Below are 559,897 nucleotides of genomic sequence, written 5' to 3'. Positions count from 1 at the left end.
TATATTGCTTGTTCATGGTTGATTGAGATATAAGACCAATTAATCTGCCGTTCTATAGAGGTAGATTTTAAGGTTAATTGCAAAATTTTATTGTATTTAGACTCTTAAGATTTCAAGTGGTTGATGTCCTAAATTTAAACTGTTTCCTTTCACATAAAAAGTATGTGCTCTCTTCAGAATTGGTGGTTCAAGGTAAAAACCACGTGAAAGTTTTATCAGAGATTAATTTTCTCTGTCTTTCAAGTGGTGCATATTCATGCTTGCAATATAGAAGACTTTAAATTCAAGAACTTAGAAGCTGAAGTCATGTTTCCTAAATAATCTCGTGTGACTGATTTGTGTCTTTAGGTGTTGTATAATTCAATGACTGCACACACACTTTTCAAGTCAAAACATTTCTTAGTGATTTTTAAAGCCTTCTTTTAGAAGATGCGTTCTGGGAAATTTCAAGTTCCACATTGTAAAATGTTTACAGATCATAAACTATCACTAAGTCTGGGATACATGTAGTTCTTCTAGGATTTATAGAACACATGCAGGAGACTTTGCCTCCTCTGCTAAGTTTCTTTAAAAGCAAAGGTTCTAAAATACCAGATACCACTACTATTGTTCTGCAACTTCTTGTGAGTTGCTTCCCTGTTTTCTCTTCCCATTGCCCACTTTGACTCTGGATTGATGCAGTCATACAGGAAATTTTAATAGCCCACCACAGTTAGTGTGTAGTTGCACCTCAGAAGTCAAGTCACTTCCAATATTTCCATTATTCTTTTATATTTTTTTGTAGAGTTTAATAGCTGGAAGAATATTACTTCTCTTTCATTCTGACACTGATGGACACACAACCTGGTGCCCCCAGAAGTGACTGCAAAGCCACCCATGGGTACTCTAAACATTAAATAATGTTAATTCTATCCCAAAATGATGGGATACCAAATCATCTCTCTCTGGATTCAAGCAGATCAATGTCTGCCTCATCTTTCCCAGCTGTGTTCTAGACAGTACCTGCTCCTGTAAAAACCCTGCAGTGCCTCTTTAATAATGGCAAAACTGACCCAGGGCTTGTCAGCACTGCAATACAGCCAAGAATCACCGGCATCTGCGGGGAGAGCGAGCAGGGCACACCTCTCCCGGGAAGGGGAAGAAAAGAGACAAAAACTGGCCAGAGGTCTGGAAAAGGAACAAAACCTCGGCTGCTTCTGACACTGTTCAGAGGATGAGAGGATGTAACATGGGGCGAGAGGCTTTTCCAAGGGGTTTCCTGCTCTCCCACCTGCAGTGACCGTGTTGAACGCACCGGCTGCTCCCCAGGAAGCAGCAAGAGCCCCCCTGCCAGTGCTCCGGCAGCAGCTCGGGGCTGTTGTTTGCTGCCCCTCATTATCTCAGGTGACCACTGCTCTGCCTGCTGTGGGCCCTGAAGAAAGGCACGGAAAAGGCAGTTTCACCACAATTATAATGAGAAAAGTCTCAGCAATTCATTATGTGAGCCGCTTATTTACCATTAGAGGTCACTGTCCTGCCTAGGACACAGCCCTCAGCTACAGTTCATTTAGACACAAATGGGGAGGCATTTGAAAGACTAATAAACAGTAAAGATACAAGCTACTATTTAAATCAACATTAAAATAATCTTGTCGATATACAAGCCCTGTAGAAAATCGAAAAACACTCAAGGGAAATAAAAAGTATCTATGAGAACCTGACAATTATTTGTTCTTTCAGGTCCAATAAGGTACTGAGTAGATGGTCTTATTATAACAATTAAGAAAACTACTTAGCCAGAGAAATACCGTCTTTAAGATGCTTCTCTTTTTAACATTGAGTTTTAATTCTTGAATAATTATTATTATACGCTTTCAGCAAGGGATTTGAATCTGAATGCCATGCCTTAGATGAGTACAGGGGATACAACAAAAATGAAGATGATGACTTTTAAGTTTTGTGTCCCAATCCAATAAGATCTGACGCGAAATTGGAAATCTGAAAGCCAATTTCAAACCAAACAGAACAGCAACGACTACTGCGTTCAGTCATCTGCACTGAAGGCAGAGGGACAAGGACATTTCCCTTCTTGAAATTCTTTTTATTTCACTCTAATGCCTTGAGAAAAGGATGTTCTAGTTCCTGTGTTTTGTATGGCAGTACCTCACATGTACAACAACATGAAGAAAACTCAACATTTGTTTGTATAAAGAACCATTTAGTGCTTTATGATACTCTTTGGATTAAACCCAAAGTTACTGAAAGGAGTTTTCTGAAATTCATTGTAACTGCTGTAAAATATTGTCATGGGTTTATAATCCAATGATTACGATTTCTGCCATTTATCTTTGAGTTATGTGGTTCTTAATGAACTTTATTGAAGCACAAATGCATGTCCTATAGGTTAAGAGCATGAGAACACGAAGATGACAAATATGGCATTGACTTGCTTCTCAGTTTTAATTAGGCCAACTGGGAGTATTTTAGCATAACATATTTCAGCTGTAAAAAATACCACCTTTAGAGATGAACATCCCCAGCTAGGCATTTGCAATATTTTATCATCATGCTCAGGGTTGTTTCTCAGCAGTGAATTCTCCGTCACTAGAAAGAGACTCAGTAACAGTTTTTAAAGCAAAGGTCACGAGTGCTGTGCACTAAGTCCTTACCACAGGCTGATGATCTTTGTAAAACTAAGTCCCTCTTATTCCAGTAGGGAGTAAAATCTCAAGGAACCAGAGCCATCTCTGGCTGTACCAGTCTCCTCCTTGATTAATATTCTGATGCCTCATCACATTCTGTATAATTCACTGCTTCAAGTGCACTCGCATCACATCTGCACAGATGTTGGGATGGGCACGAGAAAGGACAGTCATGTTACCTAATGACACACCTTCTTCCATAACTTTTCAAAAATTGATGTCAGCTTGTGGTACCTCCCTTGGGAAAAGAGTATGGGGAGCTGCCATAATGGTCCTGATTAAGTGTTCTTGGAATATGGAAATGGCAATTCTAGGAAGATTTTAAAAAGTTAATGTTTTCATTAGTCTTCGAGTCCTACTGCTGAATTCATCCTCACATACTTATTAAATAATACTTATCTTTTATTACAATAATGAAAATAAAGAAGTGTAACTCTCACTCCTTAAACCCCTGCTCTCCCCCTGCAATGGAGACTGAGTTATAGATAGGTTGGCAAACTTGGCTATAGAACTTATTGAGATAATTTAATCACAGTTACAGACAATAGATTTTTTTTTTCCCCAGGGCATTTTGGGTGGACTTGGGTGTTAATCACACTTTTCCATTAAACATCTATATTTTGAACATCTCTTCAAAAGACTATTTCATAAATGAACACAAAGGTGACTCTGCAGAAAATTCAAGAAGCCAAAAATAAATATCACTGTCACATTAACAAGGTCCTAAAAGTGAGGAGAGATGATAGATTTACCATTTTGTTGGGATTTTTTTATGTTCTCCCTTGTATTAATTACAGAAACTTTCAGGAAAAAAGAGGAAAAAAGAACTTGGGAATTTTCTTTTTTTTTTTTTTTTTTTGCAGTGTAACAAATACTTACCAGGCTTTGGCCCAATTAGTCGTATTAGGAGGAATTCAAAATGTCACTCCAGTTTAAACCAACTTTGAAAAATGAGGAACTTTTTAGGATAGGCCAAATATATTTATATATTATCTATAAAGAATATAATAAAAATTATTATTTAAGCATAATAAGGGACTAGAAAATCTGAGGCTCAGGGATTTTTGCCACTGATGATGGTGTGTAAACAGGCAGGTCCAGGAAAAGTATCTCCTCCATGTAATGTTGATCCTCTGCATGTTAAAAATCATGCTCATCAGTGTGCCCAGAACTTTGGTTTGCACTTACTCCACTGTGAGTAAAGGCCATGAAGTAACCAAACAGACAGTGTTACATTTTTCACGCAATCTAAACTCCTTTCTACTTTACCAGGGGAATATGATGAACAGAAACACTTTAAATGGCAATTGGAAGGTCTCAAACCAACAAAGGTCTCCCCGTTTCTAAAGATAAGCAGCAGCCAACTGTGAGTATAGGTTTACTACTAAAGAGTCACTGGCACATGTGGGCAAACACACACGTGCCCAGCAGGGCAAGGATGTTGTTGTGGAAGTAACTTGACTGACAAATTTCAACCCGCCTTTCTGTGACCTAGTGCTCTTTTGAATTATATAAACCCCCAAAACACTCCACATTAAGATGAAGGAGCAGCTTTATACTTTGAAGCCTTTGTTACTGTTTCTCATGCTCCCTTCCAGTTACTAATAATGTGTTCTTTTGTTACAGTTAGGTAATACTTACACCTGAAAAAGGAGACCAAGCAAGGTGTTGGAGTCCTTGGCAGATCATTAAGGCAAAAGGAGAAGGGGAGGCAGAATACATTGGTCCTCACAGATTTGTCTATAAGAATTGTACAGCTTGTTTTAAAAAATTCCTTGTTCAGTGTTAGCAAAACGTCTGAATGTGCTTCATTATTCTGAAGGGAAATGTAGAAGAAGTACCTGAGCTTAATGAGATTTTGGAAAATAAATATACATCTTGAGTTGCCTGTGTGGTGGTGCTTTTTAATGAGTTTAACTTTTGGTGTATAAATAAATATTCTGTTAGATGCCATCTGAATAATGTGCAAATTAAAAGAGGCATAGGGTAAGCTCTTCAGTGCAAAATTTCATTCTTTTTACAGTACAGTATTTGTTGTTTGTTATCTTCTGTAGGCGGCAACTGATCATTATTTCCAGGATGTGCTTAGGGAAATCATGAAGTGTTTGTTTTAGATAATGATGTGCAGCATTCACAGCTACTTGTGACTTTCAAACACTGAAATTAAAGATCCTGAAATATCAAGCATATCATTAAAAAATCCTTCACCGCTCAAGACTTTTGCTTCATTTTCATGTAATTGGGAAAAAAAATGTTTTCTGGAATGCTTTGCAATGTGATTTAAGTTGAGCATAAGTTCACGTAGCTGAGTGGATGTAATTTGATTTCATAAGAGCTGAAGTAGACTAGACCAAACTAGTGAGCTGCTCTTCTGACCTGCTGAAGGCTGTGCATCATGATGCCAGAAGCTTCAAATCCCCTTAACTACTGAGTGAAGAAAAACAGCCCCATTTATCAAAAACACTTTTTCTCCATCCTCAGTTAACTCTTCCAGTTAATTAACTAGCCATGGTCTTTCTTCAAGACTTTGTATGCTGGTAATGTGAAAACGTAAACCAACAACACTGAGAAAATTGTCGGCTTTTGAAAGGTGCCGACTGAGATTTTGGCCATATGCAGGCACCTTCAAGGCTCTACTAAGAAGGAAACTAAATAGAAGTTGACTTGTAAACACTTTTTTAGAACCCAGAGGCCATACTAAACTTTGTCTTTCATCCTGAGGAACATGGCTAACGTCACTTCTCAGGTCCACTGCATGGATTTGTGTCTTTTTTTAACTATTTTCCTTTCGTGCTGCTATGACTCAGCAAAGCACGTAACATTTGCTTATGTTTAATACCTTGTAAGGACATTAACTTAAAAAAATCATAGGCTTTTTGTTTGTTGGTGTTTTTTGAGTAAGAAACATTGAGTTATTTTCTTTGCTTTAATGCTTTTTGAGCCTGTATGGTTCACTTTTTACTCTGCTTCTCTTCTCCAACTACCTGTTTAACTTAATGGAATTACTGTCACTCTGTTTGATAAATTGGGTCAGTGAGGGTCAGGAGTCCAAAGCAGCCAAACTTACTCCAGAAATGGCAGCAGAAATTCACTGTAATGGGCACAGGTTAGAGGCCAGAAGACTGTGATGCGTGGCAAAGTTTAGTGGTATTTGAATGGCATTATCCTTCTTGTGACACTAAATGGGATTCTTAGCCAAGGGCTGGGACCCAGACCCTGACCCAGACATGTGTAGCAACACAGAATTAAAAATTATCTCTGCCCAGAGAGAGCTTATGATCCATGCAAAGAGACAGAAGACAGCTGAGGAACCACAAGCAGATCACAGTGAAGGAGGCACATGGAGATATTGCCTGTTAGTGTCATAAACTGGGGTGTAAGTACATCAACAACCTAATTGCAGCCAATTTTTTTTTTACAAACATTGCTGGAAATGAGATTCTTAAAGAGAAATACAGAGTTATATTTGAGGACATCCTTCTGAGAGCTGATTAGTAAAAAGACTTCTAGCTATGTTAGAATTACAGAATTTAAAAATGCTTTTTGTTTTTTTCTCCTTGGAGAGCTTTAAAGTAGTATTCAAAAGCAGGCTCATTTCCCATAAATTCATGAAGGAACATCTGGACTTAAAATATCCTTTCATCCTTTGCACATCATTTTAACACTTTCCCCGATACTATTTTTGTCTTCCTTCTTGGATTTATTAGCTCCTAAGTAATTACCTTTTGTTTCTCTTAGGTGTAATCACTGCTTGGGTCAACATTTTCAAGGAGCTCTCACAGCTTTAAAAACGTGCTAATCAACATTTTCTGATCATTATTTGCTGTGCTTTTCTTCCTTGCCTCCTCTGCAATGGCTGCCAAAGGATTTGTTCTGTCTGTCTGTGTTCTGCATGTGCATTCAAGCTCTTCTTTCTTTTCATCTTCTGGGGGTTAAATATTCTCTCCTGTTATTTAAAACTGATCTCTAATCATTATATTGACTTGAGCACAGAAGAAGAGAGTCAATAAGAAGGAAGATGTGAGGGAGAATAGGCCAGATTCTTTCACTTAGATATTCAGCTGATGGCAACACTGTTGGTTTATGCAAAGATGTCTTCCCAGAACTCCCTCTTCTTTTATCATACAAACAATGAAGAAGTCCCATAAACCTCCCTGGGTTCACTCACGAGGTTCTTGCAGAACTATTCCTTTGCAAAGCAGGTATTTACAAGCTTAACAGAAAAGAGAGCACCTGTAAAACCCTGTACTAGCCTATGAGATCTGTGGCCATGGTTACACAGCTGCTTTAATCCAGCATAAACCCAGTCTGCCAGTGAAGTAGGGGACTTTGAAATTCCCCTTTCTATGAAACTGCTCCTTCTCATTGCCTCTCTAATGCTGGCTTGAGCTCTCCCACGATTGCACAGCAGGTCTGATAACAGAACTGATGCAACTGCAACTTAACCCACCAAGACCCACCCCCCAAATATTCATTATTAGTCAAATTAACTCCCTGATCTAACTCATTGCAAAGCCCTACAAGCACTAACACTGGAGAACAGTAGACATATGCAGCTGAGGATGAAGTGCAAGGGCTGAAGGTATTGCTCTGGTTAGTAGCAGTGAGCTGAAAGTCAACTGAAAACAAATACAAAGCTTCAGCTCAGTCTCTTCCTTTCTGTGCCTGAAAGTGCAGCTCCATTTCCAAACTTATTGCCACTGGTTTGTTCTCTCAATGCCTTGTTCTAACAGTTTGAACTCATGCTAACACTGCTTTTTGCTGAACACAGGGAAGAACACGCTTCAAACAGACTCAGCTCCTGCTAAACAGCTCAGACTGCTCAAGGCTCCTCTCTCCCAAAGCATTCCCATGTGTTCAGTCACGGCACGGGAGGAGGAAGGCACTCACAGTCCTCTGCTGTAGCTGAGATTTTCAATTTTCTCTAGGGTTCTTAAGAGCCTGAGCTTTCCCCAGGTAAGCAGGACTTCAGCCTCTCTCCTGCTTTGCAACCCCACTAATCAGATACAAGCCCTGAGTCAGGCCCAGCAGATCCCATCTGCCACACAGAGCCAGGAACAGGCACCAGTGTTGGCTGAGAATCAAAACTAGATGCAAGATGGTACAAGGAGAGAGTCAAAGCACGTGCCTCGTGGTGCACGAGGTTTGGCAGGTTTGGCACAGTCTCAACAGTTGGCTGGTTAAGGTTTTTGCTTTAAATTATCTCCCTGTTTTCTTCAGTGTGATGATTCTTTGCTACTTCCTTAACAAAATGAAGACATTAATTAACCACATGGCACAAGCAAGTGACAAAAAGTTGAACCATAAGAAAAAATACTGACAATGTAATTCAATTTTAATGACATTAGAACACATACTTTGTTATCTTGATGTCCTAGAACAGCAACAGCACACAAACCACAGACTTTGGTTGTGATATTTACACCTCTTTCCCAGCTACGTAGGTGAGAAAATGCACGTGATCAAGTGGATTTAACCCATCATCCAAAATCTACTGCAAACAGTAGAAAACAGTAGAACAGTAGAAAAATCTTTCTAACAGCAAGAGAGCCCTTGCTTGCTCCCATAAAAATCAACAGGATCCTGCTTTCAACAGAATCAAAGGATTCAAGAACAAAGGATAATCCATGGCCTCATATTTATTAAAAAATCAACAGCAATCCTTTGTTCAATCAAGATTAGCAAATATCACCAGGAAAATTACTTTGATCTTGCTCCTATTACAGTCAAAGGAAACACTTCCTTTAACTCTCTCTGCCACTGGGCTGCAACATCAAGTCTGCAATGCTGATTCCTACAGGAGCTTAGGTCCAGTTAAGATGATTTTCCTTTTTGTGTATGCTTCAATCTATAGAAATGTTCAAGTCCAGGAAAGTTAAAGATACCTCTGCATTGTGAGCTTAGACTCTCAAAGTTCAGATTTACCTTTACTGAATTAAAGTGTCAGTGAAGTCCCTTTGGCCACATGTGCAAATATTACACACACATTTTATCATCTTGCTAGTAAAGGTGATAAAACCTTCACAGGACCAGTTCAACAAAATAAGTATTGAAAGGGCAACTTTTTGCTCTTGTCATTAAAAATTGACACTGAAGAATAAACATTTGGGATTTATGTGGTCCTGTGGTCAGGGTCCATGTTGAAATAGTTGATATCACTTAACCTACAGGAAAATAATTCCTACAACACTCAGTTATGAGGTCAAAAGAAACAGTTTGCCAGCTTCATGATGTAGACAGGTAAGGGTTATCAGGGTTAAGGAGAAGGGTGAATCATCTCAAAACTCCAACTATAAAGAATCCACACTTCTACACCATTCAGAAAGTAGAAATACATATGCTTTGAGGGGGGAAATCAACTAATAATCTCTCCAACAGGAACATCTCTAAGTACATGTATGTCTTTATTTTTCTCTCTTCTCGCACCTGTGTATAAGGAGTTAACATGTTATACAAGTACAGTTACATAATTACAAAAATCTCCATAGCAGAATTAAAAAATTATCTGAAACTGTATTATTTTTAAATGTATAGCCACATACCCATGTGTGATGGCCCAAACACAAGAAAGGTTAATAAAGAGTTTGAACAGAAAATATGTATATTTTTAAAGCATTTAGGCATATTACTGCTTCCCTGCTGCACCAACTCACAAAGCTGGCTAAAGAAACCTGGATAATTTTAAAGAGCAAATCTGGTGTTGCTCAGCAACAGCACACCCTGATAGAAAGGATGCAGGATGTTGGAAGATTTAATATTAGGGAAACTGTGCTTGCAAGGGGAAGAAGAAGAAGAAATGCAATTTATTCATACAACGTCCATAAAATTGGGACAGCTTAAAAGTAATAATCAGATGAAGTGATCATGCTAATGATTTGTATAACGGAGCTAAATAAAAAGTTATTGCCTGGAACCAATGAGGTGGCATCACAGTTCATTAAATGGTATTGATGTTTGCACTGTCTTGATATGATGAGGGATAAAAAGCTCTCAAATTTTATGAGAATTTGAGAGCAATCTCATGGCTGAAGATTTCAGCTCTGGCACTGGCTTGGATGAGTATTTGTCAAAGTGAGGACTGAGTAAGAACCCAGAACTCCACACTTTCTCCTCTTCAGAGGAAATTCAATGCTCTCAAAGGAAAAAACATCTTAGACAATACAGGCCTAACCTCTGATTTGGTCCCACATAATCATCTCCCTGATTTATCTGTTCCTGATCAGACTGGAAAGCCCTGATTTGGTTAAAGTACCACGTCAAGTACCAGGTTAAGTACTATGATTTTTCCATTTTGAAGTCACACTGGCTAAATGTTCCACAGTGTTCTTTCATACTGAACATAAAAAATCCCACAGGAAATTAATTTTCTGTCCCTCTTTACTCACCCTCTTTACACCCCTTCTACTACTGTTGGGCACTATTGAGAAGAACCTGCAAGAGAGACTGAGGCTGTTTAGATGACAGAAGTCATGACAGAGCCTAAGAGTCAGCAGATATATGACAGAATTAGAGTTAGTGCTTTGGAAACTGAGCAGCTAGACCTGTCTGAAGGAGAGCCACTCACTAGAACTCGCTTGTAAGGCTGCTTATAAAAAACATATTTTGGAAACAATGTCATTTTGTGTCAGCAGCTCTGAGGGTATGTTACTACAAACACATGCTGCAGTCCCCACGTATGACATACTAGGGCATCTCCATGAATTACACCAACCCAAAACATACCACTTGTAATCCAATACAATGTGCACAGAAATTCTCTGCCTTGGTCAATTTTAACACTAATTTTTTATTTATTTTTTTAATAGTAAAATAAGTACAAACAGTGTTAAAGTCCTTCTGCTCACAAACCACGAGGATGGAACTCAGGATGTTGAACTGGAAAGAAGACCTCAGTATTCCCATCAGCTGGCCTGAAAGAGACTCTGTGTAACCATTTGTCTCATTGCATTGTACATTAAAACCCTCTCGCTCCTCCTAGACATATAAGTGGATACTTAAAATGGGCTATAAAGTCTTAACTGCCTGAAATTTTATCAGCCTGCTCAGAAAACAGAGACTTTCTCAAAAATGAGCCCTGTAGGACTAAAAAGTACACCTGAACAGAAGGACATTTGCTTCTGCTCTTCTCATCAATTGATCCTGTTGAAAAAGGATCATTAGGACTGAGTAAAAAACCTGTTGCTACAATGTTTGATTCTTAGACACCTGGTGATAACACAGTCATTAGGCAACTGCATCACTCATCTCTCTGTCCTAACAGTAAATGTCAAACACTGCAAGATTCTTTGTTGCTTCTCAAGTGTAAAACTCATTTTATTAAACAGGAGTGATACCATCTTGCCTGTTAAACGATTGGCTGCATAGGAAACGGGTCTGTCAGCACACCTCAGTGAATCTGTCCTCTGGGTGAATACTTTTGCTATGACCCAGCTTGTCAGGAGCTATTTACATCAAATAACATCAAACTTTCATTGAAAATACAAAACAAAAGCCCTTCAAGCACCTGCTGGCCCAAAATGACAATGAAAAATGTTGCTTAGAGTGAAAAAGTATAAATATTTAATAAAAATAAGCATTTCATTAAAATTTCATACTTATAATTTCCCTTCCATTTCAGGAAAGAGGTTTTAATTAAAATCTACAAGGCACAAGTGCAAGGTAAAAGGCAGAACTAACAACCTCAGGAGAAGAAAAAAAACATAGAAGGAAGAAATAATTTCCAAGGAAAAACCTATGATCGAAGTAATATCACACTGAAAATTTGATCCCTCAGATTTCCCTGTTGATGACATTCCCACTCTCAAAGGCACAAAGGTCTCAGCACACTCCTCTAAGTGATATTAGAATTTTGTTGAATCTTTATTTTCAAGATGTTGGGATATGTTTGCTGCAATCTTCAAAGCAGTTTGAAGCCAGTTTCGTATCAGAGTAACGGCAGGCCCGTGATTGAGCCCTGTGGTACTTATGTCAAGGAGAAATCACACTTATCTGAATGGTACTTACAATTATGGTATTTACAAAAGGAATTGTGAGGATAAGGAGTTATGTTGTAACTCAGAAGAAAAATGTTGAGATGAAGTGGAAGAACTACAAAATAACAATGCTGGAAATAAAGTCAGCTGCTCTCGGTAGAGCTCTTTGTTCCACCCTTTTGTTAGCCCTGACTTTGCAGTGTATTTTTATTTAGTAGAAATGTCATAAAAAAGAAAATTTGTTCTGCAAATTCTTGTTATGCTTCTCAGCTATGCAGTTCTGGGAAGGTCATGGTGTGGTGCCTTTATAACCATGTTTTCCTGACCTGTGTTTCCCCAGGTTCAGAGAAATGGTACCAGTAGAGGCAAATACACTGAGGAGGACGTGTGGTTGTTCCACAGATGCTACCTTGTTAATTTGCAGTGGTTCAGAGTCTAGAGCTGCCTCTTAAGCAAAACAGTTTCTTTTTGGAAGAGAAAAAACTTCTCTGAAAATGTAGAACAGAGTTGGTGCAGATTACAGAAACCACAAGATAAACAAATGGCCTGAGCCTATTCCATACGTGTATTTTGGGGTTGGGGTTTTTTTTGTTGTTTTTGGTTTTGGTTTTTTTTTGCTAGAAAGCTTTTGAACAGTTGTAATGGCTTTGAAAATATCACTAAACCAAAGACTTGGAAGTGCATCCATGACAAAGTATTTTAACTGGTAGCACATGAATTATAGTTTAGAAATTAATCTAAAAAATAATCCAAATTCATTTTAGGTGCAAAGGTAGAGCATATCTTCTCTTTTGTAAACAAAAAAAAGAAAGGGGAAAAATTAGATGTGTTCTATACAGACTCATCAGAAAAGTAGAAATAGTAAATCTATGATCACTGCCTTGAAGAGAGAAAAGGCTTGGGAGAGAAATGGACTAAAAAGTGTATCTGTAAAACAGATGGGGCAGATTTCCATGACAAGAAGTCATGGAGCACCAGGAAGTTCTGTTTCAAGGTAGTTACTACAGAATGTATCAAACCTGTAGGTATTTCATTGTGCAGCATCCTTAAAACAGCTACATTGCACACTGGATTCCACAAATTTTTCCTTGCACCTTGGACACAGATGTATAAAAAGCTATGGAGTCAACTAGAACTTGTCAATGCTTCCTTCAAATTTTACACTGGCAATACTTCCACAGCCCATCCTGAGATAAGAAATTTGACTCTGTTCTTCACAGGACATACTAATTGTAAATTAATTAATATGTGTTAATATCCTTCAACTATGCAATGGATTAACATATTAGAACATGAGACCTGCTTTCATCAGGTGTCATATAATCGACATTACTGCAGAAAGTTACTGATATCAAGTATCTGCTCTAAGAGCACATAATTGCAAAACTGTATCCAGGAAGATCTTTCAAGACATCAGCCAAAATGTATCCTAAAAAGTCAGCAAGTATTCCCCTAACAGGGTAACTTGCATTCTTCAAATCACTCAGCAGTTTTACCTTCAATTCTGAACACATTCTAAATTATAATCTGTTTGGAGAGATCTGCGTGTGATGAAGAAGGAGCTTGTTGCCCTTTTCAGTTTATAATGTCACCAGAAATTAGGTCTATTTAGCAGATGTGGAATTCATCATTCCAGCCTTTAACTTGCATTAGAAAGTCACCTTTTTGATAACTGATCCCACTGTGTGTTGTTTACATTGCAAGTATCAAAGTAATTTGCAGTAAAACAAGTTTTCTTCCACCAAAAAAAGAACCACTTTCCCCACATTATAACTAAAGAACCAAGTCTCATAACACCACGTTTCTAGGCAGTTTAGCAAAGTAAAATCCTTCCAAACAAAATAAAGTGAAATGAAGAGTAGTTGCACTTTAAAACCCAGATCTTCAGCTGTCACAGTCTCTATTTTATCCAACCCATCATAGTTCATTAGAGTTAACAATAATCAGCCACCTCTCATAACCCAACATCCTTTCAAGAGTCCATCTAGACATTTTATAGGAGAGATGCCTAATAAATATTTACATCTTTTTCTCAGTATTCAAATTATTTTTACTCTGAGAAACGGCACACTAGGTGACTTAGCAAAAGATTATGTAAAGAGTGCCCTCAAATATTCAGGACCTTCATGCATGTATACATAATTTTTTCATTAAAAATGTATTTAATATGTTTTTATTACATAGAGCTGCTCTCTATGAAGAGCAGCAATCTTACTCAAACCTGCTATCAATGATACTGAATTTGATGTTATTGCATGAAGCTTCCATCTTTAAAATTGCCACAAATCCAAGTCAGCATTGCCTCATGAATATCCTCTCTTCCCCATTTCTTGCTACTTATCCCAGCCCAATGGAAGAACTGTTGAAATTTTTTTAAGAAGGACTATATGTTTCTCTACAAACAAAGAAAGGTCTAGACTAGGCAATAACCCAAATTTTGTTGCAGTAGAAAGTCAAAACACTCAGTCATCACACATTGACAACAAGGACAATTGTTTCCCTAGGTTCCTTAAAAATAAGGTGGACTGTACTTCTTGTAACTGAAAATATTCCAGTAACATATAAGGTGACTGTGACTAAACTAATGTTGGTGTTCCAAATCAATTTCCCTTACACAAATTTACAATACAAGAATTCATTAGGACAGGGAAGAAGTAGATTTGATATATGAAATAATATTTACCTAGAAGCTTTGACCAAGATAACTTATTCTCAAATTCCAACAGCAAATTAGTTCCTTTCCCCTACTTCTCTGAATTTCATTTACATATATACCAGGCCCTTTCATAATAATCATAACAATTCCCTCAGCTTACTGAAATAAACATTAATTCAAAATAAATACATCAACAATGCAAGTCTCAAACTGAACGGGGGAAAGAATAAAAATTACTGCACGTAAATTCCCCCACACTTACAAATTTCCATATTTGTGAAACTGTGATTAGTCACAAAACCAAACTAAAAATAAACATTTTAGAGTTTCATAACAAACCAGAAGGCAATTCCAAAAAAGTACCTGTGCCTTTTCCACACAAATGAGAACAATCTTTACCTGCTTTTTTCAACATTCTCTTTTTTTTTAAGCTTTTTCTAATGAAACATAAACATAAAAATATTTGATCCTACTTTCATTTACATTATTTTTAGAGAACTGTGTCAGCTGGTTTCAGTGGAGGGACTTTAACAGCATCACAGTCCTATGGCACACGTCTAAAAGCTTCAGTCAGATTGTTTATTTAATTCAAGTTTTGGGACAAACTGAAGAGCTGAGGATCTACAGTAGGGAGAGCAAGACTCAGTTCCACACTTAAAGATTGTCCATCTCAAGGAAACTCCATGACAGGCATCGACATGTCAAGCTCATTTTTTTTTGTCTTGTGATCAATTTATTTTTTAAAAAAATTTGAAAGAATAGGGGGAGGATCTTGGCAGCTCTCCATCTGGAGTCAGCTGGACAGCTCCCCAGGAATCAGTGGATTAAACCTTCCAGCTAACATAAATCTCTCTGGGACCACTAATCATGAGCCCACCTAAAATCAACAGTGTTACTTTGATTTACAGTCACTGAAGAAGTGGTGCCATGTTATATACCAAATAAATCAGAAAAATTTGATACATTTGCAGGAAATTGCTGCAAAGAGAGCTATAGGACTTTATTGTTTTAACATGGAGAGTCTGAAACTGTTGTAGCTGTTTGAAATACAGGGTGGGCTTGATTTTGACTCTGTCCTTTTTGCAGGCTCAAGGATCATTGAAGTGATGGGGCTTTTTGCCCAAGACTGTCTCAAAAGTCAGCGTATCACATGAAGATATCATAGGTATTCATATCCCCTCTATACTAGGATAGGAGGTCAGTGTCTACAGGACACCTGTGCAGTTATGAGGGAGAGAGCACAGGATCCTGAGGCAGTTCAGAGTGAGATTCTGGTGCTAAATCAGCCTTAACCCTCTGGAGGAGGAAAAGCCCCACTCTTGCCCTACTCCATTGTCCTGTATGATGGCGAGATTGTAAAAAGCTGTGAAAGCTCCCCTAAGCTTTTGGGTGTACAATTCTGTGCCCTTTCTAGTTACTCAGAGTTCCTGTAAGGAGTTAAATAAGATGTTAGTGGCAGGTACTCCGTCACACCAGTTTGAAGCACACATTAAAGAGTTTATGAACTCTCATTCATAGCCCAGAAATTTAGTATTGGCAGGAAACTGTGTGTTGCAGCTGTACACAAAAGAAAACACAAAGATGATACCTCCTCAGGCACTCTCATTACTTGTCCCACTTTTTCCCAGCTTAGTCAAGACCACACCATTCTTCCCATTCCCTACCTGTTGTAACCACCTCTGCCTCACCCCTTTACTTTCCTCAAAGTAGCCAAAGGACAAAAGATAAAGCCACTTTTAGCAGTCAGGTACTTGCTGCCATGTCTGTTGTGCTGACTCCTTTGTGCCTAGCACAGAAATTTTGTTGTAATCTTATAAGATGTGCCTTTCCTCAAGGTTTTTCATTTTGTGGTTTACAGGAGTATTTTCAGACTCCCAGAAAATGTTATGATGTTTGCAATCCCTGGCAAAATTCCAGTATTTCCTCAACAGTTTATCTTTGATATCCTTTGCTCTTTACTTTTCTGGAAAGAGAAGAAAGCATGATTGGTGCTCAGGCTATCAATTAGTTAATAATTGTCAGTTTTCTCCTCAGATAAGTTAAGTGTGGAAACATCTCATCTTACAAAAATCAGTCTCTACTTGAATCATTTTTCCACAATAACAGCAAGCTTTCTGTATACACATTACTGTAATAATGTCAAAGTTCAGTCATACTCAGGGTTTATTAGATTTTGTTTCATTCTTTCCCTTGAATTATTCATTGAATATCTATAATTTCCCAAAGAATAATTTCATAAAGTGCTGCAGCAATAAAACTCTCCATGTATAGCACACCAGTGTGAATGGTATTTATGATGTACTCAAAGAAAGATCAGCCTGTTACATTAATCATGTAAAACTATTGAAAAATTATGTTTAATCATCTCCATTTCAAAATAAAACCTGCTCAGAGCTTTAAACACTCTGCAAAACCTGGAATTAAATTTCATACAACATATCCTGCAACTATAAATAATTATTCAATACTTTGAGGTTTGTCTGGTGTTCAGTAACCTCTCATCTCATTTTCTCTGAATTGTGAGTTGTATTTAATATTTTTTATTTAGTAGGTTTTGCTTAGAATGTTCCAGATTTAATAAGGAGAAACAATAAGATATATAAAGGCCTGTCCTTTGGTGAAGACAAGCTCAATAGAAAGCTGTCTCCTTCCTCAAACCCAGCTCTGACTGAGGAACATCAAGGCACTGGCAGAGCTTCAGGCACCTTCTGTGCTTATCTCAGTCTCTGCAACAGGAAGAAGTGCCCTTGCAGCATTTGTGCTGGGATGGCAGGGTAGGGACACAGGGGGTTCTTACAGAGTGTCACAAACTTCCTACAGGATGATTGTCCATTCAGCAACTGGATGAAGGAAGCAAAGATGTGGCCTACTGGAGTTTATCACAAATGTAGTGATGCTGGGATGGTCAGCAGCATTAGTAAGATCAGTAAATTCTGTTGAATGCCACCTACTTAGAAGATTAATTTTTCCCTATATCTGACTTCTGAGAGCACTGAACCACACTGTAATTCAACTTGATCTGTCTGACAATTAAACTTTCCAGGCTTTGCTATACACTGCCTGTACAAAGTCAAGAGAAAGTCAAGTATGAGGACAAAACCTGCTCTTCATTAGGCCGGAAGGCAGAGGTTCTGCCCAGTGCTCCTGGCAGGCTCATGTGCTCTGTAAGCCAAAATCATGCTGACACCTTTCAGATGTCTGAAAAGCTAAATAGGGTACACCAAGACACCGAGTGTGTGGCATATGAAATCAAATAAAAAACGAGTGCTCATGATTCCTAATGAATCAGAATATATTGTCACAGAGCTTTAACTTTGTCAGGACTGCAGGAACGTGCCATAGAGCCAATTCTTGAAAAACTGGAATCTGCAAATAAACCACCATGTACTTAATTGGAAAATAAATCTGTGAAAACATGATAAAGCCTTTATGAACTCTAACAAGCAAAGTGTGTGTGTATATAGAATATATAAACCTATATATATAACTGAAAGCTTTTTTTTTTCAGAATTTTATGATCCTTACAAAGGAAGCAAAGAATAAACAATTGGTATAATATTAACAACCTAGGCTTTTAGCTTTTAACATTAATAACTTATTTGAAATAGCTCAGCCTCCTGTATATGAGCCACCCTGTAGTGTTTCGGCTGATTCTGATTCTCTTTGTGCAGAAACCTTTTAGCTAATCATTTTCATCTCTGTGTGTCAATAAATCTTGCATCTCTAGGGCAATGACTTTTACTCAGCAAATGTTAAGCAGAAATAAAACCGCCCAGAACAGTCTAAGCATGAGAATTTCAATAAGAATTTAGCAATATATTGATCCACTTCTCCCCCTTCTGACTTTTCATTACTATGTCACTTTCAACTCCCAAATTCAATAAGATAAAAAGCCAAAATAGCATGTGACTTACGGGCTTCAGCCAACACTACTAAAATTATTTTTGAATGGCTTATTCACCAACAGTAAACTCATAAAATGGTCAATATTCTGTACTTGAACAGTTGACAGTCACACACTACAAGTGAATGACCTCTTCTATAGACAGAATAAAAAGGAGAAATTATAAGATAAAAAATTAATATATGCAATAGTAGGAAGACAAAGCCTGTAATGAAAAGCCATGTTTCTATGAATTTCTAAATTTAACATTTATTACATGCCCTACATTTCCTTTCCTTGTGAGTCAGCTGACAAAGTATTTACATTCAATATTGTTTCTTGAATAAAGCAAAATTAAGTCCAAGCAACTCTTGTGTAATTATTTATAAGGATCTACCACCCAAAAGCCACTTGGATGTGTCAAATCACACTTTCTGCACACCAGATGAACAACTACTATTTCCATTCCCCTAATATCTATCAACAAGAATCAGAAAATAATCAACAGACACAAAGGAATTTGGCCACTAAATGCAGTCTACACTCCAAAATGTAGAAAGTGATAAATAATCCAAGGTAAAAGCACTATTTGTAACCTTGTTGCTAAATCTGAGAAGCAAAACTAACAGTATTCTCATGTCCTGTATGTTTTATGACAATGGTATCACTTTGTTTCCCAGAGGACAGAGGACACATGGTTACATATCTGAAGGTTCCCAGAATACACCAGAATGAAGTTTAACAGCCAAGCAGCCATGGGAGAAATTATGTTGCACTCTGACAGACAATTTTTGTCAGCAAGGTGTCAGTTGAAACAAAGCTGCATTAAGAATTTGCTTGGGAAAGTACATTGCTTCCTAGCCTGAGATGAAAACAAACTGTGGAATTCAGAACTTTCTACAAACTGAAATTACAATTTTGTATCGACTCCATTCTGCACCAAAACAATGCCAGTTGAGCACTGACTGAAACCTCCCACAACTGTTCCTGCATCATGATCAACATGAGCTTCAGTAACACAAAGCAATCAGGTTTTGTGTGCTACAGCCAACCCAAAGGTTACCTGACTGACCTCAGAATGATGAGTTGATCTCAACCTCTCCAAGCATCACTTGCAGCACCCAAGTGTTGATCCCATTTGTCCTAGCAGAACATTTCCACAGGGGCTTTAGACAAATATTCACAAAGGTTCCCTGGGGCATTTTTTTTTTTTTTTGCAGCACTTCATGTAAACCTGTGTACTAGTTCATTGATTTTGGTAGGTATCTTGCCTAGAAAATACCAGTAATGTTTTCTTACTTACCCAAGAAATGAGAAAATGGGCTTTGCTTGTGTTCAAATATGAACACAAGTGTATTTTCCAACTTCTTTGATGTGAGATTTCAACTTTGGTTTTCATAACAATGGAAACGTCAGGAAGAAAGAAATAGATTCTGATACCCCAATAATTTTTTTATAACACAGGTGATGTGATGCCAATAAAATTACAACAGAAGTATGAGATAACATTTAATGTGGTCATCTCAAATAAAAGCTAAACTCACCTCAGGCTTCTGAGCATCTAAAGTATTTTTCAAGATCACATCGTAAATTCATAAACTTTACCATAATAAGAGTCCAAATAATCTGAAGTTTGAGGCAGTCTTGCACAGGTTGTTCCCATAATGTTCTCATTTAAAAAAGTGAAATTATGTAATTAGTCATGACAACAGACTTCTTAAAAATGCAAATTTAGCTGCAATTTCAGCAAGAGAGTCTGCATTTTATTAGCTGCAGTTCAGATGCATGAGCTACAAAGTCTGCTTGTTCACTCACTGCATGTGTCCCTTCTGAGATTAGGAAAAAGAACAATTTAATAAGAAATAATCCTGCCAAGAACAAATATCCAAGAAGAAAACCTAAAAGAAAAAACTGGGTTTTTTTCTAGTTGTCAGATGAGTCCATTAACTTTGATGTGAACTGTGGTCCTAACTCAGGCAAAGAATAATGCATTAGGCCATTTCACAACTATTTGTTTATTATATCTTTTAAAAATATTGTGATATTTTCTCAACATAATGGGACCAACAAAAAACCCTATGATTGTTAAAAAAAAAAAAACAAAACAGGACACAGTGTCAATGCACAGAATATATTAAATACTAAGTAAACTGAGCTGCAGAGAAGAAACAAGCTTTGCTTTATGTAATGGTGTTGCCTAAACTCTAACTCTCATAATGGGAAATAAAGCACTTTTTATGAGGTTCCAGTCCCTCCAGTTATATGGTAATAATGTCTTCACAGCAAAGTTTGAAAGTAAACCCAATTTTTAAGCAAGCCAGAATCCTGAGTCTTTGGAGATTATCACTGGAGATCAAAGTCAGTAACAAATATCCAGAGCTGAGCAGAGAATGTCAGGGTTGTTTTCTTAGTTCATAGAAGCTTCTGAGTTTGATATGGTCTCCCTGCTAATTAAGATTCAATATACCAGTTAGCTGTGATCTTTGGTGTCTTCCACACCTGAATAATATTTTCTGACATTTAAGTCAAGCTAAATCTGAGTGTCTTAGTGACAGTAATGAACTGTATACTCAGAACTATATTAAAATAAGGTTTCCCAGGCTGGGTTTTCTAAGTTTCTTTGCAAATATGGAGGTAGCAGCAGACTAAGCTCTTTTTAAGATAATCCCATGCCTTGTTACAATATTTCAAGATTAAGATAAAAATTTAGTGTATCTGGGTAAAGAAAAATGTAAAACCTTGTGAAATCTTTATTTTATTTCCTATTGTACAGTGCAGTGTTTCTACTGATAGTAAAAAAAAGGTCTCAGACTGAAAGGTCTGAGAATTCTGAGACAGAAATTCAGTCCAGCAAAAATTGCTACTTCTACAAAGGCATAGCTCCTCATTCATAATATTTTCTATTATAATCATTTTAAAAAATAACATCAGGTTCTTTCTTTTGTCCTTTATAATTCAATGTATTAGTTAGAAATACCTCAAAGAAACAGATGTATGAGAGATTCTCAGATGTTGAAAAAGAGACCACTGCTTTAAAGTCTTATTTTAGTCTGGTACAAAACCAGGAAAAAAAAAACGATAGGTAGGAGAAATGTGAGAGTTATTGTGACTTCTCTTTACTTGCCACACCATGGTATAAATTTTTCTAGCAAAATATAAGCCATTAAATTGCAAACTCAGGAATAACAGCTTACTCAGCAAAAGCATAGGGCCATCTGCCAGCTGTTGAGTCATCACAGACTGTTGATGCCACATGTTCCTCACAGCAGCTGAATTTTCATCAAACTCTGCAGAACAGCAGGTAGGAAACTATCACAGTCAAAGGAAAAAGACTGTGTGGACAGTGCAATGGAAATGAAAGTGTTAATTAACAGGGCTAACCAACTAATCAAAAAACGGGGAACATGGAACTTCCTGAGATGCCTAATTTCTTGTCTTGTCAAGGGTCAAATCCTGCCTGTTTAATTCCTAAGCAAGGTCACTCAAATCAGCAAAATTAAGCACATGCTAAAGTGAAGTAGATTGTTAAGTGCCACCTATAGAACAGACCTGTTTCTCAGACTGAAGCTGATACAGACGTCCTTGCCAGCTTGCATGATTCACAAAGATTAGATTTCTGTATTGATATTCTTCTTAAAAAAAAGAAGAAAAATATAAAATTCCAACTAATTCATATTTGACATGTTTTAAAAATAATGCATATTGTAACATTGAAAACGTTTTTAAATTGTGAGAGGAAGAGACTTGCTAAAAAATCAAAAGCATTGCACTTAGATTTTCAATTTAATAACAAAAGTTCCTGCCCTGAAGTAGCTGAAGTGATACGTCATTTCCCACAGAGAGGAAAGGTTCCTTTCCCAATTACACGTTTTCATCCTTGCACTGTCTCTGTGACTCCTTTGACTCTTAGTGAGTTCATTCAACTCTCCAAATTAGCAGAAAAAATACTGACGGATATGTTTTGTTTTGTTTTGTTTTGTGGTGGTTTTTTTTTTGGGGGGGGGGGGTAGTTTTCTGCTCATTTAGTCAGCTGAATCAGCTCATGGTCAGTGTCACATGAGTCCCTGAGCCAACAAAGGAAGATGAAGGGAGGAACATGCTGATGACAAACAAGCAGAAAAAAAAGAAGTAAGAGGTGACATTGTCCTCTTGGAGGTTGTGAGCTCCTGCACTGGCTCAGACATAATGCAAGATTTAATACCAAAGATGAACTCCTACTGACCTGGGCAGGAAAACACCTGAGCATTTGGGGTTTTGCTACAATTAGTTATCAGTCCCAATTCTATCTCTTCTTCCTATGATCCCTAAGGACAATGCATGTTGTATTTGAACACATCCCACTTTTCCACTACTAGTGTCTATGGGCTCCACATCTGGCCTGGAAAATAAAGTTTTTCAGGAATTTTACATAAAAGTAACGATAAGCCTCACAACTATGATCATGAAGTTCCCTATACTGAGGAACCTTCCCAGTGAAAGTTCTTACCAACTTTCAGTGGCTCCTCTTCTGCTCATAAGTATAAAGTTACTTCACAGAGGTTCAGATCTCCTATTAATTATTCACTGCAGAGATTGAAATTTTGATTAGCAAGGACTAAAATCACTTTTTTGTTTCCTTCTCTTTAATTAATGCCAGTAAAGCTCCTCTTGATAAAGCAATATAAATATTATTTAAGAAAGTAATGTGATCATGACACCATCAACTGTGCTCACTTAGGGAACATAAAGAAGGAAGACAAATATAAAAAGCAGAATTGAGAATGGAGCATTTTAAGGCCCGAAGTTCAGATATGCATTACCTGCAGTCTATCACAAAACTGGTTTTAATAAATTTCAGAGCTATTTTAGCCACAAAGCAAGTATTTTCCTCTGGACTCTGTGCTCAGTGCATCTCAGAGCTGCTCTAGAAGTAAAACTTCACATAATGAGTTGTCACAGTCTAACCCCAGCTGGCAACTAAGCACCAGGCAGCTGCTCACTAACTCCCCCACCAGCAGGAAATCAAACAACTGACTGCTCTGATTCTCATCTAAAATTGAATTTAAAAAGAAGCTGGCTAATTAGGAATCTCTATAGAGTGTCACAGTCAAATGAAAAGAGATCTGTATCAGAAATTATTTTGAAAAACAGTTAACTTGCATCTAGATCCATAGTTCCATTATTTTTTTGTATCTGCACTAAGAGACTAGCTTGAAAAAAAGGTGGGTTTATGTTAAAATAATGGCAATGCCTATATTAGGAATCAAACTGATTTTTCTTTCATTGGATTTTATAAAATACGGGCACAATGGTGAGAAAACATAAGTCAGTCATATAAAGAAAAATATTAGAACTTTCCTCTGCTATCATACAGTCCCAGTCCTCTACAACTGCACTACCAAAAAGTTGAAATACGTTCAAAATCCTCTAACATCCAGTCTGTTCAGGACAAAATTTTGCTGTCTTTCCTTCATCTTTCTGATTCTGGGATTCATCATACCTACGTAATTTCTCAAGCACATATGGATTATGCAGCTCAGCCTCTACAAATAACTAAGATACTTTACTTTCAAAGACATGTAATGAGCTGATGTTAGAAGCCTGGGGCAAATCTGGTTGATTTTGTTAATGAAAATTTATAGCTTTCACTGTGAAACATTTTCTCTACAACCAGACATAAAAGTAACCTTACCTGGAAGTACTCCAATTCAACAGCAGCATTTTGCAATATTTTTTTTTAAATAGTAGCATTAAACATATATATAATAATATCAAATATATACTCAAACCACATTAGTTCTGATTGTGCCAAGCATGATACATGCATTTAGTAATACAATAAGAAGTCCCTGTTCCAAACAGTCTGCAGTCTATGTGGACAAAATTAAGGAAGATAGTGACAATCTTGTAGAAAGAAAACTAAGGCAAAGATCAGAATCATAAACCATGTAAGCATTAGGACATAAATAATCTACCACAGATATGGGAATAGAACAAAGATCTAAGTCTCCCTGCAGTGTCTCAGCCATAAGGCTTCTCCTTCTGAGTAAAATGCAGTATCACTTAGTATTGAACTGTGCAGGTTTTTTAATCAAGCAATATTTCCCTTACATATAAACATAACATTTTCTCCAGAAAGCAAAACCAACTATTTTTCTGTCACCATGCAACTCCCAATGACTTTTCAATTTACAACTAATATACAACCAGCTGTACCTGCCTTTACATTCCATTTACTCATCTTTTTCAGCAGCATCTCCAGATTCCTCCTTTACCTGAAACTACTTGTAGATTTTTCAGAAACCAAACATTAATAGTAAAACTGAGATCTGCTCATCCTGGGAGTGGATGCCTGACTGGCAAAACCATTCTAATTGGAACATTTGGAGATGTACCTGGAATAACAACCTGTTTTGAGAGTTTCAAGACAGCAGTGGTGACACATCAACACAACACAGTGGAAAAAAAAAAGATCTTTTCCTTCTGTATTTACAGACTGCACATGGCAACCCTGAAACAGTTAAAGACCAAAGTAGGGCCTCAGGATTATGTGACAGTGCCTTGGGTGGCCTCATGCCCTCAACTATTATAAAGCATTGACTCAGGGAAGATCAATACCAACATATCCTGGCAGCACTGGAGTTGGGAGCTTATGAATTCTGACAAGATCATAGCCTGAAATGGTAATTGGCAGAGAATGACAGGATTTTTTATTGCTCTTATTGTAGTTGAAAACCAAACATGTGTGGTTTATGTTGATTAGAAAAACAACAAACTCCTTAACTCTTAAACTTCAGCCTTTATTACTATATTTGGGTCTCACATTTTTCTTCCTCATTTCAGTCAATAGGGCCACTTTCAGTTGAGGGTTTGGGGGGTTTGTTTTGCTTTTGAAAAGAGAACAATTATTCAAATTTGAGGTCTAGAAAATTTTGCTACAGTTACTAATATCATATTTCCAACAGCAGTCAGGGCAATGTGTAAAATCTTCTGGAATTAATAGACCAAAGAGGAAAAGGAAAGATGGCAACACACTGTATCTTAACAGTTGGATGCCAATTACCACTCTCTGTTAACAAACCACAGCCATTTACCAGAGGTGTCTTTGCCTCCCCACTTGCACAAAGTGGCAATTCAATTAGACATCTCCTTCTTCCACACAGCTCGAAATTTTAAACAAGTTTCACCTAAAAAGATTATTGACCTCCACTTCATTTCACTGAAGCCATCATTACACTTCTTTATTGGCATCCAAGTTATTATAAATTATGGCTCTTTCACAATTCTGTAACTTTCATCTTTGCATGCTTTTAAGGTTGATCCCTAAGAAGATCTGCTGTAGAAAAAGGAATTCTCTTGATCATGTGAGATAGTTTAAAGAGATCTGTATTACATCAGGTGAGGTGTCAACAGAAATTTGCCATGGTGTGCACTTCTAGTAATGCCACCTGTAGCACACTAAATGCATTTGACATTATTAGACCCTTCTAATTTCTTTTTCCTTGCTGAAAAATTTGTCATGGTTCCTTGATTGCTCTGTTTCTCAGTATCTGAGGAAGGAAATTACATACGCCCATATGACAATATCATCAGCATTCAAGATTAAATCAGGAATAGGGTAAACTGAGGATTTAAACAGAACAAATCTGAAAGAATAATCATTTGGAGGCTTCTGGGGAGTTTCTGCTATTGGGTGTCCAAGCCTTCAGTCTATACCCACATCTTGTTTTCTCTGTATTCTCTTTATCTAAAGATGGCTACTTCAGATGCAACTCCTAATCACAAATTCCCTAATCCATTGGTTACTAGAAGCTTTTGGAATTTAGCAGGGCAATGATTTCTCTTTCTAATTCTGGTCCTTTTTTTCCCCTATGCATTTACTGCTAGGATGATGTCAGGAGTCCCTATGACTGACAAAAGTTGGAAAGAAGGATGTTTAAGATAAAATACTCCAGTGGTAACACTGTCATCTGTTTTGCTAATCTGCCATGTGGAGTCTCCGTGAAGAACCCAGGGCAGGCAGAAAACTGGGGGTTGAACAGGACACCCATATAGTGAGCAATCCTTCCAACACACAATTTGGAAAATACGAACTGTTTCAGTGCATTAAATCAGCAGAAAAACTATTCACTTTTGTGGTATTAATTTTCTGCCAACTCAGTGCATTGAAATGGCTCAGCAACCCAATGACCAAGGGACCTGAGGAAAGGGCTTGCCCAGAGGCAAGAGATGGAACAAGGCAGCCAGCAGTTCAATTGCCTTAGGGTGCTAGAGAGCTACAGCCTGCATTTCCAGCCAGTTTTACCTGTGACTGCCTTGTCGAGAGGTCAGATGGGGAGCTGTGCTGTTGTAAGGAAATGGGAACGCACAGCTGGAGGAAAAGGAGAACAGCAGCACTCCAGTGGCCCTTTAAACTAGTTTAAGCCACTAGAGTGACTGGTGCCCTACGTTTCTCAGTTCTGTTTCCAAAGGTCACATGGTTACATACGATTAACTCCCTCAAATGGATTGGTGAAGATATTTCTAAAGGATTGTTGGTGAGAGATCACTCAGCAACCTCACTGTTAACATCTAACCTGCCTGCTCCAGCTTCTCTCTTACTCTGAAAGACCTGAAGACAACTTAGCCTAACTTGTAAAGTGGGGAACTGGTAACAGAGACACAGAAAAGCTGACTGAGCTGCACACCTGCATTATCCAAAAGATTAGGTTTCCCTTTGATCCTGTCAATAACAAAGGTGCTTTTGCACATCTGTAAAACACCTAGTTCATTTTTTCCCTTTTTCCCCCCATAAAAATTCCTATTGAATCAAAGTGTCTGGGAGCTATCCCTAAGTGGGGCAAACCAGGTATTGGTTACAGCTCTGCAAGGAAAAATGCTCTGAGGAAAGAAAGGAGGGAGAGAAGATATTGTTCCTATTTAAAACAAAGAAAAAATCTAGCTAAAGATTTATTGACTTCACTTTTGGTTTAAGCTCTCTAGATATCTTCCTAATTAATATGCAGTGTCACTCACAGAGCAATCAGAAAATGAGAAAATCAAAGGCAAGAGAAAAGCTGGGAACTGCACTTCTCACACTACTTGTTGCAACCTTTTCCAACTCTTGGTTTATTGCACCTCACAGAGGGGACTGAGTTATGAGACCTGAATTCTTTGTGGAGAGACCTGAGCCAGTCTGTGCTACATTGTGCCCTCAGGTGCACAACTGCAATGTCACCAGACTTGCATACAAGCACCTAAATATTCTCTAGTATCTTAAACAGAAAGATTTGTTTAGTATTCCTATTGAAGAAGAAACTTACCATTGAAATATGTTTTAGGAAACCAAATATCTTCTGCATAATTGTGTAGCATAAGGTCTTTTTCTAAACTTGTCTAGGGAGTATATAATGTATTGCACTGGCTTATATAATATCTGACAACGTTTATTTCTGCAATTTGAAAAATTTCTGTTACACTAATAGCAAAATATGAGCCCATTTCTTCAGCTAATTAAGTCACATATAAGTATTCTCATGTGTGTTAGTTGAAAACTGCTTTAAGTACCAGAAATGTCAGCACATTTCAAAGATACCATGTTCCTATCCTGCTAGGATTCAGTCTGTAATAACATTTGTAATTCCTTTTACCCTATGCCCCTCAATTTACATCACTTTTATAAAACCTTCAAAAATATACTTGATACTAAACTGTGTGCATGCAATAATGGGGGGGGGAGAAGCCAAGCTAGTAAGAACCAAGGGAAAAAAAGCCCAAACAAAACAGATAAGCCATGAAAAATGTAACCCAAAACCACACAGGTCACAACTTCTATAAATCACATTATTCAAATAGATGTGCTCTGATTTCTGATTTGGTCTGTAGACTGGACCAAATTATACCATTTATCCAAACTTCCCTACATATAAAGTGCTTGGAACATTATGTAACAACTTTTAACAGAGAAAAAAAAAACTGTTGTAAAATACTAATAATTTCATAATCCCACATGAAATTCTAGAACTGGTAAAGGACCCTGGCTGATTAACATCTAGGATTCCATTAGGGAATAATCCTGGACGCTTATTTAACAGTCACAAGTTGAAGCTCCTATAAAAGTGAGCCAAGAAACTACTTCCTTTTCCCTACATGGTCTCTGTGAGCACAGGTTATGTCACAGAGCAGCTTCAGGGGTTGCTCAGGAGAGCAGCTCAGCTTGTTTCTTTTCTTTTTCTTGGGGGCTCTCTGGTATTTTCTCAGGTAGCTGCACAAGGTGGTATTTGTTCTGGGGCTGTCCTTGCTGGATGTTAGAGGCTGTTCTGCAAATAAAGTAGTGCCACAGTGTCACCTACTGGGAAGTTCTGCCTCTGCCTTTCTTCTTACAGTGCCAAAAACGATAAAGAACAAAAAGGAAAATCCGTGTGTTGGTTTTACCTGGTTTCTGATACTTCACATTCCAGGCCATTATACTCCTATTAAAAGCTTTGTTTTCCTTTTTCTTTTTCTAAAAAACAGGAAACAGTTCAGAGCAGAACAATAAATATACTGGACTTTTCCTAAGACTGTCATTCAACATATACCTGGTGAGTATTTGGTCTTAACTGGCTGATTTAAATCTATATTGAGTGAGTTGCTGTTCTTTTGATTCCATGCCAGTATCTTAGTGCAAGTTTCTCCTCCACATTTTACTCTATCTTTTCCTTTATTTACTATAATGACACACATTTCCACATGACATTCCACTGACATTTATGTAGTGTGGCAGACCTAGAGTAGCCACAAAACGGGTTTTCAAAAGAAAATATTGTTCATCTTCACATGAGTAGCAAGAGCTGGACCAGTGGTCTGTAAAGTGACAACAGTGGTGAAATATCATCTGCAGAAGACAAATAAAAGTAAGCCCACTTTCAAAGCTAAAAGTGAGTAGTGTTATTCATGCATAGTGCCCTCCTTGATAAATCTGTGAACCAAAACCAAATTAACATCACTTATGTTTTTCCCCTTTTAAAATTTATTTTTATTTAAAAAATAATTTTATAGCTTTTTTTATTACTATTTTATACGCTTAAAGCTTTATTCTGTATAAATTACACCCTCCTTGATTGTCCCAAATGACTACTTAGGAAATTGTAATCTGTAAACAAAACAAATCTCTATTTTAGGACTCACAACGTCACAAGACTTCTTGCCTGCTTTAAAATAAGAAGTGTGAAGACAGAGGGCATTTAAAGCAATCAGTGACTGACTTCATAACATTTAAGTCATTTTGACCAACTAGTTACAAGGGAAGCACAATTAAATTTTATGTACAGTATGAAGTTTCCTCAACAGACACTTGAAATAAAATGATCAAATGTGTCTTTAACAGTAACAAAGGTGATCACAGACTATGTGATAGTTTCACTTAATATTTTTACAAAGTAGATAATTGTGAGGCTATAAAGGGGAGTCTGGGTCATTGTTACCTTAAGAGAGCAACATAATGAGGTAAATAGGAGTCTTGGCTTTGCTCTTATTTTCTCAGTCACAAAACTTTTATGTCTTTTTCTTCAGATGCACTGGAAAAGAAACATTAATTTAATGCTTAGAATCCTGCTTCTAGCTAAGACTAACCTCTCCACCCCAACTCTAACAAAAAATCAATGTCAACTTCTACTCAAGAGGTATATTCATATAGTCAACTGCAAGATAGCAACTTACAGAGCTATGAGACATTATTTCCTTATAAACACAGCCCAATACTGCTGCAGTCCACAAGATGGAGTAAAACTTACCTCTATCACCCTTTAGCAAAAGTAGATTAAAGCCTATACTTAGCTCATATGAATCATGGGTGAATAAGAGGCTGCTGATCTCTGAATTCTCAACAAAAATATAAGCATTTCCCAGTGTTTTGAGGAATAAAAGTTGTTAAATTTTCAGTGTCTGAGACGCCAAGATGACAGAATCAATCTTAAAGTAGCTTATAGTAGAATAAACAAGGTATAGGCCTGAAGATTTATATTGCTGCAAGACTACTGAAATTGATTTTCAACTCTCCTATTCTCCTTCCAGAAGACTTCCATCTATGTAGCAAAAAAGCTGATATACAGCATCTACTATCACGTGGCTAAATAAGTGGCGTATCTCAAGCACAGGCAGTTGCTGCATGGAAAAACAGAAAACAAGCCACACATCAGTGGGCTACACCAATAGTTGAGGCACCCAGTAAAATCAAATTTTCATGCTAGGATAATTTCAGTTCCCCTTCATGGTAGAACTTTTCTACCAAACACAGCTCAAATAAATTAGTGAGGTGGCCTTACTGGCTAGTTGGGTTTTCATGTGAATGATGCAGGCAAGCCCTCATCACAGCAGTGCCTCTGTCACACCAAGCCTCCATTTTAACCACAGGCAGAGTCATAAAGGTCTCTTTCATCTGTCACAGCTTAAGCGTGTAAATCTGAGATGCCAAAAGGCATTAATTTTCTAATTGAAAATGATGTCTGGGGATACGGATAGCAATAAAAACCTGTACTTCTGTTAAACTTTCCTAACTTGTTTAAAGGCAAACCCTTTCTTCATCTTCCACGCCCCTACGAGTCTATAACTCAGAACACCAAGGGAAGTGCTCAGTCCTGGCCAGGCCTGTCTCGCAGCCCTGCCAATGCAGACAGATGCTTCACCTTGGCTCCACTACCTGCCCGGGCACTGGTACCTGTCGGGATTCCCGGTACCCACCCGGGCTCCATGACCTGCCCCAGCACCGGTACCTGCCCAGGCTCTATGATCTGCCTGAGCTCCATGACCTGCCCAGGCTTCCACAGTACCCACCCGGGCTCTGTAACCTGATCGGGCTCTGGTCCCTGCGAGGGCTCCGGTGCCTACCCGGGCTCCCGGTACCTTCACGGATTCCCGGTTCCTATCCGGGCTTCAGTACCTGCCTGGATTCCCAGTACCTGCCTGGATTCCCCGGACCTGCCCGGGATCCATGACCTGCCCGGGCTCCCGGTACCTGCCCGCATTCCCAGTCCCTGCCCCAATTCCTTTGTTCCTGCCGGAATTCCCAGTCTCTGCCGGAATTCCCGGTCCCTGCCCGCATTCCCGGTTCCCGCCCCGCGCCGGGGGCTTGGGCGGCCCCGCCGCCGCTGTCCGCGGTCATGTGACCCGTCCAAGATGGCTGCCGGCGAGCGCCGCGCCGCGCCCGCCGCGGGCAGGGAGGAGGATTTTGAGATTATTGACAAAAAACAGCTCCCTGATGCGGCCGAGCTGAGAAACGAGGAGAAGGCGAAGCCGGAGGAAGGGAGGTGGTCCGCTCCGATCTTGTCGCTGGCCAAGAAAGCCTCGGAAAACTTGGCACTGAGCTATGGCAGCGCCCTGAAGTCCGCGTCCCTGGTGGGGTTCGTGTCCAAGCCCGGCAGCAGTGACAGCCCGGCAAAGACAAGTACGGCTCCGCTTCTTTAGTAAACTCGCTTTTGTGGTGCGCAAATCAGTTCGCTCCCGTAAGTGCTGCTGGTTCGCGTCAGTGGTGCATGGGTGTTACTTTGAATTTTCTTTTTTAAGATGCTGCGGTTTTGTATTGGAGCAAAATTAAACGATCGACACAGATGTAGAACTTAAGAAGTGTATTATAACCAAAAGAAAACTAATATATTTGGGAAAGTTGACTTTAGTTTTATGCAGTAAGCTTTTATTTGCTGGCTCTTCTCCCTTTTTTTAAAGCTCCCCTCGGCTGCACTGAGGGATCTCCCAATTCCATGTCCTCTCTAATGCGCTGGTTCAGGGCAGGAATTCGCTGTATCTGTCATGTCAGAGAGTGGACAAGCAAACTAAGATACAGATTTGTTACAAGTTACTTTTTAACTACTCTAAAAGTTTAACCACAACTTGCTTTGTTGAACATCTGCATTCAAGGATCTAGCAACCATACAGTTTTATGGAACAGGTCTCTTAGAACTGAATGAAAAGGACTTTAGTTGAATCATATGGAAAATAAATCTCAGTGATACTCATAGTGTGGAAAAAAACCCATTCAAATGCAGCAGAAATTGGGACTGGAGCCTTGTACTCCAGTGTCTCATAGTGGTGCTTAAGTCTGGAGCAGTGGAGATCAGATTTGCTCCCTTGTGCTACCTTTTTGTTTTTAATGGTACTGAGTGTTCAAGGCAGCGTTCTGTGGGGCTGAGCAGAGACAGGATGGGAAAGCCAATTACCACTAATGGACTTTTTCATTTTTTGTGAAAATTCCTCAATGTTGGATAGTCAGAGTTTAATTGTCCTGAAAAAAATAGACTCTTGTCTTTCCCTGCATCTCAAAGTCTCACACCAAACTTCTAATGGATTTGTTTCCTGGGTGCCCCTCTTGAGCACCTGGGATTTAACCTGACAAAGGGCAGAATATCCCATTTTCTTCATTTGCATTTGGAATAATGCTGTGAATACAGGTAATTCACAAGAACATACAGCTTTTGGCAAGGGACAGGGAATGTGATGTCCTCTTGTCCTCTTAAGAGCTCCCACACTTAATGGAACTTTTACCATAGTCTTTCAGCTTCTTCTTTGTAAAGTAAAGGAATACAACACCACGTCCCCAGATTGTTCAACAGATTTGGATATGTTGATGAGTTTTATGGAAAATTCCATATGAAAAATCTGATCATAATTTAAATATAAAATGTGAACAGGCACTAAGTCACCTGTTCTACCTGTTCAGTATTACCTTTGACCGAGCCCTATAAATTTAATTTAAAGCAGTTATTTTTAAGAAATAAGCTAAGACCTGCAAGACCACTTGTGGAAAATTCGGAGCTTGTTCCCTGTATCCTCTTTTTCCTGAGATTTTATAACCTCTACCTGCTGCTTCACATCTGTTGATCACATGTTTTAAACACACAAACCCCATCCTAAACTAGGGTGTGCCACTGAAGAAACTATGTCCTGCCTTGCAGAGAGGCCGGGAGCTACAAATCTAAAGAAAACAAATCAAGAAAGACTTGCAGTCCCAAAAACCAAGAGATGGAGAACTGTGAGCTTTCCTTTGTGCTTCAGTGTTTTCTGACTTCAAAGTGTGCTGAATAATTACAGTAAACAAGGCATGTGGCTTCAAAAAGATGTTGGAACAAATCTCTTGAATTAGATGAGAGACAAAACTGTGTGACTGCATTCTTAAAGATTGCAGCATCATGTCTGTGATCTTTTGCACTTGGGTAACCTGATTCCTAATCTTTGAGGCTTGGCTTTGGTAATGTGTCTAATACCTGTTTATTTTGCATGTACCAACTTGCACAGTTTTGCAAAAGATGTACTTGACTATGTAAACTTGTAACTAAAAAGTCTAAAAAGGAATGTTCAAGTAATTATTTAACTTAATGCAAGCCATTATTAAGACACTTTAAGTTTGTGTTCATAAAGAACATTTCATTCACATTATTTTATTTTTTTTTAAATCTTGTGGGTAATACACGTATATTGAGCCAGGCTTACAAGAAAAGTATGCCTGATATGTAAAAATTTTAATTCAGAAAACCATCCAAATGGTTAATATTGAAAACATCCCAAAAAAATCACTGATTTTCTGTTTCTAGTGTATAACCTGACAATATTGACATTCAAAATATTACAGCCCTTTTAATCCTCAGTCTCATATCTCATTATATGCAGTTTTGAGGCATCCATTGGCTATAGTCAATATGCAGTATACTCTACATATAGTATATTGCATATTAACTATATATATTATAGTGTAATACAATATACTGTACAGTAACCTGCTGAGATGACAAAATTTTGTCTGCTTTGTGGTTATTAAGATCAATTTGATTAGAATGACTCCCTGTTTTCCCTCTTCTGAGACAAGGAAGCGTTTTGCTCATTTTTAATCCTAAATTAACACTGTGCACAAAAAAGGAAGGTAAAATTAGTACTGAAGAGACTTTTGCACAGTCTTAGGAATAGTGTTGACAATCTTGAGTGTGACTGACACAGGGGAGTGTGACCGTGTCTGACCCACAGGTGACAGCAGGACTGTCCTACTGCAACAGCCATGGCTTAAAAGAGGATTTCAATGACCACTGGCCTATGGTTGGCAGCACCTGTTGGAGACTGTGGATGCCTGAAGAAGCAGAGGGGCTGAAGCCAATCCCTGTCCCGCTCCCCCTTTTGTCCCAAAATAGGTTTTTTCCCTGGGTATGCGAGAAGCTGATACACACACAGAGTGCAGGTATTAGATTTATTTACAGTTCTGCAATGAAAGGGGCACTGGGTGGCAAATCCACAAAACCAGCATGATGACCACCAAAACTTTTCAATATTTTAGCAAACAAAGGCATTAATGTTCATTGGCTACAAGTTACCTAGTTCTATTATTAATTAGTATTCTTCTATTGGTTAATGATTCTCTCGCTTCTCATGCTAATTAGTCCACATGCTCGGTCTTTCACTTCTTTTGCATCAGTGGGTTTATTGGGTCAGTGGTCACAATCAGTCCCTGCCGCAATTACCTTTTACCCAGTTGGAGCTGATTCAGCACAGTTGCTGAGTTGGCTTTATTAGTTTTTTCCTTGTCTTGGAGGTTCTGCCGAATGTCATAGAATCATAGCATATGCTGAGTTGGAAGGGACCCACGAGGATCATCGAGTCCAGCTCCTGGCCCTGCACAGAACACCCCAAAACTGCCACCATGTGCCTCAGAGCATTGTCCAAACGCTCCTTGAGCTCTGGTGCTGTGACCCCTGCCCTGGGGAGCCTTTTCAGTGCCCGACCACCCTCTGGGGGAAGAAGCTTTCCTAATATCCAGCCTAAACCTCCCCTGACTCAGCTTCATGCCATCCTTGCGGTCCATAAATTCTGCATTCTCTGTGTCCACTCTCAGCGGTACATCCTTCTCCCCAAGCCTTGTTAACCTCCCCCTAAGTCTGAGGTTATTGAAACATGTCGAGCCCTAAACTTTAACAGGGCAATTCTACAGACAAGTAATTTGTCTTTCTAGCGCCTGGGCATCACTTAGAGCCGCTATCTGTTTCACGGGTTAAATCTCCCTTCCTGTTGGTTAGGCTTGAAAAAATACAAAGACCAAATATCAAACAACATCCTTTATTGGGAAAATTTGTACATATCCCACATTTTGCAACACACACACCCTCCCCGTCTCCGGCTGCGACGAGCCCGCCCCGCGCCCCTCACACCGCTCTAAGATGGCGCCCGCCCCGCCCCGCGCGCTGTCGCCGTGGTAACGCGGCGGGCCGGGGTCCCTCAGCCCCGGCGGGTCCCCCCGGCCCGGCCCCGCCGCTCAGGTAGGGACCCCCCGGGCCGGGGGGCTGGGGCCGTGTCCCACCCGGGTGCCGGGGGCGGTGGCCCCGCTCCCCGCGGTGTCGGCGCGGGGGGCTCCCCCGGGGCTGCACCCCCAGCCCGCCCCCTGCGCGGGATGGGTGGGGGGCACCGCGGGGAGGGGGCTCCGAAAGCTGGGCAGCGTCTCCGCGCGGATTCTCCCCCTGTATTCGGCGCTGGTGAGGCACCCCAAGTGCTGTGTCCAGGTCAGGGCCCCTCAATTCAGGAACGTCATTGAGGGGCTGGAGTGGGTCCAGAGAAGGGAATGGAGCTGGGGAAGGGTCTGCAGCACAGATCTGATGAGGAGAGGCTGAGGGAGCTGGGGGGGCTCAGGCTGGAGAAAAGGAGGCTCAGGGGTGACCTTATTGCTCTCTACAGCTCCCTGACAGGAGGTTGTAGCCAGGTTGGCCTCTTCTCTCAGGCAGCCAGTGACAGGACAAGAGGACGTAGTCTTAAGCTGTGCCAGGGAAGGTTCATGTTGGACATTAGGAAGAATTTCTTCACAGGATGGGTGATTAGACATTGGAGTGGAGGTGATGGAGTCACTATCCCTGGATGTGTTTAAGGAGAGATTGAATGTGGCACTCAGTGCCATGGTCTAGTTGACCTGATGCTGATTGGACATGATGATCTCAGAGGTCTTTTCTAAAGCAGCTTTTGTTTCCCCGCCTATGTGCCCGCAGGTGCGCGGGGCCACACCATGGAGGAACGTGCCAACCTCATGAACATGATGAAGCTCAGCATCAAAATCCTGATCCAGTCAGCCCTGAGCCTGGGCCGGACCCTGGACTCCGACTTCCCCCCGCTGCAGCAGTTCTTCGTGGTGCTGGAGCACTGCCTCAAGCACGGGCTGAAAGGTGGGCTCTGGATACCGGGCAGAGAAGAGGCAGGTCAATGAGTCGCTGTTGAGTCCTGCTGTGTCTCCAGTTTGACCTCTGAATGACATTGTTAATTGCATAAATGTACAGTGCTAATCGGCATTACAGATATAACTGTGTGGTTACCCCTGTACACCCTGTATTTTGTGCCTCCTATACTGTCAAGGTATTTTTAATGCCCCCTTTTCATTGACATGTTAGAAGCTGGTAAGACAAAGTAACACATAGACTAAAATTTTTAATTCTGGAGTTGGTAGCCTGTTACTTTTCCTCACAAACTTCTCTGTGTGCTCCCTTTAGTGAAGAAGACTTTTATTGGACAGAACAAATCGTTTTTTGGTCCTTTGGAGCTAGTGGAAAAACTATGTCCTGAAGCATCAGATATAGCAACTAGTGTTAAAAATCTGCCAGAGTTGAAGTAAGTTGGTTGTTGGAGGTGATGCATTTCACTCATACTGCTGGGAAAAGGAATCCTTTGTATAGTCTCTCAGCTTCCTTAATGAAATCTTATTCCCAAAGGCAAAAATACAGCCTGTAGGAGGCATTGACTTCTCCAAGAGATAAGGAGAATACCTCAAAATATTCAGAGTTTCCGATTGAAACAATACTGTCAGATTAAAAACAGTATTTGGAAACTTTTTAACCTTGCTAAAAATAACCAAAGCCTTCACAGTTATTATCTCTCCTCTTCTTTTCCCCACTTTTATAACTTTGTGTCATTTTGTGAGTGCACTAGTAGTGTTTAATTTGGGTAATTCAGAATGATGGAAAGAAACTGTTTTCAGTGCTAGGGTGCATCAGTGGTTGGGTTATGATGGTAGCTGACAATATGTGTCTTTTCAAGTTAGGAAAACTTTACAAAATACTTTTCCTTCACCAAAGAATGGGATATACTTAAATGCTTTTGTGTTCTGGAGACAGCAGTTCATTCCCCCAGGGATATTTTTTTTTTCAGTTGTTGGGGTTTTGGAGCGGGGGGGGGGGGGGGGGGGGCTTTTTTTTTTTTAACAAATAATATCCTTCATCTCACTTTTTAAACTGAGAATTTTGAGTTGCACAAATCTACTTAAAAAGAAGCTTTGTTTTTACCAAAACATGACACTTTTCATTTTAGGACTGCTGTGGGCAGAGGAAGGGCTTGGCTTTATTTGGCACTCATGCAGAAGAAACTGGCAGATTATCTCAAGGTACTCTTGGATCATAAGCATCTGTTAAGGTAAGAGCATATGGTGTAGGTTGTGTTTCCCAAATCACTGACACGTGTTGCTCCAGAGAGAGTAATTCCTTGACCACTTCAAGCTTGTTCTTGCAGCCTGCAGAGGAGGAAGTGGTTAATTGTTTCTCAGTGAAGCTACAGAGGAACTTAGTCAAGTGTTTTCTGAGAGTTCTGAATCCTCAGCCTTGTGCAATAAATTGGTGGGAAGGGGCTGCTCAGCTGAGCTTTATAAAGGCTGTGTTACTGTTTATATGATTTCAGTGATGGAAGTGCCACTATAATTGTTTGATGTGCAGTGATGCCTGATAATATTTCTTCCAGTGAATTTTATGAACCTGATGCACTGATGATGGAGGAGGAAGGAGCAGTTATTGTGGGTCTGCTGGTTGGACTGAATGTTATTGATGCAAACCTTTGCTTGAAAGGAGAAGACTTGGATTCCCAGGTGAAGATTAAACTTAAGTAGGATCAGTTGGTATAAGATTCTCGTAGAATTAAGTACATCTATAAATACTTTACTGAGATGGGTCCAGAGTTCTTTCCAGCATGTCCTGAGTTCACGCTTATCATGTTTCCCACAGCAAATAAAAAGAAAGTACATAAGTAGTAGTTTATGGAAATACTCTCACAACTAATAACTCCTAGGAAACTGTTCACACTAAAATATGCTTTTATGACAAACACTAACTTCCATGTTTGCATCAGCTAGGAATAATATAGGTATTATTTGTCTCTGTAAACTTAAACTTCATGTTTTTATCATTTTCCAAATACACATTTTATCATTTTCCAATTCTGCTCCTATGCAGAATTGCACCATGAAGGTGTCTTAATATCTTAAATGTATTTTTCAGGTTGGAGTGATTGATTTTTCCTTGTACCTTAAGGAAACACAGGACAGTGATGACAAACAGTACGTATGGTGAATTAATAATTCTAAACTGTTACGGGTTTTGTAGAACAAAACTGTTAGACAGTCTGTGGGAGGACATGAGTGCTGGAGACCTCAAACTATTAATCATCCTAAAAGGAGAATCCAAAACAGATTTTGTTAGCTAATACTGACTTTCAAAGATTGAGCCTGTGGTGGTTTGAACAAGAATACAATGTGGAGAGTTTGTGTCTTGAGCTGGGACCAAATTAAAAGCACCCAAAATATTAGATTGGGCTTTGTTTTGATTTTAGAAGAGATGATCTGCCAGGACACCCACTGCTAAATCACTGCTTTGTTTCTAAGCACTGTTTCAGAAACACTCTCAGTTAAGTAGCTCTCTCTGTGGAAGAGATCAGTTATGGAGGAAAAAATGTAATTTGAAGTGAAATGTTGGGTGAATTGAGATCACAGCTGTTGACAGCACTGAATCTAGAATACCTGTAGCAAATGAAGGGGATTTCATATTTTATGTGCTTCTGTCACTTCAGAGCTCTTCACTGTGGAGCTGCTGAAAAGCAGCCAGACAGCTGCTTCACCTCCCTGGTGCTTCTCATCTAGCTCAGGCACAAGTATTTTATAAGGAGACAATAAAAGGTTTCAACTCAGTTTGCAAGTCTGTGCTGAAAGCCCTAGTACAAACTAACACTTTAGAATGAAGGAGTTTCTTCTCAGTCAGTAAATTTTCACTTTTACAACTAGAGATGGAGGGATTACAGCTGTCCTTGACCAGAAGCATTATGTGGAAGAACTGAACCGACACCTAAGGTGGGATTTTCATCTATTCTCATATACAAACACTTGTCCTGTTTAGCTTTTCCAGTATGGCTTTGAATGTCTCTGCCATCAGTCTTAGAGATTTTTGTCTGATATTGAAATGCCTTTCCTGATTATTTTCCAAAAATCTTAGTTTCATTTTATAGTCTTGCTCTTCTGCAGGCACATGCAATGCAGAAAACAAGTCATGTAATAGTAGTTTACTTTTTTAAGACTGATTAACATAACACTGTGGAGGTATGTTTTCAAGAGAAACTATTACAAGTGCATCTGGAAGTTCATTCCTCAGAGGAGGAGTCTCTGCTCTTCCCCCCATAGGTTGTTCAGTGGGAAGAAAGGACCTCACTTCCCTTCTTGAGCAGGAGAGGTGTTAGCACTGCAACAGCTGAGCCAGAACAGGGCTGCCAGTTGTATGGAAGGGCATGGTCCTCTTAGGGCTTAACAGGGACAGTTGTCCTTCCTCGGGGGTATTTTTCAGTTCACCAAAGTATTTAGTTATTAAGAAATGCAAGATGGTTAAAAAAAATACTGTTGAGGACAGGAATAAATGCTAAATGTTGGCACTTTTTTTACCATTGTTATGTGTCTCTCTTCCTTGCTGCAGTTGCACGGTTGCAGATCTTCAGAACAAAATAGACTGTTTGGAAAAGACCAATTCAAAACTCCAGGAAGAGGTTTGTGTCTGGTCTGTTAAATATTTCTCACAGCTCTTTTCCATCAGAGGCAAAAATCCCCAAGAATGTACCTTAGACCTAAAACATTTGAGTAGGTACTGGTGAGATGTGGGGGACTGGGCAGACTGGCATGGGTTGGCACATGGAGAAAGCTTTCTGGGAAGCTTCTGCATTAAATTAGTGGTTAAAATGCTTTTGGGCACCTATTTGGTGGATGGATTTCCTTAATCAAGTTTTTTGTCTTGCAATGGTGTCTCTACCCAAAAGTAATCAAACCACTGACACAGACATGACTTGTCCCTCTTCCTTCTGCACATACACGTGTGTATTTGTCATGTGAGTGATCCTGGAAAAACAGAAGTTAAAAAATCTTTCCCAGCTGGGAAGTAAAATAGAATCCAGCAGCATACTTTATGTGTATATATATAAATATATATATATATATATATATATATATAAACCCACCACCACACAAAAAATATATCTGTCTTTCAGAGTGGATCTGTGTAGTCCAATTTCCAGTGTATTTTTGGTATCCCCACTCGAAAATGCTGCACAATTCTACCAGTGAATGCCAGCCCTGACCTGCTGTGTGACTTCTAGTTAATACCACAGATCCAGGGTGGATTTTAGCCTTTTACACTTGGATGCATTTCTTTGGGCAGTTTAATAATAATTGATGAGGGTGTGAAGCAGAAGGCAGTGAACAAACGTGTGTGGGGTTATTAATTTTGGCTGTACAGTGGGTTCGGCCACAGGAGGGTCAGGCAGCTCCTGAAAGGGGAAGTGAGCAGCACACCTGCTACAGAGGCTGAGCTGCTGACCTTAGAATTGCTCCAGATGTTGCCTGCTTGCACAGTGATTAAATATAGATCTGTTCTCTTTATAAACAGCTTGCAGCAGCTACCGACCGAATTGGATCACTGCAGGAAGAGCAGCAGCAGCTAAAACAACAGAATGAATTGATTCGTGAACGGAGTGAAAAGAGTGTAGAGGTGGGCCACCGATTTAAAGATGAGGAGGAGCTTTAAAATAAGAGATCTCTTTAAATCAGCTGTAGTTAGTGCTCTCAAACCCACTGGGAACTGGAATGCTCAGCCAAGTTGAGCAGGCTGCAGTGCAGATCACTGAGTTTGGGTGTTGTATGCTCAGGCATTTTAATTATTTTAGGCATACTTAGGGATACTTTAAATACTTTGTGATATTATGTGGCTTTTCTGCTGATGTTTCTTGTAGGTAACAAAAGAGGATACAAAAGTAGAATTGGATACTTACAAGCAGTCACGACAGGGTCTTGATGAAATGTACAGTGATGTTTGGAAGCAGTTGAAAGAAGAAAAAAAAATCAGGCTGGTAAGGAAACTTAACTATAGAAAGTGAAGTAAAAGACACAGGATTCAGCCTAAACTGTAACATTACAAATAAAATACATCTGCTGTGCACCTTTTGCAGCTATTCAGAATTCATGAAGGAATTGCAAGCAAGATGCCAGATGGGCATTGGTCATTAACAGTGTCTGTGAAAAAATGGGAATTGAGGCTTTTGGAATGTTGGAAATTAAAGGTGTTTCTATGTTTAAGAAACTACCAACATTACAGCAGAGACACATAGTTTTGTGTATAGGGTTATATGGGTTTTGGAAATGCTTATCCCTGATGTATGACTACGCTGCAGTAACTAGGAAATCTCTTTGTAAGGAACTAGAGAAAGAGTTGGAGCTACAAATTGGAATGAAAACAGAAATGGAAATTGCCATGAAACTTCTGGAGAAAGATACTCATGAAAAACAAGATACTTTAGTTGCACTTCGCCAACAGTTAGAAGAAGTGAAGGCCATTAACTTGCAGATGTTTCACAAATCTCAGGTATGTGCAGGGGACTGGGGATGGGTTTGTGGGGTTTCTGTTGTTTGGGTGGGTTTGTGATGTTATGTCATGTTTTTTTTCAATTGGACAAAAAATAAACTGATAAGCATTTCTACAAGGAAGCCATGGAGTAGTAGTGCTCACACAAAATACACAGAGCTTGTTGCTGTTAATGAAATAAAAGTTTAACTAACCATTAAATAAGAGTTTAGCAAGCCTTTCCCTCCCATACGTGGTGCCAGAGGGGATTCCTCTCAATTTTTATGGGCTGTTTCCTGGTGCCTGTTCAGGCTTTACCCAGGCCTTTGCCCTTTCACAGATACTTGCAAGGCACAGCCCAGTGAAGCCCCAGTGCTGAGGTGGGCCTTTGCTTTTGAAAGCAGTATTTATTTTGGGGGTTTTTGGCTTCCTGATTCCATGCCCACTGAGTGCAGTTGTTGCATTCAAATCATCATTGATGATCTTATCCTGTCCATTTAATCTGATAACTTCTTTCTTCAAGCTTTTTTCCAAAGAGAGGATTTTTGGCTTGTAGCTGATCTCATAGGTAAAAACTTAGTTAAGGGTTGGGATTTTTTTCTGAGGTCTTAACAAAACAAGTGGAGCAATGTCTGCTCTGGCATTATCAGCATTTTGTTTGTACATTCCAGTTAGACCCAGGCCTGGCCTTTAGCAAGCTGAACATTCTTGATGTGGTGGCAGACTTTAAACACTGTGTTCACTGTTTCCTATAGAATGCAGAGTGTTCATTACAACAGAAAACAGAAGCAATATCCTCTTTTGAAGGAAAAACAAATGAGATGATGTCCTCTATGAAACAAATGGAAGAGAGGTAATAATTACCAGCTCAGAAAGTTAACACTGAAGTCAGTAAAAACTTTCCAGTGTAAACCTTTACAGGATGACCTTCCATATGCCCCTATAGACATTTGGGCACACGTGCCAGCATGATCTTTTTTACTTTCTCCTCCTTATCTCTCTGTGCTTGCTGTTCTCTTATCCCAGGCAAAGGTGCCCATAATTGACCCATTGAAAAGCCATAGCTCTTTCCATAGGCAGGCCATTTAAATCAAGTTAACTTCAGCTTAAGAACTAGTATGACTCTAGCTTTTGTCGTTTGGGGTTTTTTTTCAGAAATAATTACTTTCAAAAGTCTTTTTCTTTTTTTTCTCCACTTGCATTTTCAGTTCAAGCTTTTATAAAGACCTGTTCTGGTAAATCTAAAAGAAGAGGATGAGAGGGTGTAGTTAAGGGGTGAATTGACAACAAATGCACGTGTTCCTTGCCTTGTAGGCTGCAGCAGGCAGAGAAGGCAAGGCAGGCTGCCGAGGAGCGGTGCACCAAGATGAAGCAGGAGCTTGCTGGCAAGCTGGACACGTGTCGGCAGCAGATGTCCCAGCTGGACAGCAAATGGTATTTAATCTGATGGAATTTTTTTTCCTTCCCCTTTGCCATTCCTCTCAGAAGTGCCTTCTACTCCTTTCGTGCTCGGGTCTAAGGAGGGGTAGGTTCGAATTGTCTTGGCCTGAGCATTGACAGAAGTAGGCAGGGTCCAGGGAAGCACAGCATTTCTGGGCAGTGCACAGTGAGCATGAGGATTTTCACATGTTTTTCTCCAGAATATCCAATTGAGAGCACAGAGTGCCAGCAGAAATCTGGCCATTCCAACCAGCAATGAAGCTTTCAATTGCTTTTTTAATAAATCAGGAGATAGGTATGGTCACACTTGTAGGCTGAGCAGAGAAGTGACTGTCATCCAAAGGGATTGGGGTTTTTAAAGGGGGTTTGGGGGCTTGTACTTAGGGAATGTTAATCCTCTGAAGATTTCTAATACCAACAGAAAATGTTTCTTTCACTGTTCAGACGTCAGGGTAGAGTGTCCCTTTTAAACAGTTTAAACATAGGTAGTGAAATATGTACTTGTGGGGATTGGGTTTGGGGGGGGTTGGACCTTTTAGTTGTTTGTTTTTCTTCTAGCTGTTCATTGCTGCTTGTTTCCTGTGACCTGAAGATGTTAATATAGTTTTTGATGTCTGTTGTCATTACAGTTTGATATCTGCTGCCCATTCTTTCCTTTCCCAGAACAACACTCTAGATTTACCCTCTTTTGGACAAGATTTCTTCTCCTCATACTGTTGCTATCCTATTCTATGGAATATTTTTCTGCTATAGGGTTTTTTAGAATGAATTATTTTTCAATAGCTCAACTCTGGAAAAGGAGTTAAAATCTGAAAAGGAACAGAGGCAAACTTTGCAAAAAGAACTGCACCAAGAGAAAGATGCAACCACTCTGCTTAAAACAGAATTGCAACAGATGGAAGGACTGAAAAAGGTATGTACAAGCTTCAAGTGTTCAGAACAACTGAATGTAATTTATTTTTTAAGCATGAACATTTTTGTTAACCTGAAGATTTGCTCCTGTGTATGGAGCAGTTTAGATTCTGAGGGCACAATTGCACATCTGTATCTGTCTGTGTGCTCATGGGTGGGCACAGGACTGATATGTTCTAGCTCCGCTCAACAATGTTCAAAGCCTGAAAATCTTCCTCCTTCTGGTAAATACGGTTAAATGATTTCATCATTTGTGCAGAACCAATGGGTAGCTCAGCCATGTAATTCTAAACATCAAGCCTCAGAAATAAGTTTGTAAAGAAGCTGATTCTTGTGAACTGCTTGGGTAGTTTGGGTAGACTGATCAAGGTTATTGGTCAAACAGTGAACAAAAATGTTGATTTCGTGCTTGATTTTATAGGAACTGAGAAAACTGCAAGACGAGAAGCAGCAGTTGGAGAAAGTCTGTGAGGAACAGGAACAAGCTCTTCAGGAAATGGGACTTCATCTCAGCCAGTAAGTTCTAGGAACTGAACTCCTGTAAGTGACATAACCTGGAGTATCAAACTAATACCAAGAATTTTAAACCTCATCCAGTTACAAAAACCAATTGATGTAAGAATTTTAGGAGGTAGTTACTAGGCATGGGAAACTAAAGAGCCATGAAATAAAAATAAGGGAGATCCTTGTAAGAGTGAGCTGGCTGAGAGATGAAACACTGCAGGAAATGTTTAGTTCTTACAGTGGAACTGTGCTTTTCCCACATTCTTCTGGTTATGCTGAAAAGGGGGCAAACCCCAAGGTGACAAAGTTTCCTGGTGTTAGTGAGTGGTTCAGAGGCATAATGGGGGGCTGGCTGAAGAATTGAGGTGTAGATTCAGTGGCTGGACAATGGAATGGGAGGGAAAACCAACCACAACTAAATATAAAGTCATGCAGAGGGCATAATTTTTTTTTCCAGATCAAAGTTGAAGATGGAAGACATTAAAGAAGTCAATAAAGCACTAAAGGTACTCTACATCTCATGGGTATTTTGACTGTACATACAAATTTCATTTAACACCTTCAAATTTCACCACAGTTATTCTGCTCTAAAAGGTGGCTTTTGAAAAATACCAACAGCATTGGTAAAATGCCTTTGAATTTTGTTTTGTAAGTTTATTTGTATCTCCAGTGTGGTTTTTTATTCAAATTTTCCAGGGTCATACTTGGCTGAAGGATGATGAAGCAACACACTGCAAGCAATGTGAAAAGGAATTCTCCATCTCAAGAAGGAAGGTAATGTTGCTCGGTGGATTATTTTTAAACAATCTGTGGCAAACAAAAATGGTGCTGTTGCCTAGTTTGCAAGGGAAGACTGACTCTGCTTCAATTCCAGATCTTGTTGGCATGATAGCTACACAGGGATTAATTTGGCATTTCCCATCCTAAATATAATGTTTCCTCCTGCTTTTGCGTGCTCTCCTTGGTGGGAGCTGCTGTGGGCTGTGTTCAGTCTCCCCTCCCGGCTGAGCGGGCTCCGTGCCCGGCTCCCAGGGGGTGCTGTGGGGTCCTGGGCCGTGCTTTGGGACAGCGCGGGGGCACGCGGCAGCCCAGGGGCCGGATCTCCTCCCTGTAGAGCCGGGCCGGAGAGCAAGGCCTGGCTGCGGGAGGGGTGATCTGGGGAGAGCTCCATCAGTCCAGGCCCGGGCCTGCTCCTGCTCCCGCTCCACCCTGAGCCAGGGCGAGCCCAGTTCCCGGCTGTGGAGGGCGGGCAGCTGCGCCAGGATCGTGCCCGGTGTCGGGCCCTGCGCAGGAGGAAGTGCTGCTGGGAGGGCTGGGCCTGGTGGGGAGTGAAGAGGGATGTCAGTGTCCTCAGAAACCCTTCCCGAGGTCTGACTTCTCTCTTCCTGGTGCTGCTTTCAGGCAGCTGTGCTCACTCTGACTCTGTTTGCAGCACCACTGCAGGAACTGTGGGGACATCTTCTGCAACACTTGTTCCAGTAACGAACTCGCGCTGCCGTCGTACCCTAAACCCGTCCGTGTCTGCGACACCTGTCACACGTTGCTGCTCCAGCGGTGTTCCTCCAACTCCTCCTAAGGCCCTCCCACCCTTGACAGAAGCGCTTTAACATTGGAAAGTAGCCATTATTTTTTTAATTCTGAATTGCAAGTGTCCTCTGTGCAGCAGACTGGCTGGTCTCTGATAATTTCCTCTGTGGGACAGAGCAGTGTAAAATAATTTGTAGGGACTGTGCAAGCTAATGCTTCCCCCAACTGGAATAATTAAGAAACTTATATCGACTGTAATTTCCCTTAAAGTTCTATTTGAAACTAAAATCACTTTTCTGATTTTTATAGGTATTTGTATTAAAATTTGTATATGGCATTTCTACATTTATTTCATCCCTGTAGACGTCCCTGTCTCTGCACATGAACTTCAGTTCCTCTGTACCTTCACTGTAGGTGCTCCTGTGTGTCTCCTGGCTCATGTACAGTTTTGTATTTGCTCTAAGTCAGAGAGGAAAAGGTCAGTTTATGAATTGTCTATAGAAAGAGCTTTATGGGGAGTGTCGATGAATGTGCCTTCAGTTCACTGCGGAGTCAAAACCTGCACATTGTACTTGTTCTGGAAGTCGCTGTGACCACGGTGTGGTAGTTACACAATAAAGCCTTTTGCAAAAACTGAAAGCAAGAGACGTTCTGATTTTAAACAGCTGTTGGTCACAGATGCCAGAAGAGAATGTTCTTATCCAGCCATGCACATCCAGGGCTTAAGCTAAAGACTCCAGAACGAGTCTGGGATACCTGACTGACACTGTGGTATTCTAGAAGGTAGATGAAGAGATGAAGCCCCTGCTCTGCAGCAGCTTCCACCCCCTTCCCTGGAAGAAAGGGGGCAGTGACTCCAGCTTGCTGTGCCCACCCCTGTGACACAGCAGGGCAGCTCTGCCCCAGCCCAGGGGTGTACATTCTGTCAGGCCTGGGCACAGCTGCAGCCGGGTCCCAGAGCAGTTTGTGTTATGGAGCACCAGCACACTGGGCTGTTGCCTCACCCCAGGAACTACAGGGGTGAAGGCACCACTGTCCCCAACAGCACCCTCGTGGAGATGTGCACCCTCCAACAGGAATGTCGTGAGAGCCACAAGTTCCAGAAGAGCTCCTTGAGGCTCCCTGTGGAACAGTGCAAACCCAGGTGTGATCCCCCAGCTCTGCCAGAGGCTCAGCAGAGCCCATTGAGCTGGGCTCCAGCTGCCAGTTCTGACCTCAGCCATCCCCCCTCAGGAAGCAGGGTTTTACCACAGCAGACACGGCTGTGGCTGCAGCACACAGTGCTCAGGAGTCAACCTTTACAGCTCCCCCCGGAGAAGAAGTATCTTCTTCACTGTAGAAAGGGACCTCAGGTTTGTAACCCTTTAGGACAAAGGGTTCATTACTAAGGGCAAGCACAGGTACTACAGCAAAGGCAGGGAAGCAGATGCTGTATTATTTCAGGGAAACTTGCAGTGCTCAAAAGCTGTAACTAAGTTACAAAACCACATCTTTAAGCAGGATGTTTTACAAGTTGCATTTATTGAAACATGGTTGCAGAAGCTGCTGAGTCCACTGATGCCTACAAGAAAGTACAGAATCACCTCTCACCCCACCCCCAGCAGCTTTAGGGCCCAGAGCCCCTGCTCAGGGCACAGCCGTGCAGCACTTTGACCCAACACACACTGGGTGCCCCCAGCAGCGGGGTGGCCTCCTTTGCTACCCCCAGTTGTCACTGTAACACTACAGGCCAGCGCTCAGCAAGAGGAGTGGCTGCTCAGGGCAGCTGCATGGCAAGAGCACTACAGTCACACAGGACACAGATGCAAGTGTAGTTACAAGAAGCTGGAGGTCAAAAAGGAGTGAGTTCCAGTTTTTAAAAGGAAGATTTATTTAACAAGTTTCACTTAGCGCAATACACCTAAAAAGGAAATCACAATACAATGAAAGATTAAATCAAGGCCTCAGAATTTTATACGAACACCAAGACCAAAATCCTAAAGTAGCCGTATTGCGTCTCAACATGTTTCCCCCATTAACTTAAAAAAAAAAAAAGCTTTAACATGCCTTACAGGATATTAAAAGAAATAAACTAGAACTAACATGCCAAATGTTCACTTTGATTTTCAGACACAGCTTCTATATTGGTTCTTTACAAAAAAGCATGTCTCTTTCAACATGTATTCAAAACAGTGTCGGATGTAATATGGTATAAGAGCAACATTTAACATAATTCAAACAGCTTTAACCTAAATACGCTTACTGCTTAAATACACTCCTACAACAAAACTAACTTGAGAAACGCTCCAAATCGTTTAACAGTTAAAGTCTTTACTTGGTTATTACATCCTAGATGAATGTTCATTTCTGTATGTTCAAAAATACTGAACCTGAAGGGTTTTAAAACAATCCTGAATTCACTTACAGTAAAGCATAAATCACAAGCTCGTATTGCAAAACTGTTAAACTTAGTTTTTTGTTTTTTTGTTTTTTAAAAAAGATGCGACCAAAAGTCAGCGATTGGTTACATTCCCCAGCCACCACTCATGTTGGACATGTTGGACATGCCGCCCATGCCGTTCACTCCCATGGATGCGCGGTTCCCACTGCTGTAGTAGCTGCTGTTCATGGCGCCCTGGCTCCCGGGGTCTGAGGGGGAAACCGACAGCAGGTTCACAGCTGCCTCAGGCCGACTCGAAGCATCCTTGCCCCAACGCCTGTCCTTGCTGGGCCACCTCGTAAATACCGTCTACCGTGCCCAACGCTGCAAAGTGTCAGTTTACAGCTCCGTACCCAAAGTCAGTCACCGGTTGTTCAATGACAGCATGAGCTCTGCATCACCCCCCTTCCCAATCCAGAGCTTTAGCACCGCTCTGGGGGCATGGGGAGGACCCAGCCTCCCACATCCCCTCCCCCCCGTTTGTACTGTGTTGAAACAAAGCTGGTCTCCAGCTTTTAGACTAAGAAAGGAAGTGATCAGAGCAATGCAAGTCTGGAGACTGGCATTTCCTACTCCTTTCAGAGTAAGTTTCCACATTTCTTCCCTCACCTTCCCATTTCTCTTTTGAGTAGATTCCCCCCCCAGTTATCCATTATTTTTAACATTCACAACAGCCACATCTTCCAGGGCTTGTGCTGCCCAGGCTGTAGCACAACCCTTCAACACCAGTGAAGGGCATGTTCAGCCAGCAGCACCCAGCCCACCTGAAACCAGCAAAGAAATGCTCTTACCATAGCCACTCATGCTGCTTTGACCTCCATATCCTCCTCCATAACCCCCACTCAGCTGCTGGCTGCCTGGAGCACCATAACTGGATTGGCTTCCTTCCAAGTTAAGGATAAAAACGTTAAGAACTTGGCTGTCAAAGTCTGCTCATCATCAACAAACCCATCCCTCACCCAACAGCCCCAGCATTCTGCCACAGCCTCTCTCACACCCAGGGAACTTAAGTATACAAGGTAACAAACTCAAGGAAAGTGATCCAGTTTCTAAAGACACCCCTCCAGTCAAACAGGACTTCAAAAATTGTTTTTACTTTTGAAGTTTCTCTGGACTGTACAGAACAGCGTGGTGTTCTATTGGTCTGCATTATACATAAGACACCCCAAAAGACTTAAGCTTGGCTTTAAGTGACCTCACACAGGACTGCTGCTGCCTGTCCAGAAGAGCACCAGCTCATTAACTGGAGTTTGTATATGGTCCCAACAGACTTACTCCTGCTCCACACTGGTTGTGCACCACAGCACTGCTGTGGCTCACTTAAGCTCACTAACAACTGCTCTTCACCTCATCGTTTGTAAATCACCCCTACAAAGCTCTTCTGTAGTTCAAGTATCAGTATTAGACTTTAAACATTTTGTGATCAGAGTACTACAACAGCAGCAGTGTACCCACACCCCACACCCTCGAGAAAGGAGCCCCCCCAGAAACCAACCCCACCTTCACCTCTAAGAAACCAGCCCAGTTGGGTGTCAAGAGGGTATCTGCCTTATAGACACAACAGCAGTAGACTTGTGTTGCTAACAGACATTTTAGATTTTTAAACAATTTTGGGGTTTGCTAGAGCAATTCAGACAGTTTCTCCCCAATTCCAAATACATTTTTCTCTCACCACCAAGACCAAGCTTGAGTGGTAGGTCATGTGCCACAGATACATCCTCCATCACCAGACTATGTCCCAAGAAGGGAGAGGGAAGGAGAATAAAAGGACAGGAGGAAGCTCCCACTTTTGCACCACCCACGTTCCCAGAAGCCACTCATCCCACCAGCCACACCACACCACATTTTATTTAACCTAATAATTGTCAAATATATTCCCAAAAGGTTTACATACCTGCCAGTGTGCTAGTGTTCCAATCTTGGACTACCCCTTCCGATTCCTTGACTGTGTGATAAGACAGAATGTTGAATTTCAGTTTTGATCCAGGCACAGAACAAGCAGGAGCTGCACAAAATGCGCCAGCTTCCTTCAATAGCAAGCACCTGTTTCAAAGTGCAGCGAGACTGTCACACATACCCATTGCTCCCATCATCTGACTGCCATAGGCACCACCAGTTCCTCCTGCTGTAGAATTCAGGAAGAGTTCTACATATCTGTGTTCTGAAAGAAGAAAGTTTTGCCATGAGACCATGCAGCTTGTCTCACTGCAAGTGAAGCTGCAGTAAAATCTTTGGCATTCCAGTGACAGCACATGCCCTACAGCTGCACTGCTGTCATTTCCCTAAATCCACCTATTCCGAGCAGCCAGACTTACGCATATTTGCTTTGTCTTTGGACATAGCAGCCACTGCGTCCTCGTGAGTAGCAAATTCAACGTCTGCCTCTCCAGTTACTCTGCCATCTGGTCCAATTTCAATGTGTACTCTTACAGGGTTCAGAGGTGAGAAGAACTACACACGGAACAGTCACACAGATTAAAACGCACCGATGCAACAGCTGGGGTTTACAAGCAGCCCTGTTCTCCAAAGGAACACTCTCCAGCTGCAGTGCAGCTGGCATGTCCAACGAGGACCACAGGACCCGAAGGCATGCACAAGGGAAGGGAGCAGCATTTGGGACTCACGTTGTAGATGTCGTTCTCCGTGGCTCTGTAGGGCAGACCTCGCATGTGGACGCAGTGGCCAGTGGTGCTCTGGAAGGTGGACGATCCGTCGCCGTACCTGTGGTCCGACATCCCTGCAGAGAAAAGAGTCCATTCTAGGTCTTTCAGATGTATTTTAGTTTCTTTTGACACATGTCGTAAGTTCAGTTACTGTTCCTATTAGAGATCTCTTACCTCTTCCAAATCTATCAGAACCAAACCCATAGCCATCATTATACCCATTGTAGTCATCATAACCTCCATAACCTAGAAACAGATTGGACATGTTCATTTCAACTACACAAAGATCCAAATAAACGTTCATTTCGACTACAGAAAGATCCAAATACACACGTACACACTGCAAACAACAGCTTACAAAGTTTCATTTCTTCTACAAGAACTAAAGCCAAGGACACATACAAACCAGCAGTTACAAAGCAGGGAAGACACTACCAGGTCCAAGTGTTGCTGCTTTTCATACAAGCAGCTCCCTCGGACTCTGTGCACTTACCTCCTCCGTAGGCTCCACGCCTCATTCTCTCCAAGCTACTTCCTCTACCCAGGCTGTTGTATCCGCGGGTAAGACCGGGCCTGTCGTACGGACCAGGCCTCTGCATTGCCAACAGCTTGCGAGGAGGGTCGTAGTGAGTGCGCACTTCTGCTCGGCTACTCTTGAAGATCTCAATGTACCTACAAGTGTTTCCACAGGAACAAGTCAGTCTTTGATTCCTTCCACAAACACCTCACAACTTCACATTACAACAAGCCATTTAGTCATAGCCTTGACACTGGCGGTAATTTTAAGCCAGGTTTCCTTACATTATGTAGGCAATGACATTCTATTTTATGCTACATTACAATCAAATCAGTGTATTTTCAAGAAATTAAAATTACTGAAGGGTTTATGTGCTCCTCATACTTGGCAGTATCCCAGCCTTAAGGGTGGGGGAGCAGTACTGATTCCCCACCCACCTCCCCCCAATTTAAGGTGTTAGTCAAAAAATGTAGGAGGGACTGGCGTCCACTCAACTCAGCACCATTTTGCTTGAGGCAATGGAAACAGAGGGTTAAAAACCTGGTCTCCACCAAGAGTTTAACCCATCAGGATGCCACAAAAAGCTCTGCATGTACTAGTGAACCCAGCCTATGCTTCAGTGATTCAGCGTAGGCAAAAGGTGCATGCTTCAATGAAAAATAGTCACAAGTAAAATAGAATAAAAACCCTTTGTGACAATTTCTTGAAAGCTATGCTTATTACATTGAAGATTAATACAGTAAGTAAATTTGTTACATTTCAACTTATAAAACAAGTTTAGAAAGTATCACATTTTCTTATGGTAGTAAGAGTACTGTGCATGTCTTTAGAGCTAAAGGCAGAATTGGTGCTATTTGAGAAGTTAAAGCCATAGTCTCTCAACTTTGTCACTTCCAAGCTATCAGTTTTGCACTCCTGTTATTACTCAGGTTTCAAAGCACAATTTAGTTTAGCCCAATTTTATCTTGCATGTTTTGGGTAGATCCAAACAGTCTGTGCCACAGACATAGCAATCAATGGCTTTACTCATCACTGAATTAGGGACCAAAACGCTGTTTTGATTTGGATGTTAACACTTTCAGAAGAGAGAATATGGATTTAATTGTTTACCATAAGAAAAGTGACAGAGCCAACCAACCATCCATCCCCACCTGTGCCCTATTCTTTCCTTGTGTTTCTTTAGAGCCTTTTCAGCTATTTCCTGTGAAGCAAACTGCACGAAGGCCTCCCCCGTACTCCTCCCCTGGAAGTCCACCGGCAATGTTATCCCATTTGGCACGATTTCCAACCCTTCAACCCAAGGACAAATAACCCCAGTAGGGGGGCAATATTAACATCACAAGCCCAGTCATGAGTTTTTTCTTATAGCTTTAAAAACACCAGAATTTAAACACTTTTAAGTGAATGGTATGCTGATTCTAGAACACCAGAAGAAAAAAAGGCACGTCAACAAAGAGTTCCACGATCACATACCATTCAGTTCAGGTTCTTAACCCACCCTGCAGAGCACAGAAATGCTCTGAGAGTCAGGAACAACTCCTCAGAGAAGGCATCTAATGCAGGGTGCATTAAGAACCTCACATATTATTACAAACCTCTTCAATTCTGTGAAAGTATTTAAGACGAACTTTTTAAGAGAACTTAAATTCAAACACAGCAAATTAAACAGCTTTATATAGAACAAGTAATTTTACTAGAAGTCACTCAAATAAAATAATTAGTCTTATGCAAACATCAAGTTTCAGCATTGATTTTTTTTATCTTTAGGAGTGCTTAATTAAGAAAAAAATCATGAAGTAATTTTAAAGTATTAGTTCCTGAACAGAAGAGGCACATTTTGTATATTAAGCACATTAACAGTTTTTAAAGCTTGAATTACTTCACCAAGTAAGAAAAAAACAGCTTAAAACGTACATGCTTAGAAATTGCTTGTTCATATCACCAATTCAGAAAACAAAAAACAAGTCCTGAAGTTGTAAAATTGGAAATATTTCTACTGTATTTTAAAGCAAAACAGTAAGTTCAATTATATCTTGTTATAGCAAAACATTTAGAAATCTACTATTTTGAAAATACTATCAAAATGAAATCCTAAAGAAATCAATAGCTTTTATTCTTAGGCATTTTTAATAGTTTGTAATTCCAGTTTCTAAAACATACGGTAGCTGCAAAAAAAGTAAAAAATTAGTCAAAATAAGACATTATCTCTTCATCCACAAAAACTTTGAGCTAGGCAACATCAAGGGTTTCTTTCTTTCCCCATAGAAAGAGAAGGGGGCAAATCTGTACTTGGGTAGAGTTCAATAGGTTGTTTTTCTCTGGAATTTCATTCAGTACTAAATCTATTCTTGGAAGAAGCCATGGGCTCAATGCCTGCCCTTTCTCAGATCCTGCTCCTCACACAGAGTCCGGAGGTGAGGGTGTTGTACATCCTTCACTGACAGGGTAAAGCAGCGGAGACTGGGGCTGGAAATATCCTCTCACCTGAATTGTTCACTTTAATTTGGAAGGCAAGACACTTGTTTTCTGCAATGCTTACATGGAACAATATGTCCCACTAAGTATATATTCAAGTAGCTCTTTGGCATTCCCTAAATTATGATCAGGTACTTCAGGAATTGATCCAATGGATCCCTCAAGCCAATAAAAAATTGGTTTATCTAGTTTTAATACCCATAAATACTGTTGGAAGGACTACAGGGCAATCCATGTTTCTTTGGTTTGTCGGGGTTTTTTTTTTTAGCAGAAACCAATAGTGCTATAGCTACTACTTTTATCCCACATACCTGAAAAAAACTGTACAATTTCTTCTTTACTACAGCCAAATGGGAGTCCTCTAAGACGTACAAAACCATCATTAGCTGTATCAGGGCTGTTGGGACCAGTATGCTTCAGAACCCAATCCATTTCAACGTTGTTTGACTTGAAAACTGTAAAAGGCACTTAGAATTAATGCATTCTGGAAAAAGCAACGGTTTTAAAAGTCATTTGCCTTGAAACTAGTCAACTTATGATATACAAGTCCATCTGTCCTTCCACATGCATTTTAAAGAGATAAAGAAACGATCAACCAAAAACCCATCAAGCACAAACACATGTAAGTCAGTTACTAGACCAACTGAGTCAAACCTTCGACATATCTGTGTCCCATTGTTTCTCTGTCTTTTTTCAGGGCCAATTTCACATCCTCCTCTGATTCAAGTTCAGCAAATGCTTCTCCACTTGGCCTGCCCTCTCTGGTGTAGATGAAACGGATACCCAGAGCCCCATTCAGAATTTTGCAATCTGAAAACAAAGTAGAAAGGTCAGAATTAATTTAGTTATAACAGGAACATTGTGACTTTACAAGTTTCATATATTCTAAAAAGAAAAATGTAGCAACAACTATCAAATTGTATCAAGATGACAAAACCACAAAACCAGCAGTATTCTTGTTACAACCTTACAATGACCAAAGAGACTAACTAAAATTAAGTTACTCCTCTAGTCAATCAAACCTACAGATTGGCAACTACAAATTATCTATCCATTTTCAAAGCTTCTCTGCCTCAAGTTAAATGCACTGCTTTTGATCTTAACTTTCCCATCAGCTTAAAACAAATAAGCAATAATAGCAATCAGTGCAAGTGTAATAAACTAAATCAGAACCAAGTCCAATTCATCAAATTCCTGAAGCAGCTTTAAAATCTCCAGCCACTGCAGAAAGCATGTGTTTCTCACTACAATTCATTACTGCAGAATGCTACTAATTCGGGGCAAGGACACACACAGTGAACACAAGAGAGCTTGTTAGGACAACACAGAGAATTAAACTGATTTAGTTTAATCTCAATCAAGAATTTTGAAGTTTTCTTTAAAATGGAAGCTTCTCTTTCCTGGTTGCTCAAGCAGCGAAGGCAACTGTGGCCATCCCAGCAACGTGCAGACTAAGCCCCTTTGTGTGGAGTTCCTGCTCACACAAGCACGGCTTTGCATACCGGGCCCTGCCTGAAGCACTTGTTGCATTACAAACTTCACTGGCTCCTGAATGATTCCTGCTGCTGCTCCCTGCAGCGTTCCCACCGGCACAGAGTCCCCGGGAGGGATGCAGGATCCAGACAACAGAGCCCGGCCCCTCTCTGACACCCCCATCCTCCCCGGCCCCACTTACCAGAGAAGAACCTCTGCACCTCCTCGGTGGAGCAGGACCAAGGCAGCCCCCGGACTTTCACCACGTATCCCTCGCTGCTCTCCGTGTTGAGCATCACATTGGGGGTGAGGCTCTGCTCTGTCTCGGCTTCTGTGGTTGCTGGAGAAGACCAGAACAGGCCCTTTGAGACTCGTGCTCAGCACGGCCGCCACCCGCACCCCCTCAGAGCGCCCGGCGGCCCCCCTGGCCTGTGCCCTGGCCCTCCCCGAGCCTCCTCTGCCTCGGGCGCTGCCGCCTCACTCTCACGGCGCCGCTCCCGCCCCCGGCCCGCGCCCTGCCCCTTCCCCGCACGCACACATGGTGGGGCTCCGCGCTGGTTCTAGGGCTCCGAGCCTGATCCGCTGTCCGGAGAGCGCCTAGTCCCGGTCAGGCGGCAGCGAGCGGGCGAGCCTGTGGCGAGAGCGCGCTAGGAAATGGCGGCGGGTGCTCCCGCTTCCGCTGGGCCGGGCCTTCCGCCGCACAAAGAGCGCGGGCCCGGACGCCGCCCTGGCGGGCCCGCGGGCCCCCGGCGATGGCGCAGCGCCCGCGGCGGGTTCGGGGAGAGCGACGTGTGTGCGTGGAGCGGGCACAGAGCACAGGGCACCGAGAGCCCCGCACCAGTCACGCTCACGGGAGGAGCGGCTGCAGCGTGGCCGGATCGTGCGCGTGCGCGCTGGGCCCGGCCCCGCCCCCGGGACACCCCGCGCGCGCCGCCGCCTGTCCGCGCCTGTGCGCAAGCGCCGCCCGCCCGCCCGCGCGCCGAACAAAGCCCCGGCCCCGCGTGTCCCGAGCGCCGCTCTGCGCATGCCCCGCACGCCCTCAGCCCCCCCCCCCACCCTCACACCGCCCGCCCGGGCCGGTCCCGGTGCCAACACTCGGCCCGCACCGACAGCGAGGGGCTCTGGCTGCACAGAGAGGTGTGTGGGAACTAGCACTTACCAGCTTCAAATGCTGACGCTACCCCACGTGAAACAATCTGCTCGCTTCGGTCACTGAAGCCTGGTGTGTTTGGAGGAGATGGGGAGAGAAGAGACAATGGGTCACAATTATCATAAAAGAAAGGAAAAGTTTACTCCCTCCCGTCTCCTCCAAACACACCAGACCTGGCTACATTTCACCCTGAATCTCGTAGTTAGAGGCAGGAGTTACAGGAGTAACTCACCATCTAAGAATCCTCCATGCCCTCTCCTTCCACTGGAAAGAACAAGCAGCTCACGTTTCAACTTGCCCACGCAGGGGGTAGGGGACTCGTGCCCAGAGGTGAGCAGGCTCCATAAAGCCGCTGACACGGGTTATTTGGAGCCCAGAAGCTGCTCAGAGCTGCCTCTGGATGAACATCATTCATCCATGCGTGCTTCTTCTCCAGTCAGTACCAAAAAGGTCTGCAAACCTACACGGCCTCATCTCTCATGTAAGTCCTTGAGGTATTTACTTTAAAAACACCGATCTGGACCACTAACAACTACCGAACTGCCACAGCTGGAGGATTTTTGAAAAACGAAAAAAACCAAACCAAAACAAAAAAACCCCGCATACTCAGGATACTTCTGTAAATCGAGCACACGGTGCAGTCGTTTGCACTAATGCAAATCTGCTCAGTGAGTGGAACCGCATTAGTCACTTCCCGCACAAAGCTGCCCTGCCCCATTTCAGCAGGGCTGAACGCCCATTTCGGAATCCCGCGGCGGCAGGAGCGGGGTACAAGGGGCGGCGGGAAGGGGCAGCGCCTCCGCCTCTTCCCGGGGAGCGGCCATCCCGCCCACCGGCGGGCGGGATACTTAAAACTGCGCGGGAGCTGCTGGGAACCCCCTGGGCTCCCGCTCCGAAAAGCCATGTCCACCCCCGCCAAGCGGCAATGCCGGAGCCCGGCCGGCTCCCTCGACTCCAGCTTCCAGAAGCGCCTCAGGAAAGTTTCCATCGAGGGGAACATCGGTGAGCTCGGCGGCGCGGGATAGGGCCCGGCCGGGGGGTCAGCACAGGAGCGTGCCGAGGGGCTGGGATGGCGGAGGAGGAGGGGAGAGGGCAATGCGGGGCTTGTCCGCCCGGCTCTGCGGGCAGCGAGGGGCTCTGCAGGGAGAACGGGGTCGGGACCACGTCGGGAAACCACCGCCACGGCCGGGTGCCCCCCGAGGCACAGGGAGACTGTGGAGATGAGCTCCGCCGGGATGCGCTGCCCGTTCGCTCCCGCCCGCGCCAATTCCCGGCGCCTGCGCGGCCGCTCCCGCGCTCCCCCCGCCGGCCGCGCCGAGCTCCGCCCGCCGCCAAAGCTCCTAAAATGTCGGCTCGGTGTCTTATCGCCCGCCTGGCCCGGGCGCGGCCCTTCTGGTGCCGCAGATTAGCGCTGTTTTCGCCCCGGGAGCCCCGCGCCCCGAATGCCGCACCGACTGCCCCTCACAAACCTCACCGCTGCCCCTGTACCCGTCACCTACCACCGCTCTGATCAACCCCTAGTGAACTTCCCATATCTCCTGCAGCTGCAGGGAAGTCAACGTTTGTGAGCCTGCTGGAGAAGCACAGCGATGAGTGGGAGATCATTCCCGAGCCCATCGCCAAGTGGTGCAATGTCCAGACAACCGAGGATGAGTATCAGGTAGGTGTGCGGGACGTGAGTCAGGACAACCAAACTGCAAGGAATTTTGTGATGAGGGAGCTATGCCAAAATCCAACCGTGCTTAGTCTGCAGTAGCCAGAGTCATCCCCACTGTCATACCAGGTGGTCAGGCACTCAGAAATGTTAAGGCAAGATACTACTGAATGTATATTCCAAATCATATCCCTACTCCACAGAATCACACTAAAATGTGGAACTCAACAAACAACCTACTTAAAGAAGCAGTTATGACTACTACAATCACCTGACAAAAAAGTCTCTTTGATCCTATGCCTAAGCATTTTCCTTACAAAAAAAAAAAAAAAAAAAAAAAAACCAAAAAAAACACCCTACACAGAAAAACCACAAGTGTATGAATTCTCACTTTAACAAACCAGAATTCCAGATTGAGAAAAGGGAATAAAAATCCTGCAAATATGCTGGTATTGAATTTTTTTCTCTTGCCTTCTAGGAACTTTCAACATCTCAGAAGAGCGGAGGAAATCTGCTTCAAATGCTGTACGACAAACCCACAAGATGGGCTTACACCTTTCAGACTTATGCTTGCTTGAGCCGAGTAAGAGCACAGTTAAAACCAGTCTCAGCAAAGCTACAGGAAGCAGAACATCCAGTGCAATTTTTTGAGAGATCTGTGTACAGTGACAGGTAATTATTCTCACAGCACAGCAAGAACTCACATTAATAGCTCCAGGTCTTTAAAGACATAGAGCTGGAGAACACTTGATATTAAAATAATACCTGCAGGGAGCAGGCTTGATTAAGGGCAGACATTTTTTCAGTACCATGATTTCTGTTCTAGTGACAAGTGTTTTGGTATTTCACTTTTGTCATTCCTGGCATGAGACTGATGTCTTTCATTGCAGATATGTATTCGCTTCTAACCTGTTTGAGTCTGGGAACATTAATGAAACAGAGTGGTCTATTTATCAGGACTGGCACACATGGCTCTTGAATCAGTTTCAATCAGATATAGAACTGGATGGCATGATCTACCTCAGAACCACACCCCAGGTATGCTCACTGAAGGTGAAAGTTTTTCAGTTCCAACTTCATTTTCCAAGGGCTTAAGAGGGTACAAAAAAAGTTATTACAGACTTAACTTGTTTATGTTCAGCCAAGCATTTAAAATTAATGCTCACTAATGTCCAGCATTAGTCCTCCTGAGTTAAGGACCACTTGATCCTTTGAGCTGATTTAACCTACAACACATGATTAATGACCACATTTATACTTCTTTTTCCAGAAATGCATGGAAAGGCTACAGATGAGGGGAAGAGAAGAGGAACAAGGAATTGAGCTTGAGTATTTGGAAAACCTCCACTATAAACATGAAACCTGGCTCCATGAAAGGACTATGAGGTAGGAACCATTTTCTGTAGCAAGTTTTAACTTGCAGGCAAGGTTCTTCCAGCTTTATACTAAAGTTGATAAAACCAAAGTTTAAGTCTAGCTTCACTGAGGCGCACTTGAAAGGTTTTATTTTTAGACCCACTTCTCAGTTTTCAAAGATGGAACTTCATCTAATTTGAAACCTTTGTTAAGCATTAGCTCCAACTAGGAAGCTTTATAGCTGTAACTCCAGCAAGGATATGGATTTTGCTAATTGGAAGGGCACAGGAATAGGGCAGATAAAATAGTGTTCAATGGCCAATCACAGAAGTCACTTACTAAGCAGCTTTGTGTTCCAGTGCATGGGGGGGCAAGGTCCCAACTACCTTTAAACTTGCAGGACTATATTTCAACAAAGTTTAGTTTATTTTGAAGCCAGGATTAATATTTAATCAGAAAGGCTTTTGGCAGACACTGTTACACACAAGAAATCCAATCAGCAACTGAGTGATCTCTGCACACCAACTTCCTTATTCTTACCAGCTTTCCCATCTAAGGGATCTCTAAACATGAAAGCAGACTTCAAGTTTTCCCCTAAAGGAGCCCAAAATACTCTACTGACTGAGAAGCACTACAGTTCTAGGAAAAGTACATTATCAGTCACATCTACTTTCCTAAGTTTGATGTAGGATTACCCAAATGCTTTGGAGACAGAAGGCAGCACACAGTGTGGAATTTTGGGAATGCTTATGTTGTGTACTCATTCCAAACTTGTAAGCAAGCATTTCCTGTGTTTTTCACAGAATCACTTGAAGTCTGCAAGCACAAGTTAGAATGTTGTTCAGCACACTTACTACATTTCCACACTTAAAAGAATAACTACTGCTTGAAGAGAAAAACACATCCAGTTGCACAACTACTGCTCCCATCTGTTCTTAAACTGAAGCCAAAATGGTCTTGCTTATCTCTAAGACAATTAAAGAGGCCATCCCCATGCAAGGAAGCTTTAAAAATGCATATTAGTAAATGGATTACATGGGGGAAGACTCAGGGTAAGTGATACTTTTAAAAAGTACTCACTCTTACAGAATCAATTCCTGATGATTGATTCTGTGACAAAAAGAATGGGATAAAGAAAGCTAAAGTAAAAAACAAACTATCTTTTCCTCTCACTTGTACGTAACAAATAGATACTAAGAGCCCAGATTTGTGAAATCTAGGGAAGTTGTGGTGATACCATGTTGACTGGGTTACACAAGAGCAATTAAGGACAAACTTGACTTGGGCTTTACACTTAAGTCATGGCCATCAGCATTAACATCTCAGGTGCACGTAGTAATCTGACTAATGCTGCACCCTTGGAAAGCAACTAAAGAGCTGGAGTCTTATGCACAATACTTTATGCCATGTTCTTCCATTTAACAGAGTTGATTTTGAGAACCTTAAAGAGATTCCTATTCTAGTTTTGGATGTTAATGAAGATTTTAAAAATGATGAGATTAAACAGGAGTACCTGATCGATAAGGTAAGTAGCAAATATTGTTTCTCTGTATCTGCTTTTCTTCTGTAGTTATCAATTTACATTCTTAAAATTTGTGATGAAATGCTTGTAAAATCATTCTCCTTCGAGATCTTTCTGCCCCCTCACACAACACATCTGACAAAGGTTATACACAGGGCTCAGTTTCCTGAAGAGTTCCAAATGCATGAAATAAGACTTCCAAGTAGAGTTGGGAAGAAAAGTAAACAGCCATTTGAGGAAACAAGGTGGCAGTAAAGAGGTCACTTGAGTTAAAATGGTGTTTACCAGTTCCAAGGAAAGGCAAGCCTTAGGGAGTAAATGCTGGAGCAGTGTGTTGTGTGCCCAGGCTGTGGCAAAAAAAAAAAAAAAATAACCAAAACTCCTTAAAAGCATGGGGATGTGCTCTTCTACCAAACCCTCCTCCATCTTGTTCTGGGTCATCAATTTGAGATTACTGCAGAATGACTCCTTCAAGCCAAACCTAATCCCCCCCATTAAACAGCTCAAAATAAACCAGGAAGGGGAGTGCAATGTTCAGTTGTGGAGGTATTTCTTATTATATCCTCATAGACACCAGCAATTAACAGCTTAGAGTTCTGTACAGACTACACTCAGACATGCCACCTTTAACCTTGCCCCTCTAAAAGGCCACTAGCATTTCAGGTCATGAATTAAAAATGTAGGGGCAAAACATCCTTGGAAACTGTATAGTAACAAACTATTTGTTTCCAAACAAAGGGAAAAGCCTGGTATTTCAGCTTTTAATACATCAAATATTATATATACTTTTTTGGTTTTGACAGGTCAAGTCTTTCCTGACTTCTTAAGAAGATGAAAATTAATTCAAACAAGTCCCTGAAGTTCCAGATTTAGACTTAACAATCAGTGTGTTCAAGAATTTACTTTAACCAAATGCATTACCTGTATAGCTTATTTTAAAGCAAGACCAAAACGTAAAATATCATTTTGGTTTTTTTCCCTTGTCTGACTTGTGTGAGTTTGATAGTTTTCTGTATAGCTAAAACTAACAAATATGGGGCGCTTTGATAATGTTTTTCCTGTGTATTCTCCACTGTTTAATAAAGATTTAAAAGTCCTACTGCCTATGAGCTGTTTGTCCCCGCGGGGGAGCTCAGCGGTTGTCAATGGCTGACACCCAGTAAACAGACAGCAGGCGCTGAGCTGGGTTGTTTTGCAATAACTGGCACGGGTTCACCATTTTAAGACGAGACTGTTATGGCGTCCAGAAAAACCTTTACTTTCAACTTCTGCTTAATCGCGTGACCGTTCCCACCGGCTTTAACGCTACTTAAGACTGGACGTTAGACCTGTAATAAACTGTAATTTGCGCTTATCTCGTTTACGATCTCACCTCCCCCAATCCCCCCCGCACACGAATTCCCCCAACCCAACCCCCCCCCAGCGCGGGGAGGGACCCGCGGGCGCGGCGGAGGCGGGACAGCGACCCCGGAGAGCCCCCCCCGGCCCGGCCCCGCCCGCACGACGCACGCTGGGGGTTGAGCTGCGCACGCGGCCGGGCCGAGCCCCCTCAGCGGCCCCGCCGCCATCGCGGGGCCTCCGCGGCACCTCCGGGAGAGACCGGCCTCCCCTCCCTCCCCCCTAGTCCTTCCCTCCCGGCCCCTCTTCCCCCCCCCGCCGCCGCCGGGCCTTACCCAAGCCGGGGATCTCGCCCTCGGTCTCCTCGGTGTGACAAGGGTCCATCTTGGCCGCGCCTTCCCCGCAGGGCCCGTAAGAAGAACAAAGCTGGGCGGAGGTGGGGAGAGGAAGGGGGGGCGCTCAGGCGCTGCGCGACAAACGGAAACAAAAAAAAGCTCAGCGGCAGTCGGGGAAGGTGGCTCGCGGCGGCCTGGGTGGTTTCTGGGCGCTCCCGGCGGGGATGGGGGGCGATGCGACCGCAGAGCGCTCTCGATGCCGTTCGCTCAGCTCCGAATGCGCAGCGCCCGCTCCGCGCCTATAAATGGCCGCCGGCCGCGCCGCGCCGCGCGCTGACGTCACACGCCGCCCGCCCCCGCCAGCCAATGGCCGCGTGACAAATTGAACACGGCCAGTCACGTCCGGCCCCGCGCGCGCGGCGGGGGGGGAGCGGCGGATGGGGGGGGAAGCGCGGCCGCCGCGGGGGTCCTGCGAGCCCCCCTCCCTGGGGACCCGGCTGCGAGTCCCGCCTGCCCCAGCTCGAGTCTGAACTCCCCGTCTAGCCGCCGGTTCGAGTCCCGCCCCCGCCCGTCCCGCTCCCCCGGACATGGCGGTGGCCTTGTCCCTCCCTCCCCGTCCGCCCCGTCGATCCACCCCCCCAGCCCCGCTTCGTCCCCGCTCCCCCCTGGGAGCCCCCGCTCACGGCGAGCTGCGGCCGCGGGGCTGCGGCGGCGATCGACGACTCCGCGCACTGCGGCCCCGCCCGCCGCCCGTGTCACTGGGCCGGCCCCGCCTCCCGCCGCCGCCGGGCCTGCGCGGGCCGGGCCGGGCCGGGGTGTGGGTGCCACAGGACCCCCCGGGCCGCGCTCAGGGACTGCGGGTGGCCGGACTGGGTTTGGAGCGGAGGGTTCCTGCGCTGGAGCTGCCGCTGGGAATCCCCGGGTGGCAGGTGGGAATGGCCACTGCCCACATGGCCTCTGCACCCTCAGTGCGCTCCCTCACAACCTGACTGAAACCCTCCACAGGGAATCATGAGCTGGAACGGCTTCAGGTTAAAATAACTGCAAGGGAGCGGTTGAACAGATAAGAGGTGACCTTAGGACTGTGGAGGTGTGGCGTCTGCTCACAGCTTTGTTTAGTGGTTAGTGTGAAGAAAATCCCTTTGCTAATCCCCTCTGAAGCCTCAATAGTGATAAAATGCTATTTTTTTTGGCTTCTTATAATGTATGTTAATAATCATACACTGGGGTACATTTACTATGTGTCATTTTGTTAGTTTTGACTGGACTTTTTAGTCCCCATTGCTGCATTTGGAAAAGGACAGAAAATGGGGTTTCTGTTGTTTATGCATCATGATCCAAACGGCTAAATGGCTTTAAGAGGACTGTAGTGGCTGACTTGCTATCTAATTTTCAGTGATAAATAAAGCCTGATTTGCCCAATATTTTCTTGATCTTATGTTTGTTGTAGTCAAAGAGCATTCTGATGTAAGTTTTCTCTTTAGATTTCTCTTAGGAAATTAAAGTCATCTTGTGTTGACACTGACAAGGAGTTCTGCTGCATGAATATCCTCCTAGTGTTAGAAGAAAGGTCATATGAGGGGTTTTCTTTTTTGCAAGTATGTAGCTGTTTTGAAGCTTAGGCAAAATCCAGCCAGTCTTTGACACATCCAACAGGAAGTTTGGTATAGGCACTTCCAGGGGAAGAACATGACTGTGAACAGCAGAGGCAAGCAAAGACATAAATAGTCATCAAAGAGATATAATTAGCAAATGTATATGCAGTGTTTGAAAAATGAACATAAATAACAATTCAAGTGGAGTTACTGCTAAGAGTAGCAGCCCTTTTCCTCAGAGGCCCTGAATGGTAAGTGCTTTTGCAAGTGGGGGTGGTCCCATGGCATGTGAGCACTTGTAGAGAATGGGACAGGAGATAAAAATCCTGCTGGAAACACTGACACAGGATTTTATTAGGTTTATTGCTTCCACGATTTCTTCTTGGGCATCATGTTTACCCAGCTTTTTATGGTGCCAGCCTGACACCTTCACCTTCCTCTCCAGCAAACCCAGTTGAACTCCAGTGCGTCTGTCTCAGCTCACGCCGCAGCTCTGGGGACGTGTTTTTCTCTGAGAGGGCTTTGTTCTACTTCAGAATTTCCTTGGTTCATTCCTGCAAAGGGGAAAGGCACACCTGCCATCCAGACAGCAGGGGAGGGGAGCTGCTCTCATTTTCCCATTCGCGTTCCCAAAAGATACATTTCGCCTCTTTCAACCTCCGGGGAGGGAGGGCTGTAATCCAAGCCGAGCTCAGCCTGCTGGGTGTTGTAGTCCATCTGGGAGAAAATGACCAAGACGTGGCCTCCTGATTCGAAAGTGCTGGAGAAATGATGTGCCAGGTAGTCACACAGCCCCCATGCAACATCCCCGACTTCCTTCAGGTTCATGGAGCGTGGGGCTGGAAACACTGACCCACAGCAGGAGGCCCAGTCCAACCTGCAGAGAGATGTATTCATAAAGCTCAGGGTGCATGTGAAGTGTTAAGCTGTACCAAAGTAAAGCTCTTGAAGCCTTCTACCTGCTCAGGCACCAGGCTCTCTTTGTTAGCTTGATTATGTTTCTTTCCTCAGAGAGAAAAGAGTGGAGAGAATCTGCAGCTCTGGTTCAAGGGTTCCATAGGCATCCAACCATATGGAGACACTTTGCATGTCTGGGAGTGAAGCAGATGCTCATTTCTGAGTAGGTTTTGGAGACATTATTGCAATGCAAAAATAATTACCAACGTTTCCTTTGTGAGTCAGCATTTGCCATTTCAGGGAGAAGTGATCAGAGCTTAAAGTCCTGCTCTGAAGAGATGATAGAACCCCTTATCCATCATCACTGCACGCACCTTCCCTTTCTTCCATAGCTAATGTTATCCATGTGTTCTGCATCCATCATAAACTTCATTTTTCATGTCTCAGCTACGTGTGTTGCATGTGCCTCGTGTTTGCATATAAGCACCTAGAATTCGGGATCTTACAGTTAATCTGCAGACCTGATTAACCCTCAATAAATACTGCTGCAGCTGACTTGCTTTTCATTTGAGATCTGAAAACAGGGAATACACGGAAATCTTATACCAATGCTTTGTGGGTTTCTGTGTGCATGACTTCCAGTCAAAAGCCCTACAATTCAATTATAACATTTCTGTTATTTCCCATGGCTTTAGAAACAGCCTCTAGCTGTGATGCTGTGACAAATAGAAGCTAAACAATGCTATTAAAAATGCATGATGTGTGTTCTGCCACATTAGATAACATGGCCATGTTTATCACCCACTAATGCTGCCAGTTCACAGCTTTGCCAGTGCAGCCTCCCTCCCACATTTGCTTTGGACAATTTAAGTGGATTTTTGGCTACACTTCACCTTTCTTTCTTTTCACTTCTTTTTTTTTTTTCTTTTTTTTTTACCTTTACTCACTACTCTGAAAATGGTGGTCCCAGTAGAGAGTGGACAGAGCTCTTGTTTCCCAATCTGTAGTTCACTAAGAAGCCCAGACAGCCTGGAAAACAGTTGGAGAGGCTGATAAACACTGCTTTAGTGAAAAGCAGATACCCAAGTCCCTAGTTCCCTGTGAGGCCACTGCTGCACTGTTTGAATCCATCTCCCTTCCCTTTATATCCACAGCTTGTGCTCACCATCTTTTGCCATTGCAAGAATGGAAGCTTTGCCTCTGTTCTGCTCGCTCAGTGGTCATACCTTCTCGGGGCTGGGTTGGGAGTTCATCAGGCTGGTGCTTTTCTGCTTGTTCCTGTAACTCGGGCCCCTCACCGTTTCGGTTCTGCAACATTAATTATGGCAGTTGGCAGGACACCTTTGGTTTCTCCCGATGGGGCTGCCTGGCTGTGAGCGCGGGTGCAGCAGTGCTGCGGTGACTCCTGCAGGTACCGGGGTGTTTTGCCTGCCTGGGCTGTGTGGCCGTGAGTCAGCTCTGGCCCAGGAGCCATCTGGCTGTGCAGCTCCGTGCTGAGCTCATCAGGCTGCTCCCGGGAAAGGTTTCTTCACTCAGGCAGAACATTCACAGCAGTTCAATCCGTGTGCTGCCCAGGGGAGTGGTGGGCAAGTGGCCATTTCCATTCCTCCCAACAAGCCTTGCCTGCATTTCCTCACACCCTCCCAGAAGGAGAGCGAGCTGCAAAGCTGTAAAAACTTCATATTGGGGTGACTCAGTCCGGTGTTGTGAGAGTGTGCTGTTGGAGCTGTATCAGGGCAGATAACAGTCCGGAGCTCTTGTTGTCTTGGCCACCCACATCCATGAAATACAGCCTATTTTAGCCCCTCACCAACTGCAGGCTCAGAAGCATCCTCGCTGGCATGATGATCCCTGACTTTCCACTCCTTGCAGGCAATGTTGCCTTAGTTAGGGGTCATCCAGCTTTCTCTTGTCAAACAGTGTAATGTCAAAGCAACGTGGCTGATGCACATGCTCAGGCACTGATCTTTTATTCTCTCACTCCACAAGTGCTCTGTGAGTCCTCCTGAGTGCTGCCCTTTTGCTCTCCCTACCTGACTTTTACCTTTAGTCCCTGAACACAGAGTCTGGTACAGCATCGGTGGGGGCTAGAGCTGGGCATGCTCTTCCCTAAGCTACCACAGCAGGAATGTGAGTTTTCCTTTGGAGGGAGGGCATTCTCAAAGGGGCATGTTAAGGCCTGCTCACCTTATATATACTGTGGCTCTGCCCTTACCATGGGAAAGGTGAATTCTTGGTGCTCTCCTACAAGTGGTAATTGCTGGGAAGTAGAAAACTGATGAGGATGAGGCAAATTGTATCCTCAAGGTGTGGATTTTCCTCCCAGCCTGCTAACGAAGTGGCAGATAGCTTTGGTTTTGCTTAGATTTTACCCCACTATCAAATGCAGGAATGTTTTTCACTGCACAGGGCTGTGGCCTGTGGTTAATGTGAAGGGCAAACTTGCCTGGAGGCAAGGGGCCTGCTCTCACTGGCCTGTCTGAAACACCCTGTGCTCCATCCACTGCTGTGGTTCCTCCTTGATGGTGTTTGAGCCAAACACAGCGCTCTCAAACCGCAGGTATGACACGGGTCAGCCACAGCCACCCCAGTCCCTCTCAGTCTCTCCAGCGAGGGTTGTGCTCTTGCACTTGCACCCCCCAGTTCCCCCTGAGCAAAGCACTCCTTCCTCTGATCTTGGTCTGCTACATCCCCAGCAGATCTGTGTGTCCGTATGTTTACTTGGATCAACAGGCTTCTGGATCTTACTGCCCATAATGTTCTCCCTAGTTTTGGCACTGATGGATACAGAGCTCGAAACGACTGTACTGTAAACAGGCAACCCCCAAAATGCTGGGACATTGACGGCAAGGCCTCTGCAGACTCAGCACATAAAATGGGTCACTACCGAGGGTATTTCACTTGAACAACTCCTCTGTGCCTGCCTTTCTTTTTCCGTTGAAGTCACTTGCATGTGAACAAGTAAAACTAAGACAAGGGGTAACAAAGTGAGGGTGAGGAATGGAGAGGGGAAAGGAAAGTGTCCCACAGTCCCTCTCTGGAGTCTGCATCCTCACAGTTCCAGCCGGCTGCCTCCCCAGAGCTCTGATCCTGGTGCTGCTACAGAAATAAAGGCCCATTGAGAAGCCTGGCTCCAAATTAGCATTTGAATTCCCTTGTAGTCTGTTGTCAGATGGGCAGGAGGTGGGTGCTAGTCTCGGTTGCTCAGCGCTGATACACAAAGGTGGCTTTAAAAGGTCTTTATTTTTCTGAGGAAAAGAAATGCATTGCTCAAACTGCAGATACTTTGTATTTTCCTTTTCCCCCCCCCTCCTCTTTTTCTCTTCCTTTCTTGTCCGTTTCACCCCCTTTCCTGGATCAGGCTGAGCCGCAGATAGACACGTCTGGGTATTGTTAGCCCTGTCTGACCTACTTCTCTCCCTCTCCTTGGCCCCGTGTTATGGATGCTGGTGCTATGGAAACCTGGGTGACATGCCAGTGCCACAAAGCCATGGCCACCAGCTGCACCCTCCATTCCCAGCCTCACGGGAGTTCCCCTCCCAAACACCTCCCTCCCCTAAGAAAGTTAGCAGTGCTGCTTCCCATGGAAATTCCACGGAAATTCCACCTATCCCACCACGCCGTGCTACGGAGGGACTGGGGAACTCTTCCATGGGCTCGAGTGCTTTTTTCCCCAGTCCCAGGGCACAGTATCTCTGTGCTGGTGGCCACGTGCAAACCCGCTGCTGCTCGCACCAGACCTGTCTGTGCACTTATCCGGCACCGGCCACACGTCACGGGTAGGAAAGTACACGCGGGCGCCCTTGAAGTTTTCAAGATAATAAGCTACAAAGTTCTGCACCAGGATACAAGACTTGCCGGGAGCCCGGATGGAATGCTGTGCCTTCACCGCCCCTCGCGTGGCAAGCAGCCCCACGGGGACGGAGAGTTGTTTACAAGTTCAGCCTCTGCGCTTCTCGTGATTAAAAAAACAGTTCTCGCTGGTTCTGCGGGTTTCCTTTGTTCTCCACCGGCCTCCCATCCGGCTGGTTGCTTCTCCTGGGAGCCTGTGGCACTATCAGGGTGGATTTGCTTCCAAATACCTCACGCCAAACCTTTTGCTCTCCTCTATTGCTGACAATGAACTGGCAGCTGTAAGGGAAGGAAGCAGGAAGGAGCTCGGGAATCCGCACAGCGTTTGCAGGGGCTCTTTATGCGTGTCGTAAGCGTCTCCAGGAGATTCCTGCGAGGCTCCAGGACTCCCCCAATCCAATAACCTTAATGCCAGAGCCTGGCCCAGCACGGATCAAGCTCGAAGCAGGCGGGTCATGCCAGGGTGCCAGCGGCCGTGCCGGCTGCCCGGGGAGCGCTGCCCCGGGCTTGTCTCGGGTGCGGCCGGAGGTGCCCCGGCACGGGCGGCGGGCCCGGAGCCGCCGTGGCCGGTTCTCTTGGACCCCCCGGACCTCCGGGGCACCCCCGGACCCCCCGCCCGCCGCCGCAGCCGCGGGGCACCAGCGCCCTCTCCCGGCCCCAGGAGGAAGCGGCGGGGCCGGGGCGGCAGGAGCGGGGACACAAATCCCGGAGGGAGTGGGGACACGAACCCAGGGGGGAGTGGGGACATAAACTCCACGGGGGAGCGGGGACAGGAATTCCGGAGGGAGCGGGAACACAAACACGGGGGGGAGTGGGGACACGAATCCCAGGTGGAGTGGGGACAGGAATCCCGGGGAAAGCGGGGACACAAACGGGGGGGGAGCGGGTCTGGCTGCGCGGGTCTGGCCCCCATCGCGGGGCAGCGGGGGCACCCTCACCCTTGGCGCTGGACATGGGCTGTGCAGCAGTGCCGGTGGCGGTTGGATCACCCTTAAACTGGAGCTCATGGGGTGGCCTTCACACCAGCGGGACGGTGGCCCGGGGTGGCAGGGGCAGCCCCCCAGCACAGCCCCTGCCAGCCCACTGGCCCCTCAGCGCCTCTGCAGCAGATGCAGGTGGGCAAACTGGTGCCGTAGAGCACCAGCACACCGTGCTGGGCAGCAGACTGTGAACTGGGTAAATGCCAAAACCGTGGCCTGCATGGTTGAACCATGGACTAGTGCAAAGCCGTTTTCTTTGATGAAGAAGCAGAGCAATGACAGCAGCCCTAGTGGAGGGGAGCAGCTTTCCTTCTGCTCAGGGCACCTGAAATGGCCCCTCTGACAGTGGCTTGAAGGGCCAGTGATGAGCCTGGCAGGTTTTCTATGGCAGAACTAGCGATGGCAGATACCAAGGCCAGAGCCTGACTGCGACATGACAGGATTTTTAATGGTCTTCCGTGAATCCAAGGGGAGAAGCTGGCTGCAACTCACTGCTGAATCATTAATTTCCCTCCTCTGAGTCATTCTGCAGCCCTGTCACACACAGAGTGGACACAAGCGGGGTTGAGGTGGGTAGTGGCTCCAGGTTGATACAGCAGGCTTAGAAAATTGGTTGTAGGATAAAAGACAGAGGTTGTGTTTGCAGAACCACTGAGCACCCACTTGGACTAACCCCAAACAGCGGGGTTTTGACATGGAGTCAGGACCTGCACCAGTAGCTGGTCCTTCTGTATTAACCCTCTGGGAGGTGACTCATACTGATAAAAAGGTGAAGACTGGGGATCAACTTCAGGAGATCCTTTACCTGTTAATGTAAAGGCTAAGTGAAATCTCCCTGGGGGCAGGTGGTATGTCTGTCCCTCCCTTGCTAGCCCCAGACTTTGCTAATGCACAGCCAGGGTTAAACTATGCTCAACCTTTTTGGAAGTGTGTCACCAAAGATGCCAGGAAAAAAGTTGTTGTTTATCTCACTGTGACACTCAGGGGTTCCTGTGAGGATGGGGCTGTGCTGCACCAAAAACTTTGTAGAGACAAGTGTTGTACAGTTATTTTTGTCTGGCTTTAAGCCTTTCCCTGCAGTGTTTGCCAGCCTCAGTGCAGTGGCAGGACTCCAAGGTGGGAGAGCTCAAAAGCAAAATAGACTGGGGGTTTTGCTGGGTAAGCCAATTTAAAATGCAGGGAAGGAAATGAAACAATGTGAAGAATTAATCACTTCCTCAAAAAAACCCTGCCTTTTGTTCTTACAGTATAGATATGCCTGCTGCTGGTGAAGGGAGGGGTGACCAGCGGGCTTTACAGTGTGGTTAGACTGGCAGCATGCTCATGCAGTTATTTTTGCTCTCTGGGTTTGGTGTGAATTCCCCCTGTGACGACACACAGCACTGCTGGTGTTTCCTGAGCTGTGTCACTAACAGGAGGGCACCAAATGCACCAATGGCCAAAAGCATCAGTGTTGTGAATGGTGGACTCCTGTGAAAATCCAGCCCTTCCTGATGCAGGTGGGACTTGAGCACCGTGCAAACCACCCAGTGGAAAACACTTCTTGGTGCTGAGCGGCTCAGCACCCAATCGGTGAGCTCAGCATCTCCAAAAATCAGCTTCTCCCTCCTCAGAGCTCTGCTCTTGTGGCACACAAGGTTGCAGGCTGTGTTGGACTGCACATCAGGGAAACCAAGGCAGCCACCTTGTATTCAAACACTCATGTTGCTGTTCCCTGCTAGCTGCAGACTCACAAAGAGACACCTAGAACAGCAAGTTCAGTGACTGTTTAATTGCGCACCTTGTTGCCAAGCAGTGTTGGAAGTCACACGCAGCAGTGATGAGTTTGTGCAGTCTCATAGGCAATGGCTGATGAGCAGCATGAAGGCACTAACAGACCTTTGCACAACATGTTGGTGGCTGCTCCTGTTTACCCCTCACCTCTTTTGTTATGTCGCAGCCCACACTGAATTCCAAACAAATGCCTTTAATAGGTGTGGGCCTCCGCAAACTGGCATGAATCTGTTCAGTGCCCTGGCTGCAGGCAGGGCTGTTGGATAACAGGGAACACATGGCCATTCCCTGGGGAAGCTCACTGTGAAACTCAGACTGAGAAGAGTTTGCTTTTATGTGTCCAGCTTTCCTAAAACTCTCCTTGTTTTGGATCGTTGGTGTTTCGCATGATGGAGCTGCCAGATATGGAGCACTTGGCACACAAAAGTGCCGCGGGGGAAAAATACCTCCTGAAGAGCTCAGCAGTTCGTGCTGGTGCTGGGCAGCGAGAAGGGAGGTGATAAAAGCTCAGATGAGGGTGGATTTCTTGCTGGGGGCTGTGTGAGTTGCAGCCAGTCTGTAACGGAGTGCAGGAGGGAGCAGAACTCCAAGGTGAGGACACTGATGAGGGACAGAGGACTGGGTCACGCTGTGAGAAGCTGGAGGACGTTCAGCCCCACGTAGTGAGAGAGCAAGGAATGCAGGATACCCAGGGCTGACGCTCCAACGAGAATCCAGAGAACTCCAGCGGAAAAGTATATCGGGGTGAGCCTGGTGGGAGAGAGGCAGCCTGCTGAGACCGAGTATCCTGCCCGGGAATGGTCCCTTCCTCTCTGCAGAAGTGGGGTGGGAAGGCAGCCCCTGGCTGTCCCCTGTCCCCTCTGTGGGGTGCCATGCACTGCTCCTGCCTCCAGGGAGCACACCCTGAAAGGGCTCGGTGCAGCTCCAGCCTTGCCCCGTATGTGTGTAGCTGCCTCCAGCCCTGCATCCACACCCTCATTACGCATCATAGACAAGGCTGAGCCGCACAGGAACCCCAAAACGAAGCATCTGGGAGTCCTGAGTTTCCTGAAAGCACATTATGTTCCCAAATACAACTCCCCAGGGGTTACCAGGCACTCCAGGCTCTAGCAGAGGTGTTTACCTTTCTGAAGATGATGCCCTGTATCCTGTAAAGTAGCAGTAGCGGGAGTAGAGATAGAGCAGACCCAAAGCTGCAGCCAGACCTGTGGTTAAGAGAGATCACAGTCACCAGCTCCAAAAGCTTTTTGGAGCCACTTGGATCTACAGAGGTAGCCCAAAGCAAAGGAATAGAGATTCTGTGTCCTCTGGCTTTACCCTCCCTCAGAGACAGAATTACTGCTTAACTTATTGTTCAGAAGGTGAGCAGGACCTGAGGACTGAGCCAGTACTTGGGAACAGATCCAGTGACAAACCAGGTAATAGGATATTCTCACCTTGATGGAAGAAGAGTCCAGCCTGCCACAGAAGTGCCAGGAAAATTGGAAAATACTCAGAGGAGTTCACCCTGGCAGGAAAGAGGAAGGTTGTAAACAAGGGAAAGAAAGAAGCTCTTCCTTTTTTGGTTCCCTTAGCAGTTTCCAGATGCTGGAGGCTATTGGTTTTTAGAAGAGATGTTGCCATAAGAAGCCTCCAGGCTTGCACCTTTCCCCACAGTTCCTGTCCCAGCTTTATTCACAGAAATTAGACAGTGGAAGGAACTGGGTTTCCAGGGCACAAAAAATTAAGCAAAAGATGCCCAGGTCAGACTGCGCACAGAAAGGCTTTGTGAACCACCCCCACTCCCCCTTCCCAAATGCCACAACCCAAACCCTTCTATCAATGTCCCAAAGCCCCAGGGAAGAGCTGCAGGGAAGGTCTGCCCCTCAAGCAGGTAAGGCCAGAGCAGCTTGGCTTCATGCGGGAGTGGGAGGGAGCACATGGCTGTTTGGGTTGCTCATACACCATGCCCCATCCTCCTGAAGACAAAATAGGACCAAAGGATGCTGGATGAGGCTGACTTTAGGCTGGTGAAGGAGCAGAGAACGGAATGGCTGAGGGGATCCTGCTCCTGCTGCCCAGTTGCTTGTTTTCCAGCAAAAGTGGAAGCTCCTCCCTCTCTGCCTCCCTCCCCACCGCAGCCCTAGAACAGAAGTCAGGCAGAGATGATGGATAGTGGCACCACAATCCCCACATCCCCATCCCAGACCCATTGAGATCTTTTTGGGAGCTTGTCCTTCCCAGTGAGCGGGATTCAGAGCAGGGCTGAAGCTGCCTGAGGTTTAAACACCACTTGGCTAAAACCAGCCGAAGTCTCAGGCACCAAGAGCTGACTTTAGCAGCCCTTCACTGTACAGCAGATTCCTACATGATTTCTATCAGCAATGGCTGATTCAGGACTCGAGAGCCAGCCCAGTCTTGATGTTGGCTCTTCAACCCACTAATTAACCCCAAGGGAGGTGAGTAACTGCTGAATTACAGTCCTGAGAAAGGAATGGCAAAGCAGGGGAAAAGCAGTGTCATTACACATGAGATCTGGCAAACATCAGGTAGAAGGAGGTTCTTACTGTGCTCGAAAGACCCTCTCAAATTCAGGTGGGCCTGAGGTCTTTGGAGGCGAAATGCCAAACAACCTCCTAGCATAGATCACCTGGAGGAAGAAGTAGGCTGCAGCAAAAGAGAGAAAAGTAGCCATGGTCAGTCCTGTGGCTGGGCACAGTGGGGTCAGGAGATGGTCAGACATTGGGGGAAAATATCTGCATGCTCCTCCTGACCCCACAACCCATCATAGCAGAGAAAGTTAGAGTAAAATCCCAGATGTCTTTTAGGTATGGAAAAGGAATGACCCAGTGCAACAGTGAAGAGCATGCAATCATATATCACCAGTGTTATCTGCTTTCTCTCCTGTGTAATTAAGATATCCTCAGTTCCATAGAAACTATTGCACAATTCTGATGCACTTTGTTACTCACAATTTTCTTTTCAATCTTTTAGCTTTTTCCTCTTTCCAAGTTCTGACTGAGGAGGGACAGAACTGATGTCACAGATAAGTCACCCAGGCACAGAATTAAATTGTCATGCAATGTGGACCCATGGCTGGGTGGTTTCTTGTGGCCCATCACAGCCCGTCCTTCCACATTTCCACACTGCAGAGCTCTTTGTATGCTTGTATCTACACACACTTCAGGAACTGCTGTAAACCCAATGAAAGAAATTCTACATGTCTGTAGATCAACCAAGAAATTCCCGAATGAAGGAGGCAGGCCATTTCAGAGGAAGGGCTTCCCAGGCACTCATTTGGTTGAATGCTTTCCAAAACCCAGACAAGATATCAGTTTACTGTCTGAAAAGCAGCAAAGTGCCAGTGCAATAGCAGACACTAAATACGAAACTGAAAGAAAATCAGTGGAGTTGCAGTAGATTGACCTAGCAAGTATTTGAGCATGTGCATCTGATGGTCCCTACCTTGCTCCAGGACTCCCAGGACTGTCACAGCAGCAAGCAGGTGAATCTGATCCAACATACTGACTCTTCCAAACCCTAGAAAATGTGATTTCTTGCTTAGAAGCTCCTCTGGCCGGGTTTAGTCTTTGCTGATGTGGCAGTTGGCTGTGGTAGCTGGCAGCATAGGTTTGCTCTAATTAACCAAACAAAGGGAAGATTTAGGCTGTGGTACTCACACCCAGGAGGAGTCTGACTTGCCCTGTGGAAATGGAAATCAGTGGAGACAGGTCTAAAGGAGTATTTCCGTTCCTGCCCCCCTTTTCCCAGAATGAGTTATGACGAAGTGGAAAAGCAGAGAGCAGAGATAAGGGAACTGGGAGCTGAATGGATGGACAAATTTCAAAAGGCCAGTGATCTGCTCCCCCAGGGGCATCTGCTTTAAAATTCAGGCCAAGGCACATCCCTCTCTTTGATGTTGCATGAGAAACCAACTGGGCTGTTGTGCCTCGCCAGAGCACCAGAACAGGCAGTGTTCCAAGGTACGTATCCCTGTGTACATATCCCTAGATAGACTCTGGATAGCATGTGTTGGGCACGGAGAACAACTTATGGCCACAGCGCTGAGACAGCGTCGAATTAAAACCCCTGAATGAAAAACCCTCTGCAAGGGTAAGACAGGACGTGATAAAGTATAAAAATCCCTAGATCTGTCCTGCACAGTGACGCTTTATTTGGGGATAGGTCCTGCAGAACGACTGTCAGACACCCAGAGGGCTTCAGAGCCAGCCCTTGTACTGGAAAGACTGGGAGCTGTGCATTTAAGGCTTCTGATCAATCCTCAGCCCAATGAACGCTCCATGTAAGCACCAGAGAGAGTTCTGCGTGGGGAAAAACCTGCGGAATTCATTAGGATATAGCACAAGGAAAATGATGTTTTCACATGTCAGGAGACACCTACTTAGATAATTCCCTTCTAACAGCACAAAGCTGGAACGGCCCAGAGCTGCAGGGACAGCCAGCTTTGTTTGCTTCCCCTCTCTCCCTTCGTTCGAAGAATTCTCCCATCAGACCAGGAAAAAAGGAAAGCAGGTTAAGGCAAAGTGATCATTGAACACCACTATTACAGAAAATTACATTAAAGCAGGTTACAGGAATTACATTTTATGCCTGATGTCCTTGATAGACTTTCTAAGAAGCACCACGCTGGTTCTGGTTTTCTGCCTCTCTATGTGTTATAAAGGCATCCAAAATGCCTATAACAATGTCCCAACTTAGTGTTGCTCCAAATATCAAACACAACCCACACTGTTTTTCATGTACCAGCTCTAAGATTAATTCTTTCATCTCAGAATTGAACCTTTTTCATTCCAGTAGCTGTTCAGAAATATGAGGAACATTGTTTTCTTCCATCTAGTTGTCAAAGAAATTAAGAACTCCCATGTGTTAGCTCAAAAAGGGCAAAAGGTCTCAAAGTGCTTAATAATGTTTGATTTCTCTCTGCTCCTGTCTGATCACAGCCCACTAGCAAAAGAAAATATAACAACTGAACTAAAAAGATCTGAGCTTACACCTCCATCAGATGACAGTGGAATGTAAGGGAATTTGAGCCAGGAGGAGCTGTACAGGTGACACAGAACACACCCACCCTCCAGATCATCATTAGACACAAAATACTTCTACTATCATCATCTAGCATAGTCTAAGGATAATAAAGGTCAGCAGAAATATGAATGAATAAACAAGCACAGATGTCTCTCCCCTCCTCCTCCCTCCCTTGTACGCATAATTTTTCAAGTTGGTTTTAATCTCCCGAAGGGCACATTTTTCTTGTCCCTCGTTGTCACCATCAGAACTTGCTTATTTTCCATTCTCACCTGGTGTTTGCAAGAACAGGCAAACCTCCTGCACAAGTACCCTCCTCCCAGGGCCAAATGCCCTTCGAGGGGGGGACTGTCACTGTTGGACAGTCTCAGCACCCTGCAGACAACAGCACATCGCAAAACCTCACCTACCAAGGCTGACACGGCCAAAGTTCCTCCTAAGCAAAGGCAAGTCCTGAAGTCCCAGGTGCACCTTGGGGTGGATTTTCTGAGCAAGAGCTACCGAAACATTGTCTCCCACTTCCCAGCTCTGCACTCGAAGTTACACTGTGTGAATATGGCCCTGCTACAGGGAGGCTGGACTGGCGTGGACCAAAGTCCTCGCACCTCCCACTGAGTTGTCCCTGGAGGCATTTCTCTGTGCCCATGGTTGCTTATGTCACCTCTTCCTGCAGCCAATAATCCTTTCTGCCTCCTCATTAATTACCACGGTAGGGAAACACTGTGAGCTGGACTGCAACATCAACAGGGATTAGAAAATAACCTTGGGAAGAAAAATGATCAACACAAAAGGCTTAGAGGAGTTTTAAACATCCACAGAGTTTGCAGCACCCCTTACTCTCCAGGAGCAGCAGAGCAAGGAGAAGCCAGCAGTGCTGAATCCAGCACTGTTATCTGCAGTAACATCCCCTAGAAATGTATTTTAGGAGCATAAAATGGCCCAAGAGCTTCCTGACAGTGGAAGGGGGAATATTTTGCAGATGGGCAACTTACCCTTCAGCTGCGAAGCATGAAGGCGCCTCGTCCTTCCAGTCGTATTGTACAAATATGGAAGTATTTTCTAATCTAGGTCGTACTTATGCTTCCTTTCCCTTTGAATTCTTTTGCAGCCACTGAGTACATCCAAATCTGTGACTGTGGACTTGCTTGCAAGAATAATTACTGTCCTTCTAACAGCACATTAGAAAAAAAGATGGGAGGGTTCATTCAAAAGAATTTCTTCTCACAGGAAGTGTTTTTCTAGTTTGAGAGAGATAAAGAGAGCTCAGCCCCAAGCAACTCAGTCTGTTCAAGTAACAAATCCTCAGGGTAGGGTGGTGGGGTTGGGGATGTGCTCTCCTGACCTCCCCACACCCAGGAAGGCTTCTGTTAACTCAGACCAACACGTGTTGAGATTTTCCTAGAATTCTTGGCTTTTACAGCCGTAAAAGGAAGGACAGGCTCAAAACATAGCAAGAAAAAGCCAATTCATTATTTCACCCCTTAGGAAGACACAGCTGACTGCATGTTCCCAGGAAGTGGGGACAGTTGCTGCTCTGCAGTTCCTGCCACGGCTCCCAGCAAGGTGCAGGCTGGCTCAAATCTCCTGAGAGATTTGAGATGTTTCCCATAAAAATTTGGCATGACAAGAATTACCATGCCTCCCTAAGATGTGCATCTATACGGAGGCTCCTCCTTTCACAAAGTAAAAGAGGAGGTGGTTGGTTTTGTCACCAACATCCTGGCTGGCATTATATGCAACTTATCCCTTGGAATACAAACGCAGTGTGTATCAGAGATATGCCTTAGGCTGTTTATCCAGACTGATTTCAGACAGATATTCTTGACATCTATATATCTGTGGCATATCAAAGAGGTCACACAAATGTTCTCAAATATTTAGTTATAGCAAAATTTTTGAGGGCTAAACCAATCCCAAGGCAGTTTGAATGTTACTACATGGAGCAGGACCACTGCCAAGCACCTACTTACAGAGCTTCTCATCCCAGTAAAGGTGAAAAGATTCACTTTAAACAGGAAAAACATTAAAAGTAATTTTCCAAAAAGCAAGATGAAAAGCTGAGTCTTTGGAAAACTACATAAATGAGTATATGTACTCATTAAGTTAGGGATAGTTTGGAGAAGTTTTTTTTTAAAGCTTTCTTCTAATGGAGTTTGGTGAGCTTTCTCTGTGCATATTAAATCTGACTGGAGGACACATCAGTACAAAAGCAATGCCAAAATTCTCCACTTAACCCATCATCAAAAGCACTGATACATGCAAATGAATAATACTCCTTCTTTTATGATCAACATCTGTTAAAAATATTAATTAAATCCCTCTCTTGCCCTGCCTTGTGTTATTGTCACACAACGAAAGTCTTCTTCATATGTTTTGCCAATTTTCCTACTCCCTGTTCAGCAGAATGTCAGAAATAGCAAATAAACAAAACAGAACAATGCAAGAAAGGCAACTGCACTTCTGAGTAGTTCGAAGAACAATAAATCTCTGGAGCGATAAATGCATATGGCAGGGAGGGGGAGGATTTCCCTTTGCAGAGGGACAAACAAGCCTTTCAAACATCTTTGGCAGCTCTTATGTTAACACACACTTAGTATTATCTTATAATGATGTGGGGAAAAAATTACAAGGCTACAGAGTACATCAAAATATATCAAAGTCTGAAGAGGGGTCATGGAGCACAGCTTCTCTTTTTCTAAATTATAGAGGTGAAGAAATAGAACAATTTAGCTTTTCTATCTTGTTTGTACAGAAAGCCAAATGCTGGCCAGCCCTACCTGGTTATGAGGGAGCACTGGGCAGGGCATTGGAGAGGAGCAGAGTGCAGGCAGCTCTAAGGAAACATTTTCCAGGGAGGAGACTGGAGTTCCTGGTAGGTCTCCTGTGAAGGAGAGACCCTTGGCTTGCCAGACACAGAGAAAGAGTCAGGGGAATTCACCTGAAGTGGGGAGGTATTGCTGTGTAAGGTCATATCTGTAGGGATGGGGCAATCAGGAGGGCAGTGGTCCCTCTGCCTTATGGTGACTTCTCACACCAGAGTCCTGCCCCACATGGGGTTAAGGGAAAGGAGGTGATTTGGAGGGAGGTCTGCAGTAGGTCCTCATGGACCTGCTCTTCTCTCCTTGCTTAGTGCTGCAGGACTGCACCCAGTGGAACCTGAGTCCTGCTGAGTGTCCTGCCTTGTGTCACCCTGTTCATAACCCTGGGCCATAGCTCAGCTGGACAACCACAGAGGGTGAGACCACAGAGTGTCCAGCCATCAGCTGGGATGACACCCACGGAGGAGCTCATGCAAGGGCAGAAGGTGCTGGAGGCAGTGCAGCTGGATGTGTTGGGAAACAGACGGATGTCTCTGTAGAGCTCCTCTGACGTCAGAGGTGTCAAAAAGTTTTGAAATGTATCTTTGGAATGAACCAAAGGCAAATGCTGCAGATTAGGGCAGACCATCGTTTGGACTGTTTTTCTTTTAATTCTTCCGCTGTCATGCCCCCAGAAGGTGTCCCAAGTGACGTGCTGGGCAGGGAGCAGAGCCCCAGTACTGGGGATGGTGCCGACAAGGGGCACACACACTGTGAGGCTGCAAGTGCAGCGCAAGCAGAGTGAAGAGGCTGCCCGGGTCACGTAAATCACTGAGTCCAGAGGAACACAAACAGGCTCTGTTCCTTCTCCCATCTGCAAAGGAGAAATGAAACAGAGCCAGCCCCCACATCTCCTGCTGGCACAGGACCAGGGAGACAGACCAAGGGTCTCAAGGTCAAGATATGGGTGTGGGAGCAGATGGGTTTCTGCTTACTATCATTTGTTGTAGCATTTGCACGTCAGAGCCTGGCCAAGGTCAAGCTCATCTGTGAGTACTCGACAGTAGTGGCAGCTGCAGGGAGAGCTGGGCTGGGGACAGTCCTTGGGGAGAGGTGCACAGGAGTGTGACTCCTCTGGCCTCACGGGGAGCCCAGACACTGCGTGAAGCTGCCCCAGCCGTGCTGTCCCCCAGCAAGGGCAGATAATTCCTACCCTAACTCAAGTTAGGGGGCACCATTTAAGGCACCAGAAGTGAAGACTCCTTCCGAGCCTTTCCCTTTCTGTCCCAGCTCCTGGGTTGCAAAGCCGGGCTAAGAGCAGTCCCAGAGGTGCCACTGGGACCAAGCACCCATCCTAGCACCAGTCTTCTTCCAGTACCTTCTGAGCAACTTCAGCTTCCCCAGCTATGAGGATGCTGGCCCACAGAGGCAGGCAGTGAGGAGCCTGCCCAGTGTTTTGTGGGAAGCCAGGACAGAGAGACAGACAGACAGACAGGCTGTAGGTTAGAAAATCCTTTCTTAATTCCATTAAGAAAATTCTCAATGCCCAAGTCAGTGCTCGATGCCTCCTGTATACACAGGCTCCAGCCTTCAGGACATCATCCCTGTCTCCTACCTCTGCAGGATCGGAGTGGGCTTTTATCGGGGGTCTGGTGTGGCAAAGCAAGTTGATCACAGCACACAGGAGCCTGATCTTTGGTATTTAAAAGCCCTGATACAGTGCTGGTCATCGCCCTTTTACATTGCAATTTAGTGCTTTCACTCAGCACCTGCAGAGATCCAGAATGGATCCAGTCCAGTGCTACAGGACTTATCAGGGACCAGTGTTTGGTTATTAAGCAAGCAGAAAAATCTCCACCTATAATTTTCAGAGCTACAATATTTACAATAGATTAACCTGGTCAGTTACTATCTGCAGAACACTTCTTTTTACTCCAGTGAAAATCAGTTCATTTTTTTATTATAAAGATACAGATTTTTAATATATAAATACTCACACACACATATATATCTGTGAAGAGCTGTAAAGCAGACCTTGTTCTTTAATCAGCTTAAAAAATTTAGTAAACAATTAGAAACATGTTCCATGTCAAATTTCATCTGGAGATTTTCGAGTTTGCCTCAGATTTACATCTTCATACTCATAAAGAGAGGAGGATCTCTGATTCTTTTTGCTACCTTGTAAAAAAGTACCAGGAAACATCCTCTAACAAAAATCTATCTAGAATTGCAGAAAGCTCACAGCTCATCTCACTTTTACCTTGGATGAAGGTTGTCCAGCAGAAACAAAAGGAAAGACTCTTATCACTGAATTGATGGACAGATTAAAAATGTACCTGTTCAAAGGACAAAGTCTTAGATTAAAATAATAAAGGAAGCAAATGTTGAGCAAAATAAGTCAGCGACTGATTCCAGTTCCATGTAAATGCATTTGCGAAAAGGAGAGTCTAATGGGGGAAACATTTAGAATCAATGAAAGAAATGAACTGGAAATGTAAAATCAAAATAGTGAGCTTGTTTGATACTCACTGGATAGTTTGTTTGACACTAGATAGTTGTAACACACAGTTTCTATATTCAGGCAAGCAAAGGGGCAGCTCAGCCTCTTCATCTTGGACAGTTAGCACACTCTGAAAGAATTAAAGCTCTTGCACAGCCCAGTTTCTTGATGGAAAACTAAAGCACAATATTTTTGACTCTGGAATTTGTGTTTGAGAACACCAACGTTCCCTAAGGCACAGCTGATGTTTTTATTAATCTTAATTGGATCTATCTCTTCATTCCTCCTCATTCTTTTGAGTTTTCACTGAGCTTGGTAGCAGCTTGCCTTTATAATCTGATCTATTTCTTTCAGTTATGATACTCACCACATGACTTGAGTGATAAGATCGAACACTGAGCTATATGACTTGAAAATGAAAGGAAAGGTTGTCACGTTCCACTTGTGTAACCTTAACCATTCCTTTCCCTCTCATGCCAAGCATTTCTATGACTGACTAGACTACCTTCATTTCCTTATCTGCCCATACATCAAAGGAAGCCTCTCAAACCCCAAATTCTGCTTGCTTTAATAGCCAGAGAGTTCTGAAATAAATCCCCACCTCTGCACTCCCTTGAGTTTCTACATTAGACAGCTTCAGCATCTCCTATCACTACAGAAAATACTACACCACTTACTGCACTTGCACACAGACACAGTGCTGCTCCTCAACCCCTGACTCACCATTTCCCCTGGAAACATTATTAGAATGACCATGTTTAGGGGTTTTTACAATTTCCAGCTTTCCAGTCAGCTGAACTGAAAACTGGGGTGAAGCTAAGCTCAGGACAGTAAAGAACAGCAAGAACACCACACCCTTAGGGCTATGCTGATCATTGGCATTACTCTGAACTGGAAGAAAACCCAGTGGATCCCATATTCTCACTGAAGTCCTCTTTGGTTGACATGTTCTTGCCTAGATCTGCTTCAAAAAAGGTTCTTTGATTTCTAAAATAACTCTAAGCATTGTTTCCTTTCACTCCCCCATAATCAGACAGCAGTGGCAGCAAGGCCCACACTTGGTAGGTAAGCCCAGGAAAGGCTCTGCTATTCCCTTGGAATGAATCAGGATGGGCAGAAATGCTTGGTGTTAATTACAGTCATCAGGTCCCTTGTCTCCACTTTGTCATGAACAAGTAGCTCCAAAGCAGAGCCCTTGGTCTGATGCCAAGAAGGGCTTCAGGGATCTTGTGGGCACTTGCCGGTGATGTGACAGCCTCGGCTTCCCATCCAAAGGGTTTTCAGATGTCTACAAAGATAACACGGACCTCACAGTCTGTGTCTCAGGTTCACTCTACACTTCAGGGACCTCCTGGGTCAGATACAATACAAACATAGATACTTCCACGAAAGAAACCTCCAGTACATCTCCACAGCGCACACCTTCTGCCCGTTACCAGATGCTTTCAGGCAAGGGCTCAGACTGACAACAAGTTAATGAAAGGAAATTTTCCTCTGTAACCACTCAAACGAGGGAGGGAATGCACACAGCACTGTAATGTTATTTTGGTTTTACCAGCCACAGCAACGCAAGAAAATGCAGGAGGATCACCAGGCTGGACCTGCTGAGGTCACCTTTGCTGCACACAGCTTCAGACAATGGGCTGGAAGCAGGGGCTGGCCGTGGTCCTGCTCTTCATCCTACTGCCACATCTGTGAGGACTCACTGCCATCCCTGGGCGCAGCAGGGCTTGGCAGCCGGGGCACTCCATGGTGACAAAGTACTCAGCACACCCTTTGTTCCTGCTGGGCTCCAGAGGCCAGGCAGCCGCGGGACCACCTCCAGACCCAGCACTTATACTTTCCTAGGAGATGTTTATCACAAATACAAGCAGCAGCAAATCCCATAAGTCCTTCACTCCTGGCTGCTTTGCTCCCAGCAACCGGGGATGGAAATCTCTTCATCATGTCCAACTAACACTGGGCATCCGGGGGCTCAGAAGTGCCTGCACTTCTTGGGGATGTCGGCAAAGGGCTGCCAGGAGCTGGGATCTACTGCTGAGAAGCGTTGGAGACACATCTCATTCCCGGAGGCACAGTTGGATCCTTCAAAACATAGGGTTTGCTTATCCCCTTCCTTCCTGGCAGAGAATAGAGCCTTTTTCTGCAGAAAAGAGGCGGAGTTTCAGCGCGGCTCTGCAGGGAGGGGAGGGCAGGCGAGACCAGGAAGGGTGCGAGACGGGGGCCCCAAACCACACGCCCTGTGCAAGTGCCTGGCGCCGTCTTGGGAGGAGAACCCCGGGCTGGGTGGGAGATCTGTAGTGCATTTTTGCCACCAGACGGCAGCGGGGAGCTGCGGATGGAACCGCGGGTGCTCGGCAGGACCTGCCCCTGGGAGAAACAGCAGGAGGAGATTCTCCCTCCACTGTCGGTAACCTGCCTGCTTAGAGTCCCCTCATCCAGCCCCCTTTGCTGTCCTTGGGAAAGCACAGGAGACACCAGCTTACAGGGAGAGTAATTTTCTTATCATTTTCTTTGGAAAATAAATATGCATCAGCCTTTTTTTTTTTTTTTCCCGAGCAATAACTATACAAGACAGGAAAATAAAAACATCAGAACAGGAAGGTAGGGATGGTCTCCAGGGGCTGGGATGCAGAAGCTGCCACAGGTTGGTGAAGCTTTTAGCTGTGGGCATTGCAACTCTACCAGTGCAGGAAGGGGTGTCCTGCCTGCAAAAGGAAGGATCCCAGCCTGGGATGAACATGTTGGAGATCTTCTGGCTGCTCCTTGGGGCAGAACTTATCTATGGATGCACAGGTCACCTTCCTGCCAGACAGGGTTAGGTCAGGAGACACCCCAAGTAGTTGAAGGAAACACCCCAAGTAGTGGAAGGAAACAGACCACTGTGGTTCAGGGATCCAAACCCAGTCCTGGCAAGGCAGTGGGGAGGGAGCATCTCTGACCACCTGGGGAGCTGCTGGTGATTGCAGAGAGGTGGGTTTGTGAGCTTAGTTAGAACCTGATGTCAGGAAATGTCTCTTATGTAATTTCCATTTATAGGGAAATATTTTCAACTCTTTATTAATAAATTTATGTTGGAACTGAGAGATGGACATAAACCCTCAGCACACACAGACTTACTGCTGTCATCTGCTGTAACCCTCTGGAGTGAGCACAGGCATGGATTCCCCCCTGGCATAATGTCTCGAGCAGGGACTGCAGCACTGCTGTTTTTTGAGAGGGAGGTAAATGTGCCAATCCCTCTGCCCTGCAGCTCCAGTCTGTGACCCAGTGGTTACTGGGGATACAGTGAGTGCTCCTGAAATCCTCGCTGGCTGGTTGCAGCCACTGTGGCTGCAGTGCAGCTGTGCCATGTCCCCTCCCTGTGGGCACGTGCTCCTCCTCACATCTCACACACGACTGGGAAGGAGCTGTTTCTGGGAAGAGCTCTTCCCTGGGAGGGTTGCTTCTCAGAAGCAAGTCCCTCCTGCACGTTACTGACTTTCAGAGCTCTTGATGGCAATTGAAGAGGTTGTCAAGCTCAGTTTTCTACCTGGAGAAATCATCCACCAGAAGATGATGCTCCATACCAGGGGCAACTGAATAGGACGTATGTCCTACCTGGACCATTGTGACTGATAGTAGAGTATTTTAGCACCAACCTGCCTTCATCAGCATCACTGAGTGTCAGAGGTTCAATTTCACAAGTTGTTCAAGCATATCTACATCTGTGCTGGTCCTAAAAAAAGCCAGTTCTGCGAATCCAGCAGAGAAAAACCACATGTCTTTAAGCTGATTTCCTTTCAGCTGGGACAGGTGCCCAACACCAGCCATGGCATGGCCACAGGAGCACACAGGAGGAAGCCACATGGAGGGTGACATTCTGGTATTATAAAGGAAATAGGCTCAGTGTAAAACCACATGCAAGATTTAAGTGAAAACAGCAGTGAAGTGTAAAACATAGGGATCAAAAAACAGCATGCAAAGAACTGACCACATCTGGATTTCTGTCTTCCTTCAAAGAAGAGACTGATGAGGGTTTTTTGGTCGAACACAGACAAAGACCCACTGAAATGACTGAAATGTTGGTTTTCTGTTATTCAGCCTCTTCAGCTCTAGGAGCTGATGATTGCAAATGGGAGAGTAGCCCATCTGGAGAGGTTAAGTGCTGCTAATTCCTTGTTTATTGAGTCCAGTAAATTTGGATTAGGACAGGCCAGAGGTTTGAGGTGGCCTTGTGTTGTTTACATGTCATGTCAGGAATGCAGCAGCTCTATGTGATTTTGCCTATTTTTTGGTGGGGAAGGCAGGCAGCTGCAGAGAGGGAGCACTGTGCTGAGGCCAGCTCAGTTATTCAAGGGATGCATCTGGTCCCAGATGCCTGGCTTCTCCTGCAGGGCTGGAGGAATTCCTATCCCCTGAAGCCAAGGGGTGAGTGTGTTGAGAATGTTGGGCTCTTGGAAAATTCTGGTCATGGGACCTTGACATGCCCTGGAGCAATCACATCTTGGCATGGGAGAAGAAGATGCTCCCTCTCTCCCTCCTTTGCTCCCTGTCTCCCTCCCTCCCTTCCCTCACTTTCCTTCCTTTCCTTACTTCCTCATCCTACCCCTCTCTCCCACAAATAATATACCCATTTACCTCTTTCCTTTCTCCCCAGGATAGTATATATTTGAATGGAATTTCATTTGCTATTAAGCACACCCAAACAATCTGTCAAAAGTTAAGATGTTTGGAAACTTGACTATTCAGAACTGAAAATGTTTTTTTTCCTTCAAAACAAACAAGCAAAAGCTTCCTTGGCAAAACAACTGCTTCCAAACAAACAAACAACCAACCCTGAGCCAGCAAGGCAGTACCGACTCACAAGGGAGGTTTGAGTGCTGTAGGGACACCAGTTGTAGAGGAATTGTCATGGAGCCACGAGCAGCTGGGGGAGAGCAGCTACTGTCAGTCACTATCAGCTCCAGTGGATCTGAAACGAGTGAGCTAAAGTGGAAAGACTCTATTTCAGCACCATGTCTCTCTTTTGGCCTTATCACTAATAACACTCACAGCCCCTCTCTGTGCCCTTGTTCTCAGTGACCTCTGGGAATTGAGAATCTTCTCCTTTGCAAAAAGGTTTGGGCATTGATGATGCCCTCAGGACACCAAGGTGGTGGCAGCCTGTTGCTGTTGCTGATGAGTGTTTAGCTGGTCAGAGGATGCCATGTTTAAATCTCAAGGGTAATCTGCATTTCCCTAGTTAGGTGTGTTGCAACCACGCTCAGATAAAAGTGCCTCAGGTGTGAGACCCTCAGGGAGAATACAATTCTGGGGATACTTGAAGGCTACTCTTAAGCAAACCTACATCTGGTCTGTGAAAGAACTGGTGGAAAAGGGGCACGGTGGGAACAAAGTGGTGCCCAGCAAACTGGTGCAATGCCTAAGGGAGCTGGAAAAGCTGTGTACCACTCATGGTAACCATCAGGATTTCCCTACCTTATGTCCAGACTAAACCTACACTTACTGTCTTGTCTTGGGCAACTCTGAGTCCCAGAAGTTTTCTGTAAAATTCCTCTTCACAGGGACACTTCCCAGCTTGTGCAAATGGTATCAGGTGGATGGGTTACCTTCTTCCCCCCCAGTACTGTGTCTGCCTGTCTCCTCCCATCCGTGAGTGCTCTGCTTCTGCTTCTCTCTTGGCTTTTTTTCCTACTTATCTGCCTCATCTTATTACAGTTAATTTATAACACTTCTTACATTGATGTTTATTAGCTCTGAAAATGGCAGGACTTCATTATTTCCTTTTTAGACACTTATTGTCCCCCCATTTTGATAATGTTCATGTATCTTTCCCCACTCTTTTCTCAGGCATGCTCTCCAGAGATGCCATTGTAAAGAAATATGTTTTCCATGGAAAGCATACCAGGGCGTGTGGACATTGCCCCATACAGAGACGAGAGCTTGTCTTCCCTCCTGCAGTTCAAAGTTTGAAAGAGCAAAAGTCAATGCTCTCCTGCTGGTCATCTGCCTTGCCTGCCTGCTCTCTGCCAGTGTGGTGTCCCTCATGTCCCCCCACTCTGACCTGCTGGATTTTCCGCCTACTTCTTGCCAGTTTTCCAGAGGAGAGCAGTCTGAAAAGATGTACTACTAGTGCTTGAGATGCAAGGGGAGCTGTAGCAATGTGGCGATGCCCTGCAGGAATTAAGGAAGGAAGAATTCTTTGGAGAGGGAATTAAGGAAGCACCAGTGGAAAGCCCAGGAGGTTGCTCACAGCAAGAAAAGTTACCCAAAATGCAATCATTCAAAGCTGTAGTGCACTTATAAGCTGAGGATTGCCTCTCACCTCTGGTCTGCACTTGTTCAGGCTCTGCCAGTCTTGCCACACTGACTGATTTTTGCCTTTCCAACTTTACTGCCAAAGATAGAGATCAGCACGCTCCCCAAGTGTTTGTCAGTAGACCTAGGCAAATCTGTTGCAGTAAAGCCTGAACACACCAAAGTGTTTTTGCTTGACAATGTCATGTTTGCCATGTGGTATCTGCCATGCTCTTTCTTTCATCATCCCTGCCCTGGCAGTCTAAAAATATCACCTTCTCAGCTGCCAAAGCAATCTCTGTGCGTGTTTTTTCTGTTTCCTTTATTCATCTTTTTTGTTTTTCTTCCAGATTATCTCTCTCTCTTGTGTTGGTTCTGTATTCCTTTTATCTAAGTTCAAACACCTTGAAAATCCCAGTGTAGGATATACTTTTAGCAGTTTCTTTTTTTTTTTTTTAAATTATGTTGCTCTGTTTCCTTGGATGACAAAGCAGCACAGGCAGGAGCCAGCTCCGGGACTGCCTGCCTGTGTCATGATTCAGCAGGTTGTAAAAGGAAGGAATGTCTTCTCTTTTGGGAAAGGGTGGGAGAGAAAAGGGAAGCATGCATGACAGACGTGTGTGTATATTTGACTTCCTGGTGCTTCTGTGATTGCAGCGGGAATATTACACTGTCCTGCAGTTGTGTTGGAGTTAATAAAGTGTTTCAAGAGAGGGGCTTGAAAGATATTTGGTGGAAAAATGGGTTTAGCCTAGATTAAGGAGGCAGCTTGCTAAAATATATTGCTTTGTTACTCTCAAAAGTATTCCTCTGTGGTGTTTTTAGGTTCTTATTTAAAGTATTTGGTATCTCCTCTGCTGCTATTTGTGTGGCTGTTGCTATATTGCTACAGTCTGTGGCTATTTTCCTGCCTGTCTGTCTGCACCTTCTCTTTAGCCTCTGGGTGCAGCTCAACGGGGAGGTTTAGGAGCCAGCTTGGTGGCTTTCTGGAAAAATGTGTTTGATTCCAAACTTCAGTGCAAGCAGGGATTTGCTGATTTCATTTATGCTGAGCCTTATTTCTGAACACCGGGGCCCTGCTTGCATTGTCCTAACGCGGTGGAATTTTCTCTGTGGGGAGACTTATGCTGCTGACTCATTGCATCGACTCAAAACAGATTTATGTTTACAAAGGGGAAAAACACCACCCTTTTCTTCCTTACTTTTTCCTGCCCTTCCTAGCCATATTGGATTTGGTATTCCTACAGAATACCTATCTGCTGAAACATGCTGCAGCCCGCAGCCCACACGGGCGTTTGCTTTGGACTGGGTGGTTCATGCACAGTTTTCCATTGAACTGTTCTCAGCTGGAGCAGCTCAGAGACAAGTTTAAAGATGTGTTACTGACAGGGTACCAGGAGCCTGTTTTCCTCACCGTGGGTCCACATTCCCTGCCCTCCCACATGGCTGCACGTGTGGTGGGACACAGGGATACCTCAACTTTAACCTCGTGACAGTGGTTTGATCCCATCAAACCCAGCACCTCCTTTGGCCTCTCCATCCCACTTGGCACAGCAGGGGCAGTTATTCCTGCATTCCTCTGTGTTTCTGTACTGGTTCGTTACACAAATATTGAGCGTTTAACAGTATTTCACCTCTCAGAAATATATATTTTGGAAATACAGCCCTGCTTAAAGCTTCTGGTCTGCTGACCCATTGGAGCACGTGTTCACCATTTTATTGAACTCTCAGCTTGTAATTGAGCGAAAAAAAGACTGGGCACACCGAATTTTCTGAATAGGCAGGAAAACCCAAACCCCTTTTTTTAAAGAGCTAAAGAACGAGAAGACATAAAGACAGCTTTGCAGTTTAACAGGAGGGTGTCGTGTGAGGCGGGTGAGGGCCGTGACGGCGGTGGGCGGGGCGTGAGGCGGTGCTGGCCCCGCCCCCGACCTCCCCTTACCGCCCCCTACCGCCCTCAACGTGCCGTCCGCCACCGCAGCGCCTCTGGACCCAGACTCGTTGAGACCCCGCCCACCTCTAACGGCCTCCCAGCAGCCACCCAATCGCGCGGCACTTCCTGCACCGTCGCCAGCCAATAGCAGCGCTCCACGAAGGGCAGCGCCGTTGGGGGCGTGTTTTGGGGCGGGCCGGCCGCTGAGCGGCGTTGTCGACGGCCAATCAAAGTGCGGGACCCGCGGCCAGGGGGGCGGGCGCGCGCGCCGTCCGCCAATGGGAGGGGCGGACCGCGGTGGGGCGGGGGCGGGGTCGACGCGCGGCAGAGAGGCGGGCGGCGGGCGCGCGGGCACGTGACGGAGGCGAGGGGAGCCCGGGGGCGGTGGCGGAGGCCGGGGTGGCGAGGGGTGAGTGTGTCCGTCCGTCCTCTCCCTCCGCAGCCACCGCGGCTCCGGGACATCGGGGCGGGGGAGCGGCGAACGGGCTCGCCCGCGGGGTGAGGGCGGCGGGGCAGCCAGGCCTGTCGGGGGGCGTGCGGCGGAGCGCGGCTGGGCCCCAGGGGGGGCGGCGGGCGGCCTGTGCGGGGTCGGTGGAAACCTCCGGGGGTCGGGGCGAGGCTCCTGCGGGCGGGGGCGGGCGCGGGGCTGCAGCGGGTCCCGCTCGGCATCCGCAGGGCTCGGGGCGGCCCGGGGGGAGCGGCGGCTCTTCTGGTAAGTTCTGTGAGCGCCGGGCCGGGCAGCGGTTGGAGCCCGGGGTGCTGGGGCGGGAGCGGCCTGGGGCCGAGGGTGGGAGGTGGATGTGGGCTGGATGTGGTCTGGGTTGGGTCTGGCTGCGTATTCTAATGTCAAAAATAGCCGTGAGCCGCCCGAACGTGCTCCCTGTGAAGCCCCGCAGAGAGAGGAGAGGAGGTGGGTGCGGAGCGTGTCGTGGGGCCTGGCTCGGGCTGAGCGAGGGGAAGGAGAAGCCTCTGGAAAGGGTGAGCTCGGGACGCAGAGCTGGAGGCCAACAGGTGAGGTGCAGACAAGGAAGGTTTGAGAATCTGAGGGACTTATAATGTGCAGTTTAATTTTTGCCACCCAAATATTGTTTGTGTGGAGTGTCTTCAAAATAGTGTGTAAATGACACCTCAGTTCTCATTTCTGGCTGAAGACTGTGTTGTGTGCTTTTAAAACAAAACCCCCCCAGACCTTTGAATTAAAGCATGTACAGCCCACTGCTTTCTTGCCTGTTCTGATTCTAGAGAGTGAACTTTCACATGCAGATTTGTGGTTAAGAACTTTCTAGGCTGCAGAAAGAGAAATGCTGCAGGTGATTTGGTTGTGAGGGGAAACAGACATGTATTAATGGTAATAGTAATATTAAAGATCCAGACTTTAATATGATGAGTGTTAACATAATTAATGCTACAGCGTTTCTGCAGAGCATTGTGGAAAAGTCTTTCTGAAACTTATGTAGAGTATGTTAGATGTACAAAAACTGGTCTCTAGGCATGTAATGCATTTCTAAATGCAGTGTGTTTACTTAACGTTGTCAAGCAAGCGTAGTTAGCACACAGGTTTTATGGAACAAAATTACCCATTGTGGTTTTGGTTGTTGCTAAAATACTGCAAGGAGATAGCGGAACTATAATAATGTATGAGGTAATGCAGATAAAATACTGGTTAAATATAGGTTGAAATGTGTTACTCTAGTTTCATGCTGATGCACTTGACTTAAAAGACCACCTTACTGTGGATTTGGCCATATTAGATGGGTTTGTCCAAAACACTTAATAAAACTAGGAAAAGCTTTGAATAAAACTTCGTGTTTGTATTAAGTCTTAGTATTTCTAGTTTTAAAAAAATAACATTTTGAAGAAGATATTTGTGCAATTCACAGGCAACTTCACAAGCTGTTTGTAAGGTGTAACCTGTTTCTTGGGATCAAATACCCTCCTAGGAAAGGAATCTAATTCGAAATAGTAAAGTTTCCAACTTCCATCAGATTACTCTGGCATTTGGTGTGCTGCAGCACTTCCCCCTCAGTAAATGAATAAATCCTTTACTGAGAATTCGCTGTGATTTGTACTTAGCCCTGCCCTTCACTTCCTTTTCTGGCCTTTCAATTTCTGCCTCTGGTAGTAATCATGGTGGCAGCCTGTTCTTGCTGGAATCAATTCTGTAGCAGGGCAAACTTGAATTGATTTCTAGGCTTGATGGTCTGAAAGATCTTGGGGTGCCTCCAGATCTTCCCCCACCTAATACAATTTTCCTAGCAGCCCATCTGTTTTATGGTCAAAAAGCCTCACGGCTGTGTCTTCACCCTCCAAGGACTTCCAGTTCTGCTGGAAGGATATCTCTGCTGACAAACAGTATCTGCTGTTTGCTCCTGTACTGTGCCCGCACTGTTGTACATTATTTTTAGAAACTGGCATATTTGAAATGCCTATTAAAAGCAAGCCTTGTTGTTGTCCCTTTTCACACCTAATCCCTTGCCTGGTTTGTGCTCCTTACAACCCAAACAAGAGGCAGCTTTTTCTGTGGGGCTCTCCAAGAGAGGTTTGGCTAATCCTTTCCAGAAGCCCTTTTTTCCTCATGTAGCAGTGTATCCAAGCCACCCTCTCCTTAAGAAAAAAAAAGTGGGGGAAGGGGAGCAAACCACTCCTACAGAGAGCTCTTGCCTCTAGGCCCTTGTAAGCAAGGTGGTTTTGCTTTAGTCTTGTCTGCTGTTCATTGAGTTACGATGCTAAAGGCAGAATCTTCACAATGCTGGAAATTGTCTGGCTGCAGAACTGAATATATAAGGGGGAAAAGTATTGTCTGCGTCATACGAATTGCTGCATATATATGAACCTAATTTTGTTATACCCCCCCTTAGAGGGGTGGTAGGTGCAATACTGGGAGTTAATACAGTGTTTGACCTCACAGTTGTTCAGCTTTGCTGTGTGTCCATCCCCCAAGTCTGCCCAAAGACAGGTCAGGCAGGTGCAGGTGACAGGCCTGTGCTTGAAACTGTGGCATTAAGCTGACTCTGCTGCCAACAGCTTTGTTTCCTTTATCCTTGGCTGCTTTATCTCATGCTCCTTCCACTTGTACTGCTACAGCTCTTTGCTTTTGCTGGGTTGGCCTGGGGTATTGATACAGGGTTAAAATAACAGGGCAGAAGGACTTCGAGCCATCTTAAACCAGCTGCTGGTTCATCATGAGACTGTGTAAACAGTTACCCTGGCACCGCAGAGGAGGCAGGATGTGGAAGGCAGAGAGATTGTGAGCTGTACAAGAGATTTCCTCTGCTCTTCAGTAGTTCTGACTTTAAGAAACTAGTGCACTACCAAGTAGGGTAACCAAGCCTTTACTCAGAAACCACAGAAAACTCATTTGAGAGGGAAAAAGGGTATCTGTGTCTCAGGCTTTCTGTTCTTGTCTCTTTGCATTTTTTTTTGTGTGTTGTGATGAAATTTCTTCACTTTTGTGTCTTTAAATTTTTCTTCCCTAATTCTTGCCTTGTATGAGAATGCATTGTGCTTGTTTTTACCAGTGTGCTTCTGCTGTAAATACCACACTGAAATCCAGTGTTTGGAACACAGGACTTTGCTAGCAGAATTTGCTCTTCCCATGCTTAAGTCACTCAGCTGAGACTTCAGATGCTGCTGAAATAGAAACCACTGATGCTCATCCAGTTAAATTGCAGAGGTGTAGTTCATAGTAGGTGACTTATTTTTAGTAAGACCCATTTAATGTGACTGTTAATTCTTTTAAAAAGTAAGTAAGTAGTAAACTACATAGCCAGTAGCCATTCAAATGTAGTTATATATTCTGAAATACGCTGTGTTAAGAACTGGCTTGATGAACCACTGAAATAGATTAGTAACCAAGGAGATGATTAAACTGGTTTTTCAGGCTCTGTTTGACCTGACAGGGAAGTTACTAAATAGTATGTTCTGGAAGTATGATAGCAGAGGACTTGAACATCTTTTTTGTGAGCCCTTTCACTCTCTGTCCATAGGACATGTATATGTTAGAGAGAATGGTGACAACTGTTTGCTGTAATGAGCCAAGTGTTTCCAGTGTCATGCCAATAACTGAGAAGAACTTTTCCCTTTATGCCCAGAGAAAGGGCAATTCTAAATAAAAATTAGTCTCTGAAACTGCATGACTTTCTTGAAAGCCTTGAACTCCAACGGTAGCAATCCCTTAGCCATGTGTTGAGAGTGCCACTTTTGGGGCAAGAAGCTGATTCTCTCTCTGAATCTCCAATTCGGTTTCATTTTTGACTTTGGAAAGTCTGTAGTGCAGCTCTTCCAAGTGTCTCTTTTCAGTGCTCTGCTATAGGTCCTGTAAATTCCAGGGGAAAATACCTCAGCCTTTTGACAGTCAGGTGAACAGCTTAACTATCAACTCTTAGGTTTTCTGGTTTAGAAGCTGGCTGTGGGTGGGCACAGAGGGAAGACAAGTGATCTGTAGCCCTGGCAGTCTTGAACTCTCTTCCTGATTTGTACTTTGGGATTACCCTGCGGTAGTTTTCCCTTCGGTCTCAGTGGTGTGCCAGTGTCTGTAAGTGTCTGAAGACCGGATTTAAAAAAAAGGAGATGGAGTTTTAGTCATCTCTGGCTTGAAACGTTGTTATGGTGAAAGGGAGGGTTGCACTGAAGTAGAATGGAGACGTCAGAAGCTCTCACCTATTATGAAAGTGTTCCTTTGTTAATGGCTCTCGGCAATTGCATGATCAGAAATACACCAACCTTCAGAAATACTGCACAGTTAAAGCTGAAGAAGGGGAGTGCAGGCAGACTAAAAAGATGGCTAACAATGGTACTTGCTTAGAAATTGGACACTTCTTCAAGGGAGAAGTCTGATCATAATAGAGTAGGTGGCTGGGTGTCTGAAGGTTCAGACTACATTTTAGGTGACTAATTGAACACCTGTAGTTGCCAGCAACTTAAAGCTCCACTAAAATTTGATTTATGCCTGTTTTGTATAAAACCTGAATTTCTTCTCTCTCCCACTCCCCTCCTCTTCTATTTAGGAATAACCTAATTTACTAAGGCATAATTGTGTTTATGTTGTGTCCCTAAGGGTTTTGTGAAGTGAATTTGAAATTTCCTCCTGTAGCAGTACATCCATTATGGATAGAAGTAGCTTTTTAAATATCGAAAATGTGTGCTTCTCTTAGATTGCTCTTCTGAGAACATGGTGTCTTTTATTTCTTTATAATTCAGTCAGTTTGTGTATTGTTACAGGTTAAACAGAATAAAGAGCTTGGCATGGTAACAGGCAGTTGCAGAAGAAGCTACCAGCCTGTACTCAAGGTGTATGAATGGTAGCTTATGTCGAATTTGGGACTGATTTAATGTGTAGGAAATGTCCTAAGCATCTTTCTGTAGGAATATAAATCTGTGACTACTGCTTGCCAATGATTATAAAGAGGTAAGGACATGGAACTGGATTAGCTTCTCTTTAGGCTTTTTTAGCTTTATTTTTTGGGGGGGGGTGAGAAAGAATTAAGCTTGCTTGGAAACTTGATCAGACAGTACTTCTCCCTTGAAGTGAGGGTCGGTGAGGCCTCAAATTTGGACAGAACATTAATTGATAAATGTAGACTTGCAGGGTAGATACTGTGGCTTTATCAGGGGTACAGATGTGCAGTGCCAAAGCTTCTGCCTCTGCTGTGTGGTCACTGGCAGAATTGTCTGGTTCCACTAGAATGCTTTGACAGAAGAATTTCTGGAGCAGCCTTGCAATATGAGGCCATGCAGCTTTGCCACTTGGGTGCAATCGTTTGTCAGCAGCAAATGGACTTTGGTAAATATTTACAAAGGGTTGTAGTTGGGGGGGATTGTGAGGTAGGTAATTATTAAATATGGAGTCAGTACTGGCAGGAAAGTTGTGGGTGATGATTTAATTCTTTCACCAAAACTTTATTGCTGGTTGGCTGGTGGTGAGATTGCTTAAGGGATTACTTGCATGCTAAACCATTAATACCCTTTGCACAAGGTTGGGAGGAGGGGTGCAGAAACTCCTCTCTTTTAGAAGGAGAGGAGAGAATTGGCTCACTTTTAAGTGTAACTTCCTCGTATCACTTTTCAAATCATAAAGTGCTCATTCTGTCTGCATAATATAATTTGAAAGAAGTTATAAAACTTGGGGTATAATCTTCTTGAATTTGGCTCCATTCCAAAAACACTTGGTGATGCCCTATTGGTAAGGTAAGACAAAGTAGAACCCTTTCCTTGGAAAGGTGTCCTTCCTTGTGCCATCTCATCTGTTCTTGCTTCAGTCACGCAGGGCACACCCAGAACTCTAAAGATCACTTTCTCAGATGAAATTTCAGGCTCATGTTTTCTGTATTGGTTTTGTGCTGGTGGGCATAAGTTTATTCAGAGAACATCTTATCTGTGCAAGAAGAACTTGAACCTTTGAAGGTACCAATGGTTTCTTGACTGTTTTCATGCTTTGGTTTTGTGTTGTGATTTCCACACTAGTAACAAGAGCTACAAACTGCTAAGGGGTCTGAAACTGTGTTCAGTTTTGGTTGTACACTGCACTAAAAAAAACAAGTCTTGCTGTATATAACAACCCTTGAAAGTTTTTGTCAGCTACTCCTTCTGGAACGATTGTCCTTTTGTCTCAGAGGTGTTTGGGTGCAGTTGCCTGAGCTGAGGGGGAGGTCTGTGCACATGCATTTAGACAATAATCCTCAAGGCCATCGCTATTGTTGGAAAACTGGCTGCAATTGTGTGTTGCTGTAGTGACAAACTGGACATGACCTCAGCACAAGTCTTTAAAATACAGTTTCTGTTGTACTTATGAAACATCCCCTCTGTCATTAGAAGTTAAAGAATAGTCTGAGAATGGTAGATGTGGTATGCAGTGTAATTTTGGAGTATCGGGTAGTGCTGATAAGCCTTTAAGTCTGTAGATTCTTTTAGTTGCCTAAATATGCTTCAAAAAGTTGAAAGTTTGTTTTCGAGCAGGATCTTAGGCCCCTACAGGCACTGTTAACTCTGCTTGAGTTATGTTTGTAAATCTGCAGGGCTACAGCCTGAGGCAGGAGTGTAAGGGAAGGAGGGGATGTTTGGTTTTATACTTGCTTTCAAAAAGAATTAGTGTCAGTTACAACTTTGATTTTGGAAGAAAAATTTGGAATAAGGCATAAAGGAGAAAAGGTGAGGTTGTAGTTTCTTTGGTCAAATAAAACTGAGCAGTGCTCTAGAAGTGTTGCCTTCTGTATCAACCTAAAGGTACAGTAATCTTATATTTTTTCTAGAGAGAAAGTCAAATGGAAACCTATTTTACTTACAAGGTATTTTTAGCTATGGCTTGCCAACATCTACCATGTTTTAGGTGTGACAAATGTTTTAGGAGCACCTTATGAATTAATTTAAGTGTCATATTTCAATTCTGTTAAGCCTCGGTTAAGAGCTATTCTTTGGTCATCTTGTTAAATTAGAGATTGAAAGAAGGGAATTGAATCAACCGTCTGTTTCTCCTGGGTCTGCCTCAGTAGCCTCAACTGCTTATAGACATCTGCCAGTAGTATCTGTGACTGTTGGCAATAATTCCAGAATAAAGCATGGGGAAGGGGGTTGGTGATTGAAAACACCAGAGTTCACCAATTGAAAGGACAAAAATATATATTGAACAGGAGATGAGGATTGATTACTCCATGGGTTACTCTCTGCTTGGAAGAACTAGAAAATTGAATTTCAATTTCTGAACTGAATGAAAGCTTCAGTTTCTGCATGCTGCATTTGAAGTCCTTTAAATAGGTTTTCTCCTTAGGCTTTTGGAGCCACATAAGTTGTGGTGGTGTGTACATGTCTGCTGTCCTGCTTGTGACAGCGTAAGAGCAAAATGATGACAGTTCTGCAGCATGGTTCTCCACTCAGTTAACATCTGTTTTGTATTAAATACTTAGCTTTATGTTGTATTCCTCTCCAGCTTTTAGAGCTGTCTCAGCCAGCCAGATGCAGTAAAGAACAGGGCTGAAAAGGTAAGTTTGTGCTTTTCTTCCCATGGCACGACAAGGCACTTCACCTGTTGCCTTGGATGCTTGGGTTTGTACTGAGAAGCAACACGTCGTTCTGTGTGCAGTGCTGGCTTGACCTCTCTGCTTTCTCTTCTTTATCCAGACCATGGAGCTGAAATGGCTACTGTATGTGACCCTGCTAGCTCTTGGGGTCCTTGCTGCCCAGGCACATGATATGGATGAAGACAACGATGCTGATGATGTAGTTGATATCGAGGATGACTTGGACGATGGCATTGAGGAGGTAGAAGAGTCAAAATCTGAAACAAGCAGTCCTCCTCCAGCTCCAAAGGTTTGGCATGAAACTTTTTAAAAGTTAAATTACTGCTTGCGTTGAGGTTAATGTGGGTCTGATCAGAGTCGTCTTTACTTTGCTAACCTTTAATATGTTGTGATGTTATTAAAGATGTTATCTGGGAGTAGGGCTTGGATTTAAGATTGGGTGCTTTGTTTCTATTCTCATGTCCCTCAGATTCTTCCAGGAGACTTAGATCTAACCTTGGAATGTGTGATGTGATTATCAGGAGTTAACACTAATATTCCCAGCTAGGTATATACTTGATTTTTAATTGAAGGCAAGAGCACTACAGCTTGGCACAAGCAGCAATATTTATGTAACTTCTGTATTTATGTTGCAAGGGCATCCAGGAGAGCTGTACTTGAGTGTAGAGGAGGAATGTGAGCTTTATGTGCCTGTATTTCTGAAGGGAATTTATCTTGAAAGGTGCATAAGTGCCCCTCTTTTCTAATAGGTTACCTACAGGCCCCCAGTCCCAACTGGTGAAGTGTATTTTGCGGAGTCGTTTGATAAAGGAACTCTGGATGGGTGAGTATAATCTGAAGGATGATTCAGTACAGCAAACAATTTAAAGTCTTGGTGAAAGGCAATGAAACCCTCTCTGTAGAGGTGGTGTTATTCAAAACTGAATCAAAGGGCCCTGGTTGGTGAGGATTTACAGCAGTGCCTTCTTGAGGATGGCTGTTAAAGTGCTGAACTAAACCAGTATTTCCTTAAGCTCTAATAACAAGGGGCAGGTGAGGCATACAAGTGTAATGGTTTAATCCTCATCTGACTTTTACTTTCCTCAGGTAAATGTGTGGATGGTGAGGTACTGTTTTTACTTTTTTGAACAAGAGTGGGATGCTCTCTCAGGAGGCCATGATCCTGCTTTGGGGGAGGGACGTGGCAAATGCAGAAAAGTTTGCAGGCTTGGGAGTAGAGCTCCGTGGGAGATCAAGACACTGGGGTGTAGTCATAGGACAGCAAGGGATGTCTTATCTTAAGGGCAGGATTTTTAGTGTGTGTAAGGGAGAAAGGATGGGTTTTCAACCACTGGATGTCTGTCTTCTAGATGGATCCTTTCCAGAGCCAAGAAAGATGATACGGATGATGAGATTGCAAAATATGATGGTGAGTTAAATCCAGATTTTGGATGATAAATGTTTCCGAAGTCGTTTGTCATATCTGAAGAAGAGGTGCAAGGCTTTCTTTTCTGTTTCCCAACTAAAATATTCATTGGAGAAAATGGAAGGAGTATTTATATACCTGGCTAACAATATGAAGTTCTAATTTAAACAAATGATCCACTTGGGGATTTTAGAAACCGGTAACATTGGGTTAATTTCTCCCCAGGTAAATGGGAAGTCCAAGACATGAAGGACACTAAGCTTCCAGGAGACAAAGGGCTTGTACTGGTAACCCGAGCCAAGCATCACGCGATTTCATCCAAACTTTCAAAGCCATTTGTGTTTGATACCAAACCCCTTATTATACAGTAAGTAAAGGATAACTTGGTGTTCTCTTGTTTCCAGAATGACAGGACAGCAGGCTAAGGTTAATTCCATAAATGAGCTGTTGTTGATTGTGGGTCTACATGACACAGGATGCTGTAACCTATTATAATATTTAAATAAGAGGAGAATAGTAACCCAGATTCCCAAAGCGGAAAGTTGGGAACAGCATGGTTCTTTCTGAACATGAAAAAGGAAGAAATCTGTGTACTCTAGACTTGGTAACCTGTCTTATGGCTTCAGTTCACTTGGTTTAATTGTAGTAACAAGGTCAGGCAACTGACTTTTGTACTGCTAATAGTGGAAGTCCTTGTCCTTTTGAACGAAAGCTGGTCTGTATGTAGGTCAGTGCACTTTATTATGCAGTAAACTGCCCCCTGTTTCTGAGGTGGAGTGGACATAGGGGTAAAGATGCACTTGTTTCTTCCTTCCTCTGTCTTCATTCATTTGCTGGAAAATGAACAGCTTATGTAGCTCTGTTAGGCCACAACCCATGTAGAAGAATCTACTTGGATGTGTGTTAGACCAGCAAGTCAGGGAAAAAATAATTCAGTGAGAACAGTTGAATTATGGATTATTATCGACTTTATCAGTTTTAAACAAAGAGTAAACTAATTCATATTTGCACAAGATAATGAGTTGGTCACTTTGCTTTGCATGACTGTTTAGTTTTGCCTCAAAATACAAGGATAAAAATAAATCCCAGTGGTCATCCATTCCAGCTGCTGGCATTGAGAGAGGGTCAAGCATACGTAGCCTATTCCTGACAGAGATGTTTCGCCTTTTTTCAGGCTCCTTGGCATCCCTAAATGTTCTGATGTATGCTTATAACCCTAAAGGGGCTTCTCCTAGGACCTAGTTGTTTTTCCTTTGGTAGTCTTGCAGATTGAGTTGTCTGTCTACCATGGTAGTTGTGGGCAAAATAATTGTCTCACCTCAATCTCTGTTGCAGTGTCTTATATATTGGAAAGCTTTTTCTTCCTTCTTTCTACTTATAGATCATAATCTTCTGGACCAGCACTCAATTTCTTTAATCTTTTCTGTCAGGTTAAGTCTTCTAAATCTTCAGTTTTTACTTTTTCTGAGGCCCTTATGAATATTTTCTCAGTCCTTAGAGTGTAGTGTGTATTTTTAATATTCACTGGGCAAGTGATTTAAAACAAACAAAACCAGAGCAGCCTTGCTCTTAATTTGTACCTAAAAATTGTAATTGTGTATTACAAAAGTAATTTTTCCTCCTGTATAACATGTTCTCTCCCCTTTCTATCCAAAACTAAAATTAGGTATGAGGTAAACTTCCAAAATGGAATAGAATGTGGTGGGGCCTATGTGAAATTGCTTTCAAAAACCCCGGAGCTGAACCTGGTGAGTAATGTTACTACTTTGAGTATTAGCTGTGAAAGAAACGTTTTTCATTTTGCTTCTTCCTGAAGAAACCTCTTCAGTGAAGGCAGTGGGGCCTGATTGCCAAAGTACTTTGCACTGAGCGTTTTCCCGGTGTTTCCAGTTGGAGAGGATAAATACTGAAATGTAATGGCCCCTTGAGTGGAAACTCTGGAGTTCCCTGGTAGCTGAGTAGTTGCAGACCTTTGCCAAACTCTGCAGCACTTCAGATTTCCCTGGGCTGTAGGATCAAGGAAAAAGTGCTTAGGAGAGTAGCCCGTGTATGAGGAGAAATCTCTTCAGGAAGCTCAGCACAGAAGGAAGATTCCATGTTTCATCTTCTAAAACAGACTAATGCAGATAACTAGAACTATACCTTGCATTTTTGCCTTGTCTTTGACATGTGAACCCATGTGAGTTACTGTGTCTTGAGAAGTTGGACTGGATACAATCTCACATGTTCAGCTGCACACATGACCTATATAGAACTATTTGTTTCATAAATGACCCTTGAATGCATTGTCTTAAAATTGTGGTTGATGGAAGAGACTGTGATACAACCCTAAGGCTTAAGAATTGTTTTCTGTCCTCTCAATCATACACTTCCCTTGAAGTGCCTCTTCAGACAAAGCTGAACTGCTGGGTCACCTTGCAGAGGTTTTTGTAGCCTGTGGGTTTTCTTTTGTCTTCTTCCTAGACTTTATAGGATGTACCTTTTATGGCTTGTTACCCATCCTTCTTCTTTCCTTCTGCAGTCTCATTGGAGTTGTATTATTAATAGAGATTCCAAAGTATTAAAAAAAATCCAAACCAGCCACAAACACCCAGAAGATTTCTTGGCTGCCCAATCAGTTTTGTATGTGCATTGAATTTTAAAATAACATTAGCAAGAACAAAGACTTGCAGTCAGTGTTCAATGGTGAAATGATTATATCCAGTTAGATATCAGATTGAGACAGTACCTCAGCTCATAAATTCAACTTGGCCTCACTTTTAGTGCTGCTTATCACTTTGTGTGAAAGAAACTGGCTGGACTAGCTACTCATTCTTTATTGCCAGTAACTGATACTTCTATGTTGATAGCTCTTGAAATACTTTATTGTAATATAGAGATATACTTAAACATTGTGGTTGTCACTTACACTAATCTTTCTGATAACACTTATATAGCTGGTGTTTTCCATGTGAAAAGGGCAGACCAAAGATGCAAAATGAAGTAGCTGGGATAATTCTGGTGTTTTTTCTAGAGGCTTATGTGAGGAATGCAAGCTTTAGTGTGGGGCTTGATATGCAAGTTGCAGAATAACTTCTAACGAATTAGGAGTTCTTATGCCAGGCAATGACTTAAGTTGTATTTCAAAATGATGAAGTTTTGCATTGTTTTTAAAGGACCAGTTCCATGACAAAACTCCATATACAATAATGTTTGGCCCTGACAAATGTGGAGAGGACTATAAATTGCACTTCATCTTCCGGCACAAAAACCCAAAGACTGGCAAATATGAGGAGAAACATGCAAAGCGTCCAGATGCAGACCTGAAGAGTTACTTCACTGATAAGAAGACTCATCTTTATACTCTAGGTATGGTGACTGTTAAACGTGCATGTTAATAACTCCAACGTTTCCTGAATCAAAAGCTCATAAAGTAAGCCAGATAAACAACTGAGTGTTTGTGGCAGTGCACCATACAACTAAAAACCACTTGAGAGCTTCAAATGCAAAAACTGGGCATCTCTACAAAGGCTTATTTCATACTTACAGGAGGTCTGGTTTCATATAAGAAAGGTCATGAGACCATGAACTTAATACTTAAAGGAGAACTGAATTTCAGAGCAGTTATCTGAAATAATCATCAGCATTTATGAACTACCTGAATGCTGCCCTAGAGTAACTTGGGGTACAGTGTGCTTTAGATTTAGAGGCAGAGTGTTGTTCTTTTTGCTGCTTTTGTAGTACCAGACAAACTCAGGGGTTCCTGAAATAGTGTCTGCTATATTAGCTCTGACTAAAATCTTTCAGGGAGTACGTTAACTTTTCCTGCTGAATAAAGTAGTGAGATTAAAATCTTGTTAGTCAGTAGTAGAAAGTCTTAGTCTTGAGTAGAATGTGAATATATACATTGTTACTACTAAAGCAATACTTACTGTGCCAAAGTCAACTTGTGGTAACTGCTAAAACACAGTACAAACCTCTCTGTGCTTATAGCATGTCTAAAGTAGGACTCCTGCCATGAGTCTGCTTTCTCACAAGGTGAGATGTGGTACATCACCACTAGTTATACTTTGGCATAAGGAGAAAGGTCCTTAACAGTTCTTTAAAGCAGTTGTTGGGTGGGTGGTAGCTTGGATTGTACAGTGGGGATGAGTGATGCTTTATGACTCATACTTTGTATCATATATGGAATGACTACAACAACTTTTTTCCTTATAGTCTTGAATCCTGATAATAGTTTTGAGATACTGGTTGATCAAACGGTTGTCAACAGTGGAAATTTGCTAAATGATATGTCTCCTCCTGTGAATCCACCCCGAGAGATTGAGGACCCAAATGACCAGAAGCCTGAGGACTGGGATGAGAGACCAAAAATCCCAGACCCAGATGCTGTTAAACCAGATGACTGGTAAGCTGATAGAGGGGTGGAATTGAGGGAGTCCTTAGCCTGATAATTTGGTCCTGATCAAAGTTTCTCTCAGATGTCTTACGGAAGGTTTTGAGTCTTGTCCTTGTAATCAAAATACAGTCAGTTTAGGCATCTTAGCAGTGCTTTGGTAGACAAAGGCAGACAGGTTCCACATCCTCTGGGAGTTTCTATTTAGTGCTCTTGTTATTCTGTTGGCCACAGACAAAGATTTTACAGAAACACCTATGCTAGCTGTTGCTTTCATCCGTATGAGATCCAAAGATGAGCTGCAGAAGGTGTAACTGAAAGCTGTTTGTAGTTGTTTGTGTAATGCCTTAGTTTAAAAGTGACTGAAAAATCTGATTCCCTAAATCAGAAACTGATCCTGGCTTTCTGTCTTTGAGCCAGTGCTTTGTGAATGACAGATTCAGTTTCAAGTTCCAAGTGTGTGTTTGCAGTGACTGCCAAGATATGGGATTTGCTGTAATATGCTCTTTCTAGATTGGCTTTTAAAAAATTAGTATTACCTTGCAGTGGGCACTATGATGTGCCATGAGGCACATGTATAAGCAACAGATTGCAAGGCAATTCCTTTCTGAAATCATGGTGTTACCCTGACAGAAGTGAAGGTGGCTGGCTGTCTACCTCAGTGGGCTTGTTCAGAGTCTGTAGAATCATGCCTTGGGGTTAAGAGCTCTTATGTGCTGTGTGTGTTAATACATAATGTTCTGCTCTCCAGGGATGAGGATGCTCCTGCAAAGATCGCAGATGAGAACGCTGTGAAACCAGAGGGCTGGCTGGATGATGAGCCAGAATATGTAGCAGACCCTGATGCTGAGAAGCCTGAAGATTGGTAAGTTTACTGCCTATTGCAAGCGACAGCAAATATTTCATGGCTTTGGTACTGACTTTTACGAGTATAAGAATAGCTGGTTCATTGCCACTTGCTAATGAAGTTGCCAATTCAGGCTGTTTTGCTTCAAAAGAAGAAGGCAGAGTTGGTTTGAGGAGTTTTGTCCTGCATTCACCTCTGCATTTTTCAACTCTTCTGTGATTTGAAGTAGGATGAACAGGGCAGGGATGTCCATCTTGCAGTTGTACCTACTTAGAAGGGGCAGCGGGACAGTCTGTGCTCAGGGACTGGCTTTTGTTGAACCTCTGTGCTTCAGTTAGTCATTAAAATCCTTCTTCCTTATGCAGTATATTTATCTACAGACCTGTGCTATACAAAGTTTCGGTGTCTCCATTTTATGTTAGGAGTAGTAATTTTCCCAGGACTTGCCTAAGTTTTATGCTGTATGAAGGCAAGGGGTGGACTTCAAAACTGAATTTTCCTTTGCAGGGATGAAGATATGGATGGTGAATGGGAGGCACCTCAGATTGCAAATCCTAAATGTGAGGCAGCTCCTGGCTGTGGTACCTGGCAGCGCCCAATGATTGACAATCCAAACTACAAAGGCAAATGGAAGCCTCCTATGATTGATAACGTGAACTATCAGGTTGGTGTTTTCCTTGCATAAACTGGTGGCCAATGAAGCATTTCTCTGACAAAAAGCAGCATGATTTAGATTCAGCAGGTGTAATTAAGAATTCAAATGCTGTTATAATTGCACTGTGTTTCAAGTGGACAGATTCAAAATCCTTTCTTACCAGACTTCACTTCTTTATATGGGTTTCCAAAACCTGCTAAGTTGCACCCATAGACATTGTAATTAAGTGCAAAGGATTGTTTCAGTCAATTCAAAATGGGCTGAGAACTAAAAGTTGTTTTCTGTTAGGTGAGGCAGAATGTCTTTTGTCTTTCCTAGGGTATATGGAAACCTAGGAAGATCCCAAACCCAGATTTTTTTGAAGACTTGGAACCTTTCAAGATGACTCCCTTCACTGCTGTAGGACTTGAGTTATGGTCCATGACATCTGACATCTTTTTTGACAACTTTATCATCTGTACTGAAAGAGCTGTGGCTGATGATTGGGCCAATGATGGATGGGGACTGAAAAAGGCAGCTGATGGTGCCGCAGAGGTAAGAGATGAAAGTTTAGTTGTTCTGTTGAGTGGAACAGTAGAAGCATTGCTGCTGATCTCTCCCACAGCCTGTGTCAGTGTATACCTGTATGTGCCAAGGCTGAGGGTTATGCTAAACCAGATTGGAGCCTTAATTCCTAATTATAGTATGGTAATGGTTGCTATAAGTAACTGTGAGTACTCACTGCTCTCTTTTGAGTTTTTGCTCTGACAATTGGACTGTTTAGCCTGATTCTTAATTTGTAAACCATGAAAAAAGTACTTGTGCAGGTTAGCTTTAATTTTTTTTGAGGTATGAAATACAAAGTTTAAAGTTGCAAAAAGTGTATTTGAAAATTCTGTACCTTAAACTTAAGTGCTACAACTTGCTGTGTGGGATGAAATTTGACAGTTCTTTTTGTCTTACAGCCTGGTGTTGTGGGCCAGATGATGGCAGCTGCTGAAGAGCGTCCCTGGCTTTGGGTCGTCTACATCCTCACTGTGGCTTTGCCAGTGTTCCTTGTTGTCCTTTTCTGCTGTTCTGGGAAGGTAATGCATTTCCTCTGATAATTAGTGTCATGTTTAAAAAGAGGTTCAGTAAAATGTGCCTTAATGCCCCAAATAATTGCCTGGGTTTGACATTGTCTTTTAGAAACAGCCAAGTGCTGCAGAATACAAAAAGACTGATGCTCCTCAGCCTGATGTGATGGATGATGAGAAAGAGGAAGAAAAAGACAAAGGGGAAAAAGAAGAGGAAGAGGAGGAGGAGGAAGCAAATGAGGAAAAGCTGGGTAGGTAAACTAGATAATCTTGAACAATATTCTCCCTGACAGAATAAACCAGCAGGATTGGCAGACATGGAGTAAAGGCAATGGTGAACTGAAGATAGGTCAGAAATGAGAATAATTTTTTTTTTTATTTCCCTTAGAAGAAAAGCAGAAAGGTGATGCTGATCCAGGAAATGCTAGTCAAGAGGAGGAGGAAGAGGAGGAGGATGATGACCGGAAACGTGCATCAGAGGTTAGAGTGCTTGATCTTTGAGGGAAACTTGTGCAATTTTTTCCTTAGTTTATGTAGAACAGACCTTACTACAGTGTTAAGAGTTAACTTGGCTCATATGATGCTGCCTCCCACTACCAAACTTTGGGAAACTTATATGACCCTGCAGAACAGGAATTGCTGTGGCCAACTTGAGCAGAGCTGGGCACTTTGCTAAAGGCACTGTGTAGAGCCTGCCTTGACAGAGGAGTGGGACTGCATGAACTGCATCTTCTTGAGGCAAAAGGCTTATTCAGCTCTGTGTGCAGCCAGGATGTGACCTTTTAGTGCTCCCCACTGACATAATGGCTGACTTAAAAATGGGTGGAGTGTTGAAGTTAAAGGATTCTCCCATCAGCAGAAGCTGCTGAGTGCTCCCAGCAAACAGTGTACATCCACTGTGAAAACAAGGACTTGGCTGTTTGCCACAAAGTGGTTACAGCAGTAGGTCCTTTCAAAAAGTAAATCCTAATGTAGAAGTGAAAGTAGATTATTCTTTGTAGATCTTCACAAAATGGTTATTAAAGATAATCTTAGGTTTTATTTCAATATTTACACAAATTACTTTCTTGCAGGAGGAGGAAACTGTGAATAGATCACCCAGAAACAGAAAGCCAAGGAAAGATTGAAAAAAGTCATAAGAACTTGATCTGTGATTTTTTTTGTTTTGTTTTTTTTTTTCTTTTGTTTTGAAACATGGTTCTGGGAGAGGACCTTGGACACCTTACATTGAAACTTGGACAAACCTCAAGATTTCACCATCCACAGGTTCCAGTCACACTATCCAATGTAATGGAGTGTCTAGCAGTAAAATATTTGCAATCATCTGTTTTAAAGAGCATCATTCCTGTAGAAAGAATGCATTTAATATAATGGGCTGTGGATTTTGGAATGTAACATAACTAACCTTTTCATTTTTGGTTTTAAATATTCTTTTCTGTTTTTAAGTAGATTGGTAGAATTTTTCCAGTCTCAAACCTTGGCTTAATTTAATATATTAATTAGTGAAATATAACAATGAATCTTGAAAGTGCTAGGTGATAATGCAGTTTTATAACTAGGTTTTTTTACAAATATGTAAATTCCTAAATGCACCGATGTCTTTATATCCCTTAAAATTTGGTAATTGTTTAAAGAAAAGTTATCAATGTCTTTGACAACCCCTCTGCCCTCAAAAGAAAAAACTAGGGGGGATGTATGGGGAAACAAGTAGTGAAACTGTAATTAATGAACTTCATTCTTTTGGGGGGAGGGGAAAGAGGAAGAAGGGGTGGAAGGAGAGGGTTAGACAGTCTATAGCATATGATACTGTGCATGGCTAAAGCCCTGTTAAGTGTTGACAAACGATCTGGGATTTGGAGTGGGTCATGTTAATGTGGCATTTCATCCTGCAGACCTTGCAGATAACCGATTTTGTTTGTTCTTGAGCTCTTTTTGTGAAGCTGAGGGTTTGGGGGGAGGTGTGGTTAGGCTACTTCCCCCTTTCCCCTCTGCTCGGCCACCGATTCTTTCCTCTCTGCGTGAAGATACACCTCTTCCTGAGAGCAGCTCTGCCTCAGATGCTGAAGCACTTCATGTTCAGCTCATTGTCAAGCTCGATTTCATAGCTAGGCCTACTCCTTTCCAGGGTCCAAACACTGAATAAAACAGTGTCCCATATCCTCTCACTGTTGTCACTGTATGTCTACTGTAGAAATGGGGGAGGTAGGCAGGTACACAAGTTGAACTGAGTATTTGTTAAGGAAAAAGAAAAAGAAAAAAAAACACAACCAAGATGTCAGTATTGTAGGTGGGGAAGGAGCATGTGGAATATCTTAACTGGTATGTGAAACTGTTTAAGTCCTTTATCTGCTCTTCATGTAACAAGTGCATTCTAAATTATATTGTGAATGTTAGGGAGTTCCAATTCCAGCTGAATAAATTTTTTTAAAGCGTTGAGTCTACCACATTATACTGTTTCAAACACTTTTTTTTGTGGAATGCAGGTGAGCACTACAAGAGCATTACCTCTGAAGGTGAAATGGATGTAATTCATTACACTGTACCAAATATGTTGGCGTTTGGATGTCTATATAGATAAACTTTTGCCTTTGTTTAGAGTGAAATTAAATGTCCTAAAATTACTCTTCTTGCACTGAATTTAAACACTCCAGTGTTGTTTGGTCATAGGATAGGTATAGTGTAGGGAATAATTCCCAGGGGCTGGGGAGGGAAGAGTGTTCCAATTACCTTGCAAACAGTCTAACCAATTACTAAAAGACTCTTGTTTTTGGTTTGGGTTTTTTGTTTTGTTTTTTTTTTGTTTTTTTTTTTGTAAAACACTTCTTGCTACCTGTCCTTATGTTGTATCCCTTGGTTGTTGTGTTTGAAATACTAGTGATCACAAATGCATAGCAGGATTTCTTGATCTTTCTGCAGTGTGCAAATAAACTATTGTAAGCAAGATACTGGAAGTAATTTCAGACTTCTGTTGGGAGCTGTTGCATGTTTAGAATGCCTTTGCCTGTTGAACACCTGGTAAATACTGCTCCTTATTGCAAATATAGCTTATACTCTGACATGGAAGATGTCATAACTTAAGCATTGCTACTGGCTTGTTCTCAGGACTGTATTTTTATCAAGGAGCAGCTGCTATTTATGACTCTCAGTCCTTTGAGATGAAGTATGTGTAAATGGTTTCAATTCAGCTAACATTTTGAGCACAACATAAAAATCTATTAATCTAATGTTTTTTTATCTTAATATGCAAATTGCCTTAAACTCCCAAACGACCCATGTGCATACACGTTCTTTCAAAGCATCAAAAGTGAACTTGAGATCTGCTATCAGCTTTTAAATAGTATTATATTAAATCTAATTGTAAATCTACATTTGCTTCTGCTAAATCTCCTGAAAAAGTCTCCTGTCTGCATGTTATGGCTTTTTTTGATACCTTAGTGTATGCTTTAAATAATCACTACAATAAATGAAGACTTTCCAAAATGGATAGACAACTCAAGTTACTTTTTATCTTGCTTTCTGGCTTGGGTGCCTCAGTTTGACCTCAGGATTGCTCTTATTTTTAAAGTCTTGGAGGAAAAAAAATTAGTTATCTGCTTATCCTGAGTGCTTTTAAAGCATAACTGTGTGTTCTAAAGTAGTGAAGCTCCACCTTAAACTGGGTTTGGAAGTGTTACAAACACTTGAAGGTGTATTTGGGCTTTTTATGTCTGTACACCCAAGGGTGGCAGCTCTTGAAAAGGATGCTGAGCTTAATGTGCTATGTCTGAGGATGAGGGGGGGGTGTTAGACAGAGGTGGAAAATAAAACCAAAATCCATGGGCTCTGAAGAACACGAGGCAGCAGAAGGGCTGGGAACAGTTTTTCTCCTGGAGCTGATGCTTGGTCAGGGAGTTGATATTAAGGATGCAGCTTAATATCTAACCAACTAACCCTTCCCAAAGCGTTGCTGGATGTGATCTGACCTTGCTGGGGCTGCTGAATAGTGAATTGTCACAGCTTGAGGCTGTGACCTCTCAAGTGCGTTTTGAAGGTCTGTTTATAAGATTGACTCCAGGGCCCGAGGAGGGCTTCTTGCTAGTGCTGACTGCTTGTAGTTGTACGTTTCCGTGGTTGTCTCTCCTTCCTTACTCCTTCCTCACAAGCTCAGCTCCTCCTGTGAGGCTGTGGGTATATCCCCGGGTCTGGTGCCCACTCTCTGCGTCCCAAACCGGTGGTAAATGCCACTTCTTGCCTTGTGGTTTCAAAAAGGGTTTTTTTTGGTTTACTTATTTTTTTTTTAGTGTTGCTGAACAAGGACTGTGATTTCATGTCCCTTTCAAACAGGTACTTGTAGATGGCGACTTGAAAAAAAAAAATGTAAAAACTAATCAATAAAGAAACTGAAATCCGTTTGGCTTTCTTTGTGTAATTAGCAAAGGTGCAGCGGGTGACGGTGAGGTGAGCGGTGACTCTGCTCCTCCTGCGACGGGCAAGCTCGCAGTTTGACCCGAAAGCGGAGGTTCTGCAGTGCAGAACCCTGTTTGGAGAAGGCTTTTCCCGGGACACCGGGACCCTGAACTCGCCGGGACGGGACGGGGCGGGCTCCGCTCCATGCCGCCCTCCCTGTCAATCACCGCTGGCTCCGCCCCCTGCCACCCTTGATTGGCTGCGCTGCGGCCGCCCCTCCCCTTCCCTACCTGTGCCTTTTAAAGGCGCCGGGCCCCGCCCCCTTATCGCCCCCACCACCTCCTTCGCGCCCCCGCACCTTTCTACTGGCTGGCGGGGCTGTCAATCACGGCTCGTGACGCGCCGCGCGCCGTGACGTACCCCCCACCCAGGAAGCTCCGCCCCCTTATTCTCAACTCGGCTCTGGAGGGGAAAAACAGTTCCAAGATGGCGGCGGCGCGGACAACAATGGGGGGCCGGGGGGCCGGGCCGGCCCGCGCCTCCTGAGCGCCGCGGCCGAGGCAGCGCGGCGGCCCCGCGGGGCGCGCAGGGCTGAGCGAGAGCAGCGCAGCGCAGCGGCGCCGGGCGCGGCGGAGAAGGAGGAAGTGGGGCGGGGGGGAGCGGAGCGGGCGCCGGGCCGGGGCGGCGGGGGGAGGAGGAGCCGGGGCGATCCCGGCGGGGAGCGCAGGTAAGGCCGGCGGGAGGGGCGGCGGCGGCCCCGCCATGGCGGGCGCCGGTGCGAGCAGCCGGTGAGCAGCAGCAGCAGCCGCGGCGGCGGCCGCCCCCTCGCCGTCCGGCCCATGGTGCTGCCCCCCTGCCCCATGGCGGAGTTCGTGGTGCCGCGGCACAGCGCGGTCATGGAGCGGCTCCGCCGGCGCATCGAGCTCTGCCGGCGGCACCACAGCGCCTGCGAGTCCCGCTACCAGGCCGTGTCCCCGGAGCGCCTGGAGCTGGAGCGCCAGCAAACCTTCGCCCTGCACCAGCGCTGCCTGCAGGCCAAGGCCAAGCGGGCCGGCAAGCACCGCCAGCCGCCCCCGGCGCCGCCGCCGCCCGCGCCCCCTCCGCCCGCCGCGGCCGCCGCGGGCAGCGCCGAGAGGAGCGGAGCCAACGGGCTGGACGGAGAGGCCGCCGGCGCCGAGCAGCACGGCCGCAGCAGCGCCCTGATCGCGGTAAGGCCCGCGGGGCTGCGGCTGGGGACGGGGAGGGACCGGCGGCGGTGCCCGGCTGGCACCGGGAGCGCTCCTCGGGAGCTGGATGGAGGAAGAAAAACGAGCTGTGGTGGCCCGCGGTGGGAGGGCTGGGGTCGGTGCTGCTTTGCTGTACTCTGCTGTGTTACAACTTCGCAGCTGATAAGGGGTGTTTTGTTTTCACTCGTCACCTTTGCACGCTGGAAGAGCGCATAAAAGCTGCTGCCTGATGGGGTAGGGGTAGTGGCAGCCTTTGATTGTTACAGTCATTCATAGTAGTTAGTGAGTTATGTTTCTGGCTAATTCACCTAAAATGTCCCTGCAGAAATTGTCAGAGGGGCATTAATACTGCTTTGGATTTTTTGTTTGCCTGCTTATGTCTTTAATCTGTCAGGGTTTAGTGGAATTGTTTGATCAGAACATGATTGTTACTCAGAGGGAAGTTTTAGACAAATAATGTGTCTGTTAATTCTGGTACAGATTGGAAAGAATTTCAGTGGAAAGGCAGCTGCTTGTTTGCCACTCTAGTGGGTGTGAACACTATGGGAATCCCACTCCACCCATTAAAAACTGGCTTAGCTCAAAATCTTAATGTTTCTCTGGCTTCTCTAGCATTTCTGGTTGTCAGGACATATTCACACAGGCCTGTTTGTATATCAAGATAGCTATTGCTTAACTTATTCTGGGCCCTTTAAATATACTGCTGTGTGCTAATGTGTCAGTAATGTAGGTTAGTAGGATAACCTCTTAAAGGCTGCCTGTCTTAATACCTGTCTGCCTTAAAACCAGGCATTTTTAAGTGGTGGCCTGCATGAAAATGATTGAGTACCATCCTGAGTGTCTTTAAAAGAGAATACTGTATTAATTTGAGACATTTCCAGGTTAATATATAGAATAAACCATGTTTTTAGGGTGGTCTGTGTGTTTAATTGGATTAGAAGAGAAGGAGAATGTAATTCTCTGCTGTCTTGGACTTCATTTACAGTTTTTAAAATAGTATCATGATAGAGTTTACTGTATACTTGTGTATCCTGGACATGATGTGAAATATTGAAACATGGGGTGTATCGATGTCATATTTAATGTAACCAGCACTGGGCAGCACCAGTGCAGTTTGCAGTATTTACAAGATGAGCTGAAAGTGTTACTTAGCTGAATTGTTTCTGTTCTGCCTGATACACCTCTGAGACTCTAGGACTTGCTGACTGTTTAGAAGAGTGAGGTCCTTGAGGCACAGTTAGAGCACTTCAGGGGGCTGTTACAGAAGGGTGCTTGAGGCAGAGAGGAAACCCTGTGCATTCCTGACACTGATTCTGTAAAACTTTACAGTTAGCCGTTGTTTAACAGACTGATCTTGAACATAAACTCGTGTCAGAAAAAAATGACTCAAATTGGTATTTTATTATCTGAAGACTTGGCAGTTCTGTTTATTTCCTGCTGGGCTCTAAGACTTTTTGCATATGGGGCTTTACCCATTAATAATGTGTATTTTTGTTACACACAGAGCTCTTTAGCATGTCAAATCCTGTCGTTTAAACTGCCACCACACGTCTTCATATTGACCTTCTAAAGAAAGATGTCACTAATTCATTGGTGTTGTTTCTCTTAAATCGCTGTGGATGTGGATTTGATCTAATTAGCATCCATTATAATGAGGGCTCTCAACAGCAGCAGGTTCTGAAGTGCACTGCACATCTGGGGAAGCCCTTGTACAGGAAGCTGCTGCCAGTGGCCAATTTACACAACAGAAGAGGGTTTTAGTGTATGAATGACTCTTCCCCGGGCTGGCCTGCTGTTTCCTTCCCAGGATCCATGACTGCAAGCTTAATTGCAGCTGTTGATTCATCACCTCGTTACTGGGGTATAAAGTTGGTTTGCTTAGTAATTCAAGTCTTGGGAAAAAAGCACAACAACAACAACAAACTTCTGCTGCTAGTTTAATTGCTTTGGCCCAAGAGGTGCCTCTCTAGGTTAGTATTTTACCTCTAGCCATCATGTTGCAGTTATCAAGAAAAAGCATGTGCTTTGAATGGGAAGAACATGGGTTTGGTTTACAGTGTTCCACAAAGTTTGGATGAACACTAAAATTACCTTGTTTTAAAACACCCTGGACACATTCCTTTCCAAAGAATGCTGCTAGATCAGTGAAACATGCATTATATCAGCTATTGCTGCTGTAAAGATCCAGAGTTTTCTATGAAACTGCATATGAATCTTCTTTTGGAAATTTTGACTCTGTGTTGAAAGTTAATGAATCCTTTATTTTTGGTCCTTGAATGAGAGAGCAGTCCATGTAAAGGTGAAGGGTTTGTGATGTAGCATCAGAGGGCTGGTAGCAGTAGGATGTGGAGCTGCACTGCCACGAGTGTGAGCAGTGTGGGCACTCCCAGGGGCTGCACTGCAGAGCTCCTTCTGTAAATCCAGAATAGTCACAGGGAACAGGGTGGCACCAACACATCCTCCTTAGTGTCTTGTGTGATTTGTCAAGTAAACAAAATCAGATATTTTCTCTTCCATTAGTCTTTTCTCTGGTTTAATTCCTGAAGTTGGATGGATCTTGCTTACAAGCAAAAGTAAGGGGTAGATTCTTCCTTGTTTTCTTACTTAGCAGTTCTAAAAGTTGAGCTACAGCAACTGAGAGAATACAGTATTGATACAGAAATACCTTGGATTATTTGTGCACCATGTAGGCCTGTCCTTCATTTGAGGAAATGTTGAAAAACTAATTATCTTCCTACTTTTAAAAAACATCTACTTCACATTTCTATTGTTTAAGATGGCATTAAAGCTGTGTTCAAAGTAGGTACTTGTTTGGATAATGTTTATTGTGTTAATCTTACATTTTTGAGAAACAGGGAAGTTGGGAAGAGATGGGGCTTGTCTCCTAGAACACTTTTTTTCTCTTTGCCAGGTTCTGATACATGAAAGTTCATTCTACTAATGCTGTTTAAATTCTCTGGAGGAGAAAGGTTGGGTTCCTCGTATTTCTGTAAGAAACTATAAGGCAGTTTATGGGTGAGCTGAGCAGAAGGCACTTCACTGACATGTGAATGGGGAGGATGGCAAGATCTGTATTTTCATCTCCACTCCTTGTTTTATGATGTGGTGTCTTGGAAGGAGAGCTGCTCCCTATTTCTTACTAGTTTTTTTCCCCACCTGAGAGCAGTTGTTGTGCAGAGAGCTTGCTTTGTCTAGAGCTGCCACAAAACCACAAACAGTATTTCTGGAATGAGCAGGAAAGGTCTAGTCAGTGGCCTGTCTTGGGAGTGCTCTGTGTTAAAGCTGAAGAGCAGACCAGCATTTATTTGGGAGCAATAGAAGTTTTTACATTAATAATAGATAAGTTCTGAATTAAGCAAGGGCACCAAGTAAAAAGTTAAAAAGAAAGTTTAAGGCTTAGAAGAACAATGCAGTGTTTCTTGGTTGAAAGACCTGAAGTAATGAATTAAAGGGAATAGATTGCCTGGAGTGTTCTGACAAGCATTAATGGCACTCCTCTAACGAAGCTCAGGCTTCAACCAACAGTTCAGAAGATCTCATTTTTGTGTAAGCAGTGGCATAGGGGTGTTAAATTGTGAAGTTACATTTTACCACAAAAATAGCAAATTATTTACATGTTATTTATACATAACTATAGTGCAGTGTAGTCTTGCCACCACTGTTTGTTTTTGCTGACAAGTCTGATGGTTTGTTGCCCAACAACTCAGACAGGTTTTTCTTTGTCTCCTTTTAATTCTCTGTGAGGTATTGTTGTATGTTTGAAACATTTCCCTCACTAGATTCGTTAGATATGCAGTGATGCTTCCTAAGTTGTAAGGATCTGGGAGTGACTGATCTGCTGCTGTTTAAGTTCAAGTGAGGTGGAGGATCCAGCACTGCAGCTGAAGGCACAGCAGTTTTTTTGATTCAGCAGAACAATTCCTGTAGCAGAAGCTGCCCCTTGTGACTAATGCAGGCTTGGGATATTTATAGATGTGCCTATCCACAGCCCTTCTTCACTCCAGCAGGCAGTCACCCAAATACAAAAGTCTTCTGGAATTAAAGTAAAAAATTAAAATGAGTCCAGCAGTTTGGGTCTGACAGCACAGTGGAATGCAGGAACACGTTGGGTAATAAAATGCTTTCCTTGCAAGGGGGAATGCAGCTTTGGAATCTGTGGGTAGATGCACAGTAAATGAGGAGTTCTTACTATGTTGTGTAGTCAAAATGTTATGTTTTCTATCCAAAATTCATACACTACAATTTCTGGTATTTGCATTGTTGTTCCAGTCTAAATGGTTGTCATCTTTGCATCTTTGTTGCTCCTGTCCTTGGCCAGGCAGGAGAGGAGAATCAGTGTTTGTAGAGGACCTACAAAAGTCTGGTTTGTGGGAGTTTGTATGTGCTGCAGTACTGCCACTTTCATGGCAGAAAAATGCAGGTATTCTATTTTTGTTTCCCCTTCTAGGTGAGAATGCTGGTATCTAGCTAGGAGGCATCTTGGAGCTGGTTTATTATTATATTTTTAGGGTAATAAGGCATTTCTTCTTTGAAAATACCATTATATTTCTCTTGCTGATATTTAATGATAAATCCTTGCAGACTTAGTTCTAAAACTGAGATGGTAAACTAATTCCAAAGAAAATACAGAAAATTAAAGCTCTACCGAGTCCTGTAAGAATATTTTAATCTCTGTAACAGATTCTTCAAAAAACAAAATAAGAACATTATACAGAGCCTAAAAGGCACAGTATGAGAACTAGGTTTTTTAAAACTTTCATTTCTGCCATGTTCACTAGGTGTGAGGTTTTTTGTTGTTTTGGGCTTTTTGTTTTTTGTTTAGAAGAAATAGAACTTGTATGCAGTTTCTAGTTTGTATATATATATATATATACTGTCTTCAGAGTACCGGACTCAAAGTATAGTAAATTACTGGATTTTTGCAAAAGAACTTCGGTTGACTGTCTTTAGGTATTGAGTCCACATCAAAATAGCCAACACTAAACAAAAAAACTGAACAAAACAAACAACAAAGCCAACCAGAGCAACTTTGTGCCACTGTTTTGATCAGTGATTCATGCCCCTTCCCACCAAGACAGTAAGAGAGCACTGCCCTGGACTCTGAAGTTTTGCACTCTGCCAGTCCTAACAGAAAAGCTGTAGATGAAGTTTTAAAGCTTTTCCAGTTTCTTGCTGGGCTTCAGTAGTAGTTCTGGACAGCTTTTATAAAGTCATTCAACTGCCCCTGCAGTAAGACCACAGTAGGACTGAGCATCATTGTCGTAAAAACAGAGGGTTTAAGACAGAGGTTGGACATATCAAAATTCTTCTTGTGCTGTCTGGTTTTGGATGGAAGCCTTGTCACCTGCCTGGACACACATCCACCTCTGGCATTGTGAGCCTGTGTCCTGGTCAAGTGCAGTGTGTGGGTTACATGGTCAGAGGCTGCTGTGTTGGACACCTTGTTGCCATGGATGGCACCTGGGTTCTGTCAGTTTGTGTTCTGTGCGTGAGGAATCCACAGGGAGGCACGTGTGCTCCTGCCAGCTCAGTGTGTTTATGACCACGTTGAGCACTGTCTGCTTTGCTCACACAAATAAAATGCAGCTCAGGTGATGTGACGTGGAGGAGGAGCAGCCTGTGGGGCCCCTCAGTGGCTCTTGGTCAAACTCTGTGTCCTGTCCTGGGCCGAAGGACTGAGACCTGTTCACATCCTTTGCTTTTCACTGTTCCTGTGTTGGTGTAAATGCTTCAGATAAATGCTTTTGGGGTAACACTTTCAGGCACAGCTAGATAGCAATGATCTTGGAAGTTCATCTTTAGTTGGGAAATTGAGTAGGCTGAGAAAATAGGAATACATTTCTGTATCCAGTCTTATGACAATGGAAATGATTGACTTGGTATTATAAATAAAGTTGATTGATTGTGCTAAGGAAACCATGGACAGTGTACTAGAGGACCACTGTGTCTTACAGGATGGTGATGGGCAAGAAAATGAAATCTGAAGGGATTTTCTTAGTGAGTAGCAAGCTATGCCTTACTCTGTCAGTGTGTTGGGTTTTTTGAGTTTTGGCAGAATAGAACAGGTTTTTCTTGCCTTGAGAACTCTGTTGGAGCAGCTTGATATGTAGATAGCTTGCAGTCTGGCTTGTATCTCACATGCACCTTGTTATTTCCCCCCTGTCCAAACCAGATTATTTGGATAGACACAGACAAACTGGGGAAGAACTTTATCTCCTTTTTTTTGTCGAAGTAATATATAGTTTTAGGTGAAAGGAGGATTTTGTCTCGAGCAACTAAAGTCACAATGTCTCCAGGAATTAGATATGTAAGTGTTATGACTGTTAAAACCCACAGAGATATAAAAGCTCCTACATGTTTTTAGTGACAGAAACAGCCTGTGGTGGGTATTAGGGGTCTGTATCTTTTTCTAGACTGCAGTGAGTGTACCTTACAAACATGGGTGGTTTAATGTTAGACTGGTTAGCTGCATATATTGCAAATGGTGTAGTACAGCAGCAAAGACCTTAGTACAGATTCAAGTCCTAGTTGCTTTGAGTTATCTATATGAATTGTATTTACAGCAGTGACCCAAATTGACATCTATTCTGTTTTAATACAGGAAATGTCAGAATATGTCCATTGTACAAAACAAAGTTACTGTTTTTATATAAGTTTTCAGAGAGTATTTTTCCCCCCTAATGTTTAGAATTAAGGAGGATCCATTCCCAAACTTTGAGTAATTTGATTCATCATATGACCTTGGGCAAATTATTCATGCACCTTGAGCTTCAGTTTTCCTGGTGGGGGTATTAAGTAAACAATGGGAAACTTGCTGAAAGCTATATTTATGATTGAGTTGAAGCTTACTTGCTCTCCGTTGTTTTGCCTTTTTACAAAAAAGTAAATTTCCATTATTCTTTCAAGTTGGAATTTGAAACATTCACTCAAGAGCTGCTACTCCAAGCTGGAGACCTGATGTTCAAATTAAGAGATTTCAAGTTCCAGCCTCCTCTCTAAATGTACATCTCACCTCACCTCATCCTACTCGGTCTTCTGCTGATCTTGCTACTGTGCTGCTATTTCCATGAGCCATCTAGAAGATCAGAGTCTCCAGGGAAGCTGCAGCCTGTCCCACAGATAAAAATAAGACTTTGCTGCTACCTATGCAAGCATTAAACAAATAATGGGTTTATTTGCTGTTACCTATGCAAGCATTAAACAGATGGTGTTCTTTGGTTTTTTTTCCCCAAAGATCAGCTAACTGTAGACTGTTTAAAAAAATAGCAGCAATTAACTGTGAACCAGTCCTTCTGTCCTTAAATCAAAGAATGCTGTTGCCCAGGCAAGTGTATAAAATTCTTCTGATAATTTATGCTGGCCCTACATACAACCTCTTGCTTGAGTGCTGAGACCTTGAGGTTTCCCCTGTTTTTTCTTGGATGAGACAGTTTTCCCCAGGGGTTAGTGGACTGCCTTGTGAAGACTGCAGGCAATATTCAAAGAACCATCCTTGTCTTGAGGTTTGTTTAAACGAGCTGCTTTTCTGCCATCTAAGAGCGCTGTTGTTCAGTGGCCCACGCCTCAGACGGGTGGCTCTTGGTGGGGATTCCTCTCGTGTGTCCTGCCGAGATGGTACCAAGGGTCGGGAGCTGATGGGGTTTTTCCCTCTTTAAACACTGTGCTGTTGGAGCAGCGTCTCTGCCCTACAGATTTGTCTGCGTTGGTGTAGAGCTCCAGGACCAGCAAAGCACAACTTTTTTAGCAGAATGCACTCGAGGGAAGGAAAAGTTTACAGTTACCTTTGATGTGTGCATGAATTGTGTTTTCAGATGCTTTTGAGGTCAATAGAAGGAACTTTCTCTTTGGAAGAACGCTGGCAGGAAAAGAGGAGTTGGACAAAGGCACTCAGGCTCTGGCTGTAAAACTGTTGCTGTAGCCACTGGTCGCTTCTAGGTGGCACCACGAGAAAAAGAATCTGCATTCACCAGCTGTGAAAAACCAACTGTTGAGCTGGTCGGGGCTCTGGTGGTCGGAGTGCAGAGAGGAGCAGCTGGCAAATACTTCAGGAGAAAAGAGGAAAGGAATAAACATACTCTGCCGGGATAGAACTGGCTGAACTCCGGGTTGCGTATTCCACAAATGTGAAGCAATGGTCGCTAAGTGACAAATTGGTTTTGCTTTTGTGCCAGAAGTGTGATTGTGTACAAAATTTATATACACAGTTCTTCTCTAAAAGTTATAATCACAAGAGAATCACTCTTTTTGTCTAAATATTTAAATGTGAGATTGCTTTATAAAACAGTCTCACGGAGCAATTATACTGTGTGTACATGGGTCAAATAAAATACAGGCTTTTATTCTTATTTAAAATTTGATTTTGAACATTCTTCAATATTTTTCTCGTTTCGAATAGGAAAAATCATAACACATTCCAGTTCACAGCCATTTTTCAACTCTTTTTTTCTTCTTGGAGTATATGGCAGCTTTTAGTTTTGTCTGAAGGAGGGGGTCTAGGTTTGAAGTAGTGCATGTTTCTTGAAAGTTTTCCTAAAGAGATTATAGTGAGGAAGTCATCTCATGTGCTGACTTGGAAAACAAAATGTTATCAAAGCAAAGCTGTAAACTTTTTTTTTTTCTTTTTCTGAAATGTCTTATTGAGAGCTAGACAATGTCCTGGTGAGAAATAAAAATCCAAATCTGTGAAACATTGAACGACATAATTAAAATATTCCTTTTTTTTTCCAGCAGCTCCATGAGACTGTGAAAAGAAAGCTTGACAGTGCTGCTTCCCCTCAGAACGGAGACCAGCAGAATGGCTATGGAGACGTATTTTCTGTGTCCAAGAAACTGCGTCGCGATGACGGTCTTGGAGTGAGTGGTTCTTCCAATGGAATGCCCCCTGTGTCTCCACTCCATCATCTTGACAAGAAATCTGGCAACGGAGATACCTTACAACTTAACGGGAAACATCCCATGGGACTGGATGGCATCAGCAAGAAGTGTCTTCCAGATTCCAGCCTGCAGATGAATGGAGGTGGTGATGCTGATGATTCGTTTCCTCTGAGTTTGAACAAAGAGTTGAAGCAGGAGCCCGTAGACGATCTTCCCTGTATGATTGCTGGAGCAGGGGGTTCTATATCTCAGAATAACTTGATGCCTGATCTAAATCTAAATGAGCAAGAATGGAAGGAACTTATCGAGGAGCTTAATAGATCAGTGCCTGATGAAGACATGAAGGATCTCTTTAATGATGACTTCGAAGACAAAAAAGATGCAGATTCTTCAAATTCAGCTGCACAGACTCCATTGGCACAAGATATTAACATAAAGACTGAGTTTTCCCCAGCACCCTTTGAACAAGAGCAGCTGGGATCTCCCCAGGTTAGATCCACTTCTTCAGGTTCAGCATTTATTGGTGCTGCTTCTGTACCTGTAAGTGCCGCTTCTCCAGCGGTCGGTAGTTCTCAGGCTATGTTCCAGCCTTCCACTCGGTCAATGACTGAAAATCCTAATCAGCCCATGATGCAGGCATCAAACCACTCTCAGAACGTCCAGAGGCCTCTCCCCAATGTGTTGTTACCTGGGAAGGGTCCAGGAAGTGCCAAAGAAATGTCTTCTGCTCATCAACTTCAGCAGATTGCTGCCAAGCAGAAGAGAGATCAGATGTTGCAGAACCAGCAACAAGCTTCACAAGTCCACCAAACGAATCAGATGTCTACGTGGCCACAGTCTGGGCCTTCCCATAGTCCACTGGCTGTCCCATATACCATGGAAAATCCCACTAGCCCATCAGTTTATCAGCCAGACTTCAACAATCAGAAACTCATGATGCCTAATTTGGGAAATAAAAGCTCGCCGAGAGCTGGAGGCAATTACCATGTGAACATCTTGGGTCATCAGCAAAACAGCTTGAACCAGAACCCTGTGAATAGTCAGGGCTCTATGCTGGACTATGGGAACACCAAACCTCTTTCCCATTACAAAGCAGAGTGTGAGCAGGGGGTTGCAGTCCCTGGGCAGAACAAGACCCCCATGCTGGCCTACATCCAGCAGCGCCAGCAGGCACCGCTGTCCCACGTGAGCGACGACCAAAATGGGATGATCCTGTTGAAACCCAAGCCTGGAAACATTGCCTACCGACTGCCACACAGTCAGGTGAATGTCCTGGAGTTTGTTACCTTTGTTCAGTAGCAGATTTAGGGTCATTAGATAGGTAAGGTACAAACTACTTGATATGGTTTCAGATGTTTTCATTGATTTTAAAGAGGAAAACCATAATACACGATAAGCTGAGACAAGAATCATGAAGTCTGTTTTCCATGCGGGGCAGTTTTTAATGCTGGGTTCTGGGTCATGTGGTAACGTGTGATTTCCAGCTTAATATGCTTTGTGGGCAACAAATTATGTTGTGCTTCACAGAAGCTTCTACTTACAAAGATAAATAGATGCTTTGTAAACTTTTGACTAAAATAACTCATGTAAAACTGTAGTGTTGAACAGTGTTCTCAAAGAAGCTTTGATTTCTTTACCTTGTTTTCAGTCCCTACTTGTGTCAGAGTTGGCTTGCTATAAAAAGACCTGCTTTTGAAGAGAGGTGGAAGTGGGGGCTGCGTTCCTGATTTCTTGGGTGTTCCTTGGGGCTTTTCAGTTCCAAGAATTTGTTATTGGTTAAGTCTCTGGGGATTGGGGAAGCATGGGATAGGAGAGATTATAATTAAGAATGAATAATAGTAATATTTGTCTGCTTGAAGCATATGCTTCAGGTTTTCCTGTAAATGAAAATTCCAGATGGTGCTTCTTTGCTGTGTATATAACTGATACTACAGGTATGCTGCAGGTGAAAATTTATGTAGTGAGTGGAAGTATAAATTTATTGGGATTCTGTAACGTGTTCCTGCAATGCACACACAAGGGGACTTGTTGAGGAAAAAGGTCTTTGTTACAAGGATTAAAGCTCCTCCAGCAAAAGCTGTCGAAGATGCAACTCTAGTCATATGTTCTCTCAGCAAAACAAAAAAGCTGTGAAAAAGATCTGATTAGTCTGTGATAAAGACCACACTGATGTACAAATAAAAATTTGACATCAATGTGCAGTTCATAAAGTACAAAAAAATCTCTTTAAAAGCTGGCAGAAGTAACAGTCTTACAACATTTTGATGGAAGAAGAAGGAGGGTGGAGACGATTGTGTGTCACATCTCCCCCTCACTGGAAAACATGAGGGTGACCTTGCATCTACACTGTCACACTTGCACCAAATTAACAGAAATACTGATGAAAGCTTCTGGAGAATTTCTCAAAAGCTTGCACATAGAACAACTTAGCACAGCATTACTTATATTTGGCTCATGATTTCTTATGAAACTGCAGAGTGAGAACCAACAACCAAACCCATCAGCTGAATTCTGAACTTGAACGTGGTATTTATTTGTGTAATTAGAGGTGAGGCTGAACTGTGCTTAAAAACAATGAAAACTGTCAGATTTCAAATGGATTTTCTGGTACAAAGAGGATAGTACCAGATCTTGAATGATAATCATTCCATGTTATTTTTGGTTCTCCCAAGTTCCAGCCTCAAAAAAAAAAAAAAAAAAAGCAGACTTAATGAAAAATTAATAATATCAGGCCTGTCTCTAGTAGTATTTTTGTCTGTGAAATATAGTGATGGTTTGATTGCTGGAAAAATATGTTAAGACCCATTTTGACGAGTGAAAGCCTTCTCCCCTTCACCTGAAAATAGTAAATGCTCTGATACTAAAAACCAGCAACTTTAGGAGGGGCAACAAACACTTGTTGAGTTAAATGTTGACAGAAGAGGCAGGATTTAAATAAATGCTTTATATAATGAAAGTTTAAAATTTAGTGTTTGAAAAGCTGCTGCTAAAGTAAACTGAAGCTGGCATTTTTGAAATACCTGGCTGAGCGGAAGCACACAGAGCTACACTCGCCTGTCTGAGCTGGAATTTGGGAAGTACTTTGAGATGGAAGTTAAAGCCTCTATTCCTAGATGTTATGGAGCTTCAGACTGTAACTCTGAACTCTCAGTTCTGTGTCTGGCACTGTATAGATGGGTGTTTGGCTGTCTTTAATTAGCAGAACTTCCATAACAAGCTTCACAAGTGGAGAAGCTGTTGCATTTCTGTAACTCTGCCACTTTTCCTATATTCCGCAGGATCAAAACCCTTCTCCTAACGTTCCTCGCGTTCCCGTCTCTGTCCCGGGCCCTGGTGTGGGTGCCCAGGCTCCAAACGTCTCCATGGCAGGTAACCACAGCAACTCAGCTTATCTTAGCAATCAGCAGCAAGCAGCAGTGATGAAGCAACACCAAATGCTGATGGACCAGCAGAAGCAGAGAGAGCAGCAACAAAAGCACCTGCTCATGGAGCAACAGAAGCAGCAATTCCTCATGGAACAGAGGCAGCAGCATCTGCTGGCAGAACAGGTGAGAGGGGCCAGCAGTCTGGTTTTTTAATTTGTGCTAATTTGCTTTGGTGCATGAAAGAGCATTTGATGTTTTAGAATCAGAGAATGGTTTGGGTTGGAAGGGACCTTGAAGATCATCCAGTTCCAAAGCCCCTGCCATGGGCAGAGACACCTTCCATAGACCAGGTTGCTCCAAGCCCCATTCAGCCTGGCCTTGAAACACTTCCAGGGATGGGGCAGTCCCAGCTTCTCTGGGCAACCTGTGCCAGGACTTCACCACTCTTACAGTAAATCATTTCTTCCTAATATCTAACCTAAATTTAACCTCCTTCAGCTTAAGGCCATTCTCCCTTGTCCTATCACTACATGCCCTTGTGAAAAGTCCCTCTCCAGCCTTCTTGTGAGCCCCCTTTAGGTACTGGAACGTGCTCTAAGTTCTCCCTCCATCAGCTGTCCATCAAAAGCTTTAAGAAAGAAGAAAGTGCTACAGTCTTCTCTGAACTGAAAATATGTGAAAGCCCATTTTGTGGGGAAGATAGCAATAGAATCTGCAGGATTGTGGAGCTGTGGCTGTGCCAAATCCTGCCAATGGCTTTTTTATCACCTGGAAATATCCATTAAAATAGAGGACTCAGTTGAGGTGACAGAAAAGCCCCTTCAGTTCTGGAGCCAGCATAGATAAAACATAGTAATGTGGTTGACAGTGTTTTATAGATAATTGAGTGTATGAGTGAGTATGAGTGTTGGTAAAGGTATGTTTTTGAGATCTGGGTTAAAACAATATGAACTAAGGGAATACTGTGGTGGCATTACATTATCAAAGACCAAAAGACAGAGAATGCCCAAATCATCAGTATAATAGTATTTTCTGTACAAGTGCTGTGATCTTTGAACTTAGAATACTTTTTGGTAGATCCTTCAGTCTTTGCTGACTTCTGTGTTAGTATCAAATGTCAAAGATGACTAATCATTACTCTCCAAAATGTTAACAAATGAGTATTCTTTGAGAGTAGGTAGGGAGAAAGGAAATATGGGGTGGGACCTCCTGCTTGTGCTTTTGCATCACTGGTGGATGGTGAAGAGCTCTGTTAGAACTCTTAGAGCTGTGGCCCAGTAGTTTCCCTCAGCTCAGTAATGGACCTAACAGGTGTCAGACCTCTCTGAACAGTGAGGTGGTGTAGTAACAGGGTGGTCAAGCACATCTCAAGCACAGTGATGAAATAGTTTTTTCCCTAACTTTTTGCCTCTGTTTGGCCAGCACATGCTGCTGCAGTAAATATCAGTATTATGAAAATACTTCATTCATGCCCTAGTTATGGTAGCTACAACTAACTTCTGTAACTTCCATTTTTGTATAGTGATGCTGGGACTTTGGTGCCAAATAAGGAGCAGTTTTGCTTCGGAGCATTAGATACTGCATTTGCCACGTTTATTGGCATTGTGCTGCCCAGTCAAGCTAGATCTTATTAACATTCTAATTTGATATTTCTTTCTTTGTATACACACGATACTGGATGTAATTTTACAGAAAGATTTCTGAATTTGTTGATCTCTATTTTACAGGAGAATTGTAGTTTTGGGTAGCTTCAGTGCCATTCCCTGCCACTCTAAAGCTGTCTTTGCCTTTAGTATTCTGCATTTTTTTTTCCCAAGCCAGCTTCTACAGTTCTTGGTTCCTCTCAGAGCTATGGCATCTCTTGTTGGCTTCTGTGGTCAGCCTCTTTCAGGTCTGACTGGTCCTGCAAGCAGCAGGTCCTCTCTGTCAGGCAGCCTGCCCTCTTCATTCCTCTGCATGTCTCAACAGCTTCAGAGCTGCAGACATTTCGGGAGGGTGGTAGCGATGTGTATCTTGCCCTTTGTTACATCGCACCGATCTCTTCTCTAAAGGCTTTGTGCTTGTATCCTTTACCCCGGTACTCTTGAAAGGGAATTCCTGCCCCCTTCTGTGCTCTGTGTAACATTTTGGATAAGTAGATGGTTGTGCATTGTATCACTACTTGATTACCTCAGAATTTCAGTCTGGCTGAGGGTGCCTGCAGAAGAAGAACCAGAAATACTGTGCCTGGTACCTTTTATATTGTAACAGTAGCCGGTTGTCTGTAACCCTGTCATTATCTGAGGGTACTATAGGTGTATCCACATTCCCCTGAGACTTTAAATTTCGTTTTTCCCAAAAGTTCTTAATAGAAAATTTGCTTGGTTTATTTTTCAAATGTTTTTATTATAAAATATGTATGGATTGAATGTGCTTTTAAAGAGGCACAGTTATTTTGTGACATGAGTTGGCTTTGTTTCAGTTGGTTGGTGCATTGTTAAGAAAGTGGTTGTAAACAATGATTACAAAACTTTTATGACTTCTGTTATGGACTTAGTTCTGCAGTTTTCCATAATCTTCTAGGAAAACCTGTGGTGTATCAGAATTTGGGTTTGTTTATATTTTTTCATGTTTACAAGCAAGGACTAGAAAATATTTACGTGTTCACTCTTTTCTGTGTTATACTGTTGATATTTCTGACTTGCACTTTTATTGATTTCTAAAGGGAGGTCAAAAATAAATTGATTTGGGGATGAAGAGCAAAAAAGCATGTGTGGTTTTTTTTTTTTATACACACTGGCTTTTGCTCTTTTTATGTGTGTACCTGTTTTTGTCCTTTAGAATATTTCTAAAAATTGCTGATGAAAAGACTAACATCTCAGATTTTCAATGTTTAAAGGGCTTCAGACATACACTGCAATAACTCCTGTAGTGCATGTTGCTGTCTCTGAGTTCCTGGTCTTGTCACTCATCAGATTAAACTGACTGTGTTTGAGCCTTGAGAATAAAGGTCTGAAGTGACTCTAAGGCTGCAGAGGCCCTTTTGATTACCAGCTCAGCGTAAAAGTATGCAGATCACTTGGTTTTATCCAAGATAGCCCTTGGAAAACACTTGACATGTTTTTTGATTGTCCTGCATTGGACCTTTCTTAGGAGAAACAGCGGCAGCAGCAGGAGCAGCAGCTGCAGCGGCACCTGACTCGGCCTCCTCCCCAGTACCAGGATCAACCACAGAATCCATACCAGCAACAGGTTGGACAGTTCACAGGTGAGTAAACACAGCAATTGAAATAATGGCAGAAAAAATATCAGGAGTAAAAAACAAGCTGTCTTCAAATTACCTGGATTGGATAGCTTTTAATTAATTTATTACAGTGCCTTCCCACGTCACTGTGCCTTAAAACCTTTTGGCCTGTACTGTGATTCAGTTGCAAATCAACAGCTTCTCCTGCCCCAGGTATCTGGGACATCTTAAGCTTCTGCTTCTTAAATGTTGTTTTGGAAATGAGTAAAATTCTTAAGTACCTTCATTGTTCTGAAGGCCTTTTTATACTACTGGTTCCTTTTACTGGTTGTAAATTCTTCTTAACTTTGATATATTAGGATTCAGGTTTGGTTTTTTTTGAAGCCTGACATCGCTACTGCCTGTACCTATCATAGGCCCTCATTAAAGAAAAATAAGTGGTGTATTATTTCTCTCATTTACTAGGATGAGTTTAAAATTCTCTGACATTCTTCTCCCTGCTGCCTTTAGAAGGGAATGCAGTTTGAATTCTCTTCATTACTTTTTAGTGTCCTGTGTGGGTTTTTTTTGCTCGAGAAGCAGCTTGGTAACCTCGGTATATTAATTGTTAAATAAAAAATGTTGTTAACTGTTAAGCTGGAGTAACTTCAAAAATGTGGAAGAACTAGAGAACAGTAAAAGCTCATCTCCTTACCTGAGAAATCCTTACTTGACAGGGCATCAAGAAGCCACTTGTCTTTTTTCGTAAACTTAGAGTACACAGAAGCGCTAATTCCCTCCATTTTGTTTCCTTACTCTCTGTGTTCCTGCAGAAATAAATACTGAAGGGAAAAGATGCAAATGGAAATGTGATACCTTCATCCTGACAGTGTTTGTTACTGTGCAGTGTCTGGTAGAGCTACGACTGCGTTTTGTTACTCAAGTGAAAAAACTTGATGCCAGTACAAAAGGACTGTGTGCTAACTCAGGGATCGGTAGCATCCTTCAAATATTGCACTGAAACATTTTTTTTCTCCTGTCACTTTTCTACAGAAACATAGTGTACAACTGTTAGAAATAGAGTGGGATTTGCTATAATGAACATCAGTATTACTGAAATTATTTTTTCCTTATAATGATGACTGGTTTTTGCCTCTTAAATCCCAGTATGTGACTACTTTTCACTGTAAGTATTCTTACAGTGAGACTCTTCCTCCACTCATCCACCTCCCAACACTGGTGTTTTTATGATGTGCTGTGCTGATAATTAATCCAATATAATTTGAATTATATTTGAATTTTTGATAATTCAGTTTTTATTCAAATATAATGCTTATAATAATGGAAACCCAATACTCCTCAGCTGTCTTAAAATATGCAAAAATTCTGCAGCTTACTTTTTGGTTTGAAAGTAGAGAAAGTACTAATGTAGGTAGATTTCCCTTGGTCGACTGTAAGGGGTGGGGGGGGTGTTATATGCATTACACTTCACAGTGCTGGTCTGCTTTTTTTGCTTCAAGTAGGGGGGGCTGTTTCTTCCACAGGAAGAAACTTCTAAACTCAGGATTTACGAGAACAGGGGACTTTTTTTGTTTTTCTGAGAATACATTTTTGCAAATCACCTTGCTTGGTTATCAGCACTGTGTATTAACATAGCAAATATTTCGCTGTGGAAATCCAAAAGATACCTGGCCAAAAATTTCTGAAAGCTGAATTATATAAATAGAAGAAATTCCTGGAATAGAGAAAATGGAGGACTGGCAACCCTACAGGTGTACGATAAGAGATACACAGTGTATGCATGGAATGACTGACTGTGTGTGCAGTAAGTGGTATTTTTAACAGCTTAGCAAATTGTGCATGCACTTCAAAGTATGTGTGTTTACCTTTGTTCACAAAGAAATATCAGAGTCCTCCCTTTAAAGTCATAATTTTTTTTTAAATCGATGATGCTGAGCTCTTAGAAGTGGTATTCAGATTTTTTTAGGACATTGGCATATCTGTGTTTGAGATCAAGGTGGAGGTGCTAACTGGAGCAACAGTTGACACTCTTTAATTAAACTCCTGCTGCCTGTGTGCTGGTTGCAGAGGTTGGTTTATACAAATGCAGCTGCACCTCCATTCTGGGTTATTGTCCCTACAAGCCTGGCTTGGCTCTGGTTGGACCAAGGTATTTAATGTACAAAATACTTCTTTGTATTTCAGGGTCATCTTCAACCATGCCTGGGGTCAGTAATTTAGGACAGTCCAGCTCCAGTAGCCCACGGATGTTCCCTCAGACCCAGAACATGATTCAGATGGGACCTGGACACACTCCTGTTCCTCCACTCCAGTCGGGCTCCAGTCAGCAGGACCGGGGGGTGACTCAGTATCCCAATATGCAAAACATTCAGCGCGGGGGATTGTACAACCTGGCGTCTGGAATGACACAGATGGTTCCCCAGCACACAGCTCCAAGTGCCAATGGACAGACTCCGATGCAGAGGCAGGGCAGCTTGGGCCAGGGCACTGCTGTTCCTGCTGGCTATGGGCAGAACACCTTAGCAAACTCAAGTATTTCTCAGCAGCACAATAAAGGTGCACTGAATCCAACCTTATCTAAGTCACAGATGGCAAGAGTACCAGCTGCTATGGGGGCTCAAAATCCATCTTGGCAACACCAAGGTATCCCTAATATTAACAACCAGCCACAAGCAAACAGTGGCTTAGGACCATTTACTGCCAATTCCTCTTTCCACATGCAGCAGACTCATCTAAAGATGTCCAACCAACAGTTTGCCCAGGGAATGCCTCAGGTAAGCCTAAGCACCAGCAGACCCATGACCTCGATGAACGCTGCCGTCTCTGGGCAGATGTTGTCATCATCTTTAGGTGCACAGCCCCGGACAAACCCACCTACACAGCAGCAGGTACCCTCACAGCAAGTGCTGCCTGGCATGAACCAGACTGTTCCAGACCTGAATGCTTTCAACCAGAATCCAAATCAGCAAATGCCCAACAGAGGAAACCTGCACTGTAGCCAAGGGTACCCTGTGAGGACAACCAGTCAGGAGCTGCCTTTCTCCTACAGCAGCCAGTCAGGCAATAACGGACTTCAGAACTTAACTGGTGACACAGACCTGATAGACTCTTTGCTGAAAAACAGGACTTCAGAGGAGTGGATGAACGATTTGGATGAGTTGTTAGGAACTCATTAAAATGGGGCCGGGGGTGGGGGTTCTACTTTTTTTAATTATTTCATGACATATAAACAACACTTGGACCAAAAAAAAACAAACCCTGTGGCATTGAGGAGACTTGCAGGCATTAGAGGTAAAATGGTTGGGAAAAAGACTGGAGCTGCTTCTCAATGAGTGTTGACACACGGTCACGGTGCACCAAGCGGGTCTGCGGGAGGAGTGCACGTTATCTGGGGTCTCTGAGGAGTCGCACACTTGAACAGGTCAAAAAAATACTGTGTCCTAGCCAGCCTTCCAGAAATCTCACTTGCAGTGTTCTAAGACTAAATTTTTTAATTATTTAAAAATAAAACAAAAATTCCACAGAAATAGTGCAGAAAGAAAGCAAATAGTTGCACAAATTGTGTTTAGGGCTTAGTCTGCAGCTATTACTTGCAATAATTATTTGTTTGTAGCTTGACATGTTGTTATAGTACTGTCCATCCAACTTCTGACTTTTTATTTGAGAAGAGGCTGTTATGCACCTGAGCACGCTTGCAAAATGTTTGGACTTGTTTCTTTTCCCCATTGCTGAAGCATGTGCCTGTACTCTCAGTAAGCAAGTGGTATTTCACAGTAAATATATCTAGATGCTGGTAATAGATGAGAGGAAGTATTAAAACCTGGCCAGTTAGTCTAGACAGTCATCTTCCTTCATAGATTGTAGTCTTTTAAGCTGCAGTTTGCACTCTGTTGTAGAGAGGCACAGTTCTTGGCTTGTACCTTGCTGTGTTTAAAGTGGGAATTTCTCATGGGAGAACTTTTAAACTATAGTAAGTTTAACGTGAATTGTAAAGCCATTTACTTTGCACCTGTTTCTTCATAACTTATTTCCAAAGGTAGTTGTATTTAAATGAAGGCTTTGCTTCATGACAACTCATCTAGTTTTCTTTGTTGTAAAAGGTAAAACTAACTTTTGAGATCACTTCATTCCCCGAAGTTAGCAATGAGTTAGTAATGAGCACAAGACTTTGTCACTTCAGGATAAAAATGAGGAAAAAAGAATTTGGCTGGGAGGTGGAAAGTCCTTATGAGCAATAATAGCACAGGCAGCCTGGGAGAATAGTTGTATCAGGGTTGCTCCAATATGGAAGTCTCCCCCTTTAAATACTTTGGTTTTTTAATACTGGGTTACGAGTTTGATAATCTTTCTATAGTCTGGTGGATTTACTTCTTTAATATCCCTTGAAGCAGATGCTGGTTCTTCAGCTCAGCCCAAGGGGATCTCTTATCCATATGTTGGGATTGGTCCCAGAAAGGACAAAACACAATGGGAACAGTCAGTGTTCCAAAGTCCTTACTCTCTACCAAAAAAATCCCTTATCCACCAACAAACCACCTTGCCTTAACCTTTATTTTAAAAAGAAAATAAAGTTGAAAGCTTTTGTTTGAAATGCACAAATACCTCTTCCCTTTCTAAATCTACTTTCTTGGAAAGTTCCTTTAAACTTTCTAACCAAACCCAGCGTTGTGATTTTAAAGCAATTTCCTTCAACATAGACTGGCTTCTTCAGGAGTTTTCTGCACTGCAGAATTGTGTGAGAGAGGGTTTTTCCAGAGGGTGTGAAGGGAAGTGAAAGATATCATTGGTTTCAAAGAAGGAAAATATTTTACTGTATCTGCAGCTCCTTTATGAGACAATTTGCACTTTTAAAAACTGCTTTTTTAACACTAATACTTTAACCCTTTCCAAATATGCATGGAACATGGTTTGTGCAGCACACTTACCTAGTGTGGATGGATTCTGCTCTGTTGATCAGATTTGCTGTTGTATCATGTTGAACTGTTGGTGAAAGATGTGCATTGATCAGTGGATCCCACCGTTCAATAGTGGATAAAACTTCCCTGAAGCAGGCTTAATCCCTCCTAGAGCTTTTGAAAAGGTAACAAAGATTCTCTTTGGGTGGGAAGACAGAGGTGTTGGTGACTTTGCTTGTTGACACTTCTGATATTTTCTAGAATAAGTAGTTGAGATGCAAATAACTGATGCTAACTCTTCTTATACTGGCAATCTAAGAAAAGAGCTAGTGATCTTGGTTTACTTTGAAGTTGAACCAAAACCTGGTCCAAGGTAAGTGTCATTAGAAGATTATAGATATAAACTAGCAATGACAGGGGAAGGAGTGTTTGCTGTATTTTTATTTTTAAGGGTTAACTTTGCACCAGTGTGCCTTCCCTTCCTGTCGGGGGTGCTTGGGACCTCAATTTCAAGTGACATCCTTCAGTGTCACTAGTTTTCTCTCCCCCTTACAAACACTTGACAGAAGTAACAGGGTAGTAGGATTCAGCTTTTCTTTCTTCCCTGTTTAGGTTGTGGTGAAATCTGCTGTGTTTTGTGGTAGATTTTGCACACAGGCTTTGTTCGGAATAAGTCAAAATACAATCCATCCAGTTGTGATTTCTTAATTGGAGGAAAAGAACATCTGCTGTTTGCATTGTTACTACCAAAAAGGCAATCTAGCTAAATGTCCAGGAAAATGCAGATGTGCTCTTTCCTTCACTGTTTCTGGAAGCTAAGGTGGATATTGCCCTGCTTGACCAGAGGGTTTGTTCAGGAAGGTATCTGGATTTGATGACAGGGCCTTTTCATGGTACTGTTGGAGTAAAATTAAAAGTGTGATTCAAGGAAAACTGGCTTATAATGCCCATTGGTCTCCATGTGTGAACAGGATCCAAACAGCCCTGGCTTCTGGCCTTGGTCCCTGTCCACGTAACGCAGTCGGACCGTTGGGAATACGGTGTCACTGTAACAAGGTTGGAACAGTTCAATGGAAATGAAAATACGGTTTTGATGTGCACAGGTGCATGGGAAGGGCTGGGCTCTGCCCTCATGCCCTGTAACAAGTCTGTAAATGCACTTGGGCTTTCCATTTGCTGCAGCTTCAGAGCAATAAAATGTGTCTCCCCTGAACTGAACCCAGCCGGCCGCCCATGGCTTTATTTATAAACTGCGGTTTTGGTTGGGCAGGCAAGGTGAGAGTGTCACTGTGCAACATCCACTGCCTTCCAAAAACCACCATACGATTGAAAAGGGTGCTCAAAATTTTGTTATACACATTTCCTTTGTGTAAATAAATGTTTACAATTTTATATTAAAGATTTGAATAAGAGTTAGATCTTCTGACTGTATATTTTTTACTTTTTATAGATTTTAAAACTATAATTCTTTATATATGTGTTTTGGGGGGTATTATGGTAAGTTTTATGCTTGTAAATGGAGAACAGTTGAATTTGATGCTAACCTTTATGAATTTTTTGTCATTGAAATGTATAAAGAGTCCATTAATCCCCTTATTCTTTTACTACAATTACTGGTGCACACCAAAAAGAAATCCTTCACTTCTGTTTTATCATTATAAAATAAATATTTTGCTAGTGTATTAAACATACATGGTGTGACTTTATACATTTGTGTGAGCTGAGCAGAGTTCAGCATTTTCATTCCTAGTGAGATGGTTCCTTCCCTTCATCCCAACACACGGTTTTGCTCAGCTCAAATTCTGCTGCTGTGTCTTACCAATTCTTACAGTTTCAGAAAGTCCATTTAAACAGGCCAGAACTGGATAAAGGAGCCTTAGAAAACTTTACTTTGAAAATAAGGCTTTATGCTGCACCCACTGCTTCCGGGCTTTTTTTTTTCTTGGAATGCAACTGTAGACCTTAAGCTGGGAAATTCGGCTGCAGAGGTGGTTGTTACTGGTGAAAAAGATGTTAATAACTACCGAGACCTCACATGTGCAAAATGGTAGAGTTCCAAAAATATGCCAATTCCCTCAAAATAACAGGCCTTCGAGGTTCAAACTGGTTTCCTCAAGCCTTGTTTGATCTAGGCAGATGGCACACACAGAAATCCAGCTGAGACAGGGGCTCACATTCTGCAGGCATGAGTTGATGTTTCTGAACAAGGAATGAAATACTGGTAGAAATGTGTGTGAAGATTTTGACTTGAAGCTGGAAAAGTCCCTGAGCCACTGCACGGCTTCAGAATTGAAGGATCATTCCCCAGGTGTTGAAGTTGGTGTCTTACTGTGCAGGTGTTGTGTTTGCAGCCCCAGCTCGGAGCCTTCAGGTTTCCTCACAGCACCCTGACTTACCAGAGTGTATTTTTTAATATATTCCTGCTCCACAAAGTTTTGTGTTATGTTTGGAGGGAGGAGGAGACCTATAACTTCATGAGCTTATAAAGAACCAAATGTCGTAATAAGTAACAGTACCAGGATCAGCTGATTTTAACCTCTGGGGAACTGCGAAGTTACTGCTTAATTAACTTTATTGTCCCATTAAAAATGCTGCATTTCAGTTATTGTTGAGTAAACCAGGAATGTCCCAAGCAATCCCCACTGAAGTGATGTGTGTGTTTTTCCAAAGATTTTAAGGAGTCAGTGGCAGCTTGTGACCAACTCAGAAACTGATTTGATGTTTTTTCCTTGATGCTGGTGTTTTTCCTGAGACTAATGTAATAATTCTGTAATGGAAGTGTTTTCTCAAGCCTGAATTGCTTGTTGAACTGGCATAAGCAGAAACAGAACTCCTGGTGACATTTCCCCTCTGAACTTATCCTGGACACCCCAGGTGAAATCTTCGGTCACCAGTAGGTTCAGTTAAGGTTAATTGTTCTATTTCAGTCTGAGTCTGGTAGTCTGAAGTCACATCATATGAGTGTTTTATAGAGAAAGGGAGTGGTTTTGCTTTTTTACATGTGTGGTTATTCACAAAAAGTGTAACACTGGATATTTGAATGCATTAACAAGTTTTCAACTTGATGAGCTGTCACAATGGGGTTTTGAGGTGATGAAGAGCCAAACCAGAACAAAAAACTTGCTTTGTCCCACCCAAGAGAAACTATAGGTCTGGTATGTGCATAAATTCTGCACTGAGGGTTTGTGTATGTGACTGAACAGAGAAAAATGCAGTGGCTCAGCCATGTCCTGTGCCCTCTCTTCAAAATGAACAGAAAGCCTTAGTTGATTTTACAAGTTTTAAAGTCAAAGTAGTCATCCATATGAAATTGCTGCAAAACACAAGATAATGTTTTGAACTGATACATATTTTACTTTTGTGGAGTGGGGAAAGAAGTTACTCAGTGCTAAAATATTGCTGGTTTTCAAATTTTATGTTTTACAATTCTGATGTCAGTGTAACATTTTTGAGGGTCTGTTTCTACATCCTCTGCTGCCTTCCATTTGGAACTGAGAACTTTTATTTTGTATGATAGCCAGGAAAAGATTTGTACTGCAGAATCTTAAAAACATCAGAAAACTGCAAAAGGTGAGTGAGTGCTAGAAAAGAACTTTATTCTTATATATTTGGTAACCTTAGAGCAGTAATTAGTAGCATAAAATACCTGAATGCTCTTTTCAAAGTTACAGAACCCAGTAGCAGAATTAACTTATTCCAGCTGGAGTGCAGCAAATCTTGAACGTGGTCAACTCCACTGCTTGGAATAAGAACAGAAGGTCAAGTCATTAATTTTCAAATGCTTGTTAATAATTTTTACAACCTCTCACATAATTGAGATGCTTCAGAGCTCATTAAAACCAGCAACAAAAGGGCTGGAAAGAATTCCATCATCTTTCCATTGCTGGCAACGTATAATTCAATCGTCATGTAAAATCTGTAAATGTAATTACAAGAATTTCACAGTTTGCCCATGCAAAGGTTTTTGCTGTTCCATCATTCAGCAAAAGGCACTTGGCTGGAATAGACATTTTCTGGTGGCTGCCTGCTTTGGAAAACCCTGTGGTGTGGAGAGAGTTAAGGTGAGTTGAGGTGTGGTGGAGGAAACACCTGTGTTCAGGGGAATAACTCAGTTCTGTTGAAGTGTGTGGTATTGGGAGGATGGGAGAGAGGTTTGAGGTGCAGCTGTACCCATCACACCTGGCTGAGGTTTGCTCCAGTCAGCACCATGAGGGATCAGGTAGACCAGCTGGCCACCATCACGGTTTTGGGAGTCCTGGAGCAAGGTAAATGCCCTTTATACAATGCTCGGTAGTGTTGAGCTCATTACGTTAAACTTTGTGAAACGTGGTTCCTGTATTTTTCTTGGAGTCTCTATGGAGTGAAAGCTGCTGTTTTCCAGCATGGTAAAATGATACAAATGTTTGGCCATTCGTGGCAGAAGTGTCATCCCTGAGGGTGGTCGTTATTTAATAGGGACTAGAATGATCTGCAAACCTCAAAGCCAGCAAGTAAAACTGTTAGGCTTAAAACGATTTCAGTAGAATGTTCTTAAAGTAAAATAGTTTGTGCTTGAATTTTAGCAGGCAGTATATAACTTGGAGTGGCTGGAGGTAGCCAAAATGAAGGCAGGTTTATAAGTGTGCTGATGAAGAGGTCGGTGTACAGACATGGTATGTACAGAGAAAAGAGCCTCATGCACACAGTGACCAGTATCATCATGTGTCCTTACAGCTTAACTGCACAGAGCAGACGACGAGATGAACTGACAGTACAGTAATTTGGAAACTAATGCAAGCTCTTCTGGTCAGAAATAGACACAGACATCTTCAGAGGAACTCACTGACTTCTCGTGGTATAAATAGATGCGTTTAGACCTTTTAGAAAGAGCGGTGTTGTTGCCAAGCTCTGTTTAATTGTGGGTCCTTTGGGCAAAGTCTCTCCCCCTTAGGCTTCAGGAGGTTCATGGAAGGGGACACTCCCCTGCCTGGGATGGGGACAGAGCCCCCATTATATTGAAATCTCCAGATTTCTATAAGGGAAGGTTTGTGGGTTTTATTATTACTGAATTAATTCACCATAGAGCTATCACACCTCTGCTTACAAGTGGATGTGAATCTCTGAGCAGCCTCATGTATTTTTAGCCATCAGATGATAAATCTCTTAGTATAAGTATTATTTAAAATACAAATATGCAACTTGAAGAATAGAGTTCAAGATTTCTGACATCATAATTTCCACTCAAACAATTTAAAGGGAAATATCTGCAACTACAAATGGAAGATGCTTCTATATTATGAATTTTTTTGTTATTAAACTAATTGGGGGTGAGGGAGCATTTAGTATGCAAAGAGAAGACATGAAGAAAACTTAAAATTGAGTTACAGAAATGCTGCTAAGCCCTTTTCCTTTGGGAACCCTTCAGTAGCAAATCCCTAGATAGCAGTTTTGTCTCAAATATGTCTCTTTTATGGGAACTTCAGGTACTTTTTTTAAAGGTCGGAGCCTTGTGCATTTTGCTTTCATGCTATGCAAACCATACCCAGGTGTGAAGCCAGCAGATAAACAGCAAGCATTGCCACCCTCCTATCTGTGTTAGATTGGATAAAGTAACCTGGTTTTATGGTCCCTGCATGGGAAGCCAAGGAGCAATGGCAAAATAGTATGTGTTTTCTTTCTATCTACTGGTATGAAATACATGTTGCTCGTGTCACTGTGAGCCAGAGCTGTGCAGTGGCTTTCCTTGCATGTTTTGAGGGGACATTCTGTAGGTGAGTTACAGATCTGGGGTTCATTCTGAGCAGGTGAGCACTGAAGCACAGAAATGGGCTGTACCTATGAATATTCCCTCCATCACATCCTGGTGTAGGAGATGCAGTTTCATACCTGAGCTTAGTTACAGCACTGGTTGATTGTTATTTTTTCTTTTGAATTTTCTGCCCCACAGATATGTGCCCCAGCCCTGTGGTGAACACAGTACCACACAGCAGAATTATTCTACACCAGGTTTCCCCCCCTCCTTTATTTTACTTCAAAGGAAAGGAAGCTTATGCAATGTCACTGTCTGTCAGGTCCCACAGGGCTTGTTTGCCATGTTCACTCAAATGTGGCAGATAACAGCTATGATATGGTTTGACAAGTGTGTGGACATAATCAAATAGAGAATGAAGAATATTTCCACCAAGGAGCAAAGTTCAGGGAGAGCTCAGTCCCTGCAAGCCACGTGGGAATCCACACAGGTGATTAAGCTCGAGACATGAATCACAAAAAAAATTGTTTGAAAGGATCTACAGAGTAGGTTGAATTTTTTCTCTCTGAAAGTCCGTGCTGAGAAGGCTCGTGCAGTGTGGGTTTTATGAACACATCATTCTGAGAAGTGCTTTTGGGGACTGATTCTTCCCAAAAAAGAAGAATCTCCCTTCCTTGCTCTCTCAGCACCTCTCATTTAGGGCTGGATCACTGTGGAAGACACTAGAACATGCTTAATTGTTCTAAAGTCTGTTCTTCAAGGAATGTCTGTGTATTTAAATTACTAAAATGTTGTGATACACATCGTCACATAGCGTCATATTATTTACATTTCTAATTCCCTTCTACATATGTTCTAATGCTTTTCTGCAGGCACACATCTTATCTTTAATCTTGGAACATCTGTCCCTACTTCCCCTTCTCTATCCTGCTGTTCTGCCTTTATCTTTGTTACAATAAGTCCACAAGGCAGGCCTTGCACCCTGGCTCCTTGTCTCTGTGTGATGCCCTGGAAATATTGCTGTGTGAGTTGCTATCTGCTCATCCAAGTGTCTCAGTGACACCGCCACAGCCACCAGAGTAATTGTTTTTATAATTTAGTTTTCTCCTATATGAAATTAGGAGTTTTCAATAAAATCAGCAGTGTAGTGGTGCACCTAAATAAAAACACTTGAAGCATCAGCAATCAGCTATGGGAGTAAGAACTTCCAATGAATAATGGAACAGTCCAAATCTTCATGTTTCCATTGTTTTAAAGTGACTTTCCATGTCCTTTACAAATGTACAAAGAACTGGTGTAGCAGACACCAAGTCAGTGCCTCAGCCCAAACCTGGCACAGCCTCATAGCAGGTATTGGCAGCACCACTGCTCCTTGAACTGCTGGAGCCTTGGGGCTCCCCTGCAGGAATGGAGGGGAAAAAATAATCACCCCCTTCCCCATTTCCTTTTGTTGCCATGATTATGAACATCTCTAATTGACTTAATGATATCCCAGTGCTTGACAGCTTGGATGCTGCTCTGTGATGTGGACCATCCTTGTATAAAGGCTTTGCACCCACTAGGAATGCTTTGCACCCATTAGGAATAGTGGAAAATGTTATACATCATTCCCATCAGACTGGCAGAGGGTGTATGGATACTCTAAACACAGAATGCAAGATTAAGAAATAATTCTGTGACGGGAATGGTCTTGGGAAGGTTTTGTTGTTCTTTGCAGGACCTGCTGTGTTTGTTCTGCTGGGGAGCAGCACCAAGGATAGGAGATAATGCAAAGTGCCATCCTGCTCCAGAGCTGTGCCAGGACAACCAAAGCTAAATTTAAAGTGCAAGCATGAAATAAATGCACATTTATACCAGGTCGTGTGACAGCCCTGAACGTTGGACCCAGATCGTATCGACTCTTTTATTCTAACCACTTGCTTGATTCCAAGCTAGATAAAGCTTTGCTAAACAAACACTGCTGGACTGTTACCATTCCTGTGTTGTTCTGTTTTTAGCCTATTTTGCACTGCAGGTGATCTATGCCCGTCGGAAGTACAAGATCTCCCCTCCTGAAACAACAGGTCACCCTGAGTTTGAGCGGATCTTCAGAGCTCAGTAAGATTTTGTCTTTGTTGTGATGACTTTGTCTAGATATGACTTGAGTCAACTGTCACTGTCAGGAGAGACTGGTCACCCTCAAGTCTCCTTTTCACTTGTTGCTACTGATATTAGATTTTTTTTTTTTCAATGCTCTGCGTGCAGAGGTCTGAGTTCTGATTTAGAGCCCTTTGGCTGGGGTGTTTCTGTCCATCCATGATAATCCTCCTTCTGGCACCATGAGGCAGCCAAATTACAAATTAGTGGCCATATGAAAGAGGTGTGGAGCATTAATGCTTAGAATCATTAAATTTAATACTACCATTGGCTCCAAATCGTGAGAGCAGCCGAAGATATATTAATAACCTGACATTTGCCTGTAAGTTTTTGCTGTTGAATTGAAGCAAAGGGCCTTGCTGGAAGAACCAGCTACGAGGGTGTTTTAATTTTTTCCCTCTCAGAAGCCATTGTACTGTGAGAGTCAGCCCTGGTGGGCCCATGCTGAGGGCTGTTTCTTTTTGCTCTGTTCCTATGGAGAGAGCAATGCTGGAGCTAAACTGGAAGCGTTCACAGATCCCCTCAGCTTCCAGCAAGCACCAGATTCCATCTTTCATCTCAGTCGTTCTGTTTTGTAAGCGATTGAAAGGAATTGGCCGGAGCTGGTTTGAAGGGTAGTTCCAGCACGGCACTAAATGCTGAACAAAGCAGCCTGCATTCCCTTACCAGTGTGCAGGAAACATTTGTGGAGTGACAAAAACACCCCCTTCAGTCCTTCTGTGGTGCCATGGAAGGCCAGCCTGCATGGAGGCATCAGCCTCACTCTGCTGATGTGGCTTTTAATTAAATACTTTACTATTAAATGTGTGTCAACCAAGTCGTGCCATGGGCTGTGGTGGGCTGGGAAGCCCTCTGCTATGATCTGCAGAGAAGGTGACCTCAGGAAACTCAGACTTGAAAAAAGGTATTGCCTCTTTGTGGGTTTTTTCCCCTATTTTCCCCTGTGGAAAAGCAAATGGATAATGTTATATATATATATATATATATAAAGGAAAAATGGTATTGATGTATTACTCACTTGAGGAAACCTGGCAGCCTCCCCTCACTGAGGCTCAAACTCCTATTTGCAGCATAGGGTTCTTCAGCCTTTTTCCAGCTCCCAGTTTGGCTCCATTCCCCAGAGGTTGGTAAATTCTTGGCCAAAATTAAGATTAAATTGCCTAGGGAATGGTAAAATGTAGGAGAAACTGAGAACCAAAACGAATGTCTTTAATAGCACAGCTCCTACTGTCTTTCTTGCAGAAAATCTCTATTTTTTTCACTAAGAGAAAAAGGAAGAAGAAAACCTGGCTGCAGATCTGATCACTTACTGCTGAATTTTATCTGGGAGAAAACTTTCTTGGACTGTGATTTGTGTGACATGCAAATTTGGGTGTCCAAGGGGAAGAGAAATCTCCTTCAATACTGACAAGGAGCCTACAAGCAGCTGTAGGTGCAGCAGCTCTCTGGCAGTGCTGTTTGTGGGGCCAGGATAGAGCCTGTCGAGGGGCCAGCAGAGACAAATCTCCACCTCAACCGTGGCTCGTCATTCCAGGGTTTTGGTTTGCTCTGATGTGTGTTTCCAGCTCCCTTCTCTGGCCTTGGTTAACCGGGCTCTGACATATGAGGCAGTTTTAACCCTCATCTCTTGTTCTCACCAGGGCAAACTGCTCAGAGTACTTCCCAATCTTCATTTCGCTCCTCTGGATTGCTGGAATCTTCTTCCATCAAGGTGAGAGGGATGGGGAAAAACCGCAAGCCATGTGCACAAACCAAAAAAGCCCCCCAGTTTAAATCCCACTGCAACTCAGACACTTTCTGTACCTGTGAGGCCACTATTTGGGGAAAGCAAAGTTCCCCTTTCGCCGGATGGACCAAGGAGCACCTCAACTCCAGCATCCATGAAGCTGCTGGGAGAAGCTGAGCCTCTCTCCTGCCTGGAGAAGCAGGCACTGGCAGCCCTTGCTCCTTTGGCAGAGCCTGGCTGTTCCACTGTGCTGCTTCTCTTGGATAAGGTCAGGCTGTCCCAGAGTGCCAGGGGGGGCAGCAATCTGAGGCAAAGCTGCCACATGATACCCAAATTGCTATGTCAGAATGAGAAACCACAACCCAAACAGTTACTCATCCACTGTCTATGCTGTACCAAGTGAGTTCAGGGGCTTGGTTGCTGCCAGAGGGAAGTTGCAAGGAAAGACCATGGAAGGGAGTGTTGCCAACCCAACTCCCAGGGCAACTCTGGGGGGCAGAGAAGTTCATCCCTCACAAGAAGGGAAGGAAGAAAACCCGTTTAAACTCCTGCAGTGGTTCAAAGCTTAGTCCCTCTGCATCTGGTTTTCGGGGCCATGCCCCATCTGCGGGGGGAAGCAGGGGTGTGGGTGCCTGTGCTGGAATGCAGCCCCAGCAGTGTCCAGGGACCCCTGACCCTGTCAGAACTCGACTCCCCTCTCCCCCACAGGTGTGACTGTGGCATGTGGGCTGCTGTACCTCTACACCCGCCTCAAGTACTTCCAGGGATACGCTGTGGCTGCACAGGGACGGTGAGTACCCAGCCCTGGGCGTAAGCACCCCACACCAGCCCAGGGAGGCTGGGGGCAGGATGTGGCCCCTGCAGCAGGTTTCCTTCCCACGGGTGGGACTGAAGGCAGATTTGCATCACCTCCTTCTCCTCCCCTCCTGCCCCATGTGCTCGTGGCTGTGTCACTTCTTCCCTGACTGTCTCAAAGGAGGGGGGGGATGCCAAGCCCTGTCAGCACACCTTGTGTCCCAGATGGGCTGGCAGTGTCTGACCTGAGTGTTTTCTCCTGCCCAGCTTGGGACCAATGTATGCCAGTGCCTTGCTGCTCTGTCTGCTGCTGGGGCTGGCAATGGCTGGGCTCCTGGCACACTTCCTGCAGCCCCACTCCTCCACATGAATGGCAGCACTGGCACAGCCCCTCCAGCAACACAGTGAGAGGGGCCATGGCTCTCCCAAAACCAGTCGGCTGGCACAGTCAGGGAGTGAGTACCTCCCTGGCTCTGTGGTCCCCTCTGAAGGGAGGTTGATGCTGGCACTCCTCTGCTCTTCAGAGATCATAGGAAGAAAATGCTGTCCAGCCCCTGCTTCACTGCTGGGTTTTGTAGCACTGTCTGCTCTAAAATGCCTTTGGCTCTGCCTCGTGGAGCACAGATTGACCCGCGTGCTGTCGTCTCTCCTCCTTACTGCTGTAATGATCTGTGTTGGAAGGATCACATAATGGATGCACAAAAATAAATTCCTTTTCTCAGTAGAAATCACCTGTGATTGTCAAATGTGCTTGGGAACTGGTGTGAGAACATCTGAAGGCTGGGGACTGGGTTTCATAGGAAAAGCTGCTGTGATTAACTGGAAAGGATGGGTAAACTTGTCTAAAACCATATCCAAATATTGGCAGAAAAGCCAATAGTGCTAAAGTCTGTTCTTAGCATTGACTTAATGACCTTGGCTTGGCCCTGGCTTCATTTATCACCTAACCCCAGTAGGACTTTGTCCTCTCTAGATTTCACCTTCCACTGTGAACTTGGGGTTGACAGGTGACTAAAGCAGCCCTGCTGCAAGTGACTTTCACTGCTGCACCAAAGGTTTAAATTTAGCTTTTATTACAGTGCACATTATTTTATATATTTATATAGAGAGATGTACTTGAAAAATCAAATGTATCCAATAATAAAAAATACAGCACATTAAAGTAGTATAATGCATTCCAGTGTATAGCTGAAAGGACATTGGGATTTACACTAATCCCTACTATTTTTGAACTGGGCTACTTCTGCTTTTTTTTTTTCCCCAAAAAAACCTCACATCAACAAATAACTGAAATAGTTATTTAAAAAAGACGGTTTCTGCACTCAATCTCAAGGCATGAAGACACTGGAGACTTCACCGTGAGTTAAGGGGCTGTGATCAATGCTGGCAGGCACAGTGTGGCATATTTTATTTTTTTGTTTTCCCTGCCATACTCATAGCTCCAACCCCTTCGGATTCATTCCTCCTCTGCTGAAGGAGGGTCAGTCTTTGACCTCGCTTAATCCTCAGCTGTGGCCAGGACTGTTGCCTGGGCGAGGGCAGGGCAGACCTCAGTCCCTGGCCGCCTCCATCCCAGCGCGCCGGCGGGATCAGCTGGCAGGACTCACCGTGACCAAGTCCTGCTCTGTCCCCAAATACAGCCAGAGATTGCCCTGTCCTGGGCTGAAGGTGCTTTTTGTCCCCATGCTCACTAAAGCTCATCCTGACCCCAAACTGTCCCCTGTGTCCGTGTGTCCCGAGCGGCAGCCAGCATCCCAAGGGGCCGAGGGAGCGGAGCAAAGCCAGCCCTTTGCACGGGGTGTTGGGTTTTGCTTTTTGTTCCTCTTCTGGAGAAGATGACGGGCGTCCTGGCCCCACAGCACCACTAGGGATGGTGGTGCCAGCCCAGCAGCAGCTTTGCTGCTGTCTGTCGGCGTGTGCTGCCTCCAGCAGCCGGCCCTGCACTGTCCTTGTCCGGGCAAGGCGCCGCGGGGAGGAGGGAGCAGGAGGGAGGGAGCAGGACCAGGGATCCACAAGTGTGTCCGTTCTGCCTCATGCCCGTTTCACTCTGCTTTTTTGATAAAAATCTGAAAGAAGAGAGGGATGGGATCAGGGCAACATGTGGGGCTGCAGTGGGGACCTGCTGAGGGAGCCCAGCTGACCTCGCTCAGGATGATCCACACCGGGGAGTCGCTCTGGATGGACAGCCTGATGGCCTCCAGCGGCCCGAAGGACGGGTCCACCTCGCCCTCTGCAACGCCCTTGGAGAAGGAGCCTGGTGGAGACAGCACATGGGTGATGCAGGGACAGTCCCCTGGCATCGCCCCTCCACCTTCCCCCCTCCCTGAGGGCACCACGAGCCACCATGGCAGCCCCTGCCCACAGCTCCCCAGCGTGAGATGGGCTGAAAACCAGCAGTGTGGATGGCCAAACAGTGCAAAATGCCACACTTTGGGGAACAAAAATCAGTTGAACAAAACAAAAAGGGGAGTATTTGGCTACTTATTGCTGCTGTGTAAAAGGGGACAGAGTGGCCTGACACCCTTTCACCCTTTCTGGGTGTGATTTTCTTTTTTTTTGAAAATGCAACTAGGATAAACCAGCCAGCATGCAGACAAATGCTAAAGTGGCAAAGTGCTACACATCCCAGGGAATTTTTCTTTTATTTATCAATTTGAAAAAAAAAGACATCTTAGGAGGGACACCAGGGCTGCACTCCACACCAGCAGGTCCCCATAGGCAGCAATCACTCATTCTTGTCCAAGGGCAGGACAAGCACTAAAACAAGTTTAGGTGGCAAGAGACAAAGTCTGACCTGCAAATGGTGTGAGTACTGAGACCACAAAATCACCCATGGTGGAGGATTTTAACCCCAGGTTAAGCAACTGGATAATCTGCATAATTTGGTCCCAGCTCTGAGCAGAGACAGGTAGAAATGCAAGACCAAAAACTACCTGAAGAGGACAACCTGGTCTTAGATGGAGGGCAGTGGAGCAAAGGAGACAACGATAATTAAATCCTGTTCCAACCTGGCTCCTGGCAAGCAGAAATGACTCTTTGCCAAGCAAACAGAACTAAGGGTCTTGATTCACATGCAGGTGAGGACATGTCATCAAACCCAGCAGACACTTTGCCACCCCGTGCCCCGCTGTACCTATCTGGATGTAGCCATCCAGCGTCCTGCGGTATTTGACGACTGCACCTCTTCCCTCCTGCAAAGCTTCCTTATCCGACTGCAGGCTCTGCAGAAAGAGAAGAGTGTTGTGCAAGGCCAGTGGCAAGAGCCACCCAAAAACCCCAAGGAACAGCAGCAAACCCAGAGCTGCCCATGCCAGCAGGCCCTGGCACCTCATTCCCTTCCTGGCACCCTGAGCCTCATGCCCCAAAAGAAGAGGACATTTGCTGTCCTCAGGCTGCTGCTTCCACTGCACCATCCTGGCTCCATCCCCTCCTCTGCAGCCATCCCACCCATTTGAGCATCCTCTCTGCAGGCAGGGACAGCTTCCACAGCGATGCTCAGCTGCATTCCTGAGGTGGCATCACACCGGGTGTGACCCTCTGGCTCCCAGCCAGCACCTCTCAGAGGCACCTGAGTCTTGTTAAGATTTTCCTGGTGGCTTAAAGCAGTTCCCATCTCTCAAACCCCTTTTGCTTCGCACTCAACCCTCACCTCAATTCTCAATAAAACACTTACATCAAACGGCAGAACCTCCACGGTCGTGTTGAAAAGTTTGTCTTCTGGATGCTCGATGTTCCCGCTGCGGAAGAAGAACCTGTGGCAGAGACCAAAGCCATGGAAACCCACACTGAGCGAGGGGGGACACGATGGCTTTCACCCCAGTTGAATCATCAGACAGCTCAACCTACCAGGCACCTTCCCAAAAAGCCCATGGCACATGGCTTGGAAGGAGACCTTCTGTGCCAGACTACCTAACTCACGGACTGCTCACAAGAGCAGGAAAGCAAAGGGGGCTCTGGCAAACACAGTCCCACCAGAAAAGGGTCAAATCAGCAAGGTCAAATTATCCTCCCCCTGCAGGAGCACTGCTCCCTCCTCTTGGACAGCCACAGAGGAGATGGGCAAGAAATTTAATTTAAATTGCCAGAAGAGCAAAATGCAAGTGTCTCTGCATGCTCCAGGCTGTCCCCACGCCCCCCTGCTGACCCCACCCGAGCACTGGCCTTTCGATCCGGAGCGGTTTGAAGAAGCGGAATCTGATGAAGTCTCCGGCAGTGGGAGTGAAGGCCCAGAAGAAGTCCTCCCGCTGGTAAGCCTTCTCCAAGGTGAAGTGCTGGTAGGTTTTCAGGCTGGTGCTCACCTCAGCAGGAGGGTTGACGTGCTCTTTTCGCAGCGCCTGCTTTCCAAAGTCCTTGTCCTTGGGGGGCACAAAGCAAAAGGGCAGAGAGGAGCCATGAGCTGCTCTTGCTTGTGAGGAACTGAGGTCCCAGCAACAAGGCACCGCAAATTACAAGCTCTCCATTTGCACAGCACAGAAGGATGAGGGATGGAAGCGATCTGGGGAAGGCACCAGGCAGGGGAATGCGTGGCTGGATCCCAGGACAAAGTTTCAGGAGAGACAGCACAGAGAAACACTTCTGCTCTGCACTCTGATCCAGCACCAAAGAGCCTTTCATTGCCCAAGTGTCCCTGAACGCACGTCCCTCCCCCAGGAGCTCTGGAAACAGTCCTTACACCTGAGGAGAAGGCAGCTGGGAGAGGGACAATAGCATAAAAATGACTGGATTACACAGCCTGATGGGCACTGAACTGTGATACAAACTGGATTACACCACCCATTTCCCCGGGAATCACACAGACATGGGATGAGCACAGCCCAGGGATATGTCTATGGGTCCTGCACATGTAGTTGTGGGAAGCTTGATTTTGTTGATGTTTAAACACACATCAACAATTTAAGCTCCCACACAGCGAGCTCTAGTTCACCTATCACCAAATCCCAGGAACATGGAGTAGGGTGGAAAGGAAGTCAGACCAATCCAGGAGTCATCTCTCCAGGGCTTTTCAGTAGATGCTTCGAAGTCACTTGCCCGGTTTGGCACTTAGGATGGGTGGCCAGGACCGGTACCAAGGCTTAAGAACTTGCAGTGACTCTTGGTGCATGTCACTGCCATTCTGAGGAGCAGGAGCTATCTGAGCTCACTGTAACTCAGAATAAAACACAATCACTGCACAGAAATCCAGCTGCCACCATCCCACCAGCTGCTGTCACTGATGTCCCCACCCAAAGGCAGCCAGTTCCCAGGTGCCTGCAGGACAGGCCACCTGCAGCTTGGACAGGCAGCTGGTACCCACCTTCAGCTTCTGTATCTTCCCAGCCAAGGAGGAGTGGGTTCCCACGTGCTGGAAGAGTGAGGGCTTGAAGCGGATCCTCAGGTTTGCCTTCTGCCTGTCGCAGTGTTTCTGAAATGAGACAATCCTGCTGTGCCCCGGGCTCAAACCTCTGCGGGCAACTGTGGCCCACGAGAGGGATGGACAAGGGCACAAGGAGTGACAGACAGCCCTGCCTCTCCATCTCTATGCCCTTCTGTGTTATTTAGGCTCCAATAAGGCAAGAGGGCTTTTGGCCACACTCTGGAGAAACTGAGTGACTCTCGGCCACTTGCCCACAGGGCTCTGCTGGGCAGCCAGAGTATCCAGGTCTAAGTGCCAAATTTCTCCTTGCCAAGCATAGTTTAGAATGCTGAGCAAAACCTGTCTGTGCTGTCAGCAGGGACAGCCAGAGAATTTAGTTTCTTTTGTCCTTGGCTTATTGGAAAAGCTTTTTTCCTACAACTCAGAGCTTGGGATCACCGATGTCTGAAGGTACAGTAAGTCCTGGGATGACTCAGAGCCCAGGTGAACAGGTACCAAGTGTGGGCTCTTTTTGGATGGGCAGTTTCCAGTTTGCTGGCAGGTGCTGTAAGCAGATGTTCAGCATGTGCCATTGTCAAAGCTGCTGGGCTGTTTCATGCCTATCCACCACATAAATAAACTTGGAGACGCAACTCCAATCCAGGCAGTGATTTTTCATGGTGTGGAGGGAGAGAGACGATGGAGAGGGAATAAAGGACAAAAGGGAAAAACATTGAGAGCGTGGGGAGGTGAGAACTCACATTTTAAAAATAGTTCATTTCTCTCAGTTTGGGGGAGCAGGACAAAAATACTGGTTAAAAACTGCACAGAGAGGGTATTTGTTATCCGGCTTTTGCTTTTTCCAGGAAAAGAAATGCATGCACACCCCTAACACCATCTGCTCTTGCAGCCTCTCACCCAGGAGAAACCCCGGCAGAAATCCCACCACGGGTGCTGTGTCACTGGATGCCTGTCACAGACAGGGCACCAAACCAAGCCCCCACCAAGGGCTGCCTGCACAGGCCACTGCCACAGTGCAGGGAGCTGGGAAATTCCAGGCATGACCCCTGCAAGCTGCAAAGGAGATAATCCCCTAATCCAGCTCACGTTACATTAGAAAATTAAAACCAGCCATGCTAATGGGCCAGAGCCTACTCATTGCCAGCAACACTGGATGCAACCCCACCAGGTCTATCTCACTCTGGATGAGGAGAGGAGGAGGAAGGGGAATGGAGGGAGCTACAGCATCTCCTGATTTCTCTTTCTCCCCTTTTCCCCTTCTGCTAAAGAAACATTTGCTGAAAGCAGTCTTGTCTCAGCCAAGCCAGGAGGGGGAATGGCTCAGTTGGTGGTAAGAAGGTCATCCTTTCACACAGCTCTACCACAGGTAAATCTAAAATTAGTTAAAAAAGAAAGAGCAGAATATATCCAGAGCAGGCAAAGCACTTACCAAAAGCTCAGGTCAAACAAACTTTCAATCAAAAAGACAAATCCTCCCTGCTACCAATTTGATTCTGCACAGTGGGATTTACAAGGGAAAGTCATGTTTGAAAGAGAGCTGTGCAGAGTTAATCATGCAAACAGTGGGGGAAAGGAGCCAGAAATCCACATGGAAAGTAGGTTAATTTTTAAAAAGGCAACATGTTTAAGAGGTTTGCAGTTTCCCCTGGGAAAACCTTGGTTCCGCCAGGTAGGAAAAGATGAGCGCAGATGAGTTAAGGAGAAGATGAGCCTGCACAGCAGGAGCTGCATTTAATCAGTGCTCAAGCTGAGGATTTCGAAGGTGGGGGCACAGACAGCAGCATCATTCCCAGCTCCATCCCAGCATCCCACCAACCTGGCTTTGCCCATGGCTGTGAGGACTATGGGGGCTGCTGGACAGGTCTGGGGATTGCTTTGTCACACCTGAGCACATGGTTTGAACTGCCAGGAGGACTCAATGGACATGATCTGAGACTGGTCCTGCTGCATAAGGGGGATTGGAGCTGACACCATGGTCTGCCAGGGATCAGGTCAAATTAAACCACATCCTTGCCTCAATTCTGCAGAGCCCTGAGTATGTCCCATCCTCTCAAGACATAAATACAATATTAATTCCAAGAGTGACCACTTGCTCTGGCATTTGTCACCACAATGTAGTTGTGACCATGAGGTCTCTCCTAAGTGACTGGCTCCAAGCTCTGCATGGGGACTCCACTGCTTGTTCTCCACCAGGGGAGGAGGGTGAACAAGCATTTGAGTAAACACAGTATGTTCAGAGGGGAGACAGAAGAGTATCTGGTGGTGAGCTCATCTTTCACCTGCTGCCACACACATTCCTCCTCTGTCCTTCCCACTCACTTCAGCCCCTCACTGCTGCTGCTGCTGCTGGGAGCTCAAGCACAACCTCTGCAGGGCGCGAGAGCTCATGGCTTTGTGTGGACATGGCTCTGCAAACGAGATGGCAGCATGAAAACAGAGCCCATTTCACCTCTCTGCACCCTCCTAGAAACCCTGACAAGAGCTTTGTGTGCTCTGGCTTCACTTTGGCAGACTGTGCAGGGCGGGCTTGCTCTCGGTCATCTGGGTGAGCTCTCTGGGCAGCCTCCATGTGTGCTCCGGGCGCTCCGGCACACGGGGCTGGCGTCAGAGGGTCATCCCGGGGTTACAGTCAGCGAGCAGGGAATGGCTTCAGGGAGAGAAGCACACCGGAATGAAAAACAATGCAGAAGAATGGGGAATGGCTACTGTCCTCGAGGACTGGAGGAGGAATACCCTGTTAGTGCTTAGATGCAGAAATAATGCCTTTTCTGGCAGGTGCAGAATACAAAAGCCTGAACTCCCAGGTCTCTGCTTGCACAATCCACAGGGGCACCCTGTGGCACTCTCCACAGGGATGGCACGGATCGGTGCAAAGTCAGTTAGCACCAGAGCTCACAGAGAAGGTCCTCTGGAGACACAGCCAAGCACACATTTGCCCACACACCACAGAAGGTTTCCCTTCAACTGAGGTTGTTCACGTACTGCATCTTTCTCAGGGTTGCAGACTTTCACCCAAAGGATGTGATCCAGCAGCCAGTCAATGGGTTTGTCCTTATAGAACATCAGGATGAACTCCACGATCAAGCTCAGATCCAGAGACTTGAACATTTTTCCTACAGCACAAAGAAAGAGAGAAGAGAGAGAGAGAGAGGAGCTATGGGTATGAAACGATCAAGAATCAGAGCTGGGGAGTAAAAACTTGGGAGACTGGGCTGTGAAAGTGGGATCTGTCCATCTCTCTACGTAAAGGAAATACCGTGTGGCTCTGGTTTATGTACCAGCACTGCTGGCACTGCTAATACAGTTCCGGATTTAATATTCATCGCAGAATTAGAAAGAATTAGAGTCTCACAGGTCACAGCAGTATCAAAAGGTCTAAAACTCTCCCATTCAGTAGTGAGAAATAAGGATGAAAAACATTCAGCCAGCTGCAGGACAGACCATTTCCTGCCCCAAAAACTACAAGTTTTAAGCCAATCAAACCAGTATCCAAAACAACAGATCAAACTGCTACTGCAGCCATGTACTGCTGATCCCAAAATAGTTCTGGGCTGATGTAAACTTCCTTTTGCACACTCTTAGGCAAATCCAGATCCTATCCAGTCTAAAAGCTACTGGTCACATTTAAGCTTTTGGCTGTCAGCTGGGCTACTGATCAGGTTTATTTTTACTAAAAATGAGTATCACCAGTACCAGCTGTGAGGATCTTTCTCCCCTGTGCAAAGACAAGGGTCATTGCAAAAATAGGGAGGGATCAAGTCCAAGTATTTTACCATCTCGTGGGGACAATTTGTTTGGCCAAGAGCATAAATGCTGTCACTTGTGCCTGTGCCTGAAAGGACTGGGGTGAGTGGGGGAGAACCTTACCAATGAACCCCAGCTGAGAGAACTCCAGGATCATCCACTCCTCAGAGGGCTGCTGCAAGGCAAAGTTCTTCATCGTGCTGAGATAGTTTGGTTTGGCCACAATATCATCCTCCAGCTGCAAAAGGAAAGGACACTCAGTGCCAATGACACATGCAGGTCACAGTAACAATCTCTCTATGCAGAGCAATCCCACCACAGACCAGAGGAAAGCTTTGGCACAGACCCAGTTTATTTCAGAAGATGCACCAAGCAGATTTTTCTCGTTCAATCTAAAAGCTAAAGGAAACAAGGATTCCTGCCCTCCCTAGGTGGGAGGCCTCCAAGTCTAAAAGTACTTTAGAAACTCAGCTTTTGAACCTATCTTGTTAAAACCCACTGCCACTCTGCTGCATCACACAACTGGACATGCTCTTTGCCCTCTCTCAGCTGGTAAGAGACACAGTGAACTCTCAAGTGCCCCCATCTTCCCTCTGCCCCCAGCACCACACCCACCTGCACATAATAAATGCCTTTGGACTGGGCATACATCATTAAAAAGCAGTAGTCCAGGTTCTGCTTTGTCCTCCACCTGCAAGAGACAAAGACAGTGGGAGTGCTGACCTCTCCTGGGATAGTGGGGTGCTCCAGGGAGCCTCCCAAGGCTTGGTTTAAGACAAGAAGGTGACACAGCTCCGGGAGGTGGAGGGGATGGCATTCAGCCTCTCCCTTTTGGTCTCACACCGGTCAGCTAAGAGTTACTGTAAAGCTCAGGGACTTCCAAAATGAAGATAATTTGGGTTAAAACGAGCCCCTTGTTTGGTGATGGAAACAGCACAGCAGAAGGCAAGCCTGGCAAAGCTGGTGCCAGTTCATCCCTGCCACATCACACCATATCCTTCCAGCTCTTGGATAAAGCAATTTTAAGGGCCTTGCCTGACCTTGCAGAAGAGCTTTCTCTGCTGGAGTCAGCGGGGAAGATGCTACAGTTCCTTAATTCAGGGCTTGCTTGTTTATAAGCTCATTGATTCTTACCTGACTCTTTCCTTGGGGTCCCCAAAGGATTCCCGCAGGTGGGAGAAATCAGGATAGAAATGCGGAGACGGGGAAATTACCTCCAGGAGACCTGAGTGTATTTCCTTTGGGAATCTGAGGGAGAAAAGTAGCAGTAAACAAATACCTCCATGTCTGACACACCACAGACCCATCACTGAGCCGCAGACCCAACCAAAAAATACAGCCCCTAACGTCAAACTCCCCCGGCAGCTAATGCACTTCCAGGCCTCACCAAAGGACGTCATCAGGGATTGCCATGGAGTTTTTAAGCTGTTCTCTCCCTCCCATGGTCTCTATTTGCTCCACATGCTCCTCCTCCCTCCCGTGCACACACACAGGTCAGCTTTAAGGACCAGCCGTGAGCACCACGTACTCTTTACAGGCTTAAAGGACCAGCAGATGGGTTCACCAAAGAAAGGACTTGCTGGCATTACTGGCATTTAGAGATTTCCCAAATGTATCAGTAATTAAAATTAATTTAGCTGAGATTACACTATACATTTCTGCTAAGTTGCTTAAAACACTGCTGTGCTGTAGTTCAGAGGACCAGCAGGAATTCTACCTAGTTCTCTTATGCTGAAAAAATCAGAATCTACTTTTCCTATAATGTGCGTAAGAACCCTTTAAAGAGTCAAACTCAAACAGAAAATAATGTCACCCATCTGAAAAGCAGGCAGCTACATCACCCTTGCAAGCAATACCCCAGGATTGCTCTAACTGTGAGAGATAAGCGGGAAAACCAGTTATTTTTATACTGCCTTTTCAAGAACATTTGGTACAAGGCTGATTTCCTTTGTTTGTGCAGAGTCTGCAGGACGGGAGATGGGGCAGAGGGAGACAAAGCAGCAAGACTGCCAAAAACTTCTCACTTATTTTTCCCTTCCTTATTCCTTCCTTGGGACTGGCAGGTTTTTCAGCTAACATTTTCAAATCTTCCCTTCCTCGGGCAGCAGCGAAACAGCAGCTTCTTCCTGAGCTGACAAAACCTGCACTGAGGCAGCAACAGCTTTTTCCCTCCTGCGAGAGAAGTCCAGCCTGCCCTGGCCCCACACCACCTCAATTCAATTTGGAAGAAAAATAATTTCAGTGAATCAGGGAGGGGTAGGAGGCACTGGAGAGGGGGATGACGAGAAATCAAATCATTAAGTCAATTAAAGTTTCAGGTCTTCTGCGCAGAGGCGCTCTCTGCAGCGGCGCCCGGTAATTTCATCAGGATCCATCGGACAATCAGTCCATTATCCCCCGATAAGTGTGTCCTCCTGCCAGCAGGCAGAAGGAGGGGAGCCCTGCCAGCTCCTGCACAGCAAGATGGAGGGCTCTGTTTCAGCTCTTCTGCAAGTGCCCGGGAACACAACCCTCACCACGCACTTCCCAGCCCCTCTCCCATCATTGGCTCGGGGACGGGAGGATGTGCTGCCCTTTTGCTTCTCCTTCGCAGGGCGACTGCGATCCTTTGGAAACATGCAATCGCAGGAGCTGGACCGGAGTCACTGCCCCTTCTCTCATCACCTTCTTCCTTTGCCTCAGAGCTCTGACGCCGCTAACGCCTGGACCGGCTCACGGTTAATGATCCAACACCAGCTTTGGCTTAAACAGCCACAGACGAAGCTGCAAAAGCCACTAAGGCTCCAGGACATAAATAGCAGCCAGCACAAGAGACAAATGTAACTAGAGCCTGAAACGAGGGGAAAACAAACAGGCTGGAGTGGGAAGAAAGATGGATTGTGGATTTTTAAAGCAAAATAAGGCAGGAGCATTTGGGTGTGCTTCCCACACTGCCCAGACTGCACAGAACGGGTACAGGGCTGCACTAGACACAGAAACAACTGGAAATTTAAATAATCCATCTTCTCACAATGCCCCAGGACAGAAGGAGCAAAACAGAACGACACTGTGTTAAATGCCGTGAGCACAAAGCAGACTCCTGGAAGCTGCATATGCACTTTGTAAGAAGCAGAAAGTGGAAGCAGCAATAGCAAAGGCAGCCCAGAGTTTAAAAATGGGGAAAAAAAACCCCTGAAACAACAACAAAATAAAAAAGGGAAGCAGAAAAGTGTGTGTTTTCTCCTTAATGAAGCTATTCCCTGGCCTTGCTGCAGGCATAAGCTGTATGCTGAACCCACTTGGAAATGCTTACAAGTTTTTGATATTCTCTGCCACTCCGGCTGTGTACTGTGGGTCCGTCTGAAAACAAAAGAAAAGCAGTGTTAGAGCCTTGAGCCTCAGCCTGTGTCCCCCATGGCTCAGAAATCATCTTCAACACACCCCGGGGGTACTGTCAGCACCTCTGTACCATCTTCATTCACCTTCATGTCTCCTTTTATCCAGTTTTACTCTCACGGCTCCTTTGTGGCCAATGTTAAACAAAGGCATCACACACCAAAGTCCATCCCAAAGGACTCAAGCACATCTTCCCCATGTGCTCTCGTGGCACTTCTGCCCCTGCCAGCACCAAGTGTTTGCACAAAGTGTTAACTTCTGGGCTATTTATTTTTTCTCTACACCCACTGGCTTGCTTCCAAGCAAATACCCTCGGCAGAAGAAGATCTCCACCCCTTTGGTGAAAAAGAGGGGTTTATTTATAAGTGTGCATTTTTCATTTCACATTGACACTTTCCTTCCTAAAAACCCTCAGTTTGTTCCCACAATCAACCTGGCAACCCATGTTGGGAGACAAAGGTCGGCAGCGCCGCTGTCTGTGGATGAGATAAGTGCAAACACGGGGACAGGCACGGGACAGAAAACATCTGCAGAGTGAATGGGAAAACAAAACCCCAGAACAAAGGGCAGGAGACCCCAGAGCAAAAACTGTTCCTGCTTCCTGCTGGTGGCATTGTTTTGGGCAGTCAAATGGATCACAGGACTGTGGTGGATCTGCAGACGCAGCATCGCAGAAGCCGGGACCGGCTGCTGCTGCGCTCGGCGCCGGGTGGAGGTGAGAAGTGAGACACCAGGGACATGTGTCACAAGCTGAGGACAGCATTTCCACACTGGAATGGTGACAAGGGAGGGTTTTCTCGAGAGGAAAAGGTCCCTTTCCTAAATAGGGCTCAGAGTCCCAGCGCTGGACTGATTTCTTACCTCAGTGCTGCCAAAAAAACAGCAACGGGAAAAACAAAGGCAGGAAACATGCAGCTCCACTCCAAAGTGTCTGAAACAGCAGGTTGGTGACAGCCAAGCTGGTCACCTCACCTCAGGGCTCCCATCCAGCAGCCAAGGAGCCCCCAGGTCTCTCAGGCAGCCCAGCCACTGTGGATGACACCTGCAGTGGCTCTTGAAAATGAGAGGTCCCCATCCCACAAGGGACATTCAGTTGGGGCACTTGTGCTGAGTCTCCAAACTACTCAGCATCTGCTCCAGGTTCATACTCTCTCCACTTTTTACTCTTTATCCCGTGCCCAAGGAGCCCTGACAAGTGTAGGTACATAGAGAAATGCTTTGGGAAGAGGCAGAGCAGGCACAGATGTGGGTGTAGCTCCAAGGGCAAACTTTGTGACAATGGTGGGATCTGCAACAACTTCCACCACTGTTACTGGGATATGGCCTGTGTGCTCCTGCACTTCACAGTATTAGAATTAATTTACTTAATTATTTACTTAATTAATTTACTGTTGTTCACTTCCCTTGTCACAGGTACACATGGAAGTCAGGAGCTGCCACCACAGTGTGCAACTTATTTTCAAGTCAACTAGAAATAATATTGCTGCAGTTTAAAACAGCTGGTCTGGGTCAAGTTGCTTAAAACCTCTCATGCTTCAACCTACACACTGCAAAAACAGCCACCAAACCTGCCTCCAAGGGAGGCAGATGACAGCCAGGACCAAACCTTGTCCTGGCACTTAGGGCTGCACCCATCTGTGCACACCTTCTTGTACAAAATACAAGCCAGAGCCCCTGAGGCCAAATGCTACTCAAAATGTCACATTATGGGTAAACAGGCAGCAAACCCAGACATTCATCTCTGTTCCACTCCCAGTAACAGGCTACTGAGGTTTATCTTTCTCACTGGATTTCTGGAAATTAAGACAAATGCACTTCAGGCTCAAGAAAATAATCCTGAGGGGAAAGCCATGGAGAAAAATAACCATCTAAACCCATAGATAAAAGCAGCTCTAGTGGATTAATGTATCAAGGCTTTTTAGCCCTTGGATTCAGCAACTGATTCTGGGCTCCAGGCACCAGTACAAAGAGGTATATTAGTCTCAGTCCCAAATCATCGACTCTTGGGTTTTGAGAGGGGCTTAGGGCTGTCCTACAGGTGCGTGGTGAAACAGAGCTGCTTCAGAGCTCCTCTAGACAGGGTCATGGGGCTGCTTCAGCACATTTAGGGAATAACCACTCAAGCACCCTGCAAGAAGCATCACAATTTAGATGAGATGTGCCCCACAGGCAGCTGCTAACATGACACATTTGCCTGTTCACATCCTGACCTTCTCTGGCCCAACCGGTGTTTCATTTTGGGCAAGACACACCTGATGATCCTGGGCTGGGCTTATCCTCCCAGCAAGGGACAGAGCTGGTGGCTGTGTTAGCGGTGTCCTGTTTGGCAGCAAGTGTGGCAGGCAGTGGGATGGGAGCCAGGGAAACAGGGCAAACTGGGAAAGGTGTGTCTTACCTCGGCAATGAGGACAACGATGACAGAGTCCTCCTTCTCCTGCTGAGTGAGCTCTGAGATGAGGGAGTTGAGGGTGTCGGTGAGGTAGGAATGCACCTCCCGCTTCACGCTGGGGATTCCCATCACGACGGACACTGCCCAGGGCCATGGAGAGATTTTAGAGAGGGGGTTGTGTTGGGCAAGACACTTTGCTCTGCTCCCTGACCACCTCATGGTTCACCTGCTCAGGGCCAAGCTCTGTCATTAAAACCCAGCAGTGAGCAGCAGGTTGGTGGGTTCCTGGGCTACGCAGGGTTCCCACAATCCTGTCCCCCAGCCCAGTGCCAACCAGCAGCACCCCAGTGCACCCATGGCAGTCAGATAGACCCTGCCTTTTCTTACTGAAGGAATGATGTTCTCAGGAAACACCCAAACCCACTCCTCCTCCCAGAGGCCTTTTCAGCCTGTTAACAGCAACTTCAAGACCACTCTTGTTCTCTAAACCCCTCCCATGGCCAGAAGCACTTCAGTTTAGGAGAGGCAAGTCAGTTCTTTGGTGTTGGGTTGGGATTTAGGAGCAGGGGGGAATTGTCTAGTAACCAGAGTCCTGTTCCAGATGGGATTTGTTTCCTCAGATGGATTAGAGTTTCCAAGAAGCACCTGCAAACTATGCATTATCTGACCCCCTTCCAGGCAAAGGCTAGAGCATTCTGGAGATGGAAAGCAGCAAACAACATCTGGCAGAAGCATCGAGAACATTTTAGGGCCAGTCCAGAGCACAGACAGCACTCCCCTGAAGACTCGCAGACGTGACATGGTTTACCCACCCCACATGTCACGATACCAAGGAAGCTTGCATGATGCATGCAGCCATTCCTCCAGTCCTGCTCATTCCTGCACCACAGCCAGGCCCGGAGGAAAGGGGAGGGACAGGCACCAAGGTGAGGAAGAGCACCAGAAGCAGCACTAATTCCCATTTACCTCCAGTGCGCCCCTGTCCCACATGCACGGCTGGCTGCAGACTGTTCTCCTTAGACAGCAAATGTGGCAAATGATGGAAGATGGTGGGAAGGTGCAGCACATTCTTGTTGGTGATATTCCACAGTTTTAACTTGGTTTCGTCTTAAAAAGGAAAAGGGAATCAATTGCAAGGCACAGTAGGTAGGAAGAGACTGCAAGGCAAAAAGCCTTTTTAGAGCAGCCTGGCCACCTGAGACTACTGCTGGGTTATAAAAAATCAGGCCAACCTTTAACATGCTACCACAAACCCAGTTAAAGTTCAGCAGGAGCCAGGAGGGCCTCAAAGAAGTCCCAAAATATTTGGGAAGGAGAGGGGAGAATGAAGATAAAATGAAGGTCAAATCAGATCTTTCTGTAGAGATCCAATTTTCTTCAACCGAGCAACTTAAGAAAAAAAAAACAACAAATAAATTGGCGAGGGGTGCTCAGCCAGCCTAACTCCTTCCTCCCCTCTCTTTGGATACCCATTTTCCATATGGATTCAATACAGCCATAGGAAACGGTGTGTGTGACTTTCAAGGGAGGAAAAAAAGCTTGTAAGCAAGCAAATTGGCAAATATCCTCAGCAGAGGCAAATCTCTGTTTAATGATGCATATGCACCTCTAATTAAACAGGAGTTTAAGAGCTCCCAAGTCCCTCTGAACTCCACAATTTGCTCGTGCCGGGGGAGAGAAGAGCAGGTCCTGTCCACAGCCCTGCACACACGCACACCACGCACACCTCTCTACCTCCTCGTTAGCAACAGCTTCAAAACTGCCCGAGATCCTCAACTTCTCTGTTTATTCACCAGATAAGCTGCTCCAGGTCCGGTTTATATCCCGCAGGGCCTGCTTCTCCGAGAGTGCTCTCTTGATCTCCTCCAGGACCAGGTTGAGCTCCTTCGAGCGCTTCAGGCTCTCCTGCTCGGCTGCGTGCAGGCGGTCCCGGAGGGCGAGGAACTCCCGCTGGTAGATGTCCACAACGTCACCTGTGGATGGGAAAGAGAGAGAAGTTTTGTCCTCTGTGCTCGGAAGGTTTCCAAGGCACAAAAGCAATGCCCACCACTCATACCTCTCCTGTCTCCCCAGTCCTTAAATCATGGATTTAATGGGAGCTGTGGCCCAGCAGGCACCCATTGGTGAGAGGGTCGGCGAGAGGGAAGGTTAAGTTGCAGAACAAAATAAAGTTACTCCCTTTTTTCTGTTTTAACTTGGGTTCTGGGTCATGTAGAAATAGAATCATAGAATTGTTTAAATTGGGAAAGATCTCTAAGATCATCAAGTCCAACTGATAACCCAGCACTGCCATGTTCACCACTAAACCATGTCCCCAAGTGCCACATGCATCTTTTAAATCCCTCCAGGGAAAGTAATTCCACCACTCCCCTGGGCAGCCTGTGCCAATGCTTGACAGACTTTTCCATGAAGAATTTTTTCCTAATATCCAATCTAAACCTCACCTGGCTCAACTTGAGGCTGTTTCCTCCTTGTCCTGTCACTTGTTACTCGGGAGAAGAGACCAACCCTACCTCCTGTCAGGGAGTTGTAGAGAGTGAGAAGGTCCCCCCTGAGCCTCCTTTTCTCCAGGCTGAGCCCCCCCAGCTGCTCCTCATCAGGCTCGTGCTCCAGACCCTTCCCCAGCTCCATTACCCTTCTCTGGGCACACAAATACCACCATCTCCTGGAGGACCCTGAGTGATGGAAAGCAAGATGCTGGCAAGGGGAAATGTTGCTCTGCAGTGAGATGAGGGTTTAGATTGCACCTCCTCCAGCTTCAGAAAAGAGTTCCAAATTTTAACAGTCAAAAGAGATTTTGGGAATCTAACCTCTCCAAAACATGTCAGGATAAAGAATATCACATGGCAATATCTGCCTGGATGCTTATATAAATTTAAGTGTTTGGATACACACTGTAAAGATACATCATAAACCTAATATATAAAAAAGAAACTTCTGATAAGGCAAGAAAGCCTTTTGTTTTGAAACAACATCTTCTCCCATGCCCTGCTTAGGCAATAAAACTAACAAGAGCCTTCAGCTGGAACTAACTATTCAATAGCTGGGAGTGGAATTGGTGAACCACTAACAAACCTTCCCGGGATGTTTTTTTCCCTATTATTAATGAAACTGCTCATTAAAAATACACTTTTATCTGTGGTCACTCATGTGTTTTCAGCACGACTATAACTCACGGGACTATACCCAAAACAGATTTATCCCCTGAATAGTAGACTCTTAACCCAAACACGACCAGGAGAGATAATGACCAAAAATACTGCCCTGGAACTTCCCAATGCAGGACTAAATATAAATCAAAGCAATTGAAAAAAGATACACTGACTGCATCAACAACTTCTATTTTGGGGTCCATAAAGAAAAAGAAAAATGAATTTTGAAGATCAGACATCCAGCTCCAAAGCACAGAGTTTCCAAGACAACAGTGCTTCCCAGTCCAGCTCCTGGTAATGCTTTTGCCTAGGAAAAGTTTCCCCTATTCAGTCTTTTCCCCCAGAAGAATCTTCTTAAAGACTCGCTGCTTTAGCACAAGTCCCCCTCCAAGGCAGTCTGTCTCCTATTAACCTTTTGACACTATTTTCAAAGCCATGGCACACGGGGAGGGAGCAGAGGAAGTTACACCCATTTGATTACTCTGTCCATCTGACAACACGTTATTCAGCGAAAGTCAAGGACAGACATAAACAAGACCAGTCCTTCCCTTTTCCTGTGCAGTGCCACTCTCTCTCCAGTCCCATCAAGAAAACGTTTTCAAATGTGCAGAAAAACAGGTTAACACCCAGCTCTGAGTGCTGCCATGGGAATTCACAGGAGGATGTCAGCTCCAAATTGACTCCACCATGAGTAAGACCTTTACCTGTTGGTATCTCTCAGGCACAAGAATACACCTTTCAGCTTCCCATATTCTAGATTACAGGTTTTCCTACTTGTATCTTTTACCAGCTGCATCTGTGAACACCAGCAAGGAACAAGTCTCACTTTCTGTTTTTGCACAACACGATGGCTTGTGCAAGGCTGGAAGCACTTGGCTCTCAGCATCCTGGGGGGTTACTATCCTGTGGATACTATCAAAGCCAAATCACAGCCAAAGGCTGCCATTAGAACTCGTTCTGCAATACCTGGAGCAGAGTAAAGGCAAGGCTTTGCACTTAATGGCTTTTTCCAGAGCACTGCACTTCATTTGTGTCAGATTTAGAAGGGAAATGTCACTGATTATTCAGTCACTAATGACCTGCCCGCCGAAGCCAAGAGCTGTACTTTTCCTTAGACTGCAATGGTGATGTGCAGTCAACCATTTGCTGCTTTTCTGGCTAATGGTTGGAAGTGAAATTGTATTTGTTTCCAGCACTCTTGTCCTATGATGTCTTCGTAGGCTTTCTATTCTTTAATTAAAATTTCATGAAATTTAAAAGCTGATCGATCATGACTGGTTCTGATGACAGCTTGAACAATCCTAGACAAAGCCTGAGATGGGAGTACAGTTTCCCATGAATTTCCAGTAATTTTGCACTCATCAGTCTGCAGTGACACGTGGTTGCAGATCTGTGTCCTCACAAAAACCCTCACCGCTCAGCCAGGGAGGGCTCTGAAAACCCACGAAGGGCAGCAGAGGATAAAAGGGGGGGAATTGGCTCCCATCTCTACAAGCAAGGTTGGACACAGAAGTGATTTGCTGCTAATTAGGCTGAACAAATTTTTCAGCTAGTGTCAGTTCAGCACAGAGCCTTTACTTACCTTTCAAAGCAGCAGCACTCCCTATCTACATATTTATTGTATTCCCTCACAGCACAAGATAACAGAGCTCTTAAAATATCCCCAGACTCATGCACTGCAGGACAAAACCTCGCAGCTATAACTATATCTAAACAAAAAAGATTTAGCTTACTTTTTTTTTGGAGAGATAACACATTGCTTTGGGCTTAAAATATACTGGTTTAAGAAAGAAAGAAGGTGTTAGGTGACAGGCTGCAGGACAGACCTGGGAGACCAAAAACCTCTCGAACTTGCAGCACACATCGTTCTTGGCCAGCGCCCTGCAAAGAACCCATTTCTCACGTTGCCAGGGCCCATATTTGCACTCAGTGGTTTTTCACAAGCTGTTTTTAGAAGCAGGCTGGCCGTGAAGCTCCAGGAGGGCATCAAGCATCCTCCGGTGCTCAGCAGGGCGGGGAAGCAGCGCTGGGCACAGCTGAGTGCCAGTCACCATCTGTCCATCCCATGCTCACTGGAGCAGATCTGGAGGGGGGATTCCTGGAGTAGGGAGCAGCCTGGCGCCGAGGGACAGAGGCCACAGGAAGCATCCAGTTGAGCATCACTCACTGACCAGTGTCTCCCCACACTCCCTTCTCTCCCCAGCCACAGCTGCCAGGCTTCATTTTTTTATCTGTGAACTCTGTGCTGGGTTTGCTGAGCAACAACACAAACCACTGGTGAAGCAGAGGGCAGGAATGGCTTGAACGGGCCCTTTCAGGAGTTGAAGCTACTGAAATGTTCCAACTCAGAACATTCTGTGATTCTGTGATTTTCTAGGAGCCAGGATGCAGCAGATGGGCACATGTTGGTGGGGCTTATGGGTGCCCCAGGAGTCTTATGGATGCCCCACAGAGCTGAGCTCCTGCAGCCTTTCCAAAGGATTTGTTCATGCAAGACAGCACCCGTTTAGTAAAAAGTATTTCTCCATGATGGAGAATTCTGTGGCTTCATTCTTATTCAAGTGACTATTAAATGCAAACCATGTTTGCTAGCAGAGGTGAGGGCTGAGACAACTGTGTCCACTCTGTTTATCCATTTTCAGTTTCTGAGTGAAAGCAGAATACCTAATCTGGTCCTAAACCAGCAGATGGGCAAAAAATCAGTCCATTGCCAATAAAACCCCCACCTTGAAATCTCACATAGTCATCCACATATATATATATATATATATATATATATATATATATATGTATATCTATATATACAGTCAGGAATGTTATAATTCTGTATTTTGCACTCTTCTTTCCAATCACACTCCAACCTCCCAGGGAGTCTGAGGTGCATTTTAAACATGTCCATATTTCAGGCCCAATTACTTTTGGTTTTGTTCTCCGCCGATAACCTCTCCCAGCAGAGCAGACCCATGGCCAGCACCAGAGAGTTCCCTCCAATTCAATCTTTTCAAAAGCAAACGCAAAGGCTTTGCTAGCTGGATTTGCTTCTCATTAGAAGACTTTCAAGAGACTTGGTTTAAAAACTAAAAACAACCCTCAAACCTCTGAAGTGTTTATCTCCATAAAATCTCAGCTCCAAGAGAATAACTGTACCTTTTGACCGGCTGGCGCAAGAGTTCCCAGGGTTAAAAGAGCCAAGAAAAAGTGCAGTTCCCTTAAAACATAAGTGAAGTTGGAGCAGAAAATCAAACTGGCTACAGAAAATTTCTCTGTAATAACTGTTCTCCCTCATTTTATTAAAAGCACCTATTTAATAAATAACTGCTCCCCCCTCTAGGACTTGCAGCCCCTGGGGGGACTCCAGAGCACACGAACAACCCCCTCCCCATGCTACAGCATCCGTGGTATCCAAAAATGCAAGCAGTGAAGAAGCACAGGAACCAGGCCCCAGTCATTTACAGCAGCTCCTGGAGTTAGATGATGATTAGGGAATTTTCTTTTTTTACGTTTTGATGTTTAATGATTTATATAATGCTGGCACTGCTCCACACATTACACTCTAGATTGCCCTGATTGAATCGCAACATTCATTAGGTCTTTTGCTAACAGAATTCCACTGGACCATTAAAATGGATAGAAGGAGTTACTGTGCCGTATTGCTGAATTAAATTCAGCTGCAAAAATGGAATAGTCCTGCTTCCCATGGAAATCTGATGGCTGGTGCAGCACACAGGTGTTGGGCACTTTGCACACCGGTACACAGGGATCGCAGTAACTCCACAAGAAACATTTCAAAAGCAATTAAAAGCATTAAAAGCAAAATGCTGCCCTTTGCTTATTTGGCTGTAGAAAGTAGAAACCTGTTTTACACACTCACCATTAAAAAATTCCCCAAATCATTGACCCAAAAAACACTGAGAAGAGACTCTGTCGGGGTACATGGAGCTACAGGTTAAGTTGTGACATTAAAATGTTCTTTTAAGTAGCAGAAAGAAAAAGAGATGATAGCTCAGCATCAAAAATATATCCCCCAAAGTCACTGCCCTTGCCAGGCAGGATGAAGACTGAGCAGGTCTTTTCCTTCAAATCTAAGGAAACACTAATGATGCTCCTGTGAGATGACACAGAAGAGAGACAAATCAGCAAAAAATCAAACACTGTCGAGGCCATACTTCGGGGAGTAGGTGGTATCTGGCAGGATGGACCTCCTAAAAGGCTCCAACAGTCACAACTATCCTGCTGGGGGCTGATTTTTCCCCATGGAAAGTGTGAGCAGTGTCATCACTACACAGCAGACAGGGATGCTCTCTCTATTCAGTAAACAATATGTGACATTTACATCTCTACTGTGTCCCAAACCACCTGGATACTTAGTCAAAACAGACATTTCCTAGCTGCTGCTTAAAAAAATACACCCCAGGTTTCTTTATTGTAAGGTTTTGGGTTTTTTCAAGAAAAAAGGTTTTTAAAGTAAAACAAGTTTTTAAAGAAACTTTTCCAAGGTTTCTTTAGTATATTATGCTCTGTTATAAATTGTCGTTACCACCAAGACAGAAAGTAACACAGAAAGTAGAATCTTTAGTACCCCTAGAAAGCTGATTATTATTGGGAAAATAGCTATAGGTGTGGAGAGCTTCAGGCAGGGCTGGGACCAGGGAAGCAGAGAGGTGGCACAAGGGTTTCCCAGCTCAAAGCAATCGGGCTGGGTTAGATTGTGCTGGCACTGGCCCTGACAGTCACCAGTCATAGAATGGTTTGGGTTGGAAAGGACTTTAAAGCTCATCTCATTCTACCCCCCTGCCATGGGCAGGGACACCTTCCACCAGACCAGGCTGCTCCAAGCTCCATAAAATCTGGCTTTGAACACTTCCAGGGATGGGGCATAATGGTCACTGCTGGTCAAAGCAGCCATCAAAAATAGCAGCTCTAGTTTAGTTACTTGTTCATCTTCTGCCCTTTATTTACACTTTGTTTCAGTCCAGTCACTACCTACAGTGAACCACCTATGCTGAACTGGGGCTGTTTTTTGGTGTAACTACTACCACAACACACCCCTTGATGCCACTGCCGCACTCCAACTGTGCTCAAGTGCTGTCCTGGTTGGACACAGAGCTATTCTGGAGCATCAAGAGTCTATGGCATCTTACAAAAACCAGTACCCACCCTTCTTATCCAGTAAAAGGCACTGGTTGCCCAGGTGGGCGATGGCAGGAGGAGTCACTCTTTGCAGTCAGTGCCCACCCAGCTGCTCAGGCCAGCACCACAGAGGCTCTTGTGCTGCCCCTGGGTCAGCTGCTGGGTTTGAGCATCCCACTACATCACCATCAAGCTGAGACAACACATCAGCCAGAGCAAGAGGCTTATTAAAAGTCAGCCTGTCTGAAAAAATGATCCTCAAATAAAGAAAGCTCTTTGCCCAGCTCCAATCTAGTGTGTGTGTGTGTGTGTATGTGTGTGTTCCTTTCTTTAATACAGCCATTTAATAAGAGCCTGTGCTATACTGAACAGCATTTCAACCTTCAGCAGCTCCACGTAATGAGATAGAAATGCAGTGCATCTCTCCACTGATGGTCTCTCCCGAGGGAACACGGGCACCTTTAAATCACTATTTCTTTTTGCAGCAGTAGGTGTTGATCATATTTCTGTTGCGCGTCTCCTCGCTGGAGTTTAATGTTGTCTCAGCACACACGTCATCAGAAGGAGAGAGGAAAATTCATATCCCCTGTGCCTTGTTATTCAAAAGTAGGAGTAACTGTTTGCATTTGAGATTCAGTTCAGACAACAGGCACACAGATCTTTCAAAAAATAAGCTTTTTTTTTTTTGCTTTTAAAGTCCTAAGTAGTAAGTTTTCAAGGATGGGGATGAGTAGATTTCCCATTATGGGGATGGTAAAACATAATACAGATGGTGAACATTGTAAATCCCCATTCCAAGGAGGAGAACAAGTCACAGAAGTGCCTCCACACAGACCCAAAAGCTCCGCAGGTAGCTGCAGGATGGATGCAGGTGCCAAAGCAAGGATGTAGAAACTCAAATATTAGGAAAGCAAACAGTAATGCCCATCACCTCTGCCTAAAATGTCTTGGATCAGGGCAGAAGAGGCAGCAGAAGCTGTCAGATTGCTCTTGGATACCTGCAGAGCAGGTTTGGGATCTCTTTCTGCAGCCCAGCTCCGTGGGTGAATCACACTGAAGGGTACAAAGAGCTCCGAGATCACTGCGAATCCCCCGGGTTTTACCTGCCAAACAAAAGCGCTGGCAGGAGAGGAAATCCCCGGCAGGTATAAACCACCATCAGCTTCTGACAAGGGAACTAGTGCTTCTGATTTGTCCTGGGGTTTCATCAACCCATTCAAGGGATTTATGAGACAGAGAAATCGCAGGGCAATTCATTTTGCTGCAAAACAGCTGAGGAGGAGAGGGGAAGAGGGCAAATACTGCCATTGATCTAAAGAGAAAGAAGATGGGATTAAACAGTGAATTTTCATCATAGCAAAAGGTTAACTATCTGGAGGAAGCCATAAGGGTGGGTATTAAACTCACCAGCTAATAGATTTAGTGAGGATCTGGGGAAGGAGGCAAATTTGTGAAGTAGCCAAATATGGAGCTGACAAGAAGGTAAGTTTGTCAAAGCCAGAAATGAAGCAAATAATCAGGAGAAAAGGCAACAAAACAGCAAACTGATGTCAAAGCTGATAGATGCAAAATAATTAGGTAGGAGAAGTCAAGGTATTTTTCACATGGTTCTTAATTAATAATATTAAGGAGACCACAGCCTCAGTGTCTTGATGCTGCTCTGCAGGCAGCTGCAATCCAGGGAAAAAAGGAGGATGGAGAGGAAAGCAAACAAGGTGTTAGTGTGCTTAGTGAATGGGATGAGGAATAATAGTATGAAGATTATAACATTATTAAAATTATGCTGCCTAATGTCAGAATAGTTTTCACCTCTTCTAAAATAAAGTATTAATACAGACTTAAAAGGGGCTTTAGAGAGAGTGATAAGAATGATCAAAGGCCTGAAAAAAAAAAACCTGCTCTGTGAGGAAAGAAAAAAATATATGAGATTATTCATCTTAGGATGGACATGATAATAGGGCTTATGATGAAAAACATATAAAATAGAGTGATATAATGAAAATATATCACAGACTTCCATTCTCCTTGTCTCAAAATATAGGAGTAAGAAACTATCCCATTCAAATATTAATTTGAAACTGATAAAAGGAAATGTGTTGCACAGAGAAAGTATACTATTTCTCTGAATTCACAGAGGAATTTAAACAATGTTGAAGACCTGGAAGGTGCTGAGCCTGGCCTCATCTAGGTTGGGAGCCTTCTCTTCCTTGGGAGAAAGACCCACCATTTCTATGTCTCCTTACAACTTAATTAGGAACACTGAAGCTTTCGTCTTCAAAGCAAAGCTAATTCATTAGCAATCTAATTATTTACCTGTGTAGCACAAATATGACTTTCAAAGCATTTTTCTCTCAAATGGAAAGCGAAGGCTTTGTTCTTGGTGGGCTTTTTAATACTCTTTATTTGACTGGGGAATAAAAACATGCTGAAAGTGAACAAAATAAAGCACTACAGAAATCATGGGTCATTAAACCTCGAAATAATTGCAGCTCAACAGGATTTTTAAGTGAGGACATTACACAGGCAAACCTGAGGGGTGGAAAGAAAGAAGGGAAAAAAAAGGGAATGGAAAAGGCTGAAAGCTTGTACATGTGGTCAATCCTACCAAACAAACCCGTGCATGGTTTAAAAGAAGATGTATTTGCCTAATGCACTGTTCTTCCATGGCATGGGCATGGAAAATGCTCTTAGATGCACCTCAGGGCAGCAGAAAGACTCACAGCATGTTGCTCTCTCAAACTGAAAATGCACATGCAGGAACCTGCAGCACCTTGTCCGTGCATCACTGAATTCCAGGCACATGGCTCCGGGCACCGACCATGCCATGGGCTGTTCTCCTTGTCACTTGTGACCGTCAGCTTCACGCTGGATTGCAAACCAGTCACACCCAGTAAAAAACCCAAATCGGATTTGTTGGGCTCTCACCAAACCTCTGGACTGGATTTCTTTCCCTTTCACCTTGTTCTCACAATGAGCAGCAAAGCTAGTGAGTAAAATCTCGTGAACCAAAACAACCCTAAAGGAACAGCTGATGGCTGGAGTGTGCAGGACCACGTCCCCGCGGGTGCTGGCAAGGCCCAGCTCTGGAGCTTTACAGAAGGAGAAAACCCTGAAGCAGAGCAAATGCCTTGCAGTCCAAGAGGAAAACCCTTTTTATTACAACCTAATTAAGTTAATAGTGAAACGGAGGCCTTGTTCCACCAAACCCCAAGGCCCCCACGCATCCTGCTCTGTGCTCAGTGCTAACGACTCCCAAGTCTGTCCGAAAGGAATCCCTCCAAGAAGGGAAGTCAATCCTTGCAAAGGTCACTGTGTTAATCATCACGCCCTTTCTCCAGCAGCAGCTGTCGCTAATTGCCTGTGAAGGAGTTGAAATGAAATTCTTGTTAATCCTTCTCCCAACATTATTAAAATCCAACACCATCATCATCCCCCCCCCCAAATGACCACAAGCCACCAGCACTTTGCAGCTGACGGGCGAGCTCAGCCCATCTCAGGAGAGATGCGGCACTGGCGGGTGGAAAAATCAGCTCCACTTTGCAAATTGAAGGTGAATTTATTGATCAGCAGCAATAAGTGCTGGGACCTTGTATTTCCCCACCTCCTTGTGCGATCGACCATCGCACTCATCATTCCACTAAAGTTGCCACCGGACTCGGAACAGCCGAAATCCTGGAACAGGGGGAATTTGTTTAATCGATAACATATGAAGCTTTTGGCAGGGCTGAGTGTATGAGAGAATTTTACAACAGCGAAATAAAGTATTGCTGCGTTGTAAACCAGAGAACACATATGGAAAAGTTAGAGCGATGCACTAAGAGGGATATCAAGGAAATCACAGAAGTTCTGGCTGGAGTCCCTGGCTCCGCTGATGTTAATAGCTGAGAACTTCAATGCAAGTCAGGTTTGACTTCTTTTTCCAAAAGAGTAACTCATTTGCAATGCATGTGACTGTATTGGAGTGAAAGGGTATTGAGTGTTCCCCTCGCTCCGCTGTGTATGTAAATTGTACATCTTGTCTACCTACGGATCCGCACCCACAAACAGGTCACAATTTCCCTATTGTACCAACATCTGATCGGATGCACGACTGTGCTTTGGGTAGAAGCAGATTTTAAAATCACATACTGATCACGGGGATGAGTTGATCTGAACTGCGTTTCATTTTAGCAGTCTTAAATAATTTGCAGAATGCTTGAAATAAAAGGCATGCAGAACCTTTTAAAAATTACTCAGCATTAATATTTGAAATATTTATCCCCTGGGGTGCAGGCTTGTAACACAAGCACTTAATGGGGTACATTTTCTTCTCTCTGGAGGAAAAACAAGACATTGCCATTAAATAGCACACTTAGACCAACTATAAGTGTTGATGCTATCTGAGGGCTCTTGTTTCATTTTATATGCTAGGATAATTCCTGGAAGAAAAACATACTGCTAAAAGAGTAGGAAGACCCACTTCTCCCTTTTGTCGTTCACCAGCCAAGAAAACATGAGAAAGGGTTATCAAATAATGTCAACACCCCCTCCCACAAAACAAGACCACCTGCTTTAGAGTGTGAAAAAAAGCCCTTATTTCTTCCCCTTGAAGAAAACCCACCACTGGAAGCACAAAGATGAAATTACTGAATTGCCAGCAACAGCAACCTGCAGTAATTTAACTTTTCCCTATTCCAAAACACAAGGACTAACCCAGAACCAGGCAGCCTTGGTTCCACATCCCACAGTAGCCCAGCTGCAGAGCTGCCCTGCAGCCTCATGCCAGCAGCAGCAGCAGCAGCAGCAGTGTTATTCCAGCAGACCGGCTCTGCTGAGAGGCAACACAGATGCTGGTGATGGCACAGCACAAGGTGGGGGTTGCAGGACGTTTCAAGGGTAGAAAATAAACAGCTGGAGGGGAGGAGGATGCTGACTACGCGGGTGTCCTACTGCTAAGACCTTTGGTTGCTTATTAAATGATGCCTGAAAGCTTCTCAACAAGCTGCTGCTCTGAAATGTTACTGGCATCTCCCACTCCCCCCGTGCTGAGCTCAGGGCAAGGAGTAGCTCCTGGTGATCTCCAGCTGGGTGTGTTGGAATGGGCAGGGTGCTCCCTGCACTCTGTGTCTCCTCAGAGGGCACCAACACCCAAACAGCCTCATGATCCCACGCGCTGATCCAGCTGGAAAAGAAAGCATCCTCACTGCTGGCTTAATTTTGGGTCAGATCATCCTGCTGACCGAGCCAGTGATGCAAAGGAAGCACACAGGAACTAGGATGCCCTTTTGGACAACAGCCCAAATGGAGAACAGTTTAAATGGCTCTGAAACCACATCCCTAGAGGTTTTGCTTTCTTGCAATGTCAAGTTTACGTAAAAGCTTAAAGGCAATGCCCTGAGCCTTACAGCCTGCTGCTTACCACCTCCAAAATAGAGAGAGCCTGGGACCACAAGATCATGGTATTTATGCTTAATTTCACAACTATTCTTAAAGTGCTGCTGAGTCCTGGCAGAGGACACTTCACGCTCCCTGTGAGCAGAGATATGCTGTTCACACCTCTCATTCCCTTTGAACATGTCTATTTAAAAGGATTTGGGTTTCCAGAATTTCACACACTGTTACCTTTACTGGTGCCATGTATAAGGTAACCTAATTGCTATGTGGGCTGCTGTGGATCATTTTTCCAGACCTTCTACCCAGAGGGAAGCTTTGTTACAGAAATTTGACATGTTTAGGTGCTGCCAGGAGAAGATCCCCAGTCTTCTTGCAGGAACCCACAAGCTGTGCCCAGTAAACAGTGTCAGAGCCCATGGAGAGAGTTTTCCATGATTAAACAGTTGCATCTCATGCAGCCCAGAAAGCACCAGTGCAGCCATATGTCCTCAACAGGAGCACGTGTAGGATGACATCAGATCAGGCTGTCTACTCAAGGAGGTGTGAGGGGAAGGCAAGAGTGGGCACAGAGCTCCAGAGGGGCCATGGCTGCTGGGCATAGGCACAGGAGGGAGAGAGGAGGGAGAGGGCTTTTGCAGAAGACAGACCTCAAGCACATCCGAGCAAAGACACAGCTGGTACTGAAGGAGTTAAACTGCAGAAATCACAGCAAACTACACCAGTGGGAGGGAGGGAGCACAGGGCCTGACCCTGCTCGCTCCAGTGTGGCTGTCCCAGGGGTGCCAGGAGGTCAAAACTCAGGAAAAATCCCACCACGGGGGAGTGAGGCTCAGCACAGCACAGGGAAAACAGCAGCGTGACTCACCCACAACACAACTGCCCTTAAAATTTTCAGCACGGAGTATTTAGAGTGTAATTGGAGCCCTTGTTCCCTGTGTGCAAAGGGGTTTATTGGACTTCAGTTCCCGAGGAGGTGATTTCTGTACTCAGGTGCTTTAAGCACCCCCGATCCATCCAAACATCACTTTGGAAAGGGTCTCTCACCGACCACTGAGGCTGCTCAGCACCCCTTTGAGTACTAAAAGATGTCATTGAGCAAGTGAAGAAATGCTTAGCAATCAGTTCATCCTTCGAAGTGCCTTTATGAGGCATCAATAGAGCAAAACACCCTGGGTGAGTCCCCTGTTAATAACTTACTCTCGTTCCCAGCTTCCCAAAGCTTCCTTCACACAGATCAGCTTCGTTACCCAGGATCACCACCGTGCATGGCTGAGAAAAATCTAATCCAATTTTCGTCTTCTTTAGGAATAAAACATCAAGAGCAGGCAGTCAGCCTGCCAGATACAGCAGCAATGTGGAAAAAGTGGCAGCAGAGTTGTGTCATCATTGCCAGCAAAACCATATCTGAAGGAGCAATGGAGATGGGAGAGCTCCAGTGCAGTCATGGGCTGGGAGGAGCAGTTCAAGATACACAGTCTCCTTTGGGGAACTCATTATTTAGTCTTATGACCATGGAAAAAACCCAAAATGTATAAACTATAAGATCATGACTTTGTATGTAGGTATGTAGGACTATGAAGATACTCCCATGGCCATACCCAAAGCCTAGTCAGAGCAGGGGCATCACAACAGCCTTATAATTCAGCATACTAGAAGAGATATCTGAAGTTTTCCATAACAAACCAGAGTAAGCTCTGTCAGTGCAAAGATCCTGAAGGGATCCTGGATGTTGTCATCCAGGATGTTGTCATCAGTACAGGTCAAGTGTTTATTAGCCCTACATTGGTGCAGACAGGGGCAGCCCCAGCAGAGCTGGGGTGCAGTGCCCTGCACCACCTCCTTGGCATGGAGGGTTTTGACAAGGTGCATATTCTTGGGCACTGCCCAGAAGTGTCCAAGCCACTTCAAAAGCCACACTGGGGTCAGGATACCACAGAGCACTGCTTTGGCACTGCCATGCCCCAGCAATGTCCCCTCTGCCAAACCACCCTCGGCACCCCTGCAGCTCTGGCACCACTCATTGGCAACCTGGCCAGTGCACACCGACTGTAGTTAATTCCCTGGGCATGTTTTCCTGAGGAAAAGCCCAGCAGCTGAGCATGTGTGTATGTGTGTGTGTGTGTGTGTGTGCCATATCAGATTTTGGGGGGGTGATGTTTCCACAACCCTTCCCCAGCACAGATTTGGGAGGTGACAAACAGGCAGCCATGCAAGCACCCAGGAACGGGCAGGACGTGAGTGCTAAGCCCACTCTGCACACCTGCAGTGACAAATAAATTCTTTAACATTAGACAGCAGACCATAAAACGAAGCTATAAGCACATATCACCGCATATGAAGGGAAATGCATTCTGCTGTTAATGCCCATAACTTCCCTACAGAGAGTAATGGATGCCAACAGGAGAGCAGACATCCGAGAGCGCCAAAACGTGCACTGGGTTTTTTCTAAGCTTGTGCTGGGCACACTACTTGAAATATGGAATGGCTTAGTTCTTTTTTCTCCCCGACCCTCAAGCCAACATAAAATGTCCATGTTTTAATAGTGCCATTAACCATTAGGATAAATTACCAGGGTTATAATGAATTCTCAGAAAAAATACTTGTTTGTTTCTTTGGAGCTGTGTTCCAGTTACTCACCAGGTTGTATTTCAGTTTAAATAAAAAGGAACTCCCATGATGGGTAGCAGATAAGAAGTCATTCTAAATGATGATGGAGGTCCTTCCCACCTTTGAAATAAAAATGTGTTATTTATGACCAGTGTACTACAGGGCCTGGTTGATCCTCTGGGTCTGAAAAGGAAGAGCCAGATGATCTTCCAAAGGCGACGGGGGAGGAAAAAAAGCCAGTTATGTTTCCCAGCCAGGGCAACAATTTATGGATAGGAGCATTCTCTAAAACTTCTTCATCAAGGAGACAGTACACACACATCTTGCTGTTCAAAGGACATCTTGTGCGTATGAGCAAATTTGTCCAAATCGCTTTGGCTCCGTCCGCGGCAGCATGTTTAGTGTACACTATTTCCAGATGTGCTTTCTATCCCCGTCAGTCCGGCCGCTGCCTCAAGCCAAGGGAGTTATATAAGCTGCAAAGCTTAATTGGATTATTTAGCCCAAATCGTTGGCCGAGAGGCGGCGGGGCTGGGGAGTTGGACGGGCAGCCTGGAGAGGAACTGCACCCACCCTGGCTTGGGGGGAAAGGGAGGGAGCAGAAGCCAGCAAATAAATTAAAGAGTTCATAAAGCAAGACTGGCCTCCCCATCTCCCTCGAATGTTTTCTCACACCCCCCATCCCTTTAGCAGAGGGGGTAGTAGATGGTGTTTTATTAGGGGCATGTTTTCCTATTTTAATGACAATTAAAAAAGAATGCAGCAAGCATTTAGAAGACATGAGCATTTCCTCTCTGCACTAAGAAGCATTTCCTGACTGTGCAGCTCCACGACATGGAATAACACATTTAGCAACTTAGTTTTCCCAAAATAGTATTTTTTTCCCCCAAACTTTGGCTGTTGTGGCAGCTTATTTTCCATTTAAGGGCATAATCCTGCTTGTGGGATAACCCATCCCAGCGGATCTTTGCAGATGTAATTATTAGGGCAAGGTCCTAAAAAAGAAAAGTGTTGCGAGTATTCTTGGGAAGAAATCGGGAAAGAGAAGAGTTTCCAAATGCTGTAGCTATCAAAGTGTGCCAGAATGATTTTATTCCTTTTATTTTTAATAGAACTGGACAGTTAAGTCAGAAATTAACACAAATACATAAACTCAGACTAAACTTTAAGCAGGTCGCCTACACCATTGCTTAAACAAAGGGTACATGCACGCTTGACAGCTACTCAAACCTTAGTCATGAGGCCCTGGATGGACATTGTATGGCTTCACTACAAATAATAATAATAAAAAAGCAGCCTGGCATCCTTCTCTGCCACTGCTGACAACATTCCCACCGCTCTCCACCAGGCAAAGTGCCACGGATGAATTCAACAGATTAAAACAACCAGAACAGTACAACAGGCAGGGATGTGCTCAGTTCTGCTGGAAACAGCTCCACAAACACTGCAAATCACACACAGCACTCGAGAGGGAAGACGCCTCTCACCACCCCAGCTCTGGTCCCCAAAGCATCACACACACAACCCCTGAAACCCAAGGCTGGGAAGCCCCACTGCTGGCATCCACACTGCAATTCCCGGTGAATATTCCCATGAATGACAAGCTGTGATAACACACTGTGCAGAGTCATAGTAAACAGCAGCAGTGACCAAAAAGCTCTTTACAGAAGGGCTTTCTGCTACAATCCCATGATTACCAGTTATGGAAATATTTCAAAAAAAGGCAGACAAAGAGATTTCCACAGGGCACAGTGAGCCATCCAATTTGTGCTGTGCTTGGACTTTGTAAATCAAAATCCAAGCGACATTTACAGCACTCTAGCTGTTCCTTAAACTTTATTTTTCTTTACTGCGTGCATTTTGTGCCCTCAGTGAGCTGCAGCTAAAGCTCTGTGTGACTGATGGGAAGCAGAAAGTTGGCTCAGGCTGACTGGGCAAAGCAGCCCCATCTCCCCTCCCCGTTATCTGCATTAAGAGCTTCAACAAATTTGTGTAATACCCAGCATTATAGAAATGGATTTCCAACCAGAAGAGCAGTTGGCAGGATTAAACAAGTAGAAAAGCACATGCACATAAAAAAAATCAGGAGGTCTGCACACGAGCTAATGGAGCAAGCAGAAAATCACTGGGCATGCTCCCTGGGCTCTAGGACTGCTTCCTTTACGACAGACAGTAATGTCTCATTACAGGAGAAACAAATACAATAAAGATAAATATTCCATCTTCCCCTGGCTACATTTTAAGTGTTAAGCCAATACAAATTCTCGGGTTATATTTCACAAAAATAGCTACTCAAAAAAAAAAAACCACCCTGCTGGCAGCACAGCAGAGCAAATTTCATTTGAAAGATAAATCCTACATTCTTCATAGGCAGATGCGAAAATACATCAGACTTTATCATAACAGCTCCTCCCAGGAGCCAGAGAAGCCACAGAGTAAATTTGCAACAAAAAAGTTGCTTCTTTTCCCTTCTTCCTCTATATTGCTTAACTCAACACAGACAAAATTACGAGCAAACCAACAGTTACTGCCACTGGTGAATAAAGGCCACGAACCTTCCCAGTGCCACTGGGCGCTCTGCAAAGTCACTGTGGAATCAACCCGGCACTTGGGATCATCAGTGAAACACTTGGAGGGTGAAACTGCACGGATGCTGCAATTACTGTCATCACAAAATGACCATTCAGCTCCACTCCTCCACCGAGGCAAGACCGTACCAACCCTCTGCTAACAAACACAGCCTTGTCGGGGTGTCTGGGCACGAAGGCGCCTGACACCAGCCAGCGGCTGCCAGGAGAAGGCTGCTGGCAATTTAGGGAATGCTGCCAACTGCTGAGCTGGACCAGGACATTTCAGCATCGCTATTTCTGGCCGATAAAAGGGCAAACTCAGTCTACCTCCTCCACAGTTTAGTGAAAACTCCTGCGAGCCGACACCTGAAATGATCTTAAAAGCTGCTCTTCGGTGCAGGATTATAAATCTGGATCACCACCACCTTCCCTCCTGCAGCAAGAACATTGCACTGAGGGGTGATTATCCATTTCTTATCAGGATGGGGCAGGGAGCAAAGGAAGAAGCATCTTTAATCAATTAAATCCCAGCTTGGTCCGAGTTGGCCAATCCCTGCAAAGAACACCCCATGGGTGCTCCCCCAAACCAAGTGAAATTCCCTACGTGCGCAGAAGGTGTTGGAATTGCAGTGCAGACAGACATGCACCCTACCCAGGAGTGCACTGGATGTTTAAACATTAAAACCTGTGATTCCTTACAGGTCTGCACCAGCAGTTCTCACCTACTCCAGTGGCTAGGAAGGGGATGGATTCAGGGATGGAAGCTGAAATTGCCCCAAGCAGTGGCAGCACCAGAGGCTGGCTTCCAGTCTTGTGCCTCTTGCAATCTCAAGAAGACCTTTCTGGATTAAAAATATTTTTAATTAGGACTAAATAGTGAATTATAACTAGTAATTTTAGCTCTAATGAAATTATGAAGCTGCTCAGGACTTTCCCCTCACTAACTAGGAAAAAAGAAAACAAAATATATATATCTAAAAGAAACCTGGTGAGCTTGGCAAAGTCTTCCTGCTGCCTAAACCAAGGCTCAGTGATGACCTGAAGCGCAACAGAGCTGTGCAAGGGTGGCAGCTCCTGAGATTTGTAGTTTTGGCCAAACTCTGACTATGAACTGGAAATCCTGCTGGCCTAAAGTCCCCTGGATTCAAGCACTGGAGGCAAACCTGCACCAAGAAGCAGCTGTTTCCATGGACTGTAGCTTGGAAGAAGGGCTTAGGTTTTTGAGATTGCTTGCTTTTTTTTAAAGTTGGTTTACATATATTTATTCCTTCTATAATCTGCCCTTGCCTTGCATCTCCACTTTGAATTATTTATCATCAGGTATCACATTCATTTGCATACTTTATGAGGTGCAAAACAAATGATTAGTCATTACACATTAGACTTTCCCAAACCATCTGTGCCAGGCTCCACAGCAGTTTGGTTTCGGTTTTCTCTAATACTTGGGGGAGGAAAAAAAAAATCCAAGGGGAGAATATTGGATTAACTGGAAACACAGAGTAAAATAGTCCACGTGGTTGTGGATAGCAAAGCTTTATTACTCTGCTAGGGTCGTGCCCCTCAAGAAAGGTGCAGATGATCATCTTTGGCATAATTTAACCTGTGATACAAATCGCAAACAGCATTATTTCAAAGACTTTTATTTATTGATTAGAAACAAAGTCCTTCTCCTCTTCCTGCTCCCTCCTTGAGTGGTGCTGATTGCACACAACAAAGAGCTATCACTTAAGGAGCCAATTAAGTCAACTTCTGAAAGGTAATTGAATAGCTGGAATTCTTAGTGCACTACTGTACCGCATTATCTTGATTGCAATGAAGGAAAAACAAAGCAGTCAGAGCAACAAAAATTAGAGAATGAGGCTCTGGCCATAGGTAGGATCCGAAATGGATGGTCCCATTAAAGCCCCACAGAAAAATTATTTTCTTTCTGTGGTTACTTTTAACCCCTGCTAGAGGTGTGAGAAGGAACAAAACCCCTTGGTCCTGTTTCTATTCTGTACTTGGCAGGATTTATGAGGGATGGGCTGAGCTGCTGACGGGTGCAGAGAACGGTGCTGGCCACAGCCACCCTGGCACACCCCCCCCAACACCTGGGCATCCTGTACTCGACAAAAAGCTTTGATTAAACCATTTCTTGTGGCTGGGGCTATGAAGATAATGCCTTCTGTACAGATCCACCCACGCCTGACAGAGGACTTCACGCTATCCTCTGTCAGAGCCATCAACAAATCTCTTTTCTGTTCTCCTGGCTACCTTCAAAATATCTGGAGGATTTTAGATCATCTCTGGGGTTTCCATACCATGGCCTAACTGGGCTAAAGCAAGACTAGGAGTTTGCAAGCTGTTGGGAAGAAGGACACAGCTTCAGTCCCTTAGAAAAAAACAAGCTTAAAAGAGAAGAAAAAAAAGGAAAAACAGGAGGGGAGGGGGAGGGGGAAGAGAAAGAAAGTGATTGTAAGCCTGCCAATACTCAGAATTTATAAATACTAAGAATTTATATAAAATAACTCATTTAAATGCAGTAAAAAAAACCACATCACAAATCGACAGAAGAATCCTTGGAACCTGAAGACACTGTCTGCAGACAGTAAAAATTCACCATCAATTTTTGAGCAACTACTCTAAGTACTCACAGCACCCAGGCTATAAAGCATTTACACAGGCACATAAAACAGAAGCTTTTCCCACAGTAGGAAAAGAGGCGCCACAAAACATAAAAATCCCCCTCTTTCCTCCGCGCCGGCAGCAGCCCGTGGTGTGACCTCCCACCCCTGCCCCTTCACCCGCCTGGGACCCCACAGCAGCACAATCAATCCACCCAACCTCTGAGCACACTAATGGCCAACTGCTGCTCTCCTGGAGAGGCTCTGGCACTGTCTGCCTCCCCACACATGTATTTTGTCTAGCACTGGAGCCTTGCTGAAGAACATACAGCTGAGCAGGGTGAGACGCTGCAGCTTGGATGCTCTCTCCGTCTGTGCTCCTGGCAGCTTCCACAGCTCGAGGCTCCTTCCCTGAGCCCTGCACAATTTCCCAGCCCTGAACAAGTGCAGACCTCCCAGAGAAACCCAATAAATGCCACCCCTTCAGTAACAAATATGCCAGAGGAGAAATGCAAACCCATCCTTCTGTAGACACGGCTTTTGTGTTTGAGGGGCTGAAGGAGGGATGGTCAGAGGGAGGTTCCAAAGGGATTTATGCACCCAGCAGGTTGGGAACCTCTCCTGCACCTTGATTTCCCTCCTGTGTGAATGACACCCAGCCAGCTTTATAGAGGGCTTTGCTTTTCATCAATTCACTTCCACGTCCAGGAGTCAGGTGCCACTACCCTCACCCTACTGCTCTGGGGCCTCAGGAGCCCCCAGCCTGAACAAAAACATCCATTAATCCATTGGAAATTTGGCAGTGCAATGTAATTAACCCCTGAAATACACATGGTACCAACCTTTGCCACTCTGCACCAAAAATATGGCATTAGCAAACAGGAAGTCCTGCCCAAACTTTTGCCTTACTCATTTTTGTCAGTTGCTCCTCAGTTTATTTTGTAATTATATCTGCAATTTATGCTGAAAGACAGGATGCAATTTACAGAACTTAAGCAATTTTTTCAAACTTGAATGGTCTTTACCCAAAAGAAGACAGAAGGAAGCCCAGGCACTCAAATACACCCCAAGAGTCCTGACCCTCAGACGATAATCTGTAAAATGGGAGCTTTAGTTTTTCTTCATCAGCAGACTGAAATCTCATCAAATACAGCAAAGCACCAGCCTCTCCCTGGCCAGTCTATACTTGAGACTTGTTCTATCTTTTCAAAAGCTCTTTTCAGTTACACAATCAAAAAATTCTGTAAGGACTATATCTAGAACAGCTCTAAAAATTGTTGGTACTTTCCCTGAGAGCTCACGTCAACTTATTGGATGGAGGAGCCAAGAGGAGAACAAATATTTCACGAGCAGCCACTGCATATAAATATTGCCTCTGACACAGATGTGCCATGAATAGAATTGCATCCTCACAGCAATTACTAGTACACTCCAGAAACAAGGTTTGTAGAAGTCAAATAAATAAACAAATGTAGGCTTGAAGTAAGAAATTATTTAACTTTCTAGCAAACCACTCCACCTCATAACCATGATTTCCTGCAACACGTTGTGCTGGCTCCTATTCCAGTAACACAGTCGTGTACCTGCACAGGTACAAGGGACACATACAAATTACATCTTGCAAAACAACAGTTGGCAAAGAGCAGGATTTGAGGATCCATTGTTCACTGCTCAGCAGCTACATACATTTTAATTCTGACCTCAAAACACAATTTGGACCACGGCAGATGTTTCCTATAGCACAGGCTTGCTTTGGATGAGAGTTAATTCAGTCTGAACATGGCAGCAATGAAGAAAGGGATTTAAATATTTTCTGCTCATTTTCCAAGCTTAATGCTGCAGAGGTAAAAATGAGGAAGGACAAAACTGAAGGGCTGAATTTGCCTCTCCCAGTCTTGGATTTGGATCCAGGCCAGTGGGTGAAGTTGTGCCTCCCTGTCACCCAGGGCTTCCCCTGTGACACCAGCCTGTGTTAAAAAGACGTAAGTTATTTTAACGAGGTTCTTCCAAATGCACACTGATGTAACTGAGAGGAGAATATGCCTCTAGTTTTAAGTTGCTTAATTTACACCAAAGAAAGGGGACATTCTCCTTTGCAAAACTCCTCCTTCTCTCCCCTTGTAACCCTCAGCAGCTCCCTCCTGCTACCCCACATTAATAAGTAGATCATTACTTCACCGGCCACACTCAAAATCTTCCATAAGATAAGATCCAATTGCAATTTTACATTCACATAGTTGCCTACACTGAAGAGCCCTGAAATGCTCTTAACGAGTTGTGTGCACAGGGATGGGCTCTTCACACATCAGCGGAACGGGCTTGGGAAGCGACAGCTGCTTCGACAGTGCACAGGCAGTGGAGCAGTTTAAGGGCAAAAGAAATGGTATAAATAATTGAAATCACAGCAAGAAACGTAGGCAGAGCAGAGGGAAAGAGGGCAGCTGAGGAAGCTGGCAGAAGGAGGAGGTAAGGACTTCTCCTGGAAGCCAAACTAAACAACAGAGCGTGTATAAAACCCACACCTTCTCACCCCTGTGCTATGCCACATACCAGCAGATAAAAAGTTCTTGACCTTTTCTGCACTGGTTGGCAATTTGAATTCTACCCACCTAAGAGCCCTCTCTTGCCAACATCTTTCCCTTTCATCCTCTCCACCAAATCTGATGCAAATGACCCCCCCACATGTCCCAGCACCTCAGCAATCTTGGTCACCAAATGATGCTGATGAGTAGATGTGGATTTTAAATTCTGCCACTGACAACTGCCTCACCTACATGGGCCCACTTCTCCTAGCCCAGCCTTTCACAAGAGGCTTCCCAGTGCACCCAGGGCATTCAGGGCACACAAGAGAGGATCCTGGTCTCAGGTGGGGCCTCTGAACACCATCAGGGGTAGCTGCAGAAATGGCCACCTCTGGTTTGAAGGCTTGAAGAATAATTAACCAGTGCTCTGGAACGACAGATGAGCGCTTAAAGTTTCAATCCCAGGAGTAGAACATCTCCTTTGATGATCACAGCTGCTATGAAGGGCTAAAGGTTGTAATTTTGCCTGACCTTTAACTACTACAGCAATACTCCTTGACCTGCATTTTAGAAGTTATGAACAGCCAACAAGACTCAGGCTAAGCGATCTGCCACTGTCTTGACAGATTTCCAAAGAGACATGGAGTATCTGCCTTCCTCCGTGTGTGCATCGTGCAAGTCACTCGAGAGCTGTGCAGACATCTGGAAAAAAAACACCATTTCCTCTGGGTAGTGCTCACCCAAGCAGGAGATGGCAGAAGATGGTTTATAATGCTCCATGGAGGTAACACTCGGCACAACAGCTGCAGGAACCACTCCATCTCACCACTGGGCTGAAGAAAGGAGACTTCAACTAGCAACTCAGCTAACCAGATGCCTTTAATGAGGAGCAAGTAATGAGATTTCTTAGTGAGTTGTTCATATGAAGAGTGTGCAGTGATACCAGGAACCAGGTAAAAATCCCCACCAAGATCTCTCTGCAAGTCATGAGTGTGTAGGATGAGTGTCTTGCCTTACACAGGAATCAATTGACTTTTAGGGGTCAACTGTCAGACCTCAACAGACTCCTCTTGCAGAATGTCGGTGGTTTTAGGGCAAAAGCCAGGCATCACTGTTAAAGTTAAGCCCTGCTCCTAGAGCCCCAGGGGACACAACTGTGATCAGGAGGTGAAGAAACTTTGATACTGACTCTTCTGTGTGAGCAACTCAGTTTAAGAGCTGCTTCCTAGAGGTTCATTTCTGACACCCACCTTCTTAGAAGCGTGTTTTTGTGGCCCATACCTCCAAACAGCATGGGGTCACAGAGAACAGAGTTCCTGCAATGCAAAGCTTTGAACACTTTTAACTAATCCAACCTCATCCAAATGTCACGGTCTCAGTCAACACAAAACTGTTCCTTTCTCTTCCTGCCATCCTCCACTCCATCCATGGGGTGTCCATTAGGTTCAAACACAAAGGCAGCAAAGAGCCTACAACAAGAGCCTCATTAACTGACTCTACAACTAGATTTGTTTTGGAGCATGGTGTCAACCCCCGCACTTCAAGGCAGAGCTCTTGATGAGAGAAAAAAATGGATCAAATTAAAAAATATCTTGCACACCTTAATATTGCATGCAGCTCTTCTGCCAGATTTAAAACAACAGCACTATCAGCTGTAAAAGGGAAAAAAAACCCCAGGAAGTCTCCCAAAACAGTGGACCAAATGAAAGAAGAAAAAGATGAAGGAGGTTTCAAATCCGCCCTGGAGAGAATGTGTGTCACAGCTTTAACCTGCTGTGGGAAAGGGGAAAAAAGGAACCAGGATAGCAGAGACCAGAAATCAGATTTATCAGGACCAACCAGGTAGATAAAAGATATATGATCACGAAGCAAGGATGACTGAGTTGGAATCAGCCAGCTTTGAAAATGTCTAGTCAGCTTTAGCATTTGATACACATGAAATTGGTGTCCCCACAAGAGTATTCTCCTGAAAGGATGGGATTTAATGCAGTCAAGATAATTATCTAGATCCTTCTTTATCCCATTAGTGGTTTTCATTCGCATCCTGGAACACCATAAGCGGATTGTTCAAGAATTATTTGCCATCCGCTGTTTCAATCCCGATTGGAATTATCTTTATACCTCCGTATGAAGAAAAGAGATTACATCCCTGCCAGGGCTTGCTGCAATGCCCTCTTTTCTGAGGCGTCTTTTATCATTTTTGTGCTTTAAGGTGATGAAACGAATCAGAAAACAATTGTCACAAACAGGATTTTGCCCTCTCTGTCTCTTCCTTCCCCGCACGTGTGTTTGGGAGGAGGAGGAGACGCTCTTCCCACCACATCCCCTGCAGGAGATGCATCACTGCACCTGCACGGAGATGAAGCTCAACGAGACTTAGTCATCGAATTACCCAGGACAGGATCCAAAAACGCTCCCAGCTTCCTTTTGCACCACGATCCACCAATAAAAGAATAAGGACAAAACTGTTCAAACCAATTAAACATATCACTTGATGCATGAGAAAGAAATGGGATTCACTGCACCAGAGATCCCAGGGGCGCAGGCTAAACGTCGCCTCTCGTGCTCTCTAGTAATATATGTCACTGTGCAAACTCCGATGGAGATCAAGCCAACATCATTCAAACAGCCAACACAATCGCTTGCTTTAAGGCCTAAAACAACAAGAAGACAAAATTCCCCTCCCAGCCACTCTAACTGCCTGCCAGGTTCTGTATTAATGGAAGAATTACATCTCTGTCCAGGTGTGGCAAGGGCACAGCTCATCTCCTCATGGGCACCTGTGACTCTGCCCAGCAGTGAAAAAAGATGCACCAAAACCATCCCTCCTCCTTATGGAAACTGAAGGAGGTAGGTATTCAGACTCGACATGAATAGGAATGCATGTATTTTTTAAAGAATCATGCTTTATGGCTGTGTAATGAGATCCGTAGGAGAGGTATCTCTATAAACAAGATATTAAAAGGGGGAGGAGGGACACAATAATAGCAGGTGCCAATTACTCAGCTCCCAGCAGAGACTTTCCAATTTCTCACCTTCCCCCAAAGCAAGATGTGCCACTGTATGGCAGCACATTCACTTGCAAGTGTAAGACCCTTTTGGAGTGTTGCTTCTCTCCCCCCAGGCAAAGCTCCATCGCTGCTGTGCCCTTGCCCATCGCCCACCAACCCTGCGCCAGAGCTGAGACTAACACACCATGAAATTAATTTGGAAAGTGAACACAACCATATTTTTATTTGACTTCAGAATCTGGCCACTCCTCCCATCAGGAGGAACGGCAAATTTGTGAGCTGAGTGCAACTGCCAGGTTTGCATCCCTGCAAATATCTGCTTAGTTTCAGGAACAAAACGCCAGTAATGATTTTGTTATTTTAAGATGGCGGCATAGTTTCAGACAGTTAATGTCCACCCTGCAACTGGAGCTGTCAGAGAGTTCCCATCCTTTCAGGCAAGCACACCATGGTAATGATTAATATTACAAAAGTAACCCAAGCCTCTAAAATGATTATTTCCAAAATCAGCAAATAATTACCAAGGCCTCAGCAATCAATACCCAAGATAAATAGAAGATTAAATTGCAAAAGAAACAGAAGAAAGTAGTTAATATTTGCCAAACACATGCCAAATACACTTTTTCATGGTAACCAAATACTTCCAGTAAATAGATATTTTAGCTCACTGGAGAGGCACTTTCAGAAAGTAATAAATTAATCCAATAAAACAGACAGACAGGGTGGAACCAGACATTAACGAAACACAAACTGATCTATATGGAGCCAACCCACAATCCATGTCCTAATTATGCTCATCCACCACTCTGGGTACTTACCTCCCCCACCCAGGTCAGCTCTTTAGCTCAGGGAAAATACATGTTTCATGCAGATTCACTGGCACAACAGAGTGGAGAATTTCAGCCATCTAATGATGAAGCTTGTGCTCAGCCAGAATTTGCGTTTGTATTTTTTTACCTAAGCACTTCTTGCTCGTCAAAGTCAGCAAATTAATCTCCTTTTAAACACAGTTTTTGTTTTTCCTTCAATTTATTCGAAGCTGAGGTGCAGGATGAGCTCCTGCTGCCCCATCAGCACCAGCCACCCACACAAGACGCCTGTGGAAACAACCCCCAGGGCCTATCACCACTCTGGAACCAGGAGGGTTTGTCCTGGGGGAGTTCTATCCTGCCTCACCACCACTCCTGGGACCCAGGTGGACCCAGAACAACCCCTGACACCCAGAGCAAAGACCAGCACCATCTCCTCCCCAGGCAGCCCAACCAGCTTCTACCCAAAATCATTGCTCGGACTTAATGAAGCCACACTATTAGATGAGTAACTGGTAAAGTTCTTCAAATAGTGGATAACTTGAACTGGACAAGATTAAGACAAGGAAGACATGTGGGAAGATGTCCATCCTGGTCATTTTCTGCAACATCAAAGGAAGAAGGAAGGGAGGAAACCGAGTGAAATAGAAGGCAAAGAAAAAAGATATCAAAGCCAGCTCCAGAGAGCGCAATGAGAGATGACACGAAAAAGGAATGGTTAAAACATGAAAAGCAAGATCAAATAAAAGATCACAGTCAGGGCACAGAGCATGGGGAAGGGAGACCACCACACCACTTTCACCAACATTAACTGAATAATTCATTTGACAGGTACTTGTCTGTGGCAGTGGTCGAGTCTGAGAGAGTTCAACCACCACCCAGGTCCATCCATTCACCCAGCAAAGGACTGGTCAAACACTGCTCTTGCTCTTCACATGGGGACATGGCTCGGGGACACTGCTCAGCAGCTCTGCTCCCCTGATGTCTGTCTTCTGGAGAGGGATAAAGAAATTTAGTTTTCCCTCAGAAAACTTCTCCAGTTTCTTCTGTGTGAAGTTCGTGGTACTGGCAGGGTTGGTCTCATTACCATGCTTTCAATATACTAGGCTGTAGAAGAATTTAATGTTCTTACACAGATCTTAAGCAGCTCATTTCTCAGTATTAGAAGTGTTTCTTTGATTATTTACAAGAGCTCATGAAAGCTACACAACCTTTTGGTACCACAGGCCTCCTCCCTAAGCCATGACATTCCTCAGAACAGTGACAATACACAGAGGATTTATTGCTGCCTAAGTACAAGCAGCAACTGACAAAAAAGGGTCTCCAGCTTAAACCAGGTTAAACCTTCCAGAAAGCTCTTGCCATCCCAGGGAGAGAAGAAAAACCAAAGTGCTCTAAGGCAGACTTGAAAACGTGACTAGGATGGTCTAAAAACTCATTGAGGAACAGGCATGGACCAGGCAGCAGCACTGACACAAGCCAGCACTGTGCTTTTCCCACAGTTCAAAATCCATCCCTCTACAAACAGCTCCTAAACCACCAGAGCAACAATTATAGTCACAGGTAAATGGACACTGCAACACAACAAAACTCATCATGAACATAAAAGACAAGTGGAGATTAATTTTTGCCCAGAAGCTTCTTTAAAGCCTAACAATTTACATTTTAATGCTACTGCTGTCCACTTTAATATAAGCAGAAATGAAAATACCTTGCACAAGACATTTTCGTGTGCATGTCGAGTCACTTCAAAATACAGATTAACCTTTAGGTAAGTATTTATCCTGTACATAGCACAGAAGGGATAGAATATTTAAATACTGGGAGAGGCACTCCAAGGCAGGGGCAGTCAGGAGGGAAGATGGAGTTACAGAGCTGTCTCTGTGCATCAGAGATGCATCCATGCCAGTGCACTGATCCAGGAGACTTAAATGTATCTTGACACCGGGACAAAAACAGAAGGAGAAGTGGCCAGTGACACAAGTAATGCAGAAAGAGATTATTTAAAACAGGAATCTGCCACTCCCAGATTTTCTCGCTTTGCCAGGGAAGCCTGATGTGAGCTCAAAAATAAACCCAAGAAGGCCATTGCTGAATAAAAAGCCCCCTGCACTGTACTTCAAGTGGAGAAGGCAGAAACAATGTATTTTCCTCCATCGAAGACAACAATCCTCTGCCTGCATCAGGAAGCTGTTAAGCAGATGCTTAATCAGCCCTCCCTGAAAAGCCTCTCCTCCTAACAGCACTAACCTGCCCGCCCCTGCTGAAGTCCTTTGATTATTTTAATAATTTCCACAGTCCTTTTATTTGCCCAGTGAGTTCTCCTACCGCAGCAGCCACCTTCACCCACCCAGCCCCCCGCCCTCGTGGGCTTTGTCTCATGAAAAAGAAAACTTTGATATTAAAATTAGCATGAAAATGATATGGAAAATCTTCACCTGAAATATACAAGCATCGTCTCCAAATATTTCTAGGCAGGTGGCTCGGCCTCACCTCTGCAGGGGTTTCCTGCAGAGCCCTGGTGGCTGTGGATGCCTGTGCTGAGCCAGGCACCCCAGGATGGGTATGTGTGTGGGACCAGAAAAACTGGTCCTTTGGTGACTGGTTTGGGTTTTGTGAACAGGGAGAACTGTGGATATCACAAGCCTATCTGCAGCAGCCTTGTCCATCTATTGCTAAAGCAATTTCTCTACTGCTTAGTGGCTTCAAGGCTTTCTAGAGATGACTGGCAGCTTCACTTAAACTAGCCAGCTATAGATGTGTTTTACATTAAACACTAAGTGAATAATCAATGAACATTCAGGATGTAAGTACAAATCAATTATTTGTTTTAGATGAATCAAAGGGAATTGCAAATGAGATAGAGTTTTGTTCTGCAACAGAAATAAACCAAGAGAAGTACTTGATCTAATTGGGTGGGTGTGTGTTAACTTCCTCTGACTGCTCCTCTCCTACACGCTGACACAGACCCTGCTGTCACAGAAGCCTGGCTCTGTCCTCCAAACCCCTGTGACAAGAGATGTCACTGTCCCCAGAGAGCAGATGGGAACTGAGGCATGAAACCAGCCAGCTGACTTTTCCAAGACTGGGAGAGATACAGCACAGCAAGGACACGACTCCAAGTCTCCCACTCCGAGGAACACAGGTTAGGAGAAAAGCCCCTTCCACTTCCAGTAACTTCAGCTCCATCACACAACTGCAGCTCTTACTGTGGGAGTAGCAACAGGACAAGGACAAGTGCACGTGAAATACAGGTCAAGAGCCCCATTTCAATACCTAATAAAAACTGAAAAGAAATAAAACCAGAAATAAATGTGTCTCCAGACAATGAAAAATTTATTTTCATAAAAGCATATCAACATATTGCACAGTGCCCCCTGCTCTCAAGATGAATTTGGTCAAATCATAGGCAGGATAATTTTGCAGATGCTGTTCCATTCCCAATTCCAATTCCACGCAATGTCTGCTGAGCACCACACAGGCCAAGTAAAGCTCTCAGAAATGCTCCTGCACATCTTTTTATTCACCATGCCTTTTAATGACAGATTTCTAAACTTCACAGTTCCTCAGCCAGGTCCCTGCCTGCACCTCCTCAGCCATCAGAAGCACCTGCTGGGTCTGCTGCCGGCATCTCTCCTCCTGGGAAACACTTCCAAGGGCTGCAGTGAAGTGACCCCAGCTCAAACCAGGGCTTGCACTCACATCCGTTTGGCTGCAACCAGTGCTTAAGACCTCAAAGAAACTACAAAAACCTGAAGTCAAGCTGGTGCAGGCAACATAAATGAAAAAGCAGCAGGAACCCCCATATGCCTCAAGATACGGCTCATATTTAGCGGTACCACAAGCTTTGACTCTGCTGCTTCCAGAGCGGATTAGCGTTCATGGCTTTTATGCACTGTATAAGAAGACTTTGTAAACACACCCAGAGGAACAACCCTCCGGGACAAAGTTGGCTTCCCACAAAGGACACCCCCAGCGAGCAGAGCATCCTGCCACGAGCAGAGCATCCCGCTGTGCGTGGAGCATCCTGCTGTGCGCAGCACCGAACAAGAGATATTTCTTTACAGAGGTGCTGCCTGAGCCTTCATCCCATCTGCACTTGTGACTTATCTAAAGTCACAAAGTGACTGATCTCTCAGTAAAACACCCCCTGGAATTCCCACATTGGGCATGTTAATGCCCGAGCCTGCCTGTGCCTTCCTGAGGGCTTGATCCTCCACAGTTAAACCCTACAGGTCCAATGCATGACACCAGGTTACAGAAGAGCTTCTTCCATGGCAGCTGTTGGTTTTTGAAAGTTAAACCACATTTAAACCTAGAAACAGCAAAGAGAGAATATCAGACTTTGTCCAAGACACCCACCACCATGACGCACAGCACGTGGTCCACCTCCAAACACCCCGTGATGCTGGACACCGGCCGCCTGGGTGACTGGTTGTGCTATTTGAGGCTGCCCTTCTCTTCCCACTCCAGCAGACTATTTCAAACCTCATTTATAATTGGAAAGAGGCAGCATCTCTTTTTGCAGACCATGAGGTCAAAACTTTGCTAATAACCACAGCGCGGCAGAACGCCATTAGCAGGTAAACAAGCCCTGAGCTGGTCACGGAAAAGCGGCTCTAGAGATGGTTTGTTCTGGTTTATTTTCTTTTGATTAATTGTTTTGTCCTCCCAACACAGAGTGGGAAGACAAGCAGGCTCTGCGATACTCTACACGTGTTTTAATATCATTTTATTCCCCACTAGAGGCAATGAGGACACCTTGCCAGCCTTCCCCAGAACTCAACAACATGAGCAGCTCGGGATCACTGGGAACTGTCTCCAGTCACTCACAGGGGATGGCTGATGTTACAGAGGACTGACAAACACAAAGCCTATCTTTGAAAAATACAGGAATGGGAATAAGGAGGAGGCAGGAAATTACAGAATAATCAGCTTAACTTCAGTTGAAGTGCTTAGAAGACAAGGAGAATTTGAGCAAGAGATAAACCTCTGTTTATCAAGAACAAATCACACCAAATTTCTCATATTTCTTTTTGCGATGGGGTGCTGGGGCTTGCAGGAAAAGGGGAAGAAGCAAAGATTTCAGAGAGACCTTTGATAGTGTCTAATGGGATGCACCCATAACACAGTGAGGGATGCAGGGGCTGGACCACTGCTGGGAAGACCACCAGTGAAGTGGTCACTGCTCTCTGAGCACAGACCCCACTGAAGCAGGTTCCAGTGGAACCTATTCCAGCTCCAATACCACTTGGTGTTTTCATCCACAACTTGGCTGATGGCAGAGAAAACATGCTGATTGCCTTGGAAGGCTACACCAAGCTGAGAGGGACTGCAAGCATGCAGGAGGACAAGATCAGAATTCAAAACAATCCTGACACTTCAGAAAAAGCAGTCTGAAAAAGAAAAAAAGGATGCAGTTCAACAAGGGCAAGCGTGAGGTAATGCAATTTGGTAAGAATAATTAACCAGGCAAATACAAGATAAGGAATGAAAAGCAGGAAAAGTTCTGGAAAGGAATGGCTGAAAGGTCAATGGGATAAAAAAATTAAACATGAGTCACCTGTGGCAAAAGTAAAAAGCAAACAGTGGGATGTATTGACAGGATCACTGTATGTAAAAGACATGAAGTAATCCCTTAGTCTTCGGAGCAAAAATATGGCAGCGATTTCAGTCCTTTATCACAGGCTAAGCAACATTCATCACCAGGGATGATAGTCCAGAAGAGAGTCAAAGAACAACTGCAGAACAATACATGACCTAAAATGAGTGATGAAAAGAACTAGCCTGGTTTAATCTATATTAGTACAGGGAAACACAGTAGCAACTTACAAATATCTACTGGGCTCCTGCAAAGGACAGAAGGAACTTTTCTGCCTGTGCCCAATAAATGGAAAAAAGAAGAGCAATCATAAAACTAAACTGAAGAAAAAGACATTTCTGCTCAGGTCATAAGAAAAATCCAATATCAAGGCTGCTAAATGTCAAACAGATTGTCCGGGGAGCTTAGAGCATCTCTGTCATCGGAGCTTTTTAAGAATGAATACGACAAACATCTGTCAGGAAGGGGTTGGTTATCAGTGATCGTGGGTAGGGCAGGAGATGGACTGAATGACCTCCCAAGGTCTCCTCCAGCTCTGTATTGAATAACGGTCTGATACGTAAATGACCATAACAGCCGGAAACCTGCTGTGCTGACACAGCCCGACCGGTGTTATCTGTGACCTGTTGTAGTGATCCCTGTGTGCAACTGACTGTGTTGCTGTCAGAGGGAAACACCCCAGGGAGGGTCCTCCCGAGAAGGACAGGGACAGTGGCACCCCAGGTTGCTATTTTAGCACTTGCATGAGCAGCAGGGAAAAGCTATTTGTTAAAAAATACAGGTGAGTCAAAGGAGGACAGACTGCCCAGTGGGGTTGGCCACCCTGCTTCTGAAACCTGGAGGGACTGCTCGAAGCCCACACAGCACTGCACACTGCTTTCACTTTGTTTATGGGAGGAAGGTCTGAGCAGAGCCACTGCTCAGTGATAACCACAGAGCAGCTCTCAGAGTGCTCCCCTGCCTTTGCACAACTACCATGGTCTAGCATTTCCAGCTGAAAGGGCACACACCAACACCGGGATGTGCAAACATTTTGGCCACTTAAAAATCCCACCAGCAGAAGCAAACCAATCCACCAGTACCCTGACAGCATCCCTGCATTGCCTGTCACCGAAACCTCTGTGGGAGGCAGCTCTGGTGGGATTTAAACCATGTTAGCAGCACGATAGGAGAGCCCTTCAGTGACAAACGAGGCGCAGGAGTCCAAGCTGCCGCCTGTTCGACTCCCGAAGCTGCCAGGATGAAATGGCACATCCCAAGCTCTCCTGCCTGCTGCCAGGGAAGTGGCTGGGCTGGATGGGCTCGTGTCATCCTGCCTTTCAGAGCCAAAAAGCCTTCCCCCAGAGCTGCCCCAGGCCTGATGCTGGCTTTGCACTATGCACAAGCTGCACGGTGTGCCATGGGATTGCAAAGCCACCAAGTCACAGCTTACACTCAGCAAAAGCTGCTTCTCACCTGTAGCAGAGAGAGATGTTTATATGGCAAGTGGGAAGTGAGAGTCAAGGGATGGTTGGTTAGACCATGCACTTTAATGACCTTTCAAAGTGCAGGAAATGGAAGAGCTGAGCAATTACCATGGCTGTGAGAGGTTGCACACCCATACACAGGACAGATACACAATTCAGAAGCAACTGTGAGAATTGTCCTCCAGGCCAGGATAAGTCTGGTGCACTGCTTGAGTGAGAAACTGGGTGGGGAAAAGCAACTATTATGTTGTCAGGAAAAACCAGCAGTGAGCATCTGGTGATACCTGCTTGGGATTCCTCCCAGTCTCGGTGGGACGGGGCCCTGCACTCCTGCTCTGCAGCCACCTACTCGGTGCAAAGCCAGCACCGATATTTGAGTGTTGAAGCCGCAGCCTTCACACCTGTCCCACATCCACTGAAGTTACTGGACTCGGCATCGAGCCACAGGAGCCCTGTGCAGGGAAGGCAGGGCTGCTCAGATCTCCCCTCACTTCCAGTTTGCCCAGAGAACCCCCACCATCCCAGGGTTCGCCCCTGTTGCTGGCATCACCACCTCTCCACACAGATTTAACCCCCCTGGGTTCCATCGCCCATGGAGGTTTCGGCCATAAACATGGGAGCGTGAAGAAGAGCATCGCCAAAGCCAAGCCCAGCACACTCCGACCTGGACGACAGTCCTTATCACCCCGCGGCTCCTCGACCATCCATGGGCACCCCAGGCCAGAGCGCACCGGGGGGACAAGCGAGGACCCCCGTCCAGGGCACCTCCCGCCCAGCCAGACACGGGTAGGGGCGCGGGCACGCCGCCCCGGGAGTCCCACGGGTCACGGTCCCACGGGGACCAGGGGGTACCGCGGGGCCAGAGGCGCACAGAATCCCGCCAGGTTCGCATCCCTGGGGCTCCGGCAGGATCCTGCCCGCCGGGATCCCCCAGCTCCCGCCGGATGCTCAGCGGGTCTGGATCCCACAGAACCCCCGGGCGCGGCTCGCGGAGCCCCCGCACACCCTCGCCGGCCGCGGGGCGGTGGCCGGGCCCCGGGGAGGCGGCCGAGCCCCCCTTACCTTTGTGCCCGCCGAAGGCGCCGTACCAGGAGAGCGAGAGCAGCGCGCACAGGCAGCCGAGCAGCAGCGTGAGCGCCGTGCCGCTGCGGAGCCTCATCGCCTCCTCGCCGGCGGGGGCGGCCGCATGTCCCGGGCGCGGCGCGGGCTCGGCGGCCCCGGGGGCCCTGGCGGAGCGGCGCGGGAGCGGCGCGGGAGCGGAGCGGGGCTCACCGCCCGCACCGCCCGCACCGCCCGCTCGCAGCGCCCGCGCCGGGCCCGCCGGGCGGGCGGGGCGGGGCCGAGGGGCGGGGCCGAGGGGCGGGGCTGAGGGGCGGGGCGGCAGCGGGCGGAGGGCGCCCCCGTGCGGGAGAGTGCGGGTGTGCGGCGGGGCGGGGGGAGAGGGAGAGTGAGTGTGAGATTGTGAGATTGTGAGTGTGTGTGAGTGTGAGAGTGAGAGTGAGATTGTGTGTGTGAGTGTGAGTGTGAGTGTGTATGTGAGATTGTGTGTGTGAGTGTGAGAGTGAGTGTGAGATTGTGAGATTGTGTGTGTGAGTGTGAGTGTGAGTGTGTATGTGAGATTGTGTGTGTGAGTGTGAGAGTGAGATTGTGTGTGTGAGTGTGAGAGTGAGTGTGTATGTGAGATTGTGTGTGTGAGTGTGAGAGTGAGTGTGAGATTGTGAGATTGTGTGTGTGAGTGTGAGAGTGAGTGTGAGAGTGAGATTGTGTGTGTGAGTGTGAGAGTGAGATTGTGTGTGTGAGTGTGAGAGTGAGTGTGAGATTGTGAGATTGTGTGTGTGAGTGTGAGAGTGAGTGTGAGAGTGAGATTGTGTGTGTGAGTGTGAGAGTGAGATTGTGTGTGTGAGTGTGAGACTGTGAGATTGTGTGTGTGAGTGTGAGACTGTGAGATTGTGAGTGTGAGAGTGAGTGTGTATGTGAGATTGTGTGTGTGTGTGTGAGACTGTGAGAGTGTGTATGTGAGACTGTGCGTGTGAGAGTGTGTGTGTGTGAGATTATGTGGGTGTGTGAGAGTATGTGAGTGTGTGAGATTGTCTGAGTGCGTGTGTGTGTGTGTGCGTGTGATTGTGAGTGTGAGACTGTGTGTGAATGTGTGTGAGAATGTTTGTGAGAGTGAGTGTGTGTGTGTGATTGCATGTGAGTATGAGAGTGTGAGTGTGAGTGGGTGAGTGTGAGATTGTGTATGAGAGTCTGTGTTTGAATGTGTGTGTGAGATTGTGTTGTGTGTGATTGTGATTGTGTGTGTCCTTGTGTGACTGTGAGTGTGCGTGAGTGTGTCCTTGTGTGAATGTGTGTGAGAGTGTCTGTGTCTGTGTGTGTGCGTGTGTCTGTATGTGACTGTGTGTGTACATACATATGTATGTGTGCACAAGTGCACATTCTTGTGTTACACATATAACTTACACACCTGTATCCTTGGCTCATCCCTATCGACGCATAGAGAGGTGTCCCCACGGGGTGTGCACAGCTGGGGCACTGTGGGGCTGTGCAGGACAAGGTCGGGGGGCAGCAGCAGTGTACCTTCGCTGCCATTCCGGCAGAAGAATTTCATCTTGGTTAAGGAAACAGCATCTCATGTTTACTGAGAGAAAATCAATGCCAGATTAATACCACAAATGGAAGCTGCTGCCTGGAAGGACATCATCCCTCTTCCAAAGGACCTGGCATTCAGGGGTTATGACCTCAAGCTGCTTGCCTGGGTGAAAGACAGAAGAAATCAGATTAAAATATTATTTTGCTTCTGTTTTCTTCTGTTAATGGGTCCAGCTTATTTCATTACAGACCAGGAGGAGCTGTACAGTGAGGTCAGGCTCCGCAAGCATTTACGTGCCTCCATCATCTGAACTTGTATCTTTGGTTGTGCGTGAGGTCAGGCAGCTCGTGTGCCCTGTACATGGGTACATAATTCCTCCAGTGAAAGTTGTCATCTTCGGTTCCCCAGAGCTCTGCTAGCGAGTAAATATTTCTCAGACGTGTAAATACTGTAGGACTGGCTTCCAGTGATCAAAGTCTGTTGTTTGAGATGTTTGGATCAATCAGGGTGCAATGTACAGCAAAGCTCTGCCCGTGCCAGAGGCAGGAGCAGCGATGCAGGCACTTGGCAATGCTCGGATACAGCCCAGGAGTTGTCCCAGGTGGCAGGCAGGGATGAGCTGGGAGCCAGCTGTGCTCTGTGGGCACATCTCCCAGCAACACTCCAGCAGACACGGGAATTCTTCTGAAACAGGGAAATCCTGCAAACGGGTGCTCAGGTCTCTGCTCTATTTCCTTCTGGAAAGGCAAGGGGTGAAGGGAGCTTAGCACCAGGAGGGGTGGGTGCAGGGGCTGCCTCGAGATGCTCTGGGTGACACACGTGCCTTTGAGAACTATGCAAGTGCATCAGGAAAAGCACAGGTTGCCCATTTCTGCAGGAGATGATCTTGTCTAACTGCATCCTTAGAATCTTCTCCAGTTCATAAAATAAACCACGTTTTTCAAATCTTGAAATGGCCTCTCCTGGTGGTTAGAAAATCCTGGAAGGAAATCGGCAGAGGGAGCCCTTTGGACGGCACCAAAAGTTCCTACCTCCCTCCACTGCCAGAAGCCAGTGAGGAGCTGCAGAGTCCCAGCACAGACTGCTGCTCACACCGGGCCCATCCCTGAGAAGGGAAATGCACTGAGAAACACTCTTGGGAATATTGAAAAAACCGAGGGGGGCTGGACCTGTGCTTCCTAACCTGGATTTTGCGAGGCATTGCCCAAGCGACCGTCCCCATGAGAACACGAGCCAGCAGTGGGACAGCCGAGCCCTGGGGCACTTATCCTGCTCCCTGGTGAACGCCCACGCCCCAGGCTCAGCCCCAGCCCAGCACAGCCACCACCACTCGCTCCTCGGCTGCAGCTGGAGCCTCCACCACACCAGCAACTTGCACATTGCAGCAAAGAGCAGCAGCCCAGCAGCTCTGTCCCACCCAAATCGCTGCTTTCTCGCCTTGAACCCACGCGTTAAACCCAGATTAAACCAAGAGCGGGTTCACAGGAATTAATGGCAAACCCCCACCCAGAGGTGGCAGACAAGTGAGAGCCACTGGTGGGAAAGGCATGTGAAATCCTGCTGCAGTCACAGGGTTTGTAGAAAGAACACATAACGTTATAGTGCATTAGATGTTGGCTGTTTATTTTTCAGAGGTACAAAATGCTCTTTCCACTCGGGATATGTGCTGTGCCTGCAGTGGAAGAGAACAGAGGAACATTAATAATTTCTCCAAGACAATTAATTAGACTCTTTCCCAAGGATAAAGTTTAATCTAATTTCTGCTGTAATACTTTGTCTTCATAAAAGTCTGTAGAAATTAATGAGCTTTATACCACCCTCTCATGAAAAAAAACTTGGGTTCTCTTGGACAAAATGAGGGACTAAGCAAAATTGCATCACTTGCCATTTTTTTCTCAGATTTGCAAAGGTCCCTTTTATTCTTGAAGTCCCTCTCTGTTATCCCAGTTTTGGCTTTTATTCTACTTTTAACAATTAAGTTTTGAGCTTTGGCCCTTTTGCAGAGCAAAGATTAAAATATAAACTGCAGAGACCCAAAACCCCAGCACCAAATAAAGAGAGAGAAGATGGTTTTTTTAGGTGATCTCATGATCTTTGAACTGTTGATGTTGGCAACACTGAAAGTGCTGCAGAAATTAGGGCCTTCCACTGGAAGCACTTCCATAGTAATCCACAGGTCCTGAGGCCATCACAAAGATTAGAAAGAGAAAACATTCATTAGGTCTAGGTAGAAAATGTAATCCAGATTTATATTTGATTTTATCTAGTTCTCCAAAGAGAAGAGAGTTTGGCCTATCTGTGAGTGGGTCAGCCTCGATGCTTCCCAGGCTGTTTTAAACAAGAAGCACTTTCTGTTTTTCTCATAAACCAAAATAATTTTATTTTGTGTGAGTTTTATATATGGCTGTGTTTAAACATCAGTAGGGCTTGTTTCAATGCAGTACAAATGTTTTCAAATTCTCCATAGCCGCAGGAGATGAAGATGACAACAGGGTGCTTTACTTTCAATGTGTTGACATGTTGATGCTTTAATTCAGGGCAAAAGCTACAAGTCAGGTTCTCAAAGCAACACTCACCCCAAGCAATTTGTGTGGGTTGCAAAAAGTTCTTTCTCACCTTCAGAAGCATGAAATCCTTATGGAATTCCATGACACCCGTAGTGTGCTTGTACCCCTTGTGTTTGCCCTCCACCTGTTCTCCCAATCTGCTCCTCGGTTTCTGTGAAAAAACTGTCCCAGAGTTTTCTGCCCTTAAAAGTTTCATACCACAGAAATGAGAAATGCTGCTGAGGCTGTGTAAACACCTGACGTGGCAGAGCTAACCTTCAGGAAAGATCAACCTCAAAAATGAGACAGCAAAAAACACCCTGCTCTGCCTGTGCCAGTGAGGAAGGAAGGCTTCTGCTTCCGAGGCAGAGAACAGGGAGGAGGGAAGTTGTCATGGGACGGGGCTGAGTCACCCACCTCTGACCCGACACATCCAGAGGATCCTGCACCTCTCCAGAAGCCTCTGGAAAGAGCGGGTGGGATCGTGGCACCCAGACCTGCCCACTGTGGCTCTGCACCGTCCCTCCGGCACCACACACCGTCCTGCCAAAGCCAGGGGGTGCCCGAGGGCCAAACCCGCCCCTCCTCACCGGGAGTGCCGGGACAGCGATGGGAGCCTCAGGCTGGAGCAATGATCTGAGGAAATATTTCCTCTGGAATATCGTCCTCAGCCTCTGTTGTAGTTTGCAAGCAAGGAAAAGATTGGACACCCCCCGCCCCCTCCGCCCCTTCATGCCTCTAAGTCTTTACTGTGAACATGCAAAGTCTGCACATAAGGAGTATTTCTGGTGGTGGTGCCCTCGGAGTAAAAATCTCACCAAATATTTTTAAACATTTCCCAGCAGAAAGTGGGTGTAGAGAGAAAGCTGAGCACTTCAGTGATGCTAATTGCTCCTTTTTGAGTCTTTCCTTTCTAACTCGAATTTTTGAACTCAGCTTTTTTTTTTTCCCCCCATCCTCTTTGCTGTTCCTTTGCTACATCCATCTGTGAAGCTGGTTACTCAGCAGCTAGGACAAGCTACTTTTTGGGCAGAGGTTGCTGTGCTGCTATGGGATTCCTAAGGAACCTTAAAAAATCATCCACACAGCCTGTGCTTCACGCTGAGAATCAAAAAAATCCACATCCACCAGGGAGACACTTCTCAAGAGAACCTCTGTGAGAATACAGCCCAGATCCTTATATGGCTTCTCCAGGGGGCTGAGAAACCTCCCAGAGGCACATCCCAGGGCTGGGGACAATGGGACAGAGGGAGGTCTGAGGTCTGTGCTGGAGAAGGGCTGGCTGGGAGGAAATCCCCAACCTCAAGGAGGAGGAGCAGGCACTCAGTGAGTCACCCCTGTCCCATGATCGGTGAGGTAAGCTAATGCAGGCTGGTGAAAGCCTGTTTTCCTTGTTTTGTGAAAGTGCATGATGTCACACCCAGAGAGCTGAGCGTGACTCAGCAAGTACCACCAGGAGAAGGGAAATTCCCCTTGTCATTTGGACCCTTCCATATTTGCCAGCGGGATGAAAGCTGACACAGAGGAAAACTTAGATTTCTGGTTTTACTCTGGTGAATTGCTTGGTAATTATAAATGCATTAATCAATTTACCTGGAAAGAGAACTGAGTGGAAAAGACCCAGCAACTTGAGAACAACCCTCTGTGCCTCAAACACCCAGGCAGGGATGGAGAAGGGAATAGGAATTGGTGCTGCACCAACTCAGAGCCTAAGGAATGAATGTGCTTGGGCTGGATCTGAAAATGCAGGTATCTGGCTCTGTAAATGAGAGCAAAAGTGGCCCTTGGGGTCCTCAGAAATAGAACATGAGACAGACATGCTGGAGGTGCTGCTTGGTGAGGCAGATGCAACACTGTCAGCAGCGTGTCCTGTACTGCATGTCCTTCTACCACTGGTCCTGCTTCTGATTTTATGGAGAAAAAAATATAATACAACATGTCAAGTCATCAACTTTCACCAACATTTTCAGACATAAGGATACACACAACAAATAGGCAAAAGGGAAGATGAGTGTAACACGGCTTTGCTGCCTGCCCAAACTTTTCAATATCCCGTGCTGTAAAAGCTGCTGAATCATTTCCTAAGCAGCATCATCCAGGCTTACACCTGAGTCTGCTGATGTTTAAACTTTAACTTGCTACTTCATGGTGGAATATTAGCCGTGTCATACCTAGAAATTGAAATTTCTAGAAAAATCTTCAAGTTAAAAGGGGCAACCTTTTCTACTGTAAATATTATTTTCCAGAAAGGTGTTGCAATTTCAACATTGCCACACATCTGCCCCAAATGTCTCTACATGAAAGGCCAAGTGTTTTAACATATATGCGTAAGTTCAAGAAATAAACTACCTCCCCATTGTGGAAATTAAAATGTATGCTTCTCTTGATTACAGAAGATGATAAATCATGACACAGTTTCTCCTAAATTCTTGTTATCTTAAACTAAGAAATACAACACCAAGAGTCAGAATGGTCAGGGCCTTGGGTGAGAGGAAATTAACACCAACAAGGAACCTAATAATCATTGATCCATCCTTATTTAATTATGCTTGGACAGCACAGGCGGTGTGTTCTGCCAGCTGAACTCTCCTGTGGCCGGATTAAGAGGCCTGTCAACTGTATCTGATCTGCAAAAAAATGCTGCTGCCAACCAGCTTGGAAAGGCCCCAGCACACCCTCCTTAATGTCAGTTGTGTTTACACCAGTGTCTATATTTTTAGACCTCCCTTCCGAAACACGGGGGTTCAGGGAAGAGTTATTTATTCCTGTCATGCTGGGCATGCAAACCCTCCAGCGGGTGCTGCTGCCCCGGCACGAGCAGGTCGGGCGCGTGGCTCCCCAGCGCTGTCCCGTCTGCTGTGATGGAAAGGACCAGCAGGACAGGGATGGCCAAGAGCTGTGACAGCACGTGCCCCGGTACATCGTGGTGGGTAATGTTCAAGCGGTGACTGGGACCAGTCTAGCCCAGTTCTGCCTCATGATGGGCACAGGGATGGTTGTGTTTCCCCACCAGTGGGTCTCAGAGGCCATCGGCCACCCAGAAGGTCCCCATGCCACACTCACTCCCCACTGGTGCTCTGGTTACCAAAATAACCCCGTGCCCCACAACCTGCATGGCACTGTGTCTCCGCGCCCAAACCAGGGCACAGGCGCTACTCCGGGAGGGCTGAGCAGGGCAGGGAGCAGACACAGGCATTTGCACGTATCCACAGGATTTCCCGGCTGCAGGAAACGCGCCTTGAGCTCCTTCCCCTCCCTCCTGGGGAGAACGAAGCCGGGATGGCGAGGGACGGGAAGCGGGACCGGACCGGGACCGCGGAGAGCCGGACCGGGGGGCGGAGCCTGGACCAGAAGGGGCGGAGCCTGAACACAAAAGGGCGGAGCTTGGGCTAACGTGTGCATACGCTCTAGTGGGGGCGTGGCCTCAAGGGGGCGTAACCTGCAGGCGCCGGCAGTATAAAATGGCGGCGCCCGCAGCCGCTCCTGCAGCCCGCCCTTGCCGCTCCGCCTTGGACGTCTGTCTCGGCTCCCGACGGCAATTCCTGCTGCGCCACAGCCATGGCGGCGCTGACGGTGAAAGCCTACCTGCTGGGCAAGGAGGAGGCGACCCGCGAGATCCGCCGCTTCTCCCTGCCGCCGCCCGCCCGCTACCGCGCCATCTACGACCGCGTCGCCGAGCTCTTCCAGGGGCTGCTGCGGGCCGGGCCGCCGCCCGCCTTCCGCATGCACTACAAGGGTGAGCGGGCAGGGGGGCTGCGCTGCGGGACGGGCCCCGGGAGGGTGTCCCGGGGGTGGGGGTGTCGGGGCCCTGCTGCCTCGCTGCCCCCGCGCCGTGACCCCCGACCCCGCACCTCACCCTGTGCTTCGCCCTTCCCAGATGAAGAAGGGGACCTGATCGCCTTCTCCTCCGACGAGGAGCTGGAGCTGGCGATGCCCTACGTGCGGGATGGCGTGTTCCGTGTGTACATCAAAGGTAGGGCACCGCGGGGCTCCGGCTGTGCACTGGGCTGGCAGGGCTCCCCAAGTGGGAGCAGCCAGCCCTGGCCCTTCCCCTTGTCCTCGAGGGCCTGGTGGGAGCTGCGGCCTTGCCGAGGGAGGGTAAATAAAGGGCAGAGCAGTACGACAGAACATGAATCCTCCCTGCTGGGGGTGGGGGTAAACAGATCACAAGTTTCCTCCCAGCCCTGTCAGCCGGTCCAATGCGAGCTGCTGTTGTCATCCCGGCTCCCTGGGCACACTGAGCTGGCATTGGTATCTTAAATAGTCACAACAGTGTGTTAGGAAGCCTTAATTCCAGCTTTTTCAGCGCATAATAGCTCCCTAGTCCGTTTTGTTCAGGTGGATACCTGCAAAGCTTTATCTGCAGCCTGTCTAATGAGTCACACCAGCCTGGAGCTGTTGTCCCCATTCTCATGTTGTGCCTCCTGGCATACGCCTTCCTAACTCCCTCTCCAGACACATTCTGTTCCTGCAGTGCTTGGGAAGGTAGGATGAGAAGCCAGATAAGGTTGTGCAGTACTAATCTAAAATAAACATGCCAAGAGATATTTAGGATAAGCAATGATTGGTTTTGGGGCCAGGTATCTTTTCGAAACCCCTTTGCACTTGGTTTAAGGTCTCTCTTGTGCCCTCAGCTTGTGTTTGGCAGCCAGTGTAAAAATAAACTGACCTAGTAAGCTAATACTGCTCTGACAGGGGCTGTTTGTGCTTCCTCCTCTGCCTGATTTCCAGCCTGTAAATAGCAACCTATTCTTGATGGAAAGTTCCCTTTCCCTAACAGAGAAAAAGGATTGCAAGCGGGAGCATCGCTCGCAGTGCAGCCAGGAGCCCCCCCGCAACATGGTGCACCCCAACGTCATCTGTGACGGCTGCGAGGGACCCGTGGTGGGCACCAGGTTCAAGTGCAGTGTCTGCCCAGACTATGACCTGTGCAGCACCTGTGAGGGGAAAGGCATCCACAAGGATCACAACATGGTGATGTTCCAAAGTCCGCTGCTAAATCCGTTTGAGGTGAGCAAAATCTACGGCAGGGAACTAATGAATGGGGTATTCCTCAAATTTAAGCCACGAGTTTCAGTTACTCGGGATCTGGTGGTGTGGACAGTGTGACACGAATGTTGCCCTTCACAGTGGTTTCCCCGAGGACGCTGGCTCCGTAAAATGCGGCACGGTGTTCCACCCTTCCCATGGATGCACTGCTGGGGGTATCCTGGGCCTGCGCCTCCATGCCAGAACTCCGGGCAGGCTGAAGCCACCACTGCAGCCCCCAGTGCACCTGCTGCAGAAGGTAAGAGGAGATGCCCTGGTAAGCAATGTGGTGGTGGAGCCAGGCTAGCTGAGGTTCTGCAGCTCTGGTGGGAAGATAGACATGGGAACTAACGTAATTTGCTTGAAGTAATTAGCACCTTTCAGCACAGAGTGGGAATACTTTAAGGCATGCTTGGGCCCATGCAATCGATGAGGATGCAGATAAGAGTATCTGGAACTGAACCAAACTAAGCCAAGCTGTTAGGTCAAGCATGTCACTGCCTTCCAGCATGGCTAATGAGCCTTAACAATGCTAATGTTGGCTTTCTGTTCCAGAGGTAGCTCAGAGTTAGTTTTTGTCTCTGTACTGCCTTTGTTGTGCAGTGTATGTGAGTGACAGGAAGGAGCACAAAGCTGTCATGGGGACACACACTGTAGGTGCTCTTTCCCTCTGAGCTTCTGTGTGTGCTAACAGAAATTGTTTTTCTAGAAGCTTCTACTAACAACCAGCCTCAGGACCCCAACGTCACCTTCCTAAAGAATGTTGGGGAGAGTGTTGCAGCTTTTCTGAGCCCCTTGGGTAAGTGCCTTACAGTTTGTTACCAGGTCAATCCCTGGGACTGGCTTAAATGTCTAACAGGAGCAGCAGTCAGCTGTTCTGACTAGTATTAGAACTACCTCATGCCTACTAAGCCTCAAAGGCTTAGTTTACACCTGGTACTAATAATGCCTAAGCTTAGAACAGCCACTACCTTTTCAGAGCCCTCCCTTGGTAGAAAATGAGGCAAGACTTCATTAACATGTGAGCACTGGAACACTAACACTAAGTCAGTGGTCACTCTGGATTTTGCCTGGCTTATGTGGACATAGATACAATTCTGCCCTAGCCCTTTTAAATATATGGCTTGTCTGTGTAGAGCAAGATGACTATTTGGTGCTTAACTACTCTTTATTTAGAGAAAACTATTCTTTATTTAAAGAAGGCTTTGCATTTTAATTACTACATGTTATATGGCAAACTGTAGCATTGCAGAAGCTTTAGAGTGTAGAGTGGGACTGACCCATGCTCATTTAGGACTGTGCTTTGGAAAAAGCTCTACGACTTTGCCTCTCAAATGCATTTCTAGGTATTGAAGTTGATATTGATGTGGAACACGGAGGAAAGAGAAGCAAAGTGACTCCCACTGCTCCCAATCAAGAGAACAGTGGTGAGGCAAACAGCAGTGCTCCAGCCCAGAATGGTCAGACCAAGCCAGACCGGAATAACACAGACCCTGCTACAGAAGTAAATGTTGTTGCAGAACAGATACAGGAAATGGTGATAGATCCTGTGCCCACACAAATGGAAGATGGCCCCTTCCACTCCCAGGTACAAGAACTATGACACTAATTTAATAGTGCTGGCTGAGGCTTTGCTAAAAAGGAAGATAGTCACTTGGCATGCACTGTGGGATTGAATATTAAGATGACAGAAGATTAAGTGATATACAACACCTTTACAGGTTTACAGCAAAGTTGGGGGGATGTCTTGTGCATGTAGTTCTTTATATTAAAGGCAGATAGTAGGAGCATGTATCCTGCCTGGAAAGCACTGCAGCACCTGGACCTGTCTTTTTTTGGTTTTTTTCCAGGAACACAGTGAGTCCAGCAGTTCATCAGGGGGTGAAGAAGATTGGACCCACTTATCATCCAAAGAAGTGGATCCTTCCACGGGTGAGCTGCAGTCCCTGCAAATGCCAGACACAGATGGTCCCAGCTCCCTGGATGTATCTCGGGAGCCTCCCCAGCCAGGACCTACAGGACTGCGAGAAGCTGCTCTCTACCCACACCTCCCACCAGGTAGGAGAAAGGTGCAGGTTTCATAGCTGAGAGTAACTTTCACTTGAAAACGCAGATCTGTTTTAGAGGTGGTAGGAAGCAAGGTCGTGTTAGTTACAGCTAAACCTGTCCCTGACTGTTGGCAGGTTTGGCAGCTCTTGCACCCTGTTAGAGACAGTCAGGTGGTTCTCCTCTTGAATGTGGGCAGCTAAGTCTTAACAAGACTTCTGACCTTAGGCTAATGTGCCATTTGAGCAACACGACAAAGGTGCTGTCCTGAATCGTGTCCTTGCTATGTACTGCTCAAGAGAGCCTTTTAATGCAGCATGTGGACAGGTAGTAGTCCCCGTGGCTTTAGGGCATGTTTTTCTGATGAGAGCCAGTAATACTATCCAAGGCCCCTTAACTGAGATCAAGAGCACACAGTCCTACAGCAAGGCCAGCTGAGCCTGATTCAATTGTTTTCTTAGCTCTGGTCGTCATTTATCTCAAATGTTGGTGCTCCTGAGGGACAAAGGAGAGCATTTCACTGGGGATTTGTGCCACCCACTTCCTGTGTGGTATTAGAGCCTTGGCTGCTTTACCGATTACATGAAATAGTTGAACTCTAAACCATTTTTCTCTTCACAGAAGCAGACCCTCGCCTCATTGAGTCCCTGTCCCAGATGCTCTCCATGGGCTTCTCTGATGAGGGTGGATGGCTCACTCGACTCCTGCAGACAAAGAACTGCGACATTGGGGCAGCACTAGATGCCATCCAGTACTCCAAGCAGCCACCTCACTTGTAGTAGTAACAAAAAGCACTTTTCTAACTGAAAGAAGACAATATAGCAAAAGTCATTGCAGTACATCTTTTCTTCCTGCTAAGGGTTTCTGTCTCATGTTCTTATGTGCTTGTAGAATGAAGGATAAATAAATACTACTGCATGTGATGTGTCTGAGAGTTTCAGTATCACAGCTTTATTGCTTTATGTACTGTAACTTAGTTAACAGAGTGTAGGGACTAGGCTGAAATCAGCCTAGGGCTGCCTTTTTGCACATACTTTGCACACTTAGAGCTACACTAAGGAAAGGAAGTCCAGTGCTTTGCTGGCTCTGCAGCTCTGGAAGAAAGGGTTGCTATGGGAGATCTAAACAAAGATGTAGTACAGGGGAAAAGAGCTGTGATTTTGTAAGGAGGAGTTAATCACAGTATTTAATTGTACTGGCAAGGAGTTCTTAAAGCCTGGGAGCTTTCTCCCCACAAACTGACCTACTTCCATTCCTATTTCTAGCTGCTGAGGTTGCTAGACAACACTGTAACCTGAGAGCAATGGTCCTTCCCCCCCTAACACAACCATAAAGCAAGTAAACAACTTTAATAGTGTAGTTCTAATAGTGGCTTAGAGTGAAGCCACCTTCAGTTAAAAATTGTGCCTCAGTGCTTGACATACATTATAGAGACAAGAAAGCAATGCCAAAGATGTCTGAACTTCTCAGAGATCATCATCAAACTCCTCACCTGTGCAAAAGAGTTTTTCACAAGAAATGTTGCTCAGCTTTGGCCCGGGGTTAGAGTTAACAAGGGTATTTGCCCTGCTGGTGTTATCCAAACAGCACCTTCCTGCAGTAGTTTCTATCTGACTCTGAGGTTCTTTGGACACATCCTCAGCTGAGCATCTGGTGCTGGGCAATTTCATAGCCAGACCCTCAGTGCTGGCACCACACTTTTTAAATTTAAAACCTGTACCTTGAGGCTGAGTTCCTCCAGCCTGTTCTGAGCATCTCCTGGCCCCACTAGCACCTGCTGCAGTGGTGCTGTCCAGCCCCAAACCTCCACTGCTCCCCCACAGTGACAAGGTCACCCCAGCAGTGTTTTCACTGGAGTTGTCAGAAGATGAGAGAAATTTCCCCCACTTTGATGGTCTGGCACAGGTCCTTGGGGGTTGTGTGTTGTCCTCAGGCACTGCAGCCTCACAGACAGCAGGAACCACGCTGCCTCCAGAAACACCATCTCTGCCATCCCCATCAGGCACTGCTGCAAAGCATTTCTTGTGCTGTAAGAAGGAAGAGGGCTCTGTTATAAATCCAGCACACAGGGCTAGGCTGCACAGGAGCATTAAAGGTGGCATTGGCTTTGCCTGACTGAAACCTTTCAGAGAGAAACCCCCAATTTTCTTCTCCCCAGTCATTCAAATAGAAGAGCAGAGAAAGACTCATAAAAATTCAAAATTATGATGACACAAAAGAGGTCAGGAGAACACTGTTTTGTTTTACTGGTCAGAAGCATCTTCTACAGCTAAAATACCTCAGTGGTTTTAACCTTTTTGGCTTGGTAGACAGGCTGGAAAACTCCATTTTCTTCTGCATGCTCTGGAACATCACCGGAGAGGAAGCTCTTCCGATGTTTCCTGGCCAAGAAAACCATTCACAAAGAGGACAGATTTGCTTGACTTTCACCAGATCACCAGAGAAGTTCATAAAATGCAGGGCTTTAGCAATAAGAGAAGTTTTATCCCCAAACACCAAACCTCTGCTCAGCTCAGGTCATACACTGCAAACCTCTATTTTGTTCAGCTCTCAGAGATGAGCTGCCTCCCACACCTCCAAAACAAGTGTCACCACGCAGGGGCAGGAATTGCAAAACAAAGTTCTCTCTGTACCTTTGTTCTCCCACAGTGTTCTTCCTCTGGGAACAGAACTGTTGCCTTGCTAGAGCTGCCTCCTCCTCCCCGTCTTCCTGATCCTCACTCTCCTGGTCCAGATATTTACTCCAGCGACTCCCTTCTAACGTCTGACTTCCCTCCTACAACATTGGAGAGTTACTGAAAACACCAAAACACGGGGTTCTCATTTTTGGCATTGTTACACATGCACTGAATGCCTCAAGTGAGTCAGTTCAGGACATGTCCCTGTATCGTGTTCCCAGGTACAATTCCCAGTGGAACAGAGTTTCTGTGTACATCTCATTCTCCCTCTGCAGGAGCCTCTCTGATTCTATCACCATTTCAGCTGTCTGAACCATATAGAGGGATCACTGGATTCACCTCGGACAGAATGGGTTGGTATTTACCTCAGCTTTGTAGGGATTTTACCTGCTGGACTGAACTGTCCTCACGTTGTGCTGCTCTGTTTTTGCTGTCATTTACAGAGTCTTCTACGCACCTAAAACAGAGGTTTAAACTACAGTTTCTAGAACACACTCTTGTCTGTTGATTCACAGGTTTCAAATCACCCAGTTATATCACAAGGGATTGGACAGAAAGTACGGACAGGGACACAGTATAGGAAAAACTGTGTCTGAAAACATCTGAAAACCCAGGATCTACATAAAAGCTGATGCCAAATGAAGAACTTGCAACATATACTGACAAATACTTGAAAAAATCTGGTTAGCAAGTAACTCTTTCTACACAAATACTTTGATCTAAAGCCACTAATCATGAAATGACAAATTCTAATTAAGCATAACTAGGGATATAAGAGCATTTCTTTGGGACAACAGTTTGAACTCACTAATTATATCCCAAGAAACCAAGCAAAAAGGGAAATTATTTCGCAATGTTTTGAACTTCACGATTTTTTGAGAATAAAAATAGCAACCCTCTTTGATAAAGTGAACAAACAATGAGTTTTCTTCCCCGAGCTTAACCCTGAAGCACTGTGTACACACAACTAAGTTATGTAACCACCTTTGATTGATTTCTGAAAATAACCTCAAGTAAAAAGGAAGCTGGACCAGTTCAAGACCAGTTCAAGATTAAACGATTTATAAAGAGATTAAAGAATGAACTAAACAGGAAGGTGCTATTCAGATTTTCCAGCCCAGCAGGAATTACACAGAAATCTTTGCACTAAACAAGTCTTTTATCAATAGCAGCAGTGATTACTCAACAGATTCACAGTGTGAACCCCCTAAATGCCAACAGTTAGGTAGAGTGGAGGATGTTTTCTTTCTGAGGATGTAATCTGATGAGGATTGTAATCTGTAAAATGGACATCTCCACAGTCAGGTCATCAAACTACATAAGAAAGAACAAATAAAAAAAAAAAACAAACAACCAAACAAAACTAAAAAACAGCACAACAAATCCAAACCCTATTGCATATATATTGATGGGTAAAGGCCTGACCAACACTTACTATTGATGAACCAAATTTATCTGAAAAAAAGTCCTTGTGAAAAGAAACATGCTGGGACACTTAACCCAATGAAGAGTTTGTTCCTTTGAGGTGAGGACAAACCTGGGTTAGAGTTAGGGGTCACAACAGGCCAGAAAACCCTCCCGTGAGCTCAGACTGGGTAACAGGCAGCCCGTGTGTGAGTATGTGCATCAGCTGCAGCACATTAAAAGAAATACACAGATAAAGATTAAACACTGTACCAAGATGTCCAGCCAAGCGCTTCCTCTGCCTCTCCCTGCAGCAAGTTTAACTTCTGGACGTGGTGCCTGCAGTCCGGGCCGGAGCCCTGCCCGTAAACCTGCAGGGAACGAGCGGACACGGGGCGGAGGGAGCAGGTGAGGCGAGGGAACCCCCGGGGCACCCCTGAGGTGCCAGTGAGGGTTGAGGGGCTGCCCTCACCTTCTGCACGGCCTGCGACTGCCCGCACACGCTGCAGCTCCACTTCCCGCCGCGCTTGACCTGCGAGGGCGCAGAGGGGTCAGTGAGGGGTCAGTGAGGGGTCAGTGAGGGGTCAGTGAGGGGTCAGTGAGGGGTCAGGACGCGCAGCCCCCGTCCCATCCCATCCCATCCCACCCCACCGGGTGCACTTGGAAGCGGCGGCAGCGGCAGCACCGCAGGACCCGGAACCGCTGCGCCATTGCGGGCACGTGACCGCGCGGGCCCACAGCGCCCCCCGGCGGCGGCACCGCGGGGGGACACGGGGGGACACGGGAGGGACAATCCCGAACAAACACATCCACTCACCGCCCGCAGCCGCCCCACGCAGGAAGGCTCCCCGCAGCGCCGCGCAGGGCTTAGTATAAGTCAGAGGGCAGGCTGGCTGTGAGTTAATACAAGTAAAGTTCTCCCAGGAGGGAGAACGCGTCGTGTTTGAAGCTCCACAGTCACCAGGGCTGCACCTACCTGAAACTGTGTCCGCGTGTGTTATATATAAAGTGTTCAGAATAATGATAAAAAGGAAGGAAAAGAAAAGGGGGGGAAAGAAAGGGGAGGAAAGAAAGGGAGAAATGAAAGAGGGGGGAAAAAGAAAGGGAGGGAAGAAAGGGGGAAGTGAGGAAAGAAAAAAAAAAGAATAAAGAAAAGAATAAGGAGAGAGGAAAAGAACCCGTGAAACCAAAAATGAATAAGAAGAAAGAAAATAAGAAAAAAGAAAAGAAGGAAGGAAAGAAGGAAAATAAAGGAAGAGGAAAGGAGGAAGAAAAGAAAAAAGGAAAGAAGGAAACGAAGAAGGAAAGAGGGGAAAAAAGAAAGAAAAGAAAGAAGGAGGAAAGAAAGAAAGAGAGAAAGAAAAGAAAGGAAGGTAGGTCACACTGCAGTCCCACCAAGTCTGCCCTTTTCAATAACCACCCTGAACAAAGAACCAGCAATATTCCATGAGCTCAGAGAAAAGGCAGCCAAATAGCCTGTAGGATTCTGGTTCATTTATTGAATACATGACAGATAAGACAGACAGTGTAAAATCACATGTATTATTTGTACTTTAAAAAAATTACAATAAATTACTGAATAATTAGTAAAAGCAGTTTTACTAATGGCTGCTCTCCAGTGATACAGGACAGAGGAGGCAGAGAAATAAGAAATATGTACCAGCTGTGAATACACACTGAGAATGTCACGAGGATGAATTAACACTGAGTAGCACACCGAGTAGTGTTAAATGGGAACATCCACGTACGTGTCCTTCCTACCCTTATACTGTATGTGTCCTTCCTACCCTTTTATTCCAAATGCCAGCCAAAAGCTGGATCAAACCTTGCCTTCAGTGCGGGGTCTGCTCTGGCCGAGCAGCAGCGCCTCTCCCCCTGGCCCTGCAGGGTCACTGCCTGCGTGCTGAGATGAGTTCATCTGTAGTACCAGCATTAATTCTGCTTCCTTGGAGCACACACCCTGCTACCAGAAGGGCAACTTCTAGTTTCCTCTGGTTTTAATTGATTTAAAAGAGCACTCCCTCAATCTCCCAGTTATTTTGACTCTAACTGGAACGAGATCTAGTGTGGAGGTTTCCCATAGCGGGCTGACGGCAGAGGGCCACGCTGCTCTGAATTCTTTCTCTATAGGTATAAATACCCTTGGATGTGCAGGAGTTTCTAAGAGCATGTCCACTGCTAGACTTCAGAAACGACACACTGAGCAGCAGTGCATGGCACAACACTCCTGCACACCTTCCTGCCCCAAGCATTTGTGAGGGCTGACTGATCAGAGTATTCTTAGGGGTCCATCTAAAACCTGGACCCATCACTAGCTAGTAAAAGTGGAGAATCAGCAATAAACAGTGAATGTACCGATAGGGAAAGCCCAGCAGACCAGTGTGCCACTGCCCTGGAACACTGAGGCTGATTCACTGACTTCTAATTTGGGAACTTATTCCCTCATCATAACCATCACGGGTCCACTGATTGACTCAGTATTACTTCTGCACTGAAGTCAAGGAGCTTGTGGCTTCCCAGACAAAGTAAAACCAATGGCTTTCAGATGATTAGAAAAGCAAATGCTAGAAAACTAGGTTTGTCTGAAAACTCCTGAATGCTGAAGGAGAAAGTAAGTGGTCGTACACTATGAAAATGCCAAACCACATCTGAAAGAAACCTGAAGGTCTGAGCAATGTCTGTGTTTAGATCTGAGGGTGCTGGGAGCAGTGGGGTACATTTGCTTTATAGCTGCTGAGTCACAGAACAGCTTACAAGAAGAACTTACAAGATTATTTATAGGTCAGGGTCCTATAGCACTCGACTACACTGCATTAGCTCTCGGACTGGCAGCCAGAGGTGAGCATGGTTTCAAGCCAGGCTGCATCTGCTGTGCAAGTTACCCAAGAACCTACAGCAAACAAGGGCAGGCAAGGAGCAGTTACTGTCTGAAATAAAACTTCATTAAAATAAAAGACAGCAAAAGGCAGACATGCATAATTTATGGTGGTAATTCTATATGTCAGGGGCTATTAGGTTCTAATGGCTCTCGAGAATGTAAATCTAATTCTGTCAGCCAGAGTAGCCAAAGAAGCACCTACACAAAACAGTCACTGTCAGAAGCCCCTTATGAATTGGAATCTATTGTAATTGTGTAGTTACTGGTCTCTGATTAAACAAAAAAAACCCCAAACAGAAAATACCAAACCATCCTGCCATCTGCCACTTTATCTTCCCGTTTTATCTCCAAAAGACAACTCCTGCTTTCTTGAGTTCACCCTGACACAGAGGAAAGTTCATAGTCACTGGATGAACTGAACTGCCTCTCTACCTTCTTCTGATCCTTGATCTTCTGGAGAATGTTGACCTTCTTCTCAAAGTAGTTTACAAGGGCTGTTTCTGTCAGCATGGAGGCCAAGATCTGCTCGAAGGAGATGGACCAGTCAGTGTCAATGGTGCTGCCATACCTGGCAGCTGCACTGCTGCCCTCACAGCCCACCAGGACCGTGTCGTCCGCAATGTCTTCGCACTGCAAGGAGCCTGTGCTGACCATGGAGTAGGAGGACATGGACATATCATCTTTGGTTTCATCATCTGATAGCAGCTGTAAAGGAGAGCCTTGTCCTTCCCCCGACACATCTCCTAGAGTTTGGTTTTCCTGCTGTGTTTTTTCAGGCTGAGCATCAATGCTGGCTTTCTCCTCGTGGTCAGCTTGGGGTTGCTGCTCCACTGCCGAATTCTGACTCTGTTCAGATGTTGGTGACTCCTCTTCACTCACAGGATCTTGGGTATTGTTTGCTTTGCAATCCTCAGACTTCCTTGTGGGTCTGTTGGAGAACTTTTTGCCAACCTCCCCAATTCGCAGGAGGAGACTGGCCACAGTGGCGATGGCATGGTACAGCTCCTGCTCCACGGGGTCCTCGCTGAACATGTTGTAAAGGGTCTTGCATAACTCTATGAACTGTTCCTTTAAAAGACAAAGACCAAAAAGTCACACTTCAGGCTAAAAAAAGTTTTCAGTGGCTGATGAAGCAACAGGCACCATCTCGAATGACTCATTGTTTATTTGCCTTCCCACCAAGTAAGTGGCAACTGACTGTACTGACTCAGAACAGTCTGACACAGGCAAACTCCCCTCTCTCTCCTGTAGTGGCTACACTGAGACACAGCTGGCAATTTAACAGGGGTGGGTTTTTTGCTGGCAAATGAACAGAGTAGTCACATATTCACAGCTGAGAAAATCTGAAGTTTTACTTCTATTCTACTACTCTTCTGTGGTCAGCTGCTTAAGCATTTACAAACTGGCTTAAGTAGCACCCATCAAGGAAATTAGAGACAGAAAAGATCACACCAGTCATCTGTCTCTCTTTTCTGTAACCACATTCTTCACTCTCCACCAAGCAGCTGTAACTTGAGGCAACGCAAAACCAAAAGAGTCAAACAAGTTTCTATGACCAACAGTATTATTTGAGACACCCTGCTCTGGAGGGAAAACAGAGATTGCAGTTCCTACAGGAAAAATTGGTCTGGGAGGAATCCAATACATTTGATTGGTTAAAACAAAGCAGTTTGCCCATATCCACTGTGGAATTTAACAGAAACATGTGGAATTAGAGGTTCTAAAGTTCACCAGACCAGACCAGCAGGGCAAGCTACAGGTAAGGACTGAGCATGCTGGCACAATGGCTGCACATCCTGCTGAATTCCCCACTAAACTGGAAACCTTCACGTGCACTTCTTACCTGGCTCATTTTGGGGAGGTCTTTAATGGTTTCTTTCTTGGACTCTTTTTCCTTGGCCCACATTCTTAGGTAGTATCTATAGTCCTGTGGACTGGTACCTTTCTCCTCTGCAAGGCAAGAACAAGCCACTAGTGAGGTGGTTAATGGTTTCAGACTTAAAAAGTGAATGCTGTGCTAGCAAAAATCAGGCTGGAGGCAGGTTTTATTGACAGTCCAGGAAAGCATATACCAGGAATGCTGTGTTGTTTTCTGCTGGTTTATCTGATCCAGCTCAGCAGAGCAAAAATTTTAACAGTGCTGCATCAGCTTGACTTCTCATAAATGAACTCTATGAGTTGACAACTTACCCAACATGATTTACAAACACTGTGATCTTGGTATGTACAAGAGTTGGAGCAGTAAGGCATAAGAGAATTATTTCCCAGCTCACCTCCCACTTCACCTCTGTCCACAGGGGACACTGATCCTTGATCAGCATGGGACAATGAACAGTTCATAACATGAGAGAGACAAGACTAGAGTGTGGTTTCATGGATGATGAAATTACCTTTTTCTGGACCATTCTCATTTCTCCTTCCTTTATCTTCTTGGGTTTCTAAAAAATTATGGAATTATAAAACAACAATTAGTAACTGATTTTTAGCAATAGAACACACAAAGAACTTGACAACTCAATATAAAATTATACAAGAATATATTTAATAGAAGTTAGATCTCACACTCCCACATCATGTTTAGAGGAGTGAACAGAACAGGATGGAAGCAAGAGGCTGATGGGATGAGCTGGATAAAGAGCCACACTCAAAAAGTGGGTTGAAAAGCTGAGGTAGAGGGCAGAGCTCTTAAAAGAAAGGGTTAAGCACAAATATGAAAGGCAGCTAAGCAATGTGATGGCCTAAAGACAAGGAAGTTCAGTCATCCAAAGCAAGATAATAAATGGAAAAACCCCAAACCACTACTGAGCATGTATGTGACTAATACCTACACTCACCACTATTCACTGACTGAACTGACACTTGAGGAGCAATTTGCAGTCTAACTTCACAAACTTCTCTTCTGGTTCCCTACACTGTCACTAGAGTAAATAGGAAATCTTGGTTCCAACTCTGACTGTTAATTTAGCCACCTAGCACCAAACTGCACAAATACCTCTTGTACTTATGTATTTTTTAAGCATCATTGTATTTTGGTAAACATTTAGCATGACTGACATACTTTGACCTCCTACTTGACAATCCCTAAAATTGTATTTGAAGAAATGCAGTAAACCAGTCTACTAACAGTTTTTCAATTCAATGGCATGCATCTTTATTCCTTTAAATTAGAAGACTGTGGAGTAGGCCCAGGGATACACAGGCCAGCAAGCCTACTCATCCCAGTTTATTCTGAGCATATTTTCAACCACAGGTTTCTAGGGTGAGATAAATTCCACTAAAAGAAACCAGAAAAACCTATTTTGACCAGGGTTGAAACTCAATAGGTGGAATATTCTGAAAGATATTTAATTATTGTGAGAGTGTCACAAGAGAGAAGTAGCAGCAACAACTTCAGAGTATTTACATCAGCATAATGGTGCTGGTAGGTGGTATCAGCACCATAGTCATGCTCAATGCATGCACATAACCCATGGACTGACCTTGAGACTCACAGTGCAGGCAGATATCCAGCTCTGAGACAAAAGGAGATACTTGAGCAGCAGAAAAAGGGGTTGAGGGGACAATATCCCAGATAAAACAGAAGAAAAGGCCAGACATAGACAGACACAGAGAAGGAAACAAAAACAAGAGAGACAATGAGACTTGCATGAAAAACCTAAATCATGGTGGGAGACAGGGGCTGGTGAAAGCACACTGCTCCTCCTCAGCAGTTTATGACTGTGCTTCAGAGCATGCTGTATCCTGCATGAAATGGGCACCGAGGAGTTTTAGCTCCAAACTTCTTCCCCATCATGCAAAGAAGACAGCAAGCTCAAACACACTGGCAATCTTAACACACTGCCAGCATGAGACCATGCCTTGCACAAAATCACTGTCCACAGCACATGGATCTCTGCTGCAACTCCTGCTTAAACTGAGAGGTAAAGGTAGCAGTGTTGTATTACCTTCTGTTGTCACATCCTCTGTGAAATAACTTGTGGCCTCCAAAGCAGATTCTGTTTCCTCTGAATTCAGAGCTGTATTCACAGAGAAGCAAATGTTAAGGTCTCTGAGTTAACTGAACAGCAGTATCACCCACTTCATTAGCAAAACTCATGAGGCATCCCATTTCAACTGAATGTCAGAACAGACTGTTCAGTAGCAGCAATATACAGAACTAATCACTCACCAGGAGGCAGGTGCAGTTTGTAGAGTACTTTGAGTTTTTCAGTGAGGTCACCATGGTACATCCCACCTGCAAAGAAAAAAAAAAAGGTCAAGAAAAATAGGATAAAGAATCACCCTCTACTCACAGGTTCAAACCAGAATAAGTTCCCATGCAACAAGGAAATGCTGACTGCTCAAAGTCCCGTGCAGAAGCAAATCCACTCCAAAAAGGTGTATTTTGTTTAGCTTGAGGCTTCCTGTCACCCTCCCCTCGTGACAGCGTACACACCATTCTCTCCTTTTAGTTCTCTTCTTGGAGAAGGACAGGAACGTTTTTTGCAATATCCCATCTTCTCCAAAAACACCACTTACTCATTCCTGTCACGAACTCCTTGAAGTTGATGAGAGAATCCCTGTTCTCATCCAGAAGCCGGAACATCCGCCCTGCCAGGACAGGTGTGTGTGCCCCACAGGCCCAGGGGGTGAGGCTGATGAACAGGTCTCTGAACTGCTCCATGTCTATGCGATACTGCTCCAGGTACGGCAGGCTCTGATCCCGGCGGGCGGCGGCGGCGGCGCGGTTGTTCCCCCAGTAACAGCTCATCAGGTACTTGGCCTTTGGGGGGAAAGGATCAACAGGTGGGATTATACTGCACCACAGGAGTGGAGACTTTGTTACAGCTCAAGAATAGTACTGAGTGAGCAAAGAAGAGACATTGCAGGGCACGCTTTATCTCCCCCATTATTCCTAGTGTTACTTCACTACAAAATAGTTTGAACTGAAGGAAGAGATGGGGATTTTGGGAAAAACACAAAGAACAATTTAAAGGGAAAAATACAAAACACGATTTCAGGTTTTAACAAAATGATGCTCAGGCTTTATTGCAAAGGGAACATGCAGGTTTTAGAACTAAGCCTCTTTCTGAGTCTATAATACAGTGCAACTGAGTTTGCAGTGACTTTGATAAATGCTGTTGGGTAATATCCCTCTTTTAAAAATATATACCCTGACAAATAGAGGCAAAGCCCTTAAGTAATCTTGTCACAACTACAGAACAAGTAAATGGAAAACCTGAGAATAAAAACTGAGGTACAGTCAATCCTAGCTCCCTGTTCTAAGTGTTATGTGACACTCCTTTCCATTGACTCCACAGTCTCTTTCAGAGTAAGTATCATTCAAATACTGTGAATGCGTTTTGGCCATCTTTGGGGGAAAAAAATTAAAAATAATCACTCAGATAGGGCCAGTCCTACTGGCACCATGTGTGACAGGATGTCACATTTGTTCTGATAGGTAACATTAAGAATTGAAACAAAGTCATTGCTTCCCTTTCAACTTATTTTGCTATTTGTATTCTCTGTGTCAGGACATTCTTCCTCACTCTTGCTTCTTACCTTGAACACTACATACAGCTCTTCCAGTTCTTCAATAGAGAAACTGATGTCACCAGACACAGCTCGGACCTGTGGTCAGGGATAAAATAGAGCAAACAATTTATTTTGAGGGTAGAAAAATTAAATACAACTCACTGAAAAATCTGTATAACATGGAAGAGAAGAAATCAAGTGCAAGGAAATATGACACAGGATGGGAAGGAAAACATAACCATTCTAATATCCCTTGACACAGATTGGGAAGACAGTCTGCAGTCAAGAAGAAACTGCTGATGTTTCAAGTAGTTAGAAAAAATATTACTGTGCTTATTTCCTCTTTGTGCAGACCTGACTGAGCAGACTGTGTTGCCCCTTCCTCCTTTTTTTATCTTCAGAGGTTTGACTCAGATGCATTGAAAAACAACAGTGAAATAAACAGTAGGACATGGGAGATAATGGCAACAGATACGGACACTGCCCTTTGGCCATGAACCCTTCTGTAATGCAGTTCTGTAATGCATTTGCATGCTCTCTAAATGGCAGTAGAATAATTATCTGTAGCAAGCTTTTTCTCAAAGATTCCAGGCAACCAGTAAAACAGACAGCACTAGGCAATGGAGACTATGACAAGGCCTACAAGTGTTTGTTATCTTCCTCCATGCCACAGCTACAGCGCAAAGTTTCTTGATGCTCACAGCAAAACACATCTCATGACTGTGCCATTTGGTAGCTCATTCAATCTGGGAGTCACATACCACACTCTTCTTGGCTGTATCCTCCAGAGACTGGATCACCTTCAGCCTTTGTTTAAAACGCATTTGTTCAATGTCATCTGCCTTCAGATTGCTATATTTCTACAAGAAAAGGAAGCAGACCAGGTCAACTTCATCTTCTAAAGAAAAAACAACCCATTCTTCAGTTACATGTTCTTTAACAAGTGTACTATCCCCTCAGAGATGATCTCAACCCACCAGAAGCCTTTTACCAGCAGCAAGATTAGAAAAAATTTGAGCTCTATTCCCTATTCCCCCCTGTCCTGCAAGAAAAGTAATTCAGAATTCATGAGAAATCCAACATCAGAGGTTTCTACAGAACAGCTGAAAAAGGATCTGTCAGGACTGACAGAAATATAGGTCCTGTACTGTGGCAGAGACAAGAGAGTAGACAGGTTGTCATTCATTCCAGCCCTGTTTTTTTTCCTCTAGGACCCCTATGGGATTTAGCTAGAAACACCTAAGTCCAGAGGTTTTTCTAATGACTAGGTCAGACATTTAATATGAATTTGGTGACACTCTATGATAAAAAGAAACCAGGAACAAACATAGATGGCAGACTTGAAGAAGCAAACAGAATATGCAAATGACAGCTGCCTGCCTGTAAACAGCTGGAAGGGGACAGGATGAAAAACAGGAGATAAAAAGGGAAATGATCCCACACTTTACAAAGCATAGCAGGGAATGTCAAACATCAGTTCTCTCCCGGTCTTTTTTCCATCATTCAGAATCAAATTTCTTATAAGTTTGTTTTCAGTATGAATAATGAGGTCCACCTCCACCACTGCAGAGGTATTTCAACAGCACTGGCACCATTCTGGGATCACCTTCCTATTACTACAACATAGGTCACAGCTGAGGATTCCTATGCATGTGGACTGCAATGCTTCCAATGTTTCTGCAGTTTACCTTACAATTTTTACCCTGAATTTTCCTCCTTGACTCCCTAGCACTGGCAATCCTCAAATACAAGTAAGAATGGAGACTTTTTAGGCAAAGCAGAAAGAAAACTCTAGTCTGTAACTTTTTACTTATTTGCAGTCTTCATTTTAGTCCCCACTGATGTTGGTGAGACTCTTTGTAATCCACAACAGTCAACAGTGTCAGATTCTACTCACATCAAGCAAGTGGAATAATGGTTTCAGCCTGCAAATCCTGAAGCACCTCAAGCTATGAACACTGTTCAAATTCTGGCTGCACAAAGTACAAAATGGGATGTTAGGAGAGAAAAATCTCTTGGGCAAAAACTAAGCCAGACCCTCACCTCATAGGAGGTTTTGATGAGTTCAAAGATGTCGATTTCCAGTGGTGGGTCATCTCCACTTGTCAATAAGGCGTGCAAGTGGGGAATAGGGGGAGAGACACTCTGCCTGTTAACTACATTGTCCAAGTATCTGTGGGGAAAAAAGAGAACAGATGCAAGACTCTTGAGATTAGTGTCTGAAGTAAAGTTGATTTTCACCTTATTTTTGGGGTATCTACTCTTTTCAAAGTGGGCTTCTAGTCATAAGCTGCGTACCTTGCTGCACATAGAAAAGATTACCATTTCAAACAAGAAAATCTTACATTTATGAGATTGGGAGATATCACTTGATAAAGTTTTATTTTTCTAGAAGGCAATTCCTGACAGGGTCTGTTCCTAATAGTAGAGCAGAATTATTATGTGAATTTTGAATAAACAACCTTTGAGAGTTCAAATTCAAACTGAAATACAGGAATGTATTATGCTGCAAAGCAAACAATTCCAGAAACATGGGATTACTCCATAATTGAGCTAACAATTTCAGCTGTTGTAGAAAGCAACAGCAAACCTCTCTGGAGCTCAAGTTTCATCTTAGAGTGTTATCTGTGACCTGCTGTGTAATGGAATTAGGCAGAAAAAGAGGATGACTAAAAGGGCACTGTCACTATTCAGTTATAAATAAGAACAATGAATGGTACCTGCCCAAAATAGTCATGGCTTCACCTTCATCACAGCACTTTAACAACTTCTCCATGTTGGCATCGAGTATGGCCAGTGACACCTGCAGGATAAACTTGATTCCCTCATAGAAAAAACAGTCGACAATGACCACGGCACTCTCGAAGGGCATGACACTGAGGAAGAGAGTGAGAAACCAGGAAAGGGATATGGTGGAAATCACTCCCAGGTCCTGCATCTTTTCTGACAGCTGTGGAAGATACTCTCGTGTGAGTTCTTCAAAGATCCCTTGGTCCACCAATGCACCTGAAATGGACAAAAGAAACAACAGTAGAACTAAAACTGGTGGTATCATGGTACTACACCCAAAACAGTGTGAGTTCACGTAGTTTCATATAAGTCTCTGAGAATCAGAACTAAAATTAAGACATTAATTTAATCTTCTTCCCCGTTTGCAATAAAAACAACATATTTAGGTAAAGACTTCCTACATGGCAGAGCATGCAGACACAGAACCTCTCATTGATTGATGCATTTTCACTGAATGGAGAGGTGGAGGATTACTGATATTATGGTATTTACACTAAACTATACTCTTTTATACAGACCCACTTCAAAAGCCCATGAAGCAGTACTTTCACTAACCTTTCCTAGGAGCCTATTTAAAAAATTTAATACATCATTCAGATGGGTAAGACCAAAACTCAATAATTTTCTTCTAGATAAGCCTCCTTACTACAAATGGTCCCTCCTGCTACCAATTTTTAGTTACTTCATCTTCCTTGTTACTACAAGGTAGTACTACTACCTTGGCAGCCTGTAGTATCTCTTCCTACGTCTCCATCACACACCTGCGACTTCAAATGGAACAGGGTTGTGCTTCCTCATCTTTAAAATGCTTCACATTTAATTAAGTCTGAACAACAAAATGCTTCTGGGAGATGCTGGTGCAACTGCAGCTGAAAATCCAGGCTCCAGCACGAATTTGACAAAGACTCACCCACCACTCTTGTGTTGTAGTAATCTGGCAACATCCGCTCACACAAAGCCACCAGGAGCCAGAAAGCCTCCTCCTCGTTGCAGTAGAGCAACAGCACTGATGTAACAATGTTCATGGCCTGTGAGCCACCACGGCCAAATACACAGGTACAGGAGAAAAACAAGAAGGTCTTCATGAAACCTCTGCCATTCATCATCATCTAACTTTAAAACCATGAATACAGAAAGCTGTTACTAAGAGTCACATCCCTTTCCAGCTCTTACTGGTATCTGAGTCAATGGATGCCCTTAAACCAATGTACCTTCCTGTTTTCAGTTCCTCTTTTTGTGAGGCAGCAAATAATATGGTGACCTTTTGTCAAGCACTTTCAGAAAACAATGTGACTAAGAATAATTTTCAGAGTTTTCACAAAAAGCTTGGTAACAATTTGGTCATAACAGAACATAATGAGAACCTCTAATACTGCAGCAATACACAAAATGAACCTGAATTTCCACCAAGTTGTTTCATAAACCAGCAACTGGCTTCATTTTCAATATACCATCCATGTGCAACATCACTGATTTGATTTAATTGCTCTTTTTAATGAAACCAGAAGATGTTTTTGTTGAACTGTAGAAAGCTCTGGCAGGAAAACTAGTAAAGACTCTGACATTACATCTAACAACCATATGAAAAGTCTATTTAAACGTTGTATTCAAAAGGTATTTAAGAGATATTGCAGCATAAGGACTTCTTTCCTACTGTCCCACCACCACACGGACAGCATGAAGGAAAGACTGAAACTGAACAAAAAACTGCAGAAAATGACCAGGTCAGTCACGGTCACTGTGTAAGACTAACAAGTTTAAGACTTCTTTCTTACCTGACAGTACCCAATTGTTGGATTTCTGAATGCATAAGCTGTTAAGACTCTCCGGAGGGCAGCAATTCCCAACTCATTTTGGAAGGCAGGGTGTTCTGGCATGGAGCGGTGCAGATCTCGCTCAATTTCCTCTGTAGCGAGATTGTACTTTCCCATTGACTTTTCCACAAGATCTGCATAGTAACCAGGATGAGTCACCATCTCGTTCCAAGCCCCTGAAATGGCAAATATCACTTTACCTCTGGAGCTTTGGAATACAGATTTTATGCCCACAGCTTCAGAGATGAGGGAGCCAAGAAGCACCGCATGAACTCATCAACTACAAACAGATGTGAAAGTATGGGAACAAACTCATTATTAAATCACCCTGTTAGAGTCTAGGTCCCAACACTAAAACACAAAGGAGGCCAAGCAGCTACTAGGCTCATAAAGAAAGTTATTTCATGACTGTGATCACTGCATTTTTGGCAAAAAAACCACCATGAAGTATCATTCAGGTGGAGTCAACCTGTCATTAATTTCTTCTGAAATGAGTTAAGATTCATACCTTTTCCCTTGAGATGAGCAGAAAGCTTACTCTTGCTAGCTGTCAAAATATCCAGCAGAACATCCTACCTGAGAAAAGGAGCCACAGCTCTCCACGAAGATTCTCTGGGATTCCTTTTTGCACCAGCTCCCTCGTCTTGGCAGTGCGGTACATACACATCCCTCGCCCATATTCAAAGAAATGAATGTTCCAGGACTCTTCCTTCATCTTCTCCTTTGCCTTCATAGGAACAAATATGGCTATTTTAGGAGATTAATGCATTTTTATGTTTGTAGGACAGGTGATTTCTGCATATACTCAGATCTGCCCTTCCCATGAGAAATGCCTTGTGACATTTAAATCTTCTCTTTTTTGCTGAAGGGTGTATATGCTAATTTCCCCTGTTCTGAATCATTTCTGACCTTGCTTAAAGTCAAGTCTTTACAACACTAACATGGGCTGTACAATGGCACTACACCTTGCAAATCTCCACATAAATGCAAGCAGAACCATGGACTATGATGATTAACTAACAAGCAGAGATATCAGTTCTCTGCTCTCTTGATCCGAAGAAAAGTAGTTCCTCACAGCCACAAATTCACATCCCATAACACTGGTAATACTAATTTCTCAGCCTCTAGTCAACTATCTCAGTGTGTCAGTACTGACAAAGTAAGCTGAGGGTTAGGTTCCATCTATGCAGCACTATCCCTGTGACAGACATAGAAGTGATACTGGAGGACTGACCTGGGATAAAATGCATTTTCACTCTTAGAGAAGACAAGGAAATCTGCAACCTATTGCAAACTTTTTAAAGTTAATTGTTTTACATTAAAATATTACTTACCCCTTTTGGTCCAGAGAGCTCCTCAGAGTTCCTTCTGAAGAGTTTGAGCAGTCCCTGTGAGGCTGTTGGCACTTCCCCAGCACAGAAGTTGACGGGTCGATGGCTGAGAGCAGACATGGGGCTGATGGCCAGTGGGCTGCTGGAAGGCAGCTCTGGAACCTCCTGAACAACAGAACAGAAAGTGTCTGAGCTCAGGCTGCCTCCTCCTCTGCTAATGGCCAACAGAGACAGCACTGGCTGGTAACAAGCACTGCTAACACACTGTAAGGAGCATTGCTCTGAAAAGTTCCTCCCAGCTATTTCCTCAGTACCTCGCAACTGGCATCAGCCAAATTCCACTTCCACTCCCTGTCAGTGCCACATGGTTTCTTGGACGGTGTTCTCTGCAGGAAGTCAGAGATTCTCTGCACCAAGAAATCTCGATCTTTCAGATTGGCGAAGAAGAAGGTCATTTTACTTTTAGTGCTGATGGACAGAGGGCTGGGCAAGACGCTGGAACTATCTGCTTTCTCAACTATTGTCACCTAGAACACAAAGACAAGGACCATTTGGATCTAGCACGTTCTCCATTATCTAAAAAGCACAGCACAAGAGACAGAAGCACAAAAAAGACAAGAAAGGCCTGCAGTCTTAATATATAGCTAAGAAATCCCCACCTCCCTGAGAGGAATGATGAGATGACAGGCCTCCTCTGCCCTGCTGGCAAAACAGATGTAATTGTTGGAAACAAACATCTGGCCAGGAATATGTGTCTTGTTGAATGGTGTCCACAAGGTACAGTCTGTATGTCCATCCAGGCATTCATCCTTGGGCAACCGGAAAGTGGCACGGTAGCACTCATTTTTGGCTCGAGCATCCAGGTCTCTGGGGAAAAGTAAAGGGCAGTACCCACAGGTTTTTTTCCTTACTTGAAAAACCCACTCAAACACTAATGCTAAGTTCCAATCACAACCTTCAGACTGTAGTGTGTATTCTTATATTCCCTTCTCTAATTGAGATGCCACCCCTTATCTGTTTTTTTGGACATGCCTCAGTGACAAGGTATGTCCTGCAATGCAAGACAAAATATGCAAGTACATCTGCAAAACTTAAATGCAAAACTTCTGTGCTACACTACAGAGAACAGCCCCCAATGGGAGGATTTTTTACAATACAAATCTATGTTACTTTTTATAAACCTTCAACTTCAGACAAAGGGGCTGGTGTAATTTTCTTCTTTCACTTTTTTTACATAGGATTTTCAGCAGTTTCTAGTTGAAAAATCCTTCTAACAGTGCCTAGTCAGGCATGAGAAAGTCAGGAGGGTGTGTGTGAATTCAGCTCCCATTTGGGATGGGAATAAAACACAGTAGGCAGAGGGCTAATGGCTGAAATAAGTGATGCAGCCCTGAGAGCGAGAAAACCCCAGTGGCACCTGGGAGCTACAAAGTAATGCAGACTTATTATTACAGTCCTCTATTATCTATCTTCTTTTCTCACTGCTGGAAACATATACCTTTTTAATGCAGAGATGTTCTTAAGAGGCTTCCTGGGCTTCGGGAGAGACTTGTCCTGTAGAAAGCTCTCATTATCCAGCAGCTGCCGCATGGCAATGTTGGCCAACTGCTCCATCAGCTTGAATGTCTCGTTGATGTTGAGGAACATGGAAAAATAGAGTTCACTGTCCCTTGTGTTTACTTTAATGCACTCAGGGAACAGCAGTGTAGCATTTTTTTCTAGCTGGGTTACATCCACCCACTGGATCACCAGTGTAACTGGGAAAAAAAATTAAAAAACGCCGTTATTACAATTTGAGGCAAAACAGCAATTAATCAGAAAGGAAGGTCAAGCAGCTACCAAGCTCTCAGTGTAGCAACATTTTTCCCCCTCTTACAAATGGGAAATTCTTTTCTTCATACTTTTGCTGGGTTCTCCAAAAATACTTGGAAATAATCTTTGGGATTAACTAGACTAGAAATAATGCAGTTCCAAAAGGACTATCTCTCATCCAGTAAATGCTTTCAACTACAATTACTCAAGTTTTCATTAGTTCTTTCCAGCAAATCAGCTCTGGACTCAGGAGCTCATGCTTTGTAAATACTGGGTCCTGGCAGTTGTACCAGATAAAACTCATCAAGGTAAAAATACTCCTTGGTTCTCTAATCCAGTCTGAGTAAAACTTGTAAAAAGTAATTCAATTTGAGTAAAACTTCAGCACAACTTGAGAAACGTTTTGAAAAATGACTCAAGCATTCAGTATAAACAGCACTGAAGTGCCTGTGAGAGCAATCTATGGGCTGGGCTAGAGCTCAAGGATTCCTAAAAGGGAAAAAAAATGTCAGCCTAAAAAGGAGTTCACACAAAACATCAACTGCATCAAAAAGATCACGGGAAATGACAGAAAAACAACTTGCAGGCTCATAACTCACCTTCTTTGCCCAGTAGGAAAGAGTAGAAACAGAGGTGATTGACAGTGAGGTACAGCCAACCCTGCCTGGGTACACGTCCCTTCCAATAGCTGCAGGAATAGTAATTGACCAACTTCTCCACCTCGGGCATCCCAAACTGCTTCCGCATCTTCAGCTCGGCCTCTTTGAATTTACCTGGATCCTCTTCGCTCTGGGGCTGCTCATTCTTGTTCTCTTCAGCAATAATGCCCTGAAGGGACATGGGAGGAGAGAGGGAAGAAATGGAAGAGAACCTCCCTGCTGACAGACATAACGTACAGCAAAGGGTCACAGCAGCAAAGAAGTAACACGGCACAGCAGTTTCAGTCCTGTCACGTCAGAGAAACAGCAAAGGCATGCAGAGAGGGCAGTCAGATCATGTGGGAGTCTGGGATCTGGATCTGCTCCTGAGCACATGCCACAGGCACTGATGTTTAACGTTTGACTGAGCTCCTCATGGCTGGCCTGGGAACACCTGGAACAGCCTGCAGGAGAACTGAAGTCTCTTTTCCCTTGCATACATGCTTCTTCAACGGGAAGAAGATCATCTGCCAGGAAGGGCAGAAGTCTGCAATCTGTCAGATTCTGACTGGCCAGAAGGAAAAACAAATGATCACAACCTCTCTCACGCATAGAAAACACAAAGAATCTGACAGGAGAGCTGAAAATGACTCAAATTTCTGCTGTTCAATAAAGAACTGTATTTATAAGCTTGTACACTGGGGGATTTGTGGGCTGGGAATGTGAAGTGTGTTAACTGCACAACAAGCAGTCACCTGTCTGACTCGAAAGACAGTGGAAGTTGGGGTGCAGTTCCTTCACCCAGATGCCTTTCAGACCAGTGTGGCAGGCCAAGTACTTTGCTTGCAAACTAGAATTCTCTCTCCTGCATTTGTTGCTAGGTGAACCCTTGTTAAACATTCTCCCTGCATTCAAAGGTATAATCAGCAAGATTTTAAAGAGGTAATTAGTAGGAGTATCATAAACAGGCTGTTCCTTGAGATCTGCTGCTCCCACCTCTCTCCCCCAAACACATTTGTCCGGTTCTGACTGTGACCTGATGCTGGCAATGTGTTCCATGACAATTTCATACCTATGTATGACTGAAAAGGATAAAAAAATCCTCAAAACCATCTCCCCATTCTTTCTCAGGATCCGGAAGTCCTTCAGGGAAACATCACTTACGTGTATCTTGCCCTTGACAAAGGTGGTGATATCTTCTTCATTGTCAAAGATGGACAGAGTCTGCAGTAAGTTATTCTCCAGCCACTCCCAATGCTTTGTGATCTCTTTACGAGATGAGCCTAGTTAAGGGGAGAAAGATGATGAGAAGAGCTAGGAAAAAAAAAATCAGAACAAGGTCTTTTTTCCTCCAAGTTCACAGCAGGAAACTAATAATTACTGAACAGTGATCAGGATAAATCAAACACACCAACTGTGTACATGTCAGGGATATTTTATGTACACCAACATTATGCTTCTAATAAAATGTCTCCACTGCCACCAAGGATAACGAGCACACGACCAACAGATCATCCTATTTGCCAGTGCACACCAAACACGGCTTTTTTCCCCAGACAAAAAGCATTCTAATGTTCCAGTCAAGAAGTACTCTTTTATTCCTGGTATTCTGGAACAAAAATAATGAACTATCAGAAGAACCTTGAAATTTGAGAACAACTGAACTTTTTACACCTACAAAGAGCTTCCATTTCCCAGGGGCAATGGTCAGCAGGGACCATACAATTCCAAACCAAAGAGCAACCAAAATATTTATGTCAGAAAGTTCTCTGCTTTCTTAAAAAAATACAAACAACTTCTCAGCAAACTTTATATCAAATAGTTAGCTGTTTTTAACCATGCAGTCCACAACATTTCACAAAGGATAAGCTTCAATCTGTAACAAAATTAAAGAACTTTCCTACAGAAAGTTGCCTTAGTTGGTTGCCATTAATAATTTCAAAGATTTCTGTTTACTAAAAGGTTTCTTCCCCTCTATTGACAGCTATCACTATATTGTTGGCATAGAACCTCCCTGCAGAGGGCTATGGATTTGGGTTTGTGTGTACAGCCCAATGGATTAGACAACAAATGTTTGTTCTGCTGCCTCTGTGTATAAGTTTACTTGACATCTATCCCAGCATCTGACAACGTTTCTAGAGCATAAATTATTTTGAGTAATACAAAATGGTTTATTTTAAGGGCACAGAATTAACAATCATAGAATCCTTTGTGGAAAAAACCCACAGGTTCAGCAACAACAGCAGGGGAATGCAGTCTGCATCCTGTTTTGTTTCATGAGCTGCATCTCCCACCAAGTGACAGCAGAGAAATTGCTAAAATAAGCCTGGCCTCAATAACTGACATCTTTATAAGAACGACATTAGAATGACATGCATGAAGGAGTAAAAGTCTGCAATTCCTACAAAGATGGCTATAAGAACACAGTGCTGAAAGCCTGAAACTGCATGTGTGACCATATTGCTGCCCACTAGCATGTACACACAATAAATTGCAAATAAAATATCTGCATTTTTCAACTAGAGAGCCATATATATTTATAACCTTAAGTGAATGCCAGTACTCTTACTTCCACAGCAAAATAAGAACCAGATATGATTAAAAAATACTTTGGCTGAAGACAACGTATTTATTCCAGTAGAATAATTTATTGAACTTAATTTGGGTGTTACTCAGCCCACCTCACTTTCCCAGGTTGCACTATATCTCAGTTTAAAAGAAACTGAGATATAGAGGGTATCAACTAAAACGCTCCTGAAATTGTACAAAAATAACACACTCACTGAGATACTATAAAATTACAGATCTGCACTGCATGTGGCCACTAAATATTCTGCTTTTTCCTATGCAGTTTCTGACCTGCCATTTTGTTTTCTGTCTTTCTTACTCCCTGCCTCCACCCTCCTCAAAAGGGAAACTGAATTTCTGTGAAACACAGCAACTTCTAAACACCTCATCTGCAAAACTGAAGTGGCTCTGCAAGGGACAATATTGTGTTGGTTGCCTTGGGAGAAGGTGGGAACAGGAACATCTGTGGGCTTAGGAAATGATTCTTTCATGATCAGATTTTACGCCTCAACCACAAAGTGAGAAGTGAAGATTCTTATTATAAACAAAGTTGGTCTAACAAACACGTCTGAAGATAATTTCTCTTTAGCAAGCATCAAGACCTAAAACATTAACCAAAGTTCACCACCAGATATGGGATGGTTGCACCATTATATTCCAATACAGCAGTTGCATTTCTCAAGTAAAAGAGGCCAAGTATCCTTGGTGCTAAAAAAAAATATTATTCTAAGATATTTAACAGGCCAGAAATACAGAAAAAAATTGGATTAAGACAGTAAAGAGATTCCCCAAAGAGTCCCTGGCACCTTGAACAACGTTACATGTTTCCATCTTGTGCCATGCTCCTGGTAAGCAAGTTTGGCACAACATTCACCATCCCACAGCAATCTTGGCTTTATCCTCTGAACAATCTTACTATGACATTGCAAACAGGTACCTCCTGGGAAAAAGAAAATTCCTAACATCTGCAGCAACAGAACCTTTTGCAGAGCCTTCAGTTCCTCAACTACCACTTAAACATCACTGAGAAGTTCTGTCATTTCCGGCATTTTCCACTACCCCATCAGAAACTCTAGAAAAGTTTCCTGAGCAGTCACAGGATATTCTTATGTGGCATAACTGATCATCTGAACCAAAAAGGCAATGAAATAACCCAAATCCAGTCCCCAACAAGTCACGTCAGCACATACCACAGGCCACTGCCCAGTACACTTGAGAATCCTGAGTCTGGTGCAGGATACGGTACGGGGCAACTCTGGCACTGGAATCCAAAACCACGTCTAGTGTTCCTACAAGGAGACCTAGGATGCAAAGAGAGAGAAATTAAAGCAATCCAATACCAAAATGAAGAACTGGGTTAAGTAAAAATATAGTATCATGACTACAGAAAAACGCTGATGCTCACAGTCTGCAGCTGTGATGGAAGAGCTTGGTTGAACAAACGAAGACACACATCCTGTCACTGCAGGTAAAATACCTGTAAACCAACTGCAGCCCGTCCCCCTGGTAATGGAAAAAGTTTAGATGGCAATTAAATGCCTACTAAACCTCATTATAATTCTCTCCCTTCCAAGGAGAATTTTCTAATGAAAGTGAAATGTATTTTCCTCTGTGGGGTTTCTGTTAAGAACAGTGATTTTTAAGCCTACCAAACTAAAAGATGTAAGAGTTTTCAATGCTGTATCTTTCAGCACCATCTATGCCAACAGGTAAGATAACTCATCCAAAACAGAATCAAGTAGATCTAGAAAAACTGGTGCTCACAGATTTCAGGGATGTTTCTAGAAGTACTTTAATTAAACAAAGATGTCAGTGACTCAAAATTTGGTAATAAAGAAGTTAAATTATTTTTATATAATGTTCAATAAAAAAGGAGGCACTTCCAGAGTAAATGCTGACAAGTCTCCAGACTTTCTAGAGCAAATCCATTTATTTCAATTAAGTCTATTTACTAGATAAATAAAATATCTAAGATGATGCTTTCCTTTGTTATTCTAGATAATTTACTACAAGCATCTTTAATGCAAATTATTTTTGCAACACCCTCATGATTAAAAGTTTTCTAACATCAGAACTTGGAGAGGGAGGATGGTTGGCCCCATGGCTCAGCATCTGGGAGGCTCAGTCTCAATTCCCAGCTCCCATGGTTTGGCTAAGCCTGAGCAAACTGTACTCAGCCATATCTCATTCCTTATCATGAAACATGCCACTTCTTCCCCTTATCTCCTTTAGCTATCTGTGATGCAATTAATAGATTAGGAATATATCACTGATTGCATGTCAAGAGAAACACCATCCACAGGAAGCTCATCTGGCAATCCCTAAAACAAACACGTATACATCCAGCACAGCAGGATCTCAGCTCGGGCTCTGGGTTTCTTGTGTACAGTTTTAGGCAGGATATGGATTAAAAGGTCATTCTGAATCCTTCCTGTGACTGTAGTGACTATGTCAAACATTGACTGGTAACAAAACATTTAAGAACATGAGTCTGACAGCAACTTCAACACCTTTCCAGCTTGGCTGAATATCCCACTCTAACTCTGAGATGTCACTGTACAGTTCCTCAAGGAGCACACATGGCTTTTAACCCACTGCAGCTCTGGAGAGACTCACTGAGCTAAACCAGCTCAAGAAGTAAACTGGCTCAAAGCTTCAACCATTCATTTAAACATCAGTTTAGATGTCTCCAGAATAGCACTGGATATCACTTCTTCTTGTAAAACCCTGGGAAATTGTAGAATTGACATACAGGCCTACATGCAACACTGCACAGATAAGTTATGTTACATCAAACAGAGCAGTTAAAAATAATTTTGAACACTATGAAAAGATAAAATATGCTGAGCATGTTTATCAGCTGCCTCATTTCTTAGTTTGTATGTTTGGTTAACTGGGCTAATACAAGGCGCTGGCTGTAATTCAAAAGTGTAAAATGCACACTTTTGTTATTCACATAACCGTGCAAGCATTTTGCACACAAACGGGGTGTTTTAAAGGTGAGGGGATCTTTTGTTGCTGCTAATATTGCACCTTGGTGGCATCCACGTTATTTTACCATCTGTCACAAACACGGGCTGTCCCCCCGACACACACGGAATACTTCCCACGGGGCTGCACCCACCCAGCTTCACCCCCGGCCCATGCACAGCACAGATTCCACACCGCTACTAATCACAAACCACGCCTTACTGCCGTCCTCCGAATATTGAAAAAGCACACAGAACACACACACACAAAATAAACCACCTCAATAATTCAAGGCAACGCGAGAAGGGTGAGGAGCCATTTTCCACCAGGGAAGCGCCCCGTTAGTTATTTGCGCTCCCCGGCAGCAGCACCTGAGCGCTGACAGCCCCGGCCCAGCCCCGCCGGGCCCCCCCGCGCCCTCCCCGCGCTCCCGCACCCCGGGCCGGCCCGCAGCGTCCCCGCCGCGCCTCACCCGTGAGGCCGCCCCCTTTGCCGTGTCCCCGCCGGCGCTGGAGCAGGAAGAAGGGGTTGGCGCGCTCGGTGACCCACAGCGCGCCGGCCAGCAGCACCTCCTCGGGCCCCAGCCACATCGCGGGGCAGAGCGGGGCGCCCGGAGCCGAGCGGGGCCGGCCCGGCCGGGGCGGGAGCGGCGGCGGCGGCGCGGGGGGAGCGGCCGGGCCGGGTCACGGGGCCCGCACGGCGCCCGCCGGCACCGCGCCCCCTGGCGGCCCGGCCCCCTCACCGCCGCCTCGGAGGGTCGCGGGTTCGAGCCCCGCGTCCGGAGAGCCCTCAATGCCACCTCCCCTGCCGCCCTCGGGCTGTCGGTCCCCTCCTCTGCGCTGAAAATGATTTTGCCAGGGAGGCTTGAACTTGCTGAGAATAAGGGGCTGATGTAGCAAAACATGGTCACGCAAATGAAAAATCTTCCTGCGGGCCCCACTGAAGCTGCCATTAGTTAAGGCAGGTTATTTAAATGTGCCTCCCACTCTACACGCTACAGCCTCCTCCAAACTGCTGTCCCCACCCCGTTCTATGACTGCTGCAGTCATAGAATGGTTGAATGTTAAGGGTTGGAAGGGACCTCAAAGATCATCTAGTCCCAGTCCTCCCCTGCCATGGGCAGGGACACCTCCCACTAGACCAGGTTGTGCAAGTCCTGATCCGAAGTGGCCTTGGACGCTGCCAGGGTTGGGACATCCACAACCTCCCTGGGCAACCTGTGCCAGCACCTTACCACCCTCACAATAAAGAATTTCTTCCTAATATCTAACCTAAATTTCCCTTGTTTCAATTTGCAGCTGTTACTCATTATCCTATCACACAGTTCCTGATGAAGAGTCCCTCTCCGACTTCCCTGGATATTGGAAGGTTGCTCTGAGGTCTCCACACAACTTTCTCTTCTCCAGGCTGAACAGCCCCAACTTTCTCAGCCTGTCTTTGTAGGGGAGGTCCTTTAGTCATCTTACTAACTTCATGGCCTTCTCTAAGTTCCATGTCCTTATGTTGAGGGCACCAGACTTCACAGTTCTCAATAGGTCCCTGGATCCACACACTGGGGACATGTTCAACTCTCCTGCCCACACTGGCAGTGCTTCCACCTGCCCTCTGCGGAGGCAGGAACTCATTTACCCTTTTTGCTGTGAACCACAGGTACCTCCAGCATCTCAGCCTCGCGAGCCAGCCTGTGCCCCACCACGGTGGGGGTGTCCCAGCATCCCTCACCTGGCACCCAGTTCGTTTTGGTCCTTGCTTTGCAGGTCTGGAGCCCACACAAAGCTTGTGATCAAGTCCAAGGACAATCTTTGCAGCAAACAGCAAACAGTTGTAGTTCCTTCCCATCTCTTGGCTGCAGAGCAGCTTCCCAGTAATGTAGTGAACCGCTACTCTTGTTTCAAAACCATTAGAGAGCCTCCCGGCAAACTCTGAAAGTGTTACAACAGCAGAAAACGTTGACATCTGCCATCTCTGTGCTTACTGCCCAGCTCCCAGGGAGGCGGGAATGCTGTGGTTTTTTTAGGCTATAAATCCTTTAACCCTGGGATGATCTGTCCCCTGTGTTAGTGCAGTGCCCTAATCCCAGCTGGAGCCTTTGTACACTACTGTAATATAAATATTTATTAGCTGGCTCAGCTTTCAGGGCTGTGCCTTCACCTCAATAGCATGGCTGTGTTTGGGAGCAGCATGGTCATTTCTGAAGGCTGTGTGTGCTTTGGGGAGGGCTTGAGCACTGGGAGAAGGTGCCAAAGGATCCTTCTCTGTGTTACTATTGCTGATCCTGCTCACTATGTGCCACATCATTCAGGCAGCAAAAGCTGTGGGAAGGTGGATTAGTGTCTCCAGTATATTCATAAGTCACTTTGAACCATGTGGCCTTTAGTGGCCTGAGATTTCTAGGGACTAGTACAGCAAAGTAAAAAATATTTACAGCAGAGTGGGAAAAATCCTCTCTGAAAATGGATCTTTTAACAATGTTGTTCCACACTGCCCTCTAAGATAGATATATAAGAAATACTGGAGGGATTGGAGTCACTGGGCAATGCACTCATCCTCCTGTGTTTTCAAAGACACCAAACTCACAAACTCCATATTTTTTAAATTGCTTTTTATTGAAATGTAGTACATTAGCAAACCCTAACTAGTCAGTATACACTATTAACATATCAGCATATACCACGTAACTACAATACAGTGTTATACTTACATCAAAACACGTCAACAAGTTCTGCTGCTGGCAAGCTACACTTTCAAAAGGGCTGGAGAGCTCTGACAGTCAGGAGGGCACCGCTTCACCCGCCGTGCCCGTGTCCCCACAGCACCCCCAGGCCCCTGGTAGCTGCTGGAGTGTTTAGGTTACCTGGTCACACCGGTGTGACCCACCTTGCAGCAAGCCAGTTGAAACAGACTTTTCCTTTTACACACAAATTGTTTTTTTGTTGTTGTTGTTGTTGTTTGCTGCAGTCTCCTGTACCCAAAGGCTGGGGTGTCCCTTCTCTGCTGAGATAAAACAATCCTGTTTTGATGGATTCAGTGCATAGTTAGCCATGGCCTCGAGCAAGTGATCCTGGACAGGCATGGTCATACAGAGAAGCTTTTAGTATTTAACAGCTACTTGCAAACTGCAGCAGGGCTGACGGGACAAGCAGAAGAGCGATGCTACCACTCAGTTTGCTCCAAAAGGTTATTCCCCTTTATAGGAGCAGTGCGACAGGTCTTACCAGTGCTGGGAGGTAAGCCTAGACATACAGGCTGGGAAAAGTCTACCTGCTGATGTGGTGGCAACTGAGAAGGCTTCTTGTTCATGTAGCACCTTCCAGCAAAAGCAGAAAGCAACACGCTGGGATGTCGCCTTGCTGGGACTGCACAAATGGGCAAACAGGAGCTTTGCTTTAACAGCCCCAAACACTCCATTAAACATTCTGGCTTTACAGCAGCAAAGAACAAGTTTACTTTCAAGCCCAGACTTTCCTGTGCTGGAGCATGGGAGGGTTGCTGAGCTGCTGAGCTGGTTTCTGTACCATCCTACTTCCCAGTGCAGCCCAGGTCCATGGGAAGGTTGCGGGCAGATACAGCCCTTACTGCCCAAGACAACCCGAGTGTGTTACAGACACAGGCACTGGGCAGGGGAGGGGGGAATCCAGAGCAAATCTGGTGGTCCAGGCCTTAGCACAGCCCAGCAGATCTGCTCTGCTGGGAATTAATGGCTCCTGTCCCTCCAAGGGGTTTGGGCAGCTGAAGGTCAAATCACAGCCAAGTGAAAATGAGCCCTGGAGCATGTGGGAAGCAGCAGAAAAAAAAAAGGCAAACAGCACAGCAAATGCACACAGCTGAGCTCAGGGAAAATAAAAAGCTCCTGGACCATGAGGGGCTTGTAGATGGATGTAGAGAAAGGAATAGCCCAGCAGAAGTGAGGGAGCTTTCACATGCACGTCCAGTTGATTTTTGGGCTGCAAAACCCCATTCCCAGCTGTATGACACTAGCTCATGTTACACCTCAGCCTGGCATTGAAATCGCTCTAAATAGCTTCAACTTTCAATAAAACACTATGTACTTCTTACTTTGCAGGAATATTAATACTTAATTATTAACTCTTTAGGAAAGGGCCTATTTTTGGGCAACATCTTATACCACAGGGGCCCTCAAACCCAGGGACCCTGGACATTATTGCCATAAAAAAGAATAAATATTCAGATGTTATTGCACAACCTACACATCCATCTCTGTTCATGTGGGCATCTCCATGAGGTTACTGGGTGGAGGAGTGAAAGGATGCTCCATGTAGGGATCCACAGAACGAGCATCCCACAAGGACAGCCCAAATCCCACAGAGCCTGCTTTGGCCAAGAACAGCCCACCAGGAACCTCTGTGCTCCCACAGACCGTGATGCTGGTTTGGAGCAATGAATCCCCTCTGAGGGGCTGGCTGGCATGGTGATGGCACAGTGATGGCACAGTGATGAAGAAGATGCTGGAGAACAGGTGGACGGCAGTGCCTGCACAATGGGGACATTTACCTGGCTCTCCAGAGGAGGAGGAAGCAGGTAGTAATTGATGGAGTGGGATAGCAGAGATTAATTGGGGAGAATTAAGAATGTTTGGGAATGTTGCAGGCTTCTAAAAAGAGTAGGGTAATGAAAGGCTCAAACCACTGACAGACAACAAGGTGTTGATTAGTGCTGCTTTGCAAAGGCTCATGCAAGTGGATTTATTCTCCCTAAAGCACTTTACAAGCACCAAGTAAACCTGCCAGGCCCCTGTGAGGTTGGGGCTTTGACCAACAGGTCAGGACATCACCAACTGGGGGTTACAGAGCACCACGGCTCTGCACCAGGAGCAAAATCCCATCTGCAGCCCTGCTCTTGTCACCGCATCCCACAAAGAAGGGGTAGGGAGTACTGCTTTTTCTCCTAATTATTTCAAAACCATTGAAAACAAAGCATAAATGAGCACCAATGTACAGATGTACACTCTACCTTTCCCCTGATTTCCCCCCAATCAGCTTAATTGGAGCATCTTTCCCTCCCTCACTCCCTCCCCTGATCAGCGGTTTCCACCGAGTGTGCCAGAGCTCAAGCTGCCCTGAGCAGTGCCCTGTGGTGCAGCAAGTCTAGCAGGGAAAGGAAAAAGTGAAGAAATCTTTAAATATAACAACACATATGCAAGCTGTCATGGCACATCATGCACTCTTCTGCACTGCTCAGACTGGAAAATTAGGTCAAGTATGGCTGTGTAACAAGGGGTGAAAAAGGAGCAAAAGCTTCACTTGGGAAGTTGAAGGTGTTTCCTGAGGTCCCTGCCCTGAGTCCTCCTGCCCTTCTCTCCCTACCCTGCAGGGCTGGCAGCAGCCCTGTGGCTCTTTCATTTGCCCCACTGTGCCTCAGCTTGTGAGCTATTTTCTATGCTGTAGAAAACAAACTACTATTAGCTAAGCAAAATGCCAAATATTTTTAATAATTAAGTCAACTCACTTGCCAGTAATCAGGCTGCAGAGCTGCCTGAACTTCAGCTCAACCCTGGTGCCTTCATCCTTCAGCTCATGACCTGATTGTGGCATTACCTCAAACCTAAATTGGACTGAACAAGTTCTGAAGCCTCAGTGTGACCCATGCTTCCTGAAGAATTTCCTCTGCTCTCCAGTACCTGGTAAAAAGCTCTTGGCTCTCCCAAGCCTTTGCACTATTTTACAAGAGTGTGTTTAAAGAAAACAGAAGATGTGTAAAAGTCTCATAACATAGTCCTAAACACATTTATTGAACTCTTTTTGGTCTTTCTTTGGCTAATGTAGGATACCTGGCTATTCCTATAGCATCCTATAGGTGCCAGGGCAAGCATCCTAGAGCAAGGGGACAGTGCAGATCCCAACACAGGAGCTCATTGGAGAGAGCAATTGTGAGGGTCTTTAGGTAAATTTTAACATGCTTCAAGTTTAATATTTAATGTTGTATTATAGGTAAATAGCACACTTACAGTCTGTTTTTTTTTTACTGGCAATTATCCTCTAAGAACACAAGCAAATCTTGATTTTACAAATGTCTTATGGGAACATGCAAAACTTTCATAGAACAAGAGGCCAGGAAAGAGAAGGTGAAGTGTTGGGGTTTAAATAGTTTGGGGAAACACTTGGAGATAAAAGCTTTTTTTAATATGTAGAAGTCATAAAATGAATGTTGCTGTTGAAAAGCACTTTTTTTTTTTAACCTTAAAAACGATTTTTCCAAGTTACTGGCACTTACAGTCCTTGGTAGATTGCTGTTATGTTTTATTTCTGTGAAATGACTCAAACCACACACAGCACCACTGCAGCAGAACAAGAACAACGATGCTCACCAAGCTTTTTTTATATACTGATTAATATTAAAAGGAAAACCTCAAACTTACCAGCAAAGCCCAGAAAAAAATCACCCATGTTGCTGTGGTGCCTCCTCCCCATGCTAAATATGACTAAGTGGGAGAACGTCTGCTACAGCACGTAGGGATCAATTGCTTGAACAAGCTTTTAATTTTTCCACTGTTGCAAGATTTTCCAAATCCAGGATGCCAATTATAAACATCAGCTCCCTTATCCAAGATGCTACAGCACAAATCCACTTTTACATCACTATGCCAGACCCTGATCTCCACAGAGGCAAACCTGCCCTCCCCCCGCTTAAAACCAAGATGTTCAGTTGGAAATAAGGAAATTTAACAAAATACAAATGACATTATTTATTACTTTGTCTTTGGGGGCTTTGTGCTTTCTAGCTTTTAAATTTAATTTCCATGCCTTTTCTAGCTTTTCTGTATATCCTGGCACGGATCCTGTACATCCCTGCGAACGGGCTCAGTTGGAGCTCAGAAACCATCAGTTTTGGTTTTGTGCCGAACCTGTGCCCTGGTGCTGCTCCTGGTGGCCTTGGGGGAAATCCCTGTGCCAGGCTGAGACAGCCCCTACGAGAAGGATTTGCGTGGAGGATCAGCACCCCATACAAGAGGCTGTCCTACCCAAACCCCTCTGTGCACATGCAGAGACACCCAGACATTTTTGTATTCAACCAGGAACAGCCAGGTGTCTGTGGGTTTATTGTGACCCTGACTGCCCACCACGGATAAAAACAAGCCCTATAACATCCTTGAGAGCTGGTGATTTTTCTCTCAGGCATTTGTTTTTGGAAGGTGCCCGCTCTCACGTGTTTACCTGCTGTGATCCTGCAGATGTAATTACGAAAACAGGGGTTGCTCAATCGGCCCCTCTGCCGCCCCCGAGCCCTGTACGGGCCTGAGCACAGCTCAGCCAGGCCGGGTTGGGGAGCTCTGCCTGGGCTTGTCTGTCAGGAGCTGTGTCACTGCCCCTCTTGCACATCTGCCAGCAGAGGAAGGATCCTGACCACGACCTGATGCTGCTCAAGCCACTGCTGGTACTTTCTGTGACCTTCACTTTTGCTTCGCAGGAGAAAGTGGGTGTCAAAATTGTGCTCTTAAAGAAGTCTGGGGCTTCAGCACATTTCTGGAGTGAATGACAATAAAAGTGCATTCGGTAAATATAAATGTGGGTATTATGAGAAAAACCTCCCTACACTTCACACCACCCACTCTTGAATTATCAGATTAAATAAAGCTGACGCACAGCAACAAAAGTCAAAGGAAGCTCAGCAAAGAGGATCATTTCCTCATTTTACAGAGCTGGGTTTTTCTTTTTTCTCTTAAACATCCATGTTAAAGACACAGCTGAACCACACCTCAGAAAAGGATATATGTTAAGCAGACTGCTATACAATTAAAAACATTATAAAGGAGAGGAAATTCCCCTGCTTGTATCAAAAGCAGGTGAAATTAAAGCACGGCAGAGTATGTCTTACCTTTCTTTTTGGCTTAATTATTTCTCAAGATTCCTATACAGAGGATGAAACTGTGTTTCATATTACAAGGACACAAAATGCATTTCTACACCTACAGTAACTTAGACTGCAATGGAGAAAAATCCAAACATTCATTAACAGCTATGCATTGTCTGGTAGGAAAAGGTGGAGCAGAAGCGCTCGCTCCTCCATGTCGGCTCTTTTGAGGAACGGCGTGGATGACTTAGCTCCAGAGGTTACACTCGCTCTCCATTTCTGCATTGTTCTCTCAGGAGCTTGCAAACCATATCCATTTCCCCACCACTTTTGTCACATGCTGGTAAAAATTGATTTTTCCTGCAGCGTGTCAAAGCAGTAGCTGCTTTCCTTTCTTCTCCTGCTTTCTGCATTCCCGTTATTGATGTCAGTGGGAAAAGGGCACAGCTCAGAGAACGCGTTTGTTAAATAACTGTTGCAGATCTCAACGGGAGAATGGGATAAGAAGCTTACCTCTTTTCTTCTCTGTGTAATGCCAACATGCTGGCTTTTAAAAAACCTCAGTGAAAAATTCGGTGGATTTTTTTACCCCCCACCCCCCCAAAAAAAAAGTTAAGTGAGAAAGAAAGCTAATTCGATTCCTGCATATTTCAAAAAGTCTAATGGTTATCAGGTAGATCAAGTGCTGGTTCTGTGAACGTCCTCTCTACAGAAAGAGACTCACTTGACTTGAGCACACGGAAGGACCAAAAGTATATTCTGTGTACACCATTTTTCTCCTGCTTCAATCAAACTGGAGAAAAAAAACCCAAGCACCAAGTTCCTTGAAATCTTTCTGCAAACGCAGGTCCTCTCTGCAGCTTGAACGTCAGACTGGCTCGCCACTGTCCGGGGTTAGGTGGGTTGTAGGAAACTCAATGCACTTATAAAGGTCCCTCTCAGAAGGGGCTATTTCACAGTAAGGTTATGGATTGACCAAGATATACGAGTGCTTTTACCAGTCACTGGCCATCTCCTCTACAACCAGTTCCCTTTCTGACATTGCCCAACCACGTGGACAATTAAACAACTGGAAACAGCAGACGCCTGTGTTAAGAGATGCATTTGCAGTACAACACAAACTCTTAGGACCACCGTAAAACCTCTTCTGCGTCGCCGCGGCTGGACCGACACAGCTCCCCATGCTGTTACTCAGCAACTTCCATCAGACAACCTTGCTTGCACGCAACTCTTTGTCAGCTCAGAGATGCCACCTCAGAAACCACCACAGCTGGTCTTCGTCTGTGCAATCGAGAAGGTGGGTTCATGTTCTGGAAAAAGCAGCTCTTCTTCAGACAAAGGAGATCCATGGAAAGAGTACACAACAATAGGAATGAGAAATGAAAAAAACGGAAAAAGGGCCAGGAAGGAGCATGGATTCCTTTCAGGTTTTGTTCTCGTCATACATGTCCAAGGCAGGCTCGATGGTTGAGAACTCGCTCTCGTAGACCAGGCTTCGAGGGGACAGAGAGTTACGATGGAAGAAGTGACTGCCTGCAAGAGGTAGAACAAAACCACATTAGGAACACACACAAACAACATAAGAACTGAGTAAAGCATCCTCATACCCGGGTGCTGGCTGCAAACACAGTACACAAGGAAAAAATAGCCACCCTTTAATGCAAACCAGTAACAACCATATGAAATATTTCACCTCTGTTCACCTCTGTTCATCTGATCCCCTGACATTTCAAAGCAACTGCTTTCCATATGCATGAACAGGCCCACCTCAAATGGCTCTTTCAGATAAAACAGGTCAAGTCTGAGCAAGGCTGGGGCAGGCTGGAGTTTTGCACTTGGTGCTGGTTGTTGATTTACAGCCTTGTAAAGCAGGGATGTGCTTCCTTGGGAAACCCAGAAACCTTCAGTTGACACCGAAGCGCTGTGCCGTGCACCAGCATAGAGCACTCCAGCACGGGGTTGAAAGGAATGGGCAGGCTGGGAGAGGGGCTCCCCAAGGATCATCCCATCAGTGCTGCTGAAAGCCTGACCCCCTCCAGAGCTCTGCAACCTTCATCCACCCGACTCATCTTCTAGAAAAAGGCACCTATGTATTTCCTTACACTTAAACAAAAGGATACCCAACCCTCTTCTCCAACATTGGTGATACCCAAACCAAGCACCAAGCAGCTGTTGATAAAGCGGGGAATGGAATTCCATTTTTTTCCTTGGTGGCCTGGTGTTCCCATGGCTCTCTGAACCCACAGACATGTTTTGCAAGAAGCCCAGCCCTCCTGCTACACAAACGGTTCTCTGAAAGTATCTATCAGATCAGGCCCTTGGCCAAAGCGTTTCATTACCTGGCTTCTCGATCCCAGGAGGGAATAGCTAGGAGCTGCTTAGATTACAATACACCAGGCAGCTACATGAGCCAAACTGGAGGCAACTGAAAAGCTTCCAAGTTCATCAAGGCGGCACTCAGCAAACCAAGGTGCCTCCAGTTTCAGGCATCAGTGAGGCAAGATCCTCAGGGGATTGCAGTTTTAGCCCTGGCGGATCTTAGGAGCTTAAATCCCCCTTTCTTTGCCAAATTTTGAGCCCAGCCTACGCCATTCTGAAAATAAAGAGCTTCCAGAAGATATGAGAAAGGAAGAATTCAGCTGTTATTGTCCAAAACACCTTTTCTCCTTCCCCAAAAGACACAGATTCAAAAAACTCAAAAAGTAAGTCCTTATTATGATTAAAAATGAAAAACTAGAGTTATAATCAAATGTGTATGATTGTGTAAAAGCAAAAGCGAAGATGAATTTTGCACTTATCAAAGCAGAGGAATGACAGCAGCACTGGCTGGGAGAGCCAGGGACTCTGTAGATGGACTCCATGAAAACTTCAGCATGCTGTGCCAGCAAGCTGCCATCTGGGTCTGCAGCAAACTCCTTCCTGAGCTGCACAGAGATTGTGTGCCCAGGCCAAATCCTTGCTCAAAACAGCAAGAAACTGGAGCTGGGCAACGGATCTGCTGCTCTTTTACCACCAAAAGCCAGTACACGCACTCGCTCCAAAATTCGCAAGGAGAAGTTCTCATAAGCAAATTAATTTATTAATTAATAATAAATAATTCCTTTCCTCCACCTGCTGCAATGCTACACACAACCAATCCTCAAACAAACCAAAGCGGTTTCTAAAAGCTTGGTGTTGCTTTTGTTTTTATTACACAGAAATCAAACACGGGTTTGGAAGCAGACGGCCCAGGCCATCATCTCCTCTGTGCACCCAGACTTCCACTCCAGCAGACTCGAGGGAGAGATTTAATCAACAGGCTGAGAGGTCATCTGACAACAAATATTTTATATTAATCTGGAAATAGGCAGCGTATATCTTACACTTCTAAAATTCTTTACTGTGATGTTTTTGTCCTTGGCAGAAGAAATGCAAGCCACCCACTCCCAGGGAGGCTGCATGTTTCCATGCAGATAGACATCTCTTGGCTTCCATACCACTTCTGGGACACATTGCTCCTTCTTTTCCTAAATGTCTCCTCTCTCATGCAGTGCAGCCCGCCCAGGGCTGAGGATCCAGCTGCTGCCTCGGTGTTTTCCAGCACTCAATCTTCAGGTGTTCCATTAACCAGGTCGGGACCATTGCCCACAGCCCACGGCTGGAGCAGCAGAGTCAGCAGGACACAGTGACCCAGCCACGCTCCTCTTAATGCAGAAAATTGCTAATGTTTGTTTAAAAATGTGGCATCAGTCCAGCTGATAAATTTACCAAATAAATGTATTTTAAGGACAAGTACAAACATCCGCAGTTCCAAATTCAGCTCATGAGTCTGTTCTTCCTATTTTGCACTTACTAAGAAAGATCAACATTTACCCCTTAGGTATGGAAAACAAATGGGAAGGCTGCATGCAGTTTTGATACAAGAAAATGAATCCTTCAGTGCTCTCTGCCACTATTCTTCATTATACACTTTAAAAGAACTTTTCCTATTACTTGCGTTGAGCCTGAAAATAATCATATTACCCTGGAATTGATCTTTATACCTATCAAAGGATGCCACAGAACTGGGCACAATACCAAGGCCAAAAATTCAAGAGACACAGCACTGCAGGTGCATCAGGACTAAGCATCACCTGGTGTTCCCTTTCTATCTGAAAGTATTTTAATGCCCTTAGTCATTAATTAGGGCCATCTTCTGCCACAGGCTGCAGTCCCTCCACAGCTCCTCTGGCATGACGGCTTCTTACTGTGGGAATCTGATGAGAGCACTCCGTCTCAGACGATCTGTTTTAAACACCCTCTCAGTTAAGGAACAACAGAGTGGGATTATTCATAAAGCACTGTTTCCTTGAAGCCAGCTTATCGGGAAAACTGTGACACGGTTGCCATCGTGGAGACATGGTGGGATGACTGCCACAACTGGAGCGCTGCCATGGATGGCTGAAAGCTCTTCAGAAGGGATAGGCAAGGAGAGGCATTGGGGTAGCCCTGTGCCTTAAGGATTTGATTGTCTGGAGTTTAATGATGGTGGGGGTTGAGTGTTTATGGGTAAGAACTGGAAAAAGGCCAACAGGGCAGATGGAAATGGTCAGTGACCTGCTAACACCACTCAGACTATGGGGCCAGATGGGATCCATCCAAGGGCACTGAGGGAGCTGGTGGAAGTGCTCATTGAGCCACTTTCCATCATTTACCAGCAGTCCCAGTGAACTGGGGAGGTCCCAGCTGACTGGAGGTTAAGCAAAAAACCCCTCTACAGGAAGGGCTGGAAGAGAGCTCTGAGGAACTACAGCCTGACCTTGGTGCCAGGGAAGGTCACGGGACAGATCATGCTGAGTGTGATCACACAGCACGTACAGGGCAACCAGGGGCTCAGGCCCAGCCAGCACAGGTTTAGGAAAGGCAGGTCCTTCTTGATTAACCTGGTCTGCTTCTACAAAAAGGTGATGAGTTGAGTGGATGAGGGGAAGGCTGTGGATGTGTCTACCTGTACTTTGGTAAAGCCTTTGACACTGTGTCCCACAGCATTGTCCTGGAGAAACTGGCTTGGACAAGTACACTCTTCACTGGGTTAAGAACTGGTTGGATGTCTGGGCTCAGAAAGTGGTGGGGAATGGAATTAAACCCGGTTGGTGACAAGTCACTGGTGTTCCCCCAGGCTCAGTACTGGGGCCAGTCCTGTTTAATGTCTTTAGGGATGATCTGGACGAGGTGACTGAGTGCACTCTCAGTATGTTTGCAGGTGACACCAGGGTGGATGTGAGTGCTGATCTGCTGGAGGGCAGGAAGGCTCCACAGAGGGATCTGGACAGGCTGGATCGAGGCATTTAAAGGACATATTCAGTGGTGGGTTTTGCAACACTGGGTTAACGGCTGCACTTGATCACCTTAGAGGGGTTTTCCAACCTAAGTGATTCTATGAAAAACTTTGGGAATTTCCTTCTTGTGCCTATCCAGAGTAAGAAAAAAATTGAGTCCATCTTTGAACACATTTATTTCATTAACAGATAGTCATAGTCCACCTGATCTAGAAGTAACCTAGCAGAAATTGTCTGTTTTTATTCATACTTTGTTGAGACAATTGTTAGAGGCTCAAAAAAAATTAGGAAAGATGGGGCTGAGTTATTTAAATCTCTATGTGAATCTCCCTCTATGGAGGGAGATTCACTAAAAAGTCCTGTCAGCCTTTCCATTCCAAATATCACTCAACTTCTCCTTCTGCTGCTGTTCTGTAGAAGAAACAAGAACTGGAGCTGTTGTGGTGCCTTTTGCAGCTGGGTCATGACTCTGCTCAGGCTGTCTCTGCACATCCCTCCCAACAGCACTAAATAGCACTTAAGGAATTTTTTTCAGGAGACAAGCACAAACTTATCAGTTCTACTATTGCTGTTGAGAGATGGGTGAAAAAAACATATATCATAGCCTGTAACATAAATCATGCTCTAACCACATTCCTCCATTTTTGGCAACAACACTCAGTTGACACACACTGTACTTTAAAAGCAGACACAGTATGTTTGAAGCTTTTTTCTTTCCACGAGGAAGTCCAATGGGGTTTTCCAGTCTTTCAAAAGGCACTTACTGCTCTATTGATTGTTTTCATATTTCTTTCAGAATTTCACAAGGACACACTGAAGAAGAATTCTATTAAATGTACTGAAGCTATCACACATTTCATTTCTTATTATAAAAGCTGCCTTCTCAGCTGAAGTCTGATGGACAAATAAGAATTAAGAAACAATTTTAATGCAGCATCTGGCTGTGTTCCTAACTTCTAAAAGTGCCTATACATAAAAATAAAATTAAATTAAATCCCCTGGTTCCCAGTACATAAAAAAATTAAACCTTACAGTAAAATTGCTTCTCTCTAATTAATTTAGAAAGCATTCTGTTTCGAATGTCTACATCTTGATCCCAGAACAACAAAAACAACCAAACACAGAATAGGCTTTAACTTCTGTCAATTACTTTTTCCTTCCTGACTTATTTCCTTCATCTACCTATCTGATTAAACTCAAGCATTAACATTTGGCTGGGACTCAGACCCGCGTGTTTTAACTGACTGTTGTGAAATTACTCACACTCTGCTTGCATAAGGCAACTTGTGCGAAACAGCCGGAGCGAGGACAGCAAGGAGAGATGTTTTCCCTCTGCCTCCTCACCAGTAAAGAAGCCATGGCAAGAAGGGACATGCTTACATAGAGTTTCTACATCAAATGTTTTGAATTTGAATCAAAACTAACCCATCTAGCCCTGAAAGGAAGTTTCACATATGACAGCGGGGGAAATGCAATGCTTCCATTTGTTATTAGGAAGGAAGAAGCGGTTTAGAGCAGCTTCACTTTCATAAAAAAGAAGGGTGGGGTAAAAGTAAAAGACAGAAAAGGTTTATAATTTGTATTTTGAGACAACAGCATTGCAAACCTTCAGCAATGCCTGACCTCAAGGCAAAAATTATACTGCCGTGCTCCCAGTGCGACATGGGAGCATTACAGAAGGAAAAACTGAGAAAATGTTCCTATTTCAAATTAATTCTCAGTTGGAGTCAAGGTAATGGTTATATGGACTTACACAAGAATGCTTGGCCCAGCTTTTTTTCCCCTAATAAGTTGGTATGGAATGATTGCTACTAATACGTGTTAGTCACTTCAGTGGTGGGTGGCATCATAACGACAGCACTGCATGAGATTTCCACTCCTGTGTCCCAAAATGAATGAAGAATAACAGAGAACTGCAATGATGAAATCATTCAAAGGGAATAAAGCACCTTGTAAAATTTACAAAATCCTCTCAGACTTGAGTACTAACACAGAAAGCCCAAGAAGAATGAAGATTTCATAATTAAAGTTTTTTTTTTTATTTCTTCACTTTTTCCTTAATACAAAGCTTTGGCATCAGCAAATTTTATGAAAAAATAGAATGTACTAAATAATTGCTTGTGCTGCATGATCGATAAATGATGCATAAAAATAGGTGTCTCTCTCCGAGGCAATCGGCCGGAAAGCGTTTCTTCAATACCATTCTGCTCTGCGGGGCAGAAAAAAAAAGGAACAAAATATTTATGTTAAAGTTAATACTGCCAATACTAAAAAAAAATAAAAATAAAAATAAAATTAAAAAAATCCTGTAAAAGTAAGCTAGTGAAAAGTGACTAATTATACAAGGCCAGAGCATTAAGAGAGGTCTGTATTTGTCACGTCATTCTTACAGGACAGCCAGAGGTCTGAGCACTTCTAAGCTTTCGAGGACACTTCATCTGCTACTGAAAACTTTCTCTAAGTGGTGCTATCCAATATCTGGGCTTTTTGGGCTGAAACCCACAGTTATACAGTAATTTCTGACTGTTCCCTAAGCAGGAAGGCAAAATGTGCTGCTTCTGTTCCTTTCAAACACCGCCTAAATCTTTTAACAGTAATACTGAAAGGATATTTTGAGATGAAGAGAAAGCAGCTGGTTCCTTATTCTCTTGTCACTGAGACAATGTTTACTGTTATCACAACTATTTAAAAAATGCACCTGTGTATATATACATATACACAAACATACATATACACAGTTAAATATGTATATACTCACAACACCAGAACTATTGGTCTAAATAAACATCTTTAAGCTGAGGGAAGGACATAGGAAAAAAAGGAACAGGATATGGTTTTAGGTGAGTTTTAAAGGAGAATATTTGGCACCTTTTACATGCATCAGCATATTACATGAACTCATTCTTGCTGCTGTTGTTTTCTGATAAGAAAAACTCCTCTGCTTCCTCCTGAAACGCTACCATAACAAAGGCAGGGTATGCCAGCATTGCTTTTTATGTGGAGAGCAGCATAAAAAGCAGATATACTGTTATGACATTTAATAAAAACTGCAGTGAGAAGGAGCTACCATATATCTGGCACGATATTCAGCACAGAAAATGCTTTGTCTGGCACTTGGGAACACAAGGTGTCAATGAAACAATAAATCTGAGCATTAGCGTCATTTCAAACTGTCTAAAATGAGTAGCCGAACACAGCAGCACTTGTGGAGGCTGCTCAGATCCCAAAGGATTCAGATGAAGCTGAGCTGAGGTTAAAGGCTACAGCAAGGTACCTCATTTACCCATATAAGTGATTTTTGACAGCTCTGGTTTCTGTGGTTGTGAGTTTCCTTAAATCTACCTCAAGTATACACTCGTATGAGCTCGCATTTCAATTCCTATCACTCGGGAAAGGTGCTCTCCTTGTATCACCACACCCTTTGTGAAAACACTTTGCTGGAGGCCCAACCTCTCTTGCCAGTGTGAAGCAGCTTGTCCTTCCAGTACAAACAGACCCAGATCCCACTGAGCAAAAGGCAACCACGAGTTGCAAGGCAAGGCAGGAATGCAGCTGCTATCGGTGCCCACATCTGGATGACACCACAAGGGCTGCAGCTCCTCCTCCTCCCTAATGACGTGCAAGTGCCTGGAAATGCAGAGATTCCTGTTCTACAGCTCCTCTTGCTCCATGCTTTCCCAAGCTACTCTTCTGGGCAGATGAACTATGTTCAGCTGCAGCTTTGCTCCCAAGTTGCTGATTGAAGGATGCAATTTCAAGATTTTTACAAATGGGGGAAAAAAATAATAATCAGGACACTTGATAGGGCTATTTGAAGTTCTAAAACTTTTCTTCATGGAGCCTTTTTGGAATCAGCATGTGAAAAGAGGAGGAAAGGAAGATTTGCAACTTAGTGGTAAAGATCCCTGATGACCAATGCTATGGCCCCTCCTGAAGATGATTAGCTTGTGACTGTCTAAAATTTTACACTGGAGACTTATTAGACATGCTTACATCTTACTGAGAAGGACACCTTATACTTTCCAAATAGCAATAAAAGTAAAAAACCTCCTTCTTTCTCTCATCTCAAGCAAAAAAAAGGAAGAAAATTATCTTTATAAAGCTACATTTCCAGGCTGCACAGCAGACTGCCTTTGAATCTCACCCCACTTCTGGTAGAGAGATCAACACATTAATGGAAACTCAGCTGCGTCAAGATGTTCAGAGATAAACAAAGATGTTGACACTTTGCCTTCCCAAGTAAATAAATAAATTATGATTAAACATATATCATGAGCTCAGATATTCCGTACATCTACATGAGAATAGCTAGATGTACCTAGATAATAGATCTGCAGAATAGATTTATACTTGCCCACACACAGAACTATAAAAAAGAGACTGAAAGGCATGTGCTAGGGTAATTTCTTGTCCACCTTGTCTGAAGGGAGGCTGGAGGGTTCTGTATAAATTAAGAAAGCAGGGAAGCAAGTATCTCTTCATTTAAAAGAGAAGAAACAGTACTGCATTCATTGCTTTCATCTCTCCCTCTTCTAAGAGCAAAAAGGTAGTTTTCTGTTTAAACACTGTTTTTTCTTAGCTGAGAGTGTGCCAACTAGGAATACAGATTTTTTTTTTTTTAATATGAATTTGACTATAAAACTGAGGTCAAAACTGTCAAAGGTAACTGCTGGTAGTTTTTTTGGCTCTGCCAGGTGCATTTTGAACATGGGATTTTAATAGCAGACATCTAATGTTTACCTAGACCACTGATCAAAAACTGAACATAAAATATTCTCTATTTCCCCCGTTTCAGGTCTCCACTTAGCAAGGAGATTTCCTCAGACAATCCAGCTAAATATAAATTAAGAGGGCCTCTGGATGTTACCCTGAAACCTAGTTAACAGACATACTTGCATTTCAGAAAAGCAGGAAAGGAATTTGATTCCTTGACAGCTGTGTTTTCCCCCTTCTCTATTCCCTTGGTATGTATCCCCAATGTTGTCCACGACAAACACCCACCAGAAATACACAGAAACATCTGAATATTTACTTACTCATTAGCATTCAAGCTAGCTGTGGCTTTGATGATCATGTAGCAGAGTGTAAGGGCACTGAGGAGGCCAAAACTGGCAATAATAAACCATTCTTCTGTTGACAAAGGAAAGGGAGGAAATCACTCGTGGGAGAAGGCTTATGTCAAAGCGATGCCAATATTCCCCTCAAACACCACTGGTGGAAGGCAAGAGGCTTCTAAGCCATGACTGGCCCCAGGAGGTGAAGCAGAAGGAGGTTAAGCCACAGAGTTACTGACGGGAGAAGGCTAGCAAAGAAGAAGTGGAGAGAGGTGCGGAAAAAAAGCATGGCACAACATTTCCTGGCTGAGCCCAAGGGTTAGTGATAAAGAAAGATTACTTAACAATGTAAAGTGAAATGTGAGATCAAGGGAAAACGTAATGAAAACTCTGTCCACCCCCCAAAGTCAGAAAGACTGTCAGGGTCGGGTTAGATTTGGTGAGATGTGGCTCTTCACGTAAGCACACTTCAGTTGTGTCTTCGACCCCTCCCTCCCAAATAAATGTTATAGTGTTACTCAAAACCCAACAAACCCCAGGACAGTTTGCCCAACGGTAAAACATAACTAGAATTTTCTATTTAATAGACAGAAATACACATGGAAAAATAACTTCTGACATTAGTGTAGAACATACAGACCCATTAACAAAATAAAACATAGTATAAAGAAGTCTATTACAAAGAATGTTCACTATTCAGAGTTCTCCCTCCTCAAAATCAATTTGGCATATAGTAACAGTTTGGAATACAAACACTGTTGTCGAATATGACTTTTGGTTTAACTCTCATGCATCAAAGAATGCATGTGTCATCCATAAAACCCAAACATTTCAACAGCCCTTTCTGAAGCTTTATTTTATAAACATTGTCAGAATGAACTGTTGCTGATTATTTCTTGTTTTACCCTGGCATCCCATCTGTGCACGAGCAGCACTACAGTTGGGAACAGACGGTAAAAACACCTTCTGTAAAACCAATTAGTGAAAAGTGAAAACTACAGAGGTTTCCCACCCGTGACAAGGGAGCAGCACAGCAACAGATCCACTCTCATTCAATAGAGCTGAGTGCAAGGTGAACCAAAGGTCAAACACTGGATGGCAAAGTGACTTAGCGGCTTTGTAGAAAACCTAGACTTCGTATGTGGATTTTCCCTTCTCAGATCAGGACATTTCTACATACGGACTACGTTTTTCATAAGATGAGATTTTTCTAAATGAGACATTTACTTTGCTACAGCATCTAAAGAAACACCCAAATGGAGTGCATCAGTCACAACAGTGTCACCAAGTTCAAAATCTAGATCATAGATGCACATAAGCGAAACACAAGGAGAAAATTAGACTGTTGTACATGTGTACGGATTCTGTTTTTCCAATTCAGCCAGCAAAACAACCATTCATGCATCAAGTTGAGACTGTACAGCATATGGAAAAATGATGCAATTCTACACATACTGTATTCATTATAGTGCTTTTGCACATTAAAAACCCTAGGTAAAATCCAGTGAGTGGAAATTTTCCATGCTGCTCTTATGGATAAGAGCTTGCAAGCAGCACAGGAACAGTTTTCTGATGTTATAAAACACTTGGACAATACCCAAATGTTGGTACATTAAACGCTTTTTTTAATTCACAAATTTTGTAAGAAAAAACACCTGCTAAGTGACGTCAGAGTTCCAGCAGCAATGTTCTCAGGGGAAAAAATGTCTGCAGAAATAGTAATTAGCTAAAATATTTATATTTGTGTAAATTATTGCTTGTAATGTATTCCGAAAGGATAAACAATGGTTTTGGCAACCCAGACTCTTGTCCTGGTTACCAAATTCAGGAAGGTTATTTCGGTGCCATTTTAGTTCATCCAGGGCTCTTCACATGCAGATCTAAATGGATATACCATTAATAATGGAAGTGTTGGCACTGTCTTACCTAGAGTTATTGGTTTCAATAAGGAGCATATGCCTCTTGCAGAGACACCGAGGTCACCTTTGTCCCTGCGGGGACATCCATCACCACAGCCCTGCAGCACAGAGCTCCAGGAAGCCATGGAAGGGCACTGGGAGCCAGAGGGAACTTACTTGTCACTGCGATGTTGATCTCCCCTGACCTCGGTGTCAGCTCTCCGTCCTGTGGCAGCTGGGACATCCCGGAGGTGCGCAGGGGCTCCAGGCTGAGGGAGCTGTCGGTGGCGAAGTGGACGCGCCGGCTGGCCGGCTGCCCCTGGGTGAGCCTCTCCATGTCAAAGGCTACGTTGTCTGTGCATGGCACGTTTGGCTGGGGGGAAAAACCCGACTCCACATTACCAGGGGGAACATTCTGCACTTAGCAAACCTATAAATTAAGTAGAACCACACACATACACGCTTTTTCAGCCGCTGTGGCTGTCCCTGAGGTCGCACGGGAGAGAAACACGAGTTAATAACTTCTACCTTAAAGAGGTGGAGGAAGAAGCAGAAAAAAAGGATTAAGATTCAAGGAAGGGACTCAAAAGGATTAAGATTCAATTCAAGGAAGGGACTCAAACACACTTGTTTCACAGCCTGTGCCTGTCTGGTTTACCACAATGAGCCATGACAATATATTCTGAATTCTACCGTGTCCTCTTCTAAAAATCCAGGTATGTCATTAATTGCAAAAACTGATCACTGACAATGTAAGTGCAACTATTTCTTAGAAATTTGCAACTGACACAGCTAAAAATGGAGGCCTGATTATTCTCACTTGGTTGATTCAAAAGCCACTTTAGACAGTCTCTCCATATGTTCTCTCTTCCTTCTGAAAAGAGCATCGCTTCCACTTGAGGATTTTTTCCCCATATGGGAAAGATTAAAAAAATCCTCTTTGAAGTTTTTCACTGCTATCCCTTTATGAACTGGTCAACAAAAGCAGTCCTCAGGGATCCCAGAAGCCACTCAGCTAAGGTGTGACTTTTAATGTGCAAACAAATTTAAGACTGCCTACAGCTGACCACAAAACCAAGAGATTTACGGAGTAAATTTAACAAGGAAGGATTGAAAGGAGTTGAGAAAAGGGAAGATTTTAGAGAAACTAGTAGAATTCCAGTAGATAACAAATTGTTCTAAATACAAATACAACATATATTCTCAACGAGCAACTAAGGAAAGGAAGAACAACAAATTAGCAGCGAAGAAATTAGTAAAAAACCCCAAACACTTTCTGAGTAAGGATGCTGTAACACCATTCCCTCTCTCTCCCCTACAATTATTCCTCCTGTTCTGGGTTTCAGACATGAGAGGAAGAGGAGCTCGCAGTAGATCCACTTACCACAATTCCCAGTGCCTTCAAAATGTTCAGTTTACACATTGGACATGTACAGTGCTCACTGAGCCATGGATCCACACAGACTTTGTGGAACACGTGCCTAGAAGAACAGAGAGGGCACATACATAGTTTGTAAACAATTCTATTGTATACAATGAGAACTACTCCAACAAAATTTTGGATAACTGTGTTTCTAAATAAGCCAGCAGAACAAATTTTAGAATTGCCAATATTCTGTGCTGATTGCAATAATTAAAAAAAAATAATCAAACCCTCTTGCTTGCTTTCACCACCCCTTACTAATGGTTCAACTAGGAAGAAACACTTTAAAGCAAGATTTTTAAAATTACTTTTCACCCTTTTATTGTGAATATACACATGGGTAGAAGAATTAGGGTCATACCATTTCCATCACAATCTTGTGTAAAGTCTCATTTCAGTTTTGATGTAGAACCTGACCATAAATTGGGTAGGAAGAACATAGATCCACCAGCAGTCAATTTTATTCACAAGTCAGTGGAACCAACCCAAACACGCTTATGTTTGACTTTGAAAGGGCTTTTATAATTATCACATCAAAGTAAAAAGAAGGCTTTTCTTGCAATCAGTATTTCTTGATATCAAGAAGGAAAACATGTCCATCATCATATGATAGTCATTAAAAAAAAAGGAATAATCTTTCAAAGATGGAAAGGTAAACAGGGCTTGTACTTGCAGAGCAGGGAACTGCAACAGACAACAGTGTGACTTGCCACCTACACTGCATACAAAATCTTAGTCACACACCTGAATATGAATGTAACAGTGTTGGGATTGATAGAAACCAATATATCAAGGAAGGTCCATGCAGAGACCAAAACAACACATCTAAATTAAAGGAAGTAAAGGAAATGTCCTCCTAGCTTTTCAGAAGGCAAAGAACTTTTCAGAGCATACTCATGGCAGAAGTGGGTATCACTAGACTTTCTACACAATACAGCTTTAGCAAGTACTCTTAATAACCTAGTTCAAATCACTGCCTGTGATAATTCCTGTGATCAGAGCCCAGATCTTTCATTTCCAGTGCCACTGACTGCAGAGCAAGAAGCCAGAGCAGGCACACCGGAACACGACAGACTGGTGACCATGACAAAGATCAGCAATTACAAGGGCTGCTTAATCAGCGAAGAGCTGTGCTCTGGAACCAGCAGGCGAGGGGGCAGCGGCAGAACAAGGAGTTCTTGCCATCTATGAGGCAGCAGTGTGGTCTGTAAGAGGTCAGGAGTGCCCCCAAGGCAGCATAAAGTTGATATACCCTCTGTCTCCTCCTTTCTCGGGTTATGCTTTGCTGCTCTGTGCCTCAGTAAACTCGTCATGGTGTCTGGAACTTTTTTGCCACCCAGCCCTTGGGATTTTAAAAGTAGAGACCAAATGAGGCATGTTACCAGATAATTCTCTCTGAAATCTCTGGAAAGAGACCCGAGAGAAAGAACCTCCTGAAACTGTCAACAAATATGGAAAAAGACAGTCTGTAATTATGTTCTGTCTATGGCTACTCAGACTAATGGAGGGACTAAAGAACATGAACATTATCAGGTTCCAGGCAGCTACAGGTGTATGTCCTATCTGTAAAAGTAAAGATGCACAGATTTCGAGTGTAAAATAGTCAACAGAAGATGGACAGGGAGCAAAAGAACTTTGCTTATCTATAGCTCAGATAATGCAGGAACAGAAAGTTGCAGAATATCTCAGCTAGTCTAGTCCCTTGGCCGGTCTGTGTCCTCTAGCAAGATGGAAATCATAAAACCCAGCATATGTACAGTGCCTTCTGTTCAAGTAATTACCCAAAAGAGACTCACTTCTATTACTATTAAGTCTTATTGCATTCCCTTTATTACTTGCAAAACTACAGGAAACAATGTTTAGAAACCCTGGGTGACAGAAAATGGTTTGAAACCTTCTGAAACATATAGAGATGCTATTTTTCTGTGTTTGGTAAATTATGACTTTTATTTGCTTATGTTTTCTTGTAAGTCTCTGGAGTCTGTTTTTTAAAGTAGAACAGATCTGAAAATCTAATATTTTGGAAAAGAGCAGACATCAAGACTCCACAGAAGTATGAAAACAGCTTTATTATATTGTTATCAGCTAATCAGCGCTGTAGAAGCACTCAGATCAAGTGATGCAGGCAACTGATAGGAATGCCAACATGCATCTACTAAATATTATGAGTTATTTTAAAAAGTCATTAGCAGTTTGATATATATATATACACATAGCTCAATTGTTTTTGTGACCTCCTAATTCTTGGCTTTTAGTCCCTAAATCTTCAAGGATATTTATTAATGTGTTTCAAAGAAGTGCAGTTCTCCATAGGTTATTGATTTAGATGAACATGGCTCTGTCTACTACTTACACAGTTTCTCTACTCTTTAAAAAGTTTGCTGATAGCATCACTGTGGCTCAGGCTTTGTCTGGATTTCTCTGCTTGCAAGAGTTAAAAAGCAGTTATACAGAAATGAAGAGAGTAAACAAGAATTATCTTAAAAACTCAGCCTCGCAAAGTAAGCCCTTGCAATTTCTGTTATCATAAACCTCTGCCTTCCTATTTCTGTCATTTGTTTCCCAAGACCATAAATCTGAGGAGCTCCTAGCGAGTTGCTCTTGGTCACAGCAGCTGATGATGTTCCCTCAGGAGTTACACACTGGGGAGTGAAGTGTGACACAGCTTCTGCTGCTTCTCCAGCCCCAGGGCTGAAAGGAGCTCAGCCAGCAGCCAGGCTGGGAGCACTGACTGAGTCTCCCACACAGGCAGGATTCCAGACAGGTGACCTGCAGGTATTTTTCCACTCTGTCAGCACACCCAATCCAACTGCCCTCCAGCTTGTCATGAACACTGTAACTCCAACTCCTGTACATCACAGCTCCTTTGCAGCACTTCCCAGGGAAAAAGTGAGCTGGGAAAGCTCTTTTGGTGGTGTAGTGGCTCCAAATTCGCATGTCACATCAGGACAAGGGTTTGAATGACTGCTGTTTCCAAAGAGCTCACCACAATTCCCTGCTCTCAGTGCAGTATCCCACTAAAGGGACCTTTGCTGCTGCAAAGTGGCATCTTTGGCTAGTACTGCCCTCATCCTAGAGGTCCAAACCTCACAGCAGGGAGCCCACAGCTCCAGGACAGGAACACAGCTGAGGAGGGATGTCTGGCCTGCTGCAGAGGGAAGGAAGGTGCCAGGTGTACCCCCAGGCAGGCAATGCCAGGGTACAGCTGCCTCCATGCTTCCCACAAATACAGAGTATTGCTGGGGGAAGAGAGAGACTGTCCTTGCAAGCAGGTAGCAGACAAAGTGGGGATTGTGCAGAGGCATTGCAGAAAGCAGAAAGGATGCCATCAAGATACTGTGTTAATTTGTTCTCAAAAAGAAAAAGGCAGCTATTTGCAGCAGCACAGAATCAAACACATGAAAATCTAAAAATCTGGCTTAGTCACTTTTGTCACTTTCCTCCTTCTTGCCAAGTACAGGAATTAAGAATTTGGCTCAAAACCCATTTATTTTAACATATTCACTACTCCTTTAATTGCTCTCCTACCTTGTCAATTCCTTCTTTCCCAGGCCATCTTTCTGCCCTTTCCAATGTCACACTCTGCTTTTCTCTAACCTGTCACTTTGCTCTCCCCTTCCCTTATCTCTCACTAGGCCTTCACACTACCCCCTCCTGATCACTTTTCACCTGGTGCCTGCTCAGCTCCTGTGTGATGGTAGAATAAAATTATCTGAATAAAGAAAGCTGTCCATGAGGTTTGTGTTTTGCTATGTCTGACATTTGCTTCCTCTACTTATTTTTAACTTACATAATGACATTCATAAAAGACACATTCCTCAAGCTTTTAAGCCTAAAACAGATGGCTACCTTGTCCCTCTGTGCACTAAAACTGTAGGAATGTCCATAGGCTGCTGGTATTGAACAATTACTCTCTCTGAAGCAAAAAATGAACAACTGCAAACAGTGCAGTTGAATTTCTACACTTTTCACTTTAGTTTACTTTTAAATCGGTTATAATTTCCCACATTCCACAAAATTTTACATCCCAAATATGGTATTTCACTACAGAATTTAAGGTGCAACTGTCTCAGCTGCTGGCAGATTTTGCCTGCTGTGTCTGCCCAGACCAGACTCCTCTACTGAGGAACAGAGTGACAGACCACACCTAACTGCAGAGAACAATTGTGGTACCAAAGGGAAAGGCTACTTTTAAATTGATGAAAGCAGGAAGGATGTCACATGTCCGTGATTCCTACTGTCTAATGATTATAGCTTCCTCAACAGGCACAGTATGAAAAATGTCCAGCCTTTCATTTCTTCCTCTTGGTTGAGTCATTTTCTCCATGGTTTTTCTTGCAATTTATCTTCTCATCTGGCTTAAGAGACTCTCTCGTAGTTTTCCTTCATTGTCTGTCTGCTGGTTTGTTTTATTTCTAAACTAACATTGCATGTTGCAATAAATTGGAGGGTGAAATATGAGGGAGGAGAAAGGGATTAAACCTCCAAAACAAGATTTTGGGAGAAGTGTCTCAGGTGCTGAAGACTGAAAAATCTTACACGGAATCTAAAATTTATGGGGCTCATCTGTGCACGTACTAGTTGGCTTTTCATCTACAAATAGAAAAATGTCTTGTGGAAAGCATCCATCTTGCTGTTTGTGCCTAGCCTAGATGGCTTTGCATTCAACTTAAAGCTGAGTTGTAGCACATGAAAAGTGAGATTTAAAAAAGGAGTAGAAAGTGAACATAAAAGTTGTCATACAGCCTTCGGCAGGAATGTAACCTGAGCCTTCACTGACCTCACGTTCTTGTGAAAAGCAGAACAGAAAGGGATCTACACAAGAGCCTTGATCTCTCCTTTACAGGGGAGACTGCACTGGGGCAGGTTGTGCTGAGGTGGCAACCAGGTGCACCTTCATCTGGCTCCCTGAAGCAGCTGTAACTACCCCTGAGGGCAGAGAGCTTCCTGCCTGCAGGACTGCAGCTCCTCGAGGATGTCTGAAGGAAAAGGACTTTTTCTATTTTTTTTTTTAATTTAAAAAAACCCAAAACCAATGATCACCTTATTTAATTGGTCTGTATCTTATCTCTGGACACTTGCTCAACATACCCCTTGGACAAGGGCAGTTGTGTAACTAAGGAAGTTGGCTTTTAATCCCAACTCTGCCTTGTGCTCAGTGGGAGAAGATGATTTTTCTACCAGGGGAAGACTCATTCTCTCTTCAGTGGAAAGGACCTACCCCTGCCCTCTGTTCAGCACCAAGAGAAAGGCACAGAGGAGTGGGACTTGAGAACTTTCGTTCCACAGCACTGAACCTCACAGCACCACCCTGAACTACACAAGTGAAGCTTTCTTAGGAGGTAGTTTAATCACACAATCATCTTAGTAGTCCAAAGCTGGTGTGCAGTTCCCAGAAGTTCCTCCCCTGATTTCTAAATAATCTTCTGCATAACATCAAAGACCAGGGCTTCATTCACACATACAAGATTCACTTGAGATTACAATAAATGATGTAACTCTCTGGAATTACTTAACACTTGGGAGTACATTTGTTAGGGCAAGAGCACATCATCTTGAGTAAAAATGACCGAATTGTAAAAATGAAATGCCAACACATCTACATGACCAAAAGCTCCCAGATCTTTACAATTTAAGACCAAGCTCTTCTATTCCCAAATATTTTGATGAGAGTTTCTGAACAATCATTTGTAGGGTATATTAACAAAACACTGAAAGTCTAATCCAGGTCATTGTTTCCCACCGTCCAAGAGGTAAAGAACATAGAGAAAAGCAAATTGAAAACTGAATTAGACCTTTGGCTTCAGAAGTAGAACACACACATATTTTGATCAGTAAGATATAAAATAATACTGTTTTCCTTTCATGATGATAGAAATACATGAAGCATTGGAAGACAAATATCCCAGCTATTCAGAACAGCCTGCAGGAGGATTTAGAAGACCAATAATGAGCTCTTATGTGCTGCTGCCTGACTGAAGATCGACTCCAACACATGACTTTGTTGGTTCTATCATGCAGAACCATTTATATACCAAGCACAGGCCAAATTACTGGATCTTGCTGCATATATAGAACATAACTTACACGTGGCTTTTGTGCCTGGAGATAAGGAGAAAGCTTTGCATTTCAGAATACAAGGGAAAGATGTCCTTGGTAATGCTTAAGGCTACCAAAATGTACTGATTCACCAAAATCAATCACCAGGTGGAAAAGTATTTAAAAGCATCTCTCAAAGAGCAAATATCCCAAAACAACTCAAGAATGGAATGGAAACAAACTGAAAACCTGTAAAAACCTGTCAAGAGAATGTCATAAAAGGAGGAGGAAGTTGTGATATTTTAAGAACTAATGCAGAATAATCAACAAGTACAAATCTTCAGGCACAAGCCAAGATGACACTGCACTGGAGAGACCAAAGACAGATGACAGCACGGTGGTTGACTGATGACAGAGGAGGTATGAAGGTTGCAAAGGCTGCATTCCCATTCTCTACAGTTGGAGAAACCAGCAGCCAGTGTTGCACATCTACTGTGCAAAATGCTGCAGCTGTACCTTGGTCATTATACTGAAGTTTTTTGAGTCTGCCCACCACTTGGTCCTTAAACCTGCACCCCCACCTCGCTGCAACCTCAACAGCTCCACTGCCAATATGCCCAAATTGCCCATCTTCAATATCATTCTGTTTAATGTCCACAATCATAGCAGTGCCAGCACCCACCTTCACACCTTCTGGCATCACAGTCTAAAACAAAGTGGTATTAGGAGTGGAAACATCCAACAAATGTGTTTGTAAATTACAATGCACCCATTACATGAAATGAAGCAAAGGAGCACCAAGAGAAAACAGTTTCCAAACAAAGCAACTTTGACTATCTTACTTGCATGGCAAAATGCGAACAACATCGTTCTGCTTGTAACTCTCAATGCAGACAGCACAATGATCAAAGTCTGGGTCTGTTTCCTAAAATGAATAGAATGAAAATTCAAGTCAAGAGTTGAGCCTATGACAAATGTCAAAGTAGTTGTGACTGGTAAATGAACTGCATTGTGCCAAGTGGCTGTTACTAAGATACAAAACCAATGACTGGGTTGTTATATTCCAACATGACTTGAGCAAGAAAAGCATCTCATTTATACAAAACTCTCCCCTCATCTGGAGCTGGTAAATGATCATTTGAAACATTAGCTAAGGCCTAAGATGATTCTAATGTTCAGTGACATCAATATACAGCGGTGATTTTCCTAGATTTCCTTTTTTACTTAAAACTTGGAGCTAAAACTTCTATTTTATTAAGGATTTTTTGTTTGTTTGTTTTGGCAGGATAAAAATCCCGTAATACACTTTTATAAACAGAACTAGCACGTTTTACATACTGCAGAGTAGTCCCACATATGTGTCTGCAGCTTACTTGCAGAATTATCATCATTCTTGTCCAGATATGAATATGAGGATCACTTACTGACTGGCTCCTCTCCTTTTTTTCCCCAGAATTTATGACTTTTAAAAAATTATATTTTTAAATACAAGAATTTAAAATTTCAACTGAAAAGGGGTGACTTCATTTGGATGTAGTTATGGCATCAGCAATACATATTTTTAATCTTTGGGCCTGTGTCACAAAACAGGCTGTGCCTTCTCTTAGTTCAACTTCATTATACTTTTCAGTGCCAACAAGCTACAAGCACGACACCAAGTCAGGGACCACAGCAAGACCAAGGCACTGCTGGTCAGCACCAGTCAGGGATGCACACAGAAAATCCCAATGGCTGCTTTGGGAAAGGACAGGTTTTTCCTACTCTGTTCACCTGCATGTGCTGTCTGCACTGCAACCTACTTGCCACTTTTTTATTTATGTTAAGACAACAGCATCTTTTAACCAAGAAAAGTTCTCCTTATCTATATGTTTTTCCATACCCACAGAAAAGATTTAGTGCAATGGGCTGTCTTGAAATAAAACTATATAGAGAGGGAGGAAGAACAGAAAGACACTTTTTCTGCCTTCTCTCTGGAAGCAAATTTTCCTATCACTTCCTAATCTTCCACTGCTGAGAGCGTTGATAAGAAAGATAAAAAGGAATCACAATAAAAAAGCCCAAGGAAATAATATTTTAAAAATCAAACCAAAAACCTCCCATGCAGCCTCCAACAAATGGGAGTTTTGTTTCTTTCAAAATTAAAGATCAAAAATTAAGCAAGATTAAGTTACTATTTTTTCCTTTCAGAATCAAAGACAAAGCAGTACTGCTCATAAAAATGGGAAACATTTAGGACTTAAGACATACATTTTAGTTTGTATACTGGCAAGAAATATTCTTGGAGTAACATTTACTATCTTTCATGAAATACCTGTTTATGCTTCCCTCAGCTTACTGGTTATTTGTATTTTACATAAGAGATTCTCTTCTATTATCTGTCTTGTAAATTTATCTTTACTTTATACAACTTACATATGGAATGACTCTAAGCCTACAGAATTCCACACAAACAATGCTAACCCCATGTACTCATGCCAGCACCCCACCCCCTCCAGCCAGCATGCAAAACCACCCTCAGTCACAGCTGCCAGATGGAGTGCAAGTAGTATTTAAGCACGAAAATCTTATTTGAAATGCACAGACTTACAGGATACATTGAACATATACTAAGTTATACAAAATACTGTGCCACAGGACAAAGTCAGCCTCCGACAAGGAAGGCAAGGTCATAAATCAGAAGCAGAAAGAAAAAACTGAGATTGTTTCCCCAGCAAGAATGAAACATGATGCTAAAGTTTATTGTGTTGAAATCTTATTATTATACCTTATCACCTTTCTTTACTGTCCTGGTTGTCAATTTACCAATGGCTTTCTTGGCAGCATCTCCAAGACGACGCTAATAAAGTGACAAAGAAGAGAACACAAATTAACCCTGTTAAACAAGCTTCATTAGTGTCCTTTATAATGACTTATTTGGGCTCAGTGATACCATTGCAATACACACTGTGGCAGCAGGCCAGCACATAAGACAAAATGCACACACAGCAAAGCACAGAGATTTGTCAAGAAGGAAAAAAAATTCAACAGTTGAATCCCCAAAGGCACTTCCATGGGCACAAACCTCATGGGCTGTACAGAAGTCCAGAGAAGTGACCCAACATTTGTGTGCAAAACTAATCAAATCTGGGTTGCAGGATAAAAAGCTGAAGGAACGTGCCCTCCTGATGATTTCTGTTATATTCTGCTGATATTGGGTTTTTATTCAGTGTGCTGTAATATACTGCCTATTCTCTTAAGCTTGAATTATTTTTATATTTCCCCACCGAGCAGGCTGATTTTATTCTGAGATGCAAGAGATCCTCTCAGTGTAACCTAGTTTTGCTCTCGCTATTACCCGAAACCACCAGGATCTCATAAAAGAAAAAAATATGGGTCACGAAATCTAAATAAGCCAGTACAGACTTAAATAAAGCTGAAATTAATACTGGTTTGAAGATAACCTCAATCTGAATGCAGAGGCCAGGCTATTTTTTTGCTGTTTATGCTGCTTTATGACCACTGCTGTTGGATGGAAGGAGCCATTTCTGCAATTCAAGTGCTGATTCCTACTGTGATGCCCAGTTCCCAGCCAACAGAGAACTGTTTGCCAGCTGGTCCCTGGGATCCCAGAGATGTGGCACCAAGAGGAACAAAGATCTTGTCGCCTCCCCTCAGGAACATGAGACATCAGGCTTGGTTTACACTGACTGGAAAAAGGGAAGTTCATGTATTTCCTCCTTCCCCTCCATCCTGTATTCTGCATTTGAAAGGGCTGCTTCTGAGAATTCAAACTGCTGCTTCTGAGAATATCAAAACCTCTCATTGCAGCCTCCAACAAATGTGGGGGGGTTTTGTGCCCACCCTCTATGAAGCTGAAACCCAAATCCTTCACAAGGTGTACCCCCTGCATCACACATTTTCCTGCATACAAACCGAAAGTTGCTTTTACTTGAGAAACACAGCCTCAGAAGTCTACCACAACCAACTGTACCACTTATTCTAGCATTGCATAAGTGCTTTTTTTTTTCCTTGTGGTTTTCACAGAACAGCAGCTCTCATTTTAAATTTTTTAGAGCACGGTTTTGAAAAAATCAGATACTCAATCCCAGCTACTGAATTATATCCAAAGAGGAAAGGCAGCATCAGAATCAGAGCCAGGCTGGGGAAATTATATGCCTCCTAAAGTCAGGAATCTCACCCTGACTTCAATATGTGAGAAATTGGTCAATTTAAGCAGATCTAAATTATATGCCCTGGAACAAGCATATTGACCTGAGTACTTAATGACACAGAACACACTGGCACATTGCTGGAGCTGATAACCATTGCATAACCAAAAGTGTGATTACTAAGAGAGGAATGAGGCTGAAAAGGTATTTAACTTAAATGCTCAACACTACCAACTAAGTAATTGTGGGTAGTATTTACATTTCGTTCTACTGCATGTGATTGTATATGCACTACAAGAAATCTTAAAGAGATTATTTCCCTATTGGAAGCATAATATTCCAGCAGAATTCTTCCAGCATATTCAAGTTCCCTTACGTAAATAAATTTGCTAAATAATAACTTTCATCTCTTCCATTTAAGAGGTCAGTCTCTTCCATTTTCTAATTTTAACAAATACTGTTTTATGCTAACACTGGAAATGCTCAGGATTTGCTGTTTTGCTGAAGTCAGGGCACAGGCACTCAGCACATGCTTGCCTTTGAAACCCAGAAGTGTCTGGATGGAAAAGGCCACTACCACACGCAACAGAGTTTCACACCTCCGGAGGAAGTGTGCAACAGTAACGATGGGAAACAACGGTATCTACTCCTGCTATCTACAAAACACAGCATGTTTTTGATGGCTTTGATAAAAAAAAAGTAAAAATGCATGCCTTGACATAACTTAAAAACAAGATCATAGCCTAAACCAAGTTACTTCATCACTAACAGTACAGCCTTTGTGAAAGCCCTCAAAGCTCTTTAAAACTAAGCTGTAGCTGTCGCCACCTTCTTATTAAAGTTTAATAAGCTCAGCTTTTTAAACCACATAAAATTTTCATCAAGTTTCTCCTGACCTTTGTAAAAATCTAAAGAAAGAAAAAAGGTCATAAGAGCTCTTTCCCCATGGAGCAACTGTTTTGAAACGTGGACATTTGGAAGAAGCCTAGAGCCATGTAGGGGATAGAGAAGGCACAATTTAGTATTCCACAGACATTCATTAAGTTACAGTTATATTTAAACTTTCACCATCCCAAGGGACCACACTAAATACTGGTTACAGTGTGGTCATTTAAGAATGACATCCTTAGGAAAATCTACAGGATGCCCATGGGACCTGCAGCATCAGACACTATTTATAGTAACTGAAAAGGAAATCCTGTGCCACAACCGAGGCTTTGTAAGTTTGCGTTTGTTTCAGGTCTGACAGAACACCAGCCTCACAGTGAGGTGCTGTGTATGAGCCATAATTTGGGGGAAAGGGGGAGCAGTGGCTAGAGGTCAGCAGCTTCCTAAGTTAGCCTTGACAGAGAGATACAGCAAAGAGAGCACAGTGGATTTCTCAAGGTTTATGGACCCTCCTCAATAAAAGCCGAGACAGACTATGGAGGCAGTGGGTCATTAAGTCCACACTAGTAAAACATTTACTTCTAAAGTTTAAGCTGTATTTGAGTTGACAACTTGATTTAGTCAAGATCTCTGAGTATGGTCGTACATAAGTCAGTTCTTAAATTAAGAGTTGAAAAAGAATGTAAGAAAGGCATATTGGACAAAATTTTTGTTAAAATATATGAATGGGAGAATTAGGCACTCCATACCAAGTGTGATCTTAAGTAAATTTGAAAGTTAACACAGATCACTAAGCAGCTCTACACCTTAGCTTTCTTACCCTAACATTCATGACAGATTACATCTTGGAAATATTTTTATACAACTTTTGAATTCCCTTAACTGTTACTGAAGGTATCCTTAAGAATATAGACAGAACTCATAACATTAGCTCTGTGTTCCCCTACACTACATAATTTCATTCACAATTTAACTTTCCTCCCCATTCCCAACATATATACAGTATGTATTACTCAGCCAGCACAGAATCTATCTTACTCATGGTCTTATACTCACCAAAACCCAAATATTTTGTTTCAGTTCTATTCTTTCCTGTCATGTAAGAAGATCTTATACTGGTGCTTCTCAGGATGAAAACACTGCTATATAAAAATCCTTGTCTGGCAAAAGGCTCTGCCTTGGAACAAAGAGGCTCTGAACACTAGTTTGATGGGACATTCCTTAGAAACTATTTGTTCCCCATTGACTATTGTATACAGAAATATCCCCTCCAAACTTAGGGAATAAAAAGGAGACCCCTTACCTGATTTCTGTCACGTGCACTTGTGTACCTGATCTTCTGGATGAAGTAAAATATTAACCATGCTGAAGAAATTATCATCAAAACAATGAATGATATTGACACAAAGACTAGAGAGCCCCGACTGAAGTTTTTCGGAGGAACACGGGACCCCACTGCTATTCCCATCAGGACAGAGATATTCTTTTCCAAGTAATTCAGGATCTCCTTAACCTTCGATTCTGTAATCATCACAGCAACAATGTCTCCAGTTCCTATAAAAAAGGGAAAAATATTTAATTTACATTTAAAATTAACCTGGCATGCTACTCAAAAGATTTTCCAAATGCAAAGCCACTTGACAACTCAAGAGATTTTAATCTAAGCCATCCATGGCACATGGAACATGCTACTGGCCACTCAAACTCCTGGCTTGTCCTTCAAACCCAGATTTTCAGATCAGGGCATTAACATGCAAACTGTCTGCAGCTCCACATGCAGTAACAGATCTCTGCTGGTTACACAGTACTTCCCACATTGTAATTACTGTGTGCAGTCTGAACCAGCTTTCAAGAGTACATTTGTTCCATATTTGAAGCCATGGATACCTAAACAGGCAACTCTCAGAAAAACATTTCGAAGATGAGTGAGAGTATGAGAATATTGCTGGAGTGGTCTCAGCAGACCCAGTGCTGCGGATGTTGCTGTGGGGAGTTATGCAAGCTCCCCTGTGTGCTTGTGTGGCCGCAAAATAAAAAAGAAATGGAAAAACTTGGCAGAAATGTGAGTGCTGATTTTATCTCCCATACAAAGACACGCTTGATAAGATCGCAAAGAGGCTGTCAGCTCCATCAGCTCCATTTTGAATGTGGAGCCCATCTGTTTTCATAGTGTCTTGCCTCTAGACTACTTCCTGTCCCCAAAGGGAAAATTATTGGTACAAGGATAATAAGAGAACCACAAGATTTGCTGAAAAAGAACAAAATCACCTGTAGACCAGAGAGTGCTCCTATATTTTAAAGCAATTAAAAAAAAAGAGAATCTTGAACTCAGGATAATTCTGACCTAAGTTCAAAGAAAGATAAGTTTCAGAAAAACCAAAGCAGAAAGAAAAAACCCTTACGAGTGTCTTTCTTATTCATCCAGATTTATTTGCTTCCTATACTAAAAACCCTTTCAAGACCTATTTTCAAAATGCTTGTGAAGTCTGCTCATCTGCTTGCTCCATCTGTTTGCTCCAATTCACATTCTCTCAGAGAGGAGCTGTATAAGGCGACTTCAGAACCAAGATTCTGGATTTAGAGTGGATTTAAGTTATAGAGGACCTACTGTGACAGTAGAGAACATGAGGTCCTATTTTAACACAAGGCATTTGTTCAAAGTGTTTTAATCAAAAACTAATTTTTAAGAAGCTACTGTATCCATGAAATGAGCCAAAAGAGCAGCATTTTTAAAACCCAGGGCACAATAACTCAGCTACCTAATTTTCCAAAGTGGGGACTTAATATTGAGTTGTGCAACAGTGTTAAATGTTATCTCATTACTCTTTCCATTCACCATGCCAAATAGTAACTTTTACAGTCACCATCATCAGTTTTCAGAGTAAGTTCACTGATGTTTTGCCGACACAACTACTCAAAAGAATCAAAGCTGCTAATTTCAGAAATTAGGATTTGCCCAAAAATTGAAGACATTCCACAGCCCTCAAATTGTTTTCCTCAAGAAATTTCAAAATTGAAATGAAAAAGACATTCAGGCCTCATCCTACTACATGGGTCTAAGTAGGAAAAGAAAGTTCAGTGTTTCCTTCTGAATATTTTTAAAACAAGTGTCACAGTCACTCAAAAGCTTTGAATAGCAACCAAAATCCAGCACAATTTATGGATACAATGTATTTAATCTCTAGCACAGCACAGATTCACACAAGATCAACTTTAGTCCAGCTCTCCATAGACACTTCAGTACCAAGTCTGGTTTCATGCAAAGTAACAAAGATATTTAATAGGCAGCAAAGCTCAGAGTAAAAATCCACCACTTACTTTATTTTCATGGAAATTTACTCAGATTCCCTGAGTAAGGAAGACAGTCCCTGCCCAGACTTGTAGCACATTTTTACAGGAAAAGAGACAACTTTCCTGCAAGATTCTGTATGTACATACTGCATGTTGTGCTCCTGCAACTTCAAATCCCTGCAGCTCTGACAGTGCAGGATCAACCAAGAGCAGGTAATTTATACTGCTTGATATTTTCCCCAGACTTCACTTCTGTTCTTCATATCTAGTTTGGATACTGAGGAAAAGTAGGGAAGGCTGTGGGGGGACTGTTCTGCTACGCTTCCCCAGCAGGAATTTATTTGCACCAGGAAATTATGTTAATATCAAAATATCAGGCAGAAGCACTCAATGTAATTATATTCTAACATGATTTATAGTTATCTGCAGAGCAAAGATGACTAAGATCTTCTGATACTAGTCCAGTTCTATCTGAATCCAAAGCTGAAGCCTCTACCTATTCCTTGCTGCCCAGGGAATGTGACAAAGCTGACAATCTGTCACACGTTTTATATAAAGCCCAGCACAATGGGAACCTCTGGCATCACTGCAAAGTGATTTGCATTCCAAATGACTCAACTGGGAACAGCCAAAGTGCTACTGCTGCTTCTGACCTCGCAAAAGCCAAGGAGAACTGCAGAAAAGAAAAATAAATTGTGCCTGTTTAACATACTGAAGCTCAGTGGAAACTGGGACTTGGTTCATCCGTATTTTTGTCAGGGGCATCACCCTAAATAATTTTAGCAAGAGCTCCATGTTTGAGAACAATCGGGGGCAGGAGGAGACAGTGACTCATTTATTTTAAGCACCTTGAAACCTGGTGTTTCTGAAAGTTTAGCAGAAAAAAAATCCTCAGGTGAAGACAGAAAGACTAACTGTTTGTGAAACTTAGACTATGGTCTTACTTCATAATCTTACGAAAAGCAATATTCTCCTCAGCCAAGAACACAGTGTCCAGAGAAAAGAAGCTGGAATGCTAACTAAAGCCAATGAACTACACACTGAACCATAGATGACAAGCTAGGACAGACGGTAGGCATAAGATAAATATTGATGCCTGTAAATATAAATCATTTAATTGCTATCATCCAAGCCCAGGCAGCTCTTTCTAGTTTGCAATTTTACCCTGTGCATGTTTAATTAAGATAGTTATACAACTCTGTGTATGAAAAGGGATGAAGTTGTGATTAATCATTAAATCTCTGTAATGTTACATTGTGAGAGGAGAAGACAGAAGAACTTAAAAAGCTGAGAAGACACTAAAAACAAGAATATGGGAAAAACAGCAACATCCAGAAGTTTCCTGTAGAGTCCCTAAGGAAACTGCTTTGCTCTCTCACTAACCTGTCCATATCTCCTAGCAATTCTAAAAGACCATGCTTAGAAAGTCAAGAGAAAGTCATCTCAAAGAAAAGTTACTAGTCTCACCACAAGCAAATATCTGTGGTGGCTTTGTTGTTTGGCTTTTTTTTTTGGTGATTCTTGACTACCAACTGTTTGTCTGAAACTCAAGTTATGGACAGCTATGTTCAGGATACCAAGCTAAAGACAGGCATGGCTCAAAGAGCAGCTTCCTTCCAACTACAGTCCCTTGGAGGTCGTAGGGAACGGCAGCCTGGCAAAGTGCAACTGCCAAACAGGTGGTGGTTTTATTTTTCCTTGAGCTTGTGAACAACACAAGCAGCTGTTTGGTCAATGCTCGGGGAGAAGGACAGGTGAGACAATTCCTCCTGGGCATATCAGCAACCTGGCACTGAACTGCTACTACTGCTGCAATGCTTCAACCACCTCCTTGCAAATGGGGAGGGCAAAACCTTAGATCCCACCTTGAGCATGGGAAATATTGGACCACCTGTAAGAGGCACTGAGCTATTTCGAGTTTTTGTAACAAGGTTTGGGGAGAACTGAGAACTGAGCCAGATACTCATAACAAAGGTCAGCAGCTTGCTAATGGCTGATATTTTCAGCTAAAGTCCTTGTAATTTCCTAAGTCTCTGACAGTGGCTGCTGATGCTGCAGACACAGCATGAAGCAGATAAACCACGTTTGTGTCATGCTTGCGAAAGAATATTGTTCTCTCTTTAAATAGCAAAGAACATTTAATTGTAACTGAATCCTTTCATCACTTCATTCTAAAAAAACCTAAACTTAAAGGACATCCTGCTGGTGGAAATTTCAGTGTTTCTTTAAAAAATGCAAACAAATTTTACATTTCCTGGTAAAGGTAAAGAATGGCACAGACAGTCACTTGTAGGATGGATCCAGGGCACGATTCAGACGTTGAAATGCCACTGCCTGTGTAACTGCAACAATGGGAACATCATCATGATAATGTAATTGGAAATAAAACTGCCCATCTTCACAAAGCAGATTTCCCTATTCTTCTGTTAAAATCCTATAACTCTGTGCTAAGCATTTCTGAAGGCATTATATCAGAAATAAAAAGACAGCAACACACACTATTCAATGCCCAGGAAAGGGATCTGTCTTATTACTGTTAGCAACAGTGAAACCATTCCAACAGAATTTGGGAGCCCACAAAATGACAACAAAAAACCCAGGAAAGCACAGATGAAGTGCTACGGTTCTATATGAAATTTTGAGAGACTGATCACAAGTTCTGTGAAAACACCAGAAGACATCTGAGCTGCAGGAGAGCAGAGGTGGAAGCAAGGATTACGCCTACAAGGGAAGGGTTTAGCCACAGAAGATATAATCCATGGAATCTGTGAGGTGAAGGAAAGGGAAAAGGCACACTGAGCTGTATGCAAAGCTGTGCTGCTAGAAAAAGTGGGCTTGGGGAACAGAGCTTTAAATAAAAACTCCACAGCACTTAACAACACTGGGGAAAACCACAAATTTATCAGGTACCTTAACATTTCAGTCTGATGAAAAATAAATGGGTTGTGAAGAGTAACTCTTACATTCTAAAACTGGCTTATGGAAAAGCAGACACCAAGAGGAAGAGCCTTGGCATACCTTCAGAGTGATTAAAACAGGTCTAGCTGCACATATTTTTATTTTGATCTAATCAGAAAGTAAACAGGAGCACATCCAAGCTGTCAACACATGAGCAATGTCAAGAGTAAAATATGTTGTTTGAGATGTCCCAAATCAAATACTTCTGAAAACAGAACAAAACCATAATATTTGACAGTTATTTAGTTCTAAACAAGGCAAGAATTTAATGCCAAGGGTATACATTAATTTTAAAATAAGACTGGATAGCGTTTTAAAACATTTGTCTTCCTGTAGCCTTTGCAATATTGAAAATGTTGAATTCTTGTCTGTATGTAAACATTTACTTTAGGATGCCTATTTTATGAAGTGTCAGACACCAAGACAGATTTTATGAGAAAAATCCATGAGAAAAATCCTAAAGGACAGCAGTATATGAAACTGTTACTCAAAAGTCAGGCTTTCACAGGATGCATCAATCAAATACAACCAGTGGAAATACAGCTATCCCAAAACACAGAGCAGGTATTTGCAGAAATTACTCTTTGATTACACAAACACACATTACGAAAGTCTCTTTGCTACACAAACCTATGCAAAAGAACCTACCCTCCCCCTCCAAAAAATGAAAAAGCTTCTGAGGTTAAAACTTGAGTTCTGTCTACTTAAGAGGACAAAGAAGCAGATATTTCAAGTTCATTGAGGAATGGGCTTCTGTGAATTGCAACCAAAATACTGTCAACGTATGTCTGAAGAACATAAAACTTTTCTTTGTAGCAAAAAGAGCTTCAACAGATTTCACCCTGCCAGGCTAAGAGAGGGCCCTGTCTCTGCCCTCTAAACATGATGACACACACTTCAGTGTTTTGCAAGTGTCACACACTGCTCTACTGTTAGGAGACGTGTGATGGACGATCACTAAGTCCTGCTCCTTTAAGAAAAGCAGCCATATGATTGAAGCTCATGATTAGAAAACCAGAAACAGCAAGAGCAGCTTTCCAAAGATGGGCGTGACACAATTAACTTCAAACCAAATATTAAAGTTTAATCAGACTCTTGTTGTGCTAGCCTGTAGTGCATTAAATTAATTCCCTAAGTGATAAATAACAAACTTGTAAGCCCGTCCTCCTTCATTAAACAGGAAACAGTGCCTCAGCACAATGTTCTTGCCCTATTTTTGACAAGCTTTATAACCTACTGTGACCAAGAGTTCCTAAAAGGAGGGCTAAATCAAAAAATCAGTGGAGGAAACTGTTGGGTTGTATTTAGATGACAACTGCTGACATTATTTCACAACCCAGTTGCTCTAGGCTGACACTCAGGGAGATGTTTCTTAAGGAGAAATTAGCATATGATCAAAACAGGTAGTCACAGTTAAACTCTGATTCATTCACAAGTCCAGATCCTGCTGACACACGTGAGATGTGGAGCTACGCCCCTGGCCTTCCCCCAGCTGGACAAGGTCAAGCTGTCTCTGCTACACCCAACATATCCACTCTAGAAAACCAACACTCACAGTCTCCCAAACACACAACACAGTACCAGTATGCACAAGAGAGGTATTGGGCTTTGGCTTCTCTGCAGATCATCTCCTCTCCATCAGCCTCACCCAGAGAGCTCTTTTTTATCTCCTATCCCAAGTCATATGACACTAAGCACCGTCGGAAAAATTAAGATCCTCTACTAAGCTGCAAGATGCACCCACTTCTTCTGTAAGTGTCCCACAAGTTCCTGAATCTCTGCCCCACCTTTATTTTTGAAAGCAAAAATATGCTACTTCAACACTTCTGCTGTGCAGCAGGACAGACCCCTGGGCTGGGCTGAGAAGGGGGGAGAATTTATACATCCCTGGAATCAGAACTGCAGCAGAGCTCACTCAGAATGGTAAGGACACTGGGTTCAGGGGCTTGGGGTTCATTGTGTTCCCCTCCTTTGAACTGCCTTGATCATTCTACTTATATCACATATTCCCTTTCTGTGGGAGGAATTTTATCTTCTGGGAATTCCATTTGTATATATTTTTTAACACACGTGACCTTTTGGGTTCTTTACACTAAGGAAAACCAAGCCTAGATAAGGGAAAAGCAGACAGATGTTGCAATGATTTTACAGACGTTTCACACTCACTTCTCTCCTAGCAAAGTTTCTTTGCATCTACTTGCACTACAGTTTTATTTTTTTTTTTTAAGGAAATGGACATTCCACCTAAATAATGCCGGAAGAATAAAAAAAGCTTGGCAGAAAGAAATGTATCACTTATCATCCCCTTTCCACAATCTGTGCACAGATTTTTTTTTCTTTTATTTGCATATTTTTACAAGGCATTTAACCATGTTTTACAGTGAGTAAACCTCATTTGCAGTCCTATTTAAGGAATACTTGTACTGTTAAGGTTTTAGTATGCTAACAAAGTAGACTAAATTCTATATTCAAACCTTGAACAAATGCAAATTAATAAAAAGCTGAAGGATCACCCTGAGTTTTGAACTAGGGAAATGGTGTAATCCTAATGCATTACACACTACTGAAAAAAGGTTCCTCATCTCAGTTTCACAGATTTCTGAAATACTAAATTTATCTTCAAAAGATATTTCTGCTAATTTGAAAACAACCTTTTTTCACCTTTTTTTTTTTTTCATACTTTCTATACTTCTGAACAATGTCCAAAACCTGTTATAGTGTCACAATCTTGATTAATCAATAATATTAATGCAGTGGGACCTTACTGGTACATTCATCAACGTAAGACACATTTGGATTCCGGTAACTATAAGTCTCTTGCATTCTATAATGTGATCAAGTGCTTTCATTTTGTTCTTTCTGGATAGCAGTTTGTATTCCCTCTAATAGATGGTGGAGCTAAGAAACCCAGGGATTTCTAAGAAGGGCAATCTGTCATGCTCATGTATTTTCTTCTATAGACAGACAACTTCTGTACAACTCTATCAATCTGGACATGGACAGTCATTCTAAACAATTTCAGCAAAGCACAAAAGAGAAATGGCAAGAGAGCCTTGCCCAAGGACACTACAAAATATTTTGAGAGCTTTATAAATAGCATATTCATAGATTAATATCATAAATTTGGTTCTACTGAGTCCATAGATATAGGAAGTTACTCTGCTGCTGAAGCTCAGACTTTGGATAAGAAGAAGAATGTAATTACTTACAGCCACTAACAGTCCCGTGGGCCTTTTCACAGTCACAGAACTAATTACCCTTTCAGCTGGCTGAGTTAAAATGAGCCTGACTGCTGTTATTTCAGTTGTGGATGAGGCATGTATGACACAGAAACACTGCTAAGGAGTTCTGCAAGGCACCGAGGCTATGATGGCTCTGCAAAGGGGTTTCCCTGGATTGTCTTGAAGAGACAAGTGCTTCCTTATGGTCCAGAATCTGTGCATTAAACACACTCCTCTCCACGTGTCTTTAAGTGTCAGACACTTCTATCTCCTGTGTGACAGATTTTTCTGATTGGTGCACCTCCAAGAAATGTAGTGGGAAACAGGATGAACAATAATGCTGTTGACACTTACTCTCCAGACTTTCAATCAACAAACATAAACAAAAAATTATCAAATATATGTAAACTATGGTTAGACTATTAATTGTTTTGCCATTTCAAAGCTTTGACTTTAATGACTCATCTCTTTCCTTTCCACTAATATTCCAGGGTCAATTAATAATAATAAATGTTAATAACAATATCGTAATATACAATGAAATTAATTTTGAGCTGCGGATTAAAAAGTAGGTCTCAGTAATCCAGGGAAAGTTTCACAGTGGATTTGGTACAGAGCTAAAATATTCATCACATTTGTGCAAAATAATCTGCAGTGCACCCTGCCAGAGCCTTCACGCATCAGTTCAGCTCACAGTTACATAAAGAGACACTTGTGAGAAAGGCAAGCAGCAGAGTTAGAGATGTGCTGCTCTCAGGGACAGTGACACAACAGAGGACAGTGACATTTCCATTGCTGGATCTCTGCAGCCTACTGTATCCACTCCGAATTAGGGCAAGAACGTGGAATAGCCATTAGATGGCAACAACTCCAAATCGCTTCCTGTCCCTCCTGCCTCTGACCCACTGACCTAAAATAATCCACAGTCAGTTTTAGCACAGTTCAAAGCAAGTACAGACCTTCCTTCCCATGCCAGTGTGCTTTTTAAGTGAACAGAGGGCCATGAAAAATTCTCCCCTTGAAAGGAACCTGTTTCTGGAAGCCCATGTTGGACGATGTTCCCACAGTGCCACTGCAGGGGAGCGTCACCTGTGCACACCATGGAACAGAAACACCTTCTTCCAGGGAATTAATGCACTGTTCCTTTAGAAGGGCCACAAGGATTGATCCTGATGAGACATCTGCAGCTTGTTCTAAAGACCTTAAAAGATTTACCTGTATCAGATAAATCTGCTAAAACTACTATTATATTAGAAATTGTTTCTGTACCTCAGGAAATTCCTTAGGTGCTGATAAACAGCAGTTATTGGAATCCAGCAACTTCTCTTTGACACTCTCTTCTATATGGGTTTCTCTTTTTCTGTCTATATTTGTTCCATAAATTCCGAGAATGAAGTTTGAACTTTAGAGGCTTCTTTGGCTTATATTCTTTTCTATAAATCCAAATACCAGCCTAGATTTTAATAGAGAAATTCAGTATCATAGAAACATAGAATGGGTTGGGTTGCAAGGATCATCTGGTTCCAACCTCCCCAAGTTTAACTATTTTGTACTTGACGGGACTGTTTCCACCACACACAAACAAAAAAGGAATTAAAATGCTCTTCAACCTGCATTTCCTTACTATTCCCATAATTGCTTATAATGGAGATAGCTACATATTTTCTCCACCACACAGGCTCTTTTTTACATTAGACAGTATCAGTTTTGCTTTAACAGAAGTAGCAAGAAAAACCACTCATAAAACTGCCTTCCTGCCACTGACATCATAGTCTAAGATAACCTATGCTGGGAAAGACATCCTTTGCTTAGGTTGATAGAAGACACCTACAGGATTGTGTAAAAAGTTTATTTCACATGTATATGGTAATATATACAAGGATATGCACACAGAAAAGAAAATAATGTTGCAAATAACATTAACAGAAATACAGGTATTTTAAAAAAAGGTCACCGATTCCTTAAGGCCAATACCTACTTTAAAACTCAACATGAAGACAAAGGGGCAGACTATCACACAAGAAAAAGCAAATTCTGATATTAGCAGCAGAAACTGTTCATTTGACATGGTGATGACAGACTGATTCCAGACTGACAGTTTTTATCCAGCCACCAGAAGGAATTTCTATTCTGCTAAGTAATAGCTTGAGTACGAATGAATTTCCATGAGAATAAAATTTTCAAATGTGTGTTCAAGCATAAAATAGCTTGGATAAAATATTAATCCTCCAGGTGAGAACTGCTTCCCAAGCTGTTTTCATAGGGAATCACCTCTCTGCAGGTGGGCAACATACATAAATCTTTGTAATATATTATTTATTTTTACCACAGACGCTGTCTAAGCAGGCGATTGGAATTCATGCAAATACCCAAGTAGGAAAGCTTGCAGCTCAGAGAATGCATTATGTCCAGCTGCCTCTTTCCTCTCTGCTTCACCAGGAAGACAGAATATTTCTAGGGGCTGTTATGCAGCAGTACAAAAATGATGCTACAGTGATACAGAACAACACAAGGGCTACTTTCTCCAGCCTATGGAAAGAAAATGCAGAGCCATGAACCTGGTCATCATAACACAGCTGCAAAATTGTCTTGTGTAGACAATTTCTAAAGAAACGAGGAATACTAAGGGGAATACTGCACAGCACTAAACATCATATAGAGAAGTAAGACCAACTTGGTGGCTCACTTTCATTTTCACTTGATCTCAACTCTAACACTTATTAACTGAATCAGTGCAGAACAGCTGTCAAATACACAGGGTCAACTCCTCCTGACTTTTGGGGATAGAATATACTAAGGAGAAGAGGTGCAGTGCACTGGAATATCTAATTAGCAGATGATGTGGCTGTTCAACGCCTAAAAAGCACAAAAGCTGTGATATGGTTGACACCATTTTACCCACAGCTGCTCTAATATTTTATATCCTGAGATATTATTTCAACCAACCAGAACCACTGGGCCTATTGATTAAGTTTCAAAGGGAACACACTGGTTTTCAGAGCTGAAACACCGAGTGAACCAGGATTTCCTAAGAAAAGACAGATCCCATCCCATTGCTATGAAAGCAACTGCCAAACCTAACAGCATTATGAAAAAGAAGGTACTAAAATTATAACCAAGCCCATTGTTTGATTTAACATGCAATAGAGACAACAACGCAAAAGTAATCTTTTTCCTGCCACACTGAGGTATTCCAGGCCATGGGAAAACTCACAAATCATGGCTAAACAGACTGCAAAATTTACATTCTTACAAGTATCTCAAACAGAGACCAGAGTCAAAGGTTTAGGAGGGCATTACATCTGCAGAGAGAGAAGTGGTAAACAAACAAACAAACAAACAAAACAAAGAGGAAGGTGTCAAAGAGTGTTTCACTAAAATATGGAACTTTTTGCCTGCAGATTACTTGCAAAAATGTCTAAGGAAGGTATCTAAGATGAAAATGAACTGTCAAGGCTTTGAATTGCTACATGGAGGTCAAAATCTCCCTGGAAAATTCCTATGGTATACAGAATTGGGAAGGTCAAACCTCACTAAACCAGAAGAAGCCACAAGACATTTGCCTTGTAAAAAAAAAAAAAAAAAAAAAAAAAGGAGAGAAAAAACCCCCACCATAGCACTTTAGAAAGAACTCAGTTCTAATTGTGTGACAATATACAGAGCAATAATCAGGAAATTCTAGTTTCCAAGCAACCTCCTATGCTTAAAAGTAAAAGGACTGAAAATATTCTTAAAAAAAACCTAAAAATTCAGACAGCAGTACAGCCACCAAATACAAAATTATGCCTTTTTTTCGATTAAGCTAAATAATTCCAAATTGAGAAAACCTTCTAGAAAATGAAAAATGTAGTTATCATAATTGTGAATATAGTTTTTAACCAAGGAAAATGTTTACACGATGTTCCCACTGGCAAAAGTAAGTCACTAGCAGCAGTAAAATTTTACACATAGGTAGCAGTAAAGAAGTAGAACTCTACAGAAAACCAGATTTCCAGCATTATTCTGGACAACTTAAAGAGCCAACTGCCCTCTAAATCACTGCTTTGTTAATTCCTGTATGGCACTCAGACACATTTTAGAAAAACAACCCTCTCTAAACTGTCGTGCAGGCTCAGATGCCAAAATACAACTGTTAACATTTGAAGGTCCCCACCAGAACAGCCAATTGAAACCATGCTGCTGTAAAATTATTCAGGCACAGATGCTTTGTAAAATTCTAGACCTTTCATTATATATGTATATATGTTAGCTCCTCTTCTTCAGAAAGGACTGAAGGATTGCTCCTCAGATCTAATAGCTATTTCCTCACTCCAACACACCCACATCTCCACTGCAGAGGGAAGTAATTTAACCAATTACACTGGATAAAATGTATGCTAAAAGAAAATAACTATTCAGAATTATTAGCTTATTTCACTACATTGCATACATGTAAACATCATTAGAGAACAGGCTATTTCAAACAGCATCTGCCCACTGCCAAGGGCTCTTCAGCAATAGTTTATAGGCAAAAGAATTACAGAAAAGGAGATTACATTTTATTTACCTTGATGAGTCATGGTGACAGGTTCTTCACTGGATATATTGTTGTAAATGACCACAGCTGTGGCATTATGTGAAGCTGCTCGCAGTATTTTCTCTTTAAATGTGCAGTTTCCTCGCTGTAGCAGAGCAATCCACTGCTTGGTGTTCGGTGGAACCTGGAAACGTGTTCGAGGGTCACAGCCCAGACGATCTGCAACTGAAGTGGGAAATACATTTACGTGGATGGCAGATTGTTCAAACGGGCAAAAAAAAAGAGAACAAAACTAACTCCAAGTTTTGCTGAATTACTTAACTGTCATGCACTAGAAAGCCACTATCCTCTTGTTAATAAAGCCTAAAGAAAACTGCATTCTTATCAAAAAAAGACTTAAAAAAAGAAGTCTCACGCTTTCAAAGCTGTGACTATATGCCCGAGAATTAGGCTCACTAACACATGCTATTTTTAACTCCAGTGCAGCTAGAACAATGAATTCACATTCAAATCAATACCTGCCTAGAGGCTTAAAAACATTAGAATATGGTTCATCTGCTATAGGCATTTACAAAACAGCTGTTTATCAGTCATTCTGGGGATTACAACTTTTTTTTTTTATTTCTAATGCAGCCATAAATATCACTGCAGTGGGAAGTACAACCAAACAAAGCAGATTGTGAAAACAAGATTTCAGAGTTATCTGCCGTGTGCAGGCTACTGTAAAAAAAGGACTATATTAAAAGCTGATCTTGTAAAAACCCCAGCAGCCAACATCAGCTTTTTACATATGCACATTTTGTCTACAAGGAAACGTATTCGAATTCATAGAGAAACAAATGGTTTTGCAAACACAAAGCACTTGTCAGCTAAACAGGTATAGCTGGTATAAAGGAAGAGTAACAGAAATGGCAAATGCCAGATGTCTGAATTCAACAGTATGCAAAGCTCTTTTGTCCTTTCTGATGCTGTAACATATCCTGGAACAGCCCAAACCCACACAGAGCTGCGTATAAAAGGCACAATACCCAAGGCAGAAGATAAACTTCACGCTACAGCAGCTGAAACTGATGAAAGACAGATCTGTTTGCAAAACTGGAAACAGTTTAGTCTGATACACTGGTCATATTATGAAAGGATTTTATAAATCTAGAGCCAACAGCAATCTATAATGCAAATATATTTTTGCTTTCAAATGCCAAGAGTATAAGAATCATTGGCTACTAAAAATAGTTGGGATAAACAGTTATTTTTTCAAGATATAAACAAACAATTTATTTGCATAATAGCTCAGAAAACATTGCAGTTCGTAAGAGCAATTCAAATGAAGTGTCCTATATTTTTTTAATTTTAAAGAAGTGAGTTCAGTGAGCACAGACTATGAGATTTCAGCAGAAGATCCACCACAAAAAATACCCCGTTCAACCTACTAGCTGGAAACAAAACGTCTTTTTAAGCACCCTCAGCTTAACACAGCTGAGGTTAAATTCTGTAACGAGGGAGATTCAGAGAGCTGAAGATGTTTTCTGAAACAAGAAAGACAATCTTCTGCTTGCCTAAAGAAAACTAGTGCAGTTGAATCTATACCGTGGCAGACGTACAGGAAGTCGTTGCATCTCTTAATTTGGACAAGAAGTGCCTCTCCCTGTTCCCCTGGAAGGAGGGTGGGGAGCCAGATACCAGCACATCCTTTTCACAATTGTTTTTCAAGGCTGTATCAGACATTTCAGACATGGAGGGCTGTTTGCTGTATTTTTGCACTTTTGCTTTTGTTTCATGCAGGCATCAGGGAAAATCTGAAATACAGATGCCCAAAGCCAAATTTTATAGAGTACTTTCTTCCATTACCCTGACATCATTACTTGAATCCCTTTTGGAAATTGCTGGCTAGCACTGATCCACACACACTGTTTTGGAGCACTGGTGATGGCCATCATAAACAGCATCAATCATAAAAAGATCATGTTCACGCCCACTGCAATTTTGCAGCTTCTCTTTCTAATCCTAAATTTGAGAACAGTACATATTTTTTTAAAAGGAATTATAGTCCTTTCTGAAAATGTTACAGAACCACAACATGCCACATGTGCCACCAACCTCAATGCCCTCTGTTAAGACAAAAGCAGTTTAATGCACACTTCCCTCTTGTTCTGAACATTTCCAATTAAAAACATGGTAGGTGGAAAGCACCAGCAAAACTGTGATAGGGAGTTTCTCAAGCCCTGAAAGCTAAAAATCCCATCCTTCTCAGGTGTGGTACATCCTTTTGAAAATGCCATTTAATAAACGGCCACAGTTCCATAGAATCCCCTCAAACTGCCAAAGATAACTCTGAAAGTAGACACTATGACCAACATAAAATTACTTAAAATATATGAGATTATGAAAAACAGTAATCCCATGGATTATGTAGGGTTTGCTTCAGCACAATCATGCTCAAAACTATGATATGAAGTGAAAACAAAAATGGCCACAAAAATAAAGCTATTACAGAGAAAAATTATAAAAGCCACAAAGGGCACCTTGAATAAGGAAGCAGCATTACCCAAAGTCTGTTATATAGTTCAGTTTTATAAAAATTCACGTAGGCACCTTGAAATCTGTACAGTTTGAAAATTTTTAGCTTATAAAGCAACAGAGAAATCAGTAAGAGATAACAGAAACTGCATCTGTGGGAAAAGAAGTACAAAATTTTCTACCACAGTAGAGATCAAAGTCTCTCTCAGCTGTGGACAGAGCTATGAAATGTTACTGGATAAAGCAACAGAATTTGGAAACAAGATATTAAGAGATTAAAGCTTTCCAGATATAGACCAACAAACACCACTCAAATGCTCACAGCATGTTATTCCTGACAAGGTGTATTCAGTATATCCTGATGAAAATTTAACAGCTGACAATATTAATTCAGCACTACTTAAGTAGTACAAAAAAATCTGGTTGGTTTAGATAAATCTGAACTGAGTGTCTGCAAGTCACTTCAGATTTAGTAAAAAGCCACAACCCACTTTTCTTTACATTAGCATCCTATCACACCACACAAATGTTAAGTAATCTTTTCACTTTAAACTAAAAATTCAGAAACAACAGTGAAATGTGAAATTTTCTGCCTGTCTTTTCAATATACCTAATACACGATTTTCAGAGTGAAAGTCTTACCATCGGGTTCACCCTTCTTGAATAGTGAGCCGGCTAAAACAAAACATCTGCTGTACAGCTGAGGTGCCAGGCACATCAGTGGGCATTGTAAGGGACACAGATAAACAGAATCACTGACAGCTCTACGTTATCCTGCTATCTATGCTCCAGTGCCCAAAGTCCAACTAAAATCTAGAAGACATGGGCTCGCAAGTATTAGCTGGATGATCATAGAATCATTTAGATTTAGAACCATTTTAGAACTATTCAGGTTGGAAAAGACCGCTAAGATCATCGAGTCCACTGTCGTGTTCACTACTAACCCATGTCCCCAAGTGGCACATCTACAAGTCTTTTAAATCCCTCCAGGGATGGTGACTCCACCACTGCCCTGGGCAGTCTGGTTCAATGTTTGACAACCCTTTTGGTGAAGAAATTTTTTCTAATATTGAATCTAAACTTCCCCTGGCACAACTTGAGCTGTTTCCTCTCATCATGTCACTTCTTACCCGAGAGAAGAGACTGACTCCCACCTGGCTACAACCTCCTTCCAGGGAGCTGTAGAGAGTGAGAAGGTCCCTCCGAGCTTCCTTTTCTCCAGACTGAGCCTCCCTAACTCCCTCAGCTGCTTCTCATCAGATTTGTGCACCAGACCCTTCCTCAGCTCCACTGTCTTCCTCTGGACACACTCCAGTGCCTCAACAACTTTCTTGTAGTGAGGTGCCCAAAGCTAATGTTACTCGCCAGAATAAAAAGCAATTTCACATTAAATTATTCTAAAACAAATCACTTCCACAGAAAAAAAACATGATCAGAAGTCACTCGTGTAATTTCAGAAGATACAAGTGTCCAGAAAGCCATCTGCTTCCCTATAGGTGTGCTACTCTTCCAGCTTATTTGAAATATAAGCTATTTACTCTGCCTTTCCTTTCTTCATGTCTATCTATGTACCATGTGCTAGCAAAACCCCAATTTTCTGTTAGAAGTGGCAGCCTGCTGGGTTTAAGAGCTATGTACTATATGTTGTTGTAAACATCTCCCTTTCTTCTGTAAGCCCCAGCACCACAGAAGAGCCTCTTTACAGAAGGATCAGCTGCAATTAAAGTATCTACCATTAGGTTCATGTTTGTTTTCAGCTCCAGGAGAGCTTTGGTTTCCTTATGCAGAACACATAGGACTGTTCAACTTGTATAACTGTTTCTCCTGGACCATTTTTTATAATTCAAGAGCCCTTCATGCTGAAGGATTAAGGTTTGTGACAGCATTTTAGGGATTCATGTGGAAAAAAATAGTTAATAATGTAACAGATCCAACCAAGCTCCCTCAACTACTAAAAAAGCAGTAGCAAGCTCACATTAGCACAGCAACATTACATTCCTCCTCCTCTTTTCCAATTGCTTTACCAAGTTTTTAGCTTTCTCCCTATACAAGGGAGAGCCATTTTGTGGAAAAAAAATGAAATTATTAGGTCAGCTGTCAGAGGCTTTGCCAGAAGTGCTCACCTGCCAGAATGCAGTCTCCTAGTTCTGAACCACAGCTGGGTTTGCTCCCTCTCATACACAGTGTGTTTATGCTGCTCTTGCACTGCTTAGAACACAACAGTGACTTCAGCCAAGGTTGCTGCACTGGCTGTTATCAGACTTTGTCCCCTTTTCATGGAAATATCCCACTCCCTGGGCATTAACCATTTAATTCCATGGGGTTTCTTTTCCTCTTCCTTTTTTTATTTCTTTTTAAAGGTCAGATGTCTTGCTATTGATTGGATCTTAGCCAATACTAAGATCTCTCTGTACTCTCTGAGCCCAGCACCAGTTGCCAGAGCTGGTCTGTCTCAGCTACACATACAGAAATCATTTTAAAGTCTGACCTTCAATCACTGTAATACAATAACTGGAGAGACACCACTGGTATTTTGAGGGGCAGCAGATCAAGAGGCTTGTTGGGAGCAAAAGCAGCACACGGGAGGGTGCAGTGTCAAGCAGCCTGAATCCCAAAGCATTCCCTCCTCCAGCACCACTGCCCAGGCAGGTGCTGCCATAGCACACCTGACTGGTAAAATAAGACAGTTCTGTGCAACAATTTAATTATAATCCTGTGATAAAATTTCCAGAAAACAAATTCAGCCGGGAAATCTACAGAAGCAACACAGCAGTGCTGACTGATTCTTATTTCAAGGAAGGGTACTAGTTATTTGCAGTCCCATTAGGGCTTAATACGTTCAATAGACATATTTTCTTTCAATGCATTATTACTACTTGTCTTATTATCAATACAGTCCTTATTCAAGCCAGCCATAATTTCCACTTTTTAAAAGTTGTGTCAATGAGTTATGTACAATGACATTTTATTTTCAATAGCTCTTTCAGGTAATTGCTTTGACTAAAGCTGGCTTTAGCACCAAAAGAAACTCTTGGAATAAGAGGTAATCTTGTTTCAGGGAAGAAGTTAAACAAAAGAAAATCACTGAAGCTTAGAAGAGTCCTGTAATAGTTCAGATTTAATCTTGTTAGCTCAGTAAGTATTACAATTATGGCTAAAAACTCCAATACATAACCTCCACTTTTTCTATCAATTAATGACTAGTTGGATAGTGAGACCAGTGGCAAAGGACAGATGCATGGCACAATTTTTTTCTTCCTCTACTCTACTGATATATTCACCTGTTGCATTTTCCTAAACCTTAATGGTTTGGATTCTGGGCCAGAAATTCTGTCTGAATGCTACCTAAAGCTCTGCAGTTACCAGGAAACTGGCATTTTAAACCTTCTGCAGCTAAAACTTGTTCACACAACATGTTTATGAAGTGTCAGATGCGACAGAATGCTGTAGTTACAGCACCACACAACCTCCACTCCTAACACTGAGCCAACATTGTTTCTTCCCCACTTTCACCTTTTTCTAACATGTTTTTCCTCAAATTCTAGCCTCCTTACCCAGCCCCAACCCTAACACCCCTTCAGGAGATCTCCCCTTCCTATTAATTCTTTCTCCAAAGCAGCTTTTGTACAACCATCATGTCCCCACACACCCTTCAAACTTCCTCTCCTTCCACCCCCTTCACCCCCTTGTTCCTGACCTATTGGCTCAGTGAATCTTAACATTTTCAAGTTTGGCTTTGAATCTGCTGCTATTTCTCTTCCTATCAGCCTCATCTCCAGTCCTGACCACCCTGCCTGCTTCCCTGCTACCCAGTTCTCAGCCCCCAGCAAGGTGTGACCACCCATGAGGGGACTCAGAGCACACAGGACTGACATTTCCAGTGCTCCAACTGGAATCCAAGCACAAAACAAGCAATAACACAAACTCAACAGTCACAAAGAGTCCTGTTCCCCATGGAGAACATTTTTGAGGGAACTAAGTCACAAAAGCACTGCAGTTTCTTCCAAGAACTATTTGAGTTTTCAGTGGCTTCTAAATTGGTTTGCCATGGCAAGAGGAATATGCCTGACACTTCCAGGTCTGCACAACTGGTGTCAGGCACCCGATACCAAAGAAGTTTAAAAGCAGAGGTCACTGGAGTGGCACAGGACTGAACACTTACATGGTGCATGTACAGATAATGTACATGTACAGATAATGCCACAAGGACCCAGGCAGCTGTTGGGAGAGGATTGGGCTGAAATGACCTGGAAGTGTTCAAGGCCAGGGTGGATGGGGCTTTGAGCAACCTGGTCTCAGGAAGGTGTCCCTGCCCATGGCAGGGGGGTTGGAAGATGATTTTTAAGGTCCCTTCCAACCAAAACCATTCTCTGACTATGAAATGCCTGGTTGCACAAAATCACAAATAACAGAGCAAGGGACTGAGGGAGAAGCGCTCAGGAACCTCACAAACCTGAACTAAACTATCAGAAAAGCTGCATCAGGCTGTGAAGAGCCATTTCACTATTCTCCCTCCACACAAAACCAGAGGAGCATTTTTGTCTATAATCTGCAAGAATTCATATCCGGAAGCTTTTTAAAATGCTCTTCTAATAAGAAATTAAGTCACGAAAAAAGATTAACAAGTTAGAGGAGGTAAGAAAAGGAACTAGAAGTGGAAGAACGGAAGGGAGACTAATAGAGAAACTGAGCTGCTATCGTGCATTTAATGTTCTTGGAAAAATGTGCACACACAGGCGCTGTATGTTCACCCAGCAGCCAACTGTGACCAGCAGCTCGCTGGAGCTGCACTTTCAGAAGGCACATTCACAAGGGGTCACGCCAATTACCACCACACCACTTCCAGGGGAAGGCTGCTTTTGAAAGCCCCTATCGGTTTCATATGAGGGTCTATAAAAAGAACAGGGAAAGAGTTTTAATACATGGATTAACATGACAAGGTTGGATTTCATGAAAGAAATTCTGCTAAAGAAACGGGAGAAGTGATGGACTGCGTCATTCTGCACAGATATAAAGGACGGGTGATCCCATGGGACTGGCATCTTCTTTGAAAAGCAGTATATAGAATATTGGGCATATCCAAGAATATAAGTTAAAAAACACTACAGAACAGAACACTTAAAATCGCAGGTTGTGCTACTACAAATGGTAATATGGTCTGCAGCAGACCATTATCCCTACATCTTGAATTGATAAATTAATTTATTTCCCTTCAGGCAATGAATAAGGGACATAAAAAGATGCCCCAACACTGGAAGTGTTCAAGGCCAGGTTGGATGGAGCTCTGATCAACCAGGTCTAGTGGAAGGTGTCCCTGCCCATGGCAGGGAGTTGCAATGAGATGAACCATGAACTGCTTGACATCAAAGCAGTTTCAAACTCAAGGTATCTTCAAACATAGTTGTTAACAACGTTTGTAGAGTCCTTTTCTTCTGAGGATAAGTGAGAACAGGAGTAGAGCATTTATTGCTCTAACAGCAATGGCTGGAAACTACTCGTGTTTAGAGCTATTAGAAAAAATATTTTGTAAACCAGTTCTACAGTAATATAAACAGGCTGATAAAAAGACATTAGAGCAATTACTTTCAGCAAGACTGCATCATCTTTTATCAAGTTTACATATAAAAAAAGCAGAGGATGTTCAAGAACAGCTTACCTAAAAGCATAAAATATTCCAATCTTTCTTACCACATGAAATATCTTTAAACCACAAGAAGCACCTTAGCAAAATTCAAATAAAATGTACACTATATAACAACCTACACAGAACAATTCAGAATATCTCAAAGGAAGACAACTGCTGCTGTGCTTGCTTTAAGTCTTCTGTTGTGAAACAGAAGGCCAAAGCTGAACCCCCCAAATAACTGATGACAAAGTTTTAACGACTGACTGCACCGTGTCAAAACTGCAGCAATTCAGGTCTGCAGTTTCACAGCTCCTGCTGCACTTTCTCACTGAAGTTATTCATCGTAATGCTTAACAGTAGGTAAAAAAAAACTGTTTATGGACTGCTCAGAATTTTATTTAGCTCTTCTCCCATTACTAGCAGCCTGTGAAAATGCTGTCACAGCCTCCCTCAATGTTTTAATCACAACTTAGTGAAGATCATATCAGAAGAAAGCAGAAAATGTTACAGAAGTAGACTAAAAAGAAATTAATATTAAAAGTTTTCCTTGACAAATAATGCAACTTCAAAAAATAAAGTGCTTTGATACCTTCAAAAAATAAAATGCTTTAAAAGGCAGCAGTTTTAAAACCTGCAAAAATACTACTTGCAATGACAGTGTTTACATGCCTAAAAGTTTCGGGATAGATTCCTGATTTCATGGGGAGTGCAAGTGAGGAATACCAGGAAGCAGAAAAAAGACCAAGCACAGTTGATGATAGCTGACTCAGAGAGCATGGTGAAGGTATGAAGTACAAATGAAAATCGTTTTACAGTATATTTCTTCAACGATTTCTGCTTCCATACTCTTCCTCCCAAAAATCTGCCCCATTAATATATCCTAGTTACACTTTGTAAAGCTAATGAAAGTAAGCTTCAGTGAGACTGGCAAGCACCTGCTGATGCACAGCCTGATCCATCCGGACCAGAAGGTTACAGAGGCTGCCTACCAGGATGCATTTGTTCTGAAGAAGCATCGAAGTATTCCTGATCTTATGATTTGGCAAATTCTCTAAAGCTTCTAATAATGTAGTAGTTTTGTGTGTGCCAATTCCTCTAAACCACTCTTAACATTCACCACTTAGACTCTAACTGACTACAATATTTCACTTAATACATTATTCAGATGTTTACTGTCCAGGAGACAGGTTGGGACCACTGTGATCCATCAAGTGGTCTATTTCTTAAAGATGGTAGTTTAGATAACGTCAAGGAGGATTTTCAAAATAAGATTCTATTAAAACTACACCATCACCACTGAAGAAACTGGTTTCATTTCAGGCAGAAATCACAATAGTCTCAGTTGTTCAAATTAGCGTTCTCCATAAACCCCAATATTTGTCAAAAAAACCTCCAACTGATTGACAACAGCTTCACTTAATTAAAAGAAAACTTATTTGGAAGCTCTGCCCAGTGCTCAGTACTGCAAACAAGAGCATTTTGGGCTGGCTATGAGAGTAACAACTTGATGGCTTCAGTCCTTCCTGGTCTGGATGGGCAGCTTAAACAGCGCTTTTAGGAATTGCACACTGAACAATCGTGACTTCACGCAGCTGCCAAAGCCATCCAGATGCACGTCTCGCAGCGCGATGGCTATGCAGCTGTTCTGAGATTCACGACAACGCTGTCCCCAAATACAACCAACCATCGCTACCGACTGTCTGTAATTAGTTTAGGAATAACACCTTCACCCGCTCAATACGCCCAGCCTACTGGGATCCGCGCTGGAAAGCACATTATGCTTTGCTGAGCCATTATTCAAGCCAGCACTCTCAGATCATGGATTTATTTTATTTTCCTCTGAGCAGGCTCTTCCTCCCCGTCTGTCAAGAGCTCTCGAGGAAAGCCTGCCCAGCCCAGGCAAAGGCCAAACCACCCGGCAGCCAGCGAAGGGAAGCGTTACCTCCGTTGATGGGGACGGGAGCCACCAGCAGCCCCTTGACCTCCACCTTGGGGGAGTCCTGCCCGTAGCGGCCGCGGTCGATCCGCAGCAGCGTGGGCCCGCCGCGCTCGGGGCTCAGCACGGTCACGTTGATGAGCGCGGTGTAGTACGCCTGGCTCGCGTTGTCGGCGCCGGCCGGCCGGACGCGGCCGTGCCACAGCAGCAGCGGCAGCAGCAGCAGCACGGAGGAGCCGCCGTTCCAGTGCTGGCGAGCCCACCGCCAGCTCATCTTCGACTCCCTTCGAGCCGACGGCCGTCACCGGTTGCCACCGCCGCTCCCCCGAGCCCCGCACGCCCGGGTGTGTCCTATCCCATCTGACAGCCCGGGAGCGAGGAGAGACCAAAAGCAGGCGGAGCGGGGAGGAGAGCTCGGGCTCATGCCATGGGAGGAGCCAGGGGAGTCATGGCAGGTCCCAGCCGAGTGCGATCCGCCGCCGCGGCTCCCACGGGATGCTGCTCGGGGGCAGCCGCGCTCCGCCGGTCCCTCGGGGCTCCGCCGGTCCCTCAGGGCGCCGCGCTCATGCCGCCCGCCCACCGCTGCCCAAGCTGGGCGAGGGGAGGGGAGGGAAGCGGAGGGGAGGGGAGGAGGCGGGGGCGGCTCCGCGGCCCCCTCCCAGCGCAGCCCCGGGGAGGCCGCCGGGAGAAGCCGCCGCCGCTGCCGCCTAAGCCGGGCTCGCACAGACCGCGGGGCTCGCCTCGGGCTCGGCCCGCCTCGCTTCGCCTCGGGACTCGTCGCTGCCTCAGTGCGGCGGGAGGCGCAGCCTGGTGCCCAGCCCGGCGGCAGCAGCCCACGGCCGTCGCTCCATGCCCGGCTCGCCCGGGGGCGGCGGGGCCCCCGCTCCGTCCCGCGGCTCCGCCACCGGCCCCGCGCCCGCGCCTCGACTGCAGCCCCGCGCTCCGCGCTCTGCGCAGGCGCCGCACGCCCCGCCCCGCGCCACGAGGGCGAGAGGCGGGGCTGGGGCCGGGGCCACGCCCACAGGGGCGGGGTGAGGCTAAGCGGGCGGGGCTCTATTGTATTACGTCATCGCGGGCGTAGCCATGGTGGTGGTGGGGGACCAGGTTGGAGTCCAGAGACCTGCAGTTCCGTAAGGGATTAGATCACAGAATGAGTTAGGTTGGGAAAGACCTCTGAGGTCTTCGAATCCAACCTGTGACCGAACACCACCATGTCAACAAGGCCATGGCACTGAGTGCCACGTCCAGTCTTTCCTTAAACACCTCCAGGGATGGTGGTTCCACCACCTCCATGGGCAGCCAGTTTGATGTCTAATCAGCCTTTCTGTGAAGAAATTCTTCCTGATGTCCAACCTAAACCTCCTTTGTCAAAGGGACATCTAAGGGCTCCCATGGCTCCTCAGCAACTTTTCAGAAAAATATTTCCAGCTCGGAAGCACTGACCATCAAAAAGATACAAGAGAGAGTTTAAAAGTATGTCTGAAATGGGCTGTATTGTGTGAGAAGGAGGTGGGGTGTGTTCAGTCTGTCCAGGTAGCCCTGAAAGGGCTCTCAGGGCAGGAGCAGCACAGCCTGTGTGTCAGGATTGGGTCACTCCTGCCCAATTTCGAGTTACTTGCTTCTGATGTACGAAAATGGGAAATTGTACAAACACTCAAACGTTGTTAATAAGTACTAATCCCATGAAATACTGTAAAACAGGGCTCGATAAATTATTCTCTTTAATTAACTTAGTTTTAAGGATTTCGGCCTATTTGGAGATGTAACATAATAATGTAATTGCCTTCTTGTATTTTGAAAGGCAAACTACCTGAAAATTAGTTATGGCAAAGAGGACAACTACTGCAGGACTGTGAGTTAGGATATTTTCTGTTTCTGAACAAATAGCTGTCCTGCTGTTCTTTTGAGATATGGTCTCCTCGGTGACTTCCCCAGCTGCTCAGGGAGTCCCTCAGATAAGCCTGGTGTTTGGCCTGTGCATCTTATTGAACAGTTTTCTTCTGGAAGGTTTTGTAGTTTATCCATTTGTGATGCACTTGGTCACATGTGTACAAGATAACACCATCGAAGCACAGTCTATTTATTTCGCTGAGATGCAAGTAGTGGGTCTAATCCTGCCCTTGGGGAGACCTGTTCCATTCCCAAGGAAAGCAGCAGGCCGGCAAACCTGAATCTCAGAGCAGAATGGATCTGTGGGCTCTGCTAAAGGCATGTGTGCTTCTGTAAAATCCTCTGAGAAGCTGTTTTTGCAAAGCTCTATAGAAATGTCAATACAATCCAGGAAATGTTTCTGAAGCAGCAGCCGAATGTTCTGCTTACATTTTTTTTAAATTTAATTTTGCTCTTCTTGGTAAATGCTGGGTGAGGAACTACACGCCATCAATGGCCTTCTCATTTCACCCAAACTTTCACCCCAGCCAGAGGGCAAGAGTTGTGTCAGACACACTGATACTGCACTGGGCAGAACATGTTTTGGAGCTGTTCTTGCTTTGATTTCTCAGCATTAAGAGCTCTGCATCATTCTGATGCAAAGTCATGTGCTTTATTGCCGAAATGTCCTCAGAAGGGGCCAGGGAGTCCTGGGAGCCTGAAGGATTCTTCACTATTACTGCACTGACCTTTGGAGAAGGACCTCAGAGCACTTTTGAAAAGCACTGATGAAACATTTGTTGGCCGTGTTAGCAGGAAAACAAGGGGCCAAGCCAGCAAATTCCCAGTTCTCTTCGCTAAGCACAACAAGCATCTGCTTTTTATTTTGCTCTGTCTGGTTCCCTGTGGGCTGTGTTTCTGCTGGGGAGACACGGTCTGCCATGCTCCAGTCCCTGTGGGAGGGCTTCCTGCTTGGTTCCATCCCCATCTCCATCCCTCCTCACGCAGCTGGGAGGCTGCTCAGTGCCATTTGCAGGGCCACGAGTGCTTGGCTGCTCCTTGGCTGCCTCCCAGGCCATCCATAGGATGTCCAGAGGCTGGGAGGCGGGAGAGGAGCAGACAAGCACTGATGGCTCCAGAAGAGAAGCCTCAGGAGAGGAGCAGCCTAGCAATGCGTGAGGATGCGCAAACCTGGGATATTTCATGAGCAGAGCAGGTTCAATCTCCTCGTTCCCCAGAGGGACAGGTCCCTGGATGGGGAGGGGAGAGGCAGAAGGTCCTTTTGGCTGCTTTCACCCCATGGTGGAGCTGGATGAAGGGATGGCAGTGGAGAGGCTGGAGCAGAGAAGCCCACCCCCATCACCTCAGCCGTGCCTCTGCCACCGGCCGCTCCTCACGGGACACTATTTTAGGGAGACAAATGGCACCGACGCCTTCACAGGCCACCCCAGGGCTGAGGAGAGAGCTGTGACTGAGCGTTCCTTCCAGCCCACGGTGATATCTTACGGGAAATGGTCATGATTCCATTAATATCCCCTCCGGCAGCGAACACCTCCCTCACAGCCGCCCTTGGCTGCGCTCCCGGCTGTGACAGGCCACGCACCGCCCGCCATCTTCCCTCCCGCGCGGGGCCCGCGCCCGCCGCCGGGGACAGGGCGCCACCTGCAGGCCGCCGGCGGCACCGCGAGGGGCGGCAACGGCACCGGGGGCGGGGGCGAAGGGGGGCCGGTCCTGAGGAGAAGGGGGTCCCGGGGGGGTGTTGATGTTTGGAGCAGAAGCAGGGTCCGGGGAGCCGGTGCCCTGAGGAGAAGGGGGTCCAGGGGGAGTCGGTGCTCAGAGAAGGAGGATCCGGGGGGTCGGTCCTGAGGAGAAGGGGGTCCAGAGGAGTTTGGTGCCCTGGCGAGAAAGGGGGGTCCGGGAGGGGTCGGTACTCTGACAAGGGGGGTCCAGGGGTTTCTGGGCCCCCCAGCGTGGTGAAGGAGGGCGGGAGGGTCCATGGGGGCCAGAGGGTCCCAGACCCCCAGGGCTGAGGCGACAGGGAAGGGTCACGGATCCGAGGCTCAGGGCTGGGTGCTGAGTGCTGGGTGCTGAGTGCTGGGTGCTGAGTGCTGGGTGCTGGATGGTGAGTGCTGGATGCTGAGTGCTGGGTGCTGAGTGCTGGGTGCTGAGTGCTGGGTGCTGGATGGTGAGTGCTGGGTGCTGAGTGCTGGGTGCTGAGTGCTGAGTGGTGAGTGCTGGATGCTGAGTGCTGGATGCTGAGTGCTGAGTGGTGAGTGGTGAGTGCTGGATGCTGAGTGCTGGGTGCTGAGTGCTGGGTGCTGGATGCTGAGTGCTGGATGCTGAGTGCTGGGTGCTGGGTGCTGAGTGGTGAAAGCTGAGTGCTGGTGCTGAGTGCTGTGCTGCTGGCTCCTGCCCCCGAGCTAGGCCAAAGCGTATCCGGCTTCACCATGAGAAAAGACGGAGTTTCCTCCTGGATGGAAACACCACAAAGGCCAGCTGTTTCCGAGAGGATGCGGGGAAATGCAAACGGGCGCAAAAGTAAAAATAAAAAACCCCCAAATGTGCTGATGGCTTGGCCAGGGCTGGGCTGCCCAGGGCTGCGGGGGCAGTGGTGGCCCCAGGAACCAGAGAGCAGCTGCCAGTTATGACTTTATTCATTTTCACATTTAGATATTACAACAAAACTCTTAATGACAAAGGATAACAAGTACTATAGGAGGAGAGGAAAGGAAGCAGTGTTCTAACTGATTTGATATATAACTGTGAACTTCCAGAGAGGAGACTCAACGTGAGTTATAAACACTCACATATGCTCACTGGTAGGAAAACTCACGTGCAAACACCCACACACTCACACACAACACACTCACATACACACAGACCACGCTTTGTACTCGCACATAACCCATGTTGTAACCTACTTGCTTTGAAGGCAGCCAACTGAAACACTGAATGCTGCTGGAGCAACAACAGGTACCAGGTTAAAATATTGCAATATAAATGAAGTGTTACTTGATACACAGGTTTTTCTTCAGAGACCCACATGTATTCGCAAGTAGGGGACCCAACATTTTGTTTTCAGGAGGGAGGAATGTCCTCAACACAAACATTTTGTAAGAAAAAATGAGGCTGAGCATAGAGCGGAAACAGTCATTTTAAAGGAAGGTGGTGATGATGATAAATAGCTTAGCTTCAGTGTTGAGTTCCAGTAAAAAGCCCAAACAAAACAAAACAAAACAAAACAGAGAGTGCATTGTGAACAAGCAGGCACAATTACCGAGCCCTGGGTTTTAAAAGTTGAAATACTCCCTTGTTGCTGTGGAAAGACAGAAAACACTGTTGTCTCACATCTTAAAACCAAAACAGACCAGCTTCACTTCATGCTCATGCTTATCTGGAGACTGTAAAAATAAAAAGCCAGAAATAATGCAAGAGAGTGGGAAGGGTTATCAGGTTTGTACATCTAATTTTAGTATACTTTTAGAGAGCAAAAGTACAATTGTCTCAACAGCTCTCCAATATCCCACACTACAGTTCTTCATCACAGGAGTGTCTGAAGAGGAGCCAGCATTTGCTCCTATCAAGCTGCATTGTTCATGCAGCACTGTTGACACAGATACAATAGGATCTGATTCAATCCCCACCCATCAAGATGGTGTGAGACAGAGAAAATAAACTTCTGTGGATTTGAATGTTCAAAAATCAGATGTCACACCAGCGCTTTCCCCAGGGTGAAATAGGGGATCGTTAACAATGGCTCTAATGAAGTAACCCTTCTCCACAAAGATGCTTGTGAGCAATTTACAGCTAAACCTAGAGACAAAGTGCAGCTGTCCTGGCCGGATGGCCACACTGACAACAAGCCTGGGCGCTCAGATGCCTCTGTCCCCTTTCTGCTGAGTAATTCTGCTGCTGTCCTGCAAGCTGGGCTTTGCTAGTACGTATCTATCCCTCACATATGGACAAGGACTTGCAGCTACTTTGGAATCCTGTTTTTCAACTATTATTTTCTTTGTAGTCCTCTTTCTTGGGCCATCTCTCAGATGGGACTGTGTTTCCAGGCAGAGAACTCTTGTGGAGCACTGGAAACAAGAGAGCCTGGGCACATCATCCAGTGAGCAGCCTGAATTTAGCTCAGCCCGCTGCCTTCTACCCATGTGAATGCCAGTGGAGACCTCCAGCAGCACAGGGCACTTGCAACCTTCCTTCTGCCAAGGGAACCACCAGTTCGAAAACCAGGGCAAGATGAGGGCAGAAGAATTTGGTCTGGCCTACGCCCCGTTGGCTGTCTTGCTTCCTTGGCCTGGCTCTCCAGCATCTCCTGCCAGAGGATTCTTACTGAGTCACAACAATTACTTAGAGATGCTTAAATTCCTGGCAACTTCAGGGGACACCAGTAGAAGTCAGGGAATTCATTGTCACATGCGGTTTTCAATTCCACATCTTGAGCCAGTTTGGCTCAAGCTGGTCCACTTTTGTGCCTCTTTTTTGCCATGGAAATCGCAGCCATGTCATCCTGCTGACACAAAAAGGGAGGGGAACTGCGTGCTGCACAGGCTTAGAGAATCTGAATGACAGGCGTGCTTTTCCCATGTGCTAAATAAATCTCCCCATTACACTTGTGCAGAGAACTATAATTAAGACTTGGCAACATCATCCGTAAGGACTCTCAGGGCTTACGTCGGGAAACGCGCAAAACCCTCTGCTGGAAAAGAAATACAGTTTGGGAAAGCTGTACATCTGACAGGAAACACAGTTTTAAAAGTCCAAAGCCTTGGCTCTGTGACAGAGGTATGGCCTGCAAGCAGAAACTCCCTGGTGCTGAGATGCCCTGGTGCACAGAGCTCTGCCAGCCACAGGCATGTGGGAGAAGAGATGATGATAAGCTGTTCAGACAAGCCTCTTCACCCAGACTCCTGTGGCAGTGATGTAACCATGCTCTGTGGCTGAGCTCTTGAATTGGGAGCAGGATGGAAAGAAGTAGGTGGGAAGTGGTGAGGCAGCAGCACAGAAATCTAGAGAGGGGCTGTGGAGGTTCCTCAGAGCTCTGAATTCACATGGTATCTTTTAGAAACAAAAGGCCCAAGTGATGAGTTGTTTCCTCAGCAAACATGTTCCTTAATCCCCCAGAGACAGGTATGCTGGCAGCTCTGCAACAGAAACTGGAGAGGAGCTCTCTGGGCAGAGAGTGCCTCCTTCGAATCAGGGAATTTGGGCAACAGGAAAGGTCGTGGTGCAGAACTGTTCACCCAGGAGAATCAGGGCTTGAGCCTTGGCCAGGTGCTCAGTGATGCCAACACACAAGGGGATGCAACCCAGGCACCTCATTGCTGGAGCTCTGTTCCTTCCATTGTTTCCAAAACGCTTGCAGCAGCTTGAAAATAAACATTTCACTCCCTACCCCTTTGATCCTTTTCCTCCCAGTAAACAGCCCATTTTCACTCTGTGTTTGGAAGACAGCTGAAATTAACCCAGCTTTGCTTTAATTTCTCACTCGAGCAACAAATGATCTCAGCGCTGCTCTGGGAGAAGGGGAAGGCGAGAGCAGCAGACCTGTGAGTAACCTGCTCCCACCACAGATCATAAAAACCCTGTTTTGCAGAGGACCTGCAAAAAGAGTTGCTATTTATCTCACTGTGGGAGCACTTTAGCCATCAGCTGATGACCTGCTCAGCACTAGCTGTGTTGAGATGGCTAAAATAACCTTGGTGATAAGGTGGATTGGCAGGCTTCCCCCCAGCAGAGATGAGAGGGGTGTGAGTGTTGCTTGCAGAGGAGATGGAGAGGCTGGCACCTACTCAGAATGAGCAGCATGCACGAGCATTTACAAAGATCCCTTGGGATCTCTCAGTACACCTCTTTAAAATGTCCTGCTCTTGCTGCTAATACCACAAGGGATTTCTTCCTTTTGATTCTGCTCTGCAGCTCAGCAGCTGACATCATGAGGAGGGGAGGAGGAAGCAATCCAAGGAAAAACATTCAGGCTGCACACCAGGAAGAAACTTGAGACTAAGACAGATCTATTTATATCTGACCTGAAATGGGCTTTCTGAATGGGAAGCTGATCTGAGTGGAGGCTGGATGGCAGGCAGAAGGTGCCGTAGTGCTGAATACAGGCACCCACTTGCTGGCAGAACGCATCTGTCCGAGCCGCAGGGAGAAAGGAAACACGAGGAACCAGGGAGGTGCTCTCTGTAGTCCCGGCACGGGGAAGCTGCAGCTGGAGGTGCTGTATGAGCCATCGTGCTGCGGTTCCAAGGACATCAGTGTTCCCCATCCATTTGTGGTAGGTTCCCTGTTGGGTTTGGGCATAGATTGAAGGAGAAGCTCTGAGTGACCCTGATGACGTGCCTGGAAGGTAAGAGGGGACGCCTTGGCAAGCGCCTCCAGGGCCTGGTGCCATTAGTACTGCTCGGAGAAGAAGGAAGCGTGGAGAGTGGGGGGACTGGCCCCCTCTCCAGGCGGGGTGCAGCTGCCGTCCTCAGAGTGTTCTGACAGCTCCCCGTATTCACTGTTGTAAAAAGTCTGGCCTCCGACTTGGGACCCGTACGACGGTCGACATCTGCCCCGCAGGTCCGACTGTTCCCCTGTTCGACTGGGCCCTTTACTGCTGTGAGGGAGAGAGACACAGGGAATCAATCTGGGCACTCCTAGAAAGCCTCTGTCCTGCTTAGAGACATCCAGCTTCAGGAAATCTCATCTGCTAATGCACGGGTCAGAGACAGGGTCAGGAATAGACTTATACCTCCATTTCAAAGCACGAAGCCAGGCCTTGCTCTAAATCTAAGCACAGCCTGCATGTTTTGTGAAAAATCTGCACATAACCTGGTGACAGAGTTACTTCAGCTCTTCTAGTTACCTTTGGGATACCTGCCAGATACAGGGAAGGGCTGGGGCCCCAATGAGCAGGGAGCGACAAGTGACATTGCCTCAATCGCTTCTAGACTTGGCAAGAATAACAGAAACTGGTACAAACCAACAGCCAGGATGGGGGAAAGGAAATGAAGGAAGATGATGAAGATGATGTGGGAGGAAATTGGCAGCCCCATCTCAGCACCTACCAATACCAAGTGGCTGGCAGGAAGCCACAAGGGCAAGGGCAGGGACACATTCAAGGAAAGGTTTAAGGGCAGTGTTTTCCAGGAGACAGGACACCAGGTGTAGGAGACAACAGGAACATGCCTTAGGGAAAAGAGGACAAGGACAAGAAGTAGGAGACAGCTTGATACAACAGCAGAGAGGCCACAGGTTTGTGGCTAAGAAAAAAGACAATGACCAGTCTGATCTGATGCTGGGAGGTAGAGGAGGTGAGGAAGAAGCTTGGGACTGGCCTCATCTACACATGAGCTGACATGGCTTGCTCAACAAACTGTCACCAAGACAAGGTCCCAGCCTGCTCTGGCACCAGGCAGAGATAAACTAGACAGGTTCTCACCCACTTTCCAAGCCTGGGACAAGGACATAGCCATTCATAACATCCTCAGCCCTGGGAATGCCAGCTCAACCTGCCGGGTTCTGTATCGGCATGTGGGAAGTCCTAAGGCCTGTACCATCCCTTCACCACCACATCAGGGCCCTGAACCCCGTGGGTCAGGGCTGAGGGAGGGAGGGAGGTGGCAGCCACATAGTTTCTGTCCATCCCACCTGCCACTGCTTGTACAAGCCCCGACACATTTCACCAGAAAATGCCAATAAACATTAACAGTTTCATTAACACCATCACTCCACTGTGCCTCATTATTTTAACAGACATATTCTTATTGATGGGCACAGCTTAAATTTTTAAACCCTAGGAAGCAGCAGGCATGTCTGTTCTTTGTGTGTTTTGCCTCTCATTAATGAGTGCATGGACTTATCTGGCTCAGGGCCCACAGCTGAGGGCTCCAAGCAGTACAGCCTATGGGGAGACACCAAAGCTGCCTCCTGGTCTCACTGCATTTGGCAGCAGGGAGGTCTGAGTGGCTAGACTTAAGGAGTACCTGAATCCACCTTCTTTTCTGTGTCGGTTTTCTATCCTCTCAAATTCCTCAGATGCCAGAACCATCCCACTGTCTGTCTGATTGTCCTGGAAGGAAGCAACAGGAGTTATCAGTAACATCCCTGTCGACTGATCAGAGCGGGAAGGGAGGAGAAATAATTCAGAAAATGAGATTGTGTGTATGTGTGATGGGGAAAAAGAGGTAGGGACACTTTACCAGCATTCTGCATCTGATTTTCTTAGGTACCTTCCTAAAAGTAGCACATAAAAAGGTAGGATTTCTGTGTGCAGTTCAGTGTCACTTTGGGGGAAAAAAAAGAGTGCTCCCTGTCTGGAAGGTGTATTACCATCCAATGTATGAGAGGCGAGGTTTTCCTCTGAGACTAAAGGTATGACCAAAGTTTTTCCACTACAGAAGATGTAAGTGCCAGTCCAGTTCAGAGAGACCAGAGGCGTCCATACTGCACAGTGCCACGTGGGTCAAGATGCAGGGGGTGCAGGCAAGCACTCTGGGTTTACCTAGTCCTGGCTGGATTTCAGTGTGCTTAACCAGGCTATGTTCACAGATTTGAGAAGGGTGAAGAGCAGGCTCTTCTCTGAGGTCCTTTATAGTCCCCTTGTTCGCAGATCTATCCTCCCCATTTCCCACTCAGGCAGTGTGAGCTGTGCTGCAGAGAAACCCCTGTGTGCCAGGTGGAGAAAGGAATGTGCACAGGACTTGATGAACTTCACAGGAATGACACAGACAGACTAACATGAGATAGGACTGATCTTCCTTCCACAGTCTTAACAGTAAAGTTGTCAGAAAACAGCTGAACATTTCTTTGCCCCCCTCTCAACTCCACCCAGATGCTGCTCACCGGGTGTGCCTTGTACATTGTGTGTGTCATGGGAAACTCTTCAAATGTCTTTATCCTGGATGGGCATCTGATCTGATTTCCTCCCGTCAAACAACCAGGGAACGAGACACAGTTGTAGTATCTGTAGGCAGAAGCACAGTGTGTTCAGTAAAGCCAGCATTCAATGTCCTAAATGAGCAGAACCTGAACCCAACATCCTCACTGTGCAACCAAAGTATGCAGGGAGGTGGATGACCCAAATGGTGGATTTTGGGAAGGTAATGGGATCACCTTAGGCCCCTTCATCCCATATTACTTCTGCTGTGGGGGAGCACCCAGACTTCCCAATTGAATCAGGCCCTAATGACCTCTCCACTTGAGGTAAGCAGAAAATCATCATATAGATCCCAGGCATCACATTATCACAGCTCTCCAGAGAGAAGAGGCTTAGGCCTTGTTGTTTGGGTTTGTTAGCAACAGATAGGATGAAATTCCTTACATGGTCTTTTGGCAGCATAGCTGGAGTCAGAAGAAGGAATGTCATAGGCTTACACATTAAGGGCTCTTTCTCATTATCAAAATCAAGTCATTTTGCTTTTATAAGCAAGATGCTATGGCCTAAATGCTTGGATCACATCTTATCACCTGGGATTTTTCCAGCATCTGGGTTCTCCCTCTATCCTTCAGGGTTCCTTACAGCTCAGGCTGCTGGCTGCCTGCTGGGCACTCTCTACCCTTTTCAGAGGGAATTCACCTTGCTGCTAGGCTGTGGCAGCGTATCCTCATGTCGAAGTCCTCTTCATCTGAGTTTTGCTGGGCAGAGGAAGGCACCTGGGAGAACCCATCATCTTCTGAGCTGTGAGAGTCGTTCAGCGGGATGTAATCCTTCCCTTCCTGGTAGGAAGAACAGTGAGTGGCCTTGCAAGAAGGGGAAGGCTTTCCCACAAGAAAGAGTTTCACAAGCAGAAACTGTCAGAGCTGGGAAGGAAAATTTCTGGTTTGTGTATTTTCTTTCTCTGGGACAAAATATCTGGCTGGAGATTTCTGTGCCCTTTGCATAAGTAGCTGTGAATGATGCATGGAGGTGTGTGAGCAGGAAAACAACCACAGTTCTCCGCCTTACATGGACAGAGCATTGTGCTCCAGGGCAACTGTGGCTTAGTCACTGTGGCTTAGTCATGCATGTGAGGGGAACCAGTGCTGAAAGGTTAAAGTCAGGGACGTCAGGATGAGACAGTACTCAAGCATTTAGCTATCAGCTTCTGAAAGGGAACGTCAAGAAAAAATTAAAAGAGCTGTAAGCTCGTCGTAGTTAGATGTCCTGTTGAGCTACTGCATGGAAGTGATTAGCAACAGTTTCAAAGAAAACTGTATAGCTGGCTGCTGTAACGTAACAGTTGTTTTGTTCACATGGCCCTGACATTTCAATCTGAGGGCAGAGTTTCAGAAACCCTGGTCAAGTTCTGGTTTTCATTATGCAGGCGTGTGGGAAGCAGAAGTACCAGGGCCTTGACTCAGCTGAGGAATTTCAAATAATCATCTGGGGATTAGGACGGAAATACTGGAATGACGACTAAGAGGGCGTCCGCCCTGCAAGGAGTGGAGTTATATGAGGATGCAGCTAGAGGGCTGTCACAGAAATGAGTTCTCCAACAGCTCTGGGAAACAGATCTCTGATCCAGGTATCCCTGTGTTATTGGTTGGCCTATGCAAAGATACTGCATTGACCACAGAATCAGCAGAGGGCACAGCGAGAGAGATAGAAATGGGAGAAGAAAGAGCTGTCTGAAGCTGAGCAGGGACACAGAGAGGTTTTCACCTGCTGGACGTTTTCCTGAAGAAGGTTCCCCAGTATCTCCACAAGGTCGGAGAAAGTCGGTCTCTCCTTGGGATCACCGTGCCAGCAGCTCAGCATTATACGGTAGCTGCAAGAAGAGATGCTGGTTTTATGCAACAGAACCCCCCTCCTACCTCTCTCCACAGGTCCTACCCACATGGTTCCCACAGTAGCTTCACTGTGAGGGAAAGCTTGGCACCCCCAGCACACTGGCCAGGTGGACTTGCTGGAAGGGTGTTGGTTTGTTATGCACTGAATATAAGAGGGCACGAGGAGCTGATTCAGGCACCTCTGGTACCCTTTGGAGCAGAAAAGCACATTGCCCACTTACAGACTCATCCCAGCATGCAAAGGTACCTAGAGAGCTCCAATTCTAACCTATCTGGCTTGCTCTCCAGGCAGCTGACTAGAGTGAAGGATGTGTTGGCCCATTCCCCACTCTGTCTGAAAGGTCTGCATCCCACAGAGGGGCTTGTCTTGCCCTAGGCTGGGATCTGGAAAGTTTCTGCCTTTGCACAGAGGGCTCTGCTCTGACCAGTGTGGGATCCATGAGGTTTCTGACTCACATTTCTGCCGTGGCGTACTCTGGGGCTCTCATCCTGGTACCGTCTTTGAGCCTCTGGCAGAACTCCTCGTTGATTTGGACTCCAGGATATGGAGATGCCCCTAAAGAAAGTTCAGAGAAGGGTGAGAACATGAAATGTACCCTCAGAAACCAGTCCTTCTGAGACTGCCCTTCCTGCCAAAATACCGGGAGATATGGTCATTTCTCATACACAGCCCAAGTTCTTGGTGCTGCCCAAATCAGGCTTCTCTGTCTTGGTATGCAGAGGCCACTCTGAACACCTGCATTCCCATCACTCTGTTCATAGGTGGATATGGCCTCCATATTTTTTTTGCCTACATTGGTGTCACTTCCCATAAGTCCTTAGATGTGCTTCAGAATGTCAAGGCCTCCTGCACAGACTCACCCACCAAACTACTACGTGGATAGAGATGTTTCCCTCAGCAGCATGATATCCTCATTAGCACTCACCTAGTGAGAAGATTTCCCAGAGGAGGACCCCAAAGGACCAGACATCACTCTGTGTAGTGTAAACCTTGTCAAAGATGCTTTCTGGAGCCATCCACTTCAGTGGGAGACGGGCCTGCAGGAGGAAGAAGCAAGGCACAAGCATTTAGTCAGGCACGTGAAGTAGGACAGCCCTTCTTGTTGCAAAGGGATGAAAGGAAATCAGAGCTGATAGCCCTGCTCCTCTCTCCGTGGAGGGATGGAGGTTTGGTTAGGTCAGAGAGGGATGGAGACACTGGTGGAGGAGGACAGGACATTTGTCATCGGGCAAATGGCTTCTGGTCCCAGCCACGCAAGTGGTTCTACTCCTCCTTTCTCATCTTTTCGTCAAGGTGGCCTAATCTGTTGAGGGTTTGAGAAGATGGCACTCACACTGCCTTTCCTGACATAGTCAGGGTCCTTGTAGATGTCCCGGGCCAGGCCGAAGTCACAGATCTTTACCACGTTGTTCTCTGACAGCAGGATATTGCGAGCTGCCAGGTCTCTGTGGATGCACTGAGGGCACACAAAGAGGATGGGGCAAAATCAGAGGGATAGGAACAACAATCAAAAAGTGCAGAGCACCTCCCTCCCCCCATGAGCCTGAGCTGTAATGGGGAAATGGTGGAAGTGGGCAGGAGCTAAAGATAAAAATTTCAGAAGGGGATGGTTAAGGAGAGGTTGAAATACAGGAGGACTAATTTCCCGTCTTTGTGTACACATGACTACCTCAGATTTCTTGAGAAGTGTGAGGTAGATCACGGAATCTCTCCGTGTGTCACCTGTAAAGCAGCTGTAAGCAGGTCTTCTCTCATCAGGCACGCACAAAAGATCAGGTGAGCAAAGAAAAGGGTGAACTCACCTTTCGAGATGCCAGGAACTCCATGCCACGTGCTACCTGGAAGCTGTAGCAAATCAGGTCTTCCATTGTCAAGGGACTTTGCCACAAGTCATCCACTATCCAGGAGTACAAGAAAATGATTAGACAGTGAGCAATCTGTTGTCCTGCTTGCCTCTCTCCAGGACTCGTGGGGTACAGCCAGTCTCTCAGTGAGATACAGCTAGTTCTCAGTGGTAACTGGAGTAATCAGCTCCCCTCTAAGATTTTCTGCTTAGGTGGCAGGAGACACATGGCAGGAACCTGCTCAAGTGCGAGGAGAATGAGTCCAGCCTCCAGCACATCAGTCAGACAGAGCTGTGGGGAACAGGACTGGAACAGACTTTGAAGGTCAGCTCATCATTCCTGTCCTAGGGAGGACCCACTGAGATCCCCCTCAATTCTCCTTTTTTTAGGCTAAAAAACCCCAAAGGAATTTAATACTCTCTTTTGGGTTTATAGAGTCTATTACAAGAGACAAGAGATGATGTCACAGCCCTGTTCAGGGAATCGCTGTGCAACAGTGATCAGCTCCAAGGCTGAGTCCCAGCTCTCCACTGATATTCCCTACCCATTGCCCAAACTAGCCAAGTCTGCCATTTTTTTGGTGGCCCAGGTGAGGAGCTGCTGCCAAGGCTGGAGCATTACCTTCCTGGATGGGGTGTGCTGTCTGGCTCTTGTGCATGAGGAAGCGGTGGAAGATGGCGCTGTTGCTGGTCCCGGAGCGGCTCCTCCTGTCTGCTCTCACGGCCTCCACGATGGACTGCACCTGGATACGCAGCCTGGGAGACTTCTCCTGGCAAGGGGACCACATCAAAACCCTCAGCAGGCAACACACACTGTAACCCCTGCACCCACGCTCTGCACAGTCTTTTCCTGTTCTTAAATCGATCTTCCATTGCAGACAGGACAGAGGGTGTCTTTGTCACACTGTCAGATCATGCATCAGGCTGCACATCTTCCTTCCCTAGACATGGGATAGGTCCCTAGGGGCAAAGGAAGCTACTTACCCTGTAAGGACTGAATCCTTCCCTCTTGGTCCGCAGGTAGTTGGAGAGGTTGCCATATTTGCAGAACTCAACAATAACCATGAGTGGACCTGGTGAGAAGACACCAAGGGTCAGGGCAAGAGGTAAGGGCTTGAGCTGGTCAGAATTTACCCCCACTCATGTTATGTGCAGTCCCACTGAGCTGTGACATCTGCCCTAAGTGCACACAAACACACTGATAACCTCCTCACGTCCCTGTGATCACACACGTGGCCAGCAAAAAGGGCATGGGACAAGCACTTATCTCTGGGAGCAGGCACAGCCTGTTGCCCTGGGATACTTACCATTGGGTTTGGTACAGGCACCCAGCAAATTCACCACATTGAGGTGATTCCCGATGTGAATGAGGATCTTCAGCTCTGACATCAGTGCCTTGTGCTCGCTCGCGGTAGCTCCCTCTGGAAACACACAGACCATGTCATGATGCCTCCTCACAGCTTTTCACTCCCCCTCACCACCCTCCTCTTAGCAGCATGTTAATATGGGTCTTGCTGAGGAGACTCTGCCCTCAAAGCCTCGGTACATTTTGTTACTGTGTGTTCCCACATGAAATGTCAAGCCTTGTCTGGAGATCCCAGGATCCCTGCTGTAACATGTACGATGCTCTCTGCAGGTGCAGGGACCCAGGGCAAAGGACAACACAATCTGTGCCCAACAGATTTTTCCTTGTGATAGTTGTGCAGCGAAAAAGATCACTTGAGGCTTACATACAGATGCACCCGTTTGAATCTCTGCCCTTTTGGCCTCCAAACAGAAATAACGAGCCATAAAACAATTAGGAACAAAAGACATCTGATTCTTTTTATCACAATTGAAGATAGGAGCTGTCTCAACTCAAACTCAGATATCTTTTTATGATTCCAATAGCAAGCACAGTGTCATGCCCCTGCCATCTCTCTGTACTTCATCTTCTCTCAAGCGCCAAATTCACATCAATTCTTGACCCTCTGTTTTACCCTCAGGGTGTGTTCTCTGGTTTTGTGTGCCTTTTCATACTTCTCACTTCCCCATATGCATTTTGTCTTAGTTGAGAGTTTGTAAATTTAGCCTGAGATACAGAAGCATCCTCTTGAGCTGTAGCTGATGGGCCAGGTGAGAGCCATGCCTCAAAGGACTGTAAAGCAATCTTGCATGACAGGCTTCCCCCTGCATTGCTGTGCAGAGCATCTGTACACTTGCAGTGGTAAGTAGTGCTCAGATGAGCCATGACTTGGTTTCCACATACAGCCCACTTTTGACCAGAGACTGCCTCAGTGTTTCATTTGGTGCCAAATTACAGAATAATGTTTTGGATGCCTGATTGAAAGAATAGCTATAAAATCTTAAAATCTCACTCTGGATTGACCAGGCTTTGGGTGCAAAGCCAATTTAGCCCTCAGAGCTGGGTAAGAGCTGCAACCTCCTTCCTTACCCAGCTCTGAATCTGTCCCATAAACACAAAATACAGGCACATTTGGAAGAAGGCAATTGGGAGCAACACTTCCTTTAGTGACCTGCCAAAGAGGGGCTTCAGATTTCTGTTTGTCCTTTGAGACAGATTTCATTCTTTGCCTTTGAAGACAGCTAAATTTCCTTGAAAGCTGAGTTCCCAAAGTCTCTACTGTCTGTACTGCCACTTGCCTCCCAGTGCAGCTGAATGGGGACAAAGCATCCATGAGAGGATGACACGAGCATCAACTGTGTTGAGGCCAAGAAGCCATTAATTAAGACAGGCATTTGCAGAGTGGACATTTCCTGGCAGGTGCTTCATTCGTTGCTGTCTACACACACTACATGTTTTGCTTCACTGTCCACATACCTTTCAGCATTTTGACTGCTACGGTCTCACAGCTGTTACTTTTATTGATCCCAAATGCTGATGCTTCCACCACCTTCCCAAAGGCACCGTGACCCAGGACTTTACCTATGGACAAGGAAAGAGGCAGTGTGAAGAAAGGCAGGTGCAGAACAGGCAGAATAGAATGAAAGAAAACAAAAATCCCAACAGGAAACCATGGGAAGAAGAAAGAAAAAAATATCATAAAGGAAAAGGAAGGAATGGAACATGTGCCCTTTCAGGTGGCTGCTTGCTGTGCTGGTGAGAATAAGAGAAAGGATGATGGGAGGAACTGAGACAGAGCTGGCATGGACAAAGCAGAGGAAGGAAATGGCCCTGCAGAAGTGAGGGGCTGTTTGTTGCCCTCAAGCAACAAGTTGTTGTGTGTGGGAAAGGTAAACATGACCCCTTGCAACAGAGCAGCCAGGGCTAATGTCACTGCTCTGTGCCTCAAAGGTAGTCTGCTGCTCTTTAAACCCTGCCAGACAGAGAACGGGGGCTGCAGGTGGGTGTCAGCACGAGGACAATAAAGGATGCAGTCCTGGTGCCGAACTCGGGTACCTGCTGTGAACTGGACTGCTCTGTCCAGACTGCCACTTGGAGAATATGGGGATGTGTTTTAAAGCATGCCCAGGGGTCTTCTGGTCTCAGAGACTCCTGTGTGGGTACTTTGAAAGAGTCTGGGCTTACAGCTGGCTCAGACCTGTCCATAGTCAGAGCCAAAGAGATTTCCCAGGCACAGCTGGGCTTTAGGGACAGTCTGGGGAAGAAGATGGGAAGCCTGAGGCAGAGAGAAAGCATTAAATGCACAGAAGTGTGTAAGAAACCTGGAGGGTGAGTTTGAAGGGCTGGTGGGAAGTCCTGACCACAGCATGCAGTGGCAGGGAGGGGTCTGGCTCACCCAGGCGCAGGCGATCTCGTGGGAACTCCCACTTGCTGGAATCATAGGGCAGGTACTCGCACTGCTCCTCCAAGGGCACCTCGCCGGGGTCCATGATGATGGAGAGGTAGCCTGTCTTGATGTCTGCATGGGCAGGCTGCAGGAATTAGCCAACACAAAGGGTGAGGAGGTGCCCTCCCTGCCCTGGGTGCTGAACCCCAGAGGGGATTTGTATTCTTTGCCTGCCTTAACTTGCTACCCCCTAGCAAAGGCCATTCCCTGTCACCTCCTTTACCACTGCCCTTATGCACCCTTTCCTTGGCAGTGAGAGCACTTGAAGCTTCACTCAGTGACCTTCTTTTTTTAGTGGATGATGTCATGCAGCTCCACATCACCACAGTGGTGTTGCCCCAAGCCCTGCTATGTCACCTTCCCTGCCTGGCACAGAGACAGTCACATACCCTTTTGATGTTGCAGAAGATGAGAATAAGGAGGATCCAGAAGAAAACAGCAATAACACCAGTCCCAATCAGGATGACAATCTCCACATTGGTTCTGTCATCAGAGCCTGTGGAATGGGAGGGAAATTGTAGCTTCAGAGATTCCCACTCTGTGACCCAGCTCAGCCATCCCTTGTGGCCTGCATCAGGTGACTGGGGATGAGTTTGCCTGAGCTAAACATGCTCTGGACTACAGAGTAGAGCACCATGCCACCAGCAAGGCCAAGGGGCTTTCACTGCCTCCCATTGTCACAGGGAAGAGGTGTGGGACCTTGCCCACAACTCTTACTCTGTCCCTTCATCCCCAGGGGAGTTGTGGCTGCTGGTACCTTCCACGGAGACGCTGGCTGAGGAGTTCACACAGCCCTTGGCATTGCAGACGCTGCACAGGTAGAGCCCAGCATCCTCCTCTCTCACCCTCTGAATGCTCAGCCTCTGGTTGAAGTCCGCCAGGTCAATCCCTGTAAGGCACAGAGGGTTGTGGTGGTCACTCACAGGGAGGGAAGATTAGTATACTGGACTCACTCAGGCTCAAAATCAGGCTCCTGTTTTTTGTCTGATTCATTTTAGATGTCAGAATGAAATCACACCAGCTGGTAGAGGCTCTTCTATGGCCTGATGGCCTCAGAAATACCCCATAGGGGCTTTTGCCAGGCAATGTATGGAGGGGACAAATCCCACACCAAGCATGCTGGATAGGGACAGCGCCCAGGCAGTTCAGCTGCTGTGTCAAGTTCTGCTTCAGCTTCAGGATCTGTCCTTTTCCCTATGCAACGTGCCTGGATCCTTCCCAGGTTCCTTCCATGAGATCTGGGTTGCTCTCTGCTTAAGCAGAGATGCCAGGCACTGGGCTGAGAGTAAGAACATGAATGATTTATCTCTCTCTGCTCTCCAGCTGCACGTGCACATGCACAGACAGTACTGAGCCAGGCCCTGGGGCATAGACTTGGCCAGTGAGACTGCATCAAACTGGGACAGAATTTGATTAAAACAAGTCTGGCCAATTCAGAGAACGAGTGCCTTTGCCTGGGCACAGCAACTCCCAGAACTCAGCAGTGTTCAGATCTCCAACAGCTGAACACTATGCCCTGCCTTTGATTCATCCCCAGCCCACTGTACCTGACACTTCTTCCACCAGTTTCTCGTCTTTGTACCAGCTGATTGCAGGAATGTGGTTGCCGTCCACCTTACAGCGCATCTCTATGGAGTCGCTGACATTCACCCAAATGTCTGTCAGGTTCTGCTTGAGGCGGGGGATCTCCAGGGCTGGAGAAGCAGCACAAAGAGGAGGAGGGGAAAATGGGAAACTGATTGATCAAAAGAATATCTGTGTTCCTGGGGGGCTTTGGGTCTCGGACCCCTGCTGAAGGGTGTCTTGAGAACCCAGGTGCCCTGCCTTTGCCACCTTGAGTTTAGCTTGCTTGTGTGGCTTTCCCTGGGGACGGACTGGGAAGCTCATGGCAGCAAGAGCGCCAGCTCTCCTCTGTCACTCCCACCAGCCCTGTGGACCCTCACCCTGCACAGAGATGTATTTCTTGTGGCAGTGTTTCTCCCGGGTCTTCCTGTTCTGCACCTCACACACGTAGTCTCCCTCCTCGTTCAGGGAGATGTTGGGAATGGTGAGCAGCAAAGTGGCATCATTGGAGTGGGGCTGAAAGCGCAGTTCCCCCTGCATCTTGGTGGCATAGTGGTGGACATTCTTACAGTCCAGCACAAGGGGATTGCCCTCTTCATCGTGGAGCTTGGAGAGGTTCAGCCGATACCACTGCAGGTTCTCATAGGTGTAGTTGTCTGCATTGCAGCTCAGCTGTAGGTCCTGCCCCTCTATGGGCTCTTCTGAGGGCTGGGACTCAATCTCGAACCCGTCTGGAATGGCTTTCAGGAAGGAAATGAACATGTGAATGAGTTTTCATGGCTGAGCTGCCAGACACAATGAAACTGGCTCCTTGGGCTCAGCTCTCTGAGATCCGCCTGTCCTCAGGGTAAACAAAACCACTGCAGAGTAGAACTGTGACATGCAAACTGCTGGCAAGCACAGCTTAAGCCCAGCGAGTGTTATGGGATATTCTGAAGTCCTCAGGTCAGATTAAGATGGGGTCACTAAAGAAGCAAGCTGGGGAGGTCTCAGTTGGGCTGTTACTGCTCTCAGCTCAGCTGTACCCTTTTGGTTTGCACACATGCCTGCTTTTAGATGTGCAGGCAGTGACACAGCAGCCTGGACAGCTGCACGTGTGGAGATTCCTGGAGCAGCCACTGAAGATGTGCACCTGGCTCCACAACAGCTGGTGGATCTGACAGCACAGGCACTACCACGAGGGCCATGAGCCCAGCCTTCTGGGGTCTGTCCATAAGATAAGTCTCTGCTGTGCCCTTGCTGGACTCCCTGTCCCAATGGACAGGTACAGACTCCTGCCAGCACGGGGTACTGCTGACAGGAGGCTTATGCAGCCCCATATGGGCCATGACTCCAGCCCACACTGCTGGGCTCTGGCTTCTACGAACTCATCTTCCTCCCATCACCAAACTCCCGTGGGGACTCTGCCAGGGCTTCAGGCCAGCGGGACCTGGCCTGGGAGTGGGTCGGGTGGTGCCACTAGAGGATGCTCTTGGACCAGGCACATCCCCAGACCAGGGAGCTGCCTGGGCCTGAGCCAGCAGTCTATCCCCAGCCCAGGACCTGCCCAGAACCTGCCAGGGCTGCTCCAGAACCTAGGCACAGGCAGCCCCGGCTCGCCCCCAGGTCTGCCTGCCAAACTCTGCCTGTGCTATCTGCTGCCAGCCCTGCTTTCCTTCTGGCTTCCCAGTCACTGTTGAAGGTCCTAACTGTGAAGGGCAGGACCCAGCAGCTCTAGGGATCTGCCTTTTCCCAGCAGAGAGCTCGGCTGGTGCAGGGAGAGGGGAGGTTTGCAGTACTCACTGGTCACGTAGAAGTAGATCAGCCGCTCATCTCGACCCACTTTATTAGAGGCAATACACTTGTACATGGCTGAGTTGTTGGCCTCCTGGATGGCCAGTTTGCTGACTGTCTGATGGGGGAAGAGAGCGTAAGGAGGAATTAGGAAGAGCAAGGGAGAAGAGAAGTAGGATCACTGCTGCTCTCTGGCAGGCAGCAAAGCCCACAGCAAGCCTAGCTCCAGGCAGCAGCTACACCTGGGAAAGGGTTATGCAAAAATAGCCCCTTATTCAATAGCCCTTTGTGCATTTCAAGCCTAAAAGTTTGCTCTAGCAACAACAACATGATTTTGTTCCCAAACTCTCCTCCTTTTTATGGAGCCCAGTCAGCATAGATGCCTCACCATGGAAGCAAAGTTCTTGCTGAGCCCCTCGGGTCACCATGGGGACAGATACTGCCCCCCTTGCTGTGCTCAGCAAGGGGGACAGTAACATGATGCAGGTCTGAGGGGATGGCTAAGCTCCTGCCAAGCTTTATTTATAACAGTGAGGAGAAAGGGAAAGGACACCAGGGCTCTGATTCCCTGAGCCCTCTGCAGTTAAGTGACTATTTAGTGTCCCGTAGGTTCAGTGGAATTTACAGGTACTTACAGGCCTGCCAGTACTCCTTTTATCCATAAGGACAAATCAAACCTATGAAAGCATCCCAGCTCTCACCAATTCAGGAAGGACAGTCATCTTCTTGCTTTAAATTTCAAGTGTACATAGACACGGTCCTAAAAGCTTCCTCTTCCATCTTTCTAGCAAGACATGACTGAGATTGGGCAAACAGCCAGGCTGCCATCCTGGGAGCATGGACCCAGGAGATGCTGCTTCCAAATAAGCCAGGAAAAGCAGCTGGGGAATAAGGCTGCTCTCCTCCTCCTGCTGGCTCACACTGTACATGTGTGAGCTGCTGAATGTGTTACAAGCACTCCCCTTAGAGGAGACCTGCAGTTTGAAGCTCCAGTTTAAATGACAAGTTAATCACACGCAGAAATCCCTCTAATGAGACAATGTCTAAAATGCAAAAATAATGTGTTCCTACTTCGCCTTACAAAGGGAAACTACTTTGCCTTTACTATTCATCCCATAGACTTGGGGAAGCATTTCCGTTGTAAGTGGCAATGCATCAGCTTGGGTTAATCAGAAGGAACAGTCATTCATTCAGTGCCTACTCAATGCAGCTGAAGTGACCTTATTACTAGTACTTTTGTGCATTGCCTTTTCCGTTTCTTGGGGTTATTCAGTACAGCTGAAGTGACCCTATTGCTGGCACTTTTGTGTGCTGCCTTTCCTGTTTCTTGGGCATTTTCCTTCTAATCCACAGTGTTACGTTGGAGTTGGGGTTTCTGGATCTGACATCATCCTGCTGCCTGAAGTGCAAGGCTGTGCCCTGCACACCCTGTGGTTCGTTCTGGCCTTACCAGATAGAATAAAACCCAGGAGGATGGTAAAAGAAGACAGGCAGAAAGGAACAGAGGGAGTGAAAGCAGATTTGAGAACATAGCATCCCACTCTTTTCTCCTAAAGGTCTTGCACATCCCTGGGATGCACAACCTAATTTGAAGCTCCTGGACAATTACAACCAAACAGATGGAATGAGAGGGACACAGCTGAGGAATAGGAGGGAGAGAATGAGGAAAATAGGGAAAGATCAAAAAAGACCAAGATGAGTGTCACAACTGGAGAGGGACGCAAGGGCTTCTCACTCAGGAGTTCCCACCACCCGAGCTTTCCTCCCTGGGGGACACCAACCGCTGCCTCTCCCTTCAGTTGCCCTGGGAGGAGAAGCATCTGCTCTTGCCACTCTTTTGGCAGAGTGATGAACTCCCAGCCAGGCCAGGGGACGGGAAGTGCCTTTAGAGGTGTGTAGGAAAACAGGAAGTGACTTTCGGAAACAGGGGCCCATTTGTTTGTTCTGCATCCCCCTGTGAGCGGCTGGTGCCCGACACCAGCGGGAACAGGAACCCCGTCACGGCGCAGACCTGACACTCACGGCTACCAGAGAGGCAGAAAGAAACAGGCAGCAAGCAGGTCACACACTATACACCCTGCAATGAGGGAGAGAGGTTCCTTCCAGAAAGGAAATGCTGTGATGGAGAAGTGGGCTCTGTGGGGCACACGTGCTCTCACTCACAAACCTGCAGTGGATGGATGCCACCATCTCCATACCACCCTCACCCCCCTGGGTTGGGGACAGCTGGATGAAATGCCCCACCAGATACATGAACATTCCCAGGGCCAGGGATTTCCTGGCCAGTTTGTGACTCCTGCTTTCCTGCCCAGGCTGCTCTGCAAGGTTTGGCTCTACAAGATCAGCCTGTGCTCAGAAATGGCCAAGGGAGCCCTCATAGCACACGCCCTGTGTTCAACAGCAATCCATGTAATCCCTCCTGTGCAGCCAGCCCTGGTGGGAGCCTCTCTGGTCACAGGGTAATTTGTCAGAGATGACAGCTCTCCCTCTACCTGGGGCTGCCTGATACTGCAGAGCCCCAGGGCTGGGAATGGCTGCTGATGGTTCATTTTAGAAGCAGAGGTGTGAAGCTCTCCCCAGATCTGTCTCTGCCAGGCTCCTTTCCAGCCTGCTTTTGCTGGATGATGGCAAAGGACCTCTGTGCCTGTCTCCAGCTCCCTGCCCCAGGATGGGTTTGAGATACAGCCTCACCTTGTTACGCCCCTCCACAAACTCCACCCAGGTGTCAATGCTCTCGATGGGGTTCACTGCATCCTGCTGTGTCACGTCTTTCCAGTCCTTGCACTCGGGCATCCGGTCCCGCTGATGGCGTCTTGCTGCCCGGTGCCTGCTGTTGCTAATCCAGCAGCCAGGGAGGAGCAGGAGAAAGAGGAGAGAGATGGGGAGGTGGTCAGCTGGGTAAAAGGCAGCAAAAGTAGCTTTGTGTCTGAGGATTGATGTCCCTGACCTACAACTCCGCAAAATTTCCCGGGTCTTTCGGTTACACAGTTCTGATGTGCTTTATAAGGGTGCTCTGCAACCACCAGTGAGGCAAAATTCTGTACATGTGAAAATTGAGGCAGAGAACAGATACAGGTGTCCCAGGCAGTGTCTTCACCCTCAGCCCTGGGACTTCATCTTTCCTTCCTGAGTGGAGAAAGGCAGGGTTGAAATCAGTTCACATGTGCCTAGGGCAGCTCTTGATGTCACTTCGCTCAGCACCAAGGCCTTAAAGCCCTACTGGGACTGAGAGTCAGGGATGTCACCGACTGGCTGGTGCTGGCCTGGAGAGCAGATGGTACAACATCTAAGGGCACAGCACCCAGGGGTGCTCCTGCTGCCCCCGATTCAACAAAAAGCAGGAAGGACATATCCCAAGTAAAGGTGCTGCTGGGGGATGGTGGTACCTCTTCAGCCTGAGAAAGGCGATTGGGGAGAAGTGCCCAAATCTGTCGGGGACCAGGGATGCTGCAGCCTGCAGGGTGCTTCTGGAATGCAGGTTGAGGAGGAAGATAGGAAGGTCTGCCCAAAATCCAGAGTGGGAGGAGTGGAGGGAGAGGCTTAGGGTAGCAGGGGAGCAAGGTGGAGCTGAGTGGAGCTGCCCAGGAGCAGTGGCAAGGGTGTGTGTGAGGCAGAGCTTGGTGGGGCAAACACACTGGTGAGCTGTGTAAACAACAGGAAGCCAGAAAGAAGCCTCCTGCATCCTCTGGAGCTATGCTAGGCAGAAATACGGTGGCCTTGGGAGACAGTGCTCATAATTCACAGGTCCCTCTGCTTCCTGACAGGGCCACAGTGCACTTGCATGCAATAGAAAGCTCTCCGGCATCCCTGGCTTGGCAAAAGCCTGCACAGGGCTGCAGGACCTGGCTTCCTCCAGGCACCCTGATGTCCTCCACCCTGACTGCTCTGGCTACAACTCCCCAGTATCCCTTTTTCTTCTTCCTGTGAGGCTGTCACTAAAAAATGCCACTGCAGCCCTGCCTGGTGCTGTCCCAGCTTCACAGGGCACAGGCAGTGAGCAGGCACCCTTCATGCCTACCTATTGGTGCTGCTGGCACAAACACCCTCCTGGAAAACCATCCAGAGATCTGGTACTTTCCCAGGATTCAGTAATTCTTCTCCACAAGCAGCAGCTGCCTATGAGCACTTTTGCTTCCATCATTACCCAGGAGAAGACATAGGACAGAAAAACCATGGGGACCTCAGGGCAGGAATGGGATGAGCTCCAGTTGCTGTCTTGGGGTCTCACCAAGGGGCTGGAACAGTTTCTCCTCCAATCTGCCTCAGTTTCCCCATTAGCACAATGATCAGTGGTTTTATTGCAGATGCTGTGAGGTGTGGCTGTGCCATGGACATCCACTGACAGATGTAGATGACTGAGGATGCAGGGGATACTGTGGAAGTTGTTGGTGTCTGGGACTACCCAGTCTGGGCAAAACTCCTACACTGAGAACAGGTGTCTCCATTCTGCCTTCCCATGAGGTGAGTGGGTGTACAGTGCTCTGAGCTATCAGTCAGTGCTGTCCTCCTCGTGCCATGTCGTGGGTGGGAGAGCAGAAGTGAGATGGGGTCTGGGGCACAACCACAGTCACAAAAAGCCCATAATGCCAAACTGGTGGCTTGGGAAGACACAGGTGTTGGAAGAAATGGCACTTACAGGCTGCGTCGGGAGAACATCCGACATGGCATCCATGGCCTCCACTGCCACTGGATCACCTCTGGCGCTGGGATGCCATAGACAGTGCAGGTGAGGGCCTGGGGGCTCTTCTTGGAGTAGATGCTTGGGGAAGAGGTTTCCTTCTCGTGGATGCGTGGAGGGACTGCAAGGATCAGAGTGACATTGTGAGTGGCTGCAGGCTCAGCCACTCCCTCCCATGCCAGGCACAGCCCTTCCCAGACCTGTCTGTGGAAAGCATGGGCACTACAGCTCTCCAGCTCTCAGGACAGCTCAGGCCTGCAAGGCACAGCAGGTTATTCTTAGGCAGATTCAAGTGACATCATTTCTCCTTCCTCTGTCTGGATGGTGCAGGGCTCAAAGCACTGTCTGGCAGCCCCCAGTCCAGGGCCACAGAGCCTGCTGGAGGCACATATCCAAGCAGCAGTGCCCTTCCATCTGGATCCTGTATGACAGGGACCAGTTTCTGCTGCGGGAAAATTCCCTAGGAGCTTCCCACCCAGAGGAACTACTCCAGATCAAGACTTCATGTGTGTGGCAGCTGCCCTGCCCTCAAGTCTGCATCAGTCAGGGTCACCCTCAGCAGCATCTCCACCTGCAACTGGGAAGTGGCCCCTGAGCAAGGACATACCCTGCCCAAAGTGATGGAGCCAGGAACGAAGCCAGAAGGAACCAGCCTCACTGTAACCAGAGAGTCCCTCAGCAATGGGAGAGGAAGAGATGATGTACCAACTGCTTTAGGACAGCAATGGGGACTTGGTCTTGGAGCAGCCCAAAGGCTAGGGCCGTGGGCTCAGCTTTGCCCCCCCCAGCCCAGCCCTGGCCCTCCCTTACCATTGACGATTAACTGGAGGCTGATGTGCTTCTCCAGCCCCGCCAGCCTGTTCCGCAGAACCAGCGTGTATGTCCCGGCGTGCTGCTCCGACACATCCTTGATCTGCATTGAAGATTGAGATTGCTTGGGAATTAGCTTTCCATCCTTGTACCTGCGGGGAGGCAGAGAGAAAATGCAGCCATGGGGAGGAAGTGTCCCACTGGCAGCTGGGCAGGGGTTTGCTGGTCCCCACTAGAGTACAGTCGAGGTGCTCCTTGCTAGCACTGAGGACCTCTCTGGGGAGGACACTGGGCCTTCCCTGGACCTGAGTTACAGACCTGTGCATCAACTCATATGGATGCGTGTGGGGCTGGGGATGCTGTGGCTCTGCCCTGAGCAGTGAGTGAGTGCAAAGCTCCCAGCTCTGGCCAGCTCCGGTGGAAGTGCAGCACAATGTTGCACACAGCCCACCTCACTCTGGGCAGCAGAGGGACAAGAGGGACAGCTCCTGTGGGTGCTCTGCTTGGCTACTCCAGACAGTGCAGAGCTGCCAAGCCAAGGCTGTGCAGTTGAGAGTCAGGGCATTTGGGAGAAATTACTCCCATGGGTGGAAAAATGTGACCACAGAGGGACATAGCAAGGGGGCCAGGCTAGGCTTTCCCATTTGGCAGAGGGAAGAAGGAGAGGACAAAGCAGCTCAGGCTAAGAAAAGTGAGTTACCACTGGAAATCTGGTGGGGGGTAAGCCACGACTTTCACTGGCAGCTTCACGGCTTCATCTCCTGCAGTGGCTTCTATCACTGGGCCCTTCCTCCACTCCACGTTGATGAAGGGCTTTTCTGCAAGAAAAAAAGTGAGCATGGAGGAGAGCACAAAGGGACAGGCTGTCACCAAGCTCTGCTGCTCTCCACAGGGCCCAGCAGCAATGACCAAGGACAAGACGGTGTCGTGGCAGGGCAGCTGAGATCCTGGCACCTGAAGAGCTGCCTCTGCCTCCCTCTTGGGAACCACTGGGGACATGGGGAGACTGGTCCTGCTGCTGGGACACAGCCACCCAGTGCCAGTGATGCCTTGTGCTCCTGCAGCTGGTGCCTCCCAGGCCAGCCATGCCACAGGGGCACTGCATCTGCTGCAGGGCCATGAGACTCATGTGTCCTGCCATCCTGCTGCATTTGGGCCAATTTGGTGTTGGCACCTCTCTCCCTTGTCATCTCGGCACCTTGCTGAATGTGACCGTGCTCCCAGTGTGGTGCTGGGACACAGAAGGGCTAAGGGACTGGAGGAAGGCTGGGTCTCACTACAGCAGAGTGGATGGAGGTGCAGGAGCTGCTCTGCTGAGCCTTGGGACAAGCACTGCCCAGGCAGCTTGGGGATGGGCTCTGCTGCAGCTCAGCTCTGGCTTTGGCTCTGTGAGGCAGAGGAAGGTGCTGTACCATGCACGATGACGTCGGTGCTCTCCTCCAGCATCTGGGCACCGGTGGTGGCAGTGCATTTGTACTCGCCCAGGTCCTGCTGGCTGACATTGTGGAGGGTCAGGATGCTGGAGAGCTCCGTGTGTGTCTGCAGGGAGTGGCGCTCGGACTCCACCACTGCTCGCTGTGTCTGCGGGAGACAACAGAGGGGAAGGGGATGAAAGACATCGGTGGGATGGAGCTGCGTGCATGGGCTCCTCATAGCTCTGATTCTTGCTGCCCAGTGCTTGCCTCCACCTGGACAGGTTTCTCTGCAACTGACTGCCAGCCTCAGGGATGGAAAGGCAACATGTCCTGTGTACTGACTGCCTGAGGCTGAGGTCAGAGCTTAGCACATGTTTTGCTCTTATCTGCAGCCCAGGAACCAGGCTGGGAGCCCTACAGATACATGAACTAAGTGATGCCATCAGGGGACTCCCCTGTCTCACCATTCCCAAGAGCCAGAGGCTACAACAAGGGGAAAACAAAGTGGGGAAGGGACCACCTTGCAGGCTCTTGGTAACGAGGGCTGTGTTACTAGAGTAGTTCTTTTTAAGCCAATTATTTTTGCTCTGGATTTGCACTAGTGGAATTGAATCCAGTGTTTTCCCAGGAGAGCCCCAGAGCAATAACACCTCGGCAAGGAGGCAGCTTTCTGCCAGGAAAAGGGGTCTTCCCTCTGTCTGCCTTCTACTGCAAGAGAGAAAAATGGGAAAACACTCTGACCAAGATGTCCAGGGCACAGCATAGGTAGGACCATGAAGCAGAGCCCTGTGAATGATGTGAAGAAGGAACAATGAATGGGCAGGAGGGGATGATTCAGACAGAAATGGTTCAGAACACGGGGAGCTGCTCTGTTTGCTGGTACCTGTTTTCCAGGGTAAGCCCACTGGAAGCGGACGCCAGAGTTGAACTCAGCCCACACTGTGCAGTTCAAGACCAGCTTCTCTCCCACTAGCAGCTCCATGGCTTTCTTGGGATATAGCTGGATGTCGTACAGCTCGCTCCCTGAGGCAGAATAGGCAACAAAAAACCATTTCTGATCTATTAACTCCTTGACTCAGACTGAGCACTTACAGGAGGTTTGGGTATGATCTGCTGCTTGGTGTGTGTTCCTGACACACAGTAGAGGAGATATAAACACCATTCAGAGTCTGTGTAGCCAGAGAGGACCATAGCAGAGTCACCCAAACTGCTCCCCTGCACCTTCCCAAATATTCACCTGCTATATGGATGATGAAGAAATTGGATTTGAAGACCTTCTTGTCGATGACAGTCTCACACTGGACAAACAAGAAGTCCCTGATCATATGTGTCGGTACCTGCACTCCCTTCTTGTTGTCCCAGAAAATGCTTTTCCCGTCAGGGTGGATATAGAAATTTTGCTGGAAAAATCAACATTTTGCCAACTGAAATAAGAGGGTAACAACATTTCCACCCCACCCCTTCCAGACTTTACACTGGCTAACACATCCCTTTTGTGGGAAGAAATGATGCAGCATCTGTGCTGGCCTCCTGCCCTCTCCTCCCGAGGGTTTGTCATCTAGGAATTGCCTCCCCTCTACCCTGAGCAGCCGCATCCTGCACCACGAGCCTTTCCATCTGCAGAACAGGCCAGAGACTTCCAGGAATGGAAACTTCTAGAGATAGCTAAGGAAACTGATGCTGGTATCCCAAACATCAGCCCCACTGGGATGAGTGCTGACCTTGGGTAGTGTCCTTCCCGGGCAAGGGAAAGGCCCCTGGCCCCCAGAGTGTCCCTGGAGGCCTTTGTACAATAGTAACACTCATCCTGGAAGGATGTATTTGCATTGTAAAAAAAAAAAAAAAAAAGGGAAAAAGAGGCAAAAGCAAACTGATAACAGAGCTGTTTTTAGTCTTGAGCCCCAGGGCTGCAGCCTCCTCCCCTGTGGGGATGCCGACCACCTAAAGGGGTTGTAGATCACAGAGACCAGGCAAACGGGGGATGCTGTGGGGAAATGGGTTTAAAACAAAGTCTTGTTTTGTTTCACAGAGCTCCAGGGAAGAGAAGCAAGGTTGGCAGGAAACCCGTGGGGTCTGCCCAAGGGAACTGGACAACACAGTTTCAACCAGCAAATAAAACAAGGAAGCCAATGGCTTGTATTTTCCATGGAAAATTTATCCCATGCATTTTCCTTTCCTGGCAGTGCCTGTCCTGCTTCCATTCAGGCAATTACAAATGCAGAACAAATGCAGTACATCTCAGTCCAGAGTCTCCCCCTGGCCGAGCTCTCACCGAGGTCAGTGTGACGTTAAGATCTGGGATGGACACAAGGCATGGTACCCAAGTGTTCTCCTTCTTGCTGATGAGGAGGGTCTCTGGCTTGTTGATAAATGGCTGTTCAAAATCTGAAGGAGAGATACAAGAACAACAACTAAACAGAGGCAAGAAAAAACTGGGAAAAGAAATCAACCAGCAGAAAAGGAGGCTTTCTGACTTTCTTTAGCACAGCATGAGCTTGCCAGGGGGAGTGGTGTGGAGCTGGATGGCCCCATCTGCCACATGTGACAGTCAGAGGAGACACCTGGAGCTTGGGAATGCAAAGGGAGTCAGCCGGCTCCTCCGCACCAAACACAGCACCGGTGCAGTGGCATTTGTGTGACGTTTGGGCAGTGCTGGAAATGACCTCCCCTTTCCTGGCCCCCTCAAGGTCTCTGCCTGGGTCTGACCCTTTGTGAAGCCAGTGTGCTGTGTCCTGGGCTCGGCGCCTGCCCAGCTGGTGAGCGTGGCCCCGCGGCAGGGGCGGTGTGGGGCTGTGCCGCCCTGGTGCAGCGCGACCTTCCAGGGCGAGGAAGTGATCCCCAGCGGAATGGTATGCAGATGTCATCCTGCAGCCAGATAAACAGATGAGCTGAGCTTTCCAGGGCTGCCACCCCACTGCCGCCCAACTGCTGCAGGCACAAATATTGACAGGAAGAGCAAAACCACCCAAAAATAATCACTGAAATGACTTAGCAAGGCCAGGGATGTTACGCTACACTCGACATGGAATGAGCATGTCGAGTGACTAAAGGGAATGAAGACAGAATTGGGAGAGACAGAGAATTGTGAGGCTGCTTGGTGTCCTCTGGCAGAGCTTCCATGATGGACGATTTATTCTGTAGAATCAGCCCCTGCCTGCCGTTTCCCACAGGGAATGGTGTCTCCAAGGTGTGGTGTTGCCAGTCATGTCTCTGTAAATGTCCACCCAGCACACGGTCATGATTGGCTTCGTTCATAGAAATTGCCCCCTGGGTGAAGGCAACTCTGTAAGGAGGTAGTGGGCTTCTATCTGGGAGACATGGGTCTGCCTCAGAGACCTGCTAGGGGAGATTTTATGGCTTCTGATATGCTGGAATCAGACCAAATGATCCCAGTGTCCTTTATCTTTTTAAGGACTACATTTAGTCTTTATTCACCTGGGTTTCAGCTAAACCATTGATTTCAAGGGACTGTAGCATGAGGACATCGGTTATCCAACTCAAGAATTTTTCCCTCTGCTACCCAGCCCCTAAAGATGCCCAACTAAAAGGACAAGTCAAAGATGAATTTGGAAATAATCCCCATTTGGGGGTCATGTAGCTCAAATCACATTGGGTCCAACCCAATCCAACCCAGTGCTCCCACTGTTAATTGCAGAAGGGAATACTTTAATTTTTGACCTATAAAGCTGTTGCTTCAGTGCTAGTCATGCTACAAAGACCTGTATGAATCTGCATGAATCTCTTTTTTCTACAGCTTAGGTGAAAGAAAACACACTCAGGAAACTGTATTGGTCAGCTCTTACGAAAACATGGATTGCCCAGAGAGTTCTTATCTGTGTTTCCTGCGGTCTTGTGCTGCCACAGGATTGCTGAAATCACAGATTTGTTTCCCCGTGTGAACATGTTCCTCATTCCTCTCCTGAGCCCTGGGCATGTGAGAGGGAGGAGGTGCACAAATGCCAGAGGTGAGATACTATGAGGTCCCCTTCAAGCTCAGATGGCAGCCAAGAACTAACTGATTTACTGGGCTGGTCCTGCTGCCAATGAGCTTGTGATTCATGCACTAACTCCCCTCTCTGACTACATCACAAATTTCCTTAAGACTGTCTTAATGGGTCAAATGGGAATAATTTAGCATCTTCTTCATTAATATATGCTAAGCTTTATGAGATGTGGGCTGTACATATCCTATCCTACCCTGATGAGACATTCTATATGTCTACAGTGCTATCTGTAGTTGTAATAACATACACACCTAACCAGACACATGGGAAGGAAAGATATGTGTGGAGAGTTCATTTAAGAACTGAGCTGCAGGTAAAATACAAAAGAACCCATTTTTCCAGCCAAGCACAGATATTTTGTTCCCGGCAATTCCACCAAGCTCTTAACATGAGAAATGAGGTTGATGGATAAAGCTGTGGTCTGACCATGCTGTCTTCAAACATCCCTGACACTTACATCAGCCCTTCCAAGCTCTCCAGGGACAGTTTCACATTGCAGCCCAGTTCAGCAGGAACAGGCAGGGCTTTATCTGGATGTTCTGCAATGGCTGTAGTTACTGTATGCCTGGGTTTTCCTGACATGTCCCTTCTCCTGCCTGAAAGCCTGTCCTGTTTGGAAAGGCAGATTCTGAGGTTTCCTACATGCCTGATAACCATAACAGGGGACAGCCTGATTGGAAGCAGTATGAACATGTGCTGTGTAGCCCTGTGCACAGCAATGCTGCGAGGTGTTGGCAGGATCTGTTGCACACATGCTGTCCGCAGGCACTGTGGGTCCCACGGGCCCTGACAACCTGGGATTTATTGCCCCTAAGCTGCACCATGTGCACACTTGCTGCTCTCTGGTAAGTAGGAGAGACACTACTGAGCTGCAGAGAGACTGGAGGTGAGAGAAGGGGGATCAAGGGGCAAAGTGGTGTTTGCTGGATCACAAAGAAAATCAGGTTCTTGCAAAAGCACTCAAAAGCACGAAAAGTATGTTAGGCTGTACACATTTTCAGTGTGTGTAAGAAGCTTTCTGCCTCTATCCTGTTAAAACACTCTAGAGGGTCTGAATACTCCTGTCCAACTCACAGATGCCTGCGATCCAGGGAGGCTCTGTCCTGTTTTAGGGTGGGCAGCAGAGCCCACGGGGAGAGGAGGCAATTGCCCAAACAGACCTCAATTCCTCTCCAGCAGCTGTCCAGCTTTTCTGATTTGCCCCTGCATTTTTCTCTGCATAGTTGCAGAGGCAAATTTGGCTTTGCCCTGGGACTTCTGAAAAATGCATCTTATATGTCATGACCTGCCTGGCTCATGACAACTGCACCACCTAATAAATGGGGGCGGAAAGAGAAATAGCTCAGCCAACTGTTTCCAGGGGACAGGGCTCATTTATCTTGCTTTGAGCAGGGGGGGAGACAGCGGAGGGGGAACCCCTGGGGCATGGAGAGGATGAGTATTGGCCCTGCAGACACTTGCTGAGCTGGGGTTCCAATCCAAAGCCTGGTGAACATCCCTCCTCCTCCAAAATACATCTCATAATCCTGCCTGTACAGGCAGCCCCTGCACAGTTTGGAGAGGAGCCAGTGTGGAGAGGAGTGGATCTGCCACTGTGGAGTGGCTCAAGCCATCAGGCCTGGGAACAGGAGGATGCATGGTGTGTTTGTACCACTCATCCTCTCCCTCCCTCAGTCTCAGCTTCATGGAATGCTATCATCCATAGCCACCAGCATCTTGGGGTGCCCCCAGCTGCCCAGAAGATAACTCCTGTGCTTTTTTTAGTGGTGAAATATCTCTGAGACGAGGCTCTCGCTGCTTAAATTCCTGCATTCCAGTCTGGCTGGAGTGATGCCCCCAGGATGGGACGAAATTGAATCCCAGGCGCTGCCGCTGTGGACGGATATTGGGTCCCTGGAAGTACAGGGAACCAGCCCTTGGCCCCCTCCCCAAGCCTGCAGGAGCCTGGGAGGCACATTGAGGTTTTTAATCTTTCGAATATTATGGTGCACTGGCTGCCCCCAGCCCCGCAGCCTGCAGGTGCACATCCCGATGGCTCTTACCTCTTACAAACACGTAGGTGCCCACCGCTGTGGTGCCCTCGATTTTGGCATCAATGTACTTGTAGTAGCAGCGGTAGTAACCCGTGTCGTTCGCCTGCGTCTCCGTCAGCACCAGGACTTTGCAGTACGGCTTCGTGCCGGTCCCCTCACAGTCCTCTTCTCGGATCGCCCGGCCGCTGCTGGGGGCTGCTGAGGCCACCAACTCAGTCTCCTCCTTCCCAGCAGGGTCCACCTTGCCCCCAGGCCACGACCACTCCAAGGGGTGCTGGCCTCTAGACATGGGCAAAGAGGGGCATTAGCTTTGGGCCAAGGGTGGTGAATGTGGTGGTGACTCGGCGCTCACCTCCATGTGGCCCAGCCAGCCAGACACCACTCTTGGGCTGAGGCATGGAGGAATGACCATCCTCCAAGGGAAAAATCAGGCATGAGGAAATGGCAAGCAGCTTCCCTAATCACAGGGCAAGCAGAGGCTTCTCCTCTTCCCCAGGCCACCTCTCTGGCCATGCTAAGCTGTAAGGTATCAGCCCACTCACAAGCAGGCCCCTCTGTCCCATGACACCGTCCTACTGGTACGAACGCCAGGACAGGGAAACACGCAAGGCCCTGAGGGAAAGGCTCCATTTATTCTCTATTCCCTCTTGTTATTAAAAGGGTCCAGAGCTATTAGGGAAACACATGGATGTGATGATTTCCCTTGGCTCAGTATAGCTGCTGGCTGGGGCTCATGGTGTGATGAATGGAGTGGGAAGGAGAATGAGGGAAGGAGAGCAGACTGGAAAGAAAATGAGAAAGAGAAAAGCAGGAGGGGAGTCAGGGATAAAAGACAGCACAGGGAAAACCAGGGGAGGCTCAGCTGACTGCCTTCTGGCCAGCTGCCAGCTGTTTCCTTCTCTGCTGTTGTGGGAGGGGGTTCCCTTGCTCTACAGCACCCTGCAGCCCCTCTAAACCACAGCTGGACTGGGGCTGCCACCCCTTCCCACCTCTGCAGAGACACTGCAGACACCTCTCTAAGGGCATGAACACTGAGCCTGTTCACCAGCAGCCCAAAGACAGACAGAAAAGTCCAGGAACACAAGAAACCCCCAGACAGAGTGTGCACGTGTGTATTTATATATAGCTGAGGATCTCCAGAGCTCGCATGTGCATGCACACGCCAGCCTAGCTTGTTATAACTGCACTTGTTTACTACAAACAACACAAGCTTTTATTCCATGCTGGAAGTTTCCTTCTGTGGAATCAGAGTCCCTTTCAGAGGAAGGCCTAGTCCCCACTTGAAAGTTTGCCAGTATAGCTGGAAGTCACTTAAGTACATGCAAAAAAAAAAAAAAACAACTGGGAAAAAGAAGCCATCGTAAGGGACAGCTGTGGGGTAAAAATGGCCTTTTGTCAGCACCGTTGGCTCCATGAGGGGAAACTGGGTTCATCTATTATTCAAGTTGGGAATAGACATGCTGGCACACGCAGCTCCTCTGCCAGGGCTCTTCCAGGGCAGCTCTGAGGGCAGATGCTTTTAAAGCACAGCCAGACCGTGACCGTCACTGATAGCTGGATCCAGACAGCAAGGGATGGCGAGGAGGAAGAGAGATAAGGTGCCATTGGAGGGCACAATGGCTCAGATGCAATGAGGACAGGATTTCTGTCCAAGCATGGGGACAAGACCTGTCCCTTTGTGTTTTTCTTCAGCTGTTAATTTATCTTCCTGCAGACTTTGCTCTCTTCCAGCTTGCTGCGGATGAGTTCGGAGACAGTGTGCTGCACTCTCCTCATGTCACCAGGTACAAGGGCTCTGGAGGCAGCGACGAGCCCTTGGGGACAACCTCACAGCCCCTCTGACCCAGCTCAAACTGGTGCATTCACTAAAAATGCCATCAGTGCCTGAGGCAGGACTGTAAGTGCAGCTCCAGCAGCGTGTGTCTGTGAAGCACGGGCAGGCTTCTCCAAAGTACCAGAGTCTCATGAGCACTTCAATAAAAATACAAATTGAATTTTGAGTTTTTCCCATCCTATGCATGCTCAGGGAAAATAATAGTAAAACTGATCACTAAACCAGTAACACCCAGTGGCCTCTGCCATGGCCATTGCTGCTGTGCCCATGGACCCACTGCACCAGTGCAGGCCATGGGACTGCTCTCAGCCCAGAGCTAAGAGCTTCAGACCCCCACTGTGCAAAGGAGCCCCAAAGCCCTTTGCATTTGCTCAGGCATTTTTGGGACTCCATGTGGAGGAGGGTAATTGAACAAGTCTCCAGTGTTTCCGCTTTCTGTTTGTTTACCCACTGGGATTTTCACACGTTATCAGATCTACTTGTTTCATTAGCCATCAAGGCTTGCAGTCACCGAGTGACACATATTTATACAAACATGGATGGGCCTGTGCAAACAGACGTGCCAACCAGCCCGTGGGCGGCTCTAACCCAGGCATTCCTTGCATGTGTGCTGCTCAGCCAGGTCCAGTGGGGACACAGAGGTGTGGGCACTACTGTGAGTCCAAGTTAGCATCACCGGTGGGTTAAGAGGACCGAGGAAGGCAGGAATCAGGACAGGTCAGGCTCACATGGATTTATTTCTGTATCTACTCTCTGCATTTGGGGAAAGGTCCAAGCAGCAGTTTTGGGTGGTTCCCTCCCTCTTATCTGTCACCTTCAAAGATTTATTCCCAAGTTGTTTTCTTTCAGCTCGGTGATAATGTGCCTCTTGGCGATGGAGCTGGCTGATGCCAGCTGGAAAAAGATGCACTGTAGGCTTCTCCACAGCTGTTTTCCTCAATCTTTTCAGGACAGATGCTCTTCAAGGAAGATGTTGCAATTGGCACCGCTTTTCTTCAATCCTCTTTGAAGCTCCCATGTGTGGTATGATGGGCAAAGCTGGCTGTGGCTTTGTGCCTTAGCTGGGATAAGCCAGATCCTCCCTCAGCACCACAAAGGATGTTCACAGCAGTCACACACATGTAGGAAAGTGCAGCAGGTGTTGTGTGTCCCTGGACACTGCTCTGGAGCAGTGCTTGTGGGGCATTGCCTTATCCTGAGGCTCCTTCAGCCCTGCCACAGTGCTCATTTCCTCCACAGGAGCCAAGAGGGCTCTGGGGTCAAATACTTCCTCTGCCACAGACGGGTTTGTGCATCTGTGAGTCAGCTCTGGTAACAGATCACTGGGCAGCAAAGGACAACCTTGCCCTTCTTTTTCTTGGTTTGCTCTCCACCTGAGTGCCCAGTACCTGCAGGATGGGATTGGATGGGCTGGCACAGTCATGACCCAGTTGAACCCTCCAGAGGTTTCTGCTGTTGCACAGCTGGCTCCTGTGGGCTCTGCTCCAACATTCATGAGCTGGAACAGCACAAGATCTCTGCTTTCCCCCCGCACAGGCTGCTGAGGGCTTGAATGCAGAGATTCATGGTATTCTTTCCTTCCTTCTCAGGATGGGAGCTAATAAAAGCTGCACTGTCTATGTGGGCATCAGCCCCTTCCCTGGCTCTGCCACATGCTTAGATCAAAACATCGCTGGGGCTCTCAGCCAGCACTGGCATGATCTGTATTTTGGGGAATGTTCCTGCACTGGTCCCCTGCTCTCTCTGGGTCTCTCAAGGGTGCATTGTGCTGGGTGACAAGGGAACGTGACCGCATGTGATGCCCTTTGCAAAAGCAGAGCCCCAGCATCTGGTGGCTTCTTGCGTATGTGTTGTGCCCTTGGGTCTCTTAAGCTTGCCCAGCTCCAGAGGCATTGTTCATCCCATGGCCTGGCATGGACTCTGGTCACTGATGAGGCTTGGAGGGCTGTGGAGCTGGGGGGGGGGCTGCAGAGCTGTGGATGTCTGAGATCCAGGCTGCTGTGAGGGAGCCTGAGAGCACAGTTGGCTGTGGGACTCTCACACTCAGTGGGTGAAGCTCGAAAGGTCTCCAGGGAGTCTCACAGGGAGGTTTTGAGCTCATCTTTCTGCTGAAGCACTGCTTCAAGCAGGCCTGTACTCCTGGCTCCAAGGGCAGCTCGAAGAGCAGCCAGAGGACATTGCTCTCAAGGGAAGACCAGGGTCAAACTGAAGTAACCTCCAACACGATGCTTAGCAGGAAATCCCTGGATCCTGAATTTGATTCTGTATTTTTTCTGCCCTACCCTGCCCCACCACCCTCTCCTTTGCCTGTTCTCTTGGTGGTCTGCATGTTTTTCCCTTCAGTTCCCATTATCCCAAGCCAGGTCTTCCCAGGGTGGGCCATGGTCCAGAGAAGAGGTTGGAGAAGCAGCTGGGTGTAATTAGAGATCCAGAGACCAGGAAGGATTTACTTTTCATTCAAATGAAGTAACAGTGTCCCACAGTCAAAATCTTCTCCTCAAGACAGACAAACACAGGATTGGAGAGCTCAGAGGGAAAAGGGGAACCTTCTGAGCTATGCAGGAGATACAGAGACTTATCTAACTGTGGATGGTGTGAAGGACACTGCGCAGCCCAAAGGAGCACATCTGGGACACCAGGATGGAGAGGTGGGGGGCAGCCAAGGAGCAACATGGGCAGAGGGTTGCAGGGGTTTTAATGCTGTTTGCAGATGGCCTTGCTGTTCTTGGGCTGGGCAGTTCAGTCCTGCACAGCACTGGGAGCCAGGGGTAGGGATCTTCTTGTCTCAGCTGTGTCCATGCCACTGCACTGTATGGATGCTGTCTAGTGAGCCTGAAAGTTGAGCCTTGGCTCTGCAGCAGCAAACAGGGAGCTTGTTGCCACTTGCAGTGACTCTGTAGCTTGTACAATGCTCCCTGCAAGGGCAGGCCATGCACACTCTGCACTGGAAATCAGAGCATCTCTTTTCCACTTCAGTGATTTTCCTTCATATTAACCAATGCCTAACAAGTGCCCAGGGAAAGGGCAATCCAGGTCCAAGAGGGATACCCAAAAAGAAAGGCTTTCCACTTCATGGTGCTAAGAAGCTGTGTTCATGCTTGACTCTTTCTTTTACCACACCTCTAACTACAGTATGTTCTTTAGCCTTGGCTCAATCTCCAGACAACACAGTCTTGAAACCACTTTCTATGTCCCTCCCTGGGCCACTGCTGAGAAAGGATCTGCCCTGATTCTAAGCTTATTCAGAACAACTGCACTGAATCTCCCCTGTTCCAAGGTTTTAACAGAGAATGTCAGTTCCCACATCCATCTGTGGAGAGAACTACCATGGCAGAGCACTGGAGTCCCCAAATTCCCTCCTTTTCCTCTGTGCCCCCCTCAGCAGGCTGACCACAGTCCTCCATGGACAGTCACAGGCAGTCCTCCAACTCACATCTTTCCTATAACACACACCGTGGTTCCTCAGGTCACTGGGAGAATGAGCCCACAACCGCTCAGCTTCCTAGACCAGGTGAAATCAGTTCAGTATTGCCATCAACAACCTTTCCTCTGTCCCTCTGCCTTGGCTATGAACTGATTCACAAAGGAAAAGCAATACCATCTGTTCCAGGAAAAGTTAAATATGTTTGTGACAAGACATGAACACAATGCCAGCCAAGTGTTTGCAGTAATTGCTCTGTGGTTATATATAACACTGAGGAACACCCATTTGAGGCCCACGCTGAATTTAGAGCCCCATTGGGCCCAGCACTCAGATCCCAAGCAAGGATCTGCTTTCAGCTGCTGAAGGGAAACTCCAGGAAAATTGACCTTGGGCAATTCTCCCACTTGTTTGTTTTTTTTTTTAACTTTCCTAGATAGGGGGTAGTGCTGATAACATGTACAGCCAAGTGTCCCAGCATGGATAAATCAGTTCAGGCACATCGCTTTCTTAGAGTCAGTCTCAAAACCACCTGAGATTCTCCAGGTCCTCTCACAGGGTTTTGACCTGGTCTGGCCAGGGCTCTTCCTCACCCCAATGTGTACAAGGCAAAGCATTAAATCCCAGCTTCCTAGAAAAGCTGGAAGCCTCTTACAGACACCACTAAGTGCAGCCTTGCCTTCTCACATGGGTATTTCTCAACGTCCCCCAAACGTACTACGAGATTTAGAAACCAGAACTCCAATCCTAGCAGCCCCGAGGAGATGAAAATAATCAATGTCAGAGAAAGACAAGGAGAATCAGGGAGGCCAGTTTCCCTGAAGAGCTTACAACAAAGCTATCAGATCATGCAAATGTTTCTCTATCTTCCTTCTGCCTGCAGGACTACAGCAGAGGTTATCACTGCCTCCTTGGAGACATCTTCTGCTTCTTTTTCAATGAATTAATTAGATGAGTTCACCCTTGGTGAATGTGTAAGATTTCTAGGCAGACATGCTAATCTGCAGGTGTACTGCAGCCAAGGTGTCCCTGGAGGGCTCTCCTTGCCTAGTCCTCCAACACTCACCAGGTAAAAGCAGTCTAGACAGAGCCAGGCTTGCTCGTGCCTTACCTGCAGGTGATGGTCAGCGTGTCCTTGGCGTTGATGACGTGTTCCTCCTCGGTGATGCTGAGAGTAGGAGGGGTCATAGAATAGCTGCTCACCAGATCTGTGGAAGGAAAGGAGAGAGGGGATGATGCAGATACTGACTAGCCTGCACCCACCGCTGTGGGCAGCAGCTCTCCTGGCATCACGAGCCCAGAGAGGGGCAAAGCCTTTTGAAGGAAACATCTCCTCAGGCTCTGTTCCTACAAGATAATTGAATGTTGGCTCAGCAGGACACAAGTGGTTTGTCTGCAGCCCTCCTGGCTCCAGGGAGCAGCTCTTCAGCAGCAGCTCTAGGGCCAGGGCCAGACAGCCCCCAGGCTCTGATAGACAGACTAGCACAGACAAGGGCCAGAAAAAGAATGAAAGACTAGAAAGTGGGGAATCCAAGTGTGCCCGTTCCTCACCAGGTGAATGAGATTGAGTTTGCTTGGACTAAGGCTCTGAAATGATCCCCTCTGCTAACCGGAGGGAGTCTGGCAGGAGATTTTTCTATACACATGTGGCTTTCTGTAATCAGGGGGACAAATCAGGGATGCCCAGATACCAGAAATGCAAAACTCTTGCTTTGGCACAGAGATGCTCTCTGGAGTCAGCAGGCATTCACGGAATGCCCTTCTCCTTTGGCACACTCTCAGGTACAGTCACCTGAACAGGACCAAACCTCTGGGGATTGCAGCAGCCCCCTTCCCTGCACCACCAGACAGGCATTCCAGGAGTGAAATTATCCAGGCTCAAGGACAGGCAGTTAAACATTATCATGCTCCTCTTCCACCTTTTTTCAGGGAGAGTCCCACTTTTTGTGTGCTTGCATCTCCGGCATGCCAGACATGCACCCTAAGTGAGCTCCTCATGGACAAAACATCTCGAAGTACCGGTTACCTTCAGAGACTACTGTTGTTTTTCATTAACACAGTGTTGCTGACTGTCATTACTTCATGATCTCTATCTTAAAACTCCAGCTTCTGGAGATGTGAGATAATTCAAAAGAAAAGTCTCATTGACTGCAAAAACAAGCAAACTAACCAGAAATAAAGGGGGGAAAAAAAGAGTTAAGAAATGTGAAGCTGTGGCTCAGGTGGGTGCTAAATGCTAAGGAAGAAAAGAATGCAGAAATATGTTGCTAGCTTGAATTTCTACAAAAATGTGAGGGTTTTTGCAACTACGTTCTGTGCATGTCTGTTTCCTTCCCTTGTAACATTCAAACCCAGGTATCAGAGAGATCTGGCAAGGACAGAGAGATCTCAAGGACATAGAGTTTCCATGGGTTTCACAAATAGAAGGAGCCCTGTGTGACATCTCTCCTCCAAAACTGTGACCTGAGGACCTCAGGTCTCAGAAGTGCTGTGGTAGAGCCACATGAGCCTTAGGACAGGAGGAAATGGCCTCAAGTTGTGCCAGGGGAGGTAGTTTCTACACTGAAAGGGTGCTCAGGCATTGGAACCCTTTGGAACTCCGCCCATGGAAGTGGTGGAGTCACCATGCCTGGAAGTGTTCAAAAGACATGTGGATGTGGCACTTGGGGACACGGTCTAGTGGTGAACACGGTGGTGCTGGGTTAACAGCTGGACTTGATGGTCATAGAAGTCTTTTTCAACCTTAATGATTCAGTGATTCTAGGAATGCTTCTCTATGGGGAAACTTGCCCCAGGAGACATCAAATGGCCACCAGCCTCTCTGACACAGGCGTCTGTGGAGTCATGAGGAGCCAGGCTGGTGGAGAAGCCGGGCTGCCCAGGGCCCACCACCACCAAGGAGAGGCTGCTGAGGGGGACATGGCAGTGGAGGGACGTGCTGAGCGGCACCACCGGCGCTGCCAGGCCAGGGCTGCCGGCCTTGTTCTCTCTGATTGTTCTCCACTTCCTTCCCGCCTGCGCGTGGCTCCGAGGTGGTGTCCCCGTGGCTGCCCCCATGGCAACGGTGGGGTGCTGGCCATCTCCCCCCATCATTCCTGCCTCCTCTTTCCTTGCCCACGTGAGGTGGAGTCAGCCCAGGGGCTGCCCTGGCCCACCTCTGCCCGCGTGTGTGTCCTGCTGCCCACGGCCTGTCCTACAGACATGTCTCTCTCAACAACAACAACAACAACAGCCATCATTTGTCTCTCAACACATGGATCAGGTTGGCATCACCGTGGTCTTTGGGACCCCGTGCTTCTCAGTGCCCACGGAGGACACCCCACCTCGCGCCTCCAACCTCCCCCTTTCCCTGCAGAGGGGACGTCAGACGTCACACACAAAAATGTGCCCCCGGGCTGTGAAAATAAAGGACCACATTTTTTGTAAAATCCCTTCAAAATGTAACAAGGTTTATTAAAAAAAGGGGGTGGGGAAGGGAATCTGTCCGCTAAGCTGCATTTCCTATTAATGCCGGACACGGTTATCCCAGTGCAAACACTGCTATCCAGATGGCCACAGCCTCCCAGCCCATTGCCCCAGGGAGCGTCCAGGGGTGCCTGGCACCCCCACGGTGCTCAACCCAAAATGCAGAAGATAATGGCTTGCATGGGGCCAGCTGGGGACAGCAGACGCTTTCATCCTCATGCCCGTGCTCTGGAGCAGAGAGTAGAAAAGTAATCCCCAAACCCCTGGCATGGCCAGCTCCAGGGATGGCTGTGACAGGTGCCAAATTAAGTCTCAAAACTGGAGTGGTCCCCTTGCTTGAACCACTAAGTGGTCCAAGGTTGCAGGAGCCTCTCGGCTGATGCTGTGCTCCGCTGCTGGGCCTTGGGGGGAGCAGGACGGCGGCAGGAATAACCCCCTGCCTCCCTTCATGTGCCGCCTGGTGACCTGTTAGCAAACAACGCCAGGGGGTGGAGGGGAAGAAAGGAAAAGTACGATCTGTGCAGGTTGAGGCTGTGGGATTCCTGCAGATGCATCCTGTCCACGGCCCTCCGTGAGTACAACAGGAAAAGCACTGCTTGCTCTGAAAGCACCGCGGCGCGGGGCTGGGGACGCTCCCGCTGCTGGCAGCCAGTGCTGGGCCAGCACTCACGGCCGTCCAGCCTCCTCACCGCCCCCGGACTGCTGGGAACTTTGGGGACTCCCTGCATCAGGCACTGGCTCATGCTGGGGATCCACTACTCACCCCAATGCCCCACACTAAGGCTGGCATCTTGGTATGCCAATACCCAGAGTCACCCGTGCCATTCAGGACAAGCAAAAGGATACATGGAGCTATTCCCAGCCTGCAAAAGCATCTTCAAAGCCATCAGCTTTTCCCCCACCATATTCTCTATCACTCTTTGTGCTTTACAAGATGGATCCACCCCATTGCTGCCCTTGCCCTTTCCCTCCCTGGGGGAGCGTGTGCCCTGCCATGACTCTCCTGCGCTGAACTTGGTGCTGGGTTTGGCCATTAAATCTCTGCTAACCGACACACAGATGGTTTGTGTCTCTGGCAAATCCCAGGGTGTGAGGGAGATGTCTCCAGAGCATGGAGTGTCTCCTCTTCTCTCAGTCCCTCCTTCCCCACCTCCAACCCCAGCCATGTTTTATCTCCTCGGCCCTCCGAGCAGATCCCGCTCTCTCCCGCACACCCAACTGCGCCTTTGCACGGGGAGAGCATTAATGTAATTAAAAAGGCATGCGGCAGCCCCGGCAAGCTTTGTTTTTTCAAGATGGTTTCCAAGCAAGCTGGCAGCAGGATATTAAAATAAACAGAGGGGGGATTGATGGGATGCGGGGAGAGGAAGCAGGATCCCACAGCCACTCACACCTTGTCTTTTTCCAGAGAAGCACATTTCCCAGCGGTTTTTGTAGCCTTGATCTTGCAGCACACGGCTCTAAAAGGGGCCAGGCTGCACTGAGGGCCTTCTCCTTATCGCTGGCAGCTCCATCATTTTCAGGCCCCTCTGGCTCTGTCTGCACTTCCACCACTGCTGCTCTCAGCATGGCGGCAGGGCTGCCCACCGCATCCTGCATCCAGGGCTCTCCCTGCCTGGTGGGGAAGCCATGCTCACCCTCAAAAGTGCTACCCACCCACCCCAGGGCATCTTGCAGGCTCCAGACCTCATCTCTCCACCCTTGGGCATGTTGTGGGAAACCCTTGCAGGGACTTGGTTTTCCCTTGCGATAGCTGCAGACACTGAATCCCTGCAGAAAAGCATCTGAGCCGGAGCCGGCACCGCTGCGGTGAGCGATGGCTTTGGGAACAGGTCAAAGGCTGGGCGTGAGAGAAGGTGCAGGTATAGCATGGTACAGTGTGGCACAACACAGCTTCTGCTCTCCGTCTGCTTCCACTCACAGGAAGCCCTGCACCGGATCCTCCCTCTGAGCCCCCCCACACCACCTCAGCCCCTCTCTGCTTCCCCTTCCCTCCCTCTCTGCTGAGTCGGCCCCGCTGACTGATTAACGGGGCGCCTTTCCGGAGAGGGATTTTGTTCACACTCTGTCCTTCTCGCTGACTTCCTTCCCCGGTGCTGGGCTGGATCTCTCTGGCCACAGCCGCTGCATGTCCCCATCTAACCAGCACAGCTCACTCTCCTGCCACCAAACTTACTGCTTTGTGGTTCTGTGACCAGAGCTGCAAGATAACATGCACAAAGCAAAGCTGCTCCAGGTGAGGCTGTGTGGTCCTGCTTGTCTCCCTGCACCCAGCCCAACACACACTGCCCACTCAGTGCTGTACTGGGGCAAAAGATAGGCTGGAAGGGAAAAAAAGACCATCTTTTTCCCCAGCAAAGTTTCCCTAACGCTGCTACTGCCCCATCTCTACTTGGCTGTTTTTAGGCAAAAATTCCTAGTCAATAAGCATCTATCCAACAAAGCAAGGCAGGAAGATCAGATTTGGACATTTTCTAAAAAAGGGAGACTTGTTTGCACCAGTTACTATGTGAGCAAAGCCCTGCTCCTGGACAATTAACAGTAAAATTCTGGTACCTTGCTGACCAACAGGGACTGAACGACCCTTTCTGATGCAAAAGAGCAGCAGTAGCTGGTACTGGGGTAGAGGGAGGAGAACTCTTGCTCTGCTCTTTCTCCAGTCCTCTCCTCCAGCCTTCCTGGCTGGACCTGTCCAAATTGGCAGCATTTGCTGGTGAAATTTTATGTGCCCCATGGGAACTAACCCCAGCACTGCAAGTGCCATCTTCCCCCTCTGCCCCAGTTACTCTTTCCCACCTGCCCTGTGTTGATATAACTCACTGCCCTGGTGCTGGAGGATCTGTGGCTGCCCCCAGGCATGTGGGAAGTCCACATGCTGGAGGCAAAGCTGGGCCAACTTCCCACCTACAGGGCTGAAGTTCCCCCATGGAGCAACTCCTTGTCATGCACGGGGCAAGCGTCCAGCTGTGGATTGGAGTAGCAAAGCATGAGTGTCACGTCACGCAAGGAGCAGGCAGTTGGCACAGCAGCAGGAGAAATCTGAACATAGGGCTGTCAGCTCCTCCTCTTCCTTCTCATGGTGCTTGCCAGCAGGGAGGAAGGCTTGTTTCACACAAAGTGAGATATGGCACAAGGCTGAGAAATAAAAGTCAGGCTCCAGCCAACATAGGGATGAAGCACCAGGTGTCTTCTCTCCAGCCTCACAGTGGGAAGAGTGAACCCCAAATCGTGGTGGGACTTGATACCAAAATGGAGCAGCCTGTGCCCAAGGACTGTGAGGGCAGGGTGAGAGCCACCCACACCCACAGTTGAGGCTGGGAGGAAAACGGAGATGGAAACAGGCTGAGGTGTAAGCAATGAACAAATGAAAAATGATAACAATAGAAAACTGAAAATCCCCCCCAAACTACGCATATGCACAAGGTCAAAAGAAGCAGGGCCCTTCTTTTATGGGTTCATGAAAGATGTTCTCTGTTCTGCAGTCCAGGGTTGACCATTGCTTCAGACCTGCCCCAGAAGGGGTTAAAGAGAGGGGGTGTGTCCATCAGTGCAGGATCAGCCCCACTGTGCCTGGTGTTGTGCCCCAGCAGCCACACAACTGAACCCACACACCAGGAGCTCGCTTGGGCCTGGGACAGCACGATGGGCAATGCCAACGGCAAGGCAACGCTCCTTTGGTCTAGACATTTTCATCCATGGACCTCAAAGCCCTGAAGCAACACCAAATCAAAGTGTGGTGGATTTGTGTCCTCACCATTTTGTGAGGACGTTCCCAAAGCATCAGCTGTTCCTTTGCTTCAACTAGGACAGGCTGTCCTTTTTCAAGGGACACGAGGGAAAAATAATTGTAGAAACTCAGTCAATACAAACACAGAGGTGACCATCATTACTGGGGCTCTGATCCTTCCTGTCCAACACCAAAAGTATAATGAGACATTCTTTTTGCCCCAAAACATTTGTGGGCAAGTTGGTGTGTAGAAGCAGGAGCCCCCTGAGCAGAGACCAACATGAGGGCTGAGGAAGAGGCCACCAGAGCACCACCTGAGCTGATGGAAATGCTTTTTTTCTTGGCACCAGATTCAGAGACGCCCCAAGCACCCTGGGTCTGCAGCAACGCCAGGTGAGGAGAAAGGACATGTGTCCAAACAGACAGAGCATTTGGGGAGTGAAGAAAGAGGGCTTTCCTCCAGCTCAGCACCTGCAACCAGGGGAGACCCAGCCACCTGCACTGGCGGGGAATGAGGTAGAGAATGTCACAAGCTCTCTGAGCTCCTTCAGCTTTTTGACTTTCAAGCTAGGAGTTCATTAAGGGATAGAAACAGAGGTTCAAAAGTGGGAGCCACTTTCAAGGGAGACAGGCTGTCCTGAGGAGCAAAGTTACCCTTGTATTCTTCATTCCTGATCCCTCGGTGCCTCCAGGCAGGGATTTATAACAGGGTATTTCCGAAGTCAGCTGCCCTGGGCAACAGAGCATGGCTACACCCAATGCCTGACCATGCTCTCACCTGTTTTTAAGACTCTGCTCTGTTCCAGGGACCTGCCACCACGTCATCGCAGAGCATCCCAAGGAGGGGTCAGCGAGCGCCTGTCTGGGAGTGTTTATCTGTCTGCCTTTCTCCCTCGGCAGGAAGCACTATCTCACCATCGCCCTGCTCGCTCCAGCCTGGTTTCCTGCTCCATCCTGCCAGGTTTACCCTGCTTTTTCCTCCTCCCCTCCCCCTGCCCCACGGCTGTCAGGCCATGTTTGCATTTCTGTCTCCTGCCGTCTTTCCTCTCCCTACCCACCCACCCCCCCTCCCGCGCTCGCTCCCTACTCCATCCTCCCCGAGAGGCTCCGTCCTGAGCCAAAGTTAGCCTGTGTCAGGTAGCCACATGTCCGGCCTGGGGCAGCGGGTCAGCCGGGGCCACCCTGCAGACCTCCTCCAGGATCTCTGCTGTCAGCAGCCTCCCCGGGCCCCAGGGGAGCGGCTGTTTGCTGCCCTCGCTCCGGGGAGGGATGCTCGGCACATCAGAGAGCTGGTTTCCCCTCGGTGGCCGCCAGCCCACCCTTTCTGCTATAGGGCCAGGGCTGGCCAGACACCGCTTTGTTTGGTCCCCCATTCCCTGAATCGCTCCGAGTTTGTTGGCTGCCTGCTCCTGCCCGGAGAATCCTTTTCCTGCCTTTGAGATAGAGGATGCTCAAGCCATCTGTGTGTTTTATTTCCTTGTAGAAACTAACAAGCCAAGGATTGCTTCCTCTCCCTGACATTTCAGAGGGCAGCTCCAGCTCAGCGGGATGCACAGGGAGGGGAGGGGGAGTCCAGAGCCTTCAGACAGGAACAGGACCTATTCTGTCCACAGGATTCACTCCCTAAGGGGCAGAAATCCCCAGACCTGCCCAACTGCCACGGTTTTGCAGGAGCCCAGGGACAGCCATCCTGCTTAGCATACATAGCCAGCCCTCTTCCAGTGGCCCCTATTAACTGCATGGCTAAACCCTTGCAAAACTCAATTAAAATTATCCTCCCACATCTTAAGGACTGTCAGGTTGCTTCTCTTCCTCTTTTAATTTACTTCTTTCAAAATCTTGCCCTGCTCACATTCTCTGCCCCCGCAGGATGTGATTAACGGGGTGTAGAGAGAGCAGAGGGATCAAATGGCTTTAGGGGACTGATAACAGCAATTAGCACTGTTCATTACATCCCTAACCTGAGGGGATGCAAAGGATGGTCCACAGCTTGTGTGAATCGAGTGTTGGTCCAAGTCCAGCACCTGGCACACAGGCATTGTCAGCACAAATGGATGGCCAGGATGGGCCAAGGACACCCCCCTATGGGCCCTGGGGGTCTGGGATCCCTGGGCAAGTGGCTTGGGAAAGGTTTGTACTGATGCTTCCTCCAGTTCACCTATTTGGGTTTGCTCAGGAGTTGCATGACCATTGCAGGATTCAGAGGCTAATTCCAGCCTGTGACTATCCAGGTGTAATCCCAGCAGCTTTGCTGGGCTGAGGTACCTCTGGCAGCAGTGGGTACAAACCCATTTGGCCACTGAGAAGAAACATCAGCCCATCAGCAACAAAGGAAATTTCTATCCACTGCTTCTCATGCCATACCTGATGGAGTTACGGGGTAGATGACACAAACTACCTTTTCATGCAACTCAGCTAAACTGTGGATTTTGCCACTGTGGGATACCCCCCCAGAGATTCCAAAAGAGAGATAAGGTCCCAGAAGGCAAGTCACTATCAGTTCTTACACACAGTGATCAAGGGAGACATCCATGTCCAGGAGTCTCTAAATCACTCATTGCCACAATACAGTGGGTACGTTAGCGCAGGATCCCCCTGCCCACAACAGGGCATTGTCTGTCCCTTTTCCTGGAGTCCCAGATGCCCACACTGAGGCTGATGACAGCCCAGGCAGAGCCAGGACCAGTTCCAGGGCCTGGGCAGGGGCTTCCACCCGCACCAACCAGACTTTGCTGCATGGACACAGAGGAAGGGAAAAGCCTGAGAAACAGCAGAGAGGAGATGCTCAGATTCAACACCATCAACTATGGCTCCATCATGAGCCATTCCCAGAGGCTCAGGTGAACTCCTGTCGAAGCAAACTGAGGGTGTGCTGCTGGAGGAAGATGGAGTTCAAGCTATGTGAGGCCTCAGCATCTGACTCTCGCTGGGAGATGAGGAGGCAGAGGCAGCTGACCGGGAAGTCAGACGGAGCCTGAGGGTCGGCACTGAGCGCAGAGAGAAAAGGGCAGCAACATTTGGAAGGAAAAAAGCAAGTCACAGGTTTGCTTTTTCCTTGATGTGTGTGGGCTTAATTGCTGGCCTTTGAAGTTTAACTCTTCCCAAGACTGTTGGCTTATGGACAGGCTGAGCAGGACACTGAAGAAACCCCTGTACCCCACTCAGGGCAGGTTTCCCCCATATGAGCAAAGCCTGGGGACCCTGCCTGCCTCCTGCCCAGCCTGCTCTGCCAGGCTGACTGTGCTGGGCTTTTTCAGGGGTCTGCAAGCCATGCAGCTGGGCTGGAAGGCACTGTACCAAGTGGAAAAGACCCGCTCCTCAATCTTCATGTCCCTGGAGTCTGCATCCAGATGTTTGCTACTTAGCTGTGAACTAAAATCAACTCAGAGCCCTCAAACAAAACAGCTGCCCTGGAGCTGGTAGTGCCTGTTCTCTGCAACACAACCCACCCTCAAGTTGTTCTCCAGATGCAGAGTGCAAGAGAAGCTGATGGATGAACAGGGTAAGTGGGGAAAAAATAGTTTTGCAATTAGATGATTACTTGGCCTTGGCAAACCTGGATTCAACTCCCCATCTGCTCCAGGCTCCCTGCAAGCCCATCTTGCAGCTTCCTTTTACCTCCATCCCTGCCTGAGTCACAGAAACTGGGCTGCTTTCACTTGGAAAAACATATACTTGTGCAAGAAAGGAGAAATCCTTATGCCTTCTGGTTAAAGATAACAGGGAACAAAGAAAATTAATTTGTCCCAGAGTCAATGCAACATGAAAAAGCTACATTAGACTTGGATGGGTCCAGAAAGTAGGAAGCACAATTGAAATGCAGGAGGAATTTAAACTTCCTGATTATCAAAGCAGGGGTTTCAAGCACCAAGTATAATCTAATCATAATAATAGTAATAATAAAGCAAAGGGAAGAGTGGTCATGGGCACAGAGAGAGCTGCTGCCTGGGGAGCACGAGCCCTCCTCCGGCTTCTCACATGCACACCTGCACGTGCACACACAGCGTCTGCACGACCCCTCTGAGGGGTGGGCACGAGGGGAGGCAGGAAGATCACAGGCACACACTCTTCAAAGGAGAATTAGTCATCAGAGGTAGCGGCAGAGGAAGGAAGGCTCAGGTACGAGGTCAGACGTGCACAAGCAGAGAGGGCTGACAGAGGAGTTCTGAGTGTTCACTGCAGATCTAAGAGCCCTCCTGGCGTCTGCACGAGCAGGACAGGAGGTGGAATCCCCGGAGTAAATGCACCTACAGCACGTAGGAGATAAGAAATTTCAACCCTCCTGGAAAACACCGCACAGCTTGGCTTTCTGCCATCCTTGAAAGCAGCCCGAGCTGCCCAAACCCAGAGCCTTCCCTGATGTGGTTGATAAAAATCTTACTCTGTTCTCTGAAGAATCCCCAAGAGAGATGGGCTCTAAAGAGCACAGCAAATCTCTCCCCCCACACAGGGCTCTGTTCCTTACCCCCAGGTCAGTGATCCCATCTGCTCCCTGCTGGGCAAAGAGACTTAAAGGTGGAGAGACTCGGAGCAGTGGGAAGAAATCTGGCCCCATGGGGCTGTCCAGGGCATTGATGGCAAGTTACAGATGCACGCGCTCTCAGTTTCTCTTGGCACAGAGCTGTTACCACAAGCCAGGACCTGCTGCAGCAGGAGATGATAATCATCATCTCTGAGAGCCAAAGTGTATGGGGGCATTCTTATCACTTGAGATTAGCTGGCTGTTTAACATCTGCACAGATTTCTCTCTCCACCTCCACATAACACCCCTTGTGCATCTATGAAACTAATTTAATTCCCTTCCAAGAAAGGCTGAGTTGGAAATGTCACACTTTGTATATCATAGCACAATTCCTACAATGAAACGCCCAGCCTAAATGGCAGTGTTGGACTCTGGCGCTGTTTGAAGGCCAGTCAGCTAAACCCTCTTCTGCTGCTTTTTAAAAATAGCTTACAACAGGGTGACCAAGTTTCATAAACACCCAGTTACTCTTGTTAGTACTCAGAGCTGACTGTTTTTTCCCGTTCAAAGGTGCTTCCCTTGCCACGCAGCGCAGTGGGAAGAGCACGCAAGCGGACGCGATGGGAAGGAAGCGTTTACACATGCTAATGACTTCCACCCAAGGAGCACAAGTGCTCACAGGGAAACGGTGCTAAAGAAACAACACGACACTTCCTTGGCTGTCCCTATTTGGTCCCCATGAGGTACTTGGTGCTCAGAGCCATGGGGCGAGGCTGGGGATGGCCTTTCCAGCCCCATGGGAATCCAAGGCGTGAATGAAGGGAAGGCACGTTGGCTTGGACCACAGAGGCAGGAGAAGCCATTTGGCAGCGGGGCCATTTTGGCACCACACTGGACCAAGGGGTTGAGGACAGATACTGGCCCTTTCCTACTCTCAACAGTGTGGGTCCAGAGACCAGAGTCCTTCCAGGTGCCACTCAGGTCATTTCACCATGCACATCTCTCTTCATGCCAGAACAAGTTTCCTAAGTTCATGTGGGGCCCTGTTTATTTTTCTTTTTTTTTTTTTTTTTTTTTTTTTTCTAAATCCACTATTGTATTAGGAGTGTTTTTCTTTTGGCAAAGGTTACCGTGGGGCCAACGCTGTGCGGAGTCTCCTGCCTTCCATCACCACTACAACCTCTGAGCCGGAGCTCAGCCCGGCCAACGCCGCTTATCTTCAATGAAGGCAGGCTTGGATTTCCCCCGCCGTATAAAAAATAGATCCAGGCACTCCCCCTCTCCCCCAGTGCATTCTTTGAAATGCCACCCAGGCCTTGTTATTGCTGGGAGGCTGGAAAGCCAGGGATTAACTGCCTCAGGCTGCACCAGGCTTTATTTGTCTAAGCAGCCAAGGGTGAGGAGCGGCCATAAATACTGTGAAATGCTGAGCACTGTGGAGGGGCAACGCAGGCACCTTGGAATCAGGGATCACATCTTGGGCTGGGTGCAATCCTGGTGCGACCCATTTCATTGGAAAGGCTCTTGACTCCCTACAACACAGGGGCTTTGAGGGACATCAAATTCCATCACCATGTGTTCAAACTAGGGAGGCCAAGCTACCCCCGTGTAGCACTAACAGTGCTCTGTTGGTCCCTGTAGCACAGGAGTAACCAAACATGGTGGTGAAAATCCCACTTCAACTCTGTCACCCAAGGGGACACATACTGAGTCTGAGCCTGCCTGCCTGCCCAGAACAGGTAGCTCCCCTTCCATTGTACACTGGGATGCCACAGCACAGAGGGGAGATGAAGACCAGGATATGCCCTGATCCCATCCCAGCACTGACAGTGCTGCCAGAGCCAGCACTTACAGCCCAGGACCCATCAATTCTGACAGTTTGGCAAGAGCCAACAAACCCAATGAGGAGCCATCAGGCCCAGACACACACTCCACTAGCTAAATCACTTTACAAGGCATTGCTGAGTAACTCCACTTGGAGGCAAGGTGCTTGCTTCCCCCCGCTTCATCCCAGCACAAGGATCATGCACCACTTGCCCAGCAGTGCGGGGATTTCCTTGGAGTGGACGTCTGCATCTCCAGTGGGAGCATCCCACTGTACAACTGGCTGCCATTCTTTTGGGACATGCCATTAAACCTCTGCCCTTTGCTTCCCGAGGGCCAGGGCCTGCAGTGCGGTGAAGGGATGATGGGCACTTAGACCCAATTACACCTCCCTGGGGGCTCTGCTCCGGCTGGGACAACCCACAGCGTGAGTGATGGATTCCTGCGGGCGCTGGATGCCGTCACCTCTGCTGGGTGCGATTTCGCTCGCTGCCATCACTCTGAGCTGGCAGCTTCCAAATCTGAGCATAAACCACAACTCGTGCCCAACCTTCTTAGCTCAGTAAATGTCAAGATTTACTGTCGTTCATGGAAACTACTGACTTGACCTGCACTATCGTATTTATTTTTTTGGGTCACTACATCTTCCATCCATCTCAGTGGATGCCAGTATTTCAGAAATAGGGAAAACAAGTCTTGGATGGAGAGTCAAGCCTGAAGCCAAACCTCACTGTAGCACACTCGTGCGTGTCTGTGCATACATGTACACACTGTCCCCAGCCAACACATGACCTTTCACACACAGGGAAACCAATGGAGAGGTTTCCAGGCTCTCCTACACAGCCTTGTGCTTTCTTGGGGAATAAATGAAACCAGTAAATCTTTTACAGATTTCCCTGTTGCATGGAGAGCTCATGTGCCTCTGTAACTCAGAAAGATGATGGAGGAACCCAAACACCTCCATGGGTCTCATGAAGGTGCAGACAGACCTTCACAAACCTGTGGAGCCACTGCCCAATTCAGGGCACCTGGCTGTGCCCTGCAGGGTCTGACAAGCCCTGACAAGCCCAGACAGCAGCCAAAATGGTGAACCCACTGCAGGGTGGGGAAGGACCCCAGAGAGGAAGGGGTGACCCAGGGGGGAGGCCTGGCTGCCATGGTGGCTGGTTACCATCAGCCACTCAGCAAACCCATCATGAGATTGCAAATTCTGTACAAACTTCCCACGTGACACAATCACTCAGGGGCCAGATCCTGAAGCCCTTCCTTCTCTCTTTACTCAGACCAGTCTCCACCGAAGTCATTGAGACATTGGCCTAAATACAGCTGAAGGACCTCAGGATTTGGCCCAGTAATAAAAACTTCCTTCCTTTGTCTACTGCTCACTCCACACGATCCCACTACCTCCCGGCCTCCTCCTGGCCACGTCTCCCGAGGCTGGGGCCGTCAGTTGTTTTGGTCAATGCTGCTTTTCTGTTTTACCCTCGGCCAGACAGTGCCTGTCCCCTCACACAGCTGTGAGCTGCTGAGGTGGAGGGAGCCGGGGTGGCCAGTGAGGAAGAGGGGGGATTGTGGGGTTAAATTCAACTTGGCGGAGGGACATGGTGACATGGATGTGCGGACATCGTGCAGGCTGGGGGCAGTCTCAGCCTTCACCTTCCGAAAGGCAATTCCTTCAACACCTCCTTGAGGATGAGTTGGAGCATCTCCAAAAAAGCCTTTCTCCTGTCCTGCTGAGCGTAGAGCAAGTATCTTGGGCTCTACACCAAACTTTTATGTGAGGGACTGGGTGAGATGACTCCTACCCAGGAAGGTGTAGCAGGAAGTTAACTCATCTTGCTGCAGTGGCATCTGTGCATCACACTAGGAAGTGACACCATAAGAAACACGTATGATTTTAAACAACTTGCAATATGAATTTTTCTGCTTTTTCTGCCTCAGAATAGCCAGGGGGATGAAAAGCCCTGTCATCTCCCATGGGTACCTCATCCCCAAGCATAGCCATCTGAAACGTGCACTGAGGTTTGGCACAGGAGCTCCTGCTTCCTTCCCATGGCCACCAGCCTTGCACACACCTGTGACACAGACAGAGCAGTATCTGAATACACAGGGACTGATACAGCAATTCCCTTCACACCAGTCTCCCTCCTTGTGCTGCTTGCTGACAGAAAGCAAACACAAAAGGAAATTGAACTCGGCTGAAGGGAGAAGCATTTGGTCCTGCAGCACCAGCACATTTGGATGATCTAAACCTCAGTCCTGCAACTCACAGATGCTCATGTGGGTGACCTGGTCATACAGTGGATTGCTTAGAAAGCACCAAATAACCCCTGCAAGTTCCTACTGAAGTCTTACATCTTTCAGTGAGATTTTTAAAATTGCTCAGCTAAAGCCAAAATCATCAGATGCACTTCAGAGCGTGCAGCTCTAATTACCCCAGGGAACACAGAGCTCTGAGCAGCAGAGGACTGGTGATCTCAGGGTGCAAGACTGTGGTGTTGCCTTTGCACAGGTCTGAGGGAGTCCTGTGCCTCCCAGCCCAGCTGAGCCAGCTCACCATGTCCTGTTTCCCAACGCAGAGCACAGCAATGCCAACCTGGACATTCCACAGAGTTCAATGCCCTGTCCAGTGAAAAGGGCTGCTTTGCTTAAGGCTTGTTCTTGAAAAAATACAGCCTCACTGTACATTCCATCCTTTTAAAATACATTAATTGCCATGGAAACAATGCTGGTTTTGGTATGGGAGCAGCCTGGTGGCCTCCACAGATGCAAGATAAAAATCAATGGATACGGTGACATACAAGCTGTATTTCAGGACCTTTTGTGGTTTTGAGGCTGGTCACCATGGGCACATATGAGAGAAAGGCTCAGACACTAACAAGATGCCAACTTCCATAAAGAGAAAGCCAGGGACAATAAAATATGCAGGAACATCTCCTTTGCAGTGTTTATCTGCTTGGGCAGAAGGTTCTTGTATGGGAGCTGCTTCCAGGACTGATGTGTGTGCTCAACTCTTGGCACTGGTCATCACTCCCAGCTCCTGCTGAAACATCCCAGCCCTGGCTGCCCTTCACATCCTCATTGCCAGTGAGTACAAAGTCTCACCTGGTCTCAGACCTTGGCAGGGTGGCTTTGCTCCATGCCTCCCCTCTCTCCATCCACGGCCCTTCCCATCAGTTCAGATGCCTCACCAAAAAGAAAGGGAAAAAAAAGCCAATTAAGCAGCACTGAGGGGGTTTGTACACAAAGCAACACAAAGGGAGAGGCTGCGAGTGCCCTTCCCGCCCTGCCCGCAGCCGCCCCCAGGAACCCGGTGGAAAGGGCAGCCCTGGCTGTCCCCTCCTGGAGAGGGGAGCACTGCCCTGTTCCCTGCCATGCCGCCCATCATAAAGGGGTCCCTGAGCTGTTATCAGGCAGTGACAGTTTCCGCCATCAGATTCCTCCTGTCCGTCAGGAAAGCTAAATAAGGAACATCGTTCAGGCGGCTGCAGGAAGAGGGGAAATGCAGGGACATCCGGCCCAGCTGCCAATTTTTCCTTTCCCATGAACCACCACTGACCTCCACCAAGGGAGAACCTGGACACCCAGCCTGGCATCGGCACTGCTCCTCTTCGCTTAACCCTTCCCTGGGGGATGCCCTGATCCCTGGAGCCTGCCAGGCAAGTGGCCTCGCTGTGCAGGGCAGTGTGGCCGTGGTGTGACAGTGCCTGGGTGCTGTGTCACCAGCACCACAGACCGAGGTGGGTAGACCAGGTGCACCAGCTGGTGTTTGCCCATCCAGCTGGAGCCACGGCCAGGAGAAGGGTTAACCCCTCCAGACCTGCACTTGGATAGGCAGCTACACCTTGCATGGTGGCAGCAGGTCCCCAAAGCATCAGTGATCTCTCGACCACTTCCCTCATTGCATACACTGAGACCAGGAGTGGAGTTGAACTTATTCTCTTGCTTATCCCTCTGAAACAGAACTGGGGTTTTCCAGGCTCTCCCAGGAGTTGTAAGCAGCTCTGGCCTGGCTGCTGTAGACAGGTAAAATCTCATCTCCTCTTTCTCTCTGCTCACACCAAGGCTCTGCCCATCAGTAACAGGGACCAGGACGTCTGCAATCCACTCATCCCTTTCTCATGTTCCTTCCTGGGGACAGCCCTGGGCTCCTCACTGCTTTTCACTGTAGGGGAGGAGGAGCAGGGGCCTGGTTATTACGTGCTTAGATAAGGGGAGACCACAACACTTGCTCAGAGTATCTCTTGCCTTTCCTCACCATCCCATTCTCTCTGTTTTCCCAGTTTACAGTCTTTTACTGACCCCCTAAACCAATCCTCCCTCATTAGCACATGATGTCTGTTCCATGGCACCTCCAGGCTTGGTCGCAAAGCCTGCGTGAAGGATCCTCGCCCTGGAAGGAGGGGGCAGAAACACAGCAAGAAAAACAACTCACACGTGGGAGAATTTGTAAAGTGAAATACAAATCGCTGGCTGAAACCTGTTTCTGCTACCTCAGCAGGGAAACGACTCCAGGAGAGACTCCGAGACTCCCCACTTAATATCCTCAGCTTATAAAACTTAGTGGCAGTTTCTGCACCGGCTGCCACGGGGCCGGGTTTTCACTCTCCTTCTGCTGAACTTGCACCCAGAGATGGAGCGATTTGCCCACAGCCCCTCGACAAGACGAGTGGCCAGGTTGGGCTCGAGGGCTCACGCCCCATCGCCGACTTGACCACCCGCCATCTCCGCTTCCACTGTTCTGTGCTAACAATGAGGCACCACAGATGGGCAATAACGCCGAAAACATCAGAACTATTCTGACCAGAGAGAAAAAGCCCCCCTGGGACCTGGCTAACCCCCTCTTTTAACAACGTGAAACAAGAAACAAAGGTCTGGGATAGCCAGAGGCAATAAAAATCCTGGAATTCATTTAACCAGTCACTAGATGCCAGTGCAGCTGCAGCAGTATTTCTTTTCCTAATGAAGGACAAAAGATAATTCCAGCTCTCGCCCAGGGCAAGGCTCAGCTCTGGTCCCCCCAGCAGACCCTGGCACACATCAGAGTGCCCCCCACAGCACTCAGCGGATGTGGGACATGTACCTGGCTGCCCGCTGCCCCTTGTCCAGCTGGAGATTTGCAGGAGCTGCAGGGGTAGCTGGGGCAGGTCAAGGAGAAACTGGACACCTCTGGCTCACAGTCCAGAGCGAGAAAGAGGGCTTTCAGCTTTAACTAACCACCTGTGGACTTTTTCCTTGCAAACTCATCTGTTTTTCCATACACAACTGTCCATGGACCCAGACAAAAATCTCACACCCACAGGGCCCCATGGTGATGAGCTCCACTGCTGTGTGGCAGTGTGCAACAAGCCACCAGCCTCCCACTACACTCCACATCCTCCCAGCACAGGAACCCACCAGGAACTGCCTTCTCTGGGTGAGCTGTGATTTTGCAGCCCTCAGTCGCAACGCCCCAGCCCGTCTTTCCCAGCGGAAGAGCCCAGTGACGTTTAGTCATTCCTCACACGGAAACCACCACGACTGCTGGCTCCCCACCCTCCATGGGCAGCACAGCCTGAGGGGTCCGGTCACCACAGGGATTTCTGCTTCTCCTCACACATTCGGGACCCCTTGGGATCCCCATCACCTCTGGCTTATTGCAGCTTTCCCCCCTCACTAGTTTAAATATACAGTTCCCCCAAACTGGGAGTGAGGGAGCCCCCCACCTTGCCCCCATTTTCTGATGTTTTCAGCTGGCTGTTTCAGCCTAGCAGGCTGAATGCAAAGGCACCCTATTTATTTGGAAATGCCTCTGCTGTGCCAGCTGGAGTGGCTGAGGAGAAGGTGGGTGAGGTGGGTGTTGTCTCCATGGCTCACCTTGATCCCCAAAACTGCTGAGCTAGGCAGACCTAGCTAGGGGACCCACCAAGAGCCCCCTCCTGCTCTGCAAGGCAACCTCCTGAGTGCTGCGGATGCCTCGTACGGCACTGGAGAAACTGCTGCCTGGCCACGGCCCCGTCCTGATGCCGTTCCCGTGGGATCCCGCTCTCCCTTTCCCTCCCCAGGAACTGCCTTGGGACGCCGGGAACAGCCTGTTCCCTCCTGGCCGGCTGGGAGCACCTGCCCTTCCCACGCCTGCCCTGGAAAACACCACACCAACACGGGGCCAAGAGAAACCCTGGGGATAGCGATCCCGCTTGGAGCAAGCCCATGGGAGAGAAGCAGCAGAGTGGAATGGGGCACGCTGGAGGAAGCCCCCTCCACCCCATCTGCACTGGCTGGGCACATTGTGCTGCTGGGGGAGTGTCCCCCTGCCCAGACGTCAATTTGAGCTCAGCAACTGACGCCCTGGTGGGTGTTTGTGCAGGCACTGAGCCGTGGGCTCGCGTGCCTGTGCCAAATCCCAGGGTGGTAGTTGCAGCCCACTCACCCGAAATCATCCTTAAGCAGACAGCAGGGCACAGGTGCCATGGCTGGCCCCTCCTTGGCAGCCCCCCAGGGACCACGGGCTGCATCCCTCCCATCACACACCTCCCCTTGGAGGCCCTGGCTCTGCCTCGTCACTGACAGCGGCCGGGTTGAGCCTGAGCGGGGTTTGCTGTGCACTCCTGGCTGTTGCACGAAAGGGTGTTGCTGAAACGGCCCATGTTTATTACTTGCAATAAAGCGACTGCTTCAAATCCCAGCTGCGCAGGCAACTGTTGCTGCTGGCACGGTCAGCGCGGGGCTGTCCGAGCGCCCGGCCGGGGGGTCTGTGTGATCCTAGAGGGGGGCAGGCAGAGGCAGCCAATGCAATCGGCTCAGGTCCTACACAAGCACGGGCCCTTCCGTCACGCAAAGGGCATACGCTCTTGGAAGCAGCAAGCCAGTGTCCCCAGCGGGATTATTTGGCTGCGGGATGCTCGGCACTGCTCTGTGCCCACAGGATGCTGGCTCAGGGAGTACACACTCTCATCACCATCCACAAAGTGTTACCTCAAAGTGCCCTGGGATGATGGGGCTGAACCTCTGCCTGCTCCCCACATCTCACTGGCTGCACAGGGCAGCTCCCCAGCTCCACTCCATCCTGGGAACACTGTGGAGCTGCAATGTCTAAGAGCTGTGTGCTCTTGCTGGCCCATAATCAGGCACTGGGGTGCAGGAACAAGAAGGACGCAGTGCCAGAACAGACCTTTCACGATGCTGAGATGAATATTTCATCCTTCCCAGGTGGAACAGTCTCACACCTCCATCCCTACTTTCAAGGGGAGCAAACATTTGCACCCAGTTGGGATTATGACTAATGAGGAATTCGTGGGTCCTTCACACACTGGCAAATTGATCTCAGGTAGAACGGAAGAAGAGGAAGCAAATTCCAAGGGTACAATCCCCCAGCTGAGCTTCACATTGCTCTCCGTTGCTGCACTAATCAGGCAGCACCAAGAGCTTCAAAGCTCTGCACAGCCCTGCGCTGACGAGGCCACACAGCACGCAGCTGGGCTGGCCAGAGCCTCCCAGGCACTGCTCCCGCACCTCCAGGAGATGAAAGAACCTGGGAAACAGCTCCACAATGCTTTACAAATTGCTAACAGGAGAGCTTTGAACAGTTGCAGCTCCTGCCGTGACTCCACCAGCAGCAGGTCCCTTTCTGTCCGGCCTCCTGGAGCTCCCGCTGAGCTCCAGCAGCCTGCTGGGTCCTTCAGCCCCGCAGCACCAGAGCTATCAGCAGTATTTTGGGCAGAGCAGGCTGATAGTGGTGCTGCTGGTGATGCTGTCTGTGCCGCACCTCTGCAGCCAGACCTGCAACCCTCCCGTGAGCTCACTTCAACAACAGCAGCAAATGCCACCAGTGACAGTGAGTCACTGAGCAGAAGCTACAGAAAATTCTATTTATGCTCCCAAAATTCATCTTCCCATGTTGGACGCTTCCACCATCACTAACTTTCTCTTGGTCTTGCTCTGATTCGGGCTGTAAATGCTCTACTTGTGCAAGCAGGAGCTCCTCTGGGAGTAGCTGCTGGGGTGCTCTGTCCCCGCTGCCGTGGCAGTGCCTACCCAGCTCTGCCCTGCCCCACGGTCTTTGCTCTCTGGAAGGGTGTTGCAGCCCCATCTCTGCAGTGGCCCCACACCCACCTGGCCCAAGATATGGCCGAGGGTTTGACTCTCTGCCCAACAGCCTTTTGCCCCAGAAGCGTGATCTGCCTTGGGTGACTTCCCAGGCAGACCAGAGCTGGGAGAGGCAGGCTGGACAGCATGGTGTGGACCCCCGCCTCCCCGCGCCTTCCTCCTGAACGCGCTGCCCGGCACTCACAAATTAATGACCCTGTGCGTGAAAAAAATAAATAAACAGAGCCCAGACTGGCCTCCAGCCCGTCCTCTGGCCGAGCGCGTCCCCGCGCAGGGACATCCCTCCCGCGAGGGTCCCTTGGGGTTTCTCCCTGCTCGCAGCGAGACACCCGCGACACGACCACGGCGTGGGCTTCCCGCGTCCACGGACCCCGCGGGGACCGCAGCAGGGTCCTCCCGTCCCGTTCTCTCGCTGCGGGCACGCTGTCACCGCCGTCGGGGACACCCGGGCGGGCGCCGCGGCGCGTCCCGGTCGGGGATGGGTGACCCCGGAGCGGGCAGCGCCGGTCGGGGATGGGGAACCCCGAGACGGACTGTGCGTGTCCCCGTCGGGGATGGGGAACCCCGGGACGGATTGTGCCTGTCCCCGTCGGGGATGGGGAACCCCGGGACGGATTGTGCCTGTCCCCGTCGGGGATGGGGAACCCCGGGACGGATTGTGCCTGTCCCCGTCGAGGATGGAGAACCCCGGGACGGATTGTGCCTGTCCCCGTCGAGGATGGAGAACCCCGGGACGGACTGTGCCTGTCCCCGTCGGGGATGGGGGAGCCCGGGACGGGCAGCGCCGCGGCACGGCATATCCCCGTCCGGGGTGAGGAACGCCGTGGCGGGCAGTGCGGGTCCCTCCGGGGTCTGGGGGACACACGGATGGCAGCGCCGAGTCCCGTCCCGTTCTGCCGGAGCAGCCCCGTCCCCAGCGCGCCCGCAGGTGCGGGGCGGGCGGCAGAGCGGGCAGGGCAGTCCCGCAGTCCCCTCAGCTCACCTGCCTCCGAGACAATGCCGAGCCAGAGCCAGAGGGGCAGCGTGCAAACTCTCCTCATCTCCGGGGCTGCCGGCAGGTCCGTGCGATGCGGAGCGGTGCGAGCGCCCCGCGCCCGAGCTCTGCTCCCGCCGCGCCCCAGCTGCGGCGACGCGCGGCGGCGGCGGGCGGGGAACACCGGGGCCGCTTCCTTTTCCTCCGCCCGCCCGGGCCGCCCGCCGCCCTCCGCCGAGCCTCGGGGCGCCGGGCGGGCGGGGCGGGACGGGGAGGGGCGGGCGGGGGCGCGGAGCGGGCTGGGGGGTGGGCGCACCTGCGGCTCCGGGCACCAGCGGGGGTGCGCGCATCCCTCCGCACATGAGTGTCTCCACCGGTGTGCGTGGGTCTGCCCCCCTTGCAGCTGGCAGCGTGTCCCCCACCTCTGTGCGTGGGTCTGCATCATCCCTGACCCATGGGCACATGAGCACCCCCACACCTGCTTCTATATTCACACCTGTGTGCACCCCGTGCATCCCCCTGCACCTGTGTGTGAACGCCTGCACATCGCCTGCTTTCCTGTCTGTGCCTGCGTGCACATCCCAGCCTCTCAGGGCAGAGGGAATGTACACGAACACCCTCTCACCTCAGTGTACGTACTCCTCGTGCGAACGAACACATCTCACACCTGGCTGCACGCACACCTTTATGCCTGTGCACCCCCCCAGCTCCACACCTCACACCTGCATGCACACCCCTAGGCACGCAGTGCTGCACACACCCCCTGAACCTCCATCCTCCTGCACCCCCTGGGGCACACAAAGGCGCACACACACTTGCACCCCTACTCTTTGGGGGTGCGCTGGGGGCCCCAACTCATGCCGTCCATCCCTGCACAGGGCCAGCAGCGCGGGGCAGCCACGTGGCCCCCCAGCACCGCTCCACGTGGCACCTGCACCCCTCTCTGGCAGGTGTGCACCGAAACCCACACGCACGCCCATGGCATTGGCAGCCGAGCGGTGCCGCCCCACTCGTGCCAGCGGCGCTGCCCCCGCACCGCTGCCACTGCCAGCGACAGCGGCTCCGGCTCGAACGCGCCGCAGACGGGGGCGATGGCAGAGTTTTAGGAGTGCACAGCCCTGGCCAGCTGCCTGCGCACCCAACGAGCGCTGAAGGGATGAATTAACACGGCCCCGCGCTGCGCCCCAGGGGGTTATTAATTATGCTCGCTTGTAGTCAGCGAAGAAAGAGCCTGAATGAGAGCCATGTGCTCGTGGCTTCGAAAAGGCATGAAAACTTCTGGTGCACTCAGCTGCTCGCGCTGCCAAACCTGCTGAAGGAATCACCCACTCCCCCTCCCGGAGCCCTCAGAGGGACCCCACCACGCAAGTCTTTTTAGCCAACACACCCCATCCCAATTAGTGAGTTTTTAACCCTGACGGTGCTGACTGTATCACTCTTCGGCAAACTCAAATTGGGTCACCTCCACCCTTGATCCCAATGGAGAAGAAAGCAGCCGTGTTCCTTCATCCCAGATGGGTATCCAAGCTCCTGCAAGTTTCTGGAGATAGATTTTTAAAATCCGCCATGATAAGGGAGAGCTGGGGACAGCACAGAGGGGGAGCACTGGCCACCACTACAGGGTGAAGAGCTGAGATTGTGGGATCAGAGCCCTTCCCACTGCTGGGGGCTGTGATCAGAGACAGGACAGCCATGGGGCTTCCTGCCATGGCAGTATGCCCATGCTGGGGACTGCATCAGGGGTCATGGTGCCCTTAAGACATGAGCAGCAAGGTGGTGAGGGGTGGACAGTGATGAGGGGATGAATCACATTGCACTGCTGAGCTGCTGGACAAAATGCACAGTCTGGAAAAGCTGAGTGTGAGAGGACCAGAGGGTCTGACCCAGAGTTGAGGGGGGGGGGGGGGCGAATCCTCTGGCACCCAAAAAATCAAGGAATTTTGGTGTCCTCCATCCCTTGAAGTCCAAACGTGGCACTGCACAGGTGGTAGTGGCCAGGACAGGCCCGTCCATGCTGCCATCTAACGGCAGGACACCAGGGAGGGCTCGCCCCACGACGGCAGGGAATTTTCCATCACAAACACAGGGCGACTGTGGGACCGATGGGACCTTTCCATTGTTGCCGCCCTGGGAAACAAAAGGATCTTATTTTAAAATCTTGTCCCCCTTCCAACATGTGGGGGGACCCGAGGAAGCAAAGGCTTCCCCAAAGCACATGATAAAGACACAGACAGGTCACAGCGGCGGTGGCAGGGCAGGAGCTGCTGGACACTGGAGCCTCAGCATGGCTGTGGGAGAGGGACACTGAGGTGGCTCTGGGGACACCGAGGGACAAAGCAAAGAGGTGACCCACAAGGAAAAGACAGCCTGGTCCTGGAGGCAGATGGCAAGATGAAGAATCTGGATGCTGGAGCACAGGGGTGCTTCATCCCCATGGTGCCCACTCTCCCATCCCCAACCCCTCCTGCCTGAACCCAGGGCCAGGCCCAGTTGGTCACTGCATCCCTGTGGTTCCTACTCCATGGTGCTCTGGTTTGTCAGTGAAATGAGTCTTTTGGGCAGCATTTAGTGGCAGGCAGCATTTCCTCACTGGGCTAATGCTGCACGGCAGCTCCAAGCACTGTTTTCCCTGCATGTAGGAGCCATCGTACATGCTGTGTGCGGGGCAGAGGCTCTGCCTGCCCCAGCCCTGCCCCTCCAGCAGGGCCAGGCAAGGCCATTATATCCCAAAATGTGGCACTACCTCAGTGCAGCACACCATGGCCACCACGCACAGCCCGGCAGAAGGAGAAGGAAGGATGTGCTTCCTCAGGAGCCTGCTCAGCCCAGGGATTTGGCACGAGCAGGTTTGGCTGCACCCCAGCTCTGCCTTCGGCACTGGGGAGGTGTGGGAGGTGGCAGTGGTGGCACTGGCACACATCCCAGCCCGTGCCACACCGGCCCACGGGGCACAGGCAGTGCCGGGCAGTGGGAGCTGGCAGACAACAGCCTGGCTTTGCTCGCTGCCTGCCAGTGCCCGGCATATCTGCTTCCCCTCACACCTCGGGGATGCTGCCTGCTGCTGCCCATCCTTACCTGCCTGCAGTTTGGGGGCAGGTGGGGAGCTGATGGGTTTCAGCCCCCCCAGTGCAGCTCCCTGCTGAGATCAAACCAGCCTCGCCTTTCCACTGAGCCTTCCAGCCCTTGCAGGGGGTAACAGCTCCGCTTGCAGCAGCATTTCCAAGCCAACAGCTCTTTCTTCTCCACTCTTACTTCAGCTCAGGCTGGGGGGCAGTGACAGGAGGAAGCAGGAGCTGGGAGAGTCCAGCCCAGGGGCTCAGTAGAGAGGGAGCAGAGCTCACTCACTGGCTAAAGGCCAACCAGGGGCCAAGAGGGAGTATAAACCCATGGCACCCCCTCCAAGTACACTCGACCCCTGAGCAAGGCCACAAAGAGCAGTGGCTTCCCAATAACTGGGTCCCTTCTGCACCACCTGCACCCCAGGCTCGCAGAGCCCCTGAACAGGACAATCTGCAGCACGGGACATCCTCCCCTCTGGTTTCTTCTCCTGCCCTGGCACAGGCATTAGGCACTCCCAGCCCTGGCACACTGCAGCAGTGATGCACAGGAACTGGAATGTTCTTTGTGGCACGGAGAGGGGACAGGGCCCCTGTGCCACCCCCTGGACAGGCGGATGGGCAGTGAATGATGTGCTTTGGCAAGTATCCCTGTGTCCAGCTGTGGGAGCTGGAAAGCCTCACACCTGGCCCTTCCCACACTGCAAAGCCAAGCCTCTGCCAGAGGTGTTTGCAGGCTCCAGCCAGCATTAGGGTCTATGCAGGATCAGGGGAGCTCTGGCCCGTTTTGACCCTGGAATGGACTTCAGTTGGATAAACATGACATTTCCACCCACTCCAGGCACTGCCATTCTCCCTCCTATCCATCACCTCCAAGAGCCAGGCTTGGACTCATCCCAGCACCTCCACTAACTCGTGAGTGAGGCACTGACACTGCCAGCACTCCCCAGGAACAAACCACAGCAGCCAAACCCCCTTGACTTGCCCCCCAGAAGCCTCAGGCTGCCCTCCTGCAGGGGCAGTGCTGCCAGTGGGGCCACGGGGGGGCTGATGGGCAAAGATGGATTGAATTTGGCATAAAATGTGACTTCACAATTTTCACAAATCCTTAACACCCAGCCACACCCGACATGCAGGGGTCAGGGGGCTGCTCTGTGCCCCCAGGCTGTCCTACACCCCTGAGCTGCAGATCCCCCCCCAGCACGAAAGCCCCGAGCAGGCCTGGCAGGCAGCACTGCCTTTCTAATTTGCTTTAATAGTGACCGAGTCGAGGGGAGGCAGCGCCGCAGTCCCGGGGCTCCAGCAGGTCCCACGCTGGGCACGGAGCTCCCTCTGCTGCCGGCCCGGAGCCCTTGCCCAGGAAGCTCTTCCAGCAGAGGAAGCCCAAGGCTGGGATGTGGAATTGAGTGTCAAGAGGCACCTGATGGTGCTCTGGGACCGCGACCCTCCTCCACGGGGCTTATGGGTGGGAGCACAAAGGGACAGGAGGTGCCAGGAGCCCTCGGGAACGTCCACTGCAGTCCTGGGGCTGCTGTTACTGTACAGTGCCATGCTCAGGTATAGGAGGTTGTTCTTCCAAGGGGTGCCAGGAACCTCTGGGAATGCCTAGTGGCAGCCACAGCTCATGCCAGAGGGAAGGGAGGGCAAATGGGAACTTCGAAGAGACTCATCCCTCTCCTTCCTCTCAAAACTGAAACCAAAACAGCCCCTCCAACACCTATCAGGTCTGTGTGTGCACAACCAGCCCCCAGCACTGCCCCAGGCAGGAGCCAGGCCCATCCCTCACAGGGCCAGGTGGCAGAGGCGCATGGGCTCCATGTTGTCCCTCCCGTCGCTGAAGCAGGTGCTGAAGAAGGGGCAGTATCTCTCTGCAGAGACTTGGTGGAAGGTGAAGAGGTGGGACATGTTCCCAGCGTTGAAAAAGGTGACAGTGCCCTCCTCACAGTCCAGGAAGACCCCCACTTTCCGCAGGGGGCGGTGGGGAGTCAGGCGCACCCAGGGGGTGGCGGTGGCCCAGTATTCCGTCCTGTTCCGCAGGCGGAGTGTCCAGTAGCCATTCTCTGGGCACAGCTTGACCTTTGCTGCCCGGTCTACAGTCTCAGCAGCCACACCCAGGTCCCATTTGGTTTTGCTGCCCACCCAGACCTCCCAGTAGTGCCGGCCGCTGTCGAAGGCCTGCGAGCCCAGGACGTTGACACACTGACGGAAGCGCCGGGGGCTGCTGGGGACAGGCTGGGCTCGATTCCTCTCTGTCACTGCTGTCAGGTCTCTGGAGAAGATCAGGTTGGGGTGGGCTGACTCAGGGTCGAAGGTGAGTGGGGCAGGAGCTGTGGAGACATCAACCATGGCATTTACTCTGCAGAGCATCCCTGGCCTGCTACCACCCAGAACACCCACCCCTCACACCGATGTGCTCACCGGGGCAGATGGAGCGCAGCATCTGTCTCCAGAAGATGTACTGCAAGGGGCCACTGTGGCTGTCCCTGTAGTGCTGCAGGTCCAAGGCAGGCTGGGTCTCCACATGCACAGAGGGCCTGGGGCAGAGAGCAGCAGTCAGCCCCTCTGCTGAGCTGCTGTTGAGGCACGTGGGGAGAGCATGGGCAGGGCTGCTGCATGGGACAGATTTGGTAAAGATGGGACACAAACCTCCCTGGCAGCTGCTTGCACTGCCCGATGCAGGCCTGTCCCCACAGCAGCAAGTGGCTCAGGGCAGAGGTGTCCGAGACAGATCTGGCAGCACTGCTCGTGGAGCAGTGATTCCCAGAGCAGACCTGCACCCAGCACACCCCTGCACTGGTGAACAGGCCAGGCCTGTGGAGCTGGGCTGCCTCCCAGGGAGGGAGGAAGGGGACACAGACACGCTCCCCTATGACAATTCTGGCCCTCAGCTACTCCCAGCCTCAGACAAACCTGCACCTCAGGGTCAGTTTTGCAGCCTCACGAGTAGTAAGAAGCTAAGAAAGGGTAGGGAGAAGCTGAAGCACCCAAAGTCTGTTGCACCAGCCTTGTTCCTCTTGCAGCACACTTGCCTCTTGCACCCATTCCAAACCAGCATGTCTCCTCTACCCACTCTTCCAGCCCAACCACCTCAACACACATGATGTTCCCTGGGAGGAGCATCCAATGTTTGCTGGGGACCAGCCTCCCCCTTGCACAGCACCAGCAGGTTCCTGAGCAATGTGTGATGCTTTAAAAACTTGGGATGAGATAAAATGCCTCTCCCAAGTGGTCCCAGCCAGGGACAGAGATAAGCTCCTGAAAAGGGAATCAGCTTCTTTCATGCCAGACACGTACCTGATATCCAGGCTCTCCACCTGCAGTGAGAAGCAGAGAGAATTAGCAGTCACTGTCTGTAATTTATGCAGATGCACAAATAAATTTCTTGTCCTGCCTCCTGCTGACGTGCAGCACAGAGAGAGGAAACCAAGCTACCAGGACCCCCTTCCTGGGGAAAACTGACTGGGCACTTGGACAGAGAAGCAATAAGGCTCCCAAGACGCATCATATCTGAGATCACTGTATCCCTTGTGGCTAAAGCCTCCAGACTCCAAGGGATTGGGTAGATAATCTGGAGGGATGGTAATGAGAATGACTTCCAGGTACAACTTAATGCTGTCATTTAGGACTCTCCCCATCCCGAATTCAGATCCTGAAACATCCCTCAGCCTCCTACCAGGGTCAGCCAAGTAATCTCACCTCCAGCAATGACACTTCTTCCATCTTGCCCAGGGTCTGCTCGACATGCTCGATGTCCCTCTGCAGCACTGCCATCCCCTCCTCCAGCTGCCCAACGTGCCCGTGCAGCTGTGCCAGTGACTGCTCCTCCTTCTTGCCCAGCTCTGCCAGCACAGCTCTCTCCTCTTCCTCCAGGATCTGATGAAGGCGAGCAAACTCGGCCCGGATCTTGAAGTTCAGCTCCCCAGACACCTTCTGAGGAGAGGGAAGAGGCAGAAGATGAGCCCAACAGCTGAAACACAAGTAGGCCCACAGGATGGCTGGGCCTGTTACTCTGCTTACAGAGCCCTGGAAATTTGAGTCTTAGACATAGCCATGACTTTTTTGGATGGAGAACAGGACACAAGGAGAAGTTTTGAGGCTGCAGAGCCAAAGGGGAAAACCCCAAAACTAACACAGAAAAAAAGCTCTACCAAGGGCTCGGTCACCTTAACTAGAAAACCCTGCACACAGCCACAGCCTTCCCACATATCATCAGGAATTTGCCTGTGGGCAAGACTGGAGCTCTCTAATTTTTCCAGAGCTGCAGACTCAGCTGTTCTGGTTAGTTTGGATTTATTTCACATCATTCCAGACTGTGGGCAGAGCTGCCTGACACTGGTAACTTGCTCTCTTTCTCAGATGGCCCTGGGGAGCTGCACAGACTAATCTCAGTCATTAAGGCTGATAAAATCTCATTCAGCTCTTTTCAGAGGTCACTTTTTTCCAGTTGTTTACTTGGCCAGCCAACCTTACGGTGCTCTTGCAGCCTTCCTGCCTGTTTACAAGAGACAGCCAATGAATTTTTATTTTCCCAATTTTTAAGCTTTTAATCTCCAAGTAAAACCTTAGCCCTCTTATTTTCTCAAGGAGTGCTTCCTGAAATGCACACCCCTTTCTCCCCACAGGAAGACTACCTCCCTCAAGATACATCTGAAGCTTCACCAGCCTCCCTTTGCTCTAGCAGGTGCTTGTGCTGACACACCAGAACCGTACAGGACATGCAGGGCCTCCCTGTTCCAATTTGCACCTTTACTCTTGAGACACAGCCCTTGCACAGCAATGGGACAACACGTGCTTATTTGCTAATACTTCTTCACTAACCTCAAAGGTCTATTCCACATCTGGCAGTGGACAGAGGTAAGAAATGGTGCAGGCTGGGGGATCAGAGGTTCCAGTCAGAAGACAGTCTCCCATCAGTTTAATCTCACCTCTGAACTACTTTCCTTTTCCTTAAACTCACCTTCCTTAGCTTTCAATACTTTTATGCCACCCAAGAAGGAAGCACAGTCAGTCTGTGGCTGTTCTTGCTTCCCTGATTTGTTCAAGTAGGGAGCCTGGTGCCTTTCAAGCTCACAGAGAGCGTTCAGGCTCCTCACATCACCTCAGAGCTTTGCAGTGAATCCAAACACCGTCCTTGTGATGAGGCCACCACTCGTGTAGTGCCAACACTGCCGCTGACCCAACTCCTTCAGCTTTGCTGCCACCCCTTCAGACACACGAGAGGATTTTAGAGCTGCCAAGGATTAACAGCCTCCCAAAGAGGCACCACTGCAGAGCCAGAACAGGCTGCTCAGCCCACAGCTCTCACCATGTCTCAGCTCTGCTGCACTTTGTAAACACTGCACTAATGAGTGCTTAATGCTCTTTCCAAAGCCCCTGCTGAATATCCAGCAGTGATGGGCTTTGGCCTGTGTGCAGGGGAGTTTGTGCAGATCCCCTCATAGTTACTCATTTAGATTTTTACAGGAAGCTGAGCTAAACCTCAGCTGAAGTGCTACACAGACCCTCTATGAACATTGACCCAGAGGCTGTAGAAAGAGCAGCTCCCTCAGGGCATTACCGTGAGGCCACAGATCTCCTCCTGCACCACACGCTTCCTCTGCAAGAAGTTCTCCATCTCCTTCTGACGAGCTTGCAAAGCATCTTCCAGGTGCTTCTGCAGGAGGAAAAGAAAGTAAGGAGGCCATTTCACTACTCTGCTGTGAGTCAGGAGCAATCCCAGTTCCTAGGGTCAGCATTAGGAGGAGACTGCAACAGGATCTCATATAAAGACTGTAAGGAGGAGCAAGCACCCGATGCACAGGGAGAATTACGTGTATGTGCATGTAATGAATCCCATTTATTTTTAAGACTGGGAGCTCCAGCCTGAGAAATCTCTTTGCAGAAGCTTTAAACCCTGTTTACTGTGAATTGAGTTGTGCAGGGACTGTCCCCTCAAGCACTGTACCTGGCACAAGCAACCTTCACCCTTGGCTGCATGGTCCCTACATGAGAAACAATGAGGCTGTGATGGGAATCAGGAACAGCAGTGACGGAAACAAATGCAAAAGCAGGAAGGGTTCAGCAGACAGACAGCTGGAAGGAAATAGGGAGAGGGAATGAATGAGGAAGAGACACAAATGTCACTGCACTTGGGTCAGGTAAGGTGTCGCAGTGGAGGAACTGTCTGTGTGAGGAGGGGGTGGTGGGCTCGTGGTGGCTGCACAGGGCTCATGTGGCACCTGTCCCCTGCTCCCCAGCCTGGCAGAGGCCACTCACCTGCATCTTCTGCTGGTGCTGGGCAGAGCCGCAGAGCCGCACCTTCTCCACCAGCCCTGCCAGCAGGTAGTGGGTGCGGAACGCCCGGCTGGGGAACTCCCGGCGGCACTGGGGGCAGGAGGGGATGCGGGCACAGCTGTCCCAGTAGCCCTGGATGCAGCCCTTGCAGAAGTGGTGCATGCAGTCCAGCATGACGGGCTCGCTGAAGAGCTCGCAGCAGATGGCACATGTCAGCTCCTCCCGCAGGCTCCGGTCCTGGCTCCTGCCCGCCATTCCTGCTGGCACACAGGTCCCACCATGAGGTTCCTGTCACCACAATCCCCAAATCCCCTTCCCGCTGGGATGGGGCGGACTTCTGTCTCTCCCGAGCACTGGGGCAGGGTTTGGCTACCAGACCTCGGGTGGGAGGCACGGGATCTGCCCAGGCGTCGCACTGGGTGTATCCAACGCTGGAAAGCCCCGAACTGTGAGAATTACAGAGCAGTCCTGGCCCAGGGTCAGTGCCTTTGCAGAGGAACAACTTTCTGTTTCCCGTCACTTCAACAAAAGTGTTCACAGCGTTTGACAGGGCCCCAGGGAGGGGGTCACCTGGCCCCAGGGCCGGCAGTCCCCACCTACACCCCGGGGAGCTCCGGGGTCAGCCACGCACCGTATGTCGCACCCCTGCAGCCCGAGCCCCGCGGCGCGCCCCGGCCTGCAGCGCGCCCCGCCCGCTCCCCCGGGCGCACCCCCGGCCCTCCGAGGTCCCGGGGAGCTCCACCGCGCTCACACCACACCGTCCCGTCCCGTCCCGTCCCGTCCCGTCCCGTCCCGTCCCGTCCCGTCCCGTCCCGTCCCGTCCTGTCCGCGCCGTTCCCGCAGCACCTCCGAGCCTCCCAACTTGCTGCCTCCGCCCTGCCCCGCCCGAGGATTGACGTCCGCCTGGACCAATCATCGCGCGGATGGACCGCGCGCCCGCCCGCTCATTGGGTGAGATCTGCGGAGGGGCGGGACGGGGGTCCCGGCATGTGACGCGATCACGTGCGCGCGCGCCGGGACCGGTGGCGGGGCCTCACGCGCCGTCCGCGGGAAGGCGCGTGCGGGGCGACGGGACGAGACGAGATGGAATTGGAGTGGACTGCCCGCACTGACCATGTACTGCCCCTGCACTGCCCCTGCACTGCCCTGCACTGCCCCGCACTGACTGTGTACTGACCATGTACTGCCCTTGTACTGCCCCTGCACTGCCCCTGTACTGCCCCTGCACTGACCGTGTACTGTCCCTGCACTGCCTCTATACTGCTTCTGTACTGCCCTGCACTGACTGTGTACTGCCCCTGCACTGCCCCTGCACTGCCTCTGTACTGCCCCGCACTGACCGTGTAGTGCCCCTACACTATCCCTGTGCTGCCCCTATACTGCCCTGCACTGTCCCTGCACTGCCCCTGCCTTGCCCCTTCACTGCTCCCGCACTGCCCCTGCACTGTCCCTGCACTGCCCTGCACTGCCCTGCACCGCATGGCTCCTGCCCCACTGCCACACTGAGCCTGCAGCACAGAAATGAGCTCCAGGCCAAAGCCTCCCCGTCTCTGCCCTACTCTCAGGACCTTCACAGCACAGCTCCGGCCAATGCTTTGGAGTCACAGCTTCGGGTCAGCTCAGAAATCACAAGGGCTGTGGGCTTGTCAGTGAAACAAAGAAAGAAGGAAGGGCTTTCATCCTTGTGTGGTCACCTGATGATGGGCCCTGGAATGTTGTGGGAAGTGGCAAATACATGAGAAAAATTACAAGAACTTTCAATACTGGAACTAAAAGCAAATAAAGCTGAAAGGAGCAGGACACAGGGACTTGAAAAAGTTGTAGAGACCACCTGTCTCCTAACCACTGTTAGCATCAGAGCATGTCCACAATAGGGTGATGTGCCCGGCACTGTCCATCCACTGCCCTCCTCCTCCTGGTGCTCTGTCTTCTCCTCATTAGAGCAGTGCAATTAGTGCAGAAAATATTTCTGCCCATCTTCATTTGCTTGTCTGAGGGATTTTGCCAGGCTTTCTCTTGCACTGTGCTTGCTTGCTCACTGGCATGTGGCCACAGCAGCCCTGCCTGCAGGCATCAGCCTTTCCTATGTTCCCCACAGCCCCTCAGGGTCACACACTCAGCCACAGCCCTGCACTGATGTTCAGACTTGGAGCACTGCTGAGTGCATGATCTGCAATCAGTCCTGGGGGATGCTGGCCATGGGCAAGCAAGGTGCACCCCTTGGCCTCTGGGTGGCCAAGCAAGTGGCATCCACAGGCAGCAACAAGGTCAGGCCATGGCCAGATAGGCTTCCAGCTCCCATACAGTTACCCTGGGAGCTCAGAACCTGCTCCAGCTCACTGAGGGAAGTGAGAGTTTGCTGCACCATCCTGCTCCAGTATCCATGGTGGCAGTGGGACAGGGGTGCTCAGTCCCTGCTGCTCAGTGGGCACTGGGGGACAAGAAGCACTCGCTGGGCAGGAATTGTTTCCAGCAGGCTGAACCTACTCCCATGGCTGCCTTTTACCCTTTCCACTGCAGAACTCAGCAGAGTCCTCCTGGGAATATCACTAGGATGGTGACACCAAGATCCAGGGATGCCTGAACAATCTCCACTTAGCTATGACTTAATACAGCAAAACTTCACTCCCCGTGTTCGCAGTTTTGTGCTTCCACTAGGCTGGCTCTCTCCATGTGAACAGGCCAGGGCTTGCTGGGAGCAGTGCCAGTGCCAGCCCAACATGGCAGGAGAGTGGCTGGCGTTCCGTCCCATCCTCCCGCCACGTGCCAGCAATCCTGAGGAACAGCTGGCATTGAACTCGTGGATTTTGGATGGGACCTGAATCATCTGCTTAGATGCATCTTTTTGAGAGCAAAATGGCTTGATCATCTGTGTCCAGCCTCTGATCTCCTGGCTTTGCCACCGTTCCTCCAGGAGATGTCACAGACTGTGCACAGACACACAGATGATCAGACAAGACACACGGCCCGGAGTGAGTCAGGATGCTGCTCCCTGACCTGTGGCAGCACCACGGTCCATTATTTGTGTGGCTCTGCATAGAGGCCAAAGCATCAATAATTGCTTTTCAGCAGAGATCTGGAATGTGCTGCCAAAGGTTACATTTCCCTGTACCCTGAGCCATCAGTGCTGGGAGATGTCCCTGTGAATCAGCATCTGTGCTCTGTTCAGAGAGCTCATCCCTCCTCGTGGGGCTGGTTATGGAGTCCAGGGAGGTGACAGCTGTAGGCCCATTGTTCGGAGAGGTGAGTCCTGAAGCCAGATAACTGAAGCTTCACTCTGAAAGACGAGAATTTGGGATAGCTCAGCTGATGTCGGGTTTCCCCATCAGATCCCCTGTCAGCCTCAGCTGGAGCCTAGTCCTGGTCCCTCTGTGCAGTGTGAACAGCAGGAGCATCCCCCTGGCATGGCACCTGTGCCAGCGGATACCTGCCAGAGGCACAGGACTGTGGGATGCTGCTCTCGTGGAACCAATGCTCTGTACCAGGGCATGGAGCTGCCAGATTGGGTCCACATCCTGCAGGACATCCCGCAGCACCCAACAGTGTCCTGGACCCCCTGATGCCTTGGCTTTCCCAAACAACTCCCCTTGCTACCGAGAGGACCTATCGCCCATATAAAATTGCTTATTTCCATCTTTGCAGGTTTGAGCTGCAAACACAGATTTCAGAGCCAAAGGAGGAGTGGCACCATTTTACCACACGCTGCACTATTCCATCAATCCAAGAAGGAAGTTCTAATACAGATGGAGTGTCCTTGTCATGGCCATTTCACTTTCTGGGACATCAACTACGAGGTGTAAAACTAGCAGTGAGTGGCAGTCATTTCCCAGTGAACACGTCTCCCATCTGTGGATTGAAAACACACACCCGAGCGTCCTCCAGTCTCAGATTCCTGTTTAAGTGCTCCTGGCATCTCTTTCCTTTCAGCACTCACTTCAGCTGGCAATGTAATGTTTTTCTTTCTTTTTTTAGCATATCCCTCTTGGGAGGCTCCGAGCTCTGGGCTGGGACCTGAGAACGCTGTGTTTGGAGAGTTTGATTATGCACTGGGGAGATGAAGGATAACGTGGATTGGGAAGGGTTTGGCTGAAAGCACATGGATTGGGTCCAAAACCCTTCACCATTCTCTGCTCTATGCAATAAACATGTATTCTGGGAGATGGGTGTCAGAGGAATCGTTTGGCCTTGCAGAAGGACGGGGATGAAGTGGGAAGTAGGGTGGGTTCAGCTGCTGGAGAGCTTCACTGGGCTTTCAGTGATAACATGAGTAGAAGGGGAAGCAACTGCTGATGCACAGTGTCCGTCCCTTGTGTTGGCTCTCCAAATGCAGGCAGGGAAGCTCCACATGGGATGAGAAGCTTTGCATTTTGATTTCCCTGTTTCACCTTGGTTTGAGTACAAATACACACCAAGGACTTTGATTCCTCTGGATCATGCTCTCCCCTACGGCTCTGCCTGAGCAGTGCCCAGCTGTGGGGCAGGCTTGGGGCAGAGGGGTGAATTGGGACTGATCTTTTCTGTGTGCTGACCTGGACAAGCCCTAGGGGAAGGACTCTGTGGCAGTGAGGATGGGGCACCCTGGAGCCAGCCCTTCCAGCTGCCCATGGCATCTCTGACCAGGAGGGAGTGGGGTGCTGCAAGACCAGGAGAAATCCCCAGACTCCCCCTGTCCCTAAAAGCAGGCTGCATCCCAGGAAGCTTTGCTTCCAAGGGCTCCTGCCAGCTCTCCTGCACTGAGACCAGGAGGGAGAAGGAATGGAAAGGGATTACTGTAAACAGAAAGAAAAGAGTAAAAGAAGAAGGGGTGAGGTGAATCAAGGTAACAGCAGCATCACTGTTAATGGATATTACACATCCCTCCGTGACCTCAGCTGCAGGAACATGATTTAAAAGCCTCGGTTAGAAAAGCAAGCAGGAAATGAAGCAAAGCACCGAGATATGGTATCTTTGGATAAATAGCTGCAGAATGAAGGTGACCAAAAGTGAGGCCATTATTTGCCAATATTTTCTTGCAAGGCCCAAATTACATGGCTGTTTTGCTAAAGTCAGAGCTTTGAAGGCTCTGGAGCCTTTGAAGGTGTCTGACCAGCCCCAGATACCTCCACGTACTGGCAGCCATGGTCCAGATAAGAGACTGGTAGGATGGCAAGAGGTGTTGAGCAAGTTCAAACCATCCCAAACATGCCATGAAAGGAGCCAGGTCAAGTAAGGGCAGGAGTTTAACGGTTTGTGTCATTTTGTCCCTCATGTGTCCGAGAGAAGGGATGAGGATCAGCATGGACAAATCCACCTCCTACTGCATGGACCTTGCACCTTTGGACTGGGGCTCTTCTGAGCCCTTGGATGCTGCATGGCTCTGAGGGCACTGCGGCTGTGGGAGGGGGCACCCACAGCCCACTGGTGCCAGCATGTAGGAAACAGGTTCTGAAACAAGCACAGGAGGATGAACATGGCTTAATCATGACTTCTTTTTTTTCGAGGGGATGCTCAAATAACTCAATCCCAAGGGACCAGTTTCATTTGCTGCTGAACTCCTTAGCCCAGTTTCCCTTCCCAGGCCTGTCAGGCAGCCTGTCTCTCTGACATGTGAGATTCCCCATGCCACTCCTGTGTGCAGCCAGGAATCCACCATGTTTGCATTCCACCAGCATCCTTCAGTGCCCTGCACCCAGGCGCCAAAACCAGGAGATTTCTGCAAATATTAACATTTCTGGCTGTCGCTTGTTTGTCTGTTTCCTCTGAGCTGAGCATGAAACCACTGTGACACTCCACATACAGCACAGGCTTGGCCAGATGACACCAGAGCAGCTTTGTCCTCTCAGCCTTCCATGGGTCATGAGTCAGCCCCCAGCCAATCCACTGGTCACTGGGTGCAGGATGCTCTGGAACACTCTTCTCTGGCATTTGGATGCCTTGTTCATGGTGAGGCTGCTGAGCCTTCACGTGCTGAGCTGCCTCTGCAGAGCCTGAAGCATGTGGGGGATTTGGGTTTTATGGTTTTTATATTTCTGACCTTAGCTCAGTGGGAAAGGTCTTCATGATCTCATCTTACAAAAATGGGCTGGACAGGCTTGGCTGCTCAAGATGCTGGAGTCCTGTCCCTGAGCATCCATATTCCACAGTCAGAACACAGTAGCCATGAAATCCAGGCATGTGGTCACATCACATTCCCAGATTGCTTTCTCCTGGCTGATCTGAGGCTGTTTGCTATATTCATTACTTGCATTAAAGACAGCTACAGAGCACAGTCCTCTGCATGATGACACATATAAAAGTCTTCAGTCCATTCAGTGGGGATGGAAAGAATTCATTTACCAGCATGCAGCTTTCAAAAGCCAAGGGATGTTTCTGCAGGAGATTCCACAAGTATCTCTCAGTGCAGCATTTCATGCACAGCACAAGTTATCGGTAATAAATGTCCTCTCTTGCTATTTACTTTGCACTTTGCTATCTGAGAAAGATGCAGATGTGCTACAAAATCTCATTCATTTTGGAGAAACTCAGACTCCACACTGTCTGCACCTTGGCAGCCTCAGCCTGGATGCACCTTCTGTGACCCCCAGCAGGATTTAGAAGCAGCTTTTTGCACCTGGTTCTACCTCTCCCCCTTCCAATTTCTTACAGCCACACAGTGAAAGCCAGAGCCTGAGCAATATCAAAGTGGTCACCAGAAACAAAATGAAAGAAATTCAGTTGCCATCGAGCAAGATAACCATCTCCCTTAGAGAAAATAATTAAAGTGGCTGTACCTTTGTTAAAAACTCAGAAAGATCCTCAAAAAGATTTTCCTTCTGGAGCTGTCACCATAACAACGAATGTTTGCAAAGGATGTGATGGGGAGGCAGGGGGGAGAGCTGTGCCCTCAGTGAGCACAGGGTGTCATGACCAGCCACGCAGCCAATGGCCACAGGAGATGCCAAGCATGAGGGGCAGGCCAGCCCAGGAGGAGGAATGCAGGGCCATGAAGAAGGCTGCTGGTGACAGGGAGGAGTCCTTTAGCCCTGAGGAGGGCAAAGGATGGATGATCAAACCAGTATGGTCCTGGGAATACTGCACAAACTTTCTGAGATATTCCTGGTGTCTGTACTGGTTGTCTGTACTAGTGAGGTTGTGGCAGTGCTTGGTTGGAGAGCTTGCTGCCACCCAAACCCTGTGCTTGAGCTGCCCTGAATAGCCCTGGGGCCAGAACTGACCTGGGAGGCAGCCAGGCTGAAACCAAGGCCAGGGGCACGTGGTGGCCTTCAGGAGGCTGCAGCTCCTACCTCCAGTTTTGAAAGTACAGTAAATGTTGAGAGTGATGATCTTACCACGGGGACTAATTGATCTTTTCAGAGCCCTGCCCTTTGCTCCCCATCCAAAGCTCACAAACTGATTTATTTGTAATAGGAGCTGGGCAGGCTCCTTCTCTCTCCTTTTTCAGGGGGATAAGCCTGAGCATTGGCTTGCCCAGGATAGCTGTCAAAAGAGGGAATAACCCATCCTGGACACACAGTGTCAGGGCCTCTGCCACCTTTCCCCTTTCTCTGGCTACCTGGGCTGGCTCCTCTGCTCCACCCTGCAAAATGACAATGCACACTCTCTGGTCCTGGAATAAGAGTGTTGTGGAAAGCTGAACATCTTCTGCCCAGAGTGAATGTCACCCTGAAGGAATGTGGATTTCCCCATGGGAAGCTGAGCACCACAAGCTGCAGCATTCAGAAGCCCTGAGCCCTCCCAGAGGTAACAAAGCCACATTTCCCCTGGTACCTTAAATACTTTAAATGCCTGGGGAGAAATAAGTCTCTTTTCCCTCCGGCACGAAATAGCTTTCAAAGTGGATTTGCAGGCTCCAGACTCACCTCCCTCATGTGTCTGGTCTGAGCTCTTCAGCGAAGGCAGAGAGGAAACTGCTCATCAAATAATAGATTGCAGGCACGCGCTCCCCTGAGCAGTTGTTTGGAAAGTGTCCCATACGCCTTGTGCCAAATTTGCTGGCCAGGGAGGCTCAGTGGTATTAGCATGTTCCAGTTAATTAGGGCTGTGAGTTGTCCTTTTCATCGCCTGGAAGAGCTGAAAGAAGGACAAACCTGGAGCACTGCCTTTATAAGGCTTTGTGCTTTCCAGCACCGTCTCTGCTCAGCTTGTGCGTGCTCTGCTTGTACCCTGGGGGTGCTGCTCTCTCCCGTGGGGCACTCGGCATCATACCTATCTCTTGGTGTCAGACAGAGGCTTGTGAGTCATGTCTCTAGGGAACACAGAGCCAAACAGATTCCCAGCCAAATCCCTGGATTTGTATCAGGAGTGGATCTGACCCTCCTGCTCTGGTGTGAAGACCCACCAGCAGTGCTGGTGTGCTCGGACATTGCTGCTGGCCTGTCACCACAGAGCTGAGCGTGGCTAGGGCAAACTGCTCCCTGCTGACAGCTGATGGGGGTCCCCACAGGACTAGGAAATATGGAGTGAGGTAGTGAAGTAGCAAATACAATCCTGCTGCTGCTGAGGTGGTGCTGAGCACTGGATCTCAGCTCCTGGAAACCTGGTGCCTTTTGGCAGCACCAAGCCCACAGGAGACACATCATGCCCTGAATTTTCCAGCAAATTGCATCATCTTCAGTCATGACACTTTTAGGCTGGGGCTGCCATCAACCCATCCAGCTCTGCCTGTTCCCATCACACAATCCAGCATTTATAGCACTGTTTGTCATCTCGTGAGTGACAGACTGGGCACAGATTTGTAACTTCATTGTGGGACTATGAAACAGGAGTATCCAGCCTGGGAGAGCAAGACCCTGATTGCAGAACACGCTGCCTAAATGAGATGGGCAACTTAGAAAGAAATCTCACAGGGCAAAATGGGAAAAAAGCTGCCACTGCTGCACCAGGTCCCTTGTAGAGCATGTAGGCCACCGATCCAGGGGTGAGTTTGCCAGAGTTAAGCATTTTTATCACTTTTTTTATGTGCAGAGAATTGAGACACATCAAGTGATTTGCCCAAAGGTAGATAGGGAATCTGTGATAGATGGGGAAACAGGCTTGGACCCAAAAATTTATCCATGTTTCTAGTTTATCCAGACAACTGCTGGTCCACAACATATCGTATTTTTGCAATCCTGGCTCTGAAGCGCTTATCTGACTGCAATTATCCTCTTCTGCAGAAGCTGTTTTCTACCTGGCTTGGTACACAAACAACAAGCAACAACCCTCTAATAAATTAGCAAAGCTCTGAGTGCCGTGACTTGCAGAAACAGCAGCTAAATCCAGGGGCCAGTTCTGGGCTCAGCGGCACTGATGTCTGCCCAGAGGAACCCTGCTGAGCTGCCTGGAGTCCTTCTGCCCAGATGTGAGGATGATCAAGGGGATTTTGTGCATCAGATGAAGATCCAGGGTTGGGAGGGGGATGGAAGGAGTAAACCCTCCTTGGCATTAATCAACTTAATCAAATGAGCCCTGTGGGTTTGACCCCAGTGGGGCAGGAGCTGAAGTGCGGTGATGTGTGTCCTCTTTAGCAGGACACAAACCCTATTAATCTTTTTCCATATGATCTCCTCCTTCCTGGCTCACTGACCCTCATCCTGCAGACACACTCAGCATCCCTGACTTCTTCCTGCCCTGAAGGAGAGCAGAGCTGTGGCAGGCCCAGGACAACCCTGAAGAGTTCGTCTCTCCTCCTGCTTCTCCAGTGCCTCTCATTGTGGTGACAGATCATTGAGGTATTTTAGCAAAACCTCATCCCTGATGCTGTCTCTGCTCTTTCACTAATTCCATAAATGTTCACGTGGGGACAAAAAGCTGTTACGAAATGAGAACCTGCTTTTAAATTCAGAGAGGGTGAAGACAGCTTTCTATCCGCCCTCCCACCCCTGAGTTTCTTTGTGGCTAATTTAATTCCAAAATGCATCAGACTCCCAAATCCACTGCATCCGTGAACTCCAGGGCTCAAATGGAAAAGGGGCTTTTGTGTTACCACAACTTGCTGATGCTTTGGAGGCTGCTCAGGAAAACACAGGCTTGACACCGCAGGAAGGAGAAGTGGAAATATTTTGGTTACATGCAGGTGGAATTAAACAGATGTTTAAAAAATGAAAAGCTGCTTTCTAAAGTATCTCAGTGTTGCTGCTCCAGATGAAGCAGGATGAACCAGAGCATCTGGAAGCCTTGGTAACAGTTTTCTTAGAGATTGCTCCCAGGGAGTGAACAGATAATCCGCCTTCCTTTTCTGAAAGAAGTTGAGCTACAGGGGATGGTTTACAGCTGCAAGGTGATCAGATTGAGGACCTGCCTGCTCACTGAGGCAGAGCAGATCATGGGCCTAAAGGCAGACCTTTCCTCTGCCCCATTTCTCAGCCTTTTGACATAATTGTTGCTCCCTGGAGCACAACATTCATTGTTGCACTCTCAGAAGCACGGGTGAGCAGACTCACTTTTGCCTAATCAAAGCCCAGCCACCGGGAAAGGCAAGATCCTTTGAACGATCCCACGTTTGAAAGGACACGAGACTCCTGGGACACCTGTGCAGGCATTTGTGCGTATCCAGCCTGTGTGTGCAAATGCCCCAGGGTCTGAGGTTACAACAGTGCATTCAGTGGGCCCTGGCACCTCTGCTCGGGGCTGCGCAGCCTTCCACGCCCCGGGACAATGCAAGGCACCGGCTTCGTGTTTCTCCATCCGCCTCCTTCGGGGTTTAGTTTCCATCTGAAGCTTGGAAAGCCCCTCAGCTGCTTTGGGATCTGTCAGCCGGGGGGGGAGCTTGTTTTGCACTTTGGTGTTCAGGTTGCCACAGCTTGTGCCGTGACTGCTCCTCTCGACCCACCAGCAGTGTGAGGGTTCTGGCACCACAGGCCCTGGGTGTCCCTTCCCTGTGGATAAGCCAAGGGCCAGGCAGCACCAGGGCTGTGCTGCTCTCATTGCCGGCAGTAATTATGTTGTAGCTGGGTGAGATTAGGCAGACTGGCAGGCAGCCCGTGTCTGCAGTGCCGTGAGAGGAGCCTGGCTCCGGGGAGAGGGATGGGGAGTGTGGAGGGAGTGGGGACAAACCTCAGCTTGGTGGCTGCCAGTTGGGGTGACAGCTGAGGGCTCAACTGTACCTCACTGCACTACTCTGGTAGAAAAGGTGAGCTGATGTTTTGGAGCACAGCAAGTTTTGGTGCTAATCCCTCCACTGGACCGCTGAGACTGTGGGAGAGGATGTCTTGGGGACTTGCACTGACTAATCCATGATTTAAGAGTTTGCATTTGCTGTCATCCAGCAAGCACCACATGCCAAAAATGACTGGAATTCACCCCATGGTCCTGATGAACATTCACAGCTTCACAAATTTCTCTTCTGTCAATCACTGCCTTCTCCTCAGGCATCTTATTCCAGCCCCGGGAAGAGAAGAGTAGGGAGCTGTAGCAAAGGAATCTGGGGAATGGGCAAAAAAAGTCTTACAAAGAAGAGAAGGAGGAAAAAAATCTCACTTGAGCAGAAATCAACCATCCACTGATGAGGATCCTGGAGAGGAGGAATATCCATTTACCAGGAATGGGGGGAATAGCATGTACCACTCACTTCCCATTAGCTGCTCTTTGCCTCTCTCTGCAGATCACTGGGAGACAACAATGGCTCCTTCCAAGCAGCTTTGTCTTGTCCTGCTTCCCTCCACTCTCAGCTTTCCTTAGCAGCTAAATCAACAGCCTCAGGGAAAACGAAGGGGCAGAAGAAACAAAACTCCCACAAAAATCCAGATAGCACAGCTGGTGAATTTTATGCAGAGTTCTTTCCTCTCTGAAGGGGAAACGGTGAGAGCAGGGGGGAGGATGGGACTCATGAGGCCCCTTGTCCAAGTCTTGGGTTCAAGTGTCACTTTCTATGTGATTTCAGGAATGTTCTAATTCACCTTTTTCTGCTGAGCCATTGGAGTGTTTTCTTTTTCTTGGTGTATTGTGACTTCTGTGGCATAAAACATTGGTTGAAAAGCCTCCCTGCTTCCGTTCTCACAAAGACAAGGACACCAAAGTCCACTGTGGGGGTAAAGAGCAAAACTTCTCTGATAAAATTCTAACTGTAGGTACTTGAAGCCGAGGAGAGGTGTCCTTCTCCCCAGGCTTTGGGAACATTTCCTAGCCCAGGTGAGCTGCAAACTCACACGTTGCCTGAGGTGGAAATCCTATGCTAAGAACACACATTACTTCTCTTTGAAGGCAAAGTCTTTGGACAGGTAGGAAGCTGTGCTTGTCTGCATCCATGTGTTGATCTTAGGGTGCTTTCCTGGGCTCCAGGGAGTTTGTATTTTGCAGATTTGGACATGATGCTGCTGCTTTTGTGCCTCTCCCTCTTTCTTGCTCCAGGTGTGTGGACAGCACCCTAAAACTGGAATTCACTCAAGCTCCATGTTCACGCTGAATCTGGCTCTGGAGCAGACTGAGCCATTGCCAAGTGGCTAAAACTTTTCAGCATTACTTTTGTTTGCATCTCAGGAGTACCTGAAGGCCTGTCCCGCAGCAGCAGATCTCTCTGTGCAGGGTATGCTCTAAACACTGAGGCAGAGGAGGATGGAGAGAGGTCTGTGAAGGCTCTGCTGAGCTGCAGGACCTGCAGACCTCTTGCTGCAGGGGAGATCCATCTCTGGACAGGACTATGCCAGTCCCAAGGAATTTAAAGTCTGAGGAGATGGGACAGCTACGGAGTGAGGGCGGATGAACACTTGCCCAGGTCAGTGGCGTGGACGAGGAGCCTGCAGATCTCCAGCTCCCACCACTTCTCCCTAGAGAGGAAACTGGATGTGGTGGAAAAGCTTCTCTCTGCTCGATGCAAGAAGCCCCTCAGTGGCTGAACACTGTATAAACAGCAGCAGCAGGCTCCCTCCCCCTTTCCATTCCTGTTTGTTAAACACACGCTCTCTGCCTTTCTCTCCTTCAGGAGCGAACACAGCATCCAGCTTTGTGAGACAGGGGCTGTCAGTCACCCTGCGAGAGGGGGCTCTCCAGATGCTCATGGTGGGGTTCCAAAGCAACCCCTGGCAATGAAGCACCCTCTGGCAACCCAGATCCTCTCCTGACTTCCACGCTTCTCCGAGGACAGTTGCAGAAAAGTGCCTTTCACCTCTTTGCCACAGGTTGACTTCCAGAGAGTGGAGAGGACCAAGTGCTCCGTCCTGGCCAGCGATGAGACGGTAACTGGTGGTGAGCAGCTCAGTTCCTGAAGGAGGAGGACACTCTGGCCTTTGCAGGTAGGTTGGGGAGGGCTTATCTGAGCAGCAGGGCTGAGATGGGGCCAGGACTTGGCCATGCCACATGGCTCAGGCAAAAAATGCTCCGAGCATCTTTGGGAAAGTGGATTTGGGGACTGGCAGCCCTGAGAGCTGGAATAGAGAAAGTGAACAAGAAATACTGGCAGGAGAGCTTCGAAAGATCTGCGAGCAGAAGCAGGGAACCTGGGAAGCAGGATGCTGAGTGAGAACAGTCAGGAGAGCAGGTTGCTCCAGGGGGCTGCAGAACCCACGTACAGCTTCGGAGCAGTGCACTGCAGGTGTGGGGCTGAGTGTGTGGCTGTCCGAGAAATCCTGATCTCTCCCACAATTTGCCTCCTCGTGGCTTGGTACAAACCTCCCGTAGCTGCTCCGTGCTGGGACTGCACACACTGCTGTCACTCAGTGCTGCCACAGATCAGTGCCCTCAGAGAGAGAGATGCAAAGGGAGATAGGAGGACTGCAGGAGGAAAATCGGTGCATGCTTTCTCTTTGCACTCATTGATGTTAATTGTTGAACAAATAAATCCTCTTATAGTCCCATTGCAGCTGCATTTCACCTACAGAGTTTCTGGTCTGTCCCAAAGCAGGATAATGGGTTTTCTCTGTGTTAATGAGATGTTATTTCCCTCTGCTCCCTTGTCTCATCCAAATTTCAGGAGTTAACAGGTTCCCCAGGTTAACCAGGATCCATCCACCAAGGTGTCTCTGCCTTTCTGCATCCACAACAACCAGTGTGTCTCCATCACAGTGTCACCTGCTGAGCCTTGTCTCCCAACCAGCCTTGCTCTGCTCCTGTGGCACGTCCCACAGGGGAGAGGGCCCTGCACTGTTCCCCCTGCTTTCTGTAGGATAAATTCCCATGAGAGAGCATGCATCCCTGCCAAACAGATCTCTTCTCACCCCCTTCTTTTTCATCCTGTCCTGAGCTGGGTCTTTGCCTTATCTCCTTCAGAGTCTTCCATGGCTCCAGCCTAGGCAGGGATGCGAAAATATTTAGTGTGAGGAACCACAGGAAATCCCTGGTGCTTCTCCTCCTCCTTGCACTTTGTAGGTTTTATGCTGAGAGATGCAGAGTCTTCTCTGGTGGTAAATGCAGGAGGCTGGAGTTAGAAAACTTGGGCTCTGTTCCCAGCCCTATCCTGGATGTGCTGTGTGGTCTCTGGCAGGCTGGTTAACCTCCATATCTCAGTTTGTTGTGTTCTCCTCCCTTAAGTGCTGTGGGGTGCAGGGCTGAACTTTGCTGCCTCTCAAGTGCTGGAGGGGAATGTGAAGGTGGTAGAAGGTGGCTTGTCCTACGGTGACTACCAGGTTCTAGTGGTGAGGGATGGTCTCAGACCTCCTTGCCATGGACACCTGTCTGAATATGGGTCTGGGGATGAGATGAGTCAGTGCTCCTGACTGGGATGGTGGAGATGAAGGGGTTTCATGAAGTTGAGCCACTTTGGAGGAAGGACACAGCATGGAAGAAAGCAGTGAGCCAAGTGATAGAAGTATTCACCAGCCTCAGCCCTCACACACTCCAGCTCTGCTGTAGAAGAAGGTTGTAGCTGTCATTAGCCAGCGAGCAGAGGCTGGCCCAAGTCCCTCCACTACCTCCTTTCAAATCAAACCAATCAGCCTTGCTATTTGGACAAAAAGAGAAATTCTAATTAACAAGCTCTGTTTTCTCCTGCCCTCTGTCCACCCCTCTGCCCTGCTTTCTGAACCGTGGCAGGCTTTGAAGGTGGCTCTTCCAGGCCTGGATGTGCCCTGATGGACCTGCACCAGGCTGGCTGTGTGCCTGGGGCTGCAGCAGGGACATGGAGGGAGCTGGGGCATCCCAGGAAGCAGAAGTGCATGAGTCCCAGGGCACCTACTGTAGGCCCCCTGTAGGAATGGATTTTGGACCTGTCACACTGGTCACTGTCCCTCTCAGTCATTGACAGCAGAGTGCTGAGTGAATGGCTCCTCTGTGCTTCTCCCCTTCCCAAATGCTGAAGCCTGCTGGCACAGCCCTCTGCCTCATTGGGAGCCATCCCGGAGCCTCAGTCCTGTCTCAGGCTGAACCTCAGCTGGAGGAGAGGGTGAGGATTATGGTTATCCTGATACAGGCAGCGCCCTGTTTCTGCATCCCTTCATGGCAGCTCAGCACAGAGGAAAGGGCTTAGGGTAGTATTTCTGCCTCCTCATGGTCTGTCCTGCTGCTTTGTTGTCCCAAAAGTAGTTGGCTCTCAGCTCCAAGGATTTTTCTATCTAGCCTGGCAGGCCTGTTAGGCAGGGGACCGTGTGCCTGACAGCAGCCTACACATATGCCAGGACTTCCATTACTTGCTGGAACAGACCTCAGTCCAGTCCTAGCAGCATCCCAGCGACCTCCAGGCAGCCCCTGGAGTGGGAACATTTATTATGACCATTTTGTCTCTTAATTAAAATGTCTTAATTGATTTGCAATAGTTCCCCTTTGGAAAAAAAACAACAAACCAAACCAAATCAAATAGTAACTCCATTAAGGCCATTTTGTTAGGAAGCAAAACAGCTCCAATAGTCATGATGTTCCTGGCTCCTCTCAGATGGTGTGTAGCTGCCAGTCTCCAGTGAAAGGAAATAGGCAGTGGTGGGTGAGATGGGAAAAAAAGGAAGGGAGTGCTCACTGGTGTTGTGCCAGGACTTGGGTACTGAAGACAAATGGGATGGGCAAGCCACAGAAAAGGGGATAACAAGCGATAAAGTAATGCTGGGCAATCTGGAAGGTATAAAACCTAGACAGAGAGCAAGCAGGGAAAGCACAGCCACTGAAAGTGTGCCCAGCACTTGCTCTGTTTCCTTCCCCGATTTTGCTCTCCTGACAGTAGGGTTTGCTCTGCTCAGCTGCAGCACAGGTGGCTGAGGGCTGCTGCTGCTGGGGGTTAGGCTCTGACGAAAAGGCTGTGGCTGTGCCACCTTCCCAGCCTGCTCCCTGGCCCCCCTTTCCACTGCATCCACTGCATGGCATGGCTCTGAACTCCTCTCTCCCTTCTTAGAAGTCGGGATCTCTCTTTGGTCTTTAGGGTTACCTTTCCAGGGCTGTTGCAGTGATGTTGTGGAGGTCTGAGATCACCCTTTAAGCAAACCCTCACCCCAGAAGATCCACCCATTTCCCCCCTAGCTTTCTACTTCCCTAGTGGTCTCCACTCTTGTGGTATCTGAGCCCAACAACCTCATTTACAGGAACCACTGACATAAATTGGTCTGCAGAGTGAGATGTTAGGCAAGCAATCAGACACTGAGGGGGGCAGGAGAAAGGGTGCAAGCAGGAGTGGTTTTACTGCAGGCAGCTCTTCTTCTGGGCCTCTGCAGGGTCTCAGCTTTGCAGCTGGCTGGGCAGATTTCTGGAAGCAGGTCCTGAGGGGGAAGCACAACCCATGCTCTGAGGAGCAAAGACAGAACAAGCAGCCATTTATTTTTTATTGCAATGTAATTGCTGTCACCCCCAGTACCTCAACACCATTAGTTTAAGCAATTTGTTTAAGTAACCAGCTGAAATGCAGGTGTTCTGCACGGAAAGTGTTCTCCCTTCCCAAGGACAGGCTGTCCTTAAAATTTTGGCTTGCAGGCACAAGACTTGCGGGAAGGCCACCAGCACCCAGTCAGCAGTGCTCCTGCCCCTCCTGGTACAAACCCAGACCAGTTCTTCCTCAAGGAGGCTGAGAAGGTATCGAGCAGTCTGCCTCTAATTCCCACTTGATTTAAGCTCTTTGCCTTCCTCCCTTAGTGGAAGGGCATTTTCTTCCCTCTCTGCAAACACACAATGCTCTGCAAACCTCCCTGTTTTGGGCAGAGTGATGATTTTGCTCACTTTTGTTCAAGTCTACAGTGGGAATGGGGGCCCCACTCACAGTGCTGGGGACAAAGGATGTGTGAGGGGCCATTTCCACCCCCTCCACATATCCCAGCAGCAGCTCTGAGCCACAAAGGCTGAGGAGGAGCCAGTAACAAAGCTGGCTTTTCTCCTGCTGTGTTTGGATTCGATGGAAACCCAGCCGTGACAACATTCTGCTGTTCCAATGGCACCGAACGCCAGCCAGGGGTTCCAGGCAGAGTCAGTTCTGGCTCTCAGGCTCCTGCTCCCAAAGCCATCTCATGCAGGCATTTGAGCACCAGGATGATGATGGATGCTGGGGCTCTGGGTCTCGGGCCTATCTGTGCCTGGATGCTCAGCACCAGCTCCACTGGAGGCTTGTTCACAGCTTCAGTGGTTTGTGCCCTGCACGTGCATGTCCCTGCAGAAGCTCCCTCCTCTTAAAAGCCAGCAGATGCCTGGGTGTGACCAACAACGAGGGGACAGAGAGGTTCTTTTAGGGATCTTTGGCACAGTGCTGATGGCACTAAATTGTGGTTACAACTAAAGCTTTATTTCCTTATCAGGCTATTAGGATTAGTATAGAACAGAATTCATGATTGGAGCAGCACAAGATTTCTACAAGAAGAATCAGCATAGTACGGTCTATAAGTAGCAAAATACAGAATTTATAAACAACTTAACTTATGCTTTCTAATCGCCTAAGTAATACAGAATTTATAATACAACTTATTATTTATAATTACCTGGACCCTCTTCAGATTGGGCCAAATCCTTGTACACAGCCTGTTGTATCAATCTAGACTCAAAAATCCTATAAAAGAAATGAGTCACTCACTGAATCCTCGAAAGAAGCAGAGGACAGTGGAGGTGTCCTTGGCCACAGGGTTCATGGGTCTCACTGTCCAGTAGTTCCCTACTTAGGCCTTGTAACTGTGCTCTGTGTGCTCTCACACTTCCCTGTTCTGTGATGGGGACATCAACACCACCTGCCTGGCCGGGTGCCTGTGACCTTCAAGGTCAGCAAAGAAGGGAATAATTGCCTGGTGCTCAGGAACCTTGAGATTGGCAGGGGAAGGAAAAAGAAAACTGGTGTGTCTACTTGGTTCACAGGACCTTGAGAGCCTGATAATGAGGGTCAGAGAATGAGTATGTGACACCTTTGGTCGCAGAGGGAGGCTGATAAAATGGTGTTAGCTATGCTACCCATATTATCAGGAGAGCAGGCAGTACTGGGTTGATTGGGTGGCAGCATTACTATCAGGAGCAGTGACAGAGACTCATGCAGAGACAGGGAAACAGATATTTTCACCTTGAGAGGTGAGAAATAAGAGACTGAAAAAAACTGGTGCACAGTCTGGAAACAAATTGTTATGGGGAGATGGAGAAGAACATCTTGAATTTGAGAGCATCTTGTTGTTTTTCTCCTTCCCTAGTTCTTAAGGAGTTAGAACTCAGGGCATTTTCTTTGGCAAGTAAATCTCATCAAAGATGAGTGACACCATCATTAAGTTTTTCTATCAGCCCCAAGAGGTTCCAAATGTTTGGCCTGTTTTGCAAAGGCTGGCTCGAAGAACAGAAAAGGCAGTGTGCAAAGAGGCACCACGCAGGCAATCCTCTCAGGACCTTCCAGTTTGGCTCTGGCTGGTTGAGGGTTTTTTCCCTGTCCAATTCAAACAAACAGAATCTCAGAAACTTGTGTGAAAAGTTGCATTTTTTGCTGACTTTTCCTTGGGGAACTGGCATTCAGCTGATCATAGGCTCTAATAGGAGGTGTAAGAGAAGTGAGGGGGCCATTCAGTGTGAAGGGAGAAGGAGGGAGGATGCCACTGCTGCTGCTGTTTAGCCCAAAATGCCACGTGGGACACGCCCTTTGAGCCTCAGTTCTTGCAGATTCTCTCCTATGTCCCGTGCTCTCAATTCTGCTGTGTTTGTGTTCCAGACCTCCTTCTCCTCCTGATGAAAAGTCTCAGGCCAGGCATGGGACCATTTGAGGGAGCCAACAGCACTTTCACCTTGGAGAAGACAGCATTAGATGTGAAGCTGCCAGAGGGCTGGCATGACAAGGACTTTGTCACTCCTACCCAGGATCTCTCTGGGTCCCGCAGTGTTATGATGGACAGCACCAAGATCCTGGGGGTCCAGGTTGTCCTGATTGCTGCCTACTCCCTCATCATTCTGCTGGGATTCATTGGCAACTCCCTGGTCATCTACATCATAGTCAAGTACAAGACCATGAGGACTGTCACCAACTTCTTCATAGCTAACCTGGCCCTGGCAGACCTGATGGTGGACACACTCTGTCTGCCCTTCACCCTGGTGTACACCCTGCTGGACGAGTGGAAGTTTGGAGCTGTTCTTTGTCACCTGGTCCCTTATGCTCAAGCTCTGAGTGTCCACGTGTCCACTCTCACCCTAACTGTGATTGCCCTGGACAGGTATCGGTGTATCGTGTTCCACCTGGACAGCAGGATTTCCAAGAGGCTCAGCTTCACCATCATAGCTGTCATGTGGCTGGCAGCAGCTGTCCTGGCAGGCCCTCTGGCCATCTTCAGAGAGTACCGATATGAGGAAATCCCATCCATCAACCTCAAGATGGCTGTCTGCTCAGAGAAATGGCCCTCTGGTAACAACAGAGATGCCACCATCTACAGTCTGTCCATGCTCCTCCTGCAGTATGTTCTTCCTCTTGCAATTATTTGTTATGCCTACACCAGGATCTGGTTCAAGCTGAAAAACCATGTCAGTCCCACTTCTAGGAATGAAAACCAGTGCCGGAGGAGGAAGACCACCAAAATGCTAGTGATGGTAGTTGTGGTATTTGCAGTCTGCTGGCTCCCCTTCCACATATTCCAGCTTGCCATTGATCTTGATCTGGTTCTTATCTTCCACGAGTACAAACTCCTGTACACTGTCTTCCATGTTGGGGCCATGTGCTCTACATTTGTCAACCCCCTGCTCTATGGATGGATGAACAAGAACTACCGGAATGGCTTCCTGATGTTCTTCCGTTGCCAGGACAAGCCAGAAAGCTTCCACACTGAAGGCTCAGTTAGAGGGAGGTCGTACATCTTCAGAGCCAATACCCTAAATGGGAGCATCAAACAGACTCCTGGCAATGGATCACTGCCCACAGAGGTTTAGGGATGGGTCATCCACCTCCAGGACTGAGGCTCCGGGACTGAGCCCAGAGACATTCTTGGGTGAATGCCTTTTTTTTTTTGACAGAATATTGTGCTGCCAATTATACCTACCACAGCCACATAGAAATACCCCCTGTACCTCTCAGAACAATAAATCTGGTGTACTTCTGCCTGAACAAACAAACGAATTTTTCCTTTCTGTGCGTTCAAGTTATGCACACCGACGCATGAAAAAAAATAACACAGAGAGAAGGCTTTCATTTAGCCAGAAAAATACGCCCTTTTCGCTATTTCCTCTTGCCAAAGTGGGTTGCTCAACCTTTCACCCCCTGACACATTACATGTTATAAATGTGGAATTGTTATTGTGTGTGATTGTTCATCTGTACCTCTCCTACCCAAAAGCCTTAATGACCCATCTTTAGCTAATGCCTCCAGGGGGAGGGAGACCTGCAAACGCCAGCTGGTGATTGCCATCACTCTGCCGGCCTGGGAAGGGGGAGGGCTGGCACAGGTTGAAGCTGGGCAATCCATGATCTCTTGCCCAGCATTGGCATGAATCTGCATTTGCAACTCACGGGATGAGCTCTAGTCCTCAGAAAGCCCAGGAGGTGGCAGTGGCACTACTTACCACTGTCTCCTTTACAAATGCCGAAGCAGGGCTTTGGGAACATCTCATTAGCCAGGGCTTGTGAGCCAGGGCCCTGGATTTAGCGAGGAGGAGAGCAGGCAGAGAAGCAGATAGGAAAGGAAAGAGCTGGGGCAGCTGATCAAGAGGACTGAAACTGAACCTTAGGGATTGGCAAAGGCAATCTGCTCCAGGCCCTAAGATGTGGCTCCTGCTGTGCAATAACTTGATAGGTGCCAACATGACCAGAGAGGCAAAACTGCCAATGACACCATTCTCCAAGGCACTCAGAGGGTTTACAGCTTTCCTCTTGCTGAGACTGGAGGTTGTATGGGTCTGTACATGGGTGCTGCAGTTCAGAAGACAGATGTAGCCTGCTTGCATGGTGGCCACAGATGTGGTGTCCTCTGGCAGAAGAAGACATGGAGACGAAGATGTTTTCTTTCAAACCAAACTATATGTTCTCCTCCTGAAGGCTGTGTCAGCTGGGGAGCGTATTTTTAGCTCTGCCATCAAAGGAGCCTTGATTGCTACTGTGATCTCGGCAGCCAGTCATTGGTGTTGTCTCTAAAAGTCAGTGTTCATCAGATTGGAAAGTAACTCCCAGATGCAGGAAAGAAACTCAACAGACATGCTCATTAAAAATAAAAAGAAAAGAAAAACTTTGATTTGTGGGTCTTCACTGGAGCAAGGAGAAGAGGTAAGAGGACCTCCAGTACTGAGTACATCAGCCTGGATCAGGCTGCTGGGCTGTCACATCTGTATCCTCAAGAGATCAACTGCCAAAGGGTTTATTTGAAAATCTCTCTCCTGCCTCCTCCCAAGCTTGACCTGCCCTGGCCCTTGTTCTCCAGCTCAGCTTCCAACTGCCACACTAGATTTTAATCTCTCTGTTTATTTCTGCTCTCTGATCCTCTGCTCCATTTTCCCAAATAGGTACAAGAAAGTGGTTTCTGGTTCCTTCCTGAAAGACATCAATGCCAAGTGGAGGCTGCAGACCCCACTCCACACTGATTACTAATAACACAGTGGGTACACTGATTACTAATAACCTCCTCAGCATCTGATCCTGCAGATCACAGCCTGTCTTTCTTCTCAGGGAGCTTCAGGATCTACGAAGATCCTGTCAGGAAGTCATTGATGTTCCAGTAAAAGGGTGATCTGGTTCCTGATGGGAGAACCAAGACACAAGTTAACCTTTCTCTTGTGAGTGCTGTGGAGTGGAAGTGGGAGTTTACTGTTTCATCCTGATGGAAGGAGGAGGATATTCTCCTCCACAGCACTGGTAAATTCTGTCCCTACTTAATGAGCTGGTCATTTCTACAATCCATCCTCCTGAGGAACTTTCCCCACCTTTCCATCAAGCTCCAAGATACAAGGAAATGTTTGTGTTTCAAAAGCAGCTTAAATGGGTGGAAAGAATTCAACTATTACCAATAAACACTTCAGAAAATGATTTAACACTCAATAATGTCAGAGTAAAATAACAAATTTAGCAGTGCAAGCTTGGAAGCCAATCATGCTGCCAGCCAAGATGGATGAGGAGCTAAATTGCTCTTCTAGAGCCCTTGCCAAAGGTTTTGTCCTGTGACACCACACACAGTATCTGACTGCAGAGCATGGCAGATAATGACATAATGAATGACTGTTTAATTTTGAGCCCAGACCTTTAAACTAAATATGGATAAGTAAATAAACAGATCCAAGCTCTTTACAAATAAATACTGGCAGTGGCATTTACAGGGCAGAGGAGTTTTTATCCTGGAGCAAATTGAGAAGGAGAAACTATTTACTTGAAGTATAGCAGTGAAGTTCTTGTTTGCTCTGTTAAATACATTTGTGCAGCTTCACTGATAGATGTGCCTGTGAGCTTGCTGTCTTTTTCTTGCCATTGGAAGAAGTTACAACCTTCCACAGCCACTGTGAGCAAGGAAACCAGCTCTCAGCTGTGTATACATGTCCCTGTGGAAAACCACGATGGTTATTGAGGGAGAGTGGCCATAGTGTCCAGTGCCAAACAGAACAAGAGAAGGTGGAGAGCAAGGAAGCAAAGCTTCATACCAAAGGATGATCAGAGCAAATAAATAGTATGATATGGATTTTTGTGACTGCATAGAGGACAGGAATGAATTTGTTGCCATGAAACAGAAATCTGTTGGAGATGATGGTTCCCTGAATATTTACACCCCACTAAAGATGGCCTTGCTGCCATGATCAGCCTCATGAAACCAAAGACCAGCAGCATTTTAAGTTTTTGAACTCTTTAGAGCTCAGGACAGGGTATGACCCTGGTCTATGGGTGTCAAAGGCAGATCCTTTAGTAGTTACAGATAATCTTGGAGTCATCTTCCCACTGCCTGCTCCTTGCCAATGGTGCATCAGGGAATGCCCACCAGGCTGGGCTCTTCTCTGCAGAGCCAACCCTGGTGTTACTGACACGGGATGAGCGACTTCTGTCGCTGCCACAACAGCTGACAGGGATAATTTAATTCATTACAGTTAGAAACACAGTGACAGAAATGAAAATGAACAAGTGTTTCATTAAAGCTGGTCTGACAGACAGTTTTTTTGTTCCTGGTGGCCAAATGAATTTCTTCTAAGGGTTCTTCCTGATTCTTCCTGACATCCTTCTCAAAATGCTGCTTCACTGACCTGACCTGAAGATATTTCACAGCTTTTAGGAGAGAGATTCTGAGTTCCCTTTCTTATGCTAGGACACTCCTTCTGGTCATATCATACAAATCTTGTATTATGAAATGTACCACTGAACAGTTCTTAATTGCCAAATGACCCCTAGCAAATTATTAACTTGGAGTAGACACCACAGGTGGGGATGCCTCTAGCTGTTCCATGCAGCCGTTCCTCACATGCCCCTCAAATACAAGAACTGATGAGATGTGGCAACTTTGTAGTTTAAAACCAGCAGCTTCAATAACTGTTGTTCCCTATGACAGGCTGCTCTGAGAGCTCTCAAGACTGAGAGTATCTTATCAAGCTTCCAGACTCGACAAAACACGTGGAAATTTGCAGGGCACAGCTGTGCTTTGGACACAGGAGCCTCTCTGAGCACTAGAAACGTTGCCTCAAAACCACTTAGTTTGCTCTGAAAAGCCCTCCCCATTTCATTTCCAAAGCATACTCGTCTGTAACAAGGTAATGCGTGCACAGAGAGCAAAGGTTTGGGCTTTTTAGTTTTGCTTGTCTTAAGGCAATAAATACAGCTAGCACTTAGATGAATGCGGGGTGAGCTGGGTCCTTCATTCAGGGCTCAGTCAGAATCAAAGAGGTGACACATTCCTGTGTTTGCCTGTGCTGCATCCTGTTCCTAGGAAGGCTAGATCCAGCCCCTCGTGGCTCTCTGCCCTGCAGTAACAGGTGCCCTCTCCCATTATCCATGGCAGCCCAGGCAAACAATGTCAAATGGCACATGTTTTATTCAAAATACCCACAGACACATTGGCAGAAACACTGCTCTGAGCTTTGCACAAAGGCTCTGCAGGGAAATACATACTAGACCAGGAAAGAAGCTGTTCCTCTAACATATGCTAATATGCCAGAGGGGCTGGAGCTCTGTTCTGTTCTGCTGAAGGAGGTCACAGACAGCTCAGCCTTTCCCTTGATATCAGGTGTTAATCTTATCATTGTTACAGCTAAATGGTCCGAAACCAAATCAGCCTTTGGGCAGGAGCTGGGGAGTTGGTGCTGTCTGTGCATGCCTTTGTCTTTCAGCTCTGTTACTGTGTGATTTCAGCAGGGTCTCTTAATGTGCTGGATTTTAAATAAGGCCCCATAACCAGCTACTCTGGTGAACATCAGGAATTACTGCAATAATCCGGAAAAATAGAAAGGATTCTGGGTTCATATGGGTGAGCAGAATTTGGACTGTTGCATCTGAAAAAATCAGAGCTTTGTATTCCTTTCAGTTTTCCCTTATCTAGCTTGAGATTCTTTGAGTGCCAAAAATAATATTGCGTATTACTGCCAGAATATTTATCTTCTGTCTGAGCTCATTTCAGAGATGGGATTTGCTCAGGAGGGCCTGGGAGGGGATGAAGGCTAGGGTTCTAAAGCACATCCTTATCTCTAGCCTCAGTGTTTTGTAAGTTAAAAGACAAATCAGAAAAAGACAAAGTCACCCACGCCAAGGGAGGTACCAATTTATCTTCAGACAACACAACCTCTATTTAATTTTCCATTCAGACACCCCAGCACCCTTTGCCAAAGTGTTGTATGTATACAAGGCTGGATGAGGTCGGGGGAGGAAGGCATTTTTCTGCTGCTAATAGCAATACCTTAGTGTCACTCATGATTTATAGCCAGCAAAGAATGCTTTTTTCTGGTCTATGTTCTGCTCAGTGTAATGAGTGCAGAAGGAATAGTGCAGATGCCTCATGGAGCTCACAGGAGGAGATCTTCATTAGTCCAATCCTCTCCAGTGTGGTAGCAAAGACTGGGAACATTAGAACAGAATCCCTCTTGTTTATAACTAGCTTATTGAAGTGCACAAGCATGGAGTTGTCACTGTGTCACCTGCTGATGTGTCACCAACTTTCAGACACTGTTCATCTTCAAGATTCACAAGCAGTTCAGCTACAAGATGCTTCTTGCTGCTGCATGGAAGGAAGAAGGAAAGTAGGACACAGAATAAGATTTCAAGATATTCAGGAGAGGATGAGCCTCTAGATGAAATTTGGAGGTTAATATAGTTCTTTATGGAACCTAGGGTAGTTTCTTGGCTCTACTGGGACCAGGATGAGTCACATGAAAAGGGGAATGAACTCTGCCATGGTGCAGGAAGAACAGATCCTCTATCAAACTAGAGACGAGTAAGAAATAACAGCAAACCTGGATCTATCATGTCCAGTATTCTGTCGTAGACCCAGGCAATAAAAAATGCTATTTAGGGAAAGCACACTTGCTTGGTCACTTTAGTGGTCCATTCCCCTCATACTTCTCACAGCAGCCACGACTGTAGTATTAGAGATGTCAGAGGGGACATGCTTGCCTGGGACATTTAGTGTCCCTCTCTAGACTTTTTGTTTGTGATTTTGTCTAATTGTTCCCTGACTTTGACAATTCCGTCTGCTTCCTGTGGCAGCCAGTTCCAGAAGTTCACTCCCTACAGTGTAAAAAAGCACTTTCTTTTAACTGTTAAAACCAAACCCCTATTAGATTCAGCAAATGCCCACTGCTTCCAGTACTACGGGACTTCCTGAACAGCAGCTGAACCAGAGCTTACCTAGGGCCTTCTTCACATTGTAAATCTTGATGCTGTCCTCCTTTGCCAGCTTTCTCCTCTCCTGGCTGAAGTCACATCTCCAAAGGCAGCTTTGTCATCCCTCATCATCTTGTTTGTCCTTCTGTGGACCTCCTTTAGTTCCACATATAGCACAATAAGCTGAATTTTGCTCATAATTCCTGTGAAGGAGTGGGATCCATCAGCTTTGTTCTGGCCTTGCTTGAGATCAACCATGAGGGGGAAGGACACCTCTTGAAAAAATGTCAGGCTGCCTCTCCCTGGCTGCAGCATCGCTGCATTCCTAATGAAATCTCATTACACTGGTCACTGAGTCAGTTCAGTGAATCATGAAATGCATCCCCAGTTTTGTTTTTGAAGACAGGAGACAAAAGGGCAGTCAGATCCCTTCCTCACCTTGAACTCTGTATCCAATAGATTTATCCAGGGGCAAGACAGGAGTCTAAATGATCCTGATCCTGGAAAAGTGTCCTAAATCACAGCTTCATCTGTCCATTCCATGAAGCAGAAAAATGAGGAATTATGCATTTCAGGAAAAGAGTGATGAGGTTTTGTTACTTGGCAACTGTAGCTCCCACATATTTTGGAAAACTGTGAGAACATCCTGTACCTCGGAGAAATGAACCGGCTTAGGTGAGGAGGAAGAGAGCTGGCAGCAGATCCCCAAAACTTTGAGCTGGGAAGATTTCTTGAGGCTTGTGGAAGCAAAAATTGCTTTATGTCTGCATGCTCCTCAGCTTGTCTCCTCAACGTGACTGTCTGCATCAGTTTCTGGGCTCTTCATGGTGAAATAATCCATTGTTCTGCCATTTCTGTCTCTCAGAGGCATTTCACAGCCATCTGAATGGCCTCTAATCCACCTGCCAGCTGCAATCAGCACACAGCATGGCTGCACTCCTGTCAGCCAAGATCTGAGCACCAGAAACGAAAACCTTCAAAAGAGGAATCAGCAAGAGATCTGCATGTGAAAACTGGGGAGGGGGCAGTCAAACCTGAGGGCTTGGTGGGTGTACTCACAAGGACAACAAACCCACATGATGAGGCCACAGTAAAGTTTGTCTTGCCTTCTGCAGTGGCAGTTGACTTCAGACAAGAATTCAGACATGACTATTAAAATAATAACTTAGGGCTTCAGTTGCTGGGAGCCAGTCTCCAAGGCTGAGCTCAGCAGGTGGTTGTGTCAGTGGACCCCAGCTAATGCATTTATGCAGTGGTTCAGCATTTTTGGTCCAGTTTTGTTACTGACAACTTTGCTGTGTGAAATCCCATTTCTCTTTCCTTGGTTGGATATAAGAATCTAGTGGTTTCAAAGCACAGATCTGAACTGTCCGGAGCAACCCTGCAGTAACCAATTAAGTAGAACTAAGATAGCAAAACTAGCATGGCAAGAACTGATTGAAACTGTCTGTTGCTTCAAGGAGTGCAATAACACGAGATTGCTACAGAGGCAAAGATGTCTTATTAAAGCTCAGGGTTCATCAGTCTTTGTAAGGTCTGCCTGGCACTGCAGTCTGTTGTGTGAAATTCCAATTGGCTTCATGTAAAATCAGTGAGATTTGGGTTGTTAACGCCCAATAGTTTCTTTGGAATCCTGGTTTTTCTAACTATGTCATTAAAAGGACATCAGTTAATCTCCCCATGACATCCCCACCTCCCTCTGCAGCCCCCACAGCCCTTGGCAGCCCCCCAGGAGCTGCCGAAGAAGAGGATGCTGGTGCTCAGGTACAGAAACTCGTGTGGCTTGAATGAAGAGAAGCAGAAGCCTGATGCCCCCAGTGATGTGATGTGCTGCAGTGACCAAAATAACAGCCTGGAAGTGAAGCCCCATTCCTACTTGGGAGCCATTTGGAGCGGACTGGAAGATCCAGTGGCTGGAAGTTCCTATGGTGATGGGGAGCAGCCGTGTCCGTATGCAGGAGTGTGGCTCTTTGGAGAGCACTGCCTGGACCTCCACAGGGACATGTGTGAGATATATGGGCTGCAAGTGCTTCAGTCTTTCAGCCAACAACAGAGGAAGGCTCACGAGATGATGTGCACTTGAGCACGACATGAAGAAGGCCTTCACCTTCCAGGCCAGTCAGGACAAGGTGTGCCGCATCTGCATGGAAGTTGTGTAAGAGAAACCATCAGCCTTGGAGAGGAGGTTTGGGACATGTGCTCCTTGCCCTGCATTTGGCAATGGAGATGTGCCAAGCAGTTCAGAAAACCCATCATCAAGTCCTGCCCAGAGTGCCATGTTTGTCATTCAAGTTATATCCAGCTTCGTCATTCCCAGTGTGTACTGGGTAGAAGAGGAGGAGAAATAAAACAAGCAGACTAACACATTTAAGCAGAGAGTGGGGAAAAAGCCCTGCAAGTACTTTGAACAAGGGAAAGGAAAGGAAGTGTCTTTAGAAGGAAGTTTTGCAGGGAACAAAAGGGCTGAAGGAGGTAACAAGGCTCTGCAGAAATGTTAGGTTCTCTGAGCAATCACTCTGTATACTGAAATGCATAATTGGAACTGCTCTTTTCCAAACACAGTGACTGACTCTACAGTATGACCAGGGTCTTTGTTTCACTGTCAGTGGAGCTATTTCCATGTTCAGACTCATCCAGGGCTGTTTCTGCATAGGTAAAAGCAGCAGCACTTTGCAGCATTGTTCAAGCCCTCACAGGTGAAAACAATTATGAGGTAAAAGTTGCATCAGTCACATGGGGTTTTTTACCTTATGGGTGTTGCCTTGTGTGTGCAGCTCTGGGTATGACCACAGTATGACCATGCCTGTCATTCTGTTCTCCAGGACAGAGGGACACAAGTGACAGGAGGCCACAATCATCATGTCCAACCTTGCCTTTCCCTAGAAATCTGGTGCCTCACAAATTGTCTCTGAGTCAACCTCAGGACTATTTCTTGTGCTGCCCAGCACCTTTCTGCCCTCCCCATCCCTGTTGTGAGTGCAACAGTCACTTGCTTACCCCTTTTCATTTACAAACAAGCCCAAGAAACCTTCAGGCTGTGGCTGGACCTCTGCTCTTGGATCCAGTGGCACCGTTGGTCTCCAGAGGTCTCAGTCCACAGCCCAACTGAGGTGCCTGAGCAAACAGCTCTGCCAGCAGACCAGCAACACAAGGGCAGTGCTCACTTCTCACTGTCCCTCAGGAAAACTTTAATTGCTACTTCTTCCACTTTGCCTTGAAGAACAGCACTTATACCATATTTCCTTGTGTATAGAAAGTATAGCTCTTTTTAGCTAGTTCTTTGTTCTAGCCTTGTCAAATCCTAGTTGAGTTGATCTTAAACTGCTGAGCCTTGCTTTCCTCTTCTGTGACACAGAACAAGTGCAGCACCCAGAGGCTTGTAAAACATGTCCTCTGTGCCAGCTGAACAGCGCTGCTGCAGCAAAAAGCATTGTCATTGAACACATGTTACAGTAATTGTGTTGTCATCAGTTGTGTATTGAGGAGGCAGACTTTACTTGGAAAGTGCTGTTAAATACTCAGAGAAAAGCAAATTCTGAATTCTCACGGATAAATATTTATTCCAGACTCTCAAAATTTAAGTAATGATTTCTGAATCCAGGTGTGGGAGGGTTTTTAATGGTGACAGTGCCTGTAATTCTCTGGCTGCATCTACTGCTTTCAATGTGGAGTATGAGTATTGACTGCAGGACGACCACAGGCTTTGCTCCACTGCATTTCTGAGTTGTTTGGACAAGAATGATTCTAAAGAAATATCAACATGGTTGTTTTCTGTTCCAAGGAAGCTAATTAAAAATAAGCAGTATTTAGCCAGTTTTTATTGTTGTCTTGTGCTTCCCTCCCTGATGATCGCTAAGATGTGCAAGGAAGGAGCTTCCTCTGCTGAAACCACTTTGGAAGAGGACAAGCTCTGGGCTGCACCATCTGTGAACAGCCTGGAGAGGACGGTGCACTCTGAGTGCAGGGCAAATTTACAACGTTGTGCACATACCCTGGCAAGCAGCAAGGCAGAAAAGTAAATTTAGGAGCAGCACAGAGGTGATCTCGTAGGCAGAAGAGCCATCACAGCCAGATTAGGAAGCTAGAAAGCAACCTTTTGTCATGGCTTTTATGATCATGTCATGTCTTCAGTAATTGGTGATCCACAAATATTAGTGGAGACATTTATTTTTCTTTTTTTAAACAAAATTCTTCCTCCACACACTTGTGACTCCTGTATTCAAGGGTCTCAAAGCGGCTCATGTTCCTCAGAGATTCGAGTTTTTCCTGGGAAGTGTTTGAACTGCTCCTTTTGGAAGGTGATCTGCAACCCATAGCAAATATATTTGCAAGTAGTTCAGTCGGCCACAGAAGGAGGAAAGCCAGTTTTCCTCATGGCCTTATGCCTGCTGCCTGTCTCTCTGGTGTCTAACAATTTGGCAGCTCACAGAACTCTCTACCTGCTGGGTTCTTGCACAAAACTTTTCAAACATCACGGAGACCTTGACCCCTCTGATGAATTTTGTTGAGATTCATCAAGTGGTTTAAAAGCTCAGTGGGGCTTTCTACCCCCACTGGCACTTTGTGGATTTTGGAGCCAGGGGGAAAGAGGGTAATTGGTTTTCTAGGAAACTGTATCTTAAAGTTACCTTTCACCACAGGACAGCCCAAAAGATGTCCCCTTTTCCTTAGATGCTCCTATGTGTCGTTCCCCCCCACCCTGGAATTTTTAACCCACTTCTTTAACCCACTATTAAAGACAAATCACAAGTCTGAGCTCTTGTTGAGACTTATCATTAACAAGCAGTAACTCTCATGGCATCAGCCACACGGGTGTCCTGTCAAATGGAAGAGCTGGGGCAGAATCTCCTTGTTCTCACCAGTGCACTCATTACTGTTTTGTCTCTTCAAGTTCTATTTCAAGTCATGGATTCCCCTTGGATCCTTATGGGGCCATTCCATACATGAATGAGCAGCTGCTTTCTGTTTCTTGGCACATATTTCCCCTTTGTTACAGTGTTCTCACCAGGTCTGGTCATGCCCCCATGTGTTCTGATATTTCTGGTATGCTGCATGGTTTTAGGAGAAATAAGTGAATAATTTGATGTTTTCAATCCAGAGTTGCAAGGGTGTGCACTCTTTCATCAGTCTATTTTGATTTTAAAATCCTTATGTCTGTTGTACTGCAGGCATTGGGATAGCTCAACCTGCTGGGTTAATAAACTGGCTCTTGGATGTCTGTAGTGCCCTTGTAACATCCAGGACTTCTTGAGTTTCATGGTTAGCACAATGCGATACAGAGCTCATCCCTTCTATTTTGGGTCATTGTGCTAATAAATAGAAGTTAGATACTTTTGGCATTAACAAACAGGTGCAGCCCTACCATGTGCAAGGAAACAATTTGGGCTGGGACTTTCCAGCAGTATATTATCAGAAGGGACTGTAGAAACAAGTCAGCACTTGTTAGAAGGAAGCATAGGGATGTGACTTCATTCCTGGTTGTCATCCTACTTTACATTCCACAAAACCTCTCTAAGACAGTGGAGCTCTGAAGGCTGGAGGCAGCTTGACTGTGCATGCAAACTGTGCTGCTACAGGTCTGTTTCAGGGACCCTCCAGAGTGATGAATATGCCAAGTCACTCCGAGGTATTATATGAAAAGAGACCCTGGCACCGAGTTCTGCTTGCCAGAGACATGCAGACATTTAGAAATGCTGTCGTACAAACTGAGACACAGCTCCAAGTCCTTTTAATTCTTGCAGTCAACAGACAACTGCTGAATGTGATAAGGCAAGGATTTCAGCTCAAAATGGACTAGGGAACAGGGCGGAAGAGTAGAGAAACAGTAGATAGATACCAGGTAGGAGGTGCAAATGTTAAAGCTTTGATGTTTTCCCCTTCAGAGGAAAGAGCAGAGATGAGATTAGCAGCATTGTGCTCAGTAATGGCATTATGCTGCTCAAAACACAAGGAGATGCAGTTGTTCTGAATGTCACTGAAAAACAGGAACTGTCGGGGTACTTAATTCTCCACTCAGTTGCTCTGTTTGAAACGAGATTAACATCCGAGACCAGGATTGCACCTTTTATACTTGACAAGTGGAGCTGGATTTTGTTTTCAGGTAAAGTGCCTCCTTGCTGGGGTGGCATTTCAGCACTTATCCCAGAGCAGCAGTGTGGTGTAAGCCAGCAGCTCTCACTGCAAGGGAAGCTGGAGGATTTCAGCAGTCCAGCAGTGATGCAATCCTGTCAGCATCCCAGACATACTCAGGCATGACATGGGACAGCACACCTGAGCCTCCTTAGTTTTCACATACACTGCAGAGCAGGAGAATGAACAGAACTCTGGAGGGACTTGTGTATTCTATATATCCCAGGACAGCTATAGTGGTATCTGAGTTCTTTCCAATGTAGCACTGAGTGATTCACATCTCTTCTGCTGCTAATTGTATCTCCAGGGGAAGATGTGAGTGCAAGGAGTGGTTTGTTCTGGTGGGTATCTCTTTAAAAATATGTATTTAATTATCTTGTAGGAGACAAGATTGAAAAACCAGTCTCAGTGCTTTGGGACCAGAAATTAATGGAATTTATCATGGATCCCAGGTCCTGAGGGAGCTCATTTTGCATTCCCACCTCAGCTTTGAGAAGACTCTGCTGTTTCCCACCCATTTTATTAAGGTGACCAGCTGTGCTGGACCAGGAGAGAAGCTGTTGGCTCTTGCTCTCACTCCTGACACTGTGCTGCTCTTTGCTGTTTGTCCATGCTGGAGTGAAAAGTGCCTCCATAACTTCTGTCAGCCTTTCTGAGGAAGCTTTAATCAGGCAGGGGTGAGGACCAGCACTGCTGGGAGATGGTGAGGCTCAGTCTTCCTGAGGAATCTTACCCCCTCCCCAGCCCCAAGCTGACAGAGATGGGATCAGATTTCATCTGTGTAGAACAGTGACTCCACTGGCTTTGTGAGATATCCATCTTCGGGTATTCTTTTTAATCTCTTCACTTCAGTTTTTTCATCATTCAAACAGGGAGTGAGAAGCAGTGGTTTCAGAAAAATGTCATGAGTGTGCCACAGACAGACCATGCAGCATCTCAGGGCTCCACTGGGGTTTGTGCAAGCAAATAGTGAACACAACTTACAGACACTGGGAGAAAACTCAGAATCTGTTTCTTGAGGCATTTTTCTGGCTCACTGGGGAGAGGTCCAGCTAAACTAGGGACAATGCCACATTATTCCTGATGTTCCTGGGGAAAGAAATGAGTGGGACAGAAATGTTTAGTTAAAGAAAATATATCCAGGACCCTATGAAATATCAGACTTTGCCAAGGCTTCACCTTTAATGGCCACCAGCACTGTATTCAGTCCTCTCTAATAGACTCTTACAGTGATATAGGGCCTCGGGGAACTTTTCCTAGTCCTTTAGACAGTGGTGAGTTTATTCTTTAAACATAAGATGTTTAGCTCCTTTTTTTCTTTTTATCCTGACACAATTTTCCAGATGGGTGCATTATCCATTGGAAGTTCTAGTGGGTTTTGGATACTTGCTGACATCCTATGCTGCTCTGTGATCAACTGTCAGTAAAGCTGGAGGTATTTCTTCCTGTGAGCTTTGAATGGTTAAGTTTCCATTTCCAAATCTGAACGAAATTAGAATTTTCAGTTTCAAAAGCTCTCCCCTTTCCTTTATCAGCAGTAAAGAAGAAATGGGAACGCTTGCCTAGCCTGTTCTGTACTGTTCATTATTTTACACAAATGTATCACTAGGTTTCTCTTCTCCTTCGTGAAGTCTCTACAGATAGGCTTTTTAACTATGCCTCTTCTCATAGCTTTCATTATTTTCAGTACCTAACATATAATACTTTTATGACTCGTTTAGTAGAAAACTGCATAAAGACCAAATTTCAGCTTAAAATACGAAGGTCACCTCTAAGCCTTGTTAGCAATTTTATTGAAATAACCAGAATAGAGAGGTAATATGAGTCATTGTTCCTCTTTTATTATTTAGGAAAAAAAATGAATAAATGTCTAGAAAATGTTTTCTGTAACCTTTTAAAAAGAAATGTATTTCACTGGCTGTAAAATATGTGCTTGTTTGACTGCTGTGGAACAGATTGCTTGGATAGCAGCTCAGGAGCCAAAGCAATTTCAAAGAGAGATGGGCTCTGTTTTATAAACACAGAAATCCCAAGTGCTGTGTATGGCTAGAACAGCCTCACAGAGAAATTGAAATTTTTATGCACCTAGAAGATTAAATGAGAGGTTGGTGGAATAACTAACTATTGGTTTAACAATGCTTTGTTTTGGATAAAACAAGAAGAGACCCTTTGCTACCCAAATTGAGTGTATCACTTTTGGTCCCTTTTCTTATTGGTTCTGTGCTGTGAGTTACCTGCTCGATAAAGTCAGCCACATTTAAGAGCCCAAGTTTTGTTTTGTAACTCCCACCCCTCCAAAACCCGTGTATATAACTAGAAACACTAAAAATGTTAACATTTCTGAGATTCCTGATGTTTGTTCTTGCAAACAGTTCCCAAACAGACCAGAATTCATCAGAAATACAAGAAGTTCATTTTTGCTTTTCCCCTGGTGCCATTTTAAAAATAGTAACATCTTTATTCCAACATCTCTGAGGGAAAGGGGCTCCTTTACCCTTCGACAGACAGACAGACGCTCCTTCTCTGTCTCCAGCCCTCCAGCTGCTGTAGTTACTGTCAGCACCAAGACCCCCCCAGGCAGAGTGACCTGAAAGCTGGAGCTGATGGTGCAGAGCCACAGGGCTGTTCCCCAGCGTGGTTTTACTCTCAGAGGAAAGCAAGACCCCCTCACTGTAGTGTCTGAGCAAATCTCTGGGAGGCCTAAATTGACTTGGAAGGACCAATGGAAACTGTCCCTGGTGACTATTTGTGACGGCAGGTCCACCTGCACACCTCCCTCACCAGAGTAGGTCCCATGGGGGTTTAAGCCCTCCACCTCCACGGTGAACATGACCCACCAAAACCCTTGGCAGTTGTTCCTCCTTGCTGACTTAATCTCACATGGCTTTTGTTTCAGGGGATAGGGTCATGAAACCTCCTGGAAGCTGATGCTGTTTGAGGGCTGACACGGAGAGGATGTCAAATTGCTCTCTGAAATGATGGCACAGCTCCATAGCACTCACACAGCAACATTGTGTTGATTGAATAGGAGCAGAGATGGAGCCTTGGAAGGCTTTGCAGATGAGGGAGTTGGAGCTGGATAAAACTAACAATAATCTGTTAGTTTCTCATCTATTTAAGCAGGCTCTGAAGTCAGCTCTTCAGAAGTAAAGGCTGGTACCTGCTGCAGTTCTGTGTGCCTGCCTTTTGAACTCCTTCAAAGAGGCTCTTGTACTTTATCAGGGAAATGAAGAGGGAGATCCCTGTGTAATCTCCATCATTACTTTTCATTTCCTGATGTAATGATGCATAAAGTGTCCTGTGGGGAGAGTACCTTTCTCCCCTGTCACAGCGGGGGCTCCTTTGTAACCCTCCTCAGGCTTACAATAGACACCCCTACACAGCAGCTTCCCTGATCCTCAAAGTGCTATTACAGCATAGTTAAAATAATTTACATGCTGTTAATATATTTTTTTTTTCTGAGATAAAGCCATATATATGTCCATGGAAGAGGCAAAATGCCCAATTTAGGAAAGAGTTTGAGTTTCTAATGCCACTGACAGCATGCACGTCTTCAGAAACTCCTTCATGAATGATGAGGGAAACATGACTGTTTTCCTTCAAGATTTTTTCTCTTATTATTTTCAGTTGCTCATTAGTCTTGCAAAGCCAATCAGCAATTTTGACCCAAATATTTGGCTATGTGTTAATTCCAGCAAAATTCTAGTGGTTGTGTATTGATCTGAATAAAAGCATGGAGCTTCAGAAAAGTGCAGGAGTTGGATGGAGTTGTGCAGTGTTTGATGAAGAACAGACAGTTTGCCACCAATTATCACACATAAACACTAACAGAGCCCAGAAAAGGCCGCAGGACTTGAGCAGAATAAATAACCACTTGCAGATTTAATACTGCCTGTCGTATCTCTGCTTTGTGGGGTTTATTAATGACTTACTCAGCAAGAGGAGCCCTTGTTCTGCTCCTCTGCCATCAGAGAAGGCACGGAATAGATGTGGTTTACATTTCTCTAAACTTAGAAGTCATGATGTAAAACTCAGAAATAGACACGAATACAGAAAAAAAAAAGCCAAAATGTGTAATTTGAAAAACGTGTTCAAGCAAGAACTGCACAATATCCCACTTCCCGGAAGGTCCAAAGGAAGAGGGTTACGGGTAGAGAGCCCAGTGGGGCTGTTTGTTCCCTGGGGAGCAAAACACTTAAGTTTTAGTGTTCATGAAAACAGAAAACAATTACTTTGTTGCCTACGGAAACTTTATCAGCATTTCCCTCAGAGTTTTGAAGGCTAAAAGTTGCCATAGGCAACAGAGGGCCAAGTTGATGAAGGGTCTGGAGCACAAGTGTGATGAGGAGCAGCTGAGGGAGCTGAAGTTGTTCAGCCTGGAGGAGGCTCAGGGGTGACCTTATCGCTCCTTACAACTCCGTGACAGGAGGCTGTAGCCAGGTGGGGCTCTTCTCCCAGGCAACCAGCGACAGGACGAGAGTGCCACGGTCTGGGTGACACAGTGGTGCTTGGTCACTGGTCGGACTCGATGACCTCAGAGGTGTTTCCCAACCTGTGACTCTCTGACTGCTGGGACATCACTGGAGCCTGGAGCAGAGCTTCGCCCCACCATGAGGGGAAGAGCCAGGCTTGCACCTGCTGTGAAGGAAGAAACGCTGCGAGAACTCGGTGTACACGCCCGCCAGGTACCACCGACAGACCTCATAACGCCGTGCCGCTCCCGCAGCCGAGCCCTTCGCTAATTAAGCACTAATTGCGCCGCGCCCTCTCGGGAACGGCGCAGGCGCAGGAATCATGACCCCTCCCGGCCGCCGTCCCGCCCCGCCCTGTCCCGGACGCCGTCCCGGCCGCCACTTCCGGCGGCGGCCCCGGCGCGGAGTCCCCGGCGGTGCCGCGCTCCGCCCGGGCCGGGCCCGCAGCCGGCGCAGCATGCCGGGGCTGCCCGACCCGCGACACCGCCGCTGCCCCCCGCCACACCGCCCCGCGGCCCTGCCTCTGCCTCCTCCGCGCCGCCGCGCCCCGGCGGGGACGTGAGCGCAGCTCGCCCACCCGCGCGGCCCCGGGGCTGCCCGGTGAGTGCGGGCAGCTGGGAGGGGGCCGGGTAAGCGTTCGGCAGGGCCGGGGGGCTCCGCTTGGCCGTGGGCCGCGAGGGGGGACCGGGCTCGGGTACCGGGCTGCGGCTCTGCCGGGGTCAGCGGGGCCGAGGTGAGGGTCACGCCAGGGCTTCGCCTGGCACGGTGCGTGGGGCCTTTATTCATAGAATCATAGAATTAGCCGGGTTGGAAAAGACCTCTGAGATCATCAAGTCCAACCCTTGAGCCACTAACACCGTGGTTACCAGACCATGGCACTGAGTGCTACATCCAGTCTCACCTTAAAACCTCCAGAGACGGAGAATCCACCACCTCCTTGGGCAGCCAATTCCACTGTCTGATTACCCTCTCTGTAAAGAACTTCTTTTTAATATCCAACCTAAACCTTCCCTGGCAGAGCTTAAGACCATGCCCTATTATCTTACTGATAGTTGCCTGAGAGAAGAGACCAACCCCCACCTGGCTACAACCTCCTGTCAGGGAGTTGTAGAGAGTGAGGAGGTCTCCCCTGAGCCTCCTCTTCTCCAGGCTAAACAACCCCAGCTCCCTCAGCCTCTCCTCATAGGACTTGTGCTCCAGTCCCTTCCCCAGCCTCGTTGCTCTTCTCTGAACCTGCTCCAGCCCCTCAATGTCCTTTCTGAACTGAGGGGCCCAGAACTTCCCATGTCCTCCCCACGCCCCAGTGGCTGCAGCTGCTGTTGCTGTCAAGGGAGGAGCCCCGGGGATGTGTCGGTGGGTGAGAGGGTTGTGAGGCTTCCTGCCTGTCCAGCCTCTGGCCCTGGCGTGATGTTTGTAGCCAGGCAGGTGCTTGTTGCGTGCACGGCTTGTCCTGGGTCACCAAACTTACCCCAGAGTTCCCTGTGGAACTGCAGCTTTGGAAGTGCAGGTGCAGTGTGTTTGCACTGAGCTGATGGTGTTGAGGTTATAGAAAAGGAGGTGTTTTCTTCTAGAAGTAGGTAAATAGGTGACACACAGTTACCTTGGCTTAATTAAAGTCAAAATTAGGTGCCAGTGATGCTGCCAGTTTGCTAAGGTGATGAAAAAAGTCTGTGTTGGTAGAAATGTTGTGTAACTTGTCAAGAGCATAACACAGAGTGTGTGTTTTAGCCATGGAGGCTCCCTATGATGGCGCTGAAGTGACTGTGGTGATGGAGGAGATAGAGAGCACTTACACTTATGCATCACCAGTGCCATGCAAGAAGAAGAAGAAACATAAAAGTGCTGGTGATCATGGAGAAAAAGCCAAGAAGCCTCGGTAAGTCCTTTCTGCCTTCGTTCAGCTCCCGAGTAGGGTATTGCAGCAGTTTTCCTTGTTTCTGATATGAGTGAACTTTGCAGGGCACTTGGAATGCTTCACAGTGTAAAACATCATATGTGAAACATCAGCTTGACACTTTGGGCCTGCTCTGATGTTCTTTACAGGTGCCACTGTTGCTCAGTCTAGAGTTTATGTACCCCAGAACATTTTGCCTGAGGCTCTCTCTCTCGGAGGTTCCTCTTTTTTCCTTCAGAGGTTCTCCCCAGAATCTTACTTTTCATTTAGTTAAAAAATGGATTTACAAGTAGAATTGAATGAAAAATGACCTCAAGACAAACATAAACCTTGTGGATTTATTTTTTCCTAAGGAATTTATGTTTCAATTTCTGGTTGTGTTCTAGATCTGCTTACCTTCTCTACTATTATGACATTTACTTGAAAGTCCAGCAAGAGCTCCCGCACCTCCCTCAGTCTGAAATCAACAAAAAGATCAGTGAGAGCTGGAGGCTGCTCAGTGTGGCTGAAAAAAGCTATTACTTGGAGAAAGCCAAGCTAGAGAAAGAGGGATTGGACCCGGTAAGTTGTCTTTGTGGCAGCTGAAGACCACTGCTTACACAGCACTGTGTGTCATTTAACTGCAGATCCCAGTTTGTATTCCTGCCTGTAAAGAGTCTGTGTGAGGCCACTGCCTCTTGCCTTTGCCTTCTGTTCAGTCAGGGGAGAATGTTTGGAAATTCAAGATGGATATGTCTAGTACCCGCTCATGGTAGTTATTTTTGTGTTGTATCATCAGAGTGAGTGATGGGAAAGTGGGTGATAAAACCAGGACTGAGAGGGATTCTGCAGGCTCTGTCATGCGGAGAAATTCCCAGCAAACTGCTTCAGGAAAACATGTGAACTTTAGGCACTAAAATAGCAGGATTGAGAGCTGAATCTCTTTCTCTTCTCATATTCATTTATTCCATCCTCTGGTTTTCCCAACAGAACTCCAGGGCGTCCACGCGAACAGCAGTAGTCCCAGACATTCCAGGCTTCCGCAAGATTCTCCCTCGCTCTGACTATATAATTATTCCCAAAACCACTCTTCAGGAGGACAGGAGCAGGCAGTCAGTGGAACTATGTGTGGCACAGAGCCCAGCAGCCCCCGAGGGGTTAACAGCTCCCAGGAACATCTCCGGTGTGTCCCGTGAGGCCGTGCAGAACATCCTCTCCGTGGACTCGGGCCAGGCCGGTGTCTCGGAGCAGTGCATTGCCATTGAGGGGCTGGCAGAGGAGGCTGCAGCCTTTGCCCAGCCCGAGCCTGCTGAGGAAGCCGTTGCCTCGGAGGTTCTCTCTCACTACGTTGGCCCTGTGACAGAAAAAGTGGCTGGAGATATCCTCTTAGATGAGGCTTCTTTGGAAATAGAAGGACAGCCGTATCAGACGGCCCGGGTGGTTATTGAGGAGACTCTTGTTAGCAACTCCACGGACATCTCCAATGGGAGCATCGCTGTGGCCCGTCCCCAGGTGCCCGATGGGGTGTCTGTGGTGACCGTGGTGACAGGGAGGGTAAGTTTTTCTAGTGACACTCAGGCTCCTGCCAGAGTCTCACCTGAAATGTCTGAGGCCTCTTTGTCTGTGCACATTGTCACATGTTACATTAAGATCCTTGGTGGGTGCAGGAGATCCTCTGTTGCCCAGCAGGGTGGGGATGCTCTGTGCTGAGGAAAACAGCAACTTTTGTAATCGGTGATACAAAAGTAACTTGGTGACCACGGTGTCTCTGCTTCCAGGTTGAATCAGCCATGTGCTGGTATCACTTGTGCCTCAAGATGACTCCTTGAGTTTTTTTTAATTGTTTCTTATAACAATAGTTGTGCTATTGCAGTGCCAGTAATTGAGTTCTGCACTTGGACTGCAAGATTTTGGGGAGAAAAAACCGGCTGTCTCTGTGGTCTGATAGGTGTTTTCTTGGTTGCAGAGCGGTAGAAGGGAGTCCTTTTAAGCTGAGGTGATAGGGATCAGTTATAGAAAACCTTAGTCAGTGAAGAGTTGGATTCACTGTTTTCAATTTCAAGGTGTGAAGAGTTTGGTAGTTTCCAGAATGAACCTGGCAAGGCCATTGCTTTTGAAATGGTCGCTGCTCTGTCCTGCCTTCTGGTCTCATCAGTCCTTAGGACTTGTGTTTATTGGTAATGTTAATGAGAGAGGGGGATATGGGTCACCATGTCTGTTTTTTTCTGCATGTATTTTCCCTTTTACTTCGTTTTAGGATACTGAAGAGAATAGCTCCTCCACACCTGCAACACAGTTCATCATGTTACCTTTGCCAGCTCATTCTGTTGTGGAGAACCCAGCATCAATTAAATTGGTAAGAAGTTCAGAGTCTTGTTGTGGTATTTTAAGGTTTGGATGTATTGCCATACGTTTGTCTTGAAGATGTTGGAATGGGAGGGCTTTGATCCTGAATCAGTTCTTAAAGATAATCCAATTTGGAGTCATCATATCAGTTGATATATTCCTTTGTCCCTGGTTTTATGTCTTGCATAAGCTAATGGGGGTCTCTGACTTCCTAGAGTGTCTCATAGGGGCCTGGTTTTGCTGCCTTTTTCTTCAAGGAATTTCTTGGACACAGGCAAAGTAGATAAAGCTATCACAAAACATCTGGTCAACACCTGTTTGTATGTAGCCATCTACATGCTCTACTTGAGTGCATATTTGTTTTCATCCCTTCATCCCAGCTGGTGTCCATCCCTTTAAGGGCAAGACTGTGCTCTTGTGACAGGAAAACATGAACTCCTCAGTCTCGTGGATGGCTGTCACTTGGGCCGTGTGACAGGAGAGGAGCAGTGACCTGAGGTTTTAAAGACATGTAAAAGATTGTGTGGCCTGTTGCATGAGGAAGAATAGTATTACTTCTCTAATCAAACCACTCCAGCCACCTGTGTTTCTGTAGTAATTTTGGGACTTCATTGTACAGTCAGCACTGCAGCTCCTTGTGTTGTATAAGCTAGCATCAAATGCTGTTTTCCAGTTTCTCTATGCTTCTCTATACTGCAGATATTTATAGTGGTACATAACGTGATACTCTTCCAGGTGTCTTGGGGAGAATGGAAGTACCTCAGGTTTTTGTTCCTGAGAAGTGTCAGGCTAAAATTGGCTCATTTCTTTGACAGCAGCACTTGCATTTCTAGAAAAATCCGTACCTAGTTAAGGAGTTACAGTACAACAGCTCGCTCGGGAGTGTTGAGAACAGGATATTGGGAAGTGCTGTGCTGACAAAAACTCCCACGTGTTGGTGCAGTTGTCCTGGCAAAGATGACAGGTTCTGCTTTGGTTGTTTTTATAAATACTGCCTGGTGGTGCTCCTGGTGTTTCAGTAGTTCATAGCAAGTTGGTGAAGCACCAGGGAGTACTCGACCACCGCATACAACAACCCCCTTGCCCCGTTGTCATGAGTATTAATCACATCTCATCTCACTGTGGACTGCTGTTTGAATCATTTTTATATCATCTTATTATGACTTTTCCATGTTCAAAGAGAACTGTTGCATCACTGTAAATGCAAGAGTAGCTTCTCCAGAGGTTATGTGCATTGCTCATCTCTGCTCTGCAGGTTGATCTTAATTCTGGTTATACCAAAGGCTCTTGTGTAGACTGAGAGTTTAGACTTGGAGTAGTTATGGTGCTGACTCACCCTGATCCAGCTGTGTGGTGGTTGTTCAGTAAAAGGAATAACAGTGCAGAGCTGGTGATTTGCTGAATAACGTTTGTAAAGTGCTTAGGAGGAAAAAGGGAGTGATGAGCACAACTTTGTGTTTTTCAGATCTGTAGAGAAATTCTTTACAATTCTTGTTTCAGACAACCACCTATACTCGCAGGGGACATGGAAATTGCACCAATCCTGGCTGTTCCTTCACTTATGTCACCAGGCATAAGCCACCAAAATGCCCAACATGTGGGAACTTCCTGGGAGGCAAATGGATCCCAAAGGTAAATTTATTTTCCTTTCCTAACTTTCAGACAAAAAGTGCTGATTTTGTGAGTGCCTGTGGTATTTCTAGACCTGTAGATCTAGCATAGGAGGTCAGATATACCAGAACTGATTCTTGCACTTGTGTTCCAGTGCATGTGCTGGAGCAAGGCACCATTGCAGAGAACACTTGCACAAAGTGGGACAGATCTGAAATCACCACACCTTGGGTAAAGATGCTGCTTGTAAGGGCATCAGTTAGAACAGATGGGGCTGCATTTGGTAACTCTTTTGTGGAGAGGAGACACATTCTTCTGGCCCTCTGCCTGCACAGTTTCTGTGACTGGAAGGCATTGCCTGTTCTTCCTGCTGTAGTCCCAGCTGAGCTCAGGAATTCATTGAACGATTTGTTTTGCGGCAATTTATTCTCTGCGTTTGGAGTTCTTCTACAAGTTTAGGTTTCCTGGGGTCTTTCAGCATTGTTTTTTCGACAGAAAGGAAGAACAACTCTCAGCTATAGTAGATGTATGACCCTTTGGGAGTTTGTTAATAAAGTTGATGTAGTGGAAGCTGAAGTGCTGTTGAGTATTGTTGTCTCATGGCAATGTGTCTGATCATTCACAATGTTCTGACCTTTGGCTGGAAGGAAATTCCCAGATGTTGGTGGAGTTGGGAAGCTTGTCTGAGTGGACATGATACCTATTCTGCTTAAGTTATTGGCATCTCTATTAACTGTGCACAGCAAAACCCACTTGCTGCTTAAACCTTGGCACTGTCACGGTAATTAGTCAGCTCTGAAAAGATGTGTGTTCATTAAGTAAATTTCTGTCTGAAACAAGGCTCCTCAGGCACAATTTAAAGGATGTCTTAGTGTGAAAATTGGCATTGAAATTCAGTGGCTTTGTGTGGATTTGTTCTGGACCTCCTTTGTTTTGTGTCTGGATCCATTAAACATTGAGGTGCAAGAATTCTTTTAGGCAGCTTACAAACTCTGTGGTGTCTTGAGCTGATGGCTGGGCTTCCTGTGTGGCAGGATACAAATAGTGATGGGGGTGTCTTCACTTTTGTTTGGTAAAGCTTTTGTTTGCTGAAGTAGAGAGATGGCTGACTGCAAAAAGTGTTTCTGGATTCTGCCTGAATGTAGCCTGTCTGCTCCTGTTCAATCCTACATTGATTAGAACTGAAACATTTTAGAAGGAGTTTTCTTTCTGTAGTTCAGGCTTACTCTGTTTTGCTGGGAACATGTTTGCATAAACAGGTCCACTGGTTTTTATGGTGTCATGCCTTTGGAAAAATATGCATTAGCAATTTCTTTTTAACTAATAATAGTATCAGTAGAACTGAAACTAAATATATACAAAGCTTCCTGTTCCTTAGAAAGGTTCTAAGATACCTTTTCTGAAAAAACTAGGTTATCCTTCTGAATATGAACTCTGTAGTGAGCTTAGAATTAGTGTGTTTGTCATGCCAAAAACTCTGGATTCCATTTCTGATGTGTTTTTGCATATTAGCAATTCAGTGTTCATTGTACCTTCGTTGTCCCCAGTACAATGACTTCTGTAGCCTTAGTCGTGGAAGTAACACTTTTCTTAAAGTCAAAAAACCTTCCTAAGTAGTCCTGTTTCCTGACTTGCTCAAATGTTTGCTTTTCTGAATGCACATATCCAAAAGTTGCAAATTCTCTGTCCAACTTCCTCTTGTTTCTCAATAATATGGAAGAACAGACAGCATCAGAGAGCTGAAGCCATGAAAGAGAAGCGTAGGAGGTGGGGCCTTGGTGGGGAAGGTGGTGGGTGACTTTGTGATGTTGATGCTAATGGTGATATTTGAGGGAGTTTAAGGAAGATTGATTCTCCGAAGTAAACAGTGCCTAAAAATAATACATGAAGGGCCAAGAGGCCAGATAAAGTGTTACCAGGGCCTCTGCTGTTGTAGGAGGTGCTGTCTGTCTGCTCTGGTACAATTCACAGCTTAAACACTTGGGATTTTGCTGTTTTGATCCAGCATTAAATAGGCCATGGGAAACATGGCATATGTGCAGGGAACTTACTTATCTGCGAAACCCTAAAGCTCTGAAATGTGACTTTCTCTTTGTTTCCAGGAAAAGCAACCAAAAACCAAATCTGAGCCAAATTCAGGCACCTCTCTTAAAACTCCAGCAGCTAAAAGAGGTCAGCAGTCAGTCCTCACGGAGCCAACAGCCGTCAGCGAGAGTCCCTCCAAGTGTGCCTTGGAGAGCTCTGAAGCCGTCAGCCAGCTGCTGAACGCTGTGCCCACGGGAGGGCAGATGCCAGAGATGGAGTGGGAGGAAGTGATCATCTCTGAGGCTCACTTTCTTCCAAACAACGTGCTTGCTGAAGACAGGCAGGGTGCTGTTGGAGTGGTGCTGGGTCAGGAGAGCCAGCGGCAAGGAGATGCTTCCTCGGAGCAGGCGGAGAAGGAGAGCGCGGGGCTGGGGGTGCCACCATCCTCTGAGGTGCCAAGTGCAGGTGTGAAAAAGCCAGTGGGGTGAGTCAGTTTTTCATGTTATGGGAGTGTATGATGTCTGTTGTGTGCTGATGGAATCAGTGCAAGAAATTGAAGGCAGTTGGCAGTGCTTCCTGTAAGACCTGTTCTGTTCTGTTTGCTGTGCGCTTTGTGCCAGTCCAGAGTTGTTCCTTTGAGACTTTGTCTGTGAGAGCTAATGTTTTTTAAAGTGACAACTAAATTATAGTCACAGGGCAGATGTATCCTTAGCAGTCTCTCTCCTTTTATTGCAATAGCTGTGATCAGTGTGCTAATAAAGCACAGTTCAGGGAAAAGAAGAAAACTGAAGCTGAGGAGGAATCGATAGAATTTTTTTCCACTTGTAGCTCTTGTCTTTCAGAATTGATGCACCAACTGCTACACACAAAGGACAAGAAGTAAAGAGTAAACCAAGACCCAAGCCCTCCTTGCTGGCTGCAGCCAGACCCATGAGAGCCATTCTGCCTGCACCAGCCAGCGTGGGGAGAGAGGCCAGCACTGAGCAGCTGAGCAGCAGGCAGGCCTTTGCCAGTACTGGTAAAAGCAGCATTCTCTGGTGTACTTTGGGAGCTGTTGTCTTTCCTCACCACACTGAACTCATCTCTGTCAAATAATAAGATAGGTCTGAAGGGAGGTGGTGACCTATGCTAGAAAAAAACCCCCCCACTTTCTTTCTGCCTGAGAGTGCAGTAAATGGGCCATGAAACACCTGCTTGGGTCATTTCAAGTTCAGAGGAAAGATCTCACATGACTATGGTGGCATTTACGAAATATGTCAGAATGAAACAGTGCCTTTTTTATCACATTTAACCTGCTGCATCCCTTTCCTCCTTCTAGACAAGCATTCCCCTGTGAGAACATCAGGCTTGAAGCCCAGTACACTGAAACAATTGGGCCAGTCAGTTCTGCAGCCACCAAGTGCTGACGAGCGAAAGGTACCTAATGGGTTGTTCTTCAAATGCAAATTATTTTCTTGTTTTTTTGGGGGGAGGGTTCTGTCCATATTGGGTTTTTTTTTCTCCCAGGTGAGTGATACGACCTGAGTAAGAAATAGAGCATAAAAAGGTAGCAGCCTTATGATGATGAGATCTGTGACTTGCAGTTTTTATGGTACGGATGAGAAGCAGCATAAATGCTTGGTGGGTGAGAGATGCTGTTGAACAGTCCTGCTGTTGGCTGCTTTAAGAACCTCCCAGCTACTTCCAGAAGATGTTTTCAGGATCTGCTGGTGCTTTGATAATCTGGCATGCAGTATTGAATACTGAGCTCTTCACCTGTAAAATATGACCGAGTATGCCAAGGTGCTGGAATAAATCTGTGTGAATTTTGATGCCTTAGCATGCAAAACACAGTGTCTTGTAGTACTCTGATGTTAAATGAACATTATTTAATTTCTTGGGAGCAGGAATGCTAATAGATATTGATTACAGGATGTATACATGTATTCAGCAGTAGGTGTCTCATGGGTGTTTTTTCTGCTTTCAATCTCTAGCTCCACAGTGCTGTGGCCAGCAGGGCATCTCAGGTTAAAGTAGTGGAGGTCAAACCGGACATATTCCCTTCCTGCAAGTACAGCTGCACCGTAACTTTGGTGAGAATTTTTCAAACGGTGTGACTTTGTGGGGAGTGTCCTCTCTGGGATGAGAACATTCCGTGACTTTCATTTTACTAACTTGCAGAAATATATCTCATTTTTTAACATGAAACAGTCTGTATTTTGTGTGTCATCTCTGGACCTAATCCCAGGTGACTGTGCTCTGTTTTGCAGTCATGTTTGGGACCTTGTTAAGAGCTGGGTTTCCATTCGTGTCCTAGCATTATACCCGTCCCCTCCTCGAGTTCCTCCAGGGAGGATCAGGGATTTCTGAGTGAATTTAATGTGCTTGTGGTCTCTGGAACTGGCCAAAAAATATTTCAGTGCCTGTTAAAGTACTCTGTGCAAAGTGACAGGGCTTGCTGTTTGACCTTTGAACAAGATGCTATGAAGTGGGGAAAAAATGTATGATAATCTTTTTTAGACTTTGTCTAGAATCTTCTTGGCATAAAATCATAGAATCACTTAGGTTTAAGATCATCGAGTCCAACTGTTAAAAGTCAAGGTCAGCAAACATCTTTCTTGTGTCATTCAGGATTTGGGATTGGCAACATCACGTGGCAGAGGAAAATGCAAGAACCCCTCTTGCAGTTACGTGTATACAAACAGGCACAAGCCACGTATCTGTCCAAGCTGTGGATACAACCTTGCCAAAGACAGGACTGAGAAAACAGCAAAATCCCTGGTAAGGTTCAGGCTGGTTTGTTCTATCAAATGTCTCTCGTGGGCTGGGCAGGGAAGTACCTTAGTTTGCAAGTGCCCATGGGAACATGGTTTGGGTTTTTTTCATTGTGGTAATCTTTCCTAACAGGATAATGTCCAATTTAAAATACTTGTGATAACGTTTGAACTGTCAAATTCCTGTAGCAGTGGTGCTTCAGGCTGAGAATGAGTCTGAGCACACTCAGTGCTACCACTGGGTGTCTCCTTAGCTTGTAAATGCTTCTGGTATGTTGGTACGTACTGGGGAAATCACCCCCGAAGTCACACTTGTTGTGTCAGCTTTGTTGAACTTCAGACTTCATCAAAAAACTCCCAAGTATGCTGTGCTTTGTGATCAGTTTGGGGCTAGCGTCAGTTAAGTTAGTACATTTTGTATTAGAGCTTCCTATTTTTAAGGGTTTGTAGTGCAACTTTGCTTCCTGCCTGAATTTATTTCTGTATGTAGGTTGTGTTTTTCTCTGATGCAGAAATATGTTTGTCAGTTGTCTGTTTTTCTGCATGGATGTAAATAATTAATTCTGAGTTTATTTTATTTTCCTTTGAAGTTTCAGGGGTTAGCTTTTCTCATACAGAATTGTCATGTTTTAAGAAAATAAATGAAAAAAAGGAGCTGTCCTGTTCTAAGCTGAAATGCCCACTCAGCATAGAGACAGAATTTTAGTCTGTATGGTAATATGACTCTTCCACTTGCCTTTTTTATTCTGAAGAACATAATTTTGTTTAGTGGTTTTGGTTTTTCTTTAAAAACACAAACAAACTGAGATGGCCTGTGTGAGCACAGAACAGCTGTGTAAGGAACAGCAGTGTGCTTAGCTCAGCTTGCATTTTGAGAGGCATGTGGCTTGTCTCTTCCTCATTTAGTTTTTTTCTTATTTTCTGGTTCTAGATGTGTTCAGCATTCCTGTCACACATGTTGTTGTTGTCTCTGGGCTTTGGACTGATCATTTACCTCATTGTTAGACTAGTCAGAAAACCAGGTTGAAATGCTGGCAGGAGAGTTTCAGTGATTAAACAGGTCAGCCTGTTTGTGTTCTCACTGTTCTCCTGGGACACCTGGAGTTTGGTTCTCCTGTGCTCGTGTATTTTGTCTTGATAGCGTTTGTGTGTTGGAGAGAAAAGTGTTGAAGGACTGTAGGTGATCAATTGTAATTGATAAGAGTGTTCTGTATATCACAGCCCTCAGTTCTCATTTAATACTTGTCTCTTCCAGCTTCTAGAGAGATGTGCAGGCTGCCATGGCTGGCTGAGCCTGTTATACAGGACACTGTGCCTTATAACCTATGGAGAATGGCAGTGATGATTGCCAGGATTATTGAAGTGTTTATATACCTGTTGGTGGTTATCCTCACTCTGTCTCCAATCCCTGCACTAACACTCCAGTTTGATGGCAAATCTGTGATGGTCTAGCAGAGTAGGAGTTTCCAAAAGGCTGGGGTGTAATAATGTGTTTTTGGTGAAGTATCTTGGGCTTGAAGCTCTTGTCTAAAGTCAGTGATTGAGCAGTAGAGTGCAAAGGTTACTGTGTTTTTACTACCTTTTGTGACTTCTTTGGTCTTCTTAGTATTTCATCCCTGTGCTTGCTGAGTTGAATATCTGTTTTGCTTGCTTTCTAGGAGGTCAGCCCAGGTCAGAATGACGTGCTGAACACCAGCAAGCCCCTAACTCCATCCCAAAAAGAGATCCAGCGCCAGTCCACCCTGCAGCTGCTGCGCAAGGTGATGCAGATCCCCGAGAATGAGTCGGAGCTGGCCGAGATCTTCACGCTCATCCACGAGCTCAACAGCTCGCGGCTCATCCTGTCCAACGTGAGCGAGGAGACAGTCACCATCGAGCAGACATCCTGGTCAAACTACTACGAGTCTCCATCTGCACAGTGCCTCCTCTGTAACAGCCCCTTGTTCAAAGGGGGACAGAAGTAAGATTCTGTTTAGGCTTGTGACTCTTTCCACCTCGTGCTGATTTTCTGTGTTACAAGTGTGCCCGAAATATTTGCTTTAGCCCCTGCACTGAGGATGGTGAAAGTAACACTGACTGACCTACATGTGCATGGAAAGGGTTTAGCAGGTTCAAAGAGTGACTGCTAAGTCTAGGTGTAACTTTTTTTTTTTAAATTGAAACAGAGTATTTTCATTAGTCATCCCCTCTTTGTTTTCCATTCTGATGTTTTGAGACTGACAGAGGAAAACGTGTGGGTTTACAGGTTATTACAGTGCATTATGTAATTTCCCTTTTCTTTCTTCCTGATCTGAATATTTCCTGTGTGGATCTTTTTGCTTATGATGTTTTTATTCTTTTCATGACTTAGTGTGTGCTTGAGTGAATCCTTTTTTGTAACAAGTATCCAAATGGAAACCTGAAGGATTTTCAGAAACTCCCAGTGCATTGGCTAGATTACCTTAACTAGGTTTTTATAAAAGCCTGTAGGGTATCTCCTCTCTGAGTCTGCCAGACATCCTCCTGTTCCCACTGCAAAATGTTGGGGAGTTTAAGGTAGTTTCTTTCTTCCATAAAAAATACTTTCCTGATACAAATGATGGATGTTTGCTTTGGTCAGGCTAGAACTAATTGAGATATTTCCAGCAGAGATAGTTTTTACGCTCAGTAATTTTTTCAGAACAGAGCTGTCTTGCACCCTGTCTTTCACCTTGTGACTTACCAGCCTGTGCATTGTAAATCCTTGTCTATGCTGGGCTGCTTTGCAGTGCTCTACATGTGGGACTCTCACATGTCCCTGCTCAGGCTCTAATTGAACCCCTGCCAGTGGGAGGGAGGTGGATTTGACTTTGATTCCTGTTTCCTCAGGTGGACAGCTGTATTTCTGCCACTGGCATTCTCCTGTCTGAACTTCCCCCTCAGCAGCTGCACTGCAGAGGAGCAGACGTTTCAGAAGCTCTGTGTGTGCAGGGACAGGCTGTTGGGTGGAATGTGTTACTGATCACCATTTGTTGTCCCACAGCAATGGGACAGACACTTCTCCCAGGGCAGCTGAGATTTTTCCACCTCTCAAATACTGTGTGCCTGGCATATGGAGCTGGAGGGATGCTGTAGTGCTCTTAAAAGAATTTGAGCAGTGACCCAACTCTGCCAAGGGAATCTGTTTTAAAATATAACTTTTTTTTTTTTCTGGTGTAAATGATGTGAACTGGCTTAGACTGACATACTAATGAACTCATCTCAACAAGAATTCTTTAAGTTACTGCAGGGCTGGACTGAAAAACCCATTGACTTGACTCAGAGCGGTCTTCTGTTGTCTGTTACAGTTCCCTTGCTGGTCCTCAGGAGTGCTGGCTGCTGACAGCTAACCGCTTGCAGGTGGTTACAGCTCAGGTCAAAGTGTGCTTGAACCTGCAGTGTCTGGCCCTCCACAGCTTCACTGATATTTACACAGGTAGGAAAGATGTGAGCCTGCCAACCTACAGCACGACTACAGTCTGAAGCCTTGAGACTGTATCAGGGCACTGTCTTTGCACAGAAGGGCTTGTTCCCATCCCCAGTGTACTAAACTAGAATTATTTTTTACTTGCACTATTCTTCCATTTCTTCTGCAAGTAAATCTGTATTCATGAGGAAAAACACATATGAATGCTCTGATGAGGAAGATGGTGCCTTGATTCACTGGTCTCCTCTGTGTGCATGGTGAATGTTGAGTTCTGCAAGGCAATCCCTGAGGTCATAGTCAGAGACATCCTTGGAGAGTGCTGTTTCTCGGCATTGGCTAGTGACGAGATGGGTTGGCTGCTGCTCCTTGTAGCTTTTTAAATTCAAAGGCAAGTCTGTGAAAGGAGTTAATCTTTCAGCAGGAAATTTTGCACTTCAGAAGTACAGAAGTACTATCTGTGTTTCCGTTATCCTCTGAACAGTACTCGTATGAGTGTTTTGTGTATCAGTAAGGAATATATTTCTTTGTGAGAAAGATCTGTCTTGTTTTAACTGCAGGCCTTTTTAATGTGGGCAACAAGTTGCTAGTGAGCTTGGATCTTCTGTTTGCAATCCGAAACCACATTAAACTTGGAGAGGATCCCAGAGTGGCCATTTCCAATATTCTCGACTCTGTTCAGGAGCAAACTGGTGGGTTTTCCTTCTGTTTTTTTTACCATAACACACCAAATTATGACCTGCTGATGATTGTTAGGTTATAAAAAGGCAAACCTCACCTATTCTGTTGTGGTATGTTTCTATGAAATCACTTCCTAAATCCAACAGTACCTCCATGACCAGTTCTTTGTAACAATTCTCTGGAGGACAGATTTGGTTTTATTCTGCACAGGAGTCCTACTACCTCTCCACTGACTTTAGGAAGTGAAAGCAGTAACAGTGGCATGTTTTCTTTTCAGAAAAAAAACTGAGCCCTGATGAGCAGGTTCAGCTCCAGGAACTGCTGTGCAATGGCTACTGGGCCTTTGAATGTCTTACGGTCCGGGATTACAATGATATGATCTGTGGAATCTGTGGCATAACCCCTAAGGTGGAAATAGCCCAGAGGAATGTGGAAAATGTCCTGGCACTGAAAAACATAGAGGTAGGCTTTTCCCACACTTCACATCCTGTTTGTGTTCAAAGATGATCATAATGACTTTTGCTGACTCTGGTCTTCGTGGTGCACGATAAGTACACGAGACCTTTGTGAGTGGTTTTCTGCTGATGCCTGACAAGAGGATGTGGCTGGAGTGTGATGCCTGAGCTTCTTCTTGTAGGTGTTGATGTATAGTTTGGGGAAAAGGAGATCCTCTCTCCCTGGGCCACAGCTTTTGTCCAGCAGCCTCAGACAGTAGGAACCTTGGATGAAAGTGGTTGAACTTGGCCTTCTCCCTTTGACATGAAGGCATTCTTTTTTTTCCCCAATAACAGTTTCCTTGAGGTGCTGTCTTCTCTAATGGGGAAAAAAGCCCTAGTAGGAGTATGCAGCATGTCTGGCTTTTCCAACAAAAAGTGATTGTAGGGAACTTTAGGAGACTGAAATCATCTTGTTACATTTGGGCTGAGCACTCTCCTGAGTTGTCTTCATGCCTTGAATTGAGTCTGACACAGAACTGTCAAATGAACTGTGGTTATTTGTATTTGACCACTGTATTCCTTGCTCTTTCTAGTTTACTTGGCCAGAATACTTGCCATCAAGTGAAGTGAATGTAGAAGACTTCTGGTCCACGATGGAGACGGAGGTGATTGAGCAGGTGGCTTTTCCTTCTAGCATCCCCATCACAAAGTTTGATGCCTCTATTGTTGCTCCTTTCTTCCCTCCACTAATGAGAGGAGCAGTGGTGATCAATACAGAGAAGGACAAGAACCTGGATGCACAGCCAGTGCCAGGTAACAGCTCGGGTTGTGCTTGTTAAAGGAGTGCTTCATGTGTTGGTGACTTCAGTCTTTTGGTCATGTTGAATTGAGAATTGATGATTGCATGTCTCTTTAAAAGTTATGGCTGCTGAGAAAAGGCAAGAATGCTGGGGTGGCTTTGGCTGTTCTCAGGCTACTTTGCTGCTTGAGCTTTGGCTTGTCCTGTGAAGCTTGAATTCACTGATGTGATTTGATGCATTTGAGACATGGGGGACATCAGAACACTGTACCCCAAATGAGATAGGGTCTGACTGCACAGGGATATGTGCACATCTTGAATGCCAGTCAGGATTTGTTTCATGTTGTTTCATGATACTCACATGTGAAAATTACAGGTAGTGCTTGGTATCTCAATGTTACAATCTCAGTAAAGGGTAAATAAGTTTTTACAGAACTTGAGAAAAGAGTAGGAGAGGGATGTGCTAGTCCTTATCAGTGTTGTCAACATTCAGTATATCTGCTGCATATTGACTGCATATAACCAGAAACCATGAAAGGAACAAGCTCAGATGTATGAGAGCTAAGTTTAGTTCCCTTAAAAATTTAGGTATGAGGTATAAGAAGGAAAACGGGCTTTGCAAGCTTAACAAGTGTATGAGTTGGTTTTGCAGGCAGGGCTGCAGCTGTTCTAGAGAGTTTAGCTGCAGAAGGGCTACATGAGCTTTCGTGGAAGTGAAGCTCCAGAGAAGGAATCGGGGAGGAAATGTGAAGGGTAAGCCTGGAGCTGCTCAGTCCGAAGGCTGAAGTCACATTTCTCTGTGCTCTTCTGTGAGTCACCTAAAGGTTACTAAGTACAAGACAGGCAAGTGCTTGTGGAGTCTGCAGCTCTGCTGGGCTCAGTCTGCTGGCCTCACCAATGAAGGGCTCGAGACAAGTGTGGGCTGTGATGTGCTTTGGAAGTAGGATTGTTCACAGCTTTCTCATGCTGGCAGTGGGTTGTACAATCTCTGCTTCTGTAGTCTTCATAAGAAATTATTTTGGTGACTTCCCTTCCTGAGAATGAGTGCTGAGACTTGTTTCCTGCCTTTGCAGGTAATGGGAGTGCCTTGGTGAGGCTCCTTCAGGATGAAGTCTTCAGGCCTGAGCTGATAAACTCTTACAGTGAGGAAGAGCTGCAGAGCTTTCTGACACAGTGTGGCATCCCCTGGGAGGCTTCAAATACAAAGGTAATGGTTTGTTTGCCCACACACAAGCCTGCAGGAGTGGAGCTGTTCTTCACTGTCTTTCCCTCATCCACTCTTGCCATCTTAGGTAATTAACTTCTCATCTGACTGCACTAAGGGCAGGGGTGGGTGCCAGCAAATTATAGGATAATTTACACATGGTGAAGTAAATTGAACCTTTGTGGGCTAGAAGAAAGGAAGGCTGTAATTACCTTGTCACGGGCTCAGTGTTGTGTAATTGCTTGTCATCCTCATGGTGCTCAGTGTGGGATTAGGAAGTTATTGGGTGAAGTGCAATTAGTATTTGGGAGACCTTGCCTGCAGCCTTCTCCCTCTCTGGAGGAGTCCATTAATGTTAGGCACATACAGACTTTTTCTGGGGCCTGTCTTTTCTAGGACCAACTCTGCTACTCCCTCCTTGCTCTCTATGAGTTTGTACAGAATGGGACAAGCATCACACCACCCTCTGCTCATCACACAGGAGGGAAAATCTACAAAATGTGTCCACATCAGGTAAGGAAGGCTGGAGTCAGGAATGTTATTTTCTTACCTTGCTGTTCGCTATTTGACTTGCCAGCATGGAACTTCCTCATTAAATAGAAGCAATGGAATTGGCTTCTCTGAGCCTTAGAAATGAAACACACTGCCTTGTGGCTTGGAGTATGAGCAGTCCTGCAGGAGATCTCACGATCTGAAGCCTGGTCTTTATGTTGCTACTGAAGTGGAATTTAAAACCATCTCTTCCTGAACAAGATGAAGTGAATGTATATGAGGAAGAAACAGAATATCTTTAGAGAAAGTGACTGTCTGGTTACTGTGTAGTCTGGAATATCTGAAAGGGAGCCTAGTTTTTTTAAGTCTAAATTTTTTTCTGTAAGTTTTCAGTTTTATTGTGCTGATGCTATTAATCCTTTTCTTTCCAGGTGGTGTGTGGCTCAAAGTACATAGTAAGAGGAGAAAGTGCCCGGGATCATGTGGACTTGCTGGTTTCCTCACGTCACTGGCCTCCAGTGTATGTTGTTGATACAGCCTCTTCAGTGGCACTGTGTGCAGACCTCTGCTGGCCTGGCCTGACTTCCCAGATGTGGGGGAAAAACCAGGGCTGCTTCTCTGACCCCATGGATCCTCCAACGGTTAGTTATGTCTTACCCTTGCTCTCTGCTATGCCAGTCCAGTATGGAAAAGTTTGAAGCGAGATTTAAAAAATTTTAAAAAAAAGCATATATAACCTGCATGGTGCCTCGAGATCATTTTGTAGAGTCACAGAATGGTTTGGGTTGGAAGGGCCTTTAAAGATCATCCAGTTCCACCCCCCTGCCATGGACACCTTCCACTAGACCTGATTGCTCAGAGCCCTGTCCAACCTGGCCTTGAACACTGCCAGGGATGAATTTGACCTGATAAGTGTCTCCTGAGTTAAGCTTTGCCAGTGCATCACTTTTGAGCATAGCAGAACACATTACCTGTTGCTTGGAGCGCTGTGTTAAGTTAATGGTCCTTAACAGGAAGAGCTGTGCTGGGAGTGCATTTTAATAGTTCAGGTCATGAACTGTGGAGCACATCACTTATTTTGACAGAGCAACTCACTTCTCTCAAACTACTGCTATTTCTTGAGAAAGGGGAGAGGAAGAGGGTTGCTAGTGCCTTGGGATTGTCTCTGAGGGCGTACAAGTGAGGAGGGAGTGTACAGACCACCTTTGTGGCACTTAGGGTCAGCCTGGATCATTTAGCCATGCCTCTGTCCTGAATCATAGTGCTGGTTGAATTCAGCCAACCAGTATTGTCTTCTTAGCTGTGAGCAAATTGCTTCTTGTTCTACCTGGAGTGTGTCTCTCCCGCAGTACGTGTCCTGCCCTGAGCTGCTAGACCAGCACTACAGCGTGGACATGACGGTGGCTGAGCACTCCGTTCAGCACCCCATCACCAAGTCGTCGGCACGTCGCATCGTTCACATGGGGTCGGAGCAGAACAGTTCCCGGGATCCCACGGCGCGGCATCACTGCATCTCCCTGTGCCGGGAGCTGGAGCCTTACGGCACCATCATCGCCGCCATCAACGACAGCAAAACGAGCAACATCCGCCAAAGGCCCATCACCTTCGAGAACCCCACGCACTATTACCTCTACAACCGCCTCATGGACTTCCTGACCAGCAGGGAAATCGTGAACCGGCAGATCCAGGAGGTGGTGCAGAGCTGCCAGCCGGGGGAGGTGGTGATCCGCGACGCGCTCTACCGGCTCGGGGTGGCCCAGATCAAAACTGAGACGGAAGAGGATGAAGAGGGGAAGCAGGAGGATGATAGAGGTTGCTGAATAACAAAACGGCCTGTTGGTTTCTCCCTCTGGTCGCGTGGATGGGTGGGCTGAGCCAGCTTCTGCAGCTGTCTGGCTTGAGAGTTTATTTTTACAGGTTGGAGATGTGACGCCGGTGGCTTTGACTGCTGTTACTGACCAAAGAGCTCTGTGCTTCCGTAGTGTTGTGATGGCTGCTGTGAGTGTGGGTCTGTCACCCCCCTTGCTGAGGGCTGCAACCGCCTCTGAGGCGTGGGATGGACCTGCTGTTCAGGGGTGTGGGATGCTGCCCTCCCTGCAGCTGGAGGAGGGAGAGGTGTTGCTGGTAGCAGGGAGTGTGCGTGGTCAAGCACACGGGATTTTTTAGTTCTGAATCTTGCTTGCTGACTTCTTTGTGCATATTGGTGGCAGGGCTGGGGGTGTGGGAGCAGGCATGAAAAGCAGATGGCTACAAAGATTTTTTCCCCCCAAAACATTCTGAACAGATGAATTTAGGACACTGACTCCTGCTTGGAAATCTTGCATAGCTCTCATATGCATTGGCTACCAGGAATCTTGAGGTGAGGAGAAGGAGTCGTGCTGCTTTAACACGCTGTGTCTGGGGAGCCTCCCTGGAGGCTGCTCTCTTGGGTCCCAGACTGTGGGTGTTTCAGCTGCAGAAAGTTTTGAGAATTGTTTGTCCCTTCACATGAGCACTAATAATTTAGAAGCCAAAACATACAATGAGTGAAGTGTGTTCTGCACGATAAGGTAAGAACTGACCAGGTGAGCCCCAGGGGAGCTGTGCTGGTTGGGGGACAGTATGAGTGCTGTGCCAAAGGGATGGCTGTGGAAAGGGGAAGGACACTCGAAGACTGTCTTTAGGATCAAGGAGGAACAATGAAAGCAGTGTCACCAGAGCAAGCAGGGTTCCATATTCCACCCTCATGGATGCACTGGGAGAGCTGCACACACATGTGCAATCTTGGCACTGTCAGGTGTCAAACCTGCCCTGCCCATGTCCTCCCAGCACTCTGGGGGTTAGAGGAGTCTCCTGCTGCCCAGGTTGCCTTGTCAGCTCCTTGAGAGGAGTCAGGCTGAGACCTCTGCTGCTGTAGCACAAACCTGAAGAACACCTTGGCCTGCAGTTACAAATCTGTGCATGTCACCTGCTGCAGCTCCCTTTGGCCGTTGCTGGTGGTGAAGGCTGGTGGATGTTTGCTGTGACCCTCAGAGGAGAGAAGCAGGATGCCAGACTGCTGAGTTGCCATCTTGGGAGTTTGTTTTGCCTGAGTGAGCAGTGGGGAAGATTCCAAGGCTTGCGGTGTAGATGAAAACTCCCTTCTGTGAAGGGGAACCAATCGAGTACCATACTGTTAAAGTAAATGTTAAAGTCTGAGCAAATGCAGTAATCACGGCTTGGGGTTTTTCTGTTAAGAACATTAACTTATTATAAGAGACGTTAGTGACTTTTTTCAGTCAGTGATAAAGTTTAATAAATTATCTCCAATTTTTGGGGTGAAACTGTGGCTAAGTGACTTGGTGTTTTTGTGTACAGGACCTCTAGAGGGCTGCAGTGGGAACGGGCACAAACACTGTCAGAGTCTCTGCTGCATTTACCCTGCCCTTGGTGTTGTGACCATTGTCAGATGTCTCATCATCACAATTGAAATTACATTCGTGCACAGGGACTGCTTCAGAGCAAAGTGATTTAAAACCTTGCTTTTAATAAGTTTTTTCATTACACAAGAATGAGTGATTTTGAGAACTGGTAATGAGGAGCTGGAGCAGAACTGGAGGGTGAGTGGGTAGGTCAGTGCATCACCCATGCCCTGAGCCATTCCCCTCTGGGAAGAGTCCTTAGAGCCCTGGAAGGGACTCATTTTGTTAAGTATTTTATTTTTTTATAATGCTGACAGATAGAGTTACATTAGCTTTTCGTTTAGTAAGGAGGAATGAATCACTTGGTGTTAGCATAAAATCAGGTTTAATATAATCAGAAATGGTCCACAGTATAATTGCTCACAGTGTGACAAAGGCCACCTGCAATGCAGTTGTTGTAGTTTGCCTGAGCCCTGTCAGTGCTTGTACCTGGAATACGGATCCTTTACCCACCGAGCAGGTGAAGCTGAGAAGGTTCTTTAGCTACTTCTGGTAGCTACACCAGACTGGGTGGATGGGGCCGTAGTAACCCTGAGCAAGAGCTAGCCGAGAAGTAAGTTGAAGGGCATTAGGCCCTAGCTTATGAAGAAAAATCACCTCAGCTGTTCTATTAAAAATACATTTAGGAAATTACATACAAGAGTGTGTCTGTAATCATAACAAAGGCAGTGATTGCTACATGTTCAGTAACTCAGAAGTTCTGTAGGATATGTGTTATGTTGATAATTTTCAGACCTGTTTCAGCTGCCATTCTTTCCTGGATTGGGATTGTGTTCAGTGCTCACATGAAAGAGCACTGGTTTCTTGCTGTATTTTACCTGAGAAAGAGCTGCCCCTCTCTCCTGTTACTGGGGCACAAGTTCACATAACCCTGGAATTGGCTCCATGGTTCACTTCACCCAAACACTCCCTGCAGAAGCATCAGCTGCAGAGAGGTCAATTTCATGAGGAAGTGTGGGGGTTAATGCATATTTAATGCTATGTAAAAGCTTCACCTATATCTAAACACTCACTCTGCACCATCCAGGGTCAGACTGACAAAGGGAAGAGAGCAGGACCACCAAGAAAGAGGGTTTGTGGAGCAGTTCCAGTGTCAGGACTTACTTCAAGATGTGCTTATAAAACACAAGGGGTCAGTGATTTACTTGGCTGCAACTGGTATTTAAAAAAAACCTACAAAACCCAAACTCCCACAGCCTCCTCTGGGGAGGGGTGAGGCATGTGATGGGGACCTCTGTGTACCTTGTAGAGCCTGTTACCATCCTACCTATGCTATGGGTAGGGTAAGATAAGACCTTAGGGACCCCATGGTGAGTTGTGGTTTTTAGTCACTTCTTCACTCTCCTTTTGGTGAGGGAGTCGGTAACACTCACACTTTAGAAAGCACAGAGAGGGCCAAAGCAGAAGGCATCTGGGTCCTAGGGCAGAGCAGAACCATGAGCTCTGCAGAGCCAGGACAAGGATCAACCCCAGGGTCATGGTCCCAGCTAACAGAACTGGTAGTTGTTGCTCTTGAGGAGGGGCTGCCCACTCTCCTCTTGCTCGCAGGACTCCTCGCAGCAGCCAGAGGTATCGCAGCCACTGTCTTCCTCAGCAGTGGAGGGGAGGTTGGTGTAGTCCTTGAAAGAAAAGGAAAAAACACATCACCCCAAGTTACTCTGGCCCCTTTGATGGTGTTTCCATGCGGGTGACCAGCTGGGGATGCTCACTCCACACTGCCCCTCTCTGCGGTGCCCACAGGGCATGACCAGCTGGCAGGGCAGGCGTGTGCCTGTGCTTTTATGGACAGCCAGTCCCGAGGGAGTGCACAGCAAAGCCAGGGGAGTGGGGCAGGGTGCTGTGCTGGCAGTGTATCACTGCCCTGGTGAGGTTTCTGCCAAGCAGCTGCATTTCTTTGTCTAGCTCTCTTTGATCATGGTGGGGAGTGACTTTACCCTTAGCAAGGGGAAATCTGGATGATTCTTTGCACTTCCCACCAGCACTACACTGCTCCCATCAGCTAACAGTAAGAGACATCACAAAAGTTGTCCAGGAGCTGTGTTCATGTAGAGGGAAGGCACATCTCCCCCCTTCTCTTCTCCAAAGGTCCTCACCTGCTCCTTATGCTCCTCCAGTTCTTTCTGGATGAAGCAACTGATCTGGTCGAAGGTCGGTCTCCGTGTGGGCTCCAGGCTCCAGCAGGCCTGCATGATGCTGTACCTGCAGGGCCAGACAGGGATAGAGCAGGTTCATGGTGCTGCTGGAGGGCCTGATCCCCAGGCTCTTCCCTGCAGCCCTCTCTGTGTCAGGGCCCAGTAGTGAGCAGGCCCTTGTCCACTCACATTTCCAAGGGAGCGAAGTCAGGCCTGGCCATCTGGTATCCCTGCTTCACCATGCTGTAGAACTTGCTGTTCACCACCATGCCAGGATATGGGCTTTTCCCTGTGGCAGTAACACAAGCAGAGGTGGCTCTCAGACAGAGGCTTTAACACTCCAGGCTTGAGGGGTGGGAAGAGGAAGCCTGGAGCATCACTTGAGCAGGTGCTACTCGGTTATAAGTTAGAGCAGATGATCCAGAATCCATTGTTTTTAATGGTCCCTCTGGAAGCATAACACAGTGTTTTATAGCCCTGATAAACCTAGATTTTTGTCAACCTTCCTCCTTTTTTGGAAATTTTTTTGCAGAGACATTAGGGCAGTAGTGAGCCGTGGAAAACAAAATAGGTTTGCAAGCTTGCTTCTTTCTTACCAAGGGAGAAGATCTCCCAGAGCAGGATGCCGTAAGACCACACATCGCTCTGCACTGTGTAAATGCAGTCAAAGATGCTCTCTGGGGCCATCCATTTCACGGGCAGGCGGGCCTGGAAGAGCAGAGAGTCCTGCAGGCTAGGACAAGCTGGCGGCTTATGCTATACCCTGTCTTTCATGTTCCAGCCCCACCCTGCCATTGTACCTTCTCTTGTGCCCATTTTAATCACTTACATTGCCTTTTACAACGTAATTCGAGTCATTCATGATGTCCCGGGCCAGGCCGAAGTCGCAGATCTTGGCTACCCGTCCATCTGATATGAGCACGTTCCTGGCTGCTAAGTCACGGTGGATGCACTGGGGAGAAAAAACCACAACTGAGACCCAGGCAGCAGCCACCAGCAGTCCCAAATAACTCCCTGCAGTCCAGGCCTGTCACCAAAACTTGTAGGAGCAAGGAGACCACTTGGCAGTACTGCTTGAAAAGCCCCTGTCAGAGGCACCGTGTCACGTACAGAATATATGGGCTCTCTTGCAAGCACTTCATTTGCAATGTTAAGACACTGACATTTCATGCCATGTCCTTTAATCACTCATGGGGCTGTTGAGGAGGCTCAGAACCAGGGGCTGTTGACACTGTGTCCTCATCTCTGAAACAGTCACACAGTGACTCTGAGCCAGCTCTGGCAGACAGCTCAACGGCCACTTTCAGTTCCTTGTCCCTGGGGCAGCAGGGACGCTGCCAAAGCAAGAAAGCTTCACAACAAAATTCCTGACTTCATGTAAAAGCAGGGGAGAAAATGTTGAGATTAGCATGATGCACAGCCCTGGGTTCCCCCTATAACACTGCCCTTCTGTGATGGCTGGGGGAGACAAAGGCTCTGGAGGGAACACCAGTCACCATGGCCCAGGCTGTTTGAACCCAACAAACAGAGCAGAGAGGCCCATTTCCAGCAGCAACTTGCTTGAGCTTGGTCACCCCATCCAAAGACATCCCAAGCTTTCTGCAGACAGGGTGTTGTCCTCTTGGCACTCACGTTCTTTGATGCAAGGAATGCCATGCCCTGGGCCACCTGGCTGGAGAACTGTAGCAGGTCAGAGAGATTGAGGGGACGGAGATCCTCCCTGGCTTCATCTTCCTCCTCCAAGCTTCTCCCTGAAATTCAAAGCAGAGATTTAGACTTGCTGCAAACCTGGCAAGCAACACAAGCTGTGGTGTGTTGTGGTTCCCAGAGCTAAACCAAACAGGATGGCCAAAAGAAAGGAACCATGAAATCTCAGGAATGAGGCTTTGACTCACCCCTGACTTGCGCAGAATCTGATGCTACTGAAGATGATGACGACGACACAGGCCTCATTTCAACATATGTTTCCAAACCCTGGCTGGAAAAGCCACTGTCGCTGAATGAGAAACAACAGAGATGGGGGCAGGCTGTTAGCACCCTCCAGCAGTGCCTTCTGCCTGCTCCACATCCACTGAGAGGAAAAACCACATCCCTGATTGCAGGAGGTGACTTAGCCAGAGGATTAAAGGCAAAGGGAAAGGTTTGGAGCTGATTCAGAAAGGGGAGAAAAACCTGGCCCTGGTGCCCTGTGTTATGGGGCTCCAAGTACTGCTCCTCATTTTTAAGCTCTTGGCTGATGGGGAGCATCATCCTACGAAAACCATGTGCCCAACAGTGCAGGAAGCCCAAAAGTTTTGGTTCTAGATTGTGAGAGGACAGACTGGACAAAAACCTGGATTTATTGTGGGATGTTCAATGACTGCTGTCAAAATCTTTGAAAAATTCAGAACTATAACCAGGTCTAAACACATGCCACCCCAGTGACTTTTACATCCTGGTATCCTGCCAGTCCCCAGATCTTGATCTGTCCCCAGCACAGTGCTCTGCACACTTCTACCCAGGCCCTGTGTTGCTCAGCCCTGTGGCCCCCCGAGCTCTGCTCTTACCTGCGGATGTATTTTTTCTCTAGGTCAATGTTTTTGTAATCAGCAGCACTGTCTAAAGAGGTATCCAGGGCAGAATCCTGGATAATTATGGATTCAGCCTTCTTCCTCAGGAAATTCAGCAGATCTCCATAGCGACAGTACTCGGTGATGACAAGGATGGGGCCTGGGAGAGCAGCAGAAAGGGTTCATTAAGAAATGGTGTTACTGTGACCTATCCTGAGGATTTCTGTCCCTGGGTGGGCAGCAGAACCCAGAGAGCTCATCAGCTCGCTCTGTGGTGTGACAGGTGAGGACAGGTAAGAGCCTCAGAGGAGCAGGCCATGGTAGGGGGCCATGGGGGAAGCAGGGCTGTCAGATCCTACCTCCATAGGTACATGCTCCCAGCAGGTTAACAATGTTCTTGTGGTGTCCCAAGTGACTCATGATCTTCAGCTCAGACATGAGAGCCTCCTGCTCATCTGTGTCTGCTGATGCTGCAAGGGGAGAGAAGGTCTTTGTGAAGGAGTGAGGGAGGGACAAGCAAGACATGAAGGGGGAGGATGGAAGAACGTGTAGACAGATATTTGGGAAAAAAGGAGGAGACACACTCAGAGAGGAAACGTTGTCTTCTGTTCCTCTGGCCTCCCATGTCCACAAAAATGATAGTAATGTGATTCCAGCACCTGGTACTTGTCACAGAAACATCTTTAAAAAGTAGATGTTGCAGACTGGGGGCAGCAACACATGGTGAACACACAATACATCCTGTCCAAAGGGGCTTGGGGGATTTCAACCTTCACAAATTGCTCTGTGCTTACACTTTAGCATCTTCACAGCCACTTTGAGGACCGAATCTTCTTTGCCCAGCCCAATAGCAGTGGCTTCTACCACTTTTCCAAAGGCTCCTGCTCCAAGAGTTTTTCCTGTAGAGAGGAAAAAAGGTACCTGTAAGACGCTTTATAGAAAAAGATTGAGCAGTTGTTCTGCACACAGCCTTGAGGAGGATGCCTGGTGGGTGGGGATTCCTGCTGGGCCCAGAAAAGATGACACATCCCTTAGTCAGGAGCTGGCTAACATCCATGGGGAACTCTGCTGTGAACAAAAATGGTGGGAAAAAGGCCATTTCCAAACATGCCTCACCAGCTCTATGCCTTGGGAATGACCCCATATGCAAAAGAAGGGATAGGACCCTGACAACCTTCCTTGGAGCAATGGAAGATGGAAGGAGGTTGGACCCTACCATTTGCCACCCTGTGGGGAAGAGGGCAGCCAGGCCTGGTTAAGGATGTTGCTCTAATGCCTGCATGCAGCTCTGGGTATTGCCCAGAGCTTTGGCTCTGACCCTTGGAGCATTTCAGCTCTGCGATGAGCTTCACACCCCCAAGCAGCACAGAAGGTTTCTTACCAAACTGGAGGTTATTCCTGGGAAACTCCCATTTTTCATTGTATGGCAGCTGAGTGGGATCAATAAATATGTAGTTATTCCCTTCACAGGCCTCAATGATCTTCCACCGCACCTGGTACTTGGGTTTCTGAAAGGAAGAGGCTCCAGTTACTCAGTGTTCCTCGAGTTCTGAGGGTTCCCCAGCCCCAGCACCCCCTCTAGCTCTCACTCTGCAGGCACAGAGGGAAGGTACAGATTTCAGCCCAGCAAATAGCTCTTGTTTTGAACCTGGACTGAATGAGAGAGCCTTCGTCTGGACAGGCTGGTCCCTTTGCTGTTACAAAGTTCCCCCAGGTCATCACTCACAACTGGGGGAGGTTCTCTTGCCTCTTTCACTGAAAGCATTCCATTTGGAATGGCAGAGCTGGGACAGCCAGCACATCCCACCAGAGCAGTGGCTGCCAGTGCCCAGCTGGTGCTGGGGGGAGATGTCCCCACTGTGTCTCCTTCCTTGGTACCCTGGTTGCTGAGCACAGCAGAACGGTGGAGCTGGCCCAGCCAGACTTCCCTTCCAGGGGAAAAAAAAAAAAGAAATGGAGAAAGAGAAGTAAAAATTTCTTCTCTTTTCTAAGAATCTCGTGGCAGAAGTAAGCAGGCAAGGCAGTGCTGGAGCAGAGAAGCTTCTTGAGCCCATGGCTGAGATAGGTAACCATGTTATTTATAACCATGTCCTGCTTCTCTTGGGCTTGCAAGCCCTTCCTAAAAGCTATTTTTTTCAAATATGTGCTTATACACTGATTAACTGTTCTCCCTCTGTCTCTGGACCACTGGCCAAAGGCAGCTCTCCCTGCAAAGCTGTAGATGCTTGTCTGAGAGAGGGATCTGATGGATTGTCTGACAACCAGCACCAGAACTTTGCTGCAAAATTTGCAGCCTTGTTAGGCTGTCAAAGGAAGGGTGCCAAAAGGGAGAGCTGAAAACCAGGTGACTTTCACCCACTGATGAAGCAGAGGTGGCTACTGATTGGTTCAGTTTAGGGAAACAACAGAGAAGGAATCCAAATTCTGAAAATGAGTCTTGCAGAGAAAATGGGCCAAGTTCTTATATAAAAATAGTGACCAAGTCTTCCTGGAGACAAACTCCTCCTAACATCATCCTGTTTCCCCATAAAGACAGTTTTTATAAAGCAGTGAGGAGAATAAAAAGTGAATGCAAACTGCAAACCACTTTTTTTACTTCCTTAATTCACTCCATGGATTTATGGAGACCAAAGCAAAACCAGCTGCAACTGACAGCACAGAGTGAGCACCTTTGTCTGACACCAAACAATAACCACACTGACCTCTGGGTTACAGGACTGAGGGACCAGGGCAGGAGAGGTGTTAACACACTGGGTTTGGTGCACGAGCTTTGCCCTGCAGCAGGAAACTCCTGGGGGAAGCTGGGAGGCAGTGGAGGTGTGGGAGGTAGCTTGCCTGGTACCTCCAAGCTGAATGATTCCTGCCAGTGCAGGCTGTGTGGCCTCTGAGGCTGGACAGCCCTTGCAGCCCTTGCTATGCAACAGGGAATCTGACCTGGTTGTACTTGTAGAGGAGGAAGAGGAGTAGGAGGAGCAGCAGCACCAGTGCGCCTATGCAGGTGGAGAGAATGGGGCTGAAGAGCTTGTTTGGAGGGGCCATGATGCTTCCTGGAAGAGGAAGAAAAGAAGAATGAGTAAAACAGTCCCATTTCAATCCCATCTCTGGGAACATTTTGCCCAGCTAATCACTTCAGCTTCCCCTGTATGCAACACACCCCAGCACTGGCCTCAGAGACACCCTTTTGGGAGCTACCGGGAACTGAGGGAAGTTTTTGATGCCAAATTCAAGGCCGCAATTGTTCCCCCAATGCACCCCAATTTCCACACAAACAGCAACAGGTGCAGTTCAGACTGTCTAGGGGCCAAGATTTGTGCAACAAGAACAGTCCCATCAAAAGATGCAACCCCAACACTGGTGGGCTGAGCAACTGCTGGCTGCACCGTGCCCTGGAGCCGAGCCCTGCAGTAATAAGATGTTCATGGCGTGGCTGAGCCTTTGGTCCCAGGCCACAGCCCAGCCAGAAATTCCCACTTGGCTCCTAAGACTGGCAAACGCCAAAGCCTCCCACCACTTGTGAGGGTACAGGGCTTGTGGAATCTATTCCAGCTCTCTTGCAAGACAGTGGGGATATACGTATAGGATGACGGGCCCTCAAAGCCCCCAGATTCTCCCCCACTGTGCCAAGCTACCAGTTTGTATCTTACTGGTGATGGTGAGTGAGTGAAACATGTCAGAAGTGTTGCCTTCTCCGTTAATGGCCACACAGCAGAAGGTGAAATTGGCATCCAGCTCCTGGAAGGGGATGCTGCTCTCCACCTCCACCTCTTGGAAGGGCAGCATGCTCACCACCTGGGGTCTGGAGTCATTCCGTAGCAATCTATAGTCCTCGTTGTATCTGCAGAGACAGCGAGCAGGAGAGAATGAGTGCTCCCCTGCAGCACAGCAGCTCACAGACACTGCCTGTGTCAGACTAGAGAGGAGACACGGGCAATTAGGGTTGCCAGCTCTAAGATACATTGCTCTCTCCCCAGCTAAATTCCTCTCCCTGAACACCACAGCCCTGTACAGACAGAGCCTTAGCTGCGTTCTGCCAGCAGTCCTTTCAGTGGGGCTGGTACTGAGACACAACAGCTGTGTCCAGGCAGCTTCTCATGATGCTGTAGCTCAGTGAACCTGTGCTCTGCAGAGCCTCAGAGCTCTGGAGGTCCCAGAAAGATGACTGGACCAGTCAGGATGTAGCTCTACGGCAACATATGCCAGGGCACTTCTCTAAGGAATCCACATGTTCCTCAGAAAACCATGGGAAGAACATGAATCACTGGTGGCCAATCTCTTCAAGCTCAAGACATTCAGGAGTGGAATGTGCCCCCTCTACTCAGGCAGTCCCTGGGAACCTCTTCTTTTAGCAGAGCAACATCTCTACTGCTGTTACACATGTGGTGGTGCTCAGCAAATGCCAGCATGGCAAGGGCAAGTGCCCACCTTGGAGCTGCTCAGTCTCCTGGGCATTTCTTACCTGTCAGAGTGCACAGGGCACTGGTACCACTCAATACGTGGGGCAGGGTAGCCAAGGGCCAAGCACTGAAGGATGCTGGAGTCATTGGCTGGCACCTTGATTTTGCAGACCGATGGAGAAGCTGTTGGGGAAGTCACATAAGCAGTGAATGCTGTGACCAGAGGAAGAGCACATCCCCCATGCTCTGGTTCACTTTCCACGTGTGCAAAAATAAAACAGCAGCAACCCCTGTGCTACTCATTGTCAGGTTTGGGCTGGGGCTGTGTGTCCCATGGGTGCTGAGCTGGAAGCACCCTGGTACCTCGCTCAATTTGCTTCCAGCTGGGAAGCAGCCCCGGGGGCGAGCAGGGTGAAAGAATGGGCAAGCACTTACATTTCAGAGAGATACTGAAGGTAACTGACGCACTGGTCTCATTGTTGAGGGCATGAAATGTGTAGAGCCCTCCCTCTCCCTCCTGCAGGCGGTTCAGGAAGAGTGTGTTGTTGTACCTGCTCACCAAAAGAGAGCAAAAACAGTGAAGAATACACAGGCTTTGCTCAGTGAGATGCTGCTGCTTTCTGTGTTCTGGAGCAGTGAACGCTTCCAGCACTAACCCCAGCCCATGAGGGAGCCTGCTGTTTCCTTCTTCAGGGGAAGCAGGGAGGGACTGACCTTCCTTAGAGGAAATTTTTTTTGCCATCAAGTGCCCTTCAGCACTTCTGAAAGGCTACAGGTGGGTGAATGCTCAGAAATAATTTAACATCCAAATCATTGCTTTTGAAGGGTCAGGGGATGCCTGTCCTCCTGCCTTTGGCAGAATGAGTTATTCCATGAAGTCGTGCTCCCTTAGTGCCCGCTCCCCTCTGCTCTCAGCCCATTTCTCAGCCCCCCATGCGAGTGTTCACCCTAAAGCTATCACCCCTGCTAAGTGGCACACTTCCTCTTGTGGATTATTTTTGGTTTCTAAGAAAATGAAAGGGGAATTGCCCAAACGCCCCAACAAATTGAATGATTTTCTCTCAGTCTCCTTTTGGTCTCAGTTGGCTGTAGGCTTTGGAAGAGCAGACCTGTGCCCTCCGTTAGATCACATCCACATAATGATGCTTCTGGCTTCTCTAGACATGGGCCTACAGTGTCACTCAGTACACACTCTCCAGACCCCAGAGCATGAGACAGGTCCAAGGAGTAGTGAGGGAATTAAAGTTTTCTCTACTGATCATCCACCTCTGCAATTTCTTCCTGCAAGGAGAGTGCAGACTTGAACAACCGGATCACAAATGTGATACTGAATTCCACAAGGTTTTCTAAAGAGAAGGCTGCCAAGTTAGAGAAGGGTGGTGTCCTCCTTGACCTGATCATACCTCCTCAGTGTGGTTTGCTAATGATACTGAAAAGAGAAGACAGAAATGTAGAACAGTTCCCCTCTTCAAAACCTGATAGTTTTCTGTAGAATGGGGCCTGCCTGTCTCAAGGAAAGCACTGTTAGAAACATGCCATAGCCAGTGTAGAAGGCAAGGAGCACATACCAGTTGTTTCCAGAGATCATCTGGCCCTTGAATATGGTGCTCCCAGAGTTCTTCAAGGGGTTTGTGTGTTCCCAGCCCCAGTGGAGAAGTTTTGGGTAAGCTTTAATGTGGACCTGCAGATTCAGACTCTCTCCCAAAGCAACCTCCTGGCTGGTGGTGTCCCCTGGGGTCAGGAACACATAACCTCTCTCTGCAGGGTGGAGAAGAGCATGAACATCAGCAGGCACATCCAGAGACCTGGAACAAGCTTATACCAGCTTCATAAACAGATCTTTATTGGAAAGGGCAGCCTCAGCTAAGAGACTGCAGGAGGGAATGAGACACTACACAGGTTATGTTGCCAATGGAGTACTTTTAAACTGCTTCTTTGTCATGGCAGCCTAGTTTACACTGCCTGAGGAGAGCTAGAAAACCTTAGTGAACTCTCATGGGGAAAGAGGTTTTACATGCTGTGTCCTAAGAAGTGATGAGGCTAAAACAGTATCTCCTAATTGTTCATAAAAGACAGGCCCTTTTAGCTAAAATCCTGGCTTCCCACTTGGAAACTACTCATTCCAAGCCCTCTTTCTGAGCCATGGTATGCAGCAGCTTTGGATCAGCAAACCCCAGCCTGCAAACTGTGAGGATGAATTTTCCGTCTTGAGATACAAACAAGTGTATAACAGACCTGAATCCTCTTATGTGGATCTGTGATGGAAGTGACAAAGATCCATACTTTGCTCATATGGTTTGCCCTTCCTTCTAAGCTTTTCCTGGTCTTCAGCACAACCTTGCCTCATTCTCTGTTCATTGTTTTAAAGCTTTTTATAAACTCACAGGGACTGAAAAGAGCATTTCAATTTTTCATCCAGAACCCAAAACATGTCCTCCTGCTCCTCAAGATGTGAAAGGAGCACCATTTCCTTTCCTAGCAGTTCCATGCTTGTCACATGAGCCTTCAGGCACAAGTGAGAATTATGTTTCCAACAACAAAACTAGGAACAGGATGGAGGCAGAAGCAGCAAATACTCAAGGCTAGGTGTGATTCAGTGTCCCTGGTCTTTTGGGGAAACACTCACCTACCACCTGAAGCACTGCTGAGGCATTCCTGAATCCTACCGAATTGTTAGCTATACAGATGTATTTCCCAGCATCTTCCATGGTCACGGCTGGAACAGACAGGGTGTCGTTGATGAAGTAGTTACCATTTCCAAAGTCAAGGTTTTTACTCCTCAGAACCTGTCAGGCAGAGAGGGAACATCAGACATTGGAAGGGCAGAGGATGAACTGAACATTTAAGACAAGCATGCACACCCACTCTTGTTCTGGGCTACAGAGTACATCACCCAGAGCAAACTGTGTGGAGATCCAGAGGTATATTAAACCTAAGTATCCAGGGCAGATATTCCACAGCAGTTAGGCTATAGCTATTGTCAGCCCTCTGACTGCAACTTGGCCTTACACTCTGTGATCCAAACAGTCCTTGCGTGTTATTTCAACTCCTTAATAAAGACATCAGACACAATAAGGACTTCTGGCAAACCTTATCTAACCATCTAGCAGTTAAAAGTCAGCAGAGATTTTGAAATGCATTCCCTTTTTTCACCCGTGTCCTTCCTCTGGAGAGTTCTGTGTCCTGAACACGTTTGCTGGTTTATAAGCCCTGGCAAGGCTAGGTGGGGAAATGTTGCCTTAAAAGGTACTGTGGCTCCTGTCCAATGAACTCAGCTGAAACAACATATTCTCCTCCTCTCTTGCAGCAAGATCCTGACAATGTCATCCCGAGGAAAGGATATTCAGATTTCTACAGCTTGGGTAGTTCATGGCTTTGCTGCAGGTGACATGGATCTGGGCAGTTCTTACCACCCTATGTCCCCCAGTTTCCAGAAAAGCCCCACACCCCATTGAAGCTGCCCAGCTTACCCTCTTTGCTGCTGTCACCCATCTGATGTTATACTTGTAGGAAGGAGCAGTTACTCTGCAAGTGACCTGGAAAGGTTCGCCCACGATTCGCACATGGTCTGTAGGGTCCATCACCACCGACACAGGCTTCTTCAGTGCTACAGAAAGGCAAGCAGGGAAAGATTCAACATCAGCTGGTCCAGTGATTCCATGTACTTTGGACACTCCCCAGGACCTGGCTACCTTGGATGGTGAGGCACTGGCACAGGTTGCACAGAGAAATTGTGGATGTCCCACCCCTGGAAGTGTTCAAGGCCAGGTTGGATGGGGCCCTGAGCAACCTGATCTAGTGGGTGGCATCACTGCCCATGGCAGTGAGTTTGGGATGAGATGATTTTTAAGGTCTCAACTGAAGGAACCAATTTGCCAGAGGCTGATGGAATTTGGCCTCCATTAAACACTTTAAAAACTGCAGGTTCAGAAGGTCTTTCCTGCCACCAGTAAGGAGCTTTTCTTTAAGTATCTACTGTAGCCAGCTTAGCTATTGGTGGCCCTGAGGACAGCAACAACCCCAATCCTTTACCTTCTTCCATAACCAGTCTTATTCTTGGTGACTTCTTTATTTTTCCATTTATCTCTGCTTGGCATCGGTAATAACCCTTATGCTTGCTTTGTACATTGTATAGTCTTATTCCTCTCTCAGCACTGAAAGAGTAGTTGGTCCCAGGTGGGAGATGAGAGACATCATCCATTATCAGAGTCACATTGGATCCATACTCAGGGGCTGTGATGAGACAGGGGAGATCAACAGTGCCGCCTTCAGCTCCAAGGACCCGGAATTCCGGAGTGTACCACACATTATCAGGATCTGCAGGGGAGACAAGATAGGCTTGAGAAAGGGATCAGAAAATGCATTGAAGCTCAGAAACACATTCCAGACAAGGCAGGTCTCCAGCATTGCTTCCCAGTGGGAGTTTGATGCTGGGGCAGCCCTGCTCAACGCCTGCCTGACTCAGCCTCCAAACACTCACACGACAAGCCCAATTCCAGCTAAGCCATTTGAGGAGGTCACAGCAATCAGCTCACAAATGTACATAGACAGGAGAGGCTGAGAAGTATGCTTACCTCTAATTAAACTTTTCACCACGGTGTTAGTTTTATTTATCAGACCTCCAGCTTCCCTGCCCAGGACAGAACCTCTGGTACAAGGGAAGGGATGAAGTCAAGTGGTGGAGCCACCACAGCATAAAATTCTTCTGGGATAAAATAATATTTTCAGTTCGGGTCATGTTGTGAGGATGTGATCCATGTGACTCTCTCCCTTGTCTGAGGTGCTGGCTACATAGTTCTCTGATTTGCAGATCTCACAGCTCATTACAACACCAAACAGACTTTTATCCCTGTTTTTTCAGGAAGGGAAGCCACAGTAGATAGAGGGAGACATCCAGGACATTCCCAAATATGAATGAGATGCAGCTCAACCCAGTGCTTCAGCCATGGGCCCCATTTTGTGTGGACTTACATGGTTGTGGGTGAGCCACTGCCCCACCAGGAGCCTACACTGCTCCCCAAACACACACACAGCCAGAAGCTGTGGAAAGGACCTGTGTAATGGCTGTGCTCCCTGGAAGGAGGCTGTTCTGGATGTGGGAAGAGAGAAGCATGGTTACCTCTCACAAACAGGTGGACAGCTGCAATGCCCTTGTCACTGCTGTTGACATGAGCACAACTGTAGGTGCCAGTGTTCTTGTAAGTGGCCTTGGGAATACTGAGTGTGCTGATGGTGTGGTTACTGAATGCATTCCTTTGGTTAATCCATTCAACTTCAGACTCTCCTGAGCAGCGCAGGATGACTCGATCACCCGTGTTGACAACCAGAGCAGAGAGGTCAGGGCTGATCACTGGGGATGCTGAGCCTGAAAGGGAAAGAGAGAGTGAGGATGCAAAAATGATCCCTAAAGAGGAATTCACACTGCTGAGCACAGAGTATCTCAGCATGAGGAAAAGGCTAAGCTTGGCATTCAGACTGGCTTTTTGGCTCACATCACTCCACCCATTCTCTCTCCCACCTGACCAGTATGGCCTGATACTCCAAGGAATGAATTTCAGGGAAGAAACACCATCCCCCTGCCCTTCCCCCTTTCCTGCCATGTGAACATTTAGAGCTCTGGGACAGGAAAAATAATCATCTGGAGCTGATTAGGGCAGATGTTAGCTTGGAAATTGTTCTTGTTGGGTTTTGCCTCTTCTTGCAACAGTTTTCCTTTTGTGGTAGAGCTGGAGCTGCCCTATGAACTGGCTTAGCTCATAGCACCATTTGCTGGAGTTTAAGTCAAGTTTGGTGGATGGGGCTCTCTGTTGCAGTGGTGTTGTGATGAGCCAGAGCAGGTCTGCAGAGTGGGAGATCAGTGCATGTCCTTTGGGAAGACTGGCTTTTTGTCACCAAGTGCTGGATTTTGAAGGACGTCTCCTTACGTGTATCATAGAATCACACAAAGCATTCTCCCCACAGATATCATCAAAACATTATGAAGTGAGTCAGCATTATTATTCATATTGGGGAGAGGAAACTGAGGCACAGGAAAGCTAAGCAGCTGAGGAAAGCCCATGGCTGCAGTTGTTCATGGAGCACCTGCGGACACCAGCGTCACAACCAGCTGGATTTCTGATGCCAACTCCACTTTGAAGATGGTTTCTCTGCTGGCTGAATAAAGGGGAACCAGAGTCCTAATCCAGCCCTCAGTGTCAGAAGGAAATATTTTTCCTTGTTTTGCCATATCAGCGAGTTCTTTGAGTCACCACCTATATTTAGGGTGGGGGGAAGCGTGAAATGAATCAGTATTGTGGGGCCAGGGAAGAAGTGGTGCTGCCACCCCCACACCAGGCCTTCAGGGAGGACAGGAAACACATTGCAAATGGCTATCTGTGCTCAGGGGGCTCTGCACCCTCCTCCAGTCCCTATCCAGGGCTATTCTCCCACTTCTGCTTTCCTTCCCAGTTGCTAACCCGTCCTCACATCTTAAAGGGACATACACCCTGGTTCAAATTACACTAAGCATAAAGGTAGCTGTGGAATTTATCAACTCATTGCTCTTTGTAGAGGTCACTGCAGGCAATGATCCTCCTGCCATGGACACTGCCCCTATAACAGCCAGCAGAAGCACACCCCTATCCTCCTCCATCCCTGCTCACAGCTCATTTGGTGAGGAAGACCATGATAGCCAAGGTACAAAAGTGTGTCCTGTGTTACCAGCTGTGCTCAGGGCTGTAACACCCAGAGCTCACACGTCAGAGCCCCAAAAACATCATTTAAGCTGACTAGGGCTGATGCCTCCCTCCACGCAACAAAGGGTTGGAAATATAAGACTTAAGGCCCTGGAGAGCATTGCTGGTATGTGACAGTGACACAGCTGTCACGGGGAAACTCAGACAAGGTCTGGATCAAACTCACTGGCCCTCTGGGAAGAAGCAGAGGACAAGGATCTTCAGAGGATGGAATATTTGACATTTTATCTCCCTCCCCCTCCTTTTTTTTTTTTTTTATGTTTTTATCTACCTGTGGAAAGAGGAAAAGCCTCATTTATTCCCAGAGTGGAGGAAAACATATCCCAGAATCATTTGCAAAGCCACATTTTCCACATATCTGCGGCACAACATTCCTCCCCTTTTTGCTAAGCTGTGATTTCTACTGGGACTCGACATTTCTGTTGCTTTGATTCTCTGTCAGTGGATTCTTTTCCCTCACCTACTCTCCACTTTGGCTATCCCTCCGCATCCAGGCCTTCAGCACCATTTAATGGGGAGCCAAGCTCTTTGACTCACAGCTGCTTTCAAAGTAGTTCAGGGAAAGACTGTGTTGTAACTGATCCTTGGTTTGCCCACAGCAGGAAAACCCAAAACAAACAAGAGTCATATCACTCTGCATCCTTGTTGTCATCAACTTACACTTACTACTGAGATGCTGTGGTCAGAACAGGCTCTGGGTAGGTGCTCTCCTGAATACTGAGGATGAAACCTTCAGGCTGTCACTGGAGACTCCCATCAAAAACACAACCACCAGCACAGGTGGAGTGAGGACAGACAAAGCAGAGACAGTAAATGCAGGACAAGGTGAGGTGAACGTCATCCAAGCACCCACTCCTTTGTGTGTGCTGGGGGATGAGTCAGACCAGCAGGACCTTTTCCAGAATGGGGAAGCAGGGCTGCTGGGGAGGCTCTCTCCCTGCTGACCAGTGTGCAATCTTGCACGAAGCCCAGGGATGTCTCTCTGCTGCTCTCCAGCAGCTTCCGCAGCACTGCCAGTAACTGCTGGCCAGAGGTTTTGCCACACTCGGGTTGTGTAACCCTGACCTCTCCTTACAGCCACAGGCTCTGTCCCTGCCTCTCCCATGTCAGCCAAAACATTGCTTCCCTCTGCTGAGGGTTTGGTGAGGAAGGAGAAGTGAAGGCTGGTAAGACAGAAATGCTCAAGATCTTTACCAAGGAATCCAGTCATCAGGATCTTGAGTTGGTCCTGAGGAATCACTGGCCTAAGGTCTGGCTCTGAGAGGGACCCATACGAGAGCTGAGCTCCCCCTGTCCCACTCTCAAAGATGGCAAGGAAAAGTTTGGTTTTTAAGGACCCCTTCGCCAGACTGACCTACAGTATTTGGGGGGCCAGGGGAGAAGGAAAGTGTGCTCATCACAGCTCTGCTTGGGTTTTCTACCTCAGAGGTTTAGATCATCAAAGAAAACAAAAAGAAACCAAAAACCCCGGGAAGACCTCTCGAGATGACCAATAACACAGATGTGAGATGATCAGGTGCAAAATCTTTTCTCTGCTTGATCTGAATCTGGGATTTCGGCCCCTTACACTCGCTCAGCAAGAGCCCAGATCACAATAGTCACACCACATCAGCCCTGGGTACTCTCAGAAGATGCATTTGCAATCCAAGAGGTAGGAGAAGGAAGTCAGGCTCTGACTCCAGCTTGAGGCTATTACTGTGGAGAACCTTGGAATGATGCAGCTTTGTGCTGCAGATGGCCAACAGTGCTGGTACTCACACAGATGTGTGTCCAACAGCCTGACATGGCAGACAGTTCCTGATGAAGATGTCACAGCTGGTGACCTGCATTTCCCACTGTCTCAAGAAACCTTTGGAGAGATCCTGAGAGCTTATTGTTATGATCTCTCACAAATGTGTATCAGACCTGTCTAGTTCCTATAACCTTAAAAAAACACTTCAGAAATTAAAAAATTAAAAACCCCGCAGCCTTCACAACTCAGTTCCCAGCACAGCAGACCTGGAAAAAGCCTGCTCAGCATGTTGAAGACAGGACTTGAACTGCAACAACGTGCAGTGCAACAGCGAGAGGGATGCAAATTTCCTGGGCTGAAAAGATGGGCACTGCAGTGGCTCAAGAGGGATACACTGCCTCCCTGCTACATGCTGAATTCTTTCCCTCCAGGTTGCCCATTCCAGGGAGGACCTCACACCACAGTCTCCTCGTCTCCCCAAGCAAGCTCAAAAGGAAAATGAAGGACAGTGGACCTGAGAGGCTGCCAGCACTTCAAAATGCAAGATTAGTAATACTGGTTTCCATCTGATTGGTCGTAAACCTCAAAACAGGCTTAAGTGACTTTTGAGGTTGATGGGTTATTACCTCTTGGCCACCTCCACAGCCCCAAAAAACAGATGTGTTCACCTTTCCCTTCTCGGCTGCCTGACTTTCTGTTTCCATCACATCCTGGCCCTGCACCCCTGTTGTGCATGCCAGCACCACCAGAAATCAGCAATCCTCAGACATTCCAGCTGGGCATGAGGTGCTTTGGGTGGTGCCAATGCAGCTGATTTTTCTGACTCTTTCACCTGCAGACCAAGCACCTCCAGCTCTTGCCCTGTTTAAGCAAAGGGTTATTTCAGAGGCAGCTTCCCTCGGGCCACACTTTCTGCTGAACCGTTCCTTCATCCTATACCCTTTCCAGACCCAAAGAGAGAGAAGTTTCCCTTTCCCATCTCCCCACTGCCAAGGCTCTTCCTATGCTACGTGCACCTTTTCATCCTCCTTGGCCTTACTCTGGCAATGCTGCAGGCAGCCAAGGGCAAGCCCTCAGCACAGCTGGGCTCCAGAGGCAACACAGACCAGCAACACACCCTCTTTCCACCACTGCCTTCCCTCTGTAATTGCAGCCAGCCCTGGATGGCCTTCAGAAAGCTGCTACAGCCAAGTCTGCACTAAGTACCACACTCTGTGCCACAGAGCAGACACGTTCTCCCTACCTGTGCTGAGGCTCCTTGAACCTGCCCACAGCAGTGGCTGCTTCATGCAGCAGCCTCCGGAAACAGGGACTGTCCCAGCCCACAGCAGCCTCCTGGGAGACACCACTGGGAGCCCAACTTCACCCCCCACCTCCAGGAGCTGGAAACCTGTTACTCCAGCCTCAGCACTGCTCCATCCCCACCAAGGTTGTCACAACTCACCTGAGGAGGGATGGAGCACTCGCACCAGACACCCGGGAAATCCTCACCACACCCCAAAACACCCCTGGAGTGACATGGAGGCACTGGGGGGCTTTGTGAGTCAGGGTACCTACCATGCCAGAAGCCAGCTGTGCTGAGCAGCAGGAGGAGAGCAGGACACATGTCCCCAGGGACCGTGGTGTCCCCAGCGTGGAGGGGGGACGCAGCTGAAGGATCCTCTCGAGCAGCGGGTGCCTCTCCTTGCGGGCACCGTCCCCAGCACTCCCTTGGCAGGAGCTTCTCCTTTCTGAGTTGACCACAAGTTAACAAATTCCCTATTTTGTTTGTTTTTGAAACAGGAGGGGGAAAAAAAAAAAAGCAGGCAATGCTTTGATACGTCACCGGTGTCACACCCCCGTGGCAGAGGTGGGGCCATGCATGCACCCCACTGCAGGGACCCCCTGCTGTTTGGGGTCACCTCCAGCCTCAGGAAAGGGTCCAACCCCACTCCAGTCCCCAGGGCTGGCAGGGACCACTGCACTATGCTGAGGTTCGGGACAATCCCAGTGTGCTCTGGCTACTGCCACCCCAAAACACAGGGACTCCCTACACCCTTTCCACTTGCATGGGGACACAAAGCGCCTGACTGGGACCTGCCTTGAGGGCAGTGGACTCCATTTTACCTCAACAGGACACATTTTACCTCAGGCCCAGTGGCTCTTGCTGGCTTTGGGACCTGAGGACCCCCACGGAACATGGCAGACTTCCTCACAACAGGCACACAAATGCAATTCAGCCTAGAGCAGCTCCCAGGTGGGAAAAGCCCTGTGAAGAAGCCAAATTATTTTGTGTTGACCAACAGTGTGATTCCCAGCGCAGACAGGGGTCCTGTGGCCACACAGGATCATCCCCAATGCCCATGGTAACTGTAGTACCCTCCCCAACAGGATCACATGCTGGAGTCCAGCCTGAAGACCCCTCCCTTCTGGGCTGGGGGACACATGGGGACCCCATCAGGAGAGCTGGGAACCTCTCAGCACCTCCAACCATGGAGCTCACAGCAACCCTGTCACCACCAGGCAGTCCCAGGGCTAAAGCAAAGATCCTTCCTCCCCCAGAGCCCATCCCACCCAGCCTTCCTGCTTCACTGGTGAGGAGGTTGCTTGAAGCTGTTTTATAACTGAGATCCTGGCAGGCACTTTCAATCAGTAATTAGGTAGTTAGCAAGCTAATTAGCAGTGTTAGTAATTAGTAAATTAGACACTTCGTTAACTCTCCACTAGACCATGGCCCTTCCAAGACAGGGGTGAAGGCAGCCTTGAGGCCAACCAGTTCTCCCAGGGACACTCAAGTCAACAGGATCAGCAGGTCCAGTCAGGCACGGGTGCCCCTTGCTCTCTGCTCTGTCTCTGGATAACCTCATGCTGCAGCAGAAGTTCAAGGCTGTTCACAGCAGCTTTGGGGTGGGAAGTAACAGCCACCACCTGACAGTGCTGGGAAGGAAGCACAGGGGAGGAAGGTCCAGCCAGGGGGGCTCTCCCAACTGCTCCCAGCTGCAGCCCCGGCAGCGGGGAGGTGACCGGGACACCGGCGTGGGCAGAAAGAGAAATGCTGCTCCAAAATGCACAGAGGTGGCTGTTGAATCTGCACTTGCAGTGCCAAGGTGCCAGGCAGCAGGGACACCCTGCACACTCCCACACCACAAACCGCAGGGAACGGGCTTCTCCAAAGGGGGCAGTTAGAGAGGCACCAGCAAGACAAGGTCTTGGGGCCAGGAGATGAGAGCACGGCTGACGGTGCTGGAGATGACTAAGAGTCATGTGGATGTGGAGAGAGCTCTCGGTTTTGGCCAGAGAATGGCTGGAGAGTGTGAGGGAGTCCAGGGAGAAGGAAAGACAGCTTTTGGCCATAGAACGTTTCCTCTCAGCAGTTTTTCCTGGCAGGATGCAAGGAAGAAGAACACCAATTGGAGGCAGAGTGGTGCTCTGGGGGGCTCCTGTGCAGAGCTGGGAGCTGTGGAGCAGCTGGGCCACAGGAGACATCTGCCTGATTAGTCTTTCCTCCTTTTAAGCCAAAGGGGCTTTTTAAAGGATGTTTGTTTCCCTCTTCTTTTCAAGTCATTCTTTTATTTTTGTTTTTTTCCAGGAACAAATGCCAGCTCAGACATAACTGACTCACCAGTGTGAACAAGTATTAAACCAGACAGGTTTAATACAGAGAAGGGAAACAATCTCTCAGCCTCCCTTCTCTCTGAGCGGGCCCCTTGCAGAGCATCTCTGATGGCAGTGGTCCCAAGGTGACAGCCTGGACTCATGGTTCCCCAAGCTGGACTGAGCATGGGGATTCTGACTGGGACAAGCTGTCTGCTGGGTGTCCCTCTCTTTTTGGTGGCTTTCTCTTCCTGCATGCAGGCTGCACTCCAAATCCTATGGGTGCAAGCAGCAGCTTAGCCACAGGAGTGCTGATGGGGCTCATGTGCCCAGGCAGCTCTGAGCATGGGGCAGGGATGTTCTCAGAGGAGCTGCAGCCTTACTTTGAGCCACTTGAAGCCCAGGGATGTCTGTGGAGGCCCTGATGGCCAGGACAGACTTGCTCAGTGCCTGGTTAGCCACAGCCTGGCTGTGGAAAGGGGAGTGGAGGCTGCTGCTCCCTGGCTGGGAGCACTCAGAGCTCAGGGTTGTTTCCCCAGGTTGAGAGCGGGGCTGGGCTATTCCCCTGCAATGAGCACAGCCTGCCTGAACTGCCCTGCAGCAGTCTGGGGACACGTGTGGAACATCCATGTCCTGTTAGTACTGAGCTGTCAGTGCCCAAACAGCTACAAACCCTGGTTACAGCAGGCCAGGGTTTGACACTGCAGTCTGAGGTTCTCTGCTTCCCTGAGCTCTTCCATGGGATGCCTGTCTCATCACTGGAGAGGAGACTTATTTTGGGGCAGGGAAAATCCCCTGCTGGGGGTCCCCATGTCTGTCTACTGCTTTCCAGCCCTATAACCCCCTCCTCAGTGCATTCCAACATGCTAAAGGCCTGCCAGGCAGGGATCGGGCAGTGGGAGCCCACTGGGTTCAGGGCTGAGGTCTATCAATTCCCCCTCTCTGCTTCACCCTAAGCCTTTGCTGCAGCTTCTCTGAAGATGAGGTGATTTTTTTCCCCTGCTGATTCAGCTCCTGGAGAAAAATGCCCTGACTGAGCTGTGCCAGGTGACTCAGAGCATATCTGTGGAGAATCAGCCTGAGCTGGTCAGGGAGCCTGCAGACCTCCTCTCTGGCAAAATGAACAAAGGCAGGAACCCAGGACAGGCTGTGCTGGAAAGGGGAGCCTTGCTGGGACTGGGACAGACTCCTGCAGTGCATGCCTTGGGCCCTCGGGGTACCCAAAGAGTTTCCAGGAGCTGAAGGAGGCACAACTTCTGGCAGTGGGAGCTGCATCATGCAGCCTGAAAACAGAGTCAACATCAATATGTTTGAACATCAGGTCAAAATCCCTCTTCACAGCAACCCTGTGCTTTTCAAGCACATGGCTCAGAGCAGCTGCAAACAGCTCTGTTCTGCAGCCTGGGGTCGTTTTTGGAGGAGCAGTTTAATTGGAGAGGAGAGAGGAGAAAACTGGACTCAGGAGGTGCCTGTCTGTCATGGGGCTGGGGCACCTCAGCGTCTCTGGAGGGGTGACTGGGGAAAGGTGAGGGCAGAGGGGGGACCTGTGGATCTGAGGGAGTGGTGATGTGGGAGCCAGTACTTTGGAGTTGCATCTTTTAAGGATATCAGCAAATCCTAGAGGGAGGGGAGGAGAGTTGGACTTGGGGAGCCCTGTGCACTGCCATGTCCTGCTTGTGCCCTGCCCCATTGCTACCTCCAGTCTCTCCCACTGCCCTGAGATATTAAACTCTGAGGAAAAATCAACGGTGCTTTAGTGTCTCCCATCTCCTTCAGCCCCGCCACTGTTCAGCCTGGCATCTCCTGCATCTCTACCCTGATCTGAGCACAGACCCAAGGAGCATGTCAAGTCCTTAGTTTGGGGCCCAAACCCCTGGCACTGGGGATACACACAGGAACAGCTCCCAGTATCCCTCCCTCTATGCACCTGCAACACGACCCACTGGCTGGTCAGCCAGCTACCAGAGAGGTGGGGCAGATTCTACCCTGTTTGCAGCCCCTTTTCCTTACCATGTCTCTGGGCTCAGCTGTTCCTTGCTGTGCTTCTCTCTGCCTGGCTCCCAGCTTGGCTTTCACTAAGCACTGGGGTCATGCACAGCGTATTAACATGCTTAGCCTTCACCCACGACATGGTTAAGCTGTATTCCCAGCCCTGCCTGAGTGGGAGCAACCAAAACGGGGCAAATAAAAGAAAGAGATGGAACTTTGCAAAATGAAAAACAACTTTATTTTTAAAACTCTTTTTTTTTTTTTAAAACCGTATTTGTAAAAGTTTACAGCATAAAAATAATATCTCACGGCTATAGATGTGACATAGTACAAATCCTAAAAATACATCTGTAAACCTAGAAAAATGTTAACTCTTTGGTACCTTAGTCTGTGCTCTGCTTTTTCCCTTTGCCCTCTGGATGGTTTCTGACAGAGTGTGGAGGCAGGTGCTACAGCTGTTCAGAGATGCTGCAGAGTAACAGTAAGTCAGCTCAGAAAGAGTGGGAAAGGGCACTCTTTGGGCAAGATTTGCAGTTCTGGTGCAATCAATCCATGAAGGAGGAAAAGACAGGAATGATGGGATGCTGCATGCCTCCTAGCACAAGCTGGCTTCTCTCCCACCCCTGCAAGAGTCATCTCTCCAAAGTGCTGCTGGAGCTGCACTGGAGTAGTTCCCCTGCCTTTGCCAAAGCCAACTAGATCCATCTTGGCATCTCCCAGAGACTTCAGATCTCTGAGAGTAACATGGGATCTATGCTGGGACCGCAGGAACCCATGTGCTGGCCCAGGAAATCTGGTTCTTAGCAATATCTGGCCCACTTTGGGCAGGTCTGCAAACACGGTGTCTCACTGTTACAGGCAGTGCTGGCCACTCAGCATCTGGGCAGGGCCGGGATTTGCTGCAGGGAGGACCTGTGTGTGGTCCAGAAGCTGCCCAATGCTTAGGGAGGACCTGCAGCTGCCCTGGCTGCTCCCTGCTTGGACAACCACCCGAGGCAAAGGACGCCAAAAGGTTACTGATGGCCACCAAAGGGCAACCTTTGTGTTCTCCAAGTGGGAGCACAGCCAGGCTGCATCCAGATTCCCCAGGTCTGACTTGGCAGCCCACTGCTCTCCTGCTCATGTGGAAGATGCTGTGGTTTGGATTGTGAGCTGGTCATATCAGTCCTGGGACCCGAGCTAAGCACTGAGCCCGACCAGAGCTCTCCTTTGTGCCTGTGTGTTGGAGCAGGGGCTTTTGCCTCCTTAGCACTCTGTGAAATCCCCTTCTCCAGATCTGCCAGCTTTGCAGACCCAAGGCAGACCCTGGGCTTCCCCACAGGCCAAACCTACCTGCCCAGTGCCCTGTATTTGTGGTGCTGCCTCTCCCCCAGCCCAGAGCCCTGACTGGAAAGAAGGGGAAGAGCCGTTTCTCACTTCTGGCTGACTTCCTTCTGGCTGCACATCTGCACTGCACTTCTGCCTCCCATCCCCATGGGACTCCACCACAGTCTCCTTGGCAGGTGAACAGAGACAATTTAGTTACAAGTAAAGTCCACTGTGCTATAGATTTCTTAACATGACACAAACAAACACTAAACATGACACTCTTGCTTAAAAAAATAACACGCTCAAACCGAGAAGGACAAAAGGATTAAAACCTGTGCACACATCAGTCTGAGAAACAACTTAAATGTGGAAAGAGACACCAGAGTAACACATTAGTTTCTGGGATACACTTAGGTATGTATGAAATAGTGACTGGCAGTAGGATTATGCATATACTGGTGCTGATAACAATGTAACAGCTGTAGAGTAAAATATAATCTACAAATAAAAGATATTGCACAAGAGATGGGCCCAAGCTGTGGCGTGTGTTCCTTTATGGGGGGCTCAGTTTGGGACCACCTCTGAACACAAAAACACACCCCAACGAAAATGCTGATCATCAAAACTGAAAACCCAGAGGGACCAGTTCCCTTCAGAGTCTCACTGGAAAAAGTAGGGCTACAAAACTGATGGGCCCAGAACAGCCAACCATTTCTCCTGGCCCTCACTCTCCAGGCCATGCAGAGACTGGAATGTCGGCAGCAGAGACAGAGGGAGCGTGGGGCTGGAGCTGGCTCCCCACGTGGAGAGAGCTTGTCTGGGGGGATGCTGTAAGTCCCAGCCCTGCCAAGCCCTCTCTTTGATGGATGCTTAGCAAAACATGTTGACTTTGCCCAGCTGCCAGCCTGTGCTGGGCTGAAAAGGTCTGCTCCCTGCAGCTTGCTAAATGGTGATGGGAATAGCTGGAATGATGCAGGAATAGAGTAAGGATAGGAAAGTACCACAAAGTGCAAGACTTGGCTCTTAAAATTGCAGGGCCAAGGACAAACATTTGGTCATATCTCTCTGGAGGGGAGAATGGTACCATTTTGCAAGGAGTCTGGTGTACCTACTTTAGGAAGGAAGAGGAGGGTGGGGTTATCATCCCATCAGCAGCCAGAACAGGCTTTGATCCAAAGAATAATTGCAATAAATCTTCAAATGTGACAAAATGCCACAGGCATCCAAGTGTAGCTAATGCCCAGCTAATAGGACAGGATACTTGAGTTCCCCCAGAAGGAATAAGATCTCCTCTTTCAGGACTGTAGAAATTATTTGATAGTGGGAAATTAGTAATTTAATTAGCAATTAAATTGGTACAAGATGGAGTTTAGAAAAGGATTTGTGAAGTAAATAAGCAAATGGCCAAAGGCAAGGTGAGAAGGGGTTAATTGATGGCGAAATTTTTGGGCTGGATGGAGGTAGTAAAAGTAGCTCTCTCAGATTGCTCTTGATGCTAGGAGTATTTCATATTTTTATTAGTCAGTCCAGCCCAAAAATAACACTTTTTAAACAAAATTTGCTGATGACCCAATGTCTGGAACAGCAGGGAGTATCTTGGTTAGAAATGCTGGAAGTGTAGAAAGACGAAGGTGCTTAGATTGGTCAGAGGATGACTCCAAACTGTCAGTATGTTGTGGCTGGGAAAAGGCCAGCATTACCCAAAGCTACACCAGGCAAGTCAAGACCAGCACAAACCAGAACTATTAATGCCCTGTGAGGTCTAGATTTGACCTCCTCTGGAGTACTGGATACTTCTGGTCACCTTTGATAGAGAAGGACAAATTAAAAATGGAGCTGGTGCAGACAGGGGCTATTAGGATGATCTGATGTGCCATCCTATGGGCTCAAGTTGCAGTGACACAGATTCTGCCAAGCACCTTATATGTTAGAAAAATAAAGTGGTCTGACCCAAAGGATCTCATAAATTACTGCTTCTCAGTGAGGATCATCTACTGAACTGTGGCCATAGAAGATGGCTCCTTCATTACAAGCAGGAGGAACAGAGCATGGAAAAACAGTTGTCATTCACAGTGTGTTTCCTATGGATGGTGGGGAATCTGACCACATAGGCTGAAAATATACTCTGGTGGCTGCCAATAAAAGTGCTATTTCTTATGTTCACATTTACCGAGGACATCAGCCCACAAAACACCTACTTCTCTTTTAGCCACATAAATGGCAGCACTGGAATGGTAGACAACATAAAACAGAAGCTGTTTGGCTGGGGATTTCTGGCAGAAGTTTCATATTTTGAAAAAAAAAAAAAAAATTCGCAGTGGCTCTGAGGTGGCAGAAGCCCAGCAAGATGCTGATTGAATTTCTGATTTTGTAAACCTGCCTGTGCAGTTTCTGTGGGGAGCACAGAAATATGTGCATGAGTAGGGCAAAGAAGGGGTTAATGGGAGCGGGGGACATGCAGCGAACAGAGCTCTGGGCACAGTCAAAAACTGTGAGAAAAACAGAGAAAAACCTGCTAGTGTAAATGGTGTCAGACCTCTGGTTTTGAGGGTCCAGCTTTCATCTCTGCAGAGGTGGGGTTCACAACTGATTTCAAAAGCCTGGTGTTCCTCCTGCTTTGAGTCTCCTTGTTCAAGTGCAGCTGAGAGCACAAGAAGCCCCAGGCCTGCCTGAGAAGTGAGGAAGCAGATGAGAAGCAGGAGGAAGGTCTCTGCCCGTTTAGTCTTCAAAACTCTTTCCAAGAGAGTGGAATCCTCCCCAGTTTGTCTTGCTCTGCCTGGTTCCCTATGACACTTCACAGCCCTGGGTATGCCTGACCCCCAGAAGGTGGCAGGGCACAAGACAGTTCAGCTCTGACCAAAGAGCTTCCCAGCCTCTCTCCCTCTCTTTCTTTGGAGATGTCCCTGGGTTGGTGTTCTGGCATCCTTATAGTCTTGCTGTGAGTCAGGAAGGAACAGTGAGACCTTCCATCCTGAGAAAGGGTGTTCAGGTGAACAGTTTATCAAAGGTGAGCCCTTGCTTCCCAAAGATAAGGCACAAAGATTCTGCAGCTGGCGTGGTTATATGATTTCCCAGCAGATGAGCTGGGCTTAGTGGCAATAGATTAATGAATAGCCATATTGCTTCCTTATACTGGCCCTGGCTAGTGGATTAATATAGTTGTTCCCTTTAAATCTTCAATGGAGAATAATTAGCTTAGTGTCCACACAGACAACACAAACAACATCAACTGCCCTCTTTGCTTCTGTAACCAAGTCATTGTGAGAGCATTTGGAGTTCCTGGCATCCCAATGGAATCCTGGTGCCATGCTGGGCACAAAAGGGTTCCACAAAAGGGTGTGACAGCCTGTAGGTGGGTGCAGAGCTGTTCCCCAGAGCCGTGGGTACCTGTAGTGCTTGTGATGCTCTATCCCAAAGTCAAGAAAGCTCTGTCAAGAAAGGAAAATGGTAATTCAGTACCTCCAAGACACTGGCTGGCCTGTTCAGGACTTGGCTGTGCTTGGAGGAGAATCCAATGTACTCTTGACCTCCAGCAGTCAAAGGTTGGTGTTGCAGGTTCTCTACACCCCAGTATTGGGCTCCAGGCAAATCATCTGTCCAAGTGGCATTTCACAGAACCACGGCGTGGCTGGTGCTGAGACCATCAGAGAAGTGCTGGTGCAGAGGAGATGAAACTCATTGCCATGGAGGGGGAAGAGGCTGGAGTATCATCTTAGCAATGCAGAAAGTAGCGTCTCTTGTGGAGATCAAACCCCCATCTTCCACTTGAAAAGATGTTGGTCTGTGAGATGTTTCCCTCCTGCAGTGGTTTGATCACTAAGGAGGATTTGGCAGTGATCTGCAAGGTTTCTGGCACTGAGCCACCTCTTTATAAGGGGTAAGGGGATGGCAACGGGGAAAAGTCTTTAATTCCCCACCCAACACTGGGAGACAGGAGGGAAGGAGGAATGCTGGGACAGGAGGGGATGTCCTCATGTAGGAGTGTAAAGCATGGCTCTCTGTGGCATGTGGGTCAGCCCCTCAGCTGGCCTCTCCGTAAGGAGATGCAGAGTCAGCCCAGCTCTGACTACAGGAAACTCTCCTCCACTTCTTGGTGTCCTGTGGTTGGCTCCTGGCAGCCTGGCTGTGGGTCAGATTCCTGCTCCTCGTCCTGCCGGAGGCCCAGAGGGCTGTCACAGGATATTGTAGATGATGTGTGGGCCTCGTTCAGCATAGAGCTGAAGGGAGACAAGAGGGAGAGAAAAGTGAGTGTCTTGTCCCAGGTCTCCTGGTGGGAGAGGATTCCCAGAGCTCCCAGCAGCCCCACTCTGTCTGAGTAGTTTTCCACAGGGGAATAGGCCATACCAGCTGGATCTGTTCAGCCCTCAAACACAGCATAGAGCTGGTTAGGTTCTGCAGAACATGGTCCTCTGTGTGCCTTCCTCCTTGTGGGTGGGGTCACTTGTCCCCAGCTGTGCTGGCTGATGTATAGGGATGTGACATGATGCCCTGTCTTAGCTCATGTTCCAGCTCCTCTGGTTCATCTCCATCCCTGTGGGCTCATGTAGGTCACAGCCCCTCAGATGGGGTGACACTGCCCTCCTCCTCTCCCACCAGTCTATCCCTCAGCAGAGCATCCCTCTCCTCTTGAGGCCCCCATTTCAGATTTGGGTAGTCAGGGGAAAGGACAACATTCAGAAGCAACATTTTTACCTGGCCCGGCTGACGGAGGCCTCCTGAGGGAGCTCACAGATTGCCTCGGGTTTGGGGTCGGGAAGAGGGATGATATAGTCGTTCTCGCCCCCGTTCTGGTGCACGGCTGTGTAGAGGATGCTGCTGGGGGGGGAGCTGGCAGCCAGCCGGGCGTTGTTCAGCCCAGGAATTGTGGGTCTTGTGCGGACAACAGCGGGGTGGTCACTCTTCATGAACTCTTCATCCACCTGCTGGTACCTCTGCTCTCGCAGGGAAGGTTGACAGAGAAAGAGGAAGGTCTTGTGAGTGTGGAAAATGCACGTGTGTTATGTTTGCCTTCCCTGCCTGAGTTTTCTGAGAGGGGCTGGGTTCAGCTACCCTGATGCCACCAAAGATAGGTCATGGACATTTCCTAAGGAGAGCTCGGTAGCACTACTTCACAGCTCCAAAATACCAAACAGTTGGAGGCAGTTGATCTCCTGCCAGTTCTGATTTCCGCAGTTGCTGAGACACCAGCTGCCTGTTTGGTGGTGCTGGTTGTCTCAGCAATGTCCCCAGGATGCCCAAACCACCTTCACTGGCTGTTCCAACTAGTCACAGCACAATTCTCTGGCATTGCAGCACAGAATGGTCTCCAAAGCCTGAGTGAGGGCCCTCACCAAGGCAGCACTCTTCTCAGAGCACTGACCCTCTTCTGTGCCTCCAGCACAGGGTCCTTTGGGCATACCTTTCTGTAGCAATCCACCAAGAGGTTTCCCATAAGCACCACGAGCTGTGAGAAGGATGGTCTGATCTCAAACTTCTCCTCCCAGCACTTCTGCATGATATCATAGCTGATAAGAGGGAAAGGAGAGCACTGGTGAATTGGCAGGTGGGGAAAGCAGAGGCAGAAATGCTTCTGTAGTTTGTGTAGGGCAGGTCCAGGACAAACAAATTATGGCACTTACATTTCATCAGAGGCGTGGGTGGGTTTGGACATCCTATAGCCACGTTTGATGGCGTTGTAGAACTGTTCATTCATAGGCAGTTCGGGGTATGGAGTCCCTCCTGGGTGTAAAGGGAGAGCAGAAAATCAGACTGGTGGATCGCCTGCCACCCTCATGCCAACATGCATTTTACATGAAAATTTCCTTCTTAATTTACCTTTTCTGTTTCATTGCACTTCCAAATGGCAATGTCAGCATGGGAAAGAAGGAGACAGGGAATGAAGTGCTACTCTGGCTAGTAAGGTTGGGACTTGGGGATTAGAAATTAGAAATTTTATTGTCTCTGTGAAGGGATCCTGCTAGCATGTTATCAGACCTACAGACACCGCCGTGGTCTCCAGGGCACTTACCAAGAGTGAATATCTCCCAAAGGAGAATCCCAAAAGACCACACGTCACTCAGGGTGGTGTAGAGGTTGTTGAAGATGCTTTCTGGAGCCATCCACTTAAGGGGCAAGAAGGTCTGAGAGAGAATAAAGAATGAAACAAGAAGAGAGTCAGCTGCATCTACAGCACTTATTTAAACAGGTAAGAGCCTGATAGCCAATTACAAGGAAAGAAGACCCTTCAGAGCTGCCTGTCAGCCCAACACATTTGTTGACATCTGCTGTCAGCAAGTTCTTGGAGGGACCAGTTGCCTCTTTCTTTGTGCAGAATGGACCCAGCAGGCAGGAGGAAAGGGTGGGTGTGTTACATCCATTTCCATCACAACCTGCCATGATTAATGCACACACGTCACCGTGTGCATTCCCAGCTCTTGAGGAGGCCACTGACTTGCACAACATGACCAAAGACTCCTGAAGAAAGTCCAGGCCTATCTGGATTTTGGAAACCTGAGACCATGCTGGAGAGGACTAAGGGATAACTAGAAAAGAGTCAAAGGATATATCCAGCTTTTTTCTGTTCTTACTTACTCAGAGTGATACATAAAAAGAGACTTCACTTGACCAGCTTGTATGCAGCACTGGCTGTGCTGTTCCTGGGATTCGCTTGCACAATGAATACCAAAATAATCTCCAGGAAGGATTGCAAAGGGCCTCAGTTTCATTTCCCATTTTGGACAGTAAAGCTGTGCTCAGGCTGGACCAAAAACCTCAGACCCTCTACAGGAGGGACTCCCTGCCCAGGCCCTGAGTGCCTGTCTGACAGCACATGCAAATGGGAGAAAGCACGAGAGAAGTTAAGTAGTTCACAGATTAGAGACTGGAGTTTAAGGGGCCTGGCTCCGCTTTCCACTCCCCCAGCCTCAGTTTCTCTGGGAATTACGTGGCCTGCTTTGCTTGGGGTTGCAGATTCCCAAATGCCTCAGGGCTGGAGTGGATGTGCTGTTGTTGAAGTCACAGGGGAGGTTCTGGAGAAGCTCAATTACAGCCCCATCTTCTCCTGCCTCGAAAGATTGGAGACAACTCTCTGGAAAGTAGCTGTTTGCAGGAAGACACTTCCTCCTACCCTGTGGTCTAGCGGTTAGAGCAGAATCCTGTGAACCTCTTCCCAGAGTGGCCAGTGACTCACTGCAGCCCTGAGACGCTGCCTAACCTTGCTCTCCTCCTGCCTGCAGCTCAGGACCACACTCAGTACCAGCAGGGAAGGGATGCAGCACTGCTGCCAGTGATGGGGACAGCATACAGGGGACAATCCCTGGTTTTGCTGCTGCTGCTGCTGAGGTTCTTCTGTAAAGAGCCAGGAGATGTGGGCATGCACCTCTGCTATTCTACAGTGTGCAGAGCATGTGAGGTGCAGGATGGTTGGCTGTTGACACCATCTCCCAGGAGTCCTGCTCTGTCACCACCTCTGGGCAAAAGGATGGACAGGGGGACAGCTCACAGGGGGACCATGTAGCAGGTGACAGGCCCAGAGCTCAGGGAAGAAGGGGCTTGCATGGCTCCTGGTACTCACACTGCCTTTGGAGATGTAGTTGGAATCCCTCATGATGTCCCTTGCCAGACCAAAGTCACAGATCTTCACCAGCTTCCCCTCACAGATGAGGACGTTCCTGGCAGCCAGGTCCCGGTGCACACACTGCAGGGAGAGAGAGGGCACTGTCACTGCGAGGGGTCCCCAGACAGCCTGAGGAAGCAGCCCAGCTCCAGCACGAGCCCATTCCTGGGGCTGCGGGCACAGGAGTCACCTCACATAATTTCAGGCATCTCCTCCACCTCTAGGGACAATCATGGTTCAACCACTAGCAGAGCTACCACATTTTCACTGCTTGCCTGGACTGCTGCCCCCGTGACAGCAACAGACACACAGATCTGGCAAGGGGAATCTGAACAAGCCAGCAGAGAGGGAATTGCCAGGGACTGACCAAGCAAGGGGGCTTGGTGGGCTGGCAAGGAGGGGATGTCTTCATGTCTGTTTGGATAATCCAACCCAGCAGTCTAAAGACATCAGAGTTACACCAGCCTAGCTTGTGCCTCCTGGTATGCCACCATGTTGGAAGTATCTGTATGAACAGTCCCGATGTATGCTCCATGGGGGAGCACTGACTATGCTCTTTTAGGGATCAAACTGTCTGGCTGGAGGCAGAGCCAGGAATTTCTCTCCACATGTCATTGATGGCACTGATGCCTTCTCTTAGCCCTGCCCTGTGTGATGCTTCACCTGATCCAGCTATATTACTGCCTGCCTTGGGCTAAGCCAGACCTTAGAGCTTAGTCCTCTATGGTGGCTTAATTTCCACTAAACAAGCACTTCTGATGAGTTCTGGGGTGCTCAGAGCATGTGGTGTAATAGGGTTGTCCAGTAAGAGTAGATAGTCTGCTGCAGAGTGCCTTGTACTGTAGCACAGGGAGATTATCACTGTTTGGTCATCCCAGTAAATAGGGATGATATAATGCCACAGCTGTGCTGAACATGGCTCGGGAGGAGCAGAGAGTCAGGGAATTTGAGGTCTGAAGCTCGATGTGAGCCAGGGCAAGCTGTCACGTGCAAATATAGTCATGCTGATCCCCAGGGCTGTGTTTCCAAAGGAAGTGGTCAGCAGCTCTTCAATTGCATGGCCAGTTCTCCCAGGAGGAGTTTGGCATGGACAGAGGGACAGCAAGCAGAGCTGACCACAGCAGGCACCACAGACCAGCCAGCATACATACATTTTTGGAAGCCAGGAACTCCATCCCATTGGCCACCTGGAAGCTGAAGCCCACCAAGTCCATGTAGCTGAGGAGTGGAGACTCGTTTATCAGTGTCACCCGGTCTGTCCTTTCAGGAGCTGGAGAGCAAGCAGAGATGGATGTTGTTGTTACCCAGCACACTGGTGGGTCTCCTGCCAGTGTAAGGACACACTGGGGACTGCTTTGCCTCCAGCAACAAAGGGGCAGAGCCAGGAGCTCTCATTTGTGAGGGCATCTGCCACCACTACTGGACTAATCCCAGAGGTATCCAGCACCCAAAGCACCTCTCCCTCTGGCTGTGGCCAAGCTGTTACCTGAGGGGGAATAGCTGTCCAGCTCATACGGGGTGCCATAGTTAGAGGACTCGATGTCAGCATACTTGACTTCACCCTTCATGTCAGACATGGGCACATAGTCCAGGGAGTCATCCTTGCTCATGTCCATGTAGCCACCATCACTCTCGACAGACATGGAGAGGTGACTGTGTGGGGAAGCAAAGAGGCTGTTTAGATCCAGAGAAGAGGAGGAGACACAAGGGATGGGGGCAATGATCTGTGAGCCCTCAACCCCAGCACCCAAATGTCTCACACAGGAGGGAGAGAAGTATGGATGCAAAGATTTTGCAAATGGCACTGGAGAACTCCTACCACCTAACACACAGTCTCCTCAGTGCTGGCTTTAAACAGCCCTGCGGTATTCCCCTGAGGGTCTCCAGATGTCCTTGCCCACAGGCTGAACCTTCTCATGCTCACCTTCCCTGATGGACCATAGCCTTGGCTCAGCACAAGAGTTTGGCACTGGGTAGGGCAGGAAAGTGAACCAGGGCCACACAGGTCCACAGGGGCCCTCAGGACAGGAGGGTGGGCAGGCAAAACCCTCCACCTTGTCTGTGCACATTCCCAGGCTGGCCAGGACTGCATGGAGAAGGCTGACCTGAGTCGGCAGGATATAACCCTCTGTCCACATCTAAATCTTCTCAGTTTGGATCAGCACCTCTCCCACGGCTGAGCAACAACTGCATCTGGGAAGCAGCACTTTGAGGCCTTCCACATGCAGGGGCTGGATAAGGGAAACCTGCAGCATGGCCAGAGCTGTGGGGCACATCCCCACAGGCGGGGGGGACTGTGCTTAGTGCTCAGGAGGATCTCAGCTGCCTTCAAGCAGGAAAGGCAGGGGGGAGCTGTAACACTGCTCTGTTTTACTATTGTTTTGGCGTGTTGGAAGGAAATGCTGCTTTCTAACTTCCCATGGGACTATTTCTCTGCGCTGTTTGTGCCTGCACCCCTTACAGCTGGCAACCAGATGAAGGACCCTTTCCTTGTGGCTCCTCTTGTGCAACTGCCCTCCTTCTAACACTTCTCTCTTGGGCTCGGTAGCAGCACAAACTGCCCTGAAAATGCAGAGTAGAGGTCTTCAATGATTAAGACATGCTGGAAAACCCTGTGCCTCTGTACTCAATGCGTAGCTATAGCTATGCCAATAAAGTTAATGGTGCGAGGGAATATTCCCAACTGGCATGCAGCAGGCAGCATGTGTGCTAGAAAACTCAGACTCCAGGACACACAGTTTGCCTCTGCTAACTGCCCTCTGCCAGGAGCTGTTTGGAGATGGCTGGTTAGCATGTGAGCTGGTCTGACAAGGCAACAGAGCAGCCAGCTGTGTCCCAGTGCTGGTACAGTGTGGATTTCACTGGTCTGGAGGAAATGTAGGTATCCTTCCTGGTAGTGGCAGCTCCCTCATTTATGGGGTCAAGGTAGGGTAGGCACCAGGGCAGAGGAGGTTGCTGTTTTGCAGGTACCTGTGCACGTGGTCCTCCTTGGGGGTGTTCCCATACAGCTCTGCCTCTCGCCGTGCCTTCTCTCCATAGGACTGCAGGAAGGTGTGCTTGTTGCGGTGCAGGTAGTCCACCAGGTCCCCATAGCGGCAGTACTCGGTGATGATATAGATGGGTCCTGGAGGGAGGGAGAAAGCACCAGTGTCAGCCCTGCTTTGGCCACCACAGCAGTGAATTTCATCCCACAGGGACATTACCAGAGTGCAGAATGCCTAGGCAGGGCCAGGGGGAAATGCCACCTTTCTGGTACTGAGTATTTTTGGCCTTTGAAGTTTGTGTATGTGGAGGGAGGTGGGGGTTAACTGACACATACCTTCTCAGTTTCAATCAGGTTGGAAGAAAGGCATTTGGAGCCCCACAAGGCTTTCTTAGGGGAAGGGTGAATCATTATGAACCAGAAAACAGGAATTATTCTGTCTGAGGGCAGTTCTCCTCAGCACAGCCCAGGACAGCAGGAAAAGGAGACAGGGTGCTCAGGGTTCATCTACCTCCTTTGGTGCAGGCCCCCAGCAAGTTGACAATGTTGAGGTGAGGTCCCAGGTGGCTCATGATCTTCAGCTCAGACATGAGGGCTTGTTTCTCGCTGCTCCGGGCTGTGGCTGTTGGGGAGAGCTGGTGTGAGCAGCAGGGCAAGGAGGGAAGTGCACGGCACAGTTTGGCCTTGTGGCTTTTGGATGGGGGAAAGGGATGGTGGGGGGACAACTCACACTTGAGCATTTTGACTGCCACCTTCATGGTGGACTGTGAATGGCTCAGGCCATGGGCTGTTGCCTCCACCACGCGACCGAAGGCACCAGAGCCGAGAGTACGTCCTGCAAGGAAACAGCACGGAGATGAAGGTGGCAGTGGTTCTCGAGGAGAGGTGAAGAGAGGAGCTTGGAAAAATCAAGGCCCCTCTCTGAAACCACACCAGTCTTGCTGCAGTTCATCCTGGTGGGCATGGACATGGCCATGAGCTGTGATGGGGCTGTTTTCCATAACTACCAGCTGCAAGAAAGGGTAGCCAGTGTTGCATGCCTAAGTGGGCAGCTGGCCTCCCACCATGGTCCCAGATGGTCCCCCTGTTCAAGGACCACATTGTATCTCCAGGGATCTCTGTGTCTATTCTGGGCTGGTCTGTTTTGGAGATCACAAATCAAAACTTATCGCCCCCAGACAGTTAGGGCCCCAGGGGTCCATCAGTGGGACCTGCAGAGCCTTTACCTAACACCAGCTTGTCCCTGGGCACCTCCCAGGTGGAGTCGTAAGGGAGCTGCATGGGATCCACATAGATGTACTCGTGCCCATCGGAGCTGACTGACTCAATCACCTTCCAGCGGATTTCATAACGAGGTTTCTGGAAAAGGGAGCAAAGGGAAAAGAGACACCTGAGAGGCTGAGGGTCAGAGAAGCCATGGGGGATGTCAGTGGGCTTTGTTAGGGAATGTTTGATCCCTGCAGCCATTGCCTCATTTCCCATGTAGTCTGGAGATGCCAGGGGCATGCAGGCACTGATGGAAGCCCATGGCCTCTGGCATGGCTGGGACATCATCAAGGCCAACCACCCTAACGTGGGGGTACCACTGTGTCAGCCTGGGAACACTCTCTTCTTTTACCTTCTGCCACAGGACAATCAGGATGATGAGGGAGATGACAGTGAGGACCAGCAAGGCCAGGATGACAGAGATGATGACCACCTTGAATGGCAAGGCTACAATGGAAACAGGGACAGCAGTCAGACTCCTCTATTCCTGCATGTTCTGGGGAAAGGAGGGGACAGCAACACAGAGGTGTCCCCACACCCTTCACCTCCCCTCCCTCTGGTCACTGCCCCCCTTCTGCTACATTCTTTCCCCCAAGGTCTTGACCCTGAGCTCTCCTCTGTGTGGGGACTGTCTCTGTCCTCTCCTCCTGGGCAGACTTGCCCAGCATTTCCAGGGCCAGCCCCCCAGGGATGATGGAGCCATAGGTTGTTACCACCTGTTGAAGGGCCTGCTGCAGGAGGGGTTTGGCCATGGGAGGGTGTAAGGAGCTAGAGGGGCTGGTTTGCCTGGGAGAGAGCTGGCAGCCCTGGGACTGGGCTTAGACCATCCTTCCTCATATTTGGGATGTTCAGCATACAGATGTTCAAGTCCCTGGCACCATCTAGTGACTCGTGGGCTAATAACAAGACACCTAGGACCTGCTCAGGTCTGTTGTCTTGCCTCCCTGGAGAGATGACCCTGCCAATGGTGGGAAGAGGATGTCCATGGCCAGTGGACATAAGGGCTCCAGACTTCCCCTGGAACAACCTTTTCTGGTCAACCCAAAGGAGGCTTCATTTTGGTCAGAAACACCCAGGTTTTCTGCCTCTGAGGGCTGCAGTCCTGGCTCCCAACACCTCCAGGTTGGAGCCACAGAGAGAAAAGCCCACCTCCCTCAGCCCTCACCGTGTGGGACCAGAGTGATGTCCTGGGAGTTGGTGCCCAGGAAGTTCTGCACGGTGCACCTCAGGAGCATGGGCTCGTCCACCCTGTGCAGCTGCAGGGTGCTGTTCACGCGGAAGACCTGCCGCTCCGCGTGGTACGTGGCGTTGGTCTGCAGCCCGATCTCGGCAGACTCGTTCCCCAGCAGCCGGGTGGGCTGGCCCTTGGTGCTGCACCTGGTCCAGGGGAGGATAAAAGGCACCTGAGAGGCAGCTGGGACCACGTCCAGGTGTGAGGCCAGCAGGATACAAGTAAGTAATAGTCTATTATTCTAATAAATGCAAGAATCCAGCTGTTCCCTTGGGATCTGTCGCTCCACTCACCATTTGATGTCGCTGCAAGCAGACCAGCTGATCTCTGGCTGGGGCATGCCTTCAGCAGAGCATGTCACAGTCTGCTCCCCACTGCTGGCACTGCTGTTCTCCTTGAGATCCACCACTTTGGCTGGTACTGAAACCAAAAGACAGTGGTGGGAATTAATCCTTCTTTCTGACTGCAGGATGAAAGGGCAAAGTGATTCTACTAGGGAATGTGACTCTACTGCATCCCTACCATAGCCTAGGGATGAGGCAGGACTCATCACATCAATTGTGGTTTATTTTTGAAAGCTAACAGGAAAAAGAGAAAGTTTTGAGGGGTTGTGGAGGAGATCTGCCCCATCTAACTTGCTTGGAAAGCATAGGTGAGTGTGAGGAAAGTCCTGGACATCAGAGCTGTGCAATCATCTCTGCATCTACTGCCTTGGGCCAGGGCATGAAGGTCAAGCTGTTGATGTCTATGCTATTTCCCTCTCCCCCTTGCTCTGAGACAAAGTGTGAGATATTTCAAATGAGCATGTTTCTTGCTGGAATGCTCTTACTTTAACCAAAACCACTTTGGAGCTGTAGCCAGAGGAATAAGGGCTTCAGCCTGAGGGTTCTGCAGTAAAGGATGGTGCCACCACCTGAGATTGCTCCCACACTCCTCAGCCCGGCATCTCCATGCCAGTCCTCACCATTTATCTGCAGATGGAAGGACAGCTCCTGCTCATCATCCTCATTGAAAGCCCGGATGGTGTAAAATCCTCCTTCTTCCTGCTTCACCCGCACCAGCACCAGAGCTGTCTGGTACCTGGGGGAGACACAGTCCCAGAGTGATGGGTGTGGGAAGGTACCTGGGACTGATAATGCTTGGAGGCAACCAAGTTCCCACCCACCTGAGGTGTGCTTGAAATCCACCCATGGAAAAGCATTCAACCACTGTCCAACCAGCAGATTGGAAGTTACTTTGTGAAATATCCCCTCCCTGCACCCTGGTGAGAAATTATGGCCTCCAACCTGGTTTCTGAGAGGTTCCTGCTGGTGATGGTGAACTCGCTGCTGCTCTCCATGGTCAATGTCTTGTTGTTCTTCAGCCACACAATGCTGGGTTGGGGATAGGCCTCCACCTCCACCTGGATGGTATGGCTCTTGTGGACCTCGGCGTACACTGTGCTGGGCAGGTGGGTGTGGAAACGCACAAAGCCACGCTCTGAGAGGGGGCAAGAGGGATAACGGGGATCAGATTGAGAAATAAATCCCTCTCCATTCCTTTGGACAAACATGGACCTGGAACAAAACTCTCTGAACACCCAGAAGTGGTGGGGCAGCTCCAGATCCATCCCTCGAGGTTTCAGGCTTGTGTCTGAGGGGAGTGTGGTTGCAGAGCCACACTGGAGCAGAGGTGCTCACAGGGCAGCAGCATGTGGGTGTTGCCTGGGAGATAAAAGGGATGGGGCAGGTTCCCTCAAATTACACAAAAGAGGACAGATGCAGATGGGAGGTGACAATATGTCTTCACATTACCTTGGCACTGTGCAGTGCAGAAGAGCTTTTACCCATACCCTCAAGTTCCTTAAAGGGTCACAAAAGCTATGATGGGAAATTTGGGATGTTTTGAAGCCAAGAACTGGGCAGGGGTGACATGGGGTGAGGATTTGCTCTTTGCCACGGTTACTTAGAGCAGAGGTGGGGAGGGAAGAGTGTGCAGAGAGGAGAGGGGGTCACTGGGACACCCTGCCTGGACGCCCACATGGTTTGCTGGCTTTGGGTGCCTGGGCAGCAACGCACCGATCACTTGGACTGTGATGTCTTTCCGGTCTGTTTTCTCATGGTAGCCCTCGGAGACATTGCAGACATAGGTCCCACTATCCTCCAGCTCTGCATTCTGGATGATGAGGATGGAGCGGATCTCATGGGTGGATCCGGGCAGGAAGTCGGTCACCGGCTCCACAGCCTTCCCTGCCTGCACAATGGGACAGGAGACATGGTCTGAGGAGTGAAGAGCATGTTCTGCCACTGGAGCTTTAAAGCTGGGCTGACAGGGAGGGATCAGGAAGGGGTAGAGTACCCCAGTCTGGCTGCCACAGGGACAGGGAACATGCACAGATGAGAGGCCGTTGAGACAGCCTCAATCCAAGGATATCCCCATCAAACCTCCCTACGCAGCAGTAGCATCATCCCACATGGGGATTCTGCCATGAGATATTGATGAGTGATTGCCATGGGACATCTGGGCAAAGGCTGTAGCTGCTGCCTGGATCCTGTGGGTCTGGAGCACTCACTTGCTTGCGGGGGTAATCCCAGTTGAAGTTGACCAGCTCGTTGCCGCTCACGGTGCACAGCACGGTGATGTTTTCTCCCTGACGCACTATGGTCTGCACTGCGCTGATGGAGACGTTCACAGACGACACTGTGGGAAAGGTGGAAGAAAGACAGGACTAAATCCAGCCTCCAAACTGATCAGGGCCATCACTGAGGAGGCGGAGGGAGAGTTTTGGTGTCCCCTGCCATTGGGCTGAAGGAACAGCCACAGCAGGCACACAGCTGTGCTAAGACAATGGCAGCCCACCCTGGATCCTGTAGACATAGAAGGTGTCTGAATCCACCTCCTGGTCATCCACAAATGTCCGGCAGAAATAGGTCTTATCCTCAAAGAAGCCTTTAAATCCTTGTTGTGGATCATAAGCAGCTGGGATGGGGTTCTCCACCTTCTTCTCATAGAGGGTCACCTGCATCCGTGGGTTGGTCACACGGCATGGGATGACAGCCTCTGTGTAGCCCGTGATGAAGATGAAAACCTCTTCAGAGGTGACTGCGGGGAGGAAGACTAGGGAGGGATCTGTGGGAGAGAGGGAATACTGGTTACAGAAACCTGCTTGAAGTTTAACCAGGACTGCTCTCTGCTCCTCCTGGAATGTTCCGAAACAGGGCCTTGTCTCCACACTAGTGGGATGCTTCTTCACATACACCCCATGGCAAAGTACACCTGTATGCTGTGGGCTTGTCAAACCTCTCCTGAAAGGGTGAGAGAGACCCAGAACCACCTTTGTCCCCCACCACTTGTCCCAGCACACCACACATGGGTCTCTCCGAGAGCTGGCATACCAGAGACATGCCACAGCTAGAAAGACCTGCCCTAAGGGCTCTCCTGCAATTGGAGGAGGGATTTTGGAGGCCAGGTGCTTGGACACAGAATAAGACAATAATTCAAAACCCTCTTTCTCCTGGTTGCTAAACCCAGTGGAAATGCAGAGACACGGGTGTGCTGTTCTCTACCTGGAACGTAGATGTACAGGGATTTCCTCTCTGCCGGCTCTGGAGCCTGCTCAGGGCTGTAGGTGCACGTGTACTCCCCGGTGTGATGGCCTGTCACGTTCCTGAGGGTGAGGTTGCTGACAAAGACACCATCCCTGTGCTCCAGTGAGGCAGAGAGGGACTGACCCTCCCGTTCCCAGACCAGCTCTCCGTCCCCGTAGCACAAGAGGGAGAAGGTGCTGTGGAGGCCGAGTTCAAGCTGAGTGTCTGTGGGTTCGATGTGCAGCCTGCTGCCCCCAGACGTCACCTCCAGCAGACCTGAGAGAGGAGAGAGATGAGACCAAACTGGATTCCTCTGAAATCCAAGCAGAAGGAAGCTGGAGCACCACCTCATGCCAATGTAATTGCTTTGTTGTGTTGGCCTTTACACTGAAAAATAACCTTCCTGGATTTGTCCTCCTTGGCATTGTCATCACTGACAAACCCATGCCCTCCTCAGAAACGTCCAGCCAGCCTAGACCTTGGAGGTTCACCCTTCATTCCTTGTACCTCCTGCAACACTTATCGGAGAACAAATAAGACATGACAAGGTTTAGCAGTGTTCAAAGTAGCCCATATTGTCTGTGGCAATGCTGGGTGGAGGACCTCCCATTTTATGCTTTAACTAGTCTGCCTTCATCCAACCTTTCTGCAAGGTAACTGCACCCTCAGTGCCACCCAGTGCTGCTGTCCAGTGTCACCAGGATGGCTCAGGAGGGACTTGGGGCAGCGTTAAGCTGGGGCGTTGAACAGAGTCAGGAAGGCAGCCATGCTCTGATGCTGGGTGTTGGACCAACCCAAGGAGCATCCTTGATGAGGACAAAACTGGAAATGGGTGAGACCTGGGCTTCCCACACATATTTCTCACATTTTTGGCTTTTATACATCTTATGATCTGGTCTACATGGCCCAGGGAGATGACAGTCTATATGATCATATTGCTGACCCCAAAATGAGCCTGTCTCTGTAAAAGCAGATATGCACCTCTCAGATGCACCCTCAAAGGTTTGGGAAGGCCATGCATTTAGTAGGCAAGGAGGAGAGGAGGAGAGGAGGCAATTCCCTGCACTGATAGCTGCCTCTCCACAGGGACAGTGTCAGACAGGACACAGAGCAGGCTGAAACAATGTCAGTTTACAAGAGAGTGAAAAAGGAATGAAAGCAAAACCTTGCAGGAAATCCTTTGGAAGCAATAGAGCAGGCAAGGTCTTCCTGAATGGTTCCCTGTGTCTCTCCCAGCTTCCTTGCTTCACCCTTTGTCTAGATGTCCCAGTGGGGCTGGGACATGTGCTCCTCCCTGGTGTCCCCATGGGTGGGCAGAACAGCTGCCAGGGGACAGCCCCAGGGATCCCCTGATCCTGCACACCCTCCCCAGCCACAGCACTCACCAGTGAGGATGAGGAGCCAGAGACCTGTGTTTGGAGCAGGGCACAGCATGGTGGGGTCCAGGCTTGGTGGCTGAATCCTGTCAAGAACAAAGTGGGATGAGCACAGCACTCAGCAGAGGAGGAGTCCCTCAGCCATCCCTGAGCCCACACCCAAGCCCTGGGCTCCCTTCTCCACCTCAGAAACCTCCCATCTCTTTCCAGTTTTCAGCCTTTCCCTCCTGTCAGGGTGGTTGGTTGGTTGGTTCCCCCTCACACTGGATCTCCACAAGGAGCAGTTTCTAAGGCATCTCCCTCTGGTAAACAGGGATTTTGCTGGAGGCTCCAGCAGTTGTGTCAATTTTTGCTCATCTCTGCTGGAAATGCCGCTCTCCCCCCTTCCTCCCTCCCTCTACTCTATCACTTGCCTTTTTTTCCCTTAGTTTTTCTTCCTTCAGTCCCACTGAGATAAAACTTGCTAGAAAACAGATCCCACTCCAACCCTCCCACATTGTTTGCTCCTTCCAATGAAATAAAGGAAGCCTTGTTAAAACAAGCCTGAAGAAACCCCACAAAAAATTAGTTTCTTGTATTTAACTTTTAAATTTATACATTTAAGAGAATATTTAAGAGGGTTTTTTTGTTAAAAATCCTTTTAATCACAATTTCTCAAGGAATCTTTTCCACAGAGATTTTTCAGCCCTTCCTGGTGCAAACCAAGAGCCCAGAAGAGACGAGGCCAGATTTCCCTAAAAGCAGGAGTCTGTCCCCTGCGTACTGGGGTGTCGGGTAACCCTCCTTTTCATGCCTGCAGGGGTGGCGATGAGTATTTCTGAAAAGCAAAATGAACACACTAACAAGGGGAAGAGTGAGGGGAAAGGCTTCCTCTGTGCCTGGGCAAAGCTGGGGGAAAATGAGTTCAGTGGTCCTGAACTTGGGGACGCTCCTGCACGGAGCTGAACTTCACGGCTCAGCCACGCTGCAATTCAGGGTTGAGCTCCTGCCCTGCCCCTGGGAGGACACACCCCGAGGAGAAGCCCCCTGCGGTGCCAGCACTGCTCTGGGGAGCTGCTCACCAGGCTCGAGGATGGTTTAGTGGCAACCTGAACTCGCTGACCTGGCCCCAGGCACCGTCTCTTACTGAGCTCTCTGCAGCCTCTTGGCCCTGGAGTGGCCTCCCGGTCTGCTTGATGTTAAGGAGGAAATGGTTTTTAAATGACGTGCGTTTGTCAGATGTTTTTATTATTCTCTTGCTTTGGCTCAACAAAAGTCTGATCTACCAGCAAATCCTTCCAGGTCTCCAGCTTATTCAGCAACTTCCCTCTCTCCCCCCCCCGCCCCGCCAGAAAACCCCTCCATGACTCTCTCTCTCTGCATTTGCCAGAGGGGATAAGAGCACTTAGGGGAAGAGCTGGGGGTGGGTAGGATGAAAGGACCGAGGTGAAATTTAGGCTGTAAATGAATGTGACCTCCCTGCACCCACCCTCAGAGAGCACCAAGCTGCAGTAGAGAGGAGAAGAATAGACAACCTAATCTCTGCCCCCAAGGCACTGAAGAACAATTACCTTCGTTTTCCAATTCTCCTTTACAGAGGTGTGTGATTCATCCATTATTCAACGTTCAAGGTTGTAAGGACAACTGTGATCCACTGCTTTCACCCCTCCCTGCCTGCATGCACAAGCCAGGTGGTGTATTCACCTCCCCAGCCTCCAAATACCTTCCTGTAAGCAGCTAAGATCTTCCCAAGCCCATGCCCAGCGTTTAGCTGCCTGTCCAGCTTCATGGCTGCCACTTACTCCTGTTGCAGGCGAGATCTTGTCTTCCTCTTCCCACAAAGACAGGTCCCTCACTCCACCAGTGATCTCTGCAGGATCACTGATGGGGTAAACCCCTGCCCTGCCGGCGCTGGCGAGCCGGGCACGGGTGTGTGCTGGTCCTGGGCTGGCAGGAGTGTTGCTTCAGCGAGCAGTGAGAGCCCCACAGCCTCCGCCTGCCGCCTCTGGCCGCCTCCGCTGTGTTCATAGCTGGTTTTAATAAAGCTGCAGCTTTTGCAGAAAGGCATTTCTCTTGGAGATGCTTCCCAAGCAGAGTGGGAGGGTGGCAACGTCTCGCAGAGAGTGGTGACCTCTCCCTTGTTTTTCTGCTCCGGCCAGGGCTAGAGGCAGACTCGGAGACTGAGCTCTGCCAGCCCTGCAAGACGCACGGGGAGACTGCCTTGCAGAAGGGAGAAGCCTTTCTCACCCTGTTACGGGGACACATGTGCTTGCACTTGTGAGTGCACGCAGGCATTTCACAAGGGATGCAAATGCACCCAAGCTCACTGCCAGCCCGGAGAGCACTTGTTTCTCTCCTCAATCCCAGCTTTTGTTCTCAGCAGGAACTGTAAGTGCCACTATGAGTGCCAGACAAGGAGGGGCAACCCCACTCAGTGATCCAAAAGCAGACATTATCCCACCCAGGGACCCAAACACAAGTACCTACACAATGCTCAGCTGCCTTGAATGGTCTCCTCCCACCCCAATAGGTTAGCAGGGTGCCACGGACCCCTCAGACTCCTACATGCTTCCCACAGGCCAGGACCTGAGTATTTTCAAGCCCTGGGACCATTTGCCTCCACCCATCCTGGCACAGTCCTGGAGGCCAGGGAGCTCCCGCAGCAATGCCGTATCCAGTACCCTTCACTCCGCCCTGCACCTCTGCAGCAGCCTCCCCCCTTGCTGCCACCGAGGTGATGTCCCACCTCTCCATCCCCACCTTATACCCCTCACCATCCTCCCGTCCCTTGCCAGCACAGGTACAGACCTTCTCTCCGCCCCTCTCTGTCTCTGTGATTTGAGGTTAAGCCGGTCCTGGTCAGGCAGGGGAGGGAGCTTTTCTCTTGAGCTGCACTGTTTATTATTCTAAAGGAGGAATTTGGCTGGGAGAGGAGACAGGAGGTCGGCTGGCTCGCAGGGCAGCCGGGCTGGCTGGGTGACACAGCCCCACACCACGTCTAGCCCCACATGCCTGTGGGGTGGCTGTGCTCCCCTGGGGACTCATGAGCCCCTGCCAGGCTGGGGCTCGGCCGGGGGCTGTGGGGAGCGCCAGCTCCCCCACAACCAGCACAGCGTGCCCCTGCTTGCACCCACACTGCTGCCCAGTGAGGCCAGAGCTGGGCACCGCCGGGAGGGTTTGGAGACACAGATACAGGCAATTGTCCCTGCTCGGTGACACAGACACTGTCCTTATCTCCTCTCTGTAATCACACCAGCCTGGCCGCACGTGTGGTCGCAGGAATGCACCCAGCGGCCGCTCCTCCCCCGGACATCCAGAGCGGAGAGTGGAGTTTGCAGCCGAGAGGAAGAGATCAGAGACAACCCCGGGGCCGCCGGCTTTCCCAGCCCACCGCTGCGCTGGCGAAGGAAAGTGTCCCATGGCTGGCTGGGGCCAGACACTGTTGGAAGCGTGTTCGAGCATCTCTAGCCTCGTACTCTAGCATGGGTTTCATGGGGCAATGGAATAAATGGGGTCACCCTGACATCCCTGAGCAGCAGCAGCAGCAGCAGAAAGCACCCTGGGCTCTGATGGCCTGGGATCCCACAGACAGGACACAGGCAAGAGGGCCAGAGCAGAGGTCAAACAGCACAACCAGGGCCACGGCTGCGCCTGGACCGGGATTCAAGTCTCATGATTCCCCATCTCATGACTTCACAGCTTCTCCAGAGCAGCCCGCTCCCATTTCTCCTGCATCCCAAATCTGATGACAGCTGAGCTTTCTCCTCCGCCTCCTCTCCCACTCCCTCGCTCGTGTGGATGGGGGCTGATGCCTCTGTGGCTGATGAACTTGGACAGGAATTTCTGCAGCAGGAGCAGGGCTACGCCCAGGGCTACGTCCAGGATACAAGGAAGAGCAGTATCCAGCCTCTGCTGGGGATGGTACCACCTTTGTCTGAGGAGGACCTCTCCCTCAGTCACCTCTGCTACTCCTTGCACCTCACAGTGCCTTGCATCACCAAACCTTATTGATTTATTAATGTTCCCCCATGCCAAACCTCTCTCTTTAAGGATTCTAGTAAGCCAAAGATGCCTTTGCTAATGCCCAAAATATGTTATGTGGGCTCAGTCTTGACTATTCTTGGGTAACAAGGCAAGAATTTCCTCTGACTTTGATTGCATGCCGTGCCACACCTCCGAGTCCTCTTCCCTCTGTGCTTGCTCCCAGCATGTGTACAGCACAGGGCTCCTGGCAGATCATTTCAGCACACGTGGCAGCCATTGCTGGCATGGGCATCACATGGCACTGCCTGTCCCCAAGCATGGATCGTGTGGGACAGGGTCCTTTCCAGCCCTGCAAATGCCTTAAACCACGGGAGATCTACACAGAGGAAAATCCACACCAAGGATGCCCTCCCAGTCCTCTGCCATCCTCCCCAGCATGCCTAGACCAGGTTTCTTGCCTCTCCACAACCAGTGTCCTGGTCCCACAAGCACCTCTAGAGCTGTGAGCTGGGAACCAGCCTGCAGAGCTGGTGGACAAGGAAGAGATAGCTCAGCATGCCGGGGAACAGGAAAGCAGCCACAGCTGCTGTGACAGCCACCTTGCAAGGAGCTCTGGTCCCTACAGACCATCGATCACCAGTAAGGGGGTGTGCTGTCAGCTGGAAATCAGGGTGCACAGCCCCCTGTCAGAAAATCCTATTTGCATTTCCAGGGGCAATTCCCACACATATTGTCCCACATTGCTCTTCTTCCTATCTATGCTCTCCTTGCTCTCCTCCCCACTCCTGTGACACTGGGCAGAGGTGCTGGATGCCGGCCCTGCCCATGAGGGCATCTCATCTGGCAGCAGCATGACCACGAAGCAGTGGAGAGGCAAAGTCAGGCCTCTCACACAGCCGCCAATCCTTTCTCTTCCTCTGGATTTCTATTTGTAGCCCCTTTTCTTGCAGGGCTGTGCTTCCAGGCGCTCCCACAATGCTCAATGGTCCCACCATCCTGCCAAACAGGCAAGGGACATCTGGTGCAAATTAGTGGGAAGTCAAATACACTTTATTTCTTCTTTGTCTAAGCGCATCTGAGTCATTAAGTGAGATCATGGGTGCCCGTATGTAATGAAAAATTCCCCCTATGGATCCCATGATCAATGCCCCTCGCAGCCAGAGAGCAAAGGCTTCTCCTGGCAGGGGGAAGGGGACATCACCCCCTGCTTTTGAAGGCAAAAACCTCCCCGAGCAAAGACTGGTGACCCCTGAAACCCAAGCCTTGCTTGTCCAGCAGTGAAACTCCTTGGCTTGTCCTGTTTTCCTCTGCCACCCTCCCTCTAGCCTCTGCGACTGCTTCTTTCCCACCCTTTAATCTAAATAAAACCAAGTGGTTGTTTTTTTTTTCCCCTTGGCTGGAGTTGTCTGGAGTTGCAACATCTCTCCTCTGGGGTCCCTCGGCTCCCATGACACCGTGTTTACTCACAGGCCAGATTATCATCACAGAGCCCTTTTTCTTTTTCCCAGCAAATGCCTAGAATTAGGCAGGGCACACACATGGGGAGCCTGTCATCCTAAGGCCCATAAAGGGCTGCTGATAAAACCCAGAGGTAGGAAATCTGAAACCAGACTGAGGAGCAGCTGGGATGGGGAGTCCCTGTGTCCCACATACCATCCCTGCCCTGGGGGCAAAACCCTCCTCAGCTGGTCACGTGCCAGTGCCAAGGGAGACCTGAGGCTTTACCCAAACACTGGGGGAACCAAGGGATGCTGAGAGCCCTGGGTGCCTGTTTGCAGCGTGCTGGATCTGTAGGTCTCTTTCAGTCAGGGAAAGCTGAGGTTCTGCAGGCACTCACAGGCAGGGTCACTAATGCCAGAACGCTCCGAGTGGTTTTGTGAGACTGCGAAGATGTGACTGAAGCCCTGGTATGAACCAAGCTCTCTAGAAGACGGGCAAAGCAGGGGCAGAAGCCACCTCTGGGGCAACACAAGCCCAGGGACACTGTGACCACAGTTGGGGATGGCTCTTCTGCCTGCCTCTGCAGCAGGGAGTGGGGCTGGCACAACCAAAGGCCCTGCCCAGGACTCTAGGTACTGGTCCCCAGCCTTGGTAGCACCTGGAGGAGGTGGTTGTGTGGTTGTGAGGGTCCTGCAGCTGATGACAGGGCCTGAGCTGGCACAGCAGCTTCCTCCAGGCCAGCCTGCCACGGGCTATCATGGGCTTTGACAGCATCTGACAGAAAGCTGAAAATGAGGTCCATGACCCCAAAGCACAGGGGGAGGCTGCTGGGGAGGATGACAAGTCCACCCTGAGCCTCAGCAGGGTGACTCAGCAGCCCAGGGATCAACCATGTGAGGAATGGGGTGGGGTGGCGAGCCCCACGCAGCCCTGTTTGACCATGGCCATCCTCCCTCTCCAAATGAGGGGGGACCAAAATGTCCACACCCACAATTCAGCAAATCTCCAGCCGTGGGCTCTCCGCAACACGTCGTCGCTGTGAGGAGCCGGCACAGGGGGACGTGGGACCAGGGCAAGCCCTGCACTCTCAACCCAATCCCCTCTGCTTTCCCCCTCTGCTTTAAGCCCATGGGAGACAGAGGAAACGAGTGACCCATTTAGTGCAAGTTCAGAATAAAAAGAAACATCTGTTTGGAGAGGTGCCAGTGTTATAAATAATCCCCCAGCCCCGATGATGGTATTCGTGGCCCTTTCGGCTGCGCATGTTCCCCCGCTTCCGCTGCCGGAGGAAAGGCCAGACCTCAGGGGCTGCTCCCTGGAGCCTGCAAGCTTGGCCCAGACTGTGGGAAAACCCTGGGTGAGGACCAGGGCTCACCTGGGACTGGGGAAGGAGGGATGGGGGTGTTGGGAGGAACGGCTTCCACGTGCCAGGCAATGCCTGCCTGTCCCTTGCTGCACACTCCGCTTCTCGCCCTGGTCAAATCCTGCCCGCCTTGCTCTCCCTAGGGCAGGCAGTGGGTGCCAGGGCCATGGTGGTGCTGGGACTGGCTCATGGTGGTACTGGGAGTGGTCTGTGGTGGTGCTGGGGGCTGGCCAGCATTTTGGAGCACAGCCCTAAGTCTGTCATTGCGCACGGCTGGGGGTGCTCATGCCGAGTGGGGAGCAGGGCTTTGTGCAGCCTCAGGGCTCACCCCTTGTAGTGTGATGACCCACTGGAGGAGGCACAAATGTGCCCCTTGGGAGCATTTAAGCCCTTCCCAATGCTCTTCTCCAGCAGGATGTTCAACAGAGCCCAGATAGGGCTGTCTATGACCATCCCCTAACTTTGCCATTGCCCCTGACAGCAAAGACATTTTTGGGAGAACACACCATGCTGTTTCATGAGCCTGTGAGCAACGTGAATTATGAATGTGGCTGCAGGGCACCAAAACTGCAGGCCAGAACCCACACAGCTCCTGCATCGCTTCACTGCTGGCCCCTCCAAGCCTGGGAGCTGGCTGGCAGCAGTGACTCAAAGAGTTCTCTGATCCCTCCACCCCCAGACTGGCATATTCAGGGGTCCCAGCTCCTGGGCGTGTGGGATTGGATAGGAGTTGCCTATCTGAGCAGAGCCCAGCTGCTCACCTGCTGCTTTTCCCCACCCAAGTGGAGAATGGGAGAAGCAGGGAATATGGGACCAAGGTCAGGTACCATCTTGGCTGCTAATCCCATGTCCTGGCACCCACAGGGCCTTCCTCACTCTTGTTCCATGGCTGCCAGAAAGCTGTGTTTGCCTTCCTGTAGTGATTCAAGGGAAGCACTCTCCTAAGGTACGAACAGGGAGAAAAACAGTCTTCAGCAGTTGGCATCTCCATCATTTGCTATGGCTGCTGGTCAAGGGTGGCTGCTATGGTGGGGTCAGGGCTGGAGCCAAAGGTCCCAGATGGCTCTAATTAACGACTAATCAGCTGGGATGGGAGGCAGGATGAGAAAAGGAGCCATCCCGAGTCTTCGAAGGATGTAAGGGCTTTGCCAAGCCCCAGGAGTGGGGAGGGTGTTGTGGTCTTACCAGGCCCACATACCAGCAAAGAACAAGCAACCTGATCCTCTTGTGAACACTTCCCTGAGACTTGGATCTGTGGAGGAGGGGGAGGAGGAGATAATCTCCGTGGATGCATTGGCTCTTCTCAGCTTCCTGTGAGGGACTCAAGCTTAATTGCTTGGTTATGGGGTTTTAGGCTCTCGTGGCTGGGATTAGGCATTTGCCAGCTCTGTGGTCAGGGCACTTTTTGCCTATCTGCTGGATCCAGAGAGGATCCTGGCACTGTGGCCAGGGTGGGAGAGGATGGGGGCTGCTAGATCTGAGCATGAAGGGCAAAGGCCACTTTCAGAGAGGGGGCTGTTTATTTGGCCCTGTTACTTCTGGGTTTCTAAGAGGGAACAAAATGCAACTTCTGGTGCAGCTCTTGGTGCTATGGGCTGATCCTGCCCCCTCCTCCATAGGGGCAGGCCCCCTCCTCCATACATGTGGGGCAGGAAGACCTGGATGGTGGGACTTGGCACCAGGGCTGCAGAAATGGATCACCTCTTCCTACATTCTCTGGCCAGGCAGCATGAGCCGTGCTTGCTAACCTGCTTGCAGGGTCCTTTATAACCTCTCCTCTCAGTCACGGAGCAGAAATTAGTTCCCATCTGCACCCATGCTCTGCAATCAGCCCCTACTATGCCCAAAGCCCGACAGAACCTCCAGAGGAGAAGCAGAGGCAGGACTTGGCATCAGCAGCTGCCAGCACCCCCTGCCCTCCCCTGAGCCCAGCTTTAAAATGGGCACCAACTCCTGCTCCTGAATCAGACCATATTCTCTCAAACAGCTCCCAGGCTGGAGAAGGAAACTTGGCAGCTGCCTGCAGGGAGAGAGGAGGGGACCCCTCTCATGGTGCTGGCAGCCCTTGGCCCCAAGGAAAGCAGTGTTTCTATTCTGCCACCATTGCTTGGCAAAGGCTGAAACCGAGGTGACTTCCAGTTTGGGAGTGAGAATGAGCTTGCAGAGCGCAGGGCTCGAAATGGTGCATTTTCTGCTGGCAGTGGTTCAGAGAAACCCACAAGCAAACATATTTTTTTGTATAAATAAGACAGTGTGTCTCGCCAGTTAAAGCAATTCAAACATGAATGTAGCAATTTAATTGGTGCCAATTGCTGTGTCTCAGTAGCATTAAGATTTCAGTCACAGACTCTTTCGCATGGTAGATGGGCCGGAAGGGGGAAGGCAGAGGGACCAGCAGGATGGGGCTGAGGGGAAGACTGGCCCACCTCCTGCTGCTTCAGGAGCCTTGTCCCCCTGAGCAGCCCTGTGCTGCCCATGGGGACCATTCCATAGCAGGGAGAGGGTGCCTCCTTCTCTGTCTGTCTCCTGGTTTGCAGCCCGGCGTTTGACAGCCCGCACAGCACCCTGATACATCCCTGCACTCTCCAACCCTTCCCTGCTCCAGCTCCTGCACACCACAGCCTCCTGCCAGCCCCATCACACACTGGCTCTTGCTGAGCCCGGGGATGGGTGTTGGTGGAGCTCTGGATGTGCCCCTGCAGGCATGGCCTGCAGAGGATGAATCCATTCACGGGTGCAGGACAGATACCACACACTACACCACCCTGGCTGTCCTGGCACCAGCCTTTCTGTGGGAGTTTTGTGAGCTCCTGCTCCCTGAAAAGGCTCTGCACACCACTGTCCTCTGGCTCCGCATGTCAGTGGTTGCAAGGCAAGAGTACAAGCACAGATCAGGGCATGCCACAGCCTGTTGTGCACCCAGGGATGATGGAAAAGCAGGGTGTGAGGGGCAGCACGTCACTGTATGGCTTGTGTTCCCAGGCTAGGGGATGATGGACCCATGGGACCCCCTTGCTCAGCACATGACCCATCCCAGCACCTCTCTGTACATCCACAGCACGTGTCCCTGTCCCTGTCACAGCTGGGTCTGCTCTGTGTCCCCTGTTGTGCCAGGAACATGCTGCCCTTCCAGGAGGAGGTGTCCCAGTGGGAGAGAAACACGACAGAGGTGTGCTTGGCTTGGGCACCCTAATTAGGCAACAGGGAAAAGGAGGAGGGGAAACAACCACCCCTAAAACAAGCCTCGTTATGTCCAATTTGTGTGGCGAAGCGGAAGGAGCTCCCTGGAGCTGCTCCAACCCCTCAGGAAACAATACCCAGTCTATACCCTCCCCTTGAAGCTCCTCTCCAGGGGATTTCTTTCCTTTGGTTAAAGTACAAACAAACAAACTCCAAGAAGTGTTCAGTTCCAATCCTCCCTCGCAGGGATAGGATACATCCAGTCAACCCCAAGCCCTCATGGTCCCCAGCTCCTTCCAGCTCTGGGCCAAAGGCAGCCCCAGCTGCCAGCGCCAGTGGCTGTGCTCCCACGAAGTTTGGCCACCACACAGCTCCTCTGCTCCCTGCCCTTTGCCACTCCAACCCGGGAAGATGCTTTGCTGGAGCCTGTCCCTATGGACACTGTTGCAATCCCATCCCACTTCAGCACAGCATCAAACACTGGGACCAGAGGAACCTTGGGGACCAGGCACAGAAGTCCCTGCCCAGACCCTCGGGCAGCAGTCAGTCATTCAGGCAATGCCACAGCCAGCCATCGTGGTCTCTTCTTGCACAGCATCACTCCTGCAGCTAGGGAGCATTTCTTAACCTCAGCTTTCCTCTGGTGCTCACTAAGACATTCCTGTCTTGCCCTAGTCCTCAGTGCTCTCCTCTCCCTACCAGTGTTGTTCTGAATGCCTTGGAAATCCTGTCACAGACCCATCAAAAATGAGGCTGAAAGACATCATGGGGTCATTGTCCTGTTACAGTGCCCACATCTTCCCACCCAGAGCTTTGCCTGACATGTCCTTTGAGATCTGTCAGGCTGAAGGAAGCCAGCCTCGTGTCTTTAAGCCTACAGACATTTCCCCTAAAATCTCTTTTCTCTCTGTGGTGACCTTTCCTGTGCATGAAGACTATGTGTTACCTCCCCACAACACCCAGTGAGCAACAGGCCCCATCAACCCATCTCCCGGTCCTCTGCAGCCTCTTCTGAGCTTCTCATCACCCTCCTTGCTCTCCCCGAGCTTTTCCACTCCACATCCATCCCTGCTGAAGTGCTCAGTGTCACTTGCTGGGGAGGACCTGCCCCTCCACCCTGCCTGTTTGAGCTGCCTCTAGCCATGCACCTTTTCGCATATCCCTTGGGAAGAGCTGTGGGATTCCTGCCACAATGCTGCAATCTGGTTTGTGTCCACTATAGACTTCCTGATTGGTGCCAGACTCCACCGGGAGCTCTTGGAATGCCCCTGTGCTCCACTGCACACTGGCTGCCCACTCAGCTTGGTTCCAGCCCATGGTTCAGAGCCCTGCAGGACCCCACAGGATATGCCCAGGACTTTGGACAATAAGCCATGGCTAACTTCTCCCTGACTGCAGTGTTGCAGCTGTCTGTGCCTGTGTTCATACTCCATTCATGGGCACCCCAAACCCCCAGTCCTGTGTAGGGATGTGGGAGACGAGCTGAGAGTCCTTCAGCAAGGACTCTCCATGCTCTTGAGCTGGCTTAAGGGAGAGAGAAAAGTCCTTTGCATGCTGCAAGTGGGTTGCTGTGACTTTGTGCTTCTTTAAAACACTGACCTCTCTTGATGCATCGACTGATTCGAGGGTGTTTCCTGGGTTCAGGGACACTGCTCGGGGTTGGTGACTGCTATAAAAGCCATAACACACCCGAGCCTGGGTGACATCCATGTCAAAGAGTGACTTCAAGCCTCATGTCAGACCCTGCCCAGGGCTGGCTGCCAGCTGGGGTGGCTGCCTGGTGGCTCCCCATCCAAGCCAGCCTGGCACTTGCACTCTGCCAGGCAGAGCTGTGTCTTTGGCACTGGCACCACCTGCCCAAATGAAACTTGCCTCTTTTCTGAGAGCATGGAGTGCACAGGCACCTTATCCTGCAGGGTGCTGAGGGGGAAATGACCCTCCAACCTGCTTCTTGATGGCCCCTGGGGACACTGGGTCTCAACATTGCTAGTCCTCCTTCAGATGGGAGACCCTCTGAAAAGATTTGGGGATGTAAAGCTTCTGCACAAGGGTTTGCACAGCAGTAGACCAACTACTTTAAGCTATTTGCCCAATGCTTTAGTGTAAACTCCAGCCATTCTGAGGCAAGGATAGAGGAACACAGCACCCCTTTCCACCACAAATTCTGCTTTGAATGACTCCCAGTTGGCAAGTGAGTTCAGGAGGCAGAAGCTCTGAGCCCACAGAGTGATCCCAGTGTGAGCATCAAAGCCTTGCAGGTCATGCAAACCCCTGTTCCCAGGCTGTCAGAGCTACATAGTTCAGCACAGCTTCAATCCAGACCAGTTCCATCCTGTTGGAGGCCCTCAGCTCCAGTGCTTTCAGGATAGCAGAGCTGTTGCCCACATCCATGCCTAGAAGGGTTTTACCAGACTCTGCCCCTCCAGTACCTGGCACACCAGGGCACAGACTCTCGGCAGGGCTTGCAGATGTCCCTCTCCACCTTGGCCTGGCCCTCAGGCACACAAGTCCTGCCATGTGAACAGACCAAGGTGGTGTGGTCCTCGGAGCACCCTGAATTCAGAGATGACCATGGGTGTGCTCTGACGAGCTGACACAGGGTGACACTGCTCTGCAGTGGGGCACACTCATGCCTCCAAAGGATGCCTCGCTGGAAGAGTCTGAGCAGCCTCTTCCCCATGCACACCCCAGCCCTCCCACGGTCACTGAGCAGGGAGAGCCAGGGCAACCCCCTGATCCAGGGAGAAGCAGAGATCACCTGGGCCCCACTCCTGCTGCAGTGGAGTCTTCCCTTCCTGCCCTACAGCCGCAGCATCCCCTTGACTCCCCTCAGCCATCCCAGTCCAGGACATGGTGAGAGCTGATGGGATGGCTTTTGCCGTGGGATGCTGCAGAGCTCATCCTCTCTCTACCAAACACCACCTCCCCAGGGCTTGGCAGGGCCTTTTGGAGTGTCAGCCCCTTGCAGGAGAGCAAAGCCCCTTCCAGAGCAACCGTGCTGGGTCAGGGAGAGGGCCCATGGGGACTGTACCAGCTCCAATGTGAGGTTTCCCATCCGGAGGGCTGGAGCTGAGTGGGAAGGCGAGATGGTACCCGGGTGGGCGACACGGGAGCTTACCTTGGGCAGGGTCCCACGGGTCGAGTGCCTGTGCCGTACGTCCCACGGGCACTGGCTGCCCCGAAATTCCTTGGTCTCCTCCTCTGCACTCTCTATCTGTTGCCTGCTGAGGCTCTCCCTGCCCTCCCAGCCTTCCCCAGCTGGCAAGGCTTTTCCACTTAAAGGCGAAAGAGAGGGAAAGAAAGAAATGAAGTGGAGGGGAGGAGGGGAAAAAAAAAAGAAAATAAAATCAAAAGGAGAGGCGAGGCTGTGCCAGGGCTGGGCTGCAGCCAAGCCCCTACTCTGCTCTTCTAGTGCATTTCAGCAGTGCCCTGGGCAGCCCCAGCCCAGCTGGGAGGGGGTCCATCTGCCTCGGACCTGAGTGTGGAGCAAAACCCTGGGCTGAGGGATGTGCACGCGTGTGTGTGTGCGTGTATAAATAAAAGAGACCTCGGGAGGAGGAGAAGGGGGGAGGCTGCCTCACCAATGAGGAGCGGAGCTCCTCCGACTTCCTCCCTCCACCCTCTGTGGGGACCCTTTGCAGAGCAGAACTCGAGATTAACGCCCGGCGGACGAGTGTGATGGGTGAAAAAAAAAAGCTTTTAAAGGGAGGAGAAGCCAAAGTGACTGCAAGGAGAGGGGAGTTCTGCTGCGGGCTGTGATGGGGGCGAGCGGTGAGGGCTCGACTAACGGGAAACAAAAGGAGCCCGGACCAGCTCGACTATCGCCTCCTTAAACTGGAGGGAAGGAGCTGCTCTCTCCCTGTGTCTGCTTTCAATTCTGGCCTTTTTCCCTGTTTTCTTTTTCTTTTCTTTTCTTTCTTCTTTTTCCCTCAAATCCCCCCCCCCCCCCCCCCCGCCGTTTTCTTTTTTTTTTCCCCCTTTCTCAGGATATGAGGGGATGTTTAGAAAATCCGCTGCCCACGCCAGCAGCTGACTCATGTTTTTATTAAAGAAGGCCTGTACTGAACCGGCTCCGCGTATTCCCCCTGGATCCCTCCCAGTGCTCTGCTGTGCCGGCACTGCACCTCCCGCCCCGCTGACCACCAATGCACCCTCACAACTCTTCTTCTTTTTGGAAGAGGGGATAAAAGGTCTTATACAACTGGAATGCTGTGGCGGTGGGTGGGTTTATTCAGGGATTCTGGGCTGTTGGGGCTGACAAGAGGCACAGAGCTGGGAGAGGTGGCGGGAGTTTTCACCTTGGCCATGCCTTCATCTCAGATGTCCCACGTGCCTCCTGTCCTTGAGGGGTGATGAACCAGCTTTAAATCCTCCCCACACCTTGATGAGTTCAAATCAAGTTTCTGAGACTCCCTCAATAGGCAAAACATCCTTTGTCCAAAAGAGGATATTTTTTTTGTCAGTTTGTTTCAGCACTGTAACAAGGGGGAGATGATCTTTGGATCAGAACTGCCTTTTGACCCATCAGTTCTTGCCACTGTTTTCTTCTTGGTGACGCTTAAGAGTGGTCAGGCATTGGAACAGGCTGCCCAGGGAAGTGGTGGAATCACTCTCCCTGAAAGTGTTCAAAAATATCTAGATGTGGCACGTGGGGACAGAGTTTAGCAGTGAGGATGGCAGTGGTGGGTTGAACTCAATGATCTTAAAGGTCTTTTCTAACCTTAACAATTCTGTGATTCTCCCTGATCCGAACATGGAAAACTGCAAAAGTGCACTGGCTATCCTGAAAAACGAGACTCCCTTAAAAAGATACCTGTCCATCTTTCCTTGGTTTTCCTTTCTAAGAATTAAAAAGCCCTCCCCATAAAGATAACACCGCTGAAATCCATGTTCCTGCCTTGTTTGCAAGGCAGACTCATCCCCTCCTGCCTCTCAAATGAATGCCTGCACAATGGCCACAGCTCATGATTCCCCAGCTGGACCAGCCCGATATTTGCTGCTTATCACCCATTATCTCGTGTTTCCTTTACACCAATGGAAAACCAAAGGGGAAGGTCTTTATTCTGTGCAGCTGTGGAGGGTGAGGAGAGCTGGGCTGCAGCACCCTGGCTATCCATGCATGATGGGCAGCCCTCAGCATGGGGCTGGTGTGCTGGCTCCATGCCTGGCAGCGTCTGGAACTGGGGCAGGTACTGCCACGGGCAGGGCAGGGGGGATGCAGCCCTGGGCAGATGGATTCCTCCACTCCAGTCAAGGTGGTGGCCATGTGTCAGGGGGTCCTGTCAGCTGCCCCTGAGCCAAGACAATCTGTTGTGCAGAAATGGAGCCAGTGAGCGTGAGAGCAGCTCATATGGGGGGCAGGCGGCAGAGGGGACGTGCTGCACACACGGCTCTTCCCAACACTTTTCCCAAGGGATAAAGACTTGTCTGACTGGTCCTTCTGTGAGGACATACAGGCTGCTTGGAATTGCTCAGCAGAGCTATTTCCTGGCACTGTCCCCCCTCCAAGGACAACATTACTGCTCCCAACAGAGCGGGAGAGGGAGAAACCTGCTGTACAATCCTGCTGGGCTCCTCGGTCCAGGGACAGGCTGCCTGGGGTGAGCAGGGGGTGGAAAAGCTAGCACAGACTGTGTTTGAGGGCAAAGCATCTCTAGTCTGAGGTGGGACATATTTCCCTCTCTGCCCTCTGCAAACAGATGGCACCACAGAATCACCAAATATTCTGAGTTGGAAGGGACGGACCCACAAGGATCATCAAGTCCAGCTCTTAAGTGAATGGCCCATATGAGGATCGAACACGTGACCTTGGCATTATTAGCACCATACTCTAACCAACTGAGCTAATATACTCCAGGCTGGGAGCAGGAAGAACCAGGGTAAACAAAACCCTCTCTCAGGATAAGTCTGCAAAGGCCAGGATTCATTGTTTTGGGATGATGAGAAAGCCCTGGAGAGCCCACAGCATCCCAGCAAGCACACAGTTGTACATCCCCAGCCTGCGTTGTACACCCCCAGGGAGCATCTGGGACTGCACACTTTGTTTAGGAACAGCACGTTGGGGTTACGGCAGCTCCTGGGAAAGGCCAGTTTGGAGGAAGCACGGAAGCCAGAGGGACTTGCTTGTGCAAGTGTGTGGGTGGAGGGCAGCAGCTCTGCTACTTCGGCCTCATCACTCCTTCATTGCTCACCTCTATTTCTGGCGCCTGCACCCCCCGTCAGTGGTGCTGCAGGACTCAGTGGTCCCCCTGGGGCCAGGACAGCTGCAGTGTGAGATGCCAGACTGCTCTCAGCTGGGATTTCCAGCCTCAATAATCATCATTAAGTGCTAACAGGGGCTTGGGGTCATGTAGTGCCACATCTCTGGTGGGGAAATCAGTGACTGAGACAGGGACACTCCAGGTTGTTTGGTCTGCTTTGGCATCATCTGGATCAAAGCAGCACTCCAACCTCCTGCCCCATCCCAGACGGAACTGGGACCCCAGCAAAAAGCCCCTTTTCCACACCTGACAAGGAGGAGAGAGACCAGAATCAGGGTGACTCAACACAGTGGTGGAAACAGCCATGCTGGAGTCAGCAACAGGTCCCATGTGCCAGCAGGTGACAGGTAGGTAGGAAAGAAGCAGCAGATGTCAGCCTTTCCCACTTCTCCGAAGGCTTAACGAGGGCCAGATTTGCCCCGGCTTTGGTTTCTCCAAGTTCCTATCAACTCCAAGACAGCCCAGGAATTTCAGCATTGCTCTGATGTGGTGTCAAGCCGCAGACCACAAGAGAGGAGCAGTGGGTGCCAGGGAGCACAGCACCACATCTGGGCTGCCCATCTGGTGTGGCAGCTGCCAACACTTGCTCCTGGCTGAATCCAGCCCTCAAGCCCTGGGGGAGCTGCACCAAGGCTTCATCCAGCCTCTCCAGAGCTCTGCCCTGGCCTCCGGAGGAACAGCTACCCTGTGCGTGGTCCTGCTTTGCCAGGATGGGTGACAGCACTGCCCAGGAGGAAGGGGAGGCAAAAAGTGCTGGACTTCTTCCAAAGTGACCATATGTCTGAGCACAATGCACTGGGGAGCATCCTGGGCTGGGGAGTGTCCTGCAGCACCAGGAATACCAGCCATGGACCCTTCAGGGTGACAACAGTGTCAGAAGGTAGCACTGAGCCATACACCATGTGGTGCTGTGTCCCTACAGATGCTGGCCCATTCCCTACATCCCCTGGGTTTGGGCAGGGGAGGAGGCAGTGGCAGAGGATTCTAACCCGCTGCCTTTCCCCACCTCGGGGCCTTTCCGCCCCCGTCCCACGCACTCTTCCTAACCCCCACAACGAACCTTGGTATTAAATGTGCTCGGCAGAGCCCCCGGGAGGCAGAGACAGGCTCCTGGGTGAATACTAATACCGATGCCGTCCGGCCGCCCCAGACTTTCCCACACATCTGCAGCCACTTAATGTGGGAATTGGGAATCGTTAACCCTCTGCTTACACAGTGCCTGAAACACGGTGAAGGAGTGAAGCACAGCCAGGACACTCCCCACCAGTGCAGGGGGAATCCCATCCCAACACAGTGAAAGCAGGGACCCCACTGTGCTGGAAAGCAATGAGGGATACCAGCATGTGTCCAATGCCCTCTTGAGGACAGTCCCAAAGTTTGTGGCATTTGCATTTGCCAGGAAAGCTGCTCCAGATCCCCAAGAGGAACACAGCCCTGGATGGGGAGAGGGGAGTTCTATGGCAGTGCTGGCAGCACACCCATTCAGGCTATCCCAGCACTCATCCCCTCCAGGAACAAGCTCTGCAGATTTTACTTGGCACAAGGCCACAAGTGCCAGCACAGATGTGGTTCAGGCAACTGGGAAGAGCCAAAGGGCTCACAGGAGTTTGCATGGAGCTGATGGAAATGGGTCTGGGGCTTGTCCTTTGCAAGCAGGTTGCACTGATGTCTCCATTGCCAGGGAAGAGGAGTTGTTCTCAGGCAATTCAGTGGGGCATCTGTGATTGCCCCATCCCTCCCTTGCCCTCTGGGATGCTGCTCCAAAGATGTGTGACAGGAATGATGCATGGGAGACATGTTCTGCTCTCCCTTTCCTCCTGCTCTGGGAGGGCAGCAGGAGAAGCTAGGGAATGACAGAAAGGTGATGGTTGGGCTGGGGTGTGCGTGGGGCCATGCAGCTCTGAGACATGCTGGTCTGAAGCCACAGATTTGGCTGTGGGGGCAATAGGAGCTGGAGGGAGAGGGGAAGTGGTGGGGCAGGAGGCTGGGAGGGGGAAAGGGTAGTGAGGAGAGGCACCTACTTGACTCTCTGCAGGCATCTCCCTTTCCTGCTGAAAACATGGTGGGGTTCAGAGCAAGCTGGGTGACAAGACAGGACTTGGTTTCCCAGATTGAATGCCTCCTCCACGGGAGGAGGAGGTGAAGGAATGGTCTCCCTGCTCCATCTGTGATAGCTGCTTGTAGCCTGGCCCTGGGGACCTTCCAGCCCTCCTGCTTCCAGGAGATGGCATCACTCGATCACGGATAGGAGCATCGAGCCCCAGGGAGCATTGGGGAACCCTGACTGCTCTCCCTCTCCACTGTGTCTGCCTAGTTACCATGAGGAATATCAGATATGGACAACTAGCAGGAGGTCCCCAGGCTGGATTTGCTGCTGGGGGTCTCTAGGGTGGATGGAGGGGATACTGCCACCTCCTGTCATCCAGCTGGGGACTTACAGGCGCCCTGGCAGTCCCTGACCTGCTCAGCCATGGGCCCCCAGTGCAGGCAGTATCCTGGGGCTCTGAGGATCCCTGTCCTTCAGCCCCAGTTGAGCAGCAGAGATGCTCCTCAGGGAGCCCATGGAGGGGAGCCCATGGAGGGCTCCTCACCTGGCTCTTCCTTGGCATAAACTTTGCCAGCTGTAATCCCCACCAGTAATAAATGGGTCAAAGAAAAGGAAAAGAGGGAAATTATCATCAGTGGATCTTTATGGCCTCATTGTCTTCCCTGGCCCCCTTCACCCCCACCAAGGGAGCTCGTGGCTTGGCTGTTGGCAGGCACATGGTGATCCTGTACCCCACTGAGCCTGTCACCTGCTGTCACTTGGGCAGGATGCAGGTGTGGGGTCCTGGCCCAGACCCCTGAACCTCACCTCCCAGTCCCCAGCAGCTTCCTGAGCCCTTGGCCTTGGCCCCACAGGATGGGAAAAGCAAAAGGGGGTCTGGGCTGCCTATCACTGCCTGCAGGAATAATCCCAGTCCCTGAATTGCAGCCGCCCCTGGGGTGACACCCAGCAGCCACCTGCACCCCTCAGTACCTCCCACCATCCACTCAGGGGGGATTTTCTTTTTTTCTTCTCTTTTTTCACACTTCCTGAGCCAGTGCCTCTTTGCTGGTTGGAGGAAGAGGAGGAGTAAGGTGGCCTTGGCTCTCTTGTTTACACAAAACTGAGACCTTGGGAAAAATCCAGGATAGATGGAGCTATATGGCACATCAAGCAATCTGAGCTGCGTAGTGAGCTGAGATCATCACGGGGTGGGACTGTGATGACAGTCACCTTTGTCACAAGGGAGGGAGCCAGCACAAAGCTGAGCAAGGGGCTGGGAACCCCGGGGGCACAGAGAGGGTGCTGCAAAGTGCTCAGCTCTTGTGGTGCCTCTGGCCATGAGAGGTCTCAGGATGCAGAGCCCCAGCAGTGTCAGCTCTGGGGGTGATTTACCATTGCCGGGGTTTTACTCTTCTCCTTTCTTGCAAACCAGATCCCTTACCTCTTACCCATCGCCCTTCCATGTCATCCTGGCTCCCACCTCCTTGCAGGGAGTGGATGTGGCACAGCAGTCAGTATCTGTGTGTTATTTTGACACAGTCTTAGCTGGAATTGGGGCTGGAGCAATGGGATGAGGTGCCCAGGACTGATGCAGAGCTGCTGAAGGTCCACAACCCTGTGCTGGAGGTTTTATTCCCTCTTCTCAACTTCATCCCTTATTTCTTTTTTCCCCTGCATTTCTCGCTCTCTCTTCCCGCCCCCCCCCCCCCCCCCCCCCCCCACTTCCTACTGTCACATTCCAGGCTGTTTCAGCCCCAGGAGGGTGAGAGTGGATTAGTTCTTGTCCTGCTCGTGTTTCTAGCAGGCGAAGGGGCTCGTGCAGAGAAAAGGACAGAGGTGGCCTTGGGGAGGGGTGATAAAACACCCTTCTGGACCCTCTGTGGGCTGTGTTTGTGACTGAGGAGAGAAAACCATCCTGCAAATGATGACTGTGGCTGTGGTGGTGTCTGGCATAGCTGGGAGCGTGACACCGGTGGGGGAAAATGGTGTGGAGGAGGCTCCTGGATGGCAGTTTCTGCAGTTTCTGGCAGCATGACACAACGCTGGTCCTTGGTCCCTTGCCCCCTCTGGAGTGGAGGAGTGTCTGGCCTCACAGTCGATGAGTGGGCAATCTTTGCTGGGGTGTTTATGGCTGGTGGCCACCTCCCACCTATGGCAGACACAGCTCCATGAGAGTCCCCTTTCTGCTTGGTTTTCCCAATCACCAAACATATGGGGATGTTTTTGCTTCCTTAAGGCTGAAAACAGGTGAGAAACTCCTCTTGCCGCAGAGTTGTGAGCCCCCTGGAGATGTGTCAGAGCCCAGGGACTTCTCATTGTGTCCATGGTGAGAGCACTCCTCCTGCACTCAGACTCTGTCTGTCCATCTGTCCTGCTCTCTGATACTGGGGTGAGCTTTGCTGTCAGGGTTCAAGGGGTGGGTTTGCCCCTGGATGGAGGGAACAAATAGGAATCCAGAACCTTCACTTCCCACCAGCCCCCCTTTTCCAAATAGGCCAAACACTGCCGCTGGGCACAGAAAAGCCCTGTTCAGAGCAAGAGTTTAGTGTTCCCCAGCGTGGACAGGGCAGGTGGCAGGCACAGCCCAGCCTGTCCTCTGCCCACAGCCAGGTTTTAATGCTGGGTCTCAGCCCAAGACATCCTGCTCCTGGGGTACAGATGGTGGTGGGCTCCTTGGGGCATCCTTATAGGTGACACCTGTGTTGCCCCAGTGTCCCCAAAGCTGGCTTCTACAAAGGGACCACATCTGGTGGCATGGGCGTAGTTGTGGGGTGGTGACAACAGAGGGAACGTGGGGTCCTCGGTGTTCCCCAGGGTTACCCAGCGCCTCGTCCTCCTTGCAGCCGGGGTGGGAGGTTTGAACTCAGTCCCCCTCACCCGCTGGGGTTCCTGCACTTTGAAATGCAAACCTGCCTTTCAATGCAAATGCTGCGAGAGGTTGGGCCCAATAAAAGCCTGTGGGCAGGGAGGTGCCTGGCCCCAGGACAGGCTCCCCAAGGCGCCCAGGTGAGTGGCGGGGAAGGAGGGGCGGCCGCCTCCCCGCCAAACCCAACCGGCCGCAGTCGCGGCTCAGCGGCACAGCATGTGCGTGGGGTCGGCCGGGGAAGATGTATGTGGGTTATCTTGTGGATAAGGACACCAACATGTATCCCAGCCCGGTCCGGCATCCCAGCCTCAACCTCAACCCCCAGAATTACGTGCCGGGGCCGCCCCAGTACTCGGACTTCGCCAGCTACCACCATGTGCCGGGGATTAACAACGACCTGCACCACGGGCAGCCGGCGGCCGCCTGGGGGTCTCCCTACACCCCTGCCAAGGAGGACTGGCATTCCTACGGGACCACGGCGACGCCTTCCACTGCCAGCCCAGGGCAGTTTGGATTCAGCCCCCCAGATTTTAACCCCATCCAGCCCCCAGGCTCTGGACTCCTGCCTCCACCCATTAGCAGCTCTGTCCCCCAGCTCTCTCCTAATGCCCAGAGACGCACCCCGTATGAGTGGATGAGGCGCAGCATTCCCAGCACCAGCAACAATGGTAAGGAAATCCCCAACCCTGCACACTTGCGCCGTCCTCAGTACAGAGGATCTCTAGGCTAGAAGTCCTGTGGGGCCGGATCCTGCTCTGTGGCTCTCCCTGCATGGGGACTGCCAGAGGGACAGCAAGCTTGGCCTGCCCTTGGCGTGGTACCCAGTCCCCAAAGAGCAGAGGACCCCACCACCGAAGTGGCAGGAGCTGAGGATGGGCAGGGAGGGTGCTGTCCTTCCACATTGGCGGCAGCTGGGATTATATGGTTGGAAAGTCCTTTTCCCCATCCTGGCACCCCTGTCTGCACTTGCGGCCACAGGGTAGGGATGGGCAGAGTCAGAGACACCCAGGACACTGAAGGGGTGTTGGTGGGGGTTCTCATGCAAGGGTGAGTGTGTGGGGCTGTGTCTGTATGTGAGAATGTGAGTTGGCTGTGTGAGAGCCTGTGCATGGTGGGTGTGCACATGCTGTGTGCATGTATTTGTGTGTGTGTATGTGTGAAGGGAAGGTACTGTACATAAATACAGGCCGTGTGTGTGTGTGTACAGAAGGTGGATTTAGTGAGGTGTTACAGCCTCTGTGTGTGTGTGCAAGGTACCCTGAGCAGTACATGTGTACAGTGTCACCGGGTGTGTATGGGGGGTTTTATGGGCTCAGTGTGTGCGTGCAGGGTGTTGTGTGTGGAGGATGGTGCTGTGCTCGGTGTGTGTGTGACAGGCAGTGTGTGTGTGCAAAGTGTTGGGGACAGTGCCACGTGGAGGGTGGACATGGGTGCCACAGGTGCAGCATGCCATGGGTGGGTGCTTGGCACTGCAGAAGAGGGTGCCCTGGTTCCTGTAGTCACCTCTGGTGTGGGCACCAAGTGGTTGTGCTGTCCCCAGGGTCCTGTCCCCATGTCCCTGGGGTCCTGTCCCCACTGAACTCCTGACCTGGGGAAAGCGTCTGGGCGACCCCAGTGCCCTGCCCACCCTGCTGCCCACTTCAAAGGCAGTGGGCAGATCCCCCTTGGGGCCAGCCCAAATTGACAAAGGCTTCTCTTTGTCATGGAGATGGTGGCTGGCTCCTTTGGCAGCGAGGTGAGGTGCCGGGGCCCTTTGTCCTGACCTACCCTCACCCTTTCATCTTCCCAGCCTGGTCCTGTCCTGCCACAGCGGGACCCTCTGCCCACAGGGCTTGCTTGGACCTGCCACCCCTCTTCCTCTCCTGTGCTGGCCATGAGCTCCTCAGAGCTCTGCTGAGGCCAAACTCACTGCAGGAGTGGCTGTGTTTTCAGTTACTGCTGCCCCACATCCTTGGAATCAGGGCTAGGGCTCCCTGTTCGCAAAGTGTCTCCAGTTTTTGGCTTGTTTTTGGCTCCACGCTATTCCCACTGGCCAAGGCCCATGTAAGGGCCTTGTGCAGAGGTGCCTGGGGTCTTCCAGCATGGAAAATAGCTACTTATGCTCCTAGGATCCGTGTGGCAGGAATGGGGACCAGTGACTGCAGCGGAGCAGGCAGAACATCCCGATAAATGGAAAAAAACAGCCCCAGTCTGGAAAGAGGAGGGGAGAGGCAGGCTGGTATTTCCTGTCCCATTTTAAGCACTGAATATAACTATTTAGGAAAAATGCCTCTCCCCACACCCAGTGATGGAGACCCACAGGCGTGCCAGAGCTGAGGGCTGCCCTCTGCCTGGGGTGGAAGGGGGATGTGATCTGCAGCCCTCCCCTGCAGCTGGGACCCCGCCACTTCTGCAGGTTTTGTAGGTTTGAACATCTCAGTTTCTTTTGAGGAAAGAGGTGGGAGGGGAAATTAATGAGAGGGGAAAGCCATCAGCACACCTCTCCTGTGGATCAAGGGCATGGGTTTACACCCAGCAGTGGGGCTGAGATAAAACAGGGGCTTGAAAGTGCCTCTGATTGAGTCAGACAACAATTGAGTTGATTGAATTCTGGAAAAATATCATTAGTTGCTTAGTTTGTATCTCTTAGATCAAATACAAAGGAACAAATAAATCGGCCTTGTTCCTCACACACAGAGGAGCTGCCCCAGCCTCACCACAGCGATGCGGGGCTGGATGCTGGGGTGAAAGGCCCTTTCTTGTGGGGTTTTCCTTAGGATGGATGACACAGTCCCTTTCTAAGGCACTTACAGATTAAGGACCTGTCCTTGCACCTCTGCTGGGTCCAAGCCCAGCGCTGCTGGTGCCAAGTGACTGCAGGATTTGGCCATTGTGGGACCATGTGCTGGGAGATGGTGGGATGCAGCTGGTGTTTTCCAGTGCTACCCTTTAAATAAAAGTCTCCATTAAGCTTGAAAGAGTGCAGGGCAGAGATAGGTTTGACATAGATAAGGGTGAAGCTCTTAGATGAATCATTTTATTGGAATCAATAAGCTGGACTTTAATCAATCTGTATTGATAAACTACCCCTCTCACCACGGTGGGAATAGGAAATGAATACACAGACTTCTTCACTATAAATATCAACACCTTCATTGTGAGTGCTATAAATCATGATACTTCAGAGAGTTGTAAATTAAAGTTCCCTCTCTGTCTTGATTTGTATAAACAGCCTTTGGCCTTAGTTTGAAAGCTTTTGGGGAAGAGCTGTGTGGTGGCAAGAGCGAATGTTACGCAGGGAATATGAGTGTGTTGGGGACTTCTGCAAAAGTGATCCAGAGCCTGAGGAAAATCAGTGAGAAATCTCCCAGTGACTCACTGGGAGAGTCAGGCTTTGCAGGGGGATGATTTTATGTACCTGTTGCTACATACATGCGTGCTTCACCTGGCTGAGCCAAGATAACTCAGCAGCACAAGGGATTGCAGCACCGGTTGCTGGGAATGGGGAGTTAAAGGGAACTGAGCTGGAAGATGTCCCCAAGCCTCATTTCTCTCTCCAGTGTCACCTCTTTTTCTGCTCATAAAATCTTCATGAGCAGCGTGTCAGAGCCTCATGCTTCCTCCTTATTCACAATTATTTGCAAACTTCCCTGTGAATTGCACCCTGGGTTTATAAAAAGCTCAGGAAGGTGGCTGGAAAGGGGGTTGGCTGAACTTTGAAATTCACCCACTGCTCATTAGTCATGCAAATCCTTAGATACTGCCTTGGGTCTGGCTTTTAGGTCACTAATCCAGCCAAGGCAGCAGTGCTAAATATTGCAAGTGAAAGTGCAATTGGGGCATCCCTTGGGGAGGCAAATGTGCTCAGGGCTTCACGTGGCACCAATGCCTGCGGTGCCTGGGCAGGTTTTGGGGTAATGGAGAGCAAAGAGTAGTGCTCTGAACATGGGTGAATGGCGATTTGCTGGGTGTGCAGTTTTCCATCTCAGTTTTCACTCTTTCTAAGTCAGTTTTCCGGCTCTGTTTATTTTCCTAGTGAGGCCCATGTGTAAAATTCCCAATAATGAGACAGAAACATTTCCCCTGGACTGCTGGGGTTCATGCCGTGCTTGGTATATTTTGGAATGATGGTGGTGGCTGGAGGACAGTGGATTTCCCTGGTCAGCCCCTGTATGGGGGACCCCTCTTTAGGACATGGTCACTCCCTGTGAGACCCTTTGCTCTCCCAGGACTCTCAGTGTCCGTGTGTTGGGCCCCATCAGTCTTCTCCCCTTGAATTATTAACCCACAACCTGCTCCTGGCCCCATCTGGGGTTTGTTGTCTACTTAGCCTGCTGGCCAAGGTACAGGCCTCTTAAACTTCCCTAGAATTGACTTTCCTTAAACAAAAAGGGCTTCCCTGGAGCACTGGCGGTACCTACGTGATGGGCTTGGCTGCCTAATACCCCAGGATTAGCAGAGGGGCACTTTAAACCTCTGGCCAATGACAGATGTTTCCTATAGGGGACCCTTCAAGGACACCCACTCCAGTGCTGTTAGCTTTGTGATCACTTGGATAAGGGGCTGGATCCTTCCCCCTGTGCTGCCCCACAGTAAGGATGGGCCAAGCCCTGTGGGGCTGCAAAGGGGGAGAGGAATCCTGGTGCCCAGATGGGACCCCCACTGCCTTGCTGTCCTCCTCCTGCTGCAGATGGGCCAGATCCATCCAGGAGGTAGGTCAGGATGAGCTGGATGGGGGCTGGTGTGAAGGCAGTGCTCTGAATCAGGCTGTTCCCATCTCACAGGCGCTGGCTGTCGCCCCGGTGCTCCTCGCCCTCCCGCCCTGGTGTGGTCTTTGACCCATCACAGGAGCCAGGCTGGCAGCACTCAGCTTGGCACCCATAAAACATGGGAACAACTGAAGGAATCTGCCAGTTGCCAAAATAAAGGATTGAATCACAGCAGGGCCAGTAAAGACTTGTCTCAAAATCCAGCTTCAGGCTGCTGCCTCTGGGGTTGAAGCATCTCCGGTTGTGCTGTCCGTGCCCAAGAACATGAGGTTGTGATGGGGAACTGCCAGCTCGCTGCAAACACCAGAAACCATCTCTTCATTCCCTTGGTGTTTGCACCTCCTGGGAGGAACATGAGGCTTGCAAGAGAGGTGCCTTTTCCCATGTATCAGGGTGTGGGTGCAGTTTTGGCCCGGTCACAGTGCCAGCAGTGCAGAGCCCAGCCAGGACCAGCCTGTGCTCTGGCGCACTGGTCTGTGCTCTCCAAATCCAGCTCTTTGACCAGCTGTGTGTGTGTGTCTGTCCTTTCCCAGCAGCCTGGCTGCCCTGAGCAGCTGTGCCGTGCACCAAGCCTGGGCTCTGCCTCACAGCTCTGCCAGTCCCACAACCCCCGGGTGCACAACCCCCAGCCACAGCTTTGCACTTAGAGCTAAGGTGTTTGGGGAGGACAGAATTTGATCCTCTGTGAGCAGGAGACTAGAAAGCCATTGGGTCAAGTGGGGCAGTTTGGCAAGTGAAACATTTCCAGTGCACGCTGCACCAAGCCAAAACAGGTTTTATTGCTAGTGGGTGCCCACAGGAGCATTGCTGTTTGCTCTGAAGTCTTTGGAACCAGGTTGTGTCAATGTTAGCAGACGGCCTGGAAGGAACTACCCTGGGGATAGGAGGGTTGCTGGGGTCCTTGAAGGGGCCTGCAGCACTCTGTGGCACAGGTGAGTCTTGCCTCAACCCTGATGTCTGTAATGGCCATTTTCCCAACCCAGAGTAGAGACTGGGGAGCTTTGGCAGGGTCCATTGGGTGAGGATTCATCCAGCATCTCCTCCCTCTGCAGTACAGAGACATTAAATATGTGGGGGGGGATGTGTGGTTCCTCTCACCCAGTTTTTGACACCCAACAGTTGTCAAAATCTGCTGCATTCTGGCAGAGGAATGATCCCAGGGATCTCGAGAAGGACTGCCCTCCGGAGGGGGTCGTTTCTCCTTGGCCGAGATGAAGCAAACCACATGGCTCCGCTCCTTCGCCCCGTGTTGGTCGTCCCATCCATCACTCCTCTGCTTCCTGCGGCAGAGGAAAAATAGCTGAGGATATTGAAGTATGCACGGGAAGGGGAAGGCTTGTGAAAAGCTTGAGCTGCTGGTTCCCAGCACGCGGGGAGGGTGGGGGGCTCGGGTTTATCCCCCCTTCCCAGGCCACAGAGGAGTGTGGGTGTTTTGGAGCAGCTGCTGGAGCTGGAGGGGAAAGGAGGGGAGCAAACAAGTGTGGGGCAGGGGGTGCCCAGGGAGGGCATCAGAGGCTCAGCCCCTGCCACTGTTGGTGCAGACTTTGGGGTTCCCAATTCCAGTCAGTTTAGGGATGGTGAAATGAGCTGGGCTGTCTGTCCTGAGGCTCGGTATCACCACTGTGCAGTGAGGCTCCCGTCACCGCTGCTCGGCAGAGGGAGCATCGACCCCTCCACACAGAGGCAGCTGGAGCACAGCTGGCTGCCAGATGAGGATGGCTCCAGCCAGCCTGGAGTCTCCTGGGCTTCAGGAGCTGATCCCAGCCCTCTTCTGGGCTTGGGGTCTCTGTCATGGGGCATCACTCTGCTGGCTGTCCCTGTCTTTGTGGAGGTGTGGGTTAGGGTTAGCTCCATTTCCACCCATGGACCTGCAGAAGGACTGGGGGTTAAGCCGTCCAGGGGGTCCCACCAGCAAGCAGAGCTGTGGCTCTGATCCTGGGACTTCACTCTGCTCTGGAACTGCTTCTGTGCCTCAGTTTCTCCATCTGTAGCATTGCCTAAGCTCTGCCGGGGGTAGGGGAAATTTTCCTTGATCCTTTCCCTGGGGAGAAATGCCAGATCCTGACAGAGCACTGATTCCTTTGGGATGGAAGGACTGCTCATTCAGAATAAAGCTACTTTTTCATGGAGAGGAAGCACCCACACGGAGGGGACAGCCTCGAGCCCTGTCTTTGTGCATTTAACCCCAGTGCAGACCAGTTCTTTCCTAGGTGCTCACTGGTAATGGGACTTACACACAGCTGATGTTTTTCAGCATTACAATTTTGTAATGCCCTCAGATAGTGTGGGACTGTGCACCCAGTACAGACAGACAGGCAGACAAGGCTGTACAGAGGGAGCCAGTGTGTGGCCAGAGCATCACCAGGAAGGTGAGACCAGGTAGACTGGGGAAAAGACAAGTTCTGTATAGCACATGCCAGCTTTTACTCCTTCACTGTTTTCCAGCTCCACCCAGGGTGCCCCTGCCACCGTGCAGTCTCTTTGCTCCCTGGTTTGAATGAGCTCCTTTCCAACTGTTTTTAGAGCTGCTCAGCACCAGTCTCACAATGTCCCATATTGCTGATGTCTCAGGGATTTGGGGGCACAGTTTCTTAATTAAAGCCATCCTTTGGACAGGCCAAGGTCAGAGAGAGGGTGAACTACCACCTCCCTGGCAGCTGTGGCCGTGGATGGTGGGCACAGGGATCTAGTTTGATTTTCCTTTACCCTGCCAGCTCCTGATACAGCCCAGGGCAGGAGCTCCAGCATCCCTGTTCTGGGGCAGGGCTGCTGTGGAGAGCAGATCCAGGCTGGGATGAAGACTCCATCCCCCTGTGCAAGTGTGTGTGTGTGTATGTGTGTGTGCACACTCGGGAGCGCGTCCCTTGGGGTTTGCACAGCACATTAAAGCTATTCCCTTATCTAATCATGACTCAGGTGAGTGCTATTAGGGTTATACATTAACAGTAGTAACGATCCCTTCTCCCCACACAGCCATTGGCCCTGCCTTGATCCCAAAGCCGAAACCATTCCCACTGGCCCCATGAATGGCTCCATTTGGCTGCCTGAGCAGTTCCTTTGCCTGGCCTTTTGGGGACAAGCAGGAGGAGCTGTAAATGTATAGCAGGGCTGGAAGTGGCCAGCAACTGTGTTAGGAGACATCACCAGCACCCCCTGTGCACCCCATGCACCCCAGTCACACTCCCTCCTGGGACAGCAGCCTCAGCTCCAAACTTTCCCAGCCATGGGACTGCCTGATACACCTTTGCCAGGCTTGGCTGTAAACGTGGGAGCAGCTCCATCACTCTGCTCAGCCTTGCTCCCTTCTGCAGCATCAGGGTGTCCCCATAGGCATGAGGGCTCCCCATAAGGAACCAGGCTGGCTCGTCCCGAATTTCCTCTTTCTTTTTCACAAAGCCATAAAAACTCTCCAGGAGAGAGTTAAGTGTAACCCAGCATTCATATTCAAGGCAGTTGAATTATTCATTGTCAATAGTATTTCTTTTGAATCCTTTTCTTTTCCTTGTGAATCACTCACAGCACATCCCAGAGTTCAGCAAACATCCGAAACCAACAGTTAGTCAAGGTGAATAACTTTCCATCTCTGGCTTGGTAGTGAGCCCTCTGTTTTGAGTCTTTTCTACCTGACATTGGGCAGCGAGAGCCCGGTGCCCAGCTCCCCCAGTGATGGCTCTGCCAGCCCTGAGGCAAAGCACAGCCCTCCATCCAGGATGAACGATGAAGAGGGAATAACAAAGAACAAGCTGTGATGGATCTATTTACAGCTGCAGCAGGAAATAATAATTCCTACTGAAATTCATGGCATATGTGGTATTCGCAAACTGCCTTTATTCTTTATCCTTTAATTTTTTTTTACTGTATCTGTCAATTCCTTCACTTTCCAGGTGTTTTTAGGTAGGGTATTCAAACAGCAATGTTTCCAATAAGATCATTTTTAAGTTATTATCTTTTTAGGAAAGTGTTTGCTTTCAAATGAAGAAAGAAAGATAAATGTATGAGAAAGAAAAAAACTTGTAGGAGCCCCTGAGCCTGGAGCAGCCAAAGGGAGCCCAGTTTCTCACAGAGCTGCTAAACCTCACATAAATCTCCACCAGCGCATCTGGTTTATTCTGTAACTTCCCAGGATCACTGTGTTTGCAAATTCAGCACAGGTCCCTGCTGGGTTGGGGTGAAGAAATTCTTTTCATGCTGGTGAACTCCTCCCCTGTGGGGTGGCGAGAGGAGGCAGCAACAGGACAAGGGTCCTGTGAGAGAGCAAGGGGAGAGTGTGGGTCCTACATGGGCTGGGTGCCTCCAACATCACTCCAGCCCAGCAGTATCTTCTGTGGGCAGTTTTGCTTTGAGCTGTCACAGCTGATGTGCCAAATAAGAGACAAGCACCCAGCAAAGCTGACATAGACCCCTTGCACACTGACTTGCTGTGTTTCAGCCGTGTCTCTGCAGACATTCCACACACATCTTGCTCAAACAAATTACCTTTTTTACCCTGTTTTGACCTGCAGAGTCACCCTCTGTGTCCAGAGGCAGGTTTGACCTGGCAGTGGTGAGGAGGGATTAGGTGTTCACTTCTGACCAGCCCTGGGATGAGCTGGGCTCCTCACTCTCTGAAGTGGTCACTGAATTCATTACATCCCTCAAAAACAAGTTAGTGGCAGAAGTCCAGCCCTGGACTCTCTGGTTCCATTCCTGGTCACGTTGCAGCCTTGATGGGTTCACACCCTCTTCCTAGTATCACTGGAGAACTCTGGTGCTTCTTGAGGACTGTGCTGGGACCCTCGTCCATCACTCCGTTCATGCTGTGCTGAGCCCCAGCCACCACCTCCAGGAGCAATGGCAGGACAAAGGGTGGCACACTCATGGAAATCAGGTGCTAACTTGAATTGGGTGACTGCTGCTTGTGTGCCTTGGAGTGCCAATGTCAAGTCCCAGCAGGGCAAGATGCCTTCTGTGCCAGCCCACTTTCTCCCACTCATGTGCTTCCACGCCCGGTTTGCTCAGTGGTCAATGATATGAGCTGGGTTTGTGGCTCCTGCTTATTTAGTAGAAAAACAGCTGTCTTTGTACATCCCATGGGATGCTGCAAGGGAAATGACCCTGAGGGTGCCCCTCCCGGACCTGGAATATACAGTGGCTGTGGGTTGTTCTGCCTCCAACACTCCTTTACATTTATGTTTCAGTGTAAGAAGTGGCTTAGGAAAGTCCCCATCTCCTTGCAATGGGAAAGCAAGAGAGAGACACTGTCAAAAGTAAAACTGAGTTGGTCGAGAAACAGATTTTCAGCCTGAGGGTTGGGGTTTTTCTCTGTGGAGATTCTCTGATGTCCTATTAGTGTCTCTAGAGCCCAGTTTTGCTCTGTGCCACCCAAACTCCTGCTTCCACTGGGAGGCTCAGAATTTAATTGTATTGCTGAGACTGTCCAATGTCCATCTGATTTGGCCCAAACTGGCTGAGGTGCCAAAGACTTTTTAAGGGGAATGGATGAACAGGATGGCAGGCACATAAAGATCCCCCTTCCTGGCATAATCAGGCTGCAAGTGAGGTCATATAGGTCCTTGGGTCACTAGAAATCCCTCTCTGCACATCTGCAGCAGTGATGGGCAGTATCTTGTCCATGCTGGTACACCCAGGGCAGCCCCAGGGAAATCCATGGAGCTGTTCTGCACTTGCTCCTACTCCTCTCTGTGGCAGCACTGCTCTCAGCAGCAGAAATTCAGGAGAAGATGGGCAAACGTGTCTGCCAGGCAAACAAATGACCAAGCACCATCCCTCTTGACTCCCTGGAACAGGATTTTGTAATTTTGGGTGGAGAAGCAAATATTCACAGCTGTGTTTATTCCCTGCCCATGGGCATTTCTGCAGAGGAAAGCACCAGGATCTTGTCAGCAAACTTCCAGGCATAGGTGTCCTTCCTTGGAGTGCCACCTGCACCCCTCGGCCCCCACCCCAGGCAGAGTTCCACAAATCCTGTGTGTTGGTGGGTTAGCAAAGGAACTAACAGAGGAGACAGCAGGGCTGTCTTTTGACTATATTCTTCTGCTACAAAGCAGCAGGTGCTGCTTGCAGACATGTGGGATGTGCATCTCTGCACAGAAATGTGAGTCTTGATGGCCCCAACCTTTGTTCATATCTGGGGGTGCCAAGGAGAGATTCAGATTGGCATTGGCCAAAAGTCCCTGGCCTGTGGAGTCACTCCCCAGGACTGCTTAGGCATCATGTGGGCTTTCTTCAATGGATCTTTGAAAATGCATGGAAAGCCCTCTGTCTTAGATCAGTACAGGGAAAAGGAAAATAACCCTCTCAGTGGCAGAGAAATGCTGTCATTCTAGGGTTTTCTGTCTTTCCCGTGTCCTGATCCATGTGCCTTCAAGTGATAACAACTTTGTTTAGGGCTTCCTGGCAAAGAGATGGGCTTTCCCCAGCAATCCCAGGCAGCTTGTCCTCAGTCCACCACAGGACTTGCAGCTCTGCTCCTCTCAGGGACCATGTGTCATAACACATGGGATTTATGGTCCATCTCCTTGAGGTGCCTCTGAATCCCTCCTGCTCTTTCCACCAAGCAATTCCACCAAAGCTCAGGTACTTTCCAACAGGGAGAAACACCTTGGTGCTAACCAGGATGGACATTAAATCCAGTAGGAGCCTCACGACTGTCTTTCCCGCTGGTCCCCAGGGCATTGCCACGTTTCTCCTGAGCTCCTGAGCTCCACGTTTCTCCTGTGGAGACAGGTGGTTGTGTATCTCCTCCGTGCCTCTCCCCTCCACTGCTCCCCTTCCAGCTCACCTCCACCCCTTCCTGCTTCCCTCCACAGCTCACCTCTCACTCTGCTCTCTCTCTCTGCCAGGCAAGACCAGGACAAAAGACAAGTACCGGGTGGTGTACACGGACCACCAGCGCCTGGAGCTGGAGAAGGAGTTTCACTACAGCCGCTACATCACCATCCGCCGCAAGGCCGAGCTGGCCGCTGCCCTGGGGCTGACTGAGCGGCAGGTCAGTGCTGCAAAGTCCCGGGAAAACCACGTCCCAGGGGGAGAGGGAGATGGGAATGGGGTAGGGGAGGCTGTGGCCCAAGCAGTTGGCAGAGGCCCCACCTTGCTCCACAGAAATCCCTTCCTTTCCAAACCTGGGGATGCCCTCCCTGCCCCAGGGGCACCATGAGGGTGGTCATCTTTGGTTGCATCCATCCTCAGCTCTGCATATCCATCTTTTCCTTTCTGCAGGTGAAAATCTGGTTTCAGAATCGGAGGGCGAAGGAGAGGAAGGTGAACAAGAAGAAGCTGCAGCAGCAAAGCCAGCCCACCAGCACCACCACGCCGACCCCGCCGGCTGTCAGCACGCTCGGACCCATTGGGGGCCTCTGCAACAGCAGTGCCCCCAACCTCGTCTCCTCATCTCCACTGACGATCAAGGAAGAATTCATGCCTTAACCCCCTTCACCAGCTACAGACACCAAGAGATAAGCACTATGCACAGAGCCCAGCCGGTCCGTGTGCTCGGAAGAGTGACAGCCCCTTCCCAAAGACACGATGGTCCCCGACTGAACCGACGGGGCAGACAGAGAGGGGGCAAGGTGGCACTGGGACCTTCCCAAGGGACTGGTGGGCTGTGTAAAAAAAATGGGTTAGGTAGTACTGCTCTCCCATGGGAAACACACACTGCTCTGGTCTCTGTAGCCCAAGGCAAGGTCCTTATGTCAGCAGAAGAGAGGGGGTGGTGGTGGAGGAGGGCTCTCTTGTGATGCTCCAGGTGGAACTGGAAGGATGCTTCCTTTGGTCCTCCTGGCTTTGCAGCTGCCTGGTGCTTTTGAGCAGTTCGAACCAGACTGAAGTAGAAAAAAGACCTGGCTGGACTCAAGGCAAAATGGGTTTCTGCTGAGCTGGTCTCCTGGGAAGTGGGGTGAGGAGGACAGAGCAAGCTGGGCTGCAGGAACCAGGCAAGACACTTGGCTGTAGGACATGATGGAGGAGTCCTTCAAACCACAGTGATGGTGGCAAGCTGGAGCACATCCTTGGCAAAAGTCCCTGAACAGCCCTGTCCATGTCCTCAGCCACCCTGGCAATGCCCACTGTCCCATCACCAGCTCTGCCCCTGCAGACACAAAGAGCCACATGGAGATGTGTCCAGCAGTCTCAGTGCCCCCAGCTGTGCCATGGCAAGACAGCACTGCAGCCATCCTCCACCTGGAGCACAGGGAGAGGAGACAAGGGAGCCTGGCACAGGCACACTGGAGGCAGACCATCCTGCTGAGCCCTGAGACCACCTTCCTGTGGGGAAGTGGAGGAGAACAGGTTTGCCATTGGGATAGGGTGCAAGAACCAGCCCCATGCTGTCCAGAAGGGCTGACACCAGGAAAGGGCTGTGTGCTAGTCCAAGGGATCACAGTCACCACAGGCACCGGGAGCTGCTGCCAGGTGGGCAGGAGCCACCTCAGGCGTGTGAGAAATGGGGCTGGCATGCACTCTGCAGTTAGGGGATGGAGAATTGGTTTTCAGAAAGACAAAGAAGCTTTTTTTTTTCCTATTTTCTTTAAAACTACAGATTACAGGACTACAGATTTTGTCCTCCCTGTCTCCCCTCTCCTCCATGCACTGTACCTCCTTTTACCCTCTCTGTGCCCTAGGCCAGTAACTACCCCCTGTCTATTCCTGCTGGTGAGCTGCATCTGAGCAGTCCCTTCATCCCACACCCCTGACCACTGTACTGGCCCAGGTTAATGGGCAGCCCAGTTTCAGCAGACCCAAAGGCCAGTGGGGCACAGCTGGGGCACAGCTGTGTCTGCGTCTCCTCCTCAGGGCTGAGCCAGCTGCTCCTGAGCTGCGGCTTCCGAAGTCCGAGACAGGGATTAGGGAGCATGAGCTTTGCATGGTGGCTTGTGTGATCTTTCCCAGCATCATCTCTCCAAGCTCCATGAACATGGAGCAGCAGACATGTCCCTGCTGCCTGCAGAGTACCCAGTCAAGCCCTCATATGCCACCCAACAGTGTCCTGTGCCTCACATCCCTTGGCTGTCCTGTCCACTGCCAGCCCCACACTGCTCACAGACCCCAGGACACAAGGTGCCCGGGTGTGCTGTGGCTTTTACAAGTGGGTCATTATCCCACTGCACCCACTGCTCTGCTCCAGCCCTCAAAGGCTTTGGGTGTCCCTCCTGCAGGAGCTGGTGACACCTCCCACAGCCACTGCTGCCAGGTGCACACAGTGATGAGGACAAATGTTTGCATCAGCTTGGGACTTTGGCTCAGTTTTTGTGTATATAAGGCAGAACTGGTTTTCCTTTTTATTTTTAGGCATCAGTGAAAATAAAAATGAGCAGGAATCCTGTGTGACACAGGTTTGTTGCTGTCCCTCCTGGCCCATGGTGTTGTGGCAGGGGAGGGTGCTGTCTCAGGAGTCACACTGGCGCCGATGCCGCTGAGCACAGCCAGGGTTGGGAAGGGTGCCTTGGGACAGCAGCCTTGCCCACATAGCACACACTGTGCCCATCCCACAAGGGCATTGCTGGCGGTGTCATGGCTCATATCGTGGCTTGGCGCTGCCACGTCTCATTCCTTTGGCTTCAAGAGGGATGGCAATGCTGGGTGACCCAGCGGCTGCAAACTCTGGAGACAGCAGGGAAAGGGTGAGGCCATGCTTGGGCTGGCAGAGGCCAAAGAACAAGGCCAGCTCCCATTGGCGCCTCCTGGTCTCTAATCTCATTTTATGGCTGTCGATGGGCTGAATATCCTCCTTGTCCAAGATGAACAAACAGAGAACGAGGATGTGAGATAGTGCCTGGGACAGCTGGCATTGGTGCCCAACACTCTCCCCTCTCCATCCCAGGGGTGTCCCCTCAGTCCAGAAGACCACTGAGTAAGGGGTTGCCCTCAAATCCCTACCCAGTATGGCTTGTCCAGCCCCAAAACTCCTCCCAGTGCCAAGGACTGCCTGAGAAGAGGTGGAGATGTGTGTGCTAAGGTGGCAGGGCAGGGCAGGTAGCTGTGGAGGGACACCTGAAGCAGGATAAAGGGTGGAGGAGATGGAGGAGTGGGAACAGGATGAGGTGGCATTGCAGACAGAGGGACAGAGCAAATGGTTTGTTCCTGCAATTGCAATAGCAGCTGCACCTACGGCTGCACCCTGGTGACCCTGCACTCACTGGCACGGTGCCAGGCTGCCCATGGCATGGGACCACCACCGCTCCACACCCTTGCAAGGGGACATGGGGAATCAGGAGTTAAAACAGGTGGGGGGAGGCAAAGACAATGGAGCTGGTGCCACATAGGAAAAGGATAAGACTCGATGGGCCACCTGCCTGAAGAGCAGGGCTGGACTGGGGAAAGTGGGGCCATTTCTGTGTGCAGACTCCAGCATGGTCACCATGCCAGGGGCTGGCTCCTCCACACTCATCATCCTCCCTCAGTGGGTTTTGGCTGCCTTTGACATCCAATTTTGTCATTGCCACATGGAGACCAGCAGTGGGATCCTGCTCTGGCAGGGGATGGGGTGATGGCAACCCAGCATGGGCATCACTACTGTCTGCAAGGGGCGAGCCTGGGGAGGAACAGAGTCCTGGGGGGATGAAATGTGCATCTCCCAAATTCATCTGCAGTGTTGGGTTGCCTGCAGGTAGACAAGGGGCCAGGACAGAGGGAAGATGCTTTGCCGCCCGCCCAGAGAGGCTGCGGGTGCCATTGACAGGATGAAATTCCAACTGATACCCTAATCTGGCGCCTGCCTGTTTGCACAGCAGGGTAAAAGTCCAGGGAGCCGTGGGCTGTGCCCTTGGGTCCCTGCCACCCGTGTGTGCACAGGGAGCCGGCGCTGGCGGGAAGAGGCAATAAATGCGCCCACACACCCAGTCACCCCTTCCCCCTACACACACACACGCCCCTTGACCGGGTGACGAAATGCATCTGCTGTGTCCCCACTCCCATGTCCTCTCCTGCCGCCCTGCATCTGCCGTTTGGGCAGGGATGGGCAAACCCTGCAGGGTCCCCCCTGTGCCAGGAAAGGGACCGGTGGACACCATGTGCCCATCAGCTTTGAAACCTTTGATTCAAACCTCCTGGACATGTGTCGCCCTGACGGTTGCACCCCTGGCAGGTGACTGACACCTGGTTTCAGCACCTGCAGCAGCTGCCTCCTGAGTCATACATCCCACATGGAGCCTGGTCCTTATGGGGACAGCCTGCCCTCATGGCCAGAGGATCCTGGGGGATGTCCCCAGCAAGCCCCCGCAGTTTCTTCCTCTTCCTTCCTCTGTGCTTTTCATCAGCTCCTGCTGCCCAGCTTCACTCCCCCTTAGAGGAATCTTGAAATCATCATCAAAATAAGGCCACACGCAGCAGGTGGCCGAGCACACCACCGTCCTACAGCATGGCACACTTCCCAGCAGTGACTAACCAGAGCACCACTGCCGCTGTCGCCTTCCTCGTGTCTGCACCGTGGATCTGGGCACAGTCCCATCTTGCTGTCACCCACCTTCTCACCTCTTCCTGGGTGGCTGCCACTCAGATGTGGGTGGGCTGCCCAGGCAGGGTGGGCAAGGGTGTTTCCCCAGGCTGTGTTCCACCCTCTCTTTGCCCACCAGACAGTGCCAGTGTCTGTCAGTTCTGCATCACGATGGAGAGACAAGTCTTTGCTTTGCCTGCTGTGTCCGTGCTTCGGCCCAGGAGAAGGGAAAGGTTTACTTGATGTCCCAGGGGTGGCTCAGAGGTGGGGTGGGAGGAGGCAATACTTGCTAGAAAATGCTTGCAAGCCCTGTTTGTGCTCCCTAGTGCCAGCTTCTTGAAGATCGGGGCATGGGAACAGCTGTGCAATACCCTTGTACTCCTCTTGAGCTCTCCTGGGGTTTTGGGGGTCCCTGGACTGCACTGCTCTTTCTGGTTCCTACTGCCTCTGGTGGGTGCTGTTCCATGAAGTGGGCTTCTTGCCAGCTCCAGGGCAATGCAAGACTTGAGCCAGCCATGCAATGAGGCCCTGGAGCATCCCAGGTGCCAGAGGTGGGACCTCTACCCTGGTGGTCCCAGGCAATGGAGAGCTGATGGTGCTCTCAGAGCAGCACCAGACAAACCAGGAAAGGGAGCTCCAGATACAGAGCATCCCAGCAGCAGCAGTATCAACATGGACATTTCAGGGCAGCATCAGCCCTGGATGTCTCTGCTGACAAATACTGCCCTGGACACAAGAAGGCAAGGGCTTGAAGTCCACCCAGGAATGCTGGGTTGTTTGTACAGAGTTCAGTCCATGCTGGTGACACAGGGCTGAGACAGTTGTAATAAGGTGACATTAGTCTCTCCTCTCCCATGTCATAGAGATGGCCATGGGACGCTTCTCTTTAGGTGGATCCCACGGGAAAAAGTCAAAGAGCTGATTCAGATTGCACTGGCATGAAAGGCAAACAAAGCATCCCTGCCCTGCATGAAGGGTGAGGCAAGGACAGTGCCTGATGCAGCCCCTGAATGTCAGCCTGGCCAGCTCCAGGCTCAGCATTCCCAGCCAGTATCCCGGGAGAGGGAGAATTGATGGGTGAGTCCAAGGCAGGTAAAACTTGCCTGGGTGAATTCCCAAAGATCTTTTTATTTTTGAGGAAGCTGTGAGTGTGTAAAAAAAGGTGTTTGTTAGGTTATGTAGTTTGTTCTTTCCTCCTTTCCCAACGGGAAATATCGGTAAATATTAGTTCAGAAAGACCCACTGTGCAGGAAGATGCTGTGAGCTTCTGGCATCTGCACTCGTGCTGCTGCCACCGCTGCTTGGGGCACGTGGGGTGCTCAGTGGCAGAGTGCCTGCAAAGTCAGGTCCATCCCTAGGGACACCCGATGCATTCGTGGCATGAGTGAGGCAGCAGCCGTTCCCCCTTGCTGCCCAGGTCGGGGGCTGAGGTCCCAGAACCCCCCTTACCCCGCCAGGAGTGCGTTTGACAGACAGACCTCCCTCCTCCCTCCCTGCTCCGCACGCAGCCATCCTCCACTCGAGGCAAACCTTTCCTCCAGACTCGCTCCTGCTGTTCCCCAGCTCCCCCCCGGTAGCAGAGGAACACCCTCCGTGCCGGCCGTCGCTTCCCCTCTCCCCCTCGGCCCTCCCCAGCTCCGGAGAGAGCGAGACGAAAAGTGTCGGAGCGGGGAGCGCATAGCAACAGGGTCTGGCATGAAGAAGGTTCGGCAGCAGCATCTCCGGAAGGTGAGAGCCGGGAGCGGGGGTGCCCCGGGGATAGGAGCCGGGGAGCAGGGGTTACCCCCGGGAGGTGAGAGTCAGGAGCGAGGGTACCCTCGGGCTGGGAGCGGAGAGCAAGGATACCCCCGGGCTCGGAGCGGGGAGAGGGGGAGGCATGTCTATCGCCCTGCATCCTGTCCTCGGGAGCATTCGTGGGCAGCCGACAGGGATTAGTCGGATATTAGGGGATAGTGTCCGTGCGCGGGGCCAAAGCGGGACTGTGAGCAGAGGGATGGGGCGTTTCGTGCCCACCGCTCCTGCCTCGCTGCCCTGAGCGGGAGGCACCGCTGCCCGCATCCCCGACCCTCCTGTGCCAGCAGGTGCTGCCGGCGGTGGGTGACTCACGTTGTGTCTGGACAGATGCCGGGGGTGGCACCGGGAGCAGAGCTGGCTCCCCGCAGCCTGGCACCCCGGGGACACTGCTCCCACCAGCCCCCGGGCTCGGAGTGGGGGTGAGGGGTAAGGGATGAGGAGTCCCACAACAGGGAGCTGGGCGGTGACTCTCCCACCTGCAGCTTGGATTGCCTCCTCATCCTCCCCCGCAGGATTTAAAGGGGTCTGGGTGGTGGGGGGCCAGCTGAACACCAAACTCTGGGTTCAGGGCAGAGCTGACAGAGCTACAAATCCTTTTTCCATCCTGCTGGAAACCCTTTTTAAACCCAGCTGTCAGGCTTTCCCATCCCAGGCTTCCCTCTGCTGCCACTTTGCCCTTACAGCCTCTCTGAGTTCCCATTTTCCCCCACTTTGGGGACTTTTTCATGCCTGTCCCCCTTGGGGACATGGTGGAGCAGGGTGGCAGAGGCTGCCAGCCCCAGCTCCATCATAGGAATGCACTGCTGCTGCCAGTGGGTCAGCACTTCCTGGAGCATCCCAGGCAGTGACCCAGGGCTGGGAGCCACTTTGGCTCTCCTCTCTGCCAATCCATGCCCATTAACCACAGGGCAGGGTGACTCCAACCTGTGCCAGCATCCTGATGAATGAAAACCCAGGAGAGTTTCATCACTGCCAGGAAATTCCTAGGATATTGAAACATGACGTAAAAAAGCCAGCAGTGGCCTGGTGACAGCCAGCAGCTCTCTGCTGTTTCTCCATTGTTTGGAGTCATTGTCTGGCCTCTTCTCTCTCCTCCTCTTTCCTAAAAATTGCTTTTTCAGATGTCTTTGTGATTGCAAGATCCACTAAAATTTGTCTTTGTCCATTCCAATGGTTTTCTGAGTTACTTTATGCTGGTGATCCTGTTTAGCATTTATTCAGGAATTCATTTAGTCCCATGGCAATCAGCTGGTATGGAAAGCAGATGTCTCTGGAGTTATTTTCTCCATTCCCAGTGCTGCTCAGAGCCCTCCCTCCTCCATTACCCAAAACCACTTGCTGAGCTCCGGAGGGAAAACCCTGTGCTCGCAGCCACCTTGGGACCCCTGTGTCCAACGCTGGCATTGGGTTTGCCTGGAGCTGGTGGTGGCCGATGGAGAGATGTGCCCAGCTCAACTGCAGCACCCACCCAGGACCCTGAGAGCCTCCTCTCCCTCTCATTATGATCCACTTCCCATTGGCGAGTCAGGAGTTTTAAGCCTTCTCACTGGACATGTTTTAGATATATGAAAATGCCTCTTTAATGGAGAAGATCTTTCCCAGGCTCAAAGGACTTCAGGTTGGCTTTTGCATAACAGTATTTATGAGTGGATGTTTTAATTTATTTGCTTTGGGGGTTTATTTGGTAGAAATGGGCTAAAGCCCACGGGAGCCAGTGGTGGGAGCCACGGTTTGGGCTGTCCCTCCCCATACCTGCAGAGCATCCCCTTCCTGCTTGAGCCACTGCCCCCCTCTGCCTGCCACAAACTGCCTCAAAACTTCCCCAGGGTTTTTGGATGAAAGACCATAAGCATTTGTATCCATGTGTACTCCCTGAACTTTGGACATCACTGTCATGAGTTTGCTTCAGCCTCAGCCATCTCCAGCCCCCAAAGCCCCCTGTGCTGACTCCACCACCTCTTGCTCCCTCTCGTGGTGTGGGCTGGGGGCACCTGGGGTGAGTGCAGCCCTTCGAGGGGCTCTCCCACACCACAACGGTGCTTTATTTACTTCACTTTCTAAGCGATATTACATTTGAACTAATTTTTATGCCATTCTGTTGGTTTTTTTCTCTTGGAGATTAACAAGCAATTCGAGGTAATCTGAAGTGACTCACACTTCAGAGACTCGCTGTGCTCAGATCCGCAGGGGAGAAATCTGGCGCCGGGTGGCATTTCCCCCTATCAAAGGCTGTGATCCATGCACGAAACACTGGCAAAATAACCCCACAATGCCAGCTTGAGTGGAGACAAAATATGATGAAAAAGTAACTTTGACCTAGCTGTTTTTTTCGTGGACGCAGCTGAGTTTTGGACTGGTTTAAGTAAATTGGTTTACAGAAAATAATTAGCACAGGGGGATTTTCTTACGGACGTGGGCTCTTATCTTGGCAGAGATTAAAGTGCTTTTTTTTTTTTTTCTTGGTGACCTTTGATTTGCTGACTTCTTTGGGAACATCTTTTGGTGAATAATGAAAAGTGATGCCGTGTTCAAAGAGGCCGTGGTTGCCAAGGGAGCTGTTGGTCCCCGTCTGTTTATAACCGCGAGACGGGAGCCTGGTTTGAAGGATGGCAGTTGACGGTGGAAAGCACTAGAGCAATATTGTAGCACTGGAGCACTTCAGCTGCTGCTGAAAAAGAAAATTCCTGTTATGACAGAGGCTGAAAGGGAACAATAATCCTTAAAAAAGGATCTGTAATCGAGCCTGTGTGTGAGATTTCCAGCAGTCTGAAGTAGGGAGGTGTGCTTTTCTCTGCTATTTGGGACAAAGATGGGCTAGAATCCTTAAATACTGTGCTTTGCAATTCATTTTAAGCCAGGCAAGTAGGCCAGTTTTTCTGTGATTTCTATGGAAAGGCTGGGATTTGGGGTGTTTTTGAGCATTCTGGTCATGGAGCAGCCTTTTTGTGTGTTTTCCAGCAGCATTCCTGGCCTGTGCCTCCCAAACATCCCCAGTGGGGACCACACTCTCGTTGTCTTCAGGGTCTACCTGACGCTTGAGCAGTCTCTGCATTCTGCTGTGGGATATCAAATTTAAACTGCAGAGCTCCAGCTAAAGATATTTATAAGGGGGACAGTCATCACGGAGACACAGGTGACAGATTACATCCTATAGCCCTTGAAAAGAGGGCTGAGATGGGGACTGGGCCATTTACAGATTGGAAAAGGTCCAGTTGGTTCCTTTCTCTTCTTGTTGTTGCTTCTGTGTTGATTTCTGTGCTGTATCTGATGGATGGGCACAGCATGTAATCAGCTCTTGCAGCTCTACCTGTGCCCTCTCGTAGGTGTTTAGGATTCAGACAGAGATGCAGGAGTCAGGCAGAGGATTTAATGATCTCCCAGCATCCCTGCTTGCTGGTTTTCTGTGATGCAAACCTGGAAATCAAAAGCTCCCCCGAGGCAGTGTGATGGACGGGAAAGCATTTTGGGGGGAAAGACCCAACTGTGATGGTCCCCACTGAGCAGGGATATTTGAATACAGGTTTTATCTGCTGAAACTTTTGGGAAGGTGTTGCGGAGCAGCCTGTCCATCCCCTGCAAGCAGAGGCAGCTGCAGGTCACGCCTGCTGTGCGTGCTGGGCTAATTAGCAGGCATGGCCATGGCTTGGAGATGTTGCAAAGCCAGAGAGCTGTGTTGAACCACTGCAGGAGGGCTGCCAGGTAGCAACAGTTTTATAGCAACAGTATTATATTTGGGTCATATTTTGACTTTTCAGCCTGTGTTGCTGAAACTTTTTTCTTCTGGTCTTTGCCTTGTGACGGTGGCATCCAGTGGGGATGGGCTTTTCACGGAGGGGTTTGGTATAACAGCTTTGCTGGGGCTGTGTGTTTCAGGTTGGCTTTGGGAAGAGTTTGCCCTGGCTTGTCCTGTCCCTCAGGGGGTTTTCACACCAAGTGGGGACGGGGGTGAGTTCGCCTCCATGTTTGGTGCCTTTGGGCTGCAAGCAGCATGTCTGCGGTGCCGGTGGCTGGGGGTTTGGGGTGCACCCTGTGAAGGGTGGGAGCTGGAAGCCCTCACCATCGACAACACAGCTCAGTGTCTCCATGGGAACCGGCAGCAAGAGCATCTCCCAGTCCAGTCCAGCCAGAGAGGAGGAGGAGAGCAGAGAAGGTGGCTGCCACCTTCCTGGAGGCTGTGGCAGGGCAGTGCTGAGCTCTGCTCAGCAGCCAGCTCTGGTCTCCAGGGGAATTGGGGTCTGCTGCAGGCTTTGAGCACATGTGCACACTGGTGCAGGGAACCCACAACTCCTTCTGGCTGATCCCTCCAAATCCAGACTCCTCTCCCTCAACCACATCCATAGACTTGTTCCCTAGGACTGTGAAGAGGGACATGGAGAGAGCTGCTTTTTTCTTTGGAGAGCCAAAGAAGAAGAGAAGGTTCCCAAATGGGTTTTTCCTGCCCTGGTCCTGGTGCCTTGTCATCAGGGACCCCAGAATCTTCCTGTGCTTCAATATGAATGTGATATACTCCCATGCCAGGGCACAGCAACATGTGGTGCCACAGGGACAGGATCCTCATCCCACCCCTTTTTTGCTACCTGGTCTTGCTGAGGGGATATCTGTGATGGGATCTCACCCAGCAGCTGCTGGCTTAGGCTTTCAGCTCTGGAGGGATGGGAGTCAGTAGGGATGCCTTCCCCCTTCTCCCAAGATCAGGAGACTGGGGAAATTCAGACTAAACATCTCACTGCAGGCCTGATATACACCCACACACAAACAGCAAGGAGTCCTCACGGTGCATCACCCCAACCTAAATGGATTGCAGGACCCACACCTCCCTCTTGCAGAGCTGAGACAGTGGGAAAGAAGGGAATGGGTTAATCCACTGCCTGTGCTGCATTGATATAGGGCATATTAGGAAAGCTGGAAGGAGGTGTCTTACCAGGGACAAGTGGGAGCATCACAAAATCCCCACAGTGTTTTGCTAGTTGGAAAAGTGTGAAAAATATATGGAGCATTTAATAGCAGCCAGCTGAGTGCCTGGCATGGCAGTGGCACATGGGGATGGGGTGTCACACTCTCTGGCACACCACAGTGTTCTCCTGCTGTCCTCATGGCCATGTTCTGCAGGATATCTGGAAAGTTTATTGTGGCCCCTTAAAAGTATGTCTTTGGAACCTGGAATTGCAAGATGGGTCCCGGTGAGGCTTCCCAGGGTGAACCAGGACCATCCTGCCTTTCCCAGGGAAGCTCTGGCCACATGAGATTGCATTTATCCCCTTTCCTTGCTCAGTGGCACAGCAGGACATTGCCTGGGGTGATGACCAGAGAGCTGCTGTAATGGGGTGTCCCCAAGGGACAAGTGTCAGTGCTGCGACTTGGGGTTACAAATTCACACAGGAGTTCTTGGCAGTCCTTCCCACTCTCCCATTCTTCATTCTCTGTTTTTATTCCCCCCTTGACCCCTGCCTGCCTTCCCCCATGCCCCCTTCCTTCGCTCAGCCCGTGACACCAGATCTCCTGGTAAGCCCCAGCAGCCAGGATGGGGACCTGGGCTCCGAGTGCCCAGAAGACAGAGGGAACTGGACGGGGCGGCTGGATTTCCTCCTCTCCTGCATCGGATACTGCGTTGGCCTTGGAAACGTCTGGAGGTTCCCTTACAGGGCTTACACCAACGGAGGAGGTACTTGGGCATCCTTTGGAGTGGCCGATTCCCCCATCCCTGAGCTGGGCTGGTGGGACATGTCCCTAAAGAGGTGTCCCTTACCCTTCTTAGGGCTGGGAAGTAGCACTAGTCATTGTTGTGAGGTGATGCCTCCTCCTGCCCCCCGTGCTAGTTTAGGGCATTAACCACCTGTACCCCTGTGTGGGAAAGGATGTGCCAACCTATCTCTGTATTCCTGGACCCAGAGAAATCCCCAGCTCAATGCTGAACTGAACACTACCTGACCATCTCTCCTAGTGTCCAACAGTTTCTTGGCCTGGTGTCCTTCAGGACTCAGCAGGGTCAGCAAATTCTTCCCAGCTATCGAAGGAGGGAGCTTTTTGCAAGGCAAGAGTCCGGGGTGATGGTGCAAAGTGCTGATTCAGCTACTCCCAGAGCAATTGCTTGTTTCACACAATAATAACTGGAGAATGCCACAGTATTTGAGAAAAGAAAGTTGGGAGCAGGGGGGAAGCATGACACAGGTGAATCACAGCCCTTTTCTCCTGCACTGACAGTGAGCTGTCGCTCCTCACTGTCTTCCAGATTTTGGTGTAGATCCCTCAGGACCAGAGATATGGAATGAACTTTATTGCCTGCCACAGATGGGCTTTAGGTGTTTGCTCTGTATTGCTTTCAGGAGTTTTTTTCTTTCTTCTTGCAGGAGCTTTCTTGGTTCCTTACTTCATCATGCTGGCCATCTGTGGGATCCCCATCTTCTTCATGGAACTGTCACTTGGCCAGTTCTCCAGCCTGGGGCCACTTGCAGTCTGGAAGATAAGCCCTCTCTTTAAAGGTGCGTGAGGAAAGTCCAGAGCCTCTGCAAGGCCTCTGCAAGACCTGATTGATGAGAACATGGACCAGCAGGAGCATTCTGTGGCCCTCAAAGCTCTTGTTAGCATCAAAGGTTAAATCCTGGGAGAAAGTGGAGCAGGCTGGACTTTTTGGTTAGCTGTTTTAATAGCTACAAGATATCTATGAGATCTGTCAGTCTTTGAGGGTTCTGGATGACATGACCAGTTTAGAAATAGTAGAAATAGTGTGAAAATTATTAAGCCAGAGCATGAAAGCTAAGCAATGACTGTTAAAGACAAAGAGGAGAATAAAGCATTTAAAAAAAAAAAAGTCAAATCAAATCTTTTTATTCTCAACATTACACTGGCATAAAGTTGTCTGGATGAGGCAATAGATCATCAATACAGAGCAAGCATGGCCAGAGGGTAAAATGTCAATAAAAGGCACCCTCACCAGGTGAACCTCTGACTGTTTGAACATTTGGCTGCTGAGATGCAGTGTCTGACCCTGGTTTTGGATGTGCTCTACTCCGGAGAGATGGCTCACTCCTTCTTTACCCTCTCCTTCCTCCAGGCATTGGCATGGGCACGATCCTCATCGTCTCCTTGGTGGCCATTTACTACAATATGATCATTGCTTATGTTCTCTTCTACCTCTTTGCATCCCTCACAAGCGACTTGCCCTGGCAGCACTGCGGCAACTGGTGGAACACCGACCTGTGCCTGGACCACCACGTCATCCAGGGGGGGAACACCACCTTCCCCGTCAACATCACCAACACTGTCAGCCCCAGTGAGGAGTACTGGAGGTAAGGAGAACGTGGGGATGTGCTTGGCATCCAGCAAGGGAGAGGATGGGGATGGAATGAGGGGTGAGGGGTCTGTGCTCCATGTCTCACAGCATGGTGAGCACTCATGACTGGTGTTGTAGGAGCAGTGATGGGCTCTTGTGCTCAGCTGTGGGTGATATTTCAGTTTAGCCACTGGGATGACATGTTCTAGTGCTGCTTTTCTGGCCTGGTGATGTGTTAGACTGAAATGAATCCCATGCCTGGAATGGTTAGGAATTTGCTCTCAAGATACCAGGCATCCCCTCTAGTCTCACACCAACTGTTCCCATTTCCTTGGCAAATAGCTGCCAGTGCCTGGGATTGCTGACAAGGTTATTTTTTGCAGCAGAGGCATTTCCAGGGTCAGAGAGGGCCTCAAGAAGAAAGCAGAGGGTGCCAATGGCTGCTCACTAGTGGTTCTCCTTTCTCTCCAGTCGGTATGTCCTGCACATCCAAGGGAGCTCAGGGATTGGGGATCCCGGGAGGATCCGCTGGAACTTGTGTCTGTGCCTGCTCCTTTCTTGGACTATCGTCTATCTGTGCATCCTTAAGGGAGTCAAATCCTCTGGCAAGGTAAGGGCTGGATGGCCTCTTTTGGGGGGATTTACAGAGGTGCTCACCAGTGCCTGCAACTCTGCACGTCTGGGAAAGTGAGACCCACAAACAGCATCTGCTGGACACAGGACATTCCCGGGATGCCTTCCACACCTAGAGACCAGCAGGACTGACACACCAGCCCTGCTGCAGCCCAAGGACCCCAGCACTGCAGGGTGGCACTAAGCAGTGCAGTGTCCCACCCAGGGGGCAGGGCAGGGGGGCAGTGCTCACACTGTGCTCTCGCTCCCAGCTCTCCCAGCTGGCTCTGCTCTCCCACAGGTCGTGTACTTTACTGCCACCTTCCCGTACCTCATCCTGGTGATGCTGCTTATTCGTGGTGTGACCCTGGAGGGGGCCTGGAAGGGGATACGGTTTTACCTCACCCCCCAGTTTGATCACTTGCTCTCTTCCAAGGTGAGCAGGACATTGTGCAATTTGTTCAAGACACGGAAATGAACCTTCTTCTGCCACCTCCAGTGTGGAACAGAGGCAGTTCCCTTACTCAAGTGTCTTTTCTGACCACTCCCTGACCTAAAATCCTCTCTCTTGGTTGCTCCAAGATCAAAAGTCTTTGCCCCACACCTTTTCTTGACCACTGTTCCCATGTGGCCCATCCCCATGCCTGTGACTCTGGCTCTGCACAGAGGGGACAATGTGGTCACAGCCTACCTTAGGTACCAGGGCCATGGGCAGGATCATCCCAGCCCCAGTGATGGGCTGGATGAGGCAGTGGGTTCCTATGGTGGATTTGGCTGTTCTGTTGTTCTCAAGAAATCTCAGCAGGTGGAGCAGGGGTCAGCAGGGGTGGCCACCAAGAGACCACCCAGTTTTACATTTAATGCCACACTGGGCTGGCTCTAAAACACTCCTGCTAGCCCTTTAACTAGCCAGCTGATCCACTGTGAGTGGTGAGTGTGTTAACTAGGAAAGACAAACATCCTGTGGGCTGTGCATGCCTGGGGTGCTGGGGAAGATGTGCCCAGGGGTTTGGGGAAGCAGATTTTCAATGCCATCTTCCTTGTGAGGTTTCCAAACCCCTGATCTCCTCAGAACTGCTTCCTTCCCCCAGGTGTGGATCGAGGCAGCCCTGCAGATTTTCTACTCCCTTGGGGTGGGCTTTGGGGGCCTCCTCACCTTCGCCTCATACAACACCTTCCATCAGAACATCTACAGGTGGGACTCAGCTGCTGTCTCATAAAAGTGATGGGTTGGGGGGAGCCATGAAAACCTCAGCCAGTGGGTTCAAAGCCAGCAGAAGTACACGGTGCAGCACACAGTCATCCAGTACTGCTCCTTGCACGAGCACTGTGGCAATACCTGGCAGCTTGCACGGGTCTGAGAGGAACAGAGGCATCTGTGGGAGAAAATTCTCCTAAGCACCAATGCAGAGCACCCAGCTCCAAAGTTTTGAGCTGTGGGTGCTGAAGTCTGAGGATAACTGAGGCTGGAGTTGTTTGTGGTTCACCAATAGAGAGGGGTGTTGGACATTTGGTCGGATCCCCTCCACAGGGGAAAGCAAGCCTGGGAGGAACCCCACAAAATTACCTTTGTCATGAAATATATGCTCCTTTTGACCCTGAAAAGCACATGCCAAGAGAGGTCCTGGGGGAGAGTCACACTGGGTCACCTTACTGTGGCTCCTGGGGCTGGCAATGCTGTCATGCACTGGTGTGGGGTGAGAAGGAGAGAGCATGTTCGGAGCATCTTATCTCTCCTCTGTAGGGACACCTTCATAGTGACCCTGGGTAATGCCATCACCAGCATCCTGGCAGGGTTTGCCATCTTCTCTGTTTTGGGATACATGTCCCAGGAGCTTGGGGTCCCTGTTAACCAGGTGGCAAAAGCAGGTGAGGCCAAATGAAGACCCTTTCCCCTTCCCCCTCTGCCTGAGTGTGCTGAGGAGCATCTCTTCCAGGACTGGAGGCACCTGAGGAGGTTGGTGTGAGGGATGAGGATGTATGCTCAGCTGGCCAGGGGGAGGGAAGGGGGGAGACAGGTTCATGTGGTGTAAAGGCTGAGCAACAAGTGATGCCTAAGGAAGGTCTGAGCAAGGAGCAGGCTGGTTCTCCTGCACCCCTCCACTCTCTGCTGCAGGACCCCTCCTGCCCATCGTGCAAGAGTCCTGGCAGGTCCCTGCCGTGGTGTTGCTCTGCTGAGCTCTCCTCTTCTCCATCCCCCCATGTCCAGCCCCTTCACCTCCTTCTCACCTGCTGTCCTTTTCCTCCCCTAGGTCCTGGTCTGGCTTTTGTGGTGTACCCACAGGCCATGACAATGCTCCCCCTTTCTCCATTCTGGTCATTCCTGTTCTTCTTCATGCTGTTAACCTTGGGCCTGGACAGCCAGGTAAGGAGAGAGCCCACTGAGCCAGCTGTGGAGCACAGGCAGCCTGAGGGCTCAGGGGACCCTCTCCTCCTGTGCAAGCAGTTTGCATTCATGGAGACCATCGTTACGGCAGTGACAGATGAATTTCCCTACTACCTGCGGCCAAAGAAAGCCTCGTTCTCGGCTGTCATCTGCATTGCCCTCTTCCTGATGGGGCTCATCCTCACAACAGAGGTAAGGGTGTGGGCATGGATCCATTGTGGGGACCAACTAGGGCTTCATTTTAGGGAGAACTTCGGTCATGGCCATGTTTGCAGACACGAGTATTCACATCAGCTATCAAGGTGAAAGAGGAACAACGAGCCTGGGCTTGCAGAAGGTGTGAGTCCAAGGGGAGTGACACAGTGTTATTCTCATCCCTACACCAACCCCATAAGAAGTGTGATGTCTTTTGATGTCTGCTGTCTTCCCCAGGATCCACAAAAGTGGGAGGAGCTGGGTGGGGGTTTATTGGGATGATGGTCCTGGAGATGCTGGCCATTGTGCTTTGTCTCCGCAGGGTGGGATGTACTGGCTGGTCCTACTGGATGATTACAGCGCTGGCTTTGGCCTCATGGTGGTGGTGATCACTACCTGCCTCGTGGTGACACGTGTCTATGGTAAGGGGCTCATCCTCACAGGGGCACAGGGAAGGATGGGCTGTCTGTATGGAGAGAGGAATTTAGAGGGAGCGGTAGGGAAACCAACAGACTCACAATGGACCATGAAACATCTCTGCTTCCACCACCTGTTCTTTCTCGGCCGTCACTGGATTCACCTTCCAGAGATCTGTGAGGTGCTGAGACCAGTCCCATGGACAGCATCAGCTGGGATCCCCTCCTCCATCTCCCAGCTGGGAGGGGAGACTGCTGTAGAAGATGAAAACCACAGCTTTTGATCAGTGCAGCACAGCCTGGTACAGGCACTGGGCTCTGGGCGAGGGCTGACAGCTTCTGAGTCTTTCTCCTTCTCCTTCCTCCAGGCATAAAGAGGTTCTGCCGAGATATCCACATGATGCTGGGCTTCAAACCAGGGCCCTACTTCAGAGCCTGCTGGATGGTCCTATCCCCAGCAACAATGATGGTAACTGCTCAGCTTGAGGTGCTGGAGAGCCACAGTGGTGCCAGTATCCCTGGGTGACCTCCCAGTGTGACAAGTTGCTCTGCTGGCATCTCCTGCCCCAGGGACCATCCCAGGTTCTGCTGGGAGGTGTCCATCATGTCCAAGGCTTTCTTTTTGACCACGATACTTTCAGAGGGCTCTGGGATGACCTCACTTTCTTCCCATCCCACAGGCTCTGCTGGTATATAACATAGTCAAGTACCAGCCCTCCGAGTACGGCAGCTACCGCTTCCCCACCTGGGCCGAGGTCCTGGGCATCCTCATGGGAGTCCTCTCCTGCCTGATGATTCCCCTGGGCATGGTGGTGGCTGTGCTCCGAGAGGAAGGGACCCTGTGGGAGGTAGGAGGGGCCTGGCATTGCACCCCAGAAGTGTGCAGGGGTGAGCAGGAGCCCCTGCCACGCCTGTACCTTCTGGAAGTTTCTGTATTCTCTCTGCTGGAGGGGTGTGTCTCCCATCTCTCCTTCCTGCCCATGGGGTGTGAGAGATGGCTGGCACATGCCAAGGCCTTTCCAGCAGCACTGCTTACCATGATGCCAGGCAGGTAGTGAGCAGCCCTGTGTGCATTCCAACTCCAAAGCAAGCCTGCTGTGCCCTGAGGGGAAGCACATTGTCCCAAATGTGGGGCAAACATGGGCACCTGGGACTTTGCACCTCTTTGGCAGGAGCGAAGGCAGAGCAAGGCAGGCAGCTGCCAGACTGTGCAGGCAGCCCAGATGGGATCCCTGCACTGAAAGGCTTCTCCCAGGAGCAGGTTACGGAGCTGCTGGCTGCTTGCAGCTTTCCCAGCCCTTCACTGCTCTCCCCAGGCTGTTACAAGGAAAGGAGCAGAGCTTGCTGCCCTCCCCAGGCAGCAATCGCCTGCTGTCTGTAACCTGGCTTGACACAGCCATGGGCACCGTGGCATGGCCAGGAGCCCCCTTGGCAAAGACCAACCCCTTGTCTGGGTGACTAACTCCACAGCACAGGGCTGTAGCCCTACAATAGCCCCTCTCTCCTGCAAACCCTCACCACCAGCACCCACAGACAACAAACCCCCCACAGCAAGGCACTTAGGCAGAGCTGCCTTCCCAAAAAGCTTCAGGACAAGCATTTGGCCCCATCCCATGCCCATGGGGAGCCCTTCCAGTCCCTGGGGGCTGGCAGAGCACCCTGTCCCCCCGGGAGGTGTGGGTGTGCTGGCTGTGGGGGTGAAGGCAGCGCTGGTGCAAGATGCCCATGCTCCCTCTGCCTGTTCCCTCCAGCGAGTCCAGCAGGCCAGCCGGCCCGCCATGGACTGGGGCCCGTCGCTGGAGGAGAACCGGACGGGCATGTACGTGGCCAGCCTGGCGGGCAGCCAGTCCCCCAAACCACTGATGGTCCACATGAGGAAATACGGGGGCATCACCAGCTACGAGAACACGGCCATCGAAGTGGACCGGGAGATGGAGGAGGAGGACGAGGAGGAGTCCATGATGTGAGGGGACCCCCCCACCCCCAATTTGCACGGGTTGCACTGCAGCACTTCAGGACAGCTTGGGGGGTCTTTTGGGCAGCAGTCAGGAGCTGTCAACCCTGCCAGGTTCCTCACCACCACCCTGGCCCTGCCACGATAGAGCTGCTGCCCATCCTGGTGCCCCTGATGTGTTTCTGTTCAGTGTGACAAACTGTGTGATGAGTCCATCCGTTCATGTGACAGTGTCTGGTTGAAGCGTCAGGGCTGCCCCACTCCCACCCTCAGCCTCAGCCCTGCCCTCCTCGTGTAGGGGTATCCAGGGCGCAGGAATGTCCAGGCTGCAGCAGGTGGGGAGGTGGAAGAGGTTGAGGAGGTCCTCTGCGTTGGTCTGTTCTGTGTTTGTGTGTATTTGACTCCAGTAACCCATAAACACATGTGAGGAGGCTGTAACATCCTCCATGCCCTGAGGACAATGTGCACCAGTGTGCTCTGATCACACAGAGGTATTCCAGCAAATAACCAGCACAGTGTCCTCCCAAATAAATTTGACCTAATAAATGAGCAGTTAAAAGCAATTAAAAAAAAAAAGCTTTATAAACAAACCAACTCGGGCCTTTCCAGGCTTGGAGATCCCCAAGGACCTTGGTGGGTCAGGGCAGCTCTTCCCTGTGGTGCCTGGCAGGGCTTGGGTGACTTGAAAGAAGGGAAGAGGCTGGGTGACCTGTTCCCCATGTGTACAGGGGGTCAGGGACAGGTCTCAGCTGGACCCAGTGCCAAAGGAGGAGCCATGTCCACTGCCAAGGGAAAGATCCAATGTATGGCCCTACCCCTGGGTACTGCTTTTCCCAGGGAAAGGAGAAGGGCTGGGTTTCAGTTCCTGCACATGATTTTGGGGTAGATCAGCCCAGGGCTCATGACACAGGGACCTCATCTCCTGCTGACGCTGCTGGCCTGAGGGTGCCAGTGAGCTCCTGGGTGGGGCTGTTTGGACCTGACGCTGCCAGTGTCCATCATCCCAGGGTCGTGTGTGCCTTCCATGTGCCATCGGCTCACCAGTAAAACCGGTGTGTGACACAGCCCTTGTGTAAGTTATTGAGGGGTCCCCAGCATGGAAGAAGGGCACACCTAGAGGGGCTTACAGGGATGGCAGGCACAGCTGCCCTGGGCTTTGTCTTGCAAATCTTCATCCTGGTAAAAGACCAAACCTTAGGATAAACACACAAATTGGGGTTTTATGTCTGGATTATGCATGTGGTTCTGGTGCACTGGATCAAGCACTGTTGCCTGAGCCTCCAGAGTGAATGCTGGCGTAAGGCTGCAGTTTTTCTCCTTCCCCACAGTGGAGGAGAATTTCACCTCTGAGAGCAGAGGGCCAGCTCCTACACCTGTTCCACCTGCCTGCTCACCTCCCCTTGCCCAGGGATGCTGAGCTCATTCCCGGACCCGTCTGCTCTTCCTTTCCTCTGCAGGACCACCAATGGCTTTCCCCATCCCGCTCCCCAGACCCCACCATGGCTGCAGCTTCCCTGGGCGTGTGGGGCTCCTGCAGCACAACTGCGCGCGAAGCACCTTCGGCCGCTGGCCCCCGGGTTAATCATTAGAGTCCGGCCATAAAAGTGTGGCTGATGGAAAGTTCAGGCCGTGGCGGCTGGGGAGTGGGGAGGGCCTGCCATAAACATTTATGGCCCCAATGAATCCCTCGCTCTAACCTTGACACTATTTGCTGAGCAGGAGGCCTCAGGAGGTCACGGTGTTGCCCAGCCATCGCTGTGGGTGCTGGCTGAGGAGCCCGGGCTGGGCTGGCCCCCGAAGGGGCACACACGGGGGTCTCCAGGGGTGATGGAGCAGGTGATGGACCCAGGTGTTTCATGATGTCACTGCCAGCCACAATGGGCCAGAGGAATCAGGAGTGCTTCACACCTTTCCACAGCATGGAGTTGAACTGCTCTGGGCTGACCAAGTTGGTCCAGTCTCTGCACATCTCCCAGCTTTCCCTACTTACATGGTGTCCTGCCACATTCCCCAAACCCCCACTGCGATCCTGGGATCCTTGGGGCTCTCCCTTGGCAGCTGCCATCAACCAGAACTGCACTGCAGAGTGATGGGAAGGAAAGAGCCGAGGCTGTGCCAGGGAGTGTGGCTGGGGAGCAAAGCTGGCAGTGTGGGAGGACACCAAGGGCAAAAGGCACGGGGGCAGTGACGCGGCCAGAGGACACGTGCCCTGGGCCATGCGTGGCTGCCCAGAGCTGTGGGGGGACGTGGCAGCAGGATCATTCCAGTGCTGACACCTGCTGGGGCCAGGGCAGATGGCAGGGAGAGGGGGAACAATGGGTCACCTCAGGACTGGGGGTGCAGGACAGGGGCTGTGACAGCCCAACCCCAGTCCCCCTGAGGTACCAGCCCACCTGCATGGGCAAAGCCGAGCAACTGCCCCTGGGAGCCCCCCAAACCCACCCTGGACTCACCTGGGTGTTCTGTGCCCCTCACCCTGCAGCACCAGCTCCCCCAAAGCTCTCTCAAACTGCCCAGTGGGCACCTCCATCCCCCCATCCAGCTCGAGCAGCTCCTGGGGGGTCCCATACACCTGCAGCCTCCAGAGCCCCATCCCTGGGAAAAGGGATGATTGCAGTGAGCTGGGTCTGGGGGGGTGACACTGGGCTCCCCAAAGCCTCAGGAAGGCTAAACACCCAGGGCAGCCAGTGCCCAGGGTACCACCATCCTGCAGGCAGCAGGATACCTGCAACCCCTGCCCAAGGATTGGTCTCAGCCCCGATGCTTTCGAGGACAGGAGTGTGGTGACAGAGGGACAAGGGGGTGGCAGACGGTCTGAGTCACTGCAGTGACGGAGAATCACCCGTTTCCATGCTCAGAAGTTGGTAGCTATTTATTGCACTTGAACACCAAGAATAAAACTGACACTCGCCCTCCCTCCCACACCCACCCTACTCCCAGTCCCCCCCACCGCCCTCCCAAATAGAGCATCGGATTTGAGCAGTGATCATTCTGTTCACAGCCACAGGTTCAGAAAAAAAAAAAAAACAACAAAAAAACAAAGGAAAAGGAAACAAAACCAATCCCACCCCCCACCCCCAAGTTCCCACTGAATCCAACACGGTCACACTGCTCAACAGTTCGAGTGCACTTACAAAAAGAGAAGAGAAAGGCTTCAGCTGCAACCGTACGGACGGACACGAGGGGACAGGCAGCTACCCCTCCCCGGGGCCTGGTTTTTTGTTACGTGACAAAGCTTGGTATAATCTTAATTATAATATATTTTTTGCAGTCATCTTAAATAAATATTTCCATAGAGATTTCCTGTAAGTATATATATTTTTTTATATATATATAATATATAAGAGAGAGAGAGATAGATCTCATTTTTTTTTCTTAAACCACTGTTAACTTATTTTCCCTGCTTGTCCAAAAAATGTTACAAAAGCCCTAAAATTGTGCAACAGTTAGAAAAAAGGGACAATAACCCAAAGAAGGAAGGAGCCACTTGATACAGTCCCCTCCACCTCTCCCTCTCCCACTCCCTGTCAGTGACCTGCAGGAGGGAAGGACATTTGGCTGGTGGGATGGGTGGCAGAGTGGCCACCAGCCCCTGCTCTGATGTCCCCACAGTCTGCTCACGTCTGGGTTTCCCTGTCTGGTGCAGATGGGCTCGGACTTGCACCTTGGGACATGTGGGATGGCAAGGTCTCTACCTCAGTGCTGCATCAAGAGCATGGTGCACACCATGAGATGTGCCCTGTGGTGAGGATGAAGGGTCAGCCCATCTCCTGGGGTGGTCAGAGGAGGTTATGAAATCTCCTGCTGGCAGACAGCTCTTGGTCCGTGGGGCTGCATGGCTGCCCTCTCACACATGGCACTGTAATCCAACTACAGGCTGCAGGGCCCACTGTGAGCTCACAGTGGGAGCAGATGACTGTTCCTGCCTGCTCCAATCTCTGGAGATCCGTGGGGGCATCCACTGTGGAAGGCAAAGGGAGGGAAGGAAGGTTTGGGGTCACGCAGAAATTCGGTGCCTGGTAGAGGGGGCATTACATGTGGGGTAGGGGGGAAAGCACTCTCCCAACTGTGACTGTCTGGGGTCAGGAGGGGAGTCCCTGCTCCTCCAGCAAAGAGCAGAGACCCAGGAGTAGCCTCTTCATCTTCCAGAGGGGATGCACCAGCAAGATGTGAGAAATTATGATGTTGCCACTGGACCCTGGCATCCAGAAAGGGAAAACAGGCAACTCCCAAGCCCACCTGTGGAGCTGGGAGCTCAAGACCCCTACAGCAAGTGTTTCCAGTCAGATATCCCCTGTGAGAGGTGAAAGAGAGGATGAGTTTGTAGGACTTCCGAGTTTGGTTTGACCCAGACGGGCAGGTGACCAGGGGTGTGGGGCTCTGTCTGTGCCAGGAAATGAAATGTGCCACAGCCTGATCTCCAGCCTTGAGGCCGACGGGGACAGAAGGTCCATGGTGGTAAACCCCATCCCAACAAGGTGGCCTTGTCCATGTCGCTTATTGGGAGCATCCCTGGACCTTGTCATCCCCAGAACCAGGGGGGGGATCGTTGGGGCCAACAGCTCAAAAGCACAGACGTAACAGCAGCATCCTTGGCTCTGCCAGCCAAAGAAGATGGTGGCAGTTGATGGTTATTTTTATAGTTTTCCTGCAAGTTTAGGAGAAATCAGGAAATGTGAAGGAAGACAGAGACAGAAGATGTTTTCCATGAATACTGAGAGAAATGGTGGTGATCTGTCAGTGCTTGCTCAGAGATGTTCTTGGGGATACAGGAACCTGCTCAGGAGAAGCAGGACAAGGTGGGACAGAGAAGCCAGGCAGGACAGATCCCTAAAGTGCAGGTGCTTAATGCTGCCAGCGGGGGCATGTTGGGAAGTTGGGTCTTCCTTGGTCAGGCTTCAGCTTGACTGGAAGACTAGAATGAGTTGAAACCCCAGACTCTGCTTCCCTCAGAAAAGAGCAGAAAGGTTTTAAGTGTTGCAAGGACATCCAGCTGCCTCCTGGGGAGGTGACCTTAGTGAAACCTCAAGGATGAGAAACCCCCTTCAAGAAGGCACCTCACAGCCTTCCTGGAAGCCAAGATGTTTCTCCCTAGCAGTGACTGTGGGGTCTCAGTGAAAGGAGATTGTATCTACCCCAGCATCTCATCTGTCATTCCCAGTAAATCCTACTGCACCTCCTGTCTCATTCCTTTCTCCAGTAGCAGCTGCTGGAGCAGCTTCACCCTCACAGCTCACCCAAGGTCCACACTTATCAGCAGCTTCAAAACCAGGCTGAAATGGCATCCACCCTCCAGCCTCCATGCAGAGCCCTGCATGACCTCCTCTATCCTCAGCCACCTTATACCAATCCCCAAAAACCCTCCTGCCACCTGGAGAGCCTGGACATCAGAAGGTGGATGGCATTCACCATGGCTGACTTCAGAGCCAGCACTGGAGAGGGAGAGAGAGAACTGTGAAAGCTGAGTCCTTCCTTTAAAAATGAAAAAAATTCAGCACTACCTGACTATAGGAGGATAAACAGATCTGTAAAAACACCAAAAGTCTACCTTAAAAGCTAATCCTCTCCCTGCATGGATTTCCCTGCTTTGGGGTCATCTCTTGCAAGCCTACGGTGAAACAGCATAGGTCCACCAAGGGGAAGGGGACCCACATGGGCACCCGTGGAGCAGCTCTGTGATTTGCCCCCAGAAAGGCATCTTCTACACACTTCACCAGCAGCCATCGCACCGCCGGCACAGCGGAACACACCACAACACTTCTCAGGGCCTGTCCATGCCCCAGCAGTTTGGATTTCTTCCCCTCCATCCAGTGGGAAAACATTTTTTGCAGTCTGCAAGGACGCAGCTGCGTTTGGCACGGTGGCCGTCCCTGCCTCGACAGAGAGCAAAAGCGTTCAAAACCACATAAAAGGCAAAAATACACGCTCAGTATTTACATGGAGGAAACATTTCCTCTTTTCTTTTTTTTTTTCCTTTTTTTTTTTCTTTTTCTTTTTTTTTCCTTATGTCCAAAACAAGCAGTTTTTTGTTCATTTCTTTGTTTTTCAACACACGCACCATCTAGAAAGTTAAACGCCATGCAGATGCAGAGAGTGGAGCTAGAAAGTCCCCCAGGGCAGCAGCGCTGCAGGAGCCTCACGTCAATGAGCAAAGAGGCTCCAGTCGGAAAAAGAGAATGAGAAACGGAAGAACTGCCGGAAAATCACCCACCCTCAGACCTCTACCCGATGGCAAAGAGGTGAGACCAAAATTCCTCATCCTGGACATGTCTTCTGTCCCGAAAGCCACGCGCCGGTGGCCCTCCAAAAGCCACCGCTGTGGTTTGCCCTGCAGGAAGACCCGTGGGGTGCAGGAAGGTGCCCTGGGGAGGGGGGTGCCCCCAGAGGTGGGTGCCTTCACCCATCCAGTGCTCTGGGACAGAACGGGATGAGCCACCACGGTGTGGGGAGGGGGCTGGCAGCCGTGGGACTCCCGATAGAAGCATCATAGCGGCTCGACCCCTTTCCAAATGTAAACGCAATGAGAAACAGCAACCCCCCGAAAATCCCCCCTCCCTCCCCACCTTAAACAGTTGAATATTTCTAGTTATTACATAAAGATCCATTTCAGCAAATACTCAAAATCAAGTTACGAAATGCACGGAAGGTTGGTTTCTTTTTCCCTATAAAAAGGCATGCGCTCAAAGGAGAAGACAGCTAAAGGCTTGTTTGTTTTCTTCGAAGCACAATCAGATTCTGCAGAGTTTTGTCACTAAAGCTTGCATTCCTTGTCATCGCTGGAAGGAGTCGCGTGGGCGATGGAGGTTTGTGCCCCAAAATCAGCGGCCAGTTCAGCTGCCCCTGTCCCAGCCTGGGAGTCAGGAGCAGGGGAGTGCCAGTGCTGCACATGGGGGGCAGGGGTGGGCGCTGGGATAAAGGATTCAGGCTGGAAAGAGCTTGAGAAGGAGGGCGCAGGGGTGATGCTACTGCCCCAGCATGGAGGGGAGAGCCCATCCGGTACTGGGAAGCAGTTGTCTTTCTCCTCCTCTCTTCTCCCAGCTTCTCCAGTCCCTGCTCCAAAGGGAGAAGGGAGGAAGGAGGGAGAGCATCCCTCTTGGTGCAGCAGCTGCCTGGAGCCAGCGTGCAAACCTACTTGCTCTCCTGGGAAGGAGCCAGCCTGCGCTGGGAAGGGAAAATAAACAGGTAGTCTTTACTCACCCATCCAAACATGGCCCTCCTTGCCCAGGTGCGTGAGGAAAATGGACTTTGCAAACAGTTTAAGTCGTGGTTCCCCATCCAAGGCTGCTGGGAAGTGGGAACTCGGGTCAAGAGTGGGCAGGAGTCATGGCAGCAGACGGGGACCTTGATAGCAGCAAAGCAAAATCCACCAGCACGCGGGGAGGATGCAGCACAGAGCGGCTCAAAACTGCCCCCCTCTTCCTCGGAGGGCTTCCAGCAGAGGTGGGGATGGAGGTGGATGATGAGTCCAAGCCCAGTTCAGGACATGTGCTGGGTAGTGAGGGGGCCCACCAGTGCTTTGCAGCCAAGAAGAGGGGCCTGTACACCAGCCAGATGTTTATGTTTAAGTTCATGGTTTCTCTTTTCCTGGTTCATGCAGAGGAAGGGGGCCCAGGGCCATGACCCCAGCAGGGGGGGGGGTTTCATGGGATGCTTGCGCTGCGCTGGCAGGGCCGTTGAGTGTGTGCGGTGAGAAGCGAGGGGTTATTCCAGCGGGAACCAAGCAGCAGAGCCAACAGGAAAAGTCCCGTAGGTGAACATGTCGGAGGGGGTCTCCCCTTGGTAGTCAGTCAGTGACAAGCCCAACACAGGCAGGACCACGCTTCAGCTGCAAAACACAAACCAGGAAAAGCCGGAATTTGCTTTGACCATCCCTTTGGCAGAGCATCCCTCCCTCCAATGCCATCTCACAGCACTCAGTCATCTGCTCCCCACCGCAGATCCTGGGGCAGGATCCCACCTGCTGTGTAGCCTCAAAGCTCACTCAGCCCTCCCTGCCCTCCCATCCCCATGTCCCTGGATCCTCACAGGGCTTACTGCGGTAGGACAGAGGGCGCGCCAGATCTGTGGAAGTGGACAATTTGCCATTTGCCGTCCCGGCGGTGCCAGATGCGGGTCTCCTCGGACTGGGCAGTGCGGGGGATCCCTCCGGCATCCACATACTGCGTGATGCGGATGTAGGCGATGCAGGCGGACTCGTCTCCCATCAGGTGGATGTGGGGGTTCAGGATTGTCGTGTGCACGGGCTTGCTGTTCCGGGACCACACTGGAGAGGGGACAAGCACAAGGGCAGTTAGGCAGGCAAAGGAGTTTGGGTGGCTCTTGCCCAGGGTGGCAGCAATGTGGGAAGGGGAGATGCTTGCGTTAGGTTCTCTGCTCGATTGGGCTGAGTACATGCTGCATGGGTGGGTTCAGCACCTAGAAAGCAGCTAATGCAATGACTCCTCTGCATGCACCTGGTCCCAGCTGACCTAATATCTCCTGCTGGGACCTTCCAGATTAGCTAGAGATGCTCCACAGCCACCGTAATCCTATTCTATCTGGCAAGCTGATGAAGGTCAAGACAGGCCCATGGGAGGTGGGAGGGGTCCCTCAGAAAGCAAGGGAGCTACTTACAGTTTTCAAAGTAGAATCGGTGGAAATCCAGGCCTTCCACAAGGTTGCCCAGAGCCTCTGGCTCAAAGGCAGTCATCCCAGGGTCACACATCTTCCTGGGGAGCCAGGAAGGGAAGATAAAAGGGAGAAGTTATCTCACCACTTCTAGCATGAGAACCTGAAGAATGCAAATGCCTTGTGCTCAGGATGGTTCTCTCAGTCTGAGGCTGAGGGGCATCTGCACAAGCAAGTAATTCTTGCAAAAATCTGAACTCATCTCTGCATTCTGCATGAAGCCCACCCCACCTTGCCTCCAGCATCTGACTACAGCCAGGACCTCAGCAAAGCAGGGAGCATTCTCCATCAGTCACCATCTGTAATTAAATCTCCCCAAACACTGCCATCTTCTTTGTAAGAAAGGAAAACTGTAGGGATAAAAAACATACTATCTGCTCTGTATCAGAATATCCCTGCTGTGATCCTCTGAGGCAGTGATGAAGACCTGCACTCACTCAGACATTGCTAATGAAATCAGCCTTGGACACAGAAGAGGTGTACTCTGAAAAGCATCAGCTCAGTGAGCAGAAAGCAGCTATGCTTCAGTACAGCCTGTGGCAATCTGGATATAATAGATGCAAAGTTCCTTCTTCCATCATAAATCACGTTTACAATTATTTCTCTTTCTGCAAACCTCATGACAGTGAGACCAGCTGTGGTCAGCTGAGCACGAGAGCAGCATCAGGTTTGGAAACTGATGTCCCCTGCTTCTCTTGGATGGTCTCCGTGTCTCCCCCACCACGTCAACCTGGTCACCCTGTCCTGAGCAACAGTAGAACCTCCTAGGCAGCACCATCAGAGTAGGAGACCCTGCTCTGGGAAGTTGAGCCCCCACCCAGCCCAAACCCATGCTGGGCACACTCACGTGTAGGACTCGAAGTCTCCATTGCTTATTGCTTCGATCAGCTGCTCTGTGACTTTAATGATTTCTTGCTTGCGTACTGTTGGTTTAAAGAGAAAACGAAAATAAAAGGAGGAAACAAACCAGAAGTGCTGGTGTTACCATATCGGTGAGAGATCTTTATCTCATCAGAAACAGACCACAGCAGGCTGGGGGACTGTGGAAACTGTCCAGAGAAAAAACAGGAAAGCTACTTGAAAGAGAAATGTGGGGAAGGGCTCTTCATCGCCAGAAAGGAAAGACTTTCAAAGCCAAAGCAAAACTGAAAAACTCTGTAATTTCCTGAAGAGCCAAAGGGTTAATTACCAAATGGTGAGCTGCCCTCAGCCCAAAAGTTGGCACAGGCTGGTCTTGGCTGCAAAGCCTTGCCAAGCTGGGACCTTCTATCCCATGAACTCACAGCAGAGGCCAGCCAGGGCAAGCTGGACCAAGGATGCTCTCACCTCACTCTGAAATGGGAGGAGAGGGTCTCAGCAGGGAGGAGAGCAGGTGGATGACATGGGCAGCCACACCAGGAGCTACAAGGAGGGACCTCCCAAAGGGCACAAAGCTGTGCAGCTGCTGCTGGGAATTCCAGGCACTGACAGTTCATCGGGGAAGGAACGTGCTGCAAGAGCGGGTTGGGCTCCCTGGGATGCAGGAGGAGCTGTCAGAGGTAACTCTGGGCTTATTAACAAGGCTCTGCTTCAAATGCAAATTGCCATCATGCTTAACTCTTCTTTGTTTTTGTTGGCTTTCTTTTTTGTATTGTGACTAATGAAAGGAGAGAGAGCACGTTCTGGGAGTTGTTCAGAAAGGAGGAGAGGGACTCCCATCACTTCCCGAGCACTGCCTGGCTCTGTGTCCAGGCTCGGGGAGCCCCTCCCTAGGATGACAAGTGTCCCATTAGCTCTCACATCAGGCCAAAGTCCATCTTGCTTTGTGCTGAGATCACTTCATTGAGAGACTTTACAAATTAGCACCGATAAATTATTGCCTGGGTTATTCTTAGAAAGCTGCCTCTGGCTGGCAGGCAGGCAGGCGGCAGACAGGGATTTCCCCTAGAGGCTTTTCCCAAAGGGCCATTTATTTTGGAGAGCAGTCAGCCAGGCTGCTATCCCTGCAGATTTCTGCCATTTCGATGCCTGCTTTCAGGGAACATCCCGGTTTATGGGAGCACCCCTGTCCCTCACCAGCAGTGCCCCAGCTGCTCATGGCAGCAACCCAGCAGTGGAACCATCTGAGGAGCTAAAGCAACTTCTGAAGGGCCTCGAGGCTGCTCGATGGTGGTGGGTTTCGCTGTAGCCAATATCTCATGAAGGGTAGTCAGACTAACAACCCACAACCCGCCCACCTCCCTGCTAGTCCCCGATGGTACCTTTGGTGTCTTCGTCCTCGATGGTGGTGTTGGTGCTCTCCGACGATTCCTGAGCAAAGAACAGAAAGGAGAGATGGGGCGGTGAGGAGGGTCTTCTCCCTGTGACAGACGGAGCTCGTGTGTTCGACAGCCCCCCGAGTCCGACCCCGCAGCGCTCGACTGTGCCAACAGACAGAAACCAAGGAAAACGCCAGCAGGTCCAACCTGTCCTCAACCACAGCTCTAGGGCAGCATTGGCAGAGCCCTCCCTGACCTCCACTCCTTGTAGCCAAGGGCACAAGGGGTGGGCTGTGGAGGGTCTCGTAGGAACGGCGCTGCCTTTCCTACCGACACCTGTGGGGACAGAGACGGGGGCAGGTCCAGGGGCCATTTGGTGGGTTCCTAGGAGCGTTGCCGGAGGGGCAGGGAGAGGGGCTGTGCGGGGGTGGAAGACACCATGTTGACTGTACAATAAAGAGAGAGATGTACAAATTAACAGCGAGGAGGAGCTGGGATGAGAAAGAGGGGACTGTGCAGGAGTGAGAGAGACCACACTGACCGCAGAGTAGGGAGAGAAATGTACAATAAAACAGTGCTTCCAAGACCCACATGGACCACTGAAGGCTGAGACACAGCTCTTTCAAGAAACAGCTGAGCACTACACAGATTTGGGGGGGAGAGGGGTACTGACCCCCTGTCTCTCTCCGGGAGCCCCATCAAGGCAACTCTGCTAGTGGAGCTAGAGCAATGGCTCTGCTAGCTCTTCCCAGCAGAGCCTTGCTTATGTATTACCCAGAAGACCCCGATGTAGGTTGGCAAGGTGTCCCATGACCATACAGTCCCCGCAGAGGCATGGAAGGTGTTTCTCCAAGGCTCCTTGGACCGATGCAGCCTGCAGACCTGAGTCAGGAGAACTGGGAGAAACGGCATGAGAACCCATCAGCAAGAACCAGGGCTGGCTTCCCACCAGCTGGTGGCCAGCAAGTGCCTGCACCAACCCTGTTAATGGGGTTTGTGGGTGATACGGCTTTGAGGATGTTCCCTCCAACCCCGCTGTCCCTTCTTCCCTACCCCGAGGTAACTTCCAAAAACGGGGGAAGCTGGAACATGTGGAGAGGCCCAGCAATATCGGCATTGAGGAAGACGAAGGACACTCACCATTAACTGAACGCTGGAACTGGACTTTCTTTTCTGGAAAAACAAGGAGAAGAGATGGAACAGGAAGAGACACAGAGTGAGAAAGGCTGAGAGCAGCACATGAGAGGCAGCAGCTCGTGAGGACCCCTTCTTGGTCCTCATGGAGGGGCAAACGAAAGGTGCAGGGGGGCAACGTGTTGCTCCTGTGTGGACATGCCGCTGGCTGCAGTGCTGGTGGTGCTGTGCCAGTTCCCTCCCCGTGTTCCTGCCAGCACCTTTCTCTCCTGACCTGCCACAATCTCTGGGGTTTCTCATCCCAAGGACCTGGTTAGTCCAAAAGGGAGTCACTGACCACTCTGGTAGCTTTGTGACCAGCCCAGCAATCTCACAGGAACAGGAGTGGGATGCTGAAAATCAAAGGCAGCTTCACCACAGCCCTGTGCCCAGAGAGAATGCCATACTGACTTCTACAGACTCTGGATCTGTTCTGTGTGCATCTGCCAATGGCACTGACTAGTGTGGAGACATCCCATTAGCTTTGGACCTAGACCAGAACTAAGCTGGCTGTTTTAAGGCCTTGCTGCTTGACCCTGCAAGGCATGCATAGTGTGTGGGAAGCTGTCTTTAGCATGGATCCAGTGCTTTAAATCAGGACAAGTCTCCTCTAAAGAGAAGACCTTACACATGCACATTGGTCTCTATCCTTGACCACTACCACTAGGCTTTAAGGTTTTTGGGTTGGATGACCCCATAGCCACGCTTCTGCTTGCAACCCCAAACTAATGCTGGATTCTCCTTCCCTGTTGTGCTCTGCTCCCCATCTCCATTTTTAATTTAGCCAGGAGACAGGGGGGCGTGCATGCTGACCTCATACCCTTTCAGCACCTCTGGTTCCCAGGGAATGAATCCCAGTGGGTATCAGGGAACACCAGTGTGCAGAAATCAGAATCTGCAGTGCCAAATAACAAAGCATTGTACCAGCATATTTAACAAGGCACCATCTTTGCCTGCCCTGTGAGGGAAAAGCAGCACACACTGTACAGATCTCCTGGAAAAGTCCACAGAGCGACCCATTAGGGTGCATTGGTGGGCTGCAGGGTAAAAACTGCTGATATCCATTCCCCCTTGTTGATTCTTTGACATCCTAACTGGCTCTGACCAGCATACTCACTGAGTTTCCCCCTCTGCCAGTGCAGCTCTCCCCTCTCTCCCATAGAAACAGAAAAACACAGAATGGTTTGGGTTGGAAGGGACCTTAAAGATCATCCAGTTCCTAGACCAGGTTGCTCCAAGGCCCATCTAACCTGGCCTTGAACATTTCCAGGGATGGGGCACTCATGGCTTCTCTGGGCAAGCTGTGCTAGTGCCTCATCACCCTCACAATAAATAATTTCTTCCTTATATCCCATCTAAACCTGCCCTTCTTCAGTTGAAAGCCATTCGTCCTTGTTGTATCACTCCATGCCCTTGTTCAAAGTCCCCCTCCAGCTCTCTCACAGCCCCTTTAGGCTCTTGGTCCTACATCAACACTCGCCTCTCCTTCACTGAAACAACAGATGTCCTAAAGGGCAGAGCGAGCTGTGGTATTTCAGCAGGAACCTCATGGGAAAAGGAGCCGCTGGAGCTGGGCTGTCTTCAGGAAGGGCTGACAGCTTCTGCTACCCAAGGACATGAGACGGGGCAGAAAACTGCAGAAGTTTCAGACGCAACAGAATGCAACACAAAGCAGTGACCGCGTCGAGTCTGGACATACAGGAACAGGATGTGACACCGGGCAGTGAGCTCGTTAATTTAGGACGGGACAGGATGTGACACGGGGCAGTGATTCCATTAGTTTACAATGGGACGAGATGTGACACTACACAGGGCAGTGAAGGTATCATAGCCGCTGGGACCGGAGGACCTCCCACAGACCCCAGAGCAGGGCTCAAGGGGGATTTTTGGTCCCATGAATGCATTTAGTAGGTGAGGAACCTCCTCAGGAGGGTGAGTTTCAAGCCCTCTGAGCCTGGGCTAGCCCCATGCTGGTGTTGGAGGGCTGTGTGGGCAGGCTGGAGAGCAGCACCAGCTGCCTGCTGCCCACCAGCACAGCCTTGGGCAGGAAAGGCAGGGGTGGCTGCCTGGGACCTGCCTGCTCTCATGGGGATGGTCAGTCCAGCATGTTACTCCAAATGGGGGCACAACTCTTCCGACAGATAACCGCATCACGTGGCCTGACTTACAGCCCGGCTCTGAGCAGGCAGGACCATTCCCTTCCCACCTGCCCAACCACCCAAGGCAGGCCTCCAGGCTCCTGCCTCACTTTTCCAGCAAGATGGAAAGAAATGAACACCATTCAGCAAAGTCTTGACATCTGCTGGCTGCCCATGGTGGGCTATTAAAGCTTCACCCACAGCCCCCAGCCTCCCTGTGCCCCCACGAGTGGGTTACAATGCAGGTCCCCTCAGGCTGAGCGTGGGAATGAGAGGTGGGGATGGTTATGCTGAAGGTGGCCAATGGAAGGAAGCTGTTGGGAATGAGCTTGCCTCTACCTTGTCTTCTCCTCCCCTACCTTCCTGGCCATCTAGGCAGGCTGTCTCACCTCTGCTTGTTGGAAAGGGGGCAATAAAAAAGCAAATTCTTTTTCCAGAGCTTGTCCACCATTTTGAGAGGAGTGTTGGCTCATAGACTGCCTCGAAATGAAGCCTCATGACCTGCTCCTTGCTCACCAGTGAGGGCTGATGATGCAAACCAGCCTCTCTGATCCTGCTCTGAAACCAGACTGCTCGCTGAGTTTCAGTGATGAGCCAGAAGGCTCTTCACCAAAACTAGCTATTTTGCTACAACAGCAAGTGCCCCTTTTCCCAGGACAAAGCTACTGTGAAGTCCAAGAGGGAGCATCAGTAGCAAGTTGGGCTGGCAAATGGTCTTCTACTACAACACAGAAATTTAAGGCTGTCCCTTTCTGCTGGAAAATTAGATTCAGGACAATGCCTGATGAAGCCTCTCCATCCATCAGTCTCTCCTTTTATAGCTTAAAAATGCATCTTCTGTTTGCTCTCACCTGTGCTCCAGCAACCAAGGCAGCTCTGCCTGTGGTGTCACTTCTCAGGTGACTCTCAGAAGCAGCTGGGACCCCAGAGCAGAAGAGGACAGGTCAGCAATGGCTGGCAGATGGGCTGCTGTGACTCCTATGGGATCTGCCAGCAACAAACCCAGCAATCCTGTTCTGGGAGTCTCGTGCTAACCTGACACCATGGCCCAAAGTAATGTCCTCTGAGAGCCATCCAGGCCATCAACTTCATGCTGCAGAATAACACTGCATGGCTAGGATGGCCTGTTGTGGAGCTGAGCCCAGGTCTGGAGGGTTGTGAGTGGTCTCAGTCCTTGTAGGCTTGTCCTGTCCCAGCCACTGGATCTGGGAGGAGTGGGAGAGAGAGGTGCCATTCCTAGACCCCTGGCTCTGCTGACCATTTGGACTGAGGAGGGAAGAAGCTGGCTGAGGGCTCTGCTCTTCCAAAACCCTGCACCCCTCATGGTCCCTATGAAAGGGCAGAAAAAGGTTCTCTAGGTTCTCCCAACTAAGAGTCCCTATGGAGGAAGGAGAGCAGCCATACTGCAGTTGGGCTCCCAGAGTTCTGCCTGATGATGGAGGATGTCACCACACCAGCTCTCTTCTGCTGAGTGATCCATGAAGGGAACAGGTGAGGAGAGAAAGGTCCTCACATGGACCATTCTTTCCTGCAGGAAGAGTGACAAAGCTCAATAGCCACTACTATCCACCACATCTCCGTGTCACCAGAAGAAGCTGCTCAGCAGCATGATTTTGCTGCCTCCAGGAGCCACCTTGTCCTGGAGAAGAGTTGTGGCCCCAGCTCAAAGGGACAGACAAACCCGCAGGCTCTGGAGCCCAAGAAACAAGATCCACCAAGCACCGGCTTGTTTTTAGAGCATCACTAAGCCATTTGCTCTGTCAAGTATCACCATGTTCCTTTGCTGTCTGCACTGGGCAAAGGGGACTGGCAGCATTGCTGAAGGGGTTAAAGCACCCATGTGTCACCCAGCAGCACATCAGCCCTTGGGACAGGATGGGACAGGAACTAGGGCCAGTCCCACCAGCCACAGCAGGACACATGCTGAGCGAGCAGGAGATGAGGCCTCCCCTCTCTCCAGATGGCTGCTGTTGGAGCCATGGCTCTGGGCTGAAGAGCTGCCTCCCCCTGTACCCGGTCCTGGTCCAACCTCTGCCTCTCCCCCTCCCTGGGGGTAGCGAGGGGCCAAGCGCATTTTGCAGGCAATGAAACAGCCTTGAGTTCCCCCCATGCACCCCTCCAGCAACAACCGGCGGTGCTGCAAAGCCTCCTGTGCACTGCCTGTCCTGGCAGGAGCCCAGCCGGTGGCACGGGGACACACCGGGGCAGCCGGGCCAACAGCTGCCCTTTAAAGTGCAGGGTGTCTCAGGGACTGCCGGCATGGCACGGAGACCCTGGGCACAGCACGGAGACCCCCACCGCCAGCAGGGCATGGAGACGCTCCCCTCCGGCATGGCACAGAGACCCCCACCGCCGCCCCGGCAGCTGAGGGGCGGGCAGGAGAGGGCAGCGGGCAGGGGGCTTACCTTCACGCCGTCATTCTTCTTGTTGCCACCACTTTTGCCTCCTGGAGAGAGGAGGAAGGTGATTAGGAGAGCCAGGCAGGGCACCACGACCAGGAGGGCGAGGAGCAGCAGCATGGTGCCGGGTGGCGGAGCGGCGGGACCCCGCGGGACCGGCTGGTGGGCTTCGTTTCGTCCTCTCTTCAGCAACCCCCGGTGCAACTCGTGGGAGCTCAGGGGCGACCTTGCCAGCACCGTCCCGTCCTACCCCTGCGGCTCTCGGCCAGGGGCATGACCCGTCTCCCAACGTCACGCCGAGTGCTCGGGGCGGCTGGAGGGGCCGGCAGCGCTGTCCGGCGGCAGGCGGGCTCTGGCCGGGGGGTGCTGTTGACCCGGCGTGGTACCGCGTGGAGGAATGGGCTGCCCGCCTGCCGCCCTCTAATTTTAGCCCCATGCTGCCGGGATCATGTGCTGCCGGCCCGCCGGCCCGACAGCTGCAACCCGCATTTTGACAATGATGAAAAGCAGGCGCCTTCCCCGGTGCCCACCCACCGCTGCCGGCACTGCCCCAGCCCCCCCCGGCCGCACAAACCACCCCACTGCCGCTGCACCCCCGGAGCAGGGTGGGATCGGTGGAGCTCAGCGCCATGCGAGACCCTGCTCTCGCTCACCAGCCCCGCTGTGCTCCTGGGCTGGGCGCACTGGTTGAGCCCTTGGGCCGTGCGTGGGACGGGCAGCACGATGAGAGACGCTTTTGAATTTCCTGCCCTTTGATGCTTCCTGTCCACCGCCTTCCCCGGCGCGGGGCTGACACCGGATCCCCCCAGCTGTTGGACTCCTCCAGCTCCCCTCCACAAGTGCTAAATATGTCAGCACGATCCCCGCACGACAAATGCAGATACCGGCCCTGGCCACAGCCCTCTCCCTGAGCTTCCCTGGCACCCCTGCCCGCCTGCCGCACCTGACACCCGGGGCGCCTCAGCAAAGCACCCTGAAACACCCGTCTAACCCCAAACAGCTGCCACCAGCAGGCTCAGCGGCTGCAGGGCTTGGCCGGTGTGTCCCAGCGCTGCAGCCCCGCTGCAGGGACATTCCCAGCGCTGGGGAGGGCTGGAGGTGACAGCAAGTGGATGAGCTCTGTAGTCACGTGGCTCCATTTGGTTCCGTGCCTGGGAATCGCCTGTGAAATCCCATCTGCAGCGAGGTGTCCCCAGAGGGAACAGCTCTCGGTGAGGGTACTGGGACTTGTGGCTGTGCTGAGACCTCTCCAGTGCACAGGCTGGGCTGCCATGCTCAGTCCTGTCTCCCATGCAGCCCTCGGGATGTAGAGAGGCAGGAAGAGAGTGGGAAACCCTGCAGGATCAGCATCCACCTGCCTGGGGAGAGACCTGAGGGATCCTGCTGCCATCTGCCTGCCGTGGCACCCAGGAACCTGTCTGACATTCCCGATGCAGAGGATGCTCTCCCTGAGCCACAAACATCTCCAGGAGGACACAAAACCAACAGCTTGAGCTCTGGCTGCCCCCAGCACCTGCATCCCCACCCCAGCACAAGCCAGATGGTTGGGCATGTATAAACCCCTACACCACCGGGGACCACTGCATGTCAGCCAGACACCTTTCCTCTTGCATCCCACACCAGATGCCAGCCTGGAGGTGCCAGGTGATCTCCCCTGGAGGACTACGCAAAACCACACATCCCCAGGGGCACCAGGCTGCAACCTCAGCCTCCCCATGACACTCAAGGCAAAGCCAGCTCTCCAGGAATCCTATGGATTTGCCCTGGGCACCCTGTAAGACAAAGAGATGAGTCCCAGAGACAGAACCTACCGGAGAAGTTCCTGGTGGCCAGCATGGTGGTGAGGATGGCTCCCTGAAAGACAAGGAAGGCAGAAGGAAGGGTGTGCTGGACCCCAGCTCTCCACACCCTGCTGCTCCCCCCATCCCTGAGGGCGGAAAGCCCTGCTCAGCACCTGTCCCCCAGCCACCTGGCTGGACGGAAACTGGCCCACGGACTCATATTCTCCTCCTGCCATCAAAAGCAGCTCTCAGTACCCAACTCCATATCACCAGCACTGAGGCATTGGGTTGCACTCTCTGAAACTGCCTTCCCTCCAAGATTAAAGGGATATTAAATATCTGTGGGGCACTTTTCAGTCTCATACTACCCTGCCCTAGATGTAGCACAACCCCACTGACCAGGACTGGCAGCTGGTGGCAAAGGGACCCACCAGGAGCGGAACCGGATTTAATTGGCATTAAAGCTGTGCTAGCTCAGAGCATCAGGGCAGGGATTGCTCATGGGAGCCACGCAAAGATCACCACTGCAAAACAACATTTGTAAAAATCCTTCCCCTTTTCCAGCTGAGTTTACTAACTAGTTGCTCAGCGTATAATGAGATTACTTTGGACTAATTGCTTACAGTAATGGATTACTATTTGGAAGTGCATGCCTCAACTAATTTGATTACTTGTCTAGCAGAAAAGTAATAATAGTTTATAGCCAGTTTCTTTGCTTGATAATCTTGTTAGTAGCCTGCAGCTGCACTGTTCTGTGTCATGCTGCATTCAGGCCTGGAGCACTGATGGCTCTGGCTACAACACAGGCCAGAGCTGTCCTGCTCTGTGCCTCCAGCTCTGGAGGAAGCATTGTGATTTCCAGAGCCCGTTCCCAGTGCCATGCTGCTGGCTGAGGCTGAGCAGCACCTGGGAAATGGGTGCTTCAGGGAGGTGCTCCAGCTGGAGATGGTGATTACAGAGGGGATCCAGGCTGTGGCATGTGACAGCATCCGAGATGGGAAAGCCTGTGGGGCTGCTGGTGTGTGTGAGCTTTTTGCTTTTCTATGGATGACTTTATTCCTTGGCTGCAAAGTATCTTGGCTGTCAGGCAGAGGGTCTCACTGTGCCTCTCAGACCCATGTCCTGCCCTAAAGAGGAGCTTTCTTGACACAGACTCCAGAGGGAAAGTGCTTACCCCAGCATCCAGTGTGACTGCTTTCCTTCACCATGGCTTTCTCAGAGCACTTGGGAACCCCAGACAGATGAAGCCACTACTGCACTCTGTCTCTTTTGCCTTCTTCACAAGGGGGGCCCCAAATGCCCATCACCCCCATACCACTGCCCAGAGACACCACCCTGTCCCTTCCACACAGAGAATAAGCCCACCTATGATCCAACCATGTGTTTTGAAGCCAGCTTGGACAGTATGAGAGTTACCTTCAGCTTCCTCCGGGCATTGAACTTCTTCAGACAGTCCACTGTCTCCTGTCTGTGCATGCATGATGCCACGGTGGCACGGTGCTAGGGGGAGAGAGACCTGGCTCAGAGCAGAGCTGAGGGGAGAGGGCTCCCCCAGCCCTGCTCTCACATGCACACACACGTGTGCGATCTCCCGTGGCCAAGGCACGGGTCAGGGCTGCCTGCAGCAGCAGCAGATAAAAGTTTAATGGGCAGTGGGAGATCGAAGCTCTGGAGTCAGCAGGATTTGCTCTGGTGGAGGGGTTGCAGGAAGAACTGGCTGCCCACACAGTTAACCCCTTGACTGACCAGTCATGTTCAGCAATGTGCTCAGGATTTACACATGTGGGGTCCCAGGATTAAGCTTACAGACTCCTCCTGCCTTTAGGAGCTGATTCAGAGAGAGAACCAGCAGCCAGAGCAGTGGGATGAAGTGAAGGGGGGGGTTGCTGCTGGGGTGGGTGGATGGATGGACAAACACAAGCCTGCTCCCATCATCTCTGAAGAAAACCCCCCCACCACAGTGCGACACCAAGAAACCAGCCTATCCCCACCAGGGCTGGGAGCATATGTGTCCTTCCCATCATCAGCTCCCCCAGGACATGCTGTTTGCATTCACAAGCTTTTCTCTGCTGTAAAACCCCAGGGAAAATGCTGCTCTGAGAGCACTGAGAGGAACCATGCCAGGAAACCATCTTCCCAGGATGGAGAAGAGAGCTGGCAGCGTGTGTGATATCACATGCTCCTCGGTAAGGTGTTCTCCCCTTGTGAGCCCCCACATCTCTACAGCTTCAGCCCCAGCCAGTGAGTGTCGAACTCACCGATATCCAGGGGTGCTTCAGAGCCTCCGCTGCCGTGATGCGCTTGGACGGGTTTATGGTCAACATCTTGTTGATGAGATCTTTTGCTTCTGGAGTCACTGTGTCCCACTCAGGGGAGGGGAACTGCCAAAGCAAAGGGACCAGGATGAGGGATGGCAGGAAGGAACAGAAGGAGCAGAAGCCCCTTTACATTTGGGTTGGTTCTCCCGCAGCTTGGGGCAGGTTGGAGAGACGGTGGCACAACTGGAAAGAGCTGCCACGTAGAAAACTGGAGAGCAGAAGTGGAAGAAGAAAGTTGGAAGGCCCAGGACAAGACCTATCTGTCCTGCAAAGTGGCCCTGAAACATGCTAATGTGTGCAAACTCTGTGAGCAGGGCAGAAGAAAGAACCTTGCTCATGCCTGTCTGAATTTGGCCAGATTGCTCTTCTAGAGCACCAGGTTGTAAGGCAGGGACAGCAGGAGAGAGGGTAGACTGTGAAAAGGGGGAACAAGACAAACCCACTCACATCATAAGCCCCAGCCTTGATCTGCTGGTAGAGTCGGTGCTGGTCTTCATCCCAAAAGGGTGGGTACCCGACCAGCAGGATGTAGAGGATGACACCTGCCCAGGAGAAGAGGTGGAATCAGTGGGAGAGAATCCATTAGTGGAGGTAGGAGCAGACTCTGCCTGGGGATTGGCCAAACTCAAACAGAGAAACAGAAATTAGGGAAACATGAGGATTTGCTCATTGATTAACAAGCAAAAGGCTTGTTGGTGGATCCATCTTTGTGCTGGTGGTCTCTGGCAGCCACATGCAGACCCTCAAGTGGATGCCCTGGCAGGCCTGGGCGATGCCTCCTCCCCATTGGGGGTGGAAAAAGGCTCCCCTACAGCTGAAACTGCATGGAATCATTGTCTGACTCCACCAGCACCTCAGGGAAGAGAGCCAGCATCTCTCCTGACTGGGAGCTTTGGGTACATAGGAAGGGGGCTTATCCTTCACGGAAGGGTGCTGCTGGATTGGGAGAGAGGGTGCTGCTCTGGGGACAGCCCAGGGTAATGTGCCACCTCTTGGGTAAATCCTCCCCCTGACCTTGCCAAGATGTTGTAGCAACTACAGCTCAGGACACGCTGGATGAACAGCCTGCCTCATCCCACCCAGCCCAGCCCGACCCAGCCGGCTCCTGGCACTCCAGCCCCTGTCTGACTTACCACAAGCCCACAGGTCCACGGCTTTGCCATAGGGGTCCTTCCGGAGCACCTCGGGGGAAAGGTATCCCGGGGTGCCAGCGAAACCTGGGACAGACAGCCCATCACACCCTGCCGGCAGCAGCCCCCATCCCCACACAGCTCACCAGCAGGGACTGGTGCCCAGCCAGGCACAGCAAGAGCCAGGAGTCCTGGCACATCCTGACCCGGTGGGACAGGCACCCTCCTGCCAGACATCTCTGTGAGTCCTGAGGGCAGAGCAAACTGTGGCTTTCTGCCACAACCAAATTCCAGGGTGGTCCATAAGGCTGGAGTGCTCTGATGAACACCTCCAGCACTTGCAAGAGGCTTCCCTCCCCCTGGTCTGCCCCTATTGCCGGTTTGTCCATCTCACCAGGACATCTTGGTGACTCAGAGAGTCCCTGTGGAGTTGCTTGCCTCTGCCCTGATCAATACTGGGCTGTTTCCAGGAGCACAGCTGGAGCCATCAACCTCCTCACCCACTGTGCCTCTTGTGCTGCTGGGATGCTCCCATAACCTGGGGCTCAGGTCCTGGGGATGTGTGTCCCATCTGGAGCCGCCCTGATCAAACACGCCAAGGAAAGCTGAAGAATGCCCCACCTTGGGCCAGTCCCACTCACCAAACCACGCTTGCTGGTCCCCCTCCACCTCGATGGCAAGGCCGAAGTCAGCCAGCTTGACGGCGGCACCCTTCAGCTTGGATGCCAGCAGCAGGTTCTCGGGCTGCAGGAGGAGATAGGGGTTGGAGAGGAGTGAAAGACCCATCAGGGGCTCCACTATGGATGGGAGGACCTTCCCAGCACAGCACAGAGGAAAGTCAGGGCTTTGGATGTGCTTCCCAACTGCATTGTCCTGCTATGTGTCTGGGCGTCCCTGGATCCTTAGAGAACCGTGGACTTCAAGGACCTCCCTGCCCCCCTCCTTTGTGTTGTTTCACCCTGGAGTTGGTCTTTGCTCTGTGGCTTTCCCAAAGCCCTACACGTGTTCCTCCCTGCTGTTTCAGCAGCCCTGGAATACTCTGGGCATTGCTCCACAGGGTTTTGCATCACAGACGGGGTCCCCCATCCTCCCACAGGCACTCCCCCTGCAACTCCTACCTTCAGATCCCGGTGAACCACCCCCATCTGGTGGCAGTGCAGGACAGCCTCCAGGATCTGCTGGATGCAGTGGCTGTGGGAGAGAGGAGAAAGCTCACACAAGTGGCCAGTGAGGCAGAGTTTTGTCACACACTTCTGTTTCACAGCATTTCACCCCTCTGCCCCTCTCCCCATCACACTCCCCAGCAGCAGCCCCTCAGCACAGATCAGTGTCTCCCTCCACCGAAACCCACACTGGGTGTGGGGAGCAGTTCTAACCCACTAAGGCACCACCAGAGCTGCTGCACACCCACTGATGGTGAGCAGGAGCATGGGGGCTACAGCTGAGCCTCTGGGATCCCCACTGGAGCAACACTGGAGTGTTGGGGGGGAGCTGGAGACCAGCAGTGGAGCCACAATGCCAGCCCAGGTCTGGTCTCCAAACCCAGGCAGAGCAGATGTGCTCTGTGTAACCTTTGTTCCAGCCCCATTTCCCTGCTCTGCTCTAATGCAGGTGGCTCTTGCTGCGTCTGCTTACTTTATATCTAGTTCATTACATCCCAGCTCTGCTGCGTGTGCGAGACAGGAAGGGAAGAAGACAGAGGCAATGATCGCTTTTACTCCAAAACAGCTTGTGTGCAAGGCAGAAGGTCTTTATTTACATCTATTTTATTTTATTTGTATGACACTAATAAGTGGATGGGCTGTAAGTGGATTCAGTGCAGGCAGCCCATTAAATGAGATTGCTTTTTGCTTAGAAATAAAGGATATTCTCATGCAGAGAGGTATTGTAGAGCTTACCACCCTTTTGGACACACGTACAGGCTATGCTTAGCCTATGGGCAAAGCCAAGAGGAACAGTGATATCTGGAGATTGGAGAGGGGCAAAAAAATGAAGCTAATTCTGTCCCCTGGCTGAGCTGCAGGGGCCAAAGAGGTGGCTGAAATGGCACCCAACCCCCTGGCTCTGAAGCAGGGTACCTGGAAAGTGCCAGCGGGAGCGTGGGAGAGAGCAGAGCTTGAGCACATCCTCCCACCCGGCCTGTCTTGCCTGCTCCTCCTCAGTGCTTTCAAGTGGTAAATGCCAGAGAAATGCTTGCAGATGGTTGGAATGCAGCTCCAAGGGGAAGGGGGTGAGGACTGTGGGGTGTCCATGATATCACGGCCCTGGCTGGGCACCACTCTGGTGTTGGGCTTCCCCTCTGCCTGCCTGGAGAGCCCCAATGCCCCCAGCCCAGGGAGCCCTGACATCCCCAGACCAGGGAAACCCGATGTGCTCAGCCCAGGGAGCCCCAACAGCCTGCTCCTTTACAGGGAGGTCAGATGTGGGCTAACCCATCATTCCAGGCAAGGAAGATGCTGCCAGCAATGGCTGGGAGCCATCTGATTTGGGGAGGAAACCAGCCCCATGGTAGCACATGCAATTCTTGGCACAGGAGTTGAGCGAGTTAAAAAGAGCATTTTTGGAAGTCTTTTTTGCACGACAGTTCTGGTTTATGAGTATGTGTTGCAGGAGTGGCTGTAAAACACCTCTCAACATGGAAGGAGCTCATGCTGCAGAAAGCCAGGCATGTAGAACCCTGGGAGGGAGCAGCTCTCAGGAGAAGGGGATATAATCTGTCCCCTCCACAGCCCCACGTGTGTCTGTGCTCACCTGGCATCCGCTTCACTGTAGTACTCCCTGGCCACAATGTCCTCAAACAGCTCCCCACCAGTGACCCTGCGAGAAAACAGGGGGAGCTGGATTGATTGACAGCACACTCGGCCCTGGCAATCCCCCCCCAAAATGTTCTTTGCACGGCAGGAGAGTCGGAGGTGCAGGACAGGGACCTGCCCTCTGCCCGGCTTGGGGGACCCAAGCTTGGTTCAAGCCCCGTGGGAAGGGCTCTGGTGAGGTGGAGGGTGTGTCACCCCGGGTGGAATCACGGAGCTGGCAGTGGGTCAGGGGATGTATTGAACCATTACTCACAGGTCAAATATCAGGTAGTGGTGGCCCTCCTCAGAGATGCTGTCATGGAGCCTCACTGCAGCAGAGACAGAAGGGTTATGGGGTACACCTGGCTCCCACCCCACTCCCTGGGAATGTGTTTGCTCCCCTTTGGGCACAAGCAGGAGCTGGGGAAGGGAACAAGCAGGGCTATTCCTCCTCCCTCCTCCTCTTGCTATTGCCACTGACTGGGTGGGGGTCCCTGCTCACCAGGGGACCCCAGCCATGGCCCCAGCCTGGGGCAGTGGTGAGAGGCTCAAAGGTCACCTCCAAATTGGGGACTGCCCGGAGCTGTGTCTGGCTGAGGTTCCGGGCAGCTGCTGGGCTATCTTGGGCACTGGGCAGGCTGCAGGCATGGGTGTCCCCAGCCCCAACAGGATTAGTGCCTGGGCACAGGGAGAGCTCAGCAGGGTGCTGGGCTGACAGCCCTGGCACCCACAGGGCTCTTTTTATTTTCTGCTCATGACCTTCCTTTTCTCCTTGGGAATCTCCGCAGGATGAGTTTCCCTGTCTCCTGGAATCTCACCCTGCTCGTCACACTGAGGGGCACCCTCTCTCCTCGTGCACACCTCACCAGACACAGCCAGGTACAAATCTGTCACCCTGCAGCTGTGTGCTGGTTATTCAGGCTCAGATCCCTGCTCACAGCTTAGCAGGCAGATGTGCAGCAAGGGGAGGGGCACGGAAACAGGTAGGATGGATAAACAGAGCCTGGTCCGGTGTCCTCTGTCCCCCACCTCACATTTTGTTTGACTCCCTTGAGGCTGTAAATGTTTAACCCTTCTCTCTCTCACCTAGTTTTAGCCCTACACAACTTTCAACATCTTTGAGAATGTTAGGAATCAAGGAGGAAAAAATAAACATCAAGGTGAGTTTATGGGAATTTTTACTTCTAGACCCTTTTACTGCAGCTAAATCAGCTGAGCCCTGTATGGAAACATCCTCCAGACTCAGTCTGAGCCAGGCGAGATAACAAGCCCCATCGCTGAGCACAGATACTGCACTGCATTTCTCTTATCTCCCAGGCCAGCAAACACCACTCTTCTGGTCCTTCTCCTGTCTCCAAGCTCCACAGGCAGATCCAGCAGCTGCCGAGACCACGCTGCCAGCAGTGGCAGCCCACCCAGCCAGGGCAGAGGAGGTCTGATGAGCTGAGCACCATCCTTCCTATCGGTCTCTCTTGCAATCCCGATTACTGACACAACTTGCTTGTCTTATTTCCCAGTTATCCTTCTCCACTGTTGGCCTCTGCAGACATTCCCTGTGCTACAACATCTGTCTGCTCCGTTTTTCTCTGACAAAACCCCAGCTTTCCTGCCTTCCTCTGCTGAAGGAGACATAATTCCTCCCATTTCATCTTGCCTGGGAGGGATTTGGGGGTATCACGGCTGGGATCCCACAGAAGCCAAAGTGTTCTCAGGGGGATTAGGTGAGTTCGATGTGGATAGGGCCAGCGTAACCACAAACAGATGGTCCAGATACATTCCTTGCCTGAGGAAGTCCCAAAGCCTGTGGCTGCCAGGAGCCAAGGAGGTATAAGAGGGAGCAGCTGCTCTAAATATAACCTGATCCTACAAGTATCTGTTACTGACCATAGTCAGAGAGAGCTGCACTGGCCAAACCACTCCAGCTCAGTGCCGGGAGCCAAGGCAAGAGCAGGACACAGCTTTGGGACTGAGAGTCAGGGGACAACAGGTACCTGGAGTTAAAACTGCAGGGCTGCGTGCAGCCAAAGTTTTCCCAATAAAGCAAGACTTCCCCGAATGGAAAAAACTTTGGGAAACCACAGCTCTCCTAATACATTCCCCCATACTGTGGATGTACTGCAGGATCCTGGGGACCTGGACCTGCCCTTAACTGCCTGTGCACGGCTTTCCATGTGAGGTTTTCCAGCAGGCACAGTGCAGAGCCCAGACTGGTTCCTCCAGTGGGAAATGGAGAGACCCCACGCGTTCTCATGGGAGATGGAAAGACCCCACCTCGCTGCAGGGAACAAAGGAGAGGACAGCAAAGCCCCCGGCAGCTGGGGCACGTCTCCCAGTGAGGGCTGGAGAGGGTTGTTCTGCCTCATCCCAGCAGCAGTGCCTCCTCTTCCTCATGCCAGGCCGCTCTGCAGCGGCACAGCTCGTTCCAGCTCCTGGGTGGGTAATGAGCCGCCTTTGCTGCACGGAAGGGGAGCTGCGAGTCCAAGTTTCCAAGCAGCAGGAGCAGTGGAGGGGCGTGAAGGGAAAGAGGGTGTGGGGTGGGGGGGGGGTGGAGAAGAGCCTCCTGGGTATAAATAGCAGCGGATTGGGTTTGTTAACATCTCAAGCTGTTAACCCCTTCCAGCCCTTGCAGCAGGGATGCTCTGAGCCTGCCAGGTCAGGGCCAAACAGTGGGGGGTGCTGCAGGGGGGGAACAAGGCACAGGAAGGGGTCAGATGTTTCTGTCCTTGGAAATCTTGTCATCTCCACCAGCAGATGATGGAGAGGGAAGGGAAGAAGACAGCCATAGGGAACAGCTGTGGCCAGGCCGGGAAGCTGGGGAGCTCCAGCTGCATGGCCCAGCTACCATCCTGCGGGTCTCGTGGGGTTCCTCTGGTTTTAGTATTTCCTGCTATTCATGCATTTGCAGTGTGTTTCTTTCATGTCTCGGCAATCGATGCCTGTATTTTGGTGCAAAGGGATGCTGCACTCCCTGGCAGGATCCCTGCAGGGCAGCTCCTAGTCCTGCCTGAGCAGAGGCTGGGGAAGCCAGTGGAGTCCAGCACCCTGGCAATGCAGGGGAGACCTGCCATGCAGCCATGTGCTGAGACAGATGGGAGCTGACGGTCCTTTTTCAAACTGAAATATTTATGGGACAGGAGCCACATGGTTGGTCCCAGTGGCCCTGGATCTAGCTCCCTGGATCTGCTGCAGCAGCTCCTGGGGAAGGACGGATCCAGGTCACCGGAGCAGTGAGGGGGCCAGGGAGAAGCTCGGCCACAGGGGAACCCTCCCAGCTCCTGACTGTGGGTTGAGAGGGCTGCAGAAACCACCAAATGCTTTCCCTAAAGCTGCAGGATCTCACTGGGGTCGGCACATCCTGGGTTGCAGCAGAGAGAAGAGGAGCTTCATCCAGACTATCTGCAGGGATCAAGAGCCTGCATCGGCATCGCTCTCAGGGATGGAGTTTGGGATTTTATTTTTTTTTTTTTTACTGCAGCTTTTTCCCCTCCCCTCTCTCTCTCTCCTTCTGGCCTATTTTTGTCTTTTGCAGGGGCTCAGGAGTTTTCCTGAAACAGCTTTTCCGAAGGAGGCTACTCTCAGATGGACGGTCGGTGGGAAAGTCTTCGCTTCCCCCCGCCATCGCTCCTCCCACACGCCCCGCGCTGCTGCTGCTGCTCCGAGCTGCAGCCGCTTTTTGGAGCATGCAGAGGAATACGGCACCCGAACGGGGGGAGAGCAGTAAAAATAGCCCTTTGCAGCCTCCTGAGGCTCCGCTTCTCCCTGAGGGAGCTATGGCCAAATGGGTTAGTCAGGACCTACTTCAATCCCACCATCCCACCATGGTGCTCCCCGCGAGGAAGAGGAGGGACGGCTGTGCGGATCTCGGCTGCCACCGAGCCCCTCTCCTCTGGGGTGGTGGCCGGAGCACGAGGGAAGGACAAACAGTCCGTGCTGCTGCAGGCAGGGCTGGATCATTGATGGGGACCCCCTAGCCCCGGCTGGGGCACGGGAGGGCACGTGGGCAGCGGAGCCCCAACAACGGGGGCTGCAGGGTGTGCTTACCAATGTTGGGGTGCTTCAGGAGGCGGCAGATCCGGGCTTCTCGTTCCAGCTTCTGGTGATCTGAAAGAGGCAACGGCCCTACATTAGGATCTCAGGAAGGGACTCAACTGCTCTCAGCTCCTGCTGGGCTCTCAGAGGAGATGCCAGCACAGGAAATCTGGGGGGACAGAGCAGCTGGCAAAGAGAAAACCCATCTTTTTTTTTCTTTTTTTTTTTTTTTTTTGCTAAAGAATAGCAGATCTGGGGACATGTTCAGCATCAGGGCCTGATGGGCACTATTCCACCACAGATGTAGCCCCCAACCAAGCCCCTAGGTACTGATGCCATGGGTGGTCCTGGGCTTGGGATGATGCCTTGCCCTCCTCTCTCCCTTCTCTTAGCTGAACAATCTCTGATCACCTCCTGAATATCCTGGATTTGCTTGGGTTATCCCTGCCAGCAGTACTGTTCCCTTTTCTCCTATTTTTCCAGGCACAAGTAATCAGAAGGGACATTTCTGGTCCTGCATGGTATAATTTGAGGAACTGAATGACTAGTGAGAAGTGTCAGGCTGAAATGGGGCTACAGGCTTTGCTCCCTGTCACCATCACCAGCCATTTCACATCAGGACTTTGCTCTCCTGCATCGCAAAACCCTGGCTCTGAAAATGTGCTTTGCTCTGGTGCCTGTCTGCAAAAAGGCAGCACAGATCCCATTCCTCAGCTTTTGGCTTGGGAATGTGAGACAAGGGAGCTCTGGGCGAAGCAAGTTGAGCTGAGCCAAAAAATCCTCCACCCTGGGGCACCTCAGAATGAATCTGTAAATTATTTTGTTTCTTCTTCTCCACTTCTACTCACACCTGACCCAGCCATCCTGCATGGAGGTGCCTGTCCTGAGGAAATTTCATGCTAGCAGGAACTCAGCAGCCGGGACAAGTGAGGATATAATTAGGGCTGCTTGTCTCTCGGTGCTATCGCTGCTCCCTTGCAGGTTCACACCCCGGAGTCTCGCTCTGCATCAAATCAAACCTGGGTGTCTCCAACCGCCGAGATGTGAAGGTGATACAGCCCCTTCTCTGCAGGGCTGAAGCCTTCCCCAGGACTGAGTATCCCCATCCAGTGGGAGAGTCACCCCCGGGTTTGGAGTGAATTTTGCAGCCTGTACTGGAGTCTGTAAGCTGAAGGCTGGGACAGCCTCCATGCCTCATTCAGCTCCCCACGGCATTTTCCCCAATGGGGCACAACCTTCCCAGGATGGGATGGGGTGACAGGGAGAGGTTGGGGTTTAGGCTTTTGTTTTTCACAATTAAAGTGAATGACAGGGACAGGCTGGAAGGACAGCGAGGCAAGAAATTCTCTGGGGAAGTGACCCATGGCCGCAGTTCCTCTCCTATCCCACAAATCCAGCTCCTGCCTGCACCCAAATCCCATTTCTCCTCCAAGACTTCCACTTTCTCCCCTGCTGGCCCCTCTGTGTCAGCAGCCAGGAGGATGTCTGAAGAAACAGACCATGGCTGGAGATGTTTTGCAGCTTCTTTTCCCCAATCCTCCCTCCCTGCCTTCCCCCCCTTTGTGTATGACACAGCCAGTGGCACATCCCCATGGGATAGTGGCTCCTCATGCCCCTCTGGGGCTTGTCCCAGTCTGGGGAAGCAGCAGCACTGCAGGAATGGGGGTTCCAGATCATTAGCAAAAGCAGATGGTGATTTCAGCTGGTGGAGCAGGGGAAATAGCTCCGACCAAGTCTCCTCAGGGGGCAGATGGGCACAGAGCCACTGCAGGGACAGCACAAACCCCAGGAGAGGGTGGAGAGGGGCAAACTGCCTGAGGAGGCGAGTGGAGGCAGGATAGAGGGGGGTGGCTCAATCTGCTGCTTCAGGCAGCCCTGAAATCTGGGAGGCATTTTCTGCCCACCCTGCTGCCAGCTGGGGTACATGGGCAGGAGCCAAGAGCTGAGCCCAGCACTGCACACTCTGCCTGGAGCCCAGCCCTCAGCTTCAGAGGAAGAGAAATGGTCCATATCCCAGAAGAAGGGCAGGGGTCAATGCTGGAGGAGCTGGGGAGGCTCAGTGTTGGTGCTGTGCCACTTCAGCAGCATGGTGGGAGGGAGATTGCAACATGTTGGTTTAATTCCAGATCAGAAAGGAGTTTGTCACAGTTTTCTGCATTTCAGTTTTGCCTTCGGAGGTCAGCAGTGGCAGGAGGGAGAGTCACCAAGGGAGGTTAATTAAACTCTCCTGGCAGGGTGCTTGCTCCCGGCACCCATCCTGCACTCCCAACAGCCAGAGAGGAGCTAGAGTGGGGACACAGCATCTGCTGCCCCATCCCCTCCATCCTCCTCATCACAGCTCCTCTGCCACATTCCTGGAGGCAGAGGGGACTGTGCCCTGGGGCAAGGGCTGACTGATGCTTTTCTCTGCTGGCTCAGCTCAGCCTCAATTCAAGGAGCATCCAGGACAGACCCACCAGGACAGACCCACCAGCACCTCTTCCAGCAGCAAACAGCCAATGTGCTCCACCAGAGTGATTAACCAGATGGCAGTGAGGGGTGAGGGTCCATCTACAGCTAAAAATGAAGTCAAACCCCCACTTGAAAGGACATTCTGATTTCACTGATGTAGGTATATGATGAGTAAGAAAACCTGCACCACCAAGAGTGGGGATAGGGGGTCAGTGAGGGCCCTCTCAGAAGGTGATGCTTCCAAAATAACTGTGCTACCCAGTGCCTGAAGCTGGCAGTGGTCTGGCTTGCTGCAAGGCTGTCACCAGCATTTTGCTGCAGAGTGGTGGCAGATCTCAGGAACAGAAATGGGGTCCTATGGGACTAATTCCTCACTCTGTAAGCCCTGGTTGCCTCTCACCTCCCCAGGAACATCCCCAGCACCTACCTCGAGCAGAGAGCTTCTTGGTGTTGATGATCTTGGCTGCATACTCTTGTCCTGCCAACACCTTCACGCATCTCCGGACAATGGAGAAAGCGCCCCTGGGAAGAGAAGAAGCCACAGGGGGAGGTGAGGGGTGTGGTGTGGGCAATGGCACAGCTCAGCCCTGACATAGGATGAGAATGGGGATGAGAATGGGGATGTGGATGCTGGCTGGGGAAGGGATTTGGAGAAAACATTTGGAGGGATCTGTCAGCTTTCCTTGCACCACTCTCCTTGGGAAATGATGGGTGCAGGGTGAATGTGGGATCCTTCCCTCCGTGCTCCTCTGGGACACTCCAGGCATTGTGCACCTTTACTCCTCTTCCTTCCAGCTCTGCCCTACCTGTCCCCAAGAGAAAAGGGGTAATGATTTACCGGGGGCACTGGCTCCTGAGGGACACTGTGATGGCTGCGGCTGCTACGAAGCTCTCGGCCACTTCAGCCTGTGTGGCTCAGCCTGCTCTAGACCTTGCAATCACAGCAGCACTTGGCAGCTGTGAGCAGTGCCAGGTCCCCCCAGCTGCAAAACTGCCACCCAGGCAGGGATAGCCCAGGGGATCCTGTGAGCAAGGACCCCTGGAGCCAAGCTGGACAGGGACTAATGCTGCTGTGCCTTGCACACGCATGAGCCAACGTGCAAGGCTCTCCTGGGATCTGGCAGGTAAACGAGCACGGCTGCTTGGGACACTCCAAAGACTCCCCTCTGCCCCCGTTCCCCATACCCCGAGCCCTGCCAGCTCGTGGCACTGCCAGTGCCGGTATGATGCTGGGAGCTGTGGCACACACACACACACACACACACACACACACGCGTGCTCCAGCCATGCTGAGCACAACCTTTGTGCCAGGTTCCCTTTCCTGCCAAACCTTTCCAATCGCTAAAATAACAACTATCAAAAGCAATCCCACCTCCCGCCCCACCTTCCCCCCACTCCCCGACACCCCGCTCCAGCTCCCTGCCGAGGAATAAAAGGCCACGGGCTGGCGAGCAGCGGCGGATAATTGATTTTACCGGTGGGGGCGGGTGGAGACGGGCAATTTGCGTTTGAATGTGATCTTTAGGAGAGCAGGCGAGCAGCGGGTGCGGAGGGATGGGGAAGGGGCCCCAGCAGAGCCGGCAGCCCACGCTCCCAGCGCCGCCGCGCAGAGCATCGCTCACGGCACGTGCCGGGCGGGAGCCGGGGGAACAGCATCCCGGTGCTTCCCAGCTTCCCCGTCCTGATGTTTAATCCTGGCTGCTGAAAGAGCTGAGCTGTTAATATCGCTGAATCCTGGAGGGGGTGGGGGGGAATTAATTGGAAAGGGGGGGCAAAATGCTTCATATCCAACTTGCCCTGGATCAGAGATCAGAGCCATCATCAGTCCTGCAGTGCTGCTCTCCCCATCCCACTGGGAATGCCACAGTGTGGGGGGTTTGTGGGTTCCTGTAGATCCCTGGGACTCCTCTACTTTTTTCCTTTTGCAGTGGCAGGACAGTCTGCAGCAGAGAGTGCAGCAAGCAGGGATACCCCCCTTCCCCAGCTGGGGGTTCCTGCCCCAGTCACATGTTTTCGCTGCAGAACCCAACATGAGGTTGGAGTGACATAGATGTCCCAGATCCACTGGAGGCTGGGGAACCCCGGCCACTCCTGGTCCCAGTGCCCACAGCCACTTGCTCATCTATTTATTCGGACTGAATGGTGAGAAAAGGGGAGCCATGGGAAACGAGATAAAGCAGACGTGATGGGAGAGCACAGGGTTTCACATCCCCAGCTGCATTCCTGGCTTTTGCCTCCTTCAGACCTTCTTAACAGAAACCAAATGTCTGTTTGTGGTCTGTAAAGCACAATCAAGACACTGTGAGCCTGGAGGGTGGGTGGTGCAGGTGCAGAACCCAGACACTTGCCATAGCCCCATCCTAGTTCCAGTGGGGTCTTTCAGTGAGTCTGCACTGGCCAGGAACCCACCATGTTGGCTGTTCTACACCTAGACAGGCTCTACTCCCTATGCCAGGCTGCTCTCTTGCTTCTCAGCCCCATGTGGGATCTTTCCAGCCTAGGGGAAAAAAATCCCCCCTTGGCTCCATCTAAATGCAGCATTTCCTTCCCCGCAAAGGCAGGCATCCTCTTCTGCACCAGGAGCTCGTGAGGCTATGCAGGCAGCACTGGGGGTGCCAGGCAGGGAGCTCAGCCCCGTCTTGGTTCAAGAAACCCCTCTGGAAGAAAGGAACCATGCCCTGTTCCCTGGCCATGGGCACCAGCGTGTCCCTTCCTTCCCAGGGCGGCAGGTCTTTGGATGGAGATCACCAAAACCCTGGTGGGAGTTGGCCCCCCCTCTCTGCCTGGCTGGGGTGAGACAGCATGTCCCAGTTTGAGCATGGGGTGGGGACATCACCCACAGGGCCGTGGGTACAGACCATGTCCTTGTTCCCCTGCTGGCTGCCAGCGCAGGGCAATGCTGGACCCACAGCCCAACAGGCAGCCCTGTCCCTGCAGCCTTGAGCCCTGGCACTGCTGAGTCCCAGCCCTGCAGCCTCTGCCCCTTGGTCCCCAGTCCAGGCATGACCCCATGCCTTGTCCCCACGGCCTACCCCCCAGCCCAAGCAGTGGCTCTGCCACCGGGATGCTCCGCTTCCCCCTTTTTCACACCTTCCCTGCCAGCGCCTGGCTGTGCTGCTGCCGCCCTCCCTCTCTTCAACACCTCCTCCTCCTCCGAGGCATTTTATCTCCTTTCTAGAGAGAAGAGTGTGGGCTGGGGATTTTTTGTTCCTCCATTTTTTATTTTTTTTTCCCTTTTTAATAAGCCCCCTCTCCTGCAGCTCCAGGAGCGGAGGGGCTGATCGTAAGGCTCAGCACGGTAATTGTCTCCAGCCTCTCGCTGAACCTGCTGCGGGGGCGGATTTGGAGGCACCGGTGGAGCTGCACTTCATGTTTGTCCTACTCTGGGGGGCCGTGGGCAGGATCTTCTCCCTGTCCCTCGCCGCTGTCCACCGCCCTCTGCAAGCGCGGGGGATCGGAGCAGCCCTTCACTTGCTCTGCTTTGCGGGGGCTGCTGCAGGAGCAGGTTTTTCCCAGCTCCGTGTCCCCCGCTTGGAACAGATGCCTTCCCGTGCTTGGGAGGTGCAGGGACGTGCCAAGGGCTTGTGCCCACGGAGCAGGCTCTGCAGACTCTTCTCCCCATCTCTGCCTACCCCCAAAGCCCCGTCGTGGTGCTACCATGAGGTGTGTGGCATCTCAAACCCCACCTGCCTGGGAGTCAGGATGGGTGACAGCTGAGGAGATGGCAAAGGAACAGGGTGGGTGCAGCAGCCTGGCACCCACCCCCCCCTCCTGCCAGCCAGGCTGGGGACACGTGTCCCCCCCAACAGCCCACCCCAGTTCCTCAGGGACAGCAAACTCAAGATGGACCCTTTCTGCTCCAAATCCTTGCAGGACGCTGCTCCCGATCGGGGTCTGGCGGGGGGAGAACCGTTCTGCCCACCCCTGCCAGGACACCCCCACCCCAAGCGGCACCGGGAGCGTCTCTCTGGAGGAGGAACGACACTTCTCACGGCGAGCAGCTGCCGCAGCAGAGCAGAGGTGCGGCACTTCGTCCTGATTTCCCTCTCTAAGCCCATGAAGCGGAAATTTCCCCATGGGAAACCGCTGATTTTTGAATGTGCCAGGATGTGCTGGAAACCATCCCAGTGGAAAATCCCCAACCAGCCCCACAGCACCTTGGCTAGCCTGGTGGAGCCCCTAACTTGGGAACACACCTCACTGCTGCGGTGGTACCTGCCCTCTTTGGTGGATGGAAAAGCTGTGGGATGCTCCGAGCTGGGAATGATGCCCCTGAATCACCCCGGGGTTGGGGTGGCCCGGTACGATGCTCACAGGGGTTGGTGAGCTGCTGCACCAGCTTTGCTCCTTTATTTGTGAATGCATTAAAATGTATCTGTCCAGGTGGTTTTACACCACAGTGCCGGGCAATGCAGGCAAACCCTGAGCCTGGGTGCTCAGCCTTTGGTGTCGCCACCCACCCAGCAAAGTGTCACATTCCAGACACCTTCAGGAGCCCTCCCGGTCCTCCCCCATCACTCCTGGCCTGCAAACTCCCCTCCACATCCCCGCAGCCACCGCTGCCCAACCAGGGCCCTGCAGCCTCACTGCAGGCACCCAACAGCCACTGCCTCCCCTGCCCAGCCCCTGCCACCACCACAGAGCCTCAGAGCCCTGAAAAGCCAAGAAAACTCTGGAAAAACCAGGTCCCACATCTCACCTTGCACCATCTCCCCAGCGGGTGTCCAACCCCCTGCCCACAGTGCCAGCTGGGGCTGTCCCAATCACAAGGACCCACTCCCCAACCAACTGTTCCCTGCCAGCCCCTCATAGCCACTCCGATGCTGTGGGAATGGATATGAGTATCCTGGGATGGGGGGCTCCACTCGCCTCCACGGAGCTGCACTTCGTAGCAGCACCCTGGTGCTGTGGGTTGGCTGGGGAATGTGAACAGCGTTCAGCCCAGCACAAAGTGCTCCCTGTCTCAGCCTCTCCATTTCTCCATCTCTACCCTCTCCTTTCTCCTTCACCCCCATTTTCAGTGCCCACGTGTGTGTGTGGGCACACATTTAGGCACAGGCTGCCCTGCACCTAGGCAATGCAGGGCTGCAGGGTTGGAGCATGCCCCTGTGCCTAGGGATGGACACAGCTTCCCATCTGGAGCACAGGCACCAGCTGCCCGGCACAGGCACCCTGAGCCTGCCACCACCTGCCAGCCACTCCATAGGGATGGTGGCCACACGCCCCAGATTCACACACCGGCTCCAAAAAAAAAGGCACAGAAACCAAAACAGAGGCACACGCCTGCTCACTCCTGCGCCCGTTTTACAGCCACACGCTGGGCGAGACGCGGAGCATCCCTCTGCACGGAGAACCTGACATCCCCTGCTCCACCCCGGGGGGCTCGGTGCTCCCTGGGATTGCCTCACCGTGCACAGGCAGTTCTGTTTGCACTCACACACACACACACACACACACACACACACACACACATATCCAGGCACACGCGGTGACACCCGGACCTGAGAGCTGAGCCCTCCCCAGCAGGAGGGTCAGGCAGGGCTGTGGCTCACCCGCAGTGGGACAGGGGCAGGGGTGAGGAACATCCTGGGTCTGTCCAAGACCCGCCAGGATTCTCTGGGGGCTGCCACGCAGGCTGAGTCTCCTGCAGCACTAGTAACCCTGGTAAATCCATACAGAGAAATTCCCTAAAGAAATGTAAGGGGCGCCCAATGTATTTGTAAATGTAAGGCTTTCCTCCTCGGCTGTCCCATCCCTCCTCCCAGCTGGGGAACTTCCCGAGGGAACCAGCAGCACCCTTTTCTGGGAGCAGCTTTTCCATAAAAGAGACAGTTGCCCTCTCCCCAGGCAGCTCCAGACTTCTGGGTGCCCCGTGCCCCCAGCCAAACACCCATCAGCAGCCCCTCAACTTGGGGAGGGACAGAGATGCAGATCTGGGGCTGGCAGCCCCCATCCTCACCCGAGTCCTCCCACCGATCCCCAATGCATCTCTCCATGCTCATCTCGTATCCCCCATCTCCGGCAGTTCCCAGCACTGCTGAGGGTCTTTCCCAGCCAGGGAACAGCCCCGCTCCAAGCATTCCAGCCCCGTCTCCAACTTACTTGCCCAGTTCCTCAAAGAGCTGGTACTCCTCCGTGAAGCGATTGCAGGTGATGGTGGCCATCCCGAGGGGCTGGAAATGCTCCCTCCCCAGTGCAGAGTTTGGGGCAAGCAGTTCTCCTCTCGCTCCCTCCCTCTCTGTGTGCTCCCGGGGCTCTCTCCTCGCCGAGGTAAATAAGGGAATATGTTTGATTGACAAGCCCAGAGATAATGATGAGGGCAATTTGTCTTCTCAGCTTCACAAGCCTTCGTCAGCATCCCCGTCCCCATGGTGACCACCGCTGCCAGAAACGCCCTGTTTCTGTTGCCGGGGCAACTGCTTCCCAAACCCGCCACCCTCCATGGGGACCATGGCCCTGCTGGGGACCCAGCCCGGGGGCTGCCTGGGGGTCACCCACCTGCTGCAGAGGGGAGGGAATGTCTAAAATACAACTATTAAAGGCAAATTAAAGGATGTGGCAGTGGTAAAATAATTGGGGCAAAAAGGGTTTCCATGGAAACCGTGGTTTCCATGTTGCAGGAGGATGCTGTCACCCTGGCAACAGCTTACCTCCACCCCCCCCCATAAAAAAATACAGGCCCTGCTGGTGCCCACAGCAGCATTCCTTGGGGTCCTGGGGTGCTGTGGGATGGGGACATGCTGCATCAGGAGGGAGCAGATGGAACAGAAGTGTGTCAGGAGAAGCTGGAGAAACCATGGCAGGTCCCCAGGTGCCCACACTGTCCCACCTTCAGCCAGGGTCCCCGGGGGGGGCTACCCCTTATCACACTGCAGGGGAGAACTGGCTGCTCCCTGCTCCCCACCTTTGCCCACTGGGTCTCCCCATGGGCTCTGGGCTTCCCGGGGAGCAGGTCCTGAGGGTCCCCCACATAGTGGGGTGAGTGGCTTGGCCTGAAGCACAACTAGAGGGGAGCAAAAAGGCTGTGTCCTGGGTTGCTATATCCCTATGGAGCCCAAGCTGGGGCAGATGGAGGGGATTTTAGAATGGGAATAGGAGGAAGGTCTGGCCTCCTCCTCCTCCGACTTTTTGCTGCTGTGTGGCCTGTCTGCCATGCCGAACATAAGAAAGCACAAAAAGCATAATAAAAGTAGAGTCGTGAGGTCCAAACCTCAGGGAAGGGGTTTCCTGGAGCCCCCACCATCATCCACTGAGGATGCTGCACCCCCTCCTCCATTTACACCACGCCTTGCACTTTCCACCTGCTGACCACCCCCCCAGAAGAGCTTTCTACTGAGCTTTTGTCCTGTTTCTGGATGATTTTGCAGCAGCAGGGCCCCCGAAGCGCCAGGAGAAGGGGCTCTGTGCCAGCTGGGAGGGCATTGCCTTTGGCAGCTGAGATGGATTGAATTCCCTTTCGGGCTGCCATGGAAGGGTTAAAAGGAAAAGAAAAGGTTCTAACCAGACAAAAATAGGGAGAAATCTTTGAGAGGGGAGAGAGAAGGAGGAGCAGAGAGGGAGAGAAGAAAGGAGGTGGAAGTGGAGGAGGACAGCAAGTGGTGGAGTGAGGAAGAGGAGGGGGAGGAGGAGAAAGGTCTAATGGCTTTTCCATTAATTGCACCATTACCCACCTTCATCCCCACCTTGCATTCCTGCATCCAGCCTCCTGCTCCCGTCTGGTCCAGCCAGAAGAGATCTTGCATCCCTGGTGGCAGGGCAGGGACCTGATTCCCAGGAATGGACAGGCACAGGGATGGGGCCACGGTCCCCAAGGGTTGATGGCCTCCAGACCCACCTTGGCCATGCCCTGGCATCGACAGAATACACCAGGCACCCTCACTTGGGGTGAGGGCAATGCATTTGTGCCCTCTGTGCCCTGGGGATATGATGGTCCCCAAAACACCTCCCAGCCCCTGCACAACTCCTTCCCATCTCATTCCCACTCAAAAGGGGGTTTCATTCACCACCCCCAGGGCTGTGTCGGGAGGTGGGTGCTGCTGTGGGGGCCGGTGTGTCCCGATGCTTGTGGGAGTGCTCTCCTCCTCCAGCAGCAGCCTCCAGCAGCCCCTCAGAGCTGAAGGGCAAGAGGAAGAGCCCCCCCACTCTGGAGACCCCATGGATGCCCGTGAGCAGCTCTGTGCCCCCCCCCCCCCACTCCTGCCTGTGCTAATGTTCGTGTCCCCGTGGGCTCTGCAATGTGACCTGCCCCCCCTCCCGCGCCCACCCCCACGCTGGCACACGTGTTCAACCCCACACGCGTGACTCTGCGTGCTCCTGTAGCCAGGAGGAGGGATCTGTCCCTTCCTTCCCCCCAGGACCCCCACTGCACCCCTGATCCCCATGGCACAAACCCCTCACCCAGGCAGGGGGTGATGGCAAAGCCCCCTCTGAGGACCCTGCCTCCCTCCCCAGGATTCTCCTGCCTGGCAGAGACACAGCTCTCCAGGAAAGTTTTCTCCCTCCATCCTCTCTATCCAGTTTTTTTTTTGTTTGTTTTCCTCGACATTTTTCCCTCTGAGGGTAAGGGGATGTCAGACTTCTGGGTGCTGAACATGCTCTGCTTCACTGATGATGTTTTCCCAAGCAGGAACTGCTGCATGGCTCTGCTCTTGGGTGCCTGGAGACAATCCAAGGGGAGCAGGAGCTCTGGGTGGGACCTTCTCCTTCTGGGCAGGGGGCTCCCCTGTATAGGGGAGTAGTCCCAGCCCTCTCCAAGAGTCCTCAGGATACACTTAAGATATCTCTGTTTCCAGCCATCCCAATGTTTGCTCCTGCAGGGCTTTGGGAGCCAAGCTGCTCTCCTGCTGCCGTGCTCGGATCTGGCCACCTGATGGAGACCTTCATCCCCAGTGATCCTCTCCATCACTGGGCTGCTCTACCTTTGCTCCAGCTCTACCTGCAGAGATTTAGTTTCTGCATCCCAGCCTGGGGCTGCCCCAGGGTGGGCACCTGAGATCTGATGCAAAACCCCAAATGCACTGGAATGGCAGCTCAGGGAGGACCCGTGTGTCCGGGGGGGGTGCAGCAGGTCCCCTCTGCTCCCAGGGGATGGGGCTTGCAGCAGATCCAGCAGGGCTGCGAATTACGTATTGCAGACATCCCAAAATTACTGGGACAGTTTCACATGCAAGCTGGGGTCTGGGGGATGCTCAGTTGCTGTCCTCTGGAAAGCTGAATTTGGGGTTATTTTTAGATAAGATTATAAATACCGTGGTAAGAACTGATTTACATTTAGGGTTGTGTTTGCAAACGTGCCCTGTCCCTGTGGGCCCCAGCACTCACTCCTGCAACCACAGGAAGCTGGTTTTGGCTGAGACAGGATTTCTCAGTGCCACCCTCTCCTTGACAGCAGGGTCCATGGGCAAAGACCCTCCTGTGGACATGGCTGTGATACTTGGGGACACTCAGCAGGTGCCATGTGGCTCCCTGGGGCTTTCATGTGCTGGTTCTGGATGGGGAAAAACCTCCAAAAACCACATGTCCTTGGATCTCTGGAAGGAGAAAGGCCAAGAGTGCCTTTGGTCCAGAACACCCTCTCCCCAGCATGAAGTGCTTGGGGTGCTCTGCCACCTCCCACTGTGGCAGTTTGCTGAGATATCCATCCCCTGTCCTGCTACCGGGCTTATTGCCTTCCCTCTCTCATGGGGGGCTCTGAGGTACCTCCAGTCCTGTCTGACCCATCCCATCCTCATTCCGCTCACATCCTATCCCCACTCCTATCTCTATCCATCCCACCCACATCCTCATCCCCATCCTATCACCCTCCCCAACCCCACCCCATCCCATCCCCATCCTCCTCTTATCCTCCTCCCCATCTCCAGCCCATCCATTCCTAGCCCATCCCCATCCCACTCCCTCCAGCCAGCAGGGTGGAGGCAGCCAGTCCATCCTGACATTGGAGCCCCAGATGCATCCCCCTGCCCCATCCCTCCACAGGCCCCCATCCTACACCCAGTTCCTGATGGGGTCTGGAGCAGTCAGGGGCTTGCCCAGCACTTTGAATGGAGGTTGGGAAGGAGGGGAGCCTCAGCCTGTCTATGCAGACGTCTCCCGGGTGCAGGGAGCTCCACCACTGAGCATCTCTCCAGCTGCATTAACCCCTCAGCAGCCAGAGTACACACACACTCCCAAGGGACTTCAACTGTGCGAAAACACGGGATTGTGGCACATTGCCGCATTTTTCCCCAGAGAGACCATTAAAGAGCATTGCTGGGATGAGGAGCCCACGCAGCAGCAGCCATGTGTCCGTTCCCAGCCTAGTGTTCAGATACAGCACAGCTGGAATCGGAGAAGGACAACTGCTGTCCTCAGGCTCGAGGCTTCACACTCCGCGAACACCCAGAGATGCTCCTGCCTACTCCTCCTCTTTGTTTTCAGGGACTAAGATTTTCCTTCAACTGTTTCTTCTTAAAAAGATTCAGAACCCAACTTTTTTTAATTAAAATACAGATGACAGCAGATCCACCGCTATGTCCAGGCTGACTGCGAGCCCGGCACCAGCCCAGCACATCCGAAACTGGAAAGGAAGCAAGGCCAGACGAACCTTCTCGTGGGGATATTAGTAAAAGTGAAGGGAGAAAAATCAAACATGTTTTCATGGAAATTTCCATTTTTGAAGAAAAAAAAAAAAAAACAAAAGAAGGACTAAACTTGGATGCATTTATATAAATATGGAAATGAAAGCCGTTTCCCGAGCCTTGTCGCCACCCCACGTCCAGCCCTGCTCTCTTGCTCCCTTCAGCACCAGCTCCCCCTTTGCCATGATTTATTCCTGAGCCCCCTGCAGCATCACCTCCTGCCCTCCTCTGGCTCCAGCTCTGCAGCAGCCTCCTCTTCTTCAGCAAATTGTTGCTTTATTTTCAGCAACTGGTTGGCTCTGCCAAATGGCAGCCAGTGCCACAGCCCCACTGTCGGTGGATACGCTGGTAGTGCGCATCCCGAGGGACCAGGCTGGCCACTTGAGGTAGTTTGAGGATGTGGAGCATCCTCCCAGGGCTCACCTCTGCCCAGATGATGCCATGGGGACCAATCCCCTTGGAGCAACATGCTAAGGAAGCAGGGATGGAGATGGGGCTGATGGAGGAGCTGAGTCCCCCTCTGAAACCTGTTCTTGGGATGTGCCGACGGGACGGCACGGTGATGGATGTACGTGGAGCAGCAGGGACTGCCACACACACCACCACACTTTGGCTTTTCAAACTCCTTCCCAGCTCTACAAGAAGAGGCCTCCTCTCTTCTGCCTTGCTGTCAGCTGGGGGTTTTTTTCTTTGTTTCTGTAGAAAATCCCAATTCCCCCAAATAATCCAGCTAAGAGTAAGAAAAAAAAAAAATACAAACGTGTCATTGCATTCTCTTCCCATCCTCATCCCTCTCTCACACACAGGGCTTGAAAGCGCACTGAAAGGTATTCAGCGTTCACGCTGCCAATTGTCACATCTTTCAATGACAGATTTTAAATGAATGTTATTTTGCAAGAGAGAGAGAGGGGGGGGAAAAGAAAAAAAAAAAAAAGAAAGCCCACACTGCTCATCCAAGAGCTGACAAGTCCTAACGGGCCTCATTTTCCAGAGACAAAAATAACTATTTTCAAAATTCACAGCAGGGCCTTCGCCTACACACGCTGCACCAAGAGAAACCTGTGGGGAGAAATGTAAAACACATTGTGTAAATGGAAATGCACCATGCATCCAAAACGCTTTTGAAGCGATTTGCCCCCTTTCATCCTCGCCAGCTCTCCTGTGAGCGCACGTACGTACGCGCGCTCGCACCCCGCCGAAGGCGCGGGGGCCCAGCGCTGGGTCTGGAGCTGCCTGGCCCCTGGCAGTCGGATGGGTTCCCCACGGCAGCGGATGATGGGAAGGTGTTTTCCTCCCCACGCGTGCGCTGCTGGAAGAGCGGTGCCCATCTGTGGCGAGGGGATGTGGTGCAGTGCTGGCAGGCAGGAGACGTCCCCATCGCCCCTGTCCTCCACCGCGGCTTCAAGGTCCTGCAGCCACAGAGCAGCTACTGCAGCTACTGCACAGAGCAGCCTCTGCAGAGACCTCCTTGAGAACTTCCTTCTGCCCCAGGTTCAGCAGTGGGATGTGGAGACAGGGACAGCACCAGCACTGGGAAGGGGCAGTCGGGACGGTTTGCCGGTTGGATGCGTAGGAGGCATGGAGAGGAAGATGGGTGCCGTGCACATGGGGGTCTGGACAAATTATGGGTGAAAGGGTCTGCTGGGTGACCAGTGTGGAGCTCATCAGAGCCAGGGGCAAACCTGCCTCCCAGATGTGGGGCCACAGAGAGCTCTGAGTGTATCCAACTATGTTTCCATGGGCCACAGCTCCTCACCGGGGCTGGTCCCGGCCCCCAAAGCCAGTGGAGAGGGGAAACCATAGCCCCAGGTGAGGTCCCTGTAGCAGCATGACTGAGTCCAGCCACATCAGTCTCAGGTCTGATATCCATGGTCAGGAATCCATCCTTCTACAAAGAAGTGTAATAGGGAAGTGCTATGGTCTTGGGTTTGGGGGAGGCCCTCGAGTTCCCAGAGCAAGAGCAAAGGCAGCAGCTGCCTGGCAGAAGGCTGAAAGCCAGGAGCATGTAAATACAGGGAAATGGCAAGGATCAACCTGCAGGCAGGGCTTCCCATGCTTCCTCCTGCTCTTGCAATGGCCAACACTTAAAGCTTAAAGGCTGTGGAGTCCTTGAGGAAAGGGTCTCTCTCTTTGGAAGGGGGTGTGCATGGGCCAGCCCAGCTCAGCACAGTCATACACCACCACCAAGCTCCAGGGCAGAGATCACATCACCCTTCCTTGCCTACCGAGACCACCTCCCTGCAGCCACCCCTCCAGCCAGAGAGAAGTGCTTTGCGATGAATCCTGGAGCAAGGGAGAGCAAGAGAGCACTGGCCACCTCCCCACATGTTCTTCTCCCTCACTCCCACCCCATGGCAGTGCAGTCCAGAGTTCCACCCTGGCCAGGATGGGTCGATGCTGGGGGAGTCTCCCATCAGATGCGGTTGGACATGAGCCTGGTGTTCAGCTTGCGGAAGAAAGAGCGCAGCTTGCAGATCTTGCACTTCTTCTTCTTGTTCCTACTCTTCAGGGGCTCCTGGCTGCCTTCCCACTCCTCCCCGTCATCCTCGCTGGCCCAAGGTCCCCAGGCACCACCATTGAAGTCCGGGTGGGCCCGGGGGTTCTCTGCAGGGTACCGCACCGGGATGGCTGTCCGGTTGTACTGCACCAACCTCGTCAGGAGGGTCCTGACCACATCTGGGCGCTGCTCTGAGAGGTCGTAGCGCTCGTAGGGGTCAGCAGTGATGTTGAAGAGCCACACGGACTTCCTCAGGCCATCAGTGAGACGCTCCAGGTTCCACCAGCTCCCTGGGAAGTTGGTCAGGGTCTGCGGGGGGATCCAGTCACTGTACCCCGGGTCACCAGTGAGGAGCTTCCACTCCCCAACCCGGATGGAGGCTTGCACAGCTGTGTTCCAGATGCCAAAGCCATCCTCCAAGGAGCCATACTTGGCATGGTTGTACAAGGGGTCGATGTTGTGCAGGATTTCAGTACGTGGTGACTCCTTGCCCTCACTGATGGCAGGCCAAACATCATAGCCATCCAAGCCTGGCACATTGCTCAGGTTGCCCCTGGCCAGGCTGACCAGAGTCGGGTACCAGTCTGTGATGTGAACCAGTGCCCAGCTTGTCCGACGCTTGCGCTTGATCAGGGGACTGTGGACAAACCCGATGCCACGGACTCCCCCTTCCCAGTATGTCCCTTTGCGGCCCCGTAGCGGCCAGTTGCTTCCCCCGGAGAAGGTCTGCCCGCCATTGTCAGTGGAGAACACGATCACGCTGTTGTCGTAATAACCATACTTCTTGAGGGCCCAGGTGATGTTCTTCACCGCCTCGTCCATGCAGGTCACCATGGCAGCGTACTTGCGGCGAGCGACGTTGCCCATGGAGCGGTAGCGGTAGATGTACTCCTTGGGCGACTGTAGGGGTGTGTGGACCGCCTGGAAGGCCACGTAGATGAAGATGGGCTCCTTAGGGCTGTGGGATGCCAGGATCTTGCTGACACGCTGGGCATAGAGGAAGGTGGAGTACTTCCCGCTTTGGTCCCAAGCCACATCCTCCCCTTCGTGCAGGTCGTAGCCGCAGACGCCCGGCCCGTCGCAGTTGTCGTAGGTGTAATAGTCCACGTTGCCTGTCAGGGACCCCAGGAAGGTGTCGAAGCCCCGGCGGGTGGGCAGGCACTCCTTCTTGTAGAAGCCAAGGTGCCACTTGCCCACCATGTGTGTGGAGTAGCCCGCTTCCTGCAGCTTCTGTGGCAGGGTGACCTGGTCGAGGGGCAGGCAGTTGGGCTGCCGAGGGCGGATGATGGAGTGCTGCAGCCCTGTGTGGATCTGGTACCTGCCAGGAAGAGCCAGGAGGAGTCAATGAGGCAGTGCTGGGTGGGGATGTGATGGCACTTTATGTACTGAAGACCAAAATACATCCAGATCTTTGTGTCACCCAACCCAGTCCCACGAAGCAAACTCCAGCCAGAGACAGGGAGCTGCCAGCCTGGGGAAGTGTCTGGGCTGTGTCAGGGCTGGGCAGCACAAGCAAGTGGGTTTGCAGTGTCCCACCTGGATACCCCCATCGTCCCTGCCCTCTCCTGCTTTGCACACCCCAGAGATGCCTGGGACCACTCAAGAGCCATCAAGAGAGAAGAGAGGCTTCTGCCTGGACCACAGGGGCTCCACCACCCCCTGGCAGTAGGTGACCACATCCATGGGCACCTCCCTGGGGCCCACTCCTCAGCAGGAGATGATCTGGTGGGATCTGCCTCCTGCAGTGAGTGCTGACCACCCAGCATTGCTCCAGAGAAAGCCCCACTTATCATAGAAGCCCCACAATAAAACCTGACTGTGCTGCTGCAGGGGAGAGTGATGGAGCAGCATCCATCCTGCCCTGGCCAGTGCAGCGCTGAACATGCACGCAGGGAAAGCATGGACCAGTGGATTCACAGGTGCAGGGAAAAATGATCCTTTGACCCCACAGCAAATCCCCAAGGGCCAGTGTGACAGCTGCATGGGACTACCTGGGGACACAGCTCCTTGCCTGGCACTGAAGCACCTCAGGAACTACCCTCTCCCAAAGTGACATCCATTACCCAACAGCATCCACATTTTTGGCCTTGCCATGTGCTACTATTTTTCCTGTATGAAAATCAACTGTTCACACAGGAAGCCTTCCAGAGAAATCCAGATCCACTGGAGGATCTCCATCACCTGCCAACACACCAGGGCATCGGTCGAGCTGCAAGCTGGGGTTAAACCCCTCGGGGCTACAGAAGGGACCAAAACAGGGACAGGAGTGGGGTGTGAGTGGGCACTGGCTTACCTGCCGGTTATCAGCTGGCTCCGGGACGGGGTGCAGATGGGCTGGATGTAGTAGTTCTCCAGCTTCACGCCCTCCGCTGCCAGCCTGTCCAGCGTCGGCGTCTGGATATCCGAGCCGTGATACCCGACATCGTGGTAGCCCTGGTCATCAGTCAGGATGAAGATGATGTGGGGTGGCCTGGCAAAGGCAGGAGGCAGAGATTTCTCCATGGGGTCCGTGGCCACATCAGCCACCAAACTGGGCTTCATCCAGTCCCAGGATAAGTAGCCAAAGCTGAGCAGGCTGACGAGCGAGAAGCCCGTGAGGGCATAGACGGCCATCCCGGAGCACACTGTGCTGCCTGCCAAGGGAGTTACTGTCCCAGCATCGCCTCAGAGTCACGGAAACAGGAGGTCCCCCCCTCCTCCAGAAGAGCCCCCCGACCTAGGGGATGGTCCCGGCAACCCCCACGGCTGGTTTTGCGGGAGCAGCTTCCATAAAGGCACACTCGCGTGCACACAAAGAGCTTAATCCGCCGGGGCTGGGTTGCCTTCAGTCAAAAGAAAATAACCCCCGCGCTGCTCCAATCAAACACATCTGCACGGCAGGACGGGCTCCTCGCAGGGACTGGCGGCGGCCCGGAGCTGCTCACCAGCGTCCCGAGCGCTGGAAACACTTCCTGGCTTCCTGGGGTTTTCTCCCTGCTGTTATTTCTTTATGAAGAGCTCCATAAAATCCTTGTCAGAGAAAGCCGCTGGCTTTCCCTCTCTCCAGCCCTGCTCCTGCCCGGCTATCCGGACAGCTCACTCGGGATACGATGATCCTTTTCTTTAAACTCCTGCGGAAGAGGGTGCTAAAGTTCAAGCCCAGGGGTGCCGAGTTCTCCTCCTCACTCTCCGGGCAAGAGCCGCCCTCTCCTTTTCCCAACCTCCGCTCCAAGGCAGAGTCCCAACATCTGCCCGGGACGTGGTCTAAGCCGCCAGGTTTATGGGGAGCTGCCGGCTCGGCCCCTCCCAGCTCAGCAGCTCAAGGAAAAAGCTGGGAAGCCCCAGAGCATGCAGGGTCCTGAGCGTGGCATTCCTTGAGCCACGGATGCTTCCCTCCCTGCTTGTCCCGAGACGTGTGACACACGGGTCAGGACCCTCGGTGGGATGCTCAGCCAAAGCCCCTGCAACACTCAAACTGGGAGGGCAGAGGGAAGGACTGGGTCTCTGGGAGGGATTGCTGGGGCCAGCTGCCCATGCTGACAAGATCACCATCTAAATAAATCCTGAACAGGGGGAATCTGCAAAAACCTATTTGAACACTCCCAGTGTTAATAAAACCAGGTGCTTGCAGAGCACTACAGAGAGGGGTGGGTGCTGCTGCACCCATTTTCCAA

General features: G+C 48.2%; 23 protein-coding genes, 2 long non-coding RNA genes and 1 pseudogene across 65 annotated transcripts; 13 read left to right on the top strand and 13 right to left on the bottom strand.

Moving 5' to 3' along the window:
• Positions 1-19,558: 19,558 nt before the first annotated feature.
• Positions 19,559-31,269, bottom strand: LOC135422693 (uncharacterized). The gene is made up of 4 exons (XR_010434543.1): positions 31,108-31,269; positions 29,616-29,708; positions 22,679-22,755; positions 19,559-21,824 (listed from the first exon to the last, which is right to left on the bottom strand). It is a non-coding gene; the product is annotated as an uncharacterized LOC135422693 (long non-coding RNA).
• An 18-nt stretch (positions 31,270-31,287) lies between these two features.
• On the top strand, positions 31,288-46,796 carry RUFY1 (RUN and FYVE domain containing 1). Of its 6 annotated transcripts, none has more exons than XM_064672090.1 (18): positions 31,288-31,573; positions 36,138-36,311; positions 36,633-36,750; positions 37,447-37,548; positions 37,870-37,993; positions 38,403-38,461; positions 39,182-39,247; positions 39,861-39,930; positions 40,824-40,925; positions 41,167-41,283; positions 41,628-41,795; positions 42,530-42,627; positions 43,089-43,208; positions 43,998-44,127; positions 44,548-44,642; positions 45,088-45,136; positions 45,327-45,404; positions 46,063-46,796. In XM_064672090.1, the coding sequence occupies exons 1-18, from the start codon at positions 31,306-31,308 to the stop codon at positions 46,204-46,206; spliced, it is 2,082 nt and encodes a 693-aa protein (XP_064528160.1). In that variant the 5' UTR covers positions 31,288-31,305; the 3' UTR covers positions 46,207-46,796. The 6 variants fall into 6 exon arrangements, with proteins under 6 accessions (XP_064528160.1, XP_064528165.1, XP_064528161.1 ...); XM_064672095.1 differs by having other exon boundaries at positions 31,301-31,631; XM_064672091.1 differs by lacking the exon at positions 31,288-31,573 and adding an exon at positions 34,163-34,348.
• An 863-nt stretch (positions 46,797-47,659) lies between these two features.
• On the bottom strand, positions 47,660-63,395 carry HNRNPH1 (heterogeneous nuclear ribonucleoprotein H1). Of its 8 annotated transcripts, none has more exons than XM_064672096.1 (14): positions 63,060-63,329; positions 56,864-56,923; positions 55,907-56,044; positions 54,886-55,041; positions 54,543-54,686; positions 52,908-53,046; positions 51,733-51,911; positions 51,414-51,485; positions 51,201-51,334; positions 50,892-51,027; positions 50,654-50,737; positions 50,471-50,521; positions 49,368-49,460; positions 47,660-48,785 (listed from the first exon to the last, which is right to left on the bottom strand). In XM_064672096.1, exons 1-14 carry the CDS (start codon positions 63,106-63,108, stop codon positions 48,661-48,663), a joined length of 1,560 nt encoding a protein of 519 aa, XP_064528166.1. In that variant the 5' UTR covers positions 63,109-63,329; the 3' UTR covers positions 47,660-48,660. The 8 variants fall into 8 exon arrangements, with proteins under 8 accessions (XP_064528166.1, XP_064528168.1, XP_064528167.1 ...); XM_064672098.1 differs by having other exon boundaries at positions 47,660-48,900; positions 63,060-63,320; XM_064672097.1 differs by having other exon boundaries at positions 51,201-51,313; positions 63,060-63,320.
• On the top strand, positions 56,758-62,482 carry LOC135422690 (deoxycytidine kinase 2). Of its 3 annotated transcripts, XM_064672106.1 has the most exons (7): positions 56,780-57,856; positions 58,399-58,514; positions 58,987-59,180; positions 59,399-59,546; positions 59,779-59,894; positions 61,290-61,389; positions 62,190-62,482. In XM_064672106.1, exons 1-7 carry the CDS (start codon positions 57,508-57,510, stop codon positions 62,211-62,213), a joined length of 1,047 nt encoding a protein of 348 aa, XP_064528176.1. In that variant the 5' UTR covers positions 56,780-57,507; the 3' UTR covers positions 62,214-62,482. The 3 variants fall into 3 exon arrangements, with proteins under 3 accessions (XP_064528178.1, XP_064528175.1, XP_064528176.1); XM_064672105.1 differs by having other exon boundaries at positions 56,777-57,856; positions 61,290-62,482; XM_064672108.1 differs by lacking the exons at positions 61,290-61,389; positions 62,190-62,482 and having other exon boundaries at positions 56,758-57,856; positions 59,399-59,607; positions 59,779-59,879.
• Positions 63,396-63,514: 119 nt separating the features above from the next.
• On the top strand, positions 63,515-64,871 carry LOC135422692 (proline-rich protein 2-like). The gene is made up of 2 exons (XM_064672115.1): positions 63,515-63,988; positions 64,555-64,871. The coding sequence occupies exons 1-2, from the start codon at positions 63,647-63,649 to the stop codon at positions 64,576-64,578; spliced, it is 366 nt and encodes a 121-aa protein (XP_064528185.1). The 5' UTR covers positions 63,515-63,646; the 3' UTR covers positions 64,579-64,871.
• A 3,904-nt stretch (positions 64,872-68,775) lies between these two features.
• Positions 68,776-78,531, bottom strand: LOC135422691 (leukotriene C4 synthase-like). 5 transcript variants are annotated; one of them, XM_064672114.1, is made up of 6 exons: positions 78,174-78,531; positions 75,601-75,675; positions 74,703-74,802; positions 73,593-73,663; positions 73,280-73,361; positions 68,776-72,906 (listed from the first exon to the last, which is right to left on the bottom strand). In XM_064672114.1, the coding sequence occupies exons 2-6, from the start codon at positions 75,656-75,658 to the stop codon at positions 72,780-72,782; spliced, it is 438 nt and encodes a 145-aa protein (XP_064528184.1). In that variant the 5' UTR covers positions 75,659-75,675; positions 78,174-78,531; the 3' UTR covers positions 68,776-72,779. The 5 variants fall into 5 exon arrangements, with proteins under 5 accessions (XP_064528184.1, XP_064528180.1, XP_064528179.1 ...); XM_064672110.1 differs by having other exon boundaries at positions 75,601-75,838; positions 78,174-78,510; XM_064672109.1 differs by having other exon boundaries at positions 75,601-75,772; positions 78,174-78,509.
• A 12,460-nt stretch (positions 78,532-90,991) lies between these two features.
• On the top strand, positions 90,992-108,363 carry CANX (calnexin). 3 transcript variants are annotated; one of them, XM_064672089.1, is made up of 15 exons: positions 90,992-91,100; positions 98,804-98,992; positions 99,453-99,526; positions 100,053-100,111; positions 100,334-100,475; positions 101,775-101,856; positions 103,264-103,456; positions 104,306-104,495; positions 105,235-105,348; positions 105,838-105,994; positions 106,304-106,519; positions 106,930-107,049; positions 107,153-107,291; positions 107,429-107,520; positions 108,114-108,363. In XM_064672089.1, exons 2-15 carry the CDS (start codon positions 98,807-98,809, stop codon positions 108,165-108,167), a joined length of 1,818 nt encoding a protein of 605 aa, XP_064528159.1. In that variant the 5' UTR covers positions 90,992-91,100; positions 98,804-98,806; the 3' UTR covers positions 108,168-108,363. The 3 variants fall into 3 exon arrangements, with proteins under 3 accessions (XP_064528159.1, XP_064528158.1, XP_064528157.1); XM_064672088.1 differs by having other exon boundaries at positions 91,080-91,189; XM_064672087.1 differs by lacking the exon at positions 90,992-91,100 and adding an exon at positions 91,566-91,702.
• A 3,519-nt stretch (positions 108,364-111,882) lies between these two features.
• Positions 111,883-134,700, top strand: MAML1 (mastermind like transcriptional coactivator 1). 2 transcript variants are annotated; one of them, XM_064672083.1, is made up of 5 exons: positions 111,883-112,634; positions 121,383-122,789; positions 124,805-125,074; positions 128,024-128,138; positions 130,299-134,700. In XM_064672083.1, the coding sequence occupies exons 1-5, from the start codon at positions 112,266-112,268 to the stop codon at positions 131,288-131,290; spliced, it is 3,153 nt and encodes a 1,050-aa protein (XP_064528153.1). In that variant the 5' UTR covers positions 111,883-112,265; the 3' UTR covers positions 131,291-134,700. The 2 variants fall into 2 exon arrangements, with proteins under 2 accessions (XP_064528153.1, XP_064528152.1); XM_064672082.1 differs by having other exon boundaries at positions 121,380-122,789.
• A 2,516-nt stretch (positions 134,701-137,216) lies between these two features.
• Positions 137,217-144,405, top strand: LOC135422835 (leukotriene C4 synthase-like). The gene is given in 6 exon segments (XM_064672339.1): positions 137,217-137,274; positions 140,735-140,834; positions 142,514-142,584; positions 143,308-143,389; positions 143,662-143,798; positions 144,368-144,405. Coding segments are annotated over 6 exon segments (486 nt in total).
• A 45-nt stretch (positions 144,406-144,450) lies between these two features.
• MGAT4B (alpha-1,3-mannosyl-glycoprotein 4-beta-N-acetylglucosaminyltransferase B) lies at positions 144,451-194,380 on the bottom strand. 2 transcript variants are annotated; one of them, XM_064672084.1, is made up of 15 exons: positions 194,163-194,378; positions 160,049-160,228; positions 159,222-159,362; positions 158,262-158,395; positions 155,784-155,830; positions 153,626-153,739; positions 153,107-153,182; positions 152,615-152,729; positions 151,730-151,860; positions 148,688-148,795; positions 147,556-147,749; positions 147,068-147,146; positions 146,528-146,615; positions 145,536-145,648; positions 144,451-145,460 (listed from the first exon to the last, which is right to left on the bottom strand). In XM_064672084.1, the coding sequence occupies exons 1-15, from the start codon at positions 194,257-194,259 to the stop codon at positions 145,437-145,439; spliced, it is 1,641 nt and encodes a 546-aa protein (XP_064528154.1). In that variant the 5' UTR covers positions 194,260-194,378; the 3' UTR covers positions 144,451-145,436. The 2 variants fall into 2 exon arrangements, with proteins under 2 accessions (XP_064528154.1, XP_064528155.1); XM_064672085.1 differs by lacking the exon at positions 159,222-159,362 and having other exon boundaries at positions 194,163-194,380.
• A 7,314-nt stretch (positions 194,381-201,694) lies between these two features.
• Positions 201,695-206,244, top strand: SQSTM1 (sequestosome 1). Of its 3 annotated transcripts, none has more exons than XM_064672077.1 (8): positions 201,695-201,972; positions 202,114-202,209; positions 203,017-203,246; positions 203,367-203,523; positions 203,974-204,063; positions 204,611-204,852; positions 205,115-205,322; positions 205,932-206,244. In XM_064672077.1, the coding sequence occupies exons 1-8, from the start codon at positions 201,795-201,797 to the stop codon at positions 206,087-206,089; spliced, it is 1,359 nt and encodes a 452-aa protein (XP_064528147.1). In that variant the 5' UTR covers positions 201,695-201,794; the 3' UTR covers positions 206,090-206,244. The 3 variants fall into 3 exon arrangements, with proteins under 3 accessions (XP_064528147.1, XP_064528148.1, XP_064528149.1); XM_064672078.1 differs by having other exon boundaries at positions 201,708-201,972; positions 203,977-204,063; XM_064672079.1 differs by lacking the exon at positions 203,974-204,063 and having other exon boundaries at positions 201,709-201,972.
• A 400-nt stretch (positions 206,245-206,644) lies between these two features.
• MRNIP (MRN complex interacting protein) lies at positions 206,645-210,140 on the bottom strand. 2 transcript variants are annotated; one of them, XM_064672080.1, is made up of 7 exons: positions 210,044-210,140; positions 209,865-209,924; positions 209,666-209,763; positions 208,376-208,445; positions 207,944-208,086; positions 207,589-207,691; positions 206,645-207,337 (listed from the first exon to the last, which is right to left on the bottom strand). In XM_064672080.1, the coding sequence occupies exons 1-7, from the start codon at positions 210,101-210,103 to the stop codon at positions 206,777-206,779; spliced, it is 1,095 nt and encodes a 364-aa protein (XP_064528150.1). In that variant the 5' UTR covers positions 210,104-210,140; the 3' UTR covers positions 206,645-206,776. The 2 variants fall into 2 exon arrangements, with proteins under 2 accessions (XP_064528150.1, XP_064528151.1); XM_064672081.1 differs by having other exon boundaries at positions 207,604-207,691.
• Positions 210,141-210,871: 731 nt separating this feature from the next.
• Positions 210,872-232,368, bottom strand: TBC1D9B (TBC1 domain family member 9B). 3 transcript variants are annotated; one of them, XM_064672074.1, is made up of 22 exons: positions 232,180-232,368; positions 229,928-230,038; positions 227,334-227,452; positions 226,131-226,359; positions 225,218-225,476; positions 224,379-224,586; positions 224,034-224,246; positions 223,723-223,884; positions 222,965-223,115; positions 222,350-222,564; positions 221,485-221,602; positions 220,505-220,790; positions 219,828-219,957; positions 218,546-218,644; positions 217,812-217,880; positions 216,789-217,032; positions 216,439-216,504; positions 216,215-216,286; positions 215,750-215,800; positions 214,661-214,708; positions 214,114-214,220; positions 210,872-213,338 (listed from the first exon to the last, which is right to left on the bottom strand). In XM_064672074.1, the coding sequence occupies exons 1-22, from the start codon at positions 232,295-232,297 to the stop codon at positions 212,646-212,648; spliced, it is 3,768 nt and encodes a 1,255-aa protein (XP_064528144.1). In that variant the 5' UTR covers positions 232,298-232,368; the 3' UTR covers positions 210,872-212,645. The 3 variants fall into 3 exon arrangements, with proteins under 3 accessions (XP_064528144.1, XP_064528145.1, XP_064528146.1); XM_064672075.1 differs by having other exon boundaries at positions 215,750-215,782; XM_064672076.1 differs by lacking the exon at positions 215,750-215,800.
• Positions 232,369-234,292: 1,924 nt separating this feature from the next.
• RNF130 (ring finger protein 130) lies at positions 234,293-289,146 on the bottom strand. 5 transcript variants are annotated; one of them, XM_064672072.1, is made up of 9 exons: positions 288,667-289,146; positions 288,335-288,612; positions 278,280-278,474; positions 265,567-265,817; positions 261,992-262,063; positions 260,070-260,152; positions 253,150-253,246; positions 251,943-252,138; positions 237,610-241,049 (listed from the first exon to the last, which is right to left on the bottom strand). In XM_064672072.1, exons 1-9 carry the CDS (start codon positions 288,750-288,752, stop codon positions 240,940-240,942), a joined length of 1,368 nt encoding a protein of 455 aa, XP_064528142.1. In that variant the 5' UTR covers positions 288,753-289,146; the 3' UTR covers positions 237,610-240,939. The 5 variants fall into 5 exon arrangements, with proteins under 5 accessions (XP_064528140.1, XP_064528142.1, XP_064528138.1 ...); XM_064672068.1 differs by adding an exon at positions 249,850-249,943 and having other exon boundaries at positions 240,903-241,049; positions 288,335-288,742; XM_064672069.1 differs by lacking the exon at positions 237,610-241,049 and adding exons at positions 246,829-247,022; positions 249,850-249,943 and having other exon boundaries at positions 288,335-288,901.
• Positions 289,147-292,833: 3,687 nt separating this feature from the next.
• Positions 292,834-351,123, bottom strand: FLT4 (fms related receptor tyrosine kinase 4). 3 transcript variants are annotated; one of them, XM_064672065.1, is made up of 30 exons: positions 350,673-351,123; positions 329,239-329,335; positions 322,882-323,153; positions 319,108-319,220; positions 318,073-318,235; positions 317,719-317,858; positions 316,833-317,001; positions 316,121-316,238; positions 315,421-315,572; positions 314,569-314,731; positions 312,624-312,768; positions 309,942-310,050; positions 308,540-308,899; positions 308,144-308,290; positions 307,354-307,485; positions 306,986-307,092; positions 306,546-306,681; positions 305,627-305,731; positions 304,113-304,226; positions 303,790-303,878; positions 303,428-303,575; positions 302,765-302,859; positions 302,296-302,418; positions 301,888-301,999; positions 301,418-301,517; positions 300,834-300,939; positions 299,769-299,908; positions 299,036-299,156; positions 298,177-298,262; positions 292,834-296,807 (listed from the first exon to the last, which is right to left on the bottom strand). In XM_064672065.1, exons 1-30 carry the CDS (start codon positions 351,106-351,108, stop codon positions 296,600-296,602), a joined length of 4,506 nt encoding a protein of 1,501 aa, XP_064528135.1. In that variant the 5' UTR covers positions 351,109-351,123; the 3' UTR covers positions 292,834-296,599. The 3 variants fall into 3 exon arrangements, with proteins under 3 accessions (XP_064528135.1, XP_064528136.1, XP_064528137.1); XM_064672066.1 differs by having other exon boundaries at positions 292,834-296,804; XM_064672067.1 differs by lacking the exon at positions 298,177-298,262 and having other exon boundaries at positions 296,723-296,807.
• LOC135422678 (uncharacterized) lies at positions 303,286-304,538 on the top strand. The gene is made up of 3 exons (XR_010434542.1): positions 303,286-303,395; positions 303,826-303,911; positions 304,442-304,538. It is a non-coding gene; the product is annotated as an uncharacterized LOC135422678 (long non-coding RNA).
• A 3,831-nt stretch (positions 351,124-354,954) lies between the features above and the next one.
• LOC135422676 (zinc-binding protein A33-like) lies at positions 354,955-360,857 on the bottom strand. 2 transcript variants are annotated; one of them, XM_064672063.1, is made up of 7 exons: positions 360,839-360,857; positions 359,975-360,249; positions 359,277-359,372; positions 357,416-357,649; positions 357,014-357,033; positions 356,138-356,253; positions 354,955-356,046 (listed from the first exon to the last, which is right to left on the bottom strand). In XM_064672063.1, exons 2-7 carry the CDS (start codon positions 360,245-360,247, stop codon positions 355,502-355,504), a joined length of 1,284 nt encoding a protein of 427 aa, XP_064528133.1. In that variant the 5' UTR covers positions 360,248-360,249; positions 360,839-360,857; the 3' UTR covers positions 354,955-355,501. The 2 variants fall into 2 exon arrangements, with proteins under 2 accessions (XP_064528133.1, XP_064528132.1); XM_064672062.1 differs by lacking the exon at positions 360,839-360,857 and adding an exon at positions 360,371-360,717.
• A 10,457-nt stretch (positions 360,858-371,314) lies between these two features.
• Positions 371,315-380,344, top strand: LOC135422675 (neuropeptide Y receptor type 2-like). 2 transcript variants are annotated; one of them, XM_064672061.1, is made up of 2 exons: positions 371,315-373,179; positions 378,960-380,344. In XM_064672061.1, exon 2 carries the CDS (start codon positions 378,977-378,979, stop codon positions 380,159-380,161), a length of 1,185 nt encoding a protein of 394 aa, XP_064528131.1. In that variant the 5' UTR covers positions 371,315-373,179; positions 378,960-378,976; the 3' UTR covers positions 380,162-380,344. The 2 variants fall into 2 exon arrangements, with proteins under 2 accessions (XP_064528131.1, XP_064528130.1); XM_064672060.1 differs by lacking the exon at positions 371,315-373,179 and adding an exon at positions 376,696-377,413.
• A 7,345-nt stretch (positions 380,345-387,689) lies between these two features.
• On the top strand, positions 387,690-390,190 carry LOC135422833 (E3 ubiquitin-protein ligase makorin-2-like; annotated as a pseudogene).
• Positions 390,191-396,989: 6,799 nt separating this feature from the next.
• On the top strand, positions 396,990-417,552 carry HMGXB3 (HMG-box containing 3). Its single transcript, XM_064672058.1, has 20 exons — positions 396,990-397,203; positions 398,332-398,479; positions 398,884-399,058; positions 399,467-400,030; positions 400,734-400,832; positions 402,323-402,454; positions 404,536-404,942; positions 405,301-405,476; positions 405,777-405,874; positions 406,432-406,530; positions 407,069-407,218; positions 408,870-409,171; positions 410,517-410,644; positions 411,193-411,324; positions 411,591-411,775; positions 412,344-412,563; positions 413,623-413,756; positions 414,150-414,266; positions 414,677-414,886; positions 415,595-417,552. Exons 2-20 carry the CDS (start codon positions 398,334-398,336, stop codon positions 416,063-416,065), a joined length of 3,945 nt encoding a protein of 1,314 aa, XP_064528128.1. The 5' UTR covers positions 396,990-397,203; positions 398,332-398,333; the 3' UTR covers positions 416,066-417,552.
• Positions 417,553-417,993: 441 nt separating this feature from the next.
• On the bottom strand, positions 417,994-436,984 carry CSF1R (colony stimulating factor 1 receptor). Its single transcript, XM_064672059.1, has 21 exons — positions 436,784-436,984; positions 431,880-432,125; positions 430,793-431,077; positions 430,231-430,367; positions 429,387-429,546; positions 428,329-428,518; positions 427,196-427,311; positions 426,823-426,943; positions 426,011-426,201; positions 425,301-425,413; positions 423,748-423,874; positions 423,161-423,265; positions 422,726-422,836; positions 422,364-422,526; positions 421,713-421,813; positions 421,450-421,568; positions 420,647-420,769; positions 420,414-420,525; positions 420,007-420,106; positions 419,779-419,884; positions 417,994-419,304 (listed from the first exon to the last, which is right to left on the bottom strand). The coding sequence occupies exons 1-21, from the start codon at positions 436,830-436,832 to the stop codon at positions 419,173-419,175; spliced, it is 2,907 nt and encodes a 968-aa protein (XP_064528129.1). The 5' UTR covers positions 436,833-436,984; the 3' UTR covers positions 417,994-419,172.
• Positions 436,985-441,003: 4,019 nt separating this feature from the next.
• Positions 441,004-473,582, bottom strand: PDGFRB (platelet derived growth factor receptor beta). 2 transcript variants are annotated; one of them, XM_064672056.1, is made up of 23 exons: positions 473,177-473,582; positions 460,122-460,198; positions 458,716-459,012; positions 458,009-458,278; positions 457,722-457,849; positions 457,228-457,402; positions 456,457-456,649; positions 456,135-456,250; positions 455,464-455,590; positions 455,105-455,316; positions 454,292-454,386; positions 453,900-454,032; positions 453,404-453,508; positions 453,185-453,295; positions 452,661-452,814; positions 451,177-451,343; positions 450,842-450,960; positions 449,649-449,771; positions 448,104-448,215; positions 447,715-447,814; positions 447,495-447,600; positions 446,789-447,027; positions 441,004-446,313 (listed from the first exon to the last, which is right to left on the bottom strand). In XM_064672056.1, the coding sequence occupies exons 2-23, from the start codon at positions 460,168-460,170 to the stop codon at positions 446,163-446,165; spliced, it is 3,282 nt and encodes a 1,093-aa protein (XP_064528126.1). In that variant the 5' UTR covers positions 460,171-460,198; positions 473,177-473,582; the 3' UTR covers positions 441,004-446,162. The 2 variants fall into 2 exon arrangements, with proteins under 2 accessions (XP_064528126.1, XP_064528127.1); XM_064672057.1 differs by lacking the exon at positions 473,177-473,582 and adding an exon at positions 461,894-462,245.
• A 7,740-nt stretch (positions 473,583-481,322) lies between these two features.
• CDX1 (caudal type homeobox 1) lies at positions 481,323-493,521 on the top strand. Its single transcript, XM_064672054.1, has 3 exons — positions 481,323-481,881; positions 492,804-492,949; positions 493,180-493,521. The coding sequence occupies exons 1-3, from the start codon at positions 481,455-481,457 to the stop codon at positions 493,384-493,386; spliced, it is 780 nt and encodes a 259-aa protein (XP_064528124.1). The 5' UTR covers positions 481,323-481,454; the 3' UTR covers positions 493,387-493,521.
• Positions 493,522-498,763: 5,242 nt separating this feature from the next.
• SLC6A7 (solute carrier family 6 member 7) lies at positions 498,764-512,239 on the top strand. Of its 2 annotated transcripts, XM_064672049.1 has the most exons (14): positions 498,767-499,117; positions 504,665-504,845; positions 505,531-505,662; positions 506,235-506,469; positions 506,925-507,063; positions 507,367-507,501; positions 508,157-508,260; positions 508,810-508,934; positions 509,318-509,430; positions 509,512-509,643; positions 509,969-510,068; positions 510,431-510,531; positions 510,743-510,910; positions 511,814-512,239. In XM_064672049.1, exons 1-14 carry the CDS (start codon positions 498,770-498,772, stop codon positions 512,027-512,029), a joined length of 2,229 nt encoding a protein of 742 aa, XP_064528119.1. In that variant the 5' UTR covers positions 498,767-498,769; the 3' UTR covers positions 512,030-512,239. The 2 variants fall into 2 exon arrangements, with proteins under 2 accessions (XP_064528118.1, XP_064528119.1); XM_064672048.1 differs by having other exon boundaries at positions 498,764-499,117; positions 509,318-509,643.
• A 5,709-nt stretch (positions 512,240-517,948) lies between these two features.
• On the bottom strand, positions 517,949-549,492 carry CAMK2A (calcium/calmodulin dependent protein kinase II alpha). 4 transcript variants are annotated; one of them, XM_064672050.1, is made up of 19 exons: positions 549,234-549,485; positions 543,559-543,653; positions 540,693-540,752; positions 536,926-536,980; positions 536,611-536,676; positions 534,978-535,050; positions 534,501-534,603; positions 533,863-533,946; positions 533,177-533,271; positions 532,670-532,792; positions 531,828-531,911; positions 530,442-530,484; positions 528,637-528,677; positions 524,061-524,093; positions 522,924-522,972; positions 521,531-521,606; positions 520,630-520,724; positions 520,042-520,279; positions 517,949-519,841 (listed from the first exon to the last, which is right to left on the bottom strand). In XM_064672050.1, the coding sequence occupies exons 1-18, from the start codon at positions 549,293-549,295 to the stop codon at positions 520,047-520,049; spliced, it is 1,470 nt and encodes a 489-aa protein (XP_064528120.1). In that variant the 5' UTR covers positions 549,296-549,485; the 3' UTR covers positions 517,949-519,841; positions 520,042-520,046. The 4 variants fall into 4 exon arrangements, with proteins under 4 accessions (XP_064528120.1, XP_064528121.1, XP_064528122.1 ...); XM_064672051.1 differs by having other exon boundaries at positions 520,051-520,279; XM_064672052.1 differs by lacking the exon at positions 524,061-524,093 and having other exon boundaries at positions 549,234-549,492.
• Positions 549,493-553,815: 4,323 nt separating this feature from the next.
• ARSI (arylsulfatase family member I) lies at positions 553,816-559,611 on the bottom strand. The gene is made up of 2 exons (XM_064672047.1): positions 558,538-559,611; positions 553,816-557,562 (listed from the first exon to the last, which is right to left on the bottom strand). Exons 1-2 carry the CDS (start codon positions 558,855-558,857, stop codon positions 556,161-556,163), a joined length of 1,722 nt encoding a protein of 573 aa, XP_064528117.1. The 5' UTR covers positions 558,858-559,611; the 3' UTR covers positions 553,816-556,160.
• Positions 559,612-559,897: the final 286 nt, after the last annotated feature.

Source organism: Pseudopipra pipra, chromosome 15 (assembly GCF_036250125.1).
Source record: "Pseudopipra pipra isolate bDixPip1 chromosome 15, bDixPip1.hap1, whole genome shotgun sequence".
In the NCBI taxonomy this organism is placed as follows: domain Eukaryota; kingdom Metazoa; phylum Chordata; class Aves; order Passeriformes; family Pipridae; genus Pseudopipra; species Pseudopipra pipra.
This window is presented reverse-complemented; position numbering and strand designations above follow the sequence as displayed.

Bases quoted from the DNA above. Each gene is read 5' to 3' on its own strand.
- SLC6A7 (XM_064672048.1), top strand. From the start codon at position 498,770: ATGAGTGAGGCAGCAGCCGTTCCCCCTTGCTGCCCAGGTCGGGGGCTG. The intron at 504,846-505,530 runs GTACTTGGGCAT...TTCTTCTTGCAG, and splicing joins GGCTTACACCAACGGAGGAG to GAGCTTTCTTGGTTCCTTAC. The intron at 509,644-509,968 runs GTAAGGGTGTGG...TTGTCTCCGCAG, and splicing joins GGCTCATCCTCACAACAGAG to GGTGGGATGTACTGGCTGGT.
- RUFY1 (XM_064672090.1), top strand. From the start codon at position 31,306: ATGGCTGCCGGCGAGCGCCGCGCCGCGCCCGCCGCGGGCAGGGAGGAG. The intron at 41,796-42,529 runs GTATGTGCAGGG...TGTTTCCTATAG, and splicing joins AGATGTTTCACAAATCTCAG to AATGCAGAGTGTTCATTACA. The intron at 42,628-43,088 runs GTAATAATTACC...CTTGCCTTGTAG, and splicing joins ATGAAACAAATGGAAGAGAG to GCTGCAGCAGGCAGAGAAGG.
- CANX (XM_064672089.1), top strand. From the start codon at position 98,807: ATGGAGCTGAAATGGCTACTGTATGTGACCCTGCTAGCTCTTGGGGTC. The intron at 107,292-107,428 runs GTAGGTAAACTA...TATTTCCCTTAG, and splicing joins AGCAAATGAGGAAAAGCTGG to AAGAAAAGCAGAAAGGTGAT. The intron at 107,521-108,113 runs GTTAGAGTGCTT...ACTTTCTTGCAG, and splicing joins ACCGGAAACGTGCATCAGAG to GAGGAGGAAACTGTGAATAG.
- HNRNPH1 (XM_064672096.1), bottom strand. From the start codon at position 63,108: ATGGACCCTTGTCACACCGAGGAGACCGAGGGCGAGATCCCCGGCTTG. The intron at 56,045-56,863 runs GTAAGTGCTAGT...GGTCTTCTCCAG, and splicing joins AGCGTCAGCATTTGAAGCTG to CAACCACAGAAGCCGAGACA. The intron at 49,461-50,470 runs GTATGTAAACCT...TTAACTTGGAAG, and splicing joins GAACACTAGCACACTGGCAG to GAAGCCAATCCAGTTATGGT.
- LOC135422690 (XM_064672105.1), top strand. From the start codon at position 57,508: ATGCAAATCTGCTCAGTGAGTGGAACCGCATTAGTCACTTCCCGCACA. The intron at 59,547-59,778 runs GTATGCTCACTG...TTCTTTTTCCAG, and splicing joins ACCTCAGAACCACACCCCAG to AAATGCATGGAAAGGCTACA. The intron at 59,895-61,289 runs GTAGGAACCATT...TCCATTTAACAG, and splicing joins CTCCATGAAAGGACTATGAG to AGTTGATTTTGAGAACCTTA.
- MGAT4B (XM_064672084.1), bottom strand. From the start codon at position 194,259: ATGAGGCTCCGCAGCGGCACGGCGCTCACGCTGCTGCTCGGCTGCCTG. The intron at 147,750-148,687 runs GTGGGTACCAGC...GTGCCCCCCAAG, and splicing joins GGAAGATACAGAAGCTGAAG to GACAAGGACTTTGGAAAGCA. The intron at 145,461-145,535 runs GTCAGCTGGGCT...CTCTTCTTTCAG, and splicing joins TGTGGATCATCCTGAGCGAG to ATTTTTATCAAAAAAGCAGA.
- RNF130 (XM_064672072.1), bottom strand. From the start codon at position 288,752: ATGAGCCCGAGCTCTCCTCCCCGCTCCGCCTGCTTTTGGTCTCTCCTC. The intron at 288,613-288,666 runs GTGCGGGGCTCG...GTCGGCTCGAAG, and splicing joins GGGATAGGACACACCCGGGC to GGAGTCGAAGATGAGCTGGC. The intron at 252,139-253,149 runs GTAAGTGGATCT...TTTTCCCCCCAG, and splicing joins TGAAGGCACTGGGAATTGTG to CCAAACGTGCCATGCACAGA.
- CAMK2A (XM_064672050.1), bottom strand. From the start codon at position 549,295: ATGGCCACCATCACCTGCAATCGCTTCACGGAGGAGTACCAGCTCTTT. The intron at 536,677-536,925 runs GTGAGTAATGGT...GTTTTCTCGCAG, and splicing joins CACTACCTGATATTTGACCT to GGTCACTGGTGGGGAGCTGT. The intron at 534,604-534,977 runs GTAGGAGTTGCA...CTCCTCCTGCAG, and splicing joins TGGTTCACCGGGATCTGAAG to CCCGAGAACCTGCTGCTGGC.
- LOC135422676 (XM_064672063.1), bottom strand. From the start codon at position 360,247: ATGGCGGGCAGGAGCCAGGACCGGAGCCTGCGGGAGGAGCTGACATGT. The intron at 359,373-359,974 runs GTGAGTGGCCTC...TTCCTCCTGCAG, and splicing joins AGCACCAGCAGAAGATGCAG to AAGCACCTGGAAGATGCTTT. The intron at 356,047-356,137 runs GTGAGCACATCG...ATGTCTCCACAG, and splicing joins GCTGCGCTCCATCTGCCCCG to CTCCTGCCCCACTCACCTTC.
- TBC1D9B (XM_064672074.1), bottom strand. From the start codon at position 232,297: ATGTGGCTGGGGCCCGAGGAGGTGCTGCTGGCCGGCGCGCTGTGGGTC. The intron at 223,885-224,033 runs GTACTGAGGAAA...TCTGTTGTTCAG, and splicing joins TGGCTGATGCCAGTTGCGAG to GAGGTTCCAGAGCTGCCTTC. The intron at 217,881-218,545 runs GTATGTGACTCC...CCCTGACCACAG, and splicing joins ATACAGCCAAGAAGAGTGTG to GTCCGAGCTGTGTCTGGTGA.
- LOC135422691 (XM_064672114.1), bottom strand. From the start codon at position 75,658: ATGTTGGATCAGATTCACCTGCTTGCTGCTGTGACAGTCCTGGGAGTC. The intron at 74,803-75,600 runs GTAGGGACCATC...CTTTTGCTGCAG, and splicing joins CCTGGGAGTCCTGGAGCAAG to CCTACTTCTTCCTCCAGGTG. The intron at 72,907-73,279 runs GTAAACACCTCT...CTCTCCCACCAG, and splicing joins AGGGCATCATCTTCAGAAAG to GCTCACCCCGATATACTTTT.
- ARSI (XM_064672047.1), bottom strand. From the start codon at position 558,857: ATGGCCGTCTATGCCCTCACGGGCTTCTCGCTCGTCAGCCTGCTCAGC. The intron at 557,563-558,537 runs GTAAGCCAGTGC...TCTTCCTGGCAG, and splicing joins AGCCAGCTGATAACCGGCAG to GTACCAGATCCACACAGGGC.
- PDGFRB (XM_064672056.1), bottom strand. From the start codon at position 460,170: ATGCTGTGCCCTGCTCCAAACACAGGTCTCTGGCTCCTCATCCTCACT. The intron at 458,279-458,715 runs GTAGAGAACAGC...TCTCTCCCACAG, and splicing joins CCTGTACATCTACGTTCCAG to ATCCCTCCCTAGTCTTCCTC. The intron at 453,509-453,899 runs GTAAAGGCTCTG...GTTTCCTTGCAG, and splicing joins CAGGGACAAGCTGGTGTTAG to GACGTACTCTCGGCTCTGGT.
- HMGXB3 (XM_064672058.1), top strand. From the start codon at position 398,334: ATGGAGGCTCCCTATGATGGCGCTGAAGTGACTGTGGTGATGGAGGAG. The intron at 407,219-408,869 runs GTAAGGTTCAGG...CTTGCTTTCTAG, and splicing joins AGAAAACAGCAAAATCCCTG to GAGGTCAGCCCAGGTCAGAA. The intron at 413,757-414,149 runs GTAATGGTTTGT...TGTCTTTTCTAG, and splicing joins GGGAGGCTTCAAATACAAAG to GACCAACTCTGCTACTCCCT.
- MRNIP (XM_064672080.1), bottom strand. From the start codon at position 210,103: ATGGCGCAGCGGTTCCGGGTCCTGCGGTGCTGCCGCTGCCGCCGCTTC. The intron at 209,764-209,864 runs GTGAGGGCAGCC...CGTTCCCTGCAG, and splicing joins AGTCGCAGGCCGTGCAGAAG to GTTTACGGGCAGGGCTCCGG. The intron at 208,087-208,375 runs GTAAAATCCCTA...CCAATGTTGTAG, and splicing joins AGGACAGTTCAGTCCAGCAG to GAGGGAAGTCAGACGTTAGA.
- LOC135422675 (XM_064672060.1), top strand. From the start codon at position 377,299: ATGCAGGCATTTGAGCACCAGGATGATGATGGATGCTGGGGCTCTGGG. The intron at 377,414-378,959 runs GTTTGTGCCCTG...TTTGTGTTCCAG, and splicing joins GCTTGTTCACAGCTTCAGTG to ACCTCCTTCTCCTCCTGATG.
- MAML1 (XM_064672082.1), top strand. From the start codon at position 112,266: ATGGTGCTGCCCCCCTGCCCCATGGCGGAGTTCGTGGTGCCGCGGCAC. The intron at 112,635-121,379 runs GTAAGGCCCGCG...TTTTTTTTCCAG, and splicing joins GCAGCAGCGCCCTGATCGCG to CAGCTCCATGAGACTGTGAA. The intron at 122,790-124,804 runs GTGAATGTCCTG...TATATTCCGCAG, and splicing joins ACCGACTGCCACACAGTCAG to GATCAAAACCCTTCTCCTAA.
- LOC135422692 (XM_064672115.1), top strand. From the start codon at position 63,647: ATGGCGGTGGCCTTGTCCCTCCCTCCCCGTCCGCCCCGTCGATCCACC. The intron at 63,989-64,554 runs GTGGGAATGGCC...GATTTCTCTTAG, and splicing joins TGGGAATCCCCGGGTGGCAG to GAAATTAAAGTCATCTTGTG.
- CDX1 (XM_064672054.1), top strand. From the start codon at position 481,455: ATGTATGTGGGTTATCTTGTGGATAAGGACACCAACATGTATCCCAGC. The intron at 481,882-492,803 runs GTAAGGAAATCC...TCTCTCTGCCAG, and splicing joins TCCCAGCACCAGCAACAATG to GCAAGACCAGGACAAAAGAC. The intron at 492,950-493,179 runs GTCAGTGCTGCA...TCCTTTCTGCAG, and splicing joins TGGGGCTGACTGAGCGGCAG to GTGAAAATCTGGTTTCAGAA.
- SQSTM1 (XM_064672077.1), top strand. From the start codon at position 201,795: ATGGCGGCGCTGACGGTGAAAGCCTACCTGCTGGGCAAGGAGGAGGCG. The intron at 204,064-204,610 runs GTAAGTGCCTTA...ATGCATTTCTAG, and splicing joins AGCTTTTCTGAGCCCCTTGG to GTATTGAAGTTGATATTGAT. The intron at 204,853-205,114 runs GTACAAGAACTA...GTTTTTTTCCAG, and splicing joins ATGGCCCCTTCCACTCCCAG to GAACACAGTGAGTCCAGCAG.
- FLT4 (XM_064672065.1), bottom strand. From the start codon at position 351,108: ATGATGCAGACCCACGCACAGAGGTGGGGGACACGCTGCCAGCTGCAA. The intron at 315,573-316,120 runs GTAACTCACTTT...GCCTCCCCGCAG, and splicing joins CCCCCACCAGATTTCCAGTG to GTACAAGGATGGAAAGCTAA. The intron at 306,682-306,985 runs GTATGTGACTGT...TAATTCCTGCAG, and splicing joins TCTTCTGCAACATCAAAAGG to CCTGCCCATGCAGACATCAA.
- CSF1R (XM_064672059.1), bottom strand. From the start codon at position 436,832: ATGTGTCCTGCTCTCCTCCTGCTGCTCAGCACAGCTGGCTTCTGGCAT. The intron at 429,547-430,230 runs GTAAGCTGGGCA...TCTGCCTGACAG, and splicing joins GGGTGACAGCAGCAAAGAGG to GTTCTGAGGAGTAAAAACCT. The intron at 420,107-420,413 runs GTAAGAAAGAAG...TTACTGCCACAG, and splicing joins CTGGGAGATCTTCTCCCTTG to GGAAAAGCCCATATCCTGGC.